Below are 488425 nucleotides of genomic sequence, written 5' to 3'. Positions count from 1 at the left end.
ACAGTTGCTAAGGGCGTTAATAAATGGATAAACCAATGGACAGACAGATAAATGGAGAGATGAATAGACATGGCTGACCCCTTTGATTTGGGCGGCGGCTTGCGCCACCTAGCCAAAACTTTAATTTTAATTGATTTCTGATTAAATTCGTAATCAATGGAGAAGGGCAAAGGAATCTCATATCCCTGCTAAGCACAAGCCTTCATCTATTATTATCAACGAAACTTCATTCTTCCCTCAACTTCATTCTTCCCTCCGTCGAATAAGCTGTGCTTGGTGATCTCCGCTTTCCCAGCGTCTATTTTTCCGTTAGTGCCTTTAAAGGGATACTTCAACGAAATTTGAAATATTACCGTCGTGTTCAAAAATAGGTTGAATATGATCCACAATATCCGTAAATGACAATCGCACGTTTGTATTTTGAGCCTGGTGGCTGTATTTTTCATTATAAACGGCCCACTCTAGCAAGCGCTCGGAGAAGGCCCAGCGGAGACCACGTGACATCCAACGCAATCTTGACGTAGGTCGTCTCGGGACGAGCAAAGCTACAGCGAGGCTGACGTCGAGAGGATGGCCTAGTCGTTCCAGCCACCGAAGCGGCTGCTTTTGTACGAATTGTGAGTGACGGGTTAATCTTCTAAAATCTTGCAGGGGGACAATAGCGAGTTCTGCGACACACAAAAGGCATTCTCGGGAAGAGGGGAGTTCCTCCTTCCCCTCTTCTCTCGTCGTGGCCGGAGGTGAGACAATCTCCGTCACTAGCTGTCAAGGTTCCTAGACGGGCATTACAAGCGAGGCGTTAGCGACATCCAGCAGGTGCTCTTTGCTAATCGTTTAATTCGTTTTAAAATTCCTTTTCGAGACTTTTTTTATCAAGATATTGGTATGTTCGATGTGATAGTGCTCCTTTGAACACATATATAAAAAAAATGAGCGCCGAAATTTCGTTGTAGTATCCCTTTAAAGGCTTGTTCACACACCTGTAACTTAGAACGACCGAGAGAGACAAGACCGGTTTTTAAGCCTCTTGCGACGTCTTAGGACCGGGTGCGCTGCTGCGAAGCTGGTCCTAAGACATCGTAAGATGCTTAAAAAGCTCGCGTCCTCTGCGGCACGGGCAGTTCACGCTTCTCGGCGAAGCGTTAGAGGGGCCCTGCAATAATATTTGAGCGTCTACCTTTTTGCGGTTTCCACGTCCCTCGGGGTTCTGGCAAGCCAGCGGGCACGGAGAGAGTAACTAAATATCAGTGCATTATATTCAAACCGGACGACGCGGGAACCTCCTCCACCTACGGGGGCGACCCGCGGTGCCGAAAGCGCGCGATATGTGACGTCTTAGGTCCTGGCCTTACTATTGGTCAGAGCCGCTAAAAGATTTTTTTTTACCGAAATACAAAATATAAGCGGCGCTAATCGTTTCAGTTATTTAAAAGAGTAGTTGTTGTCCACTTTTTCGATCTGAAAAGAAACCAATGCAGTTTATAAAGTACGGAAACAATAAATGACCCGTCGACATACCCGCCACCAAGCGGTGGAGAAGGCGACGCATACTAGAAACGTGTAGTGGGATCAGGCGCCAACGAGCGGCGAGCGTAGAAAGGTCCCAGATGTACGCGGCGGCGCAGCGGTTGTACGGACTGGAGGATCCGACCGGTTTCGAGCGTTCCCAAGGCCTTCGGCGAGCAGTTTTGGCTCGCGGGTCGGCCTTTTGGCGGTATGGCAGCGCGAAGTGGCTCCCGTTCTGAACTCATCTTTACCCCGTGTTTGCTGTCGTTTGTGGTGAATGAAGTGTCATGCCAAATTAGTGTTTAACCGCGCAGCAAATGTAATGCGCGCCGCCCTGGCTGCCCGCTTCATGCAGTCTATCCAGAACATGCTTTAGTGGCGCCCTCTCGAGCCTGCGACACAGGGTGCGCCGCCGTCACCGCTCGCTGAGCTCACTACCCCTCGTCTAGTTCAGGCCACTCATGCAACCAAGGACGTCATGAAGGAGGTTATTATTTTTTTTTTTTTAATTTTAGTTCGCCTATAACTTTTTAAATAAAGCGAAATTCGAGAAAAGAAAAGTTTCATTAGGTTACTACGTTCAGTGCGCTCAGGTTGGGTGCAAATTAAAAACCAGCAAAAAAGTCCTTGCAGAGACGCTTTAATGAGTCGCTGGAGCGACTAGCGACTGGCGACCACCAGTGTTCACACCTGACTGAGCGACCGACGAGTCGCCAGGCTCGCTGCCAACTTAACGGATGATAATCAACACCTTCCCGAGCTGGCCGAACGGTTTCTCTGATCAAAGGCACCGGCAGGACCCTCAAACATGATATTGTACTACCTGCCATGCTGAATATTTTGCCGATCTCGTTCCAAGCCGGCAGCTTTTGGTCCCGATCCTTGTGGTCAGGGTGCCGCTCATTGTAAGGGTACTGATAGTGTTTGACACCATTAATAAGAGCTTCCGCGGAGAACTCCATGCCAGTTACCGCCGCCGTGCGCACGTCGCTATTTCCCGTGGGAGGCAGTGCCGGACGTAAACAAACGCACGCATCACTTCCGACGACACTGTGATTGGTTCCGCCGTCCAGCGACTCCTTTTTGCGGTTTGAAAAATCGGTCAGGGAGCGACTGCGGTCGGTAGCGACCTGTTTTGGTCACTCTGCGACCAAAAACCAGTCGGCATATAGCTCCGCTGTAAAAACTCAGGTCTATATTTTTGGGCAATAATAGCTGCGTTCGATTTACTTACCTCCTGCACCAGCGCAGAAAAGTGTAGGGCAGTCTACTTCCGGTATGTGTATTTAGATACAACCGGAAATGCACCACCCTACACTTTTCTGCACCGGTGCAGGAGGTGTAAATCGAACGCGGAAAATGGCGCAGATCAGGAAATGACAGTAAGCGTTAAAGCAGCGGAGGGGGAAATATGGGAAGCGGACTAAGATCGACTTATGGAAAATGTAAATTGGGTGTTGCTAGGGGGAGTATCTATGACAATTCCAGGGGAAGCTCGTTGTTTGAAGCCAGGACAGGGGCGTACCGAACTAGAGTGTACATCGAAATATAAGGACGTAGATACGATGTGTGGGGCACGTGGAGAGGAAAAAAAGACATCTGAACACTTAATACTTTACAGTAAAGGGCTTCACCCTAAATTTGTGCAAGGCGATAATGATTTAAAAAGGCCCGTTTACACTGGCGACAGTCGCTGGAGCGACCAGCGACTCGCCCCGTACGAAAATGTCAGATTCAGGCCGGAATGAAAAATGCCGGATCCGCCTAGACCCAAAATTGGGGCACCAGTTTGTATCCAGCCTGGAACCGCGCATTTCCAGCCCCAATTTTAAACCCAGGCGGTGCACCGCCGGAATTCCCGCTGCCCTCACCACTGGACTCTACAAAATAATTACGTGTTATGCCCTTAGCCGCTACAACATAGAGATCGTCGCGATTTCAGATCCAGGCGGACTGGGTCTGAAATCGCGACGATCTCTCGCTTGTAACGGCTAAGGGCATCGCACGAAATACTTTTGTAGAGTCCAGTGGTGAGCGCAGCGGTAATTCCGGCGGCGCACACGGTCGTCCAGGCGTCGTCGCGTCGTCATTAAACACAGTGCACGGAACACACACACCGCACGCACGAGCACAGTACCCAGTGTTGAGTATGTCGGGAAGTTCCGGCGGGCAAGCGGTATCCGAGTTGTCCAAGTATTGTCACCAAGCACACCAGCGCATCCAGATGCCGAGCCAAACTGCAATTGGTCGGCCGCTTCACACTATATAAAGATTCAAAGCCGAGGTCAGTGGGTATCCATCCAGGGAAACGATAGGCGCGTCAGTATCCAGGCGCCTGCAGCGCGAACGTCGCCGCCGGCCGGCAGTCCGACGGGAGCGGAGAAGAACCAAAACTCTCGAAGCGGTGCCGCTGACTGCAACAGACAATGAATGCAAGGCGCCCGTCGTCACCAAACACGGTGCACGGAACACACACACACAGCACGCACAAGCACAGTATCCAGTGTTGGAATGCATCGGGAAGTTCCGGCGGGCAAGCGGTATCCCAGCGCACACGGGTCTTGGCGTGTTCTGGTGTCCTGGTGTGTTCTAGTGTCCTGACGTGTTCTAGTGTCCTGACGTGTTCTAGTGTCTTGACGTGTTCTAGTGTCCTGGCGTGTCCCTGCCCTCAAATGATGACCGTGACCGTCCCATATCACTAGCTGGTACTCCCTGATACGGTGTTTTATTATGGGCTCCCAAAGCCAGTCTACCCACACCGCGTTGCTTTAATTCTAACCTTGCTTGGATATCAGATTTCATACACAGAACTGGATTTACAAGAGTTGAACTCGGCACCATAACTCCCTTCCAAATTTCCCTCACCACCTCATACCTGTTGTTATTCCACAAAGCTCTATTCTTTATTACAGCTGCATTTCTATTGCCCTTACCACCCATAGTAGGACACCATGTCGGTCGTTACTGGGATTACGTCGGCCAGTACCGGGAACTGTACAGCGAATTCCGCGACCAGGGACGCCGGTAAGAAACCGGCCCCGGCCGATATCGGGGACTCTGTCTAAACTGGCCAGTACCAGTCGGAAAGTTCCCGATACCGGTCGACATCGATTTCTTGCTACCGGCCAGTCTAGCCATGGAGTTTCCGGTGTCTGGCCGTCATCGTTTTCTCGCTGTAGTCACCGGCCAGTCGGAGTTTCTGCTGACTGGCTGACATCGTTTTTTTGCCATTAGGGAGGCTCTAGTGAGGGCGGGCGCAAGCACAACTCAAAACCTGGAGAGCGTTTGCAATGGACCTTTTCCGAGAAGCGTTCTGCGCACGCGCGAGCGCCCGATGCCAAGCGGTGGAAGTCGGCACGAAAAATCGAGGAAATTTGAAATGAGGCTGTAGATCGACGAGTAGAACACGTAATTGCAGCATAACTATAATTATGTTACACAAAAAAAGAATGTGCACGGAAAGAAAAAACACGACGTTTGGGTGGACGCTACGGATTTCCCTCTTTACAGTCGCGTTGGGCACGCGACGCTGCTCAGAGAGCGAAGTAACTGGTAGCGTAGCTCCCATTATCGATTGGTAGCGCAGGTAGGTCACTTCCTCGATTTTTGGTTCGTGCAGCCACCGCCTGGTGGCGTCGGTATTTGGAAAAGGTCCATTTAATGGTGGCACCTGAGGGACAGGATTGGGAAAGGATATGCACCAATGTTGCCTGCACAAGAGCAGACGCCCGCTCTGTTGCAGCTCTGTTGCTCCATGCGCCTTTCCTCCTCGCATCGGCGTAGCCTTTCTCGCTTCCATCTCGCGTCGAGATGAGAAAGCAGGGTTACCAGTCAAGCAGCAGCGTCCAAGATGGTGGAATTTGCAACCTATCGGAACAACACTGGCGGCTATAGAAAAGTAATCATTTATACCTTGCGTAAATCATATACCCAAGAATTCTAGACAGGAGCGCGCCAACACTACTTGCGCCATCTATCAGCAGCGGTGGCGGGAAGGCCTGTACCTCAATGGGACGAACTAGAATTTTTTTATTTCACGAAATTCTAAGCGGCGCATTAATTCGCTTTTAGCGAATTTTTTTAATATATACACTTTTTGTTTATCGTGCTAAATTTAAAGGTTGTATGCCTAAAATAATTAGAGCCACCTGGCAATCGGAAAAAAATGCATTATCCTTATGGGAGTATGGCGATATACAGAGACATTTTTTAGTTCAAACTCGATTTATAAACTAACCACTCCGGATCTCGGGTTGCTCTCTACGGTTCTATAGGCTCCAGTTCTCCAACTACATCTTGGTACTATATTCTTCGCGATCCGTCAATTCTACAAAGTGCCTTGGTCATTAAAAGAACAAAAGGCAGGGCTCCCCAAATGAATTCAGGGCTGTTTAGAGCAGTAAAAAGGTGTTTCTTGCGCATAATGACAATATATGAATTAATATTATCATAAATAGTACATGGTAGATGTGCATTATTCATTATTAGCACATATTTACTGCCAAAAACTGTCCAAAAAGGGGCGTGTCATCGAACATTTGGGCAAGCACGCCACTCTCAGGAACCTAGGGTTCAAGTCTCAGCGAACTCTTAGCAGTAACAGAAGACTATAGAGCAGGTCTACTACTATAATCCCGGAGAAAATTCTGATAATCGGATTATTTTACGAAATATTGCAGCGTGAACATGATCACATAACCCGAAAACTGTCCAAAAAGGGCCGTGTCATCGAACACTCGGGCAAGCGCGCCGCTCTCAGGAACCTAGGGTTCTGGTCTCAGCGAACCCTCAGCAGTAACAGAAGATTATAAAGCAGGTCTGCAACTATAATCCCGGAGAGCATATGAGATTATTTTACGAGAAATTGCTGCATGAACATGATAAGATGGCCCAAAAACCGTCCAAAAGGGGGCATATGTCATCGAACATTCGGGCAAGAGCGCCGCTCTCAGGAACCTAGGATTTAAGTCTCTACGAAACTCTCAGCAGTAACAGATGATTATAGAGCAGGTCTACTGCTATAATCCCGGAAAGCATTTTGATAATCGGATTATTTTACGAGATATTGCAGTGTGAACATGGTCACACGGGCCAAAAACCGTCCAAAAAGGGGCGTGTCATCGAACATTCGAGCAAGCGCGCCGCTCTCAGGAACCTAGAGTTCAAGTCTCAGCGAACTCTCAGCAGTAGCAGATGATTATAGAGCAGGTCTACTACCATAATCTCGGAGAGCACTTTGGTAATCGGATTATTTTACGAGATATTGCAGCGTGAACATGGTCACATGGCCTAAAAACCGCCCATAAAGGTGCGTGTCATCGAACATTTGGGCAAGCGCGCCACTCTCAGGAACTCGAAGTTCAAGTCTCAGCGAACTCTTAGCAGTAACAGGAGACTATAGAGCAGGTCTACTACTATAATCCCGGAGAGCATTTTGATAATGGGATTATTTTACGAGATATTGCAGCGTGAAGATAATCACATGCCCAAAAACCGTCCAAAAAGGGGCGTGTCATCGAACATTCGGGCAAGCGCGCCGCTCTCAGGAACCTAGAGTTCAAGTCTCAGCGAACTCTCAGCAGTAACAGAAGATTATAGAGCAGGTCTACTACCATAATCTCGGAGAGCACTTTGATAATCGGATTATTTTACGAGATATTGCAGTGTGAACATGATCACATGGCCCAAAAACCGTCCATAAAGGGGCGTGTCATCAAACATTCGGGCAAGCGCGCCGCTCTCAGGAACCCCGAGTTCACGTCTCAGCGAACTCTCAGCAGTAACAGAAGACTATAGAGCAGGTCTACTACCATAATCTCGGAAAGCATTTTGATAATGGGATTATTTTACGAGATATTGCAGCGTGAAGATAATCACATGCCCAAAAACCGTCCATAAAGGGGCGTGTCATCAAACATTCGGGCAAGCGCGCCGCTCTCAGGAACCCAGAGTTCACGTCTCAGCGAACTCTCAGCAGTAACAGAAGACTATAGAGCAGGTCTACTACCATAATCTCGGAAAGCATTTTGATAATGGGATTATTTTACGAGATAGTGCAGCGTGAAGATAATCACATGCCCAAAAACCGTCCAAAAAGGGGCGTGTCATCGAACATTCGGGCAAGCGCGCCGCTCTCAGCAACCTAGAGTTCAAGTCTCAGCAAACTCTCAGCAGTAACAGAAGATTATAGAGCAGGTCTACTACCATAATCTCGGAGAGCACTTTGATAATCGGATTATTTGACGAGATATTGCAGTGTGAACATGATCACATGGCCCAAAAACCGTCCATAAAGGGGCGTGTCATCAAACATTCGGGCAAGCGCGCCGCTCTCAGGAACCCAGAGTTCACGTCTCAGCGAACTCTCAGCAGTAACAGAAGACTATAGAGCAGGTCTACTACCATAATCTCGGAGAGCACTTTGATAATCGGATTATTTTACGAGATATTGCAGCGTGAACATGGTCACATGGGCCAAAAACCGTCCAAAAAGGGGCATGTCATCGAACATTTGGGCAAGCTCGCCGCTCTCAGAAACCTAGAGTTCAAGTCTCAGCGAACTCTCAGCAGTAACAGAAGACTATAGAGCAGGTCTACTTCTATAATCCCAGAGAGCATTTTGATAATCGGATTTTTTTACGATATTGCAACATGAACATGGTCACATGGGCCAAAAACCGCCCAAAAAGGCGTGTCATCGAACATTCGGGCAAGCGCGCCGCTCTCAGGAACCTGGAGTTCAAGTCTCAGCGAACTCTCAGCAGTAACAGAAGACTATAGAGCTGGTCTACTACGCAGAAAGCACTTGACCTTTCTTCGTCACACTGTTGGACGTTACCCCCATTCACCCCCGGACATCTCAGAAGTTTCTTGTAAAGAATACAGAGGAGGAAGCGGATTCTTTACAAGATCCGCCAGGGTTTCCCCGTGCGCCTGCTCGCTGACGGTTGTCAGTGAGCTAAAAATGATTTGTGTGTCTGCAAACGCGAAGGGGTTAGGGCAGGATCATATTACAGCTGACGGAGATGTCGATGCGCGTTAGCAGAACGAGCATGCTGATATTTAAAAGTTGCAGAAACCTCGACTTGCGAAGCTTTGTGGTGGGCGAGAGCGTTTTACGCACCGGCCACGTCACTGTTTGTATGGAAAATATTTTTTAGGGGGATGAAGATATCGTGTTTGCGCTTGGCCTGGCCATTGGTGCTCTAAACAGTGAGCCGCGCACCGTGACCGTCAAGCTTCGGAAGAGCATGCGTTCACAGTATTGACGTCTTCGCGTCACAGGATCGCAACTCGCTGCTCACCGTCTCGGTTCTAGTGTATTGCAACACGTGATCAAACTGCTCCATGGTTATTGATAGGAAGTTTGTTACCACAGTTTGTTACGTGCGGTGTAGCATTACAACCGGAGGCTCGCGTTGCGCCTTTGAAGCATTATCTTCAGCGCGTGCCAAGAGCGTTGCCGAGCCTGCGGTAGCCAACGGTAGCCTGCGGTAACGCTATACTAAAACTGCCTATTACCATAAAATCGGCGTGTTTAGGGGCTTAAGGGTTTTATTTATTGCTCTACCAAAATGCATATTTTAATATACCATACTTTTTTTCTTTTTTTTGTACCGTGTTATTTGCCAAAACTCCCCGTTCTAAGCTCTCGTCACGAACGGCTGGCTAACACAGACACGCTTAAAATGCTTCGGGCGGTTCTTTATTTACATTGTAATTACCTGAAAGCAAGTACGCGCATTCTATCTTTTAAAAGTGCTTGGAATAAATGGTCATGTTCGTACGGCCTTAAAACGCAAACCCATTCCCGACGTGTATTGCTCGACATATCGTTACGCGACCAGTTTTCTCCTATTTAGGGCAAAGAGTAGACTTTTCGTAGACCATACGCTAGAGCTCTACATTGTTAGCGGGAGCGTTTGCCGTCACGTTGAGCACAGATCGAGCTGGCGGTCATGCGTGCATACGCTGCGACCCAGGTAACACGAAAACATTAGAATAATGTTATTTTTATGTTCGTCCCAAACGTTCGAGGAATGTTCTTAATGTCCGCCTGTATAAAGCTATTTGAACGTTTGGCAGAACATTCTTACAACGTTTTGATAAACGTTATTTGAACACTTGGAAAACAATTTTGCAGCGTAAATACAATGTACGGAAAACATTAGCATAACATTACTGTAAACATTGTAGTAACATTTGTACAACATAAATACATTTTTTACGCAGCGTTATTACAACAGAAATATAATGTTTACAAAACATTAAAATAATGTTCTGGTAAACGTTATAGTAACATTCGTAAAACATGTTATTACCACATTATAGTCGGTGACAGATCAAGAACCAAGTAGAAGCTCCTCCCACCTCTTTCCACTTGAGCAGAGCAAACGCTGGAGAGGAGGTCGCCTCCTCTCCAGTGTTCGCTCTACTAAAGAGGAAAGAGGTGGGAGGAGCTTCCACTTGGTTCTTGACCTGTCACCGACTACAGCAAAATGTATGCAAAATGTTCGGAGGAGTGTTCTGAACCATGAAGACAAATATATACTGTAAAAGTCTGGTTCAGACAGTTGTGTTTGACTGCATTGCCAGGGCTGTTGCCGAGAGACGAATTGTCATGGCAACACCTGTCACGTACGGTAACTCAGTCGTCTTACCAAGGTGCAAGCCCTGCAACACAGTCAAATTAGTGTTTGAAGTAGCCTTAGTTCAGATGTTCCCTACACACAGTATATATATATGCCTTTATGGTTCAGAAGTGTTCCTCCAAACTTTGCAGACATTTCACCAGTGCAGTAACATTCTCTTCTGTTTCATAAGCTTTAACACTCCTTGAAACAATATATGGTGGGCCAAAACAATTCTACACAGCAATGACACTCTAGCTATTATTGAGTATTGTTTACTCAGAAGATGGGGGCTTTGCAATGAGCATAAAAATGTGAGGCACAATCATTATTAGACCTTTTCAAAACAGCAGATTAACACATTTCAATATTCCACACCAGTGAAAAGACGAAATAAAACAGACATGTATGGTTTGTCTTCGTGACTCTTAACAGTCCCTCCAAACATTTTTTCATAAAAGCAATTGCATATTTTTTTTCGTGAACACTAACCAAGCTAGGTGCGCTTTTTGCTAATACAATCGAAAAAAACAAAAAAAAAAACAAAAAAAAGCCACAGTAGCGTGTAACCTCGAACTATGTGTGCGCGTCCTGCCGGTGGCATGGGGAACTATCCCCTCTAATACTGGCAGATTGCGAGATTAGCGACTATCAACACCCAGTTATATGACCTGCACTGCTACCATACTGACAGTCATTTGCCTAAAGTGGCGCACTGTACACTGACATTGAAATGTTTTGTCAGCTGAACAGACAATGCGCTTTTCAAGAACTTTATTTGCAACGATGCATGCTTTTGGTTCAATATGGTTGTCGTGATGTGAATCAAAGCTTATTGTGCTTCACTGGAACTGTAGCGAAAACAAAAAGGAAAGACATTCTGTTGCGTTCCGCAATTCCAAGTACACACGACCAGCTTATTCGATACAGATAACCATCCTTATCGAGATGCAGCGTAGAGAGTGCCACTCTAGGCGTATGGTCGTTAGTATGGTAGCAGGGCGGCAGAGCAGGTCATCTAAACGGATGCTGACAGCAGCTAATTTCACAGCTAGCTGCAGCAGCCATCGATACTAGTTCTTTTCGCTGCCGTCATGAAGTGCGCGAGTATCTCGAGGCCGCACGCTCCTGTGGCTTCGTTGAATCTTTCCACGTCTGTACATAAATGTCAGAAAAAGATTCTACTCCAAGTGGCCTTTTAATTTATGATTATTGTAATATCTTTGCACTCTTCACCCAAAGTTTCAAGTGAGATCTAAGCAGAGAATGTTAAACAAGCAAACAAAAGTTGATCTATGTTTATCATTCTCCCAAACTTATCAAATCTGTTTGGCCATATACTGGTTGTCCCAGTAATTGAACAGAGTGTGTTTGTGAGAGGCATAATAATTTAAAATATTGAACACTAAACCATCACAAAGCTTCTTTGTGACAACAGATGTAAGCATAAATATAGAAAGACACTTGTTCGGAACATAAACAGCTGTGTGCGCCTCACACGTTCCCGGGGAGGAATAATCAGAAATTCATTTATTCAGCTTAGCCATCATGCCACTCGACACACCACTAATTGAAGAAAAAAGTGTTCCCTTGGGAGAAAGTGTGGGATACGACTATCACCAGATTTAGCACAGCACGAACAAGCTACCATACAGATCATTAATTTTAGAAGAACTTGTAGTTGGGCTAGTTGGTGAACGTTGGAAATCATAGTGTAAGGCGCAAAAAAGCAATGGACACAAGAGAGAAAACAGACATACAGGTGCCACTCACAACTGTACTTGAAAAGTGCAGAAAGAAAGGAATACATACATTGTCATCTTCATCACGTCCACGCATGCGCTTAGCCATGTGTTAGATGAGGCGTATATCACATGGCTAAGCGCATGCGTGGACGTGATGAAGATGACGATAGATGTATTCCTGTTTTTCTGAACTTTTCAAATATATATAGTTGTGAGTGGCACCTGTATGTCTGTTTTCTCTCTTATGTCCGTTGTTTTTTTGCGCCGAACACCATGATTCCCAGGTGATTAATTGCAGTCTACCCCTGCTGTGAAAAGAAAACAGTTTGGTACATGTTTATGAGTACATTTATTGACTCTCCAAATTTGGAACATTGAAGTGAACATGAGCAGCGACAATATTGCTAGACTATGCAGTTAAAATTATTTTCCCTCTAAAAAAAAAAAAAATTAAAGTGAACAATTATGAAAAAAATTCACACTTTTGAAGAAGCTTGAAGGCCTGTAAATTGGGTTCATGAAGCTCACATAATTAAAGAAAGGAGTGAGAAAACTCCAACAGTGTTTCTCTACCGCAAAAATAAACTAGACATCACAACGACCTCAAACTCTGGTAGAATGTAGCGATTGGAGTAGGATGCAAAAGTTTGAAAACACGACATTACATAAATCAAAAAATAATAATAAAAAAAATTCTCTATGAGCTGACGTCTATCTTAAGCCTAATTTGCGGTACATAAAAAATAGCACCGAGAATGCTAGCACTAATTTTGGTGGAAAAAGCTTGCCATCATGAAAGAAAGCATAATTATCTTTCCTGCTCACAAACTTTCTCATTAAAATGAATGCTACAAGAACTAAAATGTCATCTTACGGTTTTACAGTGGACTCGCTTCATACCAAAATTGTTTCTCTTTATTATAATTTAATAAATGTTCGCAAACGTTCAGATCCTACTCCAACCGCGAGGGCGTTTCAGAGGAGTTTGAGCTCTCCGCATTCTCATACCGAGCAGCTATGAATGTTCAAAATGCAAAAGTAAAAATAGAGCTATACAAAGCTTCAAAACCTGTCTGGAACACATGATTAGGAAAAGGTTTTAAAAGAAATGTCCACAACCGATGACTAAACGAGAGCAAGACAAAAAACAAAAAAACAAAACAAAACAAAAAAAAAACATTATTGCCATACTGAGCAGGTGGCAAATACTCATGAATAAATTGTTTGTAAAGGATAAAATAAAAGTAAACACAGAATGTCGTCTTTCTAGAGTTGAGATTCGCACCAGCACTTCCTGCTTTGGACACGATGCTTAGGACTTCTTTGCCTGCAAACAAAACAACACAATACTAAATGCAAAACACCTAAACTTGTTAACAAGGTGCTATATAGCGGGCTGGAGTTGCGAATTCCTAACCAGGCAGAAAGCTGATACAATTTCAGTGCTTTGCTTAAATAATTTGGGAGTTGGTGTCTCGACCTTTGTAAAGTGAACAAAAAAAAAAAACGCTTTTGCCTGCATGTTTTTTTAAAAATGCACAAAGATTAAGGTTTTCGGCACCCCCCTCTCAACTCCTTCACCACCTTCCGACTCACGTGCGCTGTGACGTGAATGGGGGAAGCGCGGGGTTAAGGTGAAGGTCTCTCTAGAGCCATCAGTGAGCAGCGAGGACTCACCCGCTCGCGACATGTGACCACGTGGTCGCGAGCGGGTGAATTCAAGGGGAAGAAAGTCTCGTGTCCGGGTCCGGCCATCTTGGGCCGGCTCTGCCCCCTTTCCCCTCTGGCTTCTGGCGACTGTTCGCGGTAGCAGATGGAGCTCGACGGTTTTGTTGACCGCGGATAGATGGCGCCACTAAAACTCCGTATAATCAAACTTTTGTCGATGATGCAGGTTTTGACGCATTTTATATTTATGTTGGAACGACAAGGTTTATAGAAAAATTACCTTGTATCGAGCAGGTATTTGCACAATCTTTATCATTTTACAAGTCCCCCATTGACGTCATGCCGTGTGGTTCTCATGGCCGCCGCTCGCGGCTGCAGGTCGAGAATTTTTTTAATGTTTGCCTCGCGATAAAGCGCGCTTCAAACAGACTCGGAATACGGAACCCGGGAGCCGGAACCCGTACTGACGTAATCACTTCCGGCTCCCGTTTACGGGAGCTAACGTCACGGTTCGATTTGAACGGCGCGCGGCACGATTCTCCGTATACGGGAGCTGACGTCACGGCGGCTCCCCAGGCAACCAATCAGCGGCTGTCGTCAAGCCGGGTCGTCGCCCGGGGGCCCGGGCAGCCCGGGCGCGCGGCGCGCTCCGTCTAGAGAGGCACCGCGGCACTCGCTTTGTTTCGTGATGGCGTCGTCTCGGCAAGATCCCGGCTACGAAGCTCGAATTGCCTCACTTATGAACCTTTGTGTAGTGAGGTGCGTCACAAATGCAAGAACTATCCCCTGGCGTCGGCTGACTACTTTCGCGGCTGCGTGTGAGCAGTACCTACGGAGCGTGAAGAAAAAGAAGAAGCGAAAGGCCGTCCGCGAGCTCCTGAAGCCTCGAAAAATGCTCGACGAGTATGCCACCATCGTGAGACTAGAGTCCAACAGTGTTGTGAGACAGATGTTCGAAGACCCCGACGGCCGGGAATCCTTTGAGTGCTTCCGAATGTCACGAGCAAAGTAGGGTGTGCTGCATTTTATTTTGGATTATTTTCATGTTATATATCAAGTGGCGTTCCACATGGGCCCGCGCGTCACTCGCAGGAATACTCACCTGGAGCGTGCGCTCCCGCAGTGAAAGCACGTCTACAGCGCGTACCAGTGTCGTTGACCTTTTTAACCTTTTAAGTGTCAGATGTAGCTCGCACGCACAATGGTTGCAGCTAGGCACGTAGCCAGGATTTTGTTTCGGGGGGGAGGAGATTTTGTCGGTCGCAGAGTGCCCGAGGCTGGTGAAACATTGTGTATAAAAAAAATGAACAAATGAGTTGCTTCATTACAATTGTAGTGAACAAGCATGCCCTCAAAGCTGGAAGCTTGGCACATTTGCTTATTAATAACATCCCACTGCCTTTCCGGTCTCTTTGCAGCACCAGCCACTGCCTGCCTCTACAAACGGCCTTTCTAAACGCCACTCATATTTGCATTGAAGATGCCGTTTCATCGGGTTGCAACCACCTCCCGTGTCTCCGAAACCGTGTCAATAAATTATTAAAAGCAGTATCGAGTTCTTTCACTTGTCCCGGTCCTTGTGGTCGCTACGATACCTGTCGTAGATCCAGGGGTACCGCTGAACTAGCTAACTAGTCCATAGGCTTTCTCGGGTACGTCAAACGCAGCGGCACTCTTCTTTGCAGCTTGAGCTGCTTTCCTCGCGTCGGAGACGGGCGGGAAGTTCATCACCGGAGCTTTTCTTGCAAGCAAGCACGGAGCGACTGAGGCATTCGCACGCGGAACAACGTGAACGCCGGTGGCAAGGAGGGCGGAGGAGGGAAGCGCGCCGCGCTGATTGGCCGCGGAGAAAATACGGAAACCTACGTCACGACCCGGGAAGGAGAAAGTTGAAAAAATTTCAACTCTTCAATCCGGGTGCCGGAAGCCGTAATTACGTCACCGCCCGTACGGAGGGAGCGCTGACGTCACTACGGGTTCCGGCGCCCGGGTTTGCAGTCCGGGTCTGTTTGAATCGCAGCATTTTGAAGGAAGGAGATGTGTTTTCTGTCCTTTGTGACAAGATAAACAATGTCGTAGAAGATGCGAATCCTTTCAACGTTAAAATCGTTGCACAGCTCCTTTAAAGGGGTATTCACACGAGGGAGAAATCCCGGGGATTTCTCCCCGGCACGCGCGCATCACGAGATGAAAACGCGAGGCTTTTGCATATCGCAAAGCCTGTCGTTTTCGTCGTAGAATGCACGTGCCGGGGAGAAATCCCCGGGATTTCTCCCTCGTGTGAATACCGCTTAAAGGGATACTACAACGAAATTTCGGCGCTCATTTTTTGGTCGATATGTGTTCAAAGGAGCAGCATCACATCGAACATACCAATACCTTGTTAAACAAGTCACGAAAAGGAATTTTAAAACGAATAAACGATTAGCAAAGAGCCCCTGGTGGATGTCGTTAACGCCTCGCTTGTAATGCCCGTCTAGGAATCTTGACAGCTAGTGACGGAGGTTGTCTCGCCTCCGGCCACGACGAGAGAAGAGAGGCAGGAGGAACTCCCCTCTTCCCGAGAATGCCTTTTGCGTGTCGCAGAAGTCGCTATTGTCCCCATACAAGATTACAGAATATTAACGTGTCGCTCAAAATTTGTACAAAAGCAGCCGCTTCGGTGGCTGGAAAGACTAGGCCATCCTCTCGACGTCAGCCTCGCCGTAGCTTTGCTTGTCCTGAGACGACCTACGTCACGATTCCGTTGGATGTCACGTGGTCTCCGCTGGGCCTTCTCCGAGCGCTTGCCAGAGTGGGCCGTTTATAACGAAAAATACAGCCACCAGGCTCAAAATAGAAACGTGCGATTGTTTTTTACGGATATTGTGGATCACATTCAACCTATTTTTGAACACGACGGGAATATTGCAAATTTCGTTGAAGTATCCCTTTAAATACTTTTTTTTAAGTAACTAGAAAGTATCTGCAAAGATACAAAAACTTTTCGCGAAACAAATGGCCCTATTTTGTGAACACTATAGCGGGTTTGACCCGCTGTAGTGTTCAGAAAACGGGGCTAAAATAGTGCTTCGCGAAGGATGGGCCCCGCATTTGACGCGACAAAATAAAACAAGACCTCAAAACTTTTTTTCGTCGGAGCAAAGTGCCGGTGCAGAGAGCAGGTACTTTTCTACTTCTGTTTTTTCCTTTTTCATCGCGCAGAAAAGCGCATTTAGCATTTGCTTTATTTCAATCTTTTTTGTGCATGGCTCTTTGTTGTGCTACGACAGTGAGCGAAGCGAACGCAGCGTAGTGCAGAACACGCGAGTTTCATTATCTGGCGAGCAGGAACTCGATATCTGCGACCAATGTGTGTCCTGCACTACGCCGCGCTTTTGCTACGCTCGACGTCGGATTTTAACAGTTAAGACCCGTTCACACATGTGCAACCGAGTACGACCGAGAGAGACAAGACCGGTTTTTAAGCATCTTACGACGTCTTAGGACCAGCTTCGCAGCAGCGCACCCGGTCCTAAGACGTCGCAAGATGCTTAAAAACCGGTCTTGTCTCTTTCGGTCGTTCTCAGTTACAAGTGTGTGAACGAGCCTTTAAAGGGATGCGACAACGAAATTTCGGCCCTTATTTTATGGTCTATATGTGTTCAAAGGAGCAGTATCACATCGAACAGACCAATATCTTGTTAAAAAAAAGTCACGAAAAGGAATTTTAAAACAAATTAAACGATTAACAAAGAGCACCTGCTGGATGTCGCTAACGCCTCATTTGTAATCTTGACAGCTAGTGACGGTGAGTGTCTCGCCTCCGGCCACGACGAGAGAAGAGGGGAAGGAGGAACTCCCGTCTTCCCGAGAATCGCTTTTGTGTGACCCAGAAGTCGCTATTGTCCCCCTACAAGATTACAGAAGATTATCCCGTCCCTAAAAATTCGTACAAAAGCAGCCGCTTCGGTGGCTGGAACGACTAGGCCATCCTCTCGACGTCAGCCTCACCGTAGCGTTGCTCGTCCTGAGACGACCTACGTCAAGATTGCATTGGATGTCACGTGGTCTCCGCTGGGCCTTCTCCGAGCGCTTGCCAGAGTGGGCCGTTTGTAACGAGAAATACAGCCACCAGGCTCAAAATACAAACGTGCGATTGTCATTTACGGTATTGTGGATCATATTCAACTCATTTTTGAACACGACGGGAATGTTTCGAATTTCGTTGAAGTATCCCTTTAAACCCCGTCGTAATCACCCCGGGAACACTGTCCGCTGTGCTACTCGCCATTGCTTCCCCCCGATGATTCTGCACCGGCTACCGAAGAAGCTTTCCGGATTCGTAATCGCCCACTGTCCTCTGTGCTGTTCGTTGCTATTACTTTCCGATGATTCAGCGCCGACGGCACTGGCTACCGAAGGAACTTTCCGAATTTGTAACTGCCTTAAATTCCTTCGTAATCACCACGGGGACACTGCCCCCCGTGCTGTTCGTCGCCATTGCTCCCCGATGCTCCTGCGGCGGCTACCGCTAGGTCGCGGCGAACAATAGGCGACCGCCGCGACACGGCCGGCTTGCCGCCTCTTGGAACCCTGAGTACCACGTGACTCACGCCGCGCTGCTCTGTCGGCCAAGTTGTCGGCGAAACACGCGGATCAAAAGATTGCGCTACTCTCGCTACTCTGCTCCGTAGGAGCTATATAGTGCTCTAGTAAAGAGCACGTAGAAAAATAAATGTCCGTTGGTCGTCGCTACCAAGTAACTGAGCGACGCTGTCGGCCATGTTGATTTGATCGTAAAAAGTGCGTAAGACAGCTGCGGAGCTGTCGTAGGATTCTGTCGCCTGCGCAAAAGTTATGACAATTTCGTTTCGAGAATACGGGTTTTCTCTCAAACTTGTCGTACGCACTTTTTTTGTCGTAAGTTCGCTTTGAGAATCCGGCCTCAGGGCTGGTTTTGTCAGTGGCTGCCGACTTGCCGTAGTGCAGCGTGCGTGCAGCCCTTGCACATCTCAAACGGCCACGTTGTCACAGGTCGTAAATCGTCGACGCGCCACCAAGTGGCAACGCTCGTAACCACAACATCCACGCCGTAGCCTTTCCCGTCTGGCACAAGTGACGTCACGAATGCGCCCAATATCCCAAGACGCATCGCGCTCTTCGATGGCTGATTTTTGAGCGCGCGCCCTATCGGGCCCCTCAGGGTGAAAAATATAGCCTTCCGTTGAAAATACAAACGCGCGATTATGATTTACGGATATCATTGATCATATTAAACCTATTTCTGACCATAATAGGTGTATTTCAAGTTTCGCTTCAGTATCGCTTTAAGGGCCCGTGAGGACATTACATAAAGGGGGGGGAGGGGGTATCATTCATATTATACATTCGAAAAACAGACACAAGAATAAATACATTCAGGAAAAGGTCGGTAAATGGTTAACGACATGAAAAGTGCGATTGAAGACGTGATTTAAAGGCGTCTCTACGATGATGACGATGGAGGTGGGAGGCTGTTCCAGTCATTGATGGCCTGTGGGAGGAAAGATCAGTTGAAAGCGTTTGTTGAGCCAGAGATCCTTTTGATGGTACAGGCATTGCTTAAGCGAGATTATGTTCGATCGGGAGGTGATAATAATGCTGTTTTAAGGTCGAGACAGTCACAAGAGATTTTGTGAAGAAGGCAGAGCTGAGAGACGTTTTTGCAAAGCTGCAAAGAAAGGGTTAGTTGACGTTTTAGGGCAGAGACACTGATGGGAGTTATCGTACGTGGAGAGGATGAAACGAGTTGAATTGCTTCCAGGTGATTGATAACGTTGCCTTGACGAGGGTTCTAGATGGAGGCAGCATATTCTAATTTAGGTCGGATAAGTAGCCGGCTTGCGGACAGTTGGTGGAGCAGATCGAAGGTTACGTCGGAGTACTCCCAAGGTCCTGGAGGTGTTTGCGGAGATAGCTTCAATGTGATTATTCCATGAAAGGTCTGATGTTAACTTTACACCGAGATATTTGTACGAAGGAACGGTCTCAATGAAATCGGAGCCTAGGTAATATTGATAGGACAAAACGTTTTTTTTTTTTCTAGTAAAACAGATTAGTTTACATTTAGATTTCTTGAACGGCATCAGCCACTGTTCGCACCATTTGTTAATTTTTACAAACTCATCGTGAAGTTGAATGTTGTCATGCACACTTGTTACTTTGTTATATACAACACAGTCATCTACAAACAGACGAATATTAGATCAGATGGTGGCCGGAAGGTCATTTACGAATATTAAAAAAAGTAGGGGTCCCAGTACGGACCCCTGAGGAACACCAGTTGAAACGTTTGTTAAGGCAGACTCGTGGTGATTTGTAACCGTGTATTGCACGCGGGAAGAAAGAAAGCCACGTATCCATGAGATGATCAGCAGGTAAAGACGAAGGGATGGGAGTTAAGAAAGTAGTCGTTCATGGGGAACGTGGTCAAAAGCTTTCGAAAAATCCAGAAAGATGGCGTCAGTCTGAGCCCGACACTCTAGATTAGTATGTAGGTCATGGATGAAGCCGCAAAGCTGCGTCTTACAGGACAGTCCCTTTCTAAATCTATGCTGTTTTTTGAAGAAAAAAAATGCATTAGTTGTTAGTTGACTCATGATTTGCGAACGTAGTATATGCTCAAGAAGTTTAGGTGCAATTGAAGTTAAAGATATCGGACGATGGTTAGGGACCAAACAGCGACTTCCCCGCTTGAAGACTGGGAAATATCCTGCCAACCTTTCAGTCAGAAGGGAGGGAGCTCTGAGACAGTCACTGGAAGATTAATTTTAAGAACTCACTCGAAATACTGGTAGAATTTTTTTTTATTTTCGAACTGATGTTGTCGGAACCGGCGGACGATGGGAGTTTTAGCTTGGCAATGAGATTTTAAATACCGGTTGCGCTTGCACTGATCGGAGGCATGGTTTCGTAAGGTTGCTCGTGGAGAGTAGGAGCAGTGTTCAAACACTCGTAAGTAAAAATAGAAGAAAAACCTTCTTTAAACACTGTAGGAATGTCGCTCTCTGAAATGGGATCACCGTTGTCGGTACGTATTTGGATGGCAGAGTTCTTTTTTGGTGAAACCAGATTCCAGAACTTCCTCGGGTTACTCCTCGAAATGGACGGCAAGTCATTAAAAAATAACTTATTCTTGACTTGTTTTATGTCCCTGGTGTAGTTTTTTTAACGGGCTTCTCCACTTTATTCAGTTCCAAATGGTTTAGCCTTCTACAGCCCTATTATTGTAATGGACCCGTCTGTTCATCGGCAGCTCTCTCCTGTCAGCTGAGAAAAAGGAATGATTATGCACTTAAGAAAAAGAAAAAGGTAATAAATCTAAATCCTAGTCTTTGTGTTTTGTCGTCAATCTATTAATAGTAAAATCTTTGGAAAAAACGAAAGTATTTTGAAAGTAACGAAGTTACTATGACGAAGTAACTAACTAACGCATTACTTTCAGATTAAAGTAACTGTAAAGGAAATAAAATTTTTGACAAACTGCCTGTAACTGTGACTAATTACTTTTTATTAGGGATGCCGCGAACCACCCGAGGTTCGATTTCGAAAGTTTTAGATATTTTCGAACCGAACTGATGTTCGAAATCGAAGGTTTCGATATTTTCGACCGTACGGAGATTCGAATTAAAAAAATTCGCACCTTTCAAAAATCGTGGAGTTTCGAATTCGAAAAGTTCGAAGCTTTCACGGTTTCTAAAAGTTCGGGTTCGATTATTTCGAATATTTTTTTACTTAAGGTTCGAGAAATTCAAAAATTTCGAACTTTCCTAACTTGAAATGCGAGAGATTCGAATGTTTCGAATTTATTTAGATCTGAAATTCGAAAAATTCGAACGTTTCAATTTCTTATAAACATAAAGTTCGATAAATTCGAAGATTTCGAATTTCTTTCTACATAAAGGTCGAAAAGTTCGAAGGTTTCGATTCTCTTTTAGCGCTAAATTCGAAAAAAAACAACAACAACTTAAGTTTCGAATTTCTTACAAGTCCAAGTGAGCAAAGTTCGAAGTCCGGTTTTCATGTTCCGCCACAGTTTCAGTTTCAAATAAAGGTCCGTTCACACTCTTGCGACCCAGTAAGACCGAGAGAGACCAGACCGGTTTTTAAGCCTCTTGCGATCTCTTAGGACCAGCACCGCTGCAGCGCATCCAATCCTAAGAAGTCGCCAAAGGCTTAAAAAACGATCTGGTCTCTCTCGGTCTTAGTCAGTCCCAAGAGTGTGAACGGCGCTCAACGTTTTCACGCCTCACTGGTTTTCACGAAATCAGGTTTATATAGAAAAGTTCGGGTGTGATATTTAGACTGCGCGAAGTTGGTCAGGCAATTAAATGAGACGACGAGTGTCCCGGATGTGCTGGAATATTTGCCAGTGCAGAGTGACGTGTGACAATAGATCAGTAATTGTGACCGCCAGCCCGGGGTGGTCATTAACGTGCATCACGAAGTAGTGACCCTACGAACGCACTGTTTAACGATACTCGTCCAGTTCGAAACGGCGAGGGGCAGGCAGGTGGTTGAGGCTCAAAAAAACCTTGAAGCGATCTGGCAAACTTCCTCCCTGCCCCGCTGCACGCTGATATTAATCCGCTCGAACGCCGCCCGAGTGACGCTGGCATATAGTAAGCTTAGTTTGTACATGATGCGAAATCCTGATACTGGGAATGAAATTTGAAAGAAAAAGTGTAAGAAGACAGAAAAAAGGGGACAGGACAACGTCTCAAACTCAGCTCACGACAACGACTCAAACTCAACTCAGCTGAGAACTCAGCTCAGGACAACGTCTCAAACTCAACTGAGTTTGAGACGTTGACCTGTCCCCTTTTCTCTTTCATGTTACACTATTTCTTTCGAATTTCATTCCCAGTATCGGGATTTTGCATCATGATCAACATACACCAGCTCGCCTGCAAGGGATTTTGCATCATGATCAACAAACACCAGCTCGCCTGCACCTTGACAATTCTTTAGTTTGTAATTGCTTTGGAGGTTTATTTTCCGAGACGGAAGAAACGCCGAGCAAAAAGCACAGAAGCTGACACAACTTGAGGTCGAGGAGCGTTCTACCATGCCAGTAGCGTCGGAAGAGGAAAAACGGGGGGGGGGGGGGGGGGGGGGGGGGGAGGGCTCCAGTCTTTCTCTCTCTCGCCCCCCCCCCCCCCCCCAGATATTTCGGACTGTTAAAGAAAACAATACGAGGAAAGATGGCATGGTCGAGCTTATTTTAATCTGAAATTATTTATGCATATGTATAGCTACTGTCGCTCTTCACTGCATAAAAGATCGCGTAGATGGTCATTGTTGGAAACTCGTTGTCAGAAGGCGCTACTCGTCACATGCTCGGTGGTTCGGAAGTTCAAAGCTGTCTTTTCGACCTAAATAACTGTGCCATTGGTAAAAAATAATAAATAAATAAACATAACAATAAATGCAAAAAATAAAAAGCTGGAGAAAAAAAAAACTATCAAGAATCCACCGGAAGTGTTGTATTCTTGCATACTCACAGGCCCAGAACTACGAAACAAGTTTCTTCTACCAAAATGTGTACAGGCTAAAAGAAATATGTCCCAAAAACGTAAAATAAAAAAAAGAAAAAAAAAATATATATATATGTATATATATCAGGGTGTCGAACCGGAACCGAACCGAAAACCGGAACCGAACCGGTATTTTTTCCGGAACTGAACCCGAACCCGAACCGTTATATTGTTATCGCGATGAACCCGAACCGGAACTGAACCGGAAAAAAAATAACGGTTACCGGCTCATGCCAAAACGGTTCCCCGCAGGGGGCACCTGTGAAAGCAGGTGTTTGGAGAGTGGCGTCCCCACGGACCCCGAGCGCCGCAGGGGGCGCCTGCACCTTAGGTGCTAGGTGCTTGGTGAGTAGCGTCACCACGGACCCCAGCCACATTGGCGACACCACAGACCCTGAGTAAAAAGTGGCTAAAACCCACCCACGTCTGGCTGTGCGTGGCGAGCCCGTGTCCGGGGAAAAGGGCATCCTGGTGGTTGAGCCGAGCCCGGGGTAGGTTTGGACCCTTCGGGGCCCCCCGGGTGAGGCAATACACCACTTCGGCCCCCGCTTCTCGTAGACGGGAGTCCTGGTAAGGCCCGGCCAGGATGATTCAGTCGATCTAGTCGCCTTTTCTTCTACTATCCCCTCTTTCTCTTTTCTCCCCTTCCCTCTCCCTTTGTTTCACCTTCTTTGGCGGCAAGGGCCAACCTTGTGTGGTGGCAGATACCCTTATCCTAACCACACTTGGGTATAGCACCTGGGCAAGTGCTAGTAGATCAGCGGTTCCAGCAAAGCCCATTTTGTTATGGGCTGCTGACTACTCCCTAAGTTGGGCTCGATGGTGGGCGGCACACCGCAGGTGCCGAAATCCTTTTCCCATTCATAAGGGTACTAAAGCTAAATCTTTCCTTGATCGGGCCCCAAAAAGGGTCCGGACCGAAGAGACAACATCAACAAGCCTTACCTTGCCAGTCATGAATTTTCCCAAATTTATAGTAATGCACTCAAAGAACGAAGATCAACCACTTGCAAAGCTTTCCCCCTTCTTGGTCGCAAAGACCCTAGAAACTGTGATAGGAAAATCCTTTAAAGCCAAAAAACTTCCATCTGGCGACCTGCTTGTGGAGGTCACAAATGCTGAGCAAAGCAAAGCACTTCTTGCACTCAACCAAGTAAGAGATTACAAAGTGTCAGTGACTCCACATCGCTCACTGAACAGCACGCAGGGTGTCATCTCTGAAGATGATCTCCTTGGAATATCTACCGACGAGATACTCGAGGGACTTCAAGATCAAGAGGTAGTCGCTGTGCGACGTATCACTATCCGTCGCGACGGTGAAGAACGGGACACAAAGCACATTGTGCTAACGTTCAACTCGACAACGCTCCCCTCCACTGTTAAAGCCGGGTATCTCAACTGCAAAGTCCGCCCCTACGTCCCCAATCCAAGGCGTTGCTTCCGCTGCCAGCGCTTTGGACATGGGTCACTAACCTGCAGAGGAAAAGCCACCTGTGCAAAATGTGCAAGCACTGACCACCCTTCCGACAACTGTGGCAACAATACCCATATTTGCGTCAACTGCCGAGGAACACACCCAGCATATTCTCGCAGCTGTCCCCTGTGGAAGAGAGAGAAGGAAATTCTCTCACTAAAGGCCAAAGAAAATATTTCTTACTCAGAAGCACGGAAAAGATATTCTTTTATTTCTCAAGGCTCTTATGCCGAGGCCGCGCGCAGGGGACCGGCGCGGTCGACGGCGTCAACGGGAACGCAGACGTCAACGGACGACCTGCGTCCCCCCCCCCTGAGTCCCCCCCAACCTCATCTGGGGTGGCACAAACCACTTCAATCCCAAAGCGAAAGGTAGATCCTATCGCTTCGGGGTCCATTCAAGCGCAGGAATCTTCAATCCCTGCGCCATCCAAAACGCAGGTGCCTCGAGGTCGGGGACTTCCTTCTCGTCCCTCTGAAGGCGCCCGAAAACCTGGTGAGCCGTCGGGGTCGCAGGCCCTGAGGAATCAGCCAGAGGCGGCCCTTGATGAGCCGATGGACGAGAGCGGGCCCAAGTCCAAGGACGACATGCCATTCTCAAGCTCGGAGTCCTTACCTTCGACTTCCTGTGGTAACACAGATAGGCCGAAGAACACATCTAAAAAGAAAAATGCACCCCGCATCAAAATTGATTTTTAGGTCTTGATAAATGGTCTTTCTTCTAATTCATGCATAATGGCAGCATTCCTGCAGTGGAACTGTCGAGGGTTGCTTCGAAACTACGATGACGTGCACTCTCTGTTAGACCAGCATCACCCTATAGCATTTTGTCTTCCGGAAACACACTTAAACAATAGTCACTCTAATATCCTAAGGCGCTTTCAGGTTTTTCGCAAGGACAGACCTCTTTTGTCGCACAGTTCTGGTGGAGTAGCTATAGTTGTCCAGCCGTCTACCCCATGCATTGAGGTTCCTTTGAATACCACTCTGGAAGCCGTGGCAGTTCGTGTTCTGTTGGACCGTTTAATAACCGTCTGTTCACTTTACATTCCCCCAAGCTATCCTGTATCCCGCGAAGAGCTTGAATCACTTCACGACCAATTACCCCAACCTGCCCTAATTCTCGGTGACTTCAATGCTCATAATCCTCTTTGGGGTAGTAGAAGACGAGATACACGTGGCTCGATGATAGAGCGTTTTCTTTCCTCAACACCTATATGCTTATTGAACAAAGCAGAATCTACGTATTTCAGTGCCCCAACTCATTCTTTTACATCTATTGATCTGTCTCTTTGCGATCCGACATTATTTCCTTCGTTTTCCTGGGCTGTCGATCCTAACCCCTATGGGAGCGATCACTTTCCTACCATTCTGAACCGACTAAATCCACATGTTACAGTGCCTACACGAACTCCCCGTTGGAAGTTTGAGGAAGCAAACTGGTCTGTCTTCAGCCAAGCAACCCAGCTCGCTTGTACATCGCTTAACAAACTGTCTATCGATGAACTCACCAATTTGCTTAGCGCCCACATCCTCAATGCTGCAATTTTAGCTATCCCTATGACTTCATCTCGCTTACCCCGCCGCCCTAAACCATGGTGGAATGCCGACTGTGAAAAATCAAGAAAAAAGCAGAACAGAGCATGGGGCACATTTAGACGTTACCCAACAGTGACTAATCTCATCAGTTTCAAGCGGATGAAGGCTCATGCGAGACACATCCGCCGCGTCTCACAGCGTCAAAGTTTCCGAGGTTATGCTTCCTCTATTAACAGCACTGCCACCACCAAGGAAGTTTGGGATAGAATGCATAAAGTCAATGGGCATTACCGGGCTTACTCAGTACCGCTTCTTTCCGAAAACGGACTGTGCCCTGAGAGCCTAGAAGAACAGGCAGATCTCCTTGGGAAACACTTTGAACGTGTTTCTAGCTCTCAGAATTGTTCATCTGCATTTCTGAAACACAAGAGACAAGCAGAACTCCAATCCGTGCGGACATCCGGCGGAGCTCGAGAAGCATACAACTTACCTCTCACACTAAATGAACTGGAACATGTACTTCATGAAACTAAACCTACATCTGCTGGACCAGATGGAATTCACTACCATATGCTTACTCACCTTCACACTTCCACACTCGACATAATTTGTTTTTGTTTAATCGCATTTGGCAGGAGAGTACATTTCCATCGTCTTGGAGAGTGGCAACCGTCATTCCTTTTCTTAAGCCTGGAAAGGATGCATCGTGTGCATCCAGTTACCGCCCAATAGCACTAACAAGCTGTCTTAGCAAAATTGTGGAGAGAATGCTTAACAAGCGACTCGTGTACTTTTTAGAAAAAGAAAATATTCTTGATAAATATCAGTGTGGCTTCCGTTCGTCACGATCTACATTGGATTATCTTGTCCACTTGGAGTCTACCATCCGTGAGGCCTTCGTAAATAAACAGTACTGCCTCTCTGTCTTTTTCGATTTAGAAAAGGCTTACGACACTGCCTGGCGGCATGGCATCCTACAAGATATGCATAACTATGGCATTCGAGGCAGGATGCTAGCATTCGTAAAGAGCTATTTGGCGATACGTACCTTTCGTGTCAAATTAGGCCCTACCTACTCTCGAGAATTCTGCCAGGAAAACGGTGTTCCCCAGGGAGGCGTATTGAGTGTCACCCTTTTTATAATAAAAATAAACTCGATAGCCCGGGCCATCCCATCATCCGTACAGTATTCACTTTATGTTGATGATCTTCAGATATCCGTCTCATCCTGTAGCATTGCTTTCTGTGAACGTAGGGTACAATTAGCAGTAAACAATCTGCTCAAGTGGGCTGATCAAAATGGCTTTAGGTTTTCACCAGAAAAAACAGTTTCTGTTTGCTTTTCTCGCTTACGAGGAGCTACAGTAGATCCATCGGTGACCATGCACTCCACTCCAATTCCAACAAAACCGGAGCAGAGGTTCCTAGGGCTTATTTTTGATAGTAAACTGTCCTTTCTTTCTCATATTAGGTATCTTAAGGTAAAATGCCAGAAAGCACTAAACATTCTTAAAGTCCTTTCTCATACCTCATGGGGCTCTGATCGTCTCTGTCTTCTCCGAATTTACAGTTCGGTGGTTCGCTCACGCCTCGACTATGGTAGTTGTGTATATGGATCGGCAAGGCCCTCAGCTCTTCGAATGCTTGACCCCATTCATCACCAGGGATTGCGACTGTCTACAGGTGCATTTCGCACGTCGCCTATCCCCAGCCTTTATGCAGAGACAAATGAATGGTCTCTGGAAAAGCGAAGGTTTGCTTTGGGATTTATGTATTCCCTTCGAATACGTTCACTCACCCTGCATCCTACACGCGAGGCTGTAGAAGAAACAAGATATAAGCGCACCTTTGACAACAAGCCCTCTGTAATCCCGACTTTTAGTATGAGAAATGCAGCTGCAGCTGATTCGGTTGGACTGAGCACTACAATGCCCGTGACCCCCATACCTCAAGCAATAGCTCCGTGGGAATATAGCCTCATTTTGTGTGACTTTTCACTGACTGAGTTCAGAAAGAGAGACACCCCACCAGAATGTATCAAACAGGAATTTTATGAAATCCAAAGTAGATACGCTGGTCACAGCTCGTATTACACAGATGGCACCAAGACAGAAACGTTTGTTGGATGTGCTATGGTTGGCCCCTCTGTTCGCTATGTTCAACGAATTGCTATACAGCTACTATTTTAACAGCTGAACTATGTGGTATCCGCCTGGCAGTTAATCATATTATAGAAACGAAGAGCATGAAGTCAGTTGTGTACACTGATTCACTCAGTTCATTGAGAGCGCTCTCATCACTAAATACCTCTAAACACCCAATAATCATAGAGTTGCAGAATAAAATCATTGATGCTTCCAAAAGGAACATTAAAATAGTCTTTTGCTGGGTCCCTAGCCATGTTGGTATACCGGGTAATGAGGAAGCAGACCTTGCAGCCAGTTCTGCTGGTGACAAAGAAGTCGAACTGCATGACATTCCATATAAAGACTATCACAGACTTTTAAGGCATCGTATAAGAGAGAAGTGGCAGCAAGAATGGGATGAAGAAGTAAATAACAAGCTGCATACTGTAAAGCCACTCCTTAGTGAGTGGGAGAGTGCAAGACACCGTGAACGCTTTTATGAGGTTGTCCTGTGTCGGCTAAGGATAGGGCATACGCACCTCACCCATGGCCACCTTCTGCGCAGGGAGGAAGCCCCAGAGTGCGAGCACTGCAATAATCCTTTAACTGTCGCACACATATTATTAGAATGCCCTGCTTATGACCTAGACCGACGGAAACATTTTTCTCAGCTATATAAAGAACATACGCCTTTAAACCTTCCTATTTTGCTTGGCAACGAACCATTAGTTCCGCATCACAGCGTTTTTAGCTTCTTGAAAGCTATCGGCCTTTTACACCGACTATGATTTTACACCCAACTTCATGCCCATAACTACTTATAAGTCATACACATAGTTTTAACCTATCATCAACTACTAAAGTTCTATCCTCTTCGAAACCCTATCTGCAATAGTGTATGTACATGGCGCATCATAGCCTAAGATGCTTTTGCGCCATAAAACCCCAACCAACCAACCAACCAACCAACCAAAACGGTTCGGCCACGCGCTGTTGACAATGAATGTGCTATCAATGCCATTTGTTTTTTAAGTGCCGTCAACGGACACACACCTCGCTTACATATTTTTCTTCTCCACTCAGTCTTAGGAATATAAACGCTGCATCCATGAATCTTGATAAACGCTGCATCCATGAATCTCGACATAGAAACCAGTATTGCGCTGGTCGCGGCTTGCATGGAAGAAAAAGAATTAAAAGGCTGTGCAAAAAAAAAAAAAAATCGCGTCACGGGATTTTATTTTTCTACAATCTCGTAAATCCTAAATGCTGCGGTGTGGTCATTTCATAACACGTTTCTAGAACGCGCGAGTTCTTGAAGCTTGCTTCCATCGGAATGAGAAAAGAAAAGCCTGTGGAGTTTGATAATAATGCATCCGGTTTCGTATAGGCACTTAGAAGCTAACATATTTGTGAGACAGCGAACTCTTCTATTTTAATATTTATCCTATTACGTCCTTCTGGCGTTGCGTTCGGTGAAGTGTTTTTCATATTTTGTATCTGGTTTAATGAAAACTTCTTTAAGGGTCTAATTTGAGTTACCGAAGGCCAGTTCAAAAAAAGAAAGCTGTATTTTCTCCCCACTGTTCCTTCAATTTCTTACACGCCGAAGTGGCGGGATAGTTAGCGAGTTCTACTTGTAAGTGGGTTTGTAAGGAGGTCGCGGATTTTACAGCTACTGCGTCGGACCCAATTAGATGAAGTCCGAATGCGTAAACGTCGGTGAGGTAACCTTTGAGTGCACGTAAAGAAACCATTCCTGGTAAAAATCCCTGAGCCTTACACTACGATGTACCCCGTTTCGTATGTGCTGATTTCAGATGTTTTATTTGTAATTTATTTTGACGTTGCAATTTGTCATTTATAATTACCTGAACCTGAACCGTAACCGAGCCCGTATTATTTTCGGTTCGACAAACTGGTATATATATATATATATATATATATATATATATATATATATATATCTTCGGCTATAGCGCGCTTCAAATATCGACAATTGTCAAAAACCCGTCGTCCTTCCTCGCTCCTGGGAATCTATTTCTTTAAAACCAAGAATGCCATACGATTGAAATAAACGGCATTGTCTTTCGCAAGTAATGCGGCGCCACATGTAAAAATGCGAGAAAAAAAATATATTACGAATGTGCCTCACTGCCTGAATCCAAATGAAACCGCCCGCCCGTCTTTCGAAGTTCAACGAACTTCGAACTTTTACCCTAAAAGTTCGAAGTTCGTCCAACTTTTGACTTTTCAGGAATCGGAAGTTTGACAATTTTCGAATTCTTTAGATTAATAAGTTCGAAAGTTCGAAAATTATCGATTTCTTAGCGTAGGAAGTTCGAAAGTTCGAAAAGCTTCGAACTTTTTAGTGCAAAAAATCAAAAGTTCGAAAATCATCGCATTTTTTAGTCTATCAAGGTCGAAAGTTCGACAAGCATCGAATTTTGCAGCTTAATAAGTTCGAAATTTCGGAAAGCGTCGAACTTCTTAGTTTAACAAGTTCGAAAATTTGACTTCTGTCGAATTTCTCGATATGGAAAGGTCGAAAATCGAGATCTTTCGAACCTTTCGAACCGCTTGATTCGATCATCGACCTTTCGGTTCGAAAAAAGTTCGCGGCATCCCTACATTTTATAAGTAACTTACCCAAGACTGGTAGAAAGCGATGGAGCTTAAAGACATTGCAGCCGCACTTGCCGGATTCCGTGCAAGCTACATAGGTCCTGGGACAGTATTCGATGCTTTTTGTCGTTATCGTGCACCATATTTAACCGAGCAATGGTGTCCCGATGAACTGTCGCCATCCAAGCCTGTGGCTAATCAAGTTTGGGAGTTTAAAACGGTGAAGCTTGTGAAGTTCGGGCAGTGCATACACCCAACACAGGCAAAGCTTCTCATCCGGGATTTTCACTCTTTCTAACGCACCAGCAAGAGGGAACGCGCCGGTAGCCCCTTCACTTCTCTCTCGCTCTCAAAATGGCGCTACCCAGCTGCAGTGTATTCTATAGAATAAGTACGCTTCGAAGCACAGCGTCTAGATGGCGCTCCATCGTATTCTATGGAAGACTCAGTTTCGAAACGAATATCTAGATGGCGCTTCAAACGACGGGAGCCTAACGCCCCTGAATAAGAAAGGTAGCGCCATCTTCTCCCTCCTCCCATCTGACGCGCACACCTTTATCTTTATGAACATTATTGTAAACCTGAGACTGGGGCAGAAAGGAGAACACAACAGAAGGTAGTAAAAGAGGAGGCAACGGTGCCTCCTCTTTTACTACCTTCTGTTTTCTCCTTTCTGCTCCAGTCTCAGGTTTACAATCATTTTCAACTTACACCAGGGGCCCTAAACTCGTCGAACACAAAGTTGGAGCCCAAAGTTAGCGGAGCGCACCGATTGGACGCCGCCGAAAAAAGCGCCAAGTCATCGTCGGGATCGTCCAATCGGTGCGTTCCGTGAACTTCGGCCCAAACTTTGTGTTCGACGAGTTTAGCACCCCAGCTCGCCTGCACTCTGACTATTTTTTCGTTTATCTTTATGTTTTTCTTTTTTACACCCGCGCATCGACTGTAGTGCCGCCTGGATCGGGCCAAGATAGCAGGCTGAAAGACACGCCGCGTAAATACATACACACAGGCTAAAAGGGCACTGTCACGGTCTACCAGCCTCGAAGGATGGGCTCAAAGAAAGACGATGAAAGCCGTGACGTTGCACAGTTGGCGTTATTTGATTGGTGGCATGAGCTCATAGCATGCACTGCACTCCGACCCAGCATAGGCATTCCTTCTCCCTCCTCTTCTGATGCGCACACCTTTTATCTTCATGTTTCGCTTTTTTACACTCGCGAATCGACTGCAGTGCCGCCTGGAGGCGGCATTCTTCAAAGAATGACGCTACTTTTTCGTATGAAGGGGCTTTATGGGAGGTGGACTAGAGTGAGTAAGGGATGGGGGGGGGGGGGGGGGGGGTATCCGCGGGACTTCCACAATTGAGGTAAATTTGTAACGTCGGCTATATCATATATGTGAACAGCTGCCGCCAACAGCTGTTGCCTATTGGGCAGGAGATCGAACTATAGGGGGCGCTTTATCGAGGTTGTTGTCCCCACAGCCCGGTGTTTACTAACACAGCATAACAAAAGAAATTGAACCTCGTCATGCACGGCCTGGACACGAGCGCTTCGCTCTGACCAATGCTGGCCTTCAAATCGTCATCTTCGATATCGCTGATCAAAAACAAACAAGAAAATTCGGTTTGTTGCCCCCACAGCTGAAGCGCGCCGCTAGAGGCGTGACTGTTCGATCTCCTCCCCAATAGAGAGGAAGCAATTGGTCGTGCACATGTGTTGAGTTGTTCCGTGGCGGAGAGGAAAGTGGGTGGAGAAGAGTTTTTAATGAACGCTTTCGTCTCCTCGCAGCTCATATTGAAAATGCGGCCGATAAACCAGGGGACCCCACCATTTGCAGTATTCCCAAGCGCCCCGGCCCGCACTCAAGGAATCATGGGAACGGTGTTCCTTCAGCTCCCGATTGATCGCTAATTTTCGACCAACTCCATCGTTACACAGTGTTTGAGCGTAATTCGAGGTCACCCTGAACAAGCACCTGATATACCCCAAGGATCTGTCATATTACTTTTAAATTTGCTCTTCAACGTCACCATTTCTGATACTGCGTATGCGGTCCACCTTGCAACCTGACTGAGCTGCAGAAATCTCTTACAATATTATCATTCTCGTGATTGTTGCATGAGCAGGAATTGCTTAAAAAGCCGATAATTCACAACCACAAAAAACAGGATTTAGCTCGGAGCCCGCGGGGCTTAGCGTTTCTAACTTAATATAAGCATGATAATAATGTAAGAGATTTCTGCAGCCCATCCAGGTTGAAGGGTGAACAGCATGAACACTATAAAAAACGCCGACATTGAGGAGAAATTTTAAAAGCGATATGACGGGTCATTGGGGTATATCATGGCGCTTGTTCAGGGTGACTCCGAATTACGCTCAATACCTGTGTAACCAAGAGTACCGTTGAAATTACTGATCACTAAGGGGCTGAAGGAACACCGTTCCCATGATTCTTTTAGCGCGGGCAGGGGCACTTGGGGGATATCGCAAATGGTCTATTCAACTATTAAGTTGCGCCATTCAGACGCCTTTCGTTAGCAACGGAACGAGGTAGCGAATTGTTACTCTTCACTCAGATAAGCTTATTCTTCGAAATTTTGATACATAAAATGCATAATATTCGTCCACCTCTGTACACAATCATAAACCAATACGTTTAGAAACCGATTTATCGGTCGCTTTGAAGTGCCAACGATCCCTTCAACGGACGCGATATTTTGCTCGTGCGATATTCCTAGCAGCGCTTTCCCGTCTCATCAGAACACACGCTCTTCGAGAGAGTCGTATCTGGCAGATGATAAATACAAATATATGGGACATGTCTTCTATTCACAGTGCAATGTTTATTATACATGATGTGATTTAAAAAAAAAAATCCAGTTAGGAGCTTTTATTGAGGTATTCTATCCTATATATGATCATGTCTATATCTTATGTACAGTTGTAGATGATTTAACCACGCAAGTCACAATGTCAGGACTGGATCAGCTTTGCGTTTGCCACCTGTAAATAAACAAAACATCTGTATGCGTTGAATCTCACTGTCGATTTTCTTTCAACATAGAAATGGCCACATATTCTTCTCTCCAGACTGTATAGGCTGCATAAGCACACGCATGATTGGCTCAACTATCACAGACTTTGAGTCTATACAACCAAAATATAGATTCAATGGGATAGCACAAAATTTACGTGATTTCTATAATTTCTTCCGTGTTTTATCCATAGTTGATGCCACATACCCAAAACACCTCGATTATTAAACAAAATATTGAGGTAATAGATTCCTGTGAACTTACTAAAAACTCAAATGCCAACGGTAATTGTGAATTCACATTTTAGAAGCTGGAAAACGGTAGTAGTTTGCCTTTATACTTCTTTGTACAGTCATGGTCAAAAGAAATACGGACAGCGGAGCGCGCCTTCCAGAGCCTGCAGAACCTTCTGACGGAACTTGGTACTTCCTTGGCGAGATTATTGACCCCGGAAGTGTGACGTCGCCGCTCCAAACAAACCGTTGCTAGGGGCGTCGTAAAGGACGAATACATGGGACTGGATTCCGTTCCGAAAGAACGATCGGTCAAAAACCGGACATAGAATTCAAACGTCTAAAAATAATAGATACAGGAAGCCTAGATTTCACACTCACAGCGACAGAAGTTTGCAGAGAATCGGCTGTTTCTGAAATATTTGCGACGGCAACTTCGGGTCCTCGAGACACCTCGAGATGCCTGTTGCAAACGACGAACGCTTGACGAACGCACACGGAATGACTGAAGTATGCCGTCTGCAACATTTTGAATCGTTAGCACAATGATACGATTTTTATTTCGTATTTATTTGGAACATGGCAGGCCTAAGAAAACTAATCAGGTTCATTGAAACGAATTGCATTTGCGTGCGATACGGGATACTGACTGACGAAAATAAACAGACGTATAGAGATCTGCTAAAAATACAGCGAGAAAAGCATCCGTTTAGAACATGGTATCAAAGCAGCGTCGGGCTCTCTTTCTGATTTTTCAGTTAACGTGTATTGTAATGAAAGAACAATAATTTTGACTCTAACATGCACGGTTCGAGACCCCGAACTTTGCTTTTCAAGCTCCCAATCTGGGTGTGCGTTTCGTACCTGCCTTGTAATCATCAAACTGAGAAAAAATCCTACTGATTCTTCAGTTTTAAGTAAGACCCCAAGCGTGCATGACTGAGAAGCAACGCAGCTCCGTGCCCCTAGAAGATTCGAGTTTATTCTTACCCCGAGTGTTAGAGATTAAAAGGCCAGAACGACCTTGCCTAGTCAGTCTCCCCCTAGCTCACAAATTAACATTCTAGGTCGAATGCTCGAGATGCCGAGTTTAGCTAGATAAAAAGCCGAGCGCGTCTTTGTCAACTCGCAGCCAGCGGTCACGCCGACGCATCGCCGCTCGCTGCTGCCGCTGTCGACGCTCATCCTTTCTTTCGTTTCTAGGCACAAGTTAGTCGAATAAATCTTTATTTTCTGTCTTACGCTTGTCGATCCGTTTCCATCTGCGAGAAAAAAAATGATATATAATATATATATATATATATATATATATATATATATATATAGAGAGAGAGAGAGAGAGAGAGAGAGAGAGAGTCAAAGATGCGTACTGTCGGAGTTACTAATTCGAAGTTTATTACGACGTTTTGAGCTGATGAAGAGCGGTCCCCGCTCGAAACGTTGTAATAAACTTCGAATTAGTAACTCGGACAGTACGCATCTTTGACTTATTAACTTTTCCCGGTCCACTGTTTTTTATACTTACCTTACTCCACCCTATATATATAGCTGTTACAGACAGTTCGTTTGATCACACAGACACACAGATGTGCACTGCAGCAACAGTGCTGTCAGAAATCATTGAAACGTGTGCTGACCTGCATTTCGACCTTGATACACTTCAGGCCGTCGTCGTCGTACTTTATTCGGCTTCCCAGTGTTTTTACATTCTCAAATATTGCTGAACCGAGCTCCGCGGCAAGGCGTTCGCGCGCTCGCCCACCTCGAGCGTCGATAAAAGCTGTGCACGGGCACTCTTCGCTTCCGAAACCCCACAGAAAGTCGACCCCGAAAAAATCGACGATCGTCACCAACATCATTCAGCGCGGTCGTTTACTCCCTTAAAAAGAACCAGTGAACTGGCGAAGCCATCGTGTCGACTGCTAGAAAGTCAAACCCGGTTGTGAAACTTTATTACAGGCTTTTGTCATCGCTTTATGGTAGTGAAATGAAAGAAAAAAAGTCTTCATGATTAGATATTGAGAAGTCACAATGTTTACCAGAAATGATTTACTTTTTTATCAGACAATTTCTAACCTCAGTCAAGCTCCTATGCATGTCCATAACAACGGCCCTATAGCAACGGTTTATTTTGAGCGGAGCGCCTTGTTTTGACGTCATCACTTACGGGGTTAATTATCGGTGCTTCCCCATCGCCCTATCATCTTCACGCGTGGCGCGACACTCGCTGTTTTGACGGTTGACGCACCCTTTAATTTCTGTTGTTTATATTCAAAGGAGTGATCGCGTGAAAACAAGAGAACGCAAACTTGAGCATTGTAATCTGCAGCGGAGTCTGATTTCACTGTGTGTGTTCTGTTTCATTCACCGAAGGTCGTCTTTTATCGCGACATAATCGTTGCAAATAGCGCACAAGCTACAGTTTCAACAAATTATTGGAGAACGACGCCCCTTCTAAGCAGAATTTTAATAGTTTCAGTCGAGTGACTCAGCGGAATTTGGCGATATAAAAACGCAACTCTTGCGGCTGCACCATCAGTCGCCGCGGTGCCATGAATTTCTATGAAAGCCGGCATCATTCTCGCAGTCGGCCCCTCAAGAGCACAGCATAAAGGTAGCGTCGCTGGTGGTGAATCAGAGATGAGACTTGTCGCGATGAATAAAAGGTGAATCGGTCTCTTGTTGCTCTCGGTCGGCGCTCTGTTGTTGGCATTTCTTTTGCCTATGATTGTACGCACATGCACGCACTCGTTATAGAATGGATAGTTGAGCGTGTTGGTTTCTAAATTACGAAAAGGTGGGTAGGTGCTCGTTACTCGTAGCTTTGTCACAAGGGCTGCTTTACATAATTGCGACCGAAACGAATCGAATCAATTGCAGGGGACCGATCACGCGCATCCAATCACGCTTTCTCTACTTCACTTCTACACAATGATAGTCTTCAAGTATCGATTCGATGCACCTCGGACGCACTTTGCATCAAAAGCAGCCAGGGACACCGTTCGCGTGAATCTTAGAGCCCTTCTATAACTCAACAGGTATGGTTTTCCCTTAACCACGAGACCTGAAGAATGGTGGTCGGACTCAGACCTGTTACTTTTGATAATTGCCACGTTTGACACAATACCACACGTTAAAAGGAAGATATAAGAATTCCTTGATATCCATTAGTTCTAAAAATTATCTGGTTATGACCCACTCTCAGAAATCAATATGCTTTGAGCAGTCAACAAATTATTACAAAGCATCTCTTAGATGCGTATTTATTTTCTTTCAACAAGGTATCTAGGGGATATTTTCAGTCTTTTTTATTTCTACATTATTTAATTGGAAAATCATAGTTTCGTTTATATACGTACCATTTTGTCCCTCCTATTTACAAATGCCATCAGGAAAGAGCTGCTGATTAAGGGTTCCACTGATGCTTCCTGTTCACGAAAAAGGAAATGCAGTACAGTGTACATAGTCAATTACTTAAGATATATAGATATATATTAATTAAAAAACAAGCATATTAAGGGCCTCTAAAGTTGAGATAGTTTCTCGCTTGCTTCATATTTTAAAATGTTTTCTGTCCCATTGCGCCACTATTGCACAGCTGCTGCCACCATTAGACGGTGGCACAGCGACATTAGGCAACACAAGCAAGTAGTCGAGCTCTCGTGTAAGTTTTAACGAATTTGACAATAATGAAATATCGGATATAACGATGTTCGCTTAGCGCTTCCAGTAGTGTAACTTGTAGTGTGATTTGATGATACTTTTTTATAAATCTTGAATTTGAGCTGTACATATAAAAAGAGATGTCAAAGAAAACGTGCAAATACTGAAGTGCCAGATGTGGTGTGCAGGTTCGCCGCATCACACATCAGAAGACACCCTACAATACCTCCTTCCATTTTAGCAGAGCGGGCGCTGAAGAAGAGGCGACCTGCTCTCCAGCGTTCGCTCTGCTAAAGTGGAAATCACAAGGGCGCTGCCATCTTGAATTGTCGTCACTTCCAGTATTGGCGAATACATTATTGGCCGTCGCCACGCGAATAGATGCAGGATATAAGCATAACCGTCACCCATTCTCGTTCTGTCTCCCCTTTATTATTATTATTATATTATTATTATTATGATATATTTTTAACTTTTTGTAGGTTGAAATGTTGTATTTCCAGGCCAGGTGGCCGGGGACGAGAGTAAGCGAAACGGTGACACGACGCCGCACAGGCACATAATGACCGACGTTATCTGCTTTCTTCAGCGCCATCATCATCATCAGGGAACTCTCCCCAACGTCGTTACTGGTGGATCCGGGTATCACAGCCATGCTTGCGTCCGCGTCGCCGTGAGTGCGTCTTGCAGCCTATCACAACGAGCGATACAGATGCCAAGACGCGCGTATCTGACGCTTTGCGGTCTCGTCGAGCGTGGTTGTCGGTTGGGGCGGGTCGTTCCCACGCTCTACTTCATTGCTCCCTTCTGCCACACCTCAAACTGTTCTGGGCCGGGAGGTTAAAACTTGCTCGCTGAAAGAATTTAAAATTATCCCCGGTTTGTGATATATGTTTTTTGCTTTTACTGCGGAGGACTGCACATGCATTTATTTGTTTTCAAGCGAAAACGCGACTAATTTGAGTAAAAAGTAATGCGTAACAGGGTTGGGGTGTAGGCTAGCTGGTGAATATTGAGCATTCTGGTAAGCCCGAGACTGAGAAAAAGGACGAGGGAAAGACAACTGACACAGACAAGTCTCAAAACGCAGCTAAATCCTATTTAAGAGTCTAACTTTTTTGCGGTTTCCACGTCTCTTGTGGTTCGGGCTACCCAGCGGGCACGGAGGGAGTAACTAAATATCAGTGCGTCATATTTTTAACCGGACGACGCGGAAACCTCCTCCTCCTACGGGGGCGCCCCGTGGTGTTAAACGCGCGCAGCATGTAACGGAATCGTGACGTTGATGATCCTGGTCAGCCGAGGAGAGAGAGCGGCCCCGTTTCCGGTCCAGCTCTCTCTCCTCAGCCTCACCTTCTTTCGTCGTCTTCCCCTCCCTCCCCACATTCCTCACTCACCGCGGTCCGCGGACGCGGGAAGAGGGGGGACAGAGGACCAAGGACGTCATAAAGGAGGTTATTTTTTGCTTGTTTTTGTCATTTTAATATGCCTATAACTTTTAAAATAAAGCAAATTTCAATGAAAAAAAAAAGTTCACTAAGTAACTACGTTCAAATAACAATCTAATCATCCGCGTTCCGCCACTTCTGGCTTTGCGCCTGCTTCACGAGTGGTAACTTTGGCGCACCGCCGAGTTTCCCAGGAGCTTCAAGTCGCTCTAAAAAGAGTTGATTTAATGGTTTTCGATGACGCTCTCTAAGTTTCTAATTGGAACCATATTCTTATTTTCACTAATTAAAACGTTAATTCAGGAAGTTTAATTATCCGACTTTTCGCAAAGATGAGCCACCCACATAATACCCCCCGTCCGTATAACTCAGCAGGCAGATTCCCGAGGTCAAACGGAGCCGGTTTGCTTTTCGCTTTCTGAGCGTTGACATGTCTACGCGTGCGTTTGTCTCATCTCTTGTTGAAGAGGCGGTGGTATTTACAGTCTTTAAATCAACTTGGATCGTATGGGGTTTCAGGAAAGACGGGGAAAAGGAACATGGAGGGTGTGGGAGGAAGCAAAACCGTCGGTGGCTGGTGGCATATATATATTTGTCTGTGATGATTATAATTTTGGGGGTTTATGACGAAAAAGCTACGAGGCCATCTGCGCCAAACGAACTGAAAGAATCATTGTACTGTTGGAAGGGAATCATTGCACTGTTGGAAGCACCAAGAAAGTCTATTACTCGTTCAAAAGAGACTAGAGGATTCTCTCCCTTAAAGAGAGAAGGATGAAATGGGATAAGGTGTTGGAAAAATTCAGAAAAATGAATGCGGCGCTTGGGCTTACGGCCGGGACACAACCACAAGATGTGCAAAACAGTGAGCCTGTCGCCACACTGATCATAGACTGGTCTAGCTTCCCCTTAAAACATATACCTATGAGTTATAAAAGAGTGTCCAATTCTCAGACGGCACAGCAACGTTTCATGAAGTCGGCTCTTGCATGAAGAACTTTCCCAAACTCCCAAAGCAGGTTTGGTAATATGGAGCTTGTTTTCGCACTCATTGTCACATTCCAACTGCCAACATAGAAGAATCGAGGTCTTCACTAAAGACTTTATATCTTGATAGGGCAAACAGGACAGCGATTAGGGAAGATTACCTGCAGACCCTGCAAGATTGTCGGCTTCCTCGTTGCCTAGCATGCCGACGTGACTGGGGACCCAACAAAATTATGTATTTTGACCACCATGCAAAGCAGAGTTAAGTTTATATCAAATTTGTTTGCGGAAACATATTTTAAGTATCTTTAAGTTAGCAAACAGCAAGATTCACACTTTGAGAGTCAACAAACAGAACCGCCCTTAGTATTTTCCTATTATTAATAATGAATTTAATCGCCATTGATAGAGCTCCACAGTAAAATTGTTGTAAATATAATCAAGTCGTTGACCCTTGGAGAAGCATTCAGAACACAGAGCGCCACCGACAAAAGAGGAAGTCTTGGCGCCATCTGTATAAACAAGATATAACCATCATACTTAATTTGCAGCTCACCAAACTTTTGACTAATTACAGCATGGGAAATGCCGTGTTAGTTGAACTTTGTGAGAGACCAGTCGGAATAAATTCGCTGTTTCTTCATGGTGTAATACCGTCGACTTTCGGAACGAGGCCGACCTGGTCCAGAGAAAGGTGCAGCGAAGTGCGAAGATATTGAATGCGGAACAATGCTTGGTTAATTTTCATAGAGGCGAAAAAAATCTTGCCCTCGCAAGTGAAGAGTAAGTCGGATGCTGAGGGTTGACCAGAATCTTGTAACCATATGTTAGACTAAGACATGTATGTACGTCGTTTGTTCTGTGACATCTCATTGGATTCTGCATACCAACTGAGGACAGGGGACGTCCGGAAAGCTGCTTATGCTTGGGAGAACAGCGTGTTGGTTCAAGTGATGGATGAAGAAAGAAAAAACAATGAACTCTGGGACAACACAACCATATCTTTCAACTAGCAACAGACGATTAAAAATTCCCACAGCGAGCAGCCGACTAATCCCAGGAGAGAAAGGGGGGAGAAGGGGAGAGGGGAGATAAAAAATGCGAAGAGCCAGTCAGAGAGGTGGGTTTATCTCGGATTTTAGAACTTCAACCTCAGTTTTCGTCAGCAGGAGGTTTGACCACAACAAAAAGCAACGTGCCAAACCCTTCCCTTCTGATGACGAAAACTGAGGTTGAATTTCTAAAATCCGAGATAAACCCACCTCTCTGACTTGCTCTTCGCGTTTTTTATCGCCCCTTCTCTCCCCTTCTCCCACTTTTCCCTCCTGGGTCGGCTCGCTGTGGGAATTTTTTTATCGTATGTTGCTAATTGAAACATATGTGGTTTTGTTGTCCCAGTGTTAATTGTTTATTGGAAAGCTTCTGTTGCCATTCGCTGGACAAGGTGGTGAACTGGATCCAACATCGGAAAAGGACCGAGCCGATCCTTACAGTACCGCACCGTAGTCAAGACGGTATCGTACAAGAGCATTGCATAGCTGCAGGATACATTTTCTATCAGACCCCCACGACTTGTGAGATAAACCTTTCAAAGGTTTTGTGGACTGAAGACATTTTTGCTTCCGCGCTTTAAAGTAAAAATTAAATTAAGTTTTTTTTTTTTTTTTTTTTTTAAACCAAATATTACACGAAGAAATCTGTGCTTCTTTCTAACAGGGTTAGAGGTTCAAATTAATTTCTGGGATTGATCCAAAGACAGCCCATGGAGCAAAGAAAAAGGCGCACAGACCTCTTTTGAAGCAAAGTGCTTGAACCCATTTTCGTCGGCCCACTTGGAAAGTTTGTTTATGGCTAACAGCAACTGGCCCTCACAACTGGAAAGGCTACAAGAGGATGATGAAATATGTATATTATCAGGATAAAGGGAATATGAAATAGAAGGTCGCAGCAGTCGTGCGAGTGAATTCATCGTTAGCAAAAATAAAGTCACACTTAGAACACCCCCTCGAGGGACTCCGTTTTCTTGAACAAAGGAATCAGATAGGACTGAGCCGAGACGAACGTGAAAAGTCATGTCCGGCAGATATTTCTTCATATATCGTAGCATACGGCCAGGGATATTACAGGCATACAGGTTTCGGAGAATCGCATACCCCCATGCTGTTGTATGCATGCATTTTCTAAATAGAAAGAAAAAAAAAAGTGATTCCTGTTTGCAAATGCCTCGCGTATCACAGTTTCCAGGCGAACTAAGTGATCGAGGGTAGATCGACCTTGGCGGAATCCCCACTGGTTGTTATAAAAGACCCTCTGGCGTTCTGATACATTTACCAGTCGCCTGTTTATAAGCCTTTCAAACGTTTCGAAAGGCTTATAAGGCAACTCGTCAGGGCAGTTGGGCGGTAGCTGGATGGTTTTGGGGGGTCTTTCTTAAGTTTTAGAACGGGGATGATGTGTTCATGTTTCGAAGTATGAGGGAAACATGCCTTTTACCACAAAAAAAAAAAAAAATTGAAAACAGGAGGAGGCTTTCAAGGGATTTCGGAGGAAGGTGGCGATGCATTTCATAGTGAATTCCATCGGGCCCAGGGACAGAGAGCTTTGTTACATTAAGGGCCATCTCAAGCTTGCATCGCGTAAATGGCTGGTTATAAGGGGCTGTTCGAGGTGTCATAAAAACATTCCGGGATTGATTTTGTACCGTAAAAAGAGAGGGCAGCACAGTAATGCTCGCGCAGCAATCGAAGGAAGGCGACGCCCTTTGTTATACCAAAGGGCGTCGCTCTGTGAATATTCTGAGCTGCGCTATACGAGTTTTTGTGACCACGTGCACGGGCACAATGGCGATTTCACCGTAGACTGCAAACCAGAGCGGGAGCGAACATCAATTCTGCGTCGAACTCGTCAAATATAAAACAAACACCTTTAAAATGATTCGTTAGGCTTTTGTCAAAAAGCAGTGGAGTTTGCTAAATGTTTTATGTGGCACTCGCGCTTAAGGAACGACAGAACATCGCTAGAAGACGAAGAGCGGTAAGGCGACCTTATCCGAACTCTCTTTCACTTCAGTGACGTTCTGCCATTCTTGAGGTACAAGTGCCACTCAAAACACCTCCCACACCTCACTGCGTTTTCACATCAGCCTTCTAAATAATTTCAGAAATCCCTGTTTTAGATTTGCTGAGCTTGCCGTAAAATTAATGTTCGCTCTAGCTTTAATTTGCAGTCTAGGAAGAGATCGCCATTATGCTTGTGCATGTTGTTACATAAACTCGTGTAGCGCAGTTTCAAATCTTTACAGAGCAACGCCCTTTGGTAAAACGAGACATGAAGGCCCTTTTCTTCGACTGCTGCGCGCGCATCACTGTGCTGTCCTCTCTTTTTACGCTACAAAATCAGTCCCATAACTTTTTGATCACTCCTCGTATTTCCTCCAGACACGGATAACTTTTGTTGCTCCGCGCGAGCCTTAAGCTGTGCGAAGTTAGCACTGTAGTTGTCCGAGCTAAATGAATTATGAAAATGTTCCCCGAAGGTGTTTTCTGTCTACTTTAATGAAAAACAAGGAGCATTAAACGTTGGGATATGAAAGCACCTATAGTCCCTATTTACTTTCCTCTATCTGTCTAAGGCCTTTTAGGCAGGGACAAAACTAGTTAAAGAAGAGAGATACATTATCCATGATTTCCACTTTGCCTGCTTTCTAGTCCAACAAGCCTTGGCTTTTCGTCGCTTGAACTCAACAGGGTTTCGTGAAGTGGGGTATCTACAAAATCTTTCCCACGCCCTATTTTGATCCGCCCGGGTTGTGGCACACCCCTCTTTTAACCAAGGTTTACAAAAAAAAAAAAAAAAGTTTTGGGGTATAGATTAAAAAGCGCCGAGGCAATTGAACGGCACTCTTTAAAACAACTGGATAATGATCACTTCCAAAGGGGTTATGAAGAACCTTCCAGGAAGAGCAAGGAAGTAATGAAGGTGAAGCAATAGAAAGGTCAATGAATGTGAATGAGTTGTGTGCCGCACTAAAAAAAGTTGGCTCTCTCCCGTTAAGAAGGCACAGCCCAGAAGAGAATAAAAGACGTTCAATCACACCACTACGGGAGTCGTGACGGGTACTACTCTCCATGAGATGATGAGCGTTAAAGTCGCCCAAAATTAAAAACGGCTGATGAAGCTGTCCTACGACCCCTGCAGCTCTTGAAGATTCAAAGCAACATTGGGTGGTAAGTATAAAGAAATAACTGTTACAAGCTGGTCCACTCGGAGACGCGCTGCAACAGCTTCCAGTGGCGTGGAGAGTGCAAGTAGAGAGCAAGTGACTCCTTAAAATACCCTGCCTTGAATGTCTCTGAAGTGTATGCCTCTCGAAAGTCCGAATAACTTGCTTGGAGCAAATTTTTTCACAATTTTTTTTAAACATTATGCGTTTGACGGTGACGACGCCAGAGCCCTTGAGGCCCTCAATAAGTTCATCCTCACTGCTGTAAAGAAAGTCGTCCTCAGAGAGGACTCCACGAATGGTGTAAAGTTTACGGTGGGGGCTCACCGACACTTTCAAGTCAACAATGTTGGTCATCTTAAATTGAGAATTTGCGTTTGTCCGTCCCTTCTCGTCTCAGTATCGGGGTTTTAAGTCAAATGTTTAACCTCCACCAGCTCGTTTGCGCCCTCAGCTTCTGTTAAATAGCGCTTCGCATTTTTTTTCTACCTCCACAAAAAGGTCTCTACAGTGCAGTTTCTTAGCCTTGTAGGAGAACCCTAGAAGGTGCTCGAAAACTTTAGCTACGACGAAGTGTGAGACGTTTGCAAATGATTTCTGTTCACCAAGCGCATGAACGACAAAAACTTCGTGAAGGTTTCTTCAAATCGTTTTTAATGGTTTTGTGTTGAAGATAGCGCTACGGGGTTTGGAAGGGTGGGGCGCTACAGGGTTTGCGGTGCGTCGCCCACCACGGAGCCAAACAAGGGGTTAGGTACCGCACCATAACAAAAGGGCTTTGCAGGAGGCGTTACTCTTACAGTGCTGCCGGGAGACTATAACCAAGTGTGGATTTGAACGAGGGTATTTGTCACCACCCAAGGTTATCCCTTGCCGCCAAAGAAGGTGAGATAAGGAAGGAGAGGAGAAGAAAGTAGAAAAAAGTGAGAGGTGGAGCAAAGCGACTGACTGAATCATCCTGGTCGGGCCAAGCGAGGACACCCGTATACGGAAGCAAGGGCCCAAGTGATATATTGCCTTGCCCGAGGGGCCCCGAAGGGTGCAAACATACCCCGGGCTCAGCTCAACCACCAAGGGTCCCTTTTTCTCAGGACACGGCTTAAGCCACGTACAGCCAGGCGTGGGTGGGTGAACCCACACGGTTGTGACGCTAATCACCAAGCACCTAACACCTAAGGCGTAGGCGCCATTTGCGGGGATCTCTCCAATAACGTGCGGTGTTCCACAAGGTTCCAACCTTGGGCCTTTGTTATTTCTCCTATATATAAATGATATTGTGACTATACCTCAATCACGCGATATTATTTTATACGCAGACGACATGAACGTCTTTTTTTCAAGTAGGGACTTGGTTTAACTCGAACAAGTTTGTTACAATTGGCTTAACTTATCACTGTGGCGAAAATATAATCAACTGATTTTTAACACCGATAAAACAAAATGTGTTCTATTTAGGCCGAAGAATAAGCCTGTCCTATATGACAAACATTGTTTTTGAAGGTTCAAATATTAAAGGCGTAACCACACACATTTCTTGGTGTTCTGTTCGAAGAAACCCTGAATTGGACTTCCCACATCGATAAAATAAGATGCTGTATATCAAGAACGATTGGGTCACTAAATAAACTCAGGGAATTATTACCGAAGTGGTTAAAATTGCAACTCTATTACTCACTCGTTTATTCGCAGCTACAGTACTGCATAAAGGTATGGGGAAAAATATAAATAAATTATTTTTACTGCAACAAAAGGCTGACCGGTTTATTGGGAACCTAAAAAAAAAATATTATCACGCAATGTCTTTAGTTCAGCTGCTAAAAAACTCACTAACTATAGATCAAATTCTGCTCCTAAAAATTTTTATTAATATTTTCCATCAAACTAGACACGTCCAATCACATTTCCTTAGCCTGTATCCAAGAATCCCAGGAAATTACAGTTTACCACATAGCCTTTACATAAAAAGCAAAGTACGCACTAATTATGGCTTCCATCAGCTCTCGTATCTCATTCCAGACACACTAAATACACACCCCACCATAACTCAAATGGTGGAAAATAATAGGTCATTCAATACGTTTAAGAATAACCCAGTATCTATATTTTAAACATTTTGTAACCTACAGTTTGTACTAAGATCTTTAATTGTTCTCATTTTTAAATCAAATTGATATTTTATCAAATGCTGATGTATGCGATATGTTTGAGAATAATTCTTTATCCTTTTTTTTTTGTATATCTTCTCTCCTGAGCGCTGTAAAAACCTGGGGCTGGGGTCCTGTCAGAAGACAAGCATGGCGTCTTTTACCGCCCCGCAGAATTTCTCGTCTGAAATAAAATACAAATGAAAAATACAAATAGTGTTTTAGCTGCGGTTTGAAACTCGTCCGTGTCAGTCGTGTTTCCGTTCTTGTCCTCCTTTCCCCAGTGTCAAATTCACCAAAATACTCAACGAAAATACTTTATCTGTTAATCACTCAAGATTCTAACAGTTAATATGTTACAGAAAAATCGAACGCGTCACCAGTAACGTGGGTGGTTGTTGTGACGCGTTGCATCTAACAATGTAGAATCACAAGAAAGAGACAAGGTGAGAACGGTAGGCCATCTCTTTCGAACGCCTTCAGCACGCGCTCGCTACCTTCCGCCATGCTCTCGCTGCGCGTACACGCTCTCGAGACACCGTTATTGAAGGTAGGAAGCTAGAGGCGGGACAACTGAAGCTCCTTACTGTCTCATCCTGTCAGAGACTAGAAATATGTTAACAAGAAGGGCAGACACACTACGGAAAACATGATTGAATGTCAGGGATGATACCACGGCAAGCAGCCACCGGCGGTAGCTCAGTACACTTCAAGGTAGGAACTTACCTTCATCCAAGGATGTGCCAATGTGGCACTAGCGCTAGGGCGCTTGTGAGGATCAGCGATCAGTAGCCTGAAAATGAGATCATGAGCCGACTCGGATAGCTTGGGTGAGTCTGGGAAAGTGTAACTGGAAGTCGTGATGTTGGCGCAAGTGCTCTCATTACTGTCACCCAGAAAAGGCGACAGGCCGACCAAAAGCACGTAGACCAGCACTCCAGAGCTCCTATAAATGAATAGGAATAGTCACGTACTGACCGAAGAGGTTACATTTTTTTTAGAAAAGTGCTCGAAATTTCGCAGTTGCAACAGTTTGCAACAGGTAATCTTTCCACGAGCTATATAATATGGTTCAAATGTATAAGTACCTGACTATACTCCGTTTTAAGCTGGGACTAGAAGCTCCGCCTTCAGCGCGAGCTTTCTTCCCTTACTAACACAAGTGTGAACGCACAGGCACGCGCAAACAAAGCACTGCGGAAGCCAGCGAGCTTTCGCTGAAGGCGGAGCTTCTAGTCTCAGCTTAGGGGCGGACGCAGTATAACGGCATTATGTTCATAATATTACCATCCCCACATGGGCGAGTGCATTAAGATTATTATTTTTTTTAAATGCAGCTTTCTGGCACTGCTTGTTTTTTATTGTTTTTTTTTTATCACCAGTTCTAGAGTCTCCATGATGCTCAACTATACCAGTGATTTAGTATAAGAAATAAATTCCAGGCATCACGTCATATGTTCTAATAGCCTCGGTTCATAGAATGAGCTGCAAACGTACGCTGCCAGGGAAACTTCAAAGATACTATTTCGACTGTTTATTTATTTATTTAAATACCCTCAGAGCCAATCGGCGTTAAAGAGGGAAGTGGGAGTGACAAAATAACACACAAAAAGAAACAAAAGGTATAACAAGGCGGCTCAGAACAGTAAAGAGTGTTATAGCATTTTTAAACAATTGGAAATCAACAATGTATATTACGGAAGTCGGAAGGTGATTCCATTCCAAAGAAGTTTTAGGGAGGAATGACTGTAAAAATGCGTTGGTATTAGATTTACAAATTCTAACTTTGAGGTGATGATCAATGCGAGGCGAAATGTAGCACGGTGGGATGAAATGAGGTTACTTTTAGTACGGCATAAACGAGCAACTTTACGTCGGAGAGAGAGGTTAGCCAGAGGCAAGGTGATTTTCATGGAGATTACGCTTGCAGTGCGGTGATAGTTAACTAGAATAAAACGGGCAGAACGGTTTTGTACCTCTTCCAGTACATTAATTAGATTAGACTGACTGGGGTCCCAGATAGAAGCATACTCTAATTTGGAGCGAACGAGAGATTTATACACTGTTAATATTAAGACTGACAGTGCGAGAGCAAAGTTTCTTTTCAGGTAACCTAGCATGTGGTTAGCGTTATTGATGACATATTCAACATGCAGTTTACAGGAGAGGTTACAAGTAATGTGAACGCCCAAATATTTATAAGAAACAGGGGCCAAGAGGACGTTGTTGAGATGGTAGAAAGGCACATGAGGATTAGTAAGCATCCTCATAACTTTACATTTAGTAATGCTAAGTTCCATATTCCAAAGTACACACCAGTGGTAAACGGCACTGATATCTGTCTGGAGCTTTAAAATATTAGAGTCGTTAGTAGATTTAGAATATATTACACAGTCGTCAGCGAAAAGATCAATTAAAGATGATATGCAATTAGGTAGGTCACTGATGTAAATGAGAAACAGTAGAGGGCCTAGTACGGATCTTTAAAGAACACCGGATCTGACGGAAGTGAGGGGAGACGTGCTCTCATTAGCAGTAACAAGGTGATATCCGTTAGTTAGAAAACAGGCTATCCAGGCAACTACGTTAGGATCAGTACATAATTTTTTAAGTTTCAACTGAAGCAACTGGTGAGAAACTTCATCAAAAGCCTTGCTAAAATCTAGAAAAACACAGTCAACTTGGGATTGTGCAGAATCAAGGACAAAATGAAGATCGTTAGTAAATGACAAAAGCTGTGTCTCACAGGAGTAAAATTTGCGGAAACCATGCTAACCCTTGTTAAAGAAAGGATTTGGTCCAGGAAATTAACCATTCGGGAATATATTATATGCTCTAGTAATTTACACGGGTATGCCGGTAAGCGAGGTTAGATGATAGCTAACAGGGGACTGCTTATCACCTCCGTTGTGCAGTGGAATCACCCTGGCTACCTTCCAGTCGTCAGGTAAAACTCCAAGTTCAACGACTGAGAAAATAGTTTAGAAAATATAATATATGAATACATAATTGAGTTGTTTAAGAACTTGGAGTTAATATTATCAGGACCAGCTTAAGAAGACAGTTTTAGATTTTCTATTAGTTTGACAATACCAGTGGAGTCAATTACAATGGGGTCCATAGGTACGAAATCATATTCCTATAGTAGGCAAGATGGCGGATTAACAAACCTTGAAAATGAGTCAGCAGATACATTGTTTAGGATCTCCGCAGATGCATCACTGGGGACCACACCACCGTCAACACAAAGTGAAATAGACGACTTGTCTTTATTGTTAACAGCGTTCCAAAATTGTTTAGGACTAGTGTATTGGTTTTCAAACATCAATGTTTCGCGAACCCCTTGTGGGTAGGCGGAGATGATGGAGGACCCCGTTCGTGGTGAGGGGAGGGGAAGAATAGGTTAAATATAACAATGATTTAATAAATGAATACTACTAAGGACTAGTGTGAAGTAGACCTCTGTCGTTGACGTAGAGACGAGATTTCCGAGAGACAAATGGCTCAGACGATAATAAAACTAGACACCCTACTTGCTATGAAAGTGCAAGTAGGGTGTCCCCCAGTCTTAGGGGGCACCTTATCTGGTGCCCCCTAAGACTGGGGGCACCAGATAAGGTGCCCCCAGTCTTATCCGTTTTGCATCCAGAATGACTCGAGACTGCTGGTTCGAAAGTTGCTTAAGCAAAACAAATCTGATGCTTGGTTAATGGAAAACCTGACCGCTCAAATCAAAAGAGTACTCTGGCTTGCAAGAACCAAGGCCACCGAAATGCGTTATCAGTTTACATGGCAAAGGAGTGGAAAAGTTTTTGTTAGAAAGACGTCAGGTGACCGACCTACCAGCATCAAAAATGAGAGCGATCTCGCCAAAATCATTTAAGGGTGTTATGCTCGTCTAAACGTGTTTGGAATGTAGAATTAGCTATGGCGCTTCAGGGTATGAAGGATGCTTACTATGACGTGACGTCTTTCCGAAGCTGTATAAAGAAAAACTTCCCGAATTGTAACATGCTTAAACTGTTTCACCTAAATGCACGTAGTTTCCGTAATAAATTTGATGATGCCTATCTATATCTGGACTCGCTTGGCTGTACTTTCGATATCCTAGCTTTCACTGAGACATGGTATTCTGGCGAAAAAGATATTGTTCAATTTCATGGTCACAAGTGCGAAGCAATTTGTCGCGATTCTCGTCGCGGGGGCGGAGTTTCCTTGTATTTCCAAAGTAAAATGACGTATCGTGTACTATCTGAATTTACTTGTGTAAACGTTGATTTCGAATCTTTGGTTACAATGTGTGGAAGTGTCATAATTGCTGTAATTTATCGTCCGCCATCTGGCGTGTTAAATGTTTTTCTAAAATTTTTTGGAAGAGTTAGAGAATATGTTACCTCAACAAAGATGTAAATAGCATTACTAGGTGACCTAAATATTGATCTGCTAGGGAAGGAATCAATAAAAATTGATTTTTTAAGAAATTGTTCAATTAAATGGATGCGAGAATATTATCAATCTCCCAATTCGTATAACCGAATGTACGGAAACCTTGATCGATATCTGCATCACAAACTGTCAAAGCTCAGATGTTTTCGCTGGAGTACTAACTGCAGATCTGAGTGACTATTTGCCCATCTTTTGTTTTCTTAAAAAAAAAAAAATTCACAACATAATTGCTCCACCACCAATAATGGAGTATTTTGTAGGAATATAAATAAAAATACTTTAGAAAGCTTCTACAGCCTCGTCTCGTTAGAAACATGGAATGACATATTAAATGAACCAAATCCAGGGAAAGCCTACGATTCTTTCATAACAAAATTACAAGAGTACTACGATAAAGCCTTTCCATTACTTGAAGGAAGAAAACGCAAAAAATCAAGAAAGCCTTGGGTTACACGCGAACTCTACAAACGGATAGCAGCGCGCGATAAAATGTTTGCCAAATTTATCAAAACTAAGGATAAGAGTTCACAAAGCGACTATAAAAAATATAGGAACAAACTTGCACTGGATATTAAAAAAAGCAAAAATAACATTTTATCAACATAAATTTTCAGAAATTTATAGGAACCCTACTAAAATTTGGAACGCTATGGACAAAATAATGTCAATAATTCATGTTGCTACACCAGATGAGTTGGAAATTGACGGTTACACATACGCCGGGAGCTTGTTGGCGAACAAGTTTAATGAATATTTCTTGTCGTCTAGTGCCAGCGAATTGCCGGAAGAATTTTCGAATTATCATTGCACCGACCAGCCGCATATGACAAAGTCAATTTTTCTTCGTCCCACTGATGAATGAGAAATACGTAGCATAATAATGTCGTTTAAAAATAGTTGAGCGTGCGGTGATGATGGTAATCAGGTTATCCCAATTAAGGTTATAATAGACTTAGTGTTACTCCCTTTAATTTATATCTAAAATCAGATTATTGTTTCGGGTACTTTTCCAGATAAAATGAAAATTGCAAAAGTCTGCATTATCTAGACCTATATCTGTATTCCCTCTTTTTTCAAAAGTTACGGGAAAAGTTATTAACTCAAGATTGTATAACGACTGTGCGAGCAATAAACTGATAACTGATCACCAGTTTGGTTTTCAGAAGGAAAAATCAACTGAATCTGCCCTGATACAGATTAAAGGCAAAATAATTTCAAATATAGAAAACAATGATTATACAATTGGAATCTTCTTAGATTTTAAGAAGGCGTTTGATTCAATTAGGCACCCAATTCTATTACAAAAATTGGAGTCATTTGGAATCAGAGGGAATGCGCTGGAAATAATTCGTAGTTATTTATCTTCCCGATTTCAGTATACAACATTACATGGTTTTAAGTCAGAGTTGGCACCCATTAGATTCGGTGTTCCACAAGGCTCTATTCTTGGGCCTTTATTATTTATTTTATATATAAAGGACATTGTGACTGCATGTACCTCAATTACGCGATATTATTTTATATGCTGATGATTCGAACGTCTTTTTTTCAAGCAGAGACCTGCTTCGCCTCGAACAAGTCTCCAATAACTGGCTAGAAAATTTGTCTGTGTGATTAAAATGTAATCCATTGCTTCTAAACGCTGGTAAAACAATATATATTATTTTTAGATCAAACAATAAACCAGTTTTCTACAACTTAAATATTTGTTTTGAAGGATTAAAAATTGAGCGCGTTAGAACAAACAAATTTTAGGTGTCTTGCCTGAAGAAACCCTCAGTTGGACTCCCCATATTTAGAAAATGAGAATCTGTATATCAAGAGCAATAGGGTCATTAAATAAACTCCGGAAATATTTACCTAAATGGTTAAAGTTACAACTACACTATACACTTATTTATTCACGAGTGCAATATTGTATATTATTATGGGGTACAACTACAAAAACAAATATCAGCAAATTACTAATATTGAAAAAAGGTCGTTCGATTTATTTGGAAACCTTCAGAAATATGATCACTCAATGGCCACTTTTTCAGGAGTATAAGATATTGACTGTAGAGCAAATTATGACCCTAAATATATCAATCAATATTTTTAAGAAGATCAGACAGAATCAATTACTATTTTATACCACGTATCCAAAAAAAAAAAAAAAAAACCTGGAAACTACAGCCTACGATGTAGTCGTTTTGTAAAAACCAAAGCTCGTACAAATTATGGCTTCCAGCAACTTTCATATATAATTCCAGACACACTGAATACACACCCCACCATAGCTCAAATGGTGCAAAACAATGGTTCCTTTCGGACATTCAAAGATAACCTTGTAGCATATATTTTAAGTCTCTCATTATCTGCAGTTCGTATCCCGGCTTTTGAGTTGCATTCATTTATATTTTCTACATGTGCCCGTTGGCAATATAATTCATCTCAGTTTTTTTGTTTTGTGCCGAGTGCTGTAAAAAAACTAGGGCTGGGGTCCCGTCAGAAGACAAGTTTGTCTTCTTTTATTCCAGCCCCCAGACTTCTCTTTCGTCTAAAATAAAGACCCCCCCCCCCCACACACACACCCGCACCCACACCCACACACACACACACACACACACACACACACACACACACACACACACACACACACACACACACACACACACACACACACACACACACATATTTCTTCTCGATCTGAGGTAAGACAACTTTTATTGCCGGGCTAAAGTAATGAGGCAGTGCTTCGCGGACCCCCATTTGAGAACCACTGGACTAGTGGATAATGATGTCGGCAAAGTGATATTAAAGAAAGCACGTTTGGCGCTTTGTATAGCAAATTTGTACTCCAGAAGAGCGTCGTGATGGGCTGACCAGCGATCTGGTTTATTAGAGGACTTATAGCGGCCCTAAACAAACGTTTTTTTTATTATTATTCATCGGAAAGCCGCTTGAGTTAGACGTCGAACCAAAAGGAATGAGTGTAGGACGCTATCGATCGAAGTGGAATGTATGTATCCCCGAGTGATTTAAAATACTTTTTAAAAGGTTCCATTTTTTTAACTGATCGTTGTGAAAGAGTTGATGCAGCCATCTATAAAGAGAGCGAGTTCATTGTTAATGGCGTCAAAATCCACTTTCTTATGATCACGAATGAATTTGATCCTTTCGAGGGAGTAACTACAGGTAAATTTAAGGTGATGTGTAACGTACAATGATCTCTGGGCTCAGGAAGACGAGAAATTTCACAAACAAGATCGGGTGAGGGAGTTAACACTAGGTCAAGCAAACTGGCAGTTGTGGTTGTAACACGCGTTGGCTTTGTGACAAGCTGAGTTAGGTTGAAATCAACCTAACCCAATTGATTAGGTTGAAATCAAAATAATCGATTGGGGGCAACAGAGGGACACACACCAGTCCACACAATGCTAGGATAGTTAAAATCTCCGAAGACAAAAACGGAAGCCTGGTTAACATCAAATTAAGAACGTCGCGTAGCTCATTGGGGAAGGTAGCAGAATAATTGGGCGGTCTATTACAAACACACACACACAAAAAAAAACTATACGTTTATAGCTTGCACTAACGCATACACAAAGGAACTCAAGATTAGTTGAAATGTTCACACAGAAAGATGCCATGTTCTCAGATACAGCAATTAACGCACCTCCACCGGATCTGAATTCCCCATCATAGCGATACACATTGAAACGCTTACCACACGCAAAAAAAATCGCTGTCACGTATTTTAGGAGAGAGCCACGGTTCTGTGAGAATAACTAAATCAGCAGATTCTAAAACGACGTTAAGTGCGTCACGGTTTTTTATGACACTCCACATATTAGTAAAAATAACAGCGAACAATAGCTTCACCATGAAATGTGTGATTTGCGTAAAGAGTCCCTCTATGACTCAGGACTTACCAGAGGTCGGCCCTTGTAGTGACTGACCCTTGTTTTATGATCTCAGGAGCGGAAAATTCAGGGTTCCCAACCAAAGCCACCTTGCATGGAGCAGCCAAGACCCTTCGAGCATCACCAAAGTCGATTAGCTTGAGTACTTCACTGCATTCTTCCACTAGCAAATTTTCTGGCTGGGATGTAACAAGAATAGAGTTTTGAGTTAGGAGAGCGAAATACGCACAGTCTGTTTTGAGATTAAACAGCTTGTTTACTAAGATTTCTTAATGAGCTTACGAAATTATTTTTTTTTTTTTGTAATTTCGCTAAATACTACTCAGAATCACTCCCTACGCTTAATAACCGAATAAACGCCTCAGTTTTCTTTCTAAGCGAGGGCCGTCGGCAAATAAATTCGAGAAATATGGGCATCGTTCATTTCGTCAACTTGGAGCCAGGACAAGCGGCCACGTGGCCTGGTGCCTATCCTATAAATGACGCCAACGTTAATCATAGCCACGCGCTGGGGTTGGCGAAGTAGAAAGCGCGTGCTGAGCTCCAGGCATTGTTCGGCTATTCTCATCACAGCAGTGGTTGGACAAGAGCCACTCCGAGTGTCCACCGAGGCATTCATTGTTACGAACCGAAGTCGAGGGCTCACGAAGTTCTCGTGTCCAATCCAAGAGCCGCGATCGACTGTGATTTCGATGATTCACGGTGATTTCGATCCCAGAATTACGTCATCAAGCTTTGTGAAGGCAAGACTGGAACAAATAGTCCCCTTTTATCCTCGCGATTTCACCGCGACAAAGAAGCTTCTAAATCAGCGTCGATCTGAGCGAGTATACTCGGGCCAGACTATAGGACCAGTACGCCTCTGCAAAGACATGAACATTCCAACCCGATATCGCTTCATGGCCCCTTTAAAGGGCCACTGACAACTCCAAGGTCGCTATTTTTTTTTTTACCGTCTCAAACGCTTCGAAAGCGCGTGGTAAAACACACACACACGCACACACCAAATAAATTTATCGCGAAAAAAATAATTTGGCGCGCGAAAGAGCTCGTCAAAATTTGTGTCCTCCTCTCGCAAATTCGAGCTCCTCATCGCTTCTTTTTCTGGTGAAGTAATTGGCGAAAGCATTTTTGATAACGCCAAGAGGTGTCGCAAGTTGCATGTCTGTCATCATTATTATTGTCATTTATGAAATACTTTTTTTGTACGACGCTTGTAAAGGTACTACAATGCTGACTTCGAAAAATAAAAATCAGAGACCGTTAATGACGAAACATCGGCCGTTTCCCAGCTTTTGCTTCATGCTTTCTACATGGCGACACCTGGCGGCTGTGCTGAGGGCGTAGGGCGACTCCCCTTGATTTTTGTTTTTGAAAAAAAAAGAAAAACAACAACAACAATGCAGTCCTATTAAGCTTCCCCTAGGAAGACCAAACGTCAAATATTGCGACCTAGTTCTGTCTAGTTTGGTTCGGCAAACATTGGAACGCGCCAAGTTGCCGAAATCAGCCGACTCTAGCGGGCGCATTGAGGCGTTATCAACCGCGTAGACAAGGCTACTGTGTCGGCCTAGCCAAAATTGAGCTAAACGTCATCAACGTTGCTACTTTTTGTTGGTTTTTGCTTCTCCGGGCAAGCGCAACAGGTGACGTGAGCAGCGTGGGTCTCCTCTCGACGCCCGGCAGTGTCCACGTGCACGTGGACACCGCCAATCATGATTGGCGTAACGGGCCTCTGCAGCGCGCTTAGCGCGAGACTGGTGCGCGTCAAAAGTGTCCGATCCGACGTCGGATATTAAGGACTAGTCCAGAGATGGCAAAATTACTTTTCAAAAATAATTAAATTACATCACTCATTACTTTCCTCAGAAATACGCAAACTAATCTAATTACATTACAAATTAGCGCAGACAAAAAGTAATTGCATTACGTTAAAAGTACTTTTGAAAAGTCATAAAATTACTTTGAAATTACGTTCCAATTTTTTCCAGGCAGTTATTCATGCCCGTGACGATGGAAGTGTTAGACATAATGTAGAGCTTCTTAAAATATGACTAAAAGAGACAGCTCAACGGTTTCGCTGTTCATTCACGGTGAAGCTGATATCGGATAATGGCTGATGTGTTCCGTCCTCCTGATTTTGGATAAGTTGTCCGCTTCGGTTGCTCGGGCCATTGCAGCTCGTTTTTACATGAAGTCGTAACGTCCGTTGCGAGATGTGCTAAACTTGAGTGGCGTTTGGCGAACGGGATCCATCGTTCCCGAATTCATTTTGCAGGCGGTTGAGGAAATGCCTAAAACTTGTATCTTCTGACTGATCGACGCATTCCCGAACATTCTCCTCGAGGAGTATTGTTCCATAACACCAGAAGAGCGCGAACTATCGCGCGTTGTCACGCAAGGGGGCGGCATGTTTTCTGTGGAGAAACGGCACTAGAGGGGGTGGCAGGCGTCTCCTGAACGAGCCAGCGGCTATATCTGCGCATTGTAAGGTGCTTTGCTCCATTTTTTGCCGTTACCGACAATATTTTGTACACCCCTAAGCTAACAGTGCGGTGCTCGTCGCACCAGTGAACCGCACCCTTTCATCACCTGGCTTTGCTCTCTGTGAGTGGGTATTGGTGGGGGAGTGATCAAGCGGCGAAAGATCGAAGCCCGACTGCTGAAACGAGCATGCTGCTTCCATCGCACTGTCAACTTAGGGGAGAACAAAGCATACAAGCAGTGGCGTACCAACTTGTTTTTGAGTGGGGGGGGGGGGGGGGGGGGGGCAGACCAACTCTCCTCCCCCCCTCCCCCCCCCCCCCGGGTCGCATATTTTTACTAGTAATTGGCCGTACTTTTGCCAAATCGAAAATTCTGTGCCGAATCTTGGGATTCGGCGGAGTCTCACTTTTGCCGAACTTTTCTAAAGATTCGGCAACATACACTGTTACCAAACTTACCGCTAAGATTTAGTTGTTTTTTTTTTCTCACAAAAAGTTTTTTTTCTTAGCTTAAATACAACATGTAGTGCCTACCGACACAGTTATTACTAAATAAGGTGATATACTGCAAGATAATTGTATCGGTGTCACTTTTGTGTGTTTACTTGCAATTTTAGTGTCTGCTTCCAGAAACTGGCGTGACAACCGGAGGTTGGGTAGTAACGGGCGCAGTCACGAATCACGCTACGAGTGTTTTGATTTTGAGACTTCATCAACGCACGCCTGCAAGTGTGTTTACATTGTTAAAATAAAGGCAATCACTGCGTTCTTACTTTCTCTGGGAGTCGCCGTTTCGTACGCGAAAACGAATGCAACGGTTGCTGAGCCTTCTCCATAAGAGATAATAATATTATTGTAAATATGCATGTCTTCCGGTTTGAGTCACTTGACGTTAGCTTTGCATGAAAGTATGGGTTCTATATTCGCAACGTGCCGTTTTTAACCTTTCAAATTTCAGTTTCTGGTGTTAGGACACACACGGACGTTTAGGAAGATGGGGAGAGTTAGGAATGTCGGATGTGCAACGTCGAGCATGATAGTGCTGTGTTTAGTTTTATGCAGACGCATGGAAAATCGCGAAATAACGGGAACTAAAAAGCAATATTGTTCTGTTTTGGCACAAACTACTTGTGAGCCGAAAATAGGATTGTTATAATAATAATAATAATAATAATAATAATAATAATAATTTTATTTGCACATACTGGAAGGGGCACATATGGTGTGCGGAGCTAGGCAGATAGCCTGAAAACCCTTACGCAGAGTCCCTGCCAGCCCGCCGCCTCATGTGAAAAAAACAAAACCGATATATATCTGTACAGAATATACACACTACAGAAAGTGTGTAAAAGGGAAAGAAAAGAAGGGGAAAACATGTATCACATTATGTCGAGGATGCCAGCTGCATCCCATGCATTCTGGCAAGCTCTCGTGACTCTGCCCGTTTGACGACAGTGGGCTGCGAACAGTGGGCTGTGTTACACCGAGGTATTTATAATTTGTAACCTTTTTCAAGACTATACCCGCTTATTTCGTAGTTGTTGGTAATCGTCGCTTTTTTTGTAGAAAAAGTAAGAAATTTAGTTTTCGAGATATTGATGGTCATTTGCCATTTCTCACACCATGATGATAGACAATCTAGATCACGCTGCAGGGTGAGGCTGTCGTCTGTTGAGACGATACGCCTATATATTACGCAATCATCCGCAATAAGTCTGACTTTTGAACAAATGGAGTTGGGAAGATCATTTACATAAACTAAGAAAAGCAGCGGACCAAGGACCGATCCCTGAGGAACTCCACATTTTACTGAAACGCGAGAAGAGACGTTACATACTGAAACGGATTAAGTTCTAAGGTAGAGAAATTCCCTGTTCCAGTTACCACGAGACTGGTGAATATTTAAAGTTTCAATTTTTGTAATAGGCGCTGGTGCAAAACTCGGTCAAACGCCTTTGTGAAATCGACGAAAATAGCGTCCGTCTTCACCCGTGAGTGAATGTTCTTATGTATATCGGTAATGAATTCAAATAGTTGAGTTTCGGAAGATCGTTCTTTTTGGAAACCGTGCTTGTACGGGAAAAAAAAAGAGTTAGAATCTAAAAGGTAATTAGCGAGGTAGGTGTAGATCACATGTTCCAGAAGTTTGCAGGGTATGCTTGTTAGAGAAATCGGACAGTAGTTATTAGCGAGCGAAACGTCTCCAGACCTAAAGACCGGAATAACTTTTGCGTGTTTCCAGACTTTAAGTAAAAATTCTTGATCTAAGCTCTGTTGAAACAAAAGCTGGAACAAATCACTGAAATATGGCAGAGTAAGTTTTTGTTGTTTAGGCGTAATACTGTCAGACTATAGAAGAGTGAGCGAGGTTGAGGATGAGCTGGCTAATCCCGTTAAACTCAACGTTTATTCGATCTAAAAAAAAAAAATCGATCGATCTTCACGAATCAGTTAATCCGGCGTGAGCGCCGTTGCCAGGGTTTGTATCGCCTGCGCGTTAAAAATATGCCTCCGCGGGTCGGGGGGTGGTGTCCTTGGTATTCCTGGGTGCCGCCGGCCAGTGTTTGCCCTGCCCAGTGGCGGCTGTTTCAGGGTGGGAGGGGAGGGGGAAAAAAACACCATGCCTTGCCCCCCCCCCCCCCACTCTGAGAACTATGGGGGGGGGGGGGCGGGGGGCAAGCGCTCCCCTTGCCCCCCGGTTGGTACACCCATGCATACAAGTAGCATCTTAACCCACGAAGGACAGGGCCACTCACGGGAAGTTCTGGATTCTTGGCAACAGATTTAAGATTAACTCTTGACTCCTCGTCGCAGGTTTCAAAATGTGTTGTTCTTAGTGACGTTCCCTCCACAGTGTAGCCTGGAACAGTCCGCGATGACTTGGCACAGTGAATGCGCCTTGACTGGAGTTTCGTTGACCGTGGCCTTTCAGTATGCCTTCACTCGAAAGCTTTTCTTCATCCCTTTCGCCTTTCGACCCCACCTTTGTGTGTGTGTGTCTCTCTCTCGATTCGCCTCATAATTTGTTCTCTGATGGCCTAGAACAAAAGTAATTACGAAAGTAAGAGTAATTTCCTCAAAATTACTGCCTGAAAGCAACGCATTGCATTTTTAAATCACCAGTACAGATAAGTAATTCATTACATTACTTATTACAGAAAATTATGTAATTTAATTACAATAAGGTCATTACTGCCTTCTCTGGTTTGGTCACACCAAAGCGTCGGACTTCGGGCTCCGTCCGGCTCCGGCACGGCCTTGGGAGCCGTCCGGCCGTCCCGCCGTCTCCTACGTCACAGCTGCCGTCGTTGTCTCGCCGTTTGTGACTACTGTCTTTCGGAATTTCGTTCATACTACGTGCGCAGACTGGTGCCGCAGTTTTGCGGACGTCGTCGGATATCGTAGGCACCAAAACGTGGTTAAGACTGTGGTTCAGACGACACTTGTGCCTTGCACAGAGAGAGAGAGATTTTGGGGGTTTATGGCGCAATAGCTACGAGGCCATCTGCGCCAAACTAATTGTAAGGATCTTTGTACTAAAGGAAGGGTTTCACAAAAGTATGACCAAAAGGCTAGAGTCGGTGTAAAAGGCCAGTACTACTAAGGAATTCTATTACTCTTTCAAAAGGGACTAGAGGATTCTCTCCCACAAGGAAAGCAGGATGAAATGGGATATGATATTGAAAAAATTCAGGGAAATGAATGCGGCGTTTGGGCTGAAGGCCGGGACACAACCACAAGATATGTAAAACAGTGAGCCTGTCACCACACTGATCACACACGGGTGGATCTTCTCCCGAAAGCAGATACCTATGAGTTATAAATGAGTGCCCAATTCTCAGGCGGCACAACAATGTTTCATGAAGTCGGCTCTTGCATGAAGAGCTTTCCCAAACTCCCAATGCAGGTTTGGTAACATGGAGCTTGTTATCACACTCCATGTCCCATTCCAATTGCCAAGAATGAAGAATCGAGGACTTCACCAGGGGCTTAATATCTTGATAGGGTAAACAGGACAGTGATTGTCGAAGGTTCACAGCAGATCCTGCAAGCTTGTCGGCTTCTTCATTGCCTTGAATGCCAATATGACTAGGTACCCAACAAAATTTTATATTTTGACCCTCATGCAAAGCAGAGTTAAGTTTATATCGAATTTGTTGTACAAGCATATTTTTAGTATCTTTAAGAGAGCAAATTGCAAGAATCACACTTTGAGAGTCAACAAACAGGACCACCCTCAGTATTTTCTTACTGATAATATAGTCAATCGCCATTGATACCGCATAGAGCTCCGCAGTAAAAATGCTGGCAATGCAATCAACTCGTTGAACCTTGGAGAAGCTTTGAGAGTATACAGCACAACCAACGAAAGATGAAGTCTTGGCGCCATCTGTATAAACATGAAGATAACCATCATACTTATTTTGCAGTTCAGCAAACTCTTGCTTAATTACAGCATGGGAAATGCCGTGCTTGTTGAACTTTGCGAGAGACCAGTCGGATTCAACTCGCTGTGTTTTCCAAGGTGGAATACCGTTGACTTTCCGAACGAGGACGACCTGGTCCAGAGAAAGGTCCAGCGAGGAGCGAAGATGTTCAATGCGGAAGCTTAACGGTCTTACAATGCTTGATTTATTTTCAAAAAGGCGATAGAACCTTGACCTTGTGAGGGAAGAGTAAGTTGGATGCTGAGGGTCGGCCAGAATCTTGTAAGCATATGTTAGACTAAGATATGTACGTCGTTTGTTCAGGGACAGCTCATTGGATTCTGCATACAAACTGAGGACGGGCGACGTCCGGAAAGCTCCTGTTGCCAGTCGCAAGCCGAGATGGTGAACTGAGTCCAACATCTTAAGGGCAGAGGGCCGAGCCGACCCATACACTACTGCACCATAGTCAAGGCGGGATAGTACAAGGGCATTGTATAGCTGCAGGATACATTTTCTATCGGACCCCCAAGACTTGTGAGATAAAACTTTCAGGAGGTTTGTCGACTGAAGGCATTTTTGCTTCAGCGATTTAAGGTGGGAAATAAAATTAAGCTTTCTATCAAATATCACACCAAGAAATTTGTGCTCTTTCCTAACAGGTATAGGAGTTCCATGCAATTCCAGGGATGGATCCAAAGAGAGCCCACGTCGCAAAGAAAAGGGAACACAGACCGTTTTTGAAGCAGAGAACTTGAACCCATTTTCGTCGGCCCACTTGGACAGTTTCTTTATGGCTAACTGCAACTGGCGCTCACAACTAGAAAGGTTACAAGACGATGATGAAATCTGTATATCATCAGCATAAAGAGAATATGAAATAGAGGGTGGCAGCAGTTGTGCGAGTGAATTCATTGTTAGCAAAAACAAAGTAACACTTAAAACACCCCCTTGAGGGACTCCGTTTTCTTGAACAAAGGAATCAGATAGGGCTGAGCCGAGACGAACTTGGAAAGTCCTGTCTGTCAGATATTCTTTTATGCTTCGCAGGATACGGCCCCGGATATTACAGGCATACAGGTTTCGGAGGATCCCATACCTCCACGCTGTGTCGTATGCCCTTTCCAAGTCGAAAAAAACCGCAACACAGTGCTGCCTGTTTACAAATGCCTCACGTATCACAGTCTCCAGGCGAACTAAGTGGTCAAGGGTAGATCGACCTTGGCGAAATCCACATTGATTGTTATCAAATACCCTCTGGCTTTCTAACATGTAGACTAGTCGCCTGTTTATAAGCCTTTCATATGTTTTCCCAAGGCAGCTTGTTAGTGCAATGGGGCGGTAGCTTGATGGCTGTGAGGGGTCTTTGCTAGGCTTTAGGAGGGGGATGATATGTGCGTGTTTCCAAGCCCGAGGGAAACATGCCTTTTCCCACAAAAGATTAAAAAACAGGAGAAGGTTTTCAAGGGATTCTGGAGAAAGGCGGCGCAGCATTTCATAATGAATTCCATCAGGACCAGGGGCAGAAAGCTTTGTCACATTAAGAGCCATCTCAAGCTCGCATCGCGTAAATGGTTGGTTATAGGATGCTGAATTTCCTCCTGAGATGACAAGCTTTTGTCGTTCCACACGAGCTTTTAACTGTCCGAAAGTAACACTGTAGTTGGCCGAACTAGATGAATTATAAAAATGTTCCCCGAGTATGTTGCCAATATCTTTTAGTGATAAAGAAGGGGCATTAAACGTTGGAATGGCAAAGCACCTGTAATCCCCATTTACTTTCCTGTATCTGTCCCAGGCCTCTTTGGCTGGAACAAAGCTGGTTAAAGAAGAGAGATACTTCATCCACGACTTCCGCTTTGCCTGCTTCCTAGTCCAACGAGCCTTGGCTTTTCGTCGCTTGAACTCAACAAGGTTGCTTGAAGTGGGGTATCTGCGAAATCTGCCCCACGCCCTATTTTGGTCCGCCCGGGTTGTGGCACACTCCTTATTCCACCAAGGTTTACATTTTTTGGGTATATTACCAGATGTCTGTGGAATGGACTGCTGAGCAGCCTTTAGTATCTGCTCAGTAACATAAAGTGTAGCGTTCTCAGGGGACATAGACGAAAGAAGCGAAGGATCTAAAGTGGAGTGAAGATTAAAAAGCGCCCAGTCTGCCTTGTCTAACTTCCACCTAGGGACCCGCTTTAAAAGATTAGGCAATGGAACGGTACTCTCTAAAACAACTGGATAATGATCACTTCCAAAAGGGTTATGAAGAACCTTCCAAGAGAAGCAAGGAAGTAATGAAGGTGAAGCAATAGAAAGATCAATGGATGTGAATGAATTGTGTGCCGCACTAAAAAAGGTTGGCTCTCTCCCGTTAAGAAGGCACAGCCCCGAAGACAATAAAAGACGTTCAATCACACCACCACGGGAGTCTTGACGGGTACTACCCCACATAGGATGATGGGCGTTAAAATCACCCAAAATTAAAAAAAGGTTGCGGGAGCTGTCCTATAAGTCCCTGCAGCTCTTGAAGGTTTAAAGGAATGTTAGGTGGTAAGTATAAAGAAACAATTGTTACAAGGCGGTCCAGAAGGAGACGTACTGCAACAGCTTCCAGCGGCGTGCAGAGCGGAACTTGAGAGCAAGCAACTCCACTCTGCACGACCACTGCAACACCACCAGAAGGGGTGGAAGAGGGGCGATCTTTTCTAAAAACCTGATGATGTCTTAAAATATTAAAGGAATCAGTGTGAAGATGGGTTTCTTGCAAGGCGAGAGCGATGGGCCGAAGCTGATCCATGAAATAGTTCACATCATCAATATTTCTTAAAATACCGCGACAGTTCCATTGCATAAAATGTAACTTAGTCATCTATAAAAGGTATGTAAATAAGCTACTGAAAAAATAAACCTAATAAAATGAGTAAGATTGTAGAGTCAACATAAACTAGGTGGAAGACATTGGGATCATCATTTGGGCGGGACTACAGGCTTCTTATTCTTTTTATGTTTACTGGAGGGCGTTTCCCACTCCATATTGTCCTGGTCGGACCCAGGAGTGGACAGATTGTCAGCGTCCGTCAACATCTCCACCTCCTGAGAGGTATCCGTCGTTTTCTGAGCAGCACTTGTCCGGCCAGGTGTCCGGGGGGGGCAAACCCCGGCCACGACCGGCTGGGGGGGTTGCAGACGAGCTGGGCGACGAGTCGTCTGAGCTCGTCCGGTCCCCTCCTTTCACGGGAGCTGCATGGGCACCATGCTGCTCCTTCGGTAGGGGGGCCCTCTCTAGCGAGCAAGAGCGAGAAGTTCGCTCCGTCTCCCCAGGGGGGGACCTACGAGAGGGGGCAGGCGCGGCTGTTGCCGGCCTGTCCTTGGAAAGAGGAGCAGCACGCGTGCTACCGCCAGGGACTGGAGGAAGCAGCTGCTGCCCCTGTCGGGGAGCTGGGGCCCTGAAGTCGGCCGCCAGGATCTCGGGAGAGACCTGAGTGGCCCTCGACTCCGAGCGTGGTGCAGGGCCCCTGCGCACCACCTCGGCAAAACTCCCCTTTGATAAAAAGGAGAACCGCTTCTTGGCTTCTGGGTACGGTATGTTTTCTTGTGCTTTGATGGTAAGGATGTCCTTTTCTAACTTCCAAGAGGGACATGCCCGATAATAAGCAGGATGTGGTCCACCGCAATTAGCGCAGTGGGCCACAGCCGCCTCGCAAGTATCGGAAACATGACCTTGACTACCGCACTTCGCACACGTCTCCTTCCCACGACAGCTGCGTGTTCCATGACCAAAACGCTGGCAACGGAAGCACCGCTGGGGGTTGGGGACGTACGGGCGGATGCGGCAGTTCAAGTATCCTGCCTTGATTGTCTCAGGGAGGGTGTGTCTTCCAAAAGTCAGAATGACATGTCTCGAAGGAATTTCTTCGCCATCTTTCCTAAACATGATGCGTTTTACGGCGACGACACCAGCACCTTGGAGTCCCTCGAGGAGTTCTTCCTCACTGGTGTGCAAGAAGTCGTCCTCAGAGAGGACTCCACGGACAGTATTTAGTGTGCGATGAGGGCTCACCGACACCTTCACATCAACGATGGTAGTCAGTCTGAGGAGTGCGTCACTTTGTTTCTTTGTGTTCACTTCCACAAGAAGGTCTCCAGTGTGCTGTTTTTTAGCCTTGTAGGAAAACCCTACAAGGTTTTCTAGCACCTTTGCTACAATAAAAGGTGAGATCTTTGAAACAGGTTTTTGTTCATCCAGCGAATGAACTATGAAAAACTTAGCAAAAGTTTCTACTTCACATTCTTTGTCGATGGTTTTTTGTTCAGGGCAGCGCCTTTTAAGGGCGTGTCCTGAACGGGGTTTGGAGGGGTGGGGCGCCATAAGAGGGCAAAGAGTGTTCAGAATCCGCGGTGCACCGCCCACCACCGAGCCCAACAAGGGGTTAGGTAACGCACCATAACAAGATGGGCTTGGCTGGAGACGTTACGCTAACAATGCTGCCGGGAAACTATACCCAAGTGTGGGTCAAGACAGAGGTCCATTGCCACCCAAGGTTAGCCCGTGCCGCCAAAGAGGGGTGAAAAAGGAGCAAAAGAAATGAGAAGGAAGTAAAAGAAACAGGAAAGGTAAAAGCGAAAGATCGGAGGGGATAGTAGAAGAAAAGGCGACTAGACTGAATCATCCTGGTCGGGCCTTACCAGGACTCCCGTCTACGAGAAGCGGGGGCCGAAGTGGTGTATTGCCTCACCCGGGGGGCCCCGAAGGGTCCAAACCTACCCCGGGCTCGGCTCAACCACCTGGATGCCCTTTTCCCCGGACACGGGAAAGCCACGCACAGCCATACGTGGGCGGGCGAACCCGCATGGCTCGGGGTCCGTGGAGACGCCACTCTCCAAACACCTGCTTTCACAGGTGCCCCATGCGGGGGTGCCTTGCACAGGCCCGCCCCAACGGTGGCCCGTCCCAATCACGCCCGTCTTCGCGCAGGGGATCACGTGACCACTCGCACCGCGTGGTAGCCGTGTCTTTGGCGGCCCAAGGCCAATGTTGCCCGACGGAGTCGAAGTTTCCGTTTCGCTTTGTGCTCATTTTTAAACTAAAATTTCATAAAATATATCACATTTTTCGCGAAGCAAATGACGTAGTGCCTTTGATTAGTTCTTTTGAATGTATGGGCTTCCCCTTTGGGGGGTACCACGTAACAGAAATGGCAGTAATGACATTACTGTAATAAAATTACTGTAATTAAGTTACTTTTTGCTGTGGTGAGTAATGTAATTAATGACTTTTCTATACTGGTAATTTAGTAATGTAATGCATTGTAATGTAATGAAATAATAATTCCTTTTTTCCGATGCCCATCTGAGAACAAAATCTGTGACGCGGGAGTCGAGAGCGAGACGAACACACAAAGGTGGGGTCGAAAGGTGAGCGGATGAAGAAAAGCTTTTGAGAGAAGCCATAGCTGGAAGGCCACGGTTCACGAAACACTAGTTAAGACGGATTCACGGCGCCAAGTCATCGGGGACTTTTCCACGCTGTGGAGGGCGCGTCACTAAGAGGATCAACACATTTTAAAACCTGTGACGAGGAGTCAGGAGTTCATCTTAAACCTCTTGCCAAGGATCCAATCTTCTCGTGAGTCGCTTTGTCTTCGTTGGTGAATATGCTTTTCGTATGTTCCCTTCACCCCTAAGCTGCCAGTGCACTAGAAGCCGCGCTCGTCAATTTTTCGTCACTTGATGACGCACCCGCCAATCATATATGGGTAAATTGCTTTCAAAGTGTAATTTAATTACAATTACTCTGCTCCAAAGTGGTTTAACTACGATGACGACCACGTGAAAAGTAATTCATTACAATACAAATTAGCATTAAAAGTAATGCAATTGGTTTACAATTATTCTTGGGCTATATAACTTTAAACAAGTTGTATAGAGTGCACCACATTTGTACATAAATGTCACGTATTGTTTTTTCTTTTTCTTTAAATTTCGTTAAATTAATGATACAACTTAATAATTTGGGGCAATAAAGTCTTACGTTCTTCTATTTTACTTAAATAATAATAAATTAGTTAATATACTTGAACACGCCAGATCGCTAAAGTAAAAATTAGATTGACACACTTTTATTAGCCAGGCAAATAAAAATGCGACGATTCGGGAGCCCCGAATCGGGGCTCCTGAAGCATTAGTGACGATATTCACAGGTGCGAGGTCAGTCTACAAAATACTTATACAAATAATATCCGAAGTAAAACTAGCAGGAAATAAACTTGCAAATAATACAAAGATACAAATACGCGACAGTACTGGAAAGAGAAGTAAAAAACGTACAAAAACGAAAAAAAAATTACTTCGTAGACAATTAAATTCCCCAACCTACGCCAAGAGCTGAAGCTTAATTTTTTTTTTCTCTGAATATTTTGGCATGTTTACGTTGTTGTTTTCTGCTCGCACCGTAGGCGGCGCCACGCGGCGCCGTTCAGGTAGGCTCCAAAGAGGATTCTCTCTCAGCCCGCAGTGTAAGCAACAAAAGCAAACATCGCGACGCTATTTTTGCTGTGCGTGTGAGTGCGAGTGTCACCGAGCATTAGGCCGCTCGTGCGAGCGCTCACGCTTTCAGAGAGGTACCGTCGGCACCGCAAAGTCTTGCTAAAGTAATTGTAATTGTGCGTGAAATTTTGCAATTTCTGACGCTAAAAAGTAATTAAATTGCAATTATAATAGTTAGAATAGTTTATTTCAGGTTTTCTTCCAAAATACACTTTCCAAATCCATCTCACTTAAGCGCTTGTTCGTTAGAACGGGCAGTCCAATTGTACAAGTGCTTCCCCCCCCCCCCCCCCCCCCCCCCCCCCCCCCCCCCCCCCCCCCCCCCCCCCCCAAGGCTTTGCTACAGAAAAATAAAGGGAAACAACAAGAATAAAACAAAAACTAAATTGCAAGAAACCGTGGTGTGTCATGCTGTGGCTTAACAATTATTAACACTTTGCGGATTGAACTTTGCGTCGTTATACAATAGTATTCGTTACATTTGTCCCGCGTACATTTACAGTTCCTTTAATCCAAAAATAATTAATTACACTTACAAGTTACCAAAAAGTAATTAAATTACTGTAATTAAATTACTACCCAAGTATGCCGCCAAGACCAACGCGCAGAGAGCAAAGTCAAATGATGAAAGGGAGGCAATTGACTGCTCTGACGGGCGCGTAGCTACCATAGCACTATGAGCTTATGTGTGAACGTAATATAGTCGAAAACGGCAAAACGCAAGCAAACCAGGCTCGTCTTGTGAAGTTATATCAGGAAAAAGCAAACCCGCAGATAGAGTTGCTGGTTCGTTAGCGAAGGACACATTTCAGGAGGCGTCCAGCTCTGGTGGCGTTTCTCCCCAGAAAACATCCGGCCCCCTTGCGTGACAACGCGCGATAATTCGCGCACTTCTGGTGATATGGATCAATACTTCTCGAGAAGAATGTCCGGGAATGGGTCGACCAGTGCTCTTGAGAGAAAACGTTTCGACTGCGTTCGAGTGAGAAGAAAATTTCTAGGCATTTCCTGAACCTAGTGTGTGCAAAAAGAATTCGAGAACGACCGGATACCGTCCGCCAAAAGCTCCATAAGGGGCAGTTCAGCACATCTCACAACAGTCGTTACGACTTCATGTAAAAACGAGCTGCTATGGCCGGACCAATCGAAGTGGACGACTTCTCCGAAATCAGGAGGACGGAATCACATCTGCCATTCAACGCTCAACTTAGCCGTTGAATGAACAGCAAATATGTTAAGCTGTCTGTTTTAGTCGTATTTTAAGAAGCTCTACGTTACGTTTAACACTTCCATCGTCACGGGCACGAATTTCTACCTGAAGGAACTGAAAACTAATTTCGGAGTAATTTCACTACTTCTCAAAAAGTATTTGTAACGTAATGTGATCACATTTAGTCTGCGGTAATTTGTAATGTAATTTAATTACATTTCCGTGCTTTTGATAAAAGTAATGAGTAATGTAATTTAATTACGTTCGAAAAGTAATTTTGCCATCTTTGCCATCTTTGCCATGTAACAACCCAGTAGGTATGTGGGTCTGTAGAAAGCCGTGTTTATTGATGCCAACACGCTTTTCCCTCGATAAAGTCCGTAGTATCGGCGCTGCCTCAATAGGGAGTTTTCATAACCGTTCTCCCACCTCCGCTATGCTCTCCGAAGAATCCACTACTCCGCATGCGCGACATCCTTGCCTGCAGAGCCCCGGATCTTGTAACTGGTTGCGGAAAACGTTGCGGGACAGCGAAAACAACCTATGAAAACTCCCTAATGTGATAGGATCACGGGTCGGACTCCGCGCTGCCGCAAGAGACAGATTCACGGAAAGGGGGAGAGCCCCAAATAAAGCTTCCAAGTGCCTCCCCTGACGAGAGCGTCTGGCCGTTGTTGTCGGAAGTAGGTTCGTTCCCTGGGAGGGGAGGACGGTCTAAATATCAAAATCCCGAAGGATGTACTGTAGGCCAATTACCCGAGAAAAGCGAGGGAGAGCCGTCCACAAGAGAATAGGGCCTCGTCTCGCATTCGGGATGCGCCCCGACATGGTGACGCCCCACGGCTTGCCGTGGCTAGGCCTAGATAGGTGAACACGTGGTTCCCACAATGTGAAATACCTCATAATCCCGAAATTTTCGGAACTGAGCGGAGTTGCCCTTTAAATTGATTCAAACATAAGACAGATGCGAAAAAAAAAAAAAAAAACATACCAAATTTTCCGGAGTATAGTCCGCACCCCGTGGATAGACCGCACTTAGTGCCTAGTCCGAACGTAAAAAAGTGTCATACACAGCTATCATACACAGCACACCTTCACAAATGCGTACTGTATAGCTTACAAAGAAGCTTTATCGTACATAAATCGACCTTAATATAGTCCGTCATTCATAAAATCCTTCACAACTTGTCGCAGTGAACGATCTAAAAAAAACGAATCATTGTATAGTCCGCACCTGTAGATAGTCCGCACCGGGTAAAATTTAAACTTTTAAACACGTATAGTCCGCGGACTATAGTCTGGAAAATAGTTCACACAGTTCATGTTGAGTTCGGCCATGACGAAGATGGTGCCCACATCAAGAAAAATGCATCTTTGACCGATTAATCAGCGGTTGATTAATTAACTTATAAGTTTGTAGCGTCTTAGGTTGTTCCTGACCCGACTCGGAAGTAAAAATGGTATGGAACGGTTGATAAAGAACACTACCGTTTTATTTAGTTAACTGATTGCTACATGGTCAAATTGAGAATAATGTAGAAGACGCGATGTCGGTGTCTTTACCGGTCGCTGGTCCCAAGTCGTCTCGCCGTTCCGTCTCCCGTCGTACTGTTTTATACCCTCGTGCGAAGGGTTCGGTGGCGTGAAGTGGTGCATTCGCGAGGCAATATGGCAGGTTAATCGATTACTTCTACAGCCATATAGTTCGTTTCACCCTATCTTGGCAAAGAGAAAACGCCTCGACACCCTCGAGCCAACGAAGCACGTGACTTCCCTCCGCCAAAGGAGTGCACTCCAACAATACGTTGTCACGTGCTTCGCTCCGACACACTGATTGGCTCACTGTGGCCGCTGGCTCCGGCGTTTGCAAAGTTACGGCGAAACGGAGCGTGGCGATATGCTATTCCGGTTTTCTATCTTTTCGAGATTTCTTTTAGCAATAAGAAAAAAATCTCACCTTGATATCAAGGTGAACAATCCCGTGCATGTGAAGGTAATCCAGAGCATTTAGCAATTGGCGAATGTAGATGCAAATGCTATGCTCGCTGTAAGAGGCCCACCTCAGGCAAATATGTTCAAAGAGCCTCAGACCATCAACACTGTAGAAACAAGACAATACCGTTTTGTAAAAAGTTGAGATCTTTGAGAGTCTCAATGGAGTGCTAAGACTTACAATGGGAACACGAGAATGCAGCTGGTTGGAGTTCGGTAGCACTCCAACAGTTCTAAGAGTCCTCGGTGGTGGAGGCCCCTCAGGATTTGACACTCGTGCTCTACGACTGAGCAGGGCTGGTATTGACCGCTAATCATCTTAGCTGCTACCTGCAGTAAGAAAGTACACCAAGATGATATAATTTTGAAAATTCATTATGTTAATGCTACGGCAGTTCACAAGCAAAAATCTAGTTATCAAGAATGTTCCGCAGCCTTGAACACGCAGGACATTTCACTGATAAAATGGGAAAGGCACTCTTCCTCGAAGAACTCAGATGAGCCGAAAATTTCGTTCGATCGCTCTAAGAAAACAAAAATAAAAACCTACCCGATCACCAGTTTTATTATGGATGCATTTCTTGACAGTAGAAAATCGTCCCCTGTAAAAAGTTACGTAGCATGTCAGATATTTCACTCTTTGTGCTTAAAGGGGTCATGAAACGATTTTCCTACTTCTTCCTCCTTAGCTTTAATCCTCAACTCAAATGCGAATTGTGAAATCACGTGGTCGTGACATTCCTTCGGCACCGGTGCGATGACTCCTAGCTTCCACCGTGCTTTTTATGCACACCATAGAACTTGCCATTCGCCAGTGACAATAAGTTCCGTCAGGGCACTCATTGGCCACGAACGCGAATCCAAATATTCGTCGACGGATTGATTGTTGACGAGCGCATACGTCCGAGTGACGCAGTTCTCGTGTCCAATGCGTAAGCTGGGCTCAGCTGACGTCAGTTTGGCGCCGGTGACGCGCCTTTGGAACCGCGGATGTATCACAGTGAAAAGACGGAGAGCTTTCGAAGACAAGAAGGTACAAAATAGCCCGCTATATTTTCAAATGTTCGTACTGAAAAGCTGGCTTTTCACTTTCTACCCTCTTTCTTTTGGCCAACTAAACGATATGCGATTAGTAAAGTCCCAATTTAAAATCATTCATCCCAACCCAAAATTCGTTTCATGGGCCCTTTAAGATACTTCGAGCACCTTATTGACGTCTCCACATACAGTGGAGTACCAACTTGCTTTTGAGTGGAAGGGGCAAACCAGACCCCCCTCCCCCCTCCCTCCCCCCCCCCCCCCCTAGGGCCGGGGGGGCGGTGCCCTTGGTATCCCTTTGGCGCCACCGGCCAGTGTTTGCCCCGCCCAGTGGCGGCTGTTTCAGGGGGGGGGGGGGGGGCAAAACACATGCCTTGCCCTCCACTCTGAGAACTGTGGGGGGGGGGGGGGGTCAAACGCCCCCCTTGCGCCCTCCTTGCGCCCCCCTTGCCCCCCCCCCCCCGGTTGGTACGCCCATGTCCACATAAATACTCGTTTTCACCCGTGTCCACGACACAACTGATCTCTTTTTTTGCACGTGAGCCAAGGACTGTTTCGCGTTAGGCTAGTGCTGTTTGTAACAGTTCATTTTCACGCGCTCTCGCACAAATCTCACCGTACTGCGAAAGGAGAGCGCGAGCCTAGCTGTACAAGGTAGCTTGGTATAGCACAAACGGTCGTGCATGGGAGGAACATGCTGAAGCGATACCTGCACGTGTAGAGTTGACTGCAGTAAGCTAAGGTGAGGCGTTAGGCGGTACTACGATATCCCTACCACACGGCAACATCTAATGTCATTTCCATCGACTGACAATAAAAGATCGGCGAATCAGATCGCGACCCTGACCACGAGCGTCGCGCGAGCACCGCGCTGCGCCAGAAGTGGCGCTCGCAGATTGGCCGACCAGATAATGTCTTCTTTTCTTTTTTAATGTCATTCGATGAAAATTACCTTAAATTTGATCTTGTACCAGAAATATAAAACTGAGAAACAAAATTAATATCGATATGGACGAGCGAACAAAATTGCTTCGGTGAACACGGTTTATTGTTGTTCTTGAGATGATTTTACAGCACCATCGCTGCTAACCCGAGCTGTATAATGTAACTGATACTTTCTTACCTTCCACATTCAGCTACCTCAAGGTAATGGTCCAAGAAGTCTTTCCTCCACAGGACAACCCCTGACTGCGCGTGGCAAATGTCGTCTACAGAAAACGAGGAAACACGTTCAGTTTGAGAGTGGCATCCAATTCACTGAATGAGATTACGAGCATAATGTAGTATGTATTAAAACTAAAAAGAAAGAGTGACGCCATGACCCGAAATTTTGATAAAACAGAGTGCCGTCATGTGAATCATTTTCTGACCCGTGTCACGGATCCGCTACATTATAGGGGTGGGCAATACAGGATGGCATTAGATTAGCATTGTCGACATTGGGACACTGCTCTTTGATCTGAAGTTAAAATTTCTTAGAAGAAGCTCCAGAAAGATTATTTCCGACGGAAGTTTGAATCCCACCTGTGACGTTAATCCGCTCAGAAACTGGGCCGGGATCACTTGTTCCCAGTTCGGTGTTACTTAACACACGAAACACGTAACAGCCAGGATCGCAGTGCACAGTCTGAGTGCATCTTGCTGTGGGAGGCCCCGCTATTTCCCATGAATCCAGGCCTGCAATAGAGGTGCTCGGTTGGAAGATAAAGAAGTATATAGTCAACGCTCGTTTAAAAGGATTGCTAATTTTCTCTACTACTGCTACTAGTGTTACTACTACTACTACTACTGCTGTTATTAATCATTATTATTATTATTATTATTATTATTATTATTATTAAGGGAATCGTGAAGCGTGATCGTCAAGCGTACGTTGATAAGTTATACATTTAAGACAAAATCCGAAGTTTTGGAAACATGTTCACTCTCGATCCCAGACAAAAGTTGGGAAGGAGATCAGATTTGTGAGTTACTCGACCACAGATGTTCGTGAAACGTTTGCCCACCACTTCCAATCCGCATTTAGGCACGAACCGAAGTTTCACAAAAATATCGCACCAACCGACTTTAGCAATGCAACTTGTACTGCGTTTCTGTTTATTCATTTTTTTTTTTTTAATTTATGAGGAACTATTACACGAGTGCGTAAAGAGGATGAAGCCGTCTTTGTCCTCTGGCCACGATTGTATTCCGTCGGTCCTACTGAAGGCCTATAGTGCAATATTCATCCCCGCACTCGTACCGATTTTGAACTCAAGCCTTTCCCGCCTTGTGGAAAACAGCACATATACAGTGGCCCAAGTTTTTAGTGTCCTGCTTGTGTTCTGTGTATTCCGTGTGTTCAGTGACGTATCTGTATCTACCATGTAGCGTTCAAAAGTCGGGGTAACTTGAAAAATATTGTTTTTAGAGTGTGCTGGCTAAAGAGAGACATAGGAAAACCCATACAACCTTCTTTAACAGATTATATAAATGGCTTAAGACACCAAAGGAAAAAGTCATAGGCAGCTATAGCATGCTGGCTATAGAGGGTCAGAAGGCGACCCACAGACATTTTTTTAGCAGAACATGTAAAAAGCTATGATGGCTGAAGAAACCAAAAGAAAAGCAATAGGAAGCTATAGGTGTCGGCTTAAAAGAGCCGTAGGGTAAGCCATATAGAATGTTTTTAGCCAGCTATTAGAAAAGCTAAAGAGCGCTATGGCTGGACAGCGATAGGGCCATAGACAAAGCTAAAGAGGCCCATAAAAACGACCATAAAAAATGCTAAGGACAGCCATAGAAAATTCTTTAGCTAATTGGGCCAAATAGCTAAATCCGACCACACAAAGAATTTTCTACAGCCGACCATAGGACATTTTTTGTATGGGCGGGCCTGGACGGAATAGGCTCAGAGTTTTATAAGATGTTTACACTCCTCATCTGCCACATTCTGCTGGCAATCTTTCAAGACATACAAGAAAGACAGCTACTTCCACCATCCATGAAAGAGAGTTCCACTGTTTTGATTCCAAAAGTACAAACCTGAGGCAAAATTCCCGAAGTAACAAACTTCCGTCCTATAAGTCTGTTAAGCACAGACTACAAGATAACGCCGACTATATTGGCACAGCGTCTGGACATTGGACTGAAAAACGTCATCGGAGAGCACCAAACCTACGGATTGAAAGGACGGTCCATTTATCGCAACCTTCAGGTCATGCGTTTTGCCTGTGAAGCGAGAGCCGAAGGTTATCAACCATTAGCGGTACTGCAGACGGATCTCAGTCAAGCGTTTGATCGAGTGTCCCACGAGTTTCTCGTTGGTCGAGCACCAAGCAGTTAACAAACTTATTCCTTTGGTTTCGTCTTTCTAAAATGCACCAAGATGTTTGTAAACTTTGGCTAAAGTTACGTGTAACACCCTGTATGTATGAAGGGAGAGCTTCTTGGCCAAACTGAAGAAACTCAGGGCCCGTTTGCATCAAGCCGGATAACTTTAACCGCGGTAAAAAGTTCACCGCCCTTCCACGCGTCGTACCTCCGTCCTCGGGTACGCGATGGGACCATTCCACCCGCATTGCGCGACCATGCTATTGGGGAGGAGGACTGACCGTGACGCGCCAAGCGGCTAACTTTAGAACTACACGGATGGGGACAACGAATACAATGACTCAGCGCTCGGCCGACATAACCGAACGCGGCGTCAGCGTTCGGAGTTCGTGTTTTCCGGTGAGGGGGACAAGGGGCTCATTTGTTACTACTCCGGCCTGCATGAGCAATGCAATATGCACGTGCCCAGCTCAGCACAAAAGCCCAAGTGGGTCAAGCTCGCATCCTCTGACGACTACTTTCGGGATAGATCCGGCACTTTACGTCACTTCGTCGACTGTTAGTATTTTTTACATTACACTGTACCCCGCGCTCTATTGTAGAAGATGACATGGACATGCCCACAAGGCCTGTGGGCATGTGCACAGGACTTGTGTTGAGTAAACACCGAGGTGTGGGGAAACAAACGGGCCAGAGCGCCCCCCATAGTTCGACCTCCTGCCCATATATACAGCTACCACTTTCGCTTCTTCGCACATTGTCGGCGAAAAATTCAACCTTTTCTTTATGGTTTCGCTCGCTCTCGAAATTCAGAGCTATTCGGAGAAATATGTGGATGCCATATTGTTTAAATTGCCTTTTCACGCACAGCTGCGCTGTCGTACACACACTGCTTGAACTGAGGCAAGTGCTCTTAGAAAGTCGGAATTACCGGCTGCTGGAAGCATGCCGCAGCTGTTTTAATCCATGCCAATGCAGTCAATCACGAGGCATGCACAGCCAGACCGCAACACTAGGTCAAGCTGTATAAAAAACCGAAGCTCATCTGTTCCCAGGTATTTTGAGCGGGTCGAACAAATCAACAAAAGAAAATATTTTACTAGGCCGCGACATTTTGTTGTGTTTGCGCACATGCACCACTTCCATTAAAGTGATAGAATTGCAATTCACGCACGTGCGTCTGTAACCACGCTCATTCTTTTATGGGTAAAAGAGTGATCGCCGATCGACGTACATTTGCTCCAATACTGTCTTTTTTTATCTTCCTTTCTTTGTGTGAATTCAGAATGATAATTTTGAACACAGCTGCAGGTGACTACGAATTCGTTTTCTTGCGTGATTTGTTTGTCTTGCTCGCTGTTTAGGCGCAGTTATGCTTGATATATCTAAAACTCTTGCGCCAGGAAATCGTCAATATTATGTTTCTCTCTCTCTGCGAAAAATGCAATTAACTTTTAAGTTCAGCCATACATTTTCAGTTATTTATCTTTGTCCCTTTTCCTGCCCTGATCTTATGTGTGTTGCTTTCCTTTTATACAATCTAACTTTGCCAACACGTTCTAAGCGGTCATCCAGAAATGTTCTAGTCTCTAATTTTTTTAGAGTTCCTTGAAAAGTAATCATGCCTGCTGCAGGCTAACTACATCCTTTTAATATATAAAAGCTAGAGTGAAGCCGTCAGTTATTTTTTTTTTTCAACTATGCATTTAACTAAGTGCGCAATGCGGGCTACGATTATCTGTCTCATTTTACCTCATGTCTTTCGACGCTTGCTCGCTTTCTTTTGTAAGCATCAGTAAACAAACTTGGCAGATTAGAAAAGGGAGCTTGCTTCTCAAATTTAAAGTCGTGTAAAAAACGGTAAATGCATATTCAGGTTTCGTTTGTCGACAGCCACGGGGAAGCATCGTAGCCATATTAGGCACTTATCGTAGAACGTCCGCTGCGGATCGCGGGTCCTGCGGGCGCTGCGGATTGTGGGTCCCTGCGTGCGCAAAGCTCAATCCACCCTCAAAGTGACGGCACAAGAGCTCACATGAACTGCCGCTCGCGTCCCAAACGACTTTCGGTCGCTCCGTCTTTGCAAGCCTGTCGAGCTTGCTTATGCCACCAACGCTAGAAAGCATACATGCTGCACGTGTACAACAAAGTTGGAGATTTAACGAGGGCCTTCGGGCTGTACAATTTAACGTGTTGGAGGAAGCAAGTTGGATTACAAGAATATCCGAAACATTTTTAACAGGTCTCGCGCTTCTTTGTTGTTTTGGCATTCATCTGGAGAACAGACCGACCCCATCAAGCGTTCGGCGCATGCGTGAAGCCGCAATAACTTTAGTTTACATGAGCCAGGCGGCAGTGCCCGATACGACTCGTGCCTCCTCGGGCTCAGCATCCGCATGGCTCCATCGAGGTCGTCATACGTGCACAATGACTAAAGTTCCCTCGATGCATTGCGGCAGCGGTGGCGCAGCCAAACTGGCGGGTGAGATCGGTCTATTGGTGGTTAAACGTTTCATCAACATATCAAGCAGCGGTGCTAAGGTAAGCTGCTATGTTCATTTTTTTTAAAAAACCGGAAGTTCTCTGGGTCGTCACCTGGAGCGCTGCCTGATGGCGTTTGCCATGAAAACTGTCTACTGCGTGCTCTTGCGCGAGGTTTACGAAAAGTCCGTATTAATGTGAATTGAGCATAGTTGCACTGCTGAATTATGCGACAAGACAGGGAAACAGTAATTAGACCTGCCCTCCGCACAGCTGTCGATTCATGCTTCTGGCGCTCTTTTTTTAATCACCTACTAGGAAAGGAATAATACTTTTCGGGAGACAAATATTTACTAGGGCTGGGCATTTTATCTATTAACCTACCAATTAATTAATTAAAATTTGACAAAAAACAAAAAAAAAACAAGTAAAAATCGACCCCTTTTACCACGCAGACGTGGACGAGCACACCTGTATGAAGCCGAACTTTAGGATACATCTTGACCTAAAGTAAACTGTAGGGGCGAAACTTGCAACTCCAAACAAGCGAAGAAGCTTGTACGTGTCCAACTCCCGCCCACTTGCACACCGTGCGAGTGTCCGTTTAGCGCAGTAGAGTCTATTGTGAACAATCAAAGGGGTTCGCTATTGCCGGACAATATCGACGAACCTCTGAGTTGTCATAATTTGTAAGTGTTGGTATTTTTTTTTTTTTTTTTTTACTGTTTTGAATTACATATAGGGGTTGATTTAAACTCCGAAAATGTCACTGCGCCGTTTATTACATATTCAGCAGAGGCAAAACATTTAATTTTGACTAAAAAACATTATGCATGCATGGGAATGAACGAAATCGATTAACTGATCAATTAATCGATTAAAGGGTGGCGGTTAATCGGGTTAAACTTTTAACCGACGCCCAGCCCTAATATTTACCTTCCTCTTTAATACGATGTTGTGGCATTTGATTCCATAAAAATGCCTGGTTCACTACCCTTTTGCTTTCGGTACAGTACTTTACGAAGCGCGAGGCAGCACGACAATCGCACCAGCCCCCCGCATCGTCTGCTCCGCGTACGCCTAACTGGTACGGGCGCGCCTCGCCATGGGGAGGAGTGGCGCTGCGTGTTTAGCTTTCGTCCTAGCTGAAGTTGCGCAAGAGCACGATCACCAATAGCTTTGGTAGATTTGGCTTCATTGCGAAGAAAGTAGTCCTCAAGTATACCCCCTTCCAAAAGGGCGCAGCCATCTTGAATGTCGTCACTTGCGGTATGCGTTAAAACATCGTTTCGATCTCTCCACGCCTCTGGAAGGTGTTTATGAAAACTGCGTGATTGTCACACATTCTTGTTTTGCCTAACCTATATTTTCTCGCATATTCCAGGTTGCAATATTTTTTTGTTTTTTCGTCCCGCATTCCAGAGATTGAACACATGTAATTGAGAAGGACAGGAAACAGAAAACGCCTATACATGGCTTGTACGTGACATCATCACATCGAGCTGCAGGTCGTTCCTACTTATCCTTGCCGCAAAAAGCCGAATTCGGAAGTGTGAAATGTATGCTGCAGAATGTAAGCACTGGGGAGCAAGGGCAAGGTTCCCACAATGGCAGCTGATGTGGCGTGCAGCCATGTATAGCATGGATAGAGGGTTTCATAGCGCGGTAAACCATGCGTGATCCAGGCTCTCGTTAGGGCTTCTCATAAAACAACCTGAACTATGCTTTCACTTTTCACAGAGTCAGTCACCTGCAATGCTTTTTTCCACGAGGTATCCCACCATAGGACAATTTCCCGTGTCTCGGGATGGTTCCCATCGTAGCTGCAGCATGGTTCCTTGAGCATCCACAACGTGAGGTTTGCCTGGCTCACTCGGCTTCCCTATACATTGAAGAGAGATCATTAGTTGATGCACGAAACAACACTTCCACACCGTGTATTATTTGAAAAAACGAACAACGGGCTGATATTTATCGTACAGAAATCTTAAAGGGGTCATGAAATGGTATCGGGTTGGAATGTTCATGGACTTTGCAGGGGCGTAATGGTCTTAGTCTGGCTCAAGTGTCTGACTTCTGAATCAGTGGCACAGAACGCCACTGATTCAGAAGTTTCTTTGTCGCGGTGAAATTTCAAGGATAAAGGGGGATCTTTTCTGTCAGTCTCGCCTTTGCAAAGCTTGACGACGTAACAGACCTTATGCGAAATTTCACCTTATGCGTAACAGACCTTATGCGACATATTTCTAGTCACGTACCGACTATTAGAAAGTCGGAACCATTAAACAATGGCGGAACAACCGACATCGTGGAACGTGCAAGTCATTCCATAAAATAGCGATAGCCGGAACGCGGTCAGCGCTAGGAGCCGACCAGCTAATCAGACAGCGTCGAAAGTACAACGTGACTGCTCTCACCACCTTTCTCTGTGGATGTGTTTTTGCCTTCTAATCCAACCCAACACAAACTGTGCAGTGGCGTTGCGGGTTTAGTCCGTCATTGTACAGGGATTCCATAGCTGCCAACAGAGGGCAGTCTTTCGAAAGGGGTATATTTCTTGGTGGTGTGACAACACCGAGAGCGTCGCCATTTTAATGTTGGCTAGCGTCGCCGGTACCGAACAACGTTACTAGAACACTCGGTTGGGAAACTCACCGTTGAAACCCGGGCCGTTGACGTCCACCGAGACCGAGCTAAATACGATAATAGCGCCACCCTTTAGCGACGATTGAAACATGAAAGTTGCCTTATATGGCTACTGCTAGAGTCACTGAATGTTCCCAGAGTACCTAAACTCCCAGGCTCGAGGTGCCAAGATGGCGGCTCAATCTTTTTTCATGACTGTTGTCACCTAGAGCGTTTAAAAAGCATGTTTCTGCGTAAAAAAAAAAAAAAAAAAAAAAAAAAAAAAAAGAAAACTTTTTTGTAGGAACTTTTATTGGAGGTTAGTACAAAACAACAGGCTAGAGATGTTTTCTAACATCTTTAGTTTACAAGGTTTTACGGCAAAATTAATATTGTTTTCATACAACCATGCCTCACCGGTGATTTCAGGCAGACCTGGGCGCGTCCTAATTTCGTTAGTAATTCGCGAAACCCCTTCTACCGTATATGTTTCGGTGCCAAAATGGCCGATTAAAGCCAAAACAGAAGAGTCGCAGCGGACGCTATTGGCGACGTGCGCGACCGAAAGCGTCGCTGTGGTCGGCCTTCCACGATTGGCCGAACGCTGACTATGACGTCGGAAAGGGGATTTATCATTGACGAAATAAGAGGAATGAAAGAACTTTAATTTTGACGGTGTTGGCAGTGTTCCTTTGAGAGTGCAATGATTTCAAGCTTCCACCATGCTATTTACTAACACCATCGAACTTGTTGTTTGCAAGGTAATGACGTCACAAGGGGGAACCATAAAAGGGCGCCACCAAAACATCTCGCCGCTAATCGAATGTGATACTCCGGATCCAATACAAGCAGCCGTGCAGTTCCCCGGGTGGCCGCTGCGGGAGAAAAAGCGTTGCGATCACCATTAGCTCGGTTCTCGAGTACGGATCGGTGCCACTTTTTCAGAGCAGGCTCTATGGTAGTTTCCTGAGTTGTTCTAGTAACGTTGGTATCGAAGCACGTCGGAGGCATCAGAGACAACCGTACGGGCAGTGTGCGATGGCACGGCAGCTGTGTTTTCCGCCTTACGATCATGGAATGTGGACGAACAGTTTGATCAACCTACCGCAACTGTCTGACAAAACTGTGCACAGACCTGTGCACGCTGGCGACAACCTCGTCGAGGCAGCGGAGTAAGTCCTACGCCTTCGCTGTGGAAGCTTACACACTGCCTTCTTCGGTGCAGACGAACGTCTGCGATTCATCATTCACGGTACGTAAACTGTGGCCTTTTTGTTGAACATCGTAAATGGGCGCGGTGCTTAATAGTTGGTAATCCATTGTGTGCGGGTGTATTGTACAGTCGGGGACAAAAGTTCCCGGACCACGGGAGCGGCGGCTGATATGCGTTGCTGCGCCCGAGTTGCATCGAGCAAAGCAATAATCAAGAAAATCACCCCGAAGCAAAAAAAAAAAAAAAAACCGGGAAACGCGTCGGGTTCCAGAACATTTCACCGAACGCCGTTTCATCGAAAAAGTGGTCGCCCCGCACCGAAACGTCCAATTGCAACAATTGGCCGGTATTTTTAAACAAACAATCCTGATACCGGGCAAAAGAAGGTTGCTAACAAAAACAAATTATATATATATTTTGGGCTGGTGGTGGAGCCCCGAGTCAATTCGCTTGGGGGGTCTATAGACAATTCGTCCAAAGGCCGTTCATCGACGGACAACTGGTAAACAAACAATTCGTCGAATGAGGCAATTCGCATTAGGCGAATTAATCGAACGGGAAACTTGTCGGAGCGGCCCGTTCGCAAAAATATTCGTCGAAAGAACTACAGCAAGGTTGGAGTGATGTTCTTTTGAGCCTAGAAGGAAATATCACCACGATTCGCTAACTTGCAAATGCAACAGGGGAAGTATATCTGATGTGTGGGGGCGACGTCTGGCTCATGTCGGCATCGTGTAGTTCACCTCTCTCTCCATCTCCCATCTCTCTCTCTCTCTCTCTCTCTATTTTGGGGACGACAAAATGAACTCCAAATTACTGAAAATCACTAAATTGCAATTTTTTGACCACCCGAGACTGGGTGGAAGAAACACGACGACGTCTCCAGTCTCAGGTGGTCTGAAAAATGGTAAACTTACACCAGCTCGCCTGCGCCCTAACTGTTTTTTCACTAAATTGCGCTCAGCTCGTTTTCTGATAATTATCTTCCAACAATCTTTGTCTTCTGGCGAGCTTTCTACAGATTGGAAAATTGGCAGAGTGGTCCCATACACAAATCGGGGGATCAAACTTTACCATCAAATTGTCGTCCTATATATCTAACCAGTGTCCCGTGCAAGCTACTTGAGCACATAATATATTCAAATGCCATGAAGATTTCGAAAATAACCTCATCCTTTCTTCAAATCAGCACGGGTATTCTCGCGAAACACAACTATACTCGGCGACAACTTTTCTTGGCAATGCAGTGGAAGGTACGTCCCGCGTCCCCTCTCCCATTTTGAGTGTACGCAGGCTCTCCTCCTCCCCCATTTCCGGGGAGAGGAGGAGAGCCTGCGTACACTCAAAATGGGAGAGGGGACGCGGGACGTACCTTCCACTACATTGCCAAGAAAAGTTGTCGCGGAGTATAGTACAACTTGTTCATGAAATACACAGTAACAACGATAATAACATACAGACAGACGCCATAATCATTGATTTTTCTAAAGCATTCGATAAGGTATCCCATCGTTTACTCATGCTCAAGCTAAATCAACTTCACATGCATCCACTCGAAACATCATAGATAGGACAATTTTTAACCAATCGTACTCCGCATACTGTGGTTAACAACCAGTCCTCAGCTTGTTCTCCTGTAGCATCCGGAGTCCCCCAGGGCAGTGTTCTCGGACCTCTGCTTTTTCTAACATTTGTAAATGACCTACCTGATCACATAGTATCCTGTATTCGACTTTTTCCTGGTGACTGCGTAATTTGGTTACGCCACGGTCTCGGTAGGGTTTTGTCAGTTTTTTCCCATTTCGCCGCAGTGATCATCTCCCACACGGCTTCGAGAAAATTAAGGTAATTGATCCTTACCCATGACAACGAAGTGCGCTGCCGACGACACTGGTGCACTCTGATCATCTTCCACGATGCAGGTATACACGCCAGAGTCTGCCACCCGGCAGTCGCTCACTTCCAGCGTGCACGTGCCATCAGAGTGCAGGAGAGCCGAGCACCTTTCGGACAACGTCCGCTCGCGCTTCTCTGGCGCGTGCTCGCACTCAGACGCGCCCATCCGGAAAAGCACTCCCCTGGGACCCGATTCGGCCGGAACCTTGCTTCCGTCCGGCAAAATCCACGAGACCGTTGCCGCACTGTGAAGCACCACGCGGCTCATCAACATGGCACAGGCTCCGAGGTGCGTCGGCATGCAGGACACGGGCTCGACGAAAACGCCGTCTCCCTGCAAAACCCATCATCACGAGCTGAGGGGATTCTTCTTTCTTGAACACGGCGCTGATTAACTGAACGTTCATTGATGCCTACCAACAACCCTATGACTTTCTGTGGAACTGAACAAAAGTTCAACGGGCAAATGCTCACCAATTTGTTTCCACTAACCCAGTCATAAGTTTACTGCTGTCGTTCATTGATCCGGCCAAAAACTTCAAATAAATTTAGTAGCAAATCCTCCAGCAAATGTCTACTCTGACGTTCAACTCCTCACCACCCCCAGAGCCGCAAAAAAAAAAAAAAAAAAGTTCCTCGCTTCGCCACTGATCACTTTGCACGGTGTTAACACGAGCGCGTCGCTCAAAACGTATAGTCTACCATCTTTCTAACAAAAACTAATAATAATAATAAAACGAACAAGTAATTTGTTTGCTATCCAAGCAGCTGAAGCGGACTGTTCAAGAAGTGACTGCACATCTCCTTCCCAATAAGGCAGAACAAGGCGAGGGACAAAATAAAGACAGTCAGAAAGTAACCAAAAGTTAGGAGGTAAACGAAATAAGAGTGCGTAGGACGCCAGGAAATGCACCACGTCACGCCCACATACCTACGTAACTATATAGACAATTTTATGTATCCCCCACAGGTCTCATTATCCTGCGTCGAGTACATTTGCACACACCATAAGCAAACTTTTTTTTTTCTTTGTCATTTCGCTCCTCTTTGACCTTAAAGGCCTGTTCCCACATGCAGCGGAGCGCTACAAGCATAGCGCTTACCTCGCGCTAAGCGCGTGCCGACGGGAGCGTTCACCAGCTTTGTATCGCACCGTCAAAACTGTTGCTCATGGCAGACGATAAGTAGCTGACGGCACGTGAGAAGCGCTACATCAGCGCTTCGCAGCATGTGAGAACCGGCCTTAACTGTTCCAGGCGTTTGTCTTCACTTTGACTTCCTCTTTGTTGCTGGAGGGCCGCCTTGCTGAACATAATAACCGATCTCACAGTTTGGGGGGATCGGTGGCCGAGTGGGCTAAAGCGCACACCCAGCTCGACGCGCGTGGAGCGAAAGCTCGCGCTGCAGAACCCAGGGATCCTGGGTTCGAGCCCCACCCCTGCCCGTTTCGATCTGGATGAGCATCGTACCGGCGTGCGGATGTGTATCACTATGCACGTTAAAGACCCCAGGCTAGCGGTTGTACCGCACTGGCTAAATTGCTCATCTACAGTGGGTAACAATGTCGCCATGTTCTGGCAGACTAAACTCCTGCTGTATAAAAAACTAACGACTAATTTGTTTGTTTTTTTTTCTCACAGTTTGGTTACGCCACCGCTGCCGCGATGCATCGAGGGAACACGTGCGACAACTTTGCTGGAGCTCTGTATCCTGTGAACTAACGTTATGGCGGCTTCACGCATGCGCCCAACACTTAAAGGAGCGATGCAAAAAATTTTGTACTTTGCGCAAACACCGCTTAAAACGGATCCCTAACGTTAATGACCTATGAAACACGCGTTCGTTTTTCACCCCACGCAATTAGCGGCGAGATGTTTTGGTGGCGCCCTCCTACGGTTCCCCCTTGTGACGTCATTACCTTGCAAACAACAAGTTCGGTGGTATCTGTAAATAGCATGGTGGAAGCCTGAAATCATTGCGCTCTCAAAACAACACTGCCAACACCGTCGAAATTAAAGTTCTTTCATTCCTCTTATTTCCGTCGATGGTATACCCTTTCCGACGTCACAGACAGCTTTTGGGCCAATCGTGGAAGGCCGACCACAGCGACGCTTTCGGTCGCGCACGTCGCCAATAGAAGTCCCAGAAAAAAATTAAAGAAAAACGAGCAGCGTTCACCCCCTCAACTCGCAGCCAGAACAAGCGGCCACGTGATCTGGAGCCGATTATATGCCGCCAGTGTTGATCATAGCCACGCGCTGATGTTGGCAAAGCGCAGGACACGCGCTGAGTTCCAGACATTGTTAGGGCTTGGCTGTTGTCGTCGTTGCAGCGATTGGACACGGGTCACTACCCGAATGCTTCTCGAGCTAGCAATTATCACGAGCACAAGTCGAGTGCCCACGCAATGCTCGGGTACAATCTATGGACCGCATTGAAATATCGTCACTTGGGTGTACTGCGATCCATACGTTACGTCATCAAATTTCGCAAAGGAGAGATTGAATGAAAATGATCGCTTTTGTCCTTGAAATTACACCGCAACAAAGGAGTTTCTTGGCCAGTGGCGTTGCGTGTGAGTATCCTTGAGTCCCAGGTGTGCCAGTAAGCTCGTGTCAAGTGAGAAACATTCCAATTGAATATCGTTGCACCGCTTCTTTAATGAGATCGGTCTATACTTCGTTTCGGCTTCGGTCCAGACGCAGCCAAAGCTATAAGTGCGAGCTCCGGGCGTTCAGCATCCCTGCCGAGCACGCGCGCTCGTGCAGTGCAAGCACTGTCCTGGGCCACATGCTCGCGCTTGTAACATCGGTTGCGTCTGGACCGAAGCTGAAACGAAGTATAGCTCTTAAAGGAGCGGTGCAACGATATTCAATTGGAATGTTTTTCACTTGACACGAGCTTACTGGCACACCTGGGACTCAAGGATACTCACACGCAACGCCACTGGCCAAGAAACTCCTTTGTTGCGGTGTAATTTCAAGGACAAAAGCGGTCAATTTCATTCAATCTCTCCTTTGCAAAATTTTATGACGTAACGTGGGGATCGCAGTACACCCAAGTGACGATATTTCAATGCGGTTCATAGATTGTACCCGAGCATTGCGTGGGCACTCGACTTGGGCTCGTGATAATTGCTAGCTCGAGAAGCATTCGGGTAGTGACCCGTGTCCAATCGCTGCAACGACGACAACAGCCAAGCCCTAACAGTGTCTGGAACTCAGCGCGTGTCCTGCGCTTTGCCAACCCCAGCGCGTGGCTATGATCAACACTGGCGGCATATAATCGGCTCCAGATCACGTGGCCGCTTGTTCTGGCTGCGAGTTGAGAAGGTGAACGCTGCTCGTTTTTCTTTAATTTTTTTTCTGGGACTCCTATTGCGTGGGGTGAAAAACGAACGCGTGTTTCATAGGTCATTAACGTTAGGGATCCGTTTTAAGCGGTATTTGCGCAAAGTACAAAAATTGTTGCATCTGTGGCAGTTTAGGTACTTTTTGGCAGGTCATTACTCATCTCCTTTTAAATACTGTTTTGTGGGATTGATGTCATTCGAAAGGCAATGCAATCCTTTTCATTTGATATTATGTACGTATTGGTTTTTACTGTTCATGCGCATTTGTAGCGTTGCGAATATGATGGCGCGGACCCTCACTTGCTCCGCTAGTTCATGTTTTATGAACGATCCATTAAAGATAACACGTTCCAATATAGCAGTTTTGTTATGATGTCGGAGCAGAATGTAACGATACACTTTTTTGGTATTTGCACTACTTTGTTTCTTTCATCCCTCCAAATATTGCCCTAAAATTTACATTTTTCAACACAAATATGTTTTTAATGACATGCGCTAGGGCAATGAAATTAGCTAGAAATGTAGTGCTTATAATTGGTAATATGCAGAAAAAAATTTAATGCTGTGTAAAATTGTTTTGTTTAGATATTTTATATCAAACGTAGCACTTTTTTGTGCTTCGAGTCATGGTACTTCAAATGCCGCTGAGGAAATAATTAAACTATGATAAAAACTTTTATAACATTTAGAGCTACAATGGTTGCCCAAGAGGTGGACGATGGTTTTTTTTTTTTCATTTTTCAAAGTCATAACGCTCCAGGAGCGTTTAAAACTTACCTGTTTTGACGCATATCTTTTTTGGACATCAAACAGATTTATTGGCATCTAATAATGTTTATTGTTTGGAATAGATATACATTGCGATGTATTAAATTGTGACAATGATCTTGCTTTGGTTTCGTAATAGGTGTAGAGCTTAGCTAATTTTAAAAACATTTAAAAACTGTTTGGGTGTTTTGTTGCGCTACCTGGCGTTTGGCAGATAAACTGCTGATTTCTAATGTTAAAAAAAATTTCCGAGGGCGGCGTTGGCGTCTGTATCATCATCAATCTCCGTGTCTTTTTACCCTCACATTTAAAAAATATATTGGAAGATTTACTATCGATAACTGAATGGTTTAAGTACTGGGTCATGCTAATAAATCTAAGACAAATAATTACACAAGCGTAGCGTGATATAATGTGTTCATTATTCGATACGATTGAAATCAATAAACAATGAAGACGAAGAGGAAAAGAATACACTCGAGTTCACTGTATGCCTAGAGTCACTAAATGAGCTTTAAAGTATCGGCACTCCGTTCCCCAAAATTGTTTTGGGCGCCGCCATTTTGGGTTTCGCTCAGAGCAAACGCAACTGCCGATCATCATGATCCAAAAGTACGACTTCCTCAGCATTAGATGCGGTGCTAGGAAGCTGATGCAATATTGCAATGCTTTGTCGCGGGTTGTTTAAACATTTGTGAGGGACGGAAAAGCGTTTCCTGTGATTTTAGATAAAGCTTCATATAACTGGCAACCATGATTTTAAGCCACAATATGGCCAAGTGCCGTTACTCTGAACCGTAGCTAATTTACAGGCACAAGCGGGAACATTGAAGAAGAGGCAGGTGTCAAAAGGTAGTGGCTTGTGGAATCCACGGGGCTTACGTCATGGCCCCTCCAGGTATTACAAGCCTCTTGAACAAGAGCATGAATAGCGTTATTAAACAAGCTACGCTTCAGAGTAGCGACACTTGGCCTTATTGTGGCTTAAAATCATGGTTGCCAGTTATTTGAAGCTTTATCTGAAATCACAAGAAACGCTTTTCCGTCCTCCACTTTAAACAGTTTGCGACAAAGCAAAGCAACATTACATGAGCTTTCTAACACCGAATCTAATGCTGAGGATGTCGCACTTTTGAATCCTGACGATCGGCAGTTGCGCCTGCTCTGCACAAGCGCCAAAATGGCGGCGTTCACAACACTGTCGGGGAAGAGAGTGCCGATACTCTAAGCGCAGCTCATTTATTGGCTCTAGATCCCGCGAAACTCCTTTTTCCTGACTGAAACTGAAAGTAAATATGAATAATACAGCATTATTATAGCCTTATTTAGTTATAACCAAATACACATAATGAGAGGAGGAAGCGGGCGGGTAGGAGAAACGCGGGTCTTATTAGCGACCGTTCTAACCGTCTCAAAAGAGAGAACGCACGAGCTTGCGCTGGTTTTAAAAAAAAGGCATCCAAAGAAAAGAGGCGGCACGCTGTGTTCTTTGTTATTATGCGTCTAATTGCAAATTGTTGTGTGTATGTTTTTACAGCCGGAAGTTAGTCTGCCTTAGTGGGCGTCTGGTGTCTCAGCTGTAGATGAGCAATTTAGCCAGTGCGGTACAACCGCTAGCCTGGGGTCTTTAACGTGCACCACGCAGTAGTGATACACGACCGCACGCCGGTACGATGCCAGATCGAAACGGGCAGGGGCGGGGTGGGTTCTGCAGCGCGAGCTTTCGCTCCAAGTGCTCCGAGCTGGTGTGCGATAGACCCAGCACTCGGCCACCGCCCCCCCCCCCCCCCCCCCCCCCTTTGTGCGTCTAATTTATATACAGGTATAAGTATTTGAAGATCGACGATGGACGTCGATCGTCTCGAGGTAATGTAACGTAATAACATTATATAAATAATCAACTTGTTGAAGGACTGAACGACTCAATTTTTCAATTCTTGGATTGTAATATGGCGGTAGCCTATTGTACTTATTGTTGATGAAGAGCAACATGAGGTGACGAGGTAATGATTAAATGATGAGGCTCTATAAGGACGACGACATTAGTGGGTGTCGAACCACAACGTACGGTGCCAGACTTGTTTCAAGTATCGTGTATCCAAAGACTTTCTTCACCCGCAACAGTATATGGTAGAATCAATGCTGCTGCTGCTTTACAACTGTACGTGGAACAGGAAAACTGCACTGTGCAGAAGTGCGGCTTGTTCGTTAATATGAGGGACGGATTTCTAGCAGCATTCCCTGATTGACTACTTGGAACAAATGGCCTCGATGACGTAAAGTGTCCCCGTTCCAAAAGATTCTTGAAGCATACTTAAACCGCAAAGGAGTATGAGGCGAAAATAAGAAAAAGGAGCCTGGTGTGAAAGGTTCAAATCACCCACCATAGCTTCTACTATCAAATACAAGGGCAGTTACACAATACACAAAAAGACTTTTGTGATTTAGTTATATTTACACTTAAGGGCATTGATATCCAACGTATTCAGAGAGATGACACCTCCTGGTCAACCAACCATAGAGCCTTTTCTACTCAAGTTTTACATGGAAGGCCCGACTTCCGCTGAAATTCCTCACACAGACGAGTTGTCCGACCGAATAAACTGCCATTACTCCCGATCTGGGAATCTCTCGATCTTTGTTCGTAGGCCATAGCATCATGAGATCGAGGGGTGTGGCTCTTCGTCCGCCGAATATTGCTTCGGCGGGTTTTTTTCCGTGTAAGATGAGACCGTCGCGTGCTGCTGGAACAAGAACCTGGCGATTCTTTACTGAACTGCTTCTTCCGTAAGCTTCAAATGGGCTTTTTTTCGTTTCGCACACCACCTGTTCTGCTTGCCCGTTAGTTGCAGGATGGTGTGGTGCACTAATGTGATGCCTGATGCAGGTTTTTTTTTCTTCAAAAACGTGTTTATTTTATTTGAAGCAAGATTTGGCGCGTTATCAGAGAAACGTATTTTCGGTAGGGCAAAAGTAGGTAAAAGAGACCGTAGAACGTCAATGACGTGTTTGGACGTCGTGGCAGGCATCGTGTAAACTTCCAGCCACTTAGAGTACGCATCGCCCATGACTCCACAGATGTGGATACGTTTCGCCACCCACCGACTGAATGGTGGATCGTTTTCAGTTACTGTTCATGATGGTGTTGGACTCAAGGAAGACTTCGAGTCTTTCCAGAAAGTTAGCCCAGGTGCCAGGATTTTGTCGAAAGCGGTAAGTGCTCGAAACGTCGATAACGTCGGTAGCCACGTGTTGTGCTTGACACTGAACACTTACCATTCGCTGAGAAGAAACTTGCTTGTTCGTCTGCCATGAGTCGCCCGATATCAGGTCATCACCGCAAAGCCATCTCCCGACAAAACTGGTCTTCATCGTCCGCATGTCCATAGTTAGCAATCACGTCAACTTATAAATTTCCGAACGCTCATAACTTGCCGTCGCTAAACGCCGTTCATTCATAGCGTCTTCATTGCAAATAAACTTCTTCCTATTTCTTATGATGGTTTTGATCGTATTCCTCCTAAGCTGTACTTACAACATTATGTGTGTCGGCACTTCCGAAAATATTGCAACGGCCGTTTGTTTTCTGGGAACCTATAATGTAACAACCTTTACAACATCTTCCGGATCCCGTGAAACATAATATTTCGTGACCTTTTTTTAGTCGTCATTAAAATGGTGAGGTAAGTACCGTAAATCGCGAAGCAGTTTACTTGACGTCCGCTTCCACTGGTGTCTTGGAAGATTGAGTCTACTGAGCGTGCATTCCTGCAGAGGAAAGTTTCACTGATTGAATATTGATACGTCAATCAACATTTCATTCCTTGGTAAGATTTATTGCGAAAGCCCGTTACAACCGCCGAACCGCATCTCCCTATATCAGAGAACAATTTATACCCAGCCTGACATTCTCGCATACATCCGTATGCTGGGCCACGCTACTTGAGCTATACTTCGTTTCAGCTTCGGTCCAGACGCAGCCGATGCTACAAGCGCGAGCATGTGGCCCAGAACAGTGCTTGCGCTGCACGAGCGCGTGTGCTTGGCAGGGATCCTGAAAGCCCGGAGCTCGCGCTTGTAGCTTTGGCCGCGTCTGGACCGAAGCTGAAACGAAGTATAGCTGAGCACAGCTGGCAGCGGCGCGAGCAAGGCCACGAGGGGAACGTGATGGTGCTCGAGCCATCCCACTGTGAACCAATGTTTCGGCCACCCCACGGGTGCGTGTCGCCATCTATTGGTTGAACTAACGCCTTGTTCAAGATGGCTGCCGTGGGACCACAGCCTTAAATAGTGAGATAAATAGTTGGTCGCACAAGAATCAACCCATAGTTTCAAGATGCTGGGCTAGCTGGGCCAACACTTCGCATAAAAGAGAAAGTTTTGTCGTCGTCTTCGAATTGGTGCAATCTGACGCGTTGTCAGCGCCGCTCTGAAGCAAGGATCGAATGCCCGTGCCAGGGCGTGCACGCTCCCTCGTGAGCCTTTGCCTATCTCGGACAGTTGCATTTTGTTCCCTCTTTCCCGCCTAGGCAGAGTCGATTCCGAGCCTCAGATGCAGCGCTTGTGAGACCGACCGCCATGGACGACCGGAGGCGTCCCGCCTCCCAGAGCCGCTACATTCCTTCCATCCTGACCGGCCGAATGCGCGCCAAGTCCAGCAAGGCTTCCATGGCAGAGGAGAAAGAGATCGCCACTGAGCCATCCCACGTCAGTACGGACTCAGCCAAAAAATCGCAAAAGAAGATGAGGCAGGTCTTTCATTACTACTTCACGCGCAAAAACCGGCGAAAATCTACTGGTTCACCATCGCAATGCTCCACAGTGTCAGGAATCTCGGCCGTTTCCGCCATCTCTCCAACAACTGCGGTTCCACCCCTTGTGACTCTTGAGGGCTTCTCCAAGGACCTGGTAATCCGAAACCCTTCGAGGAAGCTTACGGAAAGGACGCTAGGCTTCTCTGCACCAGCTACAGAGACTACGGCTCCAATTCACCCGCCCAACGACGACAACGTTCAGGACAAAGGCGTAGGAGACCTCGTAAGTTGTGCTTCTTACGAAGATGCCTCGGCATTGACAAAGAGACCACCGAATACAAATGCGGAGAAATTCCCTAAGTGTTCTCGCTCACGGAAGAGGAGCACCGAAAATTTTGCGAACTTCGGAGAACAGATTGCAAGGCAAGCCCCGAGTACTATATCCGAAGAAGAGCACGAACTTGAAGCGGATGAAGGCACGAGTGCAAAAAATAACCCAGGCCTCAAGAAGTCAGACGAAGACGAGAAAGAAAAGGCCTGGCCTGATAAGTTAAACGACAGAGACCAAGTACTGGTTGAGCCAGAGTGCTTGAAGACACCCCTTCAGACTCCAATTGTAGAAACTGCCTCGCAAAAGCAGTCATCGCCTGTAAAAATGGAAGTAATAAACGAAGAACAGAATGGCGAAAAGACAGAAGCAAACTCGACACAAGTGTTAGAAGATACGTTCAACGATACTGGACATTTTAAAACAAACCCGGACGTTGAGCCCTGTTACGAAAAGGCCGAAGATACACCAAGTGATCTAGTGATTACGGCAGTTGAAGTACTTCCGGCAGTTGAAGTACTTCCGGCGGTTGAAATACTTCCGGATGTTGAAGTACTTCCGGCAGTTGAAGTACTTCCGGCAGTTGAAGTTCTTCCGGCAGTTGAAGTTCTTCCGGCAGTTGAAGTTCTTCCGGCAGTTGAAGTTCTTCCGGCAGTTGAAGTGCTTCCGGCAGTTGAAGTGCTTCCGGCAGTTGAAGTGCTTCCGGCAGTTGAAGTGCTTCCGGCAGTTGAAGCGCTTCCGGCAGTTGAAGCGCTTCCGGCAGTTGAAGCGCTTCCGGCAGTTGAAGCGCTTCCGGCAGTTGAAGCGCTTCCGGCAGTTGAAGCGCTTCCGGCATTTGAAGCGCTTCCGGCATTTGAAGCGCTTCCGGCAGTTGAAGCGCTTCCGGCAGTTGAAGCGCTTCCGGCAGTTGAAGCGCTTCCGGCAGTTGAAGCGCTTCCGGCAGTTGAAGCGCTTCCGGCAGTTGAAGCACTTCCGGCAGTTGAAGTGCTTCCGGCAGTTGAAGTGCTTCCGGCAGCTGAAGTGCTTCCGGCAGCTGAAGTGCTTCCGGCAGTTGAAGTGCTTCCGGCAATTGAAGTGCTTCCGGCAGATGAAGTGCTTCCGGCAGATGAAGTGCTTCCGACAGTTCAAGTGCTTCCGACAGTTCAAGTGCTTCCGACAGTTCAAGTTCTTCCGGCAATTCAAGGGCTTCCGGCAGTTGAAACGCTTCCGGCAGTACAAATGCCGTTCTTCATTCAAGATAAAGCAGAATCGCCACAAAACGATGGCTGGCGAGAGGCTGACGCTAAAACATACCAAGGGGACGAGTTCCCAGGCGCTAGCAGCGCTAGCGGCCAAGTACCCTTCACCGATGAACTCGATGGTGGTGCGGCCCCTTGTAATGCGCAGCAATCAGCGATATATTCTGCTGATAAACACAAAAAACAATCGTCCAAATGCAGTGTTACCGAACAGCTTCCCATGGAATCCGCCCTCATAAGTGAAGAAAGTCCTACCGAAAACGATCTAACGGAACTGAACACAGCACCCGACACTAATCTCGGAACGCCACTGAACACTGCTGAATTTCGGTCAGAACAGGTCCCAGCGGAAAAACAAAAAAATGCTTCGAGTTGGTACCATGCTATCAGAGAGGCCGAAGTGGAATCACCCAAACAAGGCACAGCGAGAGGGCACGAGTTGTTAAACAGGACTTCAGCCCTACAGGAGGACGCTGTGGAACATAGCATTACGATACAATCTAAGCTAAGAGCGAGAAAGATTGCTGCCCGGATCGTACGAATCAAAGGAAGCTCGCGAGCCGCGCTGGAAATGTCGGCGACTGCGTTGGGGGATGCAAATGAACGTCAGAATCAGTGGAGTGGCCTACCTGGGCTGGCGACACCCGTGGTTGTGGTGCAGAACAGTTCAGTCCTCACTGGACAGCAGGCCCGCTCGCATGTGATCACTAGAAAATGGAAACCCCGTCCTCGCGAAGAACAGAGGGAGGGCATGCGCTGGAGACAAACAACCCGTGGGTCGACCCCTATGGCAATGCCGGCAAACCCGCCGCTCCGAAAAGTTTCCACGTCCTTGTCCGGAAAAAAAGACTTCGCAAATCAGGCGCTCGTTCCCACCAGTGCGGATGCACCGAGTGCGCCCACGCAGACAGCGGAAAACTCTTCATTATCGTGGTACGAAAAAGCAATTCAGAACCTTGAAGAGACCGAGTCTCGCCGTGACGGAGCTCTTGCACAGCCACGCTCGCCAACACGTCGGTTGGTCATTCCGTCGTGGTTCCTACTCGCATGCGTTTTGCTGCTCATGGCCCTCGCACATTACGTCGGCGTCAGGCTCGGACGCGGAAAACTTTGCAATTGAGACTGTTCATCTCTAGCCGGTAGGAAAACCGACGCTGGTCATGGTATTTGCCAGACAGACTGCCTGCACACACTTCGATGCGTCGCATAACTGTGATTTCTCAAAGGTGGTCCATAGACTCTGGAGATGAATTCGAAATGTGCGTCGGCACTGGGCATCAAGGGCAAACCCATTTCCGAGATGGATCAAGGACTATTACCACAGTACTACAAGAAACATTATCGCATCAACTACGTCTGACTGAAATAAATAAACTTTGCTGTGTATACTCAAGCGAGTAATTTAAGTTATAAACTGCAATATCCCACATCGCTCTCGAAAACTCTGCAGTATTTGCGATTACAGTGAGTCGTGAGTAACGGCCCTTGAGCCTTCGTATCCACGATGTAACATTAGCCTAAGGTCTTTACCGAAAGATTGAATTTTAACGTACCGTTAGAATTTTTCACGTAACGTTTTGCACGCAATTCTTCCTTTCTTTCTTTTTCAGCAGGAGAACCTTTTGTTCAAATCGCCTTTAGTGAAATTGTAATTTCAGAAATTTTGGTATAAAAAAACAAAAACAAAAAAAAAAAAAACTTGATTGCGCTTTATGAATTTACAAACGACCATGAAAGCCTTTCAAGCGAGAGGCTCAAGCCAGCGATGTGGCGTGCACGCGCGTTCTCCGCTCAACACTTCAAAGCTGCGATTTCCAAGAAAACGTGGATTGCCTGGGACCTTTCCAATGTTTACAAAATCACAGTCCAACGTGCGATCTTCACAGCCCGGCACGTGCGTGTTCGTCGCTTCGGAAAACGACGAAAGTACGCGCCATACGCACGAACACTCAAGATGGCACCGGCCACACGCTCTTTTTCGGAAAGGTTTATAGACAATTTCAAGCATGGCGCCCCGACTGGTCAAAAGTCAAATTTGGGAGTTTTACGTGCCAAACCAACAACGGGCATCTGGCACACCCCAGCGGGGGACTGAGGATTAATTTAGACCACGAGGGGATCTTCTGACGTGCAACCGAAAGCTCGGTTACACGACGCCTTCTCCGCAATAAGCCTCAGTCAGATGCGCCCCGACTGGTGCCACGTGCGTGCAAGCACGTGCACGGTGCAAGCATGTGCAGCGTGCAAGCTTGAAATTGCACGGGCTTTCCCGCACGAACAGAGACATGGCGGCGGCAAGATTGCCTTGCTTGCAATCGTCTACAGGGCTGTGAAATCATTCGATTTCACAGCACTGCTAGCCCTACCAAATTATCGAATGCATATCGTGCAAATCTATTTTTTAACCAATTAATCGGTCAAAGTAGGCCCTTCCATGGGGTTTTCGCAGACACAATGGAGTTTATCACATCGTTACGATAAGCCCGGTACGATACCTGGATTCCGGTACAAGCTACAGGATGTCAGTATCAGGTTCAGAACCAAGCTTTAGCAAACAGTAGTCCGACTACACGGTACGAAACAAACTGATGCCGATTGACGCCAAAAACCCCTTGATAAAATACATAAGGGAGCTTTAACTGCTGCCAGAGCAATTCTTTTATGATATCTTGAAGCGCACTCATCGTTAAAGGATTAGCTAACGGGTGATATAAATATTTTGCTAACATGCTTTATGACGGGACAGTGATTGTGGAGGCTACGGCCCCCGCGAGAGCGTTTGTGTCACTGCACCAAATGCTAGGCCCGGAGGAACCGGCTGTCGTCTGCTGCGAGACCAACAAGCTTCGGATGAACGTCCACCACCGCAACATTGCCGTCCGCTGGAGTAGCGAGCTCTACAGGAACAATTTATGACACAACCATACGCTCAATTTACCCGCGAAGCTGTGGCGGGTGTTAATGCCAGGTCGAAGTTTTGAAAGGTATAGCGGTCGATTACAGGGCTGGCGACCGTTCAAACATCGTTCAAAAGCCCTTTTGTCGTGTTCCGTTCCGTGTCGTGTAGCGAGTGTCGATAGAGATGCAATCGCGTGCGGTGCGAGTTCGATTGCCGTTAAAAGAAAAAGACGCCTAGAACTAAATAACAGGCTCAGAAAGCTTATTGCCTATCTTCAGGAACATGGATCCCAGGTAGTATCTGGATTTTCCATCGACATCCAGGACATATACTATTCTATTCCCCACACCAGCCTCATGCCAATTCTACGAGAGACCATCGAGGAACACGGCATAACGCCTTTTCAAACCGCAGCAGGGATTAGCATAGATGCCTTCTTGGAACTGCTCGGGGTATATTTAACGGCGACCGTGATCTCGTATGAAGGTCTAGACTACGTCCAAAAAAGTGGGATCTGCATTGGTTCTAGGGTGGCGCCACATCTATGCGATCTGTTCTTGGCGGCGTGTGGTAGGCAAATTCAATCCACACTGAACGATGCTAGAGTCAAAGCCATCTTCAGGTACGTGGACGACTTCCTGATCCTGTGCAGCACAGACATCGAAAGTGAAGAAAACGGATGCAGGAGCACGGTCATGAAAACCTTCCATGAATGTTGCCCCGACCTGCTCTTCACTCATGAACTACCCGTGGGCAAGTCTATTAAGCTCCTGGACTTCGCACTTGAGTTTAAGGATGGACATGTGTGCTGGAGGTACGAACCTCGTTCAAGTAAAGGTTTTCTTCCATTTGCATCCTGCCATTCGAAAACCATAAAACGAAGTGTTGCCAACACGGCACTCGTATCAACGCTGTGCAAGTCATGCAACCATCAAGCTGACGCCAGCTTTCAGAAGCAGATGGCCCGGCTTCGTGACTCTGGGTACCCAGGTGTGCTCCTTGGAGCTGTATGTGAGACAATATACAGAAAATTCTCAAGAGGATCACCAAGTACCGAGCGAGATAGACAGACTTCACGAGAGAACTTCGCAGTAGTCCCCTACATCCATTGTGTCACCCACCGGCTCAAAAAGATCGCTGCACGACAAAATGTCAGGGTGGTGTGCTCGGCACCGAACAGAGGGAGCTCTATGTGCCGCAGAGTAAATCGGGCCAAGAACCGCCAGCCAACCTGCAACACCGCGCACAGGACTAAGTACGCCATGTGCCAGACTGGTGTAGTGTACAAGATTCCAATGTCATGTGGGAGCTGCTACATTGGGCAGACGGGACGCTGCGTAAATGACAGTCAGGGAGCACGCGGCGTCGGTGCAGGGCACGGGAGCTGGGCACCTTGCAGCCCATTGCCGCACGTGTGGGTGCACGCTCAGTTTTAGCAGCGTCTCCATTATTAACAGACACAGAAATGCCTGTGCGCGCGAGATTCTCGAGGCCCTGGCCATTGAGCAAACCGCCGATGACTGCGTAAGCATGCCCTCCATCACGGTCAGCAAGAAAGAAAAACAGTTTTTGCAGTGTGGCACGGCCCCGTGAAAGGGAATAAGAGGGAAATGTGTCGGCGATGGTATGTCGGTTGGATCAGCGAGGTGTTAGTGACCAAATTTAGTAATTTAATGTAATTAATTAATTTTATTTAGTATTTTAATTTAGTAGTGTAATTTAAGGGTTTAAGATGATTCATTGGCATTACTTTAGGTGTGAATCTTTGGGTCGAAGTGATGAAGAAGAAATATAGTCTTAGTTGATAGTCAGCGGTGTGTATGTCTCTGTTTCTCTCTGTCTGTGTTTTGTCCCCATCGTTCTAGCTGACCATAAGCCTAGAACTATTACTTGTCGCGGACAGCGCTATTGCTGTGGCGGTGACGAGGCTGCAGTGACCTCGACCATGGAGTACTGTCACGTGCCTTGCCCCGGCGCTCTTATTGGTTCGCGGGGGCCGCAGCCTCCACAGTTCGCCAAGTTATCGTGAAACGGAGTATAGACGCTTTCAGGCAGCTGTGCATGGGCGCCGCCATAACTGACCTTCAGTTTTGGTTCCCTATTATTCCGTTCGCCCCACTTCCTCATTACCACAATAGGACCGGTTATTACCATTTTAAATGTTACTGTGTCCTTCTCCCCGGCAGAGGCCCTTGTGGAGGCTCGTCAACGCCCGCTTCAGTGGCTCGGCATCTCGGTAAGACAAGAGAAGGTCGGCAATGGCGGCTCAATCTGGCGCGCGCTGAAAGCGTCTATAGTCCGGGTGACGAACAGTAAGTTAACACATTTAACAATTCGTTAACAAATTAGTAAGTTAACAAATTGCCAACTCATTAACAAATTGTAGTGCGTTTTTGTGTGCTCTTTTTCTTCTTTGTGTTGTCTTATTATGTACGCAAAAATGTTCCAGAAGCCGGGGCTCGTCACGATGATACGAACTATACACCGACTTTACATAACAAATATAACAATTTAGTCAGATGTTTCGTCTCCCGTACAGGAGGCTGTGGTCATCAGTGAAGCCACGATGACAGGAATTAGAGAAACGGCGCAGAATTTTGCCGGAACAAGCGAGTTGCATGCTCGCAGCTGCGCATGTAGGTCGGGCTGTACGCCGCCGATCTAGGCGAGCTAGATTTTCTTCGCCCGGCGTCCGCCACTACCGGCAGGTGCCGCTGGCCGGCGCGGTGCACGAGAAATATGGTCAAAGAAATGGCTCTGATTTCCGAGTGACTCCGACGTTGGAACCACGTTCGAACCATTCAGACCTATTTTGTGAACACCCTATTTGCTGATGCTGTTGTGCTTTGGTTCTCGAGTTTTCAGCGTTTGCAAGTTCGTCATTTGTGTGCAGATGAAGTCGCTCACGCAACTGACGCCTTGACAATGTGCATTGGCTTTGGCGGCGCTCATCGCTTGTTTGTCGAATGAAATTTCCGTTTCCGACAAATACGCGGCAGCGTGTTGTAGTAGACTTTTTGCAGCGCGAATTTTGCTACTAATCTTTGCTCCACCAAGTTCAGCCTTTAGATGAGAGTCTGTAATATAGCGCCAGATTATGCACGAGTCACGGTCGAGGTAGAAAATAGCTTCTGACCGTGGTGCCATATTTAGCGCTTGTGCGTACGTCGCTTTTGGAATCGACGAACAGCTGTGCAGTGCGATGTTCACAGCCCAGCATTTTGTAAACAAAGATCTCCGGGCCAGTGCGCGATCCTCGGCGTTCGTGCGTACGGCGGGTGCTTTGCTCACTTTTCGAAACGAGGGAAATTCATTGCAGTCTGGGTTGTGATTTTGTAAAGTGGAGGGCACGACATCGCGAACGACACGATGATCTCACCCTTGCTTCTGATACAGGTGCTATCACTCGCCGTTGGCCTGGCTGATTCATGCCACAACCACTAGCCGTTCAAGACATCGGACCTACCCAGGCCAAACACCCACTCCAACGCGGATTTGGCCCAAAGTGGAGCAAGTCAACCACTGCGGTTGGCGACCTAGATCTTCAGCACAACGCAACAAGGACTCTGTGCACGCCCTATATAACCATCCAGTTCACGCCTACCCGACGGGGCACGACATCGCGAACGACACGATAATCTCACCCCTGCTTCTGATACAGGTTAGTTACCTCGACCTAACCAATGCCTATAGAAGCAGTGATTATTACTTACACGCGGTGTCGTGTCCCTACGACTTGAAATTTGAAATGGCGCAGTTGCATGCTCTCGTGCCGGGAAATGTGTGCCAATGTTTTCCTTTCAGAAATTATTTTACTCTTGTTTGGAGATGTTGAAGCGAATTCGGGGCCTACTGAATTAGAAAATATTCTTGCTATCGTTCAACGTATCGAACAGGGACAACCAAACATACTCGCGGAAATAAAGTCCGTAAAAGAGCCACAGTCAACAGCGGATATAAGACCATAGAAGAGGTCCAGGCTAGACTAGTTGCATTAGAAAATAGCAAGGCAGACCCACTGAATGTTGAACCAGCCCTGGTCACACAAGCCCTTACATCTATGAAATCGCAGCCCTTCAGACGTCTAGCGCAGATGCAAGCAACCGACTACGCAGAAACAACTTGCTCTTCATGAATGTTGATGATTCAGCAGAAGAAAATTGGAAACAATCTGAAACTGCGCATCCCGCTGTACGAGCTAAAAAACACTCACCGTAAAATTTCATTCTTCCTTTTCGATGACACTAACTTCCCAAATATCAATTGGACTTCACTAACAGTCACAAAAAAATCTGCAGAATATGAATCTAGGAAATTTCTCGATCTCAGACTTGTGTCTATCTCAAATACTCTACTCAAGATACTGTATTTAAAATACCTTTTGAGGTATCTTTTCGTCGAGAGTATTTAATACTCTATCTTAATTACATTTCTGAGTATCTTGTACTCATTATCTCAAATACATTTTTGATATTCCACCATTTTCTGAGTTTTTCTGTATGAAGTGGCGTGGGCATGGCACGAGCAAACGTGAACATTCTTTCGAGCAACCAAATCCTGTTGCTAGCTCCGATTAGCTAAGGTGACTTCGATTGAGCTCGTGAAAACATCGCTTTTTGACGATAGTGAGTCATATTTCAGCCCAAAGTTCGTACCAACCAAGGCTTTCCCCTCGCCATCCCAAATAGCGCCTTTTGTTTCCTTGAATTTCCCCCCAAAAATCCTCAAACAAAAAGGGTGGTTTTACGGAAGTAAAGTTAGCCACATTGAGGCGCAACGCAGACCGGGAAACAACCTACGACAACAATGCAGACTTGAGTGTCCAGAAAATAACAAATGAAACAAAAGATAATTGTAAAGTGGACACAAACAAAAAATATGTTTTGCTTTTTGTATACTTATTTGACTTTGCTACGGCAAAGCGTCGAGGTTTTCTTTCGTTTCTTTCTCTTTGTCGTCAGTCCGTCAATTATTGCTCTCGCGAACAGTGTCTGTAAGCGAACATTGGTAAGCAGAGAACAGGACAGGGAACGAACTAGGAGCTGGATGACCTCTCAAAATGCCAAAAAAGCGTCCCCAAACGTTGAGTGGCTTTTTGAACGCACCATTCACTCAAATCCGTATCCCAAGTTCGTTTGTAGTGAACTCCTCATATAGGGAATGTGGATTGTAGTTAAACGATGCGTCTAAGGTGCGCCGCAGGACGTGTTATTCAGCGATGTCACTATTGGCGAGGCAGTGTAATGTAAAAATACTAATAAACGAAGTGCCGGATCTCTCCCGAAAGCGGTGGTAAGAGGATGCGAGCTTGAGGGCCTTTGTGCTGAGCTGGGCACCGTGCATGCTGCATTGTTCAAGCAGGCTGGAGTGGTAACAAAAGAGACCCTCCTCCCCCTCACCGGAGAACACGAACTCCAGCCGAACGCTGACGCCGCGTTCGGTTATGTCAGCCGAGTGCTGAATCATTGTATTCGTTGCCCCCATCCGTGTGGTTCTAAAGTTAACCGCTTGGGGCGACACGGTCTGATCTCATCCCCAATAGCTAAAGCGACTTCTTCCTTGTTGTCCCAGAAATGTTTTGCAACATGCATCAGTAATATTAGTGAGTTTTCGTAGACCGCGTTTCCCGCTCCACAAAGCCCTCCGCAAGGAAGAAGCCGCTATTGCGCCTGCGCGCCGACGGCCTAGGCTGTAGAGTTCCGGGTATCGTAGCGGGTTGCGGAGGGCGTTGCGGGACGGCAAAAAACGATCTACGAAAACTCCCTATTAGGCAATTGTAGTAGACCGTTTTTCTCCTCCGCTACGGTATCCGTGAAGAAAACGCCGCAGCTGCGCATGCGCGCCGCCAGCCATGTCTGCATACTTGAATGTCTTGTGGCGGATTACGGAGCGCTATCCGGGTGCTTAGCGGGCTGCGGAAACGGTCTACTACAATTCCCCATTGCTACGCACGTTGCCGAGCAAGCGCTTGCCGCCCCCCCCCCCCCCCCCCCCCCTCAATAAAAAAAAAAAAAAAAAAAACGCGCGGCCGAGTGGTTATCGCGCTTGGCTCTCACGCGGAGGCTACGGGTTCGATTCGAAGTGAAGAGCGAGCGTGTAGAGCTTTTAGCGGCGCTCAAAGCTACGCGACTGCACGGGTGCTGTAGCGTTGGCTTCATAGCTAGGGAAAGTTGTGCTATATTTGTGCCAAGCAAATGGTGCACGGCCCGTGTCGTAGCTTGACACCGGGCGCGGGCGAGATCAGTTTTGCCCAACGTTACTAGAGCAGCTCAGTTGGGAAACTGCCATAAAGCCTGCTTTGAAAAAGTGGCTCCGATTCGTACTCGAGAACCGAACTAAAGGTGATCGCAACGCCGCCGTTTCTCCCGCAGCGGCCACTCCGGGAACTGCAAGGCTGCACGTATTGGTTCAGGTCGAGTCGTGCAAGGGACGGTGGCGCCATCTCGCAGCTCGCAATCGCTATATAAATCAACTTTCATAATTTGACTCATCGCTAAAATGAGGGAAAGGGGGGGGGGGGGGGTCGCTGTTATCGTATTTAGTTTGGTCTCGGTGGACGGGAGCGGTCCGGGTTTTAAGGGAGAGTTTCCCAACTGAGTGTTTTTGTAACGTTGGTTTTGCCGGATAACTGCAAGAAGTTCTTGCCGTCTAGAGAGCGGGTCTGAATAAACCCACCTTAAATAATCAAGGCCTCCGCATTAGAATTTTGATGTCATCACAGTGAGATCTAGCGCAGGCACAAATAGGACACGAGAGCAGCGTCAACGTTCGGCTGGAAGTCGTATCCAGTCAACGCGACGAAAGACGCTCAGCGTCGGGCTCGGGCCCAATTAGTGAATTGGTGGCATTTGAGTGTAATGACGTACTGTTGAAAAAGACGAAGCTGTTCACAGGCTTGTCTAAGACGATGAGACGACGTAGTGATGCCGTGACAACGCGCAATGCCTTAAAGGGGTACGGAAACATAAATTGAAATATTCAAATTTCGTTCGGAAATGAGTCAAGCATGACGGATAATAACCGTAAATCATAATCGCACGTTTGTATTTTGAACGATTGGCTATATTTTTCGTTCCAAACGGTGCACTCGACCAAGCGCTCGAAGAGAAGCGAGCGGAGAGCGCGATGCGTCATGGGATGTCCGGCGCAAACAAAAACAGAAAGAAAAGATTTCCCGCGTTCGTGGAGTAGAAGGCAAGCGTGGTTATGAGCTTTGCCCTTGGTGGCGTTGTCAGCGTTGTGGTGGTGTCAATAGCGTCAGCGCGTTACAACCGAGCCGTTCGAAATACCCGTTGGGTGACGAGCGTGTGGCTGGCCCAAGGAGCACGTAGCTTCCACAACACTGTTAGCTTAGGGCTTAACGGGGTGGGGAAAGCAACTTTTGTTCGAGTTTTTAGCTACGGGCTAATCTTTTAGGGGGAGAATGGCTGTTTCCGGTTGCACGAACGAGGCTCCGAGAAAGAAGGGAGTCCTTCCTCTCCGTCTTCTTGGACCGTTTGGTACAATGCGCGATTTGTGAGTTCGGGAGGAAAGCTAAGAAGGAAAACGTTGAAATGCCAAAGAGCGGCGCTGCTCCGAAGGAATCTGCTACGTCACGACTACGTAGCGGATTCCACAACGTTGCTAGACTACCTCCCAAATAGGCTCCGCATGCATCCACCAGGTGCACATTGAAAGATCGTTTATTTACTTTAAAATTAGTTTTCTTGTGCTTTTCAACGGAAGACTGGCGTTTTTGAGGTTAGGGTGCAACATGCAACACATTAAAGCTAGAAAATGAGCGCTGAAATTTCGTTTCCCTACCCCTTTAAAGGGCAACTCCGCTTCATTTTGGTTTTGAAAAAACAATGCAGTCCTCTTCAATATCGCCTAGGAAGACCAGACGTCAGATATTACGACGCAGTTCTGTCTAAATGTTTTTTAAACGGTCCGGCAAACTTTGCAACTCGCCAAGTTGCCGAAATCGGCTGACTCGAGCGGGCGAATTCAGGCGCAACCAACAGCGCAGTCAAGGCTATGGCATGGGCGGAGCCAACATTGAGCTAAACGTCATCATCATGGCCCCCTTTTGCTTGTTTTTACTTCTCCGATTGAGCGTAGCGCATGACGTCAGCAACGTTGCCTCTCGGCGCTCAGCGGTGTCCACGTGATTGGCGTACGCGCCTGCGCAGCGCGCTTCTTGGGAGCAGACCAACCGCCCGCCGTGGTCCCGCCGTCTTCCGCGTCAAAACCACCGTCGTCGTCTCACCGTTTGTGATTATTGCGTCTCGGAGTTTCGTCCACACTATGAACACCACGTGCGCAGAGTCGCAGACTTATGCCGCAGTTGTGCAGACGTCGTCGAATGCCGTAGACACCAAAACGTGGCGAAGAGTGCGGTGCAGACGACACTCGCGCCTGCCGCACGCCCGCCCCGATCCCGCCTGTTCAGTAAGCTAGGTTACGCGTGTTATCGCGTGCCGGAAGTGGGGGGGCTGCTAGAGGACGACGAAGTAAAGAACACTCTTTGTCTGGGCTCGAGAAGGAATGGTTGTGTTCTTGTCCCTATGCTAACACAACATGGTGGCAGCGACTGGTTCAGGACGTTAGCCCTGAGAGGACTTCAGTAGGAAGTGTACCAGGACGACGACTGCGAACTGATGGCAACAGAAGTCGGCAGTTCTCAAGAACCTGATGTTCGGATCACCATGGCGGCTCCACTCTTCGCATGCCATCCACCGGAAGAGTTCGACTTTTCCAAGTCAGAGGACTGGCCCCAGTGGATTCGGAGGTTCGAGCGCTTTCGAGTGGTGAGTGGACTCCAAGCAAAAAGCGGTTCCGAACAGGTCAGCGCCTTAGTCTACTGCATGGGAGACAAGAGCGAGGATATTCTTCTCTCGCTGAAGCTGACAGAGACGCAAATGCAGCACTACGACGCAGTACGAAATGCGTTCGAAGGAACGTAATTTGCGACAGGGCCAAGTTTCATTCGCGAGTGCAAGAGTCATCGGAGTCAGTAGAAGACTTCATAACAGCACTTCATGGATTGGCCAAGTACTGCCGGTTCGACAACCTACACGACGAAATGATCAGGGACCACATCGTAGTGGGCGTCCGAGACAGGAAGTTGTCCGAGCGGATGCAGCTCGACGCGAAGCTGACATTAGAAAAAGCAACCACAATGGCACGTCAGTCAGAGACTGTGAAGAAGCAGCAAGCTGATCTTCACGTGGAAGACAGTCTCAATCGAGTGTCCGCGGCGTCACCAACGACGCGCAAGGTGAATGCGAGAAGGTCTTCCAAAGAGGCTACTAAGGAAACGTGTCCGTTGTGTGGCCGGAGTTCTCATTCACGAAATAGATGTCCCGCTAAACAAGCAACCTGCAACAAGTGCAAGAAAATAGGACATTTTGCAAAAGTTTGCCGAAGCTCCATGATAGTCAGAGAAGTCAAAGCCGAAGAGCCCGCCTTTCTTGGAGTCATAGAATCAGCCGAGGAAGACGCATGGAGGATTGTACTGACAGTCCAGGCAGCTCCAGTGTCTTTCAAGATAGACACGGGGGCAGACATCACTGCGATTCCTGAAAGAATCTACAGACAGTACCTCAGGGCATTGCCTCTGGCTGAGGCCAAAAGAGTAGTAAAGGGGCCCAGCCGAACAAAGTTGAACGTACTGGGTGTACTGAGAGCAGATATTCACCATAGAGAAAAGCGCCTATCCGCTGATGTCTATGCCCTAGAAGAACTAGACGAACCACTTTTGTCGAGAGGCCACTCTGTGGAGTTGGGACTTGTACAGAGACTGAGTGCGGTAGTCGACACGAAAAACGGGATAGTCGATCCAAAGGGCGAGTTTCCGGAACTTTTTCAAGGTCTTGGCTGCGTGAAGCAGCCTTACAAGATTAAGTTACGCAAGGATGCAGTTCCTTTGTCTCTGAGCACTCCACGAAGAATCCCAATTCCCTTAATGGAAAAGATCAAGGAAGACCTTGACAGTATGATCACCCTGGGTGTAATCGAAAGTGTGGACGAGCGCACAGACTGGTGCTCAGCAATGGTAGTCGTGACAAAGTCGAACGGAAGCTACAGAATTTGCGTTGACTTCACAGAGCTGAACAAGTATGTGGGTCGAGAAAGACATCCGCTTCCAGTGACAGACCACGTACTGGGACAACTTGGGAATGCGAAGTTGTTCTCAAAAATTGATGCAAATTCTGGATTCTGGCAGTTTGAGCTTGCTCAAGAGTCCCAGATTCTGACCACCTTCATCACACCATTTGGACGCTTTAAGTTTAAGCGACTTCCGTTCGGTATTACATCTGCTCCAGAGTTCTTCCAGAAGAAGATGAGCCAGCTTCTGAGCGGAATCAAAGGACAAGTTTGCAACATGGACGACATCCTTGTGTACGGATCCACAAGAGCAGAACACGACAGAAACCTGCGAGACGTCCTCTCTCGACTCAGGCAAGCAGGAATTACCCTGAACGAAACTAAATGTCGGTTCACAGAAACTCAGGTAAAGTTTCTTGGGCATATCATCGACCAAGAAGGAGTTCGTCCAGATCAAGAGAAGGTAGAAGCCATCGTGAAGATGAAAGCTCCCACTTGTATCACGGAGCTGAAGAGCTTTCTTGGAATGGCTAATTACCTTGGGAAATTTTTTCCCAGTTTGGCCCAAGAGTCACACCCGCTGGTCGCGTTACTGAGTTCCAAAAACCAATGGGCCTGGAACCACGAACAACAGAGGGCTTTTGAAAAGCTAAAGTTGATTTTGACATCAAACCCGATACTCGTACTGTTTGACCCAAGAAAATCAACCATGTTGTCGACAGACGCCTCTTCTTTTGGAATTGGTGCAGTATTGCGCCAGAAGCAAGAGAACGGGATATACAGGCCAGTGGCGTACGCGTCGAGAACACTCAGCGAAACAGAAAGGCGATACGCCCAGATCGAAAAGGAAGGACTGGCGGTGGTCTGGGGGTGCGAAAAGTTTCGAGACTTCATAACCGGGATGAAAATCCAGATCGAAACGGACCACAACCCGCTGGTTCCTATATTTTCGTCTAAGAGCTTGGAAGACATCACGCCAAGACTACAGCGAATGAAACTCCGGATGATTAGGTTCTCTTATGATATCAAACACGTTCCCGGAAAAGACCTAGTGCCGGCTGACTTCCTCTCTAGAAATCCCCTGGAACATACACCGGACAAGGAGATGGAGGACGAGATATCAGCATACGTGCGAGGTCTCACTGCAAATCTACCAGCAACGGACGAAAAGTTGAAAGAAATCCAAGCTAACCAGAAAATTGATGCAACATGTCAATTTCTAACGCACTTTAGTAGAGAGGGCTGGCCAGCCAAGAAAGCGTTAGACAAGGAGTGTAGTGCCTATTGGCAGCACAGAAGTGACAATGCAGTGGAAGACGGCCTTCTAATGAGGGGGTCGAGGATAATCATTCCTAAGGCAATGAGAAATCAAGTCTTGAACAGCATTCACCAGGGTCACCGAGGTATCGTTAAATGCAGAGCACGCGCCCGTGAATCGGTGTGGTGGCCAGGCTTGTCTAAGCAGATAGAAGAACGAGTAAAACGGTGCACACAGTGCATTCAGGAAACAATCAACCGCCGAGAGCCTTTGATACCAACTCCGTTTCCTGAACGGCCTTGGCAGCAAGTAGGCGTAAATCTTTTCTACTTAAAAAACAAGTGGTACTTCCTAGTGACGGATTATTACTCCAGATACCCCAAAGTTCCTCCCTTGGCCAGCTTGTCAGCTGTTTCTGTCGTCGGCCACATGAAGTCTATCTTCGCAAGACATGAGACGCCAGAAACCGTATACAGCGACAACGGACCACAGTTCCAAAGATTACTTGGATCCGAGTTCTCCAAGTTCTCCAAAGAATGGGGTTTTGTTCACAAAACTTCTAGCCCAATGTTTCCACAAAGCGACGGTTTTGTGGAAGCCGGAGTAACGATCATCAAGAGGAGCTGGAAGAAAACGGATGATGCGTACCGTGTATTACAGTCATACCGTGCTACCCCCCTTGCAAACGGGTTTAGCCCAGCTGAACTTCTAATGGGCCGAAGAATTCGAACATCTGTCCCAATTGTTCCTTCTTTGTTAAAACCTGTAACTCCCGACCCTCAGAAGCTACGGAAGTGGGAGGAAGGAAACAAGGAGAAACAGAAACGTAACTTCGACACGAGACATGCCGCACGTCCGTTGAAACCTCTGCAAAGCGGACAACGCGTCTGAACGCCAGAGGACAAGCGGAATGGTGCAGTCTCAAGCAGGTCCACCTCGCTCCTACCAGGTGAAAACGGACCGTGGGATTGTAAGGCGGAATAGATTCCATCTGGTACCGTCGACTCCAACCTCTTCTGGTGTTCCGGCTACCAGTGACAGGGTACAGCCTCTACCAGAGCTACCAGCAGCTTCTAGTGGGCCACAAGGTCTGACTGTTACCAGAAGTGGACGGACAGTGAAGCCGGTGAATAGACTGAACTTGTAATACTATCCACCAACCGACCAAAAGGGGAAGGTGTTCAGTAAGCTAGGTTACGCGTGTTATTGCGTGCCGGAGGTGGGGGGGCTGCTAGAGGACGACGAAGTAAAGAACACTCTTTGTTTGGGCTCGAGAAGGAATGGTTGTGTTGTTGTCCCTATGCTAACACAACACCGCCCGTCGTTGGGCCGAGGATCACGTGACATCTCGTACCACGTGATGACCATGTACTTGGCGGCCCAAGGCCAATGTTGCCGGACGGAGCCGAAGTTTCGGTTTCGATTTCCGCTCGTGTTTAAAATTAATTTAAAAATATATATCCCATTTTTCGCGATGCAAATGACGTAGTGTCTTTTACTAGGGCTTTTTAATTCGAAATCACTCATTATCCCGAAATCTTCGGAATTGAGCGGAGTTGCCCTTTAACGCCGCGCGCCTCCCTTTCACTTTCAAAACCGATGCAGCGAGCAACGGCAGCGAGCTATCAGAAACCCATTGCTCCACCAGAGGTTTGAGCCGCGCTCAAGCTGCGCGAGTGCAGGGACGCCAAAAGCTTTGGCCATAGCCTCTTTATTATATGGGACTATGCATTGGCTTCATAGCCACAAAAAGTATAAAAAGCAAACGGCGCGCGGCACGTGCCGCGTTGCTTCACACGCCTGCGGCCGAGATTGGCTTTGCCCAACTGTTTTGCCGGAGAACTGCTAAAGCCCCTTCATGTTTCAAAAGTAGCGCAAGGTGCGTCGATGCACGACGCACGGGCAACGTCCAGCCCTTGGGAAAATGATGGTGGCGCAGCGCAGCATTGAGCTAAGCGCTGCGGGAGCTCCAGGCGGATACCACTATCGTAATTCTGCCTGCGGACAAGGGCAATTCGACTGTGGCCCTAGACCGGGAAGCTTACGAGCATAAAATCGGAGACCTCCTTGACAGTCCTGCTTATGAAAAGCTAAAGATCCGACCCGCCAAGTCCAAGACGGCCTGAACAAGACTCTGGCAGATGTTTTCAGGAACCACCCCCGATTCAAAAGGCCTCTACTTTCAGCTGATATGCAGGAATGGCTCTGCACCCGTCTTCTATGGGCTGCCCAAGATTCATAAGATCAACGTTCCTCTGCGACCCCATAGTAGATTTCACCACCTCTCCGCTCCGAGCCTTGTCAAACTACTTACACCGGATAATTTCGCCTCTCACTGGAAGAACATCCACCTATGTCCGCAATGCCGGTGACTTCGTTAAACGCATGTCGGAAGTGAAGGTCAACAGAGAACACAGCATGGTGTCGTTCGATGTCGTGTCGCTCTTTACCAGCGTTCCAGTACCCCTGGCAGTCTCCACAGCCAGAGCGGTTCTCGAATCAGATTCCGAACTCAGCACCAGAACCTGCCTCAGCGTGAACGAGCTGTGCCGCCTTCTTGATTTTTGCCTCCGCAGCACCTACTTTTGCTTTAAAAAGGACTTTTACAAACAAACCAGCGGAACTGCGATGGGTGCGTCCATATTTGTCACCACTGCAAATTTGACAATGGCAAGCATCGAACAAAGAGTGCTACAGTCCTTTACCAACAGACCTGAGGTGTTCATGCGTTATGTGGACGACTGTTTTTGTATATTGAAAACATCAGAAGTTGATAAGTTCCTGGCTCACCTCAACTCCATCGAACCCGACATCCAGTTCACCGTGGAACGGAAAAAGACGACACTTTACCATTCCTTGATGTACTGGTGAAGAGGCAAGGGGAGGATATGAAGTTGTCGGAATACAGGAAGCCCACTCACACCGAACGCTACCTTAATTTAAGTCAAACCATCCAACGAGTCACAAGGCATCAGTTGCTGCAACACTCATGTCCAGGGCGGCTGTTATCTGTTCTTCAGAAACTGCCAGAAGAAGCGAGGAGCAGAGTGTTATCTCTGATCTGAGAAAGAACGGCTACCCTACAAGGTTCATCCGACAAGTCACCAAACGTACGGTTCACGCTCGCTAAAACCCACAACCAAAGGGAGCTGCGCCGCATCGCCCCATCACGCGCATCAGCGTTCCCTACGTTCAAGGTACTAGCGAAGCACTATCACGGTTGCTCGCAAAACAAGGTATTCGCGTGGCTCACAAGCCGGTATCCACTCTCGGACGATTCATGCCAAGACCAAAAGATCCCCCCCCCCCCCCCCCCCCCCCCCGAAGGAAAAAGCACCGGGAATCGTTTACCGGATCCCCTGCTTAAAATGTCCTGCATCTTGTATCGGCGAAACAAAGAACTTTATGGACAGGTTACGCCAGCACAAAAACGACGTACGCATATTCGACCGAGAACGCAGTGCTCTTGCGGAGCACTGCGACACCTTTGACCATCCGATAGACTTTGCGAACGCGTCCGTTCTTGATGTTGAAACCAATCTCCGAAAAAGACATCACCTTGAATCATGGCACATCCAAAATACACCAGGAAATATCAACAGATCTACGGGTACCTCACCATCTGTTTATATGAGTGGACTACGACACGCGATTAGAAAAAGACTGGAAGGCAAGGCGGAAGCGCGATTAGAAGATATTCGTACCATTAAAGAAGACGAGGCTGCTCCCACGCACGACATCAATCGCTTCTGAAGAAGAAACCGAACTGGTTTTGAAACGCTGAGTCCAAGTTTAATTTTTGGTTAGAGTCAAATATTTTTCCAGCATTGAGCTAGATTTCGGGCGCTGTGAATTTCCCAGAAGTGCATGGCGCGCGGCACGTGCCTCGAGCATTTCTACATGTAGGACGTAGTGAAGCCATGGCAACGCGCAATGCCTTGTTAGCGCCGCCGCGCGCTATAAGAGGTATTCACTGGACGCCATATTTGAGGGCGATGTTTAGAGCGCATGCTCCAAACGAGCTCACATTAATAGCCTGCTAAGACCGGCAACATTGATGGTGCTAAATGCACGCGCCAAAAGGACCGCGGAAGCTCGCCGTCAGCACGCGCTCAACAGCAGCGCACACGGATATGGCCGCCAGTGAATACTCCCATAGGGAGTATTCACTGGCGGCCATAGCTGTGTGCGCGAATGCTGAGCGCGTGCTGACGGCGAGCTTCCATAGTTCTTTTGCAACGTGCATTCCGCACCATTAAGAGTGCCGGTATTAGCAGCCTATTGATGCGAGTTCGTCCTGAGCATGCGCTCTAAACAGCACCCACAAATATGGCGTCCAGTGAATACTCCCTATAGGAAGTATTCATTGGCGGCCATAGCCGTGTGCGCGAATGCTGAGCGCGTGCTGATGGCGAGCTTCCAGTTCTTTTGCAACGTGCATTCCGTACCATCAAGATTGCCGCTCTTAGCAGCCTATGAATGTGAGCTTGTTCTGAGCATGCGCTCTAAACAGCACCCTCAAATATGGCGTCCAGTGAATACCTCCCATAGATGATAGACGTGCACACGCGCCAGATTACATCCGTCATTGCTGATCTCTTCGTCTTACCGAGATTACCGAGATACCAAGCCACTGAAACGGCCGTTGTCGAGCCTCCACAAAGGGCAAATACTGGGGAGGACACAGTAGAATCTAAGATGGTAATAGCCCTGCCTGCTATAATAATGATGAAGTAAACGAAAAAGAGGAAGCAAAAACTGAAGGTTGGTTGTGGAAATTTATGAACACGCACAGCACGAACCGAGGCCCTGTTAACACATTCATATCCTGTGCTGTTTATACACCTGCAAATTGTATTGCAGCAATTAAGCTAAAATAGTTTTCACTCCCAGTGATATATACGTTTTATGCCAAATATGTTATTAAATGTGTCGAAGTTGAAAGCATAAAGGTCAATTCCAGCAGCCCTCAACGCATCAAATGAAATCAAGAAACAGTAAATCTTTTTCGGGTTATTGTTTCTTGTCAAAGCTTACTTTTATGAACATGGTCCTAAACAAATTTTTAACAATACATTCTTTTTCTTCCTGCCTTGTGTGGCTTTCTTCACTAAAAAAAAAAAGAAATCCACAGCAACCCTTCGCGTCAAAACAGCGATATGAATAGCAATAAACGAGAAATTTTCTTTTACAATATTTTGCCACTAAGGGGAGAGGCACAACGGCGCATGCGCGTCAAGCCTCCTGCAAGAACGACGATCGCTTCCCGTAATACTTGGATAGAAAATGGCTTACCATTGTGATTTAATAATCATAATCATCTTTATTTGCTCAGGAGAGCCGCGGCACCGCAGAAAGGCAACAGCCCGTACCAAGGAGGCCCGCGGTGCCGCGTCTAGTGAAGAGGATTACAGGATTAGCAGTGACCTCAGCGCTTCCCCGTGCCTCGTTGTTCGGCAGCACCATGAGTTGCAGAGTGAATTTTACGACAGTGTGAAATGCGGGACATTTTGAAGATTTGGGAATTTCTCGCGGGACGCGAGCCTTCAATGCGGGACAGTCCCGCGAGTCGCGGGACGGGGGGTCACCGTAGCCTCAACGGGTGATCGGTCTCTTAGCTGTAGATGAGAAATTTATCCAGTGCAGTGCAACCGCTAACCTGGGTTTTTTTAACGTGCATCACGCAGTAGTGATTACACGAACGCGTGCCGGTATGAAACTCGCCGACAAGTGCCCTTCGTCGACCACTTCACTCTGAAGAAAATTGTTCTCAAAAAAGGTGTGTCGCGATCTTTGAACGTTTTAGAGCGCAGCTCTTAGGCGCCCGTTTCCGGCTTGAGCGGCGTCGGCGCAACCGCGAGCCGAGCCCCCCCCCCCCCCCCCCCCCCCCCCCCCCCCCCAAGGATCTCGGGTTCCTTCGAGGGGGGGGGGGGGGGTCACGTGACCCTCCCCCTCCCCTCAGTACCCTTACCTCCTCCTCCTCCTCCTCAAGAGTTGCGCTCTAATTCGGCGTTACAGGGAGTTGTAAACGGCTTTCACTTTTTTAACGAGGAAACAAGCTACGCACGGTTATGATTTCGGGTTTGTTAGGATGTTTAGAACGTCTGGATTGAGTTGTCATCACAAAAAGACGATATCAGAATCGACTTCAGTGCCGAGTCTGGTACCAAATGTAACGGCATGCAAAAAACAGGATGCAAAAGGTTTTCTTTAGAAAAACCTCATGCGAAGCGTAAATATCATTCTCACACGTACCCAATGTTGCCTATAACCTTTTTACACCAGGCTTACATACTGTAACGCGTGTCTGCGAACAGGCGCGCTCGTGGCCGAATATATCATACTTGGCTCGCAAGCAAAAGACCGAGGTTTGATACCTGGCCGCAGATACACATTTGTGTTGTTTCTGGGAATGTCACGTTCTGGTAAATTCGAGAACCGTGTTACTTGTTCGAGGTCTGAACGTTCTACGCCGACTACATAGAACATTTCAGTTTTTTTGGCGACATAGCAAATATTGAATCAACAAAATAGATCTGGGCAACGTTTGGGCCGCACCATCATACCTCAGCAAAATAAATGAGGGGAAGCGAGGCCACTTCCCCTCATTCTCAAATTTTCCAGGACAATGACGTCATAACCCTCGCTTGATCGCATCCCATTCAACACTTCTGTGGTCTTATTTTGCGGAATCTAAATTTCAGTTCAGTATACCTTTGAAATGATTTTGGAAAACTTACTTGCTGCTCAAGGCTGTTTCTTGCCCTTTTTCAGAAAATATGTTTAGTCGAGTTGAAAAAGTTCAAATTGATGCCCGCAATCGTGCATAAAACACGCAAAGAGGGACCCAGTACAAAAGATAACTCCATGGCTGTCCTTCCATAAAGTTTAAATTAGAATAAACTTCAATGGGACCGGCAACGCCGACGGCATAACCCCCTCTGCGAAAAGGGGCATGAGAGACCGCATTAAATTTGGTTGCTTTGGAACGCTCTTGTACAACGAGCTCACAAACGCCAGCTTGTCTAGAGACGGGAACTTTATGGCCCATCCCCATCTCCCAGTTAAAAAAAAAAAAGGGAAGGCCAGCGCACCAATGACCCTTCTGTGTGTTCCTTCTGTTCTTGGACTGAGCAGTAAATAGAAAACGACTAACACTTTTCAAATTTCCAGGGGCCAGTATGGGCACTCTGACAGCCAGGGGCCTAGGGCTGCAGCCTCCTTAATCCATATCTTAATAATCCAGCCCTGCCATTTCGAGATCAATGCATCATCAACAATTTTTCTCTGCGATGCATACTTTTTGCAGAAGCGATTTGGCTAGCGTTTTGTGAAACACTGTATATTGCAGCACTCCCAGCTGGCCAAGTAGGCAGCGCGCCCATGGCCTAGCGGTTATCGTGCTTGCCTTCCATGCGAAAAGCCGATGTGGAATGCCTGGCTGCGGCTATACGTTTTTGTTGCTTCTGTAATGTCGCATTCTTGTAAATTCAAGAACCCTGTTGCTTATTCGAGGTTGGAATGTTCTACGCGCCGAACCTTCTACGATGATTGTTCCAGAAGCCCACGTGTCTACATAAGGGGCTCCGCGTGGCGAGCCGCAGGCAGTCTCGCCCCAGCATTCGATCCTTCTTTATATATAGTTTCTGTTTCAGCACTTCCTCTCGAACACATTAAGAAAACATTCTGCACATAGTCCAAGCACCTACCTTGGAGCAGTCTTCACCACACATGCAGTTTCCACGTGACAGTTTAGATGAATAGTTAGTCTTTTAGCACAGACACCACCATGTGCAGAGTAAAAACACACATGCAAGTGAACAAGTTTATTATAAAATCATTTATCCATAAATACTGACTAGTACTTTATACATGCCTTATGCCTTTCATCGCATGGGTTCATGAAGTGGACTTAATGTACAGATCATATTTCACACTATACAAACAAACCATTCTCCTGCAGGTGTAAAATATTATGCATCTCTCTGGCCAGACACAGAACACAACAGCCTGCACCAAACACGCCCTCGAAAGACTGGAAAGGATCTTGGCTGCCCGGAAAAGACCAGGACCGGCCCACTTGTCAAGGTACTGTGTTTTCATGTAGTCTCAACTTCCGTGGTTTCAATTTGGCTGAATGCTTGGCTACAACTCATCAAAGCACAGACCCTTGGGACTCGGTCAGGAGGGCACGAGAGAGAGGCAGAAACAACTTGCGACAATGTGAAAAGTACAACAGCCACAATGGAGGAACTCCCGCAAATGCAAAATTAAGTAGCATTTCAGGGAAGCTGAGCATTTCTCTTGTTCTTGGACATGGACTTTAGTGCGGCAGCCCAGTCGGCCGCAGGAAGCACTGCCACAGTGGGCCCGACCATCGGCAGAGGCACTGCAATAGCTCCCACCAAGTGCCAGTGCCGCTTTTGGTGTTGTCAGGTAACATCAATTGGTGGCAATGTCGAACAACAACAACCTTATCTACGCCTACCTACACGCAATCTCTACTTGTCAGCTAGGTCATGCTGCCTCTTTTACACACTTACTTCCATGTACACCTATGTACAACATTCACTCTGGTTAGCGGCATGTCACGCACGTGCGTGCGTGCAGGCAGTGCACACACCCAGAGAGTACACAAACAACCATGCATGGTAAGTTGGGCACAGACACTAAGACACCGTGTTATCCCTTTCCGCCGTCTATGTACAGATATGTACAGGCACGTGTGCATAGCCGTCCTAACACACAGGGGGTTAAGAGTCAGTCGTGAGCAGCGGTGGCCAGGGGGCCCTCCAGAGCGGCCGGCGCAGCAGGGGCCCTTACCGGGTGCGACGTCTCCGACCAGCGGCGCCCGTCCCCGCCAGGGTCCAAGGTTGCAGGCCTGCTGGCCGAATCCAGGCTGTGACTGAAGCACAGCGGTGCGTCCGACTTGCTGGCTGCCTTGGGCCGCAGCGTGTTCCGGAAGCCCTCAAAGAAGTTGCGCTTGCCCTTGCCCGGGCTCTGCTGCGTGGGGCACGACTGCTTGCGCTGCTGCGGCTCTTCCACAGCAGGCGCCGCCTCGGGAGTGGCCCCCGCCACCGCTGCTGCTGCTGCTCCGGGGCGCAACAGCTTCTTGTCCCGCCCCGGGTGCCGCATCGACTTGGACGTCAGGCTCGGCACGCTGTCCGAAATGGCTGCACTCCGCACCGACTTGTGGGCCGCCGCCGGGTGCGACAGCGTCTTGCGCAGCGATGGGTTCCACAGGGAGCCCAGCTCCGGCGCAGAGCTGGACACACCACATGGTCTGGCTCACTCCTGCTCTTTTGCTTCCTTCGGGCAAAATCTAGCCAAATCTGGGAAAGTTACTTCAAAATGTATTCTGTTAGATATTCGTTTTAAGGCACGTGCCTAGATGCTTCTTTCAAGAAAGATGCAGTTAGTTCAAAGATATACCCTCTTCACTCTACTACACTTGATTTTTGTAAAAATGAGTATCCTTCGAAATGACTCGACTGTAGTGTACTGGCATGGTTCTGCCATTTAAAGCCGCCATCCTCTACCCTGCCCTTCAACATTTTGCTAGTGATACCAGAAAAGTGCAAGCAGCAAAGAAACTAATACAAGTTAGTACATGAAATTGTGTCCAAAGTATACTAGTGACAGAAAAACTAAATTACCCAAGTGTCTACCCTTTGTAAAAAAATAGTACCTATACTAGCCAACACTTCATAGTTACTTCTACCTGGGCAATTTACATCCCAGTCACTAACAATGCGAGTCAAGTTTAACAGCATGAAAAAGTCTAAATAAGGCGACAATGAGGTATGTAATAATTACAAACCCACAACACAGAAGACCCCTTAAAGGGCAACTCCGCTCAAGTCCGAAGATTTCGGGATAATCAGTGCTTTTGCATGAAAAAGTCCTAGTAAAAGACACTACATCATTTGCTTCGCGAAAAATGGGATATATATTTTTAAATCCAAACACGAGCAGAAAACGAAACCGAAACTTCGGCTCCATCCGGCAACATTGGCCTCGGGCTGCCAAGAACATGGCTATTACGTCGTCCTCTAAGCAACAACGGGCGGGATTGGGCGGGCACGTGCCAGGCACAAGTGTCGTCTGCACCCCATACTTCATCACGTCTTGGTGTCTATGCCATTCGATGACGGATGAACAACTGCGGCACAAGTCTGCAAACATAGGGTCCATAGTGTGGACGAAACTCCGAGAGACAGTAATCACAAACTGCGAGACGATGACGGCAATTGTGACGCGAAAGACGGCGGTAATGGCAGGACCACGGTGGGGCGGCCGGACGGCTCCCAAAAAGCGCACTGCGCAGGCGCACCGAGAGGAAACATTGCCGACGTCGCCCGTTACGCTTGCCCAAAGAAGTAAAAACAAGCAAAAATGATGACGTTTAACTCAATGTTGGCTACGCCCATGTCCGCTCGAGTCAGCTGATTTCGGCAACTTGGCGAGTTGCAAAGTTTGCCAGACCGTTTAAGAAACGTCTAGAAAGAACTACATCATAATGTTTGACGTCTGATCTTCCTAGGTGATACTGAAGAGGACTGCATTGTTTTCTCAAAAACAAAAAATGAAGCGGAGTTGCCCTTTAAATATCTGGGTATGCAAATAGTAAAATTTCGGAAGAGATTCATTAAAAAGACGAATCACTAAACACCTAGGAATTACAGTATCAGCGAGCCATTTGAGTCACAAACAAAACAATATTGCATTAAACCTGACCTCCTATGAGCCAAGAATCAAAGTTTTCCAGAAGACTAAATGAAACAAGTAAAACAATTAGGGGTGTGCGAATACCGAATAGTAGTTATTGAATCGAATACCGAATCGAATTAAGAAAAAAAAGCCGAATATTGAATTGAATACTGATTTTATCTGTAGGAATATTTCAAAGTGCGCTGTGAATGAGAATATTCTATGTGCAGAGTATGCACTTGATGCAAAACAAAAACTCAAATGTGTGAAAGTTCTGGTAAAAACAACAACAAAAAAAAAGCAGCTGCTGGACGTGCGGCACTAAAGTGGATTTTGAGATCCCATTTTTATGGCACAAACAGTCTATCTACCCTAAGCGTCATGGAAAACCCAAAGCTACCGCCATGCATGACTGCTTTCCTTGTTAAAAGCACGAATTGAGCACCACGACATCCTTTTTTATAATTTATACCTGAGAAAACCACAATCTTTAGGGCAAAAAAGGACATAGGTGATTTTTTCTTATAAAAATAAAGGGATAGGGGTCAAATCTCATTAAACTGGCTTAAACAATATTTAATCTGAAGTAAAAAAAAAACATGTTGTAAGGGGTCGCAAGTCACCGTCCAACAGCAGCTATGCATCATTCCTCAGTCCATCTATCCTGTTTTAGAGAGCCTAGATTTAAAAGATGAAGCAAGCGTAACTGAAACCATCTATCCTGTGCAGATTTGTTGCAAGTGTGCATGCGTTGTGTCGTTGCGTGGAAAGAAGAGAAGAGAATATAAGAGTGACGACGTCTGCACGCGATCGACGCTTTCGTCCTTTTGTCACCTTCTTGTAGCTCGTATTCCAAACAACACGGCTATCGAACAGTCAGAAACACTCAAATCTAGGCACACTATTCCTTCTCCCTTCCATTTTGTTCCGAATCGCGGCTTGTGGTTCAGAAGCGACGATGATAGCTCGGCTGGTTTCATTGGTGTGGTTAACGCGGCGTTCTTTTAGCGATCGTGCAGTCGCCGATTTCTGCGAGTGTGCCAAGTGTGTTCTTCATCGACACCTCAATTTGAAATGAGGGGCTTTACTTGTGAAAAAAATTAGGCATGGCATGGAATTACGGCAGGATGTTTTGGTTGCGATTCAAGATTGTGTGACAATCGTGATTAAATCTGTGTGCCATAAAGTTTATGGCATTCACTACTTTTTTTTCTAGTCTGTGCACTAGATCTTTGTGGAATGGTAGGATCAAGAGATGTTTCTCGCATGGTCTGTCCAGCATCACTGCCCTAAAATTGGGAGAAAAAACGGCTTTTTTGTCAGCTCCGCCGCCGACTGCGTGTCTTTTGCCGATTATATTAAATATTCGAGTGACCGAATACTAGGAATTCGATTCACGAATTGAATAATTCAGGAACTTACTATTCGATTCACATTCATATATTCAAGTATTTGCACACCCCTAAAATAATCAATAAAGAATAATGGCAAAGCAAGCACCACTTGTTATAATTACTGGAGTAGACCAGCACCTTCGCAGGAGATGCATGCATTGGAGTGCTGAACGGTTATGACCAGCAGTATCAGTCTGACCAGTCTCAACGGACTAACACTCCTAATTCAATATCAACAAAATAGCCTCCTTTTAGGTTCTATTTCAAGAGATTTAAGCATGCAAGCTAGGATGCACAGAATGCGTGCCATTTACCTTCTCAGAAACCTCAAAGTAAAAAAATTGATATAAGAACCCAGGGGTAACTTTTCAAGGAGAATGGAATCACCCATGAATGTTAGCTCCTTTATAAGGAAAGGCAAATAAGTGCTTAGACTTTTCAAACGAATTTCCCTGCTGTGCAGTAGCAAGCTAAGGGCTTGGAGCTAGGTCAAGTGAGATAAAATAAAACTGTCCAATTAAGAAACACAAACCAAATTTCATTTATGAGTAGAAAGATTGATGGCTGATACTGCAATTGGAAAGTGTGGTCGGAAATTATTTATACAGACGTATGCACAAGATGACATGTTCCAGAGATATGTGGTCTGCCCCAAGTTGTGTGAGCTTTGCCATAGTTGATTCCTAGACATTTGATGTGCCTCAAAACAAGGGACTCCATTTGGAGATGAAATGAAAAGGTTGCCAACTATATAATTGCATGATCAAAACAACAACAAAAAACACCACATGAGCCCTAAAATATCAACATGTACTAAAATCTGCAGGGAAACAAAGCCTACACTGATGGGTAGCCAACATCAAGTTAAGGGATAGTGGAGCCTGCTACAAAAATACAAATATTGTAACCCTCAAAATGAAGCACAATCAAAAAGCACAAAAGGACAGGAGAACACTGATGCAACAAAAGCAGAAAGAGCAAAGCAGCAGCAAAAAGAGAGCAGCATAAAAGGCCACAGGCATAAAAATGACCATGAGGGCACCACCAAATCACACAGCTCCGCAACTCAGTTTAAAGCTCAGCTTAAAAAACGCAAGAGTTGGATGGTGACCACAGCCTTACTTACAGCAGGGGTTGGTTATACAGGAATTTTGGAGGGAGGTCAAATTTTGGAAGTTTTGCTCGGGGAAGGTAGCCTGGGGAGGTATAAACAACAAAGCAAGGGTTACACGTCTTGGACCAGCTTTCCATGGAGCAGCAGGGGGGCTCCCAAGAGCGCAGTTGGCATGCAACGAGCAATCTCCAGAAAACGATGCATGCCGAGGAAGAGGGCAAATCCCTCTGACAAAGGCCCAACCAAATTTTACAATGGCAGATAACTAAAGATGTGACTTTGTAAGCTTTTAATAGCCAGCAAAAAAGGGTAGGGATAGCCTTTAGAACAGTGTTGAAAGCAAGCTAGCAAAATCAAAGCTGAAAGGATGCTACAAAATGTGCTTTGGCAGCAAGAATAAGCCAGCGATTATAAATCAAACCATATTTCCCTGCTTTAATCGTTAATAATGCCAAGAGTGTGGTCTTTTTTCACTGAAAAAGAGTGGAAATCCATGAAAATCAGAGTAAAAAAATGTTACTTAGTCAGACACAACATAAGACAGTGCAAGGGGGAAAAGGGTGAAAACTAAGAAAGCTGAAGTGGAGAGGAGCAACCTCCTTTCCACAATGGCTTTTCTCATGTGTACCCTTTTCCCCCTCAAACTGTCTTTCTTATGCTGTATCTGATTATAGACTGATTACTGTATTAAATGCTTTAGTAAAGGGCAACTCTGATCTATTTTCAAACTTGGGATTACAACTGTTCAGTCAATGTTCCTGAATTAGTTAAATTTTTTTTCTCAATACTGTGTGTAGGTTTATAAATATGGCGGCTTAAAGTTTGGTTTCGGGCGTCTACAGTAAAACCGAAACTATCTGCTAAAGAGGGATGGCAACACCGATCATCAGCTGTACAGCCGCGACGCTATGTCGCCGTAGTGCTGCGGTGCGCAGCGCAACGTGCGGAATCAACCGCAGCACCACTGCAATGCGACATCCTGGGGGTGCTGTGGCATGCGTCACCCAGTGTTGCTTAACTAAAAGATAATCCGCTTGCCACTCGCTGAAGAGCAGCTTGTTGCATTTTTAAAACCGGTTTTAGTGGAGTGTGCGGCTTCACTTCGACGTAACATTTCAGTTGTGATCATGTTTTGTGCCACTAAGGCACAAAACATGATCATTTATTTTGGTTTTATTTTCGACCAAAGTTGACCTTTAAAAAAAAAAAAGGTAAAAAAACAACAACAAGATAGCTTTAAGAGCGGCAGCCAACATTTCACAAAGAGTCTTCACTTTGGAGAAACTGAGGCTCTTGGCCCAACGTTGGCTGCCACAGAGGCTTCCATGAGGTTCCTTCACACGGCATTAGCAGAGGCTAGTCAAGCAGCGTGTCAGTTACTTTTTTCTCTGCCTCCTTTCTCTGATTCAGGGATCAATAAAGAATTAAAAAAAAAAAGCATAGTTCATTTAGAGAAATGCTCTTCAATCCTCAAGGAAAGGTTAGGATACCCTATGGAACTACATATTGGTCAGTCCCCTCTATTTAGTACACTTATAACATATATGAGGTGCACCCAGAAAGCAAGTTCCATTTTAAAATAAACTTATGCCACATTATTTGTGAGATGCTTATTTTAAAGTAATTTTGCATACCTTAATCACCTTTTAACTCCCTTTGTTAAAGGAGCTGTGCAACGATATTCAATTGGAATGTTTTTCTCTCTACACGAGCTTAATGGCACACCTGGGACTCAAGGATACTCACACGCAACGCCCTTGTCAAAGAAACTCCTTTGTTGCGGTGTAATTTCAAGGACAAAAGCGATCATTTTCATTCAATCTCTCCTTTGCAAAATTTGATGACGTAACTCGGGGATCGCAGTACACCCAAGTGACGATATTTGAATGCGGTTCATAGATTGGACCCGAGCATTGCGTGGGCACTCGACTTGGGCTCGTGACAATTGCTAGCTCGAGGAGCATTCGGGTTGTGAGCCGTGTCCAATCGCTGCAACGATGACAACAGCCGAGCCATAACAACGTCTGGAACTCAGCGCGTGTCCTGCGCTTTGCCAACCCCAGCGCGTGGCTATGATCAACACTGGCGGCATATAATCGGCTCCAGATCACGTGGCCGCTTGTTCTGGGTGCGAGTTGAGGGGGTGAACGCTGCTCGTTTTTCTTTAATTTTTTTCTGGGACTTCTATTGCGTGGGGTGAAAAACGAACGCCTGTTTCATAGGTCATTAACGTTAGGGATCCGTTTTAAGCGGTATTTGCGCAAAGTACAAAAATTGTTGCATCGCTCCTTTAAGACATTTGTCATATTGTGGTGCAAGTTTTTGAATACTCTCGTAGTGCAAGTCGGACACCCAAGTCTTCAGCAAGCACCTTTGGCATCCATTGTGAAAACAATTAGTGCCACCGAAGTGTTTTGTAATCATTTCATGCAGTAATGATTTCTCAACTAAGCTCAGAAGCTGCAAGGCATTGATTATCCAGAATTTTATCATTCACTTGCTCCACCCAACTGTCTGCTCTGCAACGTATCACGAGCACTCTGCCGCCTTTCATCACAACTTTGAACTTATTATCTACTGTTCCTTTGCACACTGCATTTAGTACATTGTCAAGTATAACAGGTAACGAGGTGAAGATAAACTGAGGAAAATAATGCGTGCCCAAACTTAGAAGAGAACAACAAGAGTCGCAGGCGTCGAATGTCGACATGACAGCAGGGTCAAGCGCTGGCAATAGACTGATTCCGTACGGCCCTGTGGAGCCCCTTTTATAGCCGCTCCGCTTTCTGGAATATTCCGACTAGACCATTCGGCCCTAGAACATTTTTTCCTGAAACAAATGACAATGTTCTCGAATTTCCTAGAACCAGGAATTTTAGGAGTCAATAAAAAGCTGCATCTGGTCCCAGGATTCGAACCTGGGACCTCTGTGCGAGTCAGGTGCGGTACTCACTCGACCACTGCACATGCACGCGGCAATATGAATTTTGCTAAGTTGTCGATGGACCTTTCATGGTTTGACATTGGTGGCCTTAAATAAAAAGTCATAAAATTGACTTCAGAGATGCAGGTCATTCTACTGGCAAAGCACAAACTGCAAAATAATTAGTCTCACGAAATGGCACCAAGGTGTGACTGATGGAGAAGGGAACACAACCGTGCATGCATGACTCAAAAGTAAATATTCTTGTGGAACTTATGCGCAAACCGTCCTTACTTTCTGCATGTGCCTCGTCCATCATTTTCTCGCATCTTATATCATGCCACATTCAAACTGTACGTAAATGATAGCAATTACTAAGACCAAGCGCTTCTCGGCGAGAATCATGCAGCCCAGCAAATTATTGGCGATATTTCAAAAAGCTGGAGGTGATTTAATCAAAATCTCTAAGTATCACCATCAAGATATATATGATAAAACAAAATCCCTTTACCCTTTAACAGCACTATTGCAATTTCCCAGAAGCTTTGCATGAGAATGAAATGCAGCAACTTACATGTCCTTGGTGAGCTCTTTTTGATACGCTATAGGGGACTGTATCGCTGTCAAGAAAATGAAGCACTACATGTAGAACACTTCAGTAAAATTTTAAATACACTGCCTGTCACTAGTGGGTCAAGTATGTGGCCTAAGACAGCTCTATCATAAGCTGCAGAGGCAATACTTTTTTTGCAATAAAATTCATGGAAAACCTTCTTGACAATCATGCTACCAGCCTTTTCTCGTAGCCTGTCACACGAGGCTAGGAAAAAACTTTAAACAACCAAAATGTGGCAAACATGGTTGCAATCACGACTCACAAGCAATATTCTAAAAAAAAAGAAAGAAAGATTTATGGTTTTTTAAACACATTAAAACAGCAAAAGAAGCATCTGCTTTCTCAAAGTCAGTCATTCACTCCTACTATTATTCAGTAAATTGGAACAGCCTCCCTTTCACATCAATGAGAACACAGCAAAAGCAAAGTCCATGAACCTGACACAAAACAATGCTTGACACATGACAAGCCACAGCAAAAAAAAAAAAAATCTAGCTTTTTTTTTTTTTTTGAAAAGTTAAATATATCTTATTTATTCAATTTGCATTAGATTTATTTTCTTTAAACCAAACTTACATGATTTAAAGCACTTCAGCAAGAAAAGAGTTACTCCTTTATCATTAGATGTCTTTTTTAATGGCTTCCTGATATACCGTAAATCTTTCCTGCATGATCATTCTTTGCTTCAAATACAAAATAAATGCCCAAGAGAAGCAAACACTGGTAGACAAACAGTAAATAGAAACTAAAAGTGCGAGAGATAAGACGTGCAAAAAGAAGGGCAAAGGAAACAAGCAGCGTTTCGGGCGCACACCTTTCATCACACCGGAGTAAATCGGAAATATTTTCAGTATTATTGTGGAGAAAAGTTTGATTTAAATCATTATAGTCAAATTAGTTTGATTCAAATCATGATTTATATCATTATAGCGAAATTGGCTCGATTTAAATCATCTTGATTGTTATTTTCTTCCTTGGCCAGAGCTCCTTCTGAATCTGACTTCAGGCCTTTAACTCTTAACTTGTACGTAGTGCTTGCAAAGGCACAGGTACAAGAGGGTAGCTCAGCAGAATAGTTTGTTTGCACGAGAAAGATATTTTGGAAAGCCATATGCTATTGCCTGTGTTAGAATTGCACACAACTCGTGAGATGTCCTAACTCCCATTTGACAAATAGACACCTTATAAGAGCAACATGAATGTGAAAAGTGCCAGTGGATCACTCACCTCTAAGGAAATCCAACTGGGTTTCTAGGATGGCACGGATGTTGCAGACCCACTCATTGCGGGCTTCCATGGAGGGGGTCTGAATGACGAAGGAAACACCTTCCTGGTGCGGGTCTTTGGAGCAGAGCATGAACTTGAGTGGGTCGCCATCCTCCGTGTGCTCGTTGAGCGACATCTTGTTCACCTAGAAGGCAACAATAAGGCTCATTCCTAATCTTTGTCTTAGAGACAGCAAACCAGGTTTTGAAAGCACACTAACTTCACAGAGGAAATATTCAGTCCTAAAATATCACTGTTTACATGCTACTACAGTCGAACCCAGATATACTGAATTTAAAGGGGATCATAAAATAGTTCGCTATATCAATAATTTGATATACAAAAATAAGTTAAATTAAGCTCAAATTGAAATTTACCGTCGTCTCTGCTAATACCAAAGGTCGCGACAAACGGGAGCTTACCCAATAGAGCATCCAAGAGCCGCTTAATACAGTACAGTAGAGCGTAGTTGGCGAGACCGCGAACACCAAACACCACTCTTTTGACAAAATGTGCCCCAAGACAGGGACAGAGCAAGGGAGACAACACGAAGCACTCCCCAAACACCACCATGCATACACGCGCAGCTGGCCGGGACCTCCACACAGCACAAGCGACAAAACACACCAAAAAAAGAAAGAAAAAGGGAAGAGTGAGACCATAAAAAAAAATCATAAAAGGTTAAACAAGCAACAAAAGAAAACTCAGTAAATTCAAACAGCAAAAAAAAAAAAAAAATAAAAAAAAAAACTGGCAAAGCAATAATGGAAAAAGATCAACAAAGTTAAGGCGTTCCAAGTGTGATTGCACAACCATTGTTGTCCACACACTCGACTTGTCTAAAACTTTTACAGTGAAGCTGTAAAAATCTTAGACAAGGGATGTTTGGACTGTTTGATATCAACCTCTACCAGCCAAAGAAATTTTTGTGTTGTTGGCATTGTAAGCAAAAAAACTCCCGGCGAACAACCGGTGAACAAAACATTCCTTTTTTTTTTTTTAGCTTGACAAGAAACTTTGTGGAGAGGCACTCCGCGCAGATCACACTGTCTCAGCAGTTGTTTTGGAGGAAACTGTTGATGGTGCCCTGTCCTTCTACAGCACGAACACGGTTCTGATGCTTTCGTGAAGCAATGTGTATCTTGATGTCGGGCTTGCCACTATGCGAAACGCTCGCATCACAGGCGCACATGGTACAAAATCCATACTTGTCAGCTTTTTGCAAAGCGACAAAGCACGGAAACTCAGTCGTGTATGATCTCAGAAATACTTGCAAGCACTTCTTCTTGGCTTTTGAAAGCGCCATCAATCATTACAACTGAACTCGGGGAAACACAGTAGTTCGGCGTTCCGCACTTCACTTGACGACCTGACAAAGCCAACTGAAGCCTGCGCACCCATGATCATATAAGCTGTGTTCCAAAATGTGCTTGAATTTACTCAGGAGTAGAGGTTTCGTACCTTGGCGTTTGAAAATCTACCCTCGTTTTACGCTGCTGTTCCGTGTTGGCACGTGGTAACCTGCCGGAGTAACCTAAATTTACTCTCGAGTAACTCGCACTGACACACACGTGATGATTATAGTAGAAAGAAAAAAAAAACCTAACTGTGGTTGTTTTTCGGGAGATTGGAGGTCGCGTCCGTACAATTGGGAGATGTGATCAAAATTCGGGAGGCTCCCGGACAATTCGGGAGAGTTGGCAGGTATGCAGGCATTCTAGGAAGCTTGTCAACCGACTTTGATCTAGTAACGCACTCCGCTGGACTGGACGCTGCTTCTTGTCGCGAGTCTAGTTTCTTTTTCATTTTGAGGGCTAAGTCCCTAGTTTTGTGTTTCTGCGTGTTTTGCCTGAGGGCATCTGTTTGCCTTCGGGCGTGCTGTGCCTTCGGGAATGCTTTTTGCCTGCAGGCGGTGTTTTTTTCCCCGTTTTGGGAGTGCAGTGTTGCATGGGCCAGCCGAGCAACGAGACGACGACAATCATTCAAGCCTGTGATCAACCCAGCATCAATGAGCCTTTGAACGTTCCCCTGGACTTCGGGTCCACCCGTTAAAAGCTGAACCGCATGTAAGCGATTTAGCAAGCTTGAGACGAGCGACGGTGACAAAGATTTCTCACTGTCGCTCATCCCTTTGGTCGCTTGCTCCCATCGCATTCATGTAGTTTGCCTCGTCGCGCAACTGACCGAGCGACAGCGGGTCCTCACCGCCGTCGCTTGTTTCGTTGCTCACCAAATCACTTACATGCGGTTTATACTTAAATCTTTTGTTTTCCGGAACTTTAATTTTATTTGCGCTGATGAACCCTGGTTCCCAACTGCATTTGTACTGAAGCGGCACATTGTTTCGTTGTGTTTTGGTTTTGTGTTCGGTTTGTTTCTTCGTAGCCATCGGTGTACTCTGTGGTAAACGCTTGTTAGCGTTTTGTTGGTAGCTTATTCGTATTGTCGCTGCATGCCACTTTTCATCGCCTAATTACATTTTTTTTTAATTTGAACTTCGCGTTTTGTTGCCTCTTGACTTCACAACGGGCGTGAACCATATCACTTGTCACCGATCTGAATCTGCCATTTCTCTTTCTAAGTAAATCATAGTTTTTCAAACAAAGTTAAAACTTTTTATTATTTTTTCCCCCCACTTCGTAACAGTCTTTCGTAGATTGAAGTCTTATGGCACAGCAGTGGCAAAGGCCATAATCTGTCAAATGCACTAATTGTTATTATATCACAGATGAGGAAAAATTAAGAAAGGAAGTGGTCAATAATAAACTAAAAGGTACATGTAGAGTAGAGCCTTTTTTTCTCAAAGTTTGTTAAAAGGCAAAGACAAGGTCAGAAACCCTCCATAAGAAAACAGTTACGAATCTTGGCCATCGATTAAACACAACCAATGCAGAAGGCAGACAATCTATAAATATAAACACTTCTATGCGAGGTATGAGAAACTCTTAGCTCAAATGTAAAGTGCCATGGAATATGTTTAATCCCTTCTAGAAGAACAAACACATGAGAAGTGCATTATCTTTTTCCTAAAATACATTCAAGAGTCCCACAATCTCTACCTAAAGGCTCTCAACCAAGTTACCAAAATAAAGTTCAGACTTAAAGGCATAATAAATAAATATTAATGCACAGCTAATCAAATATTCCAAGCAAAACCATCTGTGGCAATAAGCCAAAATGCTCTGTCATAATATCTAATATGACACAATAAAAAGAGACATGCATCAAAACCAACATGCAATGTGCAATGTAAAACTAGGTGGTGAAGTTTAGTAGTAATTAAACACCCTCCATGACTAAAACCGCCAGCGAGTACTGATCCTTCAGTTGGGCCAAGTGTGTAACGCACTGAGCAGCATTCTTTGTACAGCACTCACCTGCAAGTGGTTCTTGTAGATGTATGCCTGGTTGGAAAAGTGTGTCTTTACGCCCACTGCTTCACTTAGAATGATGATCTGCTCGAAGAGGAACACTTGACGCTCCCGAAACTTGGCACCTGATGATGGCTCGCTCACCAAGAGCAGCCCCTGGAGCAATAGCTTGCCCTGGGCAGTGATTTTACCCTGCAGGAACAGCAAAAACAACCTGCATCAAGCTCTCCTCACAGATTTGTGCACTGCAAGTGGAGGCCCAGTGTCCAACAGGAAACTCACGTCAAAGCCTTGCAACCTCCCAACATTCATCATGTCATTGGCAGCTTTGGGGACCACGTGCATGATGTGCACTGCTTTTCGTAAATCTTCGGCTTCTTTGTGCAGTTGAGCCCTCTCCGTGTACTTGAGAATGTCCTGGAAGCAATAGGAAAAAAAGATTTTAGTACTACCTAGATCAGCTACTAGACAAACAAATTTGCGCTTTCAACCAAATCCTTTAGAGGAATTGCAGAAAATGATTCACTACTCTGCTAAAAATGTTTTCATTTCAGGGTAGTAATAGAAGTTTTGAGGATGTACACACCTAATCAATGAAAGAGACTTAGTTCAATTTAAGAGTATTTGGAAACCAAATATGATTATGATAGCTACATTACTTAAATAAAAATTGCTCAATTTTTTTAAAAACTTCAGAGAAGTAAACAGAAAAACAAAATGCTATTTTCATTACATAACCCAATTTTTTCTGTTGTAAAGTGAATTCTTACAACATCCATTTGCTGCAAAGTGAATTTGTTTTAAAGTAAACAAAGTGAAATATTTTCATATGTTGTCAAGACCGGTTATAACGAAGTCGGTTATAACAAAATAGCGGCTACAGCGAAGCGATCACGATTTCTCAGTCCCCTTTGCACTTCGTTATAATCGAAGTCGGTTATAACAAAAGAGCCGGTAGAGCTAAGTGCTTGGGAGAAGAGCGTGTTGGTTTAAGTCACAGATGAGGAAAGAATAAAACAATTAAAACAGGGACAACACAACCACATTCTGTTGATGAAGTCAACGGGATTTCCGATTCCCGTTGACTTCATTATAACCGGTCTTGACAGTGTTATGCTCGATATAGTTTGCTCAATAGTTTGTTCAATATAGTATAGTTTATGAGGTTGCAATAAAATCTACAACCTGACATAAATAATCTACATGGAAGTTTGTGGATGAAAGTATCATTTGAAAGAAACAGTGCATGCTGTACTACTTCCTTCTGAATTCTCACGATATGAAAATTGAGAAGGAAATGATGAAATTCTCAGATACACTGCAAGAAATCCATATCCATGATTTAAATAATTAATTCATAAATAATCAAACTATTTATAATATTAGCATGTATAGAGCTTCCTGCATACATGCTATGTATACTGCCTCGACATGATTACCAGCACCCTTTTTTTTTTTTTTTAATAGCTGTAAGATACCACTTACATTACCATAATTTGTGTAAAGCTACAATTTTGACTTGTTTCATTGTAATAAGATAATTCAATGTTGTAACTGTTAAGTCAGTCTCATAAGACACTAATAAACATAGTCAAACTTTAGAAAACCATCCATTTTAAAGCATTTAGCACGAGACAAAAAATGCATAGTGCTGCCAGAACGAACAGCAGTAGTAAGGACCATGACAACTGAACGCTACATGCAATCCTCAAAATTACACTGCTGTGGTAGTGTGATAAAAAGTGATTAATGGATTAATGATGCAGTGCATACATATATCACTGTAGTAAGACTGAAAGTCCCTAAAGCTCAAAAATATGGCAGCTGTTTCAATTCTCCTTGAGAAAGCATGGAGAGGAAAGGACTACTTTATATGAATTAGGAGGTGGCAGAATGAAGCTTAAAATGGTCAAGTAAATTCTTTCAGAGAAATAAAGTGTTGAAAATTTCGGAGGGGAAAAGTAAAAATAGTTCATTCACCCATGTCAGAACTACAGTACAACCCGATTGATTCACCCATGTCACAATTACAGTGCAACCTCATTGATACATTCTCGGTTGATATATTTTCTCGGCTGTTACATTCATGAACCCCAGTCCCATTGAACTGCTGTCGAGATGGGTCTGCTAATTTCCTGTTTATTCCGTTTGCCCTCCCGAATGTTACGTTCAAAAACCGCCAATCTATGTGACGTGAAAGGCCGCCCATCCATGCTCGCCCTCTTCCTTTTGCCCCACTTCTTTTCCACCTCTTTGCCTCTGGACCACACTTTTCGTTTGGCCGGGAGGGCACAACTTTGGACTGGGCTCGAGAGGGATTCAGGCTTTTACAACAGCCCGCTCATCTTTCCATCTCTTTCTTTATCGCTTGCACGTCTGCTGCACTCGATGGCTTGGTTCCCCTGGTTTAGCTACTGCATCTACTCGCATAATGAACACACTTTTTTTCTGAAAAATTGACACATATTTGGGGGGTGCATTCATTACGCTGGGTAAAATTTTAGCATTTACACTTTGCGTGAATGTCATTTTAGATGCCAATACGACATGGCAAGGTACTGTGGCACGTCTCCACTGACAGAGGCACACCCATGGCTGGTTGCGGGTGCGCCACAGTAACCTTACTCTATAAATTGCAAACCTTTTTTAGGGCGCTTTTGGAATACCTTTTGCCGAAGAAAAAGCGCCCTACCAAACTCACTCAGCACGGAGAGTGACGTGACCGTTCTTAGGCCTAACCACTTTCATGATATCACTGTCCAAAAGTGGATCACAGACGACGGCGCGTTTGCTGACATCAATACATCCGATGGACGAAGCATGTCCGGGGCTGGGCAATTCCTTGACTCGAGCTTCGCTAGGCGTGCACCCCGCTCGGTTTCATAGTTGATCACTTCCACAACCACGCAATTGCAGCCATTACAAGAGCGGCTTGGCTTGGCTTGGCCTATCCACTTGGTAGCAAAAGAAAATTGGCTTCAAGACTCGCAGAGGAAAAAATTTGAAGTGCGTTCATTACGAGAGAAAAAGAAAAAAGTCAAAATATTGATGCCCGTTGTGAAGTGTGCGGTCATTATGCGAGTAAATACGGTAGTTTCATTTTGTGTGGAGACCGACCGCGTCATGCTTTACCACTTCGCACCTGCATGCTAGGAATGGCCGGTGATGCAGGGGAGCGTACGGATTAATTCAGGGGCTCACAAATTTTGCTCACTCTTATAGCCAGACATCGCTTGGTTACGATTATACGATATAGTTTGCCAAAGTCAACCCAATGTTGACTTTGGCAAAACTTGCCAAAGTCAACGTTGGGCAACGTTTTCCTACGACCGAATTAGTATTAACTTGTGGCGCCATCTCCCGATAGGTGCAGCAAGCAGATGAGGCACTCTGTTGTCTGCTCACAGCGTTTATCGGGCGATAGCGCCGGAAGTTAATAGTGTCGCTAACTCGGTCGTCTGCAAACGTGTCCAACAATGACTTTGTCAAGTTTGTTGACCTCGTTTTTTATAGGAAGAGAACTATGCCTTTGAAGTTAGACAAGGTAAAACTGACCTGCTCAATGCACATTTGGTATAAGTTTGAGTCTCCTGTATGCAGGTACCGATTTTTTCCGGTGCATGTTACGGCATCGGATCAACTAGAGCCACTCGTATATAGCCCCAAAGGTGTTATCGGCCGTTACGTTTTTCCGGATCATGCATTTCTTTTACCATCATCCTCTGAACACCTCATCGATCAGGTTCTACTGTATCAATTCTTGGAAAGCTACAAAACAATCACCTTTAGGAGTAACTGGTATTTCATGATGCGCTGAACTGGTTTTATGAGCAAATCAGGCAGCTGTAGTTTGTGGCCAAGCTTTTGACGGATTTCCTGAAATCAGAAAAAAATGTGTGGATAAGTAGTGCAACTAGCTCAAATTCAAAGCCAATGCATAACCAGAAAGGAGAAAATTCCTTCTTTCGATTCATAAAATAGGGGGGGAAAAAGGAAGGGGGGGGGGGGGGGGAGGGAACAAGGGGCTGATCATATGGCAAGTACCTAGAATACCAGAGAATGGTTTGTAATGTCTCTTCAGGAGAAAACACATGTTCACATGTTTAATTGAAATGATAATTTTATGCTATTAAAAAATTAACTCGCAGCAAGCTTTATGATCTACCAGGGCCTTTAAACAAGCACTTTTCTTGGTATGTTTACTGCAGGCACTCATGGAATCGTAGAAGAAAAGAAGAGAGGCACTACTCACTTCGAAATAGGTCTCAATGTATTCAGAAACAATGTACTCCGATTTAGGCTTGTTCTGACAGTACACCACATACATGTTGAGCCTCCTTTCATAGCGCCGAAAAAGCAGGCCAAGTCTTTCTGGCTCTTCTAAGCACTTCTCTAGTTCTGCTTGAAACAGGCTGGAAAAATGTTAAAACAAAATATTAAAAACATACAATTCAAGAATTCAACAAAGTCAATAGTATCTGTCTAAAAATGCACATACTCCCGGTGCCATTCGTAGATAGCTTCTACATTTCCAAATATAATCTTGTCTTTTCCGTTTTTGAGGTCCTCGGGCATGGGCACTTCTCCGGACTGCATCATTGCAATGTACCCCTGCGATGAAACAAGTATGTTCCATTAGTCCAATGCTCAGACTACAAAACACAGAATACTAAGGCCAGGCAATGCATGTACCTCCACAATGTAGCCGAGGTCAATGACATACTGCTGCTCTGTGTCGACAAGTTCCTTTAACACAAAGCTGCAAAGGCAACGTGAACTCTAATCAAGCCACTTTCACACAAACTTTTAGAGCGCGGCTCTTAGGCACCCGCTTCCGGCTTGAGCGGCGTCGGCGTCGCTGTAACCGTGAGGTCACGTGACCCCCCCCCCCCCCCCCCCGCCTCCCCAGGTCACATGACCCCCCAAGGTAATGGACCCCCCAAGGTAATAAACCCCCCCCAAGAACACATGACCTTCAGTACCCTTCCTTCCACCTCCTCAAGAGCTGCGCTCTAATTCGGCGTTACAGGGAGTTGTAAATGGCTTTCTTTTTAACATGTGCATAGAAATAATGATAAAATCAAAACCTACCTTCGCTTTTGCAAAAATTTCTCCCGCTCCCTTCCGTCAGGTACAATCGTTTCTAGGCAGCCTTCTTGTGGGTCTTCCTGAGAGGTTGTGGTCTCCGAGTCATCATCCTGAGCGATCAGTATCTGCATTGCAAAGACAGGGCACAAGTAAGTTTAAAACATTCAAATGTCCAGACAAGCACTCGTGACCCAAAGACATGAGACAAAATGACAGAGGTAAACTTAATTCTTGGTCTTGTTAGCTCAGGGTGCACACCTGTTGTGGCCAGGGGAGAGCAATTAAGCCCGAAATTAACAAAACCCATATATGTACACCTAACCATGACTTCTGAATCAACAACATCACTACGTCTACATATCCACAGTTTAAACAGAAAACAATGCAGAGAATGAGTCGTCTGCTTCTTGCACAGGAGTTGCAGTGACATCAGAACGGCGCCAAGCTCTTGTTGGCCGACTGAAAAAAATAGTGGGTAGACCTCAAGAAATGTAGCAGTAAGGTCTATCCACTATCCTTTCAATCGAAGCCAAATCAGAGCTCGGCGTCGTTCTGACGTCACTGCAACTCCTGCGAGAAAAGCAGACCACCTGCAGTCCGCATTAGACATGTGTTGTTTAAAAAAAGAATGACAGGATTTCGGGCATCGTATATACTAAGTTGTGCACTGAAGATAGCTACGAAGACAAAATGTGGAAGTTTCAGCCTACAATGTCATCGGAATGAATTACTAGCAATTTCAAAAAATTGTCTATCTGGAAACAATGTCTCAGCCTGCAGAGAACACAATTAACCTCTGTGTTTCGGGGGACATGATAATGCCACAGCCTCAAAAAAGTTTACATTTCATCACAGCTAGGGTTACCTTTAAGAAAGCTTCAGCTTTCAATGCTGCACAGTTCCCTTAGGCAATATGAGAAAACAGTTAATTTTTCTTCGAAATTCAGTTCTTTGGAGGTATAAACTGTAGTTTCTGTCACTTCCAATGTTCCTTTATACAAGCACTTCTGTGCAGTCCAAGGCGTAAAGAGACATTTGGAATGCAATTTTCCAAGAAAATTTATTTTATGATGAAATATTCACATTGTGAGGCGATTCTGACAGAGCAGAGCCAAGGAAGGAAATTGAGCTAATTAATCCTCTCCACTTCTCTCTCGCAGCTTGTCGCAGTACGTGGAGGAGGTATGCAGTCCCCTCCTCTGCGCCCCATCCAGCTGACTTGCAACACAACTGAAATAATGGGCTCTTGGGGTACCAGTATGAATGGGCACATTGAGTCTGTGCTCCTTTACTCCTACTCCGACGTTCCAAGTTCCACACTCCAAGTGCAGCAACTAAACGGAGCATAGCATACAGGAACCCAATCACTAACACCCCGAAATAATCTTTGAGTCGCAGCGTCATGCACTTCCTGCAGTAAGGTTAAGATATATATGAAACCAAATGTCATCAATATCAGCGACAGAAGCCGGAATTATATCGAAAATAAATACTACGGCAGCCCTTGCGTACCAGGTGAGTGTGAAGTAAATGCTTTATACTGCCGCAGTGTATAGAGACTCGCATAGGGCCCAGGGGCACCAATATATTTCTTAAACATCCTTCCCAACTTAAAAAAAAAAAAAAAAAAAAAAAAATTTTTGGACTGGCACATTCATTGGGGAAACTTAAAACTTGTCAAGGATATTCAGGAGTTTTGTCTTGCAGCACAAGGGCAAGACCCATTGATGTGCCATCCGCACACAATTGTTCAAGATAGCATGCTAATTCACTCTTAGGTGAGACACATGAACAAGCCTCTTCCGGAACACTACCGTAATATCCCGAGTCATCGCCCACCCCTTCAAATACCCCAACGTTGACTCCGCGATCCGCGAACATTCATCCTACTTAAATGACGCGGCCGCAGACCTTACAGTTGGAGGACGTCCGTGACAAAGTAAAACAAGGGCAGATTTCCTCCGCGAGCGACCTCGAAGTCGTAGTGTATCCGCGCGAAAAGAAAACGACAGAGGAAAGTTTGTTTTGCTTGCAAAAAGATGGTCCCGAGGTAAAAAAAAAAAAAAAAAAAAGTCGGAAAGATAACGCAAGCATTAACCCGAATCGCGAGGTTAGCGAACGCCCCATATCCTGGAATGTAACTGCGGAGTGTAAGATCAAGAGCGTCCCATTTTGAGCTCAGTGTTCGTGGTGCCGTCCACGTCACGCAGAAACGCCGCCTTTACCCGCGTTGATGGCACGCCGTGCACGAACGCACGCATGTATGCACCAAACAAGAAAGTGGCGCAAGAGCTTGCGATTGACAAGGCGCCCGACTTGGCCCAACGCCAAAGTATTTGCCAACGCGATCGCCGGCTTTCCCGCTTCCCCAGCATCGCTCTTCGTCGCTTCTTTGGTTCGCTCGCTCGCACGTTGCGCCTGGTTGGTTTTTCTATTTTCTTGTAAACTGTTTTTTTTTTAACTAACAAGGAATAAACAGTAACGTGCTTTCACGGAACAAACGTTCGCGCTGTACGCCGATCGGCGGTGTTCATGGCGCGTATGCAAGCACTTCGCGCCAGTAAAACATTCTTTCATGAGCATTTCTTGTACAAAGCAATAAAACTAATTCGAGTTTTGAGTTCAGTGTATTTCTTCTGCAGCCGCGCTATATACGCAAAAAAAAAAAAAAATCCTTTCTTTTCGATGTTTTAAACTTTTTGTGTTCACCAACCGAGACATGGCCCACCCCCCCCCCCCCTTTTTTTTTATGAATTTCAGGCGGCAGTGGGGTGGGCGATGACTCGGGATATTATGGTATACTTTTTCAGCCTACACCCGAGCGCAGCGGATGTCACGAGCCATTGGAGCCAATCCAAGATTGTGCGAGTGTCACGCGACCTTGGAGAGGGGGCACAGCGACGCGCGGAAAGCGTATCACGGGTTACGTCCAAAGAACGGGATTGGCTAGCACCCGGTGCATAGTCCGCACCTGGTGCTTAGTCGACACGAACATCTTCTCATAGACAGCACACGTTTACAAATGTCTGCTTTTTAGCTCACAATAAAGCCTATAATGTGCATAAATCATCATTAAAGGGGTCATGAAACGCTTTTCCAACTTTTTCCTGTTTCGCTTTCCTCCTCAACTCATAAATCGCGCATTCCACCAAACAGTTCAAGAAGACGAAAAGAAGGGAGGCCCCTCTCGCTCGGAACCTGGTTTGTGTAATCCCCGGACACATCCATTCTCCCCCTAGAAGATTAGCCCGTCGCTCAAAACTCAGACAAAAGTTCCTTTCCCTAGCCCGTTCACCCCTAAGCTGACAGTGCTGTGGAAGCTACGTGCTCCTTGGGCTAACCACACTTTTGCCACGTAAGCGTGGCAAATGTGGCTGCAGAGAATGAAGTCAGGTGATGAAACGGAGGTGGCTGATTGGTCCGGCAAGCGCGTAGCTTCCACCACAATGTCAGCTTAGGGGTGAAGGTACTAAATGAGGTCCGGTTTTGTGTGACGTCAGTTTGGACCCGATGACACGCTTTTGGGACCGCGGATGTATCCCCGTGAAAAGGCAGAGCGGTTACGAAGGGGAGAAGGAACGAAATAGTCCGCTGTGTTTTCAAATTTTCGCACTGAATGTCAGGCTTTTGACTTTTTACCTTTTTTCTTTTGGCCCACTGAACGATGTGCTATTAGTAAAATCCCAATCTAAAATGATTTATCCCAACCCAAAAATCGTTTCATGGGCCCTTTAACATACACTTTCGTGCACAAGTCACGTCTCGTCATAATAAACGATCTTGAAAAACATAATTCCTGTATAGTCCGCACGCGTAGATAGTCCGCACAGCCAGCAATTTCAACTTTTAAACATGTACAGTCCGCGGACTATAGCCCGAAAAATACGGTAGCGTTCGCTGTGTCTCGACGTAAGGTGAAACGGAGTATAACTGGTGTTTTAGCTTTCCAACTGAATCATCTTAACCCGCTAGGCTAAACATTATTCAACTGAAAAAGGGCAGCAGTTCGGCCACCCCTTTGTCTTGACAACTTTTCTGTCAGCATAGACATTTTTTTGGAGGAAGAGACAACACGGAATGCAAAGAAGCCACTTGCGCTTTGAGAAAAACTTAGTGCACAAAGAGTGCACTCAAGCGTTAGTCTCCGATGGCACTCCTGTACATTTAGCAAACGGAGCACCAAGGTCTTGAGCTTCGGAGCACGGACTTAGCGCGCCCAGTGGTAATGAGGTATGGTGACAAAGGTGACACCCCTTTTTTGCCACAGTGCATACAGGTGCTTCAATCCCACGAGCCATGGCTGCTCTGAATTTCTCTCCACGTGAAATGGGCGGTAATACACTAGCGGATTAAAGCAGCATGCAGCTTCAGCTGTTGGGTGTGAACGGAAAAGCATGGGATGGATGAAAGTAATGAAACATTGCTCAGTGTTGCTTGAGTTGTAGCTGACCCACTGGCAGCAGGCCTGTCAAAAAGCTGATGCTAGCGTTATAATAACAATTTTAGTTTGGATCCCAGCACCATTTCAATAACAAAGTCAAATTTCGAGGTTTTACATGCCAAGTCAATGAAGGGCATCTGCCGTGAGGAGGACTAGGGATTAATTTCGACAACCTGGGGATCTTCTGACGTGCAGTCGAAATCTCGATTACTTAGTGCCTTCTTCACAAGAAGCCTTTGTCAGACTGCAGGCACCTCAACTCAGATTCGCACCTGCCACCTGGGGATTCATAGGCCGGCGCTTTGCCTCAAAGCCACCCAGACAGCTGTCATTTCAATGGAGTATTTTGGTTATGATCATATCATACCCCACTAAAGTGATACCAGCCATTGGCTTCAAATCAGACTTTAAACAAAATTTATATATATATATATAAAAAAAAAAAAAAAAAAAGAAAACCAAAGACACACCTGTTTCTCTTTGGATGGTAGCTCGAGTACACAGGGTAACGTTTTTTCTTCGGGCTCCTGTAAGAAAACAGGGCAAGAAAAATGAAAATGAGCCACATCTCACCTTCTGAAAATCAGCTTAAGCCTGCAAACACAGGACTCTAGTTCTCGCCAGACAAATGCTTACTGCAGGGTCGATCGTAAAGTCGGGAGTCTGCTGGGGCTTGAACAGGTGGTCTTGGATCTCCATGGGAGGGGGCAACTCACAAACCTCCTCCTCTTCCACAGTCCCGCCAGGGTCAACATCAATCGAAGAGGACTTTGAGCCAACACAGCACTTCTGTTGCGTTGAGTGCTGCATCAAGCATGTAGAAACATACACACTTTCAGTTACATTACAAATGCAAGCAACTCCACTCCAGAGTCCTTCAATACGCTACTGATCATGAAACTTTGGCCGAAGTTAGGTACAAGGCCAACAGTTGACACCAGGTTTGCCACATCCTTAAGGGGGCATTTTCATTTAGCAACTGCACTCCAGCGAGCTACTTCAAATTAGTGATTACAAGTAGTTTAAAAAAAAAAAAAAGCTTTCAGACGCTGACATTTTGTTGTGCTTCTATATGATTGCAGTACAAACACCGCGCATTCTTTTAATGTGTTAGCATTATGCCCTCGTACATGCGCTGACCATGCACTGGTTTGGAGCACACGTATATAAAGTTTGTAACGTCGTCATGGGATAATGCCACAGCCCCACTGGCTGCAGAAACTGGCTTGGAAACACATTCTGCAAGCACCAACAGATGGTGGCGGGGTGCATATTTCAAGAGGATTGACGACAGGACGCATAGCAACGGAGGCCGCACAGGATTGGCTGGTTATCAAAAGTGATGGCCTGACGTAACGCCTAGCAACCGAAGATTGCTGGCGACGTCTCCCTTTGTCAATCTTGGAGCCGCGCAGTGGGGGACGGCGAGTGTATCGCTGGGCCGCGTGTTAACCGTCCCTGGCCACCCGTACATGCTGCCTTGCATTGCCCCACCGGCAACCCTAGTACATCCTTGTCCCGCTGTCCCCCACTGCACCTCAGTAGCTAGATGTCACGTCACCACTCTCCATAGCCAGCCAATCCTGTGCAGCCACCGTCCTTCATGCACATGCTAAGTGACCTGATCTGGTTGCACCAGGGAGAAGAGGGGTTTCGGGAATGTTCACCCCGTGGAAAAGTGCTCAGAGGCTGCATTCACCATGCTATGTTATATACAACCACAGCAGGAAATGGCAATGCATTTCTTTGGGAATCAGCGTGGCGACAGCAGAGATTTCAGCCGGGTTATTAATCACTAACAATAGCGCTTAAAAAAGCTTTTATCATTTGCTTTAAAAGAAATTAATGCTTTTGCAAGAGAAAAAGAGCCAGGCGATTGGGCGCACGGGCTCGTAGTGCCTCTACTTGATGGCGTAACTCCTAGCCCTCAATTCTGAAGTGGTGTAGAAAAGTCATTTGTAGACAAGAAAAAGGAATACAAGTTAATACTATATTGATGTGTTACAAAAAAAAGTAGGTTTGATCAGTTGTACAGAGCTGAAAACGCTTGCATATAATGAGAAACGTTTCTGTGCGATGACGCGTCACCACAATATAAAAGTGGGTTTGAAATTCCAGTAACAGTTTCTGGCTGCCAGACTCCCAGCGGCGCTGGCTTGATTGATGGCTGGCTCTCTGCCTCCTTGTCGATGCCAGCTCCGCGAACGGTCTTGCACCAAACTCTCCCATAGTGTTGCGGAGAAATTTCGTGAACAGTAGGATATTGCAGAGCTCTGCAATACCCTACTGTTCACGTACCATGCACAGCATTTGCAGACGCACACAACAGTAAACTCTTAACACAAAATGGAACAAATTCCAAACTGCAAGGAATGTGACACCTGCCACCTTCTCTGAGAAGGAAGTTATTCCTAGGAAGCCCGAAAACGCCAAGTTGCAATTGAAATTTGGGGAAAGCAAGGTAGTTAGCTTCCTTTCCATTTGTCATCAGCACAGATTGCCTAAACATAGTAGCATGCCAAGAAATGCTGCATCACTTCCTGAGCAGAGTTTTCGAAAGGTTGCCATGCCATCACATATGGCAATACTGTCCACTCAATAAATAAATAAATAAACAAAAAAAAAAAAAAAAAAAAAAAAACTCTGCCGGGATAAAAATTTGTTACCTGGGAACCCATAGGCTGGCACTTTGTCTCAAAGTGACCGGGACGGCTTGCGACAAGATGTAACATTCAACTACAACTAGAGGAGACCAAGGCACAATATTTACCTCAATGGTATCACTTGGCTTTGATGGAGGCCCTGGAGATGATGACTTGTTACCCATCTCTTCTTTGGAGCTCAGCAACTGCAACAATCAAACATACCAAGCTACTCAGCTTTCTGATCTTCCTTATATGCAGTGATTCGGCTTGTCCGAGTCATTCAGGAGCATTTTGACACAGCCAGGGGTGGAAGCGAGCCTCAGCCTTTTGTAGCAGCTGTTCTTTAGCAGGTGGCAAGCGGGCTAGCCTTTAGTCAAGCAACACTGGGCGACGCATGCCACAGCGCCACTGACGTTACATCGCAGCCGTACAGCCGATATCAGTGTTACCATCCCTCTCTAGCAGATAGTTTCGCTTTTGCCGTAGACGCCTAAAACCAAACTTTGAGCCGTGACCATTTATAAAACTATAGACAATATCAAGAAAAAAAAAATGACACCCTGTAATTCAGGGACACAGACTGAACTCAAACAGTCGTTATCTCAAATTAAAAAAATATTGACCCAAGTTGCCCTTTAAGCCCCAATTAGAATTAAAAAAAAGTGCTTAGGGGTTTCATAAAAAAAAAAAAAAAAATCTGACTGACAAAACTAGCAAGTAAAACCGAATGAAAGGTTTTCCTCACAACAGTTATAACTACTAAAATAAAATTCAATTTTTTTTTCATAACTTGAAAAGCAGAGTAAATTGCTTGGATGCATTATAGCACAGCAGTTTAGAATTTGTGTCTCACAGCAGGACAGCCCCACCCTTTACCTTGTCCTCTTATTGGCTTGCTCTTTTGGTGATCCGCGCGTATTTGCCTTATACGTCATTTATGAAAAAGAAAGTTTACAGATGCAGACCTGCCAACCCTACAATGCTGAAAATACTACAGGGGACGTCAAAAACACTACAATTATGTGAAGAAATATGAAAACTGTCTTATTCTTCAAAACTTGGTCACAAAACATGACTATAATGGGATAAAGCTTGGCGTCATTGCCAACATCATTGCTTGCGTCAGTCGCGACCGAGAATGGGTCACTCCTGAAACTACTAACAACATTGCCGATCTCTTTTTCAGCCATTCCCTTCAGTATCGAAGCTGTCTTGGTTCGAGCACAAGCGTAGTTAGTAGCTTCCCTTTGAGCCCGGGAACATTTTCTGAAAGAGGTCTCCGGCGTAATCAGCCACCGTGATCGGCCCGTTCTGTTCAACAAAAATGCCGTAAAAAGGCATTCTGCTCGGACTGTTTTGTGATCCGTTGATCGGCTAAAGTACCCTCCAAGCTACTCCTTGATTTCAACAGCAAAACTAGTTGACAGAACTGTGATGTCAACATTCTGCGAAATGTTGACATAGCAGCAGCACAAACTACAAAATGCGCACCCCTCCCCCTTATGCAATGTCTTGATAAATGGAAAGTCGGTCGAATAGCTGGGAATTAACGCTTCAAAGTAGTTTTTCCCCGAGATCTTGTTGTAAAGGTGGTTTCAAGGGATCATGTGCAAAAGTTCCGGTAACACAGTGCACGACAAGCGCCACAACCAAAATTGCCAAAAGGAAGATTTCCTAAACAGAAAGTTATTTTGGATTTGGATGGGTGTTAGCGGCTATACCCCTTATCACGAGCAGTAGCTTGCGCCCCCTAGAACACAAGTCGATGTATCAGTGTGGCCAATACCAAATTGCAAACTGGCGAGATGCCCCCCCCCCCCCCCCAGCTCGAGCAAAAACAATTTACTATTTTTTTTTTCTTGTTACAATGGGATCAGAAAAAATTGTACAAATATTGTTGTCAATACGATAACCGTAAGAAAGCGCTGGAAAGCGGGCACTTTACAATAAAATCACAAAACAGGGCAGGTATGCAGATGAGACAACCAATTTTCGCTTTTCTTGTTACATTTATGACAAAAAAGGAGGAGTGTGGAAGCGGTCCCAGCAAAAGTAAACACCCTAAACATGCGGAAAAAAAAAAATTAATCCCAATTGTTTTTTTTTTTGTTTTTTTAAGTTTATAGAGTAGATGTTGATTTTCTGAGAAATTAGATGATCAATAAATACATGCCAACACGCTCTTAAGTGTGTTTGTGCACGCAATGTAATATGTGCGGTATTCCGAGTACATGTGGCCATGGCATACAACAAAACCTTATTAATAACAAATTTGTATTCACAAACTTAAATAATCCTAGGTTTTGTGTAGGCTTCGATGGAACTCTGACAGCTTCATGTAATCAACTTGACTGACAAAGTCGTTTGGTTACAGGCATTATTGCACATGCTTGCCACGCGCGTCTAGACTCCAAGCAGCAAAAGAGAAGAAGCACTCCAAACGTCGCAGCACGGCCGCTAGATTCATGAATTTCCAGAAACAGCTACAACGATACCACCAACTGCTCATGCTCCACAGACGAGGCCTACCAAGGCGCTCTGGCATTTCTTCCCTGCTAGTAGATAGATGCATTCCTACGAAAAAACGCGAGCACAATTTTTTCTTCTTTTTTTTTAAGTGGATTTTTTTGCATGCATAGCGTAAAGGGGCACAACTACTTTTTGTAGAAGCTTGTTTTTGATGGCATATTGTTTGTAGGGCTTTAGTCAATAAAAATGGCCAGTTGTAGATGGCAAGACGTCCTAATAAACTCTCAGCAATGGAAATACATCGGCACTATTTCTCTGGTCCCCACCACCTCCATACAATTTGACCAATGAAAATATTTAAATGCCTATACTACTGCGGGTGTCACTTCTCCACAGTGCCCCAAAGTGTGGAGACAAGCATACTCAATGGAACAAACTAACCTGCCTGAACAGACCATGAATAATGAGAAATATCACAGAATTATCAAGTATTGTCAGTGTTTGATACAAAGATAAAATCTATAGTTTGTCAATCAAAACTTTTTAAAAAAATCTGCACGAGCCAATCGTAACAATCTGGTAGTGTAGTGGAGCCTGAGCTATTAATTAGGAAATTGAGAAAGTCAAATTAACTTGTGGCACACTGTAGGCATTCATTTCTCCCATTTTGGTAAAATGTAGCAGGGTAAGCCTTTTGGCACAGCTTATATGTCACCGTTGTGTAGCAATACCTTCCCCATTTACCAATGGAGTTTTTAATTAAACTTTGAACAACTTGAATCGTGACAAAGTAAATTGCAGAACTGCATTCCCAATAACCCAGTGCAGGCTCTAATACCAAATTTTCAGTTGTATTAAAAGGCTTGGATTTTTTTCCAGGATGCATCAAGGATTTACAAAAAGAATGAATCAGATTGATCCTGGACACATGACTGAGAGCGATGTGCATTACTTGGCATTACTGCATATGCCAAGAAGTTTTTCATTGCTTTGAAATTATATATAGGGTGGTTCAAGTCACCAAGCTCGATCTAAAATGGACCGTAAAAATCAACACCTGCACATAGCCATCTAAACTTTTCGTCAAAAGTGTTATTCACAGGTCGTTTTTTTCTTGTAAAATTACAAAGCGTAACTCTCTTTCTGTAAAAAATAAGGCCAAGGAACTTGCCAGGGTCTACGGCGGGCAGCAACGCAGACGACAGGGGTCCAGTAGCGGGGTCTGTTTGGCGTTCGTATTCATAGATGGCGCTACCTCCTTATCGCGACGGCTCGCGACCACCGTGGTTTATTAAAATGAATATGATCGTTTTGAAATTTAGCTTCGGTTAAAAAATAAATGCGAACAATATAAGCAAAATTTAAAGTAAAAAAAACGCGTCTGCATAACGGCGGCGCTTTTGCTGCCAACGTATTTCGTCTGCGTGTCGTCTGCTATCTTTTCCTGGTCGGCTGCACCTTCAGACGCTGCTCCCGACGCCATCTATCAATACGAACCATAAAAACACCCCGCTACTGGACCCCGTCGTCTGGGTCGCCGCCCGCCACAGACCCTGGCAAGTTTCTTGGCCCTATTTTTTACTAAAAGAGATCTATGCTTTGTAATTTTACAAGAAAAAACCGACCTGTGAAGTACACCTTTGACGAAAAGTTTAGATGGCTACAGGTAGGCGTCGATTTTTACGGTCCATTTTAGATCGAGCCTGGTGACTTGAACCACCCTATATATGTACTTGTACTACAACTGCAAAAGAACTTGTTCATGAACAATATCATTAGTCTACTAAAACAAATTGTGTCAAAGTATTTCTCACCAGCTCTGTTAATAGGTAAAAACAATAAGGCCAACCAGGTTGGGCTTTGTGGGAGTTTCTGGATGCAAGTGTGGCCATGGCCTACCTTGGAGGTATGTGGGACAGCAGGAGGTGCCAGCTTCTTAGAAGGTGGAGTGGGGGTGCCTTTGGCAGCAGCAGGATCCACCTTATCCAGGCGGCCATGGCTCAGCTTTCGCACGGGATTGGTCAGCCACTTTCTGCGCCACACAGAAACCATAGAGGGCACAAAATATGGTTTGTGAGCCTGGAAAGCTTGCTCAGGTAGTTAACACTGGCACCTCTTGGAAGGACTAATGCTTCCAGACAAGGTACTTAGAAATCGCCAAACCTTAAAGGCGTACTCCGGCGATTTGTTTAGTTACCCAACTATATTCTTGAAATCACCGGCCTTTACCCTTTCCGATATGCTATTTAGTATCGCAAAATTCTGAATAGTTGTTGCGAAATCGGCAAGTGAAAACAATGTCCAAACCAGCATTCAAATATTCCCCAGTGCCGTGAAGTCAAGGGAAGGCAGGCATGCAGGTTGGGAGGGCAGTCTAAAAAGAGACTATGCCCAGCATTTGTTTCGTATTACTGCGCGGGTGCTGGAGCGAGCTTCCAAAGCATTCATCTGACACTATGAAACTGCTTGTAATCAATTGAAAACCAAATATACAGTCCAAAGAGTGAATCCTTGCCTTCGCCTGACGTCAGTCATTTTTTCATTCTTGCCAGTAGAAACTTTCACTTTGAAAACATAGTGAGGACCAAAATTGTAAATTCAATAACTTTGCCCCAAAAATTTATTTTGGCCCAATATTTGGGTTAATATTCAAGCAATGTTTGTTACTGTAAAATACTGGAGGAATGCCACCCTACTTTCACCGAAAACTGGGTTTACCTAGACATGGGCACTTTTCCGGTCAAATCGGGTGCTTCATGTACCGTAGAATACCGTGCATCCGCCCATTCCACACTAAGCGCCCATTCCCAAATTTCCTAAATTTGTAGGATCTGAGCAAATATGCACGGTACATTGATATGTAAAACTGATGACCGGACAAGCGCCTGTCCCCCCTTTTTTTGCGATTATCTCTAAATTTTGAGTGGGTGCTTGCCCGGTATTTTACGGTACTATAATTTGAAGAATTCCTAAATCTGGGAAATGTTAGTAGTGGGCGCTTGAACCAAGTGAGCGCTTTTGCAATATTTTACGGTAGTGTCTTTAGCAAATTTACCGGCAAATTTCCACGTTTCCAGAAACTTTCAGCTGGCACACAACTTGACTGAGCCAACTGATTATCGCAAATGTTATTGGGAGTTTTAATCTCAATTCAGGCACGGTTTTGGAGACAAATGTTCAATTTTGACCAAAAAAAGATATGTTTTGGGTGCATTCTTGAAACGAAAGATGGCAGAAATGGCAAGCTTGGCGGATTTTTTGTTTTTGAGTTATTGACCATTGAAGAAGCCGAAGCAAAAACTGACGCTTCCCCCACTGATCAAGGATTGCATGTTTGACCCACTTGCCGTTTCCTCATTTCTCAAAATAAAGCACTAAGATTCTTTTATAACACTCTCAAAGGAGATTTCATTAGGCTTACTTAAAGACTTCTGTTTTGGAATTCATTTAAATATTTAGACTTTAAAGGCTAAAGAAAAATCATATATTTGGAATAATTAAAAAAAAAAGGTTGAACACCTTTTGACGATTTTCAGCAAAGTTTGGCAAGTGAGACTCATTTGAGATATTTTAAAGACCTTAACATCACCAGAAAGCTAACATCTAGCTCTTCTCAATGAATACACATTCATTATATCTACAAAATAAAATCGGTTACATACAATTGAATGAACAAACCTTTAGAAAATAAAGCTAACTCGAATCTGATTTGCTAAAAAATCAAATTTTTTTATTTGCTTCATTTTTTTTTGTAGCAACAATGGTTTCTTGAGACATGTAAATATAATATATCATATTTTGTTTATATGAGTGCAATCAAAGCTTCAACCTTGCCAGACATGCAATGTAGAATGGCAAGCTTCGTTTCAGAGTAAAATACTTTTTACTCATTGAAGTATTAATATTAGGTAATTAACTATACCACGCCACAATGTTGGCCAGAACAGCACCTAGGCTACGTGAGGACACAGTCACGAGGAACAACTGACAAGATTTGAGTTTTAATTGAGGTCATACAAACAGTATACTATATTTTGTGCTTATATTTGCTGATAAACCACAATCACACCTTGCTGCCACTAAAACATGAAGCAAATAAAAAATGATGCTTTTTGAAAAATTCTGTCCTGAATTTGTTGGATTTTCGAAAAATACATTCATTCAAATGTATGCAACATTTTTTTAAACATATTTAATTGGTATTCAATAAAAAGAGCCAAGTTTTAGCTTTCTGGTGATGCCAAGGTCATTAAAATACATTAAATAGGTCACATCAGAAAAATTGCCAAACTATGCCAAAAATGATCAAAGGTCAACATTTTCTTTTCTCTTCAAATCACTTTTAAAAGTAATAACCTTTTTCAATTTATTTAGCATAATAAATCTATTTTGAGAGTGCCACAAGAGTGCAGTATTTTGAGAACAAAATAACAAATGGTCAAAAGTGTGATTCCCTGCAGGTTTCCGAAAATTGGGCAATTTTTTCAGAGCGACCTATTTAAGATATTTTAACGACTTTGACAGTGTCGGAAACCTCAAACTTAGCTCCTTTTTTATTTAATACAAAATCAATATAACATGTTTAAAATAAAATGTTACATTTGAATGAACAAATATTTCGAAAGTCCAGCAGATTCGGGCCAGATTTTCGCAAAGACCTGATTTTCAATTTGCTTCGTGTTTTATTGGTAGCAAGCTACGATTGTGGTTTATCAGCAAATATAAACAAAAATATAGTATTTTGTTTTATGACCACAATTAAAGTTTCAATTCTTGTCAGTTGTTTGTTGCGACTGTGCCCTCAGATAGATGCTATTCTGGTCAACATTGTGGTGTGGTATATAGTTAATACCCTATATTACTACTTCGATTAACATGTAACCTTAAAAATAGGTGAAATTGTGCTTAATGAAAAGCGAAACACATTTCACACTGCAACAAAGCTTGCCGTTTTAAACATGCATCTGACAAGGTTCAAGCTCTAATTGCGTTCATATAAAGGAACTACTATATATTAATATTTTCTAATAAACCACGCTTATACCTTGATATTAATAAGAAAAACTGAGCAGTACATATAATATTTAGATTATATTTATTGAAAAGAGTTAGATATGACCTTACTGGTGATGTGAAGGTCATTAAAATATGTTGTTACACGTAAAAACATGCCAAACTTTGCAGAAAATCGTTCAAAAAAACACTGTTCAACTTTTCTAAAATCAAATGTTTCAAAATTTAAGATTTTTAAAAAATTCATAAAGCCTAATGAAGTCTACTTTGAGAGTGTCACAAAAGGTTCTTAGTGCTTTATTTTTAAAAATGTGAAACTAGCAGGCAGCCAAACGTGCAATCCCCGACCTGGTGGGAAAAACGTCAGTTTTGCCTCTGACACTTCAATGGTCAATAACTCGAAAACCAAAAATCTGCCAAGCTTGCTGTTAGCACTGTGATTCATTTCATGAATGCTCCCAAAAAATGTTGTTCTGATAAAAATAAAGTTTTACTCCAAAACTGTGCCTGAATTGAGAACACCCTATTTCATTCATTGACTGCTTGCGAAAATTGCGACAGAAAAAAAAAAATCTTTCAGTTAACCTCCCTGGTTTCTGCACAGAGAACGAGAAAGAAAAATTGACCACACTGTCCCACAGATTATGGTTTACTCAATCATAAAAACAGGGTAAAATTTTTGTTCATGCATTCTAATAATATAAGATTTTGCAATTTCCCATTCTAAAAACGTTTGACTCTTGCAAATAAAGTAGACCTTAGACCTTAGTCCTGTTCGTATGGTTTTCATTGGACCCATAGGTAATAAAATGTAGCAATACAAAGGGTCAACATGGAGGGCAATAAAATTTTCGAGCAGAACTGCATTCTTATCAAGGTACAACACAAAAGAGGAATATCTGCAGAGTCAACACAATGAATTATGGCATACATAGATATTACAAACCCTTCTTTCAAGAAATCAATAGCATTCTAAACCTGCCTCAAGCTTCGAAGAGAAATGGAAGAGTACAACAGCGACAAATGCCAGAAAAGAGCAAAAGCTGAAGTGGTGAACAAAACTGGAGGATGTTTGAAAAACAGCAACTCTCCCTTCCCCAAACACCGAGGCGGCTTTTAGGACATGCCATCAATTGCATATCACTGCCACAGCCTTAACAATTTCTGCACAATAAAGGTTGTTTTAGAATTCCATTTGTATCCTCAAAAGTACCCCGATTTAACTCAACATGTCAATGAACTGAAGTTGGGTGACTGGTGTTCATTCAAACCTCTCTTTTTGTTTGCCAACAGCCCAAACAGAGTCAATAGTGAAGCGTAAAGCAGTATGCTTTATGAATAAGACTTTACAAAATCATTTAATCATTTTTTTTAAACATTTTTCACAGAATTTTTTTTATTGTTATTTTATTTCCAGCGCTTCTGACATGTGAAATTGCCTTCCCCCGAGTCAGCCGAAATTACCAATAATGCAAGTCCAAGCTACCATGGCTAAAATTGTTCTTTTAAAGAGCACTAACAATATTTTGGGTTATTGTTTTGTTGTTGGTGCATGCTTTGTTGAGTTTCTATTCTTGCATAATCCACTCTCCTCTCTAATACCTCTGGCCCTGAGGGTAACTGAATAAACAAGTAAATAAACCTTGATTTCTTGTATGTATTTTGTTTAGGTGTGAATGCCCACTTTGTGAAATTGTAGCTGAATCAAGAACAGCTTAAAAGCAACATGAGTATCTATCTTTGTGTTTGCTGCAAATGACCCTACCCTCCCCCCCCTCCCTCACCTCACTCACTCGCCGCCTCCTCCTCCTCCTCCTCCTCCTCCTCCTCCTCCTCCTCCTCCTCCTCCTCCTCCTCCTCCTCCCCCCCCCCCCCCCCCCCCCCCGGGGTAAAAAAATAAAAATAACGATATCGTGTCCCACTAACTTAAAATCCAGGAAAAAAAAGTTAACAAAGAGTGAACCTAACAGGCACGTTTATCATCTCAAGAACGGGGTTTCCTGAAATCAATACAATGTCAACAGAGAATGTACGCTATTTACGAGGTCTGTACATATAAAATCTTAGAAAATATCCACAAAAACGCACACTGTTTATGAATACAAATTTAGAAACATTTTATATTCAATAGGAAAAAAAAATAACACAGAAGAGGGGGTGCTTCTTGCCTAAAGCCACGTGCAGTGCGCGCACGAAGATAACGATGGTAAGCCTTAACCGAGCACACAAGCAAAAACAAGAAAGTGGCCAGGGCGCGGACACAGTTCGCACAAACAAGTGATGGACTTTTTTTGTTTGTTAGTGTGTGTGTTTTATTTACACGTTTTGTTCGAAACTACCGCTGGGAGAAATGTCCTCATATCGGACAACCACTCACGGGCAAAATCAGGTGTTCCCGATTAGTTTGTACGCGTGAAGTTAAAAAAAAAAAAAAAGAAAAAGCGCAGTGTCCATTGAACGCCACAGAGCGGCAAGATATCCGGCGATCCCAATGTACGCATCTAACCGCATTCACTTGCAGGCAGCAAGAACAGTGTACGACACAATAAGCCGAAACGCTCGAATCCAGTACGAATTTCGACGAGTGTCTCGTTCCAGCTAACGCTATCGCGCATTTGTATACATACATACATTGTACCACACAGCTGAGGCCAATAAGGCGCTTTTCCGGAATTTACTGAAATAGCGTCTAACATGAAAATTGTCGCCTACGTTGGTGTTCCATCTGAGGACACTCCACTACAGCGGCAGTTACCGAAAAGGAAACCTCGGACGCATCAGGAGGTGCCGCAAAACACACAGGCCCGTACCACAGAGACTTGTCGAATCGCTTCGCGCTCACCAAGTCGAGAGTCGGCGGGAATTGGCCGGGCAATATTCAAATGACGCGATGGAAAAGCGCTTCGCGTCGTCCGCGGATAGTCCGAATTAACGAGCCACTTATGCCGGGCTCATTGCACGGCCCGTCGGCCAGGCTGGCCCGTGCGGAGGGCCCCAGGAAGCAGCTCCCAAGGGCCCGCTTGTGCCGGAGACACCATGGGACCCGTCATCTCGCTGGTCGAGAAACGAGCCAGGAGGAGGGCGCCGCAGATCGGATGGAGCCCGCCCAGCGCTAAAAATAGGAGGCACTCCAAAACAAACCTCCCGATACTAGGGTGGAGACGCAATTGGAAGGGGGTGAGGAGGGGACGCGGTCTGAGTGGTCGAAGCCGACCTCCCGAGACCGCGGGTGACGCACGCAACGCACTCGCTCCTCTTGCAACGAGAACACTGCGCGGTCCGGGCCGATATTCCACCGCGGATCGGAGACGAGAAAGGTGACAGAGTGGTCAAGGAGAGAACGATCGAAAAAATCGGCCCTCGCGATTGGCTCGGATCGAATCTCGCGTGCCAGCGGCAGCTCGACGAAAAAACAATCCAGCACGCGAAGAGAGCCCGAACACATCCGCCACCATGACCAGCTCAAGGGGTCGAGACGCGCGTCGGATGAGCACGCCGCGGCAGCCGAAAGGCTTCCCGTGCGCCGCCGGGAGGCTTCCGCAGCACGCAGGCACGTGCGCACGGAAGCCCCGGGCGCGGGTCCGCGGCTCCCGCGCGGTGGGCCCGGCGGAGTCCGACCGGAGTCCGACCGGGACCCGCGATGCGGCCGGGAGGCCCGTCGGGGAGCGGCCACTCACCTGCGGGTCTCGGCGCCGCGGGGCTTCGCTCAGGGCGGGCTGCAGCGGGCGTCTCCCAACCGGTCGACCGCCATGACGCACCACCGCCGACCGAGGGTCCGCGCGAGGGCGCTGGCACCGAGCGCATGCGCGCCCCTTCGCGCCGCAGTACTCCTACGCGCGCGCTCAATTATTTACAGCCGCCCCGACGGCCCCCACGAGCCGGCCGCTGCCATGACGGCTCAGCGTCGGCACACCGTTCCTGCCAATCAATGCGCAACAAATGGCCAGAAGCCGGCCACAGGTCCACCCGGCACCCCGAGAGCGCCGCAGTGGTCGGCCGAGATCAAATCGACGAGCCCGGTGTGACGAAAGCGAGCATATGACCGCAACCCCGCACATGACGCCATCCGCCGGAATTTCGACGCGCTGGCAGAGGGAGCTCAGAAACCAGCAAAATTACCGTTGATAACGGAGCGCTCGGATGCCAACTATCGTGTTCTCCGCAGAAACGAGCTGTTATCTGCCTCGTTCGTGGCTGCTCCACGCACCGCCCGGCGACCGACTCAAGTGCTCCGACGCGATAAATCTGCGGGATAACGTCGATTCTCGCGCCGCCTCGGCATGCCCGCAGGGACCGATACATCACTGCCGGTTTGTTGTGACAGGGCTCAAAAGGAGCAGCGGGAGACCTGCAGCCCTACAGGTGCCCGCAGGTTCCGTCTGGCCTGGCGCGCAAACGCCTGGCGCGCAAACGCCTCGCGCGGAAACGCCCTCCGGTACCGCGATCGGACACCACTCTCCCTTCGCGGACCTCGAAATACGAGACGCCACGGCCGAGGACCCCCCTTTCGCACAAGTAATCAAGCCGCTGCCAAACAGGCTCGTCAAATTGGAAACGCGACCTTCCAGAAAGAAGAGAAATGCGCCAGCGAGGAACGCGGAGCATTTTCAGATATCACGCGCGCGTATATTTCACCGTGCTGCCGCGGAACTCACGGAACATCCTCTCCCCCACCTCCCTCTCTCCCAACGACCGCTTCGCATTCCCGTGTCGCTGATTAATTCAGCCGAGAACTTCCAATTTTCCGCGCCCGGCGTCACACGCGGGTTCCGAGACGAAGAAAACAGTGCGCCCTTGTCCGACACGGGCGATAATTATTCGTCCAATAAGCGACGCCCGAGCAAAGACACCGCCGTAGGGAGGCGCACCTCTCTGTTCCTGCGAGGGGATCCTCCCTCACGTGAACAACGCGGAGACGTCAACAGGTGACCGACCGAGGCATTACACGGATCGCTCAAAGGAAGGTTGAGCGCCGGCAGACTCGGCGGCACGCACGAGGCTGGTGCAACTTCCCAAAAGACCAACGAACCCCTCCACAACCGACCGTGTAAACACGATTTCGCTGGGGTGAATACACAGAAATGCCGCCCTTACCGCACAATTGCAGCCAAAACGGGTCGTATTTGACGTTGCCTCAACCCAATGTTCGATCGGCTTCTGTCAAGATCCTGTGTGTGTCAAAGAAAAAGAGACCATTGTACCACCTATGGACCAGTAGGCGCCAGTGAAAGTGTATTCCCTGTAAGGTAAATACCAAAGTCGTAAGCGACGGAGGGGTCATGAAAGGCACTCCCGGCACCCTTGGGCATCGGTCGGCAAAGTAATAGAATACCGTTCATTTTGGGGTTTACGTGCTGACCAACGAAGGGCACCTACCACGTCCCAGCGAAAGGCAGTTAGAGTAACTTTAAAGAGTCCCCCCCCCCCCCCCCCCCCCCAAAAAAAAAAAAAAAAAAAAAAAAAAAAAAAAACCATTTTTCTTTCTTTTTACAGCAAAAATAAACGACGCACCACCGAGTCCTCACTCTCCGCACAAATAGAGTCTTACCGGTCCGAACAAGATACCAAAGTATCCGAACTAACCGTTATCTTATTCAAAAGTTATAGCCAATTTTCTGACATTTGCAATGGGAAAAGTTCGGCCGAAGAACCTCTTACATTACATGCAGCTAAATGGCGCCAGTTACCGAAAACGGGTTTTCGCATTGAAATTTTCAGAAAATCACCTGCAACTTTTGACTGAGATAACGGTTAGTTCTGAAACCCTGTCATCTTGTTTGGAACACTAGCACTATTAGGAGGAGGATGAGCGTTCGACGCGTAATTCATTTTTGCGGTAAAAAAAAAAAAAAAAGTACATGTAAATTTTTTGGAGGGGACATTCTGTACGTGCTTCAAGGGCGGCCATGTTGGATCCAAGCTTCACTGCGGAAAGTGACCATCGCTTCTGCAGGAGCCCGGAGGCGGCGTACGGAGCAGAGAAGAGGTAGTGCGCCACACGCCGCGCGTGCGCCGTCGTCTCGTCATTTGTCTCCTGTTTGTCTCTATGCCCTCGGTAGAACGTAGCGGCCGACGAAAACATCGTCCCTTCACAAGCCGTAACTGCGCGTTGTTGTTTGGTCCGAGGTGTCCGGATGTGCTGATCGCGTATTACTCCGCGAGCGCCCCAGGCGCGAGCAACGCTATCGTCCTTCGTGTTGTCTGCTTCACGGACTTGGAAACGTGTTTTAAAACATCGCTCCCGTTCGAATACAACGCGATTATACGGTGCCCAGCGGCTACACATAATCTTCAATGGCCAAGTAACCTTCCAGTTTGTTCGATTTTAGTATGGGATGTATATTTCGCAAATGAATGGCGAGACCCATGCTCCGCCCGAAACTCGGCGCCTGAATTGTCGCTTTCCCGCATCAAGGTTGGATACAGCTCGGCCCACGTGACCGCTTCTCCACCAATACGAAGTTGGCGGCGAAAGGAAAGGGAACGCGATACTCTACTCTGCAAGCAGAGCCGCTTCCGCAGCCCGCTAAGCACCCGGATAGCGCCCCGTAATCCGCCACAAGACCTTGAACTATGCAGACAAGGCTGGCGGCGCGCATGCGCAGCTGTGGCGTTTTCTTCGGGAATACCGTAGCGGAGGAGAAAAACGATCTACTAAAATTCCCTAGTTACTCCATGGGCACCTATCACGTCCGAGCGAAGCACGAGGATTAGTTTGGGTCCTCTTTTGACGTACACCCGAAAGGTTACAACACGGCGTCTTCACCGGTCTCCGCAAACTACAGCATTCGAACTCGCCACGTGGGCATTGATCGATGGGTCATAGACTATCACCTATCTGGTGCATAGTCTATACCAGAGTTGCGCAATTTCAGGCCCGCGACCCCTAAAAACCCGAACGCCGTCCGGCAACGGCTCCAGAAAATAGGGAGGGGTGACTGGGGTAAATTCAGCTGCACTACGACAACGCATCAGCCCACCCTGCCAACGTGACACACTACTTCCTTGAAGGCACTACAGTGGAATTGATGAGCCATCCAGTCGACAATCGAGACGTCGGATCATGCGACTTCTTTATTCTCGATGGTGAAGAACAAAACTGCGCGGACAGCGATTTCCAACCCCTGCAGATGCCGTCACAGCTTACAAAGAGCACTTCAATACAGCGCATGATACCCAGTGGCGCAGTGCTTCCGCGACTGCTTTCGGAGGATGGGCTGTTCTGTGCAATGCCAGGAAGAATACTTCAAAAATATGCAATAGTTGGAAGAAAAATGTCTTCCATCGGTGACCAGTGTGTCAGTACATTTCTTGTGACCCTTATATAAGGCGACGGAGCAAACAAGAGGGTCGTGATTCCTATACCGTGCGGAATTCGCTGCTCCTGCATTTGATGTTTTTGCGCATTTGAGAACTGCATATGGCGCTTGGTGCTTGTAAACGTGTTGCTCTAAAAATAATATCTCTAGAGTGCTGCGAGGGTCGCCAGCATCCTACATTTAGGGTGTTCGCCAGCGTACTAAGGGTTAGGGTGTTAGCCCTGGGACAAACTGATTTACACCCTTAAAAGTTGTATTTTTTTTTTACCGTGTATTTTGATTGACAATCGAGAGGCTAACCGAGCTACAAGTCAGACAAGACTTAAAATCCACTGCCAGGCGTGCGCTTCGAAAGCGACGGCCCGAGAAGAGACGCGCGCTGCTCAAACAACGTTCGTTATCGGCGAGCAGCGAAAATCCCGGCGGCCTCCAGCAGGCGCCTGGCGTCTTATCGGGGGGACCGTGCTATTGGGCCCTCAATTATTTTACGACGCGGGCCGCTCTTCCCCAACGACCGGCCATCGACGCTGATCGGCGATTAAGCACCGCTGATGAAGTGTCCCTCCTCGGCGCATCCCGCGACTGGCCAGATTAAAGGCGATACTTCTTCGCAATCTAGGCCTCTCGTCCCTCAATCCGTTATTGCCGGGGCCCGACAAAAGCATCGCGAGGGGCAAACCGCCTTCGGCAAATACCGGCCAAGATTACGGTGCTCGAGACGAGGGGATGCCGACACGCGAGACGCCTCTAATGCACAAATAAAACTGGGGCCGCTAATCGAAACAAACTTGTCGGAAAACTCGAGTGCAGATGCGAACTTGTTTTGATGCCCCTTACTCATCGCAAATTACTGAACCCAAATTTCCTGGGCGTGACTCCCGAGAGTGTCCTGTTTTGCTCATCTTCTCGAGGCTGGTTTTGGACGGGCTGACGGTGCGGCCGCCAAGAAACCTGTTCTAGGATAGAAGAACTGGCTCGAAGCTAAGGTGGCTTCACCAATAGGCCGACGCACTGTTTCCAAACACACGAGCTAAGGGCAAAGGCGCAGTTCCGGCACTGCGCGTACCCAGGAACCAGACTCGCGTCCAGCATCTGCGCCCTGCCAACAGCAGAGCCACCGCCGCGACGTACACTCCTCAACGATGCATTGAACGCAGAGGTCCTGAGCCGTGAACACAAATTGAGAGGCAGTCCAGTAGACCTTCGATTTTTGTGAATGTCAAGTGGAGATAAACTTATTAACGAGACTTTCCTTAGAGCTCCGCACAATCAAGCTATAAAGGAGTGCTGGGAATTAGACATAATTAAAAAGGGGGTGCAACGATTTTAAGATTAAAAGAATTTGCATCTCGTTTTTTTTTTTTTTTACGTTGTTTATCGTGTCCTGGAGGATACAAAAAAATTCTTCACTAAAAATGTCACGATTCCGCTGCATATTCGCAAAGCAAAAGTCGAGCTTTTCCCCCACCCGCAGCCGCCAGTGGCAGTTGAGGGAACTACGGCGAGAAGCTTACGTGATCTCGCTCGGCTCTAAGCTGCAGCATAAAGGCCCGTTCACACTCTTGCGACTGCTTGCGACCTCATAAACCTGGGTTCCTTAAAACTTCTTAAACCAGAGAACACACTGGCGCCATCTATTGGGAAGCAGTGTAAACTCGGCGGTCCGGAATATTTTTTTTTTATTTCTCGCGCAATATACTTTCATTTTTGGCTCGAAAAACTTTTGTCAATGATATAAACGAGCCTTTCTATGGGTATTACGCACATTTGACCTCGGAAATCCCGCAAAACCTTCGCTTTTGTGAAATGCAGTCCTAGGGTCACCGCATAGATGGCGCCACAATGTCAGTGTGTTCCCTCATTCTAGAAACATTTAAGAAGTTGTAAGAGATCTCGTCTCACTCAGTCGTACTCGGTCGCAAGAGTGTGAACGGGCCTTAACGCCCGCTAATGTCAGCAGGGAGAGGGAAAGGAAGCGTCATCCGAGAGAGCACACGGGAACCTACACGGCGCCCCGAATTACGTCACTAGGAGTGCGACCAAGTGTGACCCTGAAGACTGGGAGTGAATTGAGGGGGTGCCAGAAATGCCAATATTTATCTTCTTTTTAGAGCGCAGCTCTTAGGCACCCGTTCCCAACTTGAGCGGCGTCGCCGTCGCCGTCGGCGTAACCGCGCGGTGCATTATGGGTAAATTTCCCCGCTAAATCTAGCGGAAAAATTTCCCCGCTAAATCTAACGGAAAAATTTCCCCGCTAAAAAAAAATTGCCCGCTAAATCAAGTGGAAAAATTTCTCTGGGGGGTCACGTGACCCCCATGGACACGTGACTACCCAACGTCACGTGATCCCCACGTGACCTTGGGGAGGGGTCATGTGACCCCAGCAAGATCACGTGACCTCAGGTCACGTGGCCCCCCGCGGTAACGTGACCCCCCCCGAGAACACGTGAACCTCAGTACCCTTCCCTCCTCCTCCTCCTCAGGAGCTGCGCTCTAATTCGGCGTTACAGGGAGTTGTAAACGGCTTTCATTTTTTTTTTTTTGATACAACAACTAGGACACACGGGCGAAATCGGTTTTCTGTTGTTTACTTAAAAAGTGTCAGTGGGCAACTTCCACACATGTTTGACCGAAGTCCGGAAATCGTTGCACCCCCCCCCCCCCCCCCCCTTTAAAGCACCCTGGACAAAGGTGAGCAAAGATAAGACGTAATGATAGTAATAGAAACAGACGCAAGATCCTCCAGTCTCGGTTCGCGGTCTGTTGAGTGCCTCGGGTTGTTGGTTACGTTCTAGCGTGCAAATAGAGAGTTCGAATCGAATGCTGAACAAATAATTCGACGCGTCGAATGTGAATACTGATGGACGAAGTTTGGGCTTATTCAAGAACGCTCTCTTTATCGTGACATTTAAACCCAGCAGGGCTCTGTTGGGTTTAAATCACGTCTGCATTGGCGAAGTTTTGATTTACTAACCATTTCGATAGAAATTAATTCGTTTCGTATTTTCCTCTAACCAAACGGTTTTCGTTCGAGCTACGTCGACGCGCTCGACGCAAACCCGCAAACCAAGCACACCGCCATTTTGAATTCAAATATAATGCGCGACCTGCCGGAAGCTGTGCACTATACGTGAAATTAAAAAAAGGAAAAAAAGTCAGCCCTTTTGGTCGTTTCCGCTTGTCACGTTTAGAGCATGACAATTACTTGCACAAACAATCACAACGTTAGTTGAACACGCCTCGTCCGCTAACCCTTCGCTTCTGGCCAAGTCAGATGCCGCGGCTGAGAGGAAGAATGAATAGACAGAAACGTACAGGTGCATCTCGGTCAGGGTGTAAGATAGACAGGTGGGGAAACGAGAGCCAAATGAGCGACCGGATTGTGTCCTTGGTTTTCTCTTTTTCTGTGGCGCCATCTATGTGGAGCACCGCGAACTCTCACTCCGGGTCGGCGACCGGTGGCGACCGGCTAAACTGGCGGAGATGGTTTCTCGTGGATTTTTAATGGAGGACTGTCGTGCTCTCGGTTTATTTTGCGCAGTCTCCCATAGAGTTCCATGCAAATCCGATTCCAATTTTTTTCTTCTCGCCGCAGCGCCATCTGTCGCAAATCGGCGGTACCCGCAAGCAGACGAGTACACAATCCGGTCAAGGCGCTGCGGTAGGCTTCTATGGGCCGTTTCCCCACCTCTCTATCTTGCACCCTGGTCTCGGTCTACCCGCTCTGTTCCGCACGTTCTGTGGAAAAATAAACGCGTAGGCAATTTTTGGGTCAAGCCGTGTTTTGTCTGTTTCATTGCATCTCAACCAGAAGTTTGGCATTCGTACTGAATTCGATTCGAGCCAGAATTTCGCTACTCGCACACCCCTAGTCCTTAGGTCTGCTGCCGATATCATCGTTCGCGCATATATGACACCCTTCCAAAGGGTAAGTAAGGGTGACTGAACTCGCTGCAGTTGTCGTAAAGGTCAACAAACACGCAAATGACGGGCAAAAACCCGTAGACCTTTTGGAAATGTAAACTCGATTCGACTCCAAACCAATTTACCCGCTGGATTGCTTTCCCAGAACGATGTTGAAAACATGAACATGATTTGTACATCACTCCCTGTAACCAAATGTATGCTAGAGCATCTTACATCGACGAATATTGCTCAGAAAAGCAGCCTGTCGACATGTTGCGCAAATTCTAAACACAATTTTTTTTTTTTGCATTTGAAAATATTATAAGATAAAATAACGAATAACCGATCTTAAATGCACGCACACATATCTTCATCATATAAAGGAAGAGGTTAAAGGGCCCATGAAACGATTTTTGGGTTGGGATAAATCATTTTAGATTGGGATTTTACTAATAGCACATTGTTCAGTGGACCAAAAGAAAAAAGGTAGAAAGTCAAAAGCCTGACTTTCAGTGCGAAAATTTGAAAACAGAGCGGACTATTTCGTACCTCCTCCCCTTCGCGACCTCTCTGCCTTTTCACTGTGATACATCCGCGGTCCCAAAAGCGCATCATCGGGTCCAAACTGACGTCACACGCAACCGGACCTCACTTATTCCCTTCACCCCTAAGCTGACATTGTGGTGGAAGCTACACGCTTGCCGGACCAATCAGCCGCCTCCCTTTCATCACCTGACTTCATTCTCTGCAGCCACATTTGCCACGCTCACGTGGCAAGTGTGGCTGGCCCAACGATTACGTAGCTTCAACAGCACTGTCAGCTTCGGAATGAACGGGGTGGGGAAAGCAACTTTTGTCTGAATTTTGAGCGACGGGCTAATCTTCTAGGGGGAGAATGGATGTGTCCGGATTATACAAACGACAGTGCGAGAAAGAGGGGTCTCCCCTTTTTCGTCTTGTTTAACTCTTTTGGTGGAATGAGGAGGAAAGCTAAACAGGAAAAAGTTGGAAAAGCGTTTCATGACCCCTTTAATAACGCACCGTAAAAATCCAACTTTTTTTTTATTTTACGGTTTTAGACATGAAAATGAGACCTACATAATTTCCAGCAGCTGACCAAGGCCCGATCAGGTGGTGCAGTTAGATTTCTGAAGCTTGTCCCTAGTCCCGGCTATTACGAGCGCCGTAATATCGGGTATTTCGAAGCGTCGAGGTACAAATATTCACGGTCTGAGAGAAGAAAAAGAGAAAAAGAAGCGATTCTTTCTTTCAAAATGATTCGTCATCTAAAGAACCTAATAAATATGAAATTTGGACAAAAACGCAACCAGTGGCAACAAACGGTCCGGCAACACTGGTGTCCCATTTATATTTCTAGCGGCCTCGACCATGACGTTAACAGTACTCACGCGACCACTGATTATTGCGACTATATTACAATGGGAGTGAAACAACGAATGAGGAGTAAACAAAAACACCAGCAGACTACGTCAGAATTACAGGTGGAGGCCTACGGAGAGAGCGATAAAACGAAGGCGAGGACCGCCTCGAACACACTCTACAAAAAACTGACTCGCGCAATGGACCTTTGTCCAGTAAGCCTCTGCGTACGTTGTGATTTTCGCAGGGCATCGTCCCGCACCACCAACATCGTCATATGTCTTGCCAGGACAATGAGGCATCTTAGTCTTGCCTATCACCTGTCTCTTCTAATATATCTTCAAGTTTCCTTCCCAGACTCAGGGTTTAAACATCACGATTGTCAGAACCTATCTTTGCGCGCATTTCGTCTTTTTTTAGAATGCTTTTTTGAGCATCCGCACGATGCCCGTCAGTTCTTCAACAGGGCGGAGGCACGCTGGGCTGTCCTTCATTTGTAATTCGCAGACGATTCCACCCCCCCCCCCTTTTTTTTTTTTTTTCCACAGACGTCGCTCGTTACTCCAAGGTTTTAGAAAAAAAAAGGTCACTAAACACGCGGATTCCATTTAACGTTTGAAGCACATAACACTTCTCGGCTGTATTTTTTTTCTCTCCTTCCTTTTTCAGCTACATCGCAACCGCGACGTCAATTGCGAAACTGAGAAGCAAGACGAAACTCTACAAAAATCGGGATATATATATAAGAAATGTTTGGTCCTAGTCCACTTGCTACTCGTAGCAGCTACATTTGGCCGCTGTTATGGTTGCGAGGCACCTGTCAAAAGAAACGAGAACGTGCCTGTACTTCGAGCGCAGAAGCAAATGGCAACAAAACGAAATGATACTCCTCTAGTGCCGCAACGTAAACGCCATCCGTCGTTTTCCTTTTTTTTTTTTTTTTTTTTGTACTTTTCGTGTGTAGGAATAGTAACTTAAGAAAAGATCATTCGAAAATATGTATTTACACATTTACATAAAGCCTATCGAAGTACTGCGGCTATCTCTTATTCGGAAAGCTCTGAGAATTTTCGGTGTCCTTTGCAAATTGCTTTCAAGGAGCATCGTGATGCATAATTACGTAAGCTGTCTCCGGAAAAAGAGCAAGAAACAATACGGCGTCATTTTCTATAATAGATGCAGAAATATTTCGGCGGCAAGCTTTTAAAGACGGTGCGATTGCGAAAGCAGTCAGTAAAATGCAGCTGCGACCAAAATCTACGACTATTCTTGCTAGAGTTTCCATTTTTCATATGCGGCAGACAGCATCCCATCTGTTGCGTCTAGCAAAAAAAAAAAAAAGAAAAAAAGAAAAACCCGCAAGCATACGAGATATTTAATTTTCATGCAAATACATTAGCATAGGCTGTTTGAGGTTTGTCCAAATCAGGAACCTACTCGATACTTGGAATATTTATGGAAATCGTCGTGGAGACATCCGTTCAGCCCCGTCGAAGCCTACATGCCGCGCAAATGGTACGTGCGCGAAGCGTGCAGTTTCGGCCACTGCAACTCGCCAGGTGAAAGCAGCCTATGACGCACTGCTTCATCTCCGTGCGGCAGCACCGACTTTTCCTTCTTTACCAGGGGACAAGTCAAGACTGCGTTTTCCTGCTTCGACAGACGAGAACGCAAAAAACGGTATACCGCGAATAAAAATCGCGCTGCCGTGGCGCAACTCGGGTGCACGCGTGCCACAAATTTCGCTTCGGCAAGAAACAACACGTGCACGCAGGGCCGAGCCAGGGGTTAGACGCGAGTCGGTTCAAAATAGCCGGCTCGCATCGCGCGAGCTCCCAGCAAGCGCCGAAGCAGAACGCGCACGGCCGCCGAGGACGCACACGGACGAGCAGTCGGAAGCAAACTCACGCTTCGCTCGGACGGCCGGCCAACCTCCATCTGCAAGCCACGTAGCGCGGAGCAATGACTGCAGGAGGCAGACGCAGAGAAAGCGACCCGTCGCCGCAACCTATGCGCTCAGCTGCGAACGCTCTACGCCGTTCCGAGATCTGGTTCGCTCGCGCCAGGCATTCCTCCAGTCTACATGCAGTCTCGAAAGTGAAACTCCCCGCTGCCACGCCCGAGGCAGCAACAGCTGCGGTCTGGCTGCAGGCGCACACCGAAAAGTCGGACGTAGACGCGGAGGCAACCGACACGGCGGCCGACGGGACGCGCCGCGAAAGGGCACGCCTCTCGGGAACACGCCCGACGGTGCAACTCGGACACAGCGGCACACAACGCGACCCAAGTTTTTTTTGCGGGGGTCTAATCAAGACCGACGTCGGCAAGCGGGGCAGATAATTACTACCGAAATCCTGCGCCAAGAATTCACGAGGGCCGACAGCTTGACCTTTGCGGTCAGCGGGGACCATCGGATCCCGGAGGCGCGTAATTTTAGCTGCACCAATTTCGCGTCGCGCACAATAGGCTCTGTCCTGTCAGGCATCCTTCAAGCACCAAGGTCAAGAGGCTGGAACAACAGAGCCTCGGCAGGCGACGCGGCGGCCACCGTCGTTTGCCATTTCCACCGCCGATCTAAACACACACGAGACGCAGCCTCTGCCGCGTGGACAAAAACCACCATCGGATGCTTGTAGCGCCCTTGTTTGCAGGCTGCTTCGTAAACAAGCGACGATCAAATGACTCATCAGTCGGTCCGGCAGCCTCCGCTAAAACACTCGAGCTCAACAAATCGTTTTCCCGCGGGATACTGGACACGCGCGACGGCCCCGGCGACTCGGCCGCCGCCGATTTCGCGAAGGCCGTCCTCGGAGGGCACGGAAGCGGCGCGTAAGCGGCTAGCTCGTTTTTCTCCGTCCGGATCTTCCGCCGGCTTTTCCGTCCAACAGCGCGGACGGCGGTCTCGATCAGCGTGTCGCTGGGTCCCTCGATCGCAAAGCAGCCCGCTTCGAAGGCGCGCGCCCAAAGCGGCCGCTCTGTTCACGCCGCGAGGCCCGTCAAAGCAACCTGTTCCCAAGAGCGGTTCATTTGTGCCGACTGCCTGCGCCCACTCCGGAGGGGTCGCTCCACTCGCCAGCCCACACCTTTCTTTTTTGCCAATAGCTTTCGTGTACGGTTACAATAAGCACCTAATAAATAGGTAAAAAAACAACAAAAAGAGCAAGCACATCGAAACCGAGAAGGGGCTGATTGCATGCCACCACAATCCAAGTGCAGCATAACCTACTCCAAACACGCATACGCACACATAAACAAGCGTACAGACATTGAACGAATTCCGAATTTCAAACCACGCGTATAACCCACATTAAACAAGGACGCAAGCCCAAGCGTCCAATACAAAGGAAAAATTGACTGACTGAAAAACTAAGTACACGCGTACTGGGGATGCAAATAAAAATATTTCAGCGAAAACAAGAGTAGCGTGTCCTCACAAATAAATGTACCACACAAATCGATATAACCCCCCCCCCCCCCCCCCACACACACACACACACAAAAAAAAAAAAAAATTTGCGAAAGCCGTGACAACAGGGAGTATGAGAATGGGATGGATGGGGATGGGAGGGGATGGGGAACGCGGAGTTTAGATTGGTCCGGAATGGAGTACGGTTTGTGGACGTCGGCCCGATCCCGACCCGATCGATCGATAGGTATTCCCGAGCCGAAGTGCTATTTTCATCATGATCCCGAAGCGACTCAGGCCCGATGCCCACTTTGTTTCACACAGAATGGGTTTTACGGTTGATTCCAAACATTTTCTAAACCGAAAGTACATCATGCTTGACGACGGGAGTGACTGTCATAGAAACATTCAGTTTCGTCAATCGCTAAGAAGTTCGCAGTGATTGACGCGTCCGTGTGTTCCGTAGGAAAGTGAACACAAAAGCGTGTTTTAAGCACATGACAACCACATTGGGCAGTTGCTCGTTTTCTGCGCTCCGATAACGAACCAGATAACAATGCGATAGCCTTAACGGAGAGTTGCAGTAGATCGTTCCGATGACTCCGATAACGATAGTCGATGCTCCATCGAAGTCTTTACGCATACATCGCATCGTTATCGCAACGATCTAAGGCTCTCTAAGGTAAGCATTGTTTTATTATCGAAGCGATCCAAACACCCTATTGTCTGATGGAGCGGCCCCTGTACGAAACAATGTTACGGCGCGTCACGTGTGCCAACCCTTACAAAAATTATCAACGAGTTTCAATTGAGTTTTCATTCAATTGAATGAATTTCAATTGAAACTCGTTTCATTCTTTTTTTTTTTTTTCTGTAAGGGGAGTTTCTGCGTTGTAACTTTCACTCGCTTTTACATTTTCGCACGTTGAAAGATGTTATGGAGGACTACCGGAGTTGCTAACATCAATTTTCTAGGTTTGGCGAGGTCCGGTTTTCGGGTCCAGACGCCTCGATCCCGGTCCGACCCGAGCCCAATGCAGCTCGAAATAAATAGGCGTGAACCCGAGCCCGAACAGGGCGCTCATACATTGGCCCGAGCGCGACCCGACAGTCGGTGGTGTTTGAGTTTTCGGGCTTGCCCGAGCCCGCGCAGATCTCTACCCCAACGCTTGGGGGGACCCAAGGGCAGCAATACTCGCACCGCCGGCTTATCAAAGGAGCGCAAGCATCGAGGTATGCTCAAATTTCTCGCAAAAAAAAAAAAAAGAATAAAAAAAACGTAAAAAAGGTTGGGGCTCCAATCCACGCTGTGAAGGTGGTTCGACAGCGAAGCTGTGGTATCACCTGCACCCATTGCCCACTCCCACTGCACTATAAATGATTTTTATGGCAATCGCCACCGGGAGGGGAGGGAGGGGGGGGGGGGGGGGGGGGGGCTCTAGTCTGACGCTTCAGAGAACTTTCGATTTATAAAAAGAATTAACAAAGGCCATCTTAACACCGCTGCATGAAATGTAGATGAAACGTTTATCCAGTATTTCTCCAGGTGAACGTCAAAAGAACAAAGGAGCGCAAGATCCGTTAAAATGTTTCAACTATTCTTGTAATCTAACTTGCCTCCTCCAAGATCTAATATTGTACAGCCTAAGGCCCTCGTTAAAAACCCAACTCTGTTGTCCGTGCAGCATTTATGCGTTCTAGCACTGGTGACACATAAGCAAGCTTGACAGACTTGCAAAGACCATGTGACCGGAAATCGCTGAGGACGCAAGTGGCAGCACATGTTTCTAAACAGCAAGCGGGTCTATATCAAGTGATTGACGAAAGAAAAGTAAATGCACTGTACCAAAACTTTTCATATAAGAAAGGCTAGTGACGTCACTCCCTACGTCGCAAGCTGCCGTCGCCACGGCAACTTGCGCAACAGTAATCTTTTACCGCGAAACGTATGCGGTGAGCTCTACGTGCTTCGGATTGGTATCAGAAGCGCGTTATCATAAATTATGTGGTTCGGATGCTTGATTTGTGCTTGTTCTTTATTCAAACGAATGCTGTGCTGTATGTTGTATGCATAATATGCACTTTTCGCTTCAATTGCTGACGATGTTTTCTTTTTTTTTTTTTTTCGTGAGGACGACGACACGAAAGAATTGCAGAAATCCGACTTGTGAGTCGAATTTCGCTTAACGAAAACTTTTTGTGGCTTGTGTTGCTTGTTTTGATAAATGACTAAATCAACAAGAGAGACGAAGTTACTGCGTGGAACGACGGGGAAGAAGCGTAATGGAGACCGGAACACCAACGAAGGACTAGCATGCAAATACTAGACAAAACCACAAACTCCTACATTGGCATGGCAAGTAAACGACATATTTTACATACAATTAAACCTACAGAGATGCCCAGCTTTACCTAATCGAGAGGATTTATAAATCATCTTGCTATATGCAAATATTCCCGTCGTATTCAAAAATAGGTTGAATATGATCCACAATATCCGTAAAAGACAATCGGACGTTTGTATTTTGAGCCTGGTGGCTGTATTTTTCGTTATAAACGGCCCACTCTGGCAAGCGCTCGGAGAAGGCCCAGCGGAGACCACGTGACATCCAACGCAATCGTGACGTAGGTCGTCTCGGGACGAGCAAAGCTACGGCGAGGCTGACGTCGAGAGGATGGTTTAGTCGGTTCAGCCACCGAAGCGGCTGCTTTTGTACGAATTTTGAGTGACGGGTTAATCTTCTATAATCTTGTAGGGGGACAATAGCGACTTCTGCGACACACAAAAGGGATTCTCGGGAAGAGGGGAGTTCCTCCTTCCCGTCTTCTCTCGTCGTGGCCGGAGGCGAGACACTCACCGTCACTAGCTGTCAAGGTTCCTAGATGGGCATTACAAGCGAGGCGTTAGCGACATCCACGAGGTGCTTCTTGCTAATCGTTTAATTCGTTTTAAAATTCCTTTTCGAGACTTTTTTAACAAGATATTGGTATGTTCGATGTGATACTGCTCCTTTGTACACATATAGACCAAAAAATGAGCGCCGAAATTTCGTTGTAGTATCCCTTTAAAGGCGAGTGCCACAGCGCCCGTACTGGTTTGCATTCGTGTCGAGAGGTGGTGATGCATCTCAGCTGTTCTGCTTGAGGGCCTGTATTGCGGAGAGTGTCCACCTGCTCGATCGGGGTCACGTGGTTTATATTTGCAATACGAGCTGCGAGGAGGTGACGAAAACGTAGATCATCTGCAAACGTCTCTGCGTTTCCTCCTTGCCAAGCGAAAACGCAGCGCATGCGCACTTGCGACCGATCGCCGCAGGAAGTGTCCGCCATTAAATTGCAATGGCCCCTCTCTTCAATCTAGGTCTCCATGTTCTGCTCGTGGTTCAGCGCAAGCTGTGTTCCCGTGGAAGAGGAAGAAAAAGGTGACAGGAGGACAAGGTTTTGAGTCAAATTTGGGGGGAGGGGGATTTACGTGGCAAAGCAATGATGGCCATCTGGCACGCCCCAGCGGCGGACTAAGGCTTAATTTGCACCACCTGGGGATCGCTCTGGGAATCGTATGACAAGCGACCGAAGGCTCGCGCCTTCTCCGCAATAAGCTCCGTCAAATTGCGGGCACCTCGGCCGGGATTTGAACCTGTCACCTAGCGATCCATAGGCCGGCGCTTTGCCTCAGAGCTACCTAGGCGGTTGAGGAAAAAGTTTCAAACTCAGCTAAAAGTGTTAAATAATGGGCGGAAGCAAACAACCTTTCATATACAATTTGAGACCGCGCCGGCCATTACCCCAGGCATTTCTAGCACGCCTTGAACAGCTGAGTTATGGCGCTGCACGACGGCGCGAAACTGTAGGGAGTTTTACCAAGTCGTTTCCACACGAACGGTTCGTTCTCGAACGCCTCGGCGACGCCACTGCGCATGCGCGCGCGAGTCGTTCCGGCCGCTGGAGTCGCCACCGGAACGCAGTCTCCGTGCGTTCACGACTCGGGAACAAAAAAGATGGCGGTCGGTTTGGCGACTGACTCCGCCGACCCAGCCGACTGTTAGGCTTAAGACAGCGGGAGGCGATTTGCCATCCTGTTACTCTGCTTCATTTGAGAGGTTGAATCAAATCATTTTGAGGACTGCTCATAATGGTAAGCGATCGTGAATGCTGTAAACTGCACATTCTAATACATTTTTGCGATCTGCGGGCAGAAAGAATACCTGGCGTAGCGACCGCGAGCAGACAAAATGATTTGGTTCGACGGCAAACAACGTGAACGATCGTTCAAGTTGAAGATGACGGAGACACACCACATACCTTTACGGTCGTTCAGACACTTTTTACTCTATCTAGCTTCGCAGTTCGTCATTCTGACCGGCAAATGTTACGTCGGCCGTCTTGTTAACATCAGTCGCACGCCGGAAACACGAGCCGCCACGGATTTACACGTTGCAGAATGTTTCAAATCTTTACTAGAAGATGGCGCTACCGGTCAAACACAATCATCATCATCGTTTACACGATTGTGCCAGTCTCACGATTCGCTAAAGATGTCAAATTTCAAGTACGGTTTCACGGAACGGACCAGCTGCACCGTTCGTGATTTCGGAAACGTGGGCACGAAAAATGACTCGCTAAAACTCCCTAATATCGCTCGCATCAAGGGACAGTGCTCCCCATTGGCGCGCTCCGAGTGACGTGGTCGTAAGTATAGAGGGGGGGGCGTAGACAAAAACCTTGTCCATACTACGAAAATCGCGTCCTTCGGCCCCAGTTGATATTGGTATGTGGTTTGCTTCTGCGTGCCACGAACGCCCAGCTAAACGAGCCAAGACAATCCATTAGAATCCCCGAGAAGTTGCCATATCAACTATCAACTAAGACGGCCTAAAAAACGGGGCGAGATCATCGCTCATACTTTGAGATGACGGATTTGTTCAGAAGCCAGCTACGATCGTCGGAAAGGGTGCCGCCATGTTCGCCGACGCTATTTGTCGAACTAACGTATTGTCCGGACTATACATGTTTAAATATTATAATATTACTCGCTGCGGACTACATAGGAATTTGCTCTTGAATATCCATCATTACGATGAAACGTGACCGATTGTGTGAATGGAAGATTAAAGGGATATTGAATTGAAACTTAAAATATACTTCTCCCGTTCAGAAATAATTTAAACACGATCAACTTCACCTGCTCATGACAATCGTAGGCTTGTATTATCAACGGATAGGCTATGTTTTTTGTTCGAAAGGCTCGATTCCAGCGGGCGCACGAAGATCAGTCATCGAAGAGCGCGATGCATGACGGGAGACGTGACGTCAACTAAAAAGTTCAGAGTGACGTTACGACACTCGGTTAATTTCTTTTAAATAACTTCTCAGCGTCTTTTCGAGCAAAAAAAAAATGGTGTCTTCCTGGTGTGGCCAGAACGTGGATGAAATTTAGACAATAAAATAGGCACTAGAATTTCGTTGCAGCTTCCCTTTAAGTTAATGACAATTTCTGTATGATACAAGCTTTTTTACGCGCTAATAGAGCAGTCATTTTTAAGGTGTGCAGTGTATGGAAATCCTTTACGTGCGGACCGTGCACCGGATGCGGGCTATCGGAGGAAAAACTTTTTTTGTTTTCTGCCGACATTTGCCCCTGCGGGCTATACAGCTATACACCGGGTGTCCGGGGTACGGTAGACGTAACCAAACCCGAAACGCGGTTTGAGTTAGGCGCATGTGCAGTGGTGAGCCTCTACTTCCCTTATTCTGCAACTCCCTAAAGGCTCGTTCACAGAGTTGCGTTCGAGTGCGACTGCAACCACTTGCGCCTTGTTAAGACTGCTTGCGTCGAGCTGTTGCTATGGCGACCCTTACGACGAGCCAATGGGGAGGCTCTGTGCTGCACGACGCAACTGCGTGAACCAGCCTTGGGAGGGAACTGCGAGCAGTCGGCGACCGAGTGCCCGGTGCTACAGGCGCCGCGCTAACAAAGTCACCGCAGCGAGAAATGCCTGGGACGCAGAAACAAGACGAGGGCCCGCTCGCCATTTACGAAGCCGTGAATCCCGCTCGCGGTGATTAACGAGACTAGCAATCAGCTCGCGGGCCCCTGAAACACCGGCCATTAATTCACGCGTTAGCCCGTGCCGACCTCCGAGCTATCACAGTCAATCACCGCGCGCCGCTAACTCGGCGCCGATTTTTCACCGGCACCGGCCGTACATAAAAAAAAAAAAAAAAAAAAAAAACACATGCCCCGGGTGGAGTGGCAAAAGAAGAGCGATAGCTTTATAAACTTAAACGCTGTGCAACGGGGAAAGAAAAACCGCACAAAATTAGCTTAAGAAGGTATTTCACAAATTTCGAATTAAGGCCAACTCTTCTCCCCCCCCCCCCCCCCCCCCAAACACACACAGAAAAAAACCCTATAAAAACAAGATGGCGACACCTAAGTACAGAATTATTGATATGCTGGCACAACTTTAAGTTCGTTGCATTATAGTAGTACATTTTCACTTGACGCCGCCTCCCACCCAAATTCCCCCTTTTTATAAAAAAAACTAAAAAAAAACTAAGCAGTCAGTTTTAACAAACACATACTGTTAAAAGCATTAAAAAAAAAAAAGTTACCGCGCTGGATTACCTCTGTCTTACTTTCTACGCGATTTTTCCGACGTCGGAACGCGCCCTCGTTCTCGAAACCGCAGGCGAAGCAGCGGTGCCATTAAGCTGTATCACTTGATACTTTTATTAAATTCCAGATTCCGCAATCAAAAAAGAAATCTACCCCAAGTGCTGTGCACACACATAGAACTATTTCCCGGCCAAAGTATGTGAAATAAAAAAAAAAGTATCGGCGTTTATTTTAAATTGTCAAATGTGGGTCATTTGGGTCATTTGTCAAATGTCGACGGTCGCATATTCTACACTGGCGTTTCATTTGTTTATTTAGTGACGACGGTAGCCCTTTACACGACTTTGCCAGAAGCGAGAGCGTGTATATATAGAGCAAAACAAAACGTGACCAATCGAGCACATAGTGCTAAAATAATAAAAATAATATCACATATATACAGTACGAACTTCGAGGGTTGCCAGAAAGTTATGCTCTACATTTATTTACTCGGAAAGTGTTTATTCAAATTATATTAAATTCGCACCGAATATTACTGCACCTTTCATGCATAGATGTTGTGGCTGTTGTTGTTTACGCAACTTATGCTCAGTCTTTTTTTTTTTTTTTTACTCTAGCGTGGAACAAGGGCATGCTTTTCTGCTCATTTAGGCATGTTCTCACTCCACGAATTATACAATTGTTGTTTTCAAACTTTAATCGGCGATTGCATCCTTTAGTGGCCTGAAGAGGTGAACATCTGACGGTGCCAAATCAGGCTTGTAGCAGGGGAGGAGGAGTACAGTCGAACAAAAGTTGGTCATTGCCTCCCGAGTTTGAGACTTGTGAGGCCGCGCGCATTGACAAGCTGGAGGAAAAAAAATGTATCTTCGATTCCTCTTATGCCGCACATGCCGATAACGTCCATAATTGGCAAATCACTTTCTTTGCTGACAAAAAAAAAAAAAAGCTGCAGGGTCAATTGTTGGCTCGCGATGCGCCGATTCGCATGAATACATTCATAGGCGTGCTGCGACATGTCTGGGTTGCTGGCGGTGGCAGGGAGTCTCCGACCCATCGCGCGACTACTCCACCTCTCCACAATTCTTTTCGCCCAGCAACCAACCGTGCTTCCATCGATTGTAGAACTTTTATACACAGCACACAAACGGTTATGCATTTTTCCTGCAGTTTTGGACTCCGCCACCACAAACGCAATCACAGTTCGTTGCTTGTGACGCATGTCAGATACCATGTTCACGTACTATTACAACAGCATCCTTTGTGCAATGGCCGTGAAATTACACGCATGTATGCAGGAAACATCTACGTTACAACCTGTAAATCATGGGCGAGAAAAAAAAACAATTGGGCATTACTTTTTTAGCAATTCTCGTACAATGCCAATTCAAGAAAAAAAAAAAAAACAGATGTCACGATGAAACTGAAATGAGTTAATACAACACCCAAAAATGAAAACAACCGTGGCAGAACAAGAACAGGTGAACATAAAACAAGCGAGGAATAATTAAAAATCCAAAAAAGGAAAATTTCCGCGTCATTTCAAAGGTGAAGAGTGTAGGACCTGATTGAACGATCTTAAAGAACAACTGTTCAATATTAGGGCTGGCCAACTGAGCGATTCACCTTTCTAATAATCTATTAATGCTGCAATCGCAATATTTCCAAGACAAATTATCACGCTTAAAAGAACATGTAAAAGATTTCCCTTTGAGAGTGGTTTTCCCCCGCTTTCTTACAATGCTAAAAAGAACATTTCGAACAGAAGAGACGCACCGTCCCTTCTTTACAAGGAGCCAACAGAAAAAGAGAGGTTCAGCCAGGGATCCCCCCTCCCTCGTCTAGAACAGTGGAGAACACTACTACGGAGACATTTTTTGGCATGTTTCGGTTTAAACCTGCCATTTTTTTTTTTTTTTTGTTATTGGAATCCTCGAAATGTCGCTACTCCGAAGACTGAAGAAGAAAAAAAGTACCGCTGTTTCCGAGCGTATTTTTTATCACTTAGCGCAAACTGCGGGGAGGTTTCAAAACGAAATGACGACAAACAGAAGACAAATCAGAAGGGGCCTCACCTACAGTCGGCGACAGGTTACGAGTCAAGTGGAAGCTGCTCCCACTCCTTTCAACTTTAGCAGAGCAAAAGCTGGAGAGGAGACGACCTCCTCTCCGGCGTTCCCTCTGCTAAAGTGGAAAGAGGTGGGAGGAGCTTCCCCTGAGCTATCAACCTGTCACAATTCTACCAGGCGTTGTAGTTCACGTTTTGTCCCCTATAGAATAAACACAAGATAGAAGTCGTTCGTGCTAAATGGCTTTTTCCCACGATCAGAATAACTGGAGGTGTGAGATGCGTGAGCCTGGCCCATTTCACGAGTCTGCTATTTTCGGCAGCAACATTCAGCCGCGTTTTAAGAAAGAGATTTTTTTAGTAGATCGTTCTGGCACCCCCGCTACGCTATACGCTAGAGCAGGGTTCTCCAACTCCTTCGAGTGTGGGGGCCAGATAGCCCACCCCGAAAGGACGAGGGCCGGAGGCAATATTTTGCTATTTTAGGAGAAAAAAAAAAAAAGAAGAAAAAAAGAGCATTGGTGCTTTACGTTGCAAAGCAGCTGACTGTTCCAGCGACACCCTAAAGATTTTTTTAGACAAGGAACCTTTTGCTTTCTGCTTTTTGTAAGCTCATCGTTTTGCCCTCTTTAGCTTTTATTTGCATATACGACAACTTTGGGCCCGCATCTAATGTTATAAAAAGATTTTAAACACCACCACATTAACGTACCGGCAGTTTTCAAAAGAGCGAGAGCAAGCACACCATCCTTGCCCTGTCGCACGATTCACTAGGCTCAAAAGCATAGAAAAACTATCTCTTCATGCGGCAGTTTTTGCTTTTCTGGCAATTTTGATAGCATCATTATAAGAAAATACTTTAATATTAAAGGTATTGTCTGACAGCTAGAAGCTCGAGCTCATAGCTTTATCTTTGGCCGTTGCACCTGTTGTGCAAGAGTTCGGGAAGCCGAGGTGCCTCCTTGAGCAAAGAGCTTGCATTTGTATAGCCTAGAAGTGGATATCGTCATTCCGTTTGATTTAATTGAGAAAGGGCTGAGAAGCAAATATTTAAACAAAGCAATATTTGGTAAAAAAAAAAAATAAATAGATGAGAGCAAAATGCGTGAACAGAGCAGAGCTCCTTTTCGAGCAGAAATGAATCGACAATATAGAACTATTATTTATGGCGCGCGTGTGACGCTCGATACATGGGAACGGGGGCTCGCAGCCGCGGGAGGCTTGAGGGCCGCATCTCAGATAGTCGCGTGTTTGAGACCCCTGCGCTACAGCGATGACACCACTGCGCATGTGCGATGCTAGCGGAGAATCAGCGGAACTGCCGAAGCTAGCGGAGGCGCGCTATTTGATCGAAGTTGCGCGCGTAGCACGGTGCTACCGTGTTCTAGAAGGTGCCAAAAGCGAGGCCAACGTCAATGAGAGGCGCTGTGCCGAAAAAAGCGGACGGCCGCCTGTGGCGCTGCAGTGGACAACTAGAGGAGAAAACGTTGCTTCATCTCGCGTTGGCAGCCATCGGGTGCTCTTGGCAGACGCCGCTTCCCGTTCGTCCAAAATATTGGATAGGCTGATCACTCTAAAGCATAAACTGCTGAAGTGACGGCATTTTATGCTGCCACTAGGCCGCATTTTTTTGTTAACTCACTCAATCGTGCCAGAGTACAGAAGCATGAAGCGGCAAAATACCCGGAGCTCGATCAGTCGATCCGCATAGCTTTTTCGCCCAGTTTTGTCATCAGAAATGGGTTACTTTCAATACCTTCAGCAAATTCTACTTTTGTAATTGTGCCATGCCCTTCTGTGCTGTGAAACTAATTGTATTATTTCCCTAAATGCTTCCATGTGAACACCTTTATTGTTGTTGTTGTTGTTGTTTTTTTTGTGTGTATTGTCACGGTGTTCGCCTGATGTAACCTTTTTGCTCCCTTCGTTCGGTTTTATACACCAACTCATGTTTGAATGATGAAGAACAATGAATGATTGAATACGGCTGAGCCCTTTGGATCGGGCGGTAGCTTACGCCATCTAGCCATTTTGTTTTACCATTTAAGCTTAGAATATTTAAACGTGAAATCTATATTCACTCCGCAGTGCAAAGAAAGTGAGGCTATGAAACCCCCTTGCCATCAGTGAATAAGAAAATACCTAGTTTTCTCTCGATTTCTGCCACCATTCACTTAATCTTTGCTTGGTAATCTCTACAGTCTTGAAATCCACTCTCCCTTCGCTGTCTCTAAAACCCAATGACTTTATTAAATCTATGTTGTCTTCGGTAGGCGTAGGGTGAAGCCCTTTACAGTAGAGTATCAAGTGCTCAGCCGTCTCGTCCTCCTCTCCACAAGCAGTGCACACTGTATCCATTTCCTGGTACTTCACTCTGTATGTTCTGGTTCGCAGAACACCCGTCCTCGCCTCAAACAGCAATGAGCTTCCCCTAGAATTGTCATAAATGCTTTCTTTGGCAATAACTGTTTTGTTTAATCTATAGCTTTCCACGGCCGTCTTTGTCTGCATTCCCTCTAGCCACCGATCTCTTTCTGTGGCCTTAACTTTATTCTTAACTGAGACTTGCTCTTCCGTATCTTCGCTATAGCCCAAACACTTTCCTCTTAATTTGCTAGTGCGCGTCTCCACTTTGTGTCCACACTCCTCATGTATAAATAGCTGACAACCTTTCGTGCCCATTGCTCCCCATCCATTTGCCTCAACCTATCCTCAAATTCTATCTCGCTCACCGCTTCCCTGCTTTCAAATGACGCCCATCCCATGTTTACAAACAAACCGGAGCGCCCCTAACGGACGCCACCGGCGCCGAGCATGCGCGATGGGGGTGTGGGCAAGAAGCTCGCCGTCGCTCATAAACAAACCATTGGAATGCGATGTTAACGGCGTCTGTGTGAGTCCCCCTGCCCTTTTTCGCGTTCGAATTGTTGATACTACGTCTTCCTGGCGATGCCTGACTACTTGAGCGGCGTCAGCGAAATTACCGAGGCTCGTTACACCGCAAAATGTCGCGTGAATAATGTGACAGTTGGCGATTCATTCCGCGTGGACGCCGCAGAATGTACACTAAAGCCTGATTCGCATGATGCGATTTCGCTCGCAATTTTCAGTCGCGACGCCACTCAGGCTGCAAAAGCGCAAACCGTAGCTGAGATGGTCGACGTCGATACTGAAAATCGCAAGCAGAATCGGACCAAGTGAATTAGGGATAACAAGTCGGTGACGGTCACTGGTAATGATCAACATCTCCTTGTATCTACTGTTTACATCGAGCCTGCTTACCAACCTTCAAATTTAAGTCTTTTGAGGCCTTAGGAGGTCTTATCGCAAGTACCGGGCCAACATTCGGTCTACAGGCCGGCGTCGTCTAAGAGAGCAGACAACAAACAGAAGCGTTTGAAACAGCAGACGACAGTTCGAACGATCAGGCGGCCGTTTGAACTTGAAGACGCACTGAACGCAATCCGCAGGTGGTACGCACAACTTGACGGTTTTCTGGCATTCATGTTGGAACAAAACAAATAAATCTGATGACCACAAGTATCCGTGAATTCAACCCAAAGTGCTTCCCGCCCAAGCAATCGTTGTCCGACGGCGTCTGCTTTTCCCTTTCCGCGGCACATATCCAGATTCTCGGACGAACCGAGCACGTGAAAACTGACCTTCAAACCTTTCTCGACACTTTTGGTACGGCCCCAGTCGCGGCGTTTTGACGGGAAGGCAGGTTTTTGTCTGGTTCCTTTCAAAACAACGCAGAAATACACGTCTGGCATGGGGACTTCTGCCCACAGCCCCAGACCGAAAGTGCGACCGACGCGCCACCACCGCGCCGTGACGTCACAAAGTTGAGTTCGTGCATAAAGTCGGATGCAGCTCTTAGTGTATATGTTTTCAAGCAAGCTCTTTTTTTTTTTTTTTTTTTTTGTCATGCTGCATGCGACGCAGAGCTTCCTGGCTCAATATCATCTTCATGTTGAATCAAGTTATTTTCTTGAGCCGTTGAAAAGTGAAATTGTCGGAACTTTTCCCTTCTTTTTATTTGGCATTAATTTCAAAGTTGAAATATTTTTTTGTGTGTGTGGTCAGGGTGGAAGAAAATTAGCATATTTTTATTATAATATTTTTATTTGAATCAATTTTATGTGAATTAAATCTTTTCAGCTAGAAATCAGCGACCTTTTTATCACTAGATGTGCTTTTTTTAATGATATCAATATTTCCTGTTTATCATTCTCCAATACGAAATAAACAGCCATGGGAAGCACACTGATAGGCAAACGGTAAATAAAAAGCGTATTGCTTTGGGGAAAACTGGTTTATTTAATTAATTAGAGCCAAATCGGTGCGAGTTAAATCCTTGTAGCCAAACTAGTCCGATTAAAAAAAAAAAAGATTTATATCGAGGTTTAAATTATCTTGATTTTTATTACCCACCCTGTTAAGGTACACTTATATCAAAAGATGTAATGGAATTCGTTGTTTTCTTGCTACTGCAAAACAAATAAGGAAGTGTTTTCATTGGGAATTACGGTTACAGATCAGTGGAATAAATTTAAGAACACAAACGTTAAGTGCATATATGAACAGCCAAGGAAACCAGGCATAGCTTGAATTTCCACCAGAAAAAGAACAAGCAAACAACAACAAAAAAATATGACACTAAAATAATTTTTGTAAATCACTAGTTTTCATTTATCGGGCGAAAGTAAACGAAAATACCAACAATGTTTTTCTCGCCGCAACAATAATAATAATGATGATAATAATAATAATAATAAAAAAAAACTACCTTCCGAACTTTTAATCTACGTCGGAATGGAAAGCTAGCCGTTGGGATCCGATTTCATAATTGAGCGTATAAGCTTGAATAATGCATGAGCGTGAATAGCGTCTGATTCTAGGAGCGGGCCATTTTTTTATTGAACATTTTCGGACGATGTTTAATAACTTATATAATGCCCAGCTCTGAACCTAATTGGCACCTTATCCGAATCTCTAGAGCTGCATTCAAGGGGAGATTGAGCTGACTGACCATTCGCCTATAGTTTATTTTTGTTGTAGCGGCATGTTGCCCCTTATGTCGTGTTGAACACAAAGGAACACATCGCCACTGCATGAAGATGCAGTGGCGATGTGTTTCTTTGCTTTGAGGTTGACTGCATGCACGACACCTTCGAAGCATTTGAAACACCCTTTCGTTCAGTCGGACGACCGCAGAGCTGATAAAATGGTGCAAAGAATGGTGTGCTGTTGTAAAACAGAACTAGATAGGGCCGCGAGCAAGTAGCCGACGCCCCATCTTGTCAGTGCTACTGCTAGGGCTACTGCTCGGGGAAGCTACGCCAGCGCCATACAGCGGCAACCGCGGTGCCCTCGTGGGTCTCGCGAGAAACGAGTCTTGGCGAGATTAGGGAGAGCCAGCGAGAGGGACGTCAATCAAGATGGCCCCCACGCCGCGTCTATCCGCTTCGCGATCGCGGTTCTGAGGGGCGGATGATATCTAGGGTTCCGTGTTTTCAGATAAACTCGAAAAACTGGGAAATATTCTCAACAAAAAAAAAAGGGGGGGGGGGGGCGGGGGAGGGAGGGTAGCTTTAAAAACACCGTGTTTTAAAGCGGTGTTCACATGAGGGAGAAATCTCGGGGATTTCTCCCCAGCGCGCGAATCACGCGTCGAAAACGGCAGGCTTTTACGATGCGGCCCCATGACGTCAGCTACGCGACGGAGGGAGGGCGGGAGGAACTCTCGGGCCGCCCAAACAATCCTGGCTTGGCGGCAGTTTGGTTTCAATAATATGTGGTCGTTTAACTTCTTTTGTGTCAAATGAAGCGCTCGCTAAATTCGTCTGCGCTAGTGTCAAGTGTGGAAACCGCTCGATTGAACTTGAAACGCTGACATCCCTGCCTCCGGCACCTCGTACGAGTGAATGACGAAGCCGAGGAGGAAATTGCGCCTACTGTCAACGTCATGCACATTCCTGCGCACATTTCTCCGCCGTGTGAATACTGCCCCGCATCTTCGGCACAGAGAAGAAAGCGTGACCCCCGCAACTATTTGGTTTGCAAAAACATTCTTGCCAGAAAGCGCGCTTTCTTGGTACCAGACGCTCTCGTCGTGTCTTAATTAGGGCGCTGCACTAAGCAAGAACAATTCGTGTCTCTCAAATACATGCCTTGCACTGAGCACGAACTTCCTGCAGCGTGCATCTTGCATCGCCGGATTTGATTTTCTCAGTAAGAACAAATCGCAACGACCAGCAGCATATAGTGCGGTGACGTCACGAGCAAAAAATGTTGAACAGTTCAGTTTCCCGGTGAAATGCAATGTTCGCAACACTAGCAAAAGTAGATTTCAAAATTCTAATGTCCTGCAATATTTACATGCAATTTTTTTTTTATCCAATGCAGATTTTTAAAAACAAGCCGTGTAAGCTACACAAATGCGGTCTGCGCAAGTGAGTTATACGGCCAGGCGGGCATTATGTTCGAGAGAACATGCAAGTAATGGATGACTAACGAACATTCACTAGTTATTTTTTTTTAATTGGATGTCTTAGGGCACATGTCCATATCGAACAAATGGAGGCAATCAATGTTGAAGGTCAGCCCAATTAAAAAAAAAAAAAAAACTAGAGCCTGCTTCTTTATGGATCTATTCTTACGCAAACGGTAATAACTAATATGTTCGAGTATCAAAGAGGAACCCTTGATAGATATCACAAATGAACTCATTCAGATGCAATCGTTTTTTAATTCTCAAGTGATTTTCTAACAGATGTTGGCATCTGCTACAAAAAAACATCCGTGGCTGCTCCAAAACAATATTTTTCCCGCTGCACAAACTGCTACAAAAGGTTAAATGCCGCTTTCATCACTGAAGCTCATCCTGTGTAAGAAAATGTTCACTTGGGTACGCGTGATTTTAGGTCAGATTCGATCTGAGTACGAAAGCTCGTATAGATTAGGGTAAAAATTTTGACTACTTCTTTCAGCACGATTCTTCGCCGGCATCACGGTGCTGAGTATAACCAGTGCAAGTCAGAGGTCGGCATTTTAGGTTGCCCTCACTCACCCTCACCCTCACAGCCACACTTACCTAAGCCCCTCACTCACCCTCACCCTCACCCTCACAGCTACACTCACCTTCAGCCCCTCACTCACCCTCACCCTCACAGTCACACTCACCTTCAGCCCTTCACTCACCCTCACTGAACCTCACGGCCCTGACGCACTCACCGCCCTCACGGCCCTCACGGCCCTCACCGCCCTCACTCACTCATGGCCCTCACGCCACTCACCGCCCTCACCGCCCTCACGGCCCTCACCGCCCTCACGGCCCTCACGGCCCTCATGGCCCTCACCGCCCTCACGGCCCTCACGCACTCATAGCCCTCACGCCACTCACCGCCCTCACGGCCCTCACCGCCCTCACGGCCCTCACGCCACTCACCGCCCTCACGCCACTCACCGCCCTCACGCGCCTCACCGCCCTTGCGGCCCTCACACCCCTCGCGCCCCTCACGCACTGATGGCCCTCACGCCACTCAGGCCAGCTTCAGATGGGGCAATTTCGCCCAGAAACTTTACGTCGCAACACCAGCAACACGGGCCGCCCGCGATCACACGCAGCAACGAATTGCTGCAATTTGCCATCGTCATCATAAAATTTTATTTTTCTTGCACTATTTAGACACAATTACGCGTTATAAACGTGTTTTTATGCATTTAAATCTCGTTAAGAATACTAATGCACCTTTCTGAAACAGTTTATTTCCAAAAGAACGATTGATTTCAAACCAGAACCAAGTCTTTCGGTGTCATCATCACCGGCACGAGGTATCACGTGAAAATTTTGCGTCCCTGATTGGATGCAGCCGCTTCAAACACATTCGAATTGCTCCGAGTTGCATGGCCCTCACGGCCCTCACCACCCTCACGGCCCTCACGGCCCTCACCGCCCTCACGGCCCTCACGGCCCTCACCGCCCTCACACTCTAAGAAAAAATGGAGGAAAAAAGTAGCAACGGCGCGTCGTCCTCCCTTCTACCGACGCGCCCCCAAGCGGACACGAGCAAAGGGGAGGAACGAAACGTTTTTCTCCTTCACCAGGCAGACGGGAGAAAGCTTTCGCCCTCCCGACTCATCGTCTTTCGGTTACGTTTTTTGAGCAGGTCGCGCACGTTGTTTAATAAATAGCTGTTGAGGTGATTGAGCTTCAGCGGCAGCGAAGGCCGCCTGTAATTCCGTCTTCTAGTCTAAACGTGCAGAACATTTCGGTTGCATTGACGTTTTTACCACTAATTTTATCAAACGAGCAAACGAAGCCGCTAGAAACAGCGAAGTTCCGGAGCAGTGCCAGCAGCGCCACGTACACTGGGTGATGGCCGTCTTCGGATTGCGGGACTCGCGCGGTACGGAACTACAGCACTGCAGTCACTACAGTAGCGAAACCACGCGGAACTGTGTCGACGTTTTCGACGGTATAGAAACCGCGGGAACTGCGTCCAAGACAGGCAGGTTTTGCTGCCGGCTGCCTGGGTGCCTTCCCCCTGAGTTTGGTTCTGTTTTCCGATGCCAAGTGCAACCGGCTTTCAACGTGGTTCTGTGTTTGTGCGTGTCAGCAACATAGCTGCAACATCGTGATGGCAGTGTTGTGGGTTGTGAACAGAAGACTGGAATTATCGCCGATGTGACCGTGTGTTCGCGTATCAGTGGTGTAACAAGAAGATGAGATCGTAAACTGTTGGGCATTGATGCCGCTGGTCGGGCCGTGATCGGAGGGGGCGGGTTGTCGCAGGTTGACATTCCGCTTTACATTAAAAAGTTTAATACCACTCCAGGGATTACGTGCAATCGATCAACGTGCGGATAGTCATGTTGGAACGCTGGTCTGAACAGTAGAAGCTCCTATCGTACAGTGGCCAACGTGACTGTTGGAATTGTCTCGTCCCCGAGAGCGATTGCGCTCTGGGGCAAGGACTGAACAGTACGAAATCGTGACGGAAGGTACGTATGTTTACAGTATGGAATTTCGGCATTAAAAACAATAGTAAGTAAAATAAAAAAAAAAGCTACCCTTTATTTTGCTGTTTAAATAATTTTGCTTCTAGCTCAGTTGCGTCGTCACAATATATATTCTGAAACATATTTCGTAAACTGCATTTCACGGTACATGGCGACGAGGTGCCCATTCCACGAGTTTATACACCCTAATTAAATTCCTTGGGTTAAGAGCACAAATACGATTCAACGTTTAATACTCCGATGCAAAGTTGTACCAATCATGGGTATCTCAGCGCCCTACCAAACATTGTGACAGCCATTCGATTTAGGTAAATTATGTGACTGAGGTAAACAAATAGATGTTGAGTCATATAAACACGACGTTTGGTATGTTAATCTCGATTTTATTTTATTGATTCGTCGAAATTAAAAAAGAAGCAAATTCTTAGATTTGGTATTTGAAAATAAAGATGCATTGTAAGAACGATAAAACTATATAGTTACTTGTTTCACGGCGGAAATAGTGCATACGGCCAAAACAACGCGGAAAACATACTCTCAATATAACGGTTGAAACCTCGAACCGGTTTGAACGGTTATTTCTGCTCCCCGGAACTGAACCGAAAGCCGTGAACCCGAACCAAACCGAGAAAAGTTTCGGTTTGACACTCTGCTTTAAATACGTATTTGACTAGTTTCGAACAATATCCGGTCCTGACTTTTTTTTTTTTACACAGAAAATACGAAGGTTCAACTATAATAAAAACAGCTTCATCCTAGCGCGAGTTGCGCACCAAAAACCTGAAATTCGAGCTTTCGCTGGACATCAATAGACCAATCTTAGCAAGCGTTCGGAGCATGCTTGACGCACCATAACTTCGGTCAAGAAGAGGCAGGCAGGCGGCAGTGCACGAGACGGTTCGTGTCGTCTCGTGCTCTGCACGTACAGAGCTCCAGCGAGGTTCGGGCACGTGCGGAAGAACTAAATTTCCCTCGGCGCATTGCCGCAGTGGTGGCGTAGCCAAACTGGCTGGTGAGATTGGTCTATTCGTACAAACATGTCTTATCGTCGTCGTGAGCGACGACATCCTTAGGACCTCGGAGAACAAGTTTTCTGAGTATACGCGGCATATTCAAGAAGAGGGAAGCAATCGCCTTCGACAAGTGTCGCTTGCTCGACCGGCCACGCTTGTCTGGCGCCGCACTGAACATCATGGCAGCATGTTGAGAGCGCGTTTCCAGAGTTCCGAATAATTAATGGGAAAGAGCCCGACCAATGGAGTGACGAAAATCAGGGAATGTACACGCTTCAACAATTACGGTGGAGTGAAAAGTCAAAATTTGGGGTTTTACGTGCCAAACCTACGACGGGCATCTGGCACGCCCCAGCGGAGGACTGAGGATTAATTTCGACCACCTGGGGATCTTTTGACGTGCAACCGAAAGCTCGGTTACACGGCGCCTTCTCCGCAATAAGCCTCCGTCATATTGCGGGCACCTCGGTCGGGATTCGAACCCGCCACCTGGGGAATTACGGTGGAGTGAAACGCGCGGGTGTAACTTAAGTTGTGCATTATGAAGCTGCGAAAGAGTGTGACAGAATAAATTGCAGTTGCCGACTACAACGCCAAACTTAAATTCGCGTGTTTTTTTTTTTTGTTTTTTTTTTAAATATATACAGGGTGTTTGAATATAGTTCCAACAGATCTATTAAAAAAACACATAAATACAGAACTACTTCGGCCTGTGGGTGAGTAATACGGTTGGGGGACTGCAACGTTTCCGCGACACAGCGGCATTCCTGCATCCTGACAAGATTGTCGCGGAACCTCGGTCTTACTCTTTTTATTCTTTTTGCTTCGAAAGCCCACTTGTTTATATTTTGGTCGCGCCTGATTGGCTGCAAACTGGTTAAAAAGAGCATGGATGGTTGAAATAAACAGATCGTCATCCGGCAGCAGAGAGAGTGTCTGTTTCCAGGGCAGCCGTTCAGACGTCGAATCACCGAAATAGAACGGGACACAGTTTAGGGTAATGGCCACGATAAGTCGAATAATTAACTGAACTTACAGAGAAACGTTCTAATTAGCGAAAATAATCATATGGTTCCAATCGGGAACTTGCTGAGCGACATTGAAAGTCACGAAATTGGTACATTTCAGACCTACCTAAAGCAGGAGAAAAGCGCGGGGCTGCGTTAAAGTTGCCGCTCCTGCAACAGGCGCAAAGGCTGGAGGTGGGAGAACGCCGATAATAATCTTATCCGCGTTCTCGCACCGCTAACCTTCACTCTAAAAAAAAAAAAAAAAAATTTAGTTTTACACCTATTGGTCCCATATAATGCACCCAAAACTTCAGTTCGACGTACAGCGCACTGCCCTGCTGGAACTGACGGCCCCAACTTTTACGAGGGGCTTGATAACGGTGCGATATAACTTATTAAACTTATTGGTCGCACAAGGAGCGGCCTTCGAATCGTCATCTTCGATTTCTCCGATCAAAAACAAACAATAAAATACGGTTTGTTGTCGCCACAGCTGAAGCGTACCGCTATAGTGACTGTGCGATCTCCTCCACAATACGTACACTTCGTAACGCAAAGAAAACGGTGCGCTAGTCGATGGCAACCGCTATTTACTACCCCTAATCGCATCCATTAGAGTGTGGTTATGCGTGAATGTACTCGGTGTTTTTATTCTTTCTAATTTAAAGATCTACAAAGGGATACATTTTAAACCAGACTTTAAAAAAAAAAAAAAAAAGGGGGGGGGGTAGAAGGGTTCACCACGTATTTATCAGGGTCGGCGGATTACATGAAGGAATAACCGTTACGGGAAGTTGACTAATAGGGAGTTTTAGCAGGTCGTTTCCACACGAACGGTTCGCCCTCGAACGCATCCGCGACGCCACTGCGCATGCGCGCGCGAGTCGTTCGGGGAGTCGGGAGGCTCTTCTCGTTCGTTTCTCCCATTCCGGCCGCTGAAGTCGTCACCGTTGCCAGCAACCGTTCACAGCTCGTGTGGAGAAAAAAAAAAAAAAAAAAAAGATGGCGGTCGGTTCGGCGATTGACTTCGCCGACTCAGTCGAGCGTTAGGCTTAGGACAGCGGGAGGCTATTTTTCATCCTGTTACTCTGCTTCATTCGAGAGTCTGAACAAATCATTTCGAGGACTGCTCAGAATGGTAAGCGATCGTGAATGCTGTAAACTGCGCATGCTAGTAAATATTTGCGATCTGCGGGCAGACTAGCTGCCGTGGCGACCGCGAGCAGACGAAATGATTTGGTTCGATCATAGAGTTATTATAATGTACGCTAGAGGTTCAAGTGGAGCTAGTGTGCTGCTGCAAATTGAAGCAGACAGCAACCAGTCGGAAATTGACTTCCGGTAATGCATTTCTATGGGAAAAAGCGAGTACATTTTCTCTCCGCGCTCGAATATAAGAGCAAATATCACGAATAATTCGTACGTACTAGGAAGCTTGGAACATTTCTCAGTCAGGCCGACGAAATAATTCGTCAGGTACGGCGTTTTTCTTTCAAATTCATCGGATTCAAAACGGTGCTAAAACGGCTTCCTACGTGTATTTATGTGCACTGTCGGACACTGTTAGCGCGAACACGGCATCGGCGCTTTCCACCATGGGGATATACGTGTCAAGCGAACGAAGGACATGTGGAAAACCAAGAGAGACGGCAAGAACTACGCAGTAACAATGAACAAGTAACTCCTTGTGCATGCAGGCGATCAAAGCAAATTGAAAGCCACCTAATATAGTCCGATTTGCAATAAATAAGTACTGCTTTATTCTTTCTGCTCATGAATATGTGCGGAGATGCATGTTCTGGGTTCAAATCATCAACCGCACGCTCCAAATCTTTGCAAATAGGGAGAAGTCAGAGAACAGGGGCCCGATAAGAACTGCCCGACATAGGAAATAATAAAAAGGGACACCTTTCGTAGTCCACGCACTTTATGTCTTACATTCGAATGTTTTTTAACCCTCGTAAAGATGCACGACGGAGTCATTTTCATAGAGTGACAGGACGGGCATATTAGCAATATATAAGCGCCACCGCAATGCTAGCGAACCTTGAACACACTCTACATTATTTTCGATCGTTAGTTTGCTTAGAATCGTCGCTTGTTTTTACATACCTGCCATGGAACATAGGTTTGGGCCTGAAATATAGCGAAGCTTAACATCGTTCAGTGGTACAGAAAAATGCTGTAATTAAAGGAATTATACTTTTACAATATTAATAAGTGTACATACTATCCGGTACAACCGAAATAATAAAAGCCATTCGTGTTATTTTCCGGCGAAGAGGCAAATTTCACGCGCGTTTTCCCATAGGAATGCACAGAGCACTGCAAAAGTAGACTGGTTGCTGTCTGCTTCAATTTGCCTCCCGGAAGTCGCATAGACACTAGCGCCAGTTGAACCTCTAGCGTACATTATAATAACTCTATGGGTTCGATGGCACACAATGTGGACGATCGTTAGAGTTCAAGATGACGGAGACACACCACATACCTTTACGTTCGTTCAGATACTTTTTACTCTATCTAGCTTCGCAGTTCTTGAAATTCCGACCGGCAAATGATACATCCGCCGTCTTGTTTACATCAGGCGTACGCCGGAAACACGAGCCGTCACGGACTTACACGTTGCAAAATGTTTCACATGTTTACTAGAAGATGGCGCCACCGTTAAGTACTATCATCATCATCGTTTACACGGTTGCGCCAGTCTCACGATTTGCTAAAATATGTCAAATTTCACGTACGGTTTCACGGAACGGACCAGCAGCACCGTTCGTGATTTCGGAACCGTATGCTCGAAAAACGACTCGCCAAAACATTAAGAGAGTTTTAGAGAACCGTTTTTGTACAACCGATACGGTACGATCCCTATGAAAATGAGTTTTGACTTTTTATTAAAAACATGTTGACTTCTTGTTGACTCTGATTCCTTTCTTTTGACTTTGACTTCCTGCTGACATAGACAACAAAAAGTTCGTTGATTTTGTGTCGAAAATTTTTTGATGATTCTCTTCAGCCCGAGTCAAAATAAAAGTTGTTGACTTTCATTGAACTCTACGTTGATTTTTTTTTTTTTTCTTTTTCTGCTGACTTCCTGTTGACAGTGTCATCAGAAAGACTGCAGACGTTCTGTTTACTTGGTGTTGATAAATATTCAGTTGACTCTCTGTAGCCGGTGTCATTAGAAAAGCTACAGACTTCCTGTAGACTTTTACATGAACATAGCACGAGAGGTGATCAGAAAGTTTTACAACTCGCATATAACAAAAACGACAAGGGCTTTAAAAAGAAATCAACATAATCCCTTTACATTAATGCCTTAATGCCTTAAAAGCGTTTGATACCACGAGGTTTCAAAGGTCCTTATAACAATTGAGGTTGGTTTATTAATAGTGCCGGAACATTCTCAGTAAAAAGCGCGTATATTTATATCGCGCATTTAGGATCGGAACGCGTCACAAACAGTCAGAGCAAAGAGACTATCTGTATTTCCGGAAAGTATCGCTCTTTGTATTCATAATATATCGAAAACAGTTTTTTTTTTATTATGAGCAGAAACTCGCGGAGGAGATAGACAACGGACGTTTAACTTGTACTTTATCTGAGGCTAGAAGTAATGGTACGTCAACATCAGGCGATTTGTTTGTTCATAATATCACACCTACATGTGTATAAAATTCTCAATTTCTTTTTTTTTTTTTTTTGCGACGTAAACATTTGGTTGGTCGGTTTGCTTATGAAGTCTTAAAAATGTTATACCGTGCTCGCTCCCATTTCGACAGTCATTTAAGTGACTTATTGATTATATTTAGACAACGAGTGCCATCCACTTAATTTATTATAACACAAAGGTTTGGACTGCCTGCGTAAGAGACTGCCACATACACCTAACAGTAGCGAGTTTTAGAATAGCGTGCACAAAGAAATAACGTCGTTACTATTTGCAAATCCAAAACGCGGTTTGGGTTCGGCGAATGCGCAATAATGACGACGTTTTTTTGTTTTTTTTTTGTGTGTGTGTGTGTTTGTTGTTTTAATTTTTGTATCCGAAGTTCGCAATATTTGACGCCGAAAAAAAAAAAAGGAAAAAAAAAAACGTTATCTGCATAACAATTACTTGAGTCCAGGATTGTCCACGGAGAATAGAGGCCTACATTTGGTGACTGTTGACGCCAAAATTTACAAAGCGAATCTGTTCAAACAAATAAATATTTGTTCACACAGGTCCGTGAAGTGGTGCCTAGCGCTAGAATTCAGCCAAACTTTGCGAGGTATTTCTCCTCCTGTGCCCTTTAATTACATTTGGCCAATTTTATGGAAGACAAATGCCAGATTTTAATTTGACGGACTTGTCACTTATATCACATCTACAGTAAGCAGATGTTGATACAAAAATAATTTATTTCCTATGCGCACTCAGTGGCGTCACTAGGGCCAGCGGCACCCGGGGCGGTAGCCCTCGGCGACACTCCCCCCCCCCCCCCCCCCCCTCCACCCCCTAACTCGCCGCCCGCCGCGACACCCCCCCCCCCCCCCCTTCTCGTGGCCCGTCGCGACAACCCCCGGAGCGCTGCACCCAAGGCGGTCCGTCCGCCCCCCCCCCCCCCCCCCCCCCCCCCCTCGTGACGCCATTGTGTCCACTATGGCGAAATGCTGCTTATGGGTACATTAGCAGGGTTGATAATTGAAGGATTTTCCTACTCGGCCTGTCAAATCATTCTCGAATACTGAATTTAAAAAAAAGAGGCTGAGAAGATACTATTTGTTTATATCAATTATCTGCGTCATTACACGATACGTTTTTAGTCTGCGAAGTTCACTAAAGGTTGGCTTCAAACGAAAACGAAACAGTGAGTAGTAAACTCGCGAGTTCACCTGTTCTGGCCGATTCAGCAGATTGCTAATCAAGCTGTCGATATGCTTCTTTCCATTCACGTGTTAGTCTTTTCATTAGTTTGTTTTTCTGAAAACCGGTGTCATGGGGTACGGTCATAGACGATGGTAATCTTCCCTGTACATCAGTCAGGCGTTTCGCAACCAACCATAGTCAAATACATCAAACGACTTGGTAAAAAAAGCCCGCAATTCAGGTTCAAAAACACCTTGTAGTTCCCAAAGTGGCTCAATACCACTGTTTCATTGGTTCCGTGCTGCAAGGAAAATAATCTAATCACAAAATTAAGCAAAAACAACGTAAATCAGCAACATAGCCGCGTTCACGTTGAAACGGAAACTAACCAAATTGAAGCTACCTAATGGCGCCGAGTGCATCAGCGCCATCTATCTTCCGGTAAGACAATTACTGAAATGAAAAGGTTTATAGTTCTATCTCCTCGCCAATACGGTGCGGCGACCGCACATGATGGTAGCCGTCGGCCGCGCGGTGGGACGGGCATTGGGTTCACTTTGAGCAATGGTCCCCGGACGTAAAGGTACGTAATCTCCACAAGGTACACCTGCTGCACACGCCCAACTTTTTGAAGTAATAAACGGACATAAGGCGTTGACGAACGCATGTGCGCAGCGCTATTTTCTTTCGATTTTTGCTTCAAAAAAGTTACTGCTGCAAATGCCAGCAAGTGCAACCCGTGCTATACTTGCTGGCTTGCTGCATGCTCCTTTATATCTGGGACTGCCACATAAACAGCAAGAAGGCATCCGTTCGCCGTCTATGGCATCGACTGGCGTGAAACGTAAAGTGTAGGTTTTTTAAACTCTCTCACAATTGCGAAGTTTCCTATCTTTAAATTTTGAGGGAGATGTATAGGGATGATTTCCAGCCGCCTCGGAGAAGAGAGCAATATCGACGTTGGGGTGTCAGCACCCCTTTAACCATGTAATTTCGTGCTAAAGGCGTAATCAAGCATCTCTATCGTGAAGCCTATCATCTACGGTGTAGAAAACGTGATTGTTAGACCGCGGAACAGCCATCGCCAAAACGTTGCTAATAATGCCCAGAAAAAGAAAGAGGGTGCAAAACGGCAAGTTCGGCTCATAGCCCTTTATATATAGGGCTCTGGTTCGGCTGACTTTGCTTTTTTATATACACGTTTGCAAGAAAGGCTCCTGTGCGCTGCCATTTTGAGCAATGCTGGCGCCGCGTAACGTTTCCGTCCTGATGGGGTGCGCCAGAAGCACGTCATTGGGGTGCGCGATGACAAGATGGCGGCGTCTGCTGCATCGCCGACGGCTAGCGTTACACACTTGTTGTTTCGGAACGCAGGAAGAGATATCCACACAGAATCGTAGCGTCAAATAATGGAGGAAGGGGCATGTTTAAGGGTTGGAGCCGACTTTAATAACGACCGCAGCCCCTGTTCCAGCACGTCGTAGAAGCCAGAGCTGCCGCGAGCGCAGTCATCGTTGATGCAATGGCCATGCGGCTTCTGGCGCATCCAGCTAATCGCTTTGAAACTTTAGATAATTTTCTAATGTTTCGTTTAGTTACTGGTGTAGGTATTGTATTTAATTGTTTATGCTCTTTCGCGGTCGAAGACAACACCTGTATGTTTTATAGTTTTATAAGTATTTTTTTTTTTTTAATTTCTTCCTGCACTAGTGGTGTTGGCACATGCCTCAGCAAGAGACTCTTGGCCACATAATACACGTTTGCAAGTCCGGTCTCAGGGCGCCGCCATTTTCTTCAGTGGGGTGCGCTCTTGGGCGCGGCCATAATCCGATTACGACGCCTTAGCAAGGCTTCGTAATTGGATTATGACTCGTCCGAGCGCACCCCAGCCAAGCAAGATGGCAGCGCCCTGAAGCCGGACTTGCAAACGTGTATAGACATTTTCCACAGGGGCGCCGCCATCTTGAATTGTCGTCACTTCCAGTATGGGCGGCGACAAAATAATAAAACGTTTCAACCTGTAACTAGCAAAAAAATAGAGGGGAGCCAAGACGAGAATGTGTGACGGTTAGGCTTATATCCTAAATGTCTTCTTTTGGCGTGGCGACGGCGAAACAATGTTTTCGCCCATACTGGAAGTGACGACAATTCAAGATGGCGGCACCCTTGTGGAAAAGGTCTATACGACAAGCAGGGAACGTCCTGGCTAGAGAGTAGGTCCGCCTTACCTAGGCGCGCGGTTCGAGGCTAAGCCGGGATCCCACTTGGCGGACGGTGGAGGCTAGGACCCCGCGACCCAATAAGAGCGTCGGAGCGAGGCACGTGTCCCGGAGTCACGGGAGCTTTTGTGTCACTACGCCGAATTCGAAGCGCGAAGCCCAGAGGAACCGGATGTCGTCTGCTCCGAAACCAACTAGCTTCGGATGAACGTCCACCGCAGCAACATTTCCGTTGGCTAGAATAGCGAGCATTTCGGGAACAGTTCAGGAGACAACCATACTCTCAATTTAGCCACGAATCTGTGACGGGTGCGATGTTTTGAGCGGTGCGATGTTTTGAGCGGAAACGGCCGATTACACGGCTGCGATCGCCGGCAATCGCCAACGGCCACTGCGCTACAAGCAGAGAAAAAATCAGAAGCGGATACGGATGTGGCGTCACTTTTTTGGTTTAAATACAATTGAAACTCATAAATTTGTGGTTATTTATTCTTTACTCTTCTTATCTTCTCGTTAGATATGGAAGCGCGCGAGTTCAATTGACGTTAAAAGAAAAAGAAGCTTAGAACTACTTTTTGTCGTGGAAGGCGCTATTACTGTGGCAGTAACGAGGCCCCCCGTGTGTTTTAAGCGTTGCAGGAGAGTTGGGGGGAAAGTGAGAGCCAGTCGTGTACGCGCGCTGGGCGCATTTGTCCCTGGCTCTGGCCCCCGTGGCCTCGACCATGGGGTGTTGTCACGTGCCTCGCTCCGGCGCTCTTATTGGGTCGCGGGGGGCCGCAGCCTCCCCAGATCGCCAAGTTATCGTGAAACAGAGCATAGTCCGATACAGCATAAAACCGCGCGAGGGGGAAAAGGGCGCGCAGAAGAAGGGCCATTGTGGAAAGGAGGCCGCTCCTCTCCACTTCAGCTTTCCTAGTTTCCGAACTTTTCCCCCTCGCACTAACTTTCTTAGGTTAGGCGGAAATAATCGACTCATTTCGTGCCTGTCGGGGACTACATGTTGGGCTTAGGGCTAATTCTGAGCTTTCCAGAAATATCCATATTAACCAGAAACGTCAATTAGGTCACACGGTAGAGTTTCCCGAACCCTGCGAAAGATCGTCAAAGAGACACAGTTTAACTTTCCTTTTCAAAAATATTAAAATATTCTAGAAACGTTTCAAGTCGCTGCATAATCTCCATATTTAGAGACTGACTCAACGTGTTCCAGTGCAGTCACTGAAATAGGAAGAAAAAAGAAGGAAGTCAAACATGCAAACCCCGACAGGCAGGAAGTGAGTGAGTTCCTACCTCGGCCGCTTTCAGCGATTCCACAACTCTGCCGAACTCCCTAAATACAGGGACTTACGCTGAACACGCAGTTTGCGCCTTCTTGTGTTTTCAGAAATGCCCCCAGAACATTTTTTTTTTTTTAAATCAAATTAAAAATTCGACTTTTCTAGAGCTTGCGCGATTCTATATGACATCGCCCACTCATTCGAGGCAACTCAATGTACCCACCCGGACACAAGTGTTCCGACTTCAAATGAAACCACCCTCTACGCATTCAACGCCCGCGTACACGCAGTGTCCTAAAAGGGCGCCTCCGCGCATTCATCTGAACACGCAGGTCAAAGCAAACACGAGTTCTCCACGGGCTGTGTGCATCATCATGGTCCCTTTCCCAGTGATAACCATGAAATGCTGCGCGGCATCGCAGGCGGGTTTTTACGAAAAATGTCACCGAGGGAAATGGCCTTTATGCGAAAGTGTATGGCGGAGGATCGATCGGAGTACGATCGGCGGGACGCCGACCTCGACGCGGCCTTCACGGATTGCTTCGCGCGCCGCTTTTCCACGACCCAAAATGTTCCTCGCCTGTCGAGGTAGCTTACCCACAAAACTCAGCATCCCTCCGCATCGGCAACAAAACGGCGGCCACACCGGGCTATTTCTAGGTCACTCCCCAGCCATGGTCGCTCAATTGATGGCATCAACGGAACTCGCCGAACATATCCGCTGCCCATTAGTGCCTTCCCGACTCGTGAGCCCCGCTCAGGGTCGGCCGTCTGCGAAACGGTCCTCCACAACTCGCCATTTTAGACAGGAAGCACCGATCCAGCAAACGCGCAATAAACACTGAGGAAGCCTACTCAACGAAGCACTTTCTCTTACAAGCGTGCATGGTACGCGACCCGAAGACACGGGCAGCAGGAGCTCTCCCCTCTTCCGGGACCAACGAAGCAGCCCGGGCCCAAGCGCGGAGAGCAAACGAGGCGCCAGAGCCGAGGGTGCGCCGAGGCGACCGAAAGAAATGCGGAAGGAACGAAACACGGCAGCCCATTTGGAGCGGCTGAGCGAGCACGCGACACCACCCATTTCGGCAGTCGGTTGGCGCGCAACACGGGGAAGTGCGCCTCCCTTCGTTCCCGGTCCCAATCATCCCAGATGACCGGCCGCCCCGCACCCCAACGACCGACTGTCTTGCGAAAATGCGCCGCTCGTAACGTTAATCTCCGGGAGCGAACAAGCGTCCAAACACTATGCTCCGTGTCCTTTCCATTTAGGCATTTTACCGATACATTTGGTGAATCGGTATTAGGTACCTCTTGCCATAGATGAAAGTATCGGTATTGAAACTACATTTTTAGTGCATCGTGTACTTTCACAATAGCCAAAACTCGAGGAAAAAAGAAAAAGGATGCGCCACAGATTTTTAAGTTCCTGTGAATCAGACTTCGGGCCAGCGGCGCTCGCTCAGGCGGTAACACACCGAAAAAAGGGATCCGTTGATACGCAAGCGCCACACCTCCACCTGGTGAGGCGCGCCCGTACTTGTTAGCAGTACCAGGAGCAGACGACGCGAGACGCTGGTGCGTTTGTCGTGCTGGCTTCGCGTTTCGCAAAGCAATTTACCGAATCCAAAAGGGCAGGGCACCAGGTATTATTGTTCACTCGAATTCCACCGCGTCGCATTAAACGTCACCGTAGCTTCAGTCCAATGCTAAAATTCTACCAAAACCTGCTGCGCCGGCAGTGGGGCCTATAAAGAAATTCGTGTGGCCGGATTCGTTTAAGCCCTTTCAAAGACAGTCCGTTATATCGGATACACTAAATATTCCAAAACCACGGATAAATTTCGTAACTAAGCTAATCATATTACCATCATTATATTGGCGATTTCGGCAATATTTTGAAGTATTGACGATACAGTATCGAGTTTCCGAAATCAATTTCGGTTCTGTACCTTGCATCGGCATAGGAAATACAAATTTTGAGGGTGTTGGGGATCGGGATCGAATATACTTGCCCAGCTCTGCCTCCATTCGTACAGGCAGCGGCACTAAAGCGCGTCAAACGATTCTGATCTAAGGGTGTTTTAGTAGACCGTTTCGATGAAGACGATAACGATACCCGATACTCCGCCGACGCCTTTGCGTATGCATGTTATCGTTATCGGAGGTATCGGAACGATCTACTAAAACTCCTTATTGAGGCGGCGAGAAACATTGCCCAGTTACCGCCGATACTGCTTCCAGCCAGTGATTATTGACCTTCAATCCGTGCAGGCCTTCCCACGACCTTGTTCCCCGGGCACACGAGGTGAGATAAGGCAGAGAGCGACGTACTCGAGCGAAGCACTTCTCGCGAACGGTCCCGCATCAGGCGTTTGGCGAGCGCGACGCTGCTCACCGGAAGGTGCCTCGGCGCTTGTTTCCGGGCGACGGCAACGGCGGGACGGTCGGGCAACCGCTGGGGCTGAGGTCTACCACGGGAGGCACCAGCTCTGCGGGTCGCCAGGAGATCGCGCACAGCTCTCGGGCACCACGCCTCGACTCACCAAACGGCTCGCCCTGGCTGCTGGGCGTCTGGTCGTCCGGGTCCGTGCCCTGCGGCCACACACACACGCCACTTGACAAACAGGCCATTCGAGCAAAAACAGCCAAGAAGGCACTAGGTCAACTGTCCCTCATTAGATCTTAATGACCCCGTAGGCACCATGTATTCTAGCCAAACACCCCAGATTCAGTCTGGGGCTCTGATCTGGCGAAAACGTCGGTGAGGAATCCGGCGGCCGTGATTGGCCGGTGATGCACTTGACCTTGGAGACGGCCAAGCACTGCGGTCGAGTCACTCGCCAACTTTTTCGCCAAGTATCCAGATTAGAGCCCCCGCTCTGATGTTCGTCCCAACCGTTCAAACACAATCCGCAGTCTCGCGAGAAGACGACGCCCTGCCGCTCTAACAACGCTTATAGCCCCGCATCATTCCAAGCACCGAGCGAGCAATCTGCCCCCGAGAAAATCCTACACACTGGCGACTCGAACCAGGCGGTCGAGATTTGCGAGCGAATGCTTGAGAGGCCAATCTTTCTGCGAGTCTTTCAAGGTCGCCCGCCCGAGCATCAACTCCCCGAGTGGGAAAGGATCGACGTCGCACCCGGGCGCGAAGACAACAATCGGAGCCCGTAAACTTCTAGCAGGATCACAGGGCTGACCCGGAAGCCCCGGGTCAGACAAAGTGCGCCGGAGCAGGCATTCCCAAGTACAGGGACACCCATAAAGCCGAGCGCAGCTCGGCGGTCAGAGTGCAACAATTTCAATGTCTCCGCCTACGCAAACAGCCATCGACTCAAGTGCCCCAGTAAGAAAGGCCAGCGAGAAAAAAGTACGCGCGGCGCAAAAGAAAGCGGCTTTAAAAATAGCCCTACCGAGCCCCCGCGGCCTACCTGCGGAGGCGCCGAGACGGACGGGCGCTCGTTGGGGCTGTACGAGGCACTGCGGAACCAGCCGGCTCTCATCGCTGCTGCGCTCGCAAAGTCAACGGCGGGCTCGGAGATACACGGTGACGCTGGCGACATGCCGCCGTGGCGCTCGCTCGAGACAGGAGGGGGGCGCTGGGCCGGACCCGACGCTGGCTCCAAAAGGGGCTCTCAGAGACGGCACGACCGGGCGCCGTCCGAGCAGTAGGCCGAATGTTAATGGGCGCGCTTCATTAGGCGCACGAGGGCACTCGCAGCGCCCGCGCTTATGTAAGCGCTAAAAGGGAAGCAGGCCGACGGCAAGCCAAACAGAGTCAACGTTATCTCAGCGCGGAGTTGAAAAGCTGCTTACATCAGGGGGTCCCTTGGCACAACCTGACTGCGGCGTTATAGTGAAGGGCAAAGGCCCTCCATTGACCGGGACGCTGCAATGTGTACACAGAACGGCGTTTGGACTTGCCATATTGCCGCCTGCGTAGCCAAGTCGGCGTAGCCAAGTCGGTAGCGCGCTTGGCTCCCACACACGTGGCCGGGGTTCGATCCCTGCCATCGCCTGTCGTTTTTAAAGTCAATACAACATTCTAGAATAGCGGAGAATGCTGTAGTCAGTTCATGCACACAATTTATAGTTCCAGAACTACCGAACTCGAATTTTCCACGATTCCAAGGAAACCTTAAGAGACACTGACAGGGTATTTATGCTCGCCGAGGTTTTTAGGTGTACATGAAAAATGAGAGCCCAGAACACTAAGTGCGGCTCGAAATTCGGTTACCTTCCGCCCGAAAACCGCCGATCGAGAACTGGCCGGTTTGAGTCGCGCTCACTCTCTTTTCCGTGCGTTACGTACCGCTTTACATGGTTTCGACGCGACCACCAAATTTAATCAAAGCGGTGGGTCATCGAAGGCACAGTCTCAATATTAAATATAGAAAAAAAATATGCAACACATTTTTTTGTGGCTTCCAGAAAGCTGCATATACTTTGATTAGAAAAAAAAAAAAGAGGTTGCACAGAGGACCGGAAGAACTCTGCATCCTTTGGGTCCACATGGCGTTGTATCGCAGTGCTGGACGGCTGAACGAAACGGACTTGCGATGCCGGCGGACGACGGGCGAGGGACCTCAGAATTCTCCGGTACCGGCAAATCTGCCTTCCTTCGAAAGAGAAATTTTGGACCAATCAAAACAATTAAGATTCGTTCCGTACGACAAGCCCGACCACCAAGCCGATTTGCACGAAAACGTCGCCGAGTCGTCGTCCCTTCTCGTGGCTGAAGACATCGCTCGTCTTACGAACACGAATTTGAAACGCGCTAACGTCAAGCACGAAGTGCGTACTTCAAGTTGCATCTGCATGCGTACGATTTCTTCACTAGTTGTGAATGTGGCGAATCCGTGGCGCTGCTCGCCTTCGAGCCTCGCGAGTGCCTTTGTTGCAGGGAGATTGGCAGAAAACTTACCGACCTACAGTCGACCGGCTGCATTACTATACGAACGAAGAGTTCCTCCTCGTCTGCCTGAACATTACGATGTTAAAACTATCGCACTTGGAGCCCCACGATAGAAAGCTGCCTATGCCCTAGGATTTCCACAAGTCTAAACTTTTTTCATGTTGAAGAGTAGCTCAGTGCAAAGGTGTCCGCTTCACACGCAGCGGGCCCAGGTTCGATCCCGAGTGGGGGCATGCGATTGTTTTTTTTCTCCGCAATATTTACACATTTTTTTTTTTTTTTTTTTTTTTTTTTTTTTACAATTATCACTGAAAAAAAAAAAATTGTGGACGAAACGTCGCTGACCTAAATGGTATGGGACACCGCTTTCCGAGGTGCCCGTAAGTGTTCTGCGGGAATTGCAGCCAGCCACTGGTCCCGATCCCGTTGATCTTTCGGAAACCTGAGCAGACTCTGCCGCACAATGCTACTTTTGGATGCAGAACCTGTGAGGCAGCTCTTCACGCAACATCTTGGGGGCATTCTTGTCGGAGCCGATCACGGGCATTCCCCACTCATTTCAAACTCTTCAGTGTACAAAACAACTCATCTTGAAGTGCAGAAGCGAGCGGAACAAACATAACTGCAAAGCAACCGCACGGCAACCGGTACCCGCGTCGTCTGCTGCGCTTGGCCAAAAAAAAAAAAAGAGTTAACAAAAATCAAAAAACGCGGTCTGGTGTAGCCACGTGACTTCCGGCACAGACTTCCTTGCGCAGGCTTCGATTTTGGTTTCGAGCAGTTGCGTTTCTTGGCTTTATTAAAAATATAAGTGACTGTGCAGCAAAATATTTACTGCGTACTCTTCTGACACAATATTAAATCGCCTGGCAAAAAATGAAATTTTTTTAAGGGGCGTCATTGTCCCTTTATAGGGAAGCTGAAGAGATTCTTGAGGAAAAACAAGGTAAATTCGTAAGTTACAGGTCAAGAAGGTAGCGGCAACTGCCCCTCAAAGGGATTCATATATCCCTCCGCCACCTCTCACCAACTCATGTTTGGGTGGATGGATGGATGAATGCGGCTGAGCCCATTGGATCGGGCGGTAGCTTATGCCACCTAGCCATTTTGTTTTACCACAGTGATGGAAGTGCCATTTGACCTTTTGGAGCAGGCCTTGTAGCAGGCAAAATGTTGTTTTGGAGCAGGTAGTGGCCCTTTTGGAGCAGGGTCCGGCAGATGTTGGTATATTCCTTGAAAATGAAATAATGCTGCATTGCTATATAAAGCCCATCTCTATTATTGGAACACAGCGCCTGTCACCTTTTTAACTCGGGATATATAAAATTCAACAAAGTAAACACACACAAAAAAAAAAAAACATTTTTTAAAATAAAGTTTGTCTGCTCGTCAGATAAAAAAATACAATTAAATATGTCACACTGAGTTCTGGGCCTGTTTGCTCGAAGCCGGTTAACTCTAACCGCGGTTAAAAGTTAACCGACCTTCCCTACTAGGTACCTACAAGTACCTAGCCAAGTTTGAAGAGGGCTGGATGAGCGATAGCTCCGTGTTTTATTATGGGGCGGTGGCTGGTGTCACCTACTGGCTGTAGCGAATATAAGTGGCTTCTGTGGAAAGGTTCCCGAAATGGGGGGACCCAAAAAATGCGCGCTGCCTGGTTTTCGCGACGCAGCGTGGCATACATTTGAGCTTAAGAAACCATTTTTATTGCTCGTGGTACAAATAATTGGCAAGGTAAAACTAAATTAACCCTTGTTTGGAAATTTTCTAAATATTTGGCTGCATGAAGTGAAGAAAAGCCTCGTTGAAATTTCCTTCCGACTTCGAAAGAGGACGACGAAGTTGAGTCCTAAAAACGATGAGAAAGAAGTGAGCAGTGAAAGGCGGGCGGTACACCGGCAGCATGGTTGGCCAGCATGTAAGAACTCATAAATTGAAAAACCTGTAACTTGGCTCCACTGAAAATTGGCCTATTAAATTACCCGAACATCGAGAAGAACGCTGGAAGTGTAATTCTATGATCCGCGCGCGCTGGCCTTCCACTTATAAAAGATTTTAAGTAAATAATCATAATAAATCGTTGACGAACGCCCGTGCACGGCAACATTTGTTTTAGGCTTTTTGCTTCAGAACAGTTATTACTGCAGACGCCAGCAGGTGCAGCGCGTGTAACTACACTCGTAGCATGCACCTCGGTGCTTTTGAAATTTAGCAAGAGGTCTATGGGAACGCTCCATGCTTCTGTGTGCTATCAATACCCGGCCGATTGAGTCAAGGCAATCCACTTTCCAAAAACGTTGCCATGCCGACAACTATCGCGTTCATTTAGGCTTAGGAATGGTCAGAGTCGAAAGTCTATCTAAAAAATGCGGCGAGGTCATTGCTTATGCTTTGCGTTTTAAGTGAGGTAATGCAGCGCGAAAACCTCCTGCACCATTCATTGCTGACTAACGCGCCCGCTACTGCAGCTACTGCGACGTATTAGTTCCAAAGCGAGCGGAGCTCACTCACCGGGGCACCGCCATGTTTCCCCGCCGTCCTTACTCTGCCGGTCACGTGACCCAAAATTCCCCGTCGTAGGGAAATCCGGTTAACCGCGGTTAGTTAACCAGCTTCGAGCAAACGGGCCCTGATGGTACAGGCTATTTAATTTTGTCAGCCTGCACTTCTCTTAAGGTATCTGCAGCAGCATCTAACGACCCTCACTCTTGTGGGATGTTTTAGTTCAGATTAGAGTTGACTTTCGGGCAGCAGCTTCAAATATTGCGGTATCTGATATTCGCTTCAAAAATTCCGATTCATTTTCGATGTGCTGGCGAAGTCACGATCGGATCATGGCGAGTTAACTTTTTGAGTGCGCCCCTTGGCATGCACCGACACGCTGCAGAGAAGCGACACCCGCGGAGCAGACACCGCAGTCGCGCAGTGCTTTGTGCTCCGAAAAGGACTGTGAGGCTTTACCAGCACTACATCCAGAGTTTGGTGCAACTCAACTATACTTCGTTTCAGCTTCGGTGCGAGCGCAGCCGAAGCTACAAGCGCGCGCATGGAGCCCATAACGGTGCCCAAACTGCACAAGCCCACGTGCGAGTCAGGAATGCACAGAGCATTGGGCTCGCGCTAGCTTTGACTTCGCTGGTTGCTAGCGCACGGGAACAGGGCGGGCCAACATTAAAAACATCCACAAGCTCGGCCTTTTTTTTTTATATAGGCTGCTCAGTGGGATGGTTCTTCGCTTAGCCTCTGCAGCTTTGGTCTCAGATGTTGCTAACGTTGTTCCTTTCAATGATGATGATGATGATAATGCGCCCTCGCAGTTTCGGTTTGCGTAACAGTTGCAGCGCGGAAAATACCGCAGTACCGCCACGAGCTCTGATAAAACTTCAATTTTTATTTTTTATTGCTACATCTCATCTCGGCGCAGGCATGGCGCAATTCTTCGGTAAAATGACAATTTGGTGCTACATGTCGCAGAATTACGTCCTTGGCGCAATTTGGCGCAATTGGCGCAGCACTTCCATCACTGTTACCATTTAAGCTTAGAATATTTAAATGTGACATCTATATTCACTCCGCACTGCAAAGAAAGTGGGGCTATAAAACCCCCTTGCCATCAGTTAATAAGAAAATACCTAGTTTTCCCTCGCTTTCTGCCACCATTCACTTAATCTTTGCTTGGTAATCTCTACAGTCTTGCAATCCACTCTCCCTTCACTGTCTCTAAAACCCAATGACTTTATTAAATCCATGTTGTCTTCGGTAGGCATAGGGTGAAGCCCTTTACAGTAAATTATCAAGTGCTCAGCCGTCTCGTCCTGCTCTCCACAAGCAGTGCACACTGTATCCATTTCCTGGTACCTCGCTCTGTATACAGAGCGAGGTACCAGAACATATATGTTCTGGTTCGCAGAACACCCGTCCTCGCCTAAAACAACAATGAGCTTCCCCTAGAATTGTCATAAATGCTTTCTTTGGCAATAACTTTTTTATTTAATCTATAGCTTTCCAGAGCCGTCTTTGTCTGCATTCCGTCTAGCCACCGATCTCTTTCTGTGGCCTTAACTTTCTTCTTAACTGAGACCTGCTCTTCCGTATCTCCACTATAGCCTAAAAACTTTCCTCTTAATTTCCTAGTGCGCTGTCTCCACTTTTTGTCTATGCTCCTCGTGTATAAATAGCTGAAAACCTTTCGTGCCCATTGGTCCCCACATCCATTTGCCTCAACCGATCCTCAAATTCTATCTTGCTCACCGCTTCCCTGTTTTGTTTTTACAGACAAACCGGAGCGCCCCCAGCGGACGCCACCGGCGCCGCGCATGCGCGATGGGGGTGTGGGCAAGAAGCTCGCCTTCGCCCATAAACAAACCATTGAAATGCGATGTTAACGGCGTCTGTGTGAGTCCCCCTGCCCTTTTTCGCGTTCTAATTGTTGATTCTACGTCTACCTGGCAATGCCCGACTACTAGAGCGGTCTCAGCGAAATTGCCGAGGCTCGTTACTACCGCAAAACTTCGCGTGAATAATGTGACATGCGGCGATTCATTCCGCGCGGACGCCGCAAAATCTACGCTAAAGCCGGATCCGCATGATGAGATTTCGCTCGCAATTTTCAGTTGCGACTTTGCTCAGGCTGCAAAAGCGTCAACTGAAAATCGCAAGCAGAATCGGACCAAATGACAAAAATCTACTGTTTACATTGAGCCTGCCTGCTTACCAACCTTCAATCTTAAGTCTTTTGAGGCCTGCAATTACTTCTTGTCGCAAGTACCGCGCCAGCATTTGGTCTACGGGGCGATGTCGTCTAAAAGAGCAGACGACAAGCAGAAACGTTTGAAGCAGCGGACGACAGTTCGAACAATCAGGCGGCCGTTTGAACTTGAAGACGCACTGAACGTAGTCCGCAGGTGGTCGGTACAACTTGACGGTTTTCCGGCATTCATGTTGGAACAAAACAAATAAATCTGATGACCACCAGTATCCGTGAATTCAACCAAAAGTGCTTCCCGCCCAAGCAATTGTGGTCCGACGGCGTCTGGTTTTCTCTTTTCACGGCACATATCCAAGTTCCGGACGAAACGAGCACATGAAAACTGACCTTCAAACATTTCTCGACCCTTTTGGTACAGCCCCAGTCGCAGCGTTTTTACGAGTAGGTAGGTTTTTGTCTGGTTCCTTTCAAAACAACGCAGGAATACACGTCTCACATGGGAGCTTCCGCCCACAACCCCAGACCGGATGTGCGCCCGACGCGCCACCACCGCGCCGAGACGTAACAGATATGAGTTCGTGTATCCCATCGTTTCCGTGACGTTGTGGACAACGCAGGAGAGGGTTCCGCCTTTTTGTGAATATTTGATTTATCTTTCCAATTTCACTTGGCGTTGTGAAAGCCACGAGAGGGAGATTAGAATTTTCCCCCTCCGATGGAAATAAAAACGACTTTGGGGGGTTAGGTTCCTTTCGGTTCCGTCTCCGATGAATACAAAGGTAAAAGTGGGGATCGGAGACAAGATGGCATCACTCTGTAACCATTATTTTTTCACTGAAGCGGAACAAGGGGCCGTTTACAGGGAACTATTCTTTCGACTGCGGATGGATTTGAAACGGGCGCATCACGCTTATGGGAGGAGCTTCTCTTACCTTCTTGACTTGTAACCGACTATAGAATACTTTTATCCTATGTCACGTTCGTTTTGCCCGAAGATGTAACTATGCTCTGTTTCATACTTGGCGTGCAACGCTGTCAAAGCTCCTTGCACGACAGCGTGGCTTCATCTATGGTTTTGCTTGCGCGAGAACGCGAGCAAATAATCAACAAGATCAAACCCCACGCTCGCACCAGTAGCTTTGACAGCGTTCCACGGTAAGTGTGAAACAGAGTATAAACACGAAAAACCTCCGACCAGTCGTTACGTCACACCCAGATATTTCGGCCGCCAAGCGCGAGTCGCTCGTGTGGGCAGCGCGTACAATCGCAAGCCTTGGCGGCCATAGCTGTGTGCAAGACTGCTGAGCGCGTGCTGATGGCGAGCTTCCACAGTTCTCTTGTAACGTGCATTTCGCATCCTCAGGACTGCCGGTCTTAGCAGCCTATTAATGTGGGCTCGTTCAGAGCATGCGCTCTAGACATCACCCACAAGTAAGACACCCAGTGAATACTCCTTATATTCCCCCGCACTGACACCAGTCGTGACGTCTTTTTCTAACCTCCTTGAAATAGCAAGAGTGCGCGTGCATAAACGCACGCGCACGATGGACCAGGGCCCGAAGGCTGGCGGGCGGAGCACTGCCTCAGAAAAGCTTGCATCCGCATTGCGAAAGAGTGCGACAAGAACGTCGAGGGATTACATCATCTGCCCCTCGCTGAAAGAACACCCGGAAATTGCATCAGCCGCCCCCGCACTTCGGACACTTCGTGAACACTCGAACACCGGGGAAGGCTCCTCTCTCTCACAATGCCTTCTCGCCCTCGGAGGAGTATATAACATGGGCTTGGGGAGCCCGAAGTCGCCGACTGCCGATTGAGCAGTCGACCATGCTACATAAAAGTTCTACTTCAGTACCCCCACTCCAGGCCTGTTTCCTCGGGGCCATGCTAGCAGCGAGCCACAGCACCCACTCTTGGTTCCGCGCCTGAGATCGTCACCTCCTAACCCAAACTCAACAGCACGCGGCCTAGCTTTGATAGGCGTTGAAGCTACGTGAGAGCGGAGTTTCCGAAAACTCTACATATGATGTCACGCTCCGGGAAGAAGTGGCTTCAGCGGTACTTGGAAAATTATTTTCTGCAGCCTCCGTGCACCAAATTGAAAAAAAAAAAAAAAAAAAAAAAGATCTTAATATTTGTGAGCCTGGGGGCCAAATGAAGACGATTTAAGTGTTTTTCCTGAAGTACAGAACGCTGCCGTGCAGAATCAGTCTCACTCCAGCAGTGCCTCCCGAAGCTCTACTACTCGCTTGAAGCCACTGCGATACACTGGTCTGAAAACCACGAAGCTTCCTTCGTGGGAGTCCTGCGCCGCCGAATTGAAGCGGACGTTCATCAACCATCCCGTCGGCAGCAAGCGGAGGACCTTCTTCAACCAAGGACGCAAGGCCCCAACGAAAGCGTGACTATCGAAAACGCTGACATTGACGAGAAATTTTAAAAGTGATATGGCTGGTCCTTACGATCTACACTAAGCTTATTCAGGATGATTCCGAATTACACTCAATTTGTCGAAGTTACCGATCACTAGGGAACTGAAGGAACACCGTTTCCAGGATTCCTCGAGTGCGGGCCGGGGCGTTAGAGGGATTTACCAAACGATCTATTGGTCGAAATTAGCGATCACTAGGGAACTGAAAAAACACAGTTCCCAGGATTGATCGGGTGCGGGCCGGGGCGCTTGGGGGGATTTAGCGAGTGGTCTATTGGGTAGATGACATCGTCAGGGCCTTCTTCGCGGCTCCAGGGGGAAAGGGAGGTCCGGCCCCTTTCGGAATGTTGGCACGCCGTTTTAAAAAGACACTAACGCCCCTACAGGGGAAAAAAAAAAAAGAATATATATATATCTTACCAGGCGATTTCTTATGGTGTCAGAAGACTACCCCTTCAATATTGTGCTACAGCGTCCCGTATATTTTTAAAGGGGCACTGACACATCAAAATCATATTTTTTTGTATTATCCGAAACGATTGAAAACGATGCCGGGACATTACCCTCAAAATGTGAAATTTCGGAATTCAGTATTTGTGAAGTAAAAAAACAATTTCCAAATGCCGAATTCGAAGTTCCCGCGCTTTCGGCGCCGGTGCCTTGACGTCAAAAATTGCGGAGACCTGAGAGTCGACTTTTTTTCACCCCTTCCTGCTGTTGCCATGGCGACCCAAAGCGAGGAGGAAAGGAGCGAGCGGCGAGGTTTCGGCGGACCGGTTTTGAGCGGTGTCGCCTGTTTTCCGTTGGAGGATACAAATCCAGGAGACGGCACCACAACGAACTCCCGATTTTTGGTATTTCAAAAAGAAGGGCCGTAGTGCGTTCGCAATTGCGTTAAAAACATGTTTTAGGATTGCCGTTATTAAATGTTATAGAGATGTCGCCTACAAAGCTTCTAAATTTCCTGATTTTTGACGTCACCGATCAAAAGAAGCGAGGAGGCGAGAGGCGGGAAAACCAAACGCCAAAAATAAAAAGGCGCGCGCGCGCGCGGGAAAATTTTTTTTCGCGATGCGGTTTTTTTTGCGTGTCTATGACTGCAACTTGCATCGTTTTAGACAATAAAAATAAATACGACCTTTGGGGTGTCAGTGCCCCTTTAATAAAGTAAAAAAGAAAAAAAAAAAAAAAAAAAAAGCAACTGCTCGAAACCGGAAATGGACTGGGGAGGAACAAGAAATATAGAGGAGAAAGTTACCGGAAGCCACGTAGCTGTGCAACTTTTTTTTTCTCTCAATCAACGTATTCGCAGCTTTTTACAAGCCCTAAAAAATGGGTAGTGCGTGCCTTCGATGACCCACGACTTTGACTGTCTTTGGTAATTAAATCTAAATCACACACACACACACAAAAAAAAAAAAAAGAAACGACACGTGACCGCGGAGAAGGTGAGCGCGACTGAGACTGGCCAGCTCTCGATCGACGGTTTTCGGCCGGAAAGAAAACGAATTTCGAGCCGCAAATTGTGTTCTAGGTCGTTGGGCTCTCATATGTCATGCACAAATAAAAAGAAACTTTGGTTAGCATAAATACCCTGTCAGTATCCCTTTAAGAGGGAAGTCGAGTTTAAAGGAGCCCGTGCACGGAACGAGCCGTCGTTCCCCCAGGGTCCCGGATATCTTTGTCTAGCGGGACAAAGAACTTGCCGTGCGCTGTAAGGGACTTGGCGCCGAGGAGCATTTGGTGACGCTTGACTAGCGCACGCGGCAGCAGAAGCCTGACAGCGTTTTGTGGAGTATTATTTCTTCGTTGTAAATTTACATCGAAAAGTCCATCACCCGTCTTCGAGTGTTCCTGACTGCATAGAACGACTTAGAACCATCCTCAGGAAGGAAGAAACATTACTACGGAGCGGGAAAGAGACACCCTTTTAAATATCCTAGCGCAGGAATTGCCATATAGACAAAAGCGCCAGTAAGTCTTCCGTAAGCAAACAATAAATAAGCAACATTTCATTCCACTCGAATTTGGTACCCTTTTCGTTTTCAGGGGCTACCATCGCGTCACACCTCATTCGGAAAAGGCCACGCACAAGACGGCATGGTTTTCTAAAGGCGGACAAAAATCTCCGAATGTCAGTCGATGAGTCGCTATGCGACGGGAACAAACACGATGCCAATTTGAGCACGGGTTGAAACCATCTCTGGCCGTCCAGCGTGCCGCGATATTGGTTCCTCCGCTCGCTGCAAACAAAGGGTGCTGCGAGGCGGCCAAAGGGCAGCGAGCTCGCAGAGGCACGAGAGTGCCACTCCGAACGACTGCGAGCGTGCCCTAATAGAAAGAGAGGAAGCGCCGGCCCGGAATGATCTAATAAGGCACACGGGCGACACAAGATCGTCAAAGGGGACGCGGAACGCGTTGCACAATGGTCCGACACAGTTGACTCCTAATAGAAATTTGCATCGAAATTGCGCCAGAGCGCCACAAAGCCGACGCACCTCCGACACACGGGCGCGCGCGTCGGGCACGCCAGCGACCCCGAGAAAACAAAAGGAAACTAAAAAGAAAAAAAAAGGTCGTTCAAAGTGATTTTGTTCGAGGTACCGAGCTAAGCAACGTGCCGCAAAACATCTCGGCCTAAATATAGCCACCTCTTGGTAAACTGCGCCGCTGGCTCATCCAGTCGGAGGTCTTTTGGAGCGCCAACAGCTGGCAGGGAGAAGGCAAGGCACCCAAAGAGTTCGCATATCGATCCAACTCTTCATAAAAATTAACAACTTAGGCCTCACACGGGGCAGCTTGACCGACGTCGTCGCTACAGCTGCCCCTCCCGCCCCCAGCGCACACCGCCGCAACAGCAATGTGGTACACGCTTCGCTGAAAATGCAAATCTATCGCATTATCCGGATACAAACGTGCGCAGTAATATTTTAAAAAAAAATAGCATTGTGAATATTTATTGACTCTAGCGGTTCACTGAATACTCCGTGAACCGCTAGATGCGCGATGACTGTCCCATCCCCTTTAACTTTTGGCAATGCAGTTCTGTGCACGAAATCTGATATTCAAGGAAAGTTGGAAGTAAAGCAACGCGGTGTGGGTGAACTGGCGTTGGGAGCGCAATGGTAAAACACGGAATAAGGGCGTAGAAGGTGATGAAGCTAGAGTAGTAAGATAGAATTTGAAGAGAGACTAAGGAGGAGGAACGATGGGCACGGAGAGTTTTTGGCTATTTGTACATGAAGGGCGTCCATACAAAGTGGAGAAAGCGAACAACTCAGGTCGAAATTTTGGGGCAATAATTACGCAGATCAGGAAGTGACAGTTAAGAAGAGAGATAAAGTAGCGGAGAGGGAAATATGGGAAGCGTGGATGCAGACTAAATCGACTCGGGAAACTTATAGAAAATGTGAGATGGATATTGCTAATGAAAGTATATGACAATTCCATGGGAAGCTCGTGTTGTTTGAAGCCAGGACAGGGGCGTAACGAACTAGGGTGTACAGAGCGAAATATCGGGACGTAGATACGGTGTGTGGGGCATCTGGGAAGGAAAAGGAGACGGCTTAACACTAAATACTTTACTGTGAAGGGCTTCACTATACAGTTGTTCAAGGCTATACTGATTTAGTGAAGGCTTAAGGCTTTAACGGCAGCGACGGAAATATAGACGATGAGAAAGCTGAGATCACAAAGCACAGCTTACCGGACTCGGATAAGTCGAGGGAAGAATAAAGTTTCGTGGAGAATGGTAGATGAAGGCTTGTGCTTAGCAGCGATACGAAAGTCTTTTTGCCCTCCTTCATTGATTACGAATTTAATCGGAGATTAGTTAATTTGAATGGGAAGTTTTGGCTAAGTGGCGGAAGCCGCCACCCGATTTAAAGGGTTCCGCTCTATTCATCCATCCTGCCCAATAGTACAGCCCAGTCATACCTAGTCAACGAAATTTAGAAATCCTCTCGCTATATTCATAATCCTTCCTTCAACGTCAAATTAAAAAAAAAAAAATCACGATTAATGATTCATTAATTGGTCAGGAGATAGCAGAAATATTCTTGCCTAGACCTTTCCTACGCGGGCGCCGCCATCTTGAATCGCGGAACTTCCGGTATGCTGGAAAACTTATATCGGTTTGCTCTCGCCAGACCACTGGGAGAAGCTCGCGTTTTAATCGTGACTGTTTATTATTCTTGTTTTGCCTTTTCTCTAGTGCTTTATTAGCTCCTGTAATACCTTGTTGTTGATGTTTTTATTCCGCATAGCGGATGTGTCACTACGTGGCTCGAGATGAGGGTAGAGGATAAGAAAAGCAGGACAAGCTCCTTCCCCCTTAGCGGAACGAACGCCGGAGATCGAGGCGAGGAGGGACTCGCCTCCTCTACTGCGCTCGCTCTGCTAAGTGGAAAGGCTGGAGGACAGAAGATCCCCAAAACACGGAGCGCTGCAGCGAAGCAACGGAGGATCGCAGCGTCCACTCCGTGGGGCTCTCCAGTGCATCCGTGTCCGGTGAGAAGCGCAGTCAACGGAGCCAGCCAACCCGTCCAAACAGGCATCAGCAGTGAGAACTGTTGCCAAGCTTCCGAGCCCCGACAGTGTTCGATACGAAGGTTGCATCGAACGTCGTTCGAACCAATCATCTCACGTTTCGAATATTCGGACAAGGCTACAGTACCGACACAGCAGTATTATTATTCTCGAATGTCGGCGCGAATTCCCAATAGCTTGGTAAAATGCAACAGAATGTACCAAAGTGAGCACATCGGCGCAAATGGCACAGCAATGCCATCGGTGGAGAAGGGGGACCAGGCTGAAAGTGAATAGACAAAGCCCGACTCCACCCGAATATGCCGTATTCAGGAAAAATCAGACTTTCTGTTCACACGAATACGACAGACGATGGGACGACTATGACAGGTTAGACCAGGAGGGAAGATTGGGATTGGGCGCGTGTGACTGGTTGAAGCCCGACTGGGTTCGAGAGTATTGCATTCAACCATGGAAACGCAGAGTATGGCTTGGCTTGCCACCGCCTTCAAGAAATGGATACCGCTTTGAAATGACGAAAAATGCGTGGTGCTTCTCTGCATACAAACAGGAAACACGCGCACCCTTTCCAGAAAGCAAATGTCGTAGCCCGGCTTTGTACTGGTCTCCTACAGAAACAGACACAGCAATAGTCAGCTCGGAACCATCGAGTTATCCCAAACATTCGTGCCATAAACACAAGTAGTACGCCACGGCACACAAGGCAAATAGTCGCATGAGGGGGGACCTCCAGCGCATCTAATGTAACCCAAGGGTCACAAGCTGCAACCCTTGATCAGCCGTTACCTGGTTGTCAGTGTGGCGCGCTTGGCTGAATCTAGCTACCTCGCGACACCCCGTTATTTGATGACCAGTTATCACCATACGTCATTCCATTTCTTCTGAGAGTCAAACATTACAATACCGCCTATATATCTTCTCGAGGTGGCAAGGGTCGTTCATGCGTATCGCCCCACCACCTAGTGAAGCGCAACACACCCGTCGAAAACTCACCCGACCGCGATACTACAGCCGTGGAAATAATGAAATCTGGTGATGAACCCGAGATTAGAGCTCCACTTGTTCCGGTGGACACCCTTCCAAAACTGAAAGCTAAAACGATACCAGAAAAGCGCAACAACGCATATATTAAAAAAGTCGTTACCCACACGTGCCCGTTTCCTATGTCGGCTTGGAAAGTGGAAATGGCTGGCACCGGAGAGACGCGGTCCTCGGACGCTAAACAGGACAGAGCAGGCCTAGCGAGAGTCGGAGCGCGGGACACACGCAGAGGCGTCGGCGGGGTACGTGTAAGCTCCCCGCCAGGGGGAGAGGGACACGAGCTCGGAAGGAAGGCCGCCCCAGAAAGCGCAAAAGCAAAACTGACATTCCGGATGAAAGATTGGTGCGACCCAAGAAACCATAGGTGTGCGGAAGCAAACAAAACAACGACCAAAAAAAAAGAATCAAGTGAGCCCTATCACGGAGGAAACAAAAACACCACCAGCAAGCTAGAAGGAGTTCAGCGAAAGACCCAAGTCCGGAAATTTGATACCATCTATAAAACTGGGCCGCAGAAAAGGAGAAGAAAAAGACGCACCAAGAAAAGCGAAAGCTCGAGAAGCGGAGCAAAGAATATGAGCAAAGTCCATTGCGTTGATGCACGCAAGACGACATTCGATCGCGGCACACAGGCTCGGACAGCTCAGCCAGCAATATGAGCTCGCCGCTCGACCGCTGCCGGCACGGAACTCGGGAAGGAAAAAAATGCTTTCGGAAAAGCCCCCTGTTCCCCGTGCCTTTATTTTCCGGCTCACCCGTACAGCCGCGATGAAAAGACAAGCGCGGTCCAGTCGGTGCCTGCCACAAAAACGAACTCTGTCACGGTACCGTAAAGGTATCATTTCGCCGCTAAGCGACACCGCCCACCACACTGTTTGCGCAGCGGCAACGATTCCTACACGTCACACTAAGGATAAGACGAGGGATCGGAATCAATGAAATGACCCCCCCCCCCCCCCCCCAAGGACTGCATTTCTCTAAAGTCCGCGCAGAAACAAAACTTTTTTTCTATATTCTCTTTTTTTTCTTTGCTTTCTTACTTAATTTCTTTCAAATTCTAAGACTTCCGGTATCACAAAGCGATAAAATAATTAATCAAAAATAAACCGATCAGAAATCAGGGATAACGGTGCCAGAAGGCATTGCGACTGGAGGGAACCCCCGCCAAAACATCCGGACACAAACTCCAAAAAGATGAGCAGCGCGCGCGCCCAGCGTCCTGGCGACTTGCCAAAGCAACGCGAAAACCGCGCTATGTAAACAGATTGAATTCCGGAAGACGGTCGTCCAAATGTGTAACGTTGTTTACAATACCGACCAGATCATCGGGTAGATGTGCCGGCTCACCCCCGACAGAGCCAAGGAAGCTCCGAAGCGGGAGGCACTTTGCCTTGTTCAAGCTCCGTTTCAGCGTGGCCAACAACGAAAGTCCTAGCGAGCCAATCAGGGCGCTGGAGAGAGGCACGTGACAACGTATCATCAGTGTCCTCGCAAAGTTATGCTGGAAGGGAGACTTGGTCGGCTTGAAATCCACGCCGAGGCCCCCGCATTCACACAGAGGTTTATAGCTGACTAGCAGTTCGGTTGCACGTTAAAAAATCCCCGAGAGATCGAATTTAGGACTGTATGCCAGGAGTTTTCACCTATTGCCTGGTTACCTTTAATCGATTAATTCATCGGATGATGATTGTGCATATTATTACAATTTTGAAAGTACTGCGAAATTATAAACACAACAGTATATTCGGGAAGTGCTGGAATTCGTGTAGCCTTAACGACGCAGGAAGAACGTGTTTTAATTAAGATATAGCATTTCATTTACTGCTTTGTTTGGCATACGTTCAAATACGACGGGCTGATGGTGTCAGGTGCTAAGGGCTACATATCTCGAGCAGCTGAAAAGTTTGATCTGAGGCGAGCGCGTTTGTGAAAAAACTTGGGAAAGAATTACACGTAGAACAGAACACGGGCAGCACATATTTCACGCTGTGCGTGTCATGTCTTTCAATGCCTAATATTTTCTCGAGTTTTCAGGCATGTGACCCCCAAACCCCAGGCGTCCTCCGGGACGCCCCGTGTTTTGATTAATACTTATTGTGCTAGATGGCCCTAGGTGTTCCATATTCTAATGCATCTTTATAAGTGTAAAACAAAAATAATAATAATTTCGCGGTTGTCTACGTTCAAACGAAGGCGACTCGGAGAAGCACAAGTGAGCAAATTCCTGAAGTTGAATTCGACAGCGAGACGAAGACGATGCTCCCGACAACCCTATGGAACATGGTAAACCTGAAGGGCGATTCACACACTTGCGTTGAGTCCGACCGTCAAAACGGGGAAAAAAACGGTTTTGTAGGAGCCGACGCAGCGGTTGCCATAGCAACCTTCGCACTCGGTCAGACTCAACGCAAGTGTGGGAATCGCCCTTGAGACTGGGGTAGGAAAACGGAAAACGCGAAGGAAGACAGAAAAGAAACAGGCAACGTCTTAGAACAGGCATTGCCTGTTCTTTTTCTGTTTTCATTCGCATTTTCCGTTTTTCTACCCGTCTCAGGTTTACCATCATGTTCAACTTACACCAGCTCGCCTGGAATCTGACTATTTTTTCGTTAACCCTATAGAAGGGTTCACTTTTGAGCAGTTAATCGATTAATCGATAGGTTAACAGAGTAATGCCTCTCTAAATTAATTAATCTGCTGGAGCCTGTCAGATGCTATACCTTAAATGGCGTAGCCTCCCTCGGGTTGATAGTGCCACCTTGGAATACCCCCCACGACCGATGCATCGCTCGTCGGAAACCTCCTTCCTCGCCCGTCGATGGAATCACGGCAGTCCGTTCCAGTCTTGCGCCCAAGAGCCCATCGCAGTGATGTGATTGGCCTAAGCCATTTTGGAGCACCTTTTGGAGCAGCCAAGACAGTGTTTTGGAGCAGAAAAAGTGACTTTTGGAGCAGCCAAAACAGTGTTTCGGAGCAGAAAAAGTGACTTTTGGAGCATATACTGTTAGAAAAATAAATAGCTGTTTTAAGTGCTGGACAAACGAAGGACACTTTGTGTTGTGTTGTGACGCGTGTGACGTGTTGGGGCGGAATTCGCTGCTTGTGTTTTTGCTGCTAAGACATCCCACAAGTATACAGTGCTGTAACCGTTGCCGAGCAATTAAAAAAAAAAAAAAAAACTTGTTATCGTTTTACTGGTTCCCGGCGTGGCAGATTTTTATAAAAAGTAAGCAAACGTAAAACAATGGATTGCAAGCGTCCCGGCTGGTGCCTCTCGTGCAATCATGTTCACATGCACGTGAGGGCAACTTCGGCAGGCTTGCAGTTACACGTGCTTCGTCGCGCGAGCGGAGACAACGGCTGTTCGACCGAAACCATGCCACTCCGCTCCGTCGCCAGCTGGTTGCCAAATAGTATGCAAAATGTAACTGTCCAGCATACGACAATAAACAGTACAGCGGCACGTGCTTGCCAGGCCGGCAGGCGAGGTACAGGCTAAACACACAGAAAAAAAAGAACCTGAGTGTATCGATGCAAGACACTGCGAATCAGGGTCAAAAAGTTCTTGGAGCGCTTTGTGCAACGACTGAACTCGAGACAAACAAACGCGGTGTGCGGGTTCAGCGTGCAGACCATTGCCTTCTTTGCTTTTGCTCACTTCTCGTCATCAACTTTCTTTCGCGGCAGATTTTCCACGTACCGGGGTCCCTCTCGAAAGAAAGTCCACCGAGAGAAACCTAGGTAATCAAAACTTCGCCAAGCAGTCATTGAGTTAAAGAGGGATTTTTATAGCAGCGTATCATTTAAACGAGAGCAGGAATGTCGATGCTTTTCAGTTTAGAAAGCGCCACATCTGCAGCGACGTGGGGACGGCAACACACGACGTCGCGCAACCACGGCGACTGCGGTCGCGCGAGCGCTTCAGCTCACGAAGTAACTCTCGCCGCGCAAAAACGTGGTTTTGTTTCACAGCATATGACGGCATGTCTGGAACCCGGCACACTAACTAACGTCGGAGCGTTCGCACATGCCCGCGTCTATCGCTAAAAAAGTTAAAAAAAGAAAAAAAGATCCGAGACGACGAGAGCGCGAAACGCGAACGGCGGAAAAAACCATGCAAGACCGAATAGACGATTGATGCAGTTTTGTGTCGTGCGGCGTCTTGTGCCACCTAGCTCACGCATGCTCAATTACGGTTCTCAGCTTAGTTTCGTTTTTGAAAGGCGACCAAAATTGGTCTTTTGGCGCAGGCTTGGCGCAGATTAGCCATATTTTGGCGAAATGTAGCAGGATGTAGCAGAGTTAGCCCCTTGGCGCAGTTTGGCGCAATTGGCGCAGCAACCACATCACTGCCATCGCGACAGGGGCGCCTATACGGGATTTTTACCGCTCCGGCCGTCCTCCTGTTGGGCTAGCTCATACCACGGCTGCTCGATCCCCTCCTGCGAGGGAACCGAGGGGCAGTGCTTATACTGATGCCCACTGTACAAGGGTAGTAAAACCTCTACAGGCAATTCTTTTTTTTTTTTCTTTTTAGCTTTTGCCTTTGGAATAAATAAGCAAGTGCCTCAATGCAACACCACCTAGACAGAAGGCCTCCGCATGGTCTCCTCTCCCTCCATGAAACGTCATCAGAGTCGGATGGCGCTAACTCGGCTATAGGGCCCGAGCCCGACCTTCGACGTGCTGATTAGATGCGGGGGTGGGGGGGGGGGGGGGGGGGGGGGCGGGGGCGGGGTGTTAGTAAGTTAACAGATCTGGAGCATGAAACAGGCGCCTTTTATTGCTACGTAGCAGAAAAACATAAAACAAAGGTGCCACATCACTTCATTTTGGTCAGTTCATCAATACGTGGCACAGTCGCGCTTAAACAGAGTTGCTTATCTGCGGCCACATTCAACCTGTTCCGGTATTTACTTTTCAGGTACGCAAGCCTGGAAAAAGCATGCTCACATGCTTACGTTGCAGAAAACTGTAATAGAAGCTTTACAGCGATCTCATGGAGAAGGGGGGACATTTCTGCAGTCCCCAACCAAAATGCCTCAAGGCTCACAGTGGGAAACCGAGACACGTAGTTCCGGAAGGTGTGGGGAAGAGGGAAAGGAGGTGACCGAGATGACCTTGTGCGGATTGCTACCGTAGTTCCGGAAGCAGGTTGCAAATCAGTCACGGCCGCGCTGAACTACAAAAAACGTGCCAACTAAAAAAAAATTTTTTTGCTCAGGGTTCTGCGGACCCTTATTTGAGAATCACAGAGCTAGAGAATGTTTTATTGTTGCAACTCGCACCAGTTACGAAAATCTGGACGACCCGCGCATTTAGAATGTTCCAAGCAAAAATATGGATGGAAATCCGGCTGGAAAACATCACAAGTTGTCACAGGCACTTATTTAGCCAGTCTGCCTGTGAACGTCGATTTCGTCACTATTCTTGCCCTGGGCTAGCACCGTAATCCCAAAGTCACTAAACGCTTGTGCTTCATTGAGAGACAGATTCGGTGCAGAACGTAGTTTTCTTCCTGCTCTGGACAGTGACAATAAATTTGAGGGATGTATATTCGCCCACATAATTGTATTGAATTACAATTGTATTTGAAATACCCAAGTTTTAGTATTTAAACACACGTCAAATACATTACCTAATTTGTAATTAAATACAAATGCAAAATACACAAAGTATCTGAAATACGTATTTCAAATACTTGTATTTGAAATACTGCCCATCCCTGCACAAAAAGAAGTCACTACAAAAAAAAAAAAAAAAGATCTTGACAGGTAAAAAAAAAAAAGTTACTGCAGTCAGACTAAATCAACTATACCCATTTTCACCTCAAGAAAAAAAGCAAGTTTCGCGCATTGTTCATACGCGGCGCAAAGTAGTTCTTACAAGATTTGGTTGTCGGAGGAAAAGGCATTGCTTTTGGTGTTTGGAACGTGTACGCCTTGACAAGATAACATATATCTTATCTGAAATTCACCTACATATGTCTTAATTATCAACATAAAGGGGAAATTAGTAATGCTCCACCTGGAGCCGGACTTTTTTTTACTACGGTTCTTGGAGTGAAAAGAGGTATAAAACAGCACATACATGGCTCTTCCCGAAGTGCACGCTCTTTGAAATCCTCGAATTACCGAACGTCGAAAACCTATTATCTCCGAAAACATCAAGTGAGTTGTCTAGTTGTATCTAAAGGCCGACTGACCCGTGCATCTCAGCACTAAAAATCGCTGCTGATTCTCGAAGAAATGAGTGAGCATTTCGCGAAGCGGTTATATATACGGTGTGTTCAGATAAGGACGGTCATGGTAATGTCATGCCTATTTCTTTTTAATTAAATGTTTAAATGAGGTAGCGAAACCTGTCCACACAACGGGACAGACCTTACTCTTCCAAGATACTTCCTAGTATTCGAAAGAGAAATCGCATTCGAGAGAAGGGTGAAAAAACGATTTTCCCATCTGCGCGATGACGGAACTTTGCAGGCCGGTGGAATAAAGAATGCAACTTTCTACACCGTCAAAGTTTCTACGTTTAATGTACACATACTTTTCTGCCAGAATTAGTTGAAGTTAACTTATATGAGCATTTATTTCAAGCGAAATAAAGAGCCAAAATTGGCTTCTGGAGCAAATCTTACATAAAGAGGCATTTTTCGGAGACTTTTTAAGTCGCTTTAATTAAATATGGGAGTGTCTACATCCACGCGCGGGGATGTAGCCACGTCGGGAGGAGATAAGGCTCCATCCACGCAATACGTCACTTCCGGCGCACTACGATCAACTTCCGGTCTAGCCTCTCATCGTTTTTCCATTTGCTTGGCGGCCATTGCACCTTGCGTTCCTCCCGTGCGCGGACTACTGTCTACTGTGCCTGCCTGGTCTTCCGCAAGCGGTTTTGACTTTCTCTGAAGCGTTTTTATTTTCTTTCTGTTTTCTCGGACAAGGAGTTTGGGCGTTTAAGTATTAGCACGGTCGCGCTTCTGATCTGCCTCAAGTTTTGGTTGCCGGGGGTTCGACGGTGAAGTACTTGTCCTAGTATTTCCCATCGAATAATCGGGAAGCTGTCGAAGTGCGGGCGTTTAGTGGCATTAGGATCGAGGCTTCGTTTTCCAAGGTGTCTGACGCCCTGCTCGATTTTGGCACAAACAACACCAGCGTTTGTGCCAGCGCGTACGTTGACAACTATCGTCGGCTGGCCGCTCAGATGTTGGAACGCAATCGACGATGCAGATCGCCTTTTCTTCCGTCCTTCCTAGGCGGGGGAACAGGTTCTCTTCGATGGAGTGTCAGCGTAGTCAGAGTGCCGAGATCCAGGCGTTGAATGATCGGCACAGAGACGTGAACTGGCTCCTGCAGGAGTTCTGCCGCAAGCAGGGCTTCGTGTTCATCGGTGATCTCGTGGACGAGTGGCATCTGCGCATCGGCTACTGTCTTATTTGTCATAGAATAAACTGTTTCTGGAATCTTTTACCCAGTTTTCTCGATTGAATGCTCTCAGTATGTTTGTTATTAATGGGACTAGTGCGTGTTTTCCCTTTTCTCACAATCTTTGTGTGATTGCGAGCGTGCGCGCAAGTCAAGAACGTACGAAGCGGTGGGCACGTACTTGTCCCCTTCGATACACATAAGCTCACATTAAAACGCTTCGAACCAAGCCAACCACACACACCACGAAGCCTCCCCGCCTCGCCTCAGCAGCGATGCGCACATGGGCGAAGGTCCCGGAGGCCGTACCCGCACCGCCCGCACGCACAAATGGCACGCACGCCGCCCACACCTGTGTGTGACTCCTGGACAACATAAATATAAAGATATATATTGAACATGATTGTAAACCTGAGACTGGCGCAGAAAAGAGGACACACCAGAAGGTAGAAAAAGACGAGGCAACGTCCCAATTGGTACTATTTTTTTCATGATGCATTATATTTGCTATTAGTCTTAGAAAACTAAACCATTGATGAATTGTCTAAAAATTTGTAAGGTCACGTGACATATTAACCTTAAAACAACAATGAAATAAAACCTCTTTATTTTTATATCCTATATTTACTTATAAGAAAGTATAATATGTACATAAAGACAAATTATATCCTTATATTTTAAGTCACGTGACCTTTTGCGTGGATGGAGCCTTATCTCCTCCCGACTTGGCTACGTCCCCGCGCGTGGATGTAGCCTCGGCCATTAAATATATATTATAATTTATAAAGCTGAAACTCTTTGTGTCGAATGTTTCATGCTTTGTGAATTTCTGACAAATTAATTAGCGTTCTATCATTGAAAGTGTTTTCTGCATTGCGCTGAAAATTTTGTCAAAATCGAAAAAGTCAAAATTTTGCGATTTTTGTGCGGTTACTCAAAAAAAAATAATCATTCTCGATTTCCTTTAAATTTAGCGGATGGACCCCGAACGGCCGGTAATTACAAATCTGCAAAGACATGTTGCATTACTTTGTTGAAGAGAAAAAGAAGTGTAACCAGATCATGGTTGCACCAACTACCGCTGGGGGCGTTTAACGACTAGTGGTACACGAGCGATGCATGTCACAGTATCCCTATTTGGTCATATTCATGACCAGACACCATGAAGCACTCTAAAAATAACATGTGAAGTTGTTTTCATCGCTGATGTGGCTGATATTGCCAATGAATACTGCACTTTTCGCCGCGTCCGATCCTTATGAGGGTGTTATACTTGGCTGGTTAGATGTTCATCGTGCTACATTTTCATATTAGTACTTTAACATGAGTACTTGGAAGACAAGTACAGGGTGTCACAAAAGAAAATTTACACGATCTTTTTTACCGCAAAAATAAACTAGGCATCGCCGAACGCTCATTCTCCGCCCAAAGGTAGCGCTAGAGGTCACAACCAGATGCCAAAGTTTCAGCCCGATCCGATAACTTAATCAAAAGTTATAAATGATTTTCTGAAAATTTCAATGGGAAAATGGCGGCCGACCGAGTTTTCAAACACATGGGGCTCTATGGCACCAGAAACCGAAAACGGGCAAAAATGGGCTCCATTTTCCCATTGAAATTTTCAGAAAATCACTTATAACTTTTGATTAAGTTATCGGATCGGGCTGAAACTTTGGCATCTGGTTGTGACCTCTAGCTCTACCTTTGGGCGGAGAATGAGCATTCGGCGATGCCTAGTTTATTTTTGCGGTAAAAAAGACCGTGTAAATTTTCTTTTGTGACACCCTGTACTTATTTTAAAGCTATGCAGACAAGGCTGGCGGCGCGGATGCGCAGCTGCGGCATTTTCTTCACGGATACCGTAGCGGAGGAGAAAAACGCTCTACTACAATTCCCTAGTATGGCATTGTAACGCATGGCGTAGATGGACTCCAAGCCGGAGCATATTTGAAGGCGGCGCCACCGGAGGAAAATAGGTGTTTCTTGATGAAGACTTCCCAACAAAATAAGGTTACATCCGCGTGCGCAAAGGCGATCGTATCGCACCGACTCCCGACGGCGATACTCGACACCCCGGTGGCGTCCCCTGCGCGGTGTAAACATAACCGACCGGGCGCGTGGCGATGGTAAACAAACACCAGAGTCATTCCTCGTGCGGTGGCACAACAGCCCTCCCCACGGAAGAACGGAGGAGGAGGAGGAGGAGGAGGGAGGGGGGGGGGGGGGGGGGGCAAGGACTCCTGGAGAGTTTTGCCGGTGCTCCTTCGGAAAATGCAACGGAAGAGGCCACAACTCCCGGACAGTGACAGATTAGACACTCACTCCACCCGCCAGCTCCTCAATACTGCAATGTGATTGGTAGTAAATGATGGGTTTAGGAGTTCAGTTCTCAACTGTCTGGCAATTGTTTTTCTTCTGTGTATTAGTTAGGTATTTTTGCATTTTGTCGCCCGCGCACCGGCAGGGTGAAGTGCTCAGACTATTTATTGCCACGATTCGGTACTTGTGAGCCCCATTATATTATTTTTGTTTCTATTTAAATCATCGTTTTAATTAAACTCCCCTTGTTTTAAAACTCGTGTTACACCCCGTTTATTGGCAAGACCTCACCGCTGAGTAGGCCGGTCGTCTGGTCAGCAGATCTTTCTTTCTTTTGTGTTTGTAGTAAACCACGAACCTGTGCGCGTGTGACGGCGTACTGTATTCGGTGGCGGAGCTGGCTGATTCTCACCAAGAGCGTTCTAATTGCAAATAAACATCTGCAGGTTTTTGCACTCTATGACCCTCTTGGAATTTTAGAAAAATATTTCCCAGATCGGTAACTCTCTTTACCCCTTTGACCCGTTCACCAATCATGGCTTTTCTGATCGCGGATGAGGCGTCGCAAGAGATCCTGTTGGAGCGACTTAGCAGCGCTTTATTGATTTAACGTGCTCCCAAACAGCTGTACGCCTATGTAGAGGTAGTAAATAAATCAGGAATTTGATACAGAAAGAAAAACGTAACAGTGATCGGTCACACCTTCTGGACTGCATAAAAAAAAATCATCTCTTATTTGAAAAAAAAAAAAAAATCCCAGCCTTTGACGTACAGGGCGTGTCAGAAGACGGCACCGCATCTTGTATATTTAAATATAAGATGCAGTCCTATTGTTAAATTGTGAAGTGTAAAGCCAAGTTTTCCTTTAAATGGGCAGTGTAACGATTTTAATGTTGCAAAGATCTGCAGTGTGTTACTTTTATTTCGCTTCTTTTAGCACAAAAGAAAACACACAGACTTTCCCGAAATACAGCGATACCACAGTGTAATCGCAGAGCAAAAACCTGACTAGTTCACGACCTGCAGCCGCGTGTGGCGGCTGCAGGTCATGGATAATTAAAAGTTAATTAACAAATTTTAATTAAATTTCCCCCTATACTATGTCCCCCTGGCCGTATAACTCACCTGCACAAACTGCATAAGTATAACTTTCACGGCTTTTTTTTAAACACATCTGTTAAGTTAAAAAACAAAAAAAAAAAAAAAAGAAGTGTCCTGACAGAGTGTCGAACCGATATTTTTATTGGTTCGGTTCGGGTTCGGGTTCACGGCTTTCGGTTCAGTTCCGGTTCAGTTCCGGGGTGCAAAAATAACGGTTCAAACCGGTTCGAACCGGTTCGAACCGGTTTGAACCGCTAAATTGAGAATATATTTTCTGCTTTGTTCTGTCAATAGGCACTATTTAGGCCATGAAACTAACTGCTGTAAACAATCTGATTTTTGCGAGGACCTATTTTTGAGAATTTCGCGAATCGCCTACAATTCGCGAAAAATGGGTCCCACGAACAATTTCGGTAAAATGTAAACAGATTGAAATTTATAGTGAGATTCCACCGCGTCGAGAAAATTACAACCCACGAATTATTCCAAAACTTCAGCTTTGACCTAAATCGCGAAATATTGAGCCCACGAAAAATAAGTCGTTTACAGTATATAGTTTTCTTTTTCTTTATCGTTTGTTCAATCCAGTTTTATTTTCAGGTACAAAAATTATAAAATTCTGTTATTTATACCTACACAACAAGAAAGGAAAATCTCCATTAACATACCAAACGTCGTGTTTATACGACTCAACCTCCCTTCGTTTACCAGAGTCACATACATTGTACCTGAATCGAAATGTTTTCGCGAAGTGAAGTAGGTTGCCTAAAATACCCGTGACAGGTACAACTTTGTATCGCAGTATTAGATGTTGAATCGTGGTTTTGCCCTTGAACTAAGAAATTAATTACAGTGAATAAAATCATGAAATGGGCACCTCGTCGCCATATATACCATAAAATGTGTTTTACGGAATACGTTTCACAATATATATATGACGACGAGACGACTGATCTTAAGGCAATATAATTTTAAAAATGTCACGAAAGTCACGGGACAAGTCCTTCCACTCTATATTTTATAAAAACACTAAGCGACAATCGCAATGCTTGTTTTTTCTAACTAGCATTGTTTGCTCTCAGCACCATGATGCGGGCGACGAATCATGCGAAAAGGAGTGGCTGAAATTGTTCACTCTAACCTATGAGCACCTTCGTACTGAGATCGAATCTGACCTAAAACAGTGCTTACCCATGCGAACATTTCCTATATTGGATAAACTGGCATAGCCTGGTTCTTGAGGTTTGCTCTTGACAAAATGCCGGTCAATTTAATTTGCAAATAAGCATCACCCTCTCTAATTGATGATTTTTGTCAAATAGAGCAAAGTGGGATTTCATGCTCTACTCAATTCGGAATCTACTTAATTGGACACTTTCTGAGAGTTTAAGTGTGCAATCGTCATAGTTCCATCATTCGTTCCAGTAAAAAAAGGCGATAATAAAAACACATAAAAAACGCAATAATAAACTTCTATATATTTGAGAAGTTATATATGCGTGAGGAACACATATAGTTATTTAAATTAGCCTCAAAATAAAAAAAAACATTATTTAAAGCTTTTCCAAATCACCTATAACGTGTCTATAGAGGATAAAAGCGCCGAAAAAGATTGCAGAACATCTTTCAGATAATTTAAAAGTGCATTTACTTATATATCTTTGAGGTGAGGATCTTCTATTTATGCTGCCAAATCTTCAGACAGGAATTAAGTATATTTGTATTATCATCGATAAATTTGACTTTATGAAGTTCACATAACCGCCTGAGACCGACACGGAAGGACGATACTCGAAAATACGCCAGCTGTTGAGTCTTCGGCAACGTGCTTTTGTTAGCTGTTTTGCAGTGTAAAATACTGGGTTGCAGGGTATGCCAAAAAACACTGTGGTCACATGATATATCGCAAGGCAAATACACGAAATGTGCAGAAATAAAGAGATGACACGCAATTTTTTCTAAATAATCCCTTACACAACGCTTTACTGCAAAAATAGATGCATAGAAATGCATAAAATGATATTCCTAATTAAACATAGATTCCTCGCAGGGCAAATGAAGATTTTTAGAATCCTAATATAAGTCACTTTTGGGCATCAGCTTGCCTCAGCTCGAAACGTCGCGAGATACTACTAATGTTATCTTAGGTTTTACGTGCACTTGTTTTGGGACCTTACTTCACGACTCTGTTCTTCATCAGTCATGTGCTGCAACATTTCATTAGGCTGCCGTATATCATCGCGAGACTGCTATAAATACTACACAACTTTACACCTTGGACGTCTACTGCTAGTGTTGCGAATGTCGCACTTCACCAGAAAGCTGAAGTATTTAACATGGTTTGCACGTGACGTAATCGCACTAGATACTGGTTGTCATTGCGAGTTGTTCTTGCTGAGAATATCAAATCCGATGGGGCAAAATGCACGCTGCAAAATTTTCGCGCTCAGTGCAAGCTATGTATTTGAGAAGCACACATTTTTCTTGTTGGTGCATCGTCGTTAGACACGGCGCGAGTATCTGGCACGGCGAAAACATTCTTTCTGGCAAGTGTGTTTTTACAAATAAAAGTTGTACCAACTACCCATCTGTCACTATCGTTTCCAGGCCACGCTTTCTAGTCTGCGCCGAAAGTGCGCGGTAGAGGAACCTTTACGACACAGTATGCTTTAAAACTACCCCCCTCCCCACTCCCTTTTTTTTTTAGTTGCTCCTCAAGATACTTTTTATTCCTCAGGGATTGCCTGCTCCGTATTGAGTGGTGTTCACTCGACAATTATATTTGTGTCACTCGCTAACAGTAATTCTTCCTTGCTTTTGCTTTGCACCAAACTGTGAAGTTTAAACAAAATACAGGGCGGTCAAAACTTGGAGAACTTGAGAACGACACTCCTGTGAGACTTAGAGCGGCTGCCAACGTTTGGCTATCCCCGTGAGACCACTATAGGATCTTTCTTTTCAGCTATCCCTCACGTACACACTAATAGTTCCATGTAACGTCGGACTAATACGTCACATTTAGATCCTTTAACACTTCTATTCTCGGTACAACTTTCTGAGGCAGTTCAGCAATAACGAAAACATGTTTGGGATCCTCAATGGTATGCATACATGTAAAATGGGCCGTGCAGCATTTTTTTTTACCTTCAGTTCAATAAATACCGCCAAGTTGTAATCCCTGACGTTGATAACTTGCAAAAGCATCCATTAGTTTGTTCCTCCGAGAAATGAGAGACAGTCGAAAGAAAGAAATGAAACAGCTTTCCCCTCCTCAACTCGCAATTAGAACTATCAGCCACGTGATCTGATCCTAATATATGCAGCGTCAGTGTTTATCATAGTCATAAGCAGGGTTGGCAAAGCGAAGCATGGGCTAATCTTCAGATATAGTTTTAGTTGGGCTATAATGGGGCCGGAGCCCCACTGAAGCGACAAACAGAAACAAACGACAGCGGCTAGCCTTAAACCAGAGTATTTCGCGATTTGACAGGCTTTGTAGAATAAAGAAGGCTATGCTCCAACATGAGTATCATGCACACTATGGTACCATTTGCAGGCTTGTAAACACTCCTGCTAACTTCGCGAGCACCGAACAACTCAAAGCCGTATAAAGGTACCATCGCGAACATGCTGCATGTGTCTGAGGCGTGTCGCTTTCGTTTGTTTCTGTTTCTAGCTCTTGTGGGACTCGGGCCCATCATAATCTTTGAGTTGAACACGAGCCGTTACCCGAATGTTTGGCGATACTGGTTGTCATGAACCAGAGCATTTGACTCGGGATCATGACAGTCGGGTACATCATGGTGTCACGGGACTCTCAGTGCGAAGTTGTGATGTCATGTGACGTCACGGTATCAACAACGTTAATAGATCTAGCGACGTCCTCAATTTGAATCGACTTTACGCGGTGAGTCACGTGACGTCACGGGGTCACGTGATGTGACATTACTTGACAGCATGTCTTGACATTATGAAGTCACGTGACGATGTGACACATGGCTATTCATAGTGCCAATAAGAAAGCGCCGCAAAAAACCAGGATTTATTATACATTGGAATTCTGTATATGACGATTTGATCAATACTTAGAGGAATTCACGTGCCAATTTTTTATTCCCAAATAATAAATTTGTAATACTAACAAAAAAAAAATTACTGTGAACCGTTTTGAACCGGTTACCGTTATATTTTTTTCCGGTTCCATTCCGGTTCAGTTCCAAGATGGCGGCGAAGATTTCGGTTCGGTTCAGTTCCGGTTCGGCTAAAAATAACGGTTCTGTTCCGGTTTTCGGTTCGGTTCGGTTCCGGTTCGACACCCTGTGTCCTGAGTCCCATCTTTCCTTGATCGTCGTCAGGATTCGTTAGGCTGTGGTGCTAGTAACCGGAAGTGAATAAGCCCATCGCCCCTCCGCTGCAGCTTCCTTGATCGAATGAGATCGGCGACAGGCCGCGCAGCGATGCCGACTGGTGTATCGACGGGATCGAACAGGAGCTTGAAAAGTGCTTTGATCTGCTGAGCTGAAAACCTCCGGAGAGAACGGAGGGAGTTCGCTAGCGTGTTCGAGAGCACGACCGGAAGCTCTTCGTTCCCTCTGTCACTCCGCACGTGACCGACGTGACTCGGAAGACGGCGCAGAAGTTGAAAGGTACCACAGACAATAATCTCTTTCATGAACAAGAGAACGCAAGCAAGCACGTTTTTTCTGTTCTTCATTCTAGAAGCGAGAAAGGCGACCACCCACAAGTTCCGAAAATTGTTGGACTGCCCCTTTAAACGCCCGAGGAATGCGGGGCTCGGGCGTTTAAACCTATCCACTGCTGCCTTGCACGTACGACACGTGACGACGTCGAAACCGGCAACCACCATGATGGGAGTTGAGTCGATGGCCATTCGCAGCGATAGCCATGGTAAACTGCGCCGCGTTATACTGTAGGGATCGTTTCATCGGGATGCACGGCGACATAGTAGCCCTCAACTCAAGTTAGAGAAAGTACCAGTGGCAGAGAAGGGATGCGGCCGCAAATTACTGAGTTTGACGGACGCATTTCGTAGCGGTGGGTGGCGGTACTTTTCTCACGTTATTTATGTTCGTGCACGCCTTTGAATCGGATTTGCCCGTTCGCGATGTGGATGCCCTTTTCTTTCGCTTCATCACGCCGTTTCCCCGCTTCGAGTGAAGCATCGGGGCTCCCAGCCCACTACGGGCCAGCATGTCGCGGCGCGATGCCGGTCGCGTAGGGGATTCAACTTGTGCCGTCCGTAACACGATAGGTAACCTTGGGTTGTTTACCAGTACTTCGAGAAATCGTAACTTTACTACGAGCGGCTTCTAGAGCCGCTCGTCATATAATTGTGGGGCGTGTAATGAAGCTTGTGTCACCGACACGACAGCCCTTCGCGTTAAAACATCATCGGCGGCATACCGACTTTCTGCTCGTAGCGCAACAGCACCAAGGCCAAAATAATTACGCACGTACTGGCTGAACGTCATCATCGTAAGCTCGGCACGGTTTTTCCAAGTTCCCATGTCAAAAACTAGGTTCCTCTGTTGAAAATACGGAGTCTGTCAGCGCATGTCTGGGCAGCTAGCTGCATCCTACGCATAAGCCCATTTGCGTGGTGTGATGTCTCCACTGCCAGCATGGTGCGGGGCATCGTCTTTCCCTAGCGTAACGTCACGTGCTAGGCATGTATAGACCAACTCATTTCACTGACGTCACGCCACTACGGTGGCGCTGCTGTCGGTACTGCGCATGCGCAAACGCTTCACTTCTCCTGAATTTGGTTTCTGCGTGAGCGCAGTGCCCACACCTGGTGTGGGCAAAGTGGAATAGTTTGTAAACACTATATTGGTGCATACAGTAATTGAGCTACTCTACGTTACCCCTATTATTAAAAAATAAAATAAATGTGCGTAAAGAGACTAACCGTTCTCGTTCCTCCTAGAGCACCTGTATTAGATGGAGCGCCCAACTGCTCGATCGGGGTCACATGGTTTAAGGGCCACGTTTGCAATACGAGCTGAAATGCGGTGACGAACGCGTTGATCGTCTGCGAACGTCTGCCTTTCCACCTGTTTTCCTCCCCAACAGGCGACAACGAAGCATATACGCACTTGTGACCAATTGGCGCGGGAGGAGTTCGCCATTAAATTGCAAACGCTCACCATGGTTTGAGAAGGACCCTCTCTACAATCTAGGCTCTCTAGCACCTCCCCCGACCACAGCGCCGCTTATTCAGAAGTGGTACCTCGAGCTGTTCATCTTCGGACATTTCGCTGCTCCCACTGAAGTTACTCCCCTATAAGTACTTATACTCCTCTTCAACTATGGTTATCGCAAGCTTTCGATGAAGCATCACTCCAGCAGCTATTCTTTAAACTTGGCAAAACAAAATGTTGGTTCAGTGACCAGCCGCGCATATTTGGTGAATGTCTCCGTCCGTGAAGAGCATAAAAACGGATTTCGAGCGACGAGGAGGCACAGGTAACGGGGCTTTCTAATCTCCACCGACCACTTCCGCACCTCCGAAATGGCCAATCAGGACATGCAGGGAATTTTCATTTTTTCATAGAATTTTCAGTCTCAATTTCGGTAAAAAGGGAAATGGTAATTTTAACGATTGCAAGGAACTACAAAATTTAACCGAAATTACGTTGAAAAATCACATGTAGCCCAATAGACCCACAGCAAAAATTTTGCAATTTAATGGCGCCCGTAAACACGTACCCCAGGCGAGCAGTTGAACACACTCTTACTTGAGGCTCTCTAGAGCCAGATGCCAGTGGTGGTCAGTCCTTTGGCCATGGTAGCCAAAATCCAGCGCCGTAACGATTCTTTGCGCATGTCCGAACGTAGTCGACAGCTAAGATTGGGATCACGTTCGAATCCCGGCACGCGCAAAGCGAACCATTACGGAACACTGCACTGACTGTAAAGGAAATCTCTCTCGGCAGCACAAACATTTTTTTTTCCTTTGCGCTTTTATTATTTTTGTGCACTAATTTCCTTTCCTTGAGTCCGAAGTGTTTACCGTTTAAGTTAATAAGAACATAAACTGACCCAGTAATTTTTTCTTCCTTTAAACAGGCGATTTCACGCGGCTTTTGTGGGAAAATGCGCGCAAAGTGGCTGTATGAGCACAGAAATCAGCTGCAGCGAAAGTAAGGGCTGAAAAAATGTAGGGGAATGTGCAGGGCTATTTTAACATTTTGCGGAGAAAAAGTGCCTCAAATAGAAAATGTCTGTACCCAAAAAAGGGAATTTTTGGACGTGGAATGCAACATCACCGGGGCAAGTGTTCGTCGAAGTAAAGTCAGAGTTGGACGCCCTACTTTCCGATGCCACCATGAACAACATTCTGGACCAACTCAGTGCAGTATTTTTTCCACAACCCGATGCCCCACCACACCCCGCAATCTACGAGACTACCCGTCACAACCTAGCAGACTTCTAGTATGAAGGCAACCGCCCCTTCTCCGGGTGAGAACACAATGCGGCAATCTATTATTGCCGACTTGGAAGCAGGCCTGGCCCAGATGGCGTCACCGTCAACATGCTGCGTAATGCACCCGTGAAGCCATCCTCCAGTGGTTTAATGGAATCTGGCACACAGGTCAACTCTCAGACGAATCGAAAACGTCATGGGTTACACCGTTACACCCATCCCAAAGCCCGGTAAACCTCCGACAGACCTCAAAAATGTGCGCCCCATCTCGCTTGCCTCCATTATGGGGAAAGTGATGGAACAGATGGATCAAGCCTGCATTCAGTGGCACGCCGAGCAGCTCAAGTGTTTCCACCCTACCCAGACCGGGTTTCGCAAGAATCTCGGCACCCACGACAGCCTCACTATGATTTTCAAAGATGTAACAGACTACCACGGTAACAAGGCAAAACTCTGAGTACTTGTCATGACCGACACCCGAAAAGCATTCGACAGCATCCCCCACAGCTCGGTCAGAATGGCCATGAAAGACCACGGCACCGTCAAACACAACATCAGTGTCCCGCAAGGAGCTCTCTCTGTTGCTTTTTAATATCGTCATGGCACCCCTCCTGTGGCAATTCTACGAGATCCCTGGCCTGCACGCGCCTGCGTATGCAGGCGATATCACTATCTGGACATACGACAGACCCCACTTCTGTGGATGCCGAAACCGCCTGCAGCAACGCATCTTACGGCGAGATGGTGTAGGGCAGTTTGTGGCGTCCAAAGGCACCCGCTTATTTCGAGAGGCTAGGTGATAGGACACACAGCAACGGCAGCCGCACAGGATTGGCTGGTCATAGAGAGTGACGGTGTGATGTAACACCTAGCAACCGAGGTGCAGTGAGGGACAGTGTGGCTAGGGCATACTTGGGCTGCTGGCGGGGCACCACAAAGTGGTGGGCCAAGGTGGGTTAATATTTTGTAATGAGCCATCCCCAGACTGTCACCGTGAAGCTGCGCAAACGGGGAGAGGGGAGGGGGGGGGGGGGGGGGGGGGGCCAGGGGGGGGTTAACACGTGCTCCTGTGATACACCCGCCGTCCCCCACTGCGCGGCGCTGAAATTCACCAGCAATGTTTGGTTGCTAGGTGTTACGTCGGAGAGTCGTTCCCTATAACCAGCCAATCCAGTGCGGCCTCCCTTGCTATGCGTCCTATCGCCGATCCTCTCGAAATATGCACCCCGCCACCATCTGTTGTTGCTTTCAGAAGGTGTTTCCTAGCCAATGAAAACTTTGAATACCCCAAATGCTCCAAACCATCCAAGGTCAGTGCATGTATCAGGGTACTAATGCCAACGCATTAAAAGTGATAGTAGCTGTAAAAGTAAAAAAAGCTACTTCTTTTCCCATCCTACCTTCACAGCTCACAAGGTGCAATGGCCATGTTATCAACAGCTTGAACTGCTTGATCATAGTTATCAAATTGTAGTAGAGCTCGTTAGTCAATTAAACAATGTCTTCTAAAGTGTTTTTAATAAGAAGATATTGCCAGAAAATCTCTCTCTATGCTTTAATGCTCTGCATGGCTATTACTAGACCCATCGCCATTGCTAACATTTCTAAATATAGCACCGTGCAGCGAAAATTTCATTCAATAAGTTTGATTGAACTAGTTGAAAATGACACTATATTTATTTGCCTGTGTAACAGACAAAGTTAGTGCAGTAACGATCCTCAGTCCTAGTTCACTCCAACCATGTCGTACGAGCATAAACCATACCTAAAAATAAGACTCAACTAAAAGAGCATTCTATGAACCAATAACTAAGGCTTACCTTCTCGCTGTCCGTGGTATTTGAAGAGCCAAAGGATGCCACCGACACCCGCTCCTGGAGGTCAGTCAGCCCTTCGTCCTGAGAGGAATCTTCCAAGTCCCTGCAAAAGGAAACATATCTAGACTTAGTGTGGAATTCAGGAAAGACAGACATCCTGCAGAGATGTCAGCACACAACCAACTCACACTCTCAAATTTAATTTTGAAGAAGGTTATGGACAGGACAGCTAAAGGATGAGTACCAGCAATCCTCTTTAAAAGAAAGATGTGGGTCGAAAAACGGTAATATTTTGCAAACAGATGTGATTTTGGGTTTTATGACGTTTTGTTATTTTTAAATCCCTATGTGTGATATATAAAAATAATTCCTACCGGTTATGATCACAAAATTAGTCAAATAGACATTTGAAGACCTACAGGCAACCCAGAACGGCACGAATTTGAGCCATGTTTCTCTGTGTAGTTCTTCAAATTGTGACGTTGCCCGCCATCACATTTACGTTGACAAGTCGGCCTAGCCGTCTTCTCTTCATTGCAGTTTTATGGAGCTTCAATTTCTCACGGAGATTTATTAACAAAACATTATTTATCACACCACGAAAGAGTATAGCTGCACATATATGGTAACATACAAACACATTTCTTCTTTTCATGTAACTTTGGGGAATCTTCACAGTTTGCGCATAAGAATTTCTGTTCTTAATATTGTCCTATCACAACCAAATTTGGAATGTGTATACTTTAGAATAGGCAGAATGCAACTATCTAGGTTTGGGTAGAATGTATATTTTTTTTGTATGTATAAAATTTTAAAAAACTTTCAGTAAAATGGCTTAGTGGGCTAGTTGGTACATGTTTAAGTGAAAAAGTGCCTAAAAATATGTGGACACGAGAAGGAACCCAGGCGAAAATTTCTAACTGGGACCAGTTGGCACCTCAACTGGCTTCAACTGGGACTAACTGGTTCCAACTGGGAATCAACTGGGACCAATAGGAGTCCAACTGGGACCAGCTGAGGGGTCAACTGGTTTCAACCATTCCCAGCTGGGAGTCAACTGGTTTGACTCCCAGTTGGGAATGGAGTGAACTGGGACCAGTTAGGGAAGGAACTGGTTGGAGCGATTCCCAGTCAGACTTCAAATGCCTTTCCCGTACCCAGTTCACACGGGACAACAATTTTGACAAGTTGGGGGTGCATTGACCTTTGCTAATGAAGAAAACTAAAACACTTACATTTTTAGATTTATACAAATAGGGGAATTTTTAATTACTGGGTACATTTATGTATTTATAAAAATAATATAAAAATTTAATTAACTAAATATTTTTTTTAATTGGAAAATATAATTAGTGACAAAATCTGTTCACCTAAATGAACATTTAGTGCATTATTAAAATATATTAAAGCATTTATTTAAATACCGACAGCATTTTCTTTTTTTTCTTTGAATAAATAAATTTATCTTTTGGCCAATCAGACCGCCGTGGCACGCGAGACGCGGGTGCGGGTTAGTGGTACGCGCTGTCGACAGATGACACTACCTATGCTGACGCACGCCCTTGCGCACGCCGGAGTCGGTCGGACGCAGCCGACGGCCGACGCGGCCGACAACCAACGCGGTTGACGGCCAACGCGGCCATCGCCCAAGTTGGCGTCGTCCAAGTTGACGTCGTCATAAAAATGTCAAAACTACAGCTGCGCTTCTTTGGACCTAACTGTACACACACCATGGTGGCGGCGGTGAACTTCGAGGATGGAAAGATGCAGTTCAGCGATCGGAGGGCACCCTGGAAAGACCGGACGCACATAGGCCGGACGGAAGAGAAAACGCCGCGGAGAGCACAATGGCGAAAATGGCGGGAGGTCTACCTCGAAAATGTTTGACTGTTGTGACAGAGATTGCAAGGTGGGAGCGCTACCGCATCCTATCAGGACTTCACCTGCGCAACGCGGGATCACGGGTGAGCACCTTTCTTCACGCGATGGGGAGAGAAGCTGAGGACGTCTTCACTAACAGACGCCAGCGGCCGATCTTCCTTCATCTCATGAATACTACCTCTGAAAAAGCGATTCAACCGTCGCAAGCAAGTGGCTAAACCCGGAGCGTGCATGTCACCGAACCTATTATTTAATTTCATTCGCCAAGTTTTTGACTATAAAGTCTTGTCAACCTTCCATTTTGTGCCGTGTTTCATTGTTGCTGGGGTTGGTACCAGCGGTAACTGGGACCAAATCCAACTTGGACCAGTTGTAACTGGGACCAATTCCAGCTGGGACCAACTCGAACTGGGACCAGTTGGACAACTCCAACTGGGACCAGTTGCAACTGGGAATTGTTCCATAAACCAGTTGCAACTGGGACCAGTTGGTCCCAGTTGAAAATTTTCGCCTGGGAAGGAATAAGACCAAGCGCTACTTATAACTAAATGTTTTTTTTTTAAACACACTCCCCACTTACACACCCAATCAGGCTCCCGACACAAATAAGCAAACTCATTCTCGGTTAGGTGCACCGACGGTGCACCTACGCAGCTATCCTCGCCCTTCACTGTTATGCAGTAGGCCTCAAATAATTCTCTTCAAGTTTTATTTTTAAATATTCATACAATTTTCATATCTTCAAGATTAGGCGCACAGGGGCACCATAACAGTGAATGGTGAGACTGCCCGATGGGGAGCTTCTGACAGGGCATGCTCATGTGCCCTGTCATTCATACAGCTCCCGGTTTGCCCAACGAACGCTCTACCGCAAGTCATGAGTATTTCGTAGACACGTGACGTTGCACAATCAACGTACTGTGCTGCATGTTTCTTAGTACATGCCTCATGTACTAAGGCATGTTTTAAGAAACATGCAGTGCAGTGCGTTGATTGTGCAACGTTAGTTGTCAACAAAATACGCATGACTTGCGGTAGAGCGTACGTTGGGCAAACCGGGAGATGTATAAACGACAGGGCATGTGAGCCTGTCCTATCTGTCAGAGGCTCCCCATTGGGCAATCTCGCCATTCATTGTAATAGGTGCCCCTGTGTACCTAATCTTGAAGATATAAGAATAGTGAGTGTGTTTTCAATAAACGTTCAGTTGTAAGTAGCACTTGGTCCTGTTCCTTCTTTCTCATGTCCACATATTTTTAGGCACTTTTTCACTTAAGAAACTTTTGTTAGACATTGAAATGGCATTTTTGCTATTTTGAATTATTCTAAAATAAAAGAAGTGTCGCGCACATTACAGTCAAACCTGTGTATAACGAACAGCAGGAAATGCTACGGTCAGTTCGATATAGCAAAAACCATTTACAACGAATTTCCACGATGCGTTCGTTATAAGGCGAGAGTTTCTCTTTTTTTCTCATCTCTTCGCTTCCGCCTTGCAAACAACACGCTGGAATTTTTTTTTTTTTTTTTGCATGTGTGCAGATTTTGTTTTTGTTTTAGCTTATTTTCCCTTCTCAATCGCTTCTCTTCGTGGGAAATCGCTTTCGGATGAAAAGTTCTTTTTTCTGTGCGTGTGTGCACAGTGTTTTCTTTTTAGCTTTCTCCCCCCTTCTATATTGCTTCTCTTCGCTCAATTTTGTTCGCAGGTTGAGCTTTTGGAATTTTCTTTCTTTCCTACTTTTTTTTTTGGGGGGGGGAAGGGGGGGGGGGGGCAGGCTAAAAGTCAATTGTTTGCTTGTTTTTAGAAGCCTTCCCGGTGGGAAAAGTTTGATATAGCCAATGTGTTGTTCGTTATAAAAAGTACTTTTTACATGCATTTTTATTTAAATTTTATGTGAGTTCGATATTGACAATAATTCGCTGTATGTGGGTTCGGTCTAAACGAGTTTCACTGTACCTTTATTGCCCATTGCACTCAGTGGTTTAAAAGGAGCGAATTAGTTTATTTTACTATGCTTTTTTAAGTGTGTTGCCATGCCTCACATAGGCACAAGAACATGTTTTTTTTCTGCATGCACATTGCATCGAGACCCTAGAAAAAAACATGCTACAAATCTAACACCAGATTTATAAAGAGAAGATTAAGTACCATAAACTTTAACGATTTCAGTTCAATATCGTAAACAAGCAAAAAGAAAATTTCCCTAGTGCATGTCCCCTTAAGGAGACAAAGCCACTACTTGCCTGCTTGATCGGTTGCTGAACAGCTTCGACGTCAGCTTACTGCTCTTGTTGAGGTTAAGGGTGGAGAGAGCAGAGTTGAAGTAAGTCTCCTGAATCACCTGCCGCAATTTTTTCACCCACGTCTGCTTCGTTTCCAGAGAGGAAGCCTGGAGATAGACACCTTGCATTATTTTAACTGTAGAGTAGCTCAAAATGCACTTCTAAAATAATGCATGAAAACAAAAACATATCCAGAATTCTGAAAACCACCGAAAGCATCTAAGAACATCTAAACCTGGTTCTTGGTTGGTACCCCTTTCCCCATAATGTGTCACTGATGTTCAAGTTCTGCAGGAATGCAATTTCATCAGAGCTTGTACATTTTTTCACCAAATGCATACACAGCAGCATGGTTACGAGCAAAACAGTGCAAGTCTTGGTACTTGGAGAAAAGCTGAATCAAAGTTTCTCTACTTTTGCGTCACTACAAACTTCTAACTACCTTAGTGGTTATTCGTGGACCCTCATTGAATAGTTCATACGACGTGTTGCATACATCGAGGAACTTACGTCGCCGTAAAGTTGGAGAAAATTAAAGTTGTCAATCCAGTGGAACATAAATTACATTTATTATCTTTGCCATCACGCAAACGGGCCTACACAAAGCGGTCTCGTAGTGAAGAGCGAAAAAACAACACATATCTGTACACATATCTGTGGCACTTACAACTAGAAATCAGCATTTGTGGGAACTCTATTATAGCTGCAAAGACATTTGGTCCCACAATTTCAACCCTCTTCAGTCCCTTACCTTACCTGGTGGATCTAGTATCCCCAAATCAGTGCGGACCCCTGGGGGTCTGCGGGCCAGTTAGGCAGTTACTGTGCTGAACAGTTCAAGCCTATACGTGCCTCCAGGACAACTTGCATAGGAATATAGTAAACTTTCGTTAATTCGACCTCGACGGGACCTTGAAATTTGGTCCAATTATCCGAATGATCGAATTAAAAAGAGGACAGAAAAACGGTTAAAATTAAACTTTCTTTTATTGTTCAAAGTACTCACCGATGATCTGCTGCCGTCTGTGCTTAAAACGCGTGTCTAAAAGCATGCTCCGGAGAGCGGCGTAACTAAACGTTGTGTCCAAAAAAAATTGCGCACTAAAAAAAAAAAGAAAAAGAAAGCTTTACGAGCCAACTTTGGCGCCGGCAGAACCGTCGGCGACAGGGAAAAATAACAACAAAAAAGGAAAAGAGAACCCGCGCTTTTCGGCGCTCAAGATGGACCACACACGATGCTACAGACAAGCGCTTTGAGAGCGCGCGCTGAGAAAGCTTTACGAGCCGACTTTGGCGCCGGGCGGACAGACCGTCAACAACAAAAAGCAAAAAAAAAAAAAAAATAATAATAAAAAATAAATAAATAAAAGAAAAAGAGAATTACGAAAATAATCCCTGGAGAAGGGCTACAAGAGGGGCAAAGAACAAACACAAATCTCCAAACACAGCTAGGTGACTGGCGTGCGAACGAAAAAAATCCGCCTGCTCCGGGTAGGGTGCCTTGGTCCGGGTATCGAACCCGGGACCTCTCCATTACAGGTGGAGCGCTCTACCAACTGAGCTAACCAGGGGTTAGACGTCAGTAGAGCGAACAGGTTTTATCAGCTGCCACCAGTCTAACACCAAAAAGGGTGAAGCTTGCAATTTTAAGGTTATGATTATAATGTAATTAAATGCATAGGTGCAAGCGAGCTGGACAAGAATGACGAAAATAATTCCTGGATAAGGGGAACAAGGGGACAAAGGACAAACACAAATCTCAAAACACAGCTAGGTGACTGGTGCGCGACCGAAAAAATCCACCTCTTGTTCCCCTCCTGCAGGGATTATTTTCGCCATTCTTGTCCAGTTCCCTTGCACCTACGCATTAAAATTGCAAGCTTCACCCTTGTTGGTGTTAGGCTGGTGGCAGCCGATAAAACCCGTTTGCTCTACTGACGTCTAACCCCTGGTTAGCTCAGTTGGTAGAGCGCTCCACCCGTAATGGAGAGGTCCCGAGTTCGATACCCAGACCAGGCGATTTTTTTCGGTCGCGCACCAGTCACCTAGCTGTGTTTGGAGATTTGTGTTTGTCCTTTGTCCCTCTTGTTCCCTTTCTCAAGGGATTATATTCGTCATTTTTGTCCAGCTTGCTTGCACCTATGCATTTAATTGCATTATAAAAAAAAAAAAAAAAAAAAAAAAAAAAAAAAAAAAAAAAGAGAGAATTTGCGTTTTCCGGCACGGAAGATGGACCTCACACGATGCTACAGACAAGCGCTTTGAGAGTGCGCGCTGTCTTCGCGCTTGACCACGCGCTATGTTCTCCGTGCTACTCCACGCCAGATTGGCGCTGGCTCGTGTCATTCGCTACAATTCATCTCAACGGCGTAGAGGAGCCAGAAAATACTTGCGCACGTTCGGCTTTGCAGCGATGGGCCCGTGTTTCGCCCTACTTTGGTGGTTTTTCTGCCGTCGTGCCGTGCAATGTGAGCCAGCGCGCATTCGCTCGGGACGAATTATTCAATGCGGAGTCAGCGCTCGCCGGGACATTTGAGCACGATAGAATTAAACGAAAATTTGAATTAACCGAGGTCTAACGAAAGCTTACTGTACCACCAATGCTTCCAAATATTTTGAACAGTCAAATAGCAAATACCTTTAAAATAATCTTGTTCTCAGATGTGGGTCCATGCTCTGTCCAAACAGCTGTCCAGACGGCAAATTTGCACTCGTCACCTTCAACATGCTCTGTGATGCCCACCTCAGAGGTCTAAGTAGAAAAGAGGCCATGTGTATCAAACTCATAAAGATCCAGACTGGTGCTGGTGTATGGCAGCTAGATATGCACAAGTATAATCACCATAAGTTTCTGTTTGTAGACATATTTGACCTTCCCATTGGGGTCCTTCATCTCCTTGCTGAAGAGCAAGTACAGCTCAAACAAAAAGATGTGCCGCTCACGACCCTTGCGAATGATCGCCCGTGAATCAAACACTTGAAAGGAGTCTTGCAGCACCACCTCACCCAGCTGGTCGAGAGACACCTAGAAAAAAACAAAGGAATGCCGATTTCACCCTTTGGAATCTACAAAACTGGAACTTTATCAGTGCCAAAAGAGACTCACATCACAGCCATCAAGTAGGCTTAAATGCATGGCATCATTGGCCTTCTTTGGTACATTCAGCATGACTTCCAACCCATCCTGGAAGATTGTACAAATATGTTACAACACAAATAACCTATCCTTATCTGCTCTGCATCAGCCAAACATTAGTTTAATACTACATTTGCCAGCTGGGTACAGAGCAAGAGACTGCACTCCACACGCTTGAGGGTTCTAGTGCCCCCTAGAATTTATAAGGAAGCCCTAATACAAAAACTCACCCGGATTTCCCCCTGCACACCGTCTTCGCAGCACGCTAGGAGGTCCTTCAGCAACAGCTGATACTTTGTTATCCGTTGAACTGGCTTGATCAGATAGGCTGGGATTGGATGGGGAACTCCATGCTTGTGTTGAATTTCCTGGAACAAAATGAAATCACACCCAATCTTTAAAATCATAACAGGTCAGTTGACACTACTTCATCTCATTCTTCTATTTTCGTATTAAGGGGGGGGGGGGGCCATTTGGGTATTAGACATGGAACACAAATGCCATGCAACTAGGCAGTTAATTGGCCAGATTGTACATTCCAGAAATATAAAATTTTGGAGATTTAGATGTGAAACCAACAAAAGATGTTTATGGTTAAAACAGCACGAACAAGGACACAGGACAGAGAAGATGCACAAATGTCATTCTTGGTTTCAGGACGAATTCATACGTCACGACCAATCTAGACCGCCTGGGAATCAAACATACAAAAGAAATCTCGGTTGCATTACACCAATACCACAGCATGTAATCCACTAGATTACGAGCAGTTCGATTGAGATTTGAACCCGCTAAATGGGGAATCGTGATCTCCCACCGTGCCTCAGAGCTACCGAAGCAACACATACAGGTGTTTAATTTTAAATCTAACAAATTTTTTAAAAAAAATGGGTGATAGTTACATGCGTGTCGTCTTCATCATGTATTTATCAGGCTCAGCGGACATTAGATGATGGAATACCCGTCACGGTAAGTTTGTCAATATAAGAAAAATGTGTTAACTTTTCAATTATTGGTCTTATTGGATAAGGTTCATCTAATGTCTGCTGAACCTGATAACTATATGGTGAAGACGGCATTCGTGTAACTCATTCTCGTTTTTTAAGGAATCTGTTTGGATTTAACAGCCTGCATACCTTACAGAGGAAACCGCGCACATGACAAAGATTACCAATGTGGAACTATTTCTTATGTCTCTGTCCAAGAAATTTAAAAGGAAACTCCCCCAAGCGGTTCTGCATTTGAGAAAAAACACTTAAATCGTCTTCATTCGGCCTCCAGGATCACGAATATCTAGATTATTTTTCAATTTGGTGCGGAGGCTGCAGAAAATATTTTAAGGCGAAAGCCTTACTTGTCCCATTGCACGAAAAAGTGGCATCATTGTGCCCGAAGGATGGCCATAAAAATATCATCAAGCACACGCCGCTCAATCGTATGCTCAAGGATGACGCCGTCCTTGAGGTCCTCTAGGCATCGTCCTTAAGGTCGTCCTTGAGGTCGTCCTAGAGGTCGTCCTAAAAGTTGTCCTAGATGCCATCCTCTAGGCGTCGTCCTTGAGGTCGCCCAAAAGGTCGTCCTCGGCGTCGTCCTAGAATCCGTTCTTGACGTCCTATACGTCGTCCTAGATGCCGTACTTGGCGCCGATCTCTAGGATGTCATCCTAAACTTTAATATGTGTAGAAACATTACTCAAAAACATTTCACCCGCAGAACTATAATGCTTTCGCCTTCCTACACGTAAGCAGTCTTAAGTGTCCCATAACTTTTTTAAAGTACCGTTGAAGCCCCTCGTTCCTGGAGCATGACGTCATATACAGAGTTTTTGGAATCTCTGCTCTCTCGCATCTTCAGCACCTATCAAAGCTAGTACACACACTCTAGCTATTTTCAAAAAGGTCAGAAAAAGACGTCATGACTGGTGGCAGTGCGAGGGAATATACCTGGCAAGCTTGCAATTGCACGCGCTGTCCACACGAGCGACATGCGCTTGGTAGCCGAAAGATCTGCGTATGATGTAACAATTGGTGGGAGGTTTTTCGTGTTTTCTTGCGTTAGTTACATCTTTTGGAAAAACTAACGTGATATTCAGATTCACGGGATAAAAATACTCGAAATTCGCCTCTAACTCGTCTTTTCCAAGAGCCTTTTTAGCTCCCCTTTAAAAGCCACGTGAGCATGAAAGCAAGAAAGAATGGAACTAACCTCAAAAAATGACCTGGAATGTTGAATTAGCAGGGCATTCGATTCCGGTTTGTTCTTGCAGTACTTGACATATATCTCAAACTTCTGGGCCTGGAGGAAAATGACTGCATTAGACACAAGGGCCCACTAACGGTCTAAGAGCCACAAGAAGTGGAAAGTGACTCACCCATGTGACAAAACAATGTCCAACGTCTTCAGGCATTGTTTCATACTTCTCAAGTTCCTTCAAGAAGACACTGTGAAAAAGCAAAAAGCTAATAAACTGACTGCATCCATATTCAATAACATTCAGAGTGTATAATATCTGGGCTTTATAAGTTGTCTGTTTGCAATCACAAAAACACACACACAAAAAAAAAGACTATGATACTAAGTGGTAGGAGAAGGCAACTACAGTCGACTGGATAATTCGAAGCTCACAGGGACAGCGAAACGGTTCGAATTAAGCAAACTTCAAATTAAAAAGACACACTCTAACTGCAAGCTTTTTTCATTTATTCAGTTTCCCAGGAGAAGTTGATCTTTGCACTTCGCTAATAAAGACGCACAGCGATGACTATGCTCTGCAAATTGCAAACTTTTCTTGGGGCGCCTTCAGCAGTTTCCTCACCAAAAAAGATGTGAAAAAGTACTCTGTGGTGCTACAAGCAGTTTCCACATCAGCGGCACTTGGCCACTTGGCACAGAATGCAACATGATCGTTCCTAGCCCTAACCAATTGCACAATTTCACTGTCCGAAAGCAAACTGCAGACCATGACACGTTTGTGAACATCAATAGATTCGACAGACAAAACATCTCATAGTAGTTCCCAGCCACTTGCTTTGGTGGCGTCATTGCAGTTTCATGTGCGGGCCCGCGTGTTCAGACGCTCATGCATATTTTACACATCAATTCGGTCCAACCTATCGCCGCTGGTAAAAGTGCAGATTTGCTTAAATAATTTTGTGTATACTGCTGACATATTTTCAGAAGAGCTTGTCGTAACCTTTACAGATGAGTAATTTTTGCATAGAATTGCAATGTGTTAATATGTATACAAGTAGAAATAGAGGGAGAGAAGGAGACAAGAGCGTGAGGAGATGTCAGAACACCGAGCTCTGGTTGGAATGATTGGTGGGTGGACACAAGGCTAGCTGCCTTTGTCTCCACTCGCTGTTCACACGCGTTCGAATGCGACCACCGAATGTCAAACGGTGGCGTTCCAATTTCGAACAGTGAGTTGACAAAGGCAGCTAGCTTTGAGTCTACCCACTAAACATTCCAACCTCAGCTCCGTGTTCTGACATCCCCGCATGCTCTCATCTCCTCTTCTCCCTCAGTTTCTCCCCACATATTGTTTTGGTGTAGTTTCCCTTGTACATGCCACCATACTGTGACCGACTGGTTGGTCTGGGGCAAGAGACAAATAAAGCATTATTTTATTTATTTTTTATTTTAGGGCTAGGTAACGCCTCAAATCAAAGCTTTGTTGGCCATACGTGCTGTGCGGAAGCACTTGCTTCTGTAGCATGGGTGGGATTGACGCCATGATGTGCACACCTGCAGCCATGCTTGGCTTGGTTTCACTTATCTTGGCTGCTTAAACTCGTGAAGGCTGTTCTCAAGCTCTCACTTGTTCATTTATAAGCTAATTTTAATCTAGCTATATTTATGGACTGTGACCTCAGAAAGTCTAATGCCTTGGGATGGCAAGCAAACGACGGATTTGACATAAAATTAGACCTATAGAGATTGCAAGCTATATACCTAAGTGGATTTACAAATCTTCCTATATGCAAATAATCTTCAATCTTGAATTTGAAAAAAAGAATCGCCAATAATGAACACAGGTTGTCAGGGCATCTCTGCCTAACATTTACTCTGCTAACAGTCACAGTTTAATTTTGACAATTTTATTGCAGTGTAGATATTAGCAGTCACAAAGTTTCCGTTTATTTTTAAACACACCAGGCACACGCATGCACCATCTCACTTTGAAAGTGTGCTTTTCTCCCAAGCATGCAATTACAATATTCATACTTTTCCAAGTGTTGATTGCGGCGGTTACCCTGTTGAGTGTGCCTCTTACTAAGCACCATTGCACTGTAGAGAAGCAACACCTGCGGAACTCACTTTCGCGGGTGTTGCTTCTCCGCAGTGTACTCGAGCTCCGTAAAAAGCGTGCTCAACGGAGCTAACCCACCGCAGAGCCACATATAGAGTTTGGCCATTCATTGGGAAGTATAAGAGGAAAATGAGGAGGCACCATTGGCCAAAAGTGGGCTGGGTGTGTTACATAGTACCTTCACAAATTCAAATGTGGCCAACCAGAAGCCGCGAATAATACCCTGGCGGTGGTCGCGAGAAACGAAATTAACAAGTGCGTCGGAGTAACTCTCGGTGACTGAAAATATGTGAGCACGTGACCACGTTCATGCAAAATCATGGTAGAAGATATTTAAAGATATAAAAGATATAAGAAGTGTGGGTGACTATACGTTTCAGCTTCCGTCCGAGCGCAGCCAAAGCTACGTGTGGCCGGAGCCAATCACACGCCGGCAATAGGTCACGCGATCTCGCCTGCACTTTTGTATCACTCCGCTGCACCGCTGAGTGTCCGCACTGCCCGCGCTCGCCGCGTATTTCGTCTGCTACGGGTGTATCAACGGTATCGTCTGCTACAGGCTTAAAAAGTGCCCTTTCACGTTCTGAAATTTAGTCACATGGGATGTCAGTATGTAGGCTGGCCGCTGGCGTCTGTGTCCGAGCTTTCCACCTGTTCAGCATTTCGGCATAGTTTCGAGATGTAAGTACCCATTGCAAGGTGCCCGATGACCCGGCCGTGAATATTTCCTTGTATTGTCTTGATATACCAGGGCTCAAGGCGCAGTCCTTTCCACCAGCTTCTTGGCGTTCAAAGTGATCAGCAAGTAAAGGCGTGCCCTGATTTCGCCGTGTATCAGTGAATTGTAGTGGCCCGGACGCTTTTCTTGTTTACAACGGATTCGCGGTACATTGCGGCCGGAGCCTCCTGCTGAATTTGAAAGTAGACAATCATCACGACCTCTTTCGCCTGACGCTCAAACATGCTTTTGCGAAAGGACGTTTTGAAACGACTCGGTAAGGAAAGCAGCGGAGCATATGATTCGGCCATTATGAGAACGAAATAACACAGAAAAACCGAGCGCTGCAGCCGCGTTGCCAGCGGATGTACGTGTTTTCACCAAACCATGTGCATTTCCATATATTAATAAAAACATTAACTTCAGATATTTAATTCCTTTAGTTCTAAATAATTTCTCAGCAGTACACATCTGGAATATTGTGCAATGTTTACGCACAAAACAATAAAAAAAAAAAACTTTTGCAGATTACTTTGTGGTGCGTAGTAATGCCCTTCTCGAAGTTACAAACCGTCCCTCAGCCTTTGGCTGCGCTCGGACGGAAGCTGAAACGAAGTATAGCAGAACAATCAACGTAATCCGTATGCCATGCACCGGGGACCGGGAATCTGCCGTCCGAGCAGTCAGGCTCCATCCAAGCAAAACAGAGTTTGAGTGCCATGTTCGTTTCTTACATCTTTTTGCATGATTATAACCTAAACATCACATGCACCATATTTTCAACCATGAAGAGTTACTACATTTAACTCTTACGCACTTATTAAAACTGTTCCTCGCTACCACCGCTAGGGGATTATTTTCGGCTTCTGGTTTTCCAAGAGATCATGTCAAGCCCTGTATCTGCGTCTTGCACACACCCTAACCCTGTCCGTTCCTCCCATTGACCAAGCTCTCTCTATGTACGGCTCTGACCCGCTGCGATCAACACTTCGAAAAATCTGAATATTGCAGTTCATCTCAAAGCGAATATCAAATAGTGTATCATTTGAAATTTTTAATATTTGCACAACACTACCCAGAAGTTAAACTTCGAATTACCACACATTTTTTTCCCATAAACTCCTGTGTATGATTGCAGGACTTCACCCCTGCTTCGAATTAACTGAGAAGTGACTGTATCTCAGAACACAAATGTTCCCTGTACTAGAGGAAGAGTTGCCACACAGACCCTATAAAAAGCAATGAAATGGCATTAAAAAAGCTTCATATGTCTCTAGTCCAACTAGCACTTCATCCAATGTCGCTTGGGTATGAATGTAAGCGAGTTTGAACTCTTGCTTCCCAGTGACATGAATATGCTGAAGTTTGTTTTGTGTTTGCCTGGTTCCTGGGCACACTCTAAAATGTAAAGCCTACCTGTTATGGAACTCATAAATCTCTTCCATGTTTCCGAACAAGACGAGCTCTTTTCCAACAATGCCAGGAGGCCTGCTGATGTCGGGATTTTTCAGTTCCGCCATATATGTGTGGATGCACGTCTCCAAGTCTTTGACGTAACTTCGCTCCGTCTGCAGCAGCTCAGCCATTATGAACCTGCACAAGACCGACAGCTGCTTCAGAACATTGGTTACAAACTATCAAGTCACCTTGCTCCATCTCTTCAAAATGATGAGGAAAGCATTCCTTGGATAAAATAAGCCCCCAAAAACACCGTCCAAATTTTGCAAAGCCAAGGAAACTATATCCAGGGTAACATAATCTTTGAAAAATACTCTCTGAATTTTCCTCAAAATTAACTCCGAAAGCACCGAGCCCTAGCTACATTATGCAAACAAGATGAGATGCTTACTCCTTTCTTCGGGCTGACTTGCGCTTCTCTTCATTCAGCTCCTTCACCGTTGACTCCTTGACCTTGCTCTCCAAATTAGGGTCGCTGTTCCGGTCCAGGGAAAGCTCTTTGGTTTCCTGAGAGATCGACAACAGATTTGATTTAAGGAAAGAGGTACACGAAGCGAAGAGGGTCGCAAAAAAGTATCACCGCAGCAAAGGGATGCCCACCTCAACCTGGATCCCAAGCTTCCGCTCCAGCTGACTCCGGTACTGGTCCATTCGGAGGCTGAAGTCCTTGTACCCTTGATCCACGGCGGCTACCCAGCACTTGATGGCACTAGCGTGAGCATGGCCGCGCTCGACAAGACTGTCGGCAAGCTGCAGGAGCAGACGGACCTTCTCCCTTGTCTCCTGCAAGCGGCCACGCAAAGCTGTCAAGCAGGGGCAGCCGGGCACAATCGGACCTTAATGCAATTTCGGTTAGGGTATAATTTCTCACTCACTTTAGCATTCCCCTTGAACTCGTTGTGTTCTTTGAGTAGACGCTCTGTCTCTTCCCGGCTGTCACCAACACTGTTGTGGCTGGTAAGGTAGTGTTCTCCAGTGTCTTTGATCCACCCCAAGGCCTGCACAAAAAAAGTTGATGTCAGGGTAACACAAACCTAGTAATGAAATGAACAGATGCAACAAAGGGAAAGGAATACGGATGTTTGAAGTAAGTGATTAACCCCCAAACCACGTGCTGAAACAAGTGCCACCTATGCATAACATATACATAATTTCAAGAAAATTAAAGAACATTTATTGGAAATATCTGCTCATAACCTCATGGATGCATACTATAAAGGGTGTCTTTTCTAGGCTTTGCAGATTATTTATATAAAAAAAACGTCATGAAAATTACACTAATGCCATCTGTGAAGGTGAGTTATACAGCCAGGGGGAGATAATAAATTAATGAACAGATACTAGTAGTTAATTATCAGACTTAATGTGATGATTAGCTCCCTATATTATGTCTCCCTGGCCATATAACTCACCTGCACAGACCCGGTTACTGCAGCTTCCGCAGGATTTTTTTAACAAGACAAAGCCTAAAAAAAAAATGAAAAAAAAAAAAGAAAACATCCTGTATATCTTGACTGGAAGCTATAACATAATCAAGCTAAACACATAAAAAGGGAATGACCCCTCCCCTATCTACGACTCCACTTTGTAGGTAGTGTACATAAAGTAAACATGAAAAAAGTTGAAAGTGGTCATGCATACATTGTTTCCCCCCCCCTCCCTCTTTCTTTCCCTCCCTCCCTCCCTCCCTCCCTCCCTCCCTCCCTCCCTCTCCCTCTCTCTCTCTATGCATTTTAGTGTGAAGTTTGAAATATGATAAGGATTGCACCCCAGCCAACCGCAGAGGTTATGAGCATAAGCTCATAGCCTAGCCTATGTCCGCTGCAATATTAAAAAAAGAGCTGAGACAGGTTATTCCAAATGCATTGTTCGACATTTAATAATTAGTCTGTGCAGGATGTGAGTTGTGACAGCATAACATGCGCAGAGCTCGTGCCACCGAAGCCTGCCGGCATGCCATCTCTGCCAGCATACCACACAAGCAGTCTCTGGTAAACAGTAAGTCAAAAGCAATGCCAAATTAGAGGTTCCGAACACTTATACAGCGAGATTAATCTGTCTCCAAGATTGTTCAATAGTACTGGTTCCATGCTGTAAAGGAGAAATTTGAGCAGTGCAGCACACCTGCTAACTTGGCGTTTTTAAAATGCATCCTATACCAGTGAGTAAGAAGTGAAAATCAAACCCAGGATCCTGCAATTTTCCAGTGCAAGTATTTGCTCGGTGTGCTCAGAGCTCCAGTGCACTAACATCCTTGGTCACCAAGATCAGTAAAATATGTGAAAGTTACCAGATTTTATCCTACAATTGCCCGATTTAAAGACATCATCTTCACATTGTTTATTGTGAATTCGACACATTGTACGAGGGGTGATCAAAAAGTGCCGAGACTGATTTTGTTGCGTAGAAAGTGAGGGCAGTACAGTGAGGCGCGCGCAGCAGTCAATGAAAAAAACCTTTGTGTCTCATTATACCAAAGGGTGTCGCTCTGTGAATATTTGGAGCTGCGCTACACTAGTTTGTTTGACCACATGCACGAGCATGATGGCAATCTTTCCATAGACTGCAAACCAAAGCGAGAACGAACATCAATTTTACGTCAAACTCGGCAAATCTGGAACAGAGACTTCTGAAATGATTTAGAAGAGTTATGTCAAAAAGCAGTGAGGTGTGCGAGGTGTTCCGAGTGGCACTCGCGCTTCAAGAATGGCAGAACGTCACTGAAGTCAAAGAGAGGGCGGATAAAGTCGCCCTACCGCTTTTCCGTTTTCCAGCGATATACTGCCGTTCCTGAAGCGCGTGCCACCTAAAACACCTCGCACCCTTCACTGCTTTTTGACATAAGCATTCTAAATCATTTTACAGGTCTCTGTTTTATATTTGTCGAGTTTAACGCATAATTGATCTTCGCTCTTGTTCTGGTTTGTAGTCTATGGTAAAATCGCCATTGTGCCCATGCACGTGGTCACGAAAGCTCGTGAAGCGCAGCTCCAAATGTTCACAGAGCAAAGCTCTTTGGTATAACGAGACACAAAGGACCCTTCATTCGACTGCTAAGCGCGCATCACTTAGTGCCCTCTCTTTTTACGCTACAAAATCAGTCCCGGAACTTTCTGATCACACCTCGTATATACCGTAAAATCCCGAGAGAATGCCCACTTAACATCAAGAGCAAATCGAGTGAAAATATGGAGTGGGCCAATTTTCGGTGTACCATCAAGAAAAGTTTAAAAAATTCTTCCAAGCTTGTTATGGTGGTGAGGGGCAACGAAGCAAAGATGACTGTACTTCCCAGTCAGCAACGTTCACTTATATCCCGCCATAGCTATAACTAGCCGCATTTACGCCGAAGCCATCATTGATCCCAACACTACTATTACTTCGGTGTTTCAAAAATATAGCCAATCAAGCCCAAAAATAGGGGTGGGCTATCTTTTGGGGGTTGGGCATCTCTCGGGATTTTATGGAGTTTCTTTTTTTATATAATTTTTTAGTTAACAAAAGCTTCGAACAATACGTCCGTAGGAAGGTAACAATAAATTCTGACCAGGCAATTTTGATGGGAATCAAAACATCCATCCAAATGTGACCACCACAATCAGCTTGTCGTTCAGATTGTGGCATGTAGGGCATGGAGTGAGATCATGCACTCTGAATAGACTAGTCACTTGTCTTTAAGTCAGCAATGCTGAACTGTAATAGCAGATTGACTTCAAGAATAGTCCAGTACAGAGGCCAAGAGAATTTGGATATACTCTGCCAAGTTCACTTGCCTGTTTTGCACTCCTCTCAAATAGAACATACTGCTGACACTGGTCCAAACGCTTTTTGCGCACAGTCCAATACTCCAGGACCTTGTTTTCTTGCTTCAGCAACTGCTCCATCAAAGCTGAGAAAAAAAGAATACACACACAAAATGCTCAATAATCAAGCTAAAAAGGTGCTCCTCTCAGCTACAGGGAAGCTGATCCTTCTTCACATGCAAACAAAAAAACAAATTGTTAAGAACACATAGGCCCAGCTACCTTTGACCTTGGCCTCCGGGCCTCTGTAGTTGCTGTCGCCATGGCCTGCACAGTGCTGGCTGCACCGGGCCGTATACTTGAGGAAGGTCTCGGCGTTGCGCCTGGCCATGGTACAGGCCTTGAGGAAGGCCTCCTTCTTCTCCTGGTGCTTGGCAAGCAGCTGCGCCAGCTGTGCTCCACGGTTTGTGCCCTCAGACTCTTCACCTCCGGCACACCAGTCCTCGTCACGGCGGTACTCGCGCTCCAGACTGTCCAGAACCGAATACACCTGGTACAAATACCAAGCCCAAGCGTTAGTGACAATATTTTTTTGAGTCAGCACCACCAAAACTGGAAAAGAAAATACTGGGTATGCATTGTAGCAAAAACAAAAAAAGTAAGTGATCAAAATGTCACAATGGGGAGGCACTTCGCTTCCCCGAGGTACTGTGGCCTTTAGGAGATGAGTTTTGGTTGGTTATAAATCTCAGTGCATCTATTCCCCAAACCATTCAGATTTCTATTGAATATGTTTCCAGAGAAATAGGACAACGTAGAGCAAGGGTTGGGAATATATGGGCCCTTTGACTACTAGAAAGACCATAGCCTGTACTATTTACACCTGGCTCACATATGAGTGCTAAAAAACCCGAACAGAGATCCTACTCAAATACAAACTAGTTAATAAAAAATGTTAGGAATATTGAGGCTGCATGGGGGTTTATGCAACTGCATGTTTTCATTACAAAAACAAAAAAAGTCCTACGCTTGAAGCGAAATTAATGAGAGCCACCAGACTCCCGCCAATTAGTTAATTCACAGTACGGCATAAGCAAATGGGCCAATATAGCAGTTTATATCGATGACCATGCCTGCTCTGCAGTCTTGTAGAAGCGCAGCGAAGCCGTGACCATTCTGTGCCTGTCCTCAGCGTGGGTCATCATGCGGTGCCACCAGGTGTCCACCGTTTCCGCAACAGATCGTACTGCTGCTGGGTCATAGTGGTTGGCTTGCACTAGAGACTCTGCCCTCTGCTGGATCTGAATGGCACTCGCGTGAGTTTTCTGCAAAGCACAACCAAGCAAGTTATTAATTACAACAGTGGACTCAAAGGTCGTTCTCATTTGACAAGCATGCAAGAAGTGACTGAATTATCTGCCATACATGCCAGCTCTCAGACCATGCTGTGGCAAGACATCAACTGAAAGGCTGTAAGGTGCCCAGATCTAAGAGAGAGAGGTACACCCTAAATCGATATCAACAACTTCAAATGGCAGATATCTTGGTTGGGATTCACACCTACTAACTGGGGATCCTTAGGTAGGCACTCTGCCTCAGAGCCACCGAGGTGTTAGCAAAACAATACGGATCAGATTCAAGTTGAACAGGCGAACACTTGCCCTACAAGTAAATTAAACAGAAAATTTACTGAGTGCAAAAATAGCGAACGTGTTGCACATAGTGGGAACGAATGGAAACAAGCACAACAGTCTTCCGTAGTCACCGTTGCCAAGTTTGATTGAAATGTCATGTGCCCTCTATCAGCCGAGGTTTCTGTTTCGGTAGTTACCTGTATTCACATCCTCCACTAAGAAAAAAGATCTCAAAACTCTGTCAAAACACTGCGCCTCCCAAAGCAAAAAAGCAAAATGCCTAGAACAATTCTATAGAAATGTCTTTGTGTGCCTTTGAAAAATTAAATAATTTGTTTTTAATATACTAGAAAAGGATGTCAGCAAAGGCCACTAGCATTTGAAATATCGAGAGGTGCCAGTCTGCTCCTACACAGCAGTTAACCTAACCAAGAAACTAAGACCATTATTTACATTACCACTGATAACTGAATAATCAGGACATTGTAATGCCCTAATTCGACTCAATTGAACTGAGATAATGCCACATACCTACTTCAACCCAAGCTAACAACAAAATGAAAAAAAAAAAAAAAAAAAAAAAAACTGATGTCATAGTATTTTTTTAATAGTGAAGCGAATTGATCATATGGAGTACATGATGTCACAATTCAGTGTCGGCCTGCTATCTGCTATTGTTGAGGTCTATGTTGGCGGTGCACTTCAATGGGCTTGGCGAGCGTACAGAATCATGTGAAGGTGCATTTCTATTTGCCATTCTTGGCATGTGTCATGGGGTGTTCCTGTAGTTCAGTTTCCTGTGTTCGCTTTCTTTGAATCTTTGTTTATTTTTTTTTTTTTTGCTGCCCTTTGGCATTACCAAGAAGCCTCCTCTGAGAAGGGGGCAGCCAATGGGGAAGCACAAACCTGGCGCGAGTGGCCCTGCCACTTGCGCCTGGTTTGCACGTGAAGAATATGTGTCCACTTCGAGACAGAAGTTGGACCCCATTACGGGCAGCAGGAGGGCAGGCGTTTGGTAATGAATGTAAGTAAACAAGTTATTTCCTTAAGTCGTCATTGTTGCCACTGCCTCGCCTTCGAAGTCTCTAGCCGCGATCAGGAAGAGGATTTCCAACATCTGGCGTCTCTTCCCACCGCAACAACAACTTTACTGTCACTGTGTGTGTTCTAACGTCCATGTGCTCAACTGAGCGAGCGTGCGCAAGGATGACTCTCTGAAGACACATACCCTCAAGAACGTTTGTAATGGCGACAAGAGGATGCACTTGCACGGAGTGTTGGCAAACTGAGCAAGGCAGCTCAGCGAGCGAGCGTGCACAAGGATGGCTCTCTGAAGACACATACCCTCAAGAACGTTTGTAATGGCGACAAGAGGATGCACTTGCACGGAGTGTTGGCAAACTGAGCAAGGCAGCTCGATGAGGTTTCAAAGGTAGAGTAAATCAGAATTAACAATTACCTCATGAGTGAAGCAAGTACAGTCGCCGCAGGAGTAAATAGCTCCACACGAGCGCGCATTTTTTTCTGAGAGGCGCTTGACTGGTAGCTTGCGATAGAACTAAAGATGACGTTAGGGCGAGTCCATGCGGAGTGGACGGGGGAAGCCGTCTCAATTCAAGGGAACCGTTGTTATCATCCGCCTGCGGGTGAGCGTAGTTCGAATGAAAAGGGGAGACAATTCTGCAGAAGTCAAGATTGACGAGCACGAATGAGATGGCTGCTTGGAAAGAGAGAAGGAAACACGTCGGATTTTCTGCACCACTCGGCGGCTTCTTGCTTTTATTTGTTAAGTTTACAAGTATCAGCAGTTACCTTTTCTCGCAGACGATTGATGTTAAGCGCATTGGGCTTGCTCTTGAAATTTCAGTTTATTCCGTTTCCTTTGTGGTTCTGCAAATCACACGAGATCGCAGAAGTTGCCTCGCAGGTTTAGCTCGCATTTACTGTATACCGTAAAGTTCCGAAAGAACGCCCACCCAAAATGAAGAGATAAATTATGAAAAACATGGGGTGGGCCATCTTTGGGGACGCCACAGCAAAAACCTTATCAAAAATTAATGATAAACGCCCTATCGCCGGCTACGAACCACGTGACGCGGGAACTGATACTGCAGATTGCGGACACCGCAAATTCGAGTTTCACGATGCGATAAACACGTGCAATTTCGCTACTAACTCCTGTATCACGGGAAAGGATACCACAGGTTGCAAACGCAGCAAATTCGCATTTCACGGTGCAACATACACGCGGGAACAACCCGCATGTTACGGGAGCCGATATCGCACGCGCACATCGCGGAAACCCGCTATGAACTTACTTGTCAGACTTGCCTGTACAGCAAAATGTGCGGATGATGCGTTTCCCGTCGGACATCGCGTGACATCCGACGGGAATCGGGAAGTGGGTGATGTTTCGGAATTTTTATGTTACAGATATTTAGCCAAAAAAAAAAAAGGGATGGGCGATATCTTGGGGCCGGGCGTTCTTTCGGAACTTTAGGGTACTACAGTTTCATTTATCCTGGTTTACGTTATGCACACTAATACTCAGTTCTTCGTCCAAGTTGTTTCGAATAAGCATTTCTTTTATTTTTAATATGCCTGCTCATGTACCGCATGATAGGAAGGTTCGCATAACCGCGCTCTCGCAAGCTGGATTTTCGCTAAGGCAAATTGCGTCAGCCACAGGAGTAAACCGGTGAACAATCAACCGGATTGTGCAGGCCTTTCGCGATGAAGGGCGCATTGAGGATGCACCTCGAAGTCCACCCCCTCGCCGCACGACTGAGGAAGAGGACTTGCTCACAGTAGCAGGTTTCTGTAATTATCCGTTTATGACAGTGAAGGAGTTGAAAACATGCTTAAACATCCGAGCTTCTGTGACGACCATACGTCAGCACCAACAGGAAGCCGGAATTCGATCCCGAGTGGCTGCTCAAAAGCCTCGCCTTTACGAGTGTCACCGAACTGCACGAAAGTCGTTTGCAGATCATCAGCCGTGGGGACCATCTGAATGGAATGAGGTAGTCTTTACGGACAAGGCCAGCTTCTGCAGCCTTTTCGATCAACAGCGCCGTGTATGGAGACCGGCCTTCTGCAGGTCGGTCTTTCTGTTTGAAGACTTCAGTAGTTTTATTTTAACTATATTCAGAAGATGGCTCTTGTAGGCACGGTTGGTTTTATCTTTCGAAATAACCACTTTCACGTATGATCCACGTCACATTCAGCAGGTCACTGCCAGCAGGCGGGCCACTGTCAGCGTTTGGGGTGCAGTGACCAGCCAGGTCTTAGTGCCGCTACATAGGCTGAGTGCGCCTTTCACTGCGGGGCAGTATATTGATGTCCTGGATCACGTGCTGCTACCTTTTCTTCTTGAGGGGCCATTTGCGGATGGTTGCTTCGTGCTGCAGCACGATCGTAGTCTCGTGCATCAGGCAACCGCTGTGAAAATCTACTTGGAGGAGCGGTGCATCAACAGCCTCCAATGGCCCCCAGGAGGCGCGGACCTTAATGTGATCGAAAATGTTTGGGGTCTGCTGAAGAAACGGCTCTCCAAAAGGCACCTTGCGGACGCATCAGCAGACACCCTGTGGATGGCTATTGTAAAGGAGTGGAGGATTCTACAAGCTCAGCAAGGGCTTGTGATGGCACTCTACGAGTCTCTTCCTTGTCGCATGGGAAGCGTTGTCGCTAACAACGGGGCGCATTGCAAGTATTGAATTAATGTAAACATCGACATTAGGTTATTGATAAGCCAAGTGGTTACAAACAAAGTATGGGTTACAGTATTTCTTGCAAATCATAAATATTAGCCAGCTCTTTTATTGTACTGAAAACATTTCAGAATAAAAATTCTAAGTTTATGACAGACACCGGTATTTCAAACCTTGAAGACATGCGCGTGTCACTTCTTTATGATCCGGAGCACATTGTCACCAGCGGAGCTGCGTTGGCTACTGCTCAAGCATCGTGCCCAAAAATATGTTTTTGAGTAGTTTGGTGCATTTTGTCTTCTTTTTATTATACTGAGCATATTGAAGTTCAATACCGTTTCATAAGAAATTTGTGTCGAAAAACGTTATCGCACAATTATAATAGGCATACCAAAAATAAAGCTTGTTTGCGTAGTTAAATACAAATGGCGAGAAAATGAAACAATCAGTATCTGTATTTCATTAAAAAAAAATGGGGGGGGGGGGAAGAGGATGATGCGGCATGACCAGCTTCACAAGATTGTAAACAATAAGAACGCAAAAAAAGCGTATAGACAGGTGAGCATGCAGCAACAAATAAAAGCGAGAAGCCGCCGAATGGTGTAGAAAATGCCGACGTGTTTCCTTCTCTCTTTCCAAGCAGCCATACCAAGCGTGCTCGGCGATCTTGACTTCTGCAGAATCATTTTCCATTTTCAATCGAGCTACGCTCACCGCAGGCAGATGATAACAACGATTCCCTTGAATTGAGACAGCTTCCCCCATCCACTCCGCATGGACTCGCCCTAACGTCATCTCTAGTTTTATCGCAAGCCACCAGTCAAGTGCCCCTAGGAAATAGATACGCGCTTGCGTGGAGCTATTAAGGGGGGACACTACCTGGGAATGTCAACTTTTCAACCACTCACTCAATCGGTATGATATTTTCAGGTGGTGTTTACAGCCATATAGAAGGAGGGTGGCATGCAAAGCTTCAGCCCTGTGGACCAATTTTATACAACCAGAACGAAGTAAAGCATAGCTTTGTATGGAATCTGCTCAATAAATCTATCGTTGAGAAATGATGTTGATAACCACATATTTTTCTGGTGGAATGCATACTGGAATACCTGTTGCTGGTTACTAAGAAAAGAAATTTCAGAAAATATGCATTTTCAGGTAAAAAAATATGTATGAAAAATACATTTTTGTTTTTCACATTAACCAAGTTTTGCAAGTTACAATTTTTCGTAATAAAGGAACATGAAGTTGCAAAATCTAAGTTCATAGTAACCGGCTCCATAAAATTTCGGCATATAAACCGCAAATATTAAGTCTCTCGATAGTTTCATACAGAAACTATAGTTTTATTAAGGTGGGATTTATGCCAAGTAATGGATTGGAGAAAAAAGCATTCAAAGTGCTCGAACCTCTACCTTTTCTTTAACATTGGTGGACTGAAAATAATTTATAAAAAAATAACTATGCACTCTATATAAATGGAACTTTCTGGGAATACTCTCTAGATGTTGGCAGATGTAAATAGGGCACTTTTCAAAATCAACTTTTTTGCAAATTTTTTTTTTTTCTGGGTAGTGTTCTCCCTTAGCTCCCGCGGTGACTGTACAATATTTTGCTAGCCCTTTGTACCAACAGCCGCTCCCATTGGAGATCATTAAATCAAAACAACATGCACTAAATGTTGATTACATACACACGGCATACGCAAAGCAACCTATTATTATTATTACTTACAATACCAACAGCACTTTCCAACTGTCTCAAGAGTGTTTTTTTTTTTTTTTAAGAAAATACAAGAGCGATTTATTTTACCATTCAACCGATCATAAATTTCTGATTCAGGTATGTGTGCCCATAAACAATAGTGATGGTATGTGTTAAAAAAAAAATAATAATAATACCTCGGAATCTGACAACCAGGTTTTTTAAAGTATGATTCGATTTCTACAGTGTGCATATTGCAAAATTTACCATAAAATCCCGTAAGGATGCCCCCTCCCGAGAGATCGCCCATCCCGTTTTTTTGGCTAAATATCTGTAACATAAAAATTCTGAAACATCGCCCACCCCTCGATTCCCGTTGAAAGTCAAGCGATGTCCGATGGGAATCGCGCATCAACGGCGCGATTGGCGGTACCGGTGCGTCCGAAAAACAAGTTCATAGCGGGTTCCTGCGTTTTTGTCTGCGATATGCGTGCGATATCGGCTTGCGCAACACGCTAGTTGTTCCTGCGTGTATATTGGATCGTGAAATGCGAATCTGCTGCGTTCGCGATTTGCGGTATCTGTTCCCGAGTTCGTAGCGGATTCCCGTGTTTTTGTCCGCGATCTGCGCGCGCTACATTTATTTTTGCTGTAACTAACACGCGCGAGTTGTTCCCGCGTGTATATTGCATCGTGAAATGCGATTCTGTTGCGTCCAGGATCTGCGGTATTTGTTTCCGGGACATGCGAGTTTCTAGCGAATTCCTGTCTTTTTGTCTGCGATATGCACACGCGATGTCGGTTTCCGTGACAAGCAAGATTGTAGCGGGTTCCCGCGTCTTTGTTGCACCATGAAACTTGAATCTGCTGCGTCCGCGATCTGCGGTATCCGTTCCCGTGAGATGCGAGTTCTCGGCGGGTTTTCGCGAGTCCTTCACACCGTGAAACGCGAATCTGCTGCGTCGGCCACTTGCGGTATCCTTTCTCGTGACATGGAAGTTTGTAGCGAATTCCCGTGTGTTTATCGCATCGTGAAACGCAAATCTGCCGTGTCCGCAATCTGCGGTATCAGTTCCCATGTCACGTGGTTTGTAGCGGGTGCCCCGGCGCTTATCATTAATTTTTGATAAATTTTTGCTGTGGCATCCCCAAAGATAGCCCACCCCATGTTTTTCCCAATTTATCTCTTCATTTTGGGTGGGCGTCCTTACGGGATTTTACGGTAGATGTTTCCCTCCCTTCGATGACAAATTTGTGAGTTATTGACGTAAAAGGCTAGCAATGAGAATAATGCACCGCCATCTGTCAGAAGCTGCTCGCTTGGGAACATCGAATCTAACTGAGAGCTTCCCACTCATCGATGCCCACCTGAGGTTTCACCAAACCCTCTCGACGCAACGGTCAACCAATATTTTAATTTTTCTTAAAAAAAAAAAAAAAAAAAATTGGGTTGTGTGTGTGTTTATACAGCCTAGAACTTGGTCTGCCTCACAGGGGCAACGAGTCTCCCAGCTGTAGATGAGCAATTTAGCCAGTGCGGTACAGCCGCTAGCCTGGGGTCTTTAACGTGCATCACGCAGTAGTGATACACGACCGCACGCCGGTACGATGCTCATCCAGATCGAAACGGGCAGGGGTGGGGCTCGAACCCAGGATCCCTGGGTTCTGCAGCGCGAGCTTTCGCTCCACGTGCTCCGAGCTGGTGTGCGCTAGACCACTCGGCCACCGATCCCCCTAATTTTTTCTTCACTGACCATGCATAACGTTTGGTATGAAATAAATGTTCACTTAAGCAAGCTGCATTCGTAATCTGCTTGTTTTTGAAGCCACCAAAGCGCGGCTAACCCTACACAACACCTGCCACCAATTGCAGTTTTGGACATAGCAATGGAAGTCGGAAGGCGATTTTCCTTCCCACGATGCATCGCTTCAAGGAATACATACTTCCTATAGATGCATTTTTCAATGCTGACAAGCATTTACCACAAAATATAATATTTTTTTTTAGTAAACAAAGAAAAATAAAACACTTCAAACGAATGCAAGAAAGAAAAATACCCCAGGGGCTGCATCACCCTCGACATCACCAATGGTTGGGCTTGCAGTAGTGCAGGCTTCCGCGACCTGCCCGGATCACTATGAAGGCAGCTCTGACCTCTAAACATGCCCCTTACCGCAATATTCGCTGCTACGATTGTGTGAATACCCCCCTCTGCATTCGGAGACAGTAAGTGCGTCGCTAACACTGGCCGCCGTTCGCAATGCTGTAGATGCTACCATCTTGAACTTAGCACAAGTCTGTTCAATTCAAATGAGATAGGCAAGTTCAGTTGACTTCAACTGTCATTAGTAGCTCAATGACAGTTGGCGCTTCCGCTTGACATTGGTCGATTCAATCAACTGTTGGCGACGACAGTTGAGAGAGCTTGTGTAACAGGGCAATAAGACTCTCACCTCTATTGCCAGCTGAAACTGTTCATGTTGGGAGCGTAACTGCTCAGCTTCAGGGAGGCAAGTCGGAATCACAAACGTGGCAGAGAGCATCGCCTCTCCATTCCTGATCCACGTGTTCACCTGGATTTAAGAAAGTTCAAGAAAATTAAAGAGGGAAAAATGGAACCAGCATTTATTTTCAAACAAAATTGGAAGAGTCTCGAAGTGAATAAAAACAGAAAGCCTGTTGGACCGGTGTTCTTCATTAGCCCAAGGGTTCTCGAACTTTTTTGAGTCAACAAATAGCCATCTCATTTTATCTATAGGTACTTGAAAAACCCCTCCCAGTCTCGGCACTGATGGAACAAAAACGTTGCGAAGCCTACAGACGTTGTAAACAATAATGCATGTACACTAGGAAGTGCTTGGTTCACGCTTATGCATCAATGGGTGGCCCAGATCTAAACTAGAAAAACGCTTTACTTAGAGGCAAGGACGGTGAGGATATTTGGTGACTAGAGGAACCCACGAGAATATTTCGGGGAACCCCTAGGCTTAGGAACCCAGTGTGAGAACCCATGCATTAGCCTAACAAGGCGTCGGCACAAAACGACTACAGTCAAACCTCAATGTAATGAAGTCGGTAAAATTCTAAATTTACTTCGTTACATTGAAATTTCACTACATAGAAATTCAGGGCTAACGTTAAAGAAAGTTTCCACAAATGTTTCTCCGGTGCACAAAACTCACCAAGGACGCCTTTATTTCAATTGAAACTAGTCCGCCACGTTTTTCTGGGACACTCTTGGCATTATTATTGGCATCACACAATGTTCGCATAGCCAGATGGCCTGTATCGCGTCTTCGTTCTGCTGTGTGCTTGCGAACCGCCTCAAGACATTGATCGCGTCCACCACTTTACGGTTACTGGGCACATCGCAGGTGTGTTTCTCATCAGGCTTGATGTCGTCCCCGTTTTGCGAGTTCCCACGAACATCGCTAGCTATCGCCTCGTCGGTCACCTCCTCCGTCGCAACGACAACAGAGTCGGGGTATAGAGAGTCGTCGAGGTCGACATTGTTAGGGGTGGCTTCATCGCCTTCAAGGCTCCATCGCCCAGGACAACGAGAAATGCATGCTTTTAGTTAGGCCTCGAAACGAACTACGCAGCGCAAACGAAGCCGACGGAAGAAACGGCGGCGGCTCTAGTGTCCCCTCTAGTGGCCGTTCTGTACACCCCACTAGCCAAATTCGGCCCGTTTCACCTTTTGCGCTTTATCGGGGGCCCGTTTCAGGCATGTGCTTCCCAAAATCTCCTTTGGGACCCAAAAATTTGTGTGGAATGGTCCGTGAAACTTCGCTACATAGAAATTTCGGCAAACGAGACTTCATTACATAGAGGTCAAAAATACATGGCGTGCATACACCTGCGGTTAAAAAAAGTTATGTACTTCGTTACATTGAGGGTTTCGTTACATAGAAGTTTGTTACATTGAGGTTTGACTGTACCAAAAGCAAAGTCATCAGTGGAGGTAGCAGTTCACCTGGTTGGCATCCTTCTCCAGCTGGCACAGCTGAATGCACTGCTCTAGGCGAACCCTTTTCACCTCAGCCAAGTCCTCAATGTCCATTTCGCGTTCGTGCAGGAACTCGAGCAAAGCCTGAATCCGACTCTGGGCATTGTACTGACCGTCTGCCATCACCTGCACTCCTGACGACTCCAGGACCTGCCACAGACAAGACGGAGGAATGCAATCAGCATCGCAGCGCGCGAGAGGCCTAGTCACTGAAACGGAGACCCCAGGTACTTGCCTGGGAGAGCTCTTGGCCGCGCTGCAACAGCTGGAAGACCGCCTGCTGCATGTGGGCCACGCTGTCCGTGTGCAGCTGCAGCAAACGCTCGGCCTGCGCCAGCTCCCTCGTCACCTCCGTGTGCCGCAGCTCCTTCATCCACAGCTCCAGCTGAGAGCTCAGCTGCCCAACAAGACACAGTGCTCAGCATCACATCACCTACCAGCAGAGTCAACAACCAACTGGGACAGCTTTGCCTTTGAGTGTGCTAAGCAGAATAAGGGCTCGCTCATACTGTGCTGCCACTGACGCTGAACTTTTTAAAACAAACACTAGGTCAAAATGGCTGTTCTGTGTGCCTCACTTCTGGATGAATAATGTGACCTCATGCTCATTGTCACGATGCAAAATAAAGAGGAAATATCCTTGTAGCCCCCTCCCCGATGCAATAAAGGAATCTCCTTTTGATTTGCATGCGCGAGAAAAGGGTGTACTTGCTATTGAGGCTGGTTCACACACATACGACTGCTTATGACCGGAGAGGTTTAAAACCGATTTGTAGCCTCTCCAGTGGTCAGCAGCCGCAAGTGTGGGAATCAGCCTTTAGAATCAAATTTTAAACACACACAAAAAAAATTCATATATATTTGGGTGTTTCTTGGGGTCCATGTTCAATTAACACACAAGCTGAACCAAGTTAAAACCCTGCTTGGTGATCTTTTACATTTGCACTTTTCTTATCCAAAAATATTGGCCACTGGAGGTGCCTGCACAGGACACTGGCTGGAACACAGTAGTTCCGCTTTGATTAAAGTCCCTGGAGATGGCCCTTACCTCGATAGAATCGCGTTCGAAGAGGCGCAACTGCAAGCACAGGTCCAGCTGAAGCTTGCGGTTGCTCCAAAGTGCTTCCAACTCCTCCCGCGTCCGTGTGAGAGCTTCCAGCGTCCCTTCGACAGCAGCGTATGAGCCAGTACTGTCTGTCTCAGCAGTCATACCTAAGCTTCTGCAATGTAACATTACCCACCACATGAAACAATGGAAACTGTATACTCAGCCTGAACACTCTGGCCCCGAAATCTACTGTAGTGGGCGCATAATACCTCTCGGATTTACCTTAGATTACTGGTACTAAATCTGAACCAATCTGACCCAAATACTAGGGAGGTATTTATGAATTGGCACAAAATGGTACAAATACAGCATGCAAAATAAATCTGCAGCGTAAGCTTCCTCTCCTCGTCCCTCTTGAAAAGTCTCCTTTGGAAACAAATTCTCCATGCTCTGACCTCTGCTGGCATCCCTTTGCTTTCTTGCAACTTGAATTATGTATCCAATGCCAAAGAAATTAAAAAAGATTACTATGCTTGAACTTTCTCCAATTTCATATACAGGGTGTTTTTTTTGTTTTTTTTTATTCTTTACAGATATGTTTAAAAAAAGTCATGACAGCTACACTTGTGCGGTTTTCGCGAGTGAGTTATATGGCCAGGGGGACATTATGTGGGTGGCTAATCATTGCGATAAGTCGGATAATTAATTAAAATGTGTTAATTAATGTTTTAATTAGTGAAAATAGTCTTATGGTTCCAATTAGAAATTTGCTGAATGTCGTCCAGAGCCGTTAAATCAGTAATTTTTACAAAGACTTTGAGCGCGTGAGAGGTGCAGTAGTGCGCTAAAGTTACCACTCGTGGAGCAGGTACAAGGCTGGGGCTTGATAAGAGACGGAAAAATTGCGCAGGCGCCTTACCGCTACCGCTAGCCTTGTAATTGGTCCACAAGTGGTAACTTTAGTGCGAACAATCGCCACCGACATAATATCCCCCCGAGCGTATAACTCACTCGCACAAACCGCGTAAGTGTAGCTTCATGGCTTTCTTCAAACAAATCTGTAAAGAATTTAAAAAAAAACACCCTGTATATTTGCAAGCATTTTCTATTCAAGTCTTAATAGTGTAGCAAGCAAAGCAGAGCTCTTTGCAGTCCGACAACTTGAAGAATGTTCTTACCTGAGCTCTTCAAGGAGAGTTTCCCCTTCACTTATGGTGCTGACAGCCGCATCCAGAGTTGAATCTCGTTGCTGCGTGAACTGTCCCAGCAGCTGCTCTGCGGCCTCAGCTGAGTCAGCCACCTTGTTGCTCTGCAGCTCTGCACGCAGCTCCTCAAACCAACTGCTCAGCTGTGGGAATCCAAGTCGGGAGATGTTCAAGCGCCTCATAACTACTTAGAAATAACAGGCTGTATTATGACAGAAAACTTGCAACCAGTCACTTTTTTGTTGAACACTGGATATACCGTAAAATACAGGGGGAGTGCCCCCCTCCCCCCTCCCTCCCTCCTCCCTCCCTCCCTCCCTCCCTCCCTCCCTTCCCTTCCCTTCCCTCCCCTCCCCTCCCCTCCCCTCCCCTCCCCTCCCCACCCTCCCCTCCCCTCCTTCCCCCCCCCCCCTCACTTTCACTGACAACAAGGGTTAATCTACACATGGGCACGTGTCCGGTCAAATCGGGCACCCAACGTATAATTTGCAGAATTCCCAAGTTTCGGAAATGTTAATTGTGGGCGCTTGAACGGAATGGGCGCTTGCGCAGTATTTTACGGTATACGATACATCCTCAGTTTATATGTTTTCCCCGTATTTACGCACACAAATGGCGGTCTTGTCAAACTCCCATGAATGTGTGTTGTATCAATTTCTAGCAGGCTATGTTTGCCTCGTCAGTTCTTACGTCCCAAAACTGCCACCCAACATGGCCAATGCAACGCATGGGGCCGCACTCTTCCCCTTGCTCAGCTTCCTCTTTTTTTGCTAGTTTGCTTCTCTCCACTGTGCTTCTTGTCGTACTTGCCCAGGTGGTAGTGGTGCAAAACTATCAACAGTACTATCTCAGTACTATCTATACTCTGGATAGTGAGAGAAATTGTGAAAAAAACTACCAATACTACTACTGACAGTCGACTATTGTAAAACCATTGATAGTACTATCGATAGCCAATTATTACAAAACTACCGATAGCATTTTATTAGGCAACAAAAAAAATCAAGGGTATATCCAGGAAATCTTGTGAAGCTCGAAGAAAAGCACAAGTGCAAATGGGGACTTTTGGATATCGCAAAGATCGACAAGGCTTTCCGGAGATTATCTCGGTGGAGATAATCCTCAAAGAACCTCGAACGTCGAACGCCACGATTATGGACAGACTGCAATGTTTAAATAAACAAATCTAAAAAAAAAATATAAAGAACTTTATTTTCATAAGGATGGCAGTTTCTCCAAAGCAAGAAAGTCCACGTAATATAAATTGCTGCGTAAGAGTTAATTTCTGTCTCATCTCTAAGCCCAGAAGTGGTCCAGCAAGTCCGCAGTCTAGAGCAAGTTTTGAGCAGAAAAAGCCTGGTTTGGAAGCACCTTGTATCAGAAAAAAATGCATGCTTTGGAGCAGCTCTGGAGCAACACCAACGTAAGTCTGGAGCAATTCAGTGCAGTTTCCTACAAGAGGCCTTGACTTGCATTAATGTAGTCAATACTGCGTGATGCCCATTACAAGCTCCAAGTTAGCGGTCATACTGTACTAGCCAAATTGCTTTTCTATGGCTGTAAAACGGCACCACAAACTCGGTCAAATTTGTGTTTTGTTTCCATTAGTGCAAGTGGACAAAGGTTAGCAGGATTGATGTAAGCGTGCTAACTAATTACCATCGAGAAGTAGATGCAAGGTACCAATGTAACCCTCTATATAATAAAGACTGGTATCATGTGACACGAAAACCTGAATTTTCTGGACCTCATACCTCATACCTGACGATTTCTCACTGCGTAAACATGTAGCATCTAATTTGCTTTGATTTCCCTCAGTTGTGATTGCAATCTAGCTGTCCAAGAATCCAGTCTATAGTCGGGGACAACTTTTACTGGCATTTCCGAAAAAGTGAAGACTGCGCCAGCACAGCTGCGATTGGCGCTCCGTGTGCGCGAGCACACGTTTACCCATAGCTTTAGCTTCATTGCCAAGAGAAGTTGTCCCCCAGTATAGTACACAGAAGTTTATTCAATAAAAATATTCTAGGTTTTGTAATGCACAGACAGTTGAACAACGAGAAGGACGATCAAGGATTCACATCATTGAACATGAAAAAAAAAAAAAAAGGCCACAATTTGTAGCAAAGATATCCAGACCAAGCATGCTAACGAAGAAGCGCAAGAAAAAAAAGAATTACTTGAGCATCTTCAGCAGTGTGCTTCAAAATGTTCCTAAAACTGAAGAAATCGCTCAGTGCTAGATGGTAAAATTTGCGTGAAACAGTGCCACAGAGCTGGAACCCGGAATTGGATTGTGATGGCTAAACCCCACAGGGTTCCCACAGTTGTCAGATTAAAACGAAAACTCTTCCAAAAACCAATCAGTTCACAAATAAATAGTTTGGCGTGATTTTTCTCTTCTGTAGGAATTTATCAAAATGGCGCAAATGGCACAGCTGGACCACCCTTCTAGGCCCCCAAAAGTATAACCGGTTGTTACACTTTCCCAGGTCATACATTTTTTTTTTATACCATGGTCCCCTGCAAACTGTAGTAACAAGACTCTACTGCACTAGCAAGTGCACGCACAAAAGCCTAAAGTGGAGCCCCAAAAGTGCAAAATCAGGTAACTTTAATCATAGTATCCCTATCAAAATTTTTGTTGCACCTACAAAGATACTAGGTGAACTAAAACATCATGAACTGAGAATCTGATGTGCCTAAAAATGTACATGTTAAAAAAAAAAAGCAAAATGGGCAATGTGAGTGGAACTCGGATAGCCTGTATCACCTCCTTGTCATGCGTGAAAAAGATGACCGCTAGCTGCAGAAGCTGTCTCCGCTGCTCAACACGTGTCGCGAAGCTGGTGATCTGGTCTTCTAAGTCCTGGGCCACGCCGCAGATGTCGTCCGCGTTGCACTCGCCAGTCTGCGCCAGCTCCTCCGCCGCAGCCAGTAGCTTCTCCGCATTTGTGTATGTGTTCTGGGCAAACTCGCCAGAGTCAACAATCCGAGCTCTCATACACATTTTAAGAAACACTTCCAGGTCAATTCAGTTGCAGTTCACAATGCAAATGCTACCCGTCACCAAAAAAATATTGCAAAAAATAAAATGTAAACTAGGCTGTAAAGTTTGAGGTATACATACTTTAACCTGTTAACACAAAGAGAATATTGGCTGTAGCAATGCAGTAGGTAAGAGGCCCTAAGTGGTACAAGTCTAAGCCATCAAACAACTCTACTGCTAGGAAGCACGTGCAATCTCACCTGCGCAACATTTTCGAAGTGTTCGTGGCTCTTCTGTAAGACTCTGGCCCTAACAAGGTTTCGTCCAATGCCAGGGTTTTTCCGCAGAAAGACCTCTCCGTGCTTTTCCAACCAGTCCAAAACCTAGAGCATCCAAATGGTAACCCAGAAACAAAGGAAGAGAAACCCAAAGATTTTACTACAAAAGCCTAAATTTGAATAATTAAAGGGGCACTGACACATCAAAATCATATTTTTTTTTATTATCCGAAACGATTGAAAACGATGCCGGGACATTACCCTCAAAATTTGAAATTTGGGAGTTCAGTATTTGTGAAGTAAAAAAACAATTTCCAAATGCCGAATTCGAAGTTCCCGCGCGATCGGCGCCGGTGCCTTGACGTCAAAAATCGCGGAGACCTGAGAGTCGACTTTCTTTCACCACTCCCTGCTGTTGCCAAAGCGAGGAGGAAAGGAGTGAGCGGCGGCGTTACGGCGGACCGGTTTTGAGCGGTGTCGCCTGTTTTCCGTTGGAGGATACAAATCCAGGAGACGGCACCACAACGAACTCCCGATTTTTGGTATTTCAAAAAGAAGGGCCGTAGTGCGTTCGCAATTGCGTTAAAAAACATGTTTTACGATTGCCGTAATTAAATGTTATAGAGATGTCGCCTACAAAGCTTCTAAATTTCCTGATTTTTGACGTCACCGATCAAAAGAAGCGAGGAGGCGAGAGGCGGGAAAATCAAACGCCAAAAATAAAAAGGCGCGCGCGCGCGCAAGAAAATTTTTTTTCGCGATGCGGTTTTTTTTGCGTGTCTATGACTGCAACTTGCATCGTTTTAGACAATAAAAATAAATACGACCTTTGGGGTGTCAGTGCCCCTTTAACCCTTGTCTAATAGTAGTTTCGAATAACATGCCATTCGATATCTGCTTCGAGATTAACTGCATTAATAATTTTTTTCAACGTGTTGATTGCGGCAGTAAACCTTGTTGAGTGTGCCTCTGTCAGTCTCACCCACTCCAAGCTGCAATTTAATACAGGTTTAGTACCAGAGGCATATTCTAAGACACTAGCCCAGAAAACTAGAACTGTTTACGGCAGGTCACAGCCTACCCTCCTTTCATTGCCCGAGTTTGCTCTCAGCATGGGCAGGGTAACGCAGCAACAGAGTTCGGTGAAATATCGCCGAGGGGTCGATGGTACTGTGAACCCCTAGAAAAACTCAAGTAGTGACCGCCATACATCGTAGCGTTTTCTCGTTTTTCGTACCGCGAAGCAAGGGTCGTGCGTAATGAAACCGATAACGGTCGGCGGCGAAGCCAGGCAGGAGGCAGGTAATTTCCATCCGTGCACGTTTCTGTTCGCTCGTTTACGTGAATTGCGCCGGCCAGCATCAGCGTTGTGCGTTTGTAATTATGAGACACTCGGGTGGATGCACTCACATGTGGGAATGCCAGGGCATTATTACGCTGTGTAATGGTGCAGTAATGCCCAATTCACGTCTTGCCCTTTTACTTTCGATGTCACAGTTACGACTTCACCAACGTCAGTCGTGCGGCAATATGTACAAGGTGGAAGCTACAATACCCGACGTCACAATTGTGGAATCAAAAGTAGAATCAAATTATGTGAATCGGGCTGTTCGAGGAAGACGGTTGACGTTTTGCTTCTACTGTTCACCAACATTGTTACCCAGGGACCATGTGGTTTACGTTTGTTCCTACCAAGCTTGATGAACGCAAGTTTCAGTTATCAAAACGATTCTCAATAAATATTCATTTAAACTACGAGAACTGAACATTTTATGTCAACTTTAGGAAGGTAGCAAGGCGGCTGACCGTATGATGTAGTGTAGATACAAACCTGAATGTAACGGGTGAATAAGTTTGATGGATCTTTTGAAGACAAAAGTTAACAAATAGGAGGGCTGGTATAGGTTACGCATAATTCAAACCAAATACGAACGGATGACAAGACGGAGGCAAACCGACAAGTTGAGTTCACTAAAGCTCGTTGAGACAAACACACCTGGAATTTTAGAGAGAAACAATTGAGACTGTGCTTGTCCCTTTCTTAGCCGTTCGTCTCCGGTGCTAATTATGGATCTTTTCATTCTGTTACGTTTGTACCTTCGAGAAGCCTGTCATAATTTTGAGTAGGTAGTATAGGAGTCCAAGAATGTTGTAAATAGTTACTTCAGGAGTTTACTGTACGCTATTTCTATATCCGTGTTTTCATCAGCTCATTGGTATTGCAATACGTGGTATACAGGGTGTTCCTTTTTAGCTACACCAAGTTTTTAAATAAAGGGGGAAAAGTTTATTAAATGTGGTTTTCACTGCATGTCTATATGGCTCGGTGGACATTAGACAGGAATATAACCATCCCTAATATCAGGCTAATTAACTAAAATTTGTTAATTGACTTCTTAATCACTGTAAGTAGAAAGTATGTTTATATCACACACTTAGAGGTGGTCGTATGCCAAGGCTGTTCCATTTTAATCCGACTTTTTATCCACTCAATCCGACAAACCTGCGAAAGTGGGATCTGCTATTCACTATGAGATGTTTTGGTGGCGTCACCTCGCAGGCCCCCTCCTGTAACGGAGCAGGTAGGATTCGAGCAGATGACGCCGTATGTCAAAGCACGGAGTGGCTATGTTAATTTGCATGTATGCCGATTAAAAACGGTTTATTTAGTAAAGAAACATGCATGATGTTCTTGTGAGTGATCTTTCTAAAGAATAACAGCGCCTCGAAGTTGCTTTTTATATTAAAAAAAACTTTGAAATGTTCAAGAACAAGCCTGGAGCTTCACATTACAGCTTGCGCAGCTTGCATCAGGGCTATTCACAGCCTCTCTGATTCTTGTTGTATTTTTTAAATCTGTGGAGGCTGCTGTAGAAAAAGATTGTGCATTCACCAGAATAAATGATGTACTTACTGTCTTCTCAGCTGTGCATGCGCACACAGTTGTGTTGCGAAGCGCCGCACGCTAGTTTTAGCTACAATGAGCATGCCAATACCGACGCTTCTATCCAAGTGTGACTCAACATTTGCTGACAAGCAAATGCTCAACAGCAACCGACGCTTAGCTCCTCCCACGTCAAATATCTGGCAAAGATGTTAATCACATCGCGACTTCTGCTTGAAAGAAAAGCAGTAATTTTCGTAAATTCTTGTACTGTCGGATATGCGGCCCGGAAAATTCAGGCGATTGATTAATTTGTTCTAATTTTTACCAAGAATTGTTTACAAATTTAAAATCGCTCGCCGAGTAGCACATCACGCATTATGTGCATTTGGTTCCGCAAAATGAAACATACAAACAGTAGTAAGTCTCAGCAGGTGTATACCTCATTTTTTTTGGGACGCTGAAGTGTCACCAATTTACTAGGTTTAACACTTTGATCACAAGGAGGTCTCACACGTTTCACGTTGACCGGGTGAATAAGCAGGATTTAATTGAAACAACTCCGGAAGCCAGCCACCGCTTCTTCCTCACAGTTATTTTGAGGAAATGTTTAATTACTGGTTTACAAAAGACAAAAAGGAATCAACTTGGAACTAATAAGAGAACAGCACTCACAGAACATATTGGAACCAACAGGATACAGGGAGTCGCTTTCAGTGAAGTGTTAACTACACACGCGAGAGATTCGCGAATTTCCCTTTCCTATTTTCAATTTGATGAGAGATTCCTTTCACAGTTTTATTTCCTCTAAATCATAATAAAAATACACCCTATTCACCATGGAAGATGTTGTAGTGGGGTAAAGCGCAGGATATTCTATTTTCATCATCCAGCTTTTTTTTACTGGGGTAGAGAAGAGCACATTACCATCTGAGCGCTTCAACACCTCAGTGCCAAAAGTGTTTGTTAGCACGGCTATGCGTGCCACGGTTTCAAGCTTTGATCAAATGTCCCACTACAAAACCACTTCACCAATTAAACATGATGCGTGAAACAGGCTTTGTCGCGCATTACCCAAAAGCGCATGAAGCGAGCTGACGAGCCGAAAGATCCAACTGTGCGGTCTGTTGTTAGCTAGAGAAGCACCCCCTGTAGTTTGCGCATGCCGCCAATAGCCAAACTTTGCTACATTAGCCGGATAAAAGTGTAAAATTCGGGGAATAACGCAGGACACGGGCTGGTTACGCGAATTCTACAAAATCGAACAGTCTTGGCATACGACAAGCCTCAAAGTTTGTAATATAAACACATATCCTAATAACAGTAATTAAGAAGTTAATTAACAAACTTTAGTTAATTAGTCTGATAATAGTGATGGTTATATTCTCATCTAACGTTCGCTGAGCCATATAAACACACAGTGAAAACCTCATTCATATAACTTTTCCCTTCTGTATTTAAAAATTTGGTGCAGCTAAAAAAAAACCTGTATAAATATGTTTATTGCACTATATTTTGTTTTCATGAACGAATAAAATATAAAAAAAATGAAATTGGGCACAGACACTTAAAGGGGTAAGAAAACAAAAATTTAAATATTCAGATTTCGTTCGTAAATGAGTCAAGCATGACGGATAATAACCGTAAATGATAATCACACGTTTGTATTTTGAACGATTGGCTATATTTTTCGTTCCAAACGGTGCACTCGAGCAAGCGCTCGAAGAGAAGCGAACGGAGAGCGCGATGCGTCATGGGATATCCGGCGCAAACAAAAACAGAAAGAAAAGATTCCCCGCGTTCGTGACGTAGCAAGGCTGGCGTGATTATGAGCTTTGCCCTTGGTGGCGTTGTCAGCATTGCGGTGGTGTCAATAGCGTCAGCGCGTTACAACCGAGCCGTTCGAAGTACCCGTGGGGTGACGAGCGTGTGGCTGGCCCAAGGAGCACGTAGCTTCCACAACACTGTCAGCTTAGTGCTGAACGAGGTGGGAAAAACAACTTTTGTTCGAGTTTTGAGCGACGGGCTAATCTTCTAGGGAGAGAATGGCGATGTCCGGTTGCACGAACGAGGGTGCGAGAAAGAGGGGAGTACTTCCGTTCCGTGTTCTTGGACCGCTTGGTACAATGCGCGATTTGTGAGTTCAGGAGGAAAGCTAAGAAGGAAAAGGTTGAAGTGCCAAAGAGCGGCGCTGCTCCGAAGGAATCTGCTACGTCCCGACTACGTAGCAGATTCCACAACGTTGCTAGACTACCTCCCAAATAGGCTCCGCATGCATCCACCAGGTGCACAATGAAGATTGTTTATTTAGCTTTAAAATTAGTTTTCTTGTGCTTTTCAACGAAAGACTGGTGTTTTTGAGGTTAGGGTGCAACAGGCAACACATTAAAGCTAGAAAATGATCGCTGAAATTTCGTTTCCCTACCCCTTTAAGACTGCTTACGTGTAGGAATGTGAAAGCATTCCTACACACAGCACATTGCTACAAGCACCGTGCCACGTCTTCCTTTCTCACACAGCGCTCCGACAGCGACATCACGTTCCCCCAATGCGCAGGCGCAGAGTACCCCGCCAGCTTCATGATGGCTTCCGTGACGAACCACCAGCGTTGCTGTGCTTTTCTTTCTTTTATTTCTGAGGCGCATGCTCGATGACGTAGTGGTGTGACCATTTTTTGGGAACAACGCCGCCGCTTTTTCGCGTAATGGGAAAAGTAAGGCTTTCGCCTTAAAAAACGTGTATGGTTTTGCTTTTGTGTCTTGCACGAGAAATTTAAAAGCAGACAAAAGGGCAAAATCGAGGTGGGTGGGGGAGAAGCAGAGCTGGGGGGGGGAGAGGGAAGGGCGGAGGATTCACACTTCCCTCACGACTTGCACCATCTAGGAACAGCGACGACAGATAGCGTACCCCCAGAACTCACTTTCCCCTTTTCTTCTGCTTCGAACATTAGACCTCTCTCGTTCATCCTCCTCTCTCAATCTTTCCTTCTCTCCGGAGCCCGGGAGCGCGTTTCAATGACCAAGGCTATAGCTTCGCAATCCTGGCATGGGTATGGGCGGGAGCGTGATCACATGGCAAGAGATAGATGCACAACTGGTTCAATGAGCCCGTAGCTTCAACCACACTATCAGCCTAGGGGTGAACAGAGTATGGCAACCTGGTGTTAAAAAACTCCTATGACCTGCAAAGCAGTCAGCCTACAAGGAAGAGGCACAAACCTGGCGCACGTCCTCCTGAAAGAGACGCAACGCCAGTCGCTGGTGCAGCTTCAGTTTCTTCTTATGCCATTTGGTCTCCAGTGTACGGTGTTGCCCCAGAATCTCGTGAATGACAGACAGCACATGCTTGGCCCCCTCAGAGTAGTCGCCCGCCTGGCAGCTGGCAAGAAGGGCACTGCCCTCTGCCACACCCTGCGAGACATTCAGCAAGGTTCTGTTGCACACGCTTGGGAGCACATGCCCCGCATAAACATCCGAAAGGTGGCCAGTGGTTTTGCGCCGCCGTCGGGCGAAGTCAATCTGACGTCACAATCTAGAGGTTTAACGTCACATGCAGCACTGACTAGTTGGAGTCGAATGTCAGGATAATCTGACTGACACTTTGTATGACAGTTGGGCACCTAGGAAAGTTTGTGGTAGCGATGATAATATCGCCACAAATTCGCAACAGGCACAGATTGTTAAGTTCGGTGAACCACAACTGTCAGAGGCAGACAGTACAGTATTGATGTTTGATCCCGTCACAGCGGTACGCGGTCAACTTTCCAATGTAAATGCTTATCTCCCCCCCGTCTCAAAAAAAAATATTTTTTTTTTACTCTCCAAGAAGAAAATTATTTGGTGTTAAACTAAGTTAAATGCAGCATTGTTTCTATGCCCAAGAATGTTTTTGCAAATTTCGATGTGCACCACATAATTAAAAAAACTAAAAAACATTTTCTGCACAGAATAGTCTATACAGGTATGAAAAACTAAAAAATCCCATCGTTTTGCGTCGAAGAACAAAAGGACATTGTCTTTGTTAATATAGAAAAAGTATGGAACTTACATGCTTGTGGGGATCAGCCTTCGATGGATGACACACCTGAACGAGGTGGTCCAGCTGATAAAGCAGCTTCTTGCTAGCACTGTGCACCTAAAGATGTAGTGCAAGATTTGTAACTCCCCAGGTGAAATCAATAATGCGAGACGATTGGGGCTAGCAAACCCACGATGTAAAGTAAGTTGAGATGTGTGGCACCTACCTCTGTATAGGCTTGACACATTGTTTCGTACACCGACTGATGTTTGGAAATCAGCTCCTCTAATGCAGTCACCTCACGAGGAATGGTTGAGATTTCACTTGACTTGTTCCAAGATGGCACATTTCCCAAGTACTATATTGAGAAGCACATAAAAAATACATGATCAAATAGAGTGGATTTAAAGGAACCATGTCGTGATCTGGGTCCAAGAAGGCATACTTCACATTAAACCGAGAAAACTGTAAAAGAGAAGTATTTTATCAAAGGCTAAGGACTTCTTCACTGAATACTATGAGTACTAATAAAACAAGCGAAATGAAACAGACAATTTCTCATTCTCAAGCTAAATGTTGCAGAACAGAAGGTGCTTACAGCGTTAAGCAGCTTAAAAAGTACTTCGGTTGCATGTGGGCACTTAAGCCAACAATAATATGCACTACCACACGCATGACAATTCATACTGGTCTTCAATATGAACTACTAGGGTTCTGTCTAATTTTTCTGGCAAAACCTAGCATTTAGAAACAAAAAGCCATGCAACCTTCAAGCCTAATGAGAATCCAAAGGTCATTCCGAATTACAAAATTTTCCACAATATATTTACCACGCTTAGAACCTAAGAATCGTGCAGTTTAAATTGAGAGATTGAGATAAGATATTATAATCGAGTCATTAATATTATATGGCAGCTACTCTTTGCACCAATATAGTAAAACCTCGATGATACGCTTGTGATGGTGAATAAATTTTCCCGGCCGTTACTTCCAAACACTGCCGTCCGATACGGCTGAGAAGGTGCATTAGACCGTCTGGCCAAGGCCGCCCCCTTTATTTTGCTCTGCTTTGCTCTTTTTGTCTCTTTACCTTTCTGCGACGCACTTCTCGCCCAGGCAGGCATGGCCCTCAACTAGGCTTAGAAGGGATAGAGGCTTTCACAACAGCCCATTCATCTTACTGTCTCCTTCTCCACTGCACAGTCACAAGCTTCTGCCATGCTTGGTTACCCTCTTCCGCTAGTTTCATTTTGCGTCAAGTTCATATTCATGCACTGTGTGCAACTGATGCAGGGGAGGCACAGTACCTCACCAGTAAGCTAGAAGTAGCGGCTGACACAGGAGAGCAACTGGGTTCGCTTGGAGGGCTCCGAAATATAAGCCGACATTATCCGGTTGCGATTATAGAATGACACTAATTTTAAATAACAGTTCTGAAAAATAAGTTGACCTGTATTTGAATAAATATGATAAGTCTCCACAGCCGTGCAAGTCTAAATGAAATAAATTAGTGTGTGAAAGTGGCTCCCCGTTGTATCTGTGGCCCCTTTAAGAGTGTTACCAGTTTTTAGGTTTTCCTGGATCATTCATTCTTTTATCGCAGCTCCCTGAATCTGTATCGATGAGGTGTTACTGTACACCACCACTAACATAATATACCGGGGGAGCGCCAACCCCACTTTCGCTGATGACTGGGTTAATCTAAACATGGGCACATGTCCGGTAAAATCAGATGCTTAACGTATAATTTACAGAATTCCCAAGTTTCAGAAAATGTTAACAGTGGGCGCTTCAACGAAGTGGGCGCTTCCACGGTATTTTATGATAAACTCAACTTGTTACGTTCACAACACAAATAGATTACTGAGCTTCAGTTCCTGATTGACGTTACATTTACATTATTAATGTTATTGGCTAGGAATGTGCAAATATTAAGTTTAGACTACAATTTTAGGTAAAAAATGTTCAACTACAATAGCTTTAAAATATAACTCCATTTGAATAGAGTCGAACATAAATGTGCCAAATAAACATGAATAAAGTAGATAAATATAAATTCACTGAGTGATTTTCTTTTAGTAAAGCCCTATTTAGGCAACATGAATTGAATGCCAAATGCTATTCAATTGATACTCAAATTTGTAAATAGTCACCCAACCCTGTCATTTGTACTATCATCTATGAGAAGGCTTGGGTTTGGATTGGGTTTTCTTGGCACAAAAGCTGCTTAGGACATAAGAGTGCCAATATGTAGAAGGCATTATTGACATGCATTCAACACATGAAAATGCAAGGGTGTAAAAAAAAAGCTGCTGCTCAGTGCATGAGACCACATAAGATTGTAGTACTAAAATTCACATTCAGTCACTTCCCCATATCTCTAACTGCCCAGCGGTTGCTTCACCTGTTGCGCCTTCTGGTGAAAAAGTACGGAGAGGGACAATACTGTGGTCCTCTCATCGAGTCCCGCCGCAAATTCCTTCCAGGTATGATCCAGAGCAGCAACAATCTGTTGCACAGTTGCTGCTGCGTAGTGGCCACCGTCAATCAACCGCGAGCCCATCACCAAGATTCGGTTGATGTTCACATAAACATTCTGCAAAGGATCATCACCCATCAGACCAGTGCAGTCTACATACTGAGGCAGAACTTAAAACTACCTGAACAAAAATGCACACCAACCATTGATGCCATAGTGAAGTGGTCATGCTCCTCTTGCAAAACTTTAGCATCCTGAGTGGAATGCCCTATTTCGACGTAGTTCATTAAGAAAAGGTCCTTGTTGTGATATATCCAGTCCAGCATCTGAAAGAAACAAAGAACTTAATGGATATTTAAATCACAAAAATATTTCCTGATGCCGCAATTTTAAATACAATTAGGTTAAGAAATTATGTTAAAGGGGCACGGGCAGGTCAAAATCATATTTTTTTTATTATCCAAAAACGATTGAAAATGATGCCTGAACATTACTCTCAAAATTCTGAACTTTGGAACTCGGTATTTGTGAAGCAAAAAAACAATTTCCCAAAGCCGAATTTGAAGTTCCTGAGCAATCCGCGTCAAAGATTGAGTCGTCCTGCAACTCGAGCTTCTCTTACGCTCGTGCTCGCCCGCGTCCTGCGATCAAACACTTTTCTTTGTCCCTGCCACCTATCGCTGTGAGCAGACGACGATTCACTTTCCGAGTCTTTTAAAGCCCTTTCAGCGATCTCAAATCCTTTGAAATGGGTTGAGGTCAAAGAGAATGCGCAGGGGACTTTTGTGAGCGACACAAGGGGCATGTCGCACCGGTTCTGCCTGAAAAGCAGAACCGGTGCAACGCCAAGCACCAATCCCAGATGTTTGGATCGTTTGATGATTTCCCTTTTTGAGGTCTGAGAGGTCGTCAGGCACCTAAAGAGGAGCACTTCGTTTGATCCCTCGGCTCACCGATCATCCTCAGTGCTACATGTGCCGAGCGCTGCCAGCGCTCGGCACATGTAGCACTGAGGATGATCCGCTGTGCCGAGCATGTACGCTCGGCACAGCAGAAAACATGGCGGCGCTGCCAGTGCCGCCATGTTTTCCGAGGGAGGATAAAAAGCCAGGAGGCGACATCACTACGAACTTCGATTTTTGGTATTTCAAGAAGAAGAGCTATAGTATGTTCGCAATTTCATTAGAACACATCTTTTACGAATGCCATTATTAAATATTCTAGAAACGCTGCTTACAAAGCTTCTAAATTTCATAATTATTGACGTCACAAATTAAAAGAAGCGAGGAGGTGAGAAGAGGGAGTGAAGGGCGGCAAACATTTTAAAAAGCATACGCGCACACTAAAAAATTTCTTTTCATTGTGGTATTCCATGCGTGTCTATGACTACAACCGGTATCGTTTTAGACAACAAAAATGTAACCTTCGGGGTGTCAGTGCCCCTTTAAGCTTAAGCTCTGTTCCAATAAATAAATAAACCTCCAATTCATGAGTTAACTCTTCCACATCTGTGTCAACTCATATGTCTTGCCTATCCATTTTCCCAAAAAGGTAAAAACCCTTTATTGCACACTCAGTGAAGAAAAGTTCCTAAATATCAACAAGGTGTAAGATGACCAGATGCCCCATTTTGCGTGGGACCGTTTTAGAGGTTCATTTACATTGTCCTGTCATTTTGCCTCAAAAAAACCTCATGTTCCGTTTTCACAGGAATGTGCAGTTGTGAAAACAGTACTAAGCAAATGGAAGAAAACCGAAAGAATGTGTATTCCTTAGAGACAGAATTTTATAAAAATAAATGTACAATGAAAGTGTTACCTCTTGAACAGCACAATATTGATCTCTTTCCCTAGTTACGTCTGCCAGACTTTTCTTGTATACTCTGTTTCACCTTCCGTCCGAGCACAGCGGACGCTAGGAGCCATCCCAGCCAATGCGGCGTTGAGGGAGTGTCATGCGACCTTGAGCTCCCTGTGTCGCCCCGCCCCACCGGCAGGTCACGCGACTTTCTCCCGGCGCTGGATCGGCTGGGATGGCTCGTGGCGTCCACTGCGCTCGGACTGAAGGTGAAACGGAGTATAGTACTACCTGAATTTGACATGTTAGTTTGGCAACAATGAAACCTTACATACTGTATATTGTGTGTAAGGGCCGCACTCGTGTAATAGCCGCACCCCTAACTTCAAACAAAAAAAAGACGAAAAAAATATATTTAAAAAATGACCGCATTTTACGTGGCGAATGATGTTGATTGGAGCGAAGCTCTGGTGGTGCTTGTCTGTGTAGGCGCTGTGCCTCAGCATGCCGAGCCTTTCGTTCGTTTTCATCCATGTCAGAAAGAGAATGTGTGGTATGGAACGTAGTTATATACGCATTTGAGCATTTGACCGCAGCGCCCTCTCGTCTATAAACGTTGAGCCAATGCATGCAAAGTTTAACGCGATTATATACGCATTTGACCGCAGCGCCCTCTCCTGTATAGACGTCGAGCGGTTCCATGCAACGTTTCATCCATGACATCCCCAGCTCTTGAGTTACTACTACATCTCAGAGTTCCCTACTCGTCCCGCAGTCGTGGCCGAGTGGTTAAGGCGATGGACTAGAAATCCATTGGGGTCTTCCCCTCACAGGTTCGAATCCTGTCGACTGCGCAAACATTTTTTTTTTTCATCATTTTTTTTTTCTACGCGAGCACATGAGCACGTGAGCTCACGAGCACGATCCCGAGCATGAGCACCAGCAAGATTGATGTGAGCACGGACACCAGAAGGACAAGGCTAGACCCTAAGGAGCTTTGCCCCTAAAATTACCCATCTATAGGCTACAACTCCGATTTTAGAATGGCTGGAAGCGCCATCTAGTTCGTAGCGTAAAAAGTCAAGAATGATTTTTTTGTTTTCTCTTCAAGTACTGCCGGAAGATGGCGCCACCCGGTTGCGGCAGCCAACAACATTGAGGCACCCTATCCCGTCTGTTTGCATCTCTCGCTTTTCTAGGACAATCTCGAACCAGACGCAGTGCATCTCTTTGTGTTTGCGAGTACCCCCGGTTTCCCGCTGTCATCCACTTCAGGCTTCTGGATGGGCAAGTACATAAGTTACACGGCCGGCTTTAAACTCAAAGTTGTTGCCTATGCTGCAGACAACAGCAAAAGAGCGGCCGGACAAAAGTTCGACAAATGTAAACGCCGGTGGTGCTCCCAAGATGAACTAAGGAAGACGAAGACAACAAAGCATGCTTTCCGAGGCAGGCAGAGCCTGTTTCCCAAAGTTGAAGATTTGCTCCTTCAATTCGTAACGAGCACCCGGAGCAACGACTACGCGGTTTGGACGGAGATGGCAACAACCGTCCACCAAAAGACACCAATTGGTCGGCTGAAGAGGGCGTCTCTTGTTGAGGTGGGTGACTAGATTCTCAAAGGGTGGGGCACGGTTTCCTTCAATATCGTGGAAAAAAGCTTCAAACTAACTGAAATTTCCAACAAGCTGGATGGCATGGAAGACAACCTCATCTCGGACAGAGACGCTGAGACGAGTGAAAAGGACTTTGCACACCTGCCTATAAAATACCGGCGTTTTCTTGTTCTACCAAGACGTGCGAGTACTTCCATTTAATAAAGGCAAGTAGTGAAACTTTCGGTGCAAAAAAAAAAGGATTTCCAAAACAATTTTCTGTTTTTCTCTGTGTAATGGCCACACCCCTAGTTCTTGCCCAAAATCATAAAATACCTGCGGCAATTACACACATATATACGGGATATGTGGCAATGAAAGTCACTTGTCCGAGACTGAAACAATATGCATTTCTATGCTCAAATGCCTGCGGTAGTAGTAGTAGCTTTTCTTTAAAAATGCCTGCGGTAGGTAGTAGTTTTTCTTTAAAAGCCTCGCCTCGCCTCACCTCGCCTTGTGTCGCCTTGCCTTGCCTTGCTTTGCCCTGCCCCCCTTGCCACACCCGAGTGTCCAGTTTTCTACTCCAAAGAGATTATGGTCACCCTCACAATTCAGCTTTAGGGCAATTGTCCAAGTGCAAGAAATAACTGGAATGTAGCTTCCATCTCACTCCAAAAAGCTACTTGTCTGTACAGGCATTTTTATGTCTTCTTAAATTGGTCTGAAAACCCCCTTTAGACCTTTCACTAAAGCCAACGACAAGCCTGGCGACTACATATATGTAATAGTAAAGAGAAAGTTTTCATTTTCGTAATTAGTGAGCGCGAGGTTGAGGGTCGGGCTGCCAGGCGCAAAACAATAACATGACCATGGGAGCAGCACGTCACCCAACAAGCTCCACTACACTAAGCTGAAACCCTAGAGCAGGAGCCAACAACAAATGAGAAATATCACAGTGCCATTTTTCTTTCTCACTCAAAATTTGTTTCTTCAGCATGTCAATCACGGTAATCTCGTGACCACTACCAACTGTAAAACGCAATTTCTTAGACAACTAGAAATGGCCTACCATGCCATTCAGGCAAAAGAATGACACCAAGCGATCGAAGCATGAACGTCCAAGATCTATAGACAACAAAAACTTGGACAACTAAAATGTCAAGCTACGAAAGTAACCTGAAAGACGTGTCACCATACCTGCCAATATCATCAGACACTAGAAAATAAGGGGAGCATTCCTCATGTTTACTGATGGTCCTTTCCACCGACTGCCCCAGCTCGCTTCAATGTGACCCCAGACAGTATGCAATGAGCAAGCACTCTTCCAAAAGAGAGGTCCCACCGACCTTCTGCGCGTCCTGCTGGTAGAGGCGCAGCTGTAACGCCTGGTCCAACTGCACCTTGCGCACGTGCCAGAGCTGCAGCACATGCTGCCGGGCCACGCGCAGGCTCTCTAGCAGACGCACCACCTGGGGACCCGCCGTGTCCTGGGTCAAGCCGCATCCACTCTCCCGGCCGCCCGAGTAACCAGAATCGCTGCTGCCACCCCCGCTGCTGCCCATGCCCAGCCTGTGCACACCAGATGCTTCATTCGAGCAACCAGACGTCATGCACAGCTGGCGCAATAAACGACAACTAAGCCTCAACCGTTTTCGCTGTTTCGCCTATTCAAAATTTTATGTGCCACTATCCACATCTAGTAAAGAGTCCAAGGTTCATTGCCTTTTGATGCTTTCCGACGATCGAGGTTAGTAATGGACCCTCCTCAAAAGTCAGAGCCCCTGGTGCCAGTGGCACCAACTTATGAAATCTATCATAACTATGTCATCAAGTTCTGGAATCGTGCGGTAGTGTGTTTACCCGTGATATGCTCACCCACTGCTACATGATACATCCTCAAATGCACCAAAAAAGTACAAGATGAAAAACAAAACAAGTTTCTTTTGAAGATACAGGTCAAAGACACATGGTAGGAAGGTATCAGGTCACGCAAATCCAACAGCCAGTCCCCACCTGTGCGTGCAAGGCGAATGTTTCTAGCGTTAACAGCATCCAACATTTAATAGGAGCTCTATTACAACACTAACAGCCCATTAAATCAAGCTCAATGATCATTAATGGCATGTACAAGCCACAAGACCCTGACAAGCACTCCCAGATTCTTGCAAATCTGGCTCCAACGTCCTGGTATTGCACTTGTGCTGCTCATGCAGTGTGCAACAATGCATTTGAGGTCTTCAGGCATGCGTTCTCCACTTAGAGGTTTAAAGACATACACTAAATAGATCATCTTGAAACAGCAACTCATGGGAACAGCACATTTCTTCATCATTGTCGACTGCATGAGCAGTTGTGTGATGGATGTCTTCTTCGTTGCCATGAGCTTGCTCTCAAGAGCCACCACCAAGTAGTCGGAGCTGTGGCAATGTTGATCTGTGGACTATGATCTTGCAACACACTATACTCTGTTTCACAGGTTATTGGGAAGTTTCCTCCAAGGAAACTTCCCAATAACCTCACTTCACAACAACGAAGCTATGCAAAATACTTTATCTGCAGGGGCAATCGTGTCCGTGCTTGTCGTAACGCTGCAAAGAGCTCTTCAAATGGAATATATAAAAAATTTTAGAAAAATAATTTTGCAGTCATGATACTGACACTGGATGACTTGCTTCTGTAGCGTCACTTCTGTAGCAAACAATGCAGTAATGGCGTGGGCATAGCTATCTCATGGTTGCTTGACTGACTATTGAAAACGGTCTATTGGGCATTTGTTTATTAACTCACTTTTAGTCATGCAAAATTACTCCAAAAACGGCAGTGCAAACCAGCGAATATCATGCAGGAAACACTGACCAACAGTTGGTTGATTACTCTTAACATTGTATGATATACCATGGGGTGCTGCATCTAAAACTTTACTATTGCTTGCTGAAGCATTTGCTTCCCATTAGAGAAGAATGGAAAAATGATGAGTTGTTTCTTAACGCACCCACGAGAAGATGTGCCATCTTCATAAATAATATATCCCTTTGTCTGTACGCCTAGTCAGACTGCACTCATCAAGGCATATCATAACATATGACAAAACAAACAGAGGTTAGAAAAAAAAAGTTAAATTTGTGGGTTTTACGTGCCAAACCAACGACGGGCATCTGGCACGCCCCAGCGGAGGACTGAGGATTAATTTGGACCACCTGGGGATCATTTGACGTGCAACCGAAAGCTCGGTTACACGGCGCCTCCTCCGCAATAAGCCTCCGTCAGATTGCGGGCACCTCGGCCGGGATTCGAACCCGCCACATGGGGATCCGTAGGCCAGCGCTCTCGCCTCGGAGCCACTGAGGCGGCTAAACAGAGGTTACATGAGGAAGAGGTTAAACATACTACAGCTGACTCTCGATAATTCGAAGCTCACAGAGACGGTGAAATGCATCAAATTAAACATACTTAAAAAAAATTAAATTTGTTTGTTTTTTATTTAGTACTCACTAGAAATTGACTTTTGGTTGCCTCTGCTAAGGGAGACGCACAGTATTCCGCTAACAAAGACGCGCAGTTTTAATTATGCTCTGGAAGTTGGAAACCCTTCTTAGGACACCCTCAGCAGTTTCTTTGCCAAAGAAAAATCAAAATTGTACTATGCTACCAGAGTTGCCGAACTTCCCGAGCACGTAAAAAAAATCTTTCGAATTAACCAGTCCCAGAGGCTAAACTTCCAATTACCGCACATTTTTTTCCTTAGACTTTCATCTGTAATTGTTGGAACCGCACTCCTGCTTCAAGCTAACCGAAAATTAAAATAAAGAGACTTTGAATTACCGAGAGTCGACTGTAGAAAGACATATACCTTTCAATGAAAACAATATTCTTTACTTTGCATCAATAAAGAACCAAATGTCACACAAAACTATTTGCCCACTACATTCACAATGATAGTCCTTTAAATCATTTCAACAACACTAATGAACATCAGGGCCCTGCCTCCCATACATTCCCAGCTGGGAAAAAAAGAGGACATGCTCACCTGTGCAACACCTGTTGCCCTTCCAGATCTACCTCGTCAACTGGGATCTGCAGGACCCGTTTCTTTGCATTCAGATGGTCCTCGATCATACGTTTGGCGCCGGCAACATCCTCGGCAAACTTGTTGCTTACAAGGTCCTCCTTCATGAGCTCCAAGCGTTCCAGCAATTCACTAGTCTTCCAAAGGAATTTCTCTAAAGCCTAGAACGATCAGGGTAACCCAATCACCACAAATAAAATGGAAAGTGGTCACGCAGACCAGCAGAGCAGTTGAATATAATTAATATATTTTGGGGCGTTGTTTATGCACCAAACCAATGAAGGGAACCTAATACGCCCCAGCAGGGTATACTGTAGATTGAATTTGACCACCTACTATGTATATTTTTCTGCACAACCTAACGGTTACATGGCCACATCTCTGCAATAAGCCATCATGAGACTGCGGGCACCTAGGTCAGGGTTCGAACCGGCCAACTGGGATCTCTGGCCAGCACCTTGCCTCAGAGGCACCAAGGTGGCTCACTAAAGCAACTAAGGACGGTACTTCTTAGAATGGATGCTTGGGTAAGGGCTCCTACAATAAGGACAGTACTAAGCACAGGCATACAATGTAAAAGAATGCAGCGAAAAAAATTCTTCTAATCGATAGATTGATCGGGGTTTTATTGTGCAAGGGTTGCTAAGATCAAGAATTCTGAAGTATTTTGTTTCTAAATATTATCTGCAAGTGCCAAAAATACCAGAAATAAATCAGGGTTTGAAATAATCCCAAGTAACTAGCAAGTCCGAAAGGCTGGTAAGATGCAGGAACTTTGAAATCACATGACAGCAAAAGCAATATACTTTGTACAGCAGAGCCCAACGACAGTATCTATAAAACAAAATATTATTAGCATTAGACAATGCTAACAATATTTTGATTATCAGGTAAGCTGTTGGTTTGTAAAATAGAAGCAGTTTTACAGCAGTAGGTAGACTTGCAAAGCGATAAAAGATAAGTAAACAAATCACTGTTCCAGACTAACTCCTTAGATCATAAATGTTTTACCATTCGAAGTTCCAGCCATTGGCCATGATCATAGGGAAGAGTTCCATCCAAATCTGATGTTAACTGTGATGGGTCAATATACTTTAGCAGTGCTTCTGGGGATATCATGTTTGTCTGGAAGAAATGAGAACATTGTTTTTCTTCACTCCTCACTACCAGCTCTAGAAAAGTAGCACACTTAAAGGGGTACTCCACCGATTTTTTGAGCTACCTCGACTAACTATATTTTCTGACTCCCCGGTCTTTACTCTCTCCGGTATGCTATTTAGAATCGCGAAATTCATAATAGTTATTGCGAAATCGGCAAATGAAAATGATGCAAAAACCAACATTCAAATATACGCGCGCTTTTCAGGGCCGTGACGTCAGTGGCAGGCAGGCTTGCCAGTCGAGCAAGCAGCCAAAAAATAGAATATGCCAATCATCTGTTCCGTTCTGGAGCGCGGGTACTGCAGCGAGCTTCCCAAGCATTCATTTGACACCATGAAACTGCTTCGAATCAGTTTAAAACGAAATCTACAGCCCAAAGAGTGAACCCCTGCCTTCCACTGACGTCACTTTTTCATTGTTGCCAGTAGAGACTTCGAGCTTGAAAAACACGGTGAGGACCAAAACTGTAAATTCAATAACTTCGCGAAAAAACAATATTTTGACCTAATATTTGGGATACTATTTTCGCGATGTTTGTTGGTTAGTTTAGCAAAATTTCAAGCAAATCAGAGACAATGAAAAAATCGGTGGAGTAGCCCTTTAACCCAACAATGGTGAGATACCTTACCCAAGCTAAGAAAAGCGGTCAAAACTTATATTGTACATACCTTATATTTCAATCATGCAAACACACCTCTAACACTTGGCTCTGATAGCAAACCCTTTGCAAAATATTAAAAAAAAACTGATGCCAGTCCCTATAATAAGCTCTATTTAATCTACAATGCATGAACAAGATCAAGCCCCCATGTCACACACAAAATAAAGCTCAAAGAATTCCAAGGTCCCAGAAATAGTTTCTCCTATGGTACTAATAGAATGGTTTGTTTATGTGTAAAAATAGAAAATGTAATGTTTCAAAAGTCATAGGGGCCATAGGGTAGGAAATCTCAATAGAAATATTTACTCCACACAATAATGTCAAACTGTATGCACAACATGTTTAAGAATTATACCATTATGCAGTGCCTATCTTCTTATTGACCTTGGCACACCAAATGAAGACTTTAATGATTTACAAACAAAATTTATCCCTTTACTACTTGAAAGCACCAGTTATTTTCAAGTTCCTGCTCAAACACAACAACGCTGTGAAAATGTAGAACAAATGCAACATACTAAAAAAACGTCCTGATATGCTGCATACCAGTTAAACGAAGGGCACTTTGGAACGAAGGGCACTGTGATCTTCCCCCCCCCCCCCCCCCCCCCCCCCCCCCCCCCACTAATATGTTGTACATTCATTTCAGAATCATCACTGTACACATAGAACTGAAGTAATTAGTAGTCTTCAATTCACATTAAAGCACCCTTACCATCTTTCCTCAGTTTTAGAGGGGCAATGGCAAACATTTTAAATGTTGCAAGAATCTGCAGCGTGTTACTTTTATTTTGCTTGTCTTGGCACAAGTAAAAGAAAACATGGTGATTTTCTCCTGAAAATACCGCGATTCTACCGTGTAATCGCAAAGCAAAAGCCATGTGTGGCGGCCTTGGAAAACCACAGCATGACGTCACGAGTTACACTGTAATGAATTAGCAAGTTGTGCAATTATCTGCTCAGTTTAAAGCTAAGTTTTATAAATCTTGTCGCGTAAATATAAATAAGTCCATCAGAAACCATTTATCGTTGCTAAGAATCCTTCGATGAAGCGTCTGTGGGGCCATCTGCTGGAAGTAAAGAAAAACCTTCCCTCTCCTCTCCACTGCTTACGTCACAAACGGGCAAATATGTGTTCTAACACTTGTTTTCTTGCTCATCCAACGTCGGCTACTGACTGTAGATTCAAAGCAGAAACCTCCGGACCACGAGAAAACAAAGGAAGTTTGTGAGTATGTGCGAGAACCTAAAACGATTCTCTCTGTTCCCCATGGTCAGGCCACTGTGCACGCGACTTGGAAGACGGAGCAAAAGTTGAGGGTACTATACACTTAGGGGTGCCACAAACTTTCATTTGTTTCGTTAAAAAAAAAAAGGAACTCTAGTTGGTTACAAGTCAAGAAGGTAGGAGAAGCTCCTCCCACAAGCGTGATGCGCCCGTTTCAAATCCCTCCGCAGTCGAAAGAAGAGTTCACTGGAAACGCTCCTTGTACCGCTCCAATAGGTAGGTACTAGCTGCAGAGTGATGCAACTTGTTTCCGATCCCACTTGTTAAGAAAGCGACCTTTGTATTCATCGGAGTGGGAACCAAGCACCTGAAAGCAGCCTTTGTATCCAACGGAGAGGGAACCTAATCCCCCAAAGTCGTATTTCTTTCCATCGGAAGGGGAAAACTCTAATTCCCCTCTCGTGGCTTCCACAATGCTAAGTCAAAGTAGAAAGATAAAACAAATATGTACAGCAAGGCAAGACCCTCCTCGCGCGTTGGCCGCAACGTCACAGAAACGATGGGACGCTATTAGATGCGGAGGTGGCGGAGGGATATATGATTCCCTTTGACGGGCATTTGCCGCTACCGTCTAGAGTTGTAACTTACTATAGCACATGCAACCAAAAAATTGTTTACTATCCTTCATTCTATAAGTGTTAGACAACTATTAGGTCAAAGTCTGAAAATCATTGCACAGCCTCTTTAAAGTACTAGTATAAATTATAAAATTCCCAGCTAGTATTTAAGTGCTTGCAGTGAAGGTGCTTGATTAGTAAAGCTTGGTTTGAAAGACTTAGTTGGCTGTAGAATCAATTAATTTCATACAGGTTAATTCTGTAGCACTGACGAAATGCTGCAAATCAGAGCAAGTTGGTTTAAGCCAACTACCAGAGGTTATTTCCAATAGCTGTAAATACCTAGATTAAGAATATAATAAAAACACATACCTCAAATTTGTATTTGGAACTGCCCATGCTCGTTCTCTGCTTCTGCCAGAAGTTATCAGGCTTTATGATGTAGGCCGCATGAATTTTAGCAGGAAAACACTCCTACCAAAGAAACATTTGCAAAATATGACAAATAAGCTGCGGTCAAAATGGAACTTGATGAAAATGCATCACTAAATGAAAAGCTAAATGAACTACAAAATTATCAACAAAAATGGAGTGCATACTCCTATTGAAGACCTCTAAATCTAAAATGTTTGTTTAAAAAAATGGTACAACTGAGATGATTTCCTCGGCAATCATATTTCTCAACAAAACTGCTCGCAATCTTAGACATGAACACAAAATCTTCCTCAATGTCACAGACCTGGAGAACTTTCAGGATTGGTTTGACAACAACCCATGTCGATCCTCGCATGTCGATCACCACTGAAAATCCCAGTTCTCTCGCCTCCTCACTGTAAAAAAACATCACCAAATATTACAAAGCCCTTCTGCACATCACTCTATTGTGTAAATACTAGGTTGTTTGAGACACTTCACCACCCCTTTAACAAAACCTTTTAAAGTGAAAGCCGATAACAAGATGAATGTATTGTGTCCAGCAAACGGAAAACATGAAATCAATTGCTGAGTAATGGATACTTGCTGCAATGGGGGAATGCAATACAAATAGACAATCATGTTGATCATAATTCATGGAAATATGCCGCCAAGCATCGGGTTTCTGAATATGTGGCCATGGAACCAGACACTCGACACATTCGCAAGCACCAAGGCACCTTTGAATCGAGAAAACGCCTCACCAAGGTATGCTGGACAGGTAGGTTAAAACCTTTCGCAATTCCTCAGGCCTTAACTTGTCTGTCCTAGAATTTGCTGGAAATGTGAGAACAGGGCCACCACGAAGGTCTCTGCCACCTGAAAGTACACAACTTATCACATTAGGCTTGTCTCAAGCCCCATATATTTGGATGGGCTATTACAAACCGGCTAGAAAGAAAATTTAACTTCCGAGCTGTAACAGTCAGTGGCCAAATGCAGCGGCAGTTTAGTGATCCAGACAATGCACTGCATTTACATAATGTACCACAATTACATCACTTTAAGATGACTGCTTAGGAAGTTTGTCAAATTATCTCTCTTTGTAATCTCGGTGCCTTTGATCGAAAGTATGGCTGATACAATTCAGCAGCTGAGCTTCCCTGCAGTGCATCTGGGCAATGGTGCAACTTGCTTTTGGTTGCATCAATTTTGTTGCCTCAGTCACATGGATGCACACAAATCTAGACGATTAAAAAACTGTACACTTTTATTTTGGAGAACCTCAGCTCAAATGTAACGAAAACAACAATTTTTATAAAATTTTCACCATGTACGAGATATCTACCTGTGAGTATGTCTATAAAATATTTAATCAAAATAATGAATATATTTATTTCCTTTCGAGAAAATGAATTTTGAAGTTTATGCGTACACCTCCGAATCACTTACTGCCATTCTGCTGGCAACAACGAGAAGGGGCACTCGTGACGTCAAATGTATCCGAGAGCAGACGACACTCCCTACACCACGGCGCTCTGCGTTGTAGTGATAGTGAGCGTCTGTGGTTTTGAAATTGTGTCTGGTTTAGGCAGTTTGTGGCATGCGATGGAGGGTGGGGGAAATTGGTGATTGGCTGCGGGGTGCAATAACACCAGAAAGAAATGCAGCAGAGTGACATCTTATTGATACCTGACCGAGAAGTTTCTGCGACAGAAGTGGGCCCAAGCAGCCCGATGCAAACGTTAGCTCCTAAAGTTTGCGTCGTTTTGGAAAACAGTTCACACCCTGCTAGCAAATAAAACCTTCCAGGCCATTCTGCTTTGAAGCGGCAGCTGGGTTTTCATGTCGGCGGACCGCGAATGCTGCCCCCACGGGAGGTCCACTAGGAGGCGATGCCAACGGATTGAGTGCGAATGGCGAATAGTCTGAAATCTCGTGCTGAAAATCTTAAAACATTTGCTGATCATGGCTTGACTAAGACAAGCTTGATGAATCGTGGTCCTTTAGCGACAGCCTTATGACTGCTTCTGACACTGGGCAAAACAGGCTCGAGCTGCCCATGTGCTGATGTTTATACAACATCTAACATCGCAAACAAGATGGCAGACCAGCAAAGTAGCAGGATAGTTTCGGTTTCCGTTTTATAGTATTTCTAAGATTTAAAATTATTTAAAATTTTCTGGGCAAATTTACTCACTGTTCTAGGCTCAATTTCAGAAAATGTCTAGTAAAAAAAACGTTCCAATTGATGCCGGAGCTCCAACGTTATCGGAAAGAAAGTACACTTCTAATATGGCTTGATCATTGAAATACAAAATGGAGCAAACCAATGTTGAGAGCAAAGAAACATGATTTCTATGTGTTTTTATGTGACCTCTACCTTGATTTCAAAGGTACTTTTCATACGAGTAGCCATTGATTTGTTAAAGTAAAACAAAAATATCACTTTATAGCACTAAAAAAATCAAGTCTCACGAACTGCTCAAAAAAAAATTGTGATGTTGTTAGATTATCACTGCCTAGACATTGTGAGGTTATTAGATTATCACTGCCTAAAACATATTGGTCAGATTCAAATATGGACTACTTATAAGTTATTCCAAGACCTAACTTATTTATTTTATTAATATTGGATGCCCTCTCTTATTATCTTGACAAGGGCCACTACTGTGCCAAGATAGCCTTCGACAATTCAAGTTGATTCATGCAAATAGTTGCTCTTGATAATTGAACATCTGTTCAACTACAAGAATAGTAGAACCAAAATAACAAACCTGTGAGGATAATGAGCCTCTCCTGCAACAGTGGTAACAATTCATGTGCACCTTCCATCATCCTCGATGATCCTGCCAAAAAGAAGAAAAAAAAAAGCATACCAGCTAAGGAAACCTCTACATGAAATCCCATATGGAGGACTGTCACCAATTTCTTGACCATTTGAATTTTGATGTAATGACACAGTCACACTGTAACCTTTCTTCCTTTTTTTTCCTGTACAGGTTGCACCACATATACAGGATGTTATGAATCCTGACGCTTGCTCTAAAGTCGGCTGGAAAAAGCTGAGCCTGCAGGTAGCGATTTCAAGTTTTCATGAAAGGTGTATTGTATGGTATATTTAAAATCATGAAATTTCAAGGTGTAGATTCCTTCCTGTAAAAAAAACAAGAATCAGCATCCACTCTTGACATTGTCAATGCGAGACACGGACAACCTAAATTAAAGTGATTGACGCAGCAAGTGTACGGTGGCCTTATCTGCTTTCGACCGAGCACCATCATCCACTTACTGCACCCACTGGGAGGCAACACCACAAGCACAATTTTTGGTTACCTCAGCCGTCTGCAGCAGAATATGCCGCCGACAATGTCAAGGGTGTTGCTATTTTTTTGCAAAAAGGAAGCTACGCCTCAAAATTTCACAAGGTAAAATCCACCATTAAAAGATGCCTTTGATGAAAATCTGATATTGCCATATGCAGGTGTTGATTTTTTCAACAAATTTATAATGACTCCCTGGATTTATAACACCCTATATAAAGAGATAAAAAAAAAAACATACTTTTTTGCTAAATTTATTTACCATGTATTTTGGCCTGAGAAGACTAATGAAGAACCACAAGAGATAGCCTAAAGGTCTATTCACATGATGCATCTTGTTGGCGAATCTTGTGTCGCGAAACTATGTTTCGGGAAACAGATTCCCCGTCTGAACGCAACCGAAAAAGTGGCGCGCCTCCGAAAAAAGTGGCGCGTGTTTCTCGCTTCTGGAGCAATTTTTCGCTGAAACCTCACCAACGCCCGTCAATCCCCCGAAGGAGAAACGCGGACGCTGCCAATGGCCGCTCGACTTCGCTATGACGTCTTGACCTTCGAGGAGGAGCGAGCTTTTGGAGGAGTCTGATTTTCGGCCGATTCCGTATCCGAGCCGAAAGAAAACAAACAAACATGGCAAGCGACAAGCGGAGAAGCGATGCATACGGGCGACGAGTTTTGGTCCTACTCGGTTGCAGGTGTGTGAACGGCGCCCACAGTACGGATTAGGGGCGCGGTGCAGATTCGTCAACAGTCGCGGCGAGTGCAAGCACCGTATATAAACATGATGACTGGGGATAACGTTCTTTATTAGCGGTGCAAAAATGTCCGAAATGCTTCAAGATCATCTCGCGGTTTTTCCCGGGTTTGGCAGGACTAATAAACCCAGTGAGCCGAATCTGACGAAATTCATTGAGTGGCATTAATAAAACAGGCTGTCTCTTCACACTGTGCGTACTTCATAAAATTTTGATGCGAAACGCTTGGTATTCCCGGTGCAGATAAAAAGGTTTGGCGAAATTCTCGTGAGTCAATACGTCACAGGTTTCGCGCGTCAAACTCCACGTGTGAACAGGCCGATTTCAGGAAATCTTTGTTTCGCTAAACTGTGGCACGTTGAAAAGATGCATCGTGTGATTAAGTGTTAAGAGAGAAAGAAAGAGTCGTAGAAATTCCTATTCATTGTTGTAGGCCCTACTGTAATCCAAATCAAATCAAATTTGGGAGTTTTGCGTGCCAAACCAACGACGGGCATCTGGAACGCCCCAAAGCTGGGAATCTTTTGACATGCAACCGAAATCTCAATTACACGTCTTCTCCGCAATAAGCCTACGTCAGATTGCAGGCACCTCGGCCGGGATTCGAACCTGCCACATGGGGATCCGTAGGCCGGCACTCTCGCCTCGGAGCCACCGAGGCGAGAGCGCCGGTGGCTCCATCACAACTGTAAAGGGAAGCTGAAAGCATTGTCAAACAATATTATCTGTTGCCATTCTCTCTACTCTTTCTTCTCTGGTGTTAATAGATTGATTTCTCCTCATACATCTAGTGTCAAGCTTCTAATCAACAAATGCTAAATAAGGGACACAGGTCTGTATATGTAGACAACAAACGTTTTAATGCCTTACCAAAATTTTATTTCTACCAGGTGAAGACATAAACCTGATTGAATTCCAATTATAATATTTATTTTGACTGTTGTGAGTCTCAGGTAGCAAAAAATACATTGAACAGATTCTAACTCATCAGGTCACTACTCCAGAGTTCAAAATTTGACGAATCGTGTGAAGTTTCTTTGCTCCAACTAGAGTTACAGTTACAACTAGAGTTACAGTTAACCAGTCAATAAAGATAAAACCTTCCAAGTAACTTTTTTTGTTTTTTCCTAACGTTTTTTGAGAGCGCTTTTGCCGAACTCAAGATAGAGAACGTGCACATGTATCGAACCAAAACGGTGAAGTTGGCATCGGTGTCAGTTACTGATGCCATCAATGCAGAAACCCATGGAGTGAATGAGAGAAAAGTCGAACGCTCATCTCTAAATTACCAATCCCACAAGAGTTTTGCAGGGGATCGTTGCCTGCGGATGGAACAAACCAATCACAAGTAACGGGGTGACAAGACGCAAAATAAACAAAAGGAAAAACAGCCGCATGACGACACGTTGGGGATCAGCTTTTCGATGGCAGAAAGGTGAGCTCCCTCTTCTGTCACAAGAATACCATCTAAACAACTGTCGCCAAGCGTGTCCAAGGCTCTCGCAATCACGACCCGTGGTTGCAACACTGGCAGTTGAATAGCAAGGCGTTACACTGAATGGATAGATGATGCCTCCGACGCGGAGGCCGCCGATTTCATGACAGCGAGAAATACTGAGGAGGACTCTAAATATAGACCGGTGACAGCGCCAAACCACGGTAACCAGCACTGTTGAGGATAGCGACACCTTCCTGCTCCGAAGGCCACTTCTCATCTTTTAATAGCAGCACGCCAGAAACACGAACGAGAATCGATCTGACATGTACCGTTAGGCTAGAGAAGAACCCCCAGCGCTCGTTCTACAAACACAAAAGAGCCTCACCGGATTTAAAATGGAATGCGCCGTCGCTGTCGCCCGGAACATCAGAGGATGATTTGGCTGCACTCATCACCTCTTTACGTTCACCGAAACAGCATGGTAACGAGTGGAAAATATAAACCTATCCAATATTGCACTCCCAAAGACCGCATCACCAACCGGCCATGTTTACATCCATGGCCGCTCCGGGCCATTATTGGTCGATAAATCATACACTACACCTCAGACAATGGTCAAATAAAACGCATGGTATAATATATAAGCACATTTATTTATTTTATTGTTAATATAATTATATTTTATTGTTCTAGAAGCATTTATATTAAGGGTCTTTGGCTGCAGGGCACCTCCTTTTTCTCCTCCCCATTTTTCCTCCTCACTTGCTTCTTCCCTGCGCCTCCTCCGCTTGGAAGAAGAAACAAAGAGAGAGAGAAAACACATAAGAAGCACCATTATTGGCTGAAATTTGATGACGTCACGGCCAATAGAAACAAGAGAGTTAGGTCCCGGTGCCCATACCGGTGCCTGTTCAAAGGTTCAAACGCGTTTGATGGTTTCGCGGGCTTGCTGGCTCGCCAAACGAGGGAGTATTTTTGCAAAACGAAACCACGTTCGTGGGGTCGCGCGCGCAATGTCGGATAACGGACGTGCTCCGGAAGTACTTGAAAAATCTCGACAAGGTTAAAACAACAAAATTTGGTGTAAAATAAAGCCCGAAAAAACACCCCCGAATGCAAAGAATGAACCCTGGAAATGTCTAGACGAATGCTTTGTATAATCTGTAGGCAAGTCAACGCTCGATATTCTCGATCGCATAATCATACCTTGTGCTACTACAGGTTTTCCCGTAGTAGCACAAGGTATTTAATCTAAGTGCCACCCAATTTAATTCAAGCGCCACACAATTTAATCCTGGGGTCAGTGAATATATATACGGGGTGTTAATTTTTAATTCGAACAGATTTATTTTAAAAAAGTCCGTAAAACATGCATTGATACGGTTTGTGCAGGTGAGTTATGCGGCCAGGGGGACATATTATAGGCATTATAGGGGCTAATCGTAATGATCAGTTGGCTAATTCATTAAAATTCGTTAATTAACTTTTTAATTAATGAAAATAGAGATGGTTCTAATTAGAAACTTGCACAGCGTCACCGAAAACCACTAAATCAGTCATTTTCAAAAATACTTTGAGCGCGTGAGAAGCGTAGTAGTGCACTAAAGTTACGACTCGTGGAGCAGGTACAAGGCTGGGGCTAGATAAGAGACGGAAAAATCGCGCGGGCGCCTTACCGCAACCGCTAGCTTTGTATCTGCTCCACGAGTGGTAACTTTAGTGCACTACTACGCTTCTCACGCGCTCAAAGTCTTTCTGAAAATGACTTATTTAGTGCTTTCCGATGACGCTGAGCAAGTTTCTAATTGGAACCATATGTCTATTTTCATTAATTAAAAAGTGAATTGTCGAATTTTAGTTAATTAGCCAACTGATCGTTACGATTAGCCCCTATAATATGTCCCCCTGGCCGTATAACTCACCTCCACAAGCAGCCTAAGTGTAACTTTCACGGCTTTTTTTTTTTTTTAAATAAATCTGTTCGAATTAAAAATGAACACCCGGTATATATATATACAGGGTGTTTCAGAAAACGCAGGCCAAATCGTTCCTGCGAAAAATACTCATCGTAACGAAAAAAGGCTTGTGGCGTTGTGGTCCTGGGCAGGGCCGTACCCAGAAAAAAATTTCGGGGGGGGGGGGGGGGTTTCGGGGACAACGGCGGCCATTTTGAAAGTGTCTATTGTCTTATTTTCGCCTATGAATCATGTGCATCGGTGGCATATAATGGAGAGTTACAGCAAACCGGAGAACCGGTCCCGGTTTGGCACCCGGTAGCCGACCGGCGCCACTGCGCGTGCGCAGAGGTGGAGATTAAAATCGGCTGGCTGCCAGTGCACCGACTAGGGCCATACCCAGAAAAACATTTCGGGGGGGGGGGGGGGGGGGGGGGGTCAGAACCCCCAACCCCCCCCCCCCCCCCCCCCCCCCCTCCCTGGTTACAGCCCTGGTCCTGGGCCAGGGGCCCATTTAAGAAAATTATTAATGTCCGGGATAATTAGCTTGTTAATTATTTTTGCCTAATTAACTTTTTTAATATTGTGTTTAAGGGCATGGTTTAAATTAGAAAATTGCTCAGCATCATCGTAACCACCAAACCAACAAACTGCAGAATGATAGAAGGCACGCGAAGCATTTTACGGCTTTCTGAAAAACCACACAAATTCGGCGGCTGTTTAAGTTTCGGTTTGTTATCGGAGCGCATCTCCGCCCCGACGGCACCGCGCCCCGCCGAAGAGAGTGCAACCAGTGCAACCAACCGCTGCTGCGCTGTCATCGCGCGACGCGGTAGAGTTGGTAGAGTCTGGCTGCACTATCTCTCCACGGGGTGCGGTGCTGCCGGGGCCGAGATGCGCTCCGATAACAAAACGAAACTTAAAAACCCGTCGAATTTGTGCGGATTTTCAGAAAGCCAGACAATGCTTCGCGTGCCTTCTATCCTTCTGCAATTTGTTGGTTTAGTGGTTTTCGATGATGCTGAGCAATTTTCTAATATAAACCATGCCCTTAAACACAATATTAAAAAAGTTAGTTAGGCAAAAATAATTAACAAGTTAATTATTCCGGACATTAATAATTTTTTTTAATGGGCCCCTGACCCAGGACCACAACGCCACAAGCCATTTTTCGTTGGGATGAGTAGTTTTCGCAGGAACGATTTGGCCTGCGTTTTCTGAAACACCCTGTATATATATATATATATATATATATATATATATATATATATATATATATATATATATATATATATATATATGTATATATATATATATATATATTACCTGAAGCTACTAGTCCCACTTTTGACGAGACGTAACTGATTACTCTTTTTGTAACCTCGAGTTATTGTGGCGCACTCGAATTTATTTTAGTTGATTTAGATGATAAAAGTACAATTGCAATTTTTGATTACTCTTTTGATTACTTCGTGTGTTTTTTTCTCCAGTTGATCTATATAATGAACTCAGTTGACATTATTATTACCCTTTTGATTAGTTCGAGCTACTTTTAACCAGTGGCGTCACGAGGGTCAGCGGCACCCGGGGCGGCAGCCCTCCGCGACAAACCCCCCCCCCCCCCCCCCCCTTCCCCCCGCTCTCGTGGCTAGAGCCTCCCTACTCGTGGCCCGCCGCGACAGCCCCCCCTAAGCGCTGCAACCGGGGCGGTCCATCCACCCCCCCCCCCCCCCCCCCCCCCTTGTGACGCCGCTGTGATTACCCTTTTGATCGGTCTGAGCTGCCATTGACCCAGTACACCAGTCTGCTTAATTGACAGTTTGATGACTATCTTGATTACTTTGGTCATTATACAGCCACTTTCATAATTATTAGCTAAATTATTAATTTGATTACTTTTTTGATTACTTCTATTACTTTTGAGTTATTTTATACTTCAATTTCAACTATCACGGACACCGGCGTCGTCGGACAAGAAGTCCTTCCAGTGAGGTCGTTTTAGAAGTCGTCCTTGAGGTCGTCTCAGACGTCATCCTTGAGGTCCTCCTAGACGTTGTCCTTGAGGTAGTTCTAGAAGTCTTTCTTGAGGTCGTCCTATAAGTCGTCCTTGAAATTGTCCTCGAGATCGTCTTAAGGCCCGTTCACACTCTTGCGACTGCTTGCGACCTCTTAAACCTGGGTTCCTTAAAACTTGTTAAACCAGAAAACACACTGGCGCCATCTATTGGGAAGCAGTGTAAACTCGGCGGTCCGGCATATTTTTTTTTTATTTCTCGAGCATTATCCTTTCTTTCTTGGCTCGAAAAACTTTTGTCAATGTTATAAACGAGCCTTTCTATGGGTATTACGCACATTTGACCTCGGAAATCCCGCAAAACCTTCGCTTTTGTGAAATGCAGTTCTAGGGTCACCGCATAGATGGCGCCACAATGTCAGTGTGTCCCCTCATTCTAGAAACATTTAAGAAGTTGTAAGAGATCTCGTCTCTCTCAGTCGTACTCGGTCGCAAGAGTGTGAACGGGCCTTTAGAAGTCGTTCTTGAGGTCGACTTACAACGTCCTTGAGGTCGCCCTCTAGGCGGCATCCTTAAGCCCTGCAATGACTTTTTTACTAATTTTTAATTTGCACCGAACCTGAGCGCACTGAACGTAGTAACTTAGTGAAAATTTTCTTTTCTCGAAATTCCCTTTATTTTAAAAGTTAGAGGCAAATTAAAATTACAAGAACAAGCAAAAATAAACCTCCCTCATGACGTCCTTGGTTGCTTGAGAGTGGCTGTGAACCATAGCCGTGAACCAGAGGAGGGGTAGTGAGCTCATCGAGCCCTCACGGCTGCCGCACTCCGCGTCGACGGCGCGAGAGGGCGCCATTGAAGCGTGTTCTGGATAAGCTGTGTGCAGCGGGCAGCCAGACCGGCTCTCATTGCATTTGCTGCGCGATTAAATACCAATTCGGCATGACACTTCATTGGCCACAAACGACAGCAAACACAGGGTAAAGATCAGTTCAGGATTGGAGCTACTTTGCGCTGCCATACCGTGAAACGGCCAAACCGCAAGACAAGCTTCTCACCGAAGGCCTTCGGAACGCTCGGAGCCGGTTGGATCCTCCTGCCCAAACGACCGCAGCGCCACCCGCGTACATTCGCGGGACCTTTCCGTGTCCGGCGCCTGATCCCACTAATCCTTTCTAGTATGCGCCGCCTCCTCCACCACTTGGTGGCGGGTATGTCGACGGGTCATTTCTTGTTTCCATACTTTATGAACTGCATTCGTTTCTTTTTTTACCTAAAATACTGAACAAAAACTACTTTTATAAATAATTGAAACGGTTCGCGCCACTTATATTTTGTATTTCGACTAAAAAGAAGCTTTTAGCGGCTCTGACCAGTAGTAAGCACAGGACCAAAGACGTCACATTTTGTGCGCTTTCGGTACCCGCGGGTCGCCCTCGTCGGAGGAGGAGGTTTCCGCGTCGTCCGGTTAAAATATGACGCACTGATATTTAGTTACTCTCTCCGTGCCCGCTGGCTTGCCCGAACCCCAAGAGACGTGGAAACCGCAAAAAAAGTGGACGCTTAAATATGATTGCAGGGCCCCTTTAAGGTCGTCGAAGTCGTCCTTGAGGTCGTCGTAGACGTCGTCCTTTAGGCATCGTGCTAGACGTCATAAAGAAAGCTTCGCTGGTCCATCTTCCCATGAAGTGAGAGAGCTCTACATCATAGATCGCTCACCTAGCTGAGAAGTGTCGCGGATACTAAAGGAAGCCATCGAACGAGAAGGGCTCACTGGAAGGACTTCTCGTCCGACGTCACCCTCTGGTGTCCGCGGTAGTTGAAATGAAGTATAAAGTAACTGAAAAGTAACAGAAGTAATCGAAAAGGTAATCAAATTATCAATTTAGCTAATAATTATTAAATTGGCTGTATAATGACCCAAAGCTAGTAACCAAGTCTGCTGGGTCAAGAGCAGCTCAAACCAATCAAAAAAGTAATCATAATGCAAATTTAGCTCATAAGAACACAATTGGTTTGATATTAGCTAAAAGCAATCAAGAGTCATCAAACTGTCAATTAATGTTCGTTGGGTCAATAGTTACTTGAAATAATCAAGAGTAATAGCAATGAAAATTGAGCTCATGATAGATAAATTGGTGGCGCAATAACTCCAAGTACTCAAAATTGTCACCAATATGTTTATTGGGCGGATTTAGAGCCCACTGGGTCAATAGTGAAAAAAGTAATAATTATGTCAATTATGCTCACAATAAATCAATTAGTTGAAAATTAGCAGAAAATAATCAAGCGTCATCACAATGTCAATTAAGCCGAATTAAGATTAATTGGGACAAAAGAGTAATAAATTGTGAATCGAGCTCTTAAAAAACCAATTGGTTGAATGTGACCTCAAAGTAATCAGAAGAGTTAACAAATTGTGAAATAGGACAAATTCATTGGGTCAATGCAACTCAAAATAATCAAAAGAGTAATTATAATATGCATTAGGCTCAAAAAAATAAGTTTGTATGAAGATAAGCTCAAAGTAATGAAAAGAGTCCTAATGTCATTTCGCTCGAATTCAAGTTCACTGGGTTAAAAGTAACTCGAATTAATCAAAAGAGTAATAATAATGTCAACAGAGTTCATTATAGATCGATTGGACGTATAATAGCATGAAGCAATAAAAAGTGTAGCCAAAATGACAATTAGGCTGAATTAAAGTTCATTCGGTTAATAGTAACTCAAAGTAATCAAATCAGTAATTGTAATGTCAATTGAGCTAATAGTAAATAAGATTGTTAAATATTAGCCCCAAAAAATCAAAACAGTCATCGCAACATCAAAGAGGCCGAATTAAAGTCCTCTGGATCAAAAGTAACTCGATGTAATCAAGACTATTAATATGTATGATTGAGCACACAACCGATAAATTGGCACAATACCTTGTTTACACAAAGTAAACAAGAGTCACCAAATATGTCACTTAGGCCGAATCAAAGTCAATTGAACTGAGAGTTGTTGTTGTTTACGGTTTTAATGGTGCAAGAACAGGCCATACTGCGCCAAACAAGGTTGAACTGAGAGTAACTCAACGTAATCAAAACGTCAATAATCATCACATTAAAAATTCAATTCGTTGACCAATAGCGCAACGTAATGAAGAGTCATCACAATGGCATTTAATTTGAATTATGGCCAATGAGTCAAAAGTAACTCGTCGTAGTCAAAAGAGGAATAATAACGTCAAATTCCTTATAGATCAATTGGAGCAACAAAAACACAAAGTATTAATCAAAAGAGTAATTATAAGTTGCAATTGTCCTTTTCTCATCTGAACTGTAGCAATGTTAAGTCGAGTAATAAAAAAGGTTATACAAAACGTCCATTCAGCTAAAATAAATTCAAGTGCACCACAATAACTCGAGGTTACGAAAAGAGTAATCAATTACGCCTCGTCAAAAGTGGGACTAGTAACTCCAAGTAATCGCAATAGCTGATTAAATGATCAGTTGTCCCCCGAAAAATCTAAATGTATAAAAAATTATTCTAAGTTATCAAATGTGTAAGCAAAACATGACCCCTGAAGGCAATAAGTGCATATACTGGCTGTTCCAAGGAGCGGCCAGGCTCTTTAAATTGACCGCAAAATTCGGTTTAAAGGGACCATGAAATTACATTTTTCCTTTTGCCAGATAACTTTTACATTAAACCTTCAATGTTCCCTGAATGCCGAACAGGCATCCCTTTTCGTCTCGATTTCTTAACTTTCACACAAAAAATTAATGAAATATTGACTTTTTCTTTCTCTCCAACTGACCGCAAAACAAGTTGTGGTGTAATTTTGACGGTCGTGACGTACTCTGGCACAGGAACTGGAAGTTTTCTCGGTAGTAGGAGAATGGGAGCGAAACCTGCGACGAGTTTGGGATGCGCCAATAGGTTTTACCACAGTGGGTTTTACTATGGGTTTTACTGCGCTGATGGTGCTGATGTCACCGACGTATTTTCGTAATCGGCGCCTCTCATCGTCGCGATAGCCATGGACACATCGCAGCTGAGCGAAATTAATTTCATTTCATTTAATTTATTTCACCTTAAGGGCCCGTTAGGGGAATTAGTTAGGGGCAAATTCAATTAGAAATGTTGCGCTACAGCGACAGCATGGAACTAGTCCCATACGCTGGTATGCCTGTTGAGAAGTGCGGCAAGTCTTCCGGCGAAGACTCCAGTTCTTCATCGGAATCGGACGATGAGGAGTGGGGCGGCTTCAAAGTATGGAATGGTAGGTTACGTTTCGGCGGTATATTCAGATGTACGGAAGTAACAGAGATATAAAATGTTTTGTTCCTTTGAAGGTGCACTTGCAAGTGGTGCATAGTAGCGCCTACCGCTCGAGGGCGCTTCTGCTGCCGGGAGTGCGCCGCCGCCGTCTCAATTCAAAACAACGGCCGCATTCGCAGAGAACACTGTGAATGTGGCTGTAATCACGCTCGGTGTTAAAATGTTTCGAGCATACGCGAATGACCGTAGACTCGGGGTCCCTCGGACCGATGAGCCTGCACCAAGTGCTTCAATGTGGTTCATCGAGTGGCAAGCGGTGAAACTGCAACTGTTTCGTTTTAACCACCTGACTGCAGAAACTGTAATTCGGGCACTTCGGTGCAGCCTTTTGGCATAGCCAACGAGCGATCAATCACAAACAATGCAAACACTACTCGAGCAGTCAGAAAACAAAAGTGCTATGCGAAGAAAGCGCGACAAGGAGCAAACCCGTTCAGCAGGCGGCGCTAGTCGGTTGATTGCGCAGGCACAGTCGTGTCTTTCTCTTGCTTCATTTACCACACGATAGATGGCTCTGGCTTCGAGCATTATCAAATTAATTTTTGCCACATCTCTAATTATGCTACAAAATGTGGATCTGAATATTATTTAACAAAACTTTTAGGAAACCTTCGCCGGTTATTTATTGTTTATGATTGCAATGCTGGTGAAGTAGGCTCTTACCAACGTTACTAGAACCACTCAGTTGGGACAGAGCCGTTGGGAAACTGCCATAGAGACTGCTCTGAAAAAATGGCCCCGATCTCGAGAACCAAGCTAATGGCGATCACCACACCGCCAATTCTGTCGCAGCGGCCACTCGAGGAACTGCACATTACTTCTACTTTGGCTTTAATCGGCTATTTTGGCTTAAAATGCACCTAGGTCGGGACGCGCTACCTGAAAGTACCGCTGAGGCATGGTTGTATAAAAACAAATTAATTGTGCCGCAAACCCTACAAACTAAAGATTTTAAAAACATCACGCGCCCATCATTTTGTACTAAACTCCAATAAATTTCATACAAAAAGAGTCTTTTCCATTTGTTTTTATGCAAAAACATGCTTTGTAAAAGCTCAAGGTGACCACAGTACGGACAAATGATAAAGAGTGGCGCTGTTGTCGTATTTAGCTCGGTCTCGGTGGACACCAGCGGTCCAAGTTTCGATGGAGAGTTTCCCAACTGAATGTTTTGGTAACGTTGGCTCTGGTCTTACCACTGATCTCTATGACAATTGGGTTTGCCACACAGCGATTGTTTGTGGTGATGATGATAATGAAACTGTGCCAATAGCAGAAATGTGGTCACCCTACTTGCCAGCTGTCTAGTTATTTGCAGATGTATTACCAAGTGTGTATAAGAGATCAATATTCAGAAAAGTATTTACAGGTCAACAAGTTACTTGTAAGCCTGACTGAGTACACCACATGACACAGTTTGCACGATTGCTTTATCGGCGCGTGTTCACATTTTTCTTAAAACGGTTTAATGAGCACCAAATTTTGTTGCTTAGACTTGTGCCTAGGCTGAGTACTTTTTGCCACATTAGTATTTTTGATGGTAAAACTTCCAATACTAAGAGAAAAGCAAGAAAAACTGGTAATTGCACTTCTGACAACTGTATTGCACAGTGTGCACACATGCAACGTAAAAAAAAAAAAAAAAAATTGATCGCATCTTTACGTGATGAATGATGTTGATTCGGGCAAAGCTCTGGCGGTGCTTGTCTGGGTAGGCGTAGACGCTGAGCCGCAGCATGCCGAGCCTTTCGTTCGTTTTCATCCATATAAGAAAGAGAATGTGTGGTATGGAACGTGGTTATATACGCATTTCAGCATTTGACTACAGCGCCCTCTTGTCTATAAACATTGAGCCAATGCGCATTTGACCACAGTGCCCTCTCCTGTATAGACGTTGAGTGGCTACATGCAACGTTTGATCCATGACATCCCCAGCTCTTGAGTTACTACCACATCTCAGAGCCCCCTATTCGTTCCGCAGTCGTGGCCGAGTGGTTAAGGCGATGGACTAGAAATCCATTGGGGTCTCCCCGCACAGGTTGGAATCCTGTAGACTGCTCAAACATTTTTTTTTTTTTTTGCCCTACACGAGCACGAGCACCAGCAAGATCGATGTGAGCACGGACGCCGGACGGACAAGGCTAGACCCTAAGGAGCTTCGTGCTTCGCCCCTAAAAAAAAAATATTTCATTTCCTTCATTAAAGTTATGTTGATAAGCTACCTCCTCTGCTGACTGTATACATAGCATGCCAAATGCATATTAACACCCAATAGGCATTGTGGCAATATCAGTGCAAGCACTATTGCTGCCAAATTTCTGGTGGCAAACCGTTTGTTGTAGTATTATGTTTTGTTGAAAAAAACGCCGCTGGTTTCACAACAAACTTTTTGTGTTTTGCCTGGGATGAGAGAGGAGAGGCGACTTGAGGCTCACTAGCCTTTGCCGGCTTCCAGATTTGACTTAGTAGAAAAAATATGTTGATGAAACGTGATCACAAAGAGTTTTCACGAAACGCCAGTGTTGACGAAACCTGTGTCCATGAATAGTTGTCCACGAAACACTCTTTCACAAAACTTGTTTAAACTAAATAATACAGACCAGTCCATGGTACTTGCTATAGTCGGTTACAGGTTAAGAAAATTTTTCAAGGTGAAGGAGGGTGGGGGAGAGGGAAGCAGACAGAATGCTGGAGAGGAGAGGGGAAACCTCCTCCTCTCTTCACCATTTTGTCTGCTTCCACCCCAGCCAGAAAACTTTTCTTAACCCATCACCGACTACAACATATGATACTGTTGCATCACACTGGTCATCATGACATGTCTAATGGTGATTTGTTGTCGAATTCCAGTTTGTTTTTCAAACTCAGCAATGAACAGAGGAAAACTGAAATCATAAAGCACCCTGTAGTCGGCGACAGGTTCAGAGTTCAGAGGAAGCCCCTCCCACCTCTTCCCACTTTAGCGGAGTGAATGCAGGAGAAGAGGTGACCTCCTCTCCAACCTCTCCAACATTCGCTCTGCTTAAGTAGAGAGGTGGGAGGAGCTTCCCCTGAATTCTGAACTTGTCACCAACTATAGGCAGCAATTGGTTTTGATCAGCAGTCCCAACATCAAACTTAATATGAGCAGAACTAGTTTTTTTTTTTTTTTTTTTTTTTTTTTATGCTTGGCATACACAATTGTTTTTTTCAGTCCTTTTTTTCAGACCTCGTCTAAGAGCGGAACTGCTCTAAACATACTCCTGGCAATGCTTCCATTTCTTTTCTGTCAGATTGACACAGACACAAAAGCATGTCTAAGCGACGTAACAAGTATAATTTATTTCCCTATGACTTAGCAATTCACAGGAAGGATGTATTCCAAATGTCTGCATTTGAGCATGCAACACATGGTTCTAGGAAACTCGAACCACAATACCTGTTTCAATGCAACACCATCCTTTCATTTCATTTGCATTCATGGGACATTCCAAATGAGCAAATATTTCCAGGAATGAAAAGGAATTTAAAATTTTCAAGTGAAACAATTTAATAGGTGTGCGACTGTGCGACCTTGATTTTTAGCAACTTCAACTGGCACATGACAAAAACTCTTGCATAAATTACTGTCACTATAGCCCTGTGCTTGAAAAACCTGTTTCACATCATCAGACAAAACCACTACTGACTGCAGGATACAGGTGATCCAATATGCATGTTTGAAGCAAATTGGTGATGTGCAACACAAAGTTATAACGCATACGACTCCACAGGTCACTGCAGACCAATGTCCCCATAAACAAGTTGATATCATGTACACACAATATCATACCCTTCACAAGACAACTGCCATGCACACACTGCAGTATGCACATTGTCAACAGTGGCAACATGCACTTGGTCAATTAAAATAGGGCATACCACAAGGTCAAGCTGTGTTCAGCAGATGCACAGTATCACATAACAAAATCCCACACAGTTTAAAGGTTCAGATTATCAAAAAATAAATACCCAATTTTAACATCAGTCAAGAACAGGCTTTACAAGCTAGTTGAAATGACATTGTCACAGTACTACCCAAGCCCAAGCTGACATATTAGCAGCAGCTTCCATATATTGAACCCCACATGATCAGCTCAGTAACATTACTTCCTGGATTCTTCTTTCCTGTTCTAATAGCTTGCATTATGCTCCCAGATGGGCAACAGAATTACTGTTCACTGCTGGACTCGTGAGTGCAAAGTATTTGTTTAATTTCTTTCTTCTGAATATGTTTTGAGAAATTACGCTATGGTGACCTGGTTTTTGGAAAAAAAACAATGAAATAAGAGAACAACTTTCACAGTATTTTGAAAGTTTCCACTTCACCTCTGCCATATCGTTCCCTGCTGCTGTTTGAGCATTGTTCACAGATGCATGTTGCCCATTTGGCATGGCTATACCGAAGGGCTATCCAGAAAGCTGTGTGCAATCAGAGGCAACATTTACTCTCGAGAAATCAAGGAACGCCAAATGTGCTGACATACAAACTTCAGATGCTAACATGTTTTAGAAGCAGTGCCTATTTAGCGTTGTCAAGTCTTTCTTTTACAGGTGTAGTTCCTTCCAGCACTGGCTTCCTCCACGATTGCATTTGGTGATCCTAGGATTACTTAACAAAAGGGGCAACTTCTAATTACAAACGCAGCTTTGATAAGGCAGCAAATGTTGCTTCCTTTCATGTAGCCCTCTATTGATATTTAAGAACCATTCTATTGATATTACTGGCCACAATCACACGCATTCATTCATCGTAAAAAGATAGACCGAAGTTTCTCCTCAGTTAGTTACACTGTCTTGTACATGTAGTGTCCAGCACACATTTCATAGCCTCTTACGCAGATGGATAAAGCTTGGCTATCAAATGCCAACATAAACAAGAAAGAATATGCCTTTGGACCTGATGACTAAGGTCAGTGAAAGCATGATAAAAAGATGGTACATGTGAGGCATTCGTGTCACTGAGCTTGAAAAGGCAAGCTTACCCTTAGCCTGTACTTTATTTCCAAAACTGAAAAAACACACAGAACACATGACTTGCGCAACTGAAGTCTTGCACACGCTCAAAAGACTGGTTGTAAAACAGTCTGTACACCAGTGGAACGCACTGCTAAAATCAGTCAGTGGACGTTTACCGAAGCTTGGTGCCCTCCATAGAAGGGATAAGAATTCACGTTGAAAACGAAGGTCTGTACATATATGGCAGGTCTTCAAACATTGCACTAGTAACCACGCAGTCCATTGTAGATTTTTGTTTTGGATTCTTCCTTAAGTATGTTCTTGAGGGCTGTTCGGACATATTAAAGCAAGAGCATTAATACAAACTGACGAATAAGCACGGCAAGCAAGGTGGTTGAAGTCGCACATTAAAAATCTGAGACGAAGAATGACACAAAGGACATGCATGACACGTCTCCTCTTTTTTGTTTCACCTCTGTCTTGGGTTTTTAACGTTAAAATACAAACAATACACAAAGTGACATTTATTGTTAGTGCCAGATCGCTCCCAAAAGCAGTCGTCAGAGAATACGAGCTTGATCCACTTCGGCTTTTGTGGTGAGCTGGCACATGCACCGTGCATGCTGCATTGTTCATGCAGGCCGGAGTGGAAACAAATGAGCCCCTCCTCCCCGTCAGCGACCGAAGAACACAAACTCCAGTTCAACGCTGACGCGGAGTTCGGTTAAGTCAGTCGAGCGCTGAATCATTGTTATTTGTTGACCCCATCCGTGTAGTTCTAAAGTTAGCCACTTCGGGTGCCACGGTCTGATCTCCTCTCAAATACACATTATGTGTCAGTGATTTTTTCTGTCTCATTTTTTCCTGTTGGTATTGCGTTGTGCGTAACTTAATTTATTATTTGATTACACGCCCTGATGCCATAATAGAAAAGATGACAAAATGACCTCAATGAGCACTTGAAGTCACTTTTGTTGAGGCAACAGCAATTAGTTGAGAACTCCGCTGCAGTGGCATGTGCTCCGTGGTCAACGTGGAAATATAATAAAATTTCGGTGCTCTATGAAATGATTCGGATGATGCAACTTACTGTTTTCTTTTCTTTTGTATAACTGATATACTGCAACATTTTCATGTGAATCTGCCGGGCCATGGGCTAAGGTCATATTTTGGCTTTTTGGCTTTCCGTGCATCAGTAATTTGGGAGATGTCAATAAAATTTTATTTTATGACTTGGAAGTATGATCTTTGCAAGAAAGAAATGTGTTCTGCGGACCTTTGGGGCGCAGGGCAATCTAAACCTGTGCTAACATTACGACAACACTTCTGCCTCTCCACATCCAACAAAAACTCGCAAAATACGGATAGAACAGACAAGGTGGCAGACACAGAACGTCCCCTTCCAGCAGTCCTTCTGCTAGTGCTTCTTTTTTTTTTCCTGCCTAATCCCCAAAAAAAGGGGATAATCCCCTTCCTCCTCCTCTCCCTCCCCCTCACTCTCTCTCCGTCCCCTCCCCCCCCTTGAAACCCAGCTCTTTCGTTTCTAGGCCAAGCGTCCAAAGATAAGATGAGCAAAAGACAGAAATGTTTTCTATATTTTTTGAAGGAAAGAAGGCACTGGGTAAGAAGGTGGCACTCGCAGTGCCACCTGGAATCGTAAATAATCTCTATTTTAGTTCCAATTCAGCTGCGATATCCTCTTAATAAGTGTAACATTAACACATTTTGAATATGCAGGTGCAGACATTTGGGATCAAATTAAGAAAGTTGCACATGGTCACACTTACCTTCCTTATTTTCAGCACTAAGGTCCCCTTTGGGGAAGTCCACGTCAAAAGTCACATACAAGGTTCCCTTCAAGTTATTGTTTTCATAGTTGGGCATTCCTTCATTTTTCTTTCGTAGCCTTGCTCCTGGCCATGTCACTTTCTCCCGAGTAATGGTTACCTGGGCCACAAGAAACAAGTTTGTTGGCACTGAACATCACTTATCAAAGGCAGTAGAGCCCTGCATATCCGCGGATTATCCACAGTAAACTGGCGGATGCGGACAAAAATTAGACAGATTTTGGCGGATTGCAGATGGGATGCGGATGTCAGGGGCTGCAGATGTGGATATCCGCGGATCCGAATCTAAATTTTTGCCCAGTGGCATTCAGTCCATCAACTGACGTTTCATCTACAGATCATTTTATCGACATGCGACGTTTGATCGAAAGGCTTCCCCCGTTCATTTTATCGATAAACCTGAGACGTTTCATACCCACAACCCTATTTTCGTAACAAACTTTTTGCGTCTCGCCTGGATTACACGGGGGAGGGGACATGGTTTGGTTAAGCACGCCTTAGTGAATCATGTGCTACCTTTAGTGGCTTAGTCAAGAAATACGTTGTCGACAAAAACGTCACAGGGGCATGTGCCCACAAAACGTACAGCGTTGATGAACCGTGTGTCCATGAAATGTATGTCCGTTAAATGTTGTCCACGAAACGTATTTCCACAAAACGCGTTTCGAAGAAAAGATAGGGATCCTAAGAAAGATCTGATTCTTACTGAATATCGCTTCAGTTAGTGCATTTCATCTCGTCAAAAATGCTATCTATAGAAAAAGTAAAGAATGCAGGGCATCAATTGTCCCAAGAAAGCTAGTTCTTTGGCAGGGAAAGGGCGGAGAAGTTTTTCCGGGCAGAGAAAACCTCAAATATACAAGTCACAAGAAAGCAGAAGAAACCTCCCCCTCTCCGCAGAGAGTGGTGTGGTCATGATACCAAAAACAAAAGAAGTGCTTCGACAGTGAGCGTGACCCTGTGGCACCACAGATTGCAAATTTTCGGAATCAGCGGCGCACGCACATAGGCGGCCCACAAATTGCCCGTTTCTTTTTTGTATGCTTAAAGTTCTAGCCAAGAAAGACTGGTAGTTCATATTCGTCCGGTTACGACGCCAGGGCGCCAGCAATGCCAGCTGCTGCCGCGCGTAACCTCTGTAACCGCCCCAAGCAAAAAAAAAAAAATGTTTTTTTTTTTTTTTAATATATATATTTGGGCGCTTGCAGGCCGCGATCGTTCTCGAATAACACGTTAGTCGAGGATTTAAAAAAAAAACAATGCTGGAGATGGAGGCGGGACGCTACAATCCCTACAACACTACTAGTAAGGCGATATCTCAAATGGACGGCCGTATTTTTGGAAAAAGAAGTCGAGGTTGAACCAGGCCGACGAGGCACGTGACCGTCAAGATACCTAGTTTCCTCCTCTCTTCGCTTCGCTCCCTCAAGGCCGCGAGGCGGAGAAGACGCGAGGCCGTTCCCTCTCCTTCTCGGAAAAACATGACGACAACATTCCTGCCAAATGCGCCTCTTTTTTTTTAAAATACGGTCATCCGTTCGAAATATCGCTGTATGAGTGATGTTTTGGTGTTTGTAGCATCCCGTTGCACGCTTTTGCCGCGTGTTTTGGGGAATTCAGATTTCGGTTCAGCATCCCTTTAGTCGATCCGATCAGACCTTGGACTCTGACTTAGCGGCGCAACTGCCCGCTGGCTGACACGAAACACCGTGAGACTCGAGGCAGCCGCATACGCTCGGTAACATCACAGAAAGAATTTTGTCTTCCTACACTGCTTCTCCTCCTCTTTTTCCAAACGTCTTTTTTTTTTTTTATGGATTTTTTTTTTTAGGAGTTTAGATTTCAGGGGAGAGTTAAGGGGCCACAGGTGAAAGTTTCCGATTCCGCTTGTGGCGGGGAAGAACACGGTCGGCGTGATTTCCGCTGATTTTGCTAGTCTCAATGTAATCGTAACCTCTGGTGGTTAGCAAGAACATCAACAAGGTTTCAGATTTTGCGGATGCGGTTCAGATACAAAGTATGCGGATGCGGATGCGGATAAAATAATGTAAAAAGTTTGCAGATGCAGTTCGGATGCGGATACAAAGTCTGCGGATGCGGATCGGATGCAGATACTGAAACTGTTATACGCGCAGGGCTCTAACAGGCAGTCAGGCAGTCATGCACAGTCTCTGTGTATGCCACCAACACCTGTCCAAACGAAGTAGGGCCCCAGAGGCTGAAAGAGGGGAACTGAAATGCCGACATTCTGTGACTGGGACAGTCTCGGAATGTCAATAGAATGGAGCCTGTTAGAAGCGGCACAAATTTTGAAAGACAACTCAAGGTATGCGGATGTTGCCTCCACTCCTATATTCATACAAATCTGTGTAATGTTGCAGTACTGCACTTGATCCCTTTTGCAGACCAATGCCAACCTGTTAAACCAAGAGTTGCTTGAAAGCTAAGCTCAGAGTTTTTCCCACTGCCTGATGTCACTACGATGGTCATTAATTCAGCCGCATCACATTACATTTGTTTATGCTCACGCGGCTCGTGACTACTACCATGCTGTTGCCTAGAGCAGTACAAGTGTCACAGTCAGAGTTCTGAAATGCAACTTTCCAAGTTTTAGAAACAATGGTAGGAGAGCCTTGGTGTCATCTTGCTCCCCCGTAAGCTGTTTTGGCAAGTAAGACGACAGAAAGCTTCCTGCATTTTCAGTTACTTAGACATGTGAACAAATGCTGTTGACAACTGGCAATACACATCCATAGCAATATGGCTCAAGTGATGCTACTCTGAAGCATAGTTTATTTAGGGACTCTAGTTGAACTTGCACAAGAAAAGTGAGCTGCTGATACACACATGACATGCTCCTGTAGCATACATGTCCCCGAAACCTCCGCCAAAGCTTACAGGTCACAGACTCACAGGTCTCAATCCCTTCGAGGAACAGAGGAATCTGACTATACTGCTTTGTATGCTTAGTAGCCTGAGACAGTTTAGTCTCGATTGGGTTTCATACTTAATAAACAAATCTGTTTATTTTACTCGTTTACAAATACTACCACATTGTTGTGGAAGGCCTCATAGAGCCGGGCCTTCCAGTAGAGATTTAAAAATGCTAGCATCTTTCCTCTCTCATTTTTTTTCTAGACGGTACAAAGGACAAGCAAAGTAGTACTTTGTGGCCATCCAGATGGGTGATCTCAGTCTCGAATCCCACCATGGCATCAGTGAGGGAGATGGTGATATTTGTGTACAAGTCGTCCCCTTTCCTTTCAAAGACTGGATGCCTAGAATAGCACGAAAAAGAGATCAGAGAGATGTCACAAAGGACCAAGTGAAATAGAGTTGACAAATAAAAAAGAATGGTGCTCACGGCATTGTTCGTATCCTTAGTTTAAGGTCACCAGGTTCACCGTCAATGTGTGGTTCACCTGCAAGAAAAACGTCCAAACTGTGATTAGTGATTAAACTGATATGCTCAGACACTGAACTTGTACTGCTTCCTTTCCAGAAACAGAAAATCCTTCTGTTCTAACTCTTCTTGGTACTTTTTCATCCTGCAGTTGCTTTTCTTCAGAGGATACTGCAAAGCCATTTTTGCACAGGTTGCAGTAACCCAAGAACAAGAAATAGAGGTCCTTAAAGCGCAACTCCGCTTAATTCCAAAGATTTCGGGATAGTCAGTGATTTTGCATTAAAAAGCCTTAGTAAAAGACACTACGTCGTTTGCTCCGCGAAAAATGGGATATATATTTTTAAATCTAATTTTAAGCACAAACGAAAATTGAAACCGAAACTTCGGCTCCGTCTGGCAACATTGTCCTCGGGCCGCCAAGGACAGGGCCATCACGTGGTACGAGATGTCACGTGACCCTCTACGCAACGACGGGTGGGATTAGGGTGGTCGTGTGCCAGGGGCAAATGTCGTCTGCACCGCACTCTTCGCCACGTTTTGGTGTCTATGACGACGTCTGCAGAACTGCGGCATAAGTCTGCGCACGTTGTGTCCGTAGTGTGGACAAAACTCTGAGAGACAATAATCACAAACGATGAGACGACGACGGCGGTTGTGACGCGGGAGACGGCGGTAACGGCGAGACCACGGCATGGCGGCCGAACGGCTCCCAAGACGCGCGCTGCGCAGGCGTGTTACGCCAATCACGTGGACACTGCTGAGCGCCGAGAGGAAATGTTGCTGATGTCATCCACTACACTTGCGCGAAGAAGTAAAAATAAGCAAAAGAGGGCAATGGTGATAACGTTTAGCACAACGTTGGCTACGCCCATGCCGTAGCCTTGACTGCGGTGTTGGTTACACCTGAATTCGCCTGCTCGAGTCAGCCGATTTCGGCAACTTGGCGAGTTGCAAAGTTTGCCGGACTGTTTAAATAACATTTAGACAGAACTGCGTCGTAATATTCGACGTGTGGTCTTCATAGGCGATACTGATAAGGACTGCATCGTTTTTTCAAAACCAAAAATGAAGCAGAGTTGCTCTTTAAATTATTGTAAATAGTCATTTATCTTCAAAAGATTTACACACATTGCATAAGATGGATAAAGCAAATCAAACCAAAGGAAAGAAAAGCACCAGATGTACTTGAGCATGAGACAAAAGGTACAATATTGGGATTACAAATTTAAAAGTAGCGCTAAAGACGAGGACAAGTAGAAGACACAGACACGGACATGCGCTGACTCGCAACTGATATTTAGTGAAGAATGAAAAGAAGATAAAGCAGAAGTGCTTTCTTTCGTTTTGGTTAGTCTTCTTTTTTCATTTCGTATATGTCCTTGCACTTCTGCTTTATCTTCTTTTCATTCTTCACTAAATATCAGTTGCGAGTCAGCGCATGTCCATGTCTGTGTCTTCTACTTGTCCTCGTCTTTAGCGCTACTTTTAAATTCGTAATGTATAACCAACTAGCCCGTCACATGATCCTTGTACAATATTGGGAGTTTACATTGCAAATCAACTAAGGTCACGAGACTTAGGTTCCTTCCCCAATTGCAGAAAAAATGAAGAGCACCTAACTAAAAACATGTGCAGAAAAAAAAAGGAGACAAGTTTTACAGCCAAAAACTATAAAAAAAAAATAAGCAAAAGTTGTGAGGCAAAAATATTCCCATAACCTAAACACAAACTCAAAGCAGCAAAAAATATAGCTTACATATTCATACTTCTATAAGCATCTACCATTTATTTTAATGTATTTTTGTTTTTAATTTCAGTAATTGCTGAGGAGAAAAAAATGATCCCAAATCCAGCTTGAACAAGCTTCTATCCCTATAGTCGGTGACAGGCTCAGGGCAAGCTTCTTCCACTTTATCAGAGCAAACGCTAAAGGAGGTGAGGAGAGACTCACCTCCAGCCTTCCCACTGTTAAGGTGGAAAGAGTGGAGGGCCTTGTGAGAGAAGCTTGCCCTGCACTCTTAACCTGCAAAGGACAATAGTTTTGTCACAATAATGCCATGATTTTTGACAGCCACTTGCTCAATATTGGAGGATATGCTAACAATGTAAAAAGCTCAGAGAAAACCGTTACCTTCTGCAACAAACACTTGCTCTTGTCCATCTCTCATGCCAGCCTCTACTTCCACTTCAAGAAGTTTCTCTTCGCTCACCAACCTAAAAAGTCAAAGAAAGATCTCTTCAACCGACAGATTTCAAATTAGAATTCATTACACAGTACATGGGAATTGAGCGAGAGACTGATTTCTTCTGGCTCCCTGTACAGAAATGGTGTCATCAGACCGTTTTATCGGATTGTATAAAACCAAATCAAATGTCTAGATTTTTCAAAATTGAAAATAAAATTACATCAATATTTAATAAAACTCTATCTGCAAGCCTTGCATTAGAAAAACTATTTTACAAGAAATCCAAAGAGTTAGGTTGGTTCAAGAGCCATTGAGATTGTTATGCTGTAACAGTAAATCTCAGGTCTACACGGTTGTGTTTCTGCCTCAGACAATTAGAGAATGCAAGTAAGGAATAAATTGTCTCAGGGCTTTATGGTGCAACAGCTACGGAGGTCATCCTGTACTAGACAAAAAATAAAACTGTCATTGCTAGTGTGTTATGAAATGGTAATTTTAAAAGCTCCATATAAAACTAGATCTGGTGTATAATGTATGTGAAAAGAATAAAAGATAAGACACGGTCAAATGGAATGAACGGATATTCTCCCAGTAAAAGAGCAAGACAGAATGAGATTTGGGAGTGAAATAATTAAGAAAAATGAGTATGACATTCGTTGTCCATACCTGACCAGAGCCACAAAATATGTAGGATGGTAAGAGCATCCGTATAGTGCACACAAACTGGTGGGTCCTCTACACAAAGAGGATACTTATGCGACGGTTTTGTGTGCGAACCACTTCACAGTCGAGTATTCTTATGTGCGAGATTGTTACTGAAGCTGAGAACAGAGACTCCAACTAAGCGAGCGATACCATAGACGTCGTCGTCTCAAAATGGAGTGTTCGAAATGCGGTAGGTAAACGAGAAAGCTGAAGCACGAGACGCTGAGAAAGCCAAGTCTGCAAATGCGTGCGAGGGAAAGCTACGCCGCCAGGGATGGAGGGCGAGGTATTTCACTGGCCCACCAAACATGACGACCTCCCCGAATGGGGTGGATCCGAGGGTCTTGTGAATAAATACATTTATCCATGAACCTATTGCGCTAAGTATTTACAAAACAGATTTAGAAAAAAACTTACAATGGGTCCTAGCAGTATATAGTTATCTCACATTTTATTTTTGCCGTGTCCTAACCCACCTTCTTTCAACCAGGTTTCGGTTTTCCTACTCCATGCCAGGCATCCCTTGGACAGCTGACCTTTAAAGCTTCACGACCATCTCCCCAGAAGTGAAAATGAAAACAAATTTTCGAGCGATAAACCCGGCCAAAAGATATTGTTTAAATTTGCAAACCTACTTGACATTGGGACACTCGTCACATACGGACTGCTGCATCATCTGAAAACGTCCTGGGCCCAGTTGCCGTGTCACCATCTCCTGGCGGCAGTTGCAGCGGCGTGTGCCCTTGGCGGGTTTCACAGTGGGCTTGTTACGAACCACCTCCACAAAGTTGCCAGAGTAGAGCTCCTCCAGGGTCACCCAGAGGTCCATGACTACATCCGAGCCTCGAGGTGTCTCCCGCTGTTCGTTGCGAGAGCCTTCGCCAAAGAAGCCAAAGTCTCCAAAGAAGCTGTTCAGAGAGCGCAACATTGGAAAGCACAAGCGTGAGGATCAGACACTCATACAAGGGGGGAGCTCTCACCTCTACACGCTCCAAATCATTCATTCAGTCAATGACTGCTTTTATGACTTCTGATAATTCCCAGTAAGTTTGTAACTTACACTACCGTAAAGTTCCAAAAGAACGCCCACCCAAAATGAATAGATAAATGGTGAAAAACATGGGGTGGGCTATCTTTGGAAATGCCACAGCAAAACTTTATCAAAATTAATGATAAATACCCTGGCACCGGCTACAAACTATATGATGCGGGAACTGATATCGCAGATTGCGGACACTGCAAATTTGTGTTTCACGATGCGATAAACACGCGGGAATTCACTACTAACTCCTGTGTCACGAGAAAGGATACTGCAGGTTGCGGACACAGCAGATTTGCGTTTCATAGTGTGAAGGACCCGTCGAGAACTTGCATCTCACGGGAACGAATACTGCAAATCGCGGACGCAGCAGATTCAAGTTTTATGGAGCAATAAAAATGTGGGAACCCGCTACATACTTGCCTGTCAGGAGAACCGATATCGCGTGCATAGATCGCGGACAAAAATGTGGGAATCTGCTGCAAACTCGTATGTTACGAGAACAAATACCGCAGATCGCAAATGCTGCAGAATTGTATTTCATGATGCAATATATATGCGGGACCAACTCGCGTGGAATCAAGATCGTGTGCGCAGATCGCGGACACAAACTCGGGAATCCACTACAAACCTTATGCCAAGGGAACGGATACCGCAGATTGCAGACGCAACAGATTCACATTTCATGGTGCAACATGAATGCGGGAACAACTCGCGTGTTCCGAGAGCCGATATTGTGCACGCAGATCGCAGACAAAAACGAGAGAACCCGCTACGAATTCGCTCGTCAGACGCGCCGGTACAGCGAATTGCGCGGTTGATGCGAATCCAGTTGGACATCGCGTGATGTCCGATGGGAATCGGGAGTGGGCGATGTTTCGGAATTTTTATGGTACAGATGTTTAGCCAGAAAAATGGGATAGGCAATCTCTTGGTGGCGGGCGTTCTCTCGAAACTTTACGTATCTGCTTATCCTAGATAAATAATTATTTTGAGATAGCTAGGTGATTTTTGTTCTTTTAATTTATTTCAGAATCCCTAAGGGCCCAGAGGGCATTACATAGGGGTGTTGCTGTAAGATCAGTCAAACAGATATACAACACAAAACAACATTACTATACAAAAACAGGTAAAACACACTATGAATCATTAGAACATATTCAGGAACAATAACCAAAAAAAAAGTCAGCAAAAAGAGGTGTACTTCAATACATTCAGTGATACCAAAAAACAAAGCACAAAAACGCCAAATACTACTAATACTAATAATAAAGAAAAAATACAGTTTCAGAAACAAGTGACTAAAAGAGTCAAAGGGTAAAAAAGGAAGAGGAGCTACAATTCAGTTTCAATTCCAAAGGAGCGAGAAGACTGCAGTCTGGAAGGCAGAAGATTCTGTTAAAGTGGCTAAGCAGCATGCAGGTAGCGAATTCCGATCCTTTATTGACAACACTGAGAGAGAAATTTGGTATCTCACTGTACGTGCAAATATTGGTAAAACCTTCAATGCATGTTTGGTACGGGTAGATATGTGACGCGCTGGCCGAATATGAGAAGATGCGAATGATGAGTCACCGTAGTAAAGAGAGTGAAGGAATGATAAGTGAAAAAACTTTCTTAGCATGTCAAGATTTAAAAGGTTAAGAGACTGCTTAACCTTTTAGAGTAGGACCTCAGGATGAATCTTGTAGCCTTACTCTGTACTGACTCAAGACAATTAGATTAGCTTGATGTGTAAGCCATACAACTGAAGCATATTTTAACGTTGCTCTGATTAAGGAGGTATACGCATGAAGTCTCGTTTCAGCATTAGCAAGGTACCAATGACGCTTAAGAAATCTTAGCTTTTTAGGGCCTTTTCAGTTATATATACACGAGTGTTCCAACTTAAATCGGAAGTAAAAAAAGACACCTAAATATTTAAAGGACGGGACACGTTTAACCACGCTGTTATCTATTCTGTAAAAGTTGGATCGGATGCTTGAAAGTGTGGAAAAGGTCATATGTTTAGTCTTATCTATGCTTATTTTCATTTTCCACCAATGGTGCCACTCGGACAACTTAGTTAAATCGACCTGCAAAATGATAACGTCGTCATGGTTAGTTACCTGCCTGTAAAGAACACAGTCGTCAACAAATATTCATATTGACGAGTCTATGCTGGTCATTATGTCGTTAATGTATATTAAAATCAGCAAGGGGTCCAGCACACACCCCTGAAGGACTCCCGATTTTAATCGCTCTCTGTTAGATAAGCAGTGGACAATGGAGACTGATTGATAGCGGTTAGATAAGAATTCCCTAATCCACCGAGTGGTACTACGGTCCAGTTGAAGGTCAGACACCTTTTTAAGTAGACATATGCCTCAAAACGAAACAGTACCACACCACTTCAACATGCCTACCTCTCGGTAGAATTGTCGACTACAGCTCGGAACATATCAAGCAAAAGTTTGCACTGCAGAACCCAAGGATCCCAAGTTCAATCCCTGCCCATGCCCATTTAAATCTGGATGAGCGTCGTACCGGTGTGTTTGTGTCATCTCTACTGCATGGCGCACATTAAAGACCATGGGCTAGCAATCATACTGCACCAAATGAACTTTTCACCTAAAGCATAAACCAGTGTCACCATACCTCAAGGACAACCTTACGCTGTCTAATTTGCTTTTTTTTTTTTTCCATGTTTTTTATGCTGGCATATGCTTAATTTTTAGACATTTGACGAGTTCAAAGAACTTAGTAAATCACAGGATCACTAGAACATGGCCAAAATGCTCATTTTCTTCCTCATGAGCACATCATAGAACTACAACTGAGCAGGTCAAAAGATTGCTGACCACAGAATATAGTACTCGAAGCTTACCTTGCAAAGGGATCACTGCCTCCAAAGGCATCATGTTTGAGCCCTTCTTCTCCATGCTTGTCATAGGCACTCCGCTTATCGCTGTCTGAGAGGACCTCATACGCTGCACCCAGGTCCTGGAACTTCTCTTGGGCGTGTGGATCATCCTTGTTTTTATCAGGATGCAGCTCCTTGGCTAGTTTTCGGTATGCCTTCTTTATCTGGTTGACATTAGCGCTTCTTGAAACTCCTAAAATCTTGTAAAAATCGCGCCTGAATGTTAAAACAAGAAACACCATTAGTTGTTGAAATTGATTTGTCCTTCGCAGGCGGAAACTAAACGGCGTTTATTTAGGGGCGAAGCTTGATCGTAAACGCTGCGGGCAACTAGCCGCAGGTAAACTCCGTGCATATATGTAGACAGGCCTGTTTGATGGACGAAAACTGACAGCCCCTTACTATTTGGAATATAGAACGCTCAAAACGTTGGTACGATCCGTCATTTTAGACAAACGAAACTATCACACAAGAAAGATCAGCGTCAAAAGGAGCGATTAGGAACTATTCATCGCGAAGGACACTGTCAGGTAGAATCATGCATTTCAAGGAATCGGAATTCAAATCACGTAGCAACACCTACTACCTAGCAGCTCACGCGCAAACCACAGACGCATATAAATTGTAGGCAAGGTACAACGATAAATAATTGGGAAAACAGGTAAGTAAAGAAATTGTTTGAGGCAGTTATGCGCCACATTGCCGCAGGACGAAATTTCCCGAGGACTGCACTCGAGAGTTCATTCATTCCACCGGCGAATATCCTGAAGTGTTCATATTATGTAGTACGAAACTAAAATCAACGTGAACCAGCCATTAGACTATACTTTCATGCATGTCAGAAATAGAATGGATTGCTTACCCAGCTAAGCTTTGAGAAATTAGCAGCAAAAGAAAGGAGAAAGTCAGTAGCCCGAGCACAGGCGACGCCATTGTTGTTACGGAAACGGACACGTGTATCAAAGGGCATGTTGGGAAAAGTGTCGGAAACGTCACATCGGCGGCGCTCTGCTGGTAGATTCTGATTGGCCGCTGACAAAATCGAAACCGAAAAGACTGACGCTCACCAAAAGGTTCCGAATTGGATCTGACGCTTCGCTAGAAACAAAACAACGAGGGCACACGTTTCCGTGTTGCTTCACAATAAAAAAATATAATAATTTATAAACGTGTTCGCCCGAATGTTTCAGAACCGTGGCACTAACAGGCATGAACGATAAAGCAGTAAAGCTTTAAAACGTGATTAATGACAGCACGAGCGTATTGGAGAATCAGATTAAGAAATTACCCATATGGCGGGACGGAAAAAAAAAAAAAGCTTTCCACAAACCCAGGTTTTTGAGTCTGTGTCTCTATTAATACTGCACACAATTTCTAAAAAGAACAACAAGTTTACCTCTGATGTAGCCGATGCTGCCGTAATCATAGGCGTAGACTACGGAGAGGAGGGGGGGGAGGGCATCGGCGCTCGTGTCTCCCCTGGTGAGATTCGGGGGGGGGGGGGGGGGGGGGGGGGGAAGGGGGGGAAGGGAAAGGGGACAGGGCAGAGCTTTCCCCGGGCCCGGGCCATGATCCTTACCTAGACGCTGTTTGCGTGCCATGTAACGAGCTTCTAGTAGTGGCATGTAATCAAAATAACGCTCACATTGCCTTTATTGACAAAATACATGGGAAATGGAATGCCAGCGTATTTCGTTCGCTTCAATCTACAGTTCTGGCGAAAATATAACGCGTAGCAGCCCAGCTCCCCCCCCCTCCGGGAAAATGGGAAGTCTACGCCGCTGGCCATAATGCTGACCACTAAAAGCCCAGTTAAAATATGTTAGTTTTTTTTAAACTGAACATAGGCAGCCATTGCTGCGCCTATAAACACCATATTTTCAACATTTTATAATATATAAAACAAAATATATGCAACAAGTTTTAACTGGAGCTCAAACGAATACCAATTAACACATTATTGTTCCTTGCATGCCTTTTGTAGTCCTCACAGGCGTTGCAATTGCGGCTAATATGGAAGGCTTAAAGGCCGACGACCAGACCCGAGATTCTGCATGACAGAAGATCCTCCTCACCATGGGGGAGGAGCAAACAGGCAACGGTGGACAGGGTAGAAGGGGGAGAGGAGGAAGTGGGGGGAAATTAGAAAGCGCGAACTGATCGTCGGTCTTTAAGTTCCAAATTTTGGGGATAGATGAATGCCCCAGCTTGGGTCCTCATTTTGTAGGATGCAAAGGAGCGAGCCTTATCTCCAGACAATCCTCAAATATAGGGTGGTTCAAGTCACCAGGCTCGATTTAAAATGGACCGTAAAAATCGACGCCTCCACGTAGCAATCTAAACTTTTCGTCAAAGGTGTAATTCACAGGTCGGTTTTTTCTTGGAAAATTACAAAGCGTAGCTCTCTTTCTGTAAAAAATAAGGCCAAGAAACTTGCCAGGGTCTACGGCGGGCAGCGACGCAGACAACAGGGGTCCAGTAGCGGGGTGTGTTTGGTGTTTGTATTGATAGATGGCGCTACCTCCTTATCGTGACGGCTCACGACCATCATGGTTTATTAATTTCAACATAATCTTTTGGAAATGTACCTTCGGTTAAAAAATAAATGCGGACAATAAAAGCAAAAATTAAAGTAAAAAAACGCGTCTGCATAACGGCGGCGCTTTTGCTGCCAACGGATTTTGTCTGCGTATCGTCTGCTTTCTTTCGCTGGTTGGCTGCACCTTCAGACGCTGCTCCCGACACCATCTATCAATGCGAACGACAAACACACCCCACTACTGGACTTGGTCCTCTGGGTCGCCGCCCGCCGTAGACCCTGGCAAGTTTCTTGGCCCTATTTTTTACTAAAAGAGAAGTACGCTTTATATTTTTACAAGAAAAAGCCGTCCTGTAAAATACACCTTTGACGAAAATTTTAGATGGCTACGTGCAGGCGTCGGTTTTTACGGTCCATTTTAGATTGAGCCTGGTGACTTGGACCACCCTATATATAACCAAAAGCACCTTACAAAGTTACTCGCAGCACCTCTGCAGAACGGAACAACTTATAAACTTGGCCGGATAACTTATTCCCAGTTAAAACTTTGTCCACCAAACTAACTAATTTCACAATTATAACACTTCTGCACTTCCACAAAATGTGCATTTTATACATGCATAACTTCGAAGACAAAAAGGATAGATTGACTTGCCTTGGAAATAGCTAATATATTGTTTTGGACAAGTTCCAATCACCTATTGGGCCAGAAGCTTTAAATCTCCAGTAAAAGAAGTTCCCCATAATATAGAAGCAATCTACAAAAATGGGTCTGCAGAGTCAGCCTGTGCAAAACAGGAGGTAACAAATTTCTTTACCTCCTTAATTCTTGGGGCATTTAATATTCCAAAGACAAAAGCCAACATCTTGACCTTTAAATTTCCTGAATATTCAAAAATTATGAATAAAGTATTCAGAATTAATCGGTTTCTTGCAAAGGACTTCACTGTTTCACACCGGTGCAAAGCACGGAAGCTTCACTGCTTAGCACCGAAGCACACACATTAAGCTTCACCGCTTTGCACTTTGCTAGGGGAAACGGCTGACATATCAGACCAGCATACTGCCGAACTGCAGAAACTGCACTCGACTGGGCGCACTTGTTTGACGAAATTTAGAACAAGAGAGAAACTTAGTTTCGCCCACAAGTGGGGCAAGGTGTTGTCATGACATAGCATTTTGTGCTGCATTGTTGTGTCCAATAAAGAAAAAAAAAAAGACAGCAGATCAGCTCGTTTGAATTAATCACCTTGGAAATTTTACTCAATACTGCAGGACAGCCAGCCTTCTTTGATTATGATTATGGTTCAATCTCCGATTTTCAAGGGCAGTACCGGAAAAGAAAACATCAAGCTATGCTCAAATAAATAAGGCAGTCATTGCTTTCCTGGCCATGCTGCATTCAGCTGTTTTACCAAGCTCATCCTATCAAGACTTTTCTTTTCTTAATGCAAGTAATGAAATGTTTCTAATTTAGTAATCTAACTCTTCCCATACCTGTGCTTTTAGAAAAATATTTTCAGCCGTGATTTATTAAGATATTCATGCTCAATTCACATTAAATGTAAAATTTTTGGATTAGAAATATTAAAATTCAATTTGCTGTGAAACTTTAATATTCATATCAGATTTGCAATAAAAAATGTGATATTCACACACCCCTACTATTTGCCAAGCGGCACTGCATTATCTAGAAAATAAAACAATGGGCATCTGTGGTGCCAAATTGGAGCGTCATCTTTCCTATTCAGCATCGTGCACTATTCAGAATGATTTTTTAGAGTTCAGAGGACACGGTACAACAGGTATGTTGCATTCAAATCATGAAAAAAATTTCTAGTTTGGGACCTGCTTCCTTTCAGGTTCAGCAATTGGTGCTTACACAGCTGGGAAGGTTGTAACTTGAGCAGCTTACTGCACTATATAATACTTGGTTAACACTTGTATAACTATATTTTACCAAAATAGTTTCTTTAAACGATTTTGATGTCCATTATCACGATATCAACAATCTACAAAGTACTTGCACACCTCATAATAACAGTTCTCACACAAGCAGCAGGTTTTTGAGCGGTCTAAAAAGCGTGGCTATTATAAAGATACTAGTCAAGATTAGAAGAAGGGATATTAGGCATTGCATTTCCTACAGGATTGAAGAAAATTAATTGCTGTTACAATCCTGTTTTTTTTTTTTTGTGTGTGTGTGTGTTTTTTTTAGTTTTGGCGATTCAATATATAGTACTCTAAAAGTGCAAATGCCTGCTGCTATTAAACTGTGCCATTTAAAGCTGTTAGTTGCATATGAACGTGAAATAATAGAATTATACAGAGGTAAACATCTCCAGAGCAAGATGTAAAATTACTACTTCAGCTGCAAAGTCAAAGGGGATGTGATACACATACTGCACCATGAGTGCCTCATGCAATCAACAGAAGGGACATGTTATAAACAACTGTACAAAATACTGCACATGTTTATTTCTTCAACTTGTAAAGGCAAATAAACGAGCATGGAAAAAGCCATAGAGTATTCCCTGCATTGCCAACCACTTGTAAAACGAGCATGGCAACGTCTTGTGAGCGTCATAATGTACAACGAAACTGTTCAGGGTTTTTCTTTTCACTGTCTATCATTTTCCAAGAGTGGTGAACACCTCATAGTCGAGCACAGAGAAGTTATAGTCGCCCATGAGGAGAGTGCACGATGCTCCTTCGCCATCGTAAGAGTGGGGCAGGTTGGAGTAGCTCTCCATGTTGGAATTGCAGTGGTTCGCAATGCTCAGGTCCGCACCCGCTCCGAATATTGGGCCGTACCTGTGGTGGTAGAAAGGAAAACATAAATAATCGGGCAAGCTCTATATTGGTGTCTTGTGCAGATAGATGATATGCTCAACATAAAAGAAAAATACATTTAACAAACTGTCGTAAACCTTGCTTATCCGCAAGTGTTAGCGGCCAACTTATCTTTGCAACTTCTTCAAACTGTTCCATGGACTATTGCTAGATAATGTGCAGCACAATTTTAAAAACTTTAAAATGCACAAATAATAGGTGCAACATTTTTACAGTGCAGTGTGTAACCTCCAAATGTCAAAAGATAGTAGCTTTATACTATACTAAGGCATTGTGTTACTTGGAGAATCTAAAATGAGGTATAGTATCAAAAAATGCCTCAATATCATCCTGGTACCATCCCTTTTAAAATTCATTCCTTTCAAGCAAACAGCATTGTAGGGTAGGGTGGTTGCTAATATACAGGCATGAGTAGACATCTCCTGGAAGTGTTCCTGCTGTATGACTGTTTGTGCGAAATATCAGTGAGAACTACCTACATGCACTCCAGCGCAAAAATAATGTGGAGAACATGTTTTCTTCAATATTTAAAAAAGTGCCACTGATTAAGCTTGTTCTTCAGAATACAGCACTTGATTTGTCTAGACGAGAGCCCCTCCTAGGTAGCACATATCACCTAAGAAACGTCTGAAATTGGTCATGTACGAATAGTGGATTTTGAGTTCGAAGCGACTTCGAAGTGGTTTTGGCCGAATATTTTCCAATAGAATATTGAATAGTTTCTGAAGCCTTTCACTACTGTTGCAACATGCTTAAATGAAAACACCGCTAAACTCATGAAAGCTGTTCCCAAACTTTCACTTGTCCATTTATAAGCTAATTTTAATCTAATTAGTATAGTTATGAACTGTGACCTCAGAAACTTTGATGCCTAGGGATGGCAAACAAATGACGGCTCTGACATAGAATCAAACCTATAGAGATGCCCGGCTATACCTAAATGAGTGAATTTACAAATATCGCTATATGCAAATATCCTTTCTCTAATCTAGAATTTGAAAACAAATAAAAGAATCACAAATGATGAACTCAGGTTGTCAAAACATCTCTGCCTAACATATATCTTTGCATTAAAGCCACAGTTTAATTTTTTTTAAATTTTACTGCAAATAAAAATATAAACATTCACAAAGTTTCCGTGTTTTTTTTTTTAAATACACGAGCTGCGCGCGTGCACCATCCTGCTTTGGAAGAGTGCTTTTCCCTCAAGCACGCAATTGTGATATTCATACTTTTCCAAGTGTTGGTCGCGGCGGATTACCCTGTTGAGTATGCTTCTTACCGAGCACCGGTGCATTGCGGAGAAGTAACACCCGCAAAGCTCGCTTTCGCGGGTGTTGCTTCTCCACAGTGCACCCGTGCTAGGTAAGAAAAGCGCTCAAAGGGGCTAACCCGCCGTCATCAAAACTTTGAAAATTATAAATATTGCAGTTCATCTCGAGGCGAATATAGAATACTGTATTATTCAAAACTATAATTCAAAATTTTGAATATTCTAACAACAGACTGAAAAACAAATTTAGTACACACAAAAACATTTTGTTTTAGTGGCACTAAAAAAAAAAAGCATTGTTTTTTTTTTTGTTAGCCATGTGGCTAAGTTGGGGGCAATGGGGGCTACAAGGAAAGAGGCGAAATTGGTTCGTTAAATAGCTAATTAACTAAATAGTTTAAATTAACTTTTTTAGATTTTCAGTTTTTGGTGCACAAGGTAGTTGGAGAATTGATGCTCGAACTCATCAGTGCCATCTAAACCTTATGCAAAATTTTGATTAAAAAGATGGCAGTTGTTGCTACAGGGCAAAAAATGTCATCCTTGTACACGGTTTGAAACTAAGCCGGCGAAGCATACCCCTGACGTTGATCACCCTGCTCTGCACCGGCTTTGTGACCCATGTGTCAGCGCCGCAGGTGACGTTAGCACAGAGCGGAGGGATGACGTCATGGGTGCTGTTGGCCAGCTCAGTTTCAGTTTGAAGCCGTGTACGAGGTGACCATACCGCAAAATACCGAGCAAGCGCCCACTCATAATTTGAAGATAATCATGAAAAAATAGGGGATGGGCTCATGCGAGGTCATCAATGTTACATATTTCACTTCATTTCATTTATTGTTGCTCAAAGACATCCTTTCGGACATATTACATGAGCGAGGATTTGGGAAAAAAATCATACAAAGCACAATACATATAAAACTTTGGGTTCAAAAACTATCAAACCCGAAAATTCGGGAAAAAAAAATCATACAAAAGCATCATACATATAAAACTTACTGTTCAAAAACGATCAAACAAGAAAGAACAACATCAGAGGGACCCCTGATTGGTTCAAGAATTGTACACAATGCCAAGAGCATTCAAACTGAAAACAGATTATCATCTTGGAAACCTAGTTCAACAATAAATCGCTACATTTGTTTTTAACCAACAACTCGTCACGTTCAGTTGCCACAGTCTGGGAGTGCGTTCCAATCTGAAATACACAAAACTAACGGAGATGAGAGGAATAGATTAGTGCGTGACGCAAAAGGTTCCACTTTCTGGGTGTTATCACATCGGGCCGAAATATGGGTTGCAGGCCTACACAAAAAGTTGGTCTGAAAGTAGAGTCACTGTAATAAATTCAATGAAAAAAAAACACAAGCGTGAAATTTTCCTTCTTATCTCCAAACACGTCAGACCCAGATTTTGTTCTAAACTCGTGGCACTGGTTTGTTAAGAGTATTTTCCAGAAATAAAACGGGTGGCTTTACTTTGCAAGGCCTCAAGATTTTTAACAAGGTAATTTTGGTGCGGGATTATATTTGCATATTCTAGTTTTGGTAAAATTATAGTTTTATAGGCAAGCAGGCGTGTTTCTTGGGGTGCCTGGTACAGCGTACGCCTTAGAAAACCGAGTTTTCTAGATGCGTTTAATATGATGTGATCAATGTGCTCGTTCCAAGTTAAGCTGGATGTGAAATAGACACCTAGACAATTATATGACGTGGCAACTTCTAGTTCGAGAGAGAGGAGGCTGTACTGGGTTAATATCACATTAGTTTTATGGGTAACTCTCATTAGCCGGCATTTTCTGATGTTAATGTTAAGCTGCCATTTTAAGCACCAATTACTATAATTCTGTCAAGGTCAATTTGCAGAGCACGACTGTCATCTGTACTGGTTATTTTTCTATATAAAACACAATTGTCTGCAAACAACCTGATTGTTGATGTTAAGGTGGATGGGAGATCATTGATATAAATTAAAAACAAGAGGGGACCAATTACGCTACCCTGAGGAATGCCTGATGTCACGAGAAGTTTTGAGGAAAGGGCATCGTTTAACTTTACTGATTGGGTTCTACCACGCAAAAACGCTGCAATCCATTCCACGATAGATGAATCTATTTGAAGATGGGACAATTTTAAAAGTAGGCAATAATGGGGAACTGTATCAAATGCCTTTGCAAAGTCGATGGAGATAACATCAGTCTGGGTGCCAGCATGAGTGTTAAAGACCGACCAACGAAAAGATTTTCCGCAAGGTAGGAAAATGCCCCTCGCGCCCTCCTCTTTTCACCCTCTCCCAAAAATCACGTGACGGCAGGGGCTCGTTTTGTGTCGGCTTTTTCTGTAGGGATAATCCTCAAAAACCGCGAAATGAGCAGCTAGCTGCGAGCGCAACAACGACCTTGAGACGTCCAGGTGTCTTCCCTCGTTGACGCGGGCATGCTCAATCCGCGAGATTGAGGAAGTCAGCGCGACCGAATGCTTTTTCCCATGAGCTGCAGGTCCGAGGCCGCTCGGTCGGTGGAGATCGAGGGGTCTTGGTATGCTGGGTTCGTTCCAGCAGCCGCTTTCTGGCATCGCGCGGCTGCTGGAACCATTCCCGTGTCTGCACAAGGACTGGCTTGCGCAATAAAGGGTTCAGGTCGTTGATAATACATTTATTTTTGAAACTTATAAATCAAGTGGCTTTCCCTAATCTCTTCATTACTGTTTGAAACACATCTCCTCTCATAGGTTGTTCATCCCATTTTGGACTATTTTGCGTATTTATTCGTCCTTACCTCTGCTTGATGACTGTGTGAAACTTGATAAAGACCTTTAAATATTGGCGCGGACTTGCGCGATCAACGCTGTCCCGGATTTACCCGAAATTGGAAAGATTGGCGTCAGGAGGAGTTGAAGAAGCAAACCGAAAATCTTGCTTCTAATGAAGATGGCACAATTGTAAGATAGGTCTTTGCTTCACTTGCCTCCACAACGCCCCATCGTTTGCACTATCGCAACTTCTCAGTAACATAGCTGTATACCACATTTTACTCATGGTTACTATAGATGTGGCCCCATAGGCTTTCCCGTTATGAGCGAGTCGACTTTTTAACGACCGGCAACTCTCCTGAGTGAGAATAAATATTATCACCTTTCCACAACATCCACCCCTTTCTCCCCCCTCCCTTTCCCGAGTTGGGAAGATATCAGACCACTCCAGGAAGCAGCCTGCAGACTGCACTTTTCGGCTACTCATTCTCAACACATTCGAACGTGGAAGTAAACACATCGCATGAACGACGCCCAGTTAATTTGCAACCTAAATAATGTGGCTCTATACTGTTGGGACCCAACCAATTTCATCATCAATCATTATTTGTTACGATTTCATGGTGAAAGTGTGTTCGTCGTGATGCCACAAAAGTGATTGATTCAAAGGGTATTTATTTTGCTGAAATACTCGCTCCTGTGATGCTCTAGTGCGTAAGGTTACGCACTAGAGCGTAACCTTACGCACCCGAGGCAGTGCGTAATACTTTTCAACTGCCGTTGACGATAAAACATTTGTGGGAAGTGCGTAAAATTGTTTACGCACTTCCCACAAAATTGTTAAAAATCAGCTTGCGAAAACTGTTGCTTCCCCCTCTCTCTCTTTCTTTTTTTTTTTCGCGCCACTATAAAAGATAGCGGCCGAGAAACAAAATTCTATCAAAACCTCGCTTCTTAGAGAAAGGACATCAGGCTATAGGGTAGTGAATCTGCCAGGGAGTTTGTAGAAATAAAGGGCGACCACTAAATCTAGCCTTCTGCACATCATGCCCGGGATATTTCCATTTTCCTTCCACGCGATTAGAAGGCAAGACGCTGGGGGAATTTATGTGCACTAACATGTTACTTCTAAAAGAAAGTACCAGATTTCTAGTGCATGTCAATCTACATGTAAATAGTTTAATCAGTGTGCACAAACATTCGCGGCCTGGAGGATGACATGGAAGCATGGCGGAAAGCAGCTTGCTGGAAATATAAGTCTCTATTGCAATGCACTGGCGTGAAAAATTATTACATATTTTTGTCTGATTTCTGTGCGAAAATAAAAACAGCGTTTAGAAACTGAACACTGTGCGTTTCGAGGTGCGCCGAAAGGACATAAAAAACCGGGACAACCTGAAAAATACGAGGCGCCTTGCGTCACTCAGCTTTTCCTGGTTTCTTGTTTTTCCGGAGCCTTTCAAAAGGGGATGAAAAATTATTAACCGATTGACCCGACTTGCCACATTAGAGCAGTTCATTTTCATTACGACAGGCTCTCCTAGAGCGTCCTGCATAGTTTAGCTTGTACTGGTCCGTTTTTATTTTCGGTTCTTTTCAAAAAGTGAGCTCTAAGCTACTGGACCAACCTACAACATTCAAAATTTACGGAAGCGGAGAAGTGGTTGGGAGGGCCAAGCGGGCAAGGGTTGCACGCCTCTCAAACCACCGTCCGTTACCTTTGCTTAGCGGCTGGGCATTGCGAGCAGAATGCGAGCAGAATGCGAGCTTGCTCGAGTAACTTGGATCCGTTCAGAAGATAATCCCCTCTAAACGACCATCTCCGCCACCTAGGAAGAACGTAAGTGGGCGAACGAGACGCCTCTGGGTTTTGGGTCACGCCTGCATTTCAAGGGTCAGACTTACTGGTTCCCGACACCAGCACGATTGACGGCACCACCCGCGTCTTTGATTGTATATTGATACGGAGAAGAAGGAGAAGAGCGCGACGGCCCGCGGCCGTAGTGCGTTAATTCTGGCTCGCACTCTGCCGGGCAATCAGATTAAAAAACTACCGCTGAAAACCACCCCGTGTACATACTCGAAAACACGATAAGCATCGAATGGGAGCGAACATAGACATATAATGATCCAATACAAAGTTTCGCTTGATTCCTAAACGAATAATGCCATAGCCAAGTACACCTTCACATCAAATTGTTAGACAGAATTGAAGAGAAGATTGTGTGTTTCTTGAAAGAGATTTCGGCCCCCTTCTATACGGTCCGCTTTTCTGTAGGCCCCAAATAACGTGGGCGAATCTTTCCTTTTGTTGCATTTCCACTTCTCCACTTCCGCAGTTAATGAATGTGGTAGTTTGGTCCAGTGGCTTAGAACCCACGTTTTGAAAGGAACCGAAAATAAAAACGCACCAGTACAAGCTGGACTATGCAAGACGCTTGAAGACAGCCTGTCGCAATGAAAATTAACTGCTCTAATGTGGTAAGTCGGGTCAGTCAGTTCATAATTTTTCATCCCCTTTTGAAAGGCTCCGAACAAACAAGGAACCAGGACAAGCTCTGGTTGTCCCGGTTTTTTATGTCTTTTCGGCGCTCCTCAAAACGCACAGGGTTCGGTTTCTAAACACTGTTTTTATTTTGGCACAGAAATAAGACAAAAAATATGTAATAATTCTTCACACCAGTGCAATGCAACAGAGACTTCTATTTTCAGCAAGCTGCTTTCCGCCATGCTTCCATGTTATCCTCCAGGTTGCAAATGTTTGTGCACAGTGATCAAACAATTTACATCTGAATTGACATGCACTGTAAATCTGGTAATTTCTTTTAGAAGCAGCATGTTAGTGCACATGAATTCTCCCAGCGTCTTTCTTGCCTTTGAATTGCGTGGAAGGAAAATGGAAATATCGCAGGCATGATTTGTGCAGAAGGCTAGGTTCAATGGTCGCCTATTATTTCTACAAACTCCCTGGCAGATTCACTACCATATAGCCTACTGTCCTTTCTCCAAGAAGCGAGGCTTTGAAAGAATTTCGTTGCTCGACTGCTATCTTTTGTAGTGGCGCGAAAAAAAAAAAAAAAAAAAAAAAAGAGAGAGAGAAGAGGAAAGCAACGGTTTTCGCAAGCTTATTTTTTTTATTATTTTTTTTTTTGCCATTGCGATATTTTGTTGTCTTTCGGTATGCTTTTGTGGTGTAAACAATTTTACGCACTTCCCACAAATATTTCATTGTCAACGACATTTTTAAAGTATTACGCACTGCCTCGGATGCGTTGACCTTGCGCACTAGAGCGTCACAGGAGCGCATATTTCCGCAAAATAAATACGAGGACCTATTTCTTCCTTTGAATCGACCACTTTTGTGGCATCACGACGAACACACTTTTACCATGAAGTCGTAACAAAAAATGATTGATGATGAAATTGATTGGGCCCCAACAGTAGAGCCACATTATTTAGGTTGCAAATAAACTGGGTGTCGTTCATGCAATGTGTTTACTTCCACGTTCGAATATGTTGAGAATGAGTAGCCAAAAAGCGCAGTCTGCAGGCTGCTTCCTGGAGTGGCCTGATATTTCCCCAACTCGGGAAAGGGAGGGGAGGGGGGAGGAGAAAGGTGTGGATGTTGTGGGAAGGTGATAATATTTATTCTCTCAGGAGAGTCACCGGTCGTTAAAAAGTCGACTCGCAGATAACGGGAAAGCCTGTGGGGCCACATCTATAGTAACCATCAGTAAAATGTGGTATACAGCTATGTCACTGAGAAGTTGCGATAGTGCAAACGATGGGGCGCTGTGGAGGCAAGTGAAGCATAGACCGATCTGACGATTGTGCCATCTTCATTAGAAGCAAGAATTACGGTTTGCTTCTTCAACCCCTCCTGACGCCAATCTTTCCGATTTTGAATAAATCCGGGACAGCGTTGATCGCGCAAGCCCGCGCCAATATTTAAAGGTCTTTATCAAGTTATAAAACAGTCATCAAGCAGAGGTAAAGACGAATAAATACGTAAAAGAGTCCAAAATGGGATGAACAACCTATGAGAGGAGATGTGTTTCGAACAGTAATGAAGAGATTAGGGAAAGCCACTTGATTTATAAGTTTCGGAAATAAATGTATTATCGACGACCTGAACCCTTTATTGCTCAAGCCAATCCTTGTGCAGAGACGGGAATGGTTCCAGCAGCCGCGCGATGCCAGAGAGCGGCTGCTGGAACGAACCCAGCATACCAAGACCCCTCGATCTTTACCGACCGAGCGGCCTCGGACCTGCAGCTCATGGGAAAAAGCGTTCGGTCGCGCTGGCTTCCTCAATCTCGCGGATTGAGCGTGCCCGCGTCAACGAGGGAAGACACCTGGACGTCTCAAGATCTTTGTGGCGCTCGCAGCTAGCCGCTCATTTCGCGGTTTTTGAGGATTATCCCTACAGAAAAAGCCGACACAAAACGAGCCCCTGCCGTCACATGATTTTTGGGAGAGGGTGAAAAGAGGTGGGCGCGAGGGGCATTTTCCTACCTTGCGGAAAATGGTTTCGTTGGTCGGTCTTTAAAGTGCAAATCTGTGATGAACTCAAATAGTTGAGTATTGCATGAGTGGTTTTGTTTAAAGCCGTGCTGATTCGAAAAAAGGAAGTCATTGCCGTCGAGGTGGGACATAATATAGCTGTAAAAATGACACGTTCCATGATCTTGCACGAAACGCTAGTGGGATAGACCGATAATTAGAAGGGTTAGACTTTATGCCGGATTTGAAGATTGGTTTGACAATAGCGAAACCCCAGTCAGTTGGAACAGTGCCAGTATCGAGACTTTGCTGAAATAGCAGAGGTAAAATAACAGAGGCCGAGTGGTTTAACATTTTTAGTATCTTTGAAGATATGGCAGCATCGCCGGCGGCGCAGTGAGACGGTAGTTTATCAATAAGTTTAGCAATACCGTTACTTGTGAATAAAATGGGAGACATGGGTGCTAACTGAAACTCCGGTGGCGAAGAAAGCGGGAATGATTTTTGAGTGAATACCGTTGAGGAAAAGCTATTCAGCATATGATCCGCATCGCTATCGGACAGGCAGTCACCCTCTTGGTCTGTGAACAACAAATTACTTCGAGTTTCACTAGGATTTAATATTTTCCAGAACTTACGAGGATCGTTTCTTAACATATGTGTCAGTTTGACTCCGAAAAACTTTTTTTGCTTTTATAATTTCCTTTTTTATATTTTTTGACCAAAGACTATGTGTGGGCCAATCATTATCTCTGTTAGTTCTTTTTGCTTTTTGAAACAACTTCTTCTCTTTGTTCAACATATGTTTGAGGGAATTTGTGAACCAGGGTGAGAGATGGTTGGATGCGATATTGATTTTAGGAATGTTGGTTGACACCAAATTCCAAATTTCGTGTTTGAATAGGGTCCAATTTTCTTCAAGCGATCATGATAATGAGCCAAAAATTCTTCTAAAAATGTGTTTATCGAGATATTCATAACTTCCATATTTGCCCGAGCATAGTTAAATATTGTCTTGCGATTGTTTGCTCGGTTTTCGGAGGTAAAGGTAGTTTCAACGTGAAGAATCGCATGGTCACTGATGAAATCTAGGACATTTATTGTGCTTACTTGGTCAGGGTTGTCAACAAAAAATAGGCCTAAGACCGCATTGCCTCGGGTAGGGGTGGTTACTAGTTGGTGCAGCCCGAAACAGTTAGCCAAGGCAAGGAAATCACTGCAGTGACTTGGATTTGCACATTAAAATGAGGGACTAAGCGTCGCCCAGTCTACACCAGGAAAATTGAAGTCGCCTGTTAATGTTATGTCATCGTTTGGGTAAGCTTCCGTTAAATGCCCCAGACAACTAACTATACATGGCATCATGAAATTCGCTGGGGTTTGTGTTCGGCGGACGATAACATGCGCCGATTAAAACTTTATGAAAACCCAGCTGCAGACGTATCCACAACGTTTCAAGAAACGCGTCATAAGTTATTAACATACATTTTAAATTAGCTCCAACTGCACTGAGTACACGACCGCCCCTTGCATTTTGGGCGGTTTTTACGGTATAGGTTGTATGATTTGTTCAGTGTTAACATTGTGTTGTCCATGCTTGACGTCAACCAAGTTTCAGTTCCAATAATTATTGGAACTGAAATTATGCACAGTATATATATATATATATATATATATACTGTGCATAACTTTTCAGATGTTTCAAATTTTAGGGGTGGGCACTTAGTGTGGAAAGGGCGGATTGACGATAGTATACGATATTTCTTTGTCAACATGATTAAAATATCTGAGTGTTTCAAATAAATCCAAATAGACAAAAACTTTATGAAAACCACCGAGTGTTCTATATTTTTAAGTTTTATCTCAAAAGATGCGATCCTAACTATGGAAAATCGGCAGGAGACTTTTCTCAATAATAAATGCTCCTCATGGCCATGTATTATTTTAGGAGTGTGCTATATAAAAGAGAGGGCGTTGCTGCTCTTTTATTAATTTCTTCCATGACGTCATGCATCCACTTGGGCATGCCAGTACAGTGGTGCTGTCTCTCGACATGGTAAGATATTTTAACATTACTACATACTGTGACGAAAATTTTTCAAAGTCTGAATCCAAGGACCTAAGAAATAAGCAACACACAAGCCTAGCCAAGCGATGACACAGCGCATGTGTCAAATCCATGAGCCGTGCTCCGCTGTATTGTTTAGACACCACGGTGAAACCCCTAGGCTTATGTGAAGTATAGCTCTAAGACACGACTGTTTTAGAGTGTGAGTGTGCGAGCCCATTCGAAAGTAATGCTTTTCCTCTTGCATGCCGACACGCTGCAAGAAAATGGCACCCACGACACTAATGAGGGCTGTGCACTGCGGCGAACCATTCTAATAAAAAAAATCCGAGGACACCTAAGCACTTCTTATGAGTTGCGAATGCAAAAGCATTCTTGGCGCCGAGAGGAGCAGAAGCGGCTGCAGCACCAACAGGGAGTGCAGCGGTGTACCGCACAGACTGCCGTCGTGTATTACGAGACTTGACAACAATGCTGGATTTCGCCGACACGCAGCGCATTCCTACAAGCAGGGCACCATGTCTTTTTCACACCGCGCCCCAGTGGTAACATCACGCCCCCCCCCTCCCCCCCCGCGCAGGCGTGGCGCGCCCGCCAACTCTACAGTTTTTGTGACGATGCCTCTGGGTTGCTGTGCTTTTCTTTTGTGTTTTATTTCTGAGGCGCGTCCGCTTTGACCTCGAGCAGCCTTGCCGGCTTCCGTGACGAAGCGTCTGAGATGATGCGTTGTAGCCAATGGTACTTTAAATGCCGTTTCAAACTGCAAATGGGCATTTAGGAGCCGTTTTTCGCTGCTACAGACAACGGCTACAGATGCCACCAGCTTTGCTCTTTAAGACCAGTTAATGCTTTCGCATTAAAAAAAATTGCCCTACATTTGTAGATATTATATATAAGTCTCCAAAGATAAAGAGTTGCCCTGAAAACGGATTATTTCAGTCGTTTCCCGCTTCCAGGTTTGACCAGGAGTGAAGAAAATTTCTAAACAAATTTGTTAAATGTGTGAAAATAAATGTAAAAAACAAAAAAATCTCTACTACTCAGCTGAACAGTTTCCTGGGAAGGGGGATCACATCAAGCATTCAACCAATTGCAAAAAAAAAAAAAAAACTATTAAATGTCCTAATTCTAATTCCCATTTGAAGTTTATTTTGCCCATGTCCACATTTATTAGTACAGTAAACTTTCGTTAATTCGACCTCGACGGGACCTTGAAATTCGGTCGAATTATCCGAATGATTGAATTAAAAAGGGACGAAAAAACGCTTAAAACTAAACTTCCTTTTATTGTCCAAAGTACTCACGGACGGTCTGTTGCCATCTGCGCTTAAAACGCGTGTTCAAAAGCATGCTCTGGAGAGCAGCGTAACTAAACGTCCCGTCTCCAGAAAATTCCACATTCAAAAAAAAAAAAAGGTTCTACGCATTGATTCTAGCGCCTGGCGGGCAGAATGTCGGCGACAAAGAAAAATAACAACAACAAAAAAAAAATTAAAAGAGAACCCTTACTTTCTGATGCGCAAGATGGAGTGCACACGATGCTACAGAAGCGCTTCGAGAGCACGCGCTGAGAATGCTTTACGAGCCGACTTTGGCACCGGACGGCCAGGCCGTTGGCAACAGAAAAAATTAGGAACAACAACAACAACAAAAAAAAAAAAGGAAAAAGAGAACTTGTGCTTTTTGGCGCACAAGATGGACCGCACACGATGCTACAAAAAGTGCTTCGAAAACGCCTGCGTCCGCTGTCTCCGCACCCGATTACATTTTATGTTCTCCGCGCTACTCCACGCCAGATTGGTTGCGCTGGCTTGCGCCATTCGCTACGATTTATCTCAATGGCGTAGAGGAGCAGGCGCATATTTGTGCACATTCGGCTTTGCAGCAAAGTGTCCGTGTTTTGCCATACGTTGGTGGTTTTTCTGTCGTGGTGCTGTGCACTGTGAGCCCGCGCGCATTCGCTCGGGACGAATTATTCGATGCGGAGTCTTCCCGAGTTCGGGCTATCAAACTTTTCCTCCCATAGAAATGTATGGGCGCTCGCCGGGACTTTTGAGCACGATCGAATTAAACGAAAAGTTGAATTAACCGAGGTCGAACTAACGAAAGTTTACTGTACAATACTATTTATAGTATCATGCATAAAAGTAATTGCACCATTTGCATTTTTTTTTTTCATTTAATGATTTAGCAGTTTCGCTTTTAGTTTCTGTTACTTTGGAAGACACGAGACAGAAATAGCTTACCAAATCCCAAGATAACAGGGAAACTTACTCAGGGTGGTGCGAGATGGCAAACATCTTTTTCACGATGTCAAACTTTGTGGGTGGCATGTCGGCATTATTGATCAGTGTGAACAAAAATGCTTTTTCTGAGGGAATGTAGCGGCCGCGGCCACCCGTCTTTCCCCAGGGAACGTCGCTGAAACCACCACATAACTGCCCTGGCGAGCCCTGGAACACAACAGAGGCACTACATCAAGTTAGGAATATCACAAAACTTTTAACTGCTAGCAATTCTGCAACCAACTGCAGATGAAGCACCTTACAAATGGAAAAGAAAAAAAAAAAAAAAAAACGAGGACACCTAAGCACTTTTTATGAGTTGTGAATGCGGAAGCATGAATGCCGTTCTTCCGCTGCCTTAGTTTGTCTGCAGCGTAGTGGTGTGGACGGCCACGTTTCGCCGGCTGACGGCCGAGTGCGTGCTTTCGTGAAGTAGCTGTGCCGCGCTTAGCTCAGCCGTGCGGCCTCTGTGGAGTTTGCCCGAGCGAGCTGTTCAGCCAGGCCCGCACCGCCGCACCTCTTACCAGGCTCGCACCGCCGCACGAGAGCCTATGAGAGCCTTGTTCCTTGATGATGCGCGCCAGCCAATGGGAGCTTATTTATCAAATTTCTGCTAAAGACGATATTGAGACAAGGGAAGGGGGCGTTTGGCACGGTTTCAAAGCTGATGACGTTGGTTCACTCCATGGGACAGTTAATGCTTTCGCATTAAAACCGCAAATGTGCAAATATAATAAGAAGAAAGGAATTAATGAGACATTGGGAGTTGGGTGAAGCTTCAACCTCAAATACTGTTCTTCAAAATGGGGCAACTTGAAGACCTCTTGTCTCAATCATTGTGATTAACCCGGGGAGCACAGAATGGGTCGTGCTTGCATTCCGCGTGCACTGTGGTTGGTTAGGCTTAGTTAGGAGGAGCTTTGGGTGGCTTGGATGCACTGCGTACATGACACACACATGCGCTCACCAGGTTGATCGGAATAACGAAACAAGTTTAAATTTATTCAGGAGTGGAGTGTGTGAGGAGTATGCTTTAATAACAAGTTTCCATGTGTTCTGCAAATACTTTACTGGGAAATATATTTTACTCCGCGAAAATCCAATGGCATGGTGCCAACAGCTTTAGCGTAGTTGAAACGACTGGACACGTACAGCCTCAGAGTTTTCCCCTTCGAATTGGGAGCGATGGCCTCCACCATCTACTGTCGTGTAAACCCGTTGAGACAGCAAATAGCTTTTTCTGTTGCCTTGGCGAATCTGGCATCTCTGTGCATCGGCGGCACCCAGTCCTTCGGCGCAGCGCGAAAGCGGTGACAGCGCAATGCACATGCATTCTCTCATAAGGGGGGTTTCCAAACTGCCCAAAAAGGGGTTTGGCGCTGAAGGCTGCTCTCTAATGCAAATGACCGAAGTAAAATTTATTCTCCTAGTGAGTACTGCACTTTCCAGGCTATAGTCCGCAAATTATACATGTTTAAAAGTTGAAATTTTTGGCTGTACAAACTGTCGAAGCGTGTGGGCTATACAAAAATTTTGTTTTTCAAGGTCGTTCATTATGACGAGACGTGACGGACTTTGTGAATGTAAGAGTATGTTAATGATGATTTATGTATAATACAAGCTTCTATGTGAGCTAAGAAAGCAGACATTTGTCAAGATGTGCCGGGTATGAGAAGATTTTTGTGTCGACTAAGCACCAGGTACGGGCTATGCACGGCGTGCAGACTATGAACCGGATATGAACTATCTAAACAAAAACATTCTTTTTTGCCTGAAATGGCCCTTGCGAATTATACACCGGGTGCAGACTATAGCCAAGAAAATACGGTATTTGGGTTCAGCTTTTTCCGAGAGTGCATGCGCCTCGAGGTGCTCTTGCATTGCAAGGAGCTCATTGTGGTAACCGAAATAAACGCTTGGGAAGCGGGTGTATCACACCCGCTAATCTATTGGCTTAAGTGCCAAGTGGCAATGTCATACATCCACTGCGCTATCCGTTGGTGCATCACTAGGGGCCCGTGTTTTCAGAGTTTATTTTTCTTCAGATTCGGGCCTTATTATTTTTTTCAGAATCTTGTGTTTTTAGGTGTTTATTTTCAGTGCCGGGCGAAAAATTGGGGTTTATCGGGACTAATGTTATTAAACGACTGCATATCTAAAAATTTGTGAACCCTAAATCCTCCCCGACCCCCAGTCTCCTCTTTTCTTCCAGAATCCGTGGAACGTCATCCCGGTACCGAGAACAGAAGGAGACGGGGGAAGGGACATGGTTCCCAAAGAAAGAAGCAAGCAACATCAAGGACAGTTAGTATGGGATATGTTCAGGATCACAAAAAAAAATGCTGCAGAAAAAAATTTCTTTCCTCAAGACTGGGGATTTCCCCATTCAGGGGCAGCTCGAATTCTGGGTTTTTCAGTTTTTCCCGATTCTGAGAAAACCACAATAGGGGGTTATATTTATCAGGGTTTATTGGTATTTACCGAAAACATGAATATCTATAATTATGATCTGCCACATGACATTGTGGGATCACGTGGGGAGCAAAGCTTCGTCATTCAGGACTCATTTGCGCGCGTTGATGGTCGCCTGTTGTGGATCTCTTTCACATCCTCTCGTGGTACCGAGCAGAGGCGTCGGGCTGCAGATAGCACGGTCTGGGGCTCAATTCTCACTGATTCACTTGATAATTCTTGCTCATTACAATTAATTATACCAAATTATGAGCATGCATGATTAATTCTTGGATGCTTGTGCACATGGCCAACTATGAGATATGTATGCTTTATGTTGCCTTGGCTTGTATAGAACAATTGTTCATCACATACTCGAATCTGACATTTTCACATGAAATGCAGGCCATAAACACAATCTGTGTTAAAATACCAGTCATTTCAAAAAATTACCATGACTGGTAATTTTTTGAAAAAGCTAGGAGCCTTGAACTATTCTTCGGGATAATATTTTCGTCCATTGCAGACGTCAGTGTACAAATGAAAAGTAATAATTTGCGATGTCCAGATTGTGATAATGTGGTAATTAGAATTAAGAGACAAAGAGATATAAAGTGACAATTCGTAAAAAGTGATAATTAGCAGCGTCCTATAATCCACTAATTAAATTTTTAAACATTTGCCATTTATGGCACATACCAAGTAGAAATTTGGGCACGCTTTGTCTAAATCTGCTATAGTAGCTGTTGGAAGTAAAAAAAACAAAATTCTTGAAGGGGTTGTGCAACGTTTTTAAGATTAAAAGAGTCTGCAGTTTGTATTTTTTATATTGTTTATCTAGACACAAGGGACAAAAAATGTGTCACCTTGCCCTGAAAAACTGCTATTCCGCTACATAATTGCATGGGAAAAAACAAATTATTTGCCAATCGGCAGCCATGTGTGGTGGTTACGGGAACTATGATGATAGCGTCTCTGAGGGACACAACAAAACCTGTCCCCCTCCACTTCTACACTCATCGTCAGCCCCGTGGCGAACCGTCTTTTGTGTCGATCGCTCACCGCGACCTTCGACGATGCTAATCCTTTAATAGTTGACAATCATGAAGGAAGCTGCTGGGGTCTCCGAAAAGAGAAACCAACCGAAAACTAGGGGGGCTATGTTTGACAAATGTTTCGTTTCTCCTAAGAAGAAATGGAAGTGACGGAAGTGACAATATCACATCTGGTTGGTTAGAGGCTCAGATGACAAAAGTTCCCTCTTTCGTCATTTGAGCCTCTAGCCAATCAGACGCGGTATCGTCACTTCCGTCTCTTTTTACGAGAAACAAACCATTTGTCGAACATAGCTCCCCCAGGAGGTCCCCAGAGTATGTCACCCGAAAGACGACGCGCAAGTTGAGATGCACTTTGATCTTTGATTTCTTTCATTTTAAAAAAAAAAGTAGCGCTCGCAAGAAAATACGGTTTTTATTTCTTTGTTTTATAGGTGATACAGATTAATTCCTGCAGTTAATTAGCAAAAGTTCGTAAAAGTGTTGCACCACCCCTTTAATGCTATTTATTCAATGGCAAAGTTAGGTTGTCTTGTATTCACCTTCAGATCCCTAGTAAAAAAAGTCGACTTCTCACGGATTGTTACTAATTTTCCCTTTCATGTGTTTAATTAAAATATATGTATGTGAATTTTAGATTACCTTTATGTTATTTTATCAAGACATACACGTTTTGAACGCCAAAAGCATCGTAATTCCTTCAACAACCAAATCTTGTAAGATCTACTTTGTGCAGTGCATGAATAATGCACAACTTTCTTTTTAGGGGCGAAGCTCCTTAGGGTCTAGTCTTGTCCGTCCGGCGTCCGTGCTCACATCGATTGCCATCCCATCTGTCTTCTTAAAAAAAGAAAAAATGTTTGCGCAGTCGACAGGATTCGAACCTGTGCGGGGAGACCCCAATGGATTTCTAGTCCATCGCCTTACTCGGCCACGACAGCGGGACGAGCAGGGGGCTCCGAGATGTGGTGGTAACTCAAGAGCTGGGGATGTCATGGATGAAACGTTGCATGTAGCCACTCAACGTCTATACAGGAGAGAGCGCTGTGGTCAAATGCGTATATAATCGCGTTAGACTTTGCATGCATTGGCTCAACATTTATAGACGAGAGGGCACTGCAGTCAAATACTCAAATGCGTATATAACCACGTTCCATACCACACATTCTCTTTCTGACATGGACCGTTGACTTAAGCGGTGGAGATGCATTCCTACGGCTTCTATCGGATCCAAGCTGATCCACTAGAAGAACCACTGGCTCTGCATGTCACCGACCATAAAGCAGCAATAATGAAGTTGAAACGCAACCCGGAACTCAGCACTACCTATGAGCAATAAAAAAAAAAGTTAGCACCATCAGCACTACCTATGAACAAAATCAGTATCATCAGCCCCACCAGAACTTCGCCCCAATCAACATCATCCACCACGTGGAGATGCAGTCATTTTTTCTTGGTGGGACAACAAGTATAAGATCCAGCATATATATAGTGAAACTAATAAAAAAACTTTAACTTATATTGATAATTTTACAGAATGTATCGTACATGCGTTACGCATGCCTCATGATTTGCTAGGCTTGGTTATGGGGAGATTCGGATAATTTTGGATGCGTTGCGCTTCCTGGGTTTATGCGCTTCCTGGGTTTATCAGAATGATTCGGTCAAGTTTACATTACTTCAGGACTCGTGACGTCATGAAGTCACGTGGAGAGCTACACTTCATCGTTTGGGAGGCACAGCTGCGTGTGCCGATAGATGCCTGCTACCACAGGCTCCTGTGAGTCATGCTCAGTCCAACTGCTTGAGCTTCCTCCTCCTCGTGGCGCCGAGCAAAGGTGCCCGGCCACTGATTGCACAGTCTGTGGTTCGATTCCTGCTGTGCCACCTGGTAGATCTAGCTAATTACAATGATTTATGTATATATAAGTAGGATTAAGCATGATTAAATATGCCCGCTTTGTATGCTCATGCATTGCCTGCTATGGGCTATGTATGGTTTACGTTGCCTTAGCCTAAGTGTAACTGCTTTTTGATATGCTCAAGCATAACACTTTTTACATAACGTCTGGCCCCATTCTGTGTTAAAAGCACCAAAAGCTGTGCACAATGCTGTCAGATTGGCTCACAATGATTCGCTACCTACAACCACTCCTGAAGCTGACAACACCCCCCCCCCCCTTCCGGGTGGGACTCCCATCACTCTTTTGTGTCGTCTCGGCTCACAGTTTAAATTTGCCGGAGAATAGCACAGAGCAGAATTTAGTGTATAAATTATAAGAAAAGTTAGGGCGTATTTTGATGACGGGCAAAAAATCGCCAATTGGAATATGCTAGCTAAGTTAAATATTTCAAAATTAGTAAATTTTACCATAAAATTCTGAGAGATGGCCCACCCCCGAAACATAGCCCACCCCCGAAACATAGCCCACCCCTATTTTTGGCTTGATTTGCTATTTTTTTTTTAAACACCGAAAGATACCCCTAGACTCCTAATAATAGTAGTATTGGGGTCAATGATGACCTCGGCATAAATGCGGCTAGTTAGCTATGGTGGAATAGTATAAGCGAACATTGCTAGCTGGGAAGTACAGTTATCTTTGCTTCGTTCCCCTCGCCACCATAACAAGCTTGAAAGAAACATGACCTAAAAATAGTAATGTTTTAAAATTTTCTTCACTGTACACCGAAAGTTAGGCCACTCCATATTTTCACCTGATTTGCTCTTGATGTTAGGTGGGTTATCTCTCGGGATTTTACGGTAGGTAATTAATTTGCTAATAACAACTTTACCCCCATAACCTGACGTCCACCACAGTTGATACCTTTATCCCGAAGGAATTGCTTCTTTATTTCAAGTTCCCTCTTTTTAATAATTATTCTCTGTCGTTGTGCAACATATTCGGTATAACTATGGGTTCCATGCTTTCGGAGTTTATTTTTCGTCAAATTCAGAGGGTGTTTTTCAGAGTTCATTTTGTTCTATTCCCAATTATCCGAAATTCAGAGTTTCATTTTGCAGTGTTTCCTACTATTCAAAAATAAAAATAAAAATTGATAACATCTGGGTGTAAGAGTGGGCTAGATTCAAAAGAAAACACTTGTATCAAATAATATTTCTTCAGCTAGACTTAGCATTGGTGCCCTTGCCATGGGCCATACATACTACATTGTCCCACGACAAAACTTGCAAAAAAGTGTTGGTTCGATAAATGTCAATACCTTAATATCAATAATCTCCTAGAGGTAGTCACTGGGAAGCTTGTTTTCATCCATTTTATTCTTTTATTCCATTACCGACCCCGCAGCTGCGCGGGATGAAGTGATAATGGGTGCAATATAAATACCTACTTCGACTGCCCCCCCTCCCCCCCCCCCCCCCTCCTTTCCCCGTTCTATGAAATATCTATGGTTCAAAGCTTTCACTGTTATAAAAACATAACCCCCCCCTTCCTCTAATAAGCACAAATAGCAGTGTTGGAAACTACATCTAAAGGGACTTTAAGTATATAGTAGCAAGTAAATGAGAGGTTATGTAGAGTCACGCAGGAACTAAATAGCTCTAAACAAGTGGGCATTCTCCCCCCTTCAATCAAACCACGCTGAGAAGACGTGGACGATAACCGCAGTTTCTTTACGTCGGTGGGCTGCCCCGTCTGCTTCACATGGACGAGTCCTGACGTCAGCCCTAGTACGAAGGAAAACCGCCAGGATAGTGCTCCTCAGAAAACAAACGCTCACTCGCTTGGAGCTATTTAGTTTCTGCGTGACTGTACTTCAAGTAAAGGAGTAAGTACACTGGGCACAATGTACCTGAAGTGAAGTACTATGAATACAATGTATTTTCAAAGTAAAGTACAAGTGCTCTTTAACACAATCTTTCATGATGCCCTTTCGTTCCCCTATAATTTTTTTTTAAACTGGTATGCATTGTTTTAGAGGTAATTGAAGTATGTGCATCAGTCATTTTCGGAAATGGCGGAGAATACTGGATAAAGTCAAGCAGTCGCAGAGCAGTTGTTTTAAGGCCCGTTCACACCCTTGCGACATCTTAGAACTAAGTTCCTTAAAACCTCTTACAACGAGAAAACACACTGGCGCCATCTATTGGGTAGCAGTGTAAACTTGGCGGTCTGGCATATTTTCTATTTCGCTCGCGCATTATCCTGTTTTCTTGACTCGAAAAACCTTTGTCAACGTTATAAACGAGCCTTTCTTATAAGTATTACGCACATTTGACCTCGGAAATCCCGCAAAACCTTCGCTCTTTTGAAATGCAGTTCCAGGGTCACCGCATAGATGGCGCCAGCGTGCCAGTGTGTTCTCTCGTCCTAAGAAATTTTAAGAGATCTCGTCTCTCTCGGTCGTACTCGGTTGCAAAAGTGTGAACGGGCCTTTACTCTCGCCAATGAATTATATAACACAATCAACTTATAAGGCACATATTTGTTGACAAAGCATAATTTTGTGTTAACAAGACCAAATTTAGATAATGTACTTTGAAGTCGGGGTTGTGCTTTCCTCAGGAAGTACCAGAAAAAATACTTTAAGTGCAAGTATATAAATGTACTTCGAGTAAAGTACTAGTTTTTTAAACCTACTATAAGTAGTACTTTAAGTATGAAGTACTTAAAGTACTTCTCAACACAGACAAATAGTATGGTCCAAACTAGAAACCAGAACAATGCCTTTTGTCGTGACCCAGAAGTACAATAACCTGTTGTCCCGAATGAGCCTAGCTTGACGATATAAACGGTAGATTTTTTTGTCAACGATCTGAGATTTGAAAAGAAACTGGGGTGGCATTTCCTCAGGACCCCCTACCCTGACGAAACTTAATCATAAATTACCTTCCTGTTTTTCCTTTTCTTTTTTTTTTTTTTTTTTTTTTTTGCGCTGGGACATTAAAATTTAAGTTTATCGGACAAAACCTAATTGGTGAAAATTTTACCGGCAAGCGTTTTTCTGAGTTTTCTGGATTTATCCAAAAACACGGAACCTTATGTGTAACCAAAAATTGGTAGCTGAGAAGCATGTCCTATGATGGCATAGATAAACTTACCAAAACAATAACAAAGGTCGGGCTATGGCCATCGCACATGTGGTGGAAAGACTCGGCAGAGTAGCCGTGATTCGATGCCCGGTACAGTAATCTCCAAACTTGCTTGGGGCTACCGTACCAGGCGTTGAGCACCTGCTGCAACCGCAGCTTGTGGCCTGTCAAGAGCTGCGAGCCTTGAAAGAACCTCAAAGAGGTCCTGGGCTGCAGGTGTCGTTCCTCCAAGTGAGTAAATTTGCTTGGCAGTGCGGCATACCGATACCTGCAGGGAGCAAAACATGGCCTTATAGCAACAGACAGCTGAAGAAACACACAGCACGATTTATGATGTTAAAGCTATTTGCTTTGTGATTCATTCCTCAGCATTCTTACTGGCTAATGCAGTAAACTCATTGACTCCTTGGGACTCACCATGCCCTGCGTACCTTAACCTCCGGTTAATGCCAAGAAATTTGAGTTAATGGTTCATTATATATCCCGAGGTAGTAATAAACGGTTCAATGCTGTTTCTTTCCAAAAAAATTGTCATGTTTTTCGTGCAATCTTCATTTAAAGCTCATTACAAACCGAAATGGAAACCCAATTACCTGCGGCAGGCAGCATTGCTCCTGTGTCGTTACCTACATTTCTAACTACGTGGTATTAATTGTGATGTCATGTACCAGGCGGCTGGGCACAGCTCGGCGCAAGAGAGAAAGTGTCGTCTGCTACGGTCGGCAGTCTGCCACCCCCGACGACGCTTGTACTACCGCGGCCGCAGCTTGTGTTTTAGCGCAGAAAAAGGCAAGTTTTCCCCAAGGGCTTGTTTCGAAAACATTAGTACAGAAAATGAAGTTCGGTAAACTACATGTGAGTATACCTATGTCGCGACGGGTTTGTAAAAGCATGCCATGCTCATCGTCACAAACTAGCTTTCTCGCACACGACGGATGCTTCCGGCGATGACGCATGCTCGCACAGGAGCACACAGGCAGATGCGCATTCCACAAATTATGTAGTCAATGATGAGCGCGCTGCTAGCACCGCCTGTAGGCTATGCTTAAAAAAACAAGCAAACAAATCTCTCTGAGAGCCCTAAGCATGACATAGGTAGTGCAGGGTGGGCTGCACCAACACGGTGATACTGACTGTGTTGTTGGCTTTGCCGTGCCTTGCCAGCTAGGATTAGCAGATCTTGGTAATTTCACGCACCTCAAACTTTGTTTTCAGGTTCATAAACTCTTAAGTGGAATTAGGTCGAAATAGTTGGCGTGCGGTCTTTTTAGTCGATACTAAAGAGAATTGCAGTTTTCTTAATATGTATAAATGAACCATCCCAGTTGAAAATTCCCATTAAGTTCCAATTGGAATTTTCTTATTGCTACCAATTGGTGACTTATTGGTACCAATTGGGTTTTTGGACAACCAATTGGTCACTGCCAATGGGAACCAACGGGAACCAATGGGAACCATTGGGAACCCATTCAGGTTCAAATAATTCCAGTTGGTGAGACCCATTGGCCAGTGTGGTTCCAGCTGGAACCCACTAAAACCAATTGGTTCCAGTTAAAACCAGTTGGAATTCCAATTGGATTTAATGGGAATTTTCAGCTGGGATGGCCCTTTTAGCTGTCTGTGACAATATAAGAACTATGTTGGGAAGTGACGATGAAGCTTAGCCATCACCGTGATGAAGGACCAAGCGGCAACACCAGGTGTATGTCCGTATTGGCTTGGGGGCGTTATCGGCGCGACTTGGAAATAAACGAGTTGCTATTATGACATTGAAGGTTCGGTCTCGCTTACTTTACTGCAGACTATCTGACAAGGGAAATGTGAAACGGACAGTGAAGATATTTAGGGAACTGCACTGATGATAAAAATATTCTTCCACACCTTTACTTGACTCCAAGGAATGAAGTCAATTCAGCTAAAACCCTGAATTCAATTCAGGGCTTTAACTGGTTTTAGCTTAGAAAACCTATATTGGTATGAGGCAAATGAAATGTTGTGCAACTTTGTGCAACTAACACTAGAATCGGGCCTATAGCTAGTTTCAAATGCTGCAGAGAGGAACCTTGGCCACACTCTAAAAAAAGCCCGTGCGTCTACTTTTCCGCACAACACACAGAGAGGCAATCATTGCCACTTACGGAGGCAGCGCAGCGAATGACGATGCCGAAACATATGTTTAGACCAAAAAATGCAGTCTGACTTGTGACATTAAGCAATGCAAAACTTCACGCTTGCATTGCTTAATGTCCCAACTCAGACTGCCTTTTCTTTTATAGTCAGTTACAGGTTAAGAAGGTAGCGGCAAATGCCCCTCAAAGGGAACCATATATCCCTCCGCCACCTCCGCATCCAATAGCGTCCCACCGTTTCCTTGACGTCGCGGCCAACGCGCGAGGAGGCTCTTGCCTTTCTGTACATATTTGCTTTATTTTTCTACTTTGACTTAGCATTGTGGAAGGCACGAGAGGGAGATTAGAGTTCTCCCCCACCGACGGAAACCAATACGACTTTCGGGGATTAGCTTCCCCCCCCGATGGATACAAAGGCTGCTTTCAGGGGCTCGGTTGCCTCTCCGATGAATACAAAGGTCGCTTTCTTAAAAATTGGGATCGGAGGCAAGTTGGAATCCATTGAAGCGGAACAAGGAGCGTTTCCAGGGAACTCTTCTTTCGACTGCGGAGAGATTTGAAACGGGCGCATCACACTTGTGGGAGGAGCTTCTCCTACCTTCTTGACTTGTAACCGACTATAGAAAAAATCCGCCTGGTCCGGGTATCGAACCCGGGAGAGGTCCCGGGTTTCGATACCTGGACCAGGCGGATTTTTTTGCTCGTGCACCAGTCACCTAGCTGTGTTTGGAGATTTGTGCCTGTCCTTTTTCCCTCCTGTTCCCCTTCTCCAGAAGTTATTTTCGTCATTCTTGTCAAGCTCGCTTGCACCTTTGCATGTAATTGCATTATAATGATTCCTTCGTTTTTATTACTCAACTCATCTCCGCCTACGTCTCCAAACACAGATATCATTGGTTACACCTAGTCTAGATCACTCTTGCGAAAATGATTGCTACACCTGCCGCTCTTGATCATACTTGTATTTCTTTTTCCCCAGAACGGTAGTCTGGTGGAATGCGCTTCCTAATGACATCGTCACCGAGATCAATCCTGAACATTTTCGTGCTGTCGTTGCCAACCATTTAAAAATTATGTGATTACGATTTCTTTTTTTGTTTATGTATGTGTGTGTGTGCGTTATGCTTTGATGTGCATTGGTTGCACTTATTAGCAATATTTTCTTCAAAATGTTGTATTTCTTCTGATTATGCATTTGGTTTTTCTGTATGTTATACTTTATGTGCAGCTGTTCTTTTTGGTAAAATCTCAAAATATATTTCTCCTGCTTATGCATCTGGTCTTTGTGTGTTGTATGCTTTGATGTGCAGTTGTTCTTATTGGCAAAATTTTCTTCAAATGTTGTATTTCTCCTGATCATAAATTGGAATTTGTGTGTGTTATACATTATTTGTTCTTATTTGTAACATCCCAAATTGTTGTATTTCTTCTACCTCTTTCCCTCCTTCCCCCTTAATGTCCTTTACAAGAGGACCTGTCAGGTATTTAAATAAAAATTTAAGACTGCTTACATCTAGGAATACGAAAGCATTTCTACACGTAGCACATTCCTACAAGGAGAGCGCCACGTCTTCTTATCGCACACAGTGCTGCGGCGGAGACATCGCTCTCCCACTGCGCAGGTGCGGTGAATGTTGCCGGCTTCATGATGGCGTCCGTGACGAAGCATTTCGTTGCTGTGCTTCTCTTTGTGTTTTATTTCTGAAGTGCGTATCACTTTGACTTTGAGCGCACCCGCTGGCTTCCGTGACGAGGCATCTGCGTTGCTGTGCTTTTCTTTGTATTTTATTTCCGAGGTGTATCAGCTTTGAACTCAAGTGGCCACGCCGGCTTCCATGACAAAGCATCTGATGTGACACGTCGCAGCCAATTTAGTGCCGTTTTTCAGGGCTACAGACGCCGCCGGCTCCGCTCCGTGGGACAGTTAATGCTTTCGCATTAGTAAATAAATGTGAAGAATGGGTAGCAGTGCACTTTAGTTATGTGCCTTGGCCATGGGAGGGCCAGACCGCTGATGCAAGGATGCGCTCTGATAGAAAAACAAAACCTAGAAATGCGTCCAAATTGTGTGTCGTTTTGGAACACTACAATTTTGGACACACCTTTTACGTTTCTAACCTGAGATGATTTAGCATTTTTTGATGATGCCCAGATAGTTTCTATTTGAAACCATACCTATAAATTTACTAATTAGAAGGTGAAAGTAATGAATAAACTGATTTCACCAAACATTATTAATTTTCAGAAATAGTCCCTTGGACAGAGACCAATACGACATTAACTTTTTTTCTGTGCGATGCAAAATTTCACAAAAACAATTTGGCTCGCGTTTTGAGAAACACCCAAAATACATTTCCAGAGACTGGGTGAGGGTTTAAGAGTCTCTCCATTGCATTTGCTTATACTACAAACAGCTAGTAAAGAAAGAAGGAACACTGCCACACCTCTCCAAGGTCAACTCCATGGGCACTGCACCCGTAGGTTCGACCTCTTCTGCGAAAACTTGACTGTCAATTAGCAGAAGGCGAACGTGATTGATGACACCCAGCAGTTGCTGAAAATAAAAAAAATAAAAAAAAATATATATATATAACACACAATTCAAGTTGCACAGAATTTAAAAGAGACCATAAAAAATTTGTAGCTGTATTTCTATCTATCGATCAAGCCGTCATGTGCAGTATTGTGTTTTATAAAGAACACAGTGAATGCTGATGTCTAATAGTAATATCAACATTCTTGGCACATGCCACCATGTCTCTTCAAAGCGTCCCCACGTCCTCCTTTGCTGCCGCTTCTTTTGTTCTGCCATGAAACACATGCACACACTACAGGACGATGCACAGATTGAGCCGAGGGGCAACTGAGCGTCAAGTACAGCGACTTGGAGAGGGTTGACACGCAACGGGTGCGAAGACACCAAGATGGTAGGCAGTACAGGTGTCCGGCTGCTGGCTAATTACGCGACGCTCACAACGGACACGGACGAGTTTACTTGCGTGCGGGTTAAAATGTCGTACTTTCCTGCACCACTGTGGCAAGGACAGTGCTAACACAGAATATATTGTGTGCTGCTTCATGCTAAAGGGGCACTGAAGTCGATTCTGAGATCGTCCTTTTGTGGTGACAACTCAATCTAGATACTCTAAGCATCCCAAAAAACCCGAAATCACAATCGTGCGCAGCTTATTTTCTCGTTAAAAGCGTGTTTAAAGATCGCAACACAACCTTTTACAGCGGAGCTGTTACGGGATAGGTTCCCCAGGATCGTGTCCGGTACCACAGTTACCATAAAATGCCGAGCCAATGCCTTCACATGGGCAAGTGTCGAACTTTAATTTTTGTAAATTCCAGAATCTGGTAGGGGTACATGAGGTATAGATAAATGTAACCTGAAAAAGTTCCACCAGCCAATTTTGTCAAAATTACCTCGTCATTACTGGACGGTGGCTGCTCTCTATTCTAGAGTGAGGTAAAGATTTGGACATACTATAATGGACCTTTTTCCAGTAAGCTTCTGTGCATGTGTACTCTCCCGCTGTCGCCATCTTCGCAGGGCACCGGACGGTGCCCAGTGAAAATGGCGACAGTAACATTGTTGGCATCTATTTTTGCGCATATTTAGTCTATTGTGATGTTTCTTTTTTTAGTATCGGTAGTATAGGATATAAAAAGCACTAAAAACCAATAAAAACAACACAATGCCAATGCGTTTTGACGGGCGGAGGCATGTTGGGCTGCTCTTCATGTGTAGTTAGCAGACAACTCCCCAGACGTTGCTCGTTACTCGAAAAAGATCCATTGCATCAGACTACCGCAGAATACTGCGCATCCGTCTATTCCACACTGAGCACCCATGTCCAAATTTTTAGGACCTGAGAAAATATGCACAGTACATTTATATGTAAAACTGATGACCGGACAAGTGCCCATCCCCCATTTTTTCGCAATTATCTTCAAATTTTGAGTGGGCGCTTGCCCAATATTTTGCGGTATGCCAGGAAGTATGTAAATGTTCCAATTTTTAAGTCTTCGATGCAACAATTTCTGGTGCGTGACGAAACAAATAGCAGATATAATTCCTGATCAATACAAACTTCGGCTCTAGAAACTAAAAATAAATTCACATAAAGCTGAACATGAATCAAAACAACTACAAAAAACCGTAAGTCAGAAATATTTGTTACTGTCTGTGCTTCACCGCATACCTGACAAATTCTGGCTCTTTCCTCTTCTGTCCAATGGGCAGTTGGCTGGGTTACGCCAGCATGATGCTTTGCCCAGGACAGAACAGCACGCCAGACATCTTCCTCTTCCATTGCAAGCTTCATTGTTGGTGAAAAAGTAAAGGCCATTCACTCCACTCATTTAAAGCATTTTGGATTGTAACAGAACGTTTCCACCATGACATTGATTATTTATTCGCATTTCGATAATATAGTTTAGTGTAAAATAAAATTTACCTCCCCAGTTAGTACCCCCACATCAGAATATTTCACTACACAGTGCTTAGGTATGATCCTTTTAGAGGTGACAAAATAACTAAATTAACTGGCAATCACATGGCAAGAAAACAACTGTGTCATGTTTTGTAGAGTTAAAATGTGCAAAGCTGCCATTTCGGATCACGCTGCTTGCTTGTAGTAATTTGCTTTTGTGGTTGTGTGTTGTCGGCACCGACAACACACAACCACAACACGCGTCCGTCTTGGTGTAGCCGTCTTTAGTTTTGAGAAAAATCTGACCCTCAAACACTTAATTATTGTCTTCAAAATTACATTTGTTGCCTTCAAATTAAAGTTTCTAGCCACAAACAGAAGGGAAGAAAAAAAAAAAAAAAAGCAGAGCTGCCATCTGTTGGCAGAGCCGCCACTAAGCCATAAGCGAGCCTGGTTCGTACCAAACGGTGGAGTGCTTGAACTAGAGAAAGCAGACGAGTTATACTCATCCCGAACGGTTTGGGGACGGCTCCATGTTGACGAGCTAGGCTCGTCCAGGTCAGTTAGGGGGTTAAAAGGGCCAAAACACGGGAAAGATTAATCTACTCGTGAAATTTTCGTGGCCTGGCCCCTTTAATAAGAAAAACAATGAGGCACCTCGTGTTATGCGTTCCGGTGCACCGTTCTGAGCACTAACTGGAAGTGACAGACAGAGATTCAAGATGCTTAATAAGTCGAATGTGTTGACTATTTAGTAGAGGTTAACAATCTGGTGAAACTGACTGGCCATGCTCCTTTACGAGTTCTACCTCAAGAACATCTCCACATGTTCGCTTAGCTCTTTCATTGTAGAACATGAAGGATGCACCAAAACTTGTAAAGAAATTTAAAACAAAAAAAAGAAAAAAGAACAGGTTACTTATTTATAGGTAGGTAGGTTTAAACACCAATGGCACCTATCATTGTCTAAAAAAAAACAAGTTTATGTGAAACAAGGTCAATCTTAAAAATAGGATCCAAGTGAACGTACATAGTCGGATGAAACCAAATGAATAAGGGCATCCTTCGGCAGGTTGAAGAAGGCACTGGTTTTCACACACTCCACGGCATTTTCTCCCACATATGCCGTACACCGGTCAACAAACGATTTCCCACCTTTGGTACCTAAAAATGCACCAACAAGAGTACCTTCAATCACTGAGATAAAGAGTCTATCAAACACGCAAAAGAAGATGTCAGCAAGAATAGGCGTGCTGCTTCAGTGTCTTGATTTAGATCTTCAAGCTAGGTCGAAGCACAATGACACTTGCCTGAGCTGGAGACCCTGTCCTCCATAGCAAGGGCCGATGCCAGGAATGTGCATGCATTATGAACCGACAACGTGCTTGTCACATGGTCCTCGCAGTTTTGTCGTAGTTCTTCGATGCCAAGCTCGTGGGAAAGGGCGAGAGCTTCGAATACGGTGCTGTCTTGTAAGTGTATCTGCGAGCAAAAAAAAGTTACCACCTTCACCCACCTAGCTCAATTAACCTTTCTAAGGTGCACTTTGTGGCTGGGAGTTCTTTTTCTGCTCACGACGTACCTTTCCCATGTAAACATAGAGCAGGACACTCTGAAAGACATCTGGCTTGGCGTGGGGCAGGCGAATGGGTGTGGGGCTTCCAGGAGGTGCTGGTGTCACCGTGGATCCAGGCACTTTGCACACCTCCCCCCGTTTCACGTTTTGGAAGTTGGTACACCTGCCAAGTAAAGATGCAATCATTAACAAATCTCAACCTCCAAGAAGAGTCATCAATGTTAGTTTTCCTTTGGGCATTGCTATCATTTTCACTCTCAATGTTATTACTCAAGCTTCACACGCTACTCACAAATGTGTTATTAAAGGTTTCTAAGGACTTAAGGTCAGTAGCTTCTCTTAAATTTACACTGATCTTATTGAAGCAATGCTTATCTATTTTACCTATTAATCCTTGTATTAATTATTATTTTATTGAATAAATGTGTGCAGTCTTGATATTTCTTTGGGTAATATTATTTTAGGTTTGCCAACTATATTTCACCATTACCAAATTTCTCACTTTTTGACAGTATTTTCGAAGCCCCAAATTATCTGCATTGTATTTAACCTAATTCAGAGCTTATATATTGAATAAAGTTAGTTGTATAAAGGCAAACACGGATCCGCTCATGCGATTTTGTTTTCTTCCTTGGAAACTTTATATGAAATTTGTTCTTGAGACACACTCATGAAAATACATCTCGATAAATAACGATTTTATCCCAAGAGAAAATAAACCACTACAACTAATAGCGGTCAGAAATTAAAAACTCGATTTACAAGCTCGAGCGATCGGCAGGTTCGAGCAAACAAACGCGAGCAAGTTCCCCCGCTTTGCTGCTTTCCCACAGTGCACGCGAATCAAAGGAGAAGGCACCTATCGGGGGGCAGAAGAGGGAGAAATACAGCTTTATCAGCAAAAAAAAGGTTCCACACTTTCCTCCCAAGTTAGAGAAAGAAATAACTCTCTCTCTCTCTCTCTCCCTCCCCCCCCCCCCCCCTTTACTCACTCACGAATTATAAATACCACTGCATGTAAAAAAAATCGCAGTGAGCTCTACGGGGCGAAAAAAGCCACCCTTGTACACGACTTCAAAAAGAAATCAAGCGTGCAGGCTGCGATTGCACAGCTTGCGCACCTGCTTAGTACAGGTTTGAAGCCATGTGACATTTCTCCTCCGTAGCCCCCGTAGCGCCGAGTACGAATTCTTTTTTGCAAATTTCACGGCACAGCTAGACTCTATTTAATCCCCCCCTCCCCCTCCCCCTCCCCCTCCCCCTCCCCCCAGAACCAAAAAAAAAAAAAAAAATGATGGAAGCATTTGAGAATAGATAACTGATTACCCAATTTGGAACGCGCGGTGGTGACTGCAGTATGAACAGGAAACCCACGGGGGGCCACGACGCCGACAGGGAAACGAGAGGCGAACGTCGCAGTAACTGATTTAACTCTGCCCAGATGGCGCCACAGGCTCCAAGAAAGTGTGAGCCACAAAAGTCTGGTAATTGATAGCACGCTTAGGATTCCTCGTCTTCGGGGTTTAATTGTGTTCCTGAAGGTCGTTTTTTTTTTGTTTTTTTTTCGGGGTTTATTTTTTCTATTGCAATTCGTCATTTCGGTCTATTTTCGGTGTCGGCAAGAAATCGGCATTTATGTGGCCGGTGTCATATCAGGGCGGATGCACTTCTATACACATATCCAGCGCTTATCACACCCAAGCGAAGATGCTGAGTCACTGGGACCGATGCGCAGCGTTTGATATCCACACTGCCGAGTGGATACTAGAAAGTGCATGTGCAAATCAATACAAATAATAATATTATTATTCAGTAGAAGAGAGCTACTGCGCATGCTCAGAAACAGGGACAGATTTAGGGGGGGGGGGGGGGGCTGCCCCCCCCCCCCCTTCCCCTTTATCTGAAGCGCATAAGTGGGATAAAAAAAAATTCCAAAAGAATGCCTCGTTCTTGGTCAGGTGGTGATTATTCGGTCAACAAACTAGATTTGTGCAGCCGAAGCAGGACAGTGGATTCGGCCAATTGTTCGTCTTTGATATTTCAGTCCAAAAAAGAAAAAGGAGAGAGATGAGTGAACAAGTTCACCTGACGCGAAATGTACCGACGAAGGGAAAGCTGTGCTTCTTCGAAGTTAAGAACGTAAGGTGGCAGCTTGGCTTTCGACCAAACACACGTTGGGTCGAACGTCACGACGCTGTTTTGCAGTTCAGAGAGAGCCAGAGAACCATCGCAAAGACGTTAGAAACGGTTTCCCAGTGGCGAAAACAAAGCTCCGCTGCCAGGCGAAATCCCTGTTTACCCCAGTCCTGAATGCCGAATTCGTCATCGGAACCCTAGCTCTCTACGACGTTCTCTCAACAATGCTTCCCCTGAGTCGGCTGCTCCAAAAGCCGGATCTCGAAATGAACAGTGCCTCGGACATCGTGAAAGACACGATCGTCGTCCTGAGCGAAAAGCGGAACCCGTTGAACGTAGAAAAAACTTTCGAAGAAATTTTCGCGAAAGCTGAAGACATTGCCGAGAACACGGGAGCCCAACTAGATCCGCCTCGTCTAGCGCAACGACAGATGAACTGCGCGAAATTGCCTCCCCAGAAAGCCGAGTCATACTTCCGTGCACATGTCTACATTCCTGTTGTGGAATCCGTCGTGGAAGACCTCAAGCAGCGCTTGCCGGAAAAGGTGCTGGAGATGTGCTGCCTCAACACACTTCTGCCTCGCCACGTGCATGGCGAGGAAGCTCAAGCAAAGCTCAGTAACCTGGCAGCAAAATGCGACGTGCTCCTCGGAATGGGAGATGTAAAATTGCAAACCACTGATCTCAATCGTAGTAGGCTGGATTGCGGACCGCGGCCTCGGCAGCTGGGGCCGAGTGTCGCCACCGGTGGCCATTGATTAACACCACCAAATGCATGGGACTCTATGGGAAAAACCAGAAAAAGTGCCGTTTCCCCCGTTTTTAAGCTGTTGACGGCATTGAAACTTTCTGGCTGCTTTTCGGGAAGCCTGTCAAATAGCATGCGTACAAATATTAAAATTGACAGCCCTCACAGGGGACTCCGCTGGGCGAGAAATGTAGCGCAGCTCAATGAGACGAGAGTTACCTAGAGTTACCGCGGAGTCGGCGGCGGTTTCGACAAGTTGGGTTTAGCAGACGACAAGCTTGAGGGCTTTGCTAAGCGGAATTCGCTCACCTCCGGAAAGCCGCAGTAAACATGGAACTTTTTCGACATTCATCAACTTCTGGCTTCCCCGAGGATGGTCTTATTGACGGCAAGTTCCTTTGTTAACTTCACTACGAGAGCAAGTTTGCCAGCTCAGCCGTGGGTGCTCCGTCACGTTTGATTTTTTTAATTGGCATTCGAACGCTTGACAAATACCGATTCGACCTCCAAACACCCGATATAATGATCGCATCCCACATCATAATATACTCGCCTTCGAGCACTCCATGCAAGCTTCAATATTCCTACATTTCTGTGTTTCTCCCATAGACTTGCGTGTATTGCCTGGTGTCAAGCAATGGCCGCCGGTGGTGCCACCGGCAGGCTCGCGATCCGCGATCCAGCCTACTACAATAGAGATTAGTGTTGCAAACTATCCTCAGAGCCGAATTTTCACTGTGGGTGGCGAAATGGAGACGAGAATAAGAGAAGGGGCCTCTTCCATCGACGGCTGTGGAGACACTTCAAGAGTCGGAGCCAGAGCTGTATCCAGACATCAGGAGGCTGCTGCGCGTTCTCGCTACACTGCCAGCTAGTGTTGCGATGGCCTGAGCGGTCCTTCTCGACTCTTCATCGGATTAAGACTTGGATTAGATCGCGCGTGACGCAAAAAGCGACTCAACAGTCTTTCCCTCCTCAACGTTTAACGAGATATCAACGTCGACCAAGAAAAGGTGGTAGACCGCTACGCGCAGGGAGCACGACAATGGAAGGCAATGTTCGTGCTGTGAAGGACCCTTAATTTGATAACTTCTGCAAATAATTATGTCTGTATACTACTTTCCTCTCTAAATGCAGGGGGATCTTCTTCATCTCATTAGATAAACGTGAATCTGTTCAATAAATAAGTTTAATGTTGTTCCATGCAATTTGCCTGAGCACTGCGCTGGAAAACATTAGAGCTCGCATTTTTGTTTTCTATTCCTCGACGCGCGTGGAGCGAAAGCTCGCGCTGCAGAACCCAGGGATCCTGGGTTCGAGCCCCACCCCTGCCCGTTTCGATCTGGATGAGCATCGTACCGGCGTGCGGTCGTGTATCACTACTGCGTGGTGCACGTTAAACACCCCAGGCTAGCGGTTGTACCGCACTGGCTAAATTGCTCATCTACAGTGGGTAACAATGTCGCCATGTTCTGGCAGACTAAACTCCTGCTGTATAAACAACTAACGACTAATTTGTTTTGTTGTTTTCTATTGGTTTCACGCATCCACTACAAGACCATAAAGAATCGAACAGTTATGTTTGTTTGGCGGTATCCCGTAAAACACCGAGTCATTGAGAGTAAAGTCGCTAAGCCATCCCAACCACCATTTCCCTATTAGAGTTTAATTACTCCAACTAAATGTTCAAAATCCCGTCGCGTCAGACCATTCTCAAGAACTGTGCAGTTTCGAGAGTGAGTCAATAAAATAACAATTAAAATAACAAGGCATTTTGATCACGTTCGTCAGGAATCAGAAAGCCTCCATATTATTCGGCCTCCTTACATTTGTCTCGCTAACAAATCCTTTCTTCTCCGGTCTTCGTAGTGTTTTTGTCTAAATTGATGTATCCTATTTGATCGAGTTTCTCCTAGAACTTTGTCACGCCGCATGGCTCAATCGCCTCAGTTGCTTAAAGGGCCCATGAAACGATTTTTGGGTTTGGATAAATCATTTTAGATTGGGATTTAACTAATAGCACATCGTTCAGTGGACCAAAAGAAAAAAGGTAGAAAGTCAAAAGCCTGACTTTCAGTGCGAAAATTTGAAAACAGAGCGGACTATTTCGTACCTCCTCCCCTTCGCAACCTCTCTGCCTTTTCACTGTGATACATCCGCGGTCCCAAAAGCGTGTCATCGGGTCCAAACTGACGTCACACGCAACCGTACCTCACTTATTCCCTTCACCCCTAAGCTGACATTGTGGTGGAAGCTACGCGCTTGCCGGACCAATCAGCCGCCTCCCTTTCATCACCTGACTTCATTCTCTGCAGCCACATTTGCCACGCTCACGTGGCAAGCGTGGCTGGCCCAACGAGCACGTATCTTCAAGAGCACTGTCAGCTTCGGAATGAACGGGGTGGGGAAAGCAACTTTTGTCTGAATTTTGAGCGACGGGCTAATCTTCTAGGGGGAGAATGGATGTGTCCGGGATTACACAAACGCGAGTGCGAGCAAGAGGGGACACCCCCTTTTGGTCTTCTTGAACTGTTTGGTGGAATGCGCGATTTATGAGTTGAGGAGGAAAGCTAAACAAGAAAAAGTTGGAAAAGCGTTTCATGACCCCTTTAAATGGGGATATTCACTGTTTAGATGTAGAATATAGAACCGTGCACACGTATGCCCCTCTCTCTCTCTCTCTTTTATACTACTTACAGTCCAAATCTGTGAACTACTGAAGCAGCAAGTGCGGGATTATAAAAAAGAACAAGAAACTAATAAAATTTTGTGTGTATTTTTTTGGCTGTAACAAGCCTTAATACATGATTAGTAGTTTCCTTTTTAGATACCCTAAAAATTACTAGCCCGCGCTAATAAACACCGCCCCCCCCCCCCCCCCCCCCCCAACTTAAACGTGCTCCACAGCCCAGTAGACAAACATGGCAGAGTATAGCGTTCCTCGAAAACACAACGCAGTGCCATAAGCAGCTAAGGAAGTGGGGCAATGGATAGTTCTCGAAGAAAGAAGCCGCCTCGCGGACAGTTCACGGGCTGTGTTCTCGGTGAACACAAACTGAAGCTGTCGATAGACTCAATACAGATACCAGAGCCCCGCAAACCACCGCACAACGCTACACAGCCTACCATTTGCGGTCAACATCCCCAGTTTTTGTCATCATAATTCAGCCAGCGTAACACACACACACACACACACACACACACACACACACACACACACACACACACACACACACACACACACACACACACACACACACACACACACACACACGCACGCACGCACGCACGCACGCACGCACGCACGCACGCACGCACGCACGCACGCACGCACAAACACACACACACACACACACGCACGCACGCACGCACGCACGCACGCACGCGAGCGCGCGCGCGCACACACTCACACACACACACACACACACTTTAAAAGAAAAATTCTGAAAAGCTCTCAACTTTTTTTATTGTAACATTGAGTATATGGTCTCGAATTAGAATTAGCACCCTTTTAACATTAATATTGGAAGAGAAAAATGAAAAGTCCCTGGCTATGTTTAAATAATAAACACATGGTTAAAATAGCTTAATCTCGAATCCTCAAGAACACAGAGGATTTGATAGCCAATCTACTTTTGACTTTGAGCGAGCGAGCGAGCGAGCGAGCGTACGTACGTACGTATTGTACCCCGTATTAGGGAGTTAGAGTAGACAGTTTCCGCAGCCCGCTAAGCACCCGAACAGCGCCCCGTAATCCGCCACAAGACCTTGAACTATGCAGACAAGGCTGGCGCAGCTGCAGCGTTTTCTTCGGGGATACCGTAGCGAAGGAGAAAAATGATCTACTACAACTCCCCAATGTAACCTAACCATTGTAACCGTAACACACACGTACGTACACCCTCCGGCAATAGGGAATTGTAGTAGACCGTTTAGCGCTCGCAACGCCCCCGCCAGCCACCGCCCCGGCCACGCGCTCCCAGTGGGTCTTTCATATTGCCGGAGACTGTACGTACGTACGTATTACGGTTACAATAGGTTAGGTTACATACATACGTATGTATGTATGAATGTGCATGTATGTATGAATGTATGTGTGTATGTGCATGTATGTATGCATATGTGTATGTGTGCATGTATGTATATATGGATGGATGAATGCATGCGTCTGAAAATAGCTACAAAACGAAAGCGTTTTGTAGCCATTCAAGATGACCGCCGCTTCGACCCACACGTTTGCCCCCCTGCTTGCCAGAGCCCCACGAGCCCAATACTCTCGAGACGGAGTGTAGCAGCCCCAATAGCGACAGGCGCGAAATCGGACGCGCAACGCCGAGGTCATTTGTTTCTGTTTCTCCGGCGCGTCCCGGGCTACGTGGAAGTAATTAAGAGAAGTGAGACTCGAGGACGGTCCTCTGGTCCTTGTCGGGAAGCGTCGCTGCCCAGGTCGCCGGAAGGAAACGATCCAGGCGGTCTTCCAACCTCCGTTTCCATGGCGACGACCGACAGCAATAATCCGCCGAAATAATTGAATAGTGAGGCTATCTGGGGGGGCTCCCTTCCGGGCGCTCCCATAACAAGCCCAATCGGAAGCCCCGATCCTCCCGCTCGACACTCGGCCGGGAACCAACAGGTGGTCAACGGGCAGGCTGCCCCTCCGACCCTAGCCGAGCCCCCGAGCAGAGCACGCTCTCTCTCCGTCTCTGTCGTTTCACTGCATTCGCCAGTGCCCCACACGTACTTACGCTCCTGATTAAAACACACAAAAATAAGCAAATTTATGAGCTTTTCGATTGGAGAATGCTGAACCTAGAGAGGGGGTTACTGGCATAATTCGTGCTCTTCCAGAGCGAGGAACGTCCGATCAGGTTCGACTGGATTGTCGTGTTACTTTCAAGGGAAGGTTTTAAAGAATCAATCCGCGAGCAATAATTGGCACCGACCTCACTTTGCGCTTGGATTTCCCCAAAAAGTGACCACCGAGAGTGACAAACGAATGAACGGAAGTTAGCATCGGACATTACAGTTTAAATTCCGCAAGTACTAGGAGAAAATGCAACGAAGAGGCAACGGCAATGCATGGCTCAAACTATATGCGATGCAAATACAGGGCATGTGACACCAAAAACCATCCTGTCAATTCCAAGACTGTAAAAAAAAGGCATTTTGTTGCGCTAAGTAGTATGTAGTACCGGCAAGGCTGGTAGTTTGTTCCCGCAATGAGTTTTGTTTTTATCTCGAACAGCGACGCAGCCTCTGCTGCGTCTCGCGATGACAGCGCAGCAGAGCTCGGTTGCACTCTCTCTCCACGGGGCGCGGTGCCGCCGGGGCCAAGATGCGCTCTAGCAAACCGAAACTTAAAAACCCGTCGAATTTGTGCGGTTTTTTAGAAAGCCATAAAATGCTTCGCGTGCCTTCGATCGGTCTGCAAGTTGTTGATTTAGTGTTTTTTGGTAATTTTCTAATTTAAACCATGCCCTTAAACACAACATTAAAAAGTTTAATTACGCAAAAATGATTAACAACCTAATTATCCCGGACTTTAATCATTTTTCTAAATAGGCCCCTAGCCCAAGACCAAAACGACAAAAAAAAATTTTTTTTTTTTGCGACGCGTAATTTTGTCCACCTTTCGTGAAACACCCGATACACACACACACACACACACATATATATATATATATATATATATATATATATATATAGGGTGTTTCAGAGAACTCAGGCCAAGTCACTCCTGCAAAAACTACACATCGCAACGAAAAAAAGCTTGTGTCGTTTTGGTCCTGGGCCGGGGGCCCATTTAGGAAAATTATTAAAGATATATATCAGTGTGTCGAACCGAAAAAAAAATACGGGTTCGGTTACGGTTCAGGTTCAGGTAAATTTATTTTGTTCCGGTTCAGTTCCGGTTCGATTAATTCGATCCGCGAACCGGTTCGCGAACCGGTTCGGGGCGCTGAACCGGTTCGCGAACCGGTTCGGAAATTATAAATGACAAATTGCAACATCAAAATAAATTACAAATAAAACATCTGAATTCAGCACATACGAAACGGGATACATCGTAGTGTAAGGCTCCGGGGTTTCTACCAGGAATGGTTTCTTTATGTGCACTCAAAGGTTACCTCACCGACGTTTACGCATTCGGACTTCACCTAATTGGGTCCAACGCAGTAGCTGTAAAATCCGCGACCTCCTTACAAACCCACTTACAAGTAGAACTCGCTAACTATCCCGCCACCTCGGCGTGTAAGCAATTGAAGGAACAGTGGGGAGAAAATACAGCTTTCTTTATTTGAACTAGCCTTCGGTAACTCAAATTAGACCCTTAAAGAAGTTTTTATTAAACAAGATACGGAATATGAAAAACACTTCACCGAACGCAACGCCAGAAGGACGTAATAGGATAAATATTAAAATAGAAGAGTTCGCTGTCTCACAAATATATTAGCTTCTAAGTGCCTATACGAAACCGGACGCATTATTATCAAACTCCACAGCCTTTTCTTTTCTTATTCCGATGGAAGCAAGCTTCAAGAACTCGCGCGTTCTAGAAACGTGTTATGAAATGAGGACACAGCAGCATTTAGGATTTACGAGATTGTAAGAAAGTGAAATCCCGTGACGCGATTTTTTTTTTTTTTTCACAGCCTTCTGATTTTTTTTTTTTTTTCCGTGCAAGCCGCGACCAGCGCAATGTTGGTTCCTATGTCAAGATTCATGGATGCAGCGTTTATATTCCTAAGACTGAGTGGAGAAGAAAAATATGTAAGCGAGGTGTGTGTCAGTTGACGGCACTTAAAAAACAAATGGCATTGATAGCACATTCATTGTCAACAGCGCGTGGCCGAACCGTTTTGACATGAGCCGGTAACCGTTATTTTTTTTCCGGTTCAGTTCCGGTTCGGGTTCATCGCGATAACAATATAACGGTTCGGGTTCGGGTTCAGTTCCGGAAAAAATATCGGTTCGGTTCCGGTTTTCGGTTCGGTTCGGTTCCGGTTCGACACCCTGATATATATATATATATATATATATATATATATATATATAAGTCAGAGATCCGTACTTGCAGAGTTGCTATGCTAGGAGTTTATTGCATGTATTTCGACAGTTCCGCCGAGAGGCTCGGCTTCGTCAGGAGATGGCATACTCCTAGCATAGCAACTCCGCAAGTACGGATCTCTGACTTATTACATTTTCCCGGTCAATTGTTCTCAAGCTACTCTGCCTCACCTATATATATATATATATATATATATATATATATATATATCAGTGTGGCGGTCGTGAGGGAAGGAGCAGTGGTCGATCCTTTTTCTCTCTACTTATCTTACAACGAAGTTTCGGGCAGTTCATGACACGGAAACACCACGCAGAACTGCTCGCCGGTTCCTCCCGAAGAACCATTTCTCGGATGGATGCAGAGCATTGGCGCAAGGAGCATGCGTCGTGTATACGTGACTGAGCAGCCGACTCGCCGCCAGCGAGGCCAACAAAACCTGACAAACACGGCGGCCAGTGGTTCTCGTCTAAATCAATGCTCAAGTGCGTTTCCGCGTTTGGTGCCCGTGACCTCGTCTATTATTAAGGGATCTCCGACGGGTCGTTAGTGGCAATGTGGGGCGGAGTTCCCTGCTCTAACGTACGACGCCAGGGTTGGTGAGGTGGACACGCTGATCGGGGCAATTTCTTCGTTGCGAAATAAGGATGCAGCGCTCGCAGTCGTGATTCCGTCAGAGAGCAGCGAGAGCCCGGGATCGCAAAGGCTTCGCCGCGAAAGATAAACCCTGTTCGAAGGCACCGCGCACGTGCCTACCAGTGCCGTCGGCGACGTAAACCGTTTCTGCGACGAAAAGCTGTTTTAACGAATAACTCGATGAAGAGATTATAAGAAGCGTGAGACGAGGCACAGACGGGGGCGTGTGGTTTCAGTGTGTGTGTGGTTCTTGCGAGGGAGCTCGAGCGAATAAGGTGTTTGGCAGAAGTTGCGTTCTCCCATCTGCCCCTCCGATAGCGCTATGTGCAGCTTGAAAAAGATTGATGGATCGCGCGCTTCGCCCAGAGTGCCCCTACTTCACGTCGCCGAGCCACCGGCCGGAGACAAGCAAGTGTGCTGGTCAACAGGCGGCACCACTGAAGCATGGCCAAGTCCCTGACATGTCTTTTTTTTTTTCATGTCTGCTAGAGGAGTCGGGTGAATGCTTGCCTGGTCTGAGTCGGCTCTTAGGACGCCAAGTCACCTAAAGAAACGAACCGATCGCGGTGAAGGCGCTACATGTGAAAACCACGTTTTGGTGTTTTAAAGCAGCATAACACTACCTGCCGAGGAAAAAAAAAAAGGCGGGGGGGGGGGGGGGTGTTGGCGGTGGACGTTTTGTCGAAAATTATAAACAACTATGCGTAGTAGTCCATTTAAATAAATTATCACGAAACCAAAGACTTCACCGTCAATAGTCTACTCCAGAAAGGGAATTTGAGTAGCTATCAAAAACCCAACCCAAACTTAGACAAACTAGCATAAAAATTGAACGAAGCCACAACAATGCTTTCACAACTTAATCCGCGAAAAAATATTTTTGAACAGACATATGAAATCTCAGAAATGATTTAAAACTGCGCCAATCTGCTTTCATTTCCGGTGGTTCGCGTCCGCTTTTGTGGCCAGTTCGTGCCGCTCCAACGCCTAAATGATTTACGACAAAGCGTATTTTACGAGTCTCCGAGCAGAACTTGTCTGTTCGCCAGGCAAAACGAGGCTCCTGCGATGTCATTGAAAAGGTCCGTACGGAAATAAGACGGCTGATCGACTCCGTTCCCAGAGTTGCGAAGATTCCGTAAAGCGTGCTTTCCCTCAATAAGTCACACAGTGAGGCAAAAGCAGCCTAGAGGAGCACCGTTGAGTAGCCTCGGCGATTGCGACTCGAAACCTTGACTTTTGCTATACCAAATTTTTCGTACCAACATGAAGGGTTTCATAAAAAAAAAAAAAAAAAAACCTACACCCAAAAATTGTAAAAAACAAAGTTACCGCCAAATTAACTGCTGACCCACGTCTTACTTTATTCAAGATTTTCTTAAGTTATTCAATACGCTCTACAACTTCCCAATTCACACATCGGCTCTTAAACTAATAATTAAAAAAAACTAAATCGTCCTAATTAACTAATTAACTAGGCGCACTAAAAAAAAATGGTACTTTCTCAAAACGCTCTCAAAGAACACAGTTGGTTTCCCTCTCGCAAAGCGCTGTTTTTTTTTGTTTTGTTTTTTGTAACGTTAGGCGCAAGTTATTGGGTTACCCTGTATATACATACAGGGTGCAACCAACCTCTGCAACCAACCTCTGCTGCGCTGTCCACACGCAACGCAGCAGAGACTGGTTGCACTATTTCTCCATGAGGCGCGGTGCCGTCGGGGCCGAGATGCGCTGCGATTGCAAACCGAAACTTAAAAATAAAAACCCGTCGAATTTGTGCGGTTTTTCAGAAAGCCGTAAAATGCTTCGCGTGCCTTCAATCGGCGTGCGATTTGTTGATTTAGTGTTTTTCGATGATGGTGAGCAATTTTCTAATCGAAACCATACCATTAAACACAATATTAAAAAGATAGTTACGCGAAAATAATTAACAATCTCATTATCCAGAACTTTAATAATGTTCCTAAATAGGCCCTGGCCCAGGACCAAAACGACACAAGCCTTTTTTTTTTTTTGCGACGCTTAATGTTTGCAATATCGAATTTGTCCACCTTTCGTGAAACACCCTATATATATATATATATATATATATATATATATATATATATATATATATATATATATATATATATATATATATATATATATATATATATAATATAAAAATCGGCCGAGATGCGCTCCGATAACAAACCGAAACTTAAAAACCCGTCAAATTCGTGCGGTTTTTCAGAAAGCCGTAAAATGCTTCGCGTGCCTTCTATCGTTCTACAATTTGTTGATTTAGTGTTTTATGAGCAATTTTCTAATCGAAACCATACCATTAAACACAATATTAAAAAGATAGTTACGCGAAAATAATTAACAATCTCACTATCCAGAACTTTAATAATGTTCCTAAATAGGCCCTGGCCCAGGACCAAAACGACACAAGCCTTTTTTTTTTTTTTTTTGCGACGCTTAATGTTTGCAATATCGAATTTGTCCACCTTTCGTGAAACACCCTATATATATATATATATATATATATATATATATATATATATATATATATATATATATATATATATATATATATATATATATATATATATATATATATATATAATATAAAAATCGGCCGAGATGCGCTCCGATAACAAACCGAAACTCAAAAACCCGTCAAATTCGTGCGGTTTTTCAGAAAGCCGTAAAATGCTTCGCGTGCCTTCTATCGTTCTACAATTTGTTGATTTAGTGTTTTACGACGATGCTGAGCAATTTTCTAATTGAAACCATGCCCTTAAATACAATATTAAAAAAGTTAATTACGCAAAAATAATTAACAACTTAACTATCCCGGGCTTTAATAATTTTCCTCAATGGTCCCCTTGCCCAGGACCAAAACGGCACAAGGCTTTTTTCGTTGCGATGAGTAGTTTTCGCAGGAGCGATTTGGCCTGAGTTCTCTGAAACACTATATATATATATATATATATATATATATATATATATTATTAAAAAAATTAAAAATGTGTTTACAGACTAAGAATGTGACCACAGACACAGCTGACTGTCAAATAACCTTTACGCGAAAGCTAAGACGGCAAGATATATTTTTTTCTGCTTGTTTATTTCCTTCGGAAGCATAGATCTGAAAGGAACACGAGGAACATGAACGCTGTTGAAATGAGGGCTCCCAGAATTACTGACTAGATTCACACTCGTTTAGAAAGCTTCCATTCTCTTTGCAAGAGAAAGTTATACATATATGTATTAATAAACCATAAATGAAGTAGTGGAATAAGACCTTCAAAACGTATCGTAAAAATAGTTTTAATTGGATCAGCTTTATTTGTACCCAGCTCGATCTAAAATAACAACGATAAAATATAAATCGAGCTACCAAGTTTCACAACGACCAGAGCTGACACATATGAGCATCGAAACTGGTATAGTATACACATGTGAGAGAAACTGTCAAGGAATTGAACTTCTTTGACGCCGCATTGCTACGAATAAACTTTATCATCTGGCTGAAGAAAAAAAAAATCATAAAAGGGCACATTGTATCTACGGTTTTTCTTTTGCGCATAGGAGCTTGTATTGTGTTTCGTTTTCTTTGTAGCGTGAAAAGTAGAGATCAAGTATGGTGGGCTGAGGGGTGATTCAACCGCGAAATGTAGCGAAAGTTTTTGGTCAGTGGAGGTATTTTTCTCTTACCGTCTCTTCTTTACTTTACTCAACAAGAGAGAAAGAGAAAGACTGAGAGAGAAATACAGAGCTAGAAAGCGCGGTCACGGGAAAGCGGGAGGAGGGAATAAAAAGCGTCCAAGAGAGCTGAAATATTGGAGAATAGGGGAACTGCAGGGGGGCTGTCCCCAGGGACGCTGGCCGTTTCCCTAATGCTGTTTTGGGCACGATAATGACCATTCTCCGATACCCGGACCTGGAGGCAACGAAAAAAGACGTGCCAACTGATAATACAAAACTAAAAAATAAAAAGTATATATATATATATATATACATAGGAGAGGGGAAGCTAGGATTAAAAAAACTTTACAAAATATCAATGGCAGCTTCATGAACGTCTCGCTTCGGGGTAGATGCGGTGCTAAATAAATTTCGATTCATAATCTGAAACTAAGTATACGAGAACACGGCCATTTTGGGATAAAATACCGCACTCTTGAACATTTTCTTAGACGTCTCTTGGGTCCAGTGAGTCGCTGCAGTCCAGCTGTGTAACACTGTGTGTATGCTTAGACGGCGGCCCTCAAGGCTGGTTCACACACTTGCGTGAGTCCGACCTTGTGTGACTGCAACGGCTTGCGACATTAATCTTTTTAGGGATTGCTATGGCAACGGGGTGGTTGTAAGCGGCTTAAAACCCCGTCGCCATAGTACCCGTGAAAGGATTAACGTAGCAAGCCGTTGCAGTCGGTCGGACTCGCGCAAGTGTGTGAATCGCCCTTGGATATAAAACTGAAAACGATCCTGCTGAGCCAGAACCGCAGAGCACAGTTCCGAGTACACAGCCTACTCCAATATAATACTGGTATAGTCACGGACAGAATGAGAACGACAGTGTGTGCCTTTCAAACACCCGACCTCCAGCACACCCTCCGTGCCTTCCGTCGTGCTTCGGCGGCGCGCGCGCGCTCGAAGTGCAAGAGACGCCAAAGCGTTGTCGAAGGTAGGAAGCACGCGCTGGAGGCGGGGCAACTGAGGCTCTTCCCTGCCGTTCTCATCTTCTCAGTGACTAGAGTAAAAGCACTACGGGCGTGCAAATGGTCGAGTTTCGAATTCGAATCGAATAACGATATGTCCGAATAATTCGATTCGACTTTCGGATTCCTAGTCAAATTCGGAAGTTTTACGCGCCAAACCATCGTAGGGCATCTGGTACGCCCCGTCGCAGGACTCATGATTAATTTCGACCACCTGGGGACCTCTTGACGTACAACCAAAATCTCGATTACACAGGGCCTTCTCCGCAATAAACCTCCGTCAGACTGCGGTCACCTCGGCCGGGATTCGAACCCGCAACCTGGGAATCCATAGGCCGGCGCCTTGCCTTGGAGCCACGGAGGGAGTTATTTTGGATTCCTAATAGTATTCGAGTTTTCGAATTATTCGATACATCGAGTATCAGTGCTGCTGGCAAAATTCGGGCTTACTCAGGAACGCTCTTCATGTGGTGAAACCGTTTTCGCAGGACTGTCTTGAATCTAAATCAAGACTGCAGGCCTTGGCTAGCGAACCATTTTGACAGAATGTAGCTTGTATCTTGAGTTCTTAGAAGGAAGCAGTTATACTCGCAGCTTATTAGATGCGCTCGACGAAAACTCGAAACGTCGCCCCTTTCGTCACCCGCAGACGGATCTGCGCACTATAAACCTATTCTCGCTTCTTACATTCTGAACGTCCTCTAAGCAGAATCGAACCTAGGGACCCCGAGATTTCGAGCACAATGCTGAGCCACTGGGCAAGGGGAATACTTGTGAAACGATAGGAAATATGTGTCGTTCTATTCTCCTTATCTCGCGCATGCGCGGGTCACTGGACGAGCCGTAGTCTTCCGAATGACTAGGAACATAAAAGAGCAGGCCGAAAAGGAGATAAGTACAAGCGGCAACGTGCTGAGTATGGCCATCCTTATTGAAGGAAAATGAACAGACATTTGATTCTTAGTTACGGGGTTCAGAGTTCGGGGCAATTTAATCAGCGGAATATTCCCTCCATAAAAGACAAGTAACGTTATCGCAATTCGACGTAGTCTGCAGCGAAGCACCCCAGAGAAACAGACTCGCTTTCATCTTGCGAATTGCGAATAATTTTTGGGTATTCGACTACAGATTCGATTCGAAATTCGTCTTTTTTGGGGTATTCGACTAGATATTCGATTCAATATTCATCTTTGTGGACACTTTTTGGCGACTATCTGGTACTATTCGATTCAAAGTTGATTCCAGTTGAAATATCACTATTCGCACAACATCCGTTCTAATACTTTCTGAAAAAGCCAAGAGGGAAAGAGAAAAAACAACATAATCGCACATGACATAACGTTGAATGTAGGAAAGAAAAGTTATATCTAAACCAAGTAAATTACCATCAAAGGGACTATGTTCTGAACTTTCAAAAAAGAATCCATAATTTTTAAACAAAAACACATTTTTATGGACATTTGGATCTTCTACTATAGTTAAAAAGACTGCGCGACCTGTGACGACCGCCCAAATCTCAAAATTTGTCATTAAGTCTTTTTTAAGTTAAAAAAAAAAGAAAACACGAATTGAAAATTTGGCGTAAATATATGGTTTTCCGTTTTGTTCTAGTCAAGAATTGTACCGTCATATACGAAGGGCGTCCCAAAAGTTCTCAGCCTGAGACAGAAAGAGTTAGGCGACAGAGGTGAATGAACTTATGCTACTTTTCGACATAGTCCCCTTTGAGGTCTATACAGTTCGCCAAATGATGCTCCAGTGCTTGGATCCCAGTGAAAAAAAAAAAAATATCGGAAGTTTGGTCCTCCAAAAACCGGGTCACAGTACCAATGACGGCATTATGAATGGAAAAGCGAACACCAGAAAGTCTCGTTTTGCAGCTGGAGGAGCAGATGAAAGTTCGATGGGGCGAGATTTGGATGGTTGACCACAGAAAAGTCGGAGGAGTGGATGGCAGCCATCGCCAAAGCAGCGCGGTGGGGTGGTCCTGATGGAACAGGACCGCCTCCCGGAGCATACCGCGGCGTTTGGCTTTGATGGCGTCCCGCCAGCGACGAATCGGGGCTGCGTAGTAGTTCCTGGTGGTGGCCGCCCCAGAAAACCGTGGCCATCACCTAGCCTGCTGATGGAACACACCAAGCCTTCTTCGGCGGTGGGGCAGAGGAGGGGTGTTTCCATTGTTTGGACTGGGCTTTACTGTCAGTTTGAAAGTGGTGGATCCAGGTTCGGTTCACAATAACAAATCGAGCATAGAAGCCCGCGGGATAGACCTGAGTAGCTCGAGATTGTCTCTGGACGCGGTGTAGCGCGTGCCTTTTTGGTCACAGAGGGCAATCTTGAAACTCATCTGGCGGAGACCTTGCGCAAGCCAAGGTGTTGGGTCAAGATGCGCTGAACTGTGGTTGTGTAGATGTTTGTGACCCATGCGATGGTGTGGATTTTTAATCGTCGATCTGTCACTACCTCATCGTGCACACGATCCATGGTTTCTTGCGCGGTCGCTTCCGCAGGTCAGCCAAGGTAGGGTCGTCGTCGAGGCACTCCCGTTCTCGCTCGAATTCTGCGGCCCACTTCTTCACCGTGCTGTAGGATAGGGCATATCCTCTCCCAATGGACTCGCCACCATGACTTGGTGGATGTCTGCAGGAGTTAAGCGCTTCCGAGACAAATGTTCTATCACCGAACGTGTCTTTCCTGTCTTCGTTTTAACTCGACATTGCGGATTGCCACCTGTTCGGGGGCCGCCACAGGAAAGCCGTATACACCAACCCAGTGTTTCCAAACAAGCCCGCTCTGCCCACACCAGGCGTGGGCACTGCGCGTGCGCAGAAACCGTATTCGGGAGGAGTGAAGCGTCCGCGTATGCGCAGTACCAACAGCAGCGCCACCGCAGTGGCATGACGTCAGTGAGTAGAGTTGGTCTATGGTGAGCATGCACTATTTTCGGTAGCGCGAATCTTAAAAAATGCATCCCATGAGGCATATGGGCATTTTTTTAAGATTCGCGCTACCAAATGTGTCCGTGTTCGCACTCCTTCTGTGTGAGGCCGCTAACTTTATGGACACCCCTCGCGTATATTTTAACGTTAAACGTTATTTGGCTACGTGTTCAGCATTTCGTGAAGGACAAAACTGAAGCTTTGGATAGAAGCGTGGCCCCTAGTAAAAAGTCTTATATGTATAAGAAATTTATTGGTCCAATAAACGCATATGATTAAATAAGATCATAGAAGAGCATACAAGAACCTCATAAGAACATATAAGAACAATATAATATTATATAAAAAGTTAGAAGAAACTTTTTATTAATTTCTTATAACTGTTTATATAATATTCAGTTGAACTTACATGTTCTTCTACGATTCTTGTATGCTCTTATATGATCTTATTTGATCATATGACTTTACTGGACCAAGAAATTTCTTATACATATAAGAATTTTTACTAGAAGTCCGCGAGGCTCGACACTGATCGATTGGTTGACAGGTGGGAGGGGACAGGTGAGCTGCTCGACGCTGATTGATTAACGGGTAGGTCATGTGACCAGGGATGAAGTGAGAAGGAGAGGTAGGCGAGGAGGAGAGGAGGAGTAGGTTATAAGGTTCTGGAAGATCACCAGGATTATCATTTCAAGTGTATACACATGACACGCGTATCTTATGAAGAGCGCCGTGAACGTAGGCTAGATGTGCTGCTAAAAGATAATATGAACGTTTCTGTTGCTAAAACGTTTTCGCATGCAACACAATTGCTTAGCAATTTGCCATACAATTTTTATTTGTGGATTTCCGAATCATCGCCATTTTTTCTTGCACCATTTCAAATGAAATCACCTATGAAGTTTTTTGGTAGGATTTTCGACATCACCCATATTATGAAAAGTGAATGTTGGTAAGTAGCAGCTCGTGCTTCAAAATTTTCAAACGTCGTTTCAAATAACTATATTGGCAATAAAAAAAATAAAAAAAAAAATTAAATAATTGACAAAATCTAAACTTTCTTCAGTTATGTTCGTTAATCAGGCACGTAGCCAGGGGGGGGGGGGGGGGGGGGGGGGGGCATGGGCCCCGGCTTCCCCTCCCCGAAATCTTCCATTTTGCTGGGACCCTCCTCTTCCCGCTGCCCCTCATACAGCATTTTGTCATAAGCGGGCCAACCTGCCCTGCCCTCCCCTCCCCCTCCCCCCTCCCCCTCCCCTCCCCCTCCCCCCCCCCCCCCCCCCCCCCCCCGAAACAAAATCCTGGCTACGTGCTTGCCGTTAATGCTAATGAATGCCGTCTGCCCTTTGTTATTATTGTTTTGTGGGCACCACCCACCCCTGCTACGAAAGTCCGATGTAAAAGACGCAGGTGTGACATACGATATATACAATTTCTTACCGTACAAAGGCTAGACTAGACAATCCTAAACCGCAAAGCGACATATTTCCGCCACTGTCTATTTTAATCACTCGGTGAGACGCAATTAATATGAGGGACCTTCTGTCCTTTTCATAAACTTTTCACGAGGGATTTCACAATGGTCCGCTTTTCCAGCTTCTGCGAACCTGGAGTCGAGAACATTTCTGACGAGCAAGGAAGGAACGCCCAAAAAACAAAATACGGCAGAGACACTTCAAACTGCTTACATGTAGGAATGCAAAAGCATTCCTACAAGCAGCGCGCCACGTCTTCCTTTTTTCACGCAGCACTCCGGCGGTGACATATCGCTCCCCCACTGCGCAGGCGGCGCGGCGAACCCCGCCGGCTTCACGACGGCTTCCGGGACGAAGCATCCGCGTTGCTGTGCTTTTCTTTCTGTTTTATTTCCGAGGCGCGTGCTTGATGACGTATTGGTGTCACCACCTTTCGGGCACAACGCCGCCCGCTTTTTCGCGTAATGAGACAAGTAAGGCTTTCGCCTTAAAAATTCCACAATCAAATTCATCACAAAAGTGGCGAACATGCGGCAACCTGTGCGAGGACTCTTCGAATCCCTTTTCAACTCCACACAACATTTCGATCAAGGCTCTACGGTATACCCTCATCACGAAAAAAATCGAGACATATGCCGTGGCTACTTGGAAGCATAAGCTGACCCAAGCACCAGCTCCGTCCGAAGAAATCCTTCAGCCCAGAGCGGCCTCGCTGAATCGCTCCGCCATTGCTGATATTCAGCTCGAATGTCCCGCGTGCCTTGATTCACGCTAGAAACACTCGAACGCATCACGACACTCAAGGGCACACAACGCAACGCAAGAACGAATAAACAATGCAATCCTAGATTTAAAAAGAAAAAAGAAAACAAGGTCAATGATGGTTTTTTTACCCCTCAAAAAATATTTTTTTTTATTAAGTTTATAGGGGAGTTATACTTGCTACGATTGTCGCCTGGTGAAAATTAATAGGCGACATTCCTTCTCCCACAATCGCAAAACCGTGCACTTCGGATTCGGACTGGGATCTAGCTCAAGAGAAGACAAACATTGCGAGTCAAGAGAGACGGCGTTCTGTTTCTTTCGTACGAGCACCCACTCCCGACAGCACCAGCTGTCGATGGTCTCAAGATCACCGCCCAGACAGCGTAAGATCAACACAAAGTCCGCTTACATCAACACCCGACCCATGTTGACGCTGGGCTCTGTTCTTGGCGCCTCATCAATAGAACAAGCAATACACCCAACCAGAAAAGGGAAAGGCCAATACACAGCGCCAATGAATCCGGAAGACGCGCGTGGACCGAGTCTCAGAGCTGGGATAGCGAGGCACAGTAAATCAAACAGTGTTTATGCTACAGCGGCGGCTCAAGCGCTGGCCGCACCGTCGGAATCTCAAGAGGCGACGGGAAGTCCATAACCACGCTGATTCGAAGCCGAGGTGAACGATGCTCGTCCGCCAGAAAAATACAATGAGTCGCGGAGTTAGAGCGGGGTACGAAGTGCGGCGATCGACCGTTTCGCGCCCATTCTCAGACTGCGTAGGCACGACAGGAGGTCGGGGCGGTAAACTGTCAATCAGTCAGCGCGGACGGGCTGCCTGTTGACAGAGTCCCCGGCGAAGGCGACTCCTCACTCGGCCTTCCAATATATCACCCGGGCGGCGAACAATCGAGACAGCCTTACAAAACAAAGAAGGAACGACGACGGGAAAGCCCTTATCGGTGAGCGCTCAGCCGGCGGCGGCAGCATCCACATCGTCACTCGGCTGCCACCAGCGTCTCTCGGCCCGCGCCTCGTGCTCGAACCCTAGGCCGACGCCTTCCCGTCGCTTGCAGGCCCCGCCAGACCAGGGCTTGGCAGTGCTCCGGAAAAACCACGTGTGGCAACTCGCGCGCGCGGGATTGGGCCACCTAGCGCGTGAAATGAATACTGCAAGAGGCGGCCGAAAGAAGCGCGGGAGTACTTTATCCGGCGTGTGACAGCGCTTCTCCCCGGCCACGGGAACCTCTAACGAACCGAGCGGGACAAAGAGGCGCAAGACGGAGTGCACTGTTCCCTATCGGCGTCGACGATTGGGCCCGCTGCTCGGCGCCTGAATAATTGAGAGCCAGGTTCGGTGCGAGCCCAATCCCGGACAAAGGGGAACACGGAGCGGCACCGTCGACAGTCGGCGCCCGACGGCAGTTCCGACGGCGACTGCACCACACCGGACGAGGACGAGTCCACACGCATGCCTGTTCGTCGTCCGCTGCTCTGCCAATCGTTCGAGAAGAGAAACTGAAGTGGTCTATAGATCACGTGACGTCAATTTTTCCGCTAAATTCAGCGAGGAAACTGAATTGGTGCTTAGGTCACGTGACGTCAATTTTTCCGCTAACATTTAGGAGGCCAGAAGCGGGCCAGAAAGGCCCACGAAATCGAAGGGGGGGGGGGGGGGGTAGCTAAAGAATGCCATCGCATTAAAAGTGTCTGGGTCCGGCCGTCCCGGGCACCTGCTCTAGGGTGAGAGAAGCGTCCGCGCGTACAATCTGGGGAGCTCAGACGCCTGCAAGCCAGACCAGGCCATTCTTCGGCTGCCTTTCTTCTTTTCCTGGATTTCTCTACACCGGGAGGAAGCCTTGGTGTGCAGTGAACTCCTAAGAGAAATGAGCTGTTGCGAGCTTACACTCATTTCTTGTGTGCAAAGAGGCAGAGACCGCCAGAGAGGAGTTCTTTGAAACGCTTGAAGAACCTCTTCTTCCTTTGAAGTCTTCTGGCCACTGAGGAACCCTTTCATGGCCGCCATTACTGTAGCTTTGGCCAGCGTAATTCGTTTTTCTAACTAGGTTGTCGCGTAATCCCCTCTTATGAGTTCTTTCAAAGTCACGTGGTGTTTGTCTCGGAGAGTAATGTGCTTGTATTGACTCCTTTCGAAAATCACGTGCCGATTATTAGAAGATCGGAGCCCCTGCACAATGGCGGAACAACTGCATCGGAGGAACGTGCAAGTCATACTGTATGATAGCGAACGTCGGAGCGCGGCGAACACTATGAGCCGACGAGCCAATCAAACAGCGTCGAAAGTGCAACGTCGCGGCGTTGATCCCCTTTTTCTGTGGGTGCGGTTTCTACAGTGTGCAGTGACGTTGAGGTTTTAGTCCGCCATTGTGGAGGAATTTCACAGCTGCCAACAAAGGGCAGTTTTTTTAAGACATCTATAAAACACAAAGCGTGACTTTCAATTAATTATTTTTTTTTTACGGTTGACATTGTTATAGGACTATGGAACAAGATAAGCTCACCGAAATTGAGCACATCTAATTAGGCTTTTTCGTGATGAGCTAGCTATAATGCGTTCAATATCGCAGAAGGGATTACTCATGTCATTCCACACCCTGTAAAACGAGTGTTTCCATGGCAAAACTATAAAATACAATAAAACAACGCATACGGCAATTCGGGCGTAGTTTCTACTGCGGATTGCAGAATGTTATTCTTCGAATGGGAGGCCTGTTATATATAAGCTAGAGACGAGCGACGTGATAGCGCACCGCGACTATACGACCGAAACATGCTAGCTCTTAATGCGTTCACCAGACTATGGCACCTATAACTGCGTCGCTTGACAGAACGAAATCAGAGCCGTTATTGAATATATGTATACAAGCAAAGACTGCGCAAGTGCGAATATAACGGCGCACGATGCTATGCGCTGATCCTCCAGAGTTCGGGCAAGCAATGCATCTGAACCAAGCGTCGAATGCGGTATGGCGACAAATGAAGGATGAAAAACGAAATCCAACAGAAAGATAATCAGAAAAACACCTTCAACGAGGCTAAAAGCAAAAGAAAGCACGACGTTTTTAGTTCTCACTGTTATGTTTTTTTTTTTTTTTCTTTTTGATGGCAGGAAGGACAACGTTGCTTCCTTCCGTCGTCCTTTTCACAGAGCGCTAAAAACACCCCAGAAGTGCTCAACTACGCCGTACTATATGCAAATTGCAGCGCTGTTCTATTTCTATATATGTACAAATTGTGTTGCGCTTTCTTTTACCCCAAAACCGGAAACAAAAATACACGAAGGTAATTCACACACACACACACACACACACACACACACACAAAAAGCGGCATGTTTTAGCGCGACACAGCGAGCGCCCTGGTGATTTACATTTACGAGTCGTAAATCCTCGAAGAAACGAAATATCAACGGCCGTGCCGCGCCGAAAATTGATTCACGCTCGAAACCCTTCATTTCAATTTCAAGCGGGCGTCGATGTATTTATTCCCAACCATGCAAAGGGTAAACACAGAGGAGTGGGCCCTTTCTCCGCCGCGTACACCGGGCACCCGAGCAACCAGGCCGGGAGGGCCTCTGAACCGCCAGATAGAGGCCGGACGGCGCCTTCCAAGCCCACCTTTCCTGGGGGCAGAAAGAACTGCTTCCTCTTCCTCCGAAAAAATAGGCTTATGGAAACAAGCAGAAAAACTACCGGGGAACTGCGGTCGTCGCTGTGTAGAGGGGTTTCCATCGCTCGTATATAGTTCAAGAAGGAGTAGACGCGTCCAACCAGCGATAAACCCGCCGCTCATTCAGTTCGCTAAGTACTCGTGCGTCGTGCCAAAGGTGTCCTTGCGTCGCGCCGTCCTCATCCCCTGACGGCGTGATTGGATCGTCGTGCGCTACAAAAAAGGGAACTCGCCCGCAATGCTTTCCTTTCAAGTAGATTAGCAGTAGTATTGCAATGACCAAATTTACAGCGGAAAAACGAGATGCCATTTTTACGACAGTCTAACTTCCCGCTGTCTAAACATTTATACGGCAAATTTTACTTTGGACTGCGAAGCTTATCGGCGCGAAATCAAATGCTCAAAAGGCGCCGCTGCTCTTGAGTGACGCAGGGCAGTAAAAGCAGCTTCCAGGAGCTCGCGCGGCTATTCCGGTGTCTGGAATAGCTCGCTCGCAATGAAAGCAGTCGGTCATGTTCAGTACAGTCTCTAGTAAAAGCACTGCCAAGGATGTGGCGAGCAAGCACCTGAAGCTCGATTTATGCGTACTACTCCACTTGTCAACTAGGTTTGGCATTGCTTTATTTAAGGCCACGGTCCCACTGAATGTGGCAGTTTAGGAACTTTTTGGCAGGTCATTACTCATCTCCTTTTAAATACTGTTTTGTGGGATTGATGTCATTCGAAAGGCAATGCAATCCTCTTTGATTTGATATTATGTATGTGTTGGTTTTTACTGTTCATGCGCGTTTGTAGCGTTGCGAATATGATGGCGCGGACCCTCACTTGCTCCGCTAGTTCATGTTTTATGAACGATCCATTAAATATAGCACGGTTCCAATATAGCAGTTTTGTTAAGATGATGTCGGAGCAGATTGTAACGATACACTTTTTTGGTATTTGCACTACTTTGTTTTTTTCATCCCTCCAAATATTGCCCTAAAATTGACATTTTTCAGCACAAATATGTTTTTAATGACAAGCGCTAGGGCAATGAAATTAGCTACAGATATAGTGCTTATAATGGCTAATATGTAGAAAAAAAATTTAATGTTGTGTAAAATTTTCTTGTTAATATATTTTATATCAAACGTAGCACTTTTTTGTGCTTCGAGTCATGGTACTTCAAATGCCGCTGAGGAAATAATTAAACTATGATAAAATGTTTTATAACATTTAGAGCTACAATGGTTGCCCAAGAGGTGGACGATGGATTTTTTTCATTTTCAAAGTTATAACGCTTCAGGAGCCCCTCAAACTTACCTGTTTTTGACGCATATCTTTTTTGGACATCAAACAGATTTATTGGCATCTAATAACATTTATTGTTTGGAATAGATATACATTGCGATGTATTAAATTTTCACAATGATCTTGCTTTGGTTTCTTCATAGGTCGAGAGCTTAGCTAATTTTAAAAACAATTAAAAACGGTTTGGGTGTTTTGTTGCGCTACCTGGCGGATGGCAGACGAACTGCTGATTTCTAGTGTTAAAAAAATTTCCGAGGGCGGCGTTGGCGTCTGTATCATCATCAATCTCCGTGTCTTTTTACCTTCACATTTAGAAAATATATCGGAAGATTTACTATCGATAAATGAATGGTTTAAGTACTGGGTCAGGTTAATAAATTTAAGACAAATAATTACACACGCGTAGCGTGATATAATGTGTTCATTATTCGATATGATTGAAATCAATAAAGAATAAAGACGAAGAGGAAAATAATACACCCGAGCTCACTTCATGCCTAGAGTCACTAAATGAGCTTTAAAGTATCGGCACTCCGTTCCCCAAAATTGTTTTTGGGCGCCGCCATTTTGGGTCTTGTTCAGAGCAAACGCAACTGCCGATTGTCATGATTCAAAAGTACGACTTCCTCAGCATTAGATGCCGGGCTAGGAAGCTGATGCAATATTGCAATGCTCTGTCGCGGGTTGTTTAAACATTTGTGGGGGACGGAAAAGCGTTTCCTGTGATTTTAGATAAAGTTCCAGATAACTGGCAACCATGATTTTAAGCCACAATATGGCCAAGTGTCGTTACTCTGAACCGTAGCTAATTTACTGGCACAAGCGGGAACAATGAGGAAGAGGCAGGTGTCAAAAGGTAGTGGCTTGTGGAATCCACGGGGCTTACGTCATGGCCCCTCCAGGTATTACAAGCCTCTTGAACAAGAGCATGAATAGTGTCATTAAATAAGCTACGCGTCAGAGTAGCGACATTTGGCCATATTGTGGCTTAAAATCATGGTTGCCAGTTATTTGAAGCTTTATCTGAAATCACAAGAAACGCTTTTCCGTCCTCCACTTTAAACAGTGTGCGACAGAGCAAAGCAACATTACATGAACTTCCCAACAACGAATCTAATGCTAAGGATGTCGCACTTCTGAATCATGACGATCGGCAGTTGCGTCTGCTCTACACAAGCACCAGAATGGCGGCGTTCACAACACTCTCGGGGAAAAGAGTGCCGATACTCTAAGCGCAGCTAATTTATTTGCTCTAGTTCCCGCGAAACTCCTTTTCCCTGACTGAAACTGAAAGTAAATATGAATAATACACCATTATTATAGTTTATTTAGTTATAACCAACTACACATAATGAGAGGAGGAAGCGGCCGGGTAGGAGAAACGCGGGTTTTATGTGCGACCGTTCTAACCGTCTCAAAAGAGAGAATGCGCGAGCTTGCACTGGTTTAAAAAAAGGCATCCAAAGAAAAGAGGAGGCACGCTGTGCTCTTTGTAATTATGCGTCTAATTGCAAATTGTTGTGTGTATGTTTATACAGCCGGAAGTTAGTCCGCCTTAGTGGGCGTCTGACTCTCAGGTGTAGATGAGCAATTTAGCCAGTGCGGTAGAACCGCAAACCTCAGGGTCTTTAACGTGCACCACGCAGTAGTGATACACGACCGCACGCTAGTACGATGCTCTTCCAGATCGAAACGGGAAGGGGCGAGGTGGCTTCTGCAGCGCGAGCTTTCGCTCCAAGTGCTCCGAGCTGGTGTACGCTAGACCATGCACTCGGCCACCGACCCCGACCCCCCCCCCCCCCCCCCCCCCCCCCCCCTTGTGCGTCTAATTTATATACAGGTATAAGTATTTGAAGATTGACGATGGACGTCGATCGTCTCGAGGTAATGTAACTTATTATATAAATAATAAGCTTGTTGAAGGACTGAACGACTCAATTTTTCAATTCTTGGATTGTAATATGGGGGTAGCCTATTGTACTTACTGTTGATGAAGAGCAATATGAGGTGACGAGGTAATGATTAAATGATGAGGCTCTATAAGGACGACGACATTAGTGGGTGTCGAACCACAACGTACAGTGCCAGACATGTTTGAAGTATCGTGCACCCAAATACTTTCTTCACCCGCAACAGAATATGGTAGAATCAATGAGGATGCTGCTTTACAACTGTACGTGAAACAAGAAAACTGCACTGTGCAGAAGTGCGGCTTATTCGTTAAGAGGAGGGACGGATTTCTAGCAGCATTCCCTGATTGACTACTTGGAACAAATGGCCTCGTTGACGTAAAGTGTCCCCGTTCCAAAAGATTCTTGAAGCATACTTAAACCGCAAAGGTGTATGAGGCGAAAAATAAGAAAAAGGAGCCTGGTGTGAAAGGTCCAAATCACTAGCTTCTACTATCAAATACAAGGGCAGTTACACAATACACAAAGAGAGTTTTGTGATTTAGTTATCCAACGTATTCAGAGAGATGACACCTTCTGGTCAACCAACATAGAGCCTTTTCTACTCAAGTTTTACATGGAAGGCCCGACTTCCGCTGAAATTCCTTACGTAGGCGAGTTGTCCGACCGAATAAACTGCAATTACTCCCGATCTGGGAATCTCTTGATCCTCGTTTGTAAGCCATAGTATCATGAGATCGAGGGGTGTGGCTCTTCGTCCGCCGAATATTGCTTCGGCGGGTGTTTTTACCTTGTAAGATAAGACCGTCGCGTGCTGCTGGAACAACAACTTGGCGATTCTTCACTGAACTGCTTCTTCCGTAAGCTTCAAAAGGGCTTTTTTTTTTTTTTTTTTGTTTCGCACATTATTTGTTCTGCATGCCCGTTAGTTGCAGGATGGTACGGTGCATAATGTGATGCCTGATGCCGGTTTTTTTTTTCTTCAAAAACTTGTTTATTTTGTTCGAATCAAGGTTTGGCGCGTTATCAGAGACAAGTATTTTCGGTTGGGCAAAAGTAGGTAAAAGAGACCGTAGAACGTCAATGACGTGTTTGGACGTCGTGGCAGGCATCGTGTAAACTTCCAGCCACTTAGAGTACGCATCGCCCATGACTCCGCAGATGCGTATACGTTTCGCCACCCACCGATTAAATAGTGGATCGTTTTCAGTTACTATTGATGATGGCGTTGGGCTCAAGGAAGACTTAGAGTCTTTCCAGAAAGTTAGCCTAGGTGCCAGGACTTGTGTCGAAAGCGGTAAGTGTTCGAAACGTCGACAACGTCGGTAGCCACGTGTTATGCTTGACACTGGACACTTACCATTCGCTGAGAAGAAACTTGCTTGTTCGTCTGCCACGAGTTGTCCGATATCAGGTCATCACCGCAACACCATCTCCCGACAAAAACGCATGTCCATAGTTAGCAATCACGTGAACTTATAAATTCCCAAACGCTCATAACTTGCCGTCGCTAAACGCCGTTCATTCATAGCGTCATCATTGCAAATAAACGTCTTCCTATTGCTTCTGATGGTTTTCACCATATTCCTCCTAAGCTGTACTTACAAAATCATGTGTGTCGGTACTTCCGAAAATATTGCAACGACGTTTGTTTTCTGGGAACCCTATAATGTAACAACCTTTACAACATCTTCCGGACCTCGTGAAACACAATACTTCGTGACTTTATTTTAGTCGTCATTAAAATGGTGAAGTAAGTACCGTAAATCGCGAAGCAGTCTACTTGACGTCCGCTTCCACCGTTGTCTTGGAAGATTGAGTCTACTGAGCGTGCATTGCTGCAGAAGAAATTTTCATTGATAGAATATTAACACGTCAATCAACATTCGATTCCTTCTTGGTAAGATTTATTGCGAAAGCCCGTGACAACCGCCGAACCGCAAGAACAATTTATACGCAGCCTGACATTCTCGCATACATCCGTTTGCTGGGCCACGCTACTTGAGCTAGCTGAGCTGGCTGAGCACAGCTGGCAGCGGCGCGAGCAAGGCCACGAGGGGAACGTGATGGTGCTCGAGCCATCCCACTGTGAACCAATGTTTCGGCCACCCCACGGGTGCGTGTCGCCATCTATTGGTTGAACTAACGCCGTGTTCAAGATGGCTGCCGTGGGACCGCAGCCTTAAGACTATCTTAAAGAGAGGGGTTAGGACACGCCAAAAATAAAATATGAGATAACTGTGCTGCTAGGACCCATTGTATGTTCCTATATTTCTCTTAAATTTGTTCTGAAAATGGCGCGACAGTTTCGTGGATAAATCGACTATTATGCGGGAAACTCAGATCCACCCCATTCGAAAATGCCGCCTGCCTCTTGAGTCAGTGTAGTCATCAGCCCAACTCGCGGCGTCCTCTTGCACGCATTCGCAGACTTCGCTCTCTCGGCGTCTCGCGCTTCAGCTTCCACGTTTCGCGACAATCTCGCACGTGCATGAAAGGTGGAAGGTCAAAGGGCGGAGTAGCGTGCGATCGACGATCGCACGCTCTCACGCTACTTCCAAAATGTAATTTAATTACAATTACTTTCCTTCAAAAGTAGTTTAACTACAATTACAATTACTACTACGTAAAAAGTAATTACAATTACAAATTACTTTTAAAAAGTAATGCAATTATTTTAAAATAACTTATTTCTGAGAGCGACCCGACTTTGGTCATATAACTTTAAACGTGTTGTATAAAATGCAACGTATTTGTTCATTCCTTGCCCTAATGTTTGAGTAGGCCTAGGCATATCGCTGCATAAATGTCACGTACTGTACTTTTGTTTTATGAATTTTGTTAAATACATAATAGAAATTTACAGTTTGAGGCAATGAACTACTACGTTCTTATATAATAATAAATAATAACGAATTAGTTCATATGCTGGAAGACACCGAAATGCTGACGAAAAATTTGGATTGACAGACTCTTGTTAGCCAGGCAAATAAAAATGCGTAAATTAGTCATATATGACTATTTTACAAGTGTTAATATAAAACTAAAATCCACACAAGCTAATACGACCGCATTTACATACAAACATCATGGTATTGTAAATTATTTACATCGAGTTGAAATGGTAATGGCTCAGATATATATAAGAACCGAATCGGGGCTCCCGAACCATTGGTGTCAATATTCACAAGTGCGGGGTCACTCTCCAAAATGCTTATGAAAATAATATCCGAAGTAAGTCCAACAGGAAATAAACTAGAAAATAATACAGATAAAAATATGAGACAGTACTAGAAGAGGGACGTAAAATGTAGCAAAAAAGAAAGAGAAATAACTTCATAGACAATTAACGTTCCGAACCTCAGCTGGAAGCTGAAGCTAAATTCTTCTTCTTTCAATATGTAGGCATGCTTAGGGTATTGTTCTCTGCTCGCACCGCAGACGGCGCTACACTGCGCCGTTGAGGTGGACCGTAGGCTCCAAAGAGGATTGTCTCTCAGCCCCCAGTGTAAGCAACAAAACAACGAACAATGCGACGCTATTTATGTTGTGCGTGTGAGTTAGCGCCTGTCTGTGCGCGAGTGTTTCACCGAGAGCTAGGCCGCTTGTGCTAGCGCTGAAGCTTTCAGAGAGGTTCCGTCGGCGCCACAAAGTTTTGCAAAAGTAATTGTAGTTGTGCCTGAAATTTTACACTTACTGACGAAAGTAATTATATTACAATTCCTTTTAGCCGAAAGTAATTAATTACAATTACAAACTACCAAGAAAAGTGATGAAATTACAGTAATTCCATTACTGTAATTGAATCACTATCCAAGTATGGCGATCGTATACCCTGGCGAGGCGAGCTGAGGCGCCTAGAATGCGAGAGCGTTCAACTAGATGTGATGATCACGTAGCTTATAAGCACTAGGGTGGCGTGACTAACTTCAACAGTGTTGCCCAGTCGCCAGAGAAAAATTAACAACATGCGTAAATTGATTATTGGAATTAATATAGAGCTTTAAAAAGCGCTAAACTTGGTGTATATACTAAGTAGCCTCTGAGCATTCCATTTCAAGAATAATCTACCCGCTTAATGTTCGTGTCCCAACCCCTGACACGACTCGATTCTTTTCGAGCAAGGCCGCCTTGCTCGAAAAGAAGACCCCCTGGTCGTCACTTGCCGCGTCGGCACAAGCGAATCGTCACATGTTCACAGCAACCAACGAATAAAGAAAATCGCGTGTTAACACTACTGACTGTAGCACCACGCAAGGCCAATGTTCCAACTTATAGGTTGTATGCCGCGCTATCAAAGGAAGAAGGGTAGAAAGCGTATCTCTGCACGATTCACTGTTTTACAAAAACTCGCAAAAAAAAAAAAAAAACACACACACACACTTTAAAATTTACGAGTTTACGCCTTCGCCTTCTCCTGAGATCGAGTAAAATGAAAAGCTGTGCTCCAAGAGCGCCCAGGAGGGTCGGCAAAACGCGTGGAGGGAGAGTGTGTGCCGCAGGTTCTAACATTTCCTATATGAATGGTCGTCACATCGGAGTGAATTCATGAAATCACTACCGTGCTATGAATACTCAGAACCCCATGTTAGAATCTGTGCTGCACTGGCGGAATTGGCCCCAGACCGTGGTTAACGTCACACGACATTTTAGGTCAAACTAACTTCCTGTTGTATAAACATATATTCAAACATTTTTTTATTTTGTAGAAAGCTTCTTATGGAATGGTTTTGGGCAGCAACGAGCATAATTCCGACCTGGTATTCAGTGTGACTATGTAAAAACGGGGAAGTTAGAACGAGATTGTTGGTATCACACGTTGAGGAAGGTACCAAAAAACTAGAAGTATCCTTCCAACTTGGAAGTATCCTTTGCCTCATCTTGACCACTCGACTGTGTCGTACCACTGGTTATCATCCAAGAACATTGCTAGGAAGCACTGATACTTTACTTGTTCGGCCCGTTGAAATAGATTTCTGAAGCCGTAAAGCTCCTCTCAAACATATAACTTTGTCAGCCCCTTGCTAAGAATACAATTTACGAATATTTACAAGGGGAAATCGGTGGCCGAGTGGGCTCAAGCGCACACCTAGCTCGACGCGCGTGGAGCGAAAGCTCGGGCGGCAGAACCCAGGGATCCTGGGTTCGGGCCCCACCCCTGCCCGTTTCGATCTGGATGAACATCGTACCGGCGTGCAGTCGTGTATCACTACTGCGTGGTGCATGTTAGAGACCCCAGGCTAGCTGCACTGGCAAAAGTGCTCATCTACAGTGCAAAACAGTGTCGCCCCATCCTGGCAGACCGACCTTACGCTGTATAAACACTAAACGTCCAATATTTATAGCTAAATGGGAGCCCAAAATGAACTTCACTTGCGTGTCCGTTGAACAGAAAAGCGCATCAATCATGTCAAGAAAGTAAGCGTTTTGAGACATTCTCCAGACGCGCACTGCAAGCAGCTGCACGTGACGCATGAGAGGTCTTGGACCGTTTGTGTTCTCTTGTGTTCTCCGTGCAGAAGAATCCGAGGGATTGAAAAGGGTGTGACTCGAATGCGATAAAACCTTTCTCGTAGCGACGTCGGTTCGCTGGCGCGCAGTGGGCAGGGCGGCACTGCACTATCAGGTTGCCTCTGAAGCTGAATGCTGGTTTGCCAGGATCCTCGTGATTGCCTCACGTCATCCGAGAGGCCAAGCGAAATCATCGTGGAACGACGCTCGCTGACGCAGCTTTCCGCAAAGAAGACGCGGCCTCGGTCTATCTGCCGTTCTACAAACTCCGTGACAGCAGAGTACCAGGGGCATCAACATCAACCCTGCTGCGCTTTACAAAAGGAGCGACACCACTGCACCGGGACAGTGGGCACGGCGGTACTGCTACCATGAGGTCGGCCAACGTGCCGATATTTTTCGCTATACAGGTTGTTCAAGCGTACAGCATTCCTCTGTAAGAGCGAAAATTTATTTTTAGTAGTGCTGCCGTGCCCAAAAGCAGCTTTAAAGCGTTTTATAGACCTGTTTATGCTGTATGGTGATGTCGAAGAGAATCCCGGTCCGACTAATATGGAACTAAATGCGTCACTAACCGCTCTTCAGACTACCGTTAAGAAAAATTGTGGACTGGGCATGATGAACTGAAACAAAAAGTAAAGACCTTTCTGAACAACGAACAGATACGAAGAAAAAGTGAATAGAATTGACAGAAAGTGTGTGTACGCTAGAAAAAGAACTTGCTGCATCCGGGTCCGATTCGCAAACAACACAAAACGATTCCAAATCGGAGGCAGCGCACGCCGAGCGCACTATTCTAAAAACGCGGTGCAATGATGCCGAAAGCCGATCTCGAAGATGGAACTTGTAATTAAAAGGAAACGAAGAACATACCTTCGGTATAAAAATCACGGGAGAGCATCCAACAAGGCGAAGTTAGAAAAAAGGAATACTTTTCTTAGAACAACAGTAAAAGGTGCCAAGGCCAGGTATTACGAAGAGTTGGATTGGAACCCTAAAGAATTCAGGAAATTCGTCAAAGCAAACAAGAAGGCTGATACGTCCGTTCCCCCCTTACTAATAGATGGACAACGTATAACAGGGCAAAGCTATGTGTCTAAACAAGTACTTTGAATCTGTTTTTTTTTTTTTTTTCTGAACCTACCAACTCAAGTTGTTACCCGAGTGTGCGAACAGTCATGAGGCATGTGATGTCACCCATCGAGATTACGTATAACGGGATAGACTTATTATTACGAGAACTTGATGTACATATGTCGACCGGGCCAGATAATAGTTCATCGTTTATATTAAAAAACTGTTCCGCGGAACTGGCAAACTATTTGTGTTGTGCTGTTTAACAAATCCTTAAGAGCCAAAAAAAAACTTCCATCCGATTGGAAGATAGCAAATGTGGTACCAGTGCATAAATCAGGATCGAAAAACTGCGTGGAAAAGTACAGGCCAATCTCTTTAACGTGCATATGCTGCAAGATTATGGAACATGTGATTTGTAGTAAGTTGAATTCTCACTTAAACCTAGACAATTTTCTTATTCGAGCTCAGCACGGATTTCGTTCCGGGGCATCCTGCAGCACCATACTCGTTGACGTTTTTTAACTTCTAGCTGGAGCTATTGATATTGGGAACGATGTTGACTGTTTGTTTCAAGATTTTAGAAAAACATTTGATCTTCCGAACCACGAATTATTATTTTACAAACTTAGCCTACTCTCAAGTGAAAATAATATATTAGCTTGGCTCAAGTGCTACCTGAGCGAACAAAAGCAATGTGTGGTACTAAATGGTGAAAAATCCGAGTGTGTAGATATCCCTTCTGGTGTCCCCCAGGGTTCTTCTGTCTTGGGTCCTCCTGCTCTTTCTGGTCTATATTAATAATATCACTAATGGGATTCAATCAAATATAAGACTCTTTGCAGATGAATGCATTGTTTATGGGGTAATTTAGGATGTAAATTATATCAATCTCTTACAGACCGATATGGACAAAATTTCTGAATGATGCTCCAGTTGAGGATGATTCTAAACGTTAAGAATTGTGTGCACGTGAAATTTACTAGAAAAAGATGTCCCATTTCATCTAACTACATAGTAAATAATGACATAATTAAAACCGAATCAAATGTAAAGTACTTAGGTGTTATGTCTCGTGATTTAACGTGGAAAGCGCATGTAGATATGATAGCCGTAAAGGCAATACGTATGCTTAATTTCATAAGACGAAATTTCCGACAGGGATAAAGCAAAATTAAAGAAACTTTGCATTTTACTTGTATTCTCCCATGTATGGAGTACGCATCAATTGTCTGGGACCCCCAATAGATAAACTTTAAAAAGTTCCAGTGTGTTAGATTTGTTTTGGATATTTATCAACTTGGAGCGAGCGTCACCAGTATGAAGGGAACCCTAAATTGGGAATAACTTAAGGAACGAAGAAAATCTTTTAGGTTAAAATTCCTTGATGATATATATCACAATTGCCTCCTACTCAACAGGAACACATTACTGCATGATCTTTTTTATGTATCGGGAAGAGCAGACAGCCCAAGAAAAATACGACCCTACTCTCGTCGTTCTGATTTATTTTTTGCCTTTTCGTTTTTTTCCGAAAACAATTGAAGAGTGGAACAAAATACCGAAGGATGTATTTTTGCTTAATTTTCACAGTGGTGTTTAATGTTAAAATTGTGTGTTTTTTTGTGTTTTTATATTTTAGTATTAAGTGAGTTTTGCCTGATATTGTTTTTAGTTTTTATTTCTGCTAAATAAAAGAAAAATTCTTCGTGCAATAGTAACGAGAAAAGTTCTTCGCACAAAGTACCCTGCAATAATACTAAAACGGCGATGCAAGTTTCCATGTAAATAATAATAATAAAAAAAGAAAGCATTATCAGCGCTCAAAGAAACTTTACCAGGCCTTGAGAGATTTTTGTTTAGTTTCTTATAGCGACGGCTAGGGTTCAGATTGACAACTTTCGCATCGTGCCGAGAAAGGAGACGCGTAGGTGTTTTGCTGCCGTGGCTTTGGTTATTTCATTGTGTATTAAACTTAATACGACCATGAAGCCGAATCAAACTTCTACGCCCAGCGCAAGTTCCCGCTCCAGTGCCACCAGAATCACGCACAGCTTAAGTGCGGGGTAACACCGACCATCGCATTAAATAATGTGCCGCAATACGAGCACAAAGTCTTCCGGTAAAAAATAAACTAGGGATCAAAACGTGCCTCTTTTTCTACCTTTCCTTCCCAACCGCCCCCATGCCCGGCACTACAGTCTTTTTTTCATGGGTAAACGACGGATGACTGAATCTGAGCCCCCAAAACAACCACGAGCGGAATGAAAAGCTTCGATGCATCCTATATTCCCCTGTGGAGCTCAGCCACACGTGTACCCCGACAGGCACCGGCGTAACCGGTACAACCACGCAACGCCCCGCGAGGGTAACAATATAAACGCGAGGCAAGTCAGGTTTCGATGGCACCTGCCGCGCTATCCTAATTAACGTGCCTGTCGGAGGTTCGGTCGCCGGCATCGCAGCACGCCGACGTTAGCCTTCGGCGGCTCGGTCGCTCGGCTGCGGCATCACCGGCGAACGCGGGAAGGCGCCCAAACAGCTGCCACGGCGCGGAGCCCTGCTCCAGCACGCACCAACAACGGCCACGAAGCGAGGCACGCGCGCGGGGGAGGCGCGCCAAAACTCCCCACGTGGCGCTCGCAGAGTCTACCAGCGGGGGCCGGGTCTGCACAAGGCTGGTTGTGCGTCGGCCGTGGTCCGCGAGCCTGGCCAGAGGAACCGTGGAGCGATCCCGCGCGTCGGGCTGCGCCTCGAGTGCGGCATCTGGGCGCGAGCGAGCGAGGACGCGGGCGCTTGGAGCACCGCCGACGTGCAATCGCTTAGGCGCGCGTAATTGTGGCGTAATTATCGGGGCGCCCGCGTCTGGAATCGCTGTCTCTACGCATTCGAAGCGAGGGGAGGTTTCCCCGGAAAGAAAGAAACGGAACGCGCTCTACAATCACAGGGGGGTGGGCTGACAGCCGGTCTGATCGTGGCTCGCTGCTTAGCGCTCTCGCGCAGCGCGTAAATCACCGACGAAGAGCAGCGAGCGGCGCCGAGTCGATGGATGCCTCCCTCGCTTCTTGCGAAGGTTCGGACGGTTTTATTTACGGGGTCCCTAATTACCAGGACACTGCAGGCGAGCGCGGTAGTTTCCGACGGGTCGTGCAGCCACTCGACTGTTCGGAGCAAAACAGGATTGGGTGCTGAAAAGGCGCGTTTTGTTGTCCCGGCATGGCTGGGCCCGTTGAAAGACGGCACAAAGGGCTTCTTCCGCGCGCCTGCGTGCGCGAGGTTCAGAAGGTTCGCGAAGCTGGGCGCTCCGAGTTTCCTGCCGGTGCGACTGCCGAACCCACTGAGCAACTGAGCCCCGGTGGATCTGCCGAGGCAGCCGAGCGAGCTCCACCTGTCGCGCGAGGCGGAAACTTTAATTGCGTCCGTATTAAAATCCCCCCGCCGAGGCACGACAGTGGGCGGCGCGGCGGAGCGCTTTCCGGCATCTGGCGACGGCGCTCGACCGGAACGGTCCAATTCTTCCGCACCGGGGAATCCCGATTGAAGACGCGCTCCTCGAGGCCGTCCCCGTCGCTTTATTGAAAGTCGGGAGCCAACTTTGCTGCCGCCCTCGCTGGCTTCATTATACGGCACCGAGTCGCCGACAGTTCCTTCGCGGGGTGCGCAGGAAGAGACGCTGGATTCGCTAACGAGCTCGCGATGCCCGAGCCACCGACGCTGATCAACGGTGCCACCCGCCCAAGGTGTGAGCGCTCGGCCCTGTCCGTTTGGGCCTCGTCGGAGTTGGCCAAACGGAGTCCATGAGCCGCATGTTGGGCGTAGCTAATCAACGATGTTTCCAAGGAAGAACCTCTCCACCCACGACGCGGAATATTATATTCCTACTTGACTTCACCTAGGAAATGTATTCTCGAGCTTGTGAAACTGACGAAGGCTACTACGATGCCGATGTCACGTCCCAAATAATCCATCTAAAAAAAAACAAAAAAAAAACGCACATCGCTTTATTTATGTTCCCAAAGCGCTTTACTAATGTTGTCGTGCCCTATGCAGTCATGCCGTTAATCGTACCCATGTGCAATTTTGTTCTGACCTTTCCATTATTATTTTTTATTGTTTCAACGCAGCGTGATATCAAATAATAATTATAATAGTATGTAATGTAAAAGAAGTATACTTTTGTCTAACCGAGAGCTGCGCTTAAAGAAAATATTTCACCTTGAATGCCGCAGTTTAAACGTTTATTCGTAATGCGGATAGCTGAATTTCGACAAAACACGAAGGGAAGGAATGGACGGAGACATTACTTTCTCTCTCGGCTCTTTAGTATTTTTTATGATATCTACTGACACATACCCTTCTTTTGGAGGGGTATGTGTCAGGTATTTTGTACGCGATCTTTTTTTTTTTTTTTCTTAATAGCGCAGTGCTTTGGCTTTTTTTTTAACATTTTTATTAGTTGTTTTCATCACCGTGCCTTTCGACGATTTTGCTTAATCTCCGTTCTTATGGTCGCTGGTCATGCGTACGTTATACCGGCGGGCTGAAAGGAAAGTTCTGACTTTCCACCTGTAAGCCCTCAATATTAATAATTACACAGCTCACGCTGTACATTGTACGTTTCAGTACGCACTATTTCATTTTATGAATCTTCCTGCTAATTATGGTATCGTATCTTTATGAACACCAAAAATAGATAGCTTATGTGGGGTTTTACATTTCTTTCATACAGCTAAATGAAATATATAAAAGTAAATAAATACTTATGTCCATTACCTGCTTACGCCGAAAACGCATCGCCTCACGTTATACATTAGTTGCCTTCTTTCAGCCTTTTCTTGCAGTCCAAAGTTCTCACAGCGAGCAATTTAACAGGCGGGTACTCCTCTCGCTGATGACTAATCACCGAGGGGTTAGTGAGAACGCACGCGGAGTGCAACCATCTTCGACGCGTCTGCGATCGAAAACAAGCTGTGGCCGTTCTTAACACCAACAGAAAAGACAAAAAAAGAAATACGGCAAAACCAACAAGGGGGAAGCGCGAACTCTGTACCACGCAGCCCCCGCACGCAGGCGGCAATGGCGGTGTGGGCACGTTTAGAAACGCCGATCCACTCTCTCGAAACACATAACAAAGCAAAAAAGAAAAAAAAAAAAAAGAAACCCGCCAACCGACGTTGTGAAGTTGCAACAGGCACGGCGCGCTTCACGTTTCAATGCGGGGAGGAAATTACCGCCATGAATCAGACGGCGGCGGCGAGGTGCCTCGATCACCTGAGCCTGCGAGGCAATAACAGAGCCAGTGACCAGGGGACCGGGCACAACCTGGCAACGCCGCGACCGTGCGTGCGTGCTGTATGGGCGACGGCCGGGGAGCGCTCGCATTGTCTACCGATCCATTTAGGCGCAAGACGCATTAGCTCTACCGCCACCGTCATCAATTCCGGAAGCGGATCCTGTTCATTAGAGGCGCGAAGGGACGGCCTTTATTATTGATCATCCCGCGAGGCAGAAGCGAGGCGAGCGGGATTAGATCAGACCCGATCCGCAGCGTCTTCCTCCGCCCGGCGCCCCATCCTCCCGCACAGGTGTGCATAGAAGTCGACGCCGCTCCCTCGCGGGCAGCAAAGCATCTGCATTCGCGGGCCACCTGGGTCCGCGCTGCTCTCGTGCTTCCTCCCCCGCCATATCCCTTTTGCTCGCCGATTCGGCAAAAAGGGTCCGGGGAAAGCCGGCCTCCACACTCGCGCCGTCTTCCGACTGTGAATGCCGTTCGTGTACTAGGAGAGGTGATTGCTTTTTCTAGATGTCAATAACGAGAGGCGTGCTTCTTTTGGAGATGGCGTGATGTAGCACGTATTATTGAGTGCAAGCCACGTGTTTATAACGAAGTGAACAAAAAATAGGCCTGTATTTGTGTGGTGCTTCGTTGCAGAGTGCGTCGAAATGCGCATAGCTAGTCTTAGATAAAGGCAGTTTTGGGTAGTAATACTAGTTACTGTAACTTTGTTACTTTTTCGGTAACTTGTAACTGTAACGAGTTACGTTTTAAGAATGGAACTTGAAACTGTAGTCCTATTACCTTTTCTGAGGTAACGATGAAAGTAACTACGTTACTTTTGTCGTTACTTTTCAGTTCTTTGTGAATAATATATCATTGAACGAGTTTAATCTAGCTATTCCTTGCACTTTCCAATTGTTTGTTCCGACGTTCTTTCTCGCGAGTCACTATCCGAATATAGCCACGCGTAGATTTTATGAAAACAAAAAGAAGAATGCAGTTATCTTTACGCACTTGCTTGTACTTTGTGACTGAACACTTATATCTTAGTATATTGAGGCACTATCTCTGTTACGGTTTTTCTTTTTTCTGCGAACGCTTTTTAATCGGGAGAGTCCACCGTGAAACAACAACACCCGCGGAGGGAACTTAGTATGTTTCGTATTTTGATTAGCGCCACTACTCCGCACTGCGCATGTTTCGTATTTTGATTTGCGCCACTACTCCGGTGTGGTTTCAACGGTGGAGACAAAATTTACTGCTGCTTGCGCAGGGTTTGTTTCTGGTTTGTCGGGTACGAACTAAAATATATCAAAGGAGTCCATGAACCCGGCGCAACCATCAACGAGCCAGCAACAGTGCTAGTGCTACCAAGGATAGGGATGTTGATGAGAACAAAGAACTAGCATGGCCGGCGTACAGAGAGTATTTTTCTGTGTTGAGGGGGGTTGCTAACTATCTCACCGCAGTATGCAAACTTTGCAACAAGGAGTACTCCGACAACAAGTCTTCGTGTTCAAATCTGAGAAAACACATCCAGTTGAATTTTCGTCTTTGTTCTTTTCATAATATTGACTAATCTTCCAGCTAAATTATTGTTTGAATTTACCGCTATGGTGGAAGCCCGACTGATTTGTTTTCATATTTTTTTCTTTCAAACACTAGTTTTTCCTTAATTTTTGTTATAGAAAAGTAACTGAAAAGTAACGTCGTTACTTTTTTGACAGTAACTGTAACTGTAACGAGTTACTCGTTTGTTGCGGTAACTGTAACGGTAACTTCGCTACTTTTTTTCTGAAAGTAACGGTAACCGCAACGAATTACTTTTTAAAAGTAACTTACCCATGACTGTATAAAGGCTATATTCTGTCGACTTAATTGCTACGAACCCTATGTAGAGCGGCTAGCTAAGCATCAGATGTCCGTGCATTTCCCTTAAATAAAGATGGCCATACCCAGGGCCCTGAATATCCGCAGATTCAGGGCCCTAAGTATAAGGGTATCCGCGGATGATCCGCGGATACCCGTGGACCATCCGCGGATATCCGCAATAAACTGTCGGACGCGGATAAAAATGAATCAGATTTGGCGGATTGGGGATCGGATGCGGATGCCGGCCGGATATCCGCGGGTCCGGATCTACATTTTTGTCGAGGCGGCTCATAAACGAGTGCGATCGCAGAGTGTAGAGCACACTTGTTCCCGTTACCTCAAAAATGTAATGGATTACAATCACAAATTACCAAGCTTCAACTGTAACAGATTACAACCGTAAATTACCGAGATTCGAATGTAAGGGATTACCGTTACAAATTACTTCCGCTGAAAATAACAGATTACTTTGCTCGTTACGTTGCGAATTACTTTCACGTTACTTTTCACGTACACTTACCAAGAAAACAAAAGAAACATTTTTGTTGTTTTCACAAATGTTCTGCAACACGACTTTCCATTGCTCATATATGCTTGTATTACGGTAGTCATTGAAAAAATATAATATTAAGAGAAAGAGTGTAGGCGCACACCGTTCACCTGTAAGCTGAGAAGACAGCGAAAGCTGCAACCACATCCACCATCTAGCTTACGGCGACCAGAAACGATCCCTGGAATTCTGTAGACAAAGCTAGCGGTGCGCTTGCTCAGTAGCAGCGTCTGTTTCCGCTAGGAGATCAAGAAGACAACGCTTACTCGGCGTTGTCATCTCGATATTTGTTTTTTGCATATTTGTATACGTCTTGCACGTTTTTCTAGTGGCTCTAGTGAGTGGTCATACAAAAAAATCGTGTTTTCGGCTATTCTCCCCTTCACGGTGTTTTCTATATTGTTGAACTTGCTATTTTTATGCTGCTCAATTGCCTGCTCATATATATATATATATATATATATATATATATATATATATATATATATATATATATAGTATTATGTTCATATTAAAAAAACCACATATTAATTAAAATAATCCGTTACCAATATTTTGTAACAAAATTACATTACAAATTACTGCCGAAAAAAAACAAAAAAACATGGCAATTGAAAATTATTTGAGAAAGTAACGGATTGCTTCCCAAGTCTGGTGTAGAGTGAACAAGTGAGTGATAGTAGGAAGTGCGTAATCGAATGTTTTTCGGGAGCAAATTACCCTCTCAGAAAAAAGAGGCCAATCGGAGAGAAGATTGTTCCTTACGTCAAGAAAGACTTGATTGTCACGAAAGATCGCTTAGAGCGTTCTATGTGGCCAAAATACTGTCAATAGAAAAAGCGAAAAAAAAAATGCAGGGGAATCAGTCGTCCCGGGAGAGCGTGTTCTTGTTTGACAGGGAAAGAACGGCAAATGTTATTTGGGAAAAGAAAACCCAAAACGTGCAAGCCACAAGAAAGTAGAACAAGCCTCACCAACAAGTGAAACTTGGCGTCTGCGTGCGTGCGTTTTTTTCTTTCTCTCGACAATTGGCAAATTGCCGCTAAGTATGTGGTTCGGAGCACGCAGTTACGGGTTCGTGTTTAAAGCTGAAACTAACAGGGTGCTACCATTATGGAATATTGTCATATTACCACGTATATACGAGTGCTTCGCTGTCTCTGATTGACAGCATTTCCTCTCGAACTTTTTTTTATTGTTTGACCTAAAGAAAATGACGGAATGTCAGTTTGTCTTTTACTCATTTTAATGGTTACAAAATACGCGCTGCATAGAATAGGCGTTACAAAGCAATAAAATATTTTTTTTTTCTTGCGCGCATTTTTTTTTTTTGGGGGAAGGGCAGAAAGTCGCAGACTTCTAAAAAAAAAAAAAAAGAAGTCTGCGACTCTCTGCCCTCCCCCCCCCCCCCCCCAAAAAAAAAAATGCGCGCAAGAAAAAAAATATTTTATTGCTTTGTAACGCCTATTCTATGCAGCACGTATTTTTTTTTTATTTATAGGACGATTTCATAACTGCTGTAACCTTTCCAGCGACGCGAAGCGCTTTTGGAAGAACGATCGCATATAATATAAAGACGATATAATGACTCCTTGTATTCTGACACGAAGAGATCCCTGTACAAAGATAAACTAATGGCTTATACGGTACCATCCAGATGCTCCTTTGCTTCATTCACGCATAACTTGAGGATATAACCCGAATGCGCGGATTGCGGGTCGGAGGGGGCTCTGAATTTAGCGGATCCGGTGAGGATGCGGATCGGATCCAATTATTTAACAACATTGCGCATGCGGGTGCGGATGCAAAGTTTTTGGATGCGGATGATCAACCCGCGCAGGGCTCGAGTTCAGCACGTCGCCACTTCTGTTCAACTCTCTCCTCTCGCTCGTTCTCCTTGCAAGGCATTGCGAATACTGTGGCACATCCAGTGAGCGCCTCGTCCCGCGACCCGTACGCGATACAGAGAACGGCACATAATAACGATCGCTTCACAAGTCCCCTCCTGGCCCACTAATGGCGCGTCGGGCTCAGAACATTGGGGCAGGTCCCTGGGTTCGATTTTCCTTGGGGGACGTTCGGAACTTTGTTCTGAAATTCTCATTTTATCTACTTATCACTCTCCCGCGGATCCGTTTCGTGTTACAGATTATAATTAGGTTTAAAGTTGCCGGCCCCACTGAGGCAGCAATCAATGTCTATATTTCGTATTTTTCCTTTTAGCAGCACGCAACGACCTGTAGATATATCTACACTTGTTGCGCTCTATCAGATTATACCTCGCTATTAGAGGAGACGTCTCCATGAATGCGAACGTATAGCGTTTAATGTTAGATGTATGCATTCTATTCACGCGACAAAAAAAAAAAAAGAACGCGTTGGAATGTTAAAGCATTCGTATACGTAGCGTAATCCTACAAGGTGCGCGCCGCGCTGAGCCCGGCCGAGCGACCTCTGCGTAGGCTGCCCGTGCGGGCTCTGCGGCCGGCCGCCACGGCCGCTCTGCAGTCCGGCCCCCATCACCCTCTTACCAGCGACTAGAGTTCGTGTATAGGCTCCCTACGGGAGCTAGGTAGCTATACAGGAACTCTACCGGCGACCGGGCCGCTGCGCCATGGAGAGGGATTCTCTGTGGGGTGGCGTTCCTTGGAACTATGCGGCGCGCCAGCCCAATGGGAGTTTAACCATCAATTCTCTGCTACGTACTACATACAGGCTTCGCTCCATGGGACAGGGGAATTTAGCTGCCCCTTGGCGTGGCTTCAGGAGCTGATAACGCCGGTTCGCTCCGTGGGACAGTTAATGCTTTCGTATTAATAAAAGAGTAAGGCGTGCAATGCCTGGGGATGAATCTAAGTGCTTGCGAATTAAAGGCACGGTGTAGCGCCACCCTTTTCAAAATAACAATCTTAGAAGACGCCCGAGTTCTCTCACGATTACCTCCAATGTTAAAGCCCCCCTTTTTTCTCCCTTTTCTCTCTCTCTCTCTCTCTAAACAACACACAAACAAGTACAAAGAGAGGACCGGAGTGAAAAACGCCTTGCATGCCCTAGGACGGCGTACAGGAAACCGTGGCCGAGAAGGCCCGACTCCCTGCGCTCACCACCAGCGGGTCCTTCATCACGCGAGGCTGCAGGTCCAAGCGGGCAGCTATCAACCGCAGCCGGCCAAGCAGGCTGGAATATCTCCTAGGCAGGTCGTCCGCGCGGTTAACGCATCCATTAGGTCGTGATTGGTCGGTGCGCCCACGGCGCCGCACATGCAGGGCGCCAGAGGCATTTACGTATGGTATCCGAGGGCGCCTAATCCGCCAAGCAGCGCACCCTCAAGCCTGCAAAAAAAAAAAAAAAAGGGGGGGGGGGGGGGGGGGGGGCACCTCGAAGAGGACGGGCCTGGTGATTCACTGATCAAACACTCGGCACGCAACGAGGACGCTTCCCCGAGAGGCGTTGGCGGCGGCCAGATCCAATTTTGACGGGGTCCATCTTGTTAGGGCTCCGCGCCATCTGTCAAGGCCAGGCGCGACTCATACCGGTTCGAGCTCGCTTCCCGCCGCATAATGAGGCGCATTGTTCGCGATGGGGGCTCAGTGCTCACCATTGTCCGCACGCGCTTCCGCCGCCCATGGCCCGAACCTGTTACTCCCTGGACCGCAGGGAATGTCGTCCGCATCACGCCGGGGACCGATGGGCCGCTAATGGCGGAACGCTACACGTGTACCCCCTCTGTCATCGCTGCGGGCGCGACGAAACGAAGCCACCACGTTGAATAAAGGCACGAGGACGAACCGTGTGTTCGAGCTGCACTGCCCGTTCGGAGGACATCCTAGAGAGCGCCGGAACAGATCTTGTTAGCAGCTTCTACACCGAATGAGGTGAATTCTAAAGCTGCAATATCCCCCCCCCCCCCCCCAAAAAAAAAAAAAAAAAAGAATAATAATAATAAAATAAAGTTACGCGCTTGCGGCGTTTTGCAATGCGGAAGCATTTTTTTTACTGCTAACAAAAGTGACGACCTAAGACAAAGGACGATGCTTCAAGACTGCATCTGTTCTAAGCGATCTTTTTCTTGGGGCGTTTCTTAATCATGTTGACCTACGCATCCAGATTTACTTATTTTTTCAATTGATCAGCTTGTTATTGTTGTTGTTTTTAAACGGGAGGGTTAAACTGATGGATAATTTGAAAATATCTTATATACGTATAATTTTTTTAAAGATCACTATAAATTGAATTTTTATTTTTTTCCCAAGATTTTCGAGCAATCACTAAAGCTGGGTGTCTTACAGGACGATTGGAAAAAAGGAAAGGAGGTTCTACTTTTCAAATACGATGGCAAACATTGTCCTGTTAATTACCGACCCATTCCCTTAACTAACATTCCTGCAAACTTTTAGAGATAAAGTAAAGTTATGATTTAGTATCATAGCATTATTTTTCGATTATAATTGTTTGGACCGTCGCAACGTTGTTTTTGCAAATATCTATCTTGCGAAACTCAACTTCTCACTTTTATCAATGATCTACATTCCATTCTTGACCACGAGTCACAGGTTGTCTTGAATTTGCAAATATTTTGATAAAGTTTCTCTAAAGTCTATACCTTCTTCAAGTTGGCAAAATTAAAACTGATCCTAATGTTTTGTCCGTGATTACATGTTTTGTAACTAACAGATCTCAGTTTGTTCCTACTAATAAAGCAACTTTTACCTTTGCATGGTGTTCCTCAAAGGTCCATTTTATGACCAATTTTGTTGCTCATTTATATAAATGATTTACAAATGTTCACCATCATTACTTAGCTTAATTGCCGTCGACTGTGTAATGCATCGTAAAGTAGCTAACAAATGTAGCGTCATTATTTAAAGCGACCTATGCGAGGTATCGAAATGATGTAACTTATGGCAAATGACTCTCAACAAACAAATGCAAAGGTGACGGTTTCTTGCTGGAACACGTCCCCTTCGTCATACTAAATTTGTAACAGACACCTGCAATTTATAACGTCTTACAAATATCTTGGTGTTCACACTACTTGTAACTGATCATGGAAAGTTCGTACCCATCACATTTTCGCTAACGGTCTGGATATTTAAAAACAAATTTTACCTCAGCGTAATTAAAATACCTTTTGTAGAAAACGTATAGTTGGATCTAAGATAAAGTAGTATGCCATATCAACCTGGGACTTGAGCCACACAACGATTGCGAGTAACGTCGAGGCTACGAAACATTGCGCAGTACATTTCGTATCCTTGTAACTATCATCGTACCGCTAGTGATTAATCTCACTTTATAACTGTCTCTTTTCTTACGTCAAAACGTATTTCGTTTACGCCTTTTCAGCAAAATATGTTATGATAACGCTTCATGAAAGAACAAATTATTCCTTATACCCTCATACATTCCTACACGCGTGGATCATTGTAAACTCATTGTGAAACGTTAGCTTGCATTGACTTCTTTATACCAAGAACGCCACCTGCTAGAAACAACCTACCAGCATCTTTAGTAAATGTGCAATTTATTTGATTTAAAGAGGTATTAACTGATCACCTCCTCATCATGGTCTCCCCCTCTCCCTCACTTTCTGCCCGTACTGAATAGGTGAGAAACGTCGCAAAATACGGTCGAGCGCGACCGGGCTGTTTGCACGCGCGCGCCGATTTGTGTCTTTTTTTATCTTCTGGTATCGAAACTGCTATCGCAAGTGGAACGTACCACACCCATTTGGGTAGCCGCCTTTAGGGTTCGACACAAGTGTGAATATAATGCATCAAATCGCCGATGTCGTGTTTGGGCTGTGTCTCGCACTGTATACAAAGAGCGACAGAATTAGCACAAAAACGGGACCTCCAATTTGTCTCACTTTACTCTTACAGCTGAAAGACGCTCTTAAACATTTTTCGTGATGCGGGGTGTGCTCGTCTGAAGCCTTCACTTTTGCGGAATAATTTGTACTAGCACTGAACTGCAGGAGTAAAATTAGGAAAAGCGCGCAAGTCGCGCTCACGCTACGTATCATGCAGTGTACTGTGTATACATTACGGCATCGTGACTTTGCATACTGTGAAGATCGCACTACAGCTGCTCGCATCTGGAGAGTGCAGACTACGATAGAAGAGAAAGGGGTGACCGGGCGTCCGTGACTGGTACATATTCAGGTGAAAGTAAATAGCATGGTTAAAGTGAAACGATAATCACTCTTTCGTAGCGTCCTTGGCCGAATGCTTTATTTAAAAGAGTCCTACGTGATCCTCTGAAGCAATCAACACCGGCTTACCAACTAAGTCGGCTGCGTCGGCTGCGCAACAAAGCTTACGCAGAGTCAGGGCGTCTCGAGACAGTGAGGGTTCCGAAGGTCACTTCGTATTTCCACAGCTCAAACAGGGAGAGATGGAATCCTTTTAAGGTGTTGATCGCTTGCACTGATCAGAGATGAAGGCCCGATTGCCCCGAGGAAGGCGGCGGCAGCGCTCAGGACGCAATTCAAGCAGAGAGGATCAGGAAAATCCTCTTGGAGGACCGTGCGACGCCGATGCGATCGCCGTCGACGACTTGCGCCCAGGGGCCTCCCGAGAACACGCTGAGCCGGAGGTATTTGGCCGGACAGACTGGCGCTGTCAAAGCAGATCGAGTCCCACGCTCGTCCGGCGCGCCGGAATCGCTCTTAATCCAATCAGAGTCTGCGAGACGTGACGGGAACTCAAGTGGTCAACGAGGAACTCGGAACGGACACCGTACGAAGAGGAGGACAGGGCTGCTGCGGCCCACGGCGGTCGTGCCCGGGCTACCGAATTTTCTGCGTCGCTTTGCAACGTGCCAGTGCTCCTCAGCGCCGTCGCCGATACCGTCCATATTGTTCGCGCAAGATCGGGGTATATATATAGTACAAGAGGCGCGATCGAACTCGGAGCCTTCTACTGATCGAAGCCACAGGCGACAGCCCGTTGGCAGGAAACGAAGTGGAACATCGATAAATCGGAGCGAAGCTGGCCACGTCACGCCGTCGGAATGAAATCGGCGAGGCAGGCTGGCAAACACCAGATATGTGGACAGATTCCCGAATCTGCATTATGTGGCAGCCGGACAAACTGTTGATCGCAGCTACTCACACAGTGGAGCGTTATGCAATGACAATGGCGGCTTAAAGGGACACTGACAGGGTATTTATGCGCGCCGAGGTTTTTAGTTGTACGTGACATATGAGAGCCCAACTACCCAGAACAGAATTTGCGGCTCGAAATTAGGTTTCTTTCCGCCGGGTGTATCTCAAAACGTCCCATTCGCATTTGAACCTTGCACATTTCGTCCCGTTCTCATTTGGTCCTTCTCGTTTGAACCTTCTCATAAGATCCGAATCGTGTTTTTCGCAACTGGGACAATTCTCATTGTGCCCGTTATGTGAAAATGTCCCATTCGCATTTTGACCGTGCGCATTTCGTCCCATTCTTATTTGGTCCGCATTGTTTGAACCTTCTCATAAGATCCAAATCGTATTTTTCGCAACTGGACCTATTCTCGTTTCGCCCGTTCGCGCTACAACCGAATGGCACTAGTTCGGCATGCTTCTAACGTCGTTATGCCTTCGCGGTTTTGTTGATGAGCCTTACCTTGCTTGGGCCCCCAACATACCATCAGATATATGTTTTGTGTAGAGGTACGCACTGAGAATCGTACATTGACGCCTGCTTCCCTTCCTCTAAGCAAACGAGAAAAAAAGAAGCGATGAACATCTAATTTGGAAACTTGTTTTAACAGAAATAGCATACATAATAGCGGTGGTTCTCAACCATTGATGTTTCGCAGACCCCTTGTAGAAAGGCGGAGAGATGGAGGACCCCGTTTGAGGTGCAGGGAATAGAAAGGTATAGGTTATCATGATAATGATTTAATGAATGAATATAACTAATTTCTAGTGTGAAGTAGTCTTATCTCATTGACATACACACGAGAGTATTCACCCGAAAATTGGAACGTTTCTTCTCAACGTTAAGAAAGACAATTAATATTGCCGTGCTTGATTGTTGGACAGGGCTTTGCGGACCCCTAAGATGCCCTCGCAGACCCCTATTTGAGAACCACTGCATTATAGAAGTGGTGGCATTGTCCCAAGTCGAGAGACCTCAAACAACTTGACATTTCAGAATATGGTCTGGCTGCGATAAATAGTTGGTCTGTTTTATTGTCAGCTATCAGCTTTTCACGACGACCTCGACGCACTGCTAAAATCCTTAGCAGAGAAAGTATGCCTGTTGCGTGGCACACACACACACACACACACACACACACACACACACACACACGCACACGCACGCGTACACGCACGCGCGCACGCACGCGCGCACGCACGCACGCGCGCACGCACGCGCGCGCCCACACGCACGCACGCACGCGCGCGCATAAAATGTATCAATGTATTTGTTAATATTACCCTAAAAACGATTTTGGTATGATAAGAGTCAAGTGCGACGGGTCAAAGCGAGATATTTTTGAGAATTGCTGTTTTGAAAAGAGCCAGGGGAGAAGGGCGAAGCGAGACCGGGCCCAAATGAGGAGAGTTGGAATGCGAAAGACGAAACGGGAAAGGGCCAAATGCGACGGGCCAGAACGAGAAGATCTTTTTGAGAGTGGTTGTTTTGAGAAGGGCCAAGTAAGAAGGGCGAACCGAGAACGGACTCAAATGAGAAGGGTTGAAATGCGAAGGACGAAGCGGGAAAGGGCCAAATGCGACAAGTCCAAGAGAGAAGATCTTCTTGAGAATGGTTGTTTTGAGAAGGGCCAAGTGAGAAGGGCGAAACGAGAACGGGCTCAAATGATAACCACCCCTTTCCGCCCGAAAACCGCCGATCGAAAACTGGCCGGTTTGAGTCGCGCTCACTCTCTTTTCCGTGGTCACGGGCCGTTTTCTAAGGTTTAGACGCGATCACCAAATTTAATCAAAGTCGTAGGTCACTGAAGGCACACAGTCAGTACTAAAATCAGAAAAAAATATTAAACCCATTTTTTGTGGCTTCCAAAAAGCTTCAAATACGTTGATTGAAAAAAAGAAGAAGTTGCACACACAACAGGAAGCATTCTGTGCGTTCACTGCATAATTCTCAACATAGCGTCGTTTCGCGTTTCGTGGGACTCGCGGGTGGCAGCGGACGACGAGCGTAGGACCTTCAGAACTCGTTCACGGTACCGGCGAATTCTGGCCTCTCTTCCTTCGAAAGAGAAATTTTGGACCGATCAAAAGAATTGATATTCATCCCGTACGACACGCCCGACCAGCAAGCCGATTGCACGAAGACGTTGCCGAGCCGTCGTCTCTTCTTGTGGTTGAAGACATCGCTCGCTCAAACGTCAAGCACGAAGTGCGTACTTCGAGTTGAATACGCACGCGTACGGGTTCTTTACTAGGTGCGAATGTGGCCAATGCGTGGTGCTGCCCGACTTCAAGCCGGGAGCGCATGTACTGGAGGGAAATCGACAGCAAACTTTCCGAGATGCAGTCGACCCGCTGCATTACTGCAAACGAAAGAGTTCCTTCAGTAGCTCAGTGGGAAGACGTCTGCTTCGAAAAGTCAAATTTGGGGGTTTTACGTGCCAAACCAACGACGGGCATTAGGCACGCCCCAGCGGAGGACTGAGGATTAATTTGGACCACCTGGGGATCTTTTGACGTGCAACCGAAAGCTCGGTTACACGGCGTCTTCTCCGCAATAAGCCTCCGTCAGATTGCAGGCACCTCAGCCGGGATTCGAACTCGCCACATGGGGATCCGTAGGCCGACACTCTCGCCTCAGAGCCACCGAGGCGGCGACGTCTGCTTCACACACAGCTAGCACGGGTTCAATCCCTAGTAAGGGTGTACCATTTTTTTAAAGCATTTTGCGATGTTTACATTTCGTGTTTTTTTTTTTTTTTTTTTTTTTTTTTTTTTTACAATTATCACTGGAAAAAAGCAATTGTTGCGGACGATACGTCGCTGAACTAAGTGGTATATGGGATTTCATTTTTGACACCTGCGACCTCAATGTAGTCACTTTCCACAAAATGCAAGAAGCATATGAATCGGGTAGCGTCCGCTTTCCGAGGTTCCCGTAACTGCTCTGCAGGAATTGCAGCCAGCCATTGTTCCCGACCCGTTGATCTTTTGGAAACTTGTGCACTCTGCCGCACAATGCCACTTTCAGATGCAGGACATGGGAGGCAGCTCTTCACGCAAAATCTTGGGAGTATTCTTTTCGGAGCCGATCACGGGAATTCACCCCGGGCACTCACTACTAATTGCCAACACTTAAGTGTACAAAACAACTCATCTTGAAGTACAGAACAGCGAGCGGAACAAACATAACTGCAAAGGAATCGCAAGGCGAACGAATCCCGCAACGCATTTCGTCTGCTGCGCACGGAAGAAAAAAAAATAAAAAAATCGCACGGTCAGGTGTAGCCAAGTACGTGGCTTCCGCTACTCACTCTCTCCTCTCCACTTCTCCGCGCGGAGCGGGGGTTTCGGTTTCTCTTTCGAACAGTGGCGTTTTTTGTCTTTATTAAAAAAATACGTGACTCTGTAGCAAAATATTAATGGGGTAGTATTCCGATACCATAACATATCGCCTGGCAAAAAAAAAAGAAAAAGAAAGGGGGGTGTCAGTGTCCCTTTAAGCACATTTGCCGGTGCAATCATCGCGGAACACAAATATCCCTGTCTGCCATACTCCGAACCACGCAGACATACTACAAGGCTGCACATAACGTGCACGCGGAAGAGCATGTAAACTCCCTAGTCTTTTAGGTCAGCTCAGTCAATGAAGAAGCTCGCAGTCGTAAAATGAGCGTCGTACTTTGTAAGTCTGAGGAAGGCTTCTCCCATTATTATCAAAGCGAGGCACCCCTCAGAAAGAGTTGCTTGTTAGCGCACCGAACGCAGCTGTCTCACCGCATGGAAGAGGCACCTAGGAATTAGGCAAGTAAATATATACCCAACCGAAGGCAGTACATATGTACTTGGTTTCAGTCAGTTTCAGTCCGGACACAGAATGGGACCGTTCGGCTGGGCCAGTGGGCGCACTGGAGCGATACCAGTGGCGCCGCGCCGTGGCGAAAATTCGCCCTAATTAGCCGTTCGCTCGTCCCATTGCGCTGCCAGCTGCAACGGCGAGCACCGCGTTGAGGCTTTCTGTCTGTTGAAAAACTGTGATCATTGTTTAGGGAGGCGAACCTGCGCAAAGAAAGGTTGCCTGTGTGTCAGGTCTCCGGGGTGGAGGAAATAATCCAGGCATAAGAGCATTTGTCGACTGCGAAGTGCTTCTCGCAAGTGCAAGACAGTGTCGACTGTAACATCCGCCTCAAGACAAATGCTCTTTTCCTTTATGGTTTCGCTCGCTCTTGAAAGTTGGAGCTATTCGGACTGAGATGAGGATGCAATATTGTTTAAATTGTCTCTTCGCGCACAGCTGCGATGTCGCATACACCCCTTGAACTCAGGTCAGTGCTCTTAGAAACTAGTTACCGGCTGCTGGAAGCATGCCGCGCCCGTTCTAATTCATCCGAATGAAGTTAATGACGAGGCATGCACTGCCTAATCGCAACACTGGATCAAATTCTAAAAAAAAAAGTAAAAAAAAAAAAAGATCGAAACGGGAAGTCAATAACGCCACCGCTCATCTGCTCTCAGGTATTTTAAGCAAATAAAAAAACAAAACAAAACAAAAAAACTTTTAATATACGCCGCGACACCTTGCTGTGTTTGCGAGCATCTGCCGCTGATAGGAGGACCTCTTATTTTGCTCTTAAGAAAATAAAGAAAACGAGACAAATAATGGAACAAAGTAGGCCAGCATAAAGTCACGCTCGGTGCTTCCCCGCGCCCACCCACATTGCTCAAATATTCAGTCGACTACAAATCCGTCACTGATCCAGCAATCACAGAGGTTTTCTGTGATGATTTTTTAATATTTATTGGGGGGAACAGACGATTGTCTAAATATCATGCAGTCATTTGCTTCTTTAAATGGTTATTCATCCGCGACTTACCTATCGTAACTTTCCCGGAGAATGTTGCTAATACTAAGAGACGGAACGGATCGAGATCTGACCAGAAAAAAGTTAACCTGAAATACCTCATTTCGGGCGAATGCCTTCCCTTGCAATATGCACCTGTTAGTCATCAAGTAAAAGAGTGGTGATCAAAGCCCATCACTTTATATTATTTATATTCTTTAAGTACAGGTTGCCAGTAGGTACAATCTCTCAAAAAAATATATTAAAAAAAAAGAAGGCTTACAGGAATGTATCCAACATTTCTGGGACCGGTGCTGCCATCTGAACAGCAGTTACAGCAGCGCGCTGCAACGTTATACATGGAAGCACTAGCAAAGCTTGTGAGTCAGTGGGGAAAATTTCACGCACGTGGGTGCACAGGCGAAGTTGTTACGTCCAATTTCGCGGCGTCGTGTTTGGGGCATGTGGAGATTTTCCAGACGGATCCGAGAATGGAACACCAAGTGCGCATAAAAGTTTGTGCAAAGCTCGGAAAAAATGCAAAGGAGACACTGGAAATGGTTCAGCAAATATTTGGGGAACAAAGCACGAGCCGTACACGGGTGTTTCATGACATGCTCGGTTCACGGTCGGGCGGTCTTCCGTTGAAGATGATATGCACAAAGGGAGGCCCCTCAGTCGCACAACGCCCAACATTGTTGTCAAAGTTCAACAGCTGGTTCGTGAGGATCGGCGTCGAACCATGTAAGACCTTGCTGATGAGGTGTAAATGGTTACGGGACACGCCAACGGATTCTGACTGTTTATTTGGACACGCATTGTGTTGCCACCAAATTTGTACCGAGGCTCCTGACAGCTGATCAGAAGCAGGGGCGCGTTGACGTCTGCATGGAGCTTGGTCGGATCGCTTCTGACGATGCAACCTTCTAGTCCAGGGTTATCACTGGTGATGAAAGCTGGCGTTACGGTTATGACACCGAGACAAAGCAACAATTCTCCCATTGGAAAAGTTCAGGCCTCAACAAGACCAAAATATAAAAACAGAAACCACTATTGTTGGCTGTCTATGAATTGCGATGGCATTCGTCATGAAGCTCACAACGCAGCTCACTGTGAATACGACGACGCAAATATTGATTAAACACTTTATTTAATGAATGGTTTACGATGCAGTCATTGAAGTCAGTGCGAATGAAGCGCGCCACTTCAAATGGAGTGATTGCTTCGTCTCGTCTAATCGTTTAATCTTCTGTCTCTCTGTGATCGTTTAATCTTCAGTCTCTGTAATCGTTTAATGTTCAAGCTGTTTCCCAACCATCATTCAGCTTCGTGTGTGTGTCTTGTCTTGTCTCTGCGTAATCGTTTAATCTCCAAGCTGTTTCACCACCCTCATTGACCATGTACCAACTAACTCAACTCAAACCGACAATTGCTTCGTAGCTTGGGCGCAAATGTGAATGTGTGCGTACCGCCGCTCCGTGTATGCCCGGCGCGGGTTTATCTGCCTGCTAGGACGACATTGAGGACGACGTCAAAAACGACGTCTAGGGTGACCTCTAGAACGGCCTCCAGGGCTATCTCAAGGACGACCTCTAGGAAGACCTCAAGGACGCCGTCCTAAAGGACGACATCTAGAACGCCCTCTAGGACGACCTCAAGAACGACGTCAAGGGCGATATCCTATACGATGACGTCAAAGACGACGTCTAAAACGACTTCTATGCTCCGTTTACCCGTAGGTTGAGACTACGGTAAGAGGTACGCGCCCGCCGGACCAATCAGCAGCCTCCCTCTTATCACCTGACCCGGCGCGTGGCTATGGCCGGGAGCGTGATGACGGGTGAAAAGAGAGGCGCATGACTGGTCCAACAAGGACGTAGCTTCCACTGCAGTCTCAGCTTAAGGGTGTCTAATTATCGCCCAATATCTTTAGCCTCTATTTCTTGCAAACTACTAGAGCATATACTGTACTCTCACATCATGGCTCACCTTACAAGTAATTCTTTTTACTTTAAACAGCAGCAGGGATTTCAAAAGGGACTTTCCTTTTTTTTTTTCAAAAATGGCAGACCCGCTGGGATTGGGACCGGTCTATACGGGCGGGTGGGGGCTGATTCGAGGGTGATGGCGACCACTAGGTACGTGCCAAGTTTTTGAAGAGATGAGAGTACCAGTCCCGGAAATTTTGGATACCACGTCGTATACTAACAAAGTTTTACATACAAGATAGACAACTTAACTCAAGAAAGACAACTTAAGGCGAACTCAAGTTCCCATAACCCCGAACTTAGTCTCGTGTAAGATGCAAACGTTCGACTGGTCATCACGAACTTTTGAACTGTATTTCTTTTTGAGTTCTGTATTCCTTCTCAATCAATCCAATTCTCATTCTTCACAAGTATGCGAAGAGTTCGCCAATTTTTTTTGTTTGTATTCTTTCCTGTTGTTGCTGAGGTTGGTTGGCCCATAAAGCTACCATTCTGAAAATAGCATAATCGACAATAGATTGTAAAGGACATACAAGTCACCCTGTCAAACATTCCTTTATATTGGAGGTAAGGCAACTTGCCAGTCTGACGGAAGGTGTATTTTAATTTCCTTCTATATTCGACAGGAATGGTAAGTATTTCAAATACAAGTATTTGAAATACGTATTTTAAATACTTTGTGTATTTTGCATTTGTATTTAATTACAAATTGGGTAATGTATTTGATGTGTGTATTTAGATACTAAAACATGGGTATTTCAAATACAATTGTAATTAAATATAATTTTGTGGGCGAAAATACATCCCTCAAATTTATTTTCACTGTCCAGTGCAGGAAGAAAACTACGTTCTGCATCGAATGCAGTGTCTCTCAATCAAGCACAAGCGTTTAGTGACTTTGTGATTACGGTGCTACTCCAGGGCAAGAATAGTGACGAAATCGACGTTCACAGGCAGACTGGCTAAATAAGTGCCTGTGACAACTTGTGATGCTTTCCAGCCTGACTTCCATCCATATTTTTGCCTGGAACATTCTAAATGCGCGGGTCGTCCAGATTTGCGTAACTGGTGCGAGTTGCAACAATAAAAAATTCTCTAGCTAGTGCTGCGCGTCTTGGTCGTCTCGGTTCTTTGTTGGTCTATGCCAAAATGTAATCAACATAAAAAGCTGCTTGAAGCTCTGTTCTTTTTTCACCTATTCCGTCCAAGCTGATTAAATTTTTTTGTGATTATATTTCTATTACGTTACTAGAGCCTCGCACACTAACTCCCGAGTGTGCGATGCAAAATTAAAATGAGATACCCAGAAACCCGTTGCAGGTGCCCTGAAGTCGCTGACGCAAATTTTGAGGAATGTAGTTGGAAAAGTATTTGGAGACCAAATACATTTGATTGTATTTGTATCTTGTACTTAAATGCCTTTTTGGAAATGTAATTAGATTTGTAATTAAATACATTTTTGACGAAGTATTCTGTAGTTGTATTTCGATACATATTTGCATGTATTTTGCCCATCCCTGATATCCGAGTAAACCAGAAAACGAAAAAAAAAAAATAAGAAAATAAACAAACACTACAAATTATATATTCTGTGTGTTTCTGTCCCTATTGCGAGCCGCGCGGCTTTAGTGCGGGCCTAAAGAGGTAAACTGAACGTCTAGAGAACATTGATCAAAACAGTATAGGACTGCACGTCGATATCTGAGAGTGATAGGGGCAAAAGAAAAAAATTTGAAAACTGTGTGTCTCCTACTTCGGCATGACTCGTACTCCCGCTATATACGTCATGTATCGCTGCATTATACTATCGAGAACTAAAGTTGTCAATATTATAATGAAGTGCACTTGGCTTCACAAAAAAAGTCCAGGAACGCTAAAGTTCCTCGAATAGCTGAGCAATGCGCCGCGAATCTTGGCCACGGCTTGTACGGCAAAGGGTCTCTTGTGCCAAGCTGGAATGGTCGATTAAAGAGGCCGGCAGCCCCGAACCGGGACAACGTTCGAGCGTTTCCGGTGGTCAAATCAATAAACCGAAACCGAGATCGCTGCCCTCCGAAAATCTATCTTTAAAGACGGCGCTTCCCGCGAATCGACCCGACAGGGAACGGAAAGAAAAACCGGGCTCGAAAGGGCCGCAACCTGCCGAGTGCACACCGCGTTCCCGAGGCTTGTTTTCACTCGACCGGTGCGTACACGGTTATTTCCGGAGGAGAAACGAGGCCCCGAAGACGAGGGTTCGGCTAAACAAGCCGCCGACTTGGCGGCCCCGCAGCTCTCTCATGAAATCTTAACGAGTTCCATGGAGTCGGCACCACGACCCGTCGGGGGCGCACACGCCACCAGCCAAGGGCCAAATCCCGGCCACAAACAAATGACGACGCGAGCTGCCCGCCTTCGCTACGTTCGTGCGCACCGCGGGGGGTGGCGTTACCCTGACAACGCTTTTCATTGGGACCCCCACCGGCCCTGATTGGGAGAGGCACGCCAAGACTACGAAAGAACTGCCCCCCTTTCCCCCATCCACAAGGTGAGGCAGCACACGGGAAGAACGAGCCGTCTCCCAAGAGGCAGAATGAGCGTACCCGACAAATCACTTATGCAAGTAGCGGCCCAAGGAAGCAAAAATCAAATTATAAAGCGAATTTCTCTTCCGGCTGCGGCGGAACCGTATGTTCCAGGGTGCTAGCAACGCTTCCTTCGCAAAGTCCGTCTCTGCATGCGCGCTTCGCGCCACCCGATTTTCACTTCCGCGCGTTTCCCCCGTCGTCCGCAGACCGAGGTCTGCGCGGAATGCCGCGGTCGGAATCTTGCGGTGGAAACGGCAGCAAAGCCGTGGGTGCAGCGACGGAGGCATAAAAAGCAAAAGCGTGGGACTCGGCCTCCCTCGCACAACCAGCGATCCATCATGGCCCGCTTCCCACACCGCGGTCAGCATGGCTCCCTCCACGCGTCCACGTGCTGCGAGAAGACAGCGCGGCGCGAAAGGAGTCCAAACCCGGGTCCGTCGTGCGCATCGGACGGACGACGCAGCGCGAAGCTCGCGCGATAGCGGGCGCTGTTGGCGCGTGTGCCGCGCGGACTCCGGGATGCGTCTTCCCTAACGCAATCAGCGGCCCAATCGAAGGGTAAGCAATCTTCAAACTCTTCCTCCAAAACCAGAAAGGAAAAAAAAAAAAAAAAGATGCCGAGAAAGGGAGCGAGACAAAGAGAATCACTTTCCGAGCTCTCAATTATTCATTAATCTCGAGCGAGGGAGGAACAAAGGCTCGCGCGCCGTGATTTAGCCGCAACGGACCGGTCGATTGATGTCATGGGGTCGTCGCCCGAAAGCGGCCTTCCTTCAAAGGTTTTGGCAGCTGCTGAAGGCCTGCTCCAAGACACAGAAGCCTCATCGTCATTCGACATCGGCAAGCTGAGGCAGTAAGAAAACTCCGCCAAACATAACAAGTAAATAAGTCGTGTAATAATAATATTAATAATAATAATAATAATACTAATAATAATAATAATATATATATATATATATATAATTTCTTTAAAGCTTTACATTTTTTTTTTTAAATAAATACACTTATGCGGTTTGTGCAGGTGAGTTATACGGCCAGGGGGACATTATGTGCATGGCTGATCTTTGCGATAAGTCGGCTAATTAATTGAAATACGTTAACTAACTTTTTATTAGTAAAAATAGACATGTAGTTTCAATTAGAAACTTGCTGAGCGTCGTCGAAAACCACTCGATCAACTCAACGACTTGAAGTTGTAAGAAACTCAAGGGCGCACCAAAGTTACCATTCGCGAAGAATTTCTGAAATAAAGGAAGGCGCAAACAGCATGCTGCCCAGATTTTTTGATCTCGAATTAGGAAGCGTAGAAGCCGCAGTAGCAGAAACTTGTATTTTTGCTGGCCGTCGCAGGCCGTGTATTTAACACCCTCTGCTGCCGCTACTGTTTTCCCTACATGCTTTTAAATTTTTCTCCTTATTAATAAGGACTATAAATATACCTTGATATATTAAAATAGCTTGAAATTTATTTTTTTTCTAAAAAAAAAAAACAAAAAAAAAACTGTCTAGTTTTTGTCAACTTTGACAGGTGTTTACTTTTCCTGTACTTAAGGTAAATTGTTGTTCTTTTGCTCTATAGAACTCCCAAAGCAAGCCCATTATAAATATAATAATGCCATTATGATCTGTCGACTAGCCGCTCTGCCACCTTCACGTAAACATCGTAGAAATAACAAACGTTGGAAGTTTAAAATCGATTTTCACAAAAAGCCCATTTTTGTAAATTTTTATTTTTTAGATTTTTTTTACATAAAATAGTCGACTACAAGAAAAAAAAATCTAGAAATGTAATATTTTAGTTGTGTGTTCTCTATTTGAGCCGCAATTGTGTGAAACATGTGCTCATTTGACTAACATACAGCAACCTTACCGGCATTGTGTGCCTCTACGATTTCAAAAATATGTTTTTATTTTTGTTTAAATGTTTAAAAAACAAGGTAAAGTAGGCGAACTTGTGATATATATTGAAATTTAGAACTTCAAATAAGAGAAACGCCATATAAGCACATTACAAAAAAATCAGTAACAAGAATATACAAATCAAAAGGCACGCAACATGTCAAAAATTGTTTCTATATAGAACGGTTCAAAATAAACGAGGGTGACTACTCATTATCCAGCCTATTACGATTAAATGATAAATTCTCACACCATTCAAATCTTGTACATACATCTTTTGGAAATATGCACCGGGTTTTGTTCTCCTTACATCTCGCAGGTAGCCGGACGGTGCACTGCGCAGTTCTTGCACCTCAGTAATGTAGAAACGCGAGCACAGAACCAGTAAAAAACACAGAAACATCGATGGCATATTTTCTGAAGGCAGTACACTTTTGTACTAGTTCGACGAAACTGTGATTCAGTTTTCGAACTGTGTAGGAGCCACGCGGTCCACGGTTGTAGTTTTGAACATGCCGGCACGCACTCACTGATGCTCTTTTAAATCTCGGGACACAAAGCGTTACGTGCATGCCTTGATACGTGTATGCAGCTACTCTGGGCTTTCGCAAATCTTTTCTAGGGCAACGTCCGAGGCGCTTTCCTCCAGTGTCTTCCTCCACTTGTGTGAGGATCGGATGGCCCTTGGTGGGTTTACCTTCTCCCACTCTTATTTTTTTTTTTTTTTTAGCTCGCAGAAACGCGTGAGCTTCTCTTAGGCGATTGAGAGCAGAACGATCCCTATGACTTTCAGTCCGACAGCCTCAACGAAGTTGAAGCAGTCAGATTGAAAGTTGTAGTTGTCAAGATATACATGGGGTGCTTGAGCACACCCACTCCATCACACGAGTTTTTCCCGTGCCCTGATGCGGAGAATATCCACTTGAAAACAAAATTCTTTTTGTTGAATTCGTAAACCTGGCGGCTGTTTTTGGAGGGACCGTCTGAAATATAAACGAGTTGCGTGAAAATAGGCAATACTTCCTCCAGCCGCCCATCGACAACGTTGAGCGTAAAGAGCGCGTGGGACGAGTCGTGGACGATGTCGTCGCTCACTACGCCGAAGCTTAACGTTCCCTGTTCGGTTGTAGCCAGGCAGGTAAAGATGGAAACCATCTTGCTCTTCCAGTGATGTCCTTGCACCGCGCGCTGGATCACGACACTCCAGTTTTCAGCAAAATCGAAGTGCAAGATGACGGCACGTGACTTCACATGCGCGTTCTCGAGCCATATGGCTCTTCGCTGGGCGCGTCTGATGAAGAAGTGGGGAATGTTTTGTTTTTTTCCCAGTTCCAAAACTTGTTAAAAAAACAACAAAAAAACAACGTAACATCCAGTTTTTTTTTTTTTTTTATATAAATTTGTTTACGCACTCCCACAAGGCAAGCTCCAGTGCGTCTTCGTGTTCGAGGCATAGCTTAACCATGCGATGCGATCCTTTTAAAGCAGACCTCAGATTTAGAAAGAAGCAGTCTTGCGAAGGGGTCTTTTTCAAAAACGTAAAGAAAGATAAAAATATATATTCGAAATCAAAGAGGCGCACAATTCTGGTAAGGTTGCTGTATTTTAGTCAAATGAGCACACATTTCACATGATTGCGGTTTAAATAGAGGACATACAACCAAAATATTACATTTCTTGATTGCTCTCTCTTATAGTCGACTACTATATCTAAAAGAATTTAAAAAAGAAAAAATTACATAAATGGGGGTTTTAAAAAAATCGATTTCAAACTTTTTTTTTTTTTTTTACTACGCTTTGCATATTTAACAGTGCCCTTTTCCCTAGCCAGCGGCGTTTGTACTTTCTAGGCCTTGTAAAGCTTTCGAAAAGCTGGCACGTTAAAAAAAGTGCGACCTCATTATGAAAACAAAAGTTCAGAACAAAATGTTCGACAACAGTAGACTCAAATATTGAGAGGTGACATCGAAAATCGTGGAAAACAACTCGTAATTTGAAAACGAATGGAAAGCTTTATTTTTATCGCTCTGCCGGTACAGCCCTCTCCCGTAAAATTGCACAGTGGGGAGTTTTCGTAGCAACATAATAGGGAGTTTTCGTAGCAACATAATAGGGAGTTTTCGTAGCAACATAATATGGAGTTTTCTTAGCAACATAATAGGGAGTTTTCGTAGCAACATAATAGGAAGTTTTCGTAGCAACATAATAGGGAGTTTTCGTAGCAACATAATAGGGAGTTTTCGTAGATGGTTTTCGCCGTCCCGCGACGCTCTCCGCAACACGCTACGATACCCGCAACACTACAGCCAAGGCCATCGGCGCGCAGGCGCAGTAGCGCGGCTTCTTCGTTTCTGAGCTGCTTAGCGGAGGGGGAAACGCGGTCCACGTTCACTCCCTACTGAAACTGGACACACGGAAACACGAAGGCCACACGCAACACCGTTTTGGGACACAGCTAAAAAGTTTTATGCTCCAACACACTCCCTTTATAGCAAACACACCTCAGCCGACGCGGAAGTGGAAAAACAACAACTGCCAGTGTGCGATACTAGCAATTGCTATTTTTCCACTTCCGCGTCGGCTGAAGTTCATTATGTCCGGTTTTATTATGTTTGCTTAATAGGGAGTAGACCACGTTTCCCCTCCGCTAAGCCCTCCACAACGAAGAAGCCGCTACTGCGCTTGCGCGCCGATGGCCTTGACTGTATAGAGTTGCGGGAATCGTAGCGAGTCGCGGAGAGCGTTGGGGGACGGCGAAAACCATATACGAAAACTCCCTAATTTTTACCACCTCGCCTGTGAGCTCCTCTTTCAGTTTTCGTAGAACGTTTTCCCCACTCCACTACGCTCTCCGGAACGATGACGCCGCTAGTGCGCATGCGCGGCCTTGGCTGAAGAGTTGCGGGTATCGTAGCGGGTTGCGGAGAGCGTTGCGGGACGGAAGAAACGATCTAGGAACACTGCCTATACGGCATGCAAGTTGGTTTGCTCCTTGCGCACCTCGTGCGCACCTCAACCAATGGTGGCCCGAGCTTGGCAGCTGCCTCCGTCACCGCGCGTTCTCTACACGTTCGCTATGCTGTTGCCCTTTGATTGGCTTTCCCCTCTTGACGTTTCGATGCGCCAAAGACACATTTTTGGAACACTTGCTCGCCGTATTGTCACTCCACGTTCGACGTCAATTCAGACCGGAAAGCAATACTGAAACAACCAGATGTGCAATGAAAGCGAGTAAACCGCTTCTCACGCTTCTCTTTCTTTTTTTTTTTTTCTTTTCTTTTGTGATGTGTGAGTTTTCTTAAATATGACAGTAAGTACGGATCAAGGGAGAAAATTATGCAGTGCACTATGAAAAAAGCCCGTGCGTCTACTTTCCCGCACAACACTCGGAGAACCAATCAGCGCAACTTACGGAGGCAGCTCAGCGAATGACGATGTCGAAACGTATGTTTCGACAAAAAAAACGCAGGCTGAGTTGTGACATTAAGCGATGCAAGGGCGACGTTTTGCGTTGCTTAATGTCACAACTCAGACTGCGTTTTTTTTGGTCTAAACATACGTTTCTGCATCGTCATTCGCTGAGCTGTCTCTGTAAGTTGCGGTGATTGGCTCTCCGGGTGTTGTGCAGGAAAGTAGACGCAGGGGCTTTTTTTTAGAGTGTGCGAAGAGAATTCGTTCGCGGAGTTCTTAAACCTTGCCAAACATGGAACAGAATAGAACAAACCTGCGAAGATAGATTCTTTCCCCAAAGACGAAAGTGCCGGTGATTAAAAAAACACAAACACGGCCAAGATGGCCGGAAAGCAGGGGCCCGCGAGACGCGGAGGCGGGTCCTCTCCTCCGCAATCGAACAAAATCAAACGTTAAAACGAGCAAAAAAAGAAGAAAAAAAGAAACACCCATCTACGCGGACGAATAAAGCTAGGTATGTACGTAGTAACCATCGGAAACGGCCGACGTGCTGCCCCAGAAGGGGAATTGAGGCGTCGAACTGGGCCGTGGCATAGAGCGGGGAACGCTTCCCTCCCGTCCCCGCGTAAATATTGGCCCTTCGTGGGGGGAGAGGCGGGGACGAGGGGAACCCACGGCAGCCGTCCACCCGAGCGTGCTCAGGCTGGGCATCCCGCTCGATACGGGGCTGCCAGGACATCCAACGGGTGCGCAGCAGCCGAGGCGGCCGAAACAGGACGCCCTTGCAGGTACCGCCAGCCCCGACACGCCGAGAAACAAAATCAGACCGGCGGCGTCGCAGCCAGGCGCAGAGACGAGAGGAAAAGGAGCTCAAGGTGGCCGAGGCGAGGACAACCTAGCGCCGAATCTCGACGCCTCGTCCGTTCACCTGAATATTATCATCTGGATGCGCAGCGCGAACCCTGGTCGCGACGTGCCCAGAAACTCTGACGCCCGTCTTACCCGGCGATGCGCGGGCCCATTTCGGGCACGACGAACGCCCACCGGTTTACGGCTCGAATGTATTCCCTCGGCGCGAAATGCCACTCGAGCAGGCTACCTTAGTCATAGTCATCCACGAAATGCTTTAAACACCGAGGGAAACCTAACTAGGGAAGAAGACAAAAAAAAAAAAAAAAATTACATACCCGTGGTCATGTCGCGTTTCGGCATCGACTCGAATAAAATGTTGCTTGTTATCACTTCAAAACAACAAGCAGTTCTTTGTGAAGGTTTGATTCGTTCTTCAGTTTAAAGGTGGGGGACAAAGGGAGAAGGAATAAAGGTTATTTTTTGCTTATCGTTTAAGTGACCAATATTCGGGATACAAGGGTGCGTTCGACGTCTGGTAACCTGTGATTTTGTTGTAACTGTAGGTCTCTTTATGAGAGTTCAGGAATGGCTGTAGTCGACCTTAGATTTCTGGGTGTATGAGGATTCGTGGAAGCAAGGAGAGTAGCTGAGTTTGAAACGTCCCTCTTTGTATCTTTTCGTGCGACTAAAAGTTTTGCTTTCTGTACCGCAGTCTCGGGCACTCAAAAAATAATCATTCATGTCCACTAGCTCTCCTGCAAATGACTGTTACCAAGCGAGGACCACACAATATAAATCCGAAGATAAGTAACCAAAGAGTTAACGAGTTATAACAATATTGTCGTAAATATTTAATTTTTTTATACTTAAAATATTTCCCTCGTAAAAATAAAATACAAATTACCCCACTGAACGATGAAAGGAACGCCGTTACTCTTTTCGTTCCAGTAAAAATGTAACGCGTTCCCGTTCCAGTTCCAGGGATGCAAAATAGAACGGCGGCGTTCCTTCGTTCCTCCTAGAAGGAACGCGTTCCAGGAACGCCGTTCCTTGGAACGCCGTTCCGTACAACACTGGTTTATCACCGCTTTCCTGTCGTTACCCCTTTTCATTTGTTTACGACCCCTTTCGCATCGTTTATGACCCGTTTTCAACCTTTTTTTCCTTCCCTTCATCACTCGCGGAAAGCACCTCATCCCTCGCCAGAGCGGTAACTGAGCTGGGCCGCATTCCAAAGCGGCGCGGCGCCTGCTCGTCTCACGATCCGCGCCAGCTGTGCGAAGCTCGGATTGGTCCAAAGCGCTGACGTCACCACGCATCACCCTCTCCTTCTCTCCCCGCCGCCGTGGTAAGACAGACAGTTTTAGTGGTCCGTGCGCTAAAGCTTTGCGCAAGCAAAGAAATCGCGGGTCGGGAGTGCGCTTGTGCAGAACGAAATAGAAGGGCTAGCGTTTTGCGTACGCACGCAACGCTGGGGATTTTGCGTTGCGGGCTAGCGCGCTTTGCGGGAAGCTCTCGAGAGATGGCGGCTACCTCGACTGGCGCAGCAAGGGCGACGTGGTATCCGCGAAGTTCAGTGTTACGTGAAATAGCGTGGTGTTCAGCTCGGCAATTCTTTCCGGGACCTATACCGCGGTCGAGTCAGATCGCCTGCAGCTGAAGGGGTGCATAGTAAAAATGTTAACCGCTCACAATGTGCGTGAACGCTGCGATCTGCTCAACGCTAAGCCTCTTAGCGCAGTTCATCGCCGACAGACGAACGACTTAAAAAAAGTCGCCGAAGCTGTCGCTGTGCACTGGACATCAGTAGGTCATGGGTTTGTTTTCCCGCGATAGCATTGATAAAAAGTGCCGTTTACACGGGACGATTGACGGAGGCTCCGTGATCGAATTTGGCTACGCACTCGTGACTCCGTACCCCGTAGAAAAGTGCGCTTGACCAGGCAGCTGCGACTTGGTTTAATTTTAAATAAAATGATTGGAAACGTTTCAATTTTCAATATTTCTTTTGAGGGGCACGGTGCCGCTATAAGCACGCGGAATCCAACGGCTCTGGCGAATTTAACCAAGATCATGCGAGGTGTTTACTCGGAAACCTAACGCAGAACTAAAATCGGTCCGAGCAGGTCGTTTTTAGCGTACGCTATACTACTGCCTATTGCGTACGTAAGAGCCAGCAGCGCCAACTAAAACTGCCCATTGAATCTGTAAACACGATACCTTCCCGCCACCCACTCTCCTCGCGACGTCATGCATGGCGCTGACAAACGGACGCACGGACTGACACCGGCGGGTTTTCGTGAAAACCAGCGTTCAAAATCTTGCTTTTTTTTTATTAAGTAAGGTATTGCTTTACTGACTAAAGCAATACAAGCATTCCAGTAAGTTTTGTTGACGCTCTGTTTTCTTTTATTCTGTATTGCAGACGCATATCCCTTGCCTCGATACTCGTTAGTCTGTTACCTAGTATCAGTCCCTCTTACAGCGCAATATTCATTTGTAAGCATTTTAGCGACCGTCGTGATACAATGGACAAACTTGGCAACCCCCCTCCGTTTGCACCGGCTGACTAGAACAAGCTCTCGTGAGTTCAAGAAGAAAATCGAGATTGCAGCCATTACCCCAGCTACAAGAGTGAGCAAAAACTACACCATAGGAAAATGCACGACAAAGACCGCCGGAACGTAGATCCAACACACCGCCATCGTTCCTACACTAAATATCCGCCCACCTGAATGAACGGAAGATAGGCGTCCCCTGAATACTGTAAGGACCGCGGAAGACTATTAACCCTCCGGTATATGCGAAAATGCAAAACAGGAGACGTTTTGCCCGCCCGGGCCTCCCTGGGACCCGATCATTAAGTCCGATAAGGCCGTGGCTCGAGCGAACAAGGAAACCGACACCTTCGAGATAAGGCCGATCGGGCTCGTTAAAATGCGGATATTACATGCAAAGTGTGTACGCCTCCCCCGGCCTCCTATGCGCATACTTATGCAGCAGGGTATGCGACCTGGCCTCGTCAGATCTCTACGGTCTCCAAGGAGGATAGTCTTTCTTACCCAATTTGTGTTGGTCATTTTGGCTCGCAATTAGCTCCTCAAATTCGTGTCATAAAAAAAAAAAAAAAAAAAAAAAAAAAAAACACGCAGCAGTGCATTAGCTTTTTTGATAAGCATTTCCTGAAGTGAACAGATCACAGGCCTTAGCTAGCTTCGATTCAATCCCCACCCCGGCCCGTTTCGATGTGGATGAGCATCGTACCGGCGTGCGGTCGTGTATCACTACTGCGTGATGCACGTTAAAGACCCCAGGCTAGCGGTTGTACTGCACCAGCTAAATTGCTCATCTACAGTTGGGAGACTCGTCGCCCGTTGAGGCAGACCAAGTTCTAGGCTGTATAAACATACACACAACCCCATTTTTTTTAGCTTCGACTGTAATATGGTCAAATACATTAGCTTTTATGTCCACTCTCTTGTAAGGGAAATCGAACGCACTAGGTTATTTTTGCATTATTTTATAATTGGTCGATCGGTACGTTATAGAACGACGTCGCACTATAGTAGGGTGTTAGCTACAGTATGGTTTGATTTTTATTGATTTGTTCCTGGGCCATTTCATTATTGTGGAATGTGTTGCTCAAGTATATTGTGTGAAGTGTATTGTTTTCATGGCGTAAAGGTGTGCAATTCTGGTGAATGCTGTTTTTGTCTTTTAGTTAGTGAGACAGACAGAGCGATAGATAGATAGATTAGATAGATAGATAGACAATATATTATTATTATCAGATAGATAGATAGATAGACAGACAGACAATATATTAATATTATCAGATAGATAGATAGACAATATATTATTATCAGATAGATAGATAGACAATATATTATTATTATCAGACAGACAGACATACAGACAGATAGATAGATAGATAGACAATATATTATTATTATCAGATAGATAGACAATATATTATTATTATTATTATCAAACAGACAGACAGACAGACAGACCGACAGAGACAGACAGATAGACAGACAGACAGACAGACAGATAGATAGATAGATAGATAGATAGATAGATAGATAGACAGATAGACAGATAGACAGACAGATAGACAGACAGATAGACAGACAGATAGACAGACAGATAGACAGATAGACAGATAGACAGATAGATAGATAGATAGATAGATAGATAGATAGATAGATAGATAGATAGATAGATAGATAGATAGATAGATAGATAGATAGATAGATAGATAGATAGATCGATCGCTGTTTATTTGCATCAAGTACATGTACATGATACTGGAGGCCTGCTGAAAACGCTGTCACAGACAGCTTGACAAAGCCATTGACCGCCAAGTCCACGTTTGTACAATAAAATAAAAAAGAAAAAAAATGCCCTCCATAAGTTGACATCACAACTGCGTGAGTTTTGGGGTGCATTATATGGGATAAAGGGGTGTAAGGTGATGCCTTGTTTTTTTTTGTTTTTTTTTAGAGTGTAACATTGCTTTGTAAGCTAGCTAGATTGTTTAAAAACGGTGAGTGAACTTTAATCTCTTCCTTAAATGCTTTACAAAGCCTGTAGTCATAAATGATTGTGATTAATAAAACGTTATATTTCATAAACAATTGAGATGTATGAAAGTTAAAAGGCACATTTTCTACGATTCGCAGGAATTTTTTCTGTAGAACATGAATGTTATGTTGGTTTTCTTTTGTTGTAGATGTCCATACTAGTGACAGGAGTTAAGTTGGGCTGAAAACAAACTCTAAAAGATTATAATCCCAATATTTTGTGCAAGTATGTGCAGATTGCGATAAACAAGCCTGACTATTTGGGACGATTTAACGCATAGCGAATCAATATGTACATCCTACGACGAACTTTAATTGTTTTAAGGTCTGCATGATCCCACAGACAAGCATTTCTTGCTTTCATGGACCAGATATTTGGTGCGGAATAATAATAATAATAATAATAGTTTCTTCTTCTTATCATCATTACATCATCCCCCCCCCCCCCCCCCTCTTCCCCAGGCCAACACCTACTGGATAACATACATTCAGAACGAAAAGTGACGCACACATTGGGCGAGTCGGAGAATTTCAGCATTCAATAGGATTCGCTAATCCAACCATATACGTCTGGAATAAGGTAAAAGTGCTGACGTCATTCTGGATAACGAGGGCACAAACCTCGCGTCGCGAAATTTCCAACACGAAAAAGAATTGAACAGAGAAGCGAGACAGAAGTCGTGCTTTCAAGCTGCTCGGCACCGAGATGCCGTTCACTCCGAGTGGCGAACGCCGCAACACGCTTTATACGACGCTATCATGCAGACACATGCATTACGAAAGAACTGTCACTCATCCAAACAGCAGGGTGAACACTCGCTGCGTCACAAGTGCACAGGCGCAGAACAACGTCCGCGGCGTCCAAGGGGCGCATTCTCCGGATATACAAACGGCACAAGCGCGGTCCGGCCACAGCGCAGCACGTATATAGGTACACGGCTGAGAATCGCGGCGGTAAAATTATGAATTCCATTAAGAATTCCGGTTCGGACTCTCGGCGGACGGCGCGTTGTACAACTCTTTAAGGGGGAGATTTCCCGAAGCGCTCAGGCGTGCTGATGGTCCGCAGCAACTCTGTTTGCATTCTGCGAGTCCGTGAGGAATCGTACTCGGCACGTTTTGAAAGGGTGTAAATGTCTCTGGCGGAACACGTGCGCCCCAGAACGAGGTACTAGAATGGCAGTGCTTCGCAAACGAGCGCGACGTAACGAGCTCTCCTCACGTCCAGGCGCTGCGATATTTCATCGGGCCGCTGTAGCGTTGCCTGGTGCGCGCAGCAGCGTATCATTCTGCATTAGAGCCCGCTCCGAGCCGAAGATGCGTCCGCCGAGGACGCCCTTTCGAGCAGGCTCCGCGGAACAGTCCATTCGAGAGAATCGCGTTAAATTGCAATTCGCTCGTTTACGGCTAGAAACTAGTTCGCGCGTTCTTGATACTGCAAACGTCCGTACGTTGGTGTTAGATTGCGCCGATTTTAATGCGGGAGGCACCGTAAGAAAAAGATTCGCGTATCTACCAATTGCGCTTTATTCATCGCGTAGATTATACCTTTTTCTGAGCTTCAGGATACGGATAAAGAATGTTTCTAAAAGTCGCAGTAACAGAGGTGGCGTTGTTCCATAAATAGTTGATGAGCTGTGTGAGGGAACGTGGTTGAAAAGCGACTTGAACGACGCCCCGCGCGACCCCCGTCCCTCCCCCCGTGCATTTCCTCGGAGCTCCGAAAGAAGCAACAAGGCGCGCGTGAAAGAAGAACGCTCCTCTCCAGAGCGCCAACACCAAAACCGACACAAGACGCGGTTCCCTCGGTCATCCATTAGGCGGCGGCGAGGGTTCCTCGGACGGAGGGAGCCCACGCCGGTCGGCGATGAATCAGCGCGGGCTCCAGCCGTCCCCTGATGGATGACGAAGCAATCGCAACAGGGAAGCCGCCCGGGAAATTTCCCGGCGCTTCCTTATTACGGCGTCCCCGACAGGAGGACGGGGGGACGGCCGTAGCCAGGACACACCGGGGAAGAACGGAGCCCCGACTCCCCGGGCTCGGGCGCTCGCTAGCAGTCGCGCCCCCGAGCCTGCCAGCACGCCGCGCCTTCATGGGACCCACCTGCCCGGTAGATGGGGCGCGGGCCGCACGGGCCTAGACGGCTTTGTCCTTTGCCGACCTGCGCTAGGGCGACGGCATCGAGACGTCTTGTTTTCTAATCGTGCTCTCAGTTTTCGCGAAGAGCGCGCGCGGTGGCGTGGCTTGGCGCGATTGAGTTTCTCGGTGTCGAGTTAAAGCCCTTTGTATTTGTCTTACAAGTAGAGACCAATGCGCCAATGCATGAGGTGCGTGCCCCGTGAGGCTCTTATAGGAGCAAGTGGCAGCGCAGCACTGAAATGAGCGGCCCTTGGAAGCAAATGACGGTGCAGTACTCGCTCGTGGTATAGTACGTACGTGTTTTGCGCGTTCGCACAACACTGGCTGTCCGTACTTGTCAGAAACGCGAAGCGTGCATTTTATCAGGGGGCTTTAGGTCGAGTATGCAAGTTTCTATTGTTTACAAAAATCACAATCCCCACGTGCCAAATCAGAGCCCAGCCAGCCGCTCGCTCGCAACTGCGGCCAGCAGAAAGTGCGCGTGAATAACACACAAACACAGTAATGAACGCGAGCCTAAAAAAAGAATATTGGGTTGTGTATATGTTTATAAAGCTTAGCTTAGAACTTGGTCTGCCTCAACTGGCGACGAGTCTCCCAGCTGTAGATGAGAAATTTAGTCAGTGCACTACAACCGCTAGCCTGGGGTCTTTAAGGTGCATCACGCAGTAGTGATACACGACCGCATGCCGGTACGATGCTCATCCAGATCGAAACGGGCAGGGGTGGGGATGGAACCCAGGGTCCCTGGGTACTGCAGCGCGACCTTTCGCTCCGCGTGCTCCGAGCTGGTGTGCCATAGCCCACTCGGCCACCGATTCCCTACGGTAGGAATGCCGCTCCGCATGGCAAGGCTACGCTAAAACTGTCTACTGTCGGAAGACATCGAAATTGCTATGTTCCGTAAACAGAAGATCGTAAGAGATCGTACCCAACTCAGTCAAGACGTTCAGACTCCGCTCACAGTAGACACCTTCACATATCGCACCGGCTACCCCCCAAAATAAATAAAAATAAAAACATAAAATAAAAGGGACACGAAGTGTGTATATATATATATATTCATAACGTTTTCTGCGTTTCTAGCTTTACGTGAGAAACACAATTTCCGCCGCAGCACGTAGACGCACGCGCTTGGGTCAGAGAGGCGAACTCCGGTTGCTATTCGTTCCAATTAGCCCCCCGGAATTCCCCGTCCTCTCCTCGTTCTCAACCACAGGCCAAGCCTTCGCCAGGCCAAAATGGGCATCGAGCGGCGCATCGCCGTCTGCTCGCCGACTGGCTGCGTGTGCCGAGCAGCGGCGAAGGCATACCTGCCCCAAGTGCGTCTCCCGCACTGGCGCCGCTGCCACGCACCGCAGGGACGCCATTGCCCGGGGGCCGCGCGGCACTTTCGGAACACGCGCAACAGCGCGAGTTATTAAAAGCGTGCCCGCAGCACGCACGTGCACGAGCAGGGGTGCGGGGCTGGGCTGCTCGTCCGGATGGTCCGGACGCCATCCATCTGAGGGAGGCCTAGGCCCAATACGGCTGGACGGTTTTCTGCGAACGATCGTTCTTCTTGGTATCACTTGTTCCACGCCGAGACTATATATGAGACGAGTATGCAAGGACCAGAACTAAACATAAAATACACGGGTGAGCTGCTCAACTTCCTTCTCAAAGAAAAAAACTTAGACAAAGAAATAATAATGCAAGAACCCCCCCCCCCCCCCCCCCCCCCCCGCGAAGGTATTAACCCTGTCTCACATAATGCGATTTTGCTTGAGATTTCGCCGAAGCGGCGTTGAGCCCTGCAGCCTCCACCTCGCTTTTTTTGCCACACGAGCGACGTCACAACTGCGACATCGCAAGCAAAATTGCACCATATGAATCGGGCTTTAGTTAAGTTGTAGACATTCCACCGTTTTGTTCCTCTTTTGTGCTTCCCCACTTTAAGGGTTACGCCCGTGATGGACGCGAGTGTTTTTGTTGTTTACTCAAGAGAAAAAAATAACTGTAGAAACCACTATTGTTGGTTGTATGAATTGCGATAGCATTCGTCTAAAACAACCTCAAGGACGGCGTCTAGGAAGATTTCTAGGACGACGTCAAGGTCGTCAGGTCCTTCGAAGAGGGTGCGAATGTGAAGGAGTTTGAGAATGTGACCTGAAATGATCTACTGCGCATACCTACTGCGCATTAGGAGGCCAGAAAGTCGAAGAAATCCCGGAGGGGGGGGGGGGGGGGGTAGCTAAAGAATGCTATCGCGTTAAAAACACATCTTGCTGAAATTCAGTTTTGACAGCACACTCGTTGCAGCGGTGACCAGGCAAACCTGCGTTGAAAAGCCTGCCACACCCAGAGGATTCCTGTTGCGATGCGTCCGCCTCACAGCTGATCGAGGCTCAGTGCTGAAGATCGATAGCCTTTACTGTTACCAGTAGCCTAAACGTCTTTCTTAATAATATTTCACCACTGATGAGAATGCTATGACAAACACGTAAAAATAAGTTCGCAGACAGAAATAAAAGAGAAAAAAAAAGAGGGGGGGGGGGGGGGAGGCAAGTTTTGGAATATGTTCCCAAAGCAGAACCCTTACTAAAATCTGTTAATACGGCAGATTGGGCGAGTTGGTAAGGCATATTTACGAACCAGCGCACAGGTAGACAGTACTCAAAATCCAAACACACACAAAAAATACACTCACACAGTGCTGAACTATCAACTGATTTGTATTTCAAACTTCCTCTTCTTCGACCGCAAGGAATAGGTTGCCAGCCCCACAAACAAGAGACAGGAAGGAAAGGTGAAAGACAAGGCAAAGGGAGGAATTTCCTTTCGTTTGTCTTCAATTTTCCTTTTTCTATTCTTCTCCCTTTTTCTTTCTCTTTTACCTTTCCTCCCTTTACTTAGTCTTTCACCTTTCCTTCGTTTCTCTTGTTTGTTGGGCTGGCAACCTATTTTCTTGGGGTCGAAGAAGAGGAAGTTCGAAATACAAATCAGTTGATAGTTCAGCGCTCTGTGAGTGTATTTTTTTTTGTGTGTTTGGATTTTGAGTAATGTCTACCTGTGCGCCGGTCCGTAATTATGCCCTATTAAAATCATCGTTTGGTGACTCAAACCCCGGACTAAAATCAAGAAACGGTGATTTTAAGTCCAGGACTTGTATTCATGACTTTGGTGATTGTAAGTCCAGGACTTATGAAAATCACCCGTTGGCGAGTCAAGGCTCTGCACTTAGGGTCCTCAGGACCTTGAAGATCCCGAGGAACCAAAGTCAAGCAATCGAAAGATTTTGCTCACTTTTTAATCCAACTTCCACAAGATTTCAAGGTGCGTTTTAACGTACCCCTGTTATGCAAACTTCGCAGCCACGCAGCGAAAAAAGGGGCTCAGCTATGCCGGTGAGCATCGGAGATATTGGGTGGCAAAGGTCGCTGGGGCCGGCATTTCACGAGTGTCCAAGAGCACACGTGCTATGAAGTCTTTAGTAGGGTTTATTCTGCTGTAATCGACGAAGATTACGGTCATATCAGAAAGTCAACTTCGAGGATGATGATGAGCACGCAATGATTATGCTCCCGTTTCACCATAACCTGGCAAAGAGAGAAAGCTACGGCACCAGTGAGCCACTAGAACTCCGGAGCGCGAAAAGTGACAGCGCCCCACATGAGTTTAGTAGTGCGTTGTCACGTGCCTCCATCCGATGTCTTTATTGGCTCACTCTGCTCTGCAGCTTCCACCGCTTGCCAAGCTATGATGAAACGACTGTACAAGCTTCACGGTGCTCTTTACGCATACCCTCGAACTAGCTATATACAATTGAGAGTAGAACATCACGATTGCAATCATTGAGGCGAATCCTGGTCGCAACGTTACGAGCACGAACAATAAAACGATGCCACCAAGACATCTCGCCTAAAAATGTTCACCGTTTACGCAGTGACGTTGGTCAGTCATAATATGGCGACATCGGTTCACGCTGTGGATGACAAACTTAGCCAAGACCACGGTGGAAGAAACACATTTAGGTGACGACTCTGGCCGCTCTTCCCGCGGGGAGCGAGCGACCAGATCGTTATTCGGAGCTAGCCTCATAGGCGTAGACTATGGAGGGGGGGGGGGGGGGGGGGGGGGTATCGGGGCTCGTGTAGTTCCGCGCCGCCACGGAGGGCGCTGAGGTATGAGGTCCCTCCTCGGCGGCCACGGTGTCGGCGGCGTATCGTGCCCGCCCTTTTCGCGGTGTGGTGGTGTGGTGGTGGTGTGCGGCCAGTGGCTGGCCTTTTGTTTTGCTTTAATGCTGTGCCGATCACAGGTGCCACCATCGTGCACGAAGGTGAGCCTTAACCCGAAGAAGAAGGAGGAGGAAGAGAACACAGATTTACGGACTCTGGCGACTTGGTGGCGGCGGTGAGGTACAACAAGAAGCGGTGAGCGAGAGAATACGGGACTACCGCTGGGAGAAACAACCGGAGCGGTCGGTTTGGGAGGGATCCCATACTTGGGCGCCATCTATCCCCGTGCAAGTGAAGCGCTCGGTGCGCCGAACATAATGTGGTCGCCGCGTCGTACAGAAAGTCATCACGTAAATATTTCTTCCACCGTGGCCAAGACTACTAGCGTGCGGGTTTTGACGTGCCGCACGCGCTAGTGATACGGGACCGCACGCTGATATGCTATTTAAGACCGAAACAGACAGGGGAGACGAATGAACCTGCAGGATCCGTGGATTTTGGAGAGCAATCTTTCGCTCCACGTACTCTGAGTTTCGGTACGCTAACACGCTCGACCACCGATGTTGCGTTGTGAACGTTGGAAGGGTGTATAGTTGCCACGGACGATTTCGGCGCGACCTTCAACACTTGGTGCAGCCAATGATTCCTGTGTCGCTGGCGGTGGCCCGAATGCCATGTTCGCGGTCCCTCGATGCGCGCATGCCTTGGGGCCGGTGCGGAGATGTCATCCATCCTTGAAGAAGCAATCTCGCCGCCGCCAGAAGACACGGCCGCCGGATGAAGACGCCTGCCTCCTTCGTCCCCGTTCATTATTGGAACGTAGCGGGCCAACCCGAACGCGCGCCGTCCGTACATCAAACGGGAAAGCGGCCAGCCCGAAAGGGAAGACTGAAAAATGGCGCCTATTAGTTTTCGTTTTCTTCGGCCTCCAGCGTAGACGCGCTGAACGGGGAAGACATTATTGTCGTTTTTTTAAGCGTTTTCGGCTTTCCTCTTTCGTACCTCATTAAGGAGCAAAATAGTTTTCGAACAGCTCGAACGACGAAGGTCCTCGCCGTTTTCTCCTTTCTTTTTCTTTACTCACGTAAAAGAAGGAAATCAAAAATAGGAGGGGAAGAAAAGTGACCTTCCAGGCATACGTCTCGAACGAAAGCCAGAAATTTGAGGACTACACAGAGGAAGCAGGAAGGGAACCTGAAACACGCAGATTCAGAACAGTCGTGCGATTGTGCTACGAGCAAATAGGCCCAGACACGAATGAAAATGACAGTTTCCATAAGGAACGATGCGATGTAGCAAATAAGAAAAGGAGTGCAGAAGGAAGTCAGCTCGATCTTTGCAACCTCCAGCTTCATTCGGGAGACCATTATAGTCGGCATCAAAGGACCTGCACGAACGCAACTAAAACGAGCCAACATAAAAGCCAACAGGCACTGCAGCGCGAGGGAAGTCAAGCGGGCATTGATCGCATTGTCGGGCTGCTTTCTTTTAATGGTAGGGAGTAGAACAGCCTTTAATTTGAAGACTTCAGAGAAACTATTAAATTTTTCTGAAACTCAACTATCAGTCAAACGCGGCTATCCGGAGACGCGCGTACTGATTAATTTCTTATGCGTGCGCTCGTGTTTGTGTCTGTAAGGCACGAGGGGATAGCCGCACGCCGAAGCTGTGAGCGCTGCGTGCGGTAGAAAACTCACCTCGTACTTTTGATCACCATTCGTCCGTTTCATATTTTAACCGCCAGGCCGCGTCGGTTTTTGTGCACAATTGAACAGGCGGTAGCTACCCGCTCTTCCCCTTCACGCCTTTTACGCTCGGTGGCTTCACCTGTTCTAGAGTTGCAAATCCGCAACTCGAAAGAAACCGTTTTCCGATATGCTTTCACAACTCCATCACATCGCTGGCGAAAGTTCAATACAAGAAAACACAAACACAATGCTGCAGAACACGTAAACAGAAAATACACATAAACTGTTTCCTCGTGGACCTCCAACCTGTGTTATACACGCTATTTCGTTGGTGCCAATATTCAATGTCGAGACGTGGTAAACCCACGGCGGAAGCTATAGCATGAGCCCGCGACGGCCATGTGCTTTGCAGCGCTTCAACCCAGAACGTGGCAGGAACTTCTGACGCCATGGTGAAAACGTGACCTCAAAGCTGCTCTTGGTCGCGCCCGGAACTAACACTACTGTTTATCGTAGTTGAGTTCGCAAACATGTCAATAACACACGTAACGACAAAAAAAATGCAATATCAGTTTTTTTTTTTTTTCAGAGCATTTAATTTTTGGTTACTCTATTTGTTTGCATTGGCGACCGCCTGTTCAACGACATGGTAACCAACGTCCCGCGAACAAGGCCGCCGTGCAAGACGCGGTGCCACGCTTCCCCCGGCAATTTTGCCCCGCTGGGGGGTTCTGCGCAGAATGAAGACACACCAATTGGGGAGTAAATTGCGGTGGCAGGGAACCAATTTATGACGAGCCGCGGGTCTCGAACGGACGCCCCCTCCTCGCACCAGGGCGGCCGGAGAGCGGAGACTCGAAGCCGGGAATGAGTAAGCAGGCGCCAAGGCTGCCGGCATGAATCATGCAGGGGATTCCAAGGGAGCGGCGACGGGTGACGGGAGCCGCCCGTTCCTCGCGATCGAGGTGCCACCAGCACCGATGGGACGGCGGGCGGCACACGCAGCCGGGCCACGCCGACGGTTATTCGGAACGCGCGTTCCGCCACCTTCCCTGAAACACGGCTCGCTTCGGGGACAACAAAAGGTTTCGAAACACTAAAGAAAGAATGGAGAGAAAGTTGTCACAGAAATTATACTGAAAACAATAGCTCATTTTCTAACCGGGACCACCCAGACACCAGAACATATCACTGTTGCAATGACGAGTCCAGGGTGGACAATAAAAATGAATATGATTTAAATCATAATTGAAATCATGATTTAGACCGGGATTTAAATCAAACTATCGCCGCAAAAATATTGTCTATAGTATTTTCTTTTTTTATTTACCGTTTGTCTGTCATTTGATGCTTTCGTATTTCGATCAAAGAATCATCAAGCAAGAAAAATTTATATCAGGCTGAACACGAGCAAAAAGAGGTGCGAGCACATCGGAGCGTCGAGCTCGATTTCCACCTTCCACTTTTTTCGTCAGCTACGCAACAGCCTACTCCAACAAAATCAGAACGCAAAGGAAACAAAAAATAGAAAAGGAATGTCCTATTGCAATAAAATACAAACGCGAAAGAAAATTAAATAAATATTTTAACTACTAAACAATTAGGCGGTTTTGTTCTACTAGGGCGGGGATTACGCCAATAAAAAAAGTTGTTAATTAATCTTTACATTTACATTAGTTATTTCTTCCGCAATGTTATCAGTGATATCGGACAAATTGATCAATCAATCTGCCATGTTGAGAAACACCTCTTGTGGTAAGGAATCCCTATTAATTATCTTCAGAGATTTAAATGAAATTATTCTCATTTACATCGAATAAATCTGATTTAAATCAAATGATCCTTATTTAATTTTTGTAATCCTTATTATCCTATTTGACCCGCCAGGATTTGGGCTAAAACATGCTCGCTCCGAGTCAGCCTTTCTTGAGGCTTCGCGAGTGGAAACTTCCGGTTTCTCCGCAATAAGTCTTGTACACGTTACTAAAAAAAAGTAATCGATTACAATTACTATTACTCTTGGCTAAAAAGTATTCGATTAGATTACTTGATTACTCGACAGCAAAAGTGATTGGACATTACTTTAAGAAGTAACCGTTATGTCCTTTGTCCCTCTTGTTCCCCCTCTCCAGGGATCATTTTCGTCATTCTTGTCCAGCTCGCTTGCACCTTTGCATTTAATCGCATTATAATCATAACTTTTCCGATTACTTTATTGTGTGAAGACTTACATCTTTAGCGCTTATAACAATGAACTCCCTCGAACCTCGAAACCTTGCTTGTCACAAAGACCACGCAGGGGAAATATAGGATCTTGACGTGTATTTGAACTTTCTTTGTTATATTTTGCATCCGCTTTTACATTCTTTGGTTCTGGTTCTTCTATGGGCTACGACTCCGAGTAGGTACTGTAAGCAGGATTTTTTTTATTTTATTTTTTATTTCTGTGTGTGTGTGCTAGGTGGCTAGTTTGAACGAAGGACTTACAAAGCTAATTCTGCTCCGTCAAACTTCGCCCTGAATGGCCTTTGTCACGCACTGAGGCTTTCCTGGGGCTTCCCAATCCCCGTCTCAACTAAAAAAAAAAAAAAAAACCGGACATTTTACAGGCACTATATATACATAGGGTTTGACCTCGTTTCCTACAGATTAGCAAAAAAAAAAAAAAAAAATTGTTTTTTTCTGTTAAAAAAAGAAGCAAATTTTATTTTTGTCATTTCAGAAAAAAAAAGTGTGTGCGGTCGGGGGGGGGGGGGGGGGGGAGGGTGGGGAGTCAGTGGAAAAATAGTAACGGTTAGAAGTAATTTTTATTACTCCAAAAAGTAATCAGATTACTCTCGTGATTACTGCCTAATAAAAGTATTCAACTGATTACAAAATTACTCCAAAAAGTAATCGATTAAAAGTAATTTGATTACTTGTAATGCGTACGGTACAAGTCTGCTCGCAATCTTCCCACCCGCGGCCGCCGTATAGACGCTTTAAACACGCGCCAGATTAAGCCGCCATTGCCGACCTTCTCTTGTTACTGAGATGCCTAGCCACTGAAGAGGGCGTTGATGTGCCTCCAGAAAGGCCTGTGGTAGGGAGAAGGACACAGTAGCAGCTAAAGTTGCACTAACCTGTCCTGCTGTGGTAATGATGAAGTGGAGCGAACGGAATAAGAGCGAACAAAAACTGAAGGTCGGTTATGGCGGCGCCCATGTGCGGCTGCCTGAAAGCTTCTATAGGGGAAATTTGCAAGCAGCGCTTATGGGAAATCCTGTTGAAGGAGCTGTGTCATAACGGTGGCTGGGGGGGCTATGAAAGCTGCTATTTGGAAAGCCATCATTTTTGCGGGGCTTGCGCGATGTCCTTCTTCTGTGCCAAAGTCCAGCGATGCTGTTTTTTGTGATCATGCGTGCTGTTCAGCAGCTAGTCAGCGAATAAAACAGTGGAAAGGCGAAACACGTGAATTTTCGCGTCCCAGTGAATGTCGACTATGATCGTACACAAATTGAGCGTAGAGTGCATGCTAACGAGAAAAGGTCGAAAGCTCAAATCCCGCACACAACAAGATTCGACGGGCAGCCGCGAACAGAGCGCAAACTTGGACCTTTTTCCGCCGTTCACTCGCTCCCTTTCAGCCCACCCGGGCACACACGATACACGATGCCAAGATGGCCCACTAGATACAACGACGCAGATAAAGGACCCGCTGGTAGAGCTCCCACGCGAAGTCGTTTTATCGGCACCCAAGTGATTTCACGCACGTCCGTGCGACAATGATCGCTCTCCGTGCCTTCCCCCAATGGGCGGGCAAGGCCGTTGCGGAGAAACAACACCGTTAGCGGGAGGAAGGATGCGACTAACCGCCGCCGCTATTGTTCCGGTCGGCCGTCGGAAGCGAAGCTGCAAAACAAAGAGCCCATAACTCGGCCTACGTGCCACCGAGAACAGCAAAAGCTGCGCGCGGAAGGCAGGCAGTCCGGCGTAGAACGAGCAGCCTGCCCGCACGCCCGCGACGCGTTCATCAGACTGCCCCATACCCCGCATTTATGCTGCAATCTCAGGTTGTCTGAATCTCCCCTTCCTCCCGGTCCCCCGCAATCGTCGAAGAAAATATAATAAACGTCCGTGCGGGGAAGACAGGGAGGCGCTCGGTCATGAGCAGCGCGCGGCAGCCGGCCCGAGGAAAAGCGGAAAGTCTACAAACGGTGCACCGCTCAATCGCACTCCGGAAGTCCATGAAGCGTCAGCGCAGACGGTAGGCTGGGGCCCCTAACGAGAGGTTCGGTGGGTGCCCGGCTCAACACAGCGCATTCCCCGAGCTGCGCGGGTGCGGCGCCGCCGGGACGCAGCGAGCTGGGCCGGTCTCGCGGCCGGAACGGCGCAGGAATCATGCGCCCCATTATGAACGCATTATCTTCCTCGGAAAGCTCGCGCATACCTCCCCGCCTGTTTATTGAAAGCGGCGCACGCGCACCTTGGCGGATGGCTCTCCAGCGCAGAGCTCGCGCCATCAGTGTGGGCCAGGTGGCCAGGTGCGGCGGTTCGCGGGCCTGCGTGACCGGACCGCTTTGGGCTCCGCAACGCTCCCGTCTTGGTGGTCGGCGCTGGCCGTTTTTCCTCCTCCTTCCCGAAAGACCGAGTGCAACGGGCACACGAACCGACGTCGGGTTGCTGCCCGCATCTTGTTCGCGACCGGGTATAGATTCGGGAAGAGACGACCCTAATGACCCGGGACGGCCGCGCGAGACGGGCGCAGACCGCCGTCGAGTGGTTGCTCCTCAAGTCGAACGGGTGTCCCTGCCATCTCGGAAATGGAGGGGCTTCTGCTGCTTTCGTTCGGGGCCCACGAGCTACCATAAGATGCTAAAGAAGCGCAGCGGGAGAGCCGAATGTCCCTACGTGAAGTTGAAAGTTTTCCAGGTCCGGTATAGTTAGGTTGCTGACGTCTTTCAATTGAGGGTGAACACACCATGCAACTCTAAATAAATAAATATTTGGTACGACAATCATTGTTTTGTTGTTGTTCCCGTAGCGGAAAAAAACCCACTAAAATGTTTAACGTACCGAATATTTATTTATTTATTTAATTATTTCTTTCAAATACTCTCAAGGTGATGCATTGAAGAGGGGAACGAGTTTAAAACAATTACATACAACCACGCAACATGTGCTGCGATTGACAGTAGCAGCTGTTGCGTTGTTGAAAGATTTGGCTCAGGAGATCTGCTTTTAGTCGAAGAGTTCTAGGAGATGTGCTTTAGCAGATGCGTGAAAGGCGCTCACGCCCTGCTCTGCCTCTCGTGCGTGATAGTAGAAAACTTGAGCCCATATTGTGCCGCTGCAAACCTACATCTACTCTGCTCAGCGCAGCGGGCTTGCATGGCTTACACTCCCGCTCCTACGAGCTTATGACTATGATCAATCGGAGAAATGTGCAAGGGTGGATTAATTCATTTATGGCGAAGTAGGGTGCGTCGATTGAATATTTTATTAGAACGACTCATACGAAGGATTTAAACGCCGATGCACTATGAGATATATAGAGTTTTTCACGGTACAGTAGCGCTGGAAGTGCGGTGACAGTTGCTTAAAATGAAGCGTGCTGAGCGATTCAATCAATCAATCAATCAATTTTATTTACATCATCAGGTAGTGATGTGGGCTGTAGAGGCAAAAAGTCAAAACGTCTTTTACTTGACAAGGCCCCTGCAGCCTTACAATTGGCATGCGGTAACCAAAACAACAGCAACCAGCGAAAAATAAACAACAGTGACATGGGATGGCAAAAAAGAACACATTTACGCGTATATGATCAACACTTATATACTGCATTTTGCTGCTAGAGGAAAAATTCTGTCCTCATACACAAAGAACGACAGCATCTAGTGACTGGATGTATACAGGACACAAAATATATCAAACCGATGTTTTGTATATTTTTATTAAAAAGAAAATTTTCTTTTTATTTGTGAAAACAAAGTTCTCGAATTTCATTTAGATCTAGGTTTTTAATGTTTGACAAATTATGTTTTTCAACTTTATTTACGACAGACGGAAGATCATAGCTTAACATTTGAAACCCATAGTTCCTGCGATTTAATGGAATTTTCCAGCGCTCCCTTTCCCTAACGTCATGAGGTTTGGAAATGGAAGTTAAATTTGAAATACAAGTAAAAAATGGTTCATTACATCGAAGGGCGGATCTATATCGTGTGAGGAGAGTATACTCATATAAATCCAGAATAGATGTTAAATGCAACTCTTTGAATATAAGAGGAGTGTGTGTATCAAGAGACACGCTTCGTATTATGCGAACAGCCTTTTTTTTTTTTTTTTTTTGAAGGATATGTAAATTAGTTAGGTTGGACAGGGTTGTAGTGCTCCACACCAAGCTACAGTAATTTAAAACGGGTTCATAAAGAGCTTTGTATATAAGAAACTTGAAACGACACGCTGTATATTTTTAAGTTGGTACAATTTGCCGAGCACTTTTGAATGTTTTTTTTTTTTAGCTATATTGACAATGTGATCATTCCAAGACATGTGGTTATTAAAATAAACTCCAAGCTTTTTCACATTTTGAACGAGTTCAATTTCAGAGGGGCCAAGAACAATATTAAAAGTGAAACTAACACATCTATTCTTAGATCTAAAAAGGACCGCCCTAGTTTTGCTCATATTAATTTCTAACGAGTTTACTACGCTCCATTCATATAGCTTCTGTACTGTGGTGTTAATTTCATACAGCAGTTCCTGTATTTCAGTGCGATCCTTCAAAAAAGGAAACCCTCCGTACCGAGACCTCGCCCCGGCATTGAACCTTGAACGGCTTCCTGTTGGGAACGTCGAGTCATCCACACACCGTACCTCCACGCGTAGCCATCCGCAGATCTAGCGCAGACTTGCAGCGTCATCGCAGTTTAAGAGTGTGGACACGCACGAGAACAGAATGGTATCAGGTATGTCACGCAATTGTTAGCAAGCAGGCAGATGGAAGAAGAGATGTTTAGTACCAAGTATGAAACAAGAGTAGAGAAGCACAGAGCCTTGTGGGATACCTGAGTTGACTTGAGCAAAGGAAATATAATTAGTACCATCAGCAATAACAGATTCCAGACGGCTAGCTAAGAAGGCACAAGTCCAATTCAGTATGCGAAGGTCAGTGTTCATTGAATGCAATTTATGAAGTAGAAGTTTGTGAGAAAGCTTTGTCAAATGCTTTTGCGATATCTAGAAAAATGCAAACTTCCCAATAGTTATTGAGCGAGTGATTTAGGTCGAGCGTGAAGGATAGCAGTTGCGTTTCGCATGATAGTTTTTTTTTTTTTTTTTTCTGAGAACATGCTGTAAACTTGTGATGTGTGCTTTGCTATTCAGGATATTAAGTAATTGCGAGTAGGTGATGTGTTCGAAAATTTTACATGGCACACTTGTTAATGAAATTGCTTCGCGGAAATTGAAAATAGCGTTAGTGTAAATTTTATTGTTTAATGTTCCTTAGCCGGCGTGTAAAAAGTTAATAGTCCAGTGTTTCGATAAATGAAGATATAACCGAAAAAAAAAAAACCACCTGGCAGGTTTCGCAAATACCAAAAAGGGAAAAAAATTCACCTTTCTTTGGCTATTTGAAACCTCCAAAATATGTTTGTGTTTTCCTCGGTATCGAGTTTCCACAACGAGGGGAGCCCACCAGTCGTCCGCCTGTATCTTTTCTGTTATTTCTGTGTAGCACGGGCTACAGTAATGCCAAAGTAACACGTACTGAAAACTCCGAAAAACGGATCAAAATAAAAGCTGGAAAAGGGCTTCTCCCGCGAACGTATCCTCTTTGCGATTCGTTATTTTTATGCATTTTTCTTTATATAAATTCAAACATTTTCTTTCGAGGGTGGTACCAATGTACGCTAAAGCCGAGCCGATCTGCCGCATACTACAGTTTCATCGCCTCCCTGCGGCCCTTGACGGACGTCCCTGGCCTAGATTCGAGCATGAAGGTATACTGTCGGTAGATCACACGCTTCCTCTGGTCGGCAGCTCGAGAGAAGCCTCGCGGAACGCGAAAGACGTCTTCGGAGCTGTGCGGCCGCACGGCAAAGCGCGCTAATTCCGGCAAATGGGAGCGAGAGGAAGGTGCACGGCGGGCACAGCCACCGCCACGCTGCGCTGATAAAACATTCAGGGCCGCAATTACGGGCGCCGGTCTCCCGCAAACAGAGGCGATTTCCCAAACAGCCCGCCATTACTCGGAGCCGACGTGCTTCCCGCGAACCAAGGAAACGGTTGGCGACGTTCCGAGACGCAAAACCAAAGAGTTGCGCTCATTAGGACAGCAAAACGGAACATTCGCGCCCGCCGGCGCTCGTCGAGAAGGCTACGCGATGCCGGGGCCTCGTAAACAACCCAACACTCGGGGACGCAAACAGCGCCCCGGCGAGGCCCGGCGGCGCGAGCGGGACGAGCTGGAGAGATGGCAAGAAGGAACCGAGCTGCTGGCAACGAGAAGCGGCTCTAACTTGCCGTTCACTCGAGTAAGGCCTCTCCGCTTCGCCCGGCTTTAACAGCAACTGTTCAGAACGGAGAAGGATTTCATCCCTCAAAGAGAAAAACAGAAAAGGAGAACAGCGAAACGCATCGAGTCGGGTGTTATTAAAACGACATTCATTTGACGTTTCAGGCGAGACATTTCGAGAAGAACACAAACGCCTCTTTCTTTCTCCCGAGTTCTTTTTTTTTATTTTATTTTTGTTTTTCTCTCTCGAGGCGCATTGATATTTCGAGCGGAAATCCTCAAATTTTCTTCTTGTATGTTAGTTGAAGCAGAAGGAGCCGCCTCACGGATTTCAAAGCATTTTTCTCCGCCAAGTTCTGAAACGTCGAAGTTAACGACGTTTTTATCTTACGCTGTTTCCGTTCTTCAAAGATTCGACGTTATTTTCTCCTTCTGTTTTGCCTCCCTCTCTTGAAACAAAACAAGTAAAAAAAAATAGCAAATAAAACCGAGCCAGCCCACGCTCTAATGAAAAAGAAATGTAAATTTTCACCACGTATTGGAAAGATGACGAGTCCGAACGGATTAGCGGTGAGGAATTCACTCAGACTGTACCTCGTTGAATTAATAGACGCCACTCACGTGGTTAGTTGCCACAGAGCTTCGTCACTAGCAAACCTCGAACACAGCCTGCGGGCACGGAAAATACACGATGTAACCTTTTCTTGATTTAACCTGGAGCATCACCAATCGGCGAAAAAGGGGGCAAGTTTGCGAACGAACGATAATGCTGAAATATCGTTGCTTTTGCTGAGTCGACGGACAGCGCTGTTCGTTCGTTAGCTTACTGAAACTAGGCCCCCATTAATTCAGACGACGACCACTACAAACGCTTCTGTGAAGCACTAACGGCGCTTGGCGTTAGCTATTGCGTGCAAACTTGTCAGGGTTAGCGTAGCTTCCCCAGCATTCTAGCCCGGTACTGCTGCGAGAAAACGTGGCTACGTCTCGCGTCTTATTCGGACGCGCTCGCGCAGCTAGCTTTGACAGACAGAGGAAGCTACGCCTCGACAACGTAGTCCAAACTAGTTGACGCCGGGTATACTTTTCTCTCATCGCAGGCTCTCGATCGTAGGACGGGCCAGGCTTCTTTTTGAATCGGCTCCCGCAAATGCCGAGAGCGACGCCATGCGCGGCGCGGGAGGTACAGCAGGGAGCAGAGAGGACAGCGGAGCAGCTGGCGCGCCCGATCATCGGGGCTCCTCGGGCGTCTCTCGGCTTTCGGCCTGGACGCGCACTCCACGCCCCCGCACGACACCCGAAGAGAGACCCCTCAAAGGCGGCCGCAAGCAAAGAAGCAAAGCCGACCGTCGAGATGGGTTCGCGACAGCTAATTTTCTGATAACCCGGGCCCTCGCTCCTATTTACACCGCCCGCCTGGAAGGCTGTCCGCCCCGCAGAGCACCGGAGCCGCGCGGGAAAAGCCGCCCCTCCTTTCCTCGCCGGGCGTCGAAACAGGCCGTTAAATTGGAAAAGGCTGCAGCAGCGACTACGGCATCCTTCGCCGCTTCCCCTCGGCCGACTCCGGCCCACGGGGGAAACAAAATAGACAGAGAACCCAGGAAGCAAGTAGTACGCAGCGGGGAGCCCCAGAGGTCCGCCGGAAAGATAGAAAAGAATGGCTTTTTCCGGAGGGAATGAAAAAGGTTAGGTAAAGCGCACTAAAAGATGGATAAGGCCGGCGGCCGGGAGGAGGGAGTTGCCGGCTCGCCTCCCCTAGACGTCTTCTCCAGGGCGCCTAGATGAGAAGTTAGTGAACAGGAGCCGCCTGGCGCTAGGACCCGCAGGGAAAAAGGGACCCGGGCAGGTGCCGCGGACACTTTCATCGGACCCGGGCGCAGACCCCGAGCCGTGCTCGGAAGCACGCGGCTAGTATAGTGACCTCCCCACGCAACCGTATGCGCGCGGAAAAAGCGGCTTGCACGTGACTATCAGGCAGGCGCCCAGCCCCGTGCCCGCCAATCTAACCTCGTTCTGCTCACACTGGTCCTAAGCAGCTCGTTAAACATAGGCAAATGCCGTTAACCTTCTGCCTCGACACAGAAAATAACCCTTCTGCTCCGAACACCTTAGAAGGGACGCAAATTCTCGTGCTGTCTCGCGTCGGTTCTCGGCTTAAATAAGTTACGAGCAGTTCAGTACTCATAAAGCAAAGCGCAACACTAGCGTGTATATGTTTGCTCCAAAGAAGCCGTTGTTGTGGCGTGTGTTTTTGCCGCTCTTTCCGTGCTCCGCGGAATTTGCCATTTCCGAAAGGGCGGATATGAAATGGAGGCGAATGAATAAATTACGGACCCGATACGTAACAGCGGAGGAAGTAGCGTCGCGAGCTATACGAAGATTATTCGAACCTGACGTGTATGCCGCGAGTACCGCAGATAATGGTGAAACCTAAAGAAAGAACGCTAAGTAGACGGACCGATGCGGGATGGTTCGCGTAGAAGCGGGCGCCCCTTTCTTAATTTATTTCAAAGGTTAGACTTTCTACCGAGTTCATAAACGCGTAATACACTGTTCTTGTCGTTCACGGTCGCGCAAAACGGATGCTTCGTTTTTGAACAACTCATATCGAGCGATCTGAACGCACAGCCCGGTTCGAGGCGCGCTCGACTTGGCGCGAGCGACTCTTGACCGAGAGACGAATAGCCCCGTTGACCTAAATGCCAGATTAACGATTACAGAGCGCATTAGTGAACTTGGCCGACACAGACGGGGGCGCCCGGCCCGCGGGACAAAACGTTTTTTAATTTCACACTTTGAAAAAGGCGCTAATTAGGGGAACACGCAGCGGCGGCCAGGGGCAGCCGCTTACCCGGCGTCCCCGGGGAATATCGACGCCCGCCCTCCTCAGGCCACACGCGCCGGGTCCGCGGCTTAAATTCGGGAACACGTTATTAAAGATTTAATCGTAAATCAATAAAGGTGCTCCTAGCTTCGCGAGAGGTTAAAAAAAAAAGCAAGAGAGAAAGAAAAAACAAAACAAAAAACACCACATATAGCAGGCACGGGGAAACATGAAAACGAAAAGGAAAGAAAACGACATCTCGTGCCGCCATTTTATTAAAAAAAAGCATTTAAATTATTCTCTTACTTTCCAGTTGAAAACAAGAAATAAGCCGCAAAGAATGATCCCTCAAGTACGGTTGGAAAGTAAAAAAAAAAAAGACAAAAACAAAAACGAAAACAACAAAAAAATTATACACACAGATACATGTATATATACGTATATATATATACGATCAGTACAGTAAGGATACATTAAAAAAAGAATGAGAGAGAAGGTAAGAAAGGAGAAGAAAACACGAATAGGCTGAACACGAGGCAAGGCCACCCGCTGGGTCGAGTGAAAATTAAAAAAAAAAAAAGGTCACAGGGAAAGTCATTTGCATATCCGCCCTCAAGCGAGCTGGAGTGCTACTCGATGGCTAAAAGTTCGAAAACCAACTTTTAAAGCTTTTTTTTTTTCTTCTTCTTTTTTTTTTTTTTCTCGCATGTTTGATCTACACCGGAAGCTTTCCCGAGCCCACGCTGCTAGAAAACCCGGGCTCTTCGGAGATTTTAAGCGTTTCAATGTTTTCCCCCTACGTTGTCCATGGCTCTTGGAAACCGCCTAGCAAGGCCCTGCGGTCATCTTGCGATGTAGCAATTTGAAAACCTTCGTAAATGTCGAAAGCGTCGAACAGCGTAAACAGCACTAATTAAATGTCAACGTGCCTGAAATCGCCTAAAAAAAAAAAATGACAATGAGAGAACGAGAGAGAGAGAGAGAGGCTCCGATTCATGCCGAGTCGAGAACGTTGCCAAGGCTGCTAGCGCGAGCGTGTGGCTTGATCTTGCGGTTCATTTGCAGATGCCCTCGTGCTAGTGAGATGCTAGAAATAGATAAACCCATGCGCTTGCGCATAGGTTCATATATTTTTAGCATCTTAGCTTTGGCAGCGTTAAACACCAAAAGTATAAATTAAAAGAATTATTTGTGTTTATTTATTTATTTTCTTTCCGGCATCTCTCTTTTCAAAACACTTTTTTCTTACACAGGATATTGTTTTGATGACAATACAAATTCCCCAGTTGCACCGGTTCCCGCTTTGCAATGACCGCTTCAGGCTTTGCCAATGCAGTCGAATGCAAAACAAAACGCAGCAGCTCAGCAGGCGTCCACATCCGGAACGGCCGTCGCACTTACTGCTCACCCACAAAATTTGCCTCTAGACTTAGGAATGTAGACATTGTTTAGAAAAAGAAGAAAAGAAAAGAAAAATTGTAGAGCGCATCCACTTCACGTGAAGATGGAGGACCAGCGAAGCTGTTATCTGTACGACAACTTTACAACTATACGACATCTGTACGATTTACCTATGATTGCAATGAAGACACGTACACGACTTCGTTGTTTCCGATTGAGCCCAAGTCTCTTTATGAGCATCGCGGAAGCGAAAGAAAAGAAGGTTAGATCGGCGCGTTCTGCCCTCAGCCTGTCACAGCGCACTCTTAGCTGAGATAAGTCGGTGACCGTAGATGATAACAAGGAATCAGGACCTCACTATACTCTGTTTCATCTTAGTATGTTGACCGCAGGAAAGGCTATAAGCGCAAGCTCCTTGCTCTGGGGCAGATCTCGGCGGCACAAGCTCTCGGGCAGTGAGGGCAGCTGTCAACGCTATGAGCTCGCGCTTCCAGCCTTCGCTGCGGTACACCATAGGGTGAAACGGAGCATATCTAATAATGCCAAAGAAGGCTGACTCGCGCGGGTCGCCCCCTCTTTTTATTTATATTGTCCACCACCAATCGGAACGAAGGAGCGCCGTTTAAACGGGAGTTTTTTGTTAACATCCATGGACGCAATTTTTTTAAAGATCCTAACACATAACAAAGCTTCGCTGCAAAAAAAAAAAAAAAATTATTTTGTATATTATAGTCGGTGACAGGATAGGAATGATGTAGGAGGCCTCCAGCAGAGGACTTCGTTGCCTTTCGCCTGGCTTTAGCTGCGCGTGCGCCTGGATGTTATCAAGGGCAGAAATTTCGCTCTGGCAGCGGAGCATCCCTGCATCATTTAAAGGGGTACGGAAACAACATTTTCACTCTTATTTCTTTGTTTAGCCAGAAACTAGGTTGTGTCAGCGTCTTAGAAACACCAGTCTTCCGCTCGTAAACGCACGAAAACGAATATTAAAACGAATAAAACCATTTCTCAATACCACCTGGTAGCTGGAAGGCCGATAGTTACCGTGTTGAATAGACCGATCTCACTAAGCGTACGGCGCATGCGTGACGCCGCCATGACTTTAGTTCCCAGTAGAGCCACTAAATAAGCTGCGCTTAGAGTATCGGCACTCCGTTCCCCGACATTGTTGTGCGCGCCGCCATTTTGGCTCGTATGCAGAACAGACGCAACGGCCGATCGTCATGATTCAAAAGTGCGACTTCCTCAGCATTAGATTCGGTGTTAGGAAGGTCATGTAATACTGCTTTGCTCTGTCGCGAACGGTTTAAACATTTGTGGAGGGCGGAAAAGCATTTCCTGTGATTTCAGATAAAGCTTCAGATAACTGGCAACCATGATCTTAAGCCACAATATGGCCAAGTGTCGTTACTCTGAAGCGTAGCTTATTTAGTGGCACTAGTTCCCAGAAGGTAGACGGCCGTGCATGCGAGGGCTCGTGCCGTCTCGTGCTACACAGGCGCAGAGCTCCAGCAAGGTTATTGCACGTGCAGAAAGACTAAAGTTCCCTCGATGCATTGCGGCAACGGTGGCGTAGAAAAACTGGCAGGTGAGATCGGTCTATTCCTCCCGCCCCAGCGCCACTCACAAAAGTACAGCGCAAATCTATAAACACCTCGTGCTTGATTGGAATCGCGAAGCTTCCGCACCGTGCATTCCACACCGTCAAGATCGGCGTTCTTTGCAGGAGTTCAGTAGGAGCTTAATCTGAGGATGCGGGGACCTCTGCCTGGCCAAGCATACCACTCCCCCTCCCCTAGTGCACGTAGTGAACACCTTCTATACATAGCTTGCAGGTGTCGCCATTGTTGGTTACTGACGGCTATTTCTAATTACAGGTTACCTCGAGCTCCTACTTCTGCGGTGTGAAACTAACGCGGTGAACCGAACGGTCGTGGCATATAAAATAAAGACATGGCTGTGAATGGCGTTACGGGCAAGCTATGTAAAGGCTATAGGGCGTACAGTCCTCCGCCAGGAGCGCGATACGCATTGCGCTTCTCGCTGGCCAATTTTGAAGCGAGAGGCAGAGAGCTCGCGGGCACGCGTCATTTCGTTTCCGTACCCCTTTACCCTGCGCTACACCGTGCCCTGCCCCCAACAGTGGCGAGATGTTGTGGGGGCGCGCTCCTATGGTTCCTGCTTGTGATGTCATTACCTTGCGAAAAACAAGTTCAATGGTGTTTGTAATGAGCATGGTGTAATAAGCAGGTTTTTGCTTCTGTCATTACCCACGTGCTGTTTCCTACACTGCTGACTGCTCTCTCGTAAGGCCCCCTATCCTGGGAAAAGTGGCGCCATTCATTGTTGTGGAAATGCTCGAGACACGTGCCGCGCCACTTCTGGGAAATTCATGGCGTCTGAAACCTAGCTCAGTGCTGCGTTGTGCCGCCATGATCTTCTTAAAGCCGGCACGTTGCACGTGCCTCGTGCATCGACGAACCTTGCGCTACTTTGGAAACCATGAAGGGGCTTTAAAGGGGCGATGCAACGATTTTTGTATTTTGCGCAAATACCGCTTAAAACGAATCCCTAACGTTAATGACCTATGAAATACGCGTTCGTTTTTCACCCCACGCAATAGAAGTCCCAGAAAAATATTAAAGAAAAACGAGCAGCGTTCACCCCCTCAACTCGCAGACAGAACCAGCGGCCACGTGATCTGGAGCCGATTATATGCCGCCAGTGTTGATCATAGCCACGCGCTGGGGTTGGCAAAGCGCAGGACACGCGCTGAGTTCCAGGCATTGTTATGGCTCGGCTGTTGTCGTCGTTGCAGCGATTGGACACGGGTCACTACCCGAATGCTTCTCGAGCTAGCAATTATCACGAGCCCAAGTCGAGTGCCCACGCAATGCTCGGGTCCAATCTATCAACCGCATTCAAATATCGTCACTTGGGTGTACTGCGATCCCCGAGTTACGTCATGAAATTTTGCAAAGGAGAGATTGAATGAAAATGATCGCTTTTGTCCTTGAAATTACACCACAACAAAGGAGTTTCTTGGCCAATGGCGTTGCGTGTGAGTATCCTTGAGTCCCAGGTGTGCCAGTAAGCTCGTGTAGAGAGAAAAACATTCCAATTGAATATCGTTGCACAGCTCCTTTAAGCCCGGTTCACACAGTTGCGTTTGACTGCGTTTGACTGCGTTGCGGCAGCGAGACACCAGGACATCCCTGCTGCTTATATCACGTGCTAAGAAGATTCCTTGAATTGGATTCCACGCTTCATACGAAACACAGATGTGCCGGTGACTCGCTTTCGGTTCTCGCCGCAACGCAGTCAAACGCACTCAAACGCAAGTGTCTGAACCGGGCTTTACTCTCTCGAACGACAGTCCGGGATGTGCACTCCTCTCCCATGGGCACAGCGTGAACGGCTACTGTCTGCCGTCCGTCAGTGAGTCATCATGTCTGGCTGCGCCGCCACTGAAGCACTGACTGAGTCTTCGACCAAGCATGGAAGGTACAATTGACACCGACACGTCCAGACGCCGCACCTATAAAGCAGCGACGACCACCAGCAGTGCTCTGTGGGCTCGGTGGCTGTGCTACAACACAGTCCGCTAATCCGCTTGTCTTCGCCATGCAGGTTGGTAAACCGTATGGTCTTTTTCCTAAGAAATCTAGCAACTACTTTTTGGTACAGCTGCCGAGCCCGCAGTGTTGCCTTGCCGTCTGTGCTGAATGCGTTCATGTTGTCCGTTTTTTGCTGCTGCTGTGAGGCGACGTAGAAACAAACCCAGGGCCTGACGATGCCGTGCTTGTTGAACTGCAAAAGCTGTCTGCTGGTCAGTCTCAACTACTTGCTGAGGTACAAGGCCTCAAATTCCAACTGCAAACAACCGACAAAACAATGTCTGAACTCAGCAAGCGAATGGCCAAACTAGAAGGCCATTACCAAAGCCTTGCGACTGTGCGAACTAAACTAGAGACAACCCGACCCGACACCGCCCAGACGGCTCGCCAGGTCTCTGATCTGGAGGCCCGTCTGGACGATGCCGAGAATCGCTCCCTCCGAAACAACTTAATTTTCTATGGTCTTCCTGATCCCACTGCTTCAGAAACGTTTGCCCAGTCGGAACAGAGAGTCATTCGCCACTGTTATGATCTCTTCAACGTCACTTTGGACCCTAAAGAAATAGAACGTACACATCGCCTCGGGCGTTATACAGCTGACCAGTGCCGTCCAATAATTGTAAAGTTCGCCTTTTTCAAAACCAAAGAGTTCATTCTTTCAAATGGCCTAAAGTTGAGGGGCACAAATTACAGCATTGGCGAAGACTTCTCTCGTCCTGTTCGTAACGCTCAGAGGCACCTTGTTGCTTTTGCTAAAACCAAATCTGTCGCGTTTTCTCTCCGCTACATAACACTCTTCATCGGTTCTAAACGCTATGTTTTTGATGAGGCAACAGAAACTGTAAAAGAAATAGCACAGCGATCACTTCGCTATCAGCGAGTAAAAAAACACCTTCAGACTACTGCCCGAACAAATCTTTCTTTTTCCGCAACTTTTACTAACATACGTAGTTTCCTTCAGGAGCGTGAACTCGTGTCCAATCTTGTGTCGTCATCTGCCAGCAATTTACTGATATTAACTGAAAAATGGCTGACTAATGACGTCACAGACTCTGAGATGTTGGCTGATCTACCGAATTTCAACCTATTTCGTAACGATCGTAAGGGCACTCGAGGGGGAGGCGTCCTTATTGCCCTTAGCCAACACTTGTCATGTTCTGTTATCGACATTATGCCTGACCTAGAAATATTATGGCTTATCTGCCAAGTAGCTCCTCAAACTGTTCTACTCGGCGTATGCTATAGACCCCCACATAACAGTCCCGACTTTCCCCTTAAGCTCAATAACACCTTAAGTCAACTTACCGCAGAACACCCCAACGCACATATCCTCCTTTTTGGAGACTTTAATTACCCGAACGCTGATTGGACTAGCTCGTCAAATCTAACTGTGGGTAACGCAGAAACGAGATAATTTATGGAAGTATGTCTCAACTTCAATCTCACCCAATTGGTATCAGAACCAACAAGCATATCAAACGAATCTGCAAACATTCTAGACCTAATACTAACAAGTCAACCGGACAGCTTATCATCCATTACTTTCCTCCGCGAAATCAGTGACCACAGAGTTATTCACGCTGTTTTCGAGTTTCTTCCGATAGCATGCCAAACATACAAGAAAACGATCCGTCTCTAATAATAAAGGAAATTACGACGCCATAAATAATGAATTGGCCACGTCTTTCAGATTTTTTGAGTCGTCTTTTCATGACGGATCCATAAACGAAAACTGGTTGATTTTCAAAAGCAAGATATAAGAACTGGTAAATAAATTTATTCCGAAAGTCAGTTTTCGCGCCAATTGCCAAAACTCTGAAAAGACTAGAAAATAAGAAAAAAAAAAAGACTATTCCGTGCAGTTAAGCAAAGGACAACCCCTTGTGCGTGGAACAAATACTATGCAGCTGAGGACGCGTGTTTGTCTGCCATCCGATGCGCTAAGCGCTCTTTCTTTCACACCGACCTACCTAATATCTTACTCAACAAGCCCAGGAAGTTCTGGCAAATCGTAAACCCTCAGGAGACGCACACTGTTTCCCTTAGAAAAGAATCGGGTGAAGTTGCTAATGATCCGGAGCGCGCGAACATGTTCAACACTGCTTTTTCATCAGTTTTCACCGAAGAACCGTACACTTCATTTCCCATGTTTGTTACTAACATAGTGACAGCAATGCCCCCCGTTACGTTTTTCGCAGATGGCATTTCTTCTGTAATCAAAAATATCAAACTGTCATCGTCAGCCGGCGTAGACGAAATCAACTCTAAATTCCTAAAAAATACTAAGTATGCGAGCGCAGCGTATTTGTGCTTACTATTCACTCAGTCCCTCAACACAAGCTTCATACCAGAGGACTCGAAAAAGGGAAAGGTCGTTCCAATCTACAAATCAGGTAACAAAGATTCTCCACTAAATTACCGTCCCATCTTTTCAACGAGCGTGCCTTGCAAAATCATGGAACACGTCATCTACTCCCAAGTAATGCATTTCCTAGACTATATTAATTTTTTTCACCCGTCGCAACACGGGTTTCGCAAAGGCTTTTTTTGCGAAACCCAGCTGACTATTTTCCTTCATGATCTGCATATATCTTGATTGTAATCAACAGACTGACGTCATTTTCCTGGACTTCGCGAAAGCATTCGATAAACATTTGCTTCTAAAACTTTCTCAGTTAAATTTAAACTCTGATATCTTACATTGAATTAAAGAATTCCTGAGCAACCGCTCTCAGTCTGTTCTTGTTAACAGCCCGTCCTCTCATTCACTTCCAGTTACATCAGGCGTCCCCCAAGGGTCCGTTCTTGGTCCCCTCTTGTTCCTAATATACATTAGCGACTTACCGCTTCATGTGTCTGGTCATATCCGTATGTTTGCTGACGACTGTGTTATTTATCGCTCTGTGATTAACGTTTCTGACCAACAATCTCTCCAAGATGACCTTAACCACGCACAAGAATGGTGCGACGATTGGCTTATGAAGCTAAACATTGATAAATGTAAACTCGTGTCCTTTCATCACCGCCGCCAATCCCCTTCTCTTCCCTTACGCTATCGCTAACATACCCGTAGAAATCGTAGGGTTATATAAATACCTCGGCGTCACTCTGTGCAGCGATCTATCCTGGCGCACGCATGTTACTAATGTTATCTCATCTGCAAACAAAACGTTGGGATTCTTAAAACGTCACATCCGTCACGCCCCCCAACATGTGAAATTACTCACCTACAAATCACTTATCAGGTCAGAGCTGGAATATGCGTCCGCAATCTGGAGCCCGCACCAAGTATATGTCATAAACGCACTTGAAGCAGTTCGAAATCGCGCTACTAGGTTCATTCATTCCTCGTATTCATATGACGTCAGCATATCTTCCCTGAAATCAGAATCGGGCTTGCCTAGCCTCTCTACCCGTCGTCGCGTCACCACCTTTTCTCTGTTTTCCAAGTTCAATTATTCTCCGCTTGGTTCCATGCCTTACATCATACCGCCGGCACGCATTTCTCAACGCACTGGTCATCCGCTCCAGGTGGCACGCCCACGCGCCCATACTGTCACATTTTTTTGCTCATTTTTTTCCCCGCGCAGACTCAGACTGGAACGGCCTTTCCCACCACATCGCTGCCGTCACCTGCCCATCAATCTTCATGGACAATGTAGCAACTCATATCTCTCTCTGAATATTTATGGCACCCAAGAATTAATCCATGTGTACCCACCCTTTATGTAATACCCCTTGAAGGGGGGGGGGGGGGGGGGGCCTTTCAGGTAATAAAGTGAAGCGAAGTGAAGTGGTGGAAGCTTAAAATCATTGCGCTCTGAAACCAACGCTGCCAACACCGTCCAAATTGAATTTCTTACATTACAATCATCTCCGTCGATGAGAAATCCTTGAGCGGACGTCATATTCGGCTCTCGACCAATCGTGGAAGGCCGATCACAGCAACGCTTTCGATTGCCCACGCCGCCAATAGAGTCATAGAACCCAAAGAATCCAGCACTAATTTCTATCGCCTCCTCTCCTCACGGAGCGATCGGCTTCTCTGTTTTCGCTATCGGTTACGATCAACTTCTGATGTCGTAATTACACTGTCGTTCATATAGGTGATATACGAAAAAAAAAAAAAAAGAAAACGAGGACAAATAGGTGGGTGGCACACCGGACAGGATCGTACTTCGTCCGTACGCGACATCCTCTCCCGCAGGCCGACCGATGAGAAACGATACGAAGAATTGAACCGAACGCGCGGGGACACGATCCCGGACTAGTCGCGCAAAGCCCGAAACCCCGCCGGAACCAATCATCGGCACACACCGAACCGTAATCGGCACCGACGCTCCGCGAGCAGGCCTCGGCCTAGGAGGAAAACTGCGACCACGCAATCCGGAAGAAGCGAGCTGAACGCAGCGAGCCCTTGATCAATGTTCCCGCGGCAATCCGGACCCGCGACGCGAAAGTACGGCCGGAGCTCCAGAGTTGACAACGCGGCGACTCGGAAACGTACGAACTCCAGAAGCGAAGTTGACAGCCGGCCAGAGGCGGGCGCACCGGCGTTTCCCGAGCGGGCCGTGCCTCGCGCGCCAGTGTCCGAGGCCTTCCGTCCTTCCTCCCGGTCTCGAAAACGTCGGACGCGTCTTTCCCAAACTTCTCCCCGGGCGGCCGAACGCGCGCACGCGGAAGCGGCGGCGGGCTGCTCTCTGCGACGAAACTTTGCTCGCCATGATTAATGAGCTTCGAGACCGGGCTCATGCAAGATTTAAGGGGCCCCGCTCGATTGTAGCACTGCAAGGACTAGATCCGTCGGCAGTGCCGCGGGCTTGGAGGCACAACGGCCGCCATGGGCCTTCCCTCCCCACGCGTGCCCGCGTGGCTCGCCCAGGTCTTTATCGAGCGAGCCCAAGTCCGCCGAAAAGTGAGGCAAGCGGAGCTGACACTTTTCCCCTTCCCGGGTTGCGAAGGGAGCCGCAATTTGTCCCGGAGTTAGGCAACGCTCAACTTTGGGGCCACGAATGAGCTCCAAAGTTTCGTGTCGCGCGGCATTAGCTTCATCATCGTGTCTTTAAAGATTCACATCGCCAAATATTTTCTAGCCCAAGTGCGCGACACAGGCTTGATATATTGGGGCGCAAACGGAAGCTTGCAACCAGATAAAGTTGCCGGAGATGGAATGCCGAGTGTACTGGCGAAATTCGCTGTTGGTTGTGGTAATCTGCGGAGCGTTTCTAGATTCGCGTACGAGTGCGAGCTAGCATTCATTCCGCGAAAAGGGCGTACCTGTAGCGCTTTCTGGTGGTCCCAAGTCCAAGTGTTGATTTCTTTCAGCCTTGTCTCGATCAAAATTATACCACGGTATGTTGCGAGCGAGCGTGAACTAAATTTTTTTTTAAAGGACTGTCCCGCTGCAAGACACCCTGCTCTCACCCAATAAAAGCACGCACGCATCTGCTAAGCTCATAGCCTTCAGGCTTGGTGGCGTGTTACCATGAGTACAGTGTTACATTTTATAGTATTAAAATATGAGATAATATATCCGTACACGAGAATGCTGTACAAAGATCACAGCGCTCTCGCGGACGTTTCACTCTTCTAATAATATATTTCTTATTTTTATTTCTCCCCTCACTTATTCGAAGTAATTGCTGAAGAATGTCACGTTTTGCCATCCAAATGTTTGAATGCACACGTACCTATCTGGATAATTAAGATCATTTAAATTGTCGGGGATCACGTACCTATCTGGATAACACACTTTGCGTTAGCGTCAAAACAGGGTAGTCAACGCACGCGGGCGACAGTTAAATCATGGAGCGGTTAGGCAACTGGAGTCACCAAACTATGGGAGTGGGACGCACCCCTGCGCGAAGAGTAGTCGCTATTATTGCGACCGTGCGTCGTGGACTAGATTGCCTATTCTTCTAAACAATATACACACATAACACTGACACGGACTTAAATGATGCGGTTATCGTTTAGCGACCCTAGCTGCTGAACCACGTACCGACACGGAAAGGATAAAATCTGTGCTACCCAGTTTTGCCTGAGTTTTGCCCGTTCCAAACTTGGCTATCCACTGTTGTGCAGCTGCCACCCACGTTTTGCCCGTGTACGTATATAAGGGTAGGAATGATTGACGGTTCAGGCCCGGGCTCCCATGCAGTACGGGTGGAATGCATCAATCGATGGCGAGAAAGGCTTTCTAAATGCAAAACGGGGCCCCAACCATTGCCACTTTTGGACGAAACTGGCAATGGTCGGAAAATGGCGGCCCGCCTCGTATCGACCAATCGACCATTCAATTCAACAACGGTCATGTTCGTACTTCCACCGGTGTCCCCCAAGTAGCTCGATGATGAAGCTATTGCATCATTTAGATCTCCGTATTCTTTTTTCGGTGCCCGTAAAAATTTCAACAGGACCAATAAAAACGAAAGTTGGGGTATTCATGCGTCAAACCGGAAAAAGGACATCCGGTAGGCCCACGGCGATGAACTGAGAATTCATTTATGCCCCCGGGACACTAACGTGCAATTGAAATCGCAGTTACGCGGTTACGGTGGTTACGTGCACTGCAATCGGCGTCAAAATGCGGGCACCTCGGCCTGAATTTGGCCGCCAGCTAAGGGGTCGTATCGGTTCCACTCAGCGTTTTAGGCGCTACCGAAAAAAAAAAAATAATAATAACGAAATACGTTACTCGTTACTTGCAGGAAAAAAAAAAGGAAAGCGTACGTTACAGGCCTACGTTACCTCAAAATAACAGGAACGCGATATCGTTACCGTTAGTTAAAAAGTAACGCACGTTACTTTGTGCTTTTTAAATTTACTTGTTGCTTTTGTTTCCGAGTGCTCTAACCAGGGGCTGGGACCTCGTGAGGAGGCTACTTGTCTTCTTTTCCCCCCGCCCCCCACTCTTTTTGTCTGAAATAAAGCATACATAGATACATACATAACCGGCGGTAACTTCCGTCAACTAACCGCGTCACTCAAAACCATCGTTGCCAGTTTTCTGAAGCTTCATCTGAAATCGCAGGAAACGACCGACACACAGGTCACGTGACCTCATGACGTTACGTGACCACATGACGTTACGTAACGTCACGGGCTCTCGTGACGTCATGATGCCAAGTCATATGAAGTCACGCAACACCGTGAAGTCACATGACACCTGAACTTGATGTCATATGACGTCACAGGGTCGGCCATGATGTCACGTGACGTTACAGGACATCCGAACTGAAAATCAAGTCACGTGTCGTCACAGAGTCGTGTGACATCATGAGGTCACATGAGCTGTGTATCGGCCACGCGTGCCGTTTCGCTCATAAAATCTAGCCCTTTTGTTAAAAAAAGCGTATCAACTGGCGGCCATAGCTGTGTCCTCTGCAGTTAAGCGCGTGCTAATAGCGAGCGTTCACCAGATTCCTTTCGCACCGTCAGAACTGTTATTCGTGGCAGACGATAAGCTGCTTTATTCGCAGTTATTGCAGGCAATATCGCTTGTAACGCTGTCAAACGGATCCGTGAAAGGGAGCTGAAAAATTCCTTCGCACACTTGTTCTTGAGCGTCCGCTCATCCTTGGGACAAGCAAGCAGCTGGTCCGTTTTTCCGTCCCTCGTGTACTTTTCTCAGCGGTGCCAGATCGTCAGACACCGCTCCAATTAACATCTTTCAAATGAGAAGATAACGCGATCCAGGAACAGGGCAACATAGCGTCGCTTCGTTAATATCATGCACTCCTTCTCAGTTCGGAGGGTGCTTCTTAACGAAACATTATTGACTTTTTACGCTGAGCTTCAAACGCGGCGAACGAGTTACCACACAGCAAACTTAACGAACGCGAGCTCGCATCGTCGTATGGTCTTTGCAGGAGAGTTGGTGAAGTAGAAGCACCATCCAGTCATCACCTCCCGGTCTAGCTTGGCTGTGTACAATGGTTACGGTAAAAGAGGAGCCTAACCCCACCGGTCAGTCTGTCCTTCTCAACCTGCAAAGGCGTTACCCTGCCCCGTTCACTCGCAAAACGAATCAACACGAGGCGGCCGGGTTGAGTACAGCAAGCGGGTACCATATGCGAGTCAAGGACCAGCACCTCTTTCGGGGTCATGAGTCCCCGATCCTGTCGCAAAGGAAAGCGTCTTCAACCCAATAAACAAGAAACGGACCAACAAACGCAGCTCGCGGGCAGTCGGCACGGGGTAGAACGCCCGGACGCCGAAAAGGAAAAAGGGAAGACAAAAAAGAAAAAAAAGGAAAGCAGCTTTGCCGGTGTTTTTTTTGGCCCCCTCCACGTATGGGGAAGGACTAATCATAAAACGCCGTTTATCGCTCGTAAACCGGCGGCCGTAGGAAGCACCATAAACAAGCACTTAGCCCGGCCACCGCAGCCGCGATGGTCATCGTTCGCTACCCGTTATATTTCTCTCGGCTCGCGCCACTCTCGATTTGACAAGCAGGGGTTAAGACCGTGTCTGAGGGCGCGAGGCGAGGGCGACGCCAACCCGGCAGGGGGAGCTGATGGCCCAAAGATGAGACTCATAAACCGACCATTTATTTATAAATGCGCCCAACTCCAACCGACCGGGGCACGCACCATGCAAAAACTCGGAGCTCGCACCCAGGCTTTTTTATGTTTCTCTTTTTGGTTGAGTTTACGTTCTTTTTCATTTTGCTTTTACCTGCATTAACATTTCGTTTTTTTTTTGTTTTTGTTTTTACGCCGAGTGATGTGGCGATTGTTTTATAAATTAATTCAGGGTGAAGAAAAACGAAGTACACGGAGACATAAAGGAAAATGAGAAAAATGAAGAGAAAATGTGCGTGGATTCTGTTCGTGCCTTTCGCAACGTCCGTGCCAGCCGCGGCTGCTCTCGCTACCAAGCTCCGCAACGAGTAGACGTTGCGACGTGTTTACTTTCAGTGGGCGCCAGCCGCCCTGATGAGGTGGCGTAATGAAGCGCCGACGTAATGGAGACGAATGCCAGCAATTAAACGAGATATGAAGGGTGCCCCCACCCCCAAACCGGTCCTCCCTCCAATTAAAACGTCAAGACTGCACCGCTTCCCTACTACCTAGACCGAAGCGCACCTCCATCCACACCCGCATAAAAAAAAAAAAGAGTAGAGAAAGAAAAAAAAAAAAACAAAAAAAAAAAAACGAAAGACTGCACTCGCACTCCAGAATTTCAAGTCAAAGCAGAGAAACATCGTGAAAGTGCGCCAACTGTTGGAGTCTGCAGAAATCGATCGAGTAGCGCTCGAAAAGGTGAATGACGGTGATTCTACTCCGTTTCACCCTAACTTGGCGAACGGTCCAAGCTCCGGTCCCAGTGAGCCACTGTGTTGGAGCGAGGCACATGACGACGTATCGTCGGAGTGCTCCCCTCTTGCGGAGCGCAGGCACGTGCTAGTCGGCATCGATCCGATTGGCTCGAATGGGCTGTAGCCTCCGCTCTTTGCCAGGTTATAGGTTACGTAACCTGGCAAACTAGGTTACGCAAACAAGTAAACTGGTTTGCCAGGTTATGCGTTTGCACAGGATGCAATTCTCTTTTTCTGTGAATGTATATAGTCGTCCGCTAACTCAAAGCGTCAAATTGGTCAGGTCGGGTAGCAGCGTATAGTCTTCTCAGCACAGACGTCTCGACACGGTTCACCGACGCATGGGAGTAGTAAACATCGCACACTCAAAGGAGAATTGTTATCTCGCTCTGGCTGCAAGAAAGTGGTGCACGGAAACACTGCTCCACTATTAACCACAGCGAGCGTGGGGGACGAGTATTTTATTTCAGCTCCTGACTCGACAACTTAAGCCACGGCCCAAATAGGCTTTCCCACACAGCGTTCAAACTGGCGCGAGGCCCTTCCCGGACAACTTTTCAGTCTACACGCTTAACAATGTCCGCCTGGCTGGAGCCGCCGCGGGTACCTACAATCGTAAAGAAAAACAAATACACACAAAAAGAAAACGAAACGAGCTGTATGCAGTTATGAGCGACACGTCAGATAGACGTCCGTGGACGCGAAAACCGCGAGGTTAGCGCGATGGGCTCGCACAACGGAGGGACCGGAAAGCTTGGGCGCAATTAGCATGGGCGAGCGAGACAAAGCCCGCGGTGGCTCCATTATGAGCAACGAATGCGAGTTCTATCGAAAAGGGATTTGCGGCCGAGTTGCAGGACAAAGCCCCAGGAGCGACAATCGTACGCGGTGCGCCTCCCAACGCGTTCTCATGGCCGGCCTAATGAAAGCCACGCGTGTGAGGCGAGCAGCCTGGGGGAAAGGAAGCGGGGCATTTCAATTTCCTTCCTCGCCAGTTTCTTAATCCCTCGAGGGGGCTGACTTCCCTCCCGCGCGCAAATGACGTCACCCCTTGGTCCCCACAGTATCGGGGATAAGGGAAGCGTGTAAACACTGGCGCCCTCCACAGACCAAAGGAAAGTTCCCAAAGTGGAGCTCCGAAGATCTCCGCCCCGAACTGCCTGAAATCTACAAGTAAACTGGCAACAAGCACTGCTTCGCAATGCGTTTTTTTTTATATTTTTTTTAAGGTGTGTTTTGTGGTTTGCGGGACATGGGGATTCCTAGTCTACTCCTGGCAACCATGTTCCGAGCTTCCCATGAATTACGCGAACACCGACTGAAACTATAATTATCGAACTTGTAATTTCTAAATTGTTTTATTTGTTTGGGGTTATAACGACCAATCTTACGAAACATATGCACCTAGGACATGCTTATTAAAAAAAAAAAAAAAAAAAAAAAAACATCCTCCCGCTTCCCCCCCCCCCCCAAAAAAAAAAAAAGAAAGAAAGGAAACGATAAATTATGCTCACTCAAGATCTTTTACAAAGGCTATCTTCGACTGTTATGATCGGCCACATTCGTTAGACGACATCTTAAATGTTAAATAAAATAAAATAAATATAATATCCGAACATTTCCCAATGACTCAAATGAATGGGGAAAGGGCGGATTGTTCCCCGAATTCCAGTATGAAACTTGGACCCCTTTCCACGCATACACGTACGGATAGAAGGGATACGAGAGAACGCCTTTTCAGACCATTGCGATCACTCGCTAATTTCTTGCATTTCGATTTTTCAAGCATTGATGTTTAAACACATCGTGCCTGATTATCGAGGTTCTTATTTTTTGAAAGATTGCAGGTAAGATTGTTAAAAAAAAAGTTGGGGCTCTAATCCACGCTGTGAAGGAGGTTGGACAGCGAAGCTGCGGTATCACCTGCAACGATTGCCCACTGCACTGTGCCAAAACTTTTCATATATGAAAGGCTCGTCCCTCCCCACGTCGCAAGCTGCCATCGCCGCGGCAGCTTGCGCAACAGTAATCTTTACCGAGAAACGTATGCGGTGAGCGCTCTGCGCTTCGCATTGTTATCAGGAGCGCTTTATCGTCAATTATGTCGTTCGGAACTTCGGATGCTGGTTCTGTGCTTGTTCTTTGTTGAAACGAATGCCGTGGTGTATGTTGTATGCGTGATATGCACTTTTTGTTTCAATCGCTGAAACTTTTATTTTTTCGTGAGGACGACGACACGATAACATTCCAGAAATTTGACCTGCGAATTATACACAGCTTATCTGTAAAACATCAGGGGGGGGGGGGGGGGGTATTTTAAATTGTCCCGAGGACGAACAGACGAACACTATGTTTGAGTTTGTAACTTTCAGCAGAATACATTTGTTGTCCATTCATGAAGGTACTTATGATAACTGTATGTCCGAAAAAAAAAGAGAAGCTTATCATCGTATTGTTATACTTATAACAAATATACAGAATACTGTTCAATTCTCTCACAACATAACCCAGATCATCAAGCATAAACCATAAAATACAAAACTACACATCGAGCACTGTCTGTCGAGCGCATCGAGACCTTAATGTTCGCGAGTCCCTAATCTTCACGAACTTCACGACCTGTAAAATTGACGAACTTTAGTGGGCGCGAATATTTCTATTGCCAGTGAAGGCGACTTCCAGCCTTTAAAATTCGCGAAAACTAATGGTCGCGATAATAACCCTGCTGCCCGATTCGCGAAAAATCTAGGCCGTGAAAATAAATGGTTTTACAGTATGTTTTGCTCTCCTGATAAACGAGAATAGTTAGGCAAGCTAACGTGCACTTATATTTGACGCTATTCAAGTAGCGTACCAGTTATAAAAGTGCTAATCAGACCGTACAGACTCATCTTCCTATACCGTTTATATCTTGCCAAATCCCTCGCTTGGACAGAGATGAATGTCACCATAACAGCGTGTTTGCAAGAACCTTTGACGGGAGAACCCCGAGGAAGAAGCGGGTCCCGTAAACATGTTTTCTTTTGTTATATTTTTTTTTTTTTTAACGGATGAGTTTTGATAACAACCGCTGGCTATGTGGTGCGAGAATCGAAGAAGGTTCTTCGCTCGAATATTCTTCGATCGATATTACAGTCACAGGGCGACGCTGTGAGATCTCCTTCTTGAAATCGTAGCCCAAAGAAAGGAAACCACCAACTATGGCAGCGATACACACAGACTGGCAGTCGGTCAATGCTTCCGACTGTTGAAGCGGTTTCAACGCTTTCACTTAATTCTTTCGCTTCGTTTACGGGACGAAGTGTAAGACCTCTCGAATACAAATGACAATAGGTGCATATAACTTCGTGCAATAAATAATATCCTGAATTACACACGGCTGTACTTCTTCTACCTGTCGCAGGAAGACGCACGAAATCTTCAAATGGCTTGAGACAAACTCAAAAACAGTGAATCGTCCACAAATCTAGAGTACGAATTGTCGAAAGATGCACCAACCTGCGAAATGCGACTGCCACCGACTTTACTAGTCGATCAACGAAACAAAAATACACTGACTGACGCCATATGAAAAAACGATCTTTCCACCCCGAGGTTTGATTCACTGCACAATTAGCGTAATTCCGCTTCATATTTGTTATCCTCATCCACTTTCATCCCTAACTTGCAGATGCCCACGCGGACACGCTGACCTACGTTCCTCTCTAAGCAATCGGGAACTCCGCTTATCGACAGCGGCCCCTCCGAAAGAGACCTGGCGGGCTTCCCCCAACCACCAGTCCAATGGCCCGCGGCCAGCAACCTCGTCGAATCGCTAACAGACACGAACCACCGGCGCTTCTTCTAATGAACGGCTTTCCGGGAGAAGGCACGTCATTCGTAAAAACGCTCCGTGTAAACAAACCTCGGGTCCCGCGCGGGCAACGAGCGCAAATCGCCCAAACGTGCAAAACCCAGCCGTCGCGTGAACCCCTCGGCTATTAACGCAATCGAATTCCGCCAGTCCCAAAAACAGTGAGTCAACGCGGTGTAGCCAAGTCGAAGACCTCTCTGGCGTGCAACTTACGGGGCTCGAACGCGGCGGCGCGGTTTCATAATTAAAAGCGTTTGTTTTGCTTGCTCCACTCGCCGATCGCCCGCGGCATCGTTTTGCCGGGACGCTTTATTGAGTTAGAGCTTCGTAGAAGCGGACCCGACCGCAAACATTGTTTTTTTCTTTTTCTGTTGTTGCCACTGCTGCTGCTTCTGTTTCTGTTAGAGGGCCAACGACGCGCACTCGTGGCATCTCCGGGCAACTCTCTGAAAGGAAGTTAAACTGTTTACCGTAACGTGCGCTCGCTCAAGTCGGCAGACGCCCTTGGCGATACGTTCCAGCGTTTCTCGTGTCGGCCACTGACATAACGACGTCTTACCCCATGACCGACTGCATAACACGCGCGGCCGCAGCGGGAAATCACCCTGCGTCGTAGGAACATACTATACGTTATGAAGATGCGGTTAAAGGAACAGTAGGCATTTCCGCAAACAGCGCGGCCTGCTCATTCAGTACATCACACTGTAAGCAGAACGGAAAGTGAATGGAGTTTGCTGAAACGCCCACCAGACGGCGACTCCGAGGCTTCCTGGCGCCGGAAGGTTCAAGTAGTCGTGAACACGGTGGCGGCTTCTCGGATAAGGACAGCGAATATTGTAAATTAAAAGGAACATTTTGGAGGGAGGGGGGGGGGGGGGGGGGGGGGATGCGGCGTTAACGGGTGCTCAGCTGCAAAACCTTAGAGCTTGCTAATCTTGGCAACGAAAGAGTCATGGTGACTCCTTCGTTGCCTATGATGAGAATAATAAAACTAATGCTGAAAATATGCAATAGGTGTGACAAAAGACATTAAGCAGTAGGTGCATGAGGACGCAAGATATTTTAACATAGTTACACAGACATTAAACACGCGACTAAGAATGGCAATGGTAGTGATGACAATATTCAATTAATAATATAGCGAGAGGACCCATCACAAGTCAGTTTCTATTGTTCTTTCTGGTATCTTCGTTTGCGGATTTGGAGCGCGTTGCAGCGCCGTTTCCTTATGTGCACTTTATTTTGCGCCGGTACCAGCGTGTCTGCTGGAAGCGGGCCACGGGCCGGGCTTCATTGGAATGACCACGGCCAGCCGCGGGCCGGTCGGAAGACTTCAGCTGGCCGGATCTGGCCCGTGGGCCGGGGTGTGGGCACCCCTGCTCTAGTAAATGCTCATCTCTAGAGATGCGCATGGGACATTTTCTTTGAAAATGACTTGGTTTTCGTTGGTTTAGTTAGAAAACGTTGAAAACGCCATACATAGACGGACGCACACACACGCACATATACACACACACACGGACGCATACAGGCCGAGGCACACGCGCACACACGCACGGACGAGCGCACACACATACACGCATGCACATAAAACGGACGCACGCACACACACATACACACATTACAAAGTAAACTTTACGTTAGCTGGGCTACAGAAAGGAACCCAAGATGAGAAGATACATCGTAGAAAAGCAAATGTGAAAATAACGCGCTCTAATAGTAGTAAGATCGTAAAAACAATATATTTGCTGTCGATAAAGTTCAAATGCGGGTGGAAAGATAAATATATAGAATTTGGGAGTAAATATTCGGTACAGTTAAAGGCATTACTGGGACCAAATACAACGGCGTGACATTTTCTTTTATTCATACAAGGCTTTCGTGTCACGAGATTTAAAGATTTCATCATTAAATCGACTCTCAGCGAAATTGTAAGTGCCACTCTACCGCTTTTAAACCAAATCAAATAGTTTATTTTTCTATTAAAAAAAAAATGGCCGAGGAAAAAAACTGATAAATCAGCTTGACATGGTCCTCGGCTACCCTACAGAGGCAGTGGCGGCGGCAATGAAAAAATATACACTGAAGAGTTAAGAAGTAAAATAGTTAGTGAAAATACAAAAGGGCGTGTCAGGAGCAATCGGTAGAAGTCCTAAACAACATTGAGAAACTGACTCGTACTTTCCCTATGGTTACACAAAGCTCGACTTTCCCTAGAAAACACAAATTTAAAAAAAAAAAAGTCAACCCAAATTAAAAGTGGACATACTAAAAGAAAAAAAGAAAAATTGTTTACAGCGTAGATCCTCATTGCCTATTCAAATTGCAGAAATATGTAAAAAAAAAAAGAAGGAACACAGTACAAGTGATCTACAATAAAATACACAGCAACAGCCAACATCCGAGAAACGCGACGGAAATACGGTATACTAATACAATACACTGCGAATTAAACTGAAATACATAAAACAAATTGAGTGCGGCCAGCGCCCCGCACACTTATGTTTTCTGTCTTTTTCATGGTTGTAAAAAGTTCCGTAATTGTTTAAATGATGCGTTCTGTATATCTAGCTCGTTACTTCACAGATGATTTAACGATGTTGGCAAGATGTGCCTCAACATTTGATCTCCGTATGCAGTTCTGTTAGTGGTCACCTGCCAGCATTCCCTTCGTACTTCGTACCCGGGGATGTTTTTCGTCAAGTGTGATAATTTAGAAATTGGTTCAATGCGATTACATGTTTGATTTGTGTACGTACAAACATATTCTGAACCGTCAGTGCATCTAAACTTCTAAACAATTCTTCCGTATGCGAGTCGTAGGGGCGTTGTGGATTATACGCATCATTATTTTCTGAAGTAGGTAAATTCTGTTTAGGTTAGTCATTGTTGTCGTTCCCCAGTCATTGTCGTTGTGTCCAGTCCCAGTCATTGTCATAGTCATTGTGGTCGTGCTTTAACCAGGGTAAACGTAAAACAGCCCAGTTTTTTTTTTTTTTTTTTTACTTTCCTTTTCCTAATTATCTAAATATGTTAATGCAATGCCAGTTAGTGACAACTGAAAACATTTTGCCTCAGAAATGGTCCTGAGTTAGTTCACATTGAATTGTCAGAAAACAAGCGATGCAGTCGGACGTGCTTCTAGTTCTCAAAGTTGACAGAATCACTCGTACTGGTCAACAATAAGGGGCATTCATCTCATGCGTTATGGTTGAACTTCACTGTATTAGAACATTCTTTTAAAGATGCGCATACATGCCGTGCCATGGCCGTTTATAAAATCTTGATTGAACGCCAAGTGTGGCCACGCAGTGCTAAATAGAAGAATAAAAGTTCGCCACCAAAACCATCAAAATCATTGCAGGGTAAAATTGCAGGGTGCCTGTGGAGGTAAGGATGATTGATGCATCATTCAGGATCAGTAACTTTTTACCGCTTTCCAGTTTTGTCCACGCTCAGGAAAATCAACGCATTCAAGAAGGAAGAAGTCGCCCCTTTGCCGTACTAGCGTGGCAAAGACAGTGGTAGCACAGAATGTGATGTGAAAGTGTAGAAAAAAACTGCGTACACGTCTGGAGACTGGATGGCGCGCATGGTAGCTGGGTGTCATCTTCTGCGCTGGCAATGTAAATGCGATTTTCTCAGAGTTCGTTGTAGTGAGAGACGCAGTGGCAGTAGACGGAGCGCGCGCAAAGCGGAAGAATTAAAACGCGGCAGCCCCGAACAGAGTTCTGGCGCCAGCTCGCAGAAAAATAGAAACACACACTGGAACATGCCGCAACCCGACCATTTGGGCAAATTGAGCACGTCGAAGCGTCTGCTTTTTTCTCTTGTTTTTTTTTACAGCGATGATTAGAGCAACATCTGTTAGTGGGACACTTCGCGGTTTCGCGCCGTCGACCGGGCTCCGTATCGATGCGGGCCATTTTCGGCACTACGCCCAAACATTTGGCGGACCACTGATAACAAGATAACGAGCAAGCAAGATAACATGCATGTTCAGTAAAACAGTACCCACCGGGCAATCTGACAGTGGACTGGGATAGATGCCCATGTGATCCAGAATCAGCACAAACAACAATTCTCGGGAAATACGCAGGTAAAAAGGAAAATGCCTTAGAATCTTACCATGTAATCTGTATCAGCAAGCAAGGGAAAGCAAGTGCGTCAGTGCCCCGTTAATGCACCTGACAGATAAAGGTTTCTTTTCTAAACGAATAGCCAGAAAGATGGTATTAATAGTGTGTGTTTATTTAAACAAACCTTCATTGAGAGTGCACTTCGTCTCGTCTACTTCCTTGTCCCTGTTTATTCGGCGCTTTTCGTTTAGCACGTGTGACTATCTGTACCGAAGTGACGTACGAAAACACGCTCCCGTCTTACGCAGACAGCTGAAATGCTCTCTACTTAATGCGCCCTCATTGCTTCCAAAACGGTATGGAATTTCCGTTCCGTGTATTACTTGGTTTAGTCCGAAACGGCCTATGCGGACTCTATGGTGCGCGCTCGCACCTTTACCGTTCATTCAGTTCATTTGCTCCTAAATGACACCTTAGCGGCTCTGACGTCATACCTCAGCTGTCGCTGTGTTTCACATTACGGGTTACGGAAGTGTTTATTTGCCTACATTTGTCGCTCTTTATTGGCGCCCTTTATCTGTGAAAGCCCGGAACAGGCTCGTTACACAGAGCAGAGAGCCGCTATATGTCTCAATAGCTAATATACCCCCCCCCCCCCCCCCCCCCCAAGGGTAACACGGATGCACTCGAAGAACACGTTCGGCTGACACTGGTGTCCAATAAGTGAGAAGTCAAGCACAGCGTCCGCGTTCGGCTGGCAGTCGGTTTGTCGACTTCCGTTCCTTGTTGGATGGCGGAAATGGTTAGGTGCCATATACTTTGTGTAAGAAAAAAAAAAAACACCCCTTAAGCCGAGTAAGCACAAAAGGGGACATAAGGTTTTCAAAATAAACAGCTATAGGCACCGAGACGACGGCAGGGAAATCTTTCAGTTCTCCCGCTTCCCAGCTTCCTACCTCCGATCATTTTTCGGTGTCTCTGGTGATCATCGAACGCGTGGTGAAGTCACGAACGGAGCCAACGAGCGCATATTCGAGGCCAGGCGCTCGAAAGAGACGCCCTCCTGTTCTCATCTTGCCAGTGACCTTCTTTTTATCTAAACTGACTATTAAACATGTTTTCGGGGTTACGATTCCCGCATCGCTTCTCCTGGGCGCCCCCGCAAGCGTGCTTCCCCACATGCCCCCTCGTTCTGCAGCAAAGCCTACACGTTCCCAGGAAACCGTGTTTTAAAAATTGGTCCGGACCCCCTGAAAGGAAAAACGCACTGGTGTGGCACGCTCGTCTGACAAATGCGGGCACACTTTGGCAGGCTTGAAAATCGGCCGATTTACGCCGCGCCCCAAAGTCGAACTTGTCTACGTGTATATTAAGGAGGCACTCACTCCGGTGAAACCGTTAGTCTTGTCGTTTTCGATGAAGCTGGCTCTGTGAGGGATTGCATCAGCGTTCCTCATAAAGGGGGGATCGGTGGCCGAGTGGGGCTGAAGCGCACACCCAGCTCGACGCGCGTGGAGCGAAAGCTCGCGCTGCAGAACCCAGGGATCCTGGGTTCGAGCCCCACCCCTGCCCGTTTCGATCTGGATGAGCATCGTACCGGCGTGCGGTCGTGTATCACTACTGCGTGAGCACGTTAAAGACCACAGGTTAGCAGTCGTGCTGCTCTGGCAAAATCGCTTGTCTACAGTGTAAACCAGTGTCGCCCCTACTGGCAGACCAACCTTACGCTGTATAAATCCCTTAAACGTCCAATTTGACTTTTTGAATTGTTCCTCATAAATACGTATGAACCAGTTAATATCTAGCCTTGGCCTGTGTTCTAAATACAGAGCACGTGCTGTGCAAGCGCAAGAGACTCTAAAGTCAGGGTCACGCTGCTTACACATCATACAAACGACAGTCTGCAAACAGATTCGAACGCGAGTCACCGTGAGATTCGTGCTTCGAATGCCGCATGGTAATGAGTCAAATGAGAAAACTGGGCACGGGGCATTCGAACCACGGATATTGCGGTGGCCCGTGTGTGATATTGTGGTGACCTGTGACTGTCTTTTGTATGGTGTAGGAGCAGTGTGGCCCCAGCTTAATGAACTCCTCCTCCTCCTCCTCCTCCTCCTCCTCCTCCTCCTCCTCCTCCTCCTCCTCCTCCTCCTCCTTCCTTCCTTCCTTCCTTCCTTCCTTCCTTCCTTCCTCCCTCCCTCCCTCCCTCCCTCCCTCCCTCCCTCCCTCCCTCCCTCCCTCCCTCCCTCCCTCCCTCCCTCCCTCCCCCCCGCCAAGGAAACGAGAATATACTGTTCGGATTGCGAGGCAAACTAGTGAAGCAGGATAACCCCCTGCCGTGCTTCGTATGATGCGTGGAATCCAATTCAAGGAATCATCTTGGCACGCGATATAAGCAGCAGGGATGTCCTGGTTTCACGCAGCCGCAACGCAGTCAAACGCAGTCAAACGCAACTGTCTGAACCAGGCTTAAGAGTCTGGTTAGCGTCTGACCGCGTTCGACCACCGTTCTCCCTGACTGAAGCGAACGCTGAAATCACGAGCTCTTGGGCTTTGAAAGCGCTTGCGGTATAAAAGCGCAAGACTAATGAGGACAAACTTTAAAGGTAACAGATCTTTCTCAGCGTTTTGATTTGAGAGGGACAGAGAGGTATGGAGCATTAAGCTTGACGTCTCAGAGACATTAATGGCTGTCGCAGAGAAACTTTCTAACTCAAAACTTACATCGCAAGTTCCGTGGAAACAAAAAGCAACGATGGAGGACTAGAGGGCCCGTGTTTTTGTTTTAATGTCGGCTTCGACCAGTACAACCAGTCAACAGAACAGAAGTGACGAAGGAAAGAAGCCAAATAAGCGCAGGGTGACAACTGTGGCGCGCCCCATGACAAACCGAACCGGACAGCAGCCGGCGTTCCGGACGCCGAGGACGGCCAATGCTGGCCCAAGACGCAATTAGAGGCTGCCGGGGCACTCGACAGCCGGGCGCATCCTGTTCAATATCCCCGACACCCCCGGCCTCCGACCAGGCTCGCCGGGGCAACCGCACACTCCAGGAATTCAATATCAGAGGACCTCCACTCCTACCGGCTGCCCAGCGAACCCGGTCGACAGCTCCGCGATGCCATTATGAATCCGAGCTGTCAATCACAGCGCGCTGACGTCACGGTTGTCTATCCTCAATTCCTTCCCGCTGCGTCTCGTTTTCGGCCAAGCGGAACAAGGCCCGCCACCGGCGCAAATAGATTGTCCCGGCCCCGGGTTGGCCAAGTCCCCCGCTGCAGCCGAGCCCCCGGAATCCTGAGCGCTCGGCAAACAAGAGCGCTCGACACACAATCCCAAAACGCGTCCAGTTCAACGGCAGTGTGAGTCACGATAAGCGCTCTCCTAATGACGCGTTCGCTCTGCCCTGATTTGACGGCATTGTCCCAACGGCAAACCGGGTGAAGTCGTCGCGTGAAGCAGGAAGTGGGGCTCGACAGAGTTCACCCATTGCGTCATCGTTGTCCAAGGCCGTTCCGAAATGAGCGACGCCCCCACCTCTGAACCTTTCGGGACGCACCCATTACTGCCGAATAAAGTATACGGTGATGAAGCACATACACAGACGGCACACCAGCGAGATAGAAAACGGATTATTTGAAGCGCTTCCACCCAGCAGAAAGTTTTCTCTCCCTTTCTCTGTTATAGCGTTGTGCAAACAGTCCATGTAGTGCGAAACTGTAACTCTCTTGAAAGCTTACGCGAATTGACAGTACACATCAACTTCCGAGCTGCTTCGTTTCGAGAGAGAGCTGTGCTGTTGCCTTGGCGAATGGCGGTCGTAAACCGTTGATGCCCCTCTTTTCTACACTACCCCGGAGTGACTGTGAGAAAGCGAAGATAAAGTATATGGTCGCGGAAAACCACAAAATAAGCACGAGGTACGTCATTCTCCAGGAATCGATGCCACATGGCAAGCTTAAAATACTCAAATTAGCGATTCCAATAGCGACGACTTACCCTCACCAAACAATGGAACAAATACACAGCAAGAAACCCGCCTCGAACACCAAGCAAGTATCTAAAAGGTGCAGATACACCATCGACGCCCACCTCAGGCCCAAACAACAGTTCCTCCGACCACATATCGTGATCCCTTCCAGCACACACAGCGTCTCGCCGTGCGCACACACAGTGTTTAGAAAGACTACAGGTAGGAGTCGCGCACCTGAACCCGCCTTGTTCCACAGAACCCCTTCTTACTTTCCCCCCCTTTCCCAGCAGAGAGCGCGGACCCTCAAGGCCCCAAGAGCAAGGGATCTCCGAAGACCGGGCTACAGAGGCGAATTACCGTAAGCCTGACAAAACACCGCGAGCATCCGAAACGACCCCTGCTCTCGGGCTTAGCCGTCCACCTTCTTCGCGTCCAGAGCAACTCCCGGCAGCCGCGGTGCTCGAGCAAAAGCGACCCGCGGCGGCAGCGGCGGCGGCATTAGCCGGCAGCGTCGCCCGCAAATTACCGCGGCTGGAAGACAGCCCGAAGAGGAAATACGAGGGAGGCTTTACGACGGCGTTGCGAGGCCCAGGGGGACCCGGGAGACGTTTACGACTGGTTTCGCGTCACCCGGGCCCGCGCCTCTAAGGCCCCGGGTTAAATAAATACGGCACGGACTCGCCGAATACCGGTCCACTAACACGGTTAGTCCGGGCCCCGATTGCGAGTCCAGGTGAGCGGGACTCTCGCCGAACGACGCCTCGCCTCCCGCCTCTCCGCCGTGGGGCCACCACGAGAGGACGCTGGGTTGCGTGCAAATGAACTCCACTTCAGGTTCCGAAAAGCGTACATGCGCCAGTGCTCGAGTCATTTCCTCGAGTTTGGCTCGCTGTTTCTGTCGTGGAAAGCGAAGAGGGAAAGCTGCGCACGAAGGACGACACCGAGAAGAAGCGAACAAAAATACCTATCTCACGCGTGGCATTTCTTTTTGTGTCTAAAATGCATTCCAGAGTAGTCTTCAGTGTTCATTCCGTGTGTGTGTGTGTGTGTGTGTGTGTGTGTGTGTGTGTGTGTGTGTGTGTGTGTGTGTGTGTGTGCGTGCGCGCGTGCGTGCGTGTGCGTGCGTGTGTGTGTGTGCGTGCGTGCGTGTGTGCGTGCGTGCGTGCGTGCGTGCGTGCGTGCGTCCGTCCGCGTGTGTGTGTGTGTGTGTGTGTGTGTGTGTGTGTGTGTGTGTGTGTGTGTGTGTGTGTGTGTGTGTGTGTGTGTGTGTGTGTGTGTGTGTGTGTGTGTGTGTGTGTGTGTGTGTTTTTAACAGATAGGCGGTGCTGGACCTTGCGAGTCACTTACGGCACAGATCGAGTGCTGCAATCCGCTGGAACTCGCACTCAATCAGCGGAAGTCGATGACACAACATTCGTGTCTGATTAATCCCCAGCGCTAACCTCGGGTATGGTGACCTAAAGGTCTTGTCGTCTAGGGTGGTTCCACGAAACCCCATTTCACATCCCGCGTTTCACCATTGTCACGAACGCCGGCGGTAGTAGCGCGGGTCGCAACGGGAAGGTTCGGACGTCCGCAATCCCACAAGGCATGGGCTCGGGCGAAGCGGGGAACAGAGGCAAGAACAGTGGAGGATAGCGGACGTCCGAACCTTTCCGTTGCGACCCGCGCTACTACCGCCGGCGTTCGTGACAACCACGTTCATGAACAACATCCGCCACTGTCCCCGATCGTTTGCCTGCAGACGCGTGCGTCCTCGTTATTGGTGTCGCTGAGGAGACGCAGGAGCACGGCGAGTGGATCCATCGGCCGCGGGACTCAATAAGTACTTACGTACAGGCATGGTGCCTTGAACGCGTCTCGGACTGGTGTGCTTACCGCCTCCAAAAAATTAATCCCTCAATTTCCTCCTGATGGCTTTACAGAAGTGTCATGCTTAAAGACCCTCTCCTGCCATGCTGTCACCAGTCGCGATCCTGGCCGTGTCCCAGCAGCGCTGGTGGTGCCTGCTCGGCTGCAGGCCGCTCTCCAGCTCGACAGTCCACGGAAGCTTCGACAGCCGGGAGTTGGGACAAAGCACGGGGGATGGCGACGTTCGCTCGTGCTTTTTGCCAGAACTTCTACGACCAACCACCATCTAATCGCGACATCGGACAGCATGACACTCTGACGCGTTCCAGGCGCCGTAGTACGGGGCCGTATATAGGACGCATAAACCTACGCTTACCCCGCTTTTCCTTTTTATTTTTTTATTTTTTTTTTCATTTCCAAATGGTATTTAGTTACAGGGGCCATTTTGGCCGCCAACAGGTCGACTCCTCGGTCGCCGGCTCGTCTTAGGCCAGAATAAAAAATGGTATGTATAAAAAATGTGTACCGACCAATGCTCTTTTCTGTATCTCGACAACCCTGGCTGGCGCAGTCAATTGCGGCGGAAAGAACTCGAACTAGCTGGAAAACACTGATGCCTTCGCGCATAGAAGACCATAAGGCGAAGGTTCATCAACACGGCGTCAGGCGAGATTTTGAGCCGGAAGTACGTCACATGAAACTGGCCTACGGTCACTGACAGCTTAAGAAACGCGAACCGTGCCTCATTTGTCCACACTTATTAATAGGCTGGGGAATCGCCACGTCACGTGTTTCTTAACGTGACTATAGGAGGTGTTGGCGCGTTAAAAACAGTAATTTCTGCACACGCTTACGTCGAGAAGATGAAAATGCGGAAAGAACAGGGACTGCAGTGATAGAGACAACCCATGAAAACAATCGAAAGCGTGCGACAAGATAGTGGCGCCACGGTGCAGCTCCTAAGAGAAGCATTTCGCATAGACATCGTGTGAAGCAGTCGACCTTAGTTTCTAATCAATGTTAGCTTAATTGAACACTGCGTTATACAGAACGTTCAAAGATACAATTGGCGCAAACGTTATTATTTTTTTTTTTTACGTGAAACGTTCTTTGGCTGGGTGTTCGGCGTTTCGTGAAGCCCAGATAAAAACGTGGCCGCGAGGCTCAACACTGGTTGGTTGATAGGTGGGAAACGAGGAGTGAGGTGCTCGACAGTGATATAGGTTAACGTGGAGGTCATGTGACCAGAGGGTAGGCGAAGAGAAGCTCGATCACCTGAGCGTACTGAGGGAGATGAGCATGCGAGTATGGAAGGCTCTTAAAGAGATCATTAGCCCAATTAGCGGTAGTATCGCTTCATTCTAGGAACAACTACCAAGTGTACACATGGTTCGCGTTAAACTATCTCACGAAGAGCACCGTGAACGTAGGCGTCTGGAAACTCAGACTATCGCTAAACATTTGTGATGCTAGGACGTTTCACGTATGCAACACAATTGCCTAGCAGTTTGCCATCGTTCTTTTTTACACGAGACCTGTAAATTAAGAACACACATACCTTCAATGCGCTGGTGATAACCACAGCGATCATCTCGAAACGTCTACTCGATCTGTTGACGAGCGAAGAGCAACATGATAATAAGTGCAGCGAGAAATGCTTTTCATGTAGATTCTATGAATTAGTGGCGCGGGTGAATGTCGTCTCGTGGTGACTTCCGAACAAAAGAACACGCAAGTGCTTCGTAGACGAACATTCCAGCGTGATACACGAAAAACACGGCGGTGTGTTTCGTCGTTGCCGCCTCCAACTGCGGGGCCACGAATGAACTCGAGCTGCGAACAACTCCTGCTGGTCGAATGACGAAAACAAATACTGAATAACGCTGGACGCGGGTAGGTTTCCGAATGACAAGGTGCAAAACCTTTACTCTGGCACGAGATAGAGAAACACAGCCGCGGGAAGGTGCGGGGGCCAAGACGCTACAGGCGCATCAGAAGAGGTCGGAGCAGGCAGCGCTTCACTATGCGACGTAACGCGGACGTCGTCGTTGGTGGCGCAGCCAAGCAGCTGCCAATGCGCCTCTCCCCCTTCAGGCGCCGCACGCTCCCTACTGGCGCCAATACATGTATTTGAGGAAGTGCAACCAGGGGCAACGCTATTATAAAAACCTTGAAAACTAAATCAAACGCTAATAATCAGGCAGCTGATCATCATGCCAGTAAAATAAGAGATGACATCACTTCAGAGATGAACCCGCCGATGAAACACTCAGAAATCGGACAATCCCAGGAAGTATCCGAAAAGCTCAGGAGGTAAGAGATTGCGATATATACATATTGTCCTGCCCTCCCCCCCCCCCCCCCCCCCCCCCCCCCCCCCGGTCCCCCTTGGAATCGACTGGCAGCACGATCACATGAGGCTCCATTCCAGCACGAAAAATCAGGATCCCCAACGTTTCCGAGTCGAGACGATTCGTTTTGATTATGAAACGACCGAAATGTGATATTTCAGTCGCGATTCTTTCAAACAAATAGAGGCACGCGGCCAATATATATATATATATATTTAGGATACAGTCGCGATAGAAAACTTAAAAGCCCTCAAATCTTGGAGGTGTTCTCACCGGCCCAATCATTTCTCGTTCTTCTTGTATATGGATATGGGAAAATATGGAACATTCTCGGGCACGAGGCGACGCGTTACTTCTCCTTGGAGGATGACGGAAGGCCGCAGGGCTCGATAATCTAGCAGTCAATGGAGGGGAACTGCGACGAAGGTATACGGGAGACTACAGTGTTGTGTAGATGATCACGGGAAAAATAAAGGCGTGCTAATAATCTACGGAAAGTTTGTCAGCATAGTTTTATCTCATCAGGGACGCTGACTCGTGAATCTTTGTTGAATTGGCTGCATTTAAATTGTTCGTGAATCTAAAAGCCTGTTCACAGTCACACATACAGCGGAGCGCTACGTGAGTGCTCGAAGGAGCGCTCATGTGGCGCTTCCTAGCGCGCGACTTCGTTCTAATATAGCGCGTGATTAGAGCTTTCGCAGCGCCTTGCTAGCGCTCCAGTAGCGCCGTGTTAGCGCTTCTTGTACCGCGGTGCTGCAGATTAGCGCGTGCACTGCGGCTCCAGTTCCACATTTAACGCCCAGAAGAGCCTTCCGGGTGCGCGAAATCTTCTGTCACCGAGATACCGAAGGGTACCCGGCGAACCTTGTTCCTAGGCCGAGGGACCGAGACACAAAGCTCTTTCGAAGGCGATTATATTTAACTGCGTATCTTTGAAACCAGGGTCACGCATATCGAATAGAAAGCGATGAGGTCGTACCCAATCAAAATTAGTCGCTCAGAGTCCATGACTCTGAATCGTCTGCCCACCGTGCGTCTGTCCAACCGTTTGCTTCGAGAACGGATCTTTTATTTCCTCTTCTTTCAATGCCAAAGGAAAAACAACAAAAAAGGGCTCGCCGTGCACGCGCTGTTCCGCAGCAGCAAGCACAGCACAAGGAGCGTGAGAGCGCTAATAAAGAGCTTCTGAAGCGCTAACATAGCGCTAACAAGGCACTTCTGAAGCGCTAACAGGGCGCTGCTGAAGCGCTAACCGAGCGCTATATCACTCGTTAGGAAGCGCCACATAAGCGCTCCTTCGAGCGCTAACGTAGCACTAACTTAGCGCTCCGCTGCATGTGTGAACAGGCCTTTAAAGCATGTTACGAATTACACCTAAACAAGAAAAAGCGGCTTAAGATTTGAGGTAAAAATTTGATTAGTTTTTATTTATTTGAGTATTCGTTTTATTTGTCTTAATGTACATACATATATATATATATAAATTACTATGATATATTTCAGGCATCCATAAAGATTGCCAAGAACACGCATGGTGAACAGATACATCGTAAACAAAAAAGCGCGATAGGACGGTGTAAATCAATAATAACAATAATTAATGCCGGGGTTTTGTTGTAAAGTTCCACAATATCATCGAAGCAGTATCCGAAATACAGATTAATGTTACGATATAGCAGGCGTAAGACAACATGAACAAGGCGAATCCCGGAGAAAAGCTTGCCGGAAAAAAGCTCAGTGGAGATAGGTGTCACGAGGTTCGTTAATTCGTGTTAAATTAGTATGGTAAGATAATCAAAGACGAGACCAAATCGAATTTCAGCCATTTGTAATCATAAAAAAGGAGCTAATCATAGAACATAAAATAAGATAAATCAAAACAAAATATTTACAGCAGAAGCGGCAGTGTTCAGTTCGGTTGCTTCCGGCGGAGGTGTCCCTGTTTACACATCAGCCTTCGGGTTTCTGTTTGCCGGAGAGAGAACGAAGGAGGCTTACGGTGCAGCGTCGGTTGTTCTGGGACTTCAGTCCGATTGGAGCTTGAGTTGACGGGCGGCTGTGTCGGCGACTCTGGTTTTCCGCGAACGGACGTCTTTCTGGTTGTCAAGGACTTGCAACTCAGTCCTGGTTCGGGCCGTTTACCCGAGCGCCCTGGCCTGGCTGGCGGTCGCTGGCCGACCCTCCCGGAATCTCTAGCGCCGTTCTCTTCGTGCTTCTTGCGTCCCCCTTTCTTTTTTGTCCATTCAGCAAGAACATTATCACAATAGGCTCACCCACTAGGCTCACCGGAGAAAAGCTCACCTACTTTTGTGCGGGTCCGGAGAAAAGTTCACACGTCTTTAGACAGACCCGGAGAAAAGCTCACCTGGAATTCAATTTTTATGCAAGGTAGTCTTTATCCATTCAATGTTTATGTTGTGAAGTGAACAATTTGTTCCTGTATTCTTGGGCTGAGTTGAACATTTTAGGAGCAGCAGTGGAACTAAATCTACAGGAGTGTCCCGTGCAGGCGGTGTGCATTTCAAAGCAAGGTGCTTTGCTGCAGCCCTCGTTCTCCTTTTACGTCGACGTGAGTGTTGCCATATTTAATTGTGACGTAGCCGAGATAGGAGAAATATTAATTGTCTTTTTAGTAGCTCATTGGAAGAGCTTAGAATATTGAACGCGTACCTTCTTAAATGTCGTAATGTGAAGTTTTGGAAGTGTAGAACCTGCTACGACATGAAAGGTAATTTACTATACAACAATTCAAGAAGGAACTCAAACTGCACCCTACTACACTGGTTAAATTTTCTCCCAGCTATCCTTCAATGACCCGCCTATAATTTTTTTTTTCTTTTAGCTTTCTCGTGCAACCCATTCTGTATAATTAAGGTATACTTAAAAGTGTACCTTTACCCCCAATAATTTCATCCTGGAAGGTTGGTAACCTTCACGGAGAATGGACGATTGTATAGACGAGGTGAAAAAAAAAAATCATTAGTTTCCTTTTCAGACGGTGTGCGTGTGCATGTAGCCTTTTTTTTTTTCTGGTTTTGTGTTTTTTTTTATAAGTTTAGTTTACCAGCTTGCCTGAGTCTTTTTCTTCTTTTTTTTTTTTCTAAATTTTCTCGTCAAATTATGGATTGGTTAAACTGTGGAGTAATAATCGATTCCGTTGTGCGAAACAGAATGTTTTATACATCCAAAACTTGACAGAACGGGAAATTTAACTTGCTTTCCCTTATCTTGGAAGATCAGAGGAATGCAGCGTATTTTTGCGGGAATTTCGAATACCTGTATCTACATTTCTTACAAAAATTTCAAATATCTAACAACAAGCGGTCATATTCTACTAGTTATTTTATACCAATTCTGGTTGCCGCAATACAGGGCAGCTCAGAATCTTTCTTCCTGGCAAGCTTTCAAAATGCGTTTTCTGCAGAGACGATCACAACAGATTGCTTGGAGGGAATTTCCAAATCGGATCACTTTGTGACGTCATGACATGTTGTTTCCATCATTTCTCACCCCCCAAAAAAACATAAAACCTTGGCAGTTATTAAGGTATAATGAGCGGATAGCCGCGTCGTTACAGAACGCGGCTGCCGCATCCCTGATTCGAGGGCGGTCGATGAAAACTCACTAATTCGCAAACGACATCGCATCACAATCCACTACACCCAGGAACTCTTGTGAGACCGTTCGGAGACCACGCTAATGTTGTCTGAGGCGAGCGACAAAGGGCGGCCTTTACAACGAAGCCCCCTGCGAGAACAAGAGGCCCAAATGAGCACGAGGTGCAAGAAAAGCGCCGACATCAGCGGGAAGCCCCAGACGAGCGTCCACGGTGCGTGTGGCCGGGCGACACTTAACCGCTCCTGCGCTCCACAACACGGATCGAGGATTAATTAGACGGCTGCCGGAGACGCGCCAATGGAGCGACTCAGGCCACCGGCTAGTGCCATCTTGCCGCGGGCGGAATCAATCGGGATCCGATGTGGCGAGTATTCCTCCGGCGAGCCCGCTTCTCGCTCTCGCGGGGACGGCGTTCCGAGCCAGCGGTCGCGCGCGCAAACCCGGACCGGAGCCGGGGCCCGCAGCCAGCGGACCAGGAGAGCAGCGAAGGGCGCCGACAGTGACGCATTGCTTTGGGCGCAATTAATCAGGCCGCTCGCTCCCCCGCTTCTGGCTTTGTCTCAGCACCCACGCCGTCCAAACCAGGCACCCGATTTTTCACGACCGGTTCCCCCGTTTTCACAATGGTGCAGTCGAGACCGACGCGAGAGGAAGGCGACGCTCGCAGTTTCGTTCCCCGCGTACGCTCTCGCCGTTAAGCCTTTCCCTACAAATGCAAAATCAGCGTCGAGCCACGCGCGCTTTCAGCGGAAAGCCTCAGAAAGACGGCTGTCGTCACTGCCCTCTTATATATACTTTTTTTCTTTTTAATGTCGTTTCCTTTCTTTGCAGCGAGCGAAGCATAACTCGAGAATGGCGTTGCGAGGCCGGTTTAAAGAGGAAAGAAAAAGAAATCCATCCAAGACGTCGACGACAATCAGTTTTTCGAGAGAGACGACAGATATTGAAACAACAACAATAACAACAGCGCCTCCGGAAAAGCCGAAGCGCGGGCGCTTGAATGGCGATAGGCGCCAGCGAGAGCAGTGAACCCAACGTCACGCTCGCGTGTAGTGCGGAGAAGCTCGCGTCTTTTTGACAGCCACGTATTCTCTGCATCGGGCAACGCCGCCCTGGCTGGTGACGATAAACGCGCAACCTAGAATGAAGAAGCCGCTGTCGCATGTCCGTACGCCAACCGAAGGCGCGGCTTTCTTTCGGTCGTGCCCTCCAAGGATCAATCCGTTTTAAAGGAATTCTTCGCCTGTTTGTCTCGGAAAACTCTTTGGGGGCATGATGCTGGATGGAGAAACTATAATACTTGCACGCAGAAAGAAAAAAACAAATTTTTTTCCCCCGAGAATTTTAAAACGTTAGTCAATACCGAGGGTTATTATTATCATTTTCCGATATATGTTTTGTCTATCAAAAAAACCCTACATCCATGCTTTTTTTCCCCTTCTTTTTTATGAACTCGTCGCGGTGTAATTTTTTTTTTTTACTTTTACAGGCACCTTTAAAATAGTACATGTACATGCATTTTGGTTTTCTTATGAACTGGTCGTGGTGTAGTTCCTTTTATAAAACCTATAAAATGGTACATACCATATTTTAAACACATTAACGAAGTTACAAGTTTAAAAAAAAAAAAAAAAAGAGGTCTAAAAGTAGGGCACCCAAGAAGCGAGTAAAACAAACTTCTTTTAAGTGTCTCGAGGAAAGCTCCTAATTCGTGTCAAAGTCATGGTGAGCGGCTTGGCGTATAGCAGGGCATTCGCGCCACTTCCGGCCGCCATTACAGGGAGAGAGAAATACTTCCGGTTATCCCATATTCACATTGTGTTTGGGTGGGTGCGCGACGTCTCTTGGTTCCGCAGCGAGCAAATGTGTGAGCGCTACGCTCTAGAAATGCCCCAGTGTCGTGGTTTTAAGTTGCCGATGCGCACCGGCACGAATGAAAACATTAGAAAAGTGTACATTACAGCAGAGACTCGCGTCGCACTGATGGAACCATAATGAAAGCTTTCGGGAGATCATCTACGAAACTACTGGTGATTTCCACAGGTAGCTTTGGAGCGTCTTTCCAAAATCTGCGAGGGAGGCAACGTTTTGCTCCGTAGGACCCGTTCCGAATCGACGAACGGAAGATGGACTCGCATTTCTGGAGCGACCCACCGATTCGCCCAAGACGGTCGGCCATTCAAAATGGCCGCTGCTCGAACTTGACAAGACGACCAACGCCTCAGCCGACTGCGCTTTCCGACGACCAGTCACGACTGTCACTGTTTAGCAGCAGAAATAACACGCGACACAGGCCGGGTGAAAATGACTGCACCCTCGAGCCCGTGTCACAAATAACGAGGAACACGTCCGCGTTCGTCACCGTCACATACCTTTCGGCCGCCTCGAAGCGGCGGGGCACGCACAGCGATCGCCACTGGAGCTCGATTGCTGGTAAAATTTTAATAAACACAAAGAGGTAACAAACCATCACTTGCACGGTCGTTGCCTAATCTGCTCTTGCTTTATGGCACGAGAAAACGCCGGCGGCGTGCAGTGTAAAAACCTAAACAATCAGTGGCTGCAAAATGAACAGGCCTAAACTTGCGTCTGCTTCCGGATTTTCTGTCGTTCTTTTCCTTGTTCTCACAATCACAGATGTCAACGGTTGCGATTTACCACGATGAAGTCCGGGCTTTGTATCCCTGATCTACGCAAAGTAGAAGAGTTGGAGCCGTCACAATCCCGCGTAAACGCCGACGCATTAGAACAGATCGAACTCGACGGCCCGACCGGTCCGGCGACCTGCGACCTCGCCAACCTCGCCGTGCATGTGCACCACGATGCGCACTGCCGAGCTAAAGGAAATGACGTATGCGCCTCTGTCTACTTCCTCCAAGATCTGAGGGAATTCCACGGAGCGGTTGTTACGCGATTTGTGGAGCACCACGGAGCAAGCACTGCCACAGATCTACGGGCGGAAGATGACCAACTCGAGCCAGATCTGTCAGCGGAATATGCGCGCTCTAAATGGAGCGCTTTTGGAGCGCTCGAGATCTGCGAGCGGAATTCACCATAAGATCCGACTCGGCGCGCCCCCTGCGGTGGAGCTCGGACCGTATCTTCGGCGCCTGGGAGAGGTATACAGGTGCCCAACGCCGATGCTTTCCGTTCACGAAGTGGTCCAACGCGTTTAAGGACTTGTAGGTTTTAAGTCCCTGTTTCCTTTTCTACCACTATCAAAGCTTTTTGCTCCTTCTGCCCCAGCTTCGGGTTAAATAGATCATGGTAAACTTCCACCAGCTCGCCTGCGCACTGACTGTATTTAGGTTTTAAGTCGTTCCCAGCTATATGGGCTACGCGGCTCGATGTAGTCGTGAAAATGCGTCCATGATACCTTTGGCAGAAACAAGGGTTTGTTTTTTTCATCCAAGGGATCAGGAAGGCGTGTCGATTAAAACATTAGTAATTTTTGGAGGTACCGCGGTCGGTCCTCGGCGGTGAGACTTTTAAAGTATGCGCTACTCACTGTGGGTCCTAAAAAGCAAACAAAAACATTGGACAACCGGAAACAACATACTGCCCCCGGAAGTTCGGTCATGTTTGTTTTTGTTTACCGTTGAACACCCTGTATACAATACCTACATTTAGGGAGAAAAGAAAAATTCATGTACGTTCGTTTCTCTTCTCTCTCGAAATGTATGTACCCTAACTTGTCCATCGGTTCCGTTGCTTTGTGGGTTCTGTTGTTTGCTCCGAGTCTGGGGATTTTCTCCTGTTGGCTGTGGTACCCGTCACGAGTCATAGTGCCAGAAGCCAGCCGATTGGAGGTCGAACGGGGAAGGAATGCTCTACCAAGCAACGGAATGAAGGAACCTCGAGGAAGAAAAGGCGGGGACCGACCTGGCGCGCAGAATGAGGCAGTGGGCGTAGATGGGCACCTCCTCTCGTCCGACCAGGAAGACCACGTCCGCCGAGTCCCGGTCGTCCATGAGCCGGTGCAGGTCGTCCAGCAGCCGAGCCACGCCGGCCTGAGACTTGTCCGTGAAGTGCAGGGGCGTCGCCTGGGTCACGCGAGTCCCCATCGCCACACTCCTGCACGCCGCAGACATCTTTGTACACCCGCATTCCACCGGACACCATGCACTGCAACCTCCTTTTAATTCACACGCGCCTAAGATCAACCATAAAAATAGACGTCGTCGTTCTGTCGCAACGAGAGCACCCGAACAGTTTCAACCTCGTCATCCGAACCTTCCGACGTCAGACCTTCGCCACTGAGGATGCCGTCGCTCATAATTTATTTTCATCACCTACCAGATGCCTTGATGTTATAGGGTGTTCGGTGGTGATAGCGTGGCGAGAATCTGCAATTTAGTGAAATCGCGGGCTAAAGTAGGCTTCTGCATATTCGTCATCCTGCGACGGGGGGTGTTGGAGACAGGGGGGATTTGTCAAAAGGCAGAGTAGGCAGCTGCCTAGGGCGGCCGAATATTTGAAGATGTAACATTTCTATATATAACATACCGAATATTTGCAGATATAACGGCAAAACATTTCTGAGGATAGCTATAGTTCCGTCCATTCATGGGCAATCTACTGCTGTGCACAAAACGCCAAAATCGATGTCTGGGTCTTTACGTCTCTAAGACAAACCAAGCAAAAAACAGAAACGGAAAGCACGCACAAAGGTAGCGCGGTTCGCCAGAAAGAAAAAAAAAATCGTTAAGCGCAGCCACCAGGGTTCTAATTTAGCGGTTTTCTAAGTTGTCTAGCGAGAGAAATTGCCGTTTTGCGGTTGGAGAGGTTTCTAGCAATTTTCAAATCATGATAGCGTTTTTTTTTCTTCTGTTATCTAGCTTACATTATGAATCGTAAATAGCATAATTTCTGTGGAAAGTCAGTCACGGGGTCGTTATTTTTGCTTAATCTCAACAAAATTGTTTTCAGTGAGATGGTACCGTGGCAAACACTTAAACATGCTTTGAACTGATGTGTGCGTCAATGTATGGATTCATTTTCGCCCAGTAAACTATGCACACCAATTTAAAAAAAAAAAAAAAGATACAGGGGGGGGGGGGGGGGGGGGGGATAGGGCTCTCAATTTTGAGACTGGTTACTGGAAGTTCCAATTAAGAGACGTCAGACGAGTCAGGTAGCTCTAGTGGAGAATCTGACTTGCAAAGTATGTAAATTTGGTCACTGAAGCTCGGAACTGCTACAAAATTATTGCACAAAATATCGGAACTATGAAAATGTATTTTTGCAGGTACTGCGAGACAAGACACCTGGGCCCGTTTTCTCGAACGCGAACCGTGGGTTAAAGTTAACTATTGTCCCTAGAAGGGTATTCTAGGTCACGTGACTGGGAGAGCAGGGGCGTCGAGGGAGGAGCAGTACCTACAAGCAAAATGGCCGCGACGTCGCTTAATGAGGGCTAATAGTTCTGCTTGGATCTGTTAAACATTCATTTCAATACGGCTGTTAGGAGCTGTGCAACGATATTCAATTGGAATGTTTTTCTCTCTACACGAGCTTACTGGCACAGCTGGGACTCAAGGATACTCACGCGCAACGCCATTGGCCAAGAAACTCCTTTGTTGCGGTGTAATTTCAAGGACAAAAGAGGTCATTTTCATTCAATCTCTCCTTTGCAAAATTTGATGACGTAACTCGGGGATCGCAGTACACCCAAGTGACGATATTTGAATGCGGTTCATAGATTGGACCCGAGCATTGCGTGGGCACTCGACTTGGGCTCGTGACAATTGCTAGCTCGAGAAGCATTCGGGTTGTGACCCGTGTCCAATCGCTGCAACGACGACAACAGCCGAGTCATAACAATGTCTGGAACTCAGCGCGTGTCCTGTGCTTTGCCAACCCCAGCGCGTGGCCATGATCAACACTGGCGGCATATAATCGGCTCCAGATCACGTGGCCGCTTGTTCTGGCTGCGAGTTGAGGGGGTGAACGCTGCTCGTTTTTCTTAAATTTTTTTCTGGGACTTCTATTGCGTGGGGTGAAAAACGAACGCGTGTTTCATAGGTCATTAACGTTAGGGATCCGTTTTAAGCGGTATTTGTGCACAGTACAAAAATTGTTGCACAGCTCCTTTAATGACGCACCATCAACCTATTAGCACGTCCAGCAAAGCGGTAGTTCAGAGGGACTACTAAACTAACCGACGGCAGCATTCCGCGAACGCATCACTCTTTAGCAGTCCGGGATCCAAGACATATGACGGTACATAAGCCTTGCAAGTGTTTTTATGGTGAGTAAAAAAATGTTTGGCGAACGAGTGTTGGTATATATTTATACTCGGACGTTTAATTTGTTACACTATGCACGCCAACTCGTGAGCAGCGATTACTTTGCGGAGAAAGGGGGTTATCCTAGATAAAGTCTTCGTTTCGGGTGAACAGCTGGGACATTGTATTGTATTTTTGTTCGCAGTGCGCCGACAGTATGCCGACAGCGTCGAGGTTTCTACATATCCCCGGCGGCCAGAAATTCAACGGTGACGAGAAGCTTAGCTTCTCATCACCAGTGGATCGGTTGGGCAAACGGAAGAGAAGGAAAACAGTTGAGATCAGCAGGAATCGCAGAAACGCGCGTCGCAAGGAACAAAAACGAGACTACAGCACCGGCGTTGCCAGAGTGGAAGGCACACGGGAAAGTTATGCGTTGTTTATGGCGAAACATATTGAAGGAAATGTTTCTTACATTTTTTAATATTCGTCGACAAACTCTAGCATAGCAGCTAAAATTTCTTCGTACCATCTGAAGCAATTAAATTGGTCTTCAAGTACTACATTACTATATTTTGACTTGAAATACCATACTAGTTCGATAATAACCAGCGGAAAAAAGAGGATAAACAAAATGAGTGGCTGGTTTCACCGATAGATGACGCATCTTACTGCCCAATCAAAAATAATTATTGTTGTTCTATATCCAGCCGTTTATTACAGTACCTAGGTACTTCTTCCTTCCTAGGCACCGTGGTTTACCAAAATGGGTTTACTATCGCTTCCAGAAAACCGGCCCTGGTAACAGTGAGTGGACATCGTTCTCTGCATGGAAGCACTGTGCAGACAAAACAGGGTAGCTTCCTTTTAAGGGTTCTTTAATTTAATGGGCTGTTTTTAGACTCACTATAGCAGTAAACAGTGTTAACAATTAGTTTTTGCCCCGCACTTTAGATTTAGTGTTTTTTTAGCGTTTTTTTTTTTTGGGGGGGGGGGGATTCCATGAGCGTTTTTTTATGTTTTAGTTGGCAACACTTGCAACCCCGCGCGTTGTGTGGGGGATTCAATTAGCGTTTTTATTTTTTTTTTATTTTTTAGTTGGCAACACTTGCAGCAAGGCGTGTTGTGTCAGCTTCAGTTTGGCTTGGCGGTCAAGCGTCGTGTCAGCTCCAAGTTTGAAAAGAAAGAGGAAACTAGACTTTGCGCGTGAAACATCGGACAGTGCGACGCGACAATGATATTGACGGCGGCAGAATATAAATTAACGATACTCTAAAATAAATTATGGGAAATGAATGAGAGGGTAGACGCAAAGAAAGGAGGGAGAGAGAACGATGCATTGTAACAACTCAAAGCAAACAAGAATTAAATGACTGCTTGCGGTAGACACTTCGTATTATCCCACGTACTTCAGCGCAATTGTGTCGTTCATCAAAGTAGTAACAATGCTGTCTTTTTCCTTTAAATACAGTGCGCAAGGGAAAAAAACGAAAGACGTTTACATTCATCTGTAATGCCGAACTGGAACGCAGCTCTTGGGGAGGAGGGGAGCGTACGCAGAGGAGGGTCACGTGTGACGTCGCGTGACGTCACACGTGCCGTCACGGGGGTAAAAGTTTTCTGCTATACTTAGCGAGGAAATTTTCCCGTTAAATTTAGCGGGAAAATTTTACCGCTAAATTTTGCGGGAAATTTTTCCGCTGAGTTTAGCGGGAAAATATTTCCGCTAAATTTAGCGGGGAAGTTTTCTCGCTAAATCTAGCGGGAAAATTTAGCGGGGTATTTTGCCCTCGTGACGTCACACGTGATGTCATGTGTGAGGTCATTATGGGAAACGTCCCATAATGCAACGCGCGGTTACGTCGACGGCGACGCCGCTCGAGCCGAAAACGGGTGCCTAAAAGCTGCGCTTTAAAAAAAAAACATTCTGGGTAGTTTAACATTGCAAAGGCACGAAAGAAAGATCCACTTATTTGGATTCAGTTTTAACTGACACAGACAGTCAGGCAACATGCAACCTTTCTAGAGAAAGCAAATACCATCGATAATGTAGACCGAGATTTCGTGGCGACGCACGAATTTTCACAAAACGCCGACTTGAATTTGCAGTCATCAAGGCGTCTGTACACTTACATCAACTCCAGACTCCTTCCTAAACAGCCTCTTGGAAAGGCAACTTTAAAATGGGCAGAAAGGTCCGCGCTTCTGGCTTGTTTGGAAAGAGAGTGTGGCGAATACCTTTTTGGTCCTTGTGGTTTGAAACTGGGGGTTTAAATAAGAGGAACAAAGGAGACACCAAATGAGTTTGCGTGAGAAGTTTGCGAACGACATGACCAGTATCATTAAGACTAAAAATGAAAACGCACGGTCTCGACAATATGGACATCGAATTATTGTCGCAGTTTTCTGGTGGAGCGACAATTTGTAAAGGTTTGTTAGAGCTGGTTAAGATAAGAGAGACGATTTTCGGCAACCCTATACAAAAGTGCCAACAGGAACAATTTCAAGAAGTATATGCACATATGTTTCCGATGACCGGAGGAAAAGAAAAGGTGTGGGGCGACACGTCTGAAAACTGCCTAGGGCGGCAAAATGCCCAGTCCGTCAGCCCATGGTCAGATGTCCGAGTTAGCATGTGGTGGTGGGAGTAAAATCCGCACGTAAACGAAGGAAAGCCACATTTTCGCGGTTCATCCCAGAAGCATTTTAATGAGGTTGCCTAACGTGGGGGGGGGGGGGGGGGGGGGGGGGGGGGGGCAAGAATAACAGCGGGAGAATGAACTAGAGAAACGGTTGCGCGAATAAAGTCTAGTACGCTGTGTCGAAGCCGTGTCAGCCCACGGTCCGCGCAGTGGAAGTTCGACGCAGCCGGGGACCGCGCTGTTCCAGCCAGCTCGCAAGGCCACGTCAGGAGAAGCGCACGAAGAAGCGACGGCAGCGCCTGCGCCGGAACACGGCAAAACACGGAGCGGAACACATCCCGGGGACATTTCCCATAAAAGCTGGGACCACCGCCAGACCCTTAATAAAAGGGCACGTCGCGACCGGAACAAACAGCCAGAGTGGGCATACCCCTTCGCGCCCTCCTCCCTCTCTCCTCCCTCTCTGCGCCGTCCGCGCACTTTTGCCACCGCTCCGCGAGGCTCAATATTGGAGCCGGGCCCATGTACTAAGTGCCTGCGAGCACCGATCCAAATGCAGGCGCGGGACACCCGCGTCTTCTTCCCTTTCTCTCTTTATCTGCCGGAGACGGCGATGAGCAGAGCGTGCTCTTGTTGCTTTCTGCACTCGCGTCCGACTTCTCAGGGAAAATTCATGAAAAACTGAGGACATATTCACGAAACGATCTTACGCCAAAAATGTGCGTAGGACAAAACTTAAGAACAAATTCGTATTCACGAAACGAAATTATCGTAACTTTTGCGCAGGTCACAATGGAATCCTACGACAGCTCCGGAGCTGTCGCGGCGATTTGTTTCTATCTACGCCGCTTTGCAAACGACTGGCACGGGTCTTCTTTTGGCAACGATGACAGTTGTGTTGACTTCGTAGTGATCGAGTTCGTATCGCTCAACGAAGGCGGTTACCCCGGCCTCGGCATTCGGGCCCGTTTAAATCGTCGACATATCACTCCACGGACACGAACCCCAGACAAGCGGTGGCGGAAAGGCCACCTGTGTTTGTTACTAAAAATCCACGTGCTCCGAACTGCTCCGAACCATGCCGAGCTCTCCGATTGCTTGTTCGTGTTGCCGAAGGCGCCGTCGCCACAGCAACAGCCCGCTCTCGCGGGAATCGGGAACTTGCGGTACACTGGAAGTTTTAGTTTTTCCGTACGAGAACGCCGCTTTCCTCCTCTCACTTAAGAACGCGTTCCTGAATACCGAGTTCTCCTCTTCTTACGATGTTCTTAACTTACGAACTTCTTAGCGAAGTTGTCGTAAACTAAGAAGCTCTTCGTGAATCTGGCCTCTGAACTGAGAATCAAAGAACCACATCAGACTCGTGGCCCACACAAGTTTGGTCATGCGCGGGCAGTGCAGGCACTGTTTTGTTCACTGTGAAAACCAATCAATGAATGGTCGGCTTTCCGCGATTGGACAAGCGCTCAGTAGGACGTCTTCTCTTTAGTAGTATCAATTCTGCTTTTCAGGGAGAGAAATAAGAGTAATGTCAGAACTTTGATGATGTTAAGAGCGCGATCACTTAAACCTTCCACCGTGCTTTTTACACACACCATCGAACTTGTCCCTTGCAACTGGCAATCCTGGTCGTGACGTCATGAGCAAGAGCCACAAGAGGCGCCACCGGAACGTCATGTCGCCAATAGTCCCTGACAGAATGAGAACGTCCGGGCGCTTCTTCGAGATGACTCTAGCACACGCTCGTTGACTTCAGCCGTGCTTTTACTGGGCGTGCACGCTCGAAGATCACGAGAGGCCCGGAATGTCACCAAAGTGTAAGCTCGCGCTGGAGGTGGTACTATTGGAAAGCTTCCTTTGCTGTTCTCATTCTGCGAGTAACTCTAGAATATCATTTGGAGTCATTGACAAGATGAAAACGGCGGAGCGTCTCTTTCAGAAGCCCGGCCTCCAGCATGCAAGTGTCACCTTCAGCGTGCGCGTCCACGCCCGAGGCTCCTGAGATGCGGAGGTGTTATCGAAGGTAGAAGGAAGCTAACGATGGAGACGGGGCAACTGCATCCGTAAGTATGGCGCGTAAGTATGGCGCGTTTTGGTCGCTTTCCGAAGCGACGAACATGCGCGCGTTGGGCTGCGGAGACTGCACTGTGGGCTGTGGCTTTGTAAACACTGGGTATCCCAAGATTTGCTGGTTTTGCCGTTTAACTTTGTAAAAGTGATCTTACAATCGGTTTTACAAATGCAGTGGGATGAACTGAATTTCGACCGACATCTACGAACGCGGCGGCAAGCCTGCCTTCTGGTTGGCCAAAGGTGAATATGAGGCATCAGTGAAGGACAACAGTCGTTCGAACGAACAGCTTGCCGTACCGCAACGATGCCCCTGTCGACACGACGTTCCCAATATTGCCGCGCGCAGGGGTCACGGACTTGTAGAAAGTTCTCGTTCACTCTTGCTGCGGACATAACTATCGTTCATCCCTGTTTTTGTTGTTCTAGAAAGTGCTTGTTCAGTCTCGCCCCAGCGCTCGATTCTGCTGACACGCCGACTTCGACGCCCGCGACGCTCTGCTTTCTTCTGTTTCCTTCTTTATTTTTTGGCACAAGTTCGCCACATTAAACGTTTATTTCTTTCTGTTTATTTCCTGTTTTTTTGTTTGGTCACCACCCGTGACATTTGGTGGAGGTGCTGGGTACCGCATGCCCTTGCAGCGTTCCCCTCCCAGGACCCGCAGTGCAAGCCCGACTCCAAGCTCGCTGAGAAGACCACTCAGCGCGGAACCTGAAACCCGGACCAGCCGCCGCACCAAGGGAGAGGATCCGGAGTACGGTTTGCTGCTGGACAAACCCAAGCCGAAGAAGACGACGATGGACAACCAGTCGCAGGCCCCCACCGCTCCTGCCGTCGTCTACCTACCCGTCGCTCCTCGGACACCGGCTCCATTCCACGGCGAAAGCCACGAAGACATCGACGACTGGGTACAACAGTACGAACGAGTGGCCCGTCATAACGGATGGACACCGGAACAGTGTCTGCAAAACGCTTACTTCGCCTTGGAAGCCACCGCCCGGAACTGGTTCGAGAACCACGAAGCTTCGATCACTTCCTGGGAGCAACTCAAGGCTGAGTTGCGAAGAACGTTCATGAGCGAACACCGAAGAGAACGCGCGGAAGAGCTTCTTCAAGCGAGGATTCAAGGCCCTAACGAGAGCATCGTTAGCTTCGTGGAAGATGTCCTGCGACTGAGCAACCGCGCCGATCCCGAAGCATCCGAAGCAAAGAAGCTCAGAGTCTTGATGCGTGGCGTCAAGGAAAGCATTTTCGGTGGTCTTGTGCGGAGCCCGCCTACCACCGTCGAAGGCTTCATGACGGAGGCCACCAACATCGAACGTGCCCTTCTAGCACGAGCCACCCACTATCACCGAGTTCCCGGCGTCGGTTCCTTTTCGCCTTCCGGCTGCAACACCGCGGACATCCGCGAGATGATCCGAGACGTCGTCCGGGAAGAGATCAAGAAACTTCTACCTGCCGCCGCAAGCCCAGCCTCGCCCTCAATCGCCGAGATTGTCAGGGAAGAAGTCCAGCAAGCGCTGCAGCCTGAGGTTGTCGTCAGCACCGCTCCGGAACCACCGACGTTGAGTTACGCCGCAGTGGCCCGACGGCCACCGCCTCCTCGTCGCACCTATGTCACGCCGCCCCGACGTCAGTCTCCTGCGCCGCAGCACGACCGACGCCACAACGACCAGGTCCAGTACGCCTGCCCGGAGCCTCGCGCACCCCGCAAGACCGACGTGTGGCGAACGCCCGACCGACCGACGCCCTCTGTGCTTTCATTGCGGGGAAGCGGACCACACCTACCGCCGATGCCCATACCGACGACTCGGGCTACGCGGGTTCCACCCGAACGACCCGCGCCCCCGTCATGGTGAACGCCCTATCGAGATCGACGAGTACCTGCGACGACCTCAGTCCCCCGAGCCTGCGTCCCGCCGAGAGTTCCGGTCGCCATCGCCACGACGTCCAGCTTCGCCGATGCACCGACCCCGACGTGAAAGCCTGTCGCCCCTCGCTCCTCGCCGGGGAAACTAGGCGCGGCAACCCCTGGAGGTGGAGTTGCCGAAGACGACCGACGTAAAGAGCCTCCAAGAACGCCGGAGCGCTCCCACTCTCCCGACGCCACGCATCGCTACGACGCCCCTGCAACGGTGTCCAACAACCTAAACGTCGTCATCGACGGTCACGACGCATCGGCACTCGTGGACACCGGAGCAGACTACTCAGTCTTGAGTGGGAGGCTCTCCCGCCGCCTTCGAAAAGTCATGACGCCGTGGGAAGGACCCCAAATACGAACCGCCGGAGGTCATCTCATCACACCAGTCGGGAGATGCACTGCTCGCGTCGAGATCCACGGTGAAACGTGCCCTGTCAAGTTCGTCGTTCTGCAAGACTGTTCGAGGGACGTTATCCTCGGAATGGACTTTCTCTGCGAGTATGGCGCCGTCATCGACCTCGGAACAAACCGGCTGACGCTACGAAAACCTGC

General features: G+C 45.8%; 3 protein-coding genes and 1 non-coding gene across 7 annotated transcripts in view; 1 reads left to right on the top strand and 3 right to left on the bottom strand.

Annotated features, from left to right (window-relative positions):
- Window positions 1-33697: 33697 nt before the first annotated feature.
- Window positions 33698-292863, bottom strand: LOC8035715 (triple functional domain protein). 2 transcript variants are annotated; one of them, XM_042287363.1, is made up of 62 exons: window positions 292690-292863; window positions 289569-289640; window positions 287556-287670; window positions 287117-287207; window positions 286750-286851; window positions 283722-283835; window positions 282672-282871; window positions 279991-280213; window positions 275456-275578; window positions 275178-275369; window positions 273000-273131; window positions 272804-272890; window positions 271975-272166; window positions 265855-265977; window positions 265379-265570; window positions 262579-262748; window positions 261401-261572; window positions 260588-260749; window positions 260320-260502; window positions 258797-258916; window positions 250425-250616; window positions 249574-249841; window positions 249322-249437; window positions 246424-246546; window positions 246149-246331; window positions 245940-246055; window positions 245507-245683; window positions 241432-241501; window positions 241266-241355; window positions 239291-239428; window positions 239031-239108; window positions 238767-238949; window positions 238563-238676; window positions 235886-236031; window positions 231764-231863; window positions 196547-196595; window positions 196399-196492; window positions 146800-146932; window positions 142557-142634; window positions 140423-140590; window positions 140257-140313; window positions 135349-135470; window positions 134950-135016; window positions 134756-134868; window positions 134510-134669; window positions 134041-134133; window positions 130540-130674; window positions 130264-130449; window positions 126848-127031; window positions 125579-125624; window positions 117687-118128; window positions 84142-84511; window positions 80194-80325; window positions 74175-74327; window positions 73774-73858; window positions 72163-72214; window positions 71794-71942; window positions 71578-71719; window positions 54967-55136; window positions 47333-47552; window positions 37502-37570; window positions 33698-33877 (listed from the first exon to the last, which is right to left on the bottom strand). In XM_042287363.1, exons 1-62 carry the CDS (start codon window positions 292754-292756, stop codon window positions 33848-33850), a joined length of 8625 nt encoding a protein of 2874 aa, XP_042143297.1. In that variant the 5' UTR covers window positions 292757-292863; the 3' UTR covers window positions 33698-33847. The 2 variants fall into 2 exon arrangements, with proteins under 2 accessions (XP_042143297.1, XP_042143298.1); XM_042287364.1 differs by lacking the exons at window positions 33698-33877; window positions 37502-37570; window positions 47333-47552; ... (6 more) ...; window positions 80194-80325; window positions 84142-84511 and adding an exon at window positions 122094-122163 and having other exon boundaries at window positions 118004-118128; window positions 196399-196595.
- On the top strand, window positions 237871-237943 carry Trnat-cgu. Its single transcript has one exon. It is a non-coding gene; the product is annotated as a tRNA-Thr (tRNA).
- An 11031-nt stretch (window positions 292864-303894) lies between the features above and the next one.
- Window positions 303895-318625, bottom strand: LOC8035719 (dnaJ homolog shv). The gene is made up of 8 exons (XM_002411467.5): window positions 318524-318625; window positions 317626-317877; window positions 314356-314628; window positions 312961-313043; window positions 310788-310845; window positions 310590-310701; window positions 307364-307523; window positions 303895-305904 (listed from the first exon to the last, which is right to left on the bottom strand). Exons 1-8 carry the CDS (start codon window positions 318592-318594, stop codon window positions 305840-305842), a joined length of 1074 nt encoding a protein of 357 aa, XP_002411512.2. The 5' UTR covers window positions 318595-318625; the 3' UTR covers window positions 303895-305839.
- Window positions 318626-322643: 4018 nt separating this feature from the next.
- Window positions 322644-488425, bottom strand: part of LOC8035717 (BTB/POZ domain-containing protein 19) — a 188857-nt gene continuing 23075 nt past the window's right edge. Inside the window, exons 2-10 of one of the 3 annotated variants that reach the window (XM_042287360.1) lie at window positions 478895-479086; window positions 352642-352798; window positions 352370-352541; window positions 352090-352223; window positions 350829-350945; window positions 349065-349174; window positions 344501-344759; window positions 335922-336100; window positions 322644-323014 (exon numbers count right to left, since the gene is read on the bottom strand). In XM_042287360.1, the coding sequence (XP_042143294.1) occupies window positions 322831-323014; window positions 335922-336100; window positions 344501-344759; window positions 349065-349174; window positions 350829-350945; window positions 352090-352223; window positions 352370-352541; window positions 352642-352798; window positions 478895-479076 (1494 nt within the window). In that variant the 5' untranslated portion in view covers window positions 479077-479086 and the 3' untranslated portion in view covers window positions 322644-322830. Of the gene's footprint in view, window positions 323015-335893; window positions 336101-344500; window positions 344760-349064; window positions 349175-350828; window positions 350946-352089; window positions 352224-352369; window positions 352542-352641; window positions 352799-478894; window positions 479087-488425 lie in introns of all 3 variants that reach the window. The other 2 variants (XM_042287361.1, XM_042287362.1) reach the window with 2 other exon arrangements.

The sequence above is a fragment of the Ixodes scapularis genome, unplaced genomic scaffold (assembly GCF_016920785.2).
Source record: "Ixodes scapularis isolate PalLabHiFi unplaced genomic scaffold, ASM1692078v2 PGA_scaffold9__187_contigs__length_104089568, whole genome shotgun sequence".
In the NCBI taxonomy this organism is placed as follows: Eukaryota; Metazoa; Arthropoda; class Arachnida; order Ixodida; family Ixodidae; genus Ixodes; species Ixodes scapularis.
This window is presented reverse-complemented; position numbering and strand designations above follow the sequence as displayed.

Coding starts and splice junctions, on each gene's coding strand:
- LOC8035715 (XM_042287363.1), bottom strand. CDS start 292,756: ATGAGTGCAGCCAAATCATCCTCTGATGTTCCGGGCGACAGCGACGGC. Junction 275,579..279,990: donor ACCAGCAGGACGCGCAGAAG/GTCGGTGGGACC, acceptor TGTTTCTTTCAG/ATGCTGGACTGGATATATCA. Junction 272,167..272,803: donor AGGCTGATCCCCACAAGCAT/GTAAGTTCCATA, acceptor AATGTCTCGCAG/GGTGTGGCAGAGGGCAGTGC.
- LOC8035719 (XM_002411467.5), bottom strand. CDS start 318,594: ATGGCGTCGCCTGTGCTCGGGCTACTGACTTTCTCCTTTCTTTTGCTG. Junction 313,044..314,355: donor GACGAGTGTCCCAATGTCAA/GTAGGTTTGCAA, acceptor TTGACTTTTTAG/GTTGGTGAGCGAAGAGAAAC. Junction 305,905..307,363: donor TAGTGCTGAAAATAAGGAAG/GTAAGTGTGACC, acceptor ATGTCCGAACAG/CCCTCAAGAACATACTTAAG.